This window comes from Bubalus bubalis, chromosome 18 (genome assembly GCF_019923935.1).
Source record: "Bubalus bubalis isolate 160015118507 breed Murrah chromosome 18, NDDB_SH_1, whole genome shotgun sequence".
In the NCBI taxonomy this organism is placed as follows: domain Eukaryota; kingdom Metazoa; phylum Chordata; class Mammalia; order Artiodactyla; family Bovidae; genus Bubalus; species Bubalus bubalis.
This window is the reverse complement of record NC_059174.1, coordinates 54,397,492-54,870,718: the sequence shown is the minus strand read 5'-3', so window position 1 is coordinate 54,870,718 and position 473,227 is coordinate 54,397,492. Positions and strand designations below refer to the sequence as shown.

At 50.9% G+C, this 473,227-nt stretch overlaps 28 protein-coding genes, 2 long non-coding RNA genes, 1 other non-coding gene and 1 pseudogene across 81 annotated transcripts; 15 read left to right on the top strand and 17 right to left on the bottom strand.

Annotated features, from left to right (window-relative positions):
- The first annotated feature begins 2,098 nt into the window (after positions 1-2,098).
- Positions 2,099-13,934, top strand: LOC123330158. Its single transcript, XR_006545863.2, has 3 exons — positions 2,099-2,126; positions 2,555-2,605; positions 13,618-13,934. It is a non-coding gene; the product is annotated as an uncharacterized LOC123330158 (long non-coding RNA).
- Positions 13,935-18,101: 4,167 nt separating this feature from the next.
- On the bottom strand, positions 18,102-20,380 carry FGF21 (fibroblast growth factor 21). Of its 2 annotated transcripts, XM_006050907.4 has the most exons (4): positions 20,253-20,380; positions 19,438-19,745; positions 19,204-19,307; positions 18,102-18,499 (listed from the first exon to the last, which is right to left on the bottom strand). In XM_006050907.4, the coding sequence occupies exons 2-4, from the start codon at positions 19,670-19,672 to the stop codon at positions 18,209-18,211; spliced, it is 630 nt and encodes a 209-aa protein (XP_006050969.3). In that variant the 5' UTR covers positions 19,673-19,745; positions 20,253-20,380; the 3' UTR covers positions 18,102-18,208. The 2 variants fall into 2 exon arrangements, with proteins under 2 accessions (XP_006050969.3, XP_044786784.2); XM_044930849.2 differs by lacking the exon at positions 20,253-20,380 and having other exon boundaries at positions 19,438-19,836.
- Positions 20,381-20,522: 142 nt separating this feature from the next.
- FUT1 (fucosyltransferase 1 (H blood group)) lies at positions 20,523-25,603 on the top strand. 3 transcript variants are annotated; one of them, XM_006050911.4, is made up of 3 exons: positions 21,512-21,636; positions 22,011-22,069; positions 22,618-23,702. In XM_006050911.4, the coding sequence occupies exon 3, from the start codon at positions 22,620-22,622 to the stop codon at positions 23,700-23,702; it is 1,083 nt and encodes a 360-aa protein (XP_006050973.3). In that variant the 5' UTR covers positions 21,512-21,636; positions 22,011-22,069; positions 22,618-22,619. The 3 variants fall into 3 exon arrangements, with proteins under 3 accessions (XP_006050971.3, XP_006050973.3, XP_044786776.2); XM_006050909.4 differs by lacking the exon at positions 22,011-22,069 and having other exon boundaries at positions 20,523-21,636; XM_044930841.2 differs by lacking the exon at positions 21,512-21,636 and having other exon boundaries at positions 21,718-22,069; positions 22,618-25,603.
- Positions 25,091-29,799, top strand: IZUMO1 (izumo sperm-egg fusion 1). 4 transcript variants are annotated; one of them, XM_025269459.3, is made up of 9 exons: positions 25,091-25,204; positions 27,063-27,137; positions 27,402-27,488; positions 27,751-27,771; positions 28,098-28,178; positions 28,363-28,463; positions 28,736-28,889; positions 29,210-29,417; positions 29,661-29,799. In XM_025269459.3, exons 1-9 carry the CDS (start codon positions 25,147-25,149, stop codon positions 29,734-29,736), a joined length of 861 nt encoding a protein of 286 aa, XP_025125244.1. In that variant the 5' UTR covers positions 25,091-25,146; the 3' UTR covers positions 29,737-29,799. The 4 variants fall into 4 exon arrangements, with proteins under 4 accessions (XP_025125244.1, XP_025125239.1, XP_025125241.1 ...); XM_025269454.3 differs by lacking the exon at positions 25,091-25,204 and adding an exon at positions 25,734-26,692; XM_025269456.3 differs by lacking the exons at positions 25,091-25,204; positions 27,751-27,771 and adding an exon at positions 25,734-26,692.
- Positions 29,800-29,952: 153 nt separating this feature from the next.
- RASIP1 (Ras interacting protein 1) lies at positions 29,953-43,720 on the top strand. The gene is made up of 12 exons (XM_006050906.4): positions 29,953-30,194; positions 30,435-30,575; positions 31,165-31,850; positions 33,397-33,752; positions 37,515-38,168; positions 38,972-39,009; positions 39,242-39,393; positions 39,511-39,614; positions 40,971-41,214; positions 41,420-41,592; positions 42,594-42,741; positions 43,307-43,720. Exons 2-12 carry the CDS (start codon positions 30,439-30,441, stop codon positions 43,504-43,506), a joined length of 2,892 nt encoding a protein of 963 aa, XP_006050968.1. The 5' UTR covers positions 29,953-30,194; positions 30,435-30,438; the 3' UTR covers positions 43,507-43,720.
- An 838-nt stretch (positions 43,721-44,558) lies between these two features.
- On the top strand, positions 44,559-58,627 carry MAMSTR (MEF2 activating motif and SAP domain containing transcriptional regulator). 6 transcript variants are annotated; one of them, XR_006640274.1, is made up of 11 exons: positions 44,559-44,701; positions 45,042-45,329; positions 46,444-46,535; positions 47,156-47,325; positions 47,504-47,688; positions 48,011-48,113; positions 48,285-48,479; positions 48,763-48,966; positions 49,045-49,099; positions 50,881-51,018; positions 57,279-58,627. XR_006640274.1 is itself a non-coding variant. In XM_025269451.3 (11 exons), the coding sequence occupies exons 3-11, from the start codon at positions 45,272-45,274 to the stop codon at positions 49,553-49,555; spliced, it is 1,293 nt and encodes a 430-aa protein (XP_025125236.1). In that variant the 5' UTR covers positions 44,568-44,701; positions 45,042-45,127; positions 45,246-45,271; the 3' UTR covers positions 49,556-50,383. The 6 variants fall into 6 exon arrangements, 5 of the variants coding, with proteins under 5 accessions (XP_045019451.1, XP_045019450.1, XP_044786778.1 ...); XM_025269451.3 differs by lacking the exons at positions 50,881-51,018; positions 57,279-58,627 and adding an exon at positions 49,272-50,383 and having other exon boundaries at positions 44,568-44,701; positions 45,042-45,127; positions 45,246-45,329; positions 46,497-46,535; XM_045163516.1 differs by lacking the exon at positions 50,881-51,018.
- Positions 58,628-66,173: 7,546 nt separating this feature from the next.
- On the bottom strand, positions 66,174-74,691 carry FUT2 (fucosyltransferase 2). Its single transcript, XM_006050902.4, has 2 exons — positions 74,532-74,691; positions 66,174-67,473 (listed from the first exon to the last, which is right to left on the bottom strand). The coding sequence occupies exons 1-2, from the start codon at positions 74,547-74,549 to the stop codon at positions 66,433-66,435; spliced, it is 1,059 nt and encodes a 352-aa protein (XP_006050964.1). The 5' UTR covers positions 74,550-74,691; the 3' UTR covers positions 66,174-66,432.
- A 24,268-nt stretch (positions 74,692-98,959) lies between these two features.
- On the bottom strand, positions 98,960-128,138 carry LOC102410181 (galactoside 2-alpha-L-fucosyltransferase SEC1). 7 transcript variants are annotated; one of them, XM_044930837.2, is made up of 4 exons: positions 126,693-128,138; positions 114,431-114,522; positions 108,694-108,805; positions 98,960-100,749 (listed from the first exon to the last, which is right to left on the bottom strand). In XM_044930837.2, exons 3-4 carry the CDS (start codon positions 108,773-108,775, stop codon positions 99,725-99,727), a joined length of 1,107 nt encoding a protein of 368 aa, XP_044786772.2. In that variant the 5' UTR covers positions 108,776-108,805; positions 114,431-114,522; positions 126,693-128,138; the 3' UTR covers positions 98,960-99,724. The 7 variants fall into 7 exon arrangements, with proteins under 7 accessions (XP_044786772.2, XP_006041018.3, XP_044786771.2 ...); XM_006040956.4 differs by lacking the exon at positions 126,693-128,138 and adding an exon at positions 123,497-124,909; XM_044930836.2 differs by lacking the exon at positions 126,693-128,138 and adding an exon at positions 116,021-116,145.
- On the top strand, positions 108,895-116,460 carry NTN5 (netrin 5). 3 transcript variants are annotated; one of them, XM_025269448.3, is made up of 7 exons: positions 108,895-109,038; positions 111,027-111,678; positions 112,973-113,161; positions 113,332-113,481; positions 113,897-113,950; positions 114,153-114,233; positions 115,839-116,460. In XM_025269448.3, the coding sequence occupies exons 2-7, from the start codon at positions 111,048-111,050 to the stop codon at positions 116,201-116,203; spliced, it is 1,470 nt and encodes a 489-aa protein (XP_025125233.3). In that variant the 5' UTR covers positions 108,895-109,038; positions 111,027-111,047; the 3' UTR covers positions 116,204-116,460. The 3 variants fall into 3 exon arrangements, with proteins under 3 accessions (XP_025125233.3, XP_044786768.2, XP_044786767.2); XM_044930832.2 differs by lacking the exon at positions 108,895-109,038 and adding an exon at positions 110,055-110,163; XM_044930833.2 differs by lacking the exon at positions 114,153-114,233.
- CA11 (carbonic anhydrase 11) lies at positions 124,982-131,124 on the top strand. The gene is made up of 9 exons (XM_006040955.3): positions 124,982-125,491; positions 125,579-125,653; positions 126,419-126,561; positions 128,389-128,574; positions 129,159-129,254; positions 129,402-129,474; positions 129,589-129,743; positions 130,022-130,187; positions 130,995-131,124. Exons 1-9 carry the CDS (start codon positions 125,425-125,427, stop codon positions 131,018-131,020), a joined length of 987 nt encoding a protein of 328 aa, XP_006041017.1. The 5' UTR covers positions 124,982-125,424; the 3' UTR covers positions 131,021-131,124.
- Positions 131,125-131,488: 364 nt separating this feature from the next.
- Positions 131,489-138,323, top strand: LOC102410968 (D-box binding PAR bZIP transcription factor). 4 transcript variants are annotated; one of them, XM_044930835.2, is made up of 5 exons: positions 131,490-132,277; positions 133,149-133,254; positions 133,414-133,559; positions 135,051-135,262; positions 137,845-138,323. In XM_044930835.2, exons 1-5 carry the CDS (start codon positions 132,139-132,141, stop codon positions 138,058-138,060), a joined length of 819 nt encoding a protein of 272 aa, XP_044786770.1. In that variant the 5' UTR covers positions 131,490-132,138; the 3' UTR covers positions 138,061-138,323. The 4 variants fall into 4 exon arrangements, with proteins under 4 accessions (XP_006041022.1, XP_044786770.1, XP_044786769.1 ...); XM_006040960.4 differs by having other exon boundaries at positions 131,489-132,277; positions 133,149-133,559; XM_044930834.1 differs by having other exon boundaries at positions 132,134-133,254.
- A 152-nt stretch (positions 138,324-138,475) lies between these two features.
- Positions 138,476-146,141, bottom strand: SPHK2 (sphingosine kinase 2). 9 transcript variants are annotated; one of them, XM_025269439.2, is made up of 7 exons: positions 145,827-146,141; positions 144,803-144,979; positions 141,937-142,405; positions 140,991-141,140; positions 140,754-140,848; positions 140,548-140,663; positions 138,476-140,157 (listed from the first exon to the last, which is right to left on the bottom strand). In XM_025269439.2, exons 2-7 carry the CDS (start codon positions 144,839-144,841, stop codon positions 139,065-139,067), a joined length of 1,962 nt encoding a protein of 653 aa, XP_025125224.1. In that variant the 5' UTR covers positions 144,842-144,979; positions 145,827-146,141; the 3' UTR covers positions 138,476-139,064. The 9 variants fall into 9 exon arrangements, with proteins under 9 accessions (XP_025125224.1, XP_006041025.1, XP_025125223.1 ...); XM_006040963.3 differs by having other exon boundaries at positions 144,803-144,957; XM_025269438.2 differs by having other exon boundaries at positions 145,940-146,141.
- A 70-nt stretch (positions 146,142-146,211) lies between these two features.
- RPL18 (ribosomal protein L18) lies at positions 146,212-150,079 on the top strand. The gene is made up of 7 exons (XM_006040962.3): positions 146,212-146,355; positions 147,581-147,667; positions 148,005-148,112; positions 148,642-148,740; positions 149,209-149,332; positions 149,466-149,535; positions 149,962-150,079. The coding sequence occupies exons 1-7, from the start codon at positions 146,353-146,355 to the stop codon at positions 150,035-150,037; spliced, it is 567 nt and encodes a 188-aa protein (XP_006041024.1). The 5' UTR covers positions 146,212-146,352; the 3' UTR covers positions 150,038-150,079.
- A 1,503-nt stretch (positions 150,080-151,582) lies between these two features.
- Positions 151,583-162,192, top strand: FAM83E (family with sequence similarity 83 member E). The gene is made up of 5 exons (XM_006040968.4): positions 151,583-153,174; positions 154,747-154,914; positions 155,259-155,383; positions 159,241-159,691; positions 161,344-162,192. The coding sequence occupies exons 1-5, from the start codon at positions 152,701-152,703 to the stop codon at positions 161,617-161,619; spliced, it is 1,494 nt and encodes a 497-aa protein (XP_006041030.3). The 5' UTR covers positions 151,583-152,700; the 3' UTR covers positions 161,620-162,192.
- Positions 157,035-158,678, bottom strand: SPACA4 (sperm acrosome associated 4). The gene has a single exon (XM_006040967.4). It carries the CDS (start codon positions 157,701-157,703, stop codon positions 157,323-157,325), a length of 381 nt encoding a protein of 126 aa, XP_006041029.1. The 5' UTR covers positions 157,704-158,678; the 3' UTR covers positions 157,035-157,322.
- Positions 162,193-162,536: 344 nt separating the features above from the next.
- On the bottom strand, positions 162,537-223,582 carry SULT2B1 (sulfotransferase family 2B member 1). Of its 3 annotated transcripts, XM_044930831.2 has the most exons (8): positions 197,523-197,713; positions 183,506-183,667; positions 177,994-178,133; positions 171,136-171,344; positions 168,462-168,588; positions 168,116-168,210; positions 164,700-164,880; positions 162,537-162,758 (listed from the first exon to the last, which is right to left on the bottom strand). In XM_044930831.2, the coding sequence occupies exons 3-8, from the start codon at positions 178,052-178,054 to the stop codon at positions 162,565-162,567; spliced, it is 867 nt and encodes a 288-aa protein (XP_044786766.1). In that variant the 5' UTR covers positions 178,055-178,133; positions 183,506-183,667; positions 197,523-197,713; the 3' UTR covers positions 162,537-162,564. The 3 variants fall into 3 exon arrangements, with proteins under 3 accessions (XP_044786766.1, XP_025125221.1, XP_006041032.1); XM_025269436.3 differs by lacking the exons at positions 183,506-183,667; positions 197,523-197,713 and adding an exon at positions 223,453-223,582; XM_006040970.4 differs by lacking the exon at positions 183,506-183,667 and having other exon boundaries at positions 197,523-197,733.
- An 8,147-nt stretch (positions 223,583-231,729) lies between these two features.
- LMTK3 (lemur tyrosine kinase 3) lies at positions 231,730-253,548 on the top strand. The gene is made up of 16 exons (XM_025269435.3): positions 231,730-232,277; positions 234,208-234,320; positions 235,223-235,356; positions 235,622-235,772; positions 236,265-236,341; positions 236,819-236,937; positions 240,009-240,096; positions 240,673-240,821; positions 241,177-241,261; positions 241,374-241,495; positions 241,635-241,784; positions 242,447-244,947; positions 247,772-248,181; positions 249,681-249,816; positions 249,980-250,117; positions 253,384-253,548. The coding sequence occupies exons 1-16, from the start codon at positions 232,180-232,182 to the stop codon at positions 253,398-253,400; spliced, it is 4,488 nt and encodes a 1,495-aa protein (XP_025125220.2). The 5' UTR covers positions 231,730-232,179; the 3' UTR covers positions 253,401-253,548.
- On the bottom strand, positions 236,633-240,822 carry LOC112580331. The gene is made up of 3 exons (XR_006545857.2): positions 240,691-240,822; positions 238,825-238,893; positions 236,633-237,360 (listed from the first exon to the last, which is right to left on the bottom strand). It is a non-coding gene; the product is annotated as an uncharacterized LOC112580331 (long non-coding RNA).
- Positions 253,549-258,193: 4,645 nt separating the features above from the next.
- CYTH2 (cytohesin 2) lies at positions 258,194-267,354 on the bottom strand. 2 transcript variants are annotated; one of them, XM_025269434.3, is made up of 12 exons: positions 267,122-267,354; positions 266,149-266,296; positions 265,984-266,050; positions 264,841-264,959; positions 263,501-263,581; positions 262,910-263,022; positions 262,642-262,790; positions 261,965-262,076; positions 258,987-259,063; positions 258,810-258,881; positions 258,556-258,710; positions 258,194-258,464 (listed from the first exon to the last, which is right to left on the bottom strand). In XM_025269434.3, exons 1-12 carry the CDS (start codon positions 267,138-267,140, stop codon positions 258,377-258,379), a joined length of 1,200 nt encoding a protein of 399 aa, XP_025125219.1. In that variant the 5' UTR covers positions 267,141-267,354; the 3' UTR covers positions 258,194-258,376. The 2 variants fall into 2 exon arrangements, with proteins under 2 accessions (XP_025125219.1, XP_044786765.1); XM_044930830.2 differs by lacking the exon at positions 267,122-267,354 and adding an exon at positions 266,581-266,725.
- A 3,520-nt stretch (positions 267,355-270,874) lies between these two features.
- KCNJ14 (potassium inwardly rectifying channel subfamily J member 14) lies at positions 270,875-280,066 on the bottom strand. The gene is made up of 4 exons (XM_044930829.2): positions 279,555-280,066; positions 275,149-275,188; positions 273,827-274,586; positions 270,875-272,010 (listed from the first exon to the last, which is right to left on the bottom strand). The coding sequence occupies exons 3-4, from the start codon at positions 274,532-274,534 to the stop codon at positions 271,414-271,416; spliced, it is 1,305 nt and encodes a 434-aa protein (XP_044786764.1). The 5' UTR covers positions 274,535-274,586; positions 275,149-275,188; positions 279,555-280,066; the 3' UTR covers positions 270,875-271,413.
- A 134-nt stretch (positions 280,067-280,200) lies between these two features.
- Positions 280,201-286,486, bottom strand: GRWD1 (glutamate rich WD repeat containing 1). Its single transcript, XM_006040976.4, has 7 exons — positions 286,072-286,486; positions 285,752-285,869; positions 285,436-285,601; positions 283,117-283,330; positions 282,885-283,027; positions 282,520-282,717; positions 280,201-281,202 (listed from the first exon to the last, which is right to left on the bottom strand). The coding sequence occupies exons 1-7, from the start codon at positions 286,256-286,258 to the stop codon at positions 280,885-280,887; spliced, it is 1,344 nt and encodes a 447-aa protein (XP_006041038.3). The 5' UTR covers positions 286,259-286,486; the 3' UTR covers positions 280,201-280,884.
- A 1,003-nt stretch (positions 286,487-287,489) lies between these two features.
- Positions 287,490-324,468, bottom strand: GRIN2D (glutamate ionotropic receptor NMDA type subunit 2D). The gene is made up of 15 exons (XM_044930826.2): positions 322,683-324,468; positions 321,601-321,874; positions 317,861-318,351; positions 313,860-314,479; positions 309,257-309,371; positions 308,651-308,862; positions 308,213-308,381; positions 307,517-307,670; positions 304,983-305,108; positions 304,552-304,781; positions 303,146-303,306; positions 290,411-290,598; positions 289,995-290,227; positions 288,500-289,822; positions 287,490-287,826 (listed from the first exon to the last, which is right to left on the bottom strand). Exons 3-15 carry the CDS (start codon positions 318,323-318,325, stop codon positions 287,782-287,784), a joined length of 4,041 nt encoding a protein of 1,346 aa, XP_044786761.1. The 5' UTR covers positions 318,326-318,351; positions 321,601-321,874; positions 322,683-324,468; the 3' UTR covers positions 287,490-287,781.
- On the bottom strand, positions 300,138-300,210 carry TRNAA-UGC. The gene has a single exon. It is a non-coding gene; the product is annotated as a tRNA-Ala (tRNA).
- KDELR1 (KDEL endoplasmic reticulum protein retention receptor 1) lies at positions 323,673-332,802 on the top strand. 2 transcript variants are annotated; one of them, XM_044930828.2, is made up of 5 exons: positions 323,673-323,721; positions 325,536-325,636; positions 325,943-326,101; positions 330,785-331,037; positions 332,045-332,802. In XM_044930828.2, exons 1-5 carry the CDS (start codon positions 323,688-323,690, stop codon positions 332,077-332,079), a joined length of 582 nt encoding a protein of 193 aa, XP_044786763.2. In that variant the 5' UTR covers positions 323,673-323,687; the 3' UTR covers positions 332,080-332,802. The 2 variants fall into 2 exon arrangements, with proteins under 2 accessions (XP_044786763.2, XP_006041039.1); XM_006040977.4 differs by lacking the exon at positions 323,673-323,721 and adding an exon at positions 324,666-324,891.
- Positions 332,803-335,859: 3,057 nt separating this feature from the next.
- On the bottom strand, positions 335,860-346,204 carry SYNGR4 (synaptogyrin 4). Of its 5 annotated transcripts, none has more exons than XM_025269430.3 (5): positions 346,069-346,204; positions 344,869-345,066; positions 338,254-338,491; positions 336,531-336,670; positions 335,860-336,272 (listed from the first exon to the last, which is right to left on the bottom strand). In XM_025269430.3, exons 2-5 carry the CDS (start codon positions 344,959-344,961, stop codon positions 336,039-336,041), a joined length of 705 nt encoding a protein of 234 aa, XP_025125215.1. In that variant the 5' UTR covers positions 344,962-345,066; positions 346,069-346,204; the 3' UTR covers positions 335,860-336,038. The 5 variants fall into 5 exon arrangements, with proteins under 5 accessions (XP_025125215.1, XP_006041040.1, XP_044786760.1 ...); XM_006040978.4 differs by having other exon boundaries at positions 344,869-345,069; positions 346,046-346,167; XM_044930825.2 differs by having other exon boundaries at positions 345,957-346,150.
- A 236-nt stretch (positions 346,205-346,440) lies between these two features.
- On the top strand, positions 346,441-368,866 carry TMEM143 (transmembrane protein 143). 5 transcript variants are annotated; one of them, XM_025269427.3, is made up of 8 exons: positions 346,443-346,592; positions 346,938-347,178; positions 348,944-349,048; positions 358,819-359,013; positions 360,546-360,673; positions 361,612-361,891; positions 366,944-367,133; positions 367,768-368,866. In XM_025269427.3, the coding sequence occupies exons 2-8, from the start codon at positions 346,960-346,962 to the stop codon at positions 368,022-368,024; spliced, it is 1,374 nt and encodes a 457-aa protein (XP_025125212.1). In that variant the 5' UTR covers positions 346,443-346,592; positions 346,938-346,959; the 3' UTR covers positions 368,025-368,866. The 5 variants fall into 5 exon arrangements, with proteins under 5 accessions (XP_044786759.1, XP_025125209.1, XP_025125212.1 ...); XM_025269422.3 differs by having other exon boundaries at positions 367,765-368,866; XM_025269423.3 differs by lacking the exon at positions 346,443-346,592 and adding an exon at positions 347,532-347,672 and having other exon boundaries at positions 347,037-347,178; positions 367,765-368,866.
- Positions 368,867-370,562: 1,696 nt separating this feature from the next.
- Positions 370,563-374,778, bottom strand: EMP3 (epithelial membrane protein 3). 2 transcript variants are annotated; one of them, XM_025269432.3, is made up of 5 exons: positions 374,634-374,778; positions 373,499-373,665; positions 373,182-373,284; positions 371,970-372,110; positions 370,563-370,847 (listed from the first exon to the last, which is right to left on the bottom strand). In XM_025269432.3, the coding sequence occupies exons 2-5, from the start codon at positions 373,574-373,576 to the stop codon at positions 370,678-370,680; spliced, it is 492 nt and encodes a 163-aa protein (XP_025125217.1). In that variant the 5' UTR covers positions 373,577-373,665; positions 374,634-374,778; the 3' UTR covers positions 370,563-370,677. The 2 variants fall into 2 exon arrangements, with proteins under 2 accessions (XP_025125217.1, XP_006043658.1); XM_006043596.4 differs by having other exon boundaries at positions 373,499-373,591; positions 374,634-374,769.
- Positions 374,779-374,846: 68 nt separating this feature from the next.
- ODAD1 (outer dynein arm docking complex subunit 1) lies at positions 374,847-404,995 on the top strand. Of its 8 annotated transcripts, none has more exons than XM_045163509.1 (16): positions 374,847-375,459; positions 375,612-378,381; positions 378,725-378,817; positions 380,028-380,127; positions 380,285-380,474; positions 391,185-391,307; positions 391,600-391,713; positions 395,019-395,086; positions 400,344-400,531; positions 400,752-400,886; positions 401,222-401,304; positions 401,400-401,868; positions 402,918-403,084; positions 403,189-403,292; positions 403,835-403,913; positions 404,034-404,995. In XM_045163509.1, exons 3-16 carry the CDS (start codon positions 378,748-378,750, stop codon positions 404,535-404,537), a joined length of 2,394 nt encoding a protein of 797 aa, XP_045019444.1. In that variant the 5' UTR covers positions 374,847-375,459; positions 375,612-378,381; positions 378,725-378,747; the 3' UTR covers positions 404,538-404,995. The 8 variants fall into 8 exon arrangements, with proteins under 8 accessions (XP_045019444.1, XP_045019446.1, XP_045019445.1 ...); XM_045163511.1 differs by having other exon boundaries at positions 374,847-375,718; positions 377,145-378,381; XM_045163510.1 differs by having other exon boundaries at positions 374,847-377,428; positions 377,679-378,381.
- Positions 404,996-410,396: 5,401 nt separating this feature from the next.
- ZNF114 (zinc finger protein 114) lies at positions 410,397-420,366 on the bottom strand. Its single transcript, XM_006043604.4, has 4 exons — positions 420,173-420,366; positions 419,962-420,058; positions 415,881-416,007; positions 410,397-412,406 (listed from the first exon to the last, which is right to left on the bottom strand). The coding sequence occupies exons 2-4, from the start codon at positions 419,962-419,964 to the stop codon at positions 411,220-411,222; spliced, it is 1,317 nt and encodes a 438-aa protein (XP_006043666.3). The 5' UTR covers positions 419,965-420,058; positions 420,173-420,366; the 3' UTR covers positions 410,397-411,219.
- Positions 420,367-444,127: 23,761 nt separating this feature from the next.
- Positions 444,128-446,132, top strand: LOC102413727 (vomeronasal type-1 receptor 4-like). The gene has a single exon (XM_006067583.3). It carries the CDS (start codon positions 444,890-444,892, stop codon positions 445,838-445,840), a length of 951 nt encoding a protein of 316 aa, XP_006067645.3. The 5' UTR covers positions 444,128-444,889; the 3' UTR covers positions 445,841-446,132.
- Positions 446,133-455,071: 8,939 nt separating this feature from the next.
- LOC102414044 lies at positions 455,072-455,680 on the bottom strand (annotated as a pseudogene).
- Positions 455,681-463,299: 7,619 nt separating this feature from the next.
- Positions 463,300-464,250, bottom strand: LOC102414383 (vomeronasal type-1 receptor 4-like). Its single transcript, XM_006067584.3, has one exon. The coding sequence runs from the start codon at positions 464,248-464,250 to the stop codon at positions 463,300-463,302; it is 951 nt and encodes a 316-aa protein (XP_006067646.1).
- Between the last annotated feature and the right edge of the window lie 8,977 nt (positions 464,251-473,227).

The following is a 473,227-nucleotide window of genomic DNA, read 5'->3' as shown; positions in this document are numbered from 1 at the left end:
GGGAAACAGTGGAAACAGTGTCAGACTTTCTTTTTTTGGGCTCCAAAATCACTGCAGATGGTGACTGAAGCCATGAAATTAAAAGACACTTACTCCTTGGAAGGAAAGTCATGACCAACCTAGATAGCATATTCAAAAGCAGAGACATTACTTTGCCAACAAAGGTTCGTCTAGTCAAGGGTATGGTTTTTCCAGTGGTCATGTATGGATGTGAGAGTTGGACTGTGAAGAAGGCTGAGCGCTGAAGAATTGATGCTTTTGAACTGTGGTGTTGGAGAAGACTCTTGAGAGTCCCTTGGACTGCAAGGAGATCCAACCAGTCCATTCTGAAGGAGATCAGCCCTGGGATTTCTTTGGAAGGAATGATGCTAAAGCTGAAACTCCAATACTTTGGCCACCTCATGCGAAGAGTTGACTCATTGGAAAAGACCCTGATGCTGGGAGGGATTGGGGGCATGAGGAGAAGGGGACGACAGAGGATGAGATGGGTGGATGGCATCACTGACTCGATGGATGTGAGTCTGAGTGAACTCCGGGAGTTGGTGATGGACAGGGAGGCCTGGCGTGCTTCGATTAATAGAGTCGCAAAGAGTCGGACATGACTGAGCGACTGAACTGAATCTAGAGAGGATTTCAAGTAATATGGGAGGTTTCAGTCACTGTGGAAAACAGTATCGAGGTTTGTCAAAAATTACAAATAGAACTATCCAAGGTTCCACACCTGGGTATATCCCCCACCACCACACACACACACACACACAAAGCCCCACTAAGTGGAAAAGATGCATGCACCCTGATGTACATAGCAGCATTTTTTTTTTTTACAATAACCAAGATATGGAAGACAGAGGATGAGATGCTTGGAATGGCATCACCAACTCAAAAACCATGAATTTGAGCAAGCTCAGGGAGTTGGTGGTGGGCAATGAAGCCTGGCGTGCTGCAGTCCATAGATGTCGGGAGCCGGCATATTGCATATTGAGTGCATATTGCATATTGAGTGCAGCACTTTCCACAGCATCATCTTTCAGGATCTGGAATAGCTCAACTGGAATTCTATCACTGCCGGGAGCCAGCGTGAGGAACTCCGCCCATGACAAAGGTCATGAGGAAGGAGGCTCGGCATACGCAAAGGCGGGATCGAGCCTCAGGAGTCCCCCTGGAAATTCTCGAGCATCTACCCCCAAAACCAGAGTCTGCCTACTTTCTGCTTTGTGCTTTCACCTACACCTCTGACTTTACGGGGGGCTGTCCCCCACTACCTCTCTCTGAAAAAAGAGTTAGCTTACAGCTCCAGTTAATAATTCCTGGGTGTGACAGTGTTTAACCTACAAACTCCTTTGGAAATCCTCTAGCCTGCCTGAATAGGTTTTTCCAGCCACATGTGATTGTTCAGAGCCTCCCAACTGTGAGAGGCAGGAGATGTTCTAAACTGTCTAAACACAGATTCCTTTGAGTAGTTAAAAGATTGATTAGAAATTGTATTGGTGAAGGGTTTTTCACTTATTGAGCCAATGTTTGCTGCTAAGTCTCCATACTCCGTACCTACTGTGTCCTTGGCAGTGTATTGATTGATATAATGGGTGTATAGAAATGTAAGTAGTAGCCTCAATGTTTGTAACGTTGGACCCTTGAGTTAATTCTTTTCTTGATTGAGCCCACCTCACCTTTGCCCTATAGGAATGCAGCTTTGTCCAATGCTTTTTTGGAGGCTGGTGCCTGACTTTGGAATAATCACCTTTAGAGAAAGATAAGTTTCTTAATGTTAACAGGCCTCCTGGCCAGAAGATGATGTAATTCACCTGAACTTTTGCATATGATAAGTTTGAAAAGCCTGGCTTCGATTAGGACCAGGAACTGCTGTCCTTGCATGACTCCACCCCTTCCCCCATTATCCTCTATGCACAACTTTAGGTATAAAAACTACTTTGGAAAATAAAGTGCGGGCCTTGTTCACTGAAACTTGGTCTCCCCATGTCGCTCTCTCTTTCAAATTCTGGCTGAGTCTCCATCTGGAGCGCGGAACCCACCATGCTTGCTAATTATGCCTGGGCTTCTAAGATCCGACCGGGGAGGCCTCAGTGTCTCCTCTCCTTCGGGAGAACGGAAGGACGCCTGCGGCCTACGTAAGTGGTGCAAACTTCTTGTCTTGAAGTTTTATTGGTCTCCCGCGTAAACCAAGCTACTCAGCCTCTTTTCTCCACTGAATTTTCCTACTGAGCTATCCTCATTATATTACTCTTTATATCTTTGATGAATAAATAATTAAATAGGTCGCCGACGCCGTCCCCGCTTCGAATACCCTGGATCAGCCGGGGCTGGACCCCGGCACATAGGGTCGCAAAGAGTCAGACACAACTGAGCGACTGAACTGAACTAAAGATATGGAAACAATTCAAGTGTCCATCAACCAATGAACTTAGTGTTTTCAGCTTTTATTTTCAATTTGGTTTAGTTTAGGAGGTTTTTTTGGGAGGGTGTATTTTGTTTTTTCATTTTGTCTTTCTTTTCTGGGGTGCTGATTTTTTTTCTTTCTTTTTTTTTTTTTTTACAGGTCAACTTTTTGATTTGGAATAACCTCATATTTACAAAGACAATTTGCAAAGTTAGTACAGTGTTCCTATACCCTTCGCCCAGCTTCTCTTAATGTAAACATCTTAATAATTATGGTGTATTTGTCAAAACTAAGAAATCAACAGTACTATACTATTAACAAAATGCAGGCTTTATTTGAATGTCATCAATTTTCCCACAATTGTCCTTTTTCTGTTCTCAGATCCATCCAGAATGCCACATCGCATATAGTCATCCTATGTCCTTAGTTTTCTTCTATTTGTGAGTTTTCTGTTTTCTCTTGTCTTTCCATGACCTTGACAGTTTGGGAGGATATTGGTTGAGTATGTTGTGGAATGACCTTCAGCTTCAGTCTGTCTGATATTTTCTCATGAAGGCCCCACAACCAGAAATTGCGGGAGAAAATGTTCTATTGCTTAACCTGGGTGGTGGTGGCTAAAGAGTTTGTTTCATACTTATTTCTTAAATGGTACATGGTAGGCTGAAAAATGTCCTTCTAAGTGGGATTCAAGTCTAAGTCCTGGAACCAGCCAATGTACCTTATATAACAAGAACAAAAAAAAGATTATTGCAAATGTGATTAAATTAGGTCTTAAGATAGGTGATTATCTGGGAAAATTCTTTGTGTTTTTTAAAATGTATTTATTTTATATTTTGGCTGGGATGGATCTTCGTTGTTGCACGTAGCTTTCTCTAGTTGTGGCAAGCAGGTGTTGCAGAGCATAAACTCTCGGTGCAAGGGCTTCAGTAGTGGCAGTGCATAGGCTCAGTAGTTCCGGCTTGCAAGCTCTAAAAAGTGGGCTCCTTAGTTGTGGCACACGGGCTTAGCTGCTGCATGGCAGGTAGGATCTTCCCACACCAGGGATAGAACCAATGTTTGCATCGCGTTGCAAGGCGATTCTTAACCACTGAACCACCTGGGAAGCCCTGGGCAACAAGCAAGTCCTAAATGCAATCAGGTGTATCCTTATACAAGAGAAGCAGAGGAATATTTGACACACACAGAAGAGAATGTGATGTAAAGGTGGAGCGGAGAGAGATTTGCAGATGCTGGCCTCGAGCTTTGGGATCATGTGGCCACAAGCCAAGGATTGCTCGTAATTATCGAAAATTCGAGGAGATAAAGAAGAACAGATTCTCCCTTAAGAGCCTCTGGAGGGATCAAAGCCCTGCCCACATCTTGATTTCCCTTTTTTTTTCAGTTTTATTTACTTATTTATATTTGGCCACAGCATGTAGGCTTTTACTTCCCTGACCAGGGATCAAACCCATGCCCTCTGCAATGGAAACATGGAGTCTTAATTACTGGACAGCCAGGGAAGTCCCTACACCTTGATTTTGACCTGGTGACTCTCACGTTGGACCTCTGGCTTCCAGAATTGTGAGAGAATACTTTCTTTTCATTTTAAGGCACCCAACTAATAGTAATTTGGTCCAGCAACCAAACATTTCAGTTTTATTCATGTGTTATGTGTTTATGTTATATGTCTGCATAAAAGGCTTAAAAATTAACCTAACAGCTTTCCCTTTTCTTTCACTGACAAGAGTAATGTTGACAATTCTTTGGGGAGACCTTTCTCAATCCATTAGCCCATACCACCTCCATTTGATAAGGCAAATGGATTTTAACCCCAGTTGAACTTTCTCCTGCTGGATATTTCAAAATAATGATGCTCTAATTTACAGCTCTGTCTGGCATGTTTAAAGCAGCCACGAACTAGCATGGATACCTTATAAGAGCAAAATGAATTGAACAGAGTATCCAATATACCCTGCACCTCATTGGTCTAAGGGACATATTTTATTTTTATTGCATTTTATTGCACTGTGTGGCATGTGGAATGTTAGTGCCCCAACCAGGGATCAAGCCCTCACTCCCCTGCATTAGAAGTGCAGAGCCTTCCCCATGGGATCACGAGGGAAGTCCTAAGGGGCACGTTTTAACATCTCTGAAGTAGAGATGTATCTTATAACCCTTGGGATTGTATAAATTTTTATTGCCTGCATGTGTGTGGACATCAAAGTTACAGACCTCACAGTACTGAGTAGAGAGCAGCAGCCTGGAAAAAAAAAAATCCCAGAAGTGATACTGAAATTCACTTTAGGAAGCAGGGTTGTGGGGAAGATGAAGATAGCTGGTGAATCAGACGTGTTTAGTGGCAAACCCAACCCTAGTCCCAATTTTACACATTTCAGTGAGAATCTAGTAGAGTGAGAGCTGTTACTGAGAGGTGGTATGGGCGAATGGACTGAGAAAGGTCTCCCCAGAGGGGTGACATTTGAACCAGATCATGATGGAGATGAATCCTCTATGCAGAGGAACACTGGTGGCTGAGAAGGGCAGCTGACTACCAAGCATGTATGTTCCCCTCGCGTAATGCCCACGGAGGGACTACATTTCCCAGCCTTCCTTGCAAGAAGGTTCAGTCATGTGACTAGTTTCTGACCAATGGAATGGAAGCAAGAGCGCTCTGCTCCACTTCCAGGTCTGCTTCATAAAAATCTCTCAATATGTCCATCTCTCTTCTCCACCTGCTGTTTGGATGTGGGTGGTAGTGTATTAGTTACACTGTGTAACAAATTACCCCCACCCCAATTCCTCTTAAAATTGGAACTTTATCTTTAAAATGTCAAATAACAAACATTTACTACCTCATGTGGTATCTGAGGGTCAGGAATTCAGAACAGTTTCAGCTGGGTGGTTCTGACTCAGGCTTTCTTATGAGGTTTCGGTCAAACCGCAGTCATCTGAAGGCTCAGTGGGGCTGGAGGAGTCAGTTCCAGGCTCACTCATGGGACTGTTGGCTAGAGGCCTCACTTCTCTGTCTGATGGAGTCTCTATAGGCTACTGGGTGTCCTTGGAACCTAGTATAAGAGGGAAGAACAAATCTGACTCCATATTGGACTTGTTTCTTTTACTTTAACCTTTGTATTTTTTGCTTTTACTACGAGCTAATCACTAAAGGGATGTTTCCTGTAAGGATAAATTATACATCTCGGGGAACACTTCCTCCCAGGTAATGAGGGTTAAGCTAATATATCTGTAGTTATTTAAAAAATATCTCATTGTGGTCTATGTTTTTGTTTTACTTATTTATTCAGTAGTTGTGGCACGCAGTCTCTAGAGCACTGGCTTAGTACCTGTGGTGTGCAGGCTTAGTTGCTCCATAGCATGTGGAATCTTCCCAGACCAGGGATCCAACGTGTCAACTGCAAATTGGCTATTCCCAAGGGAATTTGTTGTTTTTTTTTTTTTTTTTTTTCCACCTGCTGGCCAGTGCTCTTGGCAAGTGCCAATTTGTCACTGACACATATTAAGACAATAGAACTGGGCTTCCTTGGTTGCTCGGTGGTAAAGAATCTACCTGCCAATGCAAGAGACGTGGGTTCGATCCCTGATCTGGGAAGAACCCACATGCCTCGGAGCAACCTGGTCTGTTGTTCAGTCGCTCAGTTGTGTCTGACTCTTTGCAACCCCATGGACTGCGGCACACCAGGCTTCCATGCCCTTTACTATCTCCTGGAGTTTGCTCAAACTCATGGCCATTGAGTTGATGATGCCATCCAACCATCTCATCCTCTGTCGCCCCCTTCTCCTCCTGCCTTCAGTCTTTCCCCGCATCAGGGTCTTTTCCAATGAGTCGGCTTTTCGCATCAGGTGACCAAAGTATTGGAGCTTCAGCTTCAGCATCAGTCCTTCCAATGAATATTCAGGGTTGATTTCGTTTAGGATGGACTGGTTGGATCTCCTTGCTGTCCAACTAAATCTGTGCACCGCAAGTGTTGAACATGTGCTGTAGAGCCTGGGAGCCGAAACTACTGAAGTCTGCGTCCCCTAGAGGCTGTGCTCCACAACAACAGAAGGCGTGGCAATGAGAAGCCTAGCGCTGCAACTAGAGAGTGGCCCCCGATCGCCCAAGGTAGAGAAAAGTCCGAGCAGCAACGAGGACCTAGCACAGCCAAAATTAAATAAATGAAATCATGTATAAAAAAAAGACAGCACAGCTGCCGTGAGCCTGCGTTCCTGCCCCGCTTTCTCTCTGATGACTGGACTTTATATGAAAGGAAAATGAAAATCAGTTGTGTAAACCATTGACATTTCAGAGCTTATCAGCTTCGGTGGTTAATACTGCTTTCACTAACTACAGGAATCAGTTGCCAAAGGAACAAGGTGTGGAAGTTTAAAGAGAACACAGCACTCTGTGACTTTACCTTGTGCATGTATAACTTTGATTAAAAAATAAACATGCAGTTACACGCTAATAAAAAATAAGTATGAAAAAAGGAGAATAAAGACAACCCCACAGGGACTTCCCTGGCAGTCCAGTGGTTCAGGGGAGTGGGTTTGATCTTTGATCAAGCAACTAAGATCCCACATGCCTCTCAGCATAGCCAAAAAGAAAGAAAGAAAGAAACCCCACAAACCCAATAGAAGGCAGGAAAAGAAAAAATAATATTCTGGATAAACTCCAAATGGATCTAAGGTATCAATGTAACATATGAAAGCATCAAAGCCTTTATCAGCTGAATATGGAGACAACCTTTGAACTATGACTCAAAATCCAGAAGCCATGAAAGAAAGCACTGATACATTTCAATGCATGAAACAGGATCCAATGTTCCTCCTCTTCTCTCTCCTTTTCTTCCTGAACAATACAGCCCTAAGGCCGTTATATGAGGCAGGCAAGGTGGGGTTGGGGACAATGGCCCAGCCTAGGGGCCTTGGTGGAGTAAGCAGTGTATCTGTGAGCAACTCAGCCCAGTGGGAGGATCCAAGTGGAGATGTGCTAGAAGAGGGAGCCCTCTGGCTTGGAGAGTAAAAACCCCAGCTGGGTGAAAAGGGTAGGGGTGGAAGGGTGAGGGAAGGGACGGGTAAAGTACAGGGGAGTTGATGAAAGAAATAAATTAAGGGGATTTCCCTGGTGTCCAGTGGTTAGGACTCCACGCTGTCCCTGCTGAGGGGCCAGGGGTTCAGTCCCTGGTAGGGGAACTAAATCCCACGAGCCATGAGGCATGGCAAAAAAAAAAAAAGTTAAAAACTTGAAAGTCAGATGAGGAGTAGGGTATGTGAATGGCTTCAAAGTGTCTCTCTACAGAGTTCTCATTAGTCACAAAGGCAGAAAGAGGAGTAACTTTGCAATGTGTAAGACTGTCAGATGCCACCTTCAAGTGAAGGAAATATCAGGTCTACGCAGAGAAGGAGAAATCGGGAGCCCCTGATATGCAATGAGAACAGACCACATCAGCAGTTTTGCTGCTGAGGAATTTGATTCGGAGGAAACATCAGACAAACTCCCATTAAGGGAGATTACACGAGATAACTGGCTTCTAGTCTTCAAAAATGTCAAGGTCAGGAGACACCGAAGAGTTGTTCTTTGCTGGGAGAGCTGACACCAGAAGCAATGCAGGGTTCTGAACTTCCCTCTCCTGCCATAAAGGGTATTATTGGAGCAATTGCATCCCAGCTGGCTCAGTGATTAAGAATCTACCTGCAAGGCAGGAGACAAGGGTTCAATCCCTTGTTGGGAAAAATTCCCTGCAGGAGGGCATGGCAACCCACTCCAGTATCCTTGCCTGGAGAATCCCATGGACAGAGGAGCCTGGTGGGCTGCAGTCCATGGGGTTGCAAAAGACTCAGACACGACTTAGCGACTAAACAACAACATCACTGGGGTGATTGGCGAGACTTGAATGAGGTCTGAAGACTCCAGGATAGTAAGCTGTTATTCTAAGGTTGTGCTATGGTTCTTAGGAGAATGACTCTGTAAGAAATACAAGTTCCGGCATGTTGTTAGCGTGATGATGAGACCTCAAGTGACTGAATTACGTGCAAATGGTTCTGGAAAATAAGAGCTGCTTGTACTGTACTTCCAACATTTGGTGTAAATTTGTGATTGTGTCAAAGTTGAGAAAAATATTGTTTTCTTTTTTCTAAAGAACAAACCTTGTGTGGCAAATGAAAACACCTTCAGCGAAACTCAAAAGGTCAATAACAAATGGGGAGATATATTTACAACTCGTATTGATTTCTAATATACAAAGAACTATGGAAATCATTTCTGCTAAGACTCCATGCTCCCAATGTAGGGGACACTGTTTGATCCCTGGTCAGGGGACTAGATCCCATTTACTGCAACTAAGAGTTCGCATGCCACAACTAAAGATCTTGCTTGCTACAATAATACCCAGTGCAGCCAAATTAAAAAAAAAATCATTATGAGAAAGACCAACAACCCATTACAAATACAGGCAAAAGATAAATACACAAAGTTCCCTGAAAAGGAAATTAAAATGGCTTGTAAATCTATGCAAGGATGCTTGACCTCATTGACAAAAAGAGAAATGCAAACAACTAAATACCATTTCTGTGCTTCAGATGGTCAAAAATCCTAAAGTCTGATAACACACTTTATGGGGGAAAAGAAATGCATGGATTATGGGTAAGTATACAAACTCATGCTACTTGTATAGACGGTAACTTGGCAACATCTGTAATACTACAATGGCACCCCACTCCAGTGCTCTTGCCTGGAGAATCCCATGGACGGAGGAGCCTGGTGGGCTTCAGTCCATGGGGTCGCTAGGAGTCAGACACGACTCAGCAACTTCACTTTCACTTTCCATTATCATGCATTGGAGAAGGCAATGGCAACCCACTCCAGTGTTCTTGCCTGGAGAATCCCAGGGATGGGGGAGCCTGGTGGGCTGCCGTCTATGGGGTCACACAGAGTCGGACATGACTGAAGCAACTTAGCAGCAGCAGCAGCAGTAATACTACAACTGGATTTATCCTTTGGTTTAGTCATCCTGTTTTGTAGGATTTAGCTCACAAGTTGGCTGTATGTATATATATGTGTGTGTGTGTGTGTGTATGTTTTATATAGATATAGATATATATCAAATGAAGTTTTTACAAGGCTGTAAATGGGTGCATTCTTTGATATGGCAGGTGATTAGAAACAGCTCAAATATCCATCAAAAGGAAGCAGATTTATGGTACATGTAAGCAATGTAATTATATGTGGCTATATAAAAGATGAAACGCTCTCTAGGTATCCATACAGAAACAGTTCCAACATATAGTGATAGATGAAAAAAAAAATCAGGGGCCAAAAAGCGTTCTTAGTATTTGGGGTGTTTTATGAGAAAAAGGGACTTCCCAGGTGGCGCTAGTGGTAAAGAATCTGCTTGCCAATGCAGGAAATGTAAGAGACAAGGGTTCGAACCCTGGGTCAGGAAGATCCCCTGGAGAAGGGAATGGCAACCCACTCCAGTATTCCGGCCTGGAGAATCCCATGGACAGAGGAGCCTGGTGGGCCACAGTCCATGAGATCACAAAGAGCTGGACTAAATCACCACGGGAGCTCTAGTCCACATCCTGACATGTTCAAAAACACTGATTCTTGACATTACATTGTTCAGCTGGGCATGAAAATTAAGGATGACATTTTATTTACTTGTGGTCATGACCAGCATTGTTCCACTTTATCTTGAAATAATGCTTGCTGTGTAAAAGTCTGAGGCCATGCTTCTTGTAGTTTCTCCTGGTAAATTACATTTAGTAGTTCTTTTTTTTTTTTTTTTCAGTTTGACTGCCTCGGCTCTGTCTCAGCACATAGAGGTTGTGTCACGTGGGACCTTTACGTTGAGGTGCCCGGACTCTCTTGTGGCTTCAGTACTTTTAGCACTTGGGCTTAGTTGCATGTGAGATCTTAGTCCCCCCACCAGGGATTGAACCTACATTGCCTGCTTTGAAAGGTAGACTCTTTATCACTAAGCCACCTGGGAAGCCCGCTGCAAGTCCTATTTTGTTCTTTCCCAAACCTGCCTGATCTTTTAATAATGCCGTGACTTTCCTCATTTCTGATCCTTTTTTTTTTTAAGTCTTTAAACATTTGAACATATTCATTTTGCAGTTGTTAATATTGTCCATCTTAAGCTTTCTAAGAAAGATAAGCTGTGACTTCAACATTAACCAAAAGCTTTCAATCAAACTGAAACCCTGGACCAGGATTCTTGGTCTGCTGAGGAAAACAGAAGCCTCTCCAGGTATTTAAAATACAGGGAATTTATTAAGGGGAATTGGCTATACACACACTAAGAGGCTGGAAGAACCAGACATGATCCCTGAGGTAATAGGGGCAATAGTGACCAGAAGTAGCTCAGATTTCTGGGGCTGTGGGTTCCCCGGTGGCTCAGATGGTAAAGAATCTGCAATGCGGGAGCCCCGGGTTCTGTCCCTGAGTAGGGAAGATCCCCTGGAGGAGGAAATGGCTACCCACTCCAGTATTCTTGCTGGAGAAATCCATGGACAGAGGAGCCTGGCGGGCTACAGTCCATGGGGTCGCAAAGAGTCAGACAGGACTGAGGGACCTACGTCAACACATCTGGGGCTGTAGGAGCTCAGAGGATAGGTAGAACTGTCTACCTATACAGGGTAGAACTAAACCTCTGGGCAGGGGGCTCCAGGCAGCTGGTGCTCTGGCCCATGGATGATAATACGTCTGTCCAAAGAAACTGAAAATCTCCGTGCAGCCAGCTGTGGATAGACGTGCCGGGAGTAACCGGTAGCATGAGGGCTTGTTGCCTGTGGCTGCTGGTGAGACGCAGACTGGAGCTCGGGGCAGGTGAAAGGAAGTTCCTTAGCCTGTCCTCCTGCCTCCTGCTCTCCTGCCAGGTCCTTCCTGCCACTCTGGTCAGTTGTCTGAAGTGATCACAGAATAAGAAGGTGAGATTCACGCTGCAGAGACCATGGTACAGCCTCCCCAGAACAAAGGGAGGGAAAAGTCTCACCCTTGCGTGCAAAACAAAGAGGAAATATTCCACACATTTAATGGGGTAGGCTCCAGAACAAACAGCCGCTAAATAATCTTGGGTATTAAACCAACAACGACTCTTAGGACACGTAGTTCAGGCTGTTCTACAAGGCGGTGACACTCTGAACAAACAGTGGTGAGAAGTAAATCAGGATCACCCAAGTCAATTTCCTAACTCTGGCGGTCATGTGGTCACAACAAAGTCTAATTGTCCTGGAACTCAGGCTTGGTGTGAGTCAATTTTGGAAGAGACCCCAGGCCTGAATCTTCAGCCATCAAAACTGTTAACTCAGGTGGTAGACAAGCAAAGCTTAACTTTCTGGTAGGTAAGAAATATCACAGGTAAGTATCAAGACTGTGGAATTAGGGCTTCCCTGGTGGTCCAGTGGTTGAGAATCCGCCTGCCAATGCCGGGGACGTGGGTTTGATCCCTGTTGAGCAGCAGATCTCACATGCTCTGGGCAACTAAGCTCCAATAGCCCGAGGCTACTGAGCCTGTGCTCTGCAACACAGAAGGCCCGAGGGCCTCTGGGAAGACCCTGCTGCTGCTAAGTCGCTTCAGTCCTGTCCGACTCTGTGCGACCCCAGAGACGGAAGCCCACCAGGCTCCCCCGTCCCTGAGATTCTCCAGGCAAGAACACTGGAGTGGGTTGCCATTTCCTTCTCCAATGAATGAAAGTGAAAAGTGAAAAGTGAAAGGGAAGTCGCTCAGTCGTGTCCGACTCTTAGCAACCCCATGGACTACAGCCTACCAGGCCCCTCCATCCATGGGATTTTCCAGGCAAGAGTACTGGAGTGGGGTGCCATTGCCTTCTCTGAGAAGACCCAATAGAGCCCAAATAAATAAAATAAATTTTAAAAGGTTGTTGACTCAAAATCTTAGATCAAAATTGAAGCACCGAAGAACCACAGGTATATCCATAATATAAATATGACATAAAAAATATTTGCAACCAGTTTTTAAAAATCAATTTATTTTTGGTTGCTTTGGGTCTCCATTTCTGAGTGCACGCTTTGTCTAGTTGCGACCATTGGGGACTCCTCTCTAGTTGTGGTGCTGGGGCTCCTCATTGCAGTGGCTTCTCTTGTTGCGAAGCATGGGCTGTAGAGAGCAGGCTCAGTGGTTGTGATCCGTGGGCTTAGTTGGCTTCTGAGATCTTCCTGGACCAGGGATCGAAGTTGAGTCCCCTGTATTGGCAGGCAGATTCTTAACCACTGAACCACCAGGGAAGTTCTGCAACCAGTTTAATGTAAGCAAACTGATGAATGTGATCATCACTGTTCTATTTGTGGGTCTTAAAGGTCTGTCTAGTCAAGGCTATGGTTTTTCCAGTGGTCATGTATGGATGTGAGAGTTGGACTGTGAAGAAAGCTGAGCGCCAAAGAATTGATGCTTTTGAACTGTGATGTTGGAGAAGACTCTTGAGAGTCCCTTGGACTGCAAGGAGATCCAAACAGTCCATCCTAAAGGAGATCAGTCCTGGGTGTTCATTGGGAGGACTAATGCTGAAGCTGAAACTCCAGTACTTTGGCCACCTCATGTGAAGAGTTGACTCATTGGAAAAGACCCTGAAGCTGGGAGGGATTGGGGGCAGGAGGAGAAGGGGACGGAAGAGGATGAGATGGGTGGATGGCATCACTGACTCGATGGACATGAGTTTGGGTAAACTCCGGGAGTTGGTGATGGACAGGGAGGCCTGGCATGCTGTGATTCATGGGGTCGCAAAGAGTTGGACAGGACTGAGCGACTGAACTGAACTGAAGGTATTCACAGTGTTTATGAGAATCCACTATATTAGACTTGTGAAATATATCCTCCAGATGATATTATTCTGGGCTGGTCTTGCCTTCTGAGAGGGACTGCATTCTGCCTAGGGAATGTTTCTCTCTTTCAATAAACCTGCTTTCACTTGGAAAAATAAAAAGATTGTATGAGTCTTATGCTTCTCTTCAAAGTTCTAGGTTTATTTAAGGGACTCTGAGGTCCCAGATTTGTAAAGTTTGTTTATTAAATTTGCAATCCTTGTTCAAATGTTTTGGGAAGTCTGAAATTGTGAAACTGGCGGCTTGCTATTTTTAGGCTTCAGAGTAGTCAGTGAATATTTAGAGGAAGGTTGATGGTTTGAAAATTAATTAATCATTACCCCCAGACCAAATAGTTGTGAATATTTGTGCCCGTATACAAAAGTTCTTCTGGCATTAAAAGATATCATCACAATCGTTTCAGCAAACGGTGCTGGGAAAACTGGATGTCCACGTGCAAAAGAATGAAGTTGGACCCTAACCACTGACAAGCATACAGTTCAGCGGTTGTCAGTGCATTCACACTGTTATGCAACCATCCCCATCAGCCATCTTCAGAACCTGATCTCATGACTGTAACTCTGAGCCCATGAAACAAATCCCCACCCCCACTGCCCCTGGCTGCCACCATTCTACATCCTGTCTCTATGAATTTGGCTATTCCAAGTACCTCTTTATCGGTGGAATCATGCAGTACCTATCCTCGTGTGGCTTTTTTCACTTAGTAAAATGTTTTCAAGATCCAGCCGTGTTTGGCATGCTTCAGAATTCCCTTCCTTTTCAAGGCTGAATAATATTCCATTGTATGTGGGTTGGTGGGGTTTTAAACTTTCAGTCATGTTGCATGCCTTTGAGCCTCACCTCGCAAACATGTCCTGTCACAGAATCAGAGATGCCAGGGGCCCGCGTGGGGTTCACACTTTCCACTTGGCGTGTCACACCTTTCTTATGTGTTCTTTTCCCCCTCCCGTCTCTCTTCCTCTTCTTTCACCTCTGCTTTTGCCTCTTTTTCTTTCTTTCTCTCTTTATCTTTCTTTCTTTCTTCTCTCTTCCTTTCTCTCTCCCTCTCCCTCCATCCTTCCCTTCTTTCCTTCCTTCCAATCCTTTCTTTCACAGGTGGGATGGGGAGTGGACCTGAACATTTCTCTTCTTCTTAGAAGCGGCATGAAAGGATGTTTGGAAAGAGGCCAGATAGCAGTGGAGGCTGTAAATAGCATGGATTTGTTTTGGGGGGCGCTGGGAGTAACTTTTACCTGATAGAGTCTTGAACCTATAGAAAGTTTCAAGTTGCAGATAAAGAGCAACATAGGAGCAGGGGATTAAGGGGCACATACTACTATGAATAAAACAAATCATCTACCAGAAAATACTGTATAATATGGAGAACACAGCCAATATTTTATAATAGGAAATGAAATCTATCCTTTAAAAATTGTGAATCACTATCTTGCACACTTGAAACTTATATTGTACATCAACTATATCTCAACTGAAAAAAAGACTTGTACAAAGAACTCATATAATCTTAACTAGGCTTCCCATATTATCGCTATTCCTGTTCCTTTTTGCTTTTGAAAAAGCAGGCATCACTCTCTATGTCCATATATTATTGTGTGTTTACCTTTCCAGAAATATTTGAGAAAGCACTGGAGATACCATGCCCTTTGTCCTGAAGTACTTTAGTGTGTATTTGCTAAGAACAAAGACATCCTGTTTAATAACCACTGTACAAAAATCAAAACCAGAAAATATTAACAAGGATAAATGACTACTTTCTAAAGGACAGAACTCATTCAAGTGTCATCAAGAGTCTTGTTAACATTCAGGACAACACCTGACTTGCTCAGCCAACTGCATTTCCTTGTGCTGACTCTGATCTCTGTTCATTTACACAGTTCTCCCACCTTCTTCTTGACCTTGACATTTTCCCAGAGTCAAGGCCAGTTGTTATAGCGAAGGTCGCCGATTGGAGTTTGTTTGCTGTTTCCCCGTGATTCGACTCGGGTTAGAGTTTCTTAATCTTCCCAAATTCCACCCCTCCTCCCAGAAAAAACAAACCATGGGAGAGCTAGTAGGAGAACAGAAGCTCACAAGCAACACTTTTCACAAAACCAGCAGACAGTGGAGCCCCAGGAACCCCGAAATATGAGGGGGCGGTGGAGCCAAACCAGTGCCAGTACAGGAAGAAAAGCAAAAGTGCTCTGAACTTCCTGGGACTCCCTGGTGGTTCAGTGGTTAAGAATCCACATTCCAGGACCTCCCTGAGGGTTCAGGGGTTATGAATCTGCCTGCCCAGTGCAGAGGACACGGGTTCCATCCCTGGTTCAGGAAGATTCCACCTGCTGCGGGGCAACTGAGCTCACGCGCCATAGAACCCGTGCTGCACAACGAGAGAAGTCACCAGAATGAGAAGCCCGGGCACCCCAATGATGAATAGCTCCTGCTTGCTGCAACTAGAGAAAGCTTGCACACAGCAACGAAGACCCAACGCAACCAAAACTATAAATAAACACAAATTTAAAAAAAAAAGAATCCACATTATTCCAATGCAGGGGATGTGGGTTCAGTTCCCGGTTGGGGAACAAAGACCCTATATGCCGTGGGGCAGTTAAGCCCCCGGGCTGTGACTACTGAGCCCGCCTGCCACAACAACACTGCCCCGAACAAAAACAAACACACTAGAAACCCCATACAAACAAAACAAAATTGGAAATTTCCCACCAGTCCTCACCCCTAGAGAAGAAGTTGCCCTCTTGGCTGAGAACTTGGTGAGATAATCTGAGAACAGCAGTGTGTTTGTGTGTGTGTGTGTGTGCGTCTGTGTGTGTGTGTGCGTGCGCAGCTTCACATAGTCCAATTAGTAGTTGGATATGGGATGCTATGGGGAGGTTGAAAGCTGCTGGAGTGGTCTGGGTCCTCAGAGATCACAGAATTACTCAAGGGAATCTCTTTGGAAGAACAAAGCTCCGTAGTTAAAAAAAAAAAAAATTACCCTTGAAATCTACTGACAGATAACATTGTATAAATTTAAGGTGTACAATCTGTTAGTTTGATACATTTATATCTTGCAATATGAGTGCTATTGTAGTGAGAATTACACCTATCATGTGACATAGTTTTCTTTTGAGTACTTGGACAAAGCTCCATTCTTGTGAAAACTACTGGAAGCAAAATCCAGATTGATTTTGGCAGGAACTCCAAAGGAGAGAGAAGGTTCAGGTATGGGTGGGGAAGTAAACAGAGGAGGTATAGCTCTCTCTTTGAAATACTGGTGGCGTGGCTGTGCTGAAAGGTTATATTTTTTCATACTCTATGGAAACAGCAAAGAGTGAACTCTGAGAACAGTGAGGCTAGGAAAGTTATCCTGGGCCACCCCACTCCTTACAAAGCGAATTCTTTTTTTTTTTTTTTTCTTTCATTATTTAGAGAATACTTTATTAGTTTCTGTAATCAAACCCATGTAAATAAGACCTTACATATTTAATACAGTGTGTTACCCCTGTACAAATGGAAAAAATTATGTTTAATGTTTCTAGACCAATATGGCTGTTAATTCAAAGTGAATTCTTAAATGTACTTTCATGAGAGGGGCTTTCCTGATGGCTCAGAGTGTAAAGAATCTGTCTGCAATGCAGGAGACTCGTGAGATGTCTCCTGACCCAATTCCTGGGTCAGAAAGATCCTTGGAGGAGGAAATGGCAATTCACTCCAGTATTCTTGCCTGGGAAATCCCATAGACAGAGGAGCCTGGGGTGGTGGGGTGGGGCTACAGTCCATGGCGTTGCAAAGAATTAGACATGACTGAGTGACTAACACTTTCATGTTTCAAGACCGTAACTCCTGTGAGGCTGCAGTGATCAGTCAGAAACCTGGGACCCCACCAAAGCTGACCCAGCCTTTCTTCACCCCTTCCTCGGCTGACCCTCAGTGTCTGGCTCCACTAATGCGTCCCCAGAGACTCTGGACTATCCTTGCCCTTTGACAGGACAGTATTTGTTATTCTACCCTCACCCCTCTCCCTGACGCCAACCACGTGTTTGTGTTGTGGAACTATTTCTCTGCGGTAACTCAATAATGGGACATTTTTTAAAATGGCACAAGCAGACCCACACCCTCATGGGAGATGTAGTTTTTTGGGAGTTCATTTAGCACTAGGAATGGTCCTAGGAAGTGTAGTCTAAACCTTTGTCTTCATGTCTTTCCTAACCAGAAAATAGCTTGAAGAGCAATATGGAAATCTAGTTGGTGGAAAGGAAGTGGGGATGGGCAACTTGCTCACTGAGATTGGATTCTGGGACAGTCATTCCTCTCCAAGGTCCATAAGCACCTGGATGGAAGCATTTAGATTCTCAAGTTCCTTTTCTGAGATCCAGGACTCTCAATCTCCAGTCCCTCCTCTCTAAGACAAGGATCCCCAGATTCCACTGCTCTCCTGGGATCCAGGTGTCCAGATGTCCAGCCCTCTGAATCCTCAGGACCCAAAAGGGCCTTCCTAGCAACGACTGTATCTCCAGAATCCAAGAGTCCTTGCCCCAGCCCCGAGGACCATTCCTAGTGCTAAATGAACCCCCCAAAACTACATCTCCCATGAGGATGTGGGTCCGCTTGTGCCATTTTAAAAAATGTTCCCGTTATTGAGTTACCCCAGAGAAATAGTTCCACAACACAAACACGTGGTTGGGGTCAGGGAGAGGGGTGAGGGAAGAATAACAAATACTGTCCTGTCAAAGGGCAAGGGTAGTCCAGAGTCTCTGGGGACACCTTAGTGGCGCCAGACACTGAGAGTCAGCCGAGGAAGGGGTGCAGAAAGGCTGGGACCGTCTCATAGCGTGGCTGGCAATGGAAGGACAAGGAGAGACGCGGAAGCAGACTCCCATTTTCTCCCTCAAACACACAAACTCACTCTGATCCTCCTCTCAGACTCTTTATTATCTGAAGTAAGAAAAATAAAAAAATAAATAAGATAAATAATGCCATAAATAAAGAGGAGACCCAGTACTACACAGCGGACGTCTTCAAGAAGTGTAGCTGGGGCTTCGGCCATACGAGGGTCCCACCATACTCAGGGGATCCGAGGAGCCCACGTCGGGAGGCTCGGGCGCCAAGATCCCTGGAGGATCCGGGGGCGCCGCGGGCAGGCCCGGCAATGGAAGGAAGCGAGCAGGTCCCCGCGGGGCCGGGTCCCGGTTGGACGAGCGCTGAGGGGGCAGGCGGAGTGGAAGGCCCAGGGTCTCCGACTGGTAGACGTTGTATCCATCTTCAAGAAGCAGCTCCCGAAAGCTGCAGGCTTTGGGGTCAAAGTGCAGCTGCGGGGATGAGAGTCAGGTCAGAAATGTGGGGGTTCCGATGCCCCCTTGCTCCTGAAGGACCCCCAGCCCCAACCTCTCCCAGACTCAGGAGTCCAGGCCCCCCAGTCCTAGGACTGCTGGGGAGCTGGGGGAACCCCCTCCTTTCTCAGCTTTATCGTTGAGGTCTCCCCAGCCCCTTCCTGCCAGACTCAAAACCACAGAGGCAGGTCCCTCCTTAACCCCTAGGTGGCGCTGCGAGACCCACGCACTTCCCCGCCCCCCACTTAACAGAGACGACTACTCCAGCCCAGGGATCAGGGGAGGCTCTCTAAGTCCTGGCAGGGGCATCTGGCTAGCACCCAAGGTCATGTTCACTTTACAGGCCATCGATTCCTGGAGCGACCCTTCGCCCAGCATGAGCCAGGCCTGTGGGAACCTGTATGGTCAGCACAGGTTAGGAGTCACAAGACTTGGCCTCCCAGGTCATTGTCATTCACGGGCCTTGTGACTTGGGGCCGGTGGTCGCCCTGCCAGAGCCTCAGTTTCTTCTTGTGAACGCTGATGACCACAGCGCTCTCCTCTGGGGATTGTGGCCAGGTTAGGGGCATGTGGAGAACGTCAAACCAAGCCTGACCAACATCAAAGGTGCAACCTGGTCCCTCAGATTGTGAGGATGGGGAGAGGAAGGGTGGCGGGCACGGATGGGGATCCTGGAAACTCACCGATCCGTACAGCTTCCCATCTGGCCCCTGGCAGAGAAACCTGGATGTTTTAACTCCCAAGATCTGAATGACGCCTGGCTTCAGGGCTTTCAGCTCCAAGAGACCTGAGGGGAGAAAGTGGTCAGGGGCTCAGAAGGCCTTTGCCCATCCCCCTCCTCCCCCAGACTCGGGAGTCTGGGCCCCAATTCCCTACTGCTTCAGGATCAAGCCCTACCTCCCCACACACATACTCACTTTCGGGGCTCTGGCGGGCTGTCCCCACCACTGTGCCATCGGCCCTGATCTCCAGGTGGGCCTCTGTCTCCTGGGCATCATCCGTGTAGAGGTACCGCTGGCGGACTTGGCCCCCAAACTGGAGGAGGGGGCTGGAGTCTGGAATGGGATGCGCCCGGCAGGTTCCTAGCAGGAGGACAGCCAGCACAGGGACCCACAGTCCCAAGTGCTTGAACTTGGCCTCGTCCCAGCCCATCAGTGGTTCACGTCCTCAGGTGGGGTCTGGGTTCTGGGGTTTGAAGAGCTGAATCTAGATCCTGTTTCGGAGCCTGGTTGCCCAGGAGAGCAGGTTCTCAGATGGCTGCTTCAGTAGCCTGGGTCCCCTTGCACATGGACTCACAGCTGACTGGACACCCAGATCTCTTGGGATGGATGCAGACACTCCAGAATTTATATCCAGACAGACCCGCCCCATCACCTTCCCGACGCCTGACCCGTGATATTTGACCCACTTGGCAGATGCTAGGATTCCACAGTGTCCAGGTCAACCTGGACAGATGATGCAATCGGGGGTCCTTCCAGCTGGGGGCCTGGCCTCCACCGTGTGAGGCACCAGGGGGATAGAAATCTGATGAACTGGGACCTGAGTGAAAGCAGCTAGAGGGCCCAGACTGTTTGGCCTGAGGGAGGAGGGAGTTGGGGTTTCAGACTCCTGGGTCTGAGGAAGGAAGGGGCTGGGGACCTTGACTCTGCAGCCTGAGCAGGAATGGAACGGGACCGCCTTTCTGGCTAACTGAGGCAGATCGTGCTCCACAATTGGAATTTCCGCATCTCACCTGAAGTTCTGGGTTTTCTGAGGTTTGCTGATCATCAGGAAAGCAGCTAGCCACACAGGATCAAAGGTGTCATGATCTGGAAGTTACAAGACAAGCTCCTGAGTAACTGCAGACCAGGCATTCACGCCCCAAAACATCTCAGCCTCCTCCTCCTCCTGGGTCCTGATGCAATCCTGATGTTTCTTTCACCACAGACGCTACCCAGGATCAGACAGTTACCCTCAAAATAGCCTGGGGAAGCTGGGGGATGGTGAGAGTCTTTGACTCGGAGTTGGCAAATGACCCAGGCTATGCAGGGAAAAGTTAGACCCAAGATCCCAAGGGGAGTGAGGGGGTGAGCAATTTCCTGGAACCAAAGGGTGCAAGGTCCATGGTAAAGACCACCTCCCAGGTGGCTTTGTGGTAAAGAATTGGCCTGCCAATGCAGGAGATGCAGAAGACACGGGTTTGATCCCTGGGTCTGGCAAATTCCCTGGAGGAGGAAATGGCAACCCACTCCAGTATTCTTGCCTGGGAGGTCTCATGGACAGAGGAGCCTGGCGGGCTGCAGTCCATGGGGTTGCACACGCCTCAGCAACAGAGTCTGAACACCAGATCTGACTGAGGGTGACTGGAGGGCCCAGATTTCTCAGTCTGAAGAGGGGCCTGGGGACTGGGGAGTCCTGGATCTGGAAATTATGATCACATCTCTGGAGAGTCAAGTTCAATCAATCCCTGGGTCTTTGATTTTTTGAATGGCAATAGTCAGACTACTAGGGCCACGGGTGGGGAGCAACCGTCGACAGGGGAAATGGCTTCAGGTCTGCAGAACGAGCCCAGCGTCTGTTCCTTGAAGAGGCCTGCTGCGACCTCTGAGGCAGGCAGGGAGGAGAAACTCTATTCTATTTCTGCTTTCTCCGTTCCTGACCTCGGGAGAGGCGGGACATGCCCTTTTAGAAAGTAGAAAGTCAGGCGCCGGATACTGATTCCCTCGAAAGGACGGCCTGGGACTCTGGAATTTGCGAGTGCAGGGGCGGGGGCGGGATCAGCGGCCCCTGAGGGGCGTGGGGACACGTTCGGGCACGAGGCTCTCACGCCGGGATCCTGAGAGCTGGAGGAGGCTTTGCATCCGCGCGTGGAACAGCCTGGCTACAAGGTTCTGCACCCACGCACCCACCCCCACTCCCGGGGGGAGCACGCGGCAGGGGGCCGAGGATCGCCCTCGCCGCCGGCACCAGGATGCCCGGGCCAGCCCCAGACGCCCGGGCGTGGCCGGACTCGAAGCATCCACAGACACCGGAGTGGAAGATGGAGAAGTCGACGGACCGGAGCATCCAGATCCAGCATGGCAGTTGCAAGCTAGATCTCAGTGTCCACGAAAAGATGCGGCTGCTAGGGAGGCCAGGTAGGCTGCCTGGAGCTGGAGGTGGGGGTGGTGGTGGGAGGGGAGCGGGCTGAGGCGCAGGTTCTCCGGGTCCCGGGAGGGCAGGAGGCGGGGGCTGCCGTTCCGGACCTGCGGAGCCGGGGCTCGGCGCCAGGGATGGGGTGGAGCGCTGCCTCTCTGAGCTATCTGCCGGGCCGGGGAAGGGCGAAGGCTGTGATTCTCGGAGCCGCGCCCACTCTCTTACCACTCTTCTCCCGGAACCTTCGCAGCCAGTCGCGGGAGGAGGCGCGGAGAGGGAGGCCCGTCGGGTCTGGGAACCTGGAGTCCAGGTTTCCGAGGAGGGGAGGGAGCGGGGCGGAGGTGGGCCCCCCGCGGGATGTGGTCTGCACTTGCAGCCGGAGCGCTCCATTCAAGCCCAAGCCTGCTGTGGGTCCGCCACTCTCCACGAGTTCAGGTGAGTGAGAAATGCGGATGCCTCGGACCCAGGAGTCGGGCCCTCAGTCCCAAGAGGTGCACCCCCAACCTCTAACCCCCTACGGCACCCGGGAATCTCCTCCACCCCCGACCCCCCAACTCCTGCTCCGCCAGGAATCAAGGTCCCCCCTATCCAGGCCTGGGCCTCCTGCCTCTCACGTTCTACTTGATGGTCGCTTCCTGTCACCTCCGTGGTGGCCTCTGCCCCTCACACACAGGTACACCCAGAAAGGAGTTGGGGGCAACACTGCCCCACATCAGGGCACCCGAGACACTGAGATTCCCGGACATGGGGACAAGCTGGTGGTTCCTGGATCACTCTCATTTTGGAAACCACTAATTTTCACCATCTTCCATTCTGGGAAATTCCAAGCCCTTAGCTCTTTCTCACTCAGATCCAAGAGCCCTGATTCCTTTTACCCTTAAGCCCAGGAGCCCAGACTCATTGTTTCCTGGTTCCCTCAGCCCTCTTTTCCCCGATAGTCATTCTCAAACTCTAATATCTCCTCATCTACTCTTGTCCTGCAGCCATGTGGGCTCCCGGCCACCGTCACCTCTGTCTGATCTTCCTGCTAACCTGTGTTTTTGCCTGCGTCTTCTTCCTCCTCATCCACCAAAACCTCTTTCACAGTGGCTTAGACCTGTTCCTGCTGTGTCCAGACCGTAGCCGGGTGAGCTCCCCCGTGGCCATCCTTTGCCTGTCGGGCACACCGATGAACCCCAATGCCACCTTTACCTGTCCCAAGCATCCTGCCTCCATCCCAGGAACTTGGACTATCGACCCCAAAGGCCGCTTTGGGAACCAGATGGGGCAGTACGCCACGCTACTGGCCCTGGCCCAGCTCAATGGCCGCCAGGCCTTCATCCAGCCCTCCATGCACGCCGTCCTGGCCCCCGTGTTCCGCATCACACTGCCCGTGCTGGCGCCCGAGGTGGACAGACACGCTCCTTGGCAGGAGCTGGAGCTTCATGACTGGATGTCGGAGGAGTACGCCCACTTGAAGGAGCCCTGGCTGAAGCTCACGGGCTTCCCCTGCTCCTGGACCTTCTTCCATCACCTCCGGGACCAGATCCGCAGCGAGTTCACCCTACACGAGCATCTGCAGCAGGAGGCGCAGCGTTCACTGAGTGGGCTCCGCTTCCCCCGCACGGGGGGCCGCCCGAGCACCTTCGTGGGTGTCCATGTGCGCCGCGGGGACTACCTACAGGTGATGCCCCTCCACTGGAAGGGTGTGGTGGGGGACCGCGCTTACCTCCAACAGGCTATGGACTGGTTCCGGGCCCGGCACAAAGCCCCCATCTTTGTGGTCACTAGCAACGGCATGAAGTGGTGCCGGGAAAACATTGACACCTCCCGGGGGGATGTGATCTTCGCCGGAGACGGGCAGGAGGGTGCGCCCAACAAAGACTTTGCGCTGCTCACACAATGCAACCACACCATCATGACCATTGGCACCTTTGGCTTCTGGGCTGCCTACCTGGCTGGTGGAGACACCATCTACCTGGCCAACTTCACCCTGCCTGATTCCAGCTTCCTGAAGATCTTTAAACCTGAGGCTGCCTTCCTGCCCGAGTGGGTGGGCATTAATGCAGACTTGTCTCCGCTCCAATGAAGGCTGAGTCTTGAGGAACAGGGAGACTTTCTGAAATAGCCTGATCCACTTAGGGCCAATAGTATGCATCTCTGGAAGCCCAGAAGATTCTAGAGAAGCTTGTGGTCTTGCAGGTGCACACCCATTTCTAGAGTCATTCTAGTTGGCTAGACTTGGAGAAAAGGGGCATGGGTGTTTTCTGCCACTGCTGGAACGTTCTAGAATCAATGGAAAACCTTTGCATGGTGGGTGGCGATGTCTGGAAAAGTTCATGGCAGTTCTAGAAGGCATAGTGCCTACCTGTTCTTCCCAGGCCATAACCAGAGTACTTCTATATCACTGCCCCCAATAACAGGAATTCACCATTCCAGTGTTGACCATCCTGGCCTTTTTTGAGAAGAGATAGTTCTCATCTCTGGGTCAGCAGGACTGAAGGAACTCATGGGTGTTCTAATTAGTGAAAAGTGAAAGTGAAGTCACTCAGTCGTGTCCGACTCTTCGAGACCCCATGGGCTGTAGCCCAGCAGGCTCCTCCATCCATGGAATTTCCCAGGCAAGAGTACTGGAGTAGGGTGCCATATACAACCAGTAGATCAACAGCTCACCACTGCTGGAAAGGTTGATGGAAGACAAACTTATCTGTAGCTGGGACAGTGTGTGAGCAAAGTGGAACTTTACTTAACATTTCAGCCCCTGAAAAACCACAGATATGCTAAAGTATGAGATGGGAGGGGGAAGGGATGGTGCTGAATGCTTCAGCCTAAGGAGTAAGGCTCTGCAAAAATATCCGGACACTTAAAAAAAAAAACAAAAAACCTCCAAAACTGCCAAAGGTGGACGTGCACACATTGCCTCCAAGTTCAGTTTGCTTCTGCCAACTAAAGAAGTTTCCTCCTCCATAGCTGGGCTGCTGGGAGTGATGGAGTTGATTTACTGAGGTGGCTAGTGGTAAAGAATCTGCTTGCCAATGCACGAGATGCAGGAGACTTGGGTTCCATCCCTGAGTCAGGATCTCCTGGAGGACGAAATTGCAACGCACTCCAGTATTCTTGCCTGGAGAATTCCATGAACGGAGGAGCCTGGCAGGCTACAGTCCATGGGGTCACAAAGAGTTGGACATGACTGAGTGACTGAGTACACACAGCACACCACTGGCATAAGGGTGCCTTCTGGGCTTGCAGAAAACGGTGGGCATTGTGTCCCTTGCCAGCCACTCTCTGTCCCTGAATTCACAGAACCTCTAAGTCTGGCTTTGCACAAGTGAAGGATGAAAGACTCAGAAGGTATACAGACTCCAGACTGCAACCCAGGCAGGAGCACAGGGTCTGGACAAGAGGATGGGTATTTTTTTGGCCATGCAGGACAGCATGGGGGATCTTAGTTCTTCAACTAGGGATGGAACCCGCAACCCCTGCATTTGAAGCTCAAAGTCTTAACCACTGGACCACCAGGGAAGTCTCAGAGAATGGAATCATTGACTCAGATTTTTAGAACTTCCATGAGGCTTTTTGAAAGAAATGAAGGTAGATACCTTTATTACAGAGTTGTCTGAGAATTTGAGACCTTTTCTAGTTTTCTCGGGGGGTTTTGGGGGACCAGTCCCTACTCGACTACCGTAGGTGGGAGAGAGGGATGTATGAATTAAAATCCACACCACCAACCAATCTCTGCAGGTTTTTTGGAGACTTGTGTGCATGAGGGTGTGTGAGTAGGAGTAAAGGTGTGGAACTTCCGGGGACTTCTCATTTCTTGGGACATGAGTTCCTTCTTTTTCGTGCCCTACTTGTGTGATTTGTGGTCTCAGAGACCCAATTCCTTCCTCGGAGACTCTCTGCATTGGCCCCCAGACCTCTTTCCCCTGGGACCCTGGTATCCAGCCCCACAGGCTGGAGAGAGACGGTGGGGTGGGGCGTGAACAAAGATTATAATTCTTGAACTACATTTCCCATAAAGCTATGGGGTCGGCGGCTGTAATCAGCTAGGGAGACACCCGGGGCCTTCTGGGAAGTGTAGTCCTAGGGCTAGAAAGGATCTTTTACTACGTTTTCGTGGCTCGACGACAGGGTTTCCAAAGGGTCGTGGGCATCTAGCCCAAAGCCTGAGTCGGGGCCCTGAGAGGGGAGGAGACTGAAGGCTTGAAGCCCTTTCCTTGGCTCCGGAAATCAGAGCCGACAGGGATCTTCCCCTTTGGTAGATGCTGGGAAAGTTCTAGTCTGAAAAGGCAGCTGTGACATCATGGAGCGATAGGTGGGGCCTTCCCTTTGTCGGGATCCAATCAGACTAAGAGTTGGGATTCTGGGCGGGGCCAAGGAAACTCCAGGGACTTTCTCTAGGCAATCTGGGGCCTCACGTGGGTAGCCGGGAGGAGGAGGCTGTGGGCGTTCCTAATAAGAGGCAAACCGTGACTGTGACCCCAATCAAGAGCTTTCTCTACCACGCAACCAACTTTACCCTCACCCCCAACAAAATTCTTAATTTTAGTCGTGGGAAAAGATTAGAGTTGGAAGGACGTGGCTTGGTCATTCTCTCTAAAAGCTCTCAGAACGTGGGCTCTTCAGCGAACCCTAGTGTTCGAGGGTACAACAGTCAGGAGTCAAGGTCGGGGGTAGAGTGCTTTAAGACTCCTCGGTTCTCTAATGAGAAGTGTGCGCCCTGCCAATTGGGGTTCCGATAGTCTCGGGGAAAGGCTTCTCTCCATTTAGCGTTCACCTTCTCGGGTGGGGGTAAGAAGACCCTCCCCGGCGTTGGGCACGGACTGCGCACTCTGGTCGCAATGGGGCCGCGGGGGCTTCCCCTCCTGGTGGCTACTCTGGCCGGCTGCCTATTTCCTGCCAGGGGCTGTGTCATTTGTGATCCAAAGGTCAGGGAGGCGCTAAACTCCTTGGAAATGGATTACCTGCCTGGCCACCTGGAGGCCAACCATCACAAAAAAGTGATGGAAAAGATAAAGCAGGCACTGGAAGATTTCAAGGACCTGCCGATTGACGAGGACTCCTATATGGGGGTTGTCGGTGAGGGTGGAGATCGATTCCTGGATCCTGGGAAAGGAAGGGTTCTGGGGCTAGGGTCGCTGGGAGGTGCTGGAGAGAAAGGACTGAAGGGAGAATCTCCTAGGTTCGGGAATGGAAAAGGCTGGGATGCAGATTCTGGGGTTCCCCAAGGGCTGGCAAATACAGTTTCCCTACCTTTTATCCTGCAATTTTGTATAATAAAACTACAACTCCCAGAAGGCAACGGGGTGGGGTAACCATTTTACCAGACCTACCCTTGTCCACTGGCCCCATGGGTACTGTAGTTTCTAAGACTAGGTGAGCGGATGAGACAGTAATGCTTGGAATCTGGGGGTTATCTCTCCCCCGCCCCCCCCCCCACCCCCCACAGATGAGGCCACACTGGAAAAGTCATCCTGGAGTTTGCTGAAGGATATGAAACGCATCACAGATAGTGATGCAAAAGGTAAATGCTCAGAGCGGGCCAGAGATAACTTCCAGAAACTCAGGGAAGTGACTGCTGGTGACCCCTGGTCTGGTGGTCAGGTACTGGACTCTGGAGCCAGCATTCTGTTAAGTGGTCTTTATATTTTTATTGTCCTAACCTGAGAAGACCGGAAAGCTGAATGCCACGCTCTGCAGACAGAGGCCAACTTCGGGTACCTCACATCTGGGACGGGCAGGAGGGTGGGGGTGGGGACTACTCTGCAGTCTGCCTGCTTCTTTCCAGGTGAGCTCTTCGTGAAGGAGATGTTATGGATGTTGCACCTGGCAAAGAATACCTTTGCCAGCTACGCTGCTCAGTTTCAAAAAGAGGGTGAGAGAAGATGGGAGTCTGGCACCACAGGCTTCTCCTTTCACAGTCCTAGAGTCCTTGTCCCCTGCCTTCTGCTTCTCTGATCCGTCAGCTCTCCTAACCCCCTGCCCTCGCAGACCCAAGGATCCAGATACCCATGTCTTTCCTTTCTCCAATGCAAGAGCCCCAGCCCTAGCCTGTTCCTTCACCCCTTCTGTCATCCCCTGTAACTTAAGAAATCTTATTCTCTCTCTCTCTTTTTTTATTGCTTCTTCCGAGGCAGCTTTTTGTCCCAACAAATGTGGTAAGTCTCAATTATGGGAAATGGTCGTCCATCCCTCATCCCTGCCCTGTCAATACCCAGTCTCTCTTTTGGGTCTGTGTCTCATTCTCCCCGTCGAGAGGTTCCTGGGTCTCCAATATTTCTTGGACTTCTTGGGGGAAATGGTCATATAGTTTTTGCACTCTTTACTTAGCCTAGTTAGAGCCGACTTCCTACAGGGCTATGTTCCAGGCCCTGACTGACCTCCTTGGAGATTCAGCTGATCCCGCCGCAGCCCTTGGCCCTACCCTCTCCTTTTAGCCCCGCCTCTTAATTGGGAGAACACAGCCTCGATCTTGCCCTTTCAGGTTTGATGTTGCAGCCTCTCATCTGGTGCAGTACCTGCCAGAAGCAGGTTCACGCTTGTCGAAAGTCTAAGAATTGCGGAGGTGAGAGAGAGGGGCCCAGCCAGAGGGGTTGGCGCCAGAGGGGCGGAGCCAGAGGAGAGACCGAGTCTAAAGAGGGCGGAGACTGGAGCCAGACCAGGACAGGCGGGGCGAGACCAAGTGGAAGGGGGTTAGGAGAGGGCCCAGAATCTTGAGAGAGCACACCACAGTAACCCCCTATTCCCAGAGCGCGAAGTCAAGGTCCATCAAATGGAAGACATGATCCTGGACTGTGAGCTCAACTGGCATAAAATCTCTCAAGGCCTGACCGATTACAGCTTTTACAGGGTGGGGCCCTCCAACTCCCGTTACCCTTGAACTCCAAGTCCATCAGGCTTATATGAGCACCCCTAGACCCTGTATCCACAGGCCTGCATCCACAATGCCCATGACCTATGACCGACCAAGTCTGACTTCCTTTTATCCCCTGGGACCTCACGTCCTGAACAGTACACCCTGGACTCCCACCTCCCCACTGAAGCCCCATGATCGTCTCACCCCTGTACTCCCCTAATCCCTGAATTCCCCAGGCCTCTGTGACCCCTTGAGCTTGGGTCTAGGTTTGGAAGAACAATTCTGAGACCTTGGTGTCCACGGGGAAGGAGCCCATCCTGACCAAGACCATGGTGCGTCCAAAGGATGCAGGTACCTATCGCTGCGAGCTGGGTTCCATACAATCCAGTCCAGCCACGATCATCTATTTTCACGTCACAGGTCAGTGTTGCAGAGTTGAGAGAAATGGGATTCAGGGTCCTGAGTTTTTGGGGCGCCCGATTCCAGGCGGGTGGCTTGCTTCAGGGGCGTGGCCTATGGGTATAACTTCCTGTCGGGGTGTGGCTTCCTGCCCCTAGTAAGGCTCCTGGTCACCCGGCCAGGGCGCCCCTCTGGGTGTGTCCCGGCTTCAAGCAGTTGGAGGCGTGATTATGTCCCGGAGGGCCTGGGTCCTGGGGCGGCTTGCCGCGGGGAGAACTTGCCTTGGTCTTGGCAGGACCTTAGCGCTCTCCCAGGATCGCTTCTTACCCCTCCTCTGTCAGTATTGCCCAAAAGAATCCAGGAGGAGATACCGTCACCAAACACCGAAACTCAGGATGAGACGGCCCTGGGAGAGGTGGCTTTGGATCGCCCACACACAACCACAGACTTCGAGCCACAGACTCCGAAGCCGGAGCAACTGCTGAGAAGACGCCTGTTGGGGGTGCTGATCTGGGGCTTAGTGGTGCTCACAGTCGGCGTTCTAACCGCGTGAGCCGCCCACTGAAGAAGGCAGGGCTTGGAGTGAGAGGCGGGGTTTCCCGCCACCCAATGCAGGCGGGGGTCTGCGAGCCGAGGAACGCTGAGAGCTGGACTGCCTTTGGGAGCCGGGCTCACCTAAGGAGGGCGAAGCTTGGATCACTGCTAGAATAAGATCAAACCTAGGGAGGCCGGGAGGGGTGGTCCTCACTCAGTGAGGACCTAACCTGTTTCCGCTCTGTGTACTCCCATCAGGATCCTTTTCTCTCGGTCTGGCAAAGTGGTCGATTTCATAAAGTCCCGGTTCAGCTCTGGCAGTCGAGCTGCTTAGGACTCGAGGGTTTCAAAGGAAAAGATAAAAGAATCCAGGAGAAAAATAAATATTTATCTGGTGGTCCAAGTATCTGACTCACTCCCTCGGACTGATTCTAACTTTTGGTCTCCCCCCACCCCCAAGAGAAGTTTGGGGATGGTCTTCTGTCCGAGAAAGGAGGGGCTGGGACCCCCGGGCCCTATGGGGCCTGGAAGGGGCCAACTGGCGGCGATGTGATTCCAGAATCAAGGAGTGGGGCAGGGCCAGCCTTCCCCAGATCTCCTCCCCCAGGCCCGGTCCCCTCACAGGACGCCCCCTCCCCGCTCTTCCTGCCGGTTTCCTCTTGCCTTTTCCTGTCCCCCACCCAGTGCTGGGAGCTGGGGCAGAGGCAAAGGCTGAACGGGAGCTGCGGGGTCAAGAGCCAACCAGGGCAAGCGGAGACAGGGCCCCCAGGTGCTGGTGGGACCCGAAGCAGGGTAAGAGCCCGGGGACCCAGGAGTCCAGTCTTCTCCTCCCTTCCTCAGACGTAGGAGTCAGTCCCCAGCCACCCTCCATCCCAGCAACCACAATCCGGGCTCCCATCCCCTCCTCCAACCGGACTCTGGAGTCTGAGCCCCAAACCCCTCCTCCCTCTGACTCAGGAGTCCAGGTCCCCCTCCACCCCATCCCTACCTCCGGAGACCTCAGGAGCTGGGGTCTTCCCCACCCTCCCTTAGGGCCATGCTGTCTGGTGAACGGAAGGAGGGCGGAAGCCCCCGCTTCGGGAAGCTCCATCTCCCAGTGGGCCTGTGGATCAATTCTCCCAGGAAGCAGCTGGCCAAGCTGGGGCGACGCTGGCCCAGCGCCGCCTCTGTCAAGTGAGTGCCCACCTCCTCACGACACTAGCCCCTGCCTCACCTGCCCCTGTTTATGGCCCAGTCCCTGCATTACCCATCCCTGGGTAATGCCAGGGACCCGGAAAGAGCTGGCTCCAGTTCCTGTCCTGAATGGGCAAGTGAGATGGTGGGCAGTGGGCAGACAGTGAGGCCCAGTGGTAGAGGGTCGGGCGAGGGGAGTTCTGGGCCTGGAGATGGGTTTAGGCCGGGTGGACAAGGGGACCCCGACAGAAGAAGTAGCGGTTTGATTCACCTTCCTTCCTCCCCTCCCTGCTCACCTCTTGGAATTTCCTTCTGAGGGACTCGCCTTTATTTATTTATTTTCTCTCCCTCTCTCTTTGCTTCTGGCCTGTGCCCACCCCCACCCCACCCCATCTCCATACACCCTGCGTCTCTCGCCCATCGGTGGGTATCTGTCCCCCACTATCTTTGGGTCCCTCCTTCTCCGGGTCTTGGTCCCTTCTCCGCATCCTTGTCTCTGCCCACCTCCTTCTTTCTCTAACCCCCATCCCCGTCTCTGCATGTCTTTCGGGCCTCCCTCCTGGGTCTGTGCTCCCCGGCGGGCTCCCAGGTCGTCGTCTTCGGACACGGGGAGCCGCAGTAGCGAGCCGCTGCCCCCGCCGCCGCCGCACGTGGAGCTGCGGCGAGTGGGTGCGGTCAAGGCAGCAGGGGGAGCCTCAGGGAGCCGTGCCAAACGCATCTCTCAGCTCTTTCGGGGCTCGGGCACCGGAACCACGGGGTCCGGTGGCGCGGGAGGCCCTGGGACCCCGGGGGCCGCGCAGCGCTGGGCCAGCGAGAAGAAGTTGCCGGAGCTGGCGGCGGGTGTGGCCCCCGAGCCTCCACTGGCCACACGCGCCACGGCGCCCCCGGGGGTCCTCAAGATCTTCGGCGCCGGGTTGGCTTCGGGCGCCAACTACAAGAGCGTGCTGGCCACGGCGCGCTCCACCGCGCGCGAGCTGGTAGCCGAGGCGCTAGAGCGCTACGGGTTGGCCGGCAGCCCCGGCAGCGGCCCGGGAGAGAGCAGCTGCGTGGACGCCTTCGCGCTGTGCGACGCCCTGGGTCGGCCCGCGGCGGGTGCCGTGGGCAGCGGCGAGTGGCGGGCGGAGCACCTGCGTGTGCTGGGCGACTCGGAGCGCCCGCTGCTGGTGCAGGAGCTGTGGCGGGCGCGGCCAGGCTGGGCGCGGCGTTTCGAACTGCGCGGCCGCGAGGAGGCGCGCCGCCTGGAGCAGGAGGCCTTCGGAGCGGCGGACGGCGACGGTGAGCGGGCTCTGGGGGCGGGGCCTGCGGAGGGCTGGCTGGGGCTGGGGGCGGAGCCGTGGTGGGCGGGGCCTGAGGAGCTGACGGGGCGGGCCGGGGGCGGGGTCTGCGGGAAAGGATGGGGGATTGGGCGGGGCCTAAAGCACTGTTCAGTGGAAGGCGGAGCTGGGGCAGGGTCTAAGTCAGCCGGATGGGCTAGGCCGGGGGACGTCGCCCTTGGGATAGGTGCATAGTTGATGGACAGAGCCTGCGACGCTAGGACCCGGCAGCGGAATCGAGTGATAGGAAGGCAGAGATATTGCGCGCGGCGGGTGAGTGGTTCTCGTGGCAGGTGGCCTCTCACTAGACGGCTGAGTTGGTTCACGAGAGACGGGGCCTATGGGGATGGAGGCTAGAAGGAGGACAGGCTTGGAAAGTGAGGAAATGAGTAATTAGATCTCAGCCTAAGAATGGGTGGATCCTCAGAAGGGTGGGCCTTGGAGCAGATGACTTTAGGCTAGATTGGCTGCAAACCGTGAGAGGGGGCTTGAGGGTAGTGCACGAGAAATGAAGAGGTGTTTGTATTGGCGGAGGGCCAGGCTACGTGGGGGCCTAGCATTTGACTCTGTGGTAAAGAATCCACCTGCTACTGCAGGAGACACAGGTTCAATCCCTGGGTCGGGAAGACCCCCTGGAGAAGGAAATGGCAACCCACACCAGTATTCTTGTCTGGAGAATCCCACGGTTCGAGGAGCCTGGCAGGCTACAGTCTATGGGGTAGCAAGAGTCAGACACAACTGAGCCCCTAAACCACCACGACCAATATTCTTGCCCAGGAAATCCCATGGACAAAGGAGCCTGATTGACTACAGTCTATGGGTTCACAAAGAATCAGACACGACTTAGCGACTAAGCAAAAACAGCTGGCACATGGTAGTTGCTAAATAAAGAATGGCAATTATAACCATCGTTATTCCATACACCCCCCAAAAAAAGCACTCACCGGACACCTTCTGTGAGCCACACATTACCTAGGGCCTTTGGGGAGTACATTGGGGACACTGACAAGTGAAGTTCCCGTCTCCTAGATTCCACAGCCCAGTGAGAAACACATCAATTCACTCATTCAGCTCATTTCCACTGGGTACCAGTTAGGTGTCAGTGTGCTGTGTGTGACAAAGTTCATAGTGCCCAGCACGGCTCTTCTTTGCTTGGACTTGGAATGTTAAGAAAAGGTGTTGAAGTGGAAGTGATTTCTCTTCCTTGGTGCAGTATCTTCTTAGTTCATCGCGAAGTTCCTAACACCTAGAACAGTGCCTGGCATATGGTACGAGTTCAAAAAATACTAACTGAAAGAATAAATGAATTTATTAGTTGAAATTACAAGATAGGCAGGACTCAGGCAGGAAGTGTGTTCCAGGCACCAGGAACAGCATATGCAAAAATCTAAATGTGGGAAACAGCCTCCCTTTGCAGCCAACTGTCTATAATCTCTATAGCTCTGTAAGCCTGTCTCTCCCTTTGTCTCTTTCCAGTCTGTCTCATCGCTCTCCATCTCTCTCCGCAGGCACAGGTGCCCCCTCGTGGCGGCCACAGAAGAACCGCTCCCGGGCGGCGTCTGGTGGGGCGGCGCTGGCCAGTCCCGGCCCGGGATCTGGGTCAGGGACCCCGGCTGGGTCCGGGGGCAAGGAGCGCTCGGAAAACCTGTCCCTGCGGCGGAGCGTATCGGAGCTCAGTCTGCAAGGTCGGCGGCGGCGACAGCAGGAGCGCAGGCAGCAGGCACTTAGCATGGCCCCAGGGGCAGCCGACGCCCAAATCGGACCTGTAGACCCCGGCGACTTCGATCAGTTGACGCAGTGCCTCATCCAGGCCCCCAGCAACCGCCCCTATTTCCTGCTGCTGCAGGGCTACCAGGACGCCCAGGTAAGCGCAGCCTAACCTACAGAGAGAGACCTATGTCCCACCCTTTGGTTGAATGGGCGACAGAACTACAACTCCCAGAATTCCTTGGGTCGCGTTAGCCTCAGATTTGTTGGAAGGTAATGGCACCCCACTCTAGTACTCTTGCCTGGAAAATCCCATGGACGGAGGAACCTGGTAGGCTGCAGTCCATGGGGTTGCTGAGTTGGACACGACTGAGCGACTTCACTTTCACTTTTCACTTTCATGCATTGGAGAAGGAAATGGCAACCCACTCCAGTGTTCTTGCCTGGAGAATCCCAGGGACGGGGAAGCCTGGTGGGCTGCCGTCTATGGGGTCGCACAGAGTCGGACACGACTGAAGCGACTTAGCAGCAGCAGCAGCAGCAGCAGCAGTGTTGGCAAGTGGTGAAGAACCCATCTGCCAATGCAGGAGACCAGGAGACGTAAGAGACACGGGTTCGATCCCAGGGAAGGGAAGGTCCCCTGAAGGAGGGCGTGGTAACGCACTCCAGTATTCTTGCCGGGAGAATCCCCATGGACAGAGGAGCCCGGCAGGCTGCAGTCCATAGGACTGCAAAGAGTCTGACACGACTGTAGCTACTTAGCATGCATACATATGGTTCCAGTCAGGTTCTAGAGGAGGAAATAACATCAAAGAAGAGAGTGGGAGGGTCTAGATAGATCTCAGAGAAGGATTTCACTGGAGGGATAAGTAGGCGATGACTCATTCCGTTCAAAGTTGGAAGAAAGCACTGTCTCCCACCAGAAAAGATAGGGAGAGCGTGTTTTATTTTTATTGGCTGCACCACGCTGCTTGCCGGATCTTAGTAACCTGACCAGGGACTGAACTCTGGACTTGGCCGTGCAAGCCTGAATCCTAACCACTAGGCTACCAAGGAATTCCCAGGATAGCCTATTTTAGAATGATCCTCTTGGAAAGCTTCTATTTCTTGAGGAGGAGTAATGGAAGAGTATCTCCTGGGGAGGGAGCTAATTTGATTGATACATGGAATCTTGTCCTGGGTAAGCCTATATAGTCTTGGAAGAAGTGGATTACATCACTTTTTAAAGTTGATGGTTACCATTGTCGATCGGGGCCAGTGGTACTGGTTCTTCTATTTTACATATTTGAATGGCGATAGGAGAACCTGTTTGAGTGTTGGGGAGCAGAGAGGAAGAAAGGGTTAGCAGTTGGGGGTCAGTGCTAAGTTATTTCATTAAAGAAATGTATTATTGAAAATATTCGTGTGTGTGTGTAATGATGATGATGATTAGGGCTTTCCTGCTGGCTCAGATGGTAAAGAATCTGCCCGCAATGCAGGAGACCTGCATTTGATCCCTGGGATGGGAAGATCCCTTGGAGAAGGGAATGGCTACCCACTCCAGTATTCTTGCCTGGAGAATCCCATGGACAGAGGAACCTGGCGGGCTACAGTCCATGGGGCACGAAGAGTGACGTTTAGGAGAATCATTCTTATGCTTTAGTCCACCTTTGGGTAACAGTGGTACAGCTAGGGTACCCCTGGGACTAATGGGAAAGCCTCTCTGGAAGGCGGTGGAGTTTATTGAACAGTTCCATTTTTACTCTCAGAGAGGGAGCCAATTGGGTTAGGTCATTTGGCTGTATATATGGGTGAGAGGTTACAACTATTCAAGGAACTTTCATTGGAGGAATTCACTCCTCCTTGTTGGGGCAACAGGACAAGGCAAGTTCATTGTAGAACAGGGTGTGTATATATTGCAACAGCTTATTCCTCCAGGCAGGGTTGGCAAATTGGAGGCTCTTTTGAGGAAAGGTGATCAAATTGGAAGGATCTATTCTGAGAGTATAAGAAAGTAGGTTATGGGAAGAGAGGGAAACATTGGAAATGTTCATTTCTTCAGGTAGGATTCATGAGAAATTTCTTTGTAAGAGACTTCATTGGAAGTGTCCATTCCTTGGGAACAGGAATAAGAGTTCTATCCATGGGTGTCTGTAATCTGAGAGTTCATTTTTAAGTGCGGTGGAAGAAGCCCTTTGGCGGTTAAGGAACAGGAAAGCCTCTTGTAAAAAGGGGGTTTGTGTATTTCGGACCATTCCCGATCCTCCAGACAGGAGAGTGGGAGGTTTTACTTTCAGAAGGTGGTCAGACTGGAAAGATCCATTTTTCTTGAGAGGTAGATGAAACAATATATTGTAGTAAGGGGATTTAAAATATATACATATTTTAAAGTTTATCTATTTATATTTGGCTGTGCTGGGTCTTCATTGCTTCGCACAGGCTTTCTCTAGTTGTGGCGAGCAGGGGCTCCTCTCTAGTTGCAGTGCAAGAGCTTCTCATTGCGATGGCTTTTCTTGTGGCAGAGCACCAGCTCTAGGGCTGCTGGGCTTCAGTAGTTGTGGCTCACAGGCTCTAGAGCACAAGCTCAATAGTTGAGCACAAGCTCAATAGGGCCATGTTAGTTGTTCCACTGCATGTGGGATCTTCCCCAATCAGGGACTGAACCTGTGTCTCCTGCATTGGCAGGCAGATTCTTTACCACTGAGCCACCAGGGAAACCTAGTAAGGGGTTTTAGAAATGAGCATTTATGAGGTGGAGGTAATGGGAGAGTTCAGTGTAGGAGGGGGTTTATGACTATTGGGATGCCTATTTTCTCAGATGTGAATGAGGAACAGTGGATCTACTTTAGGAAGGGTGTCAGACTGAGTGCTTCCATTTTTATAGGCTGCAGATTGGAGAGTCTTTTTTAGGAATAGGTCTTCTGGAATCCACCTCTTCATTTAGTGGATGAAATGGGCCACTCCATTATAAGTGGGTCTCTTTGAAAACATCCATTTATAAGATGAGGTTACTTAAAGCGCCACTATATGGAGATCTCCTTGGAGATGCCCTTGGGGGGCGGGGGGAGGGGATGGAAACATTGAGAGCAACCACTGATGGGAGGAAGAGTGCCTTTGGAATGCTCCATCATGGGGGTGGGGGGAGTGGGGAACAAGTGAGTCTACTGTAGAATTATGTCTCCTTGGAAGTGAATTCATCATGGGGTGGGAAAAAAAATGAGAGTCCATTATAGAAAGTGGGTCTCTTTGGAAGTGTATATTCATGGGCCGGAGATAATGGAAGAAACCTTTGTTTGAGTGGGAAGTCTCTTTAAAGGTATCCTTGCTTTGGGAAAACTGAGAGCAGCTATTATTGGAAGGGAAATGTCTTTGAAAGCCTCCATCAGAGGGGTGGCATGAAGGGCATTCAGGACTAGAAGTAGGGAAATGGGAGAGTCCCTAGGAGAAAGAAGGTTTCCTTGGGAAGGGCCATTGAGGGTGAGTGTAGTGGGAGAGTCCATTTTAGTAATGGGGATGTGGTGTCCTTGTAAGCACCTGTTCTTTGGGCTGAATGTTATGGGAGAATCAAGGGATTGCCTTGAAGGAGTCCCTTCAGAGGAGGTGAGAAGATGGGAGAAGCCATTGGAAAATGATCTGCTGGGACGCATCCATTCTTTGAGGGAGAGAAATGGTAGAGCCCCTGTCAAGAAAGGGGTTTCCTCCTATCCAGTCTTCAGGATGGACTTAGGGGACAGTTAACCATAGGAAGTGCCTTTGAAGAGTCCACTCATGGGAGGTGGGAGGTAATTAGTGAGTTCTTTGAGATCCCAGGAGATCTCCTTGGAAGTGCTCATTCAAGAGATGTGGTTGACGGGAGAGTCGATTGTGGGAAAGGTATCTCCTTGGGAACATCTATTTCTCGTGGAGTCGTATCCTTTAGTGCAGCTTCACTTTCCTCCAGGACTTCGTGGTGTATGTGATGACGCGGGAGCAGCACGTGTTTGGCCGAGGTGGGAACTCCTCGGCCCGCGGTGGGTCCCCAGCCCCGTATGTGGACACCTTTCTCAACGCCCCGGACATCCTGCCGCGTCACTGCACAGTGCGCGCGGGTCCTGAGCCCCCGGCGATGGTACGCCCATCCCGGGGAGCCCCGGTCACGCACAACGGGTGCCTATTGCTGAGGGAGGCCGAGCTGCATCCGGGAGACCTGCTGGGGCTGGGCGAGCACTTCCTGTTCATGTACAAGGACCCCCGCGCTGGCGGCTCGGGGCCGGCGCGACCACCGTGGCTCCCCGCACGCCCCGGGGCCACGCCGCCGGGCCCCGGCTGGGCCTTCTCTTGCCGCCTGTGCGGTCGTGGCCTGCAGGAACGCGGCGAGGCGCTGGCGGCCTACCTGGACGGCCGGGAGCCCGTGCTGCGCTTCCGACCCCGCGAAGAAGAGGCGCTGCTGGGCGAGATCGTGCGCACCGCAGCCGCTGGCGCCGGGGACCTGCCACCCTTGGGGCCGGCCACGCTGCTCGCGCTTTGTGTGCAGCATTCAGCTCGAGAGCTGGAGCTGGGCCACCTGCCGCGCCTGCTGGGTCGCCTGGCCCGTCTTATCAAGGAGACTGTCTGGGTGAGCTCCCCCAACCGCCGTCCAGACTCTTCTGCGCCCCGAATCCTTGCCCAAGCCTCCTTTTGCCATCTCAAACCTTAGTTTCGTAGTTTGGCAGAACAGAACTACATCTCCCAGGATGCCTCAGGAGAGGGGGGTGGGGCTTGGGCAAGGGGCCCCACGGGATGCTGGTAATTGTGGTTTCATCCACAGTGCTTGAAGAGAAGGCAGTACAGTAGTACCTATCTTTGCGGTGTGGAATAATCGGAGAAACCATTCTGTGAGATGGAGTGGGGTTAGAGATCGCATTGGGTGAAAAGTTCAAAGAGACCATTATGAGAAGTGAGGTGGGGAGCCCATTGGGCCTGAAGCTTGGCGCCATAGTTGGCGAGACCATTCTTGGAGCCCGAGGAGAGCAAACCCGTAGGGCCAACAAATGGATATGCTAGGGAGAAACCATTAAGTTGCATCCAGTTGAGCTGAGCCCTAGTTAGAGAAAAGGTTTAGGAAATTTTGAGGGGTAAGAAGAAACTCCACTTGAGCAGAAGTAGACCTAAGGGGAGACAGACCACTTATAATCATAGGGGTGTGTGTTTTAAAAGGTAAGAAGAGAACTGATTATTCTGAAACTTGAGGATCAGAGTTCATTAAATTTTTTTTATTGGAATATAGTTGATTTACAATGTTGTGTTAGTTTCTGCTCTGCAGATTAGAGCCTGTTTGAAAAGTGAGGAGAGTCTCTGTCAAAAGGAAAACCAGGGCATTAACTCATGGCCTCCCTTCCTCATCCCCCTCACCTTGATTCTGATCTTACTGTTTCACAGGAAAAGATTAAGGAAATTGGAGACCGTCAGCCAGAAAAGTAAGAGAAACTCTGGGGAGAAGGGTCGAGAGGGATGTAGCGGTCAGGAGGTTTTGCAGCCAGTTCTGTGTTGACTTTTCCATGCATGTTTCACTGCAAGTTTCTTTGGGACTCAACTTTTCTAACTGTGAAATGAGGGTTGGACTCTGTCCCCAGTTAGACCCAGATTTCTGGGTTTGGCCATTATGGTGGGGGTTGGGCAATGATTACAGGCCCTTTCCCCTTTTCCCAGCCACCCTGAGGGGGTTCCTGAGGTGCCTTTGACACCTGAGACTGTGTCTGTGGAGTTGAGGCCACTCATGCTATGGATGGCCAACACCACAGAGCTACTGAGCTTTGTGCAGGAGAAGGTGCTAGAGATGGAGAAGGAGGCTGACCAGGAAGGTGAGCCCTGACCCAGGCCATGTTTGTCCAAACCCCCAGCCATTCCCTGCACCTGGGGACCTGGGTTCCTGCCTGGCACCCTCTGGTTCTCCTTCTCACTCCTATGCCTGTCTTCAGACCCACAACTCTGCAATGACTTGGAATTATGTGATGAGGCAATGGCCCTCCTGGATGAGGTCATCATGTGTACCTTCCAGCAGTCTGTCTACTACCTCACCAAGGTATGCCTCCTGTTTGGCATGGCATCACTTCCTGTTTGAACTGTATCACATTGCTCTGATGTCACTTCCTATTTGACCTAACAAGATTTCCTGCTTCTCTGACATCACTTCCCATGTCCCCACAGGCCACACTGCTTCCTGTTTGAGATTACATCACTTACTGCCTTTCTGACTTCTTGTCTCTGCAACTATCCTCTCTTGATCGGCTGACTTTGCTGTCTGGCTATATCACCATTACTGCTTTCTCAAGCTCCTGTTTTCTAAATCCACTCTTAAGTCACTGATAAGTTTGATAGATGATAGATAGATATTAAATAGAATAGGCAGTGTCATTTAAACTAAACCTCTTTAAGCCGGCCTTTCTGTGTTTGCTGACCTCACTTTCTATAGCTTTAATTTCATTCCCTTTTCTTAAAAAAAAAAATGTTGTTTCTTTTCCTTTAAAACTTAAATAGTTTTTTTTTTTCCCCATAATGTTTAGCTTGTGGGATCTTAGTTCCCCAACCATGGACTGAACCCATACCCTCAGCAGTCTGTCTTCTTTTCATGCCCTTAGCAGTGAAAGCGCAGAGTCCTAGTCATTGGACTACCAGGGAATTCCCTTCACTCCCTTTTCTGAGTCACAAACCTTTTTCTCCCTGGAGTGCCCATCCTGCAGGACCTGCTTTCTGCCCCAGTCCCCTGCCACCACTCTTGAACTTAACATTGCTTGTTGGAATTCTCAGGGTTTCTGGCTTATGATAAGCCTGATTCCTTATCTGTGAAATGAAAGGGGATCTTTTGGGACAGATAATCGCTATATTTCTTGAGCAGCCTTGATTTGTGAAGCTCTTTCCTCCAAGGCTTTACTTCCTGTACATCCCTGCCAAGTGTGGGTTTGTTTCTTCTTTGGCTCTGACCTCATTTCCTGTCCTTGGCCTGATCTCACTTTCCACTGGCTAACTGCCACCCCACTCCCACTTCCTGACTCTCCATTCTTTTCCTTTCCTTCGGGAATTCTGGATAAATAAATCTTTGATTGAAGGGAGCCTCTTTGTTCGATGTCCTTTGTTCTCCTTGAGCTGTCTCTGTTGAGAACTACAAGTCCCATAAGGTGCCAGAGGTGGTCTTAAAATACCCAAGACACTTCTGGAAAGCCTTTCTTAAACTTGAGGTATCCCAGGCTTGATGAATGCTAGGAACCCATTTGGAAAGGAGGAATTTGCTTATTGGAGACCTTTAGAGCGTTGAAAGTAGAATGGACTACAATTCCCAGAAGCCTTTGGTGGAGCTCCGTGGTATCTTCATGCTCCACTACCCTGAAGCTTCCAGGGAGTTGTAGTCCAATCTCTTGCTTGCATTTCTGTATCTCCTCAGACTCTGTATTCAACGCTGCCTGCTCTGCTGGATAGTAACCCTTTCACAGCTGGAGCCGAGTTGCCGGGGCCTGGTGCTGAGCTGGGGGCCATGCCTCCAGGGTTGAGACCTACCCTGGGTGTGTTTCAAGCAGCCCTGGAACTGACCAGCCAGTGCGAGTTGCACCCAGACCTTGTATCTCAGACTTTTGGCTACTTGTTCTTCTTCTCCAATGCATCCCTTCTCAACTCGCTGATGGAACGAGGTGAGGGATGGACTGGAAAGGGGCTGGGAGGCAGAGACAGGAACCACTGAGACTTGCGTCAGTTAAGACACATCACAGGCTCAGGCCTCATCCTTAGGGACTCCGGAGAGTGTGGTCCAGATCCCAAACTGAAGGACAGGAAAGGTCTGGGAGGCAGGAGGGCAGGGTCCATGTACCCATTGCTTCTCATACCCTTCCCCCACAGGTCAAGGCCGACCTTTCTATCAATGGTCCCGAGCTGTCCAAATCCGAACCAACCTGGATCTTGTCTTGGACTGGCTGCAGGGGGCTGGGCTGGGTGACATTGCCACTGAGTTCTTCCGGAAACTCTCCATAGCTGTGAACCTGCTTTGTGTGCCTCGCACCTCCCTGCTCAAGGTGACTCCCGACCCCTGATCTCTGAGTCCCCAACCCCACTCACCCATTCTCTGTATTCAGCTTACCTTTGGATCTCCCCTTGGGCTCTGTGTTATTCCCAGCCCCAGCTCAGACACCATGGATGCTGCATTAACAGCTAGAAGGAAGCCACCCACATCAATGTCTGAATTTGGCTACATCTGAATGCCAGTGGGAGTTATTAGTTTCCAGGGTCCCCTCCCTTAGACATGCTGATTCAGGAAGTCTGGTATGGAACCAAGAAATGTGACATTTAAAGTATCCATTGAACATAAATGTGTGATACTGTGTTTAGCTCTTTTCATTGAATGTTAATTAAGCCTTGTGAAAGGTTTTTAACTGACAATTTTGTTCAGACCAAAAAAAAAAAAAAGAATCAGGCAGGCTAGGTCACTTGATTTCATTTATTTACTTTTATTTATCAAACTTTTATAAAGTACTTAATAAGCACCAGACAGAGTTCTGAGTACTTTACAGTCTTGCCTTTTTGAATCCTCATAACAACCCTGTTGGGTAGTTCCTGTTCTCTAATTTACAGGTGAGGAAACTGAGGCACTGTGGTTTGCCAGAAGGTAATGAGTTGCCAGGCAATCTGGGTTCAGTCTCTGTTTTTAATCACGTTGATGATTCTGTTGCCTAGATCTAGGTTAGGTACAGAAATTTTCAAACAGATACAAAAAGTAGCCACAGTCGAATAAACATATATGCACACAATAACATAAACTAATGGTCAATTTGTTTCTTCTCAACTTCTACTTCCTTGTGTATTCTGAAGCAAATCACATTTTTCTTTTTTAAAGTTGAGAGTATACCCTTTCCCACCTTCACTTTGGTGATAGCCAGGCCTCACAGGGTCTTGGAAGACATTGCAGAGACACCAATTTCTACCCACTATATCCACACCGCCTGTGGAGGGCCTTCCACTTAGGATTTCTCAGCTGTCCCATAATGACTGTAGATTTCTCACCTCGTCTTCCTACCAGGCTTCATGGAGCAGCCTACGAACTGACCACCCTACACTGACTCCTGCTCAGCTGCACCATCTGCTCAGCCACTACCAGCTGGGCCCTGGCCGTGGGCCTCCACCTGCCTGGGATCCTCCCCCTGCAGAGCGAGATGCTGTGGACACAGGTGAGGAGAAATATGGACAGAGGCATCGGGGTGGTCAGCTTTCCTCTGTCCTCAGGACCTAAGAGTCCATAGCCCCAAGCCCTCCTTCTTCCTAGCTCTCTCCTCCCCCTGGATCTAAGGATCTAAGTGCTGGATTCCAGGATACAGGATTCTCCCATAGGATACACGAGATCAAGCACCCAGCTCCTTATTTTTTCCCAGGAGTCAGGCCTCCAGCCTCTTTGCCCCCACAGACTACCTCCGTCACCTAAGAGGCCAGGCTCCAGGCCCCTCAACTCTAAGGAATCTGTAAAACAAAGTTCCCAGCCCTTTCTCCTTTCATCCTCGCGGACTCGAGAACCCAAGTACATGGCCCGTTTTCCAGGCAACGGTGGCCTTTCAGTCTGAACTATAATTCCCATGATGCTTGGGGACTCCAAGAGTCACGTTCGAGAGGACCCTGCTCCAGGAGTTGCTGGGTGTTAAGTTTTTCCTTCCTTCCGGCGTGAGGTAGCCTCGGCCTTCCCTGACACTGCTGCCTCACGCCCATTTTCAGAATTTAACTCTGTGTTCTCCCGTCTCTTAGGGGACATCTTCGAAAGCTTCTCTTCCCATCCTCCCCTCATCCTGCCCTTGGGTAGCTCGCGCCTCAGTCTCACGGGTCCTGTGACAGATGATGCTCTGCACCGTGAACTTCGCAGACTCCGCCGCCTCCTCTGGGATCTTGAGCAGCAGGAACTGCCGGCCAATCACCGCCATGGACCTCCTATGGCCACGCCTCCTTGAGAACCAATAGCAAATGAGCGCGCGCGAACCTCGAAAATTCATCGGCTTCTAACCTCTAGAGCCCCCCCTGAGCGCAGAGCTTTCTGGGAGTTGTAGTTTTTCTCCGCGTGGAATGCTGGGAGTTTTAATTTAGGGGAGCAGAGGATGGGACAGTGGGAAGATGGGTTTGGGATTTGAGTGCCAGGAACAATAAAGGCATCTGTGGTATTGGCAACGCCTCGCTTGTTAAGACTCCGGAGCGGTAGTGGTGATGATTTTTTGTGAAATAAGTCACCAGGGCCCTTGCCTGGAGCATTGGGCTCCTGCCCAATCTACGAGGTATTTATAGCCACGGCCTCAGCTTGCCCTCTTTCCTGTAATCCAATCCAGGTGCTGGGACCTCCCACACACCTCAGGACGGAGCGCTAAACTTGTTCAGCTAAAGATCAGTCCTGCCATTGGGAAACAGCCAACGCTCCCTTCGACCCCCATAGCCCATAATCCAGCCTCTTCCCTCCGACCCAGGAGTCTGGGTTCCCAAGCCCCTTCTGGACCTTTGTGCCTGTTGGGCACCCTGATGAGTCTCAACACCTCTTGTCCCTGTTCTTGACTCCCTCCTCCCTCACATCCGAAAATTTGGGCCCCCAACCCACTCCTCTCTTGGGCCCAGGAGTTCAAGCCTCTGCCTCTTTTCCTTCAAACCCAGGAATTTAGCTCTCCAGTCCCCTCCTCCCTCAGACTCAGGAGGTTGGGGCTCCAGTTTGAACTTCCCCCCTCCCCCCACCCCGCCCCGAATCCGACTCCTGCTGCTGCGTCAGGGAAAAAGTAAGCGACAGGTGGCACCTGTCTGCAGGGCCAGGGCAAGACCACCTGCCACTGCTACTCATCCCGAGCTCCTCTCTTGGCACCTGCCTCTGTCAGTCTGCCCGCCGCTGCCCAGTCGACCCCGCAGCCCCAGGACGCGGAGGAGGAGCGAGCTGGGAACCCCGAGGTCCGCCCCGCCCCAGCCCCTCTCAGCCCGTGCTCCCTCCCCTTCTCAGGATGCCAGGAGGAGCTCCTGTCTACCCCGCCCCTCCCCCCCCCCGCCCCGCTCCCGACACGCCCCCAAAAGGGTGGGTCCGAGGCGGTCCCAGGCTGGTAGGGCGGAGCCTGAGGCCACCAGCCTTAACCACCCGACTCGACCCACTCTAGAGCACCGCTGCGCAGAGTCCACCTGGTGAGAAGCCCCTGGGATAGGGGCTGGGAGGGGAAGCCGCCTTAACTCTCCTGTCACCTCTGTGATCCCAGTCCCTTCCCCACAAACCGTGATGGCTGACGCCCACCCAAGCCTCCGCACTCTTCTCAAATGCAAGTGTCAGAGACCCTTCCACTCCCTACGGTCCTGTGGGATCCTCGCTTCCCTTCTTGATCAAGGCTGTTGTATTCTAGGCCCCTTAGAGTTCCTGCCTTTCTTCCCCTTTTCCCTCCATCTCCTTTCACACACCCGGAGTCCAGGCCACCAGTGCCCTCCTTCTTAGGACCCAGGAGTCCTGGGCCTCAGGTGCTTCTTTCCCCAGGCTCCAGGAATTGGGGCCCTCGGCGTGTCCTCTCTCACACCCAGGAGTCTGGGCCCGCAGTCCCCTCCACTCCCAGGATCCAGAAGGTATGGCCCGAGGCCGCTCCTTCTCTAGGTTCCTCAGGCCCTTTCCCTGCTGCGTTCACACGCAGGGGACGCTTCCTGACCTCCACTCTGATCCTGCCTCCCCCCTCCCCCCACACAGTCCAGATCCCCATCCCAGCCTTGGCAATGACCCTGGCGGCTTCCTCCCAGCGCTCCCAAATCATTCGGTCCAAGTTCCGATCTGGTGAGAGATTTCTTTCTGTGCACGTCGGGAAGGGAGCCTCCTGGTCCCAGGAATATATTCTCAACCTGGGAGTATGCACCGCGGGGCAATGTGGGGAGGTGATCCCCAAGAGGCATGTGTTTTCCATGCAAAACATTATTTGTGTAGAAAGGAGGCCCCAGCAAAGGGGTGGAGTTCTGGTTGACAGTGAGTGTGCAAATGGCTGATGCAATGCTCGCGTGAAGAGTGGGGAGTGGGTGGCCAGGGGTGGGTGTGCAGAGGACCTAGGACTGCAAAGGAACAGGGGCTTAAAGTGACAAGTGCTCAAAGCAGAAGAGTGTCCAGAGTGGGGACTTTGGAGTGGAACTACGGGCAAGGGGACAGTGAGCTCTCTAGCCTTGTGTCAAATGTGGCATTTCAGGTCTCAGTGCAGGTGGAAAGTGTGCAAGTGGGTGCACACCTGGAGGCCAAGTCCGGAGTAGACACAGCATGCTTGAGGGTGCGGACGAGTCTGCTTCTGTGGTTGGGTGGGTGCAAAGACACCAGGAACCAGAGAGCAAGGAGTGTGCAAGAGTACATGTGCACAAAGAAACATGCAAAGAGAGATCCTGGCTACAAAACTGGGGGTGAAATCCCTAGTGGACAACCAAGTGTGTTAATGTGGCGGGGCACGTGCCAAGATGGTGAGGCAAGGGTGAAGAGTAACAAAGGGCTCTAGTGTATAAAAGTGGTATAAGTGCAAGACTAGAGCCTAGGTAAATACGTGTTTAGAGGTTGGTGTGCAAAAGGGGTGACTGAAGGGAGGCTGAGAAGTAGGGAGTGGGCGTGTGCAAAGCGGGATGCGCAGATAAAAGGAAGCAACGAAGCACAGATACTCAGATGGCAGTTGGGCAGAGGATAGTGTGGGTGCAGGCTTGCAACGGGGGCAGGTGGGGGAGGGGCAGGCTGCCTCCTGCCTGCATGCTGGCTGGCTCCCCGCCCCAGAACAGCTCTGGCCTTCGCTGCCGTGCTGGCAGGGAGCAGGCAGGAGGCCCGGGAAGGGAGCAGGCTGCCTGCCCACCCGCCTGTACAGGGTGTGTAAGGGGGCTGGACACACATGTCCCGCCAACAACTGCAGCTCACACTCGCCTGCCAGGCCAGGCTCTTGGACACTCCCTTCCCGCCTCTCTCCTCCCACTCCTTCCACAGTCCTTCAGCTTCGGATCCACAGACGGTATCAGGACCCGAGTAAGTGTGGGCCCTGAAAGGGAGGGAATAGTGGCCCCACTTCCCTTAGGGCACCCTTGGGGGGCAGCTGCCACACATCTTGCTTTGGTTCCTGAGCCCAATCTCTATGCCCCAGGGTTCATTGTGGTCCCCTCCTGTCCTTCCCCAAGACCCACGGGTACAGATCCCCAACTGCCCCACTGGCTAGGAGCTTCTCTTCCTGCCCTTGGGCTTTTCCCACTCCACTGAAATGCATGAATCCAGATCTTGTTTCTTGGGAGAATATAGGCATCCCAGACTCCACACTTGGCACACATGCAAATCTCAGGATGTGACTTTCAGCTCCTCTCTCTCCCCAAGAACCCAGAGTGCTGGCTCCACCCTTCTCCCAGCAAAACCTCAGAAATCTGGGATCCTGTTACCACACCCCTTGATGGCTGAGTATGAGATTCCTGCCTTTCTTGAGAATGTAAAAGTCTGGATCCCTTGTGCTTCTGCCCTTAGATCCAGGAATCCCGGCACTTAGCTCCCACCACTTGGTTTTCACTCCCCACATATCCTTCTGCACTTGGGGGCTGGGGCCTCCAGGGCCCTCCTTCCCACACAGCCTTGTTTCTCCCTGCTTGGCTTGCTGCCCGCAGCCCTCTCGGGGTCCTTCACCGCCTCTCCAGTCTTGGATCCTGATCCATGGATCTCAGCTGCAGATCCGGCTCTGGCTCTGGCCCCTGCCTCCCCATTGGGCCCAGCCCCTTTCCTCTTCAACCCTGAAGTCCTTCTTCCTGAGCCGAAACCCTGCTGGTCCCTGAAGAAGGTGAGTCTCTATCAGGGTGAAGGGAAGTCCCCCTGAGAGTCTAGCCTTGGTCCTCCTTGCTGCTGCCCATTGTACTTCTCTGTGATGGTAACAAGCCGACCCCATACTTTGCATGGGGCTCTGGGACAGGAGAGCAGGAACGGAGCAGAAGCATATGACATCATACCTGCTCTTTCAGGAGTCTCCCAAGACCTCCCAACACTGGAGGGAGCCCAAGCCCAAGGGGAACTTGACATACCACCAGTACATACCCCCAGAGCCAAGACAAGGGTACAGGGCAGACCCCCAGGTTGAAGGGTCGCCCTTGGATCCCCCTGGACCGCCTCTGTGGGAAGGGACAACCTCACAGCAGCCACCTCCTAGGTATGACCCCCATTTTTGTTCTCCGGGAAGTTCAGGCCGCCAGCTCCCTCCTCCTCCAGGACCCAAGAGTTCAGGTCCTCAATCCCCTCTTCCTTCAGTTCTCAGGAATCCTGACCTCCTACCGAAGAGTCTGGCCCTCTCCCCTCAGTTCCTCTTCTCCCAGGAATGGGAACTAGCCTCCCATGCTTGCTCGCTCAGAGCCCCATAACTCGGGTCCCTCACTTTTCCGCATCTTCATGAACCCATGTTTTTGAGGACTCCAGAATGCCTTTCCTCTTTCTGGTCCTTCTAATCTCTGTTTCCCCCTCGAAACTATCGCCAGGATGAAGCCCACACCCCTCACTCCCTCCCCACCAGGAGTCCCCAGCCCCTCGCCCCTGCCACATAAGTTGGAACTTCAGACCCTCAAACTGGAGGAGCTGACGGTGAGTTTGGGGAGTTCCGAGGTTCAGACCTCTAACCCTACAGCCTTTGCTCCGTTGGAGATCCGGGTCCCCAGTTCGTCCTCTCTCGGGTTCCAAATGTTCAGCCCCAGCAAACCCCCACCTGCGCCCCGGAGCCCGCCTAGCACGTCCTCTCCCCGCCTCCCACCCTAGGTCTCAGAGCTCCGGCAGCAGCTGCGGCTGCGAGGCCTCCCGGTGTCGGGGACCAAGTCAATGCTTCTGGAGCGCATGCGCGGCGGCGCCCCGCCCCGCGAACGGCCGAAGGCTCGGCGCGAGGACAGTGCGGCGGGCGCCCCCTGGCCTCGCTTCAGGCCCAAGGCTTTGGGAGCCGCCCGGAGTGCGTGCTCGGTGAGGGCGGGGCTGCGTGCGTGGACCAATGAAGAGAAGTCAAAGCGGGATGGGACGGCAAGCTGAGAAAAGAACAGCCAATAAAGTGTGGGGGCGTGGTTAAGAGCCAAGGGGGAGGATCTTAGGAGAAGGGAAGCCAATGAAAGAAGGGGCATGGCCGAAGGGGTGGGGTCAATGGGTGAAGGGCAGGGCGCAGGCCAGGGGGTGGAACCACAGACGGCGAGTGGGTGGGGTTGACTCCCTAGTGGGCGCGGCTTATAGAAACTACCCTTCGCGGTTCCAGTTCAAGTTGAGTCCAACATCTCATTCGCCGCCTCCTCCACGTGCCGCGGAAACCCTGGTGACTGCTTCGGCTTCGGCTCCGGTTCCGATTGCGACGACGGCTCAGGCTCCAACTCCAGCTCCAGCGCCAGTCCCTTCCTCAGCACCGGCCTCAACAGCTCTGACCCTGGAGGAGGAGCTGCAGGAAGCGATCCGCAGAGCGCAGGTGAGAGTGAGCGGGCCTAGGGCCTCAGACAGGATGAGGCTGGAGTCCCAGGTTCACGCTACTGCTCCCTGTCCGCAGCTGCTTCCGAACCGGGGCATTGATGACATCCTGGAGGATCAGGTGGAGCCTGAGGGTAAGAGTCGAACTCCTAGATTTGAGGAAAAGGGGGACGGGGTCCAGGGTTCTGGATTCCTGGGTCTTAGGGAGGAGTGGTCTGGGGACCTAGACTCCTGGAAAGGACAAATAGGGAGCTAGGGTCCGCACCTCTGCCTTCCTAAGCTCACGCTGCATTTCTTCCCCTGCAGACCCGCTGCCCGCCATCCCCTTGGACTTCCCGGGCTCCTTCGACATGCTGTCCCCCTCCCCGGACTCTGAAGGCCTCTCTTCTGTCTTCTCTTCCTCACTTCCGTCCCCCACGAATTCCCCGTCCCCCTCTCCCAGGGGCCCGACGGACTTCTTGGATTGGCTGGAGGCTCTGAGTGGGGGTCCCTCGCTGGGCTGTGGCCCTCCAGCCCCCAGCATTTTCTCTGCTGACTTATCTGATTCCAGTGGCACCAGGCTGTGGGACCTGCTGGAGGATCCATGGTGATGGATTTTGGGGTTTCCAGGGACTGCGAACTGGTGGAGATGGAGAGGTCACAGATAGGCTCTGTGTGTGTGTGTGGCGGGGTGGGGGTGGGGGGATGGGCAGAGGCGGTTGGAACAACTAGCAGAGCCCCTCCCACCACAGACACAAAATCGGAGGTAACTCTCATCTCCACTTGGCCCCTCCACTGTTGCTGACATACCAACCTCCTAACTTCCACCTGACCTCCATATGATCCTCTCTGTGCTTGTGTTGTTGGGAGCAAAGAGGTTTCGTTTGCTGCTGACCAGGACAAACAAGCTGCTTGATGCCTCCTTCAGAGACCTCATGGATGTTTTTGTTCCACACTATCACCCCCACATCTCACCGACTAGATGGCTGCCTGTTGCTGGGGAGCCTGGAAGGTGGTCTCTGCTTTTTTGGATGCGGATACAGGGATACAGGGATGAGTGGGGAGAGAGAATAGTCTGCCAGACCCTTGGCTTCTGACTGGAGATGAGAAAAATCAGATGTGTCATGAATCTGAGGTCAGATTCTCTTAGAAGCAGAATCTGAGACAAGATCCTTGTGTCCATGATTTAGTTAAGACATGCTCCCAGGAGAAAACAATAAAGGAATAGACAAAACAGAACAGGGATGGGGAAGAAGACTAACAAAGGTGTGATGTCAGGTGAAGTCCCAACCTGAGCCTGATCCCGTGGGGAGCTCTGGAGGATAAATCAAGTTGTAGAGTTGTTCCCACCTTGAAGCAAAGGGAACTGGGCCTCTGAGGCAAATGGAAATTCCTGCTTGGGTTTATTATTACTGAATAACAAACCACCCCAAGATTTAGATTGTTCTTAATTCCATGTGTGTTAAGTCTCTTCAGTCTTGTCCAGCTCTTTGTGACTCCATGGCCTGTGGCCCACCAGGTTCCTCTGTCCAAGGGGTTTTCCAGGCAAGAATACTAGAGTGGGCTGCCATTTCCTTCTCCAAGGGATCTTCCTGACCCAGGGATGGAAACTGCTTCTCTTATGTCTCCTGCATTGGCAGGTGGGTTCTTTACCACTAGCGCCACCTAGGACTAGCCTGTAATTGTTCACAATTTCGTGGACTGACTGGGCTCAGTGACATGGTTCTTTGACGCCATACAGCATCAACTAAAGCCACAGTCATCTTAGGGCCCAGTTGGGCTATAATATCCAAGATGGCGCACTCAGCTGCATCTGGCTCCTTGGTAGGGATGGCTAGGAGGCATGACTCTACTGGACAATGGGATACCTGACCTTCTTGCATTCTCTATGTAGCCTCACTGCTCTCCCTCTCCACGTGGTTTCTTTCTCCAACAGGTAGCTGGACCCCTTACTTGGTAGCCCAGGGCTCCCCAAAGTGAGCATTCCTCGGGGAAGGAGCAGAAACTTCCAGTTTTTTAAAGACTGAACTTGGAACTGGCACAGTGTCACTTCCACTACATTCTACTCCTTAATGTAAGTCGGGGAAGGCCAGGCTTAATATGAAATATAACTACACAAATGTATGAATTTCAGGGGCATGGTCATTGGGGGCTATCTTTGGAGACTTGCCACTATATGCCTCTAAGGCAATCGTGGGCCACAGGTCACAAGAAGGGGGCAAGAAATAAACTCCCAGGCACCTTGAGCCCACCAGCAGTCCTGGAAACAAAGCTGCAGGGTAAGCTGTTAGCAGCAAGCTGTTTTAAAATATAGGTTTTATTATTATTCAGGTATGGTGAGGCCAATAGATCAGGAGACAATTGCCAGACAAACAAACAAAAAACAGTTTTTTATTTTCACAGGTCCCAAAGGCAGGGGGCAAAGCCAAGCTATACAGGGTATATGGAGAAGCACCAGGGTCAGTCAGGAGGTAGAGAGGAAGAGGAGAAACTTGGACCCGAGAGACTTTATTGTGGTTTCCTTAGGAAATAACAGATGTGCCAAGGATCTGTAAGCTCAGGATTGTCTAGTTTGAATAATGTCAGCAGGCTCTGGGGTGTAAGAGTTGTCCCCAGTTACCTGGAACTTGGCCTTGGAGGGGCAGATGAATAGTGGCCTGAAATATAGAGATCCATACAGGAAGTGGTTTGAGGTACAGGCTCTGGGTTGGTTGGTTTGCATGTGAAGGGCATGCTTAGGTGTGAGTCCTTTCTTACCTCTAGGAATTGGCCAGCCCTGGGAGGGCAGTCCCTCCATCAGCAAAGCCCCAGATGTCAAAGCTCCAGAAATACAGAAAATAAAAAGGCAAGATTAATGCATAAAACACTCCGAGGCTGAGTGTTGGGTGCACAGAACTGGTAAGAAGAATCTGAGGGAACCTGGGCAGGCCAACAACGATGTCCACTACAAGTGAGAATGTGCTGCGGATTGGTTATGTTACAGTGCCTAGAGTCGTGACTTCCCTTGTCACTGTCGTGTAAGTTTCTTTATTCGTTCCTACAGCCCAGTGTGACTGAGAGAGTTCACTGAGACTGTCCACAAACCAGACCTGGCAAGTGACATGCACTGATAAATGTTAACCACCATTTCTAGTTGCTGATCAACAATTCTAGTGCCTCAAAGTGTGTAAACTCCAGTGAATGTCGAAGATTCAAGATAAAAATGGAAGGGAACAAATGCTCATTACCATGAGGGAAAGGGAATCTTTGGTGTCTTCCAAACCAGGTAGAATTTGTCACCCTCACTTTCCAGAGAAAATAATTAAAGATCGGAGAAGGGGAGTGACCTGCCCAGTATCACACAGACAGGAGGTGTTGGAGTAGGGTTTTAAATTGGATTCATAAATTCACAGCCTGTGCCCTCAGGGTTGAAAAATCAAAGAGCCTCAATCTCTGCTCTGGTGAAGCTCAGACATTTGAAAAGAGAGAGTCCCAATGCAGGGTGATAAGTATTTTCATGGCAATGGGATAGGAGGGGCATGAATCCTAGAAAGTACCGGAATTTACGGGGGATGGGACAGGGTGGTCAGAGGAAACATTTTTTGCTAAGACTCAGAGGATTGAGGAGGAGATAGTCAGGAATGCCTTGGAAGAAGCATCCTTGTTGAGGGTGAAGAACACACAAAGGCTTGAAGGTGTGAAGGGTGCTGTTACCTGGGGAAACGTGTGAGGTCAGGGTTCCTGGAATAAAAAGTGGATGTCCGTGCTATGGCAGAATCTGGGACTAGAGAGGTGGGTGGTGGCTGGGTCTTGCAGGATCCTTTATGTCAGGCTGAACGTTGCTGGGAAAGGGATAGAGTCAGCCCTGGGGAAGGGGTCTTCCTTTGTTTGTTTCCCTTCTGACACTTCTGTGCCTCTGTTCCCACCTCTGCCTGACCCCGGGTCCTCTTCACTCTGTCCCCATCTCTCCTACGTCCAGAGGAGGGTGGCATTGGGCTGAGAGCCTCAAAGTGTGTGCAGTCCCAGAGAAGAGCCGAGGCTAAAATCACTGCAGATGGTGACTGCAGCCATGAAATTAAAAGACGCTTACTCCTTGGAAGGAAAGTTATGACCAACCTAGATAGCATATTCAAAAGCAGAGACGTTACTTTGCCAACAAAGGTTCGTCTAGTCAAGGCTATGGTTTTTCCTGTGGTCATGTATGGCTGTGAGAGTTGGACTGTGAAGAAGGCTGAGCACTGAAGAATTGATGCTTTTGAACTGTGGTGTTGGAGGAGACTCTTGAGAGTCACTTGGACTGCAAGGAGATCCAACCAGTCCATTCTGAAGGAGATCAGCCCTGGGTGTTCTTTGGAAGGAATGATGCTAAAGCTGAAACTCCAGTACTCTGGCCACCTCATGCGAAGAGTTGACTCATTGGAAAAGACTCTGATGTTGGGAGGGATTGGGGGCAAGAGGAGAAGGGAACGACAGAGGATGAGATGGCTGGATGGTATCACTGACTCGATGGACGTGAGTTTGAGTGAACTCCGGGAGTTGGTGATGGACAGGGAGGCCTGGCATGCTGCAATTCATGGGGTCACAAAGAGTTGGACACGACTGAGCGACTGATCTGATCTGATCTGATCTGAGGGGCAGCTAGCTAAGCAACTGTCTGGAAGGTGGAGATAGGACAGACAGACCCAGGAATGGGTGGGGTGTGCAGGTGTGAATCCAGAACCAGAGGGATGGGCTTGGGTCCTGTCTTCTCTGCCTGTCCCCCAGCCCTTCTCCAGAAGTTTTGTTGCAGGAAGGGGGACCCCTTCCAGGGCTCGAGAGTGGGCTCTTGTCTAACACCGAGAAATGAATTGTCCAAGGAAACACATGGACAATTGGTGTTGACAAAGCAAGAGATTTTATTGGAAAGGGTGAGAACTGCTCTGCTACGTGACTCGCAGTCTCAGGGTTTTATGGTGATGGGATTTGTCTCTGGGTTATCTTTGGCTGATCATTCCAACTCATAGAGTCCTTCCTGGTGGCACAGCCAAGATGGATGTCAGCAAGAAGGATTCTGGCAGGTGGTAGTACACATGGGGTTTCCTTTTCACCTCTCCTGAACTCTTCTGGTTGGCAGTGGTTTATTAGTTCCGTGTTCCTTACCAGGACCGCCTGTCATAAAATAACTCACCAGATGGTTACTATGGTGCCTGCCCAGTGTGGATGGTTTCAGTCAGTATACCTCCCCCAACAGTTTCAGCTGCTTCTTCCTGCCCCTGAGGAGAGTGCTAGGCCTCCCCCGAGGGGGCGGGAAAAATGAGGGCTGGACCTGTGGGGGAGCTGGGGGGAGGATGAGGTCATATGGGGAAGGGGGTCTCCCACCTGCATTTCCATGATCTCAATGGAAACATGAAAAAGACCAAGAATATATTTGGGGTAGCCATTCCCGTCTCCCGGGGATCTTCTCAACCCAGGGATCAAACCCGGATCTCCTGCATTGCAGGAAGATTCTTTACCATCTGAGCCACCAGAGAAGCCCAATGTTTGACAAACTACCCAAATTACCAGTTTAGCTTATAGACATATTCCCCAGAAGGGTACATTCATATTCATTGGGTAGACTGGAGAAGAATATACATATATATAGGTATGTATTTCTCTCTCTCTCTTCTTTCTTTTCTTCTGGTGGTGCAGCTTGTGGGATCATAGTTGCCTAATCAGGGATTAGACCCACTCCCTTGGCCTTGAAAGCCCAGAGTCCTAACCACAGGACCACCAGGGAATTCCTTTAAAAAAAAAAAATTCTTCCTCTTCTCTTTCCACCCCACCCCTTCCTCCCTGTCTCTTTTTCCCTCCCCTCTCCGTTACCACATATCTAGTTGGCTGCTTCCAATACTGACTTCTATCCTGCCTTTTATTTCCACCTTATTTTTTCTTTCAGTTGCACCAGTGGTTGCCACCCCCCAGCTCCCAGCTCCACCAGCCACCCGAGACCGTCACCCTCACCCTCTCCCTCTCCATCACTCATCCTCCTCTCCCTCATCGTCATCATCAAGCACAGCCCCTTGGGGACCCATGGGAGACTTTCTCTGGGAAACACACCCAGGAGTGTGTTGACACGGCGGTAGGTGCCACGGTGGCTGAGAGTCTCATCTCTGGGGTCAAATCCACCTGAGTGGACTTCTCTCTCCATCACTAACTTCCTGGCCTAGAGCAAGCCATTCAAACTCTCGGTGCCTCAGTTCCTTCATCCATATAATGGGAACAAAGGCAATAGTACTTTGTGGGGTTGGTGTGAGGAATAACCAAGTTAACATGTGTAAAGTGCTTAGAACAATGCTGGCATACAGTTCAGTTCAGTTCAGTCGCTCAGTTGTATCTGACTCTTTGCGACCCCATGAATCACAGCACTCCAGGCCTCCCTGTCCATCACCAACTCCCGGAGTTCACTCAAACTCACGTCCATCAAGTCGATGATGCCATCCAGCCATCTCATCCTCTGCCGTCCCCTTTTCCTCCTGCCCCCAATCCCTCCCAGCATCAGAGTCTTTTCCAATGAGTCAACTCTTCGCATGAGGTGGCCAAAGTACTGGAGTTTCAGCTTTAGCATCACTCCTTCCAAAGAAATCCCAGGTCTTATCTCCTTCAGAATGGACTGGTTGGATCTCCTTGCAGTCCAAGGGACTCTCAAGAGTCGTCTCCAATACCACAGTTCAAAAGCATCAATTCTTCAGCACTCAGCTTTCTTCACAGTCCAACTCTCACATCCATACATGACCACTGGAAAAACCATAGCCTTGACTAGACGGACCTTTGTTGGCAAAGTAATGTCTCTGCTTTTGAATATGCTATCTACATTGGTCATAACTTTCCTTCCAAGGAGTAAGCGTCTTTTAAATGCTCATTAAGTGTCAGCAATTGTTGGACTTCCCTGGTGGTCCAGTAGTTAATCCGCCTGCCAATGCAGAGGACACAGGTTCCATCCCTGGGCCGAGAGGATCCCACATGCCACGGGGCAACTAGCCCTGTCCACTACAACGACTGAGCCCATGTGCTTCCACTACTGAAGCCCCAGAGACGATGCTCTGCAACAAGAAGCCTGCCCACCACGATGAATAGCCCCCACTCACAACTAGAGAAAGCCCACGCACAGCAACAAATATCTAGTATAGCCAAAAAACAAATAATTTGTTTTAAGTCAAAGACCTTTAGTTCCTCCTCAAGGGCTGTACATAATATTCTGAGTCATCCTTTGAGCCGTTTTGCAGATACTGAAACTCCCACCAGGTGAAAGGTGTTAATTATATGCTGCCCACAAGTTTGCAGACCCCAGACTGGTTGGAACCAGAAGGCTGATGATGTTGACTTCTGATTACCTCACCACCAACCAATCAGAAGAATGTCCAAGAGCTGATTACACACCCTACAACCACCCTTCTGCTCCTATCTTTAAAAATCTTCCCCTAAAAGCCACGGGGAAGTTTGGGTCTTTTAAGCACCAGCTGCCTGGACTCCTTGCTTGGCGCCTGCAGTAAATGCTGTGCTTTGCTTCGCCACAACCCAGTGTCAGCAGATTGGCTTTACTGCACATGAGCAAGTTTGGATCGGTAACAGAAGCAGATCAGGGGTTGTTTTTTTTAGGATACTCACAGAGTTGCCGATCCAGCATCACAATCAATATCAGGACGTTGTCATCACCACAAAGAAAACCATACACCCGTTACCAGTCACTGCCCATTTCCTCCCAAACTTCCCCCAGTGTGTGTGTGTGTGTGTGTGAAGTTAGTCACTCGGTTGTGTCTGACTCTTTGGGATCCCATGGATTGCAGCCCACCAGGCTCCTCTGTCCATGGAATTCTCCAGGCAAGAACACTGGAGTGGGTAGCCATGCCCTCCTCCAGGGGATCCTCCCGACCCAGGGATCGAACCTGGATCTTCTGCATTGCAGGCAGGTTCTTTACCGTCTGAGCCACAGGGGAAGCCTCCTCCAAGTAGGCAACTCCTAATCTACTTTTTGTCTCTCTGGATTTGCCTGTTCTGGACATTTCATATGCATGGAATCATTAGTGGTCCATGTGTTCAGCTTCTTTCACTCAGCATAATGTTTCCAAGGCTGGCGTATGTTTTAGCATGTACAGTATTGAAACAGAGCAGGATCCCATGGTTCTTCCCCACCGCATCTTCTGCTTGCCTTTTGTCTGTGGAAAAACTTTAGTCAAAGAATTAATTTAATCAGAGAAGGGAGAAAATGTAGAAGCAAAGAAAAGCGGTCCAACAGGATGAAAAAATAACAATTTAGTTAGTAAGCAGAGTCAAGGACACTTAGTTCCTCTTCAAGGGCTACGTAATAGATAATAGTAGATATTGAAATCTCCACAGGGTTGAAGAAATTAACTAAATGATGACCAGACGGTAGCCAGGACATGAGCTGCTACAATTCTGAGAACTGGCCTCAAGGAAATGGGAAAAAACTGACCCTGGAACTGAAGATTAACTGTATTTAAAACAATCAGGATCATGCTGATCATATCACCACATGACCAATTTCAAGATGACTGTCAGAGCTGTCTGTGACATTTCTGCATGTAGCTTCCTCCTTCGGTCTATAAAACCTCTTTCCCACTGATTGTCAGGGTGTGGTGGAGCGGGTGGTGGTGGGGGTCAGCCTTTGAACAGAAGTCCACCCTCCCTGCCCCCAGTTACCAGCATCCAAAATAACGCCGACTTTCCTTTCCACAAACTTTGCCTCTTAGCTTTTGAGCAGTAAGCAGCCAGACCCCCACTTTTGGCTACAGAATTTCGCCCCTTTTTATGAATGCATAATATGCCATTTTAAGGACCCACTGTATTTTGTTTATCCCTTCAGGAGTTGATGGACATTTCGGTTGTTTTTACTTTTTGGCTATAATGAATAATGCTGCTATCAAGTGAGTGACTATTATTGTCCATGAACTGTGTTTCAGTAAAACTGGGAAATAAAGACCAAGCCAGGGACTTCCCTGGTGGTCCAGTGGTTAAGACTCCATACTTCCAATGCAGGGGGCTCACATGCCAAGTGGCACGGCCAAAAAAACACACAAACAAACCAAATAGAACAAAATGATGTGTTTCCATCTAGAGATGGTAAAAGGATAAAGAAAGATAGAAATATGCCAGCAAAACTGAGAGTCACCATTAGCTGCAGTAGGGGAGAGAGGCTTTCTGATAGCATCCCAGGTGTGCATTAAAGGGTGAACTCAGCAGTCTTGGGATGCTCAAACCCCGTGTATTCCAAAGAGAGGACTGACCCATGACTGGCTCCTGGCACATAACCTCAAAGCCCTTGGCTTGTCCTACCTGATAAGAGTGTCTTTGTTTACTTGGGGACTTGGACTTTACTGTATCAGCTTGACTTCTGGTGGTGCTGGGAGACTGAGTAGCGGAGGTCAGTTACACGGGCATCCAGACATTCCTATGTGACCGACCCACGGTAAAAAACCTGGACACCAAGGCTTGCAGGAGCTTCCCTGGCAATACTTAGCACTGTGTTGTCACACGTGGTTGCCAGAAGAATTAAGTGCTGTTCATATGACACCACTGGGAGAGACCCCTGGAAGCTTCCACCTGATCTCTCTTGAACTCTACTCTGTGTCCCTTTTGCCTCTGCTGATTTTAATTTGTATCTTTTCACTGTGCATGCATGCGTGCAAGGTCACTTGCCACGCACAATTCTTTGAGACCCCATAGACTATAGCCTGCCAGACTCCTCTCTCCATGGGATTCTTCAGGGAAGAATACTGGAGTGGGTTGCCGGGCCCTTCTCCAGGGGAATCTTCCTGGCCGAGGAATCAAACCCGCATCTCCTGTGTCTCCTGCACTGGCAGGAGGGTTCTTTACCACTAACTAGCACCATCTGGAGGAGAAGGCAATGGTACCCCACTCCGGTACACTTGTCTGGAAAATCCCATGGATGGAGGAGCCTGGTAGGCTGTAGTCCATGGGGTCACTAAGAGTCGGACATGACTGAGCGACTTCCCTTTCCCTTTTCACTTTCCTGCATTGGAGAAGGAAATGGCAACCCACTCCAGTGTTCTTGCCTGGAGAATCCCAGGGATGGGAGAGCCTGGTGGGCTTCAGTCTATGCGGTCGCACAGAGTCAGACACGACTGAAGCGACTTAGCAGCAGCAGCAGCAGCAGCACCATCTGGAAAGCCCCATCTTTTCACGGTAATAAAACACAAACGTGAGTCCAATGGCTTTGCTGAGTCCTGTGAGTCATTCCAGCAAATCATCGAACCTGAGAGTGGTAGTGGGGTCCCCAGAAACATCTGGCCTTAATCTGGATAGAGGTTTCTGCTCCGTTATTCTTTAAACTGTACATTTTATGAATGTTTCACATGTACGATGTCAGAATTTAAAAAATAACCATCAGGACTTTGTAACTGACAGAAGGTGGCAAATAAAGAAAAGGAAAGAATTAAAACCCAGGGTTGGGTTGACGCAGAGGGCTTGGTGTGGCTGATGAGAAAAGATTCGAAAGAGAAATAGCTTAAGGGGAGCAAAATGAAGAATTACTGAATTCACCTTGGCCTATTGAGTTTGAGAATCTGAGACTCTGGCTTAGTAGACTGACTTCAAAGCTCAGGAGAAGTGATAAAAAGACTAAAAGAGATCTCACTCAAAGAGAAATATAATTGAAAAAGATGCCATTTCCATGCCCTGCCCCCCATCCCTGCCAAAGAAACTGAAGAGGGACTTCCCTAGTGGTCCTGTGATTAAGAATCCGCCTTCCAATACAGAGAATGTGGGTTTCATCCCTGATCAACGAACTAGGATCCCTCCTGCTGCTGGGCAGCTAAGCAGCCCTGCCACAACTAGAGAGCTTGTGTACTGCAACAACTTGCTGCTTGCCCTGAGACCACATGCTCTAGAGCCCGTGGACAGCAACTAAAGAAAGCCTCCAAGCTGCAAAGCAAATATTCAGCACAGGCAAAAAAAAAAAAAAAATCAGAGAAATATTTAAAAGATAGTAGTATCCAACTTTGGCAAGACTGTGGGAGAATGGGCTGGGACAGAACTTTTTTTCCCCCACAAGTTATGCAGCACAATTGATTTTAAATGCCTACTCCACAACCCAGAAATTTCAATTCTAATAATATATCCTTAAAAAGAAGTATTAGTACGCATGCCTAAAGATTTTTCACACTACAGCCAAAAATGGCAAATGACAAGGATATTCTCCCCAGCATTATTTGTAAAAGCAAAAAATAACAAACACCCTGAAAACCTTCAGTAAGAGTATGGATGTGCCACAGTTGATGAATACAACAGAATTTTCTGCAAGTACCAAAGGAACTGGAAAAGTGCTGCTTCCACACAGTGCAAAAACGTGCGTTCACTCACTCAGTTGTGCCTGACTCTTGGCGACCCCATGGACTGTAGCCTACCAGGCTTCTCTGTCCATGGGATTTTCCAGGCAACAATACTGGAGCAGGTTGCCATTTCCTTCTCCAAGGGATCTTCCCAACCCAGGGATAGAATCCACATCTCCTTCCACTCCTGGACTGATGAGCAGATTCTTTTACCACTGAGCCCCCAGGGAAGCCCCCTTTACAGAGCAGATTTGTAAAGAACAGCAAGTTGCTCAAGTTCGTATGATTCCATATTTGAATACAAAATGACACACGATCTTCTTACATTTTATACTTTGGTTTTTAAATCTTCTATTTTGTAAGTTTTCTCTTTATGAGCTTGCTTTTTCTCCTCTACATGTGTCACCATTGTTTGTTAGGAAGCCATTTTTCAATCACTAATTTGTAATGCTATTCTCAACCTGCATTAAATTCCCCAGTGGATTTCTATCCATCTCTGACCTTTCCAAGCAGTTCCTTTCATCTGTTTTCCATGCACTGGGATCACATTGTTTTATTTATTGAGGCGTGACGTTAGTTTTTAACATCTGGTAGAGCCTCCTTTTCTCAGCACTCTCTGCTTTTGGAATTTTTCTTTTTTTTCCCCTTTAGCTGTGCTGTGAGGCATATGTGGGGTTTTAGTTCCTTGACAAGAGATCGAACCCATGCCCCCTGCAGTGAAAGTGTAGAGTCTTAACCAGCAGACACCCAGGGGATTCCCTGGAATTTTTAAAGTAATTCTATTATTAAAGTTTATTTATTTATTTATTTTTTTGGTCTAAAGGAATGTTTCTGGCCCTAAAATAAAAATGTGAGAGTCATCAAAATATAGCTATGAAACTATGAAATCACCCAGGGAGAAAAATGAGCCATGGATAGAACCCCCAGGGAATGCTAATTCTTAGAAAAGAACACCCCATAACCATGAACATAATTAAATTGAACAGATAGGGCACAACCAACCTTTTACTGAAGCTTGGTTAACTGAAGAAACTCCATAAAACCATCAGAAACAACTCTCTCCCCTCCTATCTTGTTCAGTCGCCAGGTCGAGTCCAACTCTTTGCCACCCCCATGGACTGCAGCACACCAGACTTCCCTGTCCTTAACCATCTCCCAGAGCTTGCTCAAACTCATGTCCATTGAGTCGGTGATGCCATCCAACCATCTCATCCTCTGTCACCCCCTTCTCCTCCTGCCCTCAATCTTTCCCAGCATCAGGGTCTTTTCCAATGAGTCAGCTCTTCAAATCAGGTAGCCAACGTTTTGGAGTTTCAGCACCACTCCTTCGAATGAGTATTCAGGGTTGATTTCCTTTAGGATTGACTGGTTTGATCTCCTTGCAGTCCAAGGGACTCTCAAGAGTCTTTTCCAGCACCATACTGAATTAGTCTCCTAGGGTTGCTGTAGGGAGCCTAGTAGGCTACAGTCCATGGGGTCACTAAGAGTCGGACACGACTGAGCGACTTCCCTTCCCCTTTTCACTTTCCTGCATTGGAGAAGGAAATGGCAACCCACTCCAGTGTTCTTGCCTGGAGAATCCCAGGGACGGGAGAGCCTGGTGGGCTTCAGTCTATGGGGTCGCACAGAGTCAGACATGACTGAAGCAACTTAGCAGCAGGGTTGCTGTAGCAAAATACCGCAAACTGAGTGGGTTAAAAAGCAGAAATGTAGAATTTTGGGGGTCAGAATAATTTCCTAGGTAAAGATAGAAGATGTAGCAGTGAGGAATCATCCCAGGAGAAATACCTCCCGTCCTAATATCCTGCCCCATACAGTCACCCTCCAGGATCTGAAGTGAGCGGAGCAGGCTATGGGCTGGAGAGGATGAACTGTAAAATGAAGCAGTTGAGGGCAGACCTCGGGACGGTAACTGAGGTGGAAGGAAAATAAGCCACTTGAACACACATCTTCATGTGTTAACTGACACTTGTTAATCACCGTTTTCAAACCATCTCTTTTTTTTTTTTTTTTGGCCCATGTTTTCTAATGAAGTAATTGTCTTTTTCTTACTGACTTATAGGCACTGTTTACATACTCTGCATGTCAGCCTTGTGAAATGTGGATATTGCAAACATGAAAATATATCTTTTTTTTTTTTTTTTGAAAGTGCCAGAGTCTTAACCACTGGACTACCAGGGAAGTCCCTGTTTAGCTTGTTTTTAGAGAGACTTGTACACATGTCTAGGTGGAGATGGTGGTGACTTCCACCAGGATGGAATGGTGATGATTAAGAAAAAAAAGATCAGATTCAGGGTACATTTTCAAGGGAAAGCTGACAACTTGCTGTTCGATTAACTGTGAAAGAAAAAAATCCAGAGTAAGTTTAAGTGTTTGGTTGAAGTAAACAGACAGTTCCATTTACTGAGGTGGGGACAGGCAGGGGAAGGCTTTGGGGGCAGCTGAAATCCAGGGGGAGATGTCATGGCCATTTTTGGAAACTAGGACCCACTGTGATGCACTTTAATTTAGAAGCATGTAAAATATGACCCCCCAAATTCATTTTTAGATGTCCATGAAGAAAATAGAGAATGCTAAATTAATAAATGAACGTTGCATTTATTTTTTTTAAATAGCAAACCCTGGTCTAGTGATCACCACCCACTCGAGCTGTATAAAATAAGGCTGGAAATTTGAAAGGGGGCTCCTTCAATAGAATTACCAAGAAACTTGTCAGCTGAGTAAAGTAGTGTGGCCTTCCATTCCATGGGTACCAAGCCACAAGAAACGGGTCCCAAGAGCACCACCCAGAGAGACCACAGGGGCCTGCAAGGGGATGTGAGGTAGTCGTCTATTAGAGCCGTGCACGAACCTGAGGCATGTGGGCAGGTTGCTCTAGCTCACCCTCTGGCGACATAAAACACATGTTTTATGGCAAGACAAGAATAATTTAAACATAAAAATGCTTCTCTGCCCTTTGACCTCCCCTCTCCCCACACTGAGCATCATGTGCCTACTACCCATCGACCAAACCTTCCCCATGGGCAGGAATACCTGCTCAACCATGAAAGGCCCTATTCTCCCAGCAACATTGAGACAACTCCTTGAAAGATAACATTCCTTCTTGAGCTTATAAGGGGTCACGTGACCCTGGATGACCCAGGATGACTCTTAGATCTGGATTATGTAAACTGTCAATAACATGTCATTTGGTGTACAATCCACTGACTCAAAAAAAAACAAAACAGCTTATATAACTATGCCTTGATTTCTAACCAATGGAACAGTTCTCACACTTTTCTGAGATGCTCTTCTTGGGTTAAGTACTAAATCACTTCAGTCATGTCTGGCTCTGTGGACTGTAGCCCACCAGGCCCTTCTGTCCATGGGATTCTCCAGGCAAGAATACTGGAGTGGGTTGCCATGCCCTCTTCCAGGGGATCTTCCCGACCTAGGGATCAAACCCGTGTCTCTTATGTCTCCTGCATTAGCAGGTGAGTTCTTTACCACTAGAGCCACCTGGGATAATCCTCAAATTTGTCTTGAATACAATTTTTCATTTCTTTCTTAGATCCACTGATTAATCTTTTCTCAACACCTCTTTGAAATTGGGTATGACTACATAACTTGCTTCATCATCGAAATGTGAGTGGCAAACCTTTTCTTCCCTATGTATTCATTTTTGGAGCATATTCCCAGTTCTTAGGGTATTCTTTCATTACCTTTTCTTGAACCAACCCCCTTATGAACACAGTGGCCATGTTGGTATTAGGTGATCCCTTCCCCATGGCCTCAGGTAATTGACTCACAGCGGATGCCTGACTCAAATATCCATCCGATTGAGCTATCGGATCGTCATTTTCGGGAATGTCAAACTGTGGCAGAGAGACACTAGGAGTCTTGAAATGAAACTTCTATGTCACCATTACCTCCTTGCTCCACTATCAAAGGGTGCTGGGAATGGTACAGTAATCTTCTGACTGGTCTCTTTTTCTCCACCCTTGCCCCTACAGTCTTACCTCCACATAGAAGACAGATACGTCCACACAGCAAATCAGATTATATACGTACGTGTGTGTATGTTCAGTCCTGTCCAACTCTTTGTGACCCTCTGGACTGTAACCTGCCAGGCTCCTCTGTCCATGGGATTCTCCAGGCAAGAATACTGGAATGGGTTGCCATTTCCTCCTTTAGAGGATTTTCCTGACCCAGGAATTGAACCTGCATCTCCTTCTATTCCTGGATTGGCAAGTGGATTCTTTTACCACTAAGGCACCTGGGAAGCCCCAAATCAGATCATATCATGCCTCTAATGAAAGCCCTTTGATGGCTTCCCATTGGTCTTAGAATAAAACCCAGAGTCCTTATTATCCTGGTCAATAAGGCATTTCACAGTCCCACCCTGCTAACTTCTCCATTTATATCTGTCTCCATGTATTCCAGTCACACCAGTCTCATTTCACTAGACTCCCCTCTGCCACAGGACCTTTGCATATGGGATCTCAAGTCAGGTGGAGAAGTTCATGTTGGCCTATTTCATGCCAAGTCATAAAAGATTTTGCAAATACAGAGAATAATCTATTTAGTTTGTTACTCAGTTACTTATGACTGCCCAACAGATCATCCCAATACTTCACTGGCATACAATCAGAGTATTATTACACTCATAGAATCTGTGAATCAGGAATTCAGATATGGCCTGACTCTGCAACATGTTGTCAGGAGACTGAGCTGGCTTGCCAGAAATGTGAGGTTGACTGGAACAACTGGAGGCTTCTACACTCACATTTCTGATGCCTGGGCTGGGATGAAGCTCGGCTCAGCTATGACTGTTAATCGAGCATCTCTGTGGGGCCTCCCATTGTTTTTGGACTTCTTCACAGAATGGCAGCTTCAGATAGCTCTACTTTCTACATGATGAGGATACCTGAAGACTCCCACAGCAAATGTGTCAGCAAACAACTTGAAAGCCATGTTGCGAGGGAGTCTGAGCTATCCTGTCCTGCAGGATACTCCGAATGAGCACCACAGAAATGCAGCTTCATAAGAGACCTCAGCCAGCATTGCATGCAGCAGAGACTCACCCAGCTGATACACTGACCAGTGGGAAAGAATTAACTGCTGTCACTTTAAGCCATCATGTTTTGTCAACACAGCCCTTGGGAGCAGGGATCCTGTTGGGTTCATCATGACAGGCATTTACTAAAAGGATGAATGGACTCTTGTTAAGTTCATTGAGCCACACTGGTCTATGAGTTCTTAGCAATAGCCATGGTACGCGCTAGAAGTCAGGATTGCAGAGGTGGGGCATGTGGGCTTGGATTCCAACTACTAGCCAATACAGCTGTCTTATGAAAATTGGACAAAAGGTCCCCACTCTGAGAAGACTAACTTCTAGAAAAAAGAGAGCCTGCTGGATGGACACAGTCCCAGGGACACATGGCTTGGAGAGCAGACCATGGGCTTTATGCAAGCCCCCCTTGCCTCCTTGGCCAAATGCCTTTATGCAGTGACCAAGCTGTACAATTATTCAAGGCTTCCCTGTTTTGTACCCTGCAGACATTCCTTCCTTCTTCCTTGGTAAGAGCACCCCAATTTTCTTATTGCAAGCCACAATGTCCTTCAGAGGAGGCCCATTGATTCCACAGCTGCAGGGAGCAATGATTTATTGATCTGAAGCTAAGTCAACCCAGGGTCTAATTCACCATGCCTTATAAGGCGTCAGAGGGCATGTGACACCCTTCTGGTCAATGAGACCTGGGACCAGTTGCAGGGAGATTTGGAAGGTTTCCCACACTCTTCAAAGGGGACATAAGATAAAAACAAACTTCTTTTTACTGCCTTGGAAAGAGGATATCTGTGCAACACCTGGGTATGTGGTAGCCCTCTTGGGACCAAAAGGAGCATATGGGAGCTGATTTAAGAGATTATGGAAGCTCAACAAGATGGATGGTACTGGGATTGCTGATGACCTGTTGAGCTGCTGAATTAACCCTGGAGACCTGCCGTCTCTGGTCATGCTGTGTGAGACTCATGAATATGTTATTTAAACAAGTTAGTTGGGACTTCTGTCGCTTGCAGCCTGAAGCATTACAGTACAAGAGGGAAGCCCCCTGGAACATGTAACAATGTGCTCCTCACACCCCAGAACTGATCTTGGGGGAGCCCAAAAAGGAGAATGGGGTGCCAAGAACCAGCCAACATCAGTGCTTGAGGAGTGGGGACAGGTCAGCAGGGATCCCAATCCACTCTGGCAGGAAGGCTGCCTCTGGCTTAAAGACTTTGAGGAAGGGAGAGTCTGGGAGGGTGTAATTGGCTAGGTAGATGGTCTCTCCACCTGCGAGGTAGGCGGCCCAGATCCCGAACGTCCCAATGGTCATGATGGTATGATTACACTGCGTGAGCAAGGCAAAATCCTTGGCGGGCGAGCCCTCGTTGCCATTGCCGGCAAAGACCACGTCGCCGCGGGAGGCGTTGATGTTTTCCTGACACCAGGCCATGCCATTGCTGGAGACCACAAAGATCGGGGCGCTGTAGCGAGCACGGAACCAGTCCAGGGCCTGCTCTAGGTATCGCCGGTCAGCCACCACGCCCTTCCACACGTTGGGCATAACGTGGACGTAGTCTCCTCGACGCACGTGGACCCCCACGTAGGTGCTCGGCCGACTGCCATTCACCCGCAGACCCCGCAGGAAGTTCTGGGCCTCCTCACGCACGTGGGCGTGCAGGGTGAACTCCTGGAGGATCTCGGCGCGGAGGTGGTGGTAGAAGGTCCAGGAGCAGGGGTAGCCGGTGAGGCGCACGTACTCCCCCGGGATGTGGCGGTACCGCTCCTCCATCCAGTCGTTCAGGTGGTAGTTCTGCCAGGGGACGCTCCTTGCCGTGGCATCGTGCAGGACTGGGAGTGTGATTCGGAAGATGGGGGCCAGCGTGCTGTGCATCTGGGGCGGGATGAAGGCGGCGCGCCCGTTCATCTTGGCCAGGGCGTACAGGGTGGCGTACTCCCCCATCTGGTTCCCCAGGCGGCCTATGGCGTTGATGGTCCACATGCCCTTCAGCTGGGGCCTCGGCTGGGGACGCGAGGGGGTCTCCATAGTTGCTGGCTCCAGTGCCTCTAACTCCCACGTGGGTTGCATCTTCTCTAGCCTCTGATGAAGGTGAAATATGGTGGAAGCCGTGAAGACAAAGAGGATGAAGGGGGCCGTGGGGAAGAAGAAAAATGTCTGCGTGCTGAGCATGGCTGTCTGGGGAGGGAGAGCAGGGAACCAGTTAGCTGGGGGGAGGGAGGCCCTGGGGTTGTACATGAAGCTGGCGGCACAGCTGTGTCTGCAGACATTGTGGGGAATATGTGCTTGTGGATTGGCTCTACGTGTGCATGGATGTAAGTGTGAGTGCTCGTGTACATGTATGCAGGTATATCTCTGGAGTGTGTGTTACATGATTGTGTTTCCATTGGACTCATATGTGCATGTTTACACATGTATATGCATTGTATGTATATATACACACATGGCATGTGCGTTTCATGAGTATATATGGCATCTTTACATTGTGTACTTATGGTCTGTGAAATGGTGTGCATATGAACGTACGTTGTATTGTATGGCTGTATATATAGAGGCACACTTGATTCTATTGTGCTTCATGATTACTGTATTTTTTTTTTTTTTTTACAAATTGAAGGTTTGCAGCAACCCCAGATTGTCAGATGATGGTGAGCATATTTTAGCAATCACCTGTTTTTTAATTAAATTATGTACATTAGGTTTGTTTTTTAAGACATGAAGCTATTGCACACCTAATAGACTACAGTATAGGGTAAATGCAACTTTTATATGCACTGGGGAACCAAAACCAAACCAACAACTTATGTTGTTGCAATATTTGCTTTATTGTTGTCGTTCTGGTACCAAACTCAAAATATCTGAGTGATATTTGTATTGTGTACATACCGAGTATGTACTATATATGTGGTGTGAGGGTGGTTGTGAACAAATACCACATGTGTATGTGTGAGCATATGCGTACACTATGCATATACAAATTGTATTTTGAAATGTGGATGTTTATTGACTGTGAGTATACATGGGTGTGCGTGCATGCTCAGTCATGTCTGACTCTTTGTTACCCCTTGGACTGCAGCCTGCCAGGCTAGGAACTGGGAACAAAGACCCAAAGTTCATACTATGAAACCACAGCAGGCGGTTTGGAAAGGGAGAGTATGGCTTGGTGTGGCTGGACATATCAGATGCAGGCTGGAGCACAGGGAGCCAGTAACCAGAAGACAGCTGAAGGGACATGCAGGCATCTCAAAGGAACTTCAACTACTGGTCAAGAGATCCCAGAAAGGACTTCCCTGGTGGTCCAGTGGTTAAGAATCTGCCTTGCAATGCAGAGGGCATGGGTTTGATCCCTGGTTAAGGAAGATCCCACATGCCATGGGGCAACTAAGCCTGTGTCCCACAACTACCAAAGTCCAAGATCTAGAGCCCACGCTCCAAAACAAGAGAAGCCAGCATGATGAGAAGCCCACGCACAGCTGGAGAGTAGTCCCTGCTTGTTGCAACGAGAGAAATCTTGCATGCAGCAACAAAGACCCAGCACAGCCAAAAATTAGAAAGTAAAAAAAAAAAAAGAAATCCTAGAAAATCTGCTAATACTTGAACAACTGTACAACCTGTTCTTTTCAACCCTGGTTACAACAGAAGTTAGTTCCAGGAGTAGGGTGGTTGCGTCAGACAGACCTTCTGAAAATACATGGGACTTACTCTGGTATTGAGATAGAAGGGATGGGGGCAGGACACACCCTTGAAGAATGACACAGACGTTGAGAAAAACAGGTTGCAACAAGAACTGGTGAGAACCAATTAGGTCCAAGATGGCAGAAGATTCGACTTCCAGTAGACCTTGAGCCTCATTCTACGCTCATTGGAATAATTAGCATATGCTAAATGACACACCCACGGGTGCCTTGACAGTTCTGAGACTGACTATATACAGTCAAAAATTGGGCAATGACCCAGTTCCTGGAACTCTTTCTCCCTTCTCCAAGATAGTTGGAATAATCTTTCCACTTCTTAGCCTATGAAACATCCCAGCTTGTAAAAACTAACCACCCATCTCTGGGTGGCTCTCACTTTCTGAGATGGTCCGTATTCTGCCTATAGGATGTGTGCGTGCATGCTAACTTGCTTCAGACATATCCAACTCTTTGTGACCCTATGGACTGTAGCCCCCCAGTCTCCTCTGTCCAGGGGATTTTCCAGGCAAGAATCCTGGAGTGGGTTGCCATGCCCTCCTCCAGGGGATCTTCCCAACCCAGGGATTGAACCCATGTCTTACGTCTCCTGCATTGGCAGGTGGGTTCTTTACCACTCGCGCCACCTGGGAAGCCCACGGACTGTGTATCTCTCTGAATAAACTTGCTTTCACTTTTTTGTGGTTCGCTTTTGAATTTCTTCCCATGCAAAGCTGAAGACCCTCAGTTGATGGCCAGTCCCACTGGAGACCTGGGACATGACCATCCTCTCATGCCACAGGCTCCTGCAACCTCATTCGAGGAGGTCCAGGGCATTGAGAATTCCCCATCCTGGATCATACACCTTGACTCGGTGGTTTGTAGAGAGAAGCAGTTAATTAAGCTGTTGGCTGAGATTATTTCAAACAAATCAAAGACACCCCCCTTCCCCCCGCCCAAAGGATGAGACTTTGAAGGTATGGTTGCTGAGCATTTAAAAAAGCAGCTGTAAGAAAAGAAGAGGAGGGAAAGGAATTGATTCTGATTCCCCATTTTGTGGCTAGAAGCCAGTAAGGATGTAATTAAGTAATATCTTCACAGTGAACACCTTATCATTGCTAAGATCACATCTAGAAAGACTGATGGACTTTGTCCTTCCGCAGTCTAGGCTGGGCCAACACACGTTGCCCCAGGGAAAATCCGGTTCTGACCACTGTTTGAGCAGGTGTGGACTCTGAGTGAATGGGAATGCCAGTGTCTGGGAAGAGTCCTGAGAGTGACGCTTTCTGTTCTCTCGACTCTTTCGAAGACTTCCTTCTTCCTTCTCTGTGAACACGGAGTTCCCACCCAGGTTAAAGTACATCTCTTTCTCCTGAGCAAGCTTTAACCACAACATATCCCGGACGCTGTACACCACAGTAGCTTAGAGATAGAAGTTTCTATTTGATTTGGTCTAGGGCTTGTGTTCCTGGGCCAGCTGCTGAGCCAAGTGGCCGTTAAGGGGGCTTCCCCTGGTGGCTCGGTGGATAAGAATCTTCCTGCCAATGCGGGGGACACGGGTTTGATCCCTGGTTCAGGAAGATCCCACGTGCCAAGGAGCAACTAAGCCCGGGTGCTGTAACTACTGAGCCTGAGCTCTAGGGCCTGTGCCCCGCTACAGGTGAAGCCCCTGCAGTGAGAAGCCCACGCACCTCAACTAGGAGTAGCCTTCACTCGCTGCAACTAGAGAAAGCCTGCACTCAGCAACAAGATTCAGTGCAGCCATAAATAAATATTTTAAAAATGGCCACTAAGAAGAGAATGTTGGGGTTAAATCAAGTTAGGTGTGGCCTGATTGAAGCTGGGAAGCTGTCAGAAGCCATGCAGACTTTGGGTTTATTATGGCTGAGAAAAGTTATCACAGGACATAATGAAGCCATAGCCTTGCTTCTGATTCATGTCACTGAAACCCTCTGAGTCCAGTAAGATCGCTGGAGGGTTCACTTTCCAGAAGAGACTCAGGCTTGTCAACCAGATGCCTGGATTTGAATCGAACCAATTTGACTGGGGGTGTGGGCTCTTTGGGAATCCCCAGGTGTTGAATGTAGCCAGAAATAGACATCTGAGTGGTACGACCTCCTCTAGCCCCTTTTGCGTTGAAAGAGAGGCGCTAGGAAGCCTGGGTTTACTGAGTAAGGTTCATTTCAAAGGACTTCCCTGGTGGTACAGTGGATAAGAATCCACCTACCAATGCAGGGGACACAGGTTCTGTTCCTGGTCCGGGAAGATTCCACATGTGGAGCCCATGCACTGCAACCACTGAGCTGGTGTTCTAGAGGCAATGTTCTGCAACAAGAGAAGCCACCGCAATGAGAAGCCCACATGCCACAGCGAAGAGTAGTTCCCTCTGCCCTTGCTGCAACTAGAGAAAGCCAGTGTACAGCAACAAGGATCCAGCACTATCAAAAATGAGATGAATTTTTTAAAAGGTTCATTTCAAAGTTCAGCTTTTGCTCATAAGAGCCTCAGCCTTGTTGCCCACAAGCTCCAGATAAGGCCACTGAACCTGAAGCCTTCAGTCAACATACTTGACTCAGTAACCACATCTCTCTGTGGTTAGGTGTACACCCTCCAGCTGCAGGCTATTGATCTTGGGCTCCTAAAGTCATTAGCTGTGATTCCGGACAAGTGGCTTTACTTCTCTGAGGATTAAAACAGTCCCTGGCACATATATACATGCGGTACATTTTTTATATTATCACATACAAAGCAAAACATGCTGTTCCGTATGGGCTCTGGGCAAGCAACCAGTGGGTTTCCACTTTTCCTATTGGTTGTGTGTGTGTTTGCGTAGTAAGTCTCTTCAGTTGTGTCCAACTCTTTGCGGTCCTATGGACTGTAGCCTGCCAGGCTCCTCTGTCCATGGGATTCTCCAGGCAAGAATACTGGACTGGGTTGCCATGCTGTCCTCCAGGGGATCATCTGGACCTAGGGATCGAACCCACGTCTCTTGCATCTCTTGCACTGGCAGGAGGGTTCTTTACCACTAGGGCCACCTGGGAAGCCCCCTTGGGTGCAGGTGCTGCTACTGCTGCTAAGTCGCTTCAGTTGTGTCCGACTCTGTGCAACCCCATAGATGGCAGCCCACCAGGCTCCCCCGTCCCTGGGATTCTCCAGGCAAGAACACTGGAGTGGGTTGCCATTTCCTTCTCCAATGCATGAAAGTGAAAAGTGGAAGTGAAGTCGCGCAGTTGGGTGCAGGAGTCATGGTCAAATCTAGCATTTAGACCACAGATCACACACAGCATTGGGAGAAGTCAGACATGACTGTGAAGAGGGCAGACCTAGAGGAGGAATCAGTTTCATCAGAGGCTGGGAATTCTGAGACCAACAAAGTAGCTGCATTGGTCAGATACAGACACAATGGATGGAGCTGACTCTGGGGGCTGTTATTCCAGAGAGTGAGTGAGTGTGTCTGTGATTCACTTGCCATGATTGAAGTTTGATTTAAAAAAAAAAAAAATAGAGTTAAGGACTTCCCTGGGGGTCCAGTGGTTAAGAATCCACCTGCCAGTGCAGAGGACATGAGTTTGATCCCTGGTCAGTGAAGATTTCACATGCCACGTGCAACTCAGCTTGTGCACCACAACTACTGAGACATTGCTGTAGAGCCCAGGAACCGAAACAAGAGAAGCCACCGCAATGAGAAGCCTTACGCCCCAGTGAAAAGTAGCCTCTGCTTACTGCAACTACAGAAAGCCTAGGAGCATCAAGGAAGACCCAGCGGCAACCAAAAAAAAAAAAAAACAAAAAACAAAAACGCCGTGGGGAGGGGAGGAGACCCAGAAAGCAGGCCTGCCCCGTACCCCTCCCCCATGTCTTTGGGTCCTGGGGGTGCGCTCCCGCAGGGAAAACCCTGACTGCTAAAGTCCTGGGCAAAGTCCTGATCCAAGGCAAGTGGGAGGAGCCTGCCTTTCCCTCCAGCCCTCTGAGGTCAGGAAGTCCATGTCCTTATCTGCCCTCCGTCCTAACAGCTGCATCACACCCTTCAGGGAGGGATGAGAGGCGGACCCCTGGGGGGTTCATCTCATTGGGGGTTGCGGTAGGATAGGGAACTGAAAGGAGCCCCAACTTTGCAGGGGGAATCCAGCCTCCAGGTCCCTCAGAAAAGTGAGATCGTCAAAATCTGCCCATGACTCCTTTTAAACGTTCTCGTTCTCATTCACGCCTCTCTGTCCCAGGGCTGGCCTCATCCACTCCGCTCTGGGAGTCTGGCCGCAGCCTCCCCTCCTCGCCTGCATCTGTCCGCGCACCAGAGCTCACCCTGTAATTTGCATGTCCGGCTCCGTCAGCTCTGAAAGCCCCGCTCCTTCCCGCCCCCTTCCCCAGGTCGGCTTGGGTACCCAGCTCAGTGCCCGCCCAGCCACACCTACCCTGGGCGTGGGCAGCTTCGCAGCATTCACACCTCTCCCTGAAATTCACCCCATGATCACAACGCTGGGAAAGAGCTAAGACAAACATGTGGGGCTACCGCTTTGATATCCCCGACTTTAGGTCCAGCCTAGAATGGAAGCGCGGACTCAGGATGGAGCTAGGGAGCCGGAGATACTGCCACCTCCCGGGCGGGGGCGGGGCCGCGGCCGCAACCCGGGGTCTCCGACCAGGGTCTTGCCCTCTGTGCCTCCCGGAGGTGGGGGAGCAGTCACTACGGCCCGTCCTGGCCGTTCATTCTCAGGTTGCTTCCTGGAGAACAGGTGACAGGAGGGAGGGAGGGAAGCGGCAGGTGGCCTTGGGTGGGGAAGGGAGAGCAGGGGTGATGGAGGGGATGGGGGCTCTGAAGGAGTCTTTGGGCCTAGAAAAGAAAACAACAAAGACCCTTACTGAAGCGGAGAAAACAAAACCGAACTTTAGGTCCCGCTCTGATGCTCCAGGCCGGTTGTATCTATCTGGGACTTATCACCCCGTGTTCAGAAACCTTCCTTCCCCTTCATCTGCCAGAGACTTATCAGCCCTTGCCCAGAGGACTTATCACCCCCTGCCCAACTACAAATGCCATCTCAACTAAAGAATACCCAAAACATCCCACCTGACCAACGTTTCCCTTATCGCTTCCACAAACCTCCCTTTAAATATGAAGCCTCCCTGATCCCTCTTGCGCTCTGCCTGGTCGTTAGGCCGACTGTCGCCCCTCCTTGCCTGAATAAAGGTAACCCACTTCCGTTGAGGTCTTCTCTCCTTTTCTGCCTCCGCCCGAACTATACCTTACAGGGTCAAGTATCAGATCTGCCAGAAAGGGAGGTGAAGGGAGCTGAGGAGGGCGTCTGACGAAAAGATCAGGCAGCCTGTGTGCTGGGGCAGGGGTGGTGGGTGCCTGGGCTGTCAGGGGTGGATGCCCGGCTTGCCGAGGCCCCGAGGTGGGGGTGCAGCCCAGAGGGGATCAGAGGTCAAGGAGTGGAGAGCCCGAGTCTCCACTTGCCGCTGGATCCCTGGGATCAAGTCTCGAGTGTGTGTGTGTGTGTGTGTGTGTGTGTGCGCGCGCGCGCTCGCGCCTGCAGGCGGAGAGAACTCCCCGACTCCATCTCTCACCTGGTCGTGGCTGGACATAAAGTGGTTCTCTCAGCAGCTCAGCGCACACTCTTCCCTCGGGGTCGGCGCCTCGATCAGAATCGCCCCGAACCTTCCAGTACCTGTGGCCGAAAACCCCGCCCAGGATCTACTCTGCCTTCCGGAGGCTCTGGAAGGCGGGGTGGCCGGGCGGCTGAGTGGCCCTGACAGGTGAGGCCGGAGCCCCTCCCTTCTCCCGGGGTGTGGCAGGACACCAGCCGGGAGGCAGCCTGGAGGAGGAGGACAGGGTCCTGCTGGGCCGGGGCTCTCGCCTCTCAGCGGCCTATGTTCGTTTATTTTGGCAACCAGCTATTAGCACTTACCTGGCCTACCGACCTCATCCCATCTCCACAGCAATTCTCTCTCAAGGTACAGCGGGGAACAACCCTAGAGGCACAGAGGTGAAATAACTTGCCCAAGCCACATGGCCAGAAAGTCAGAGAAGCTGGAACATGAAGCCAGGCAGGCCAGAACCTTGGAAAACACCTTGGCAGGTAGCAACTCTTCTCAGTTTCCCTTGTTTCAAAAGATTCCTGACGATTGTTGGTATGCTGCTGCTGCTGCTGCTAAGTCGCTTCAGTTGTGTCCAACTCTGTGCGACCCCCATAGACGGCAGCCCACCAGGCTCCCCCGTCCCTGGGATTCTCCAGGCAAGAACACCGGAGTGGGTTGCTATTTCCTTCTCCAAAGCGTGAAAGTGAAAAGTGAATGCGAAGTCGCTCAGTCATGTCCGACTCTTTCCATGGACTGCAGCCCACCAGGCTCCTCTGTCCATGGGATTTTCCAGGCAAGAGTATCGGAGTGGGTTGCCAGTGCCTTCTCTGGATTGTTGGTATATTCTGGGTCCAATCCTGAATATTCATTGGAAGGACTGATGCTGAAGCTGAAGCCCCCAAAGAGCTGACTCATTGGAAAAGACCCTGATGCTGGAAAATATTGAGGGCAAAAGGAGAAGGGGGCAACAGAGGATGAGATGGTTGGATGGCGTCACCGACTCAATGGACATGAATTTGAGCAAGCTCCAGGAGATGGTGATGGACAGGGAAGCCTGGCGTGCTGCAGTCCATGGAGTTGCAAAGAGTCGGACCCAACTGAGTGACTGAGATTAGTTAGATATGATTAGTTATTTTCTCATATCTAGAAAAGCACTAAATGCCTTCACGATGATATCTGCTCCTTGGTGACTAGCAGAAGACCTTTTGTAAGATAAGTGCTTCATCGCATGAACTCCCTCTTCACCCAAATCACAAATTCGCCCGCTACCTCTTTGGAGCAGGTTCTCAGAACTATCTGAGGTGCTGTCTCCCAGACGGCAGTCTTCATTTTGGCCCAAGTAAAACGTAACTCGCAACTCTCACGTTGTGCCTCTTTTGAAAGTCGACAGCAGGAAGCCCCTTTCCCCGTCATTTTAGCAGAGCTGTATGGTAACTAACTTTTAAAAAAATTATTTATGTTTTGGCCGCATTGGGTCTTTCTTGCTTGTGAGGCTTTTCTCTGGTTGCGGCGAGCAGGCTCCTCACTGCGGTGGCTTCTCTTGCTGTGGAGCACAGGGCATGTGGTTTCAGCAGTTGCAGCACGTGGGTTCAGTATTTGTGGCACATGGGCTTAGTTTCTCCACAGTATGTGGGATCCTCCCAGACCAGGGATTGAACCCATGTCCCCTGAATCCTTTACCACTGAGCCACCAGAGAAGCCCATAAATGGTATGTCAGACAGGGCTTGTCTGCGGCAGCCAAACTCAGGCACAAGATTGATGAAGGATTTAACTGGGGGCGGGGGGAGGGCAGGCGGTGAGGCGGGCATCGCCAGAGCCCCCAGCAGTCCCGAAACACTGAAAGAGGGACAAGCAGTGCCCCCACTGCCCATCAGGTGACAGGAGGTCCCTTCACCATCTACAAATGTCCCTCCTCAACCTTCCCCTGCTTACAAAAAAAAAAGGAACCTGAATCCGATCAAGCCTCTCACTGTAATCAGCTGTTTTCAGAAAACAGGAGGATAAAATTGCCAGTGAATCAACACCATGAGGACAAGGTCAGCCAAGTCCAGGAACTGAAACACTGGCTACAGGATGAATGACCTTGTTTCCCCAAAGAGTCGGTGACATGAAAATAAGCAGCAGCTGCTGCTAAGTCGCTTCAGTCGTGTCCGACTCTGTGTGACCCCACAGACGGCAGCCCACCAGGCTCCCCCGTCCCTGGGATTCTCCAGGCAAGAACACTGGAGAGGGTTGCCATTTCCTTCTCCAATGCATGAAAGTGAAAAGTGAAAGTGAAGTCATTCAGTCATGTCCGACTCTTAGTGACCCCATGGACTGCAGCCTACCAGGCTCCTCCGTCCATGGGCTTTTCCAGGCAAGAGTACTGGAGTGGGGTGCCAGCAGGGGGGCTTATAATACATGCAAAATAGATGTGAGACTCAGAAGCGGATTTTTTTCAGCTGTACGAATGTCCAACGGGTTGTTGAAAAGTCATGGGTGTGCAGCATAATTCTTCACTGTGTTAACTTTAGCAATCCTGACCACTCACTGCTCCATCTGCTACTGTCGAAAAACAACTGTGACAACTGAGAACGCCCTCCTATGTTCCCCAAATGGCCCCTGAGGGATAGTACTCCTGATCTGAGAACTTTTAACTCTTCTCTTCTCCTGTCTCAGGAACTAGGGTGCACTGGTAAACTCTTAACAACCAGCTCCCTGGAGAAGAAACCCCTGAATTCATCAATGTCCATGGTGTAAAAAGTCTCACCATGACTAATAGCTTCATAGGGTATCATTTTCTGTATGAAAGGAGCAGAACAGGCAAATCAGGAAAGACAGAAAGTGGTTGCCAAGGGCTGAGGGGAGGGAGGGAATAGGGAGTGCTTGCAACGGGCTTCTTTTTGAGGGCATGGAAATGTTCAGGAATTTATTGATAGGGGTGATGGCTGTACAAGATTCTGAGTGCGCTAAGAAATCACCGTGTCATGTACTTCAAAGTGGTAAACTGATTTTTGCTGTAGTCAGCCTGTCATAGTGAAATGAAGCCAGACCCTGTGGCGGGGCTCCAGGGCACAAAAGCCTTTCTGTGACCCCTTCCTTGAATTCCAAAGGGCAGGTTCGAACAGTTGCCAATACGGGAAGGAAGGGCCAGTCAAGAAACAGTGCTGGGACTTCCCTAGTGGTCCAGGGGCTAAGACACTGTGTTCTCAATGTATGCAGGGGTCCAGGGTTAATCACTGGCCTAGAAACTAGATCCCACATGCTGCAACTAAGAGTTCACATGCCTCAACTAAGAGCCTGCATGCCACTACTATGGTTCAGAAGGTAAAGAGCCCACTCGCCAAAGCAGGAGACACAAGAGACACAGGTTCGATACCTGGGCCGGGAAGATCCTCTGGAGAAGGAAATGACATCCTACTTCAGTATTCTTGTCTGGAGAATCCCATGGACAGAGAAGCCTGGTGGGCTACAGTCCATGGGGTCACACAGTTGGACACCACTGAGTGCGTGCATGTGCACCCACGCACACACACACACACACACACAACTAAAGATCCTACATGCCACATCAAAGACCTGGTGCAGTCAAAAAAATAGATATTTGTTTTGAAAATTCTCATTATTAAGGAAAAAAAAAGAAACATTAGTGTGGGCTTGGGGCAGGGTCCTGGTTCCCCTTCAAGGGATAACATTATCTCTGAGATCTGCAGAACTAAAACCCCCACCAAACGCTGTTTTCAACGCCTTGGCATTCTTGGGCATCTTTACCTCACCTTCCCAGGCTTCCTCATCCCATCTGTAAACATTTCACGGTGCTCCTCAGACTGAGGAGAATATTTAAAAATATGTAACAAGCACCTTGCTGTTACTACATCTAAATATTAACAGTCATCTCTGAATACCATGTAATACCCAGCCTACATTATAGTTTCCTGGATGATCTCAAAGCTGTCTTTTTTCTTTGAATCACCACCAACTACATCCTCATGCAAAAGTGAAAATTCTCTGGTCCCTGCCCCAGAGCCCACCTGTAGTGGCACACTGTGCTTTTAAAAAATTTTTAATCTTAGTTCTGCAACCAGGGATGGAACCCGTCTCCCTGCAGTGGAAGCACAGAGTCCTAACCACTGGACCGCCAGGGAATTCCCAGCACCCTTTGCTGTGTGTGTGATGATGGCTGAGCCTCACTATACATGTATATGTGCCAGGAGCTGGTTTTTTTTTTTTAATGACAGGATAATTTCTTCACAATACTGTGATGGTTCCTGCCATCCTCAACGTGAATTGGCCAAAGGTATACATGTGTCCCCTCCCTCTTGAAAATCCCTCCCAACTCCCTCCCCATCCCACTCCTCTAGGTTGTCACAGAGCACCAGCTTTGGATTCCCTGCACAGGAGCAGGGTTTTTTTTTTTTTTTTTTTTAAATAACAGCTTTGAGATATAGTTCGCATACTCTAAAATTCACCCATTTAAAGTATACAATTCAAAGAGAGTAATTTCTAAGAGTTCTCACCACAAGAAAAAAATTTTTTTTCTATTTCTTTAACGTTGTATCTCTGTAACCATCCCTTCATGATGCATGTAAATCCAACCATTCTGGGTACATCTTCAATCTATACTGTGCTGTATGACAATTATACCCCATAAAACTGGAAGAAAAATAAAGCATACAAGAACGGTTTTGAGCGGCTTGTAAATGAGTGGCTTTGAAATCACAATGGATTCAGAGCTCGGCAACCACCCACAGTGTCATTTCGGAACATTTTCATCACCCCATTGAGCAGTACCTGAAGGTCTCCGTTCACTCGGCCCTGCCTAGAATGTACTTCACGGGATAACTCAGACGACACACAGGTAAATGCACACCTTCTGGCCACAGGATGCTGATTTCAGCCCCAGTTGCTGTGCAACCCTGGACAAGTAACATCACCTCTCTGAGGGTTAAAACAATGTCTGACCATGGACTTCCCAGGTGGTCCAGTGGTTAAGATGCTGGGGACACGGGTTGGATTCCTGATCAGGGCACTAACATCCCACATGCCGTGGAGCAGCTGAGCCCCACATCACAGTGAGAGAATCCACATCCCACAGCTAAGACCCAGAAACAACTATTTTTAAAAAAGAAACAGGGATACTTTCTTAAAAATAAGTTAAAAACAAAAATGATGCCTAGCCAAAGAACCACATATAGGAAATGTCCAGAAAAAGCAAATCCATAGACATAGAAATCAGGTTGGTGGTTGCTGAGGGCCAGGGTGCTGAAGCGGGAGTGGGGTGGCTTCTCTCTCATTGGCCACGAGGAAGGAGTCCCATCTGGAGCTTGTAGGTGATAAGACTGAATCTCCTGAGCCCCAGCTGAGCCTCAAATGAACCTTGTCCAACAGACCCAGCCTCCCTGGCTCCTTTCAGTCCAAGAAGGCCCAAGAGGGCTGTCCCACCCGGGAAACCTTCTGGTTGGACTCAAATCAACACGTGGGGAGGACCCAAAGGACGCCCACCCCCCACCCCCTGCCCCAGCTGGGTTGGTTTGGTTCTGGTCCAGGCATCTAACTGACAAGTGCGAGTCTCTTCCATTAAGATAACGCTCATGTGATGTTAATGGGCTCTGAGTGTTTCGGGGACTTATTTACAAGCTGTAGGTCACCCCTGGGCCACACCTGTATAGCCTCTGGCAGCTTCCCAGGTTCAGCCAGGCCCCACCTTGCTGGACTCAGCCCCACTGTCCTCTTAATGGCCCCTGGCTTCCAGGCTCCGAGCAGGAAACACAGATCCTGGGTCAGGGCATCCAGGGACTTGCCAGCTGTAATCGGCTTATGTCCTAAGCCAGGAACTCAGTGCTGAGCCAGTGCTTGTTCAGCCCATTCAGTCAATATTCATTTATCACTGCTATTTGTTTTACAGGGTTATTAGAAGAGCATACTGCAAACCGGGTGGCTTAAAACAATAGGAAATTATTCTCTCACGGCTTTGGACACTAAAAGCCAATCTCTGCCTCCGTCATCCCGGGCTTTCCTGTTGGAGTAAGGGACCACCCTACTTCACTGTGTGCGTGTGTGACTCTTTGTAACCCCATGGACTGTATGTAGCCTGCCAGGCTCCTCTGGAGACAGAAATTCCCAGGCAAGAATACTGGAGCCGGTTGCCATGCGCTCCTCTAGGGGATCTTCCCCACCCAGGGATCGAACTCATGTCTCCTGAATTGGAAGGCAGATTCTTCGCCACTGAGCCACCAGGGAAGCCCTCATCATGACTCATTAATGTGTAAAGACCCTTTTCCCAAATATCAGATCCTGAGGTACTGGGGGTTAGGATTTCAACCCATCTTTTAAGGGGACACAATTCACATTTCAACTCCTAACAAACACATAGGGTGCACTGATTCTGTATGGAGTGCTGGGCTGTGAGAGCTCTGCCTTCAGGGGCCCTAAGTAGTCCCCCTGTTCTGCCATCCTTGTGTCCCCTCTGGTGAGGAGCAGGGGGAAGGTGTTGAAGGGTTTTCCAACCCACTAAGGACTCAGGTTGCTTCAGCTGTGTCCAGCTCTTTGAGACCCCATGGACTGTAGCTGACCAGACTCCTCTGTCCATGGGATTCTCCAGGCAAAAATACTGGAGTGGGTTGCCATGTCCTCCTCCAGGGGATCTTCCTGACCTAGGGATTGAACCGTCACGCTAAGTCTCCTGCATCGGCAGGTGGGTGCTTTACCACTTAGCACCACCTAGGAAGCCCTAAAAACCCACTAAGGAGCTTAGTAAATATTTCTTGAATGCATTAGTGTAATTTATTATTAGCAGCCTGGAGAAGGAAATGGCAACCCACTCCAGTACTCTTGCCTGGAAAATTCCATGGACAGAGGAGCCTTGTAGGTTACAGTCCATGAGGTCGCAGAATCGGACACGACCGAGTGACTTCATTTCAGAATAACTTCAGATTATTAGCAGCTGGCCAGTTCCTGCTTTGGCCCCGATAAAATAAAAGTTGACTTCTTCTTCTAAGTAAGGCATGTCAAACACAGAGAAGGAGCTGGGTCCCCTGAGTGTCCAGAATAAACAGAGCTCAGCTCAGCATGTGGGCTTCCCTGGTGGCTCAGACAGTAAAGAATCTGCCTGGAATGTGGGAGACCTGGATTCCATTCCTCAGTTGGGAAAATCCCCTGGAGAAGGAAATGGCAACCCATTCCAGTATTCTTGCCTGGAGAATTCCATGGACAGAGAGCCTGGTGGGCAACAGTCCACGGGGTTGCAAAGAGTAGACATGACTGGGTGACCAATACTTCACTTCACTTCAGAACAGTCTATGGTGCTACTCCACTCAGTGCCTGAAAGCCAGCCTGTGCCTGTTCTGTCCACTGGCAGGACCCTTCCTCTGTGGAGACCTCCTGGGAGGTCTTCCCCCAGAACCTAAAGGTCCCCAGGATGTGCAAGGAAAGACGTGCAGGAAAACAGCACCCTGCTTCCCACCCATGGGTGCTATGACACCCCACACAGACTTCACCTCCATCCTCCAAGTCAGGTCTGCAAGAAATGTCACCTCTCTTCATTATTTTCTGTAAATCAACCTGATTTTGACTGAGATGGTACAACTCCCTGGAATGTACCTGCAGGGAGCTGTTACCACCACCTCTAGGTCAGCCGGGATTCATCTGGGAGAATATATACGCCAACTTCACTCTCTTTCCTCTTCTGATTTCTGGATGGATCTCGGAGTATAAAGACCCCAGCTTCCTCTTTCCTCTTCTGATATCTGGACTGTGATCTCACTGGTCCAAACCAACAGGAAGGGAATAACTCCAGAAAGAATGAAGGGATGGAGCCAAAGCAAAAAGAATACCCAGCTGTGGATGTGACTGGTGATAGAAGCAAGGTCCGATGCTGTAAAGAGCAATATTGCATAGGAACCTGGAATGTCAGGTCCATGAATCAAGGCAAATTGGAAGTGGTCAAACAAGCGATGGCAAGAGTGAATGCCGACATTCTAGGAATCAGCGAACTGAAATGGACTGGAATGGGTGAATTTAACTCAGGTGACCATTATATCTACTACTGTGGGCAGGAATCCCTCAGAAGAAATGTAGTAGCCATCATGGTCAACAAAAGAGTCCGAAATGCAGTACTTGGATGCAATCTCAAAAACAACAGAATGATCTCTGTTCATTTCCAAGGCAAACGATTCAATATCACCGTAATCCAAGTCTATGCCCCAACCAGTAACGCTGAAGAAGCTGAAGTTGAACAGTTCTATGAAGACCTACAAGACCTTTTAGAACTAACACCCAAAAAAGATGTCCTTTTCATTATAGGGGACTGGAATGCAAAAGTAGGAAGTCAAGAAACTCCTGGAGTAACAGGCAAATTTGGCCTTGGAATACGGAATGAAGCAGGGCAAAGACTAATAGAGTTTTGCCAAGAAAATGCACTGATCATAACAAACACCCTCTTCCAACAACACAAGAGAAGACTCTACACATGGACATCACCAGATGGTCAACACCGAAATCAGATTGATTATATTCTTTGCAGCCAAAGATGGAGAAGCCCTATACAGTCAGCAAAAACAAGACCAGGAGCTGACTGTGGCTCAGACCATGAACTCCTTATTGCCAAATTCAGACTTAAATTGAAGAAAGTAGGGAAAACCATGAGATCATTCAGGTATGACCTAAATCAAATCCCTTATGATTATACAGTGGAAGTGAGAAATAGATTTAAGGGCCTAGATCTGATAGATAGAGTGCCTGATGAACTATGGAATGAGGTTCGTGACATTGTACAGGAGACAGGGATCAAGACCATCCCCAGGAAAAGAAATGCAAAAAAGCAAAATGGCTGTCTGGGAAAGCCTTACAAATAGCTGTGAAAAGAAGAGAAGCGAAAAGCAAAGGAGAAAAGGAAAGATATAAACATCTGAATGCCGAGTTTCAAAGAATAGCAATTTAAGCAAAAGAAGATAAGAAAGCCTTCCTCAGCGATCAATGCAAAGAAATAGAGGAAAACAACAGAATGGGAAAGACTAAAGATCTCTTCAAGAAAATCAGAGATACCAAAGGAACATTTCATGCAAAGATGGGCTCGATAAAGGACAGAAATGGTATGGACCTAACAGAAGCAGAAGATATTAAGAAGAGATGGCAAGAATACACAGAAGAACTGTACAAAAAAGATCTTCAAGACCCAGATAATCACGATGGTGTGATCACTGACCTAGAGCCAGACATCCTGGAATGTGAAGTCAAGTGGGCCTTGGAAAGCATCACTACGAACAAAGCTAGTGGTGGTGATAGAATTCCAGTTGAGCTATTCCAGATCTTGAAAGATGATGCTGTGAAAGTGCTGCACTCAATATGCCAGCAAGTTTGGAAAACTCAGCAGTGGCCACAGGACTGGAAAATGTGTTTTCATTCCAATCCCAAAGAAAGGCAATGCCAAAGAATGCTCAAACTACCGCACAATTGCATTCATCTCACACGCTAGTAATGTTCAAAATTCTCCAAGCCAGGCTTTAGCAATATGTGAACTGTGAACTTCCAGATGTTCAAGCTGGTTTTAGAAAAGGCAGAGGAACCAGAGATCAAATTGCCAACATCCGCTGGATCATGGAAAAAGCAAGAGAGTTCCAGAAAAACATCTATTTCTGCTTTATTGACTATGCCAAAGCCTTTGACTGTGTGGATCACAATAAACTGTGGAAAATTCTTCAAGAGATGGGAATACCAGACCACCTGATCTGCCTCTTGAGAAATCTGAATGCAGGTCAGGAAGCAACAATTAGAACTGGACATGGAACAACAGACTGGTTCCAAATAGGAAAAGGAGGACGTCAAGGCTGTATATTGTCACCCTGCTTATTTAACTTCTATGCAGAGTACATCATGAGAAACGCTGGACTGGAAGAAACACAAGCTGGAATCAAGATTGCCGGGAGAAATATCAATAACCTCAGATGCCGGGAGCCGGCATATTGCATATTGAGTGAGGATCTGTAATAGCTCAACTGGAATTCTATCACTGCCTGGAGCCAGCGTGAGGCACTCCGCCCATGACAAAGGTCATGAGGAAGGAGGCTCGGCATACGCAAAGGCGGGATCGAGCCTCAGGAGTCCCCCTGGAAATTCTCGAGCATCTACCCCCAAAACCAGAGTCTGCCTACTTTCTGCTTTGTGCTTTCACCTACACCTCTGACTTTACGGGGGGCTGTCTCCCACTACCTCTCTCTGAAAAAAGAGTTAGCTTACAGCTCCAGTTAATAATTCCTGGGTGTGACAGTGTTTAACCTACAAACTCCTTTGGAAATCCTCTAGCCTGCCTGAATAGGTTTGTCCGGCCACATGTGATTGCTCACAGCCTCCCAACCATGAGAGGCACAAGATGCTTTAAACCTTCTAAAAACAGGTTCCTTAGAAAAGTTAGAAAATTATTAGTATAAGTATAATGGGCTGATTAGAAATCATATTGGTGAAGGGTTTTTCATTTGTTGAGCTGATGTTTACTGCTAAGTCTCCACATCCCCTGCCCTTATACACATTAATGAATATATAGAAGACATAAGTATTAACCTTTGATATTAATCACGTTAGACCTTAGGCTAAGTAAATTCTTTCCTTAACTAAAACCCACTACACCCTCACCCTATAGGAATGTAACTTTATTTGGGTGGCGTCTGTTTTAAGAATAATCACCCCTGGAGAAATAAGTGTCCTGGTTGACTGACCGCTGTCACAAGGAGAGGGTCGTAAATTGTCAGCAGGCCCCCTGGCCAGAAGATGATGTAACACCCCTAAGACCTCTGTATACATTTGTATGAAGCACCTGACTTTGATAAAAGTCAGGACTGCTGACCCCGCGTGACTTTTGCATAACACCTCAGTGTATAAAAGTAGACCATGGAAAATAAAGAATTGGGATCAGTTCCTCGAAAGACTGGTCTCCCCATGTCTCTCTCTCTCTCTCACTCTGGTTGAGTCTCCATCTGGAGCGCGGAACCCACCAAGCTTACTAATTTTGCCTGGGCTTCTAAGATCCGACCGGGGAGGCCTCAGTGTCTCCTCTCCTTCGGGAGAACGGAAGGACGCCTGCGGCCTACGTAAGTGGTGCAAGCTTCTTGTCTTGAAGTTTTATTGGTCCCCCGCGTAAACCAAGCTACTCAGCCTCTTTTCTCCACTGAATTTTCCTCACTGAGCTATCCTTATTCTATTCCTTAATTAACGTTTAATTAAGCAGTTGTTCCCCGACCCTCGCCTAGCCGTCTCTCCTTCGAATACCCTGGATCAGCTGGGGCTGGACCCCGGCAGGTGGCGCCCGAGACAGGATATTCCAAGGTAAGCTCCCTGCAATTAGGGTCATCAGCTCTATTGCTCCCCCGTTCTCGGAACAACTGGGTCATCAGCCCTCTTGTTCCCCCACGGAGCAGTTTGGGTCATCAGCTCTACTGCTTCTCCCTCGGAACAGTTTTGGGCCATCAGCCCGCTGTTCCCCCCCCCCGGGACAATCTGGGTCATCAGCCCAATTGTTCTTCCAGTGTTCGGGACGGCTAGGACCCCACTCAAGGGTGCCGCGGACCCCCCTGTAGGATAGACAGGGCGAGAGGAGTGGGAAGTGTTGAAAGTGTTGAAGAGTTAGAGAGAAAAAACGGTTTCTAAAAAGGCTGACAAGAAAGGCCTGATCTTTTAATAGCTAAAAGCAAAATCGTCTATTATACTTAACTTTCTGACATGGTTAACACTGAAACTAAGAACGCCAAGTCTTTATACAAGTAATCTTGAAACTGTTAAAGAGGCTACTGTTAATTTAGATACTTGGGTGAAGGTAAAAAACCAACTAAAAACTTATCCTATAAATATGATTCAAAATGTTCTGAACCCTCGTCATGAGGCTGTGGGATAACCTATGGGAGAGGCTATAGCGGTGGATGGTAGTGGGTCTCCACCTTCTACGCAGATCATATTTTCTGCCATTGATGAGGAAAAGGAGGGAGACTGTGCTCTACCTCCCGAGGAGTGAGAGAGCTTACAGGACGCTGCGGCCGGGCGCCCTGGTGAGCCCCCTCTCCCTCTACACAAACCTTTAAAAATTTATCCAACAATTTCTGATTTAAGGCGACTACTCCTCCTCCGCTTGCACCTCCCAGGGCCTAAGAATTCCCCAGTTTACATCCAAAGCCTCCCAGAGCATTGCCTAGGGTTGAACAAGATTAAAAGTTTTCTTTTAAACAAAGGAGCTTTTAAAGAATACACAATATACAGAGCCTGCTCCTTGCAAAAAACCCCCTCAGGGGGGCCTCACCCAAGCAAAAAAAAAAAAAAGAGAAAAAGAAAAAAGTGAAAAAGAAAAAAGGAAAGAAAACAGAGAAAGATCTAAAGATAAAAAAAAGAACTAAAGAGTGAAAAGGAGAGAGGAACGGAGAAATAAGGAATCAGGGAATGCAGCAAGATAGAAAAAGGAAAAAAGGAAGTTAGAAAAAGAGATACAGAGAGAAAGAGAGGGGGAGAGAGAGAAATAAAGTAAGAAGGAAAAAGGGGGAATGAAAGAGGGAAACAGGAAGGAAATGATAGAAAGTAAAAGAGAAGAGAAGAGGAAGGAAAAAAGATAGAGTGAGGGAAAGAAAACTTGAGAAAGATTTAGAGAAGAAGGAAAAAAAAAAAAATCAGCAGAGGAGAGAGGAGAGGACTTAGAGGACACTGTGGCCTGACGCCCTGGCGAGCTACCTCCCCCTCTGCGCAAACTTTAAAAAAAAAACTTATCCACCACTTTCTGATTTGGGGCGATAGCCGCCGCCTCCGTTTGCGCCTTCCAGGGCCCAAGAGTTCCCCACTTTGCCCCCAAAGCCTCTCAAAGTGTTGCCTAAGCCTGAAAAAGATAAAAAGTTTTTTAAACAGTGGAGCTTTTAAAACAGACTGCATGCACAATATGCAAAGGTGCTCCTTGGAGAAAACCCCCTCAGGGGGGGTCTCACCCAGGCTAAGAGAAAAGCAGAAAGGTAAGGGGATTTAGCAACAATATTAACCCTTGACAAGCCGGTTACTCCAATTCCAATGGGAGTGGCTGGCCCCCTACCTGAGGGCATTGTAGGACTTGTACTGGGGCGTAGCTCGCTTTCTTAAAAAAAAAAAAAAAAAGAGAAAAGAAAAATTTCGGTGGTGCATGGTGTAGTAGATTCTGATTATATTGAGAAATTAAAATTTTGACCTCACCGCCTACTAAAACTGTGCAAATTAATAAAGGTCAAAGAGTAACACAGCTTTTGCTTTTACCTTAGTATCAGACAGGAAAAAACTTGACTTCTCAGGCTAGGAGCCACAGAGTATTTGGATTTAGTGATCTAGCTTTTTGGGTGCAGGAAATTACAGCTCCAAGGCCTTTAAAAGATCTTTTAATTCAAGAAAATAAAATGTCAGGGCTATTAGACACAAGAACAGACATCTCTTAACATTGCTGGAAAAAACTGGCCCAGTTCCTGGCCCACGCATACTACTGAAAATGAGTTGGTGGGATTAGAGAAAGTGGTATGCAGGGTGGGAATGCTGTAGAAAAAAAGGTGAAGGAGAGTTTAAAACCTTGAGGAGTAGTGAGTTCCCCATTGCTGGAAGTATTCAAGCAAAGATTAGATGATTGCTTGTCATCTGAAAAGCTATAGACCAGATTTAGGTTACAAAATGATTACTGGAGAAGCTTATAAAGATGTTGTACAACACCTCTTTACTTGCTTCTCATATTTAAGTCTGCCAAAAGTTTTAAAAACTGCCCCTTTGAAGCGGAGAGATTGTTTACTAACTTTAAATGATTTCCAAAAATTATTAGGAGACATTAATTGGATACGCCCACATTTAAAACTGACTACTGCAGATTTAAAGCCTTTGTTTGATTACTTAAAAAGCGATCCTAATTCCAGTTCTAAGAAAAAGTTGACTAACGAGACAGAGACAGCTCTTGTTAAAGTAGATGAGACTTTAAATGATCAGTTAATTAGGATTAATAATACCAAAAGATGAGATTAAATTATTCTTGCCACAAAACATACACCTACAGGGTGCTTGTGACAAAAAGGCCCGTTGGTTCCATCTATCAGTGACCCCAAGAAAAATAGTTTTATCTTATCCCAGCTTGGTTGCACAATTAAGTATAAAAGGAGGAAAAAAGAAGTATGGAACTTTTTAGAAAAGAAGTAGCAAATATAGTAATTCCATTCAATAAGGATCAACTGCAAGTCTTTTACAAGATAGTGATCATTGGCAAGTTGCCCTGATAGATTTCAGGGGTCAAATTTTGTTTCATTTGCCCTCAAGCCCCCATAGTAGTTAAAAGTTCAAAAATGTTAGATTGGCAGTTTAAAGATACCTGTGAAACTTTCCAGCCCTATGTAGTTCCTATGCTCTCCTTTACCCTATGGGAGAGGGACGTGCTGTCTCAAATAGGAAATACTCAGAGAAGGGTTTTCTCAATTTCTTAGTTATCAACAGGCGGTACAATTAACAATACTATATATATTATTATTATAAATACATAATATAAATATATTTGCCTAATTGCAGTTTGCCTAATTAGATATGGGTATACATAATTCTATTTATAGATCTATACTTAACTAATTTGTATATAAATTAAAATGTATACTATATATGCATATTATATATATACTGTATAATTAAATGTATATTGCAGTAATATAATGTGTGTGTGGCTGATATTAATTGGTATGGATTGATGCTGTGATGATATATGTTCTATATACTGTATAATTATATTATATATGTGTGACATATATTATTGCAGTACATTGGTTTGTGTTGGTTGGTATTAGCTGTGTACGTATTGTATTGCTTTAATATATATTAATTAATAATTATAAAGATTAATTCAAGTATATTGATTTATATATATTAGATGTCAATAAGTTTATACTTGTTGCCATATATAAATACATATATAAATACATTTTGCATTTAGGCATATTTATATACCAAAATGAGATAAGGAGTTTATACATTTGTTATTTAAATTTATACAGAGACCTAAACTAAACATTAGACCTAAATTAACATATCCCTAAATTTATGTTGTTAAAATGTAAATTTTAAAAATTTAAAAAATTAAATTGACAACTGCTTGACAATTCTTTTACCATAAAACCCCCATAGGTGTAATTGGGGTAGCCAGACAAAAAATTGGTTTTATGGCAAAACGGCCCCCCTAGAATGGGTCCATCTTCCCGCTCAAACTAAAAAAGTAGCGGCTTCTTATCCAGGATTGATAGCTACTTTGATATTAAAAGAAAAAAGCGGAACATTAAATTATTTGGTAAAGAGACATCAGAAATTGTAATTCCGTATAATAAGAAACAACTTGATGCTCTTCTAATGTTTGAAAATTGGCAGATTGCTATAGGAAACTATTTTGGTCAAATTTTTGCATCATTTACCTTCACATGTTTTGTTGAATTTTATATCCAGACATCCAGTTATTTTTCCTGTCAGATGTAAACAATCTCCTATTCCAAATGCCCAGATAGTTTTTACTGATGGGTCAGCAAATGGTAAAGCCTCCATAGTCACTAAAAATCACCAAAAGGTTTTAGAAACATGGGAAACTTCAGGTCAAAGAGCTGAAATAACAGCAGTCATAGAGGCTTTTGCTATGTTTGCAGATGAGGAATTTAATCTTTACTCTGATTCTCAGTATATTGTCAGGTTGTTTCCACACATTGAAACAGCAGTTTTGCCTGAAAATAAAACTACCATATTTCATTTGTTAAGTAATTTACAGCAACAAATTTAGAAAAGAAAGAAAATATTTTTTATTGGACACATTTGGGCTCATTCCGGATTGCCCGGCCCTTTAAATGCCTTTAATGATTTGGCTGACTTGTTAACCAGAAATACAGTGGCTACTGTGATTGAGGAGGCCAGAGCCTCTCACTCACTTCATCATCAATATGCTACTGCTTTAAGATATCAATTCCAAATTCCCAGAGAAACTGCTAGGGAGACTGTGCGCTCTTGCTTACGCTGCCCCACTGTTTATAATAGTTTACCTATGGGAGTTAATCCTTGCGGTCTCAAACCTAACGTACTCTGGCAAATGGATGTTAACTCATGTCTCTTCATTTGGAAAACTGTCCTTTGTTCATGTAACTGTAGATACCTTTTCTCACATTATTATTGCAACTGCTCGTACAGGGGAAGTAGTTAAAGATGTGATACAACATCTCTTTACTTGTTTTTCATATTTGGGCCTGCCAAAAGCTCTAAAAAACTGACAACGCTCCTGCTTACACTTCTAAGTCTTTTCAGGAATTTTGTATAAAGTTTCAAATTAAACATAATACTGTCATCCCTTATAATCCCCAGGGACAGGCCATTGTTGAAAGAGCGCATCAAACATTAAAAATCCAAATTCAAAAACTAAAAGAAGGGGAGTTTAAGTATAGCTCTCCCCATCAAATCTCCCCATCAAATATGCTCTTTTCGTAATAAATATTCTAAATACTGATCTGGCTGGAACTACTGCAATGCTTCGTCATTGGTGCCTAGAGCAATTAAATGCAAAACCATTATTCAAATGGAAGGACCTCTTCTCAGGACAATGGGAGGGTCCTGACCCATTATTAACTAGCGGTCGAGGATGTGCTTGTATTTTTCCAGAGGACGCAGATTCACCAATTTGGGTTCCAGACAGGCCAGGTTCGAGGCACGCGCTTGCTCGCCCCGCCCACCAGGCAGCTCTCGCCTCCGCGCTTCCAGCCTCGCCCTGCACCCTCCTCGCTGCACCCCACGACCTAGAGCAAAGAAGTTTGTGCAGCAAGTGAGGGCCAGAGAGGAGAGCGCACCCGCAAAGTGCCATCCAGACCAGCGTGGCGCCCGCCAGCAGGGGAGACAAGATAAACATCGAGATCCCGGCGAGACTGACAGGGCTGCTGCAGCGTGAACTCCAACCAAAAAATAATTCTACTTATTCTGTTTTAGCTTGTCTACCCTCGCCTTATGTTTTCCTTTTTACTAATGACTCCAACAAACTTAATGTATTCATGAATTATTCAGGTGGACCTAACGTGGTAACTTGTGAACAATGTATGCTTTCATCTTGTTTAAACCCTCAATGTAATGTTTGCTCCTTTGTGGTGTTACAATGCCCATCCTATCTTATGGTGCCTATATGATAGCTACGGTCTCTCTGTGTTACAACTACAGGATTTAATGCGATCGCGACAGTTTGTGGGCTTACTTATTTTAGGAATATCAGCTTTAATAGCAGCAATTAGTTCTGTTACTGCGGCAGCAATATCATTGACTCAACAAGTGCATACTGCCCAATATGTTGATACCATGTCTAAAAATGTTTCTTTAACTCTAGCGACTCAGGAAGCTATAGATAGGAAATTAGAGATGAGAGTAGACGCCTTAGAAGAAGCAATTATGCATATTGGGACTGAGTTACAGGCTTTAAAGGTGAAGATGGCTTTGACATGCCACACTGATTACAGGTGGATATGCGTGACATCTTTGAAGGTAAACGAGACAGATTATGAATGGGAAAAGATTAAAAATCATATCTCAGGTGTTTGAAATAGTTCTGATATTGGCCTGGACTTAGGGAAACTTCATAATCAAATACAGACCTTGGAACACTCTCGACTGGATTTTACCGCCGCTGGAGCAGCTAATGACTTTTTTCACACCTTCTCTAACTTAATTTCTGGAAAAAACATTCTGTCTAATCTTCTCATAATCATTCTTCCTTGTATTGTCAGGATTCTTCGGCAGAACATTCAGAAGCTCGCGACTGAGCTGCATCTGGCTGTTTTAAGAAATAAAAAAGGGGGAGATGCCGGGAGCCGGCATATTGCATATTGAGTGAGGATCTGTAATAGCTCAACTGGAATTCTATCACTGCCTGGAGCCAGCGTGAGGCACTCCGCCCATGACAAAGGTCATGAGGAAGGAGGCTCGGCATACGCAAAGGCGGGATCGAGCCTCAGGAGTCCCCCTGGAAATTCTCGAGCATCTACCCCCAAAACCAGAGTCTGCCTACTTTCTGCTTTGTGCTTTCACCTACACCTCTGACTTTACGGGGGGCTGTCTCCCACTACCTCTCTCTGAAAAAAGAGTTAGCTTACAGCTCCAGTTAATAATTCCTGGGTGTGACAGTGTTTAACCTACAAACTCCTTTGGAAATCCTCTAGCCTGCCTGAATAGGTTTGTCCGGCCACATGTGATTGCTCACAGCCTCCCAACCATGAGAGGCACAAGATGCTTTAAACCTTCTAAAAACAGGTTCCTTAGAAAAGTTAGAAAATTATTAGTATAAGTATAATGGGCTGATTAGAAATCATATTGGTGAAGGGTTTTTCATTTGTTGAGCTGATGTTTACTGCTAAGTCTCCACATCCCCTGCCCTTATACACATTAATGAATATATAGAAGACATAAGTATTAACCTTTGATATTAATCACGTTAGACCTTAGGCTAAGTAAATTCTTTCCTTAACTAAAACCCACTACACCCTCACCCTATAGGAATGTAACTTTATTTGGGTGGCGTCTGTTTTAAGAATAATCACCCCTGGAGAAATAAGTGTCCTGGTTGACTGACCGCTGTCACAAGGAGAGGGTCGTAAATTGTCAGCAGGCCCCCTGGCCAGAAGATGATGTAACACCCCTAAGACCTCTGTATACATTTGTATGAAGCACCTGACTTTGATAAAAGTCAGGACTGCTGACCCCGCGTGACTTTTGCATAACACCTCAGTGTATAAAAGTAGACCATGGAAAATAAAGAATTGGGATCAGTTCCTCGAAAGACTGGTCTCCCCATGTCTCTCTCTCTCTCTCACTCTGGTTGAGTCTCCATCTGGAGCGCGGAACCCACCAAGCTTACTAATTTTGCCTGGGCTTCTAAGATCCGACCGGGGAGGCCTCAGTGTCTCCTCTCCTTCGGGAGAACGGAAGGACGCCTGCGGCCTACGTAAGTGGTGCAAGCTTCTTGTCTTGAAGTTTTATTGGTCCCCCGCGTAAACCAAGCTACTCAGCCTCTTTTCTCCACTGAATTTTCCTCACTGAGCTATCCTTATTCTATTCCTTAATTAACGTTTAATTAAGCAGTTGTTCCCCGACCCTCGCCTAGCCGTCTCTCCTTCGAATACCCTGGATCAGCTGGGGCTGGACCCCGGCACTCAGATATGCAGATGACACCACTCTTATGGCAGAAAGTGAAGAGGAACTAAAGGGCCTCTTGATGAAAGTGAAAGAGGAGAGTGAAAAAGTTGGCTTAAAGCTCAACATTCAGAAAACGAAGATCATGGCATCCGGTCCCATCACTTCATGGGAAATAGATGGGGAAACAGTGGAAACAGTGTCAGACTTTATTTTTATGGGCTCCAAAATCACTGCAGATGGTGACTGCAGCCATGAAATTAAAAGACACTTACTCCTTGGAAAGAAGGTTATGACCAACCTAGATAGCATATTCAAAAGCAGAGACATTACTTTGCCAACAAAGGTCCGTCTAGTCAAGGCTATGGTTTTTCTTGTTAGATGTGAGAGTTGGACCGTGAAGAAGGCTGAGCGCCGAAGAATTGATGCTTTTGAACTGTGGTGTTGGAGAAGACTCTTGAGAGTCCCTTGGACTGCAAGGAGATCCAACCAGTCCATTCTGAAGGAGATCAGCCCTGGGATTTCTTTGGAAGGAATGATGCTGAAGCTGAAACTCCAGTACTTTGACCACCTCATGCAAAGAGTTGACTCATTGGAAAAGACTCTGATGCTGGGAGGGATTGGGGGCAAGAGGAGAAGGGGACGACAGAGGATGAGATGGCTGGATGGCATCACTGACTCGATGGACATGAGTCTGAGTGAACTCTGGGAGTTGGTGATGGACAGGGAGGCCTGGTGTGCTGCGATTCATGGGGTCGCAAAGAGTCAGACACGACTGAGCGACTGATCTGATCTGATCTGATCTGATGCAATATTGCTCTTTACAGCATTGGACCTTGCTTCTATCACCAGTCACATCCACAGCTGGGTATTGTTTTTGCTTTGGCTCCATCCCTTCATTCTTTCTGGAGTTATTTCTCCACTGATCTCCAGTAGCATATTGGGCACCTACTGACCTGGGGAGTTCCTCTTTCAGTATCCTATCATTTTGCCTTTTTGTACTGTTCATGGGGTTCTCAAGGCAAGAATACTGAAGTGGTTTGCCATTCCCTTCTCCATTGGACCACATTCTATCAGATCTCTCCACCATGACCTGCCCATCTTGGGTTGCCCCACGGGCATGGCTTAGTTTCATTGAGTTAGACAAGGCTGTGGTCCTAGTGTGATTAGATTGACTAGTTTTCTCTGAGTATGGTTTCAGTGTGTCTGCCCTCTCTTACCTTGGGTGTGGGGTATCTCTTCACGGCTACTCCAGCAAAGCGCAGCCGCTGCTCCTTACCTTGGACGAGGGGTATCTCCTCACCGCCTCCCTCCCTGACCTTCAACGTGGGATAGCTCCTCTAGGCCCTCCTGCACCCGCGCAGCCACGGCTCCTTGGACGTGGGGTTGCTCCTCCCGGCTGCCACCCCCGGCCTCAGGTGTGGGGTTGCTCCTCCCGGCCACCCCCCTGACCTCGGACACGGGGTAGCTCCTCTCGGCCGTTCCTGCGCAGTCGCAGCCTGGCACTCTCGGCCGCTACCCCTGACCTCGGACGTGGGGTAACTCCTCTTGGCCGCCGCCCTTCGGGCATGGGGTTCTTCTGGCTTCTGTCCCTGACCTCAGATGTGGGGTAGCTCCTTTCGGCCGCACTTAGTGTGCCGGTCGTCGCAGCCGCCTGTGTGTCTTAACGACAGAAATTTCTTCCTCCCAGTTCTGAAAGCTGAGGAACCCAAGACCTGCTTTTTGTGTCCACTCTAATAAATATATTTATTAGATGAATGGTGTTGGAGAAGACTCTTGAGAGTCCCTTGGACTGCAAGGAGATCCAATCAGTTCATCCTAAAGGAGATTAGACCTGAATATTCATTGGAAGGACTGATGTTGAAGCTGAAACTCCAATACTTTGGCCACCTGATGTGAAGAGCTGACTCACTGGAAAAGACCCTGATGCTGGGAAAGATTGAAGGCAAGAGGAGAAGGGGACGGCAGAAGATGAGATGCTTAGATGGCATCACCGACTCAAAGGACATAAGAGTTTGAGTCAACTCCGGGAATTGGTGACTAACAGGGAGGCCTGGCGTGTAGCAGTCCATGGGGTGCCAAAGAGTCGGACACGACTGAGCGACTGAACTGAACTGATTTTGGCAGCTGGCCAACTTGCACTGTTGCCCTTATAAAAATAAAAGCTGGGGGCTTCCCTGGCGGCTCACTGGTGAGGAATCTGCCTGCCAATGCAGGAGACAGGGGTTCGAGCCCTGGTCCAGGAAGATCCCAGATGCTGAGGAACAACTAAGCCTGTGCAACACAACGATTAAGCCCAAGAGCTACAACTGCGGAGCCCATGGGCCTCAACTACTGAGGCCTATGTGCCCTCAGAGCCCGTGCTCCACACAAGAGAAGCCACCACAGTGAGAGGCCCGCGAACAGCAGCTGGAGAGCAGCCCCCGCTCATCGCAACTAGAGAGAAACCTGCACAGCAAGGACGAAGACCCAGCCCAGCCAAAAATAAATAATAAAAAATTTTTTAAACTGTAGGAAAAAAAAAAGTTAGCAGAGACAGACATGTCTCTCACTTCTCTTTATAAGGGCACCAATCCTATTTATGAGGGCCTCCTTCTTACAACCTAATTCTTCTAATACCTCCCAAGGGCCCACCTCCAAATACCAACAGGCTGGAGATTCAGGCTTCAGCATTTGAATTGGGGGTGGGGGGTGGGCACAAGCATTCAGGCCGCAGCCGATGACATCAGACAGCCTCCCAGGGCACAGGGCAGGGTGGGGAATGCTGGAGATGAGATCTGGCCCGGCAACAGGAAGAGGTGAGTCCTTCACTGAAACATGCCTGTGCGGTTGCCATCCACCGCTGTGCTTGGGCGCCGCCACATTGGACAGAGAGCCAGAAGCCGGGTTTCAGTTTCCTCTAGCCTTCTGGCCCGAATCTCTCCCACAGAGTTAACGTGGGGAAAAGATCCCGGCTCAGGCAAATTGTCCTGAGGAGAGGGGCTGGCCCTGAGAGAATGGACGGAAAGAGAGAAAGGGAGAAAAACCCATCTGACTCTGGCGGGGCAGGGCTGGGAAGGAAGGCTGGGAGCTGGTATGGGTTGAGCTGTGTCGCTACAAAAATCCCTGTGTTGTGACTTCCCTGGTGGCGCAGTGGGTAAGAATCCACCTGCCAATGCAGGGGAGACGGGTTCGATCCCTGGCCCCAGAAGATTCCACTTGCTGTGGGGCAGCTAAGCCTGCGTGCCTAGAGCCTGTGCTCCACAAGAGAAGCCGCTGCAACTAGAGAACGCCCTCACGCAGCAACTGAGAGCCAGTGCAACCAAAAGTTAAAAAAAATCTAAATTAAAATTCCTGTGTGGAAGTCCTACCCCCAGCACCTCAGAATGCCATTGTATTTGGAGACAGGATGTTTCCAGATGTGATTAAATTAAAATGAGGTCATTAGGTAGGCCCTAGTCCATTATGACTGCTGTCCTTACAAGAAGAGGAACTCTGGACACACGCATGTACCGAGGGAAGACGTAAAGTCATGTGGGGAGTGGCTGTCTGCAAGACAAGAGGAGGGGCTGGGAGCAGATCACCTCCCTCACCAGGAAACCAGCTCTGCTGCTAAGTCACTTCAGTCGTGTCCAACTCTGTGTGACCCCATTGACGGAAGCCCACCAGGCTCCCTTGTCCCTGGGATTCTCCAGGCAAGAACACTGGAGTGGGTTGCCATTTCCTTCTCCAATGCATGAAAGTGAAAAGTGAAAGTGAAGTCGCTCAGTCGTGTCCGACTCTTAGCGACCCCATGGACTGCAGCCTACCAGGCTCCTCCATCCATGGGATTTTCCAGGCAAAAGTACTAGAGTGGGGTGCCATTGCCTTCTCCTAAACCAGCTCTGCCGACACCTTAATCCCAGTCTTCAAGCCTCTAGAACTGAGAGGGCACGAATGCCTGTGGTCTAAGCCACCCCGCCTGTGGTGCTCTGCCAGCACAAACTCTGCTCGAGTTTGGTAGCGCTAGCAAACTAGTACAGCAGCCTCCAATATGGCCCCAAACAATCCTCACCTCCGGGTATCACGCCCTCGGGTTGGTCCCTCCCACACTAAATCGGGCTGCTCTGTGTGACGGACTGGGCACGACAGAAGTGACGCTGTGTGACGAGGTAAGGCTCCGTGGTAGGTTTCCACCTTGGTCGCTTGGGCTCTCTCTCTGGAGGAATCCAGCTGCCATATTGTAAGGACACTCAAGCAACCCCACAAAGATCCACATCAAAGGAATCTGGCCAAGAGCCAAGAGCCAGCAACAATTTTCCAGCCACGGAAGTCGACCCCAGTCAAGCCTTCAGATGACTGTGGCCCTACCTGACAGCAACTTCCCTGGATATCCCGAACACAGTCACTCAGGTAAGCCACTCCCTAATTCCTGACCCACAGAAACTGCTGTTATTGTTGTTTAGTCCCTCAGTCGTGTCCGACTCTTTGTGACCCCATGGACTGTAGCCCACTGGGCTCCTCTGACCCTAGGATTTCCCAGGCAAGAATACTGTGCGACCCAGAGACCGAACCCAGGTCTCCTGCATTGGCACAGATTCTTCACTACTGAACCACCAGGGAAGCCCACAGAAACCATAAGTAATGACAAATTATTGTTGTGACTTTAAGCTAATGAGCTTTGGGGTAATTCGTTACACAGCAACAGGCAGCTAATACATAACCTCCCTCTCATTCAGACCCTTCTCCTGCTTTAACATCCCTGTATCCTTAACCCCACATCATGATGACACCATCAAGGCATTAAGAAGTAATGTGCATGCATGCTAAGTCACTTCAGTTGTGCCTGACTCTTTGCGACCCCATGGGCTGTAGCCTGCCAGGCTCCTCTGTCCACAGAGCTCTCCAGGCAAGAATACTGGAGTGGGTTGCCATGCCCTCCTCCAGGGAATCCTCCCGACCCAGGGATCGAACCTGAGTCAGGTTTGACTGGCATTGGCAGGCGGGTTCTTTACCACTAGCACCACCTGGGAAGCCCCTAAGGAAGTAAACAGGGCCCCTAAATGGGTCTCGGGAGATACAATATTACCAATATATGAACAGAAAGGTGTTCAGCCTCACAAGGATGTCAAGAAATGGAAATTCAAATTTAAAAGGACACTTGGAGAGGGTTTTCAAACAGGAAAGAGATGTGACTGAAATGTTTTCCAAGCCAGTGCAGCTGTGTTCAGAGGAAACTTTAAGTGAACCTAAATAATTGTATGTTACTTTTTTAATATCCAAAAAGGAGTAAAAATATTTATCTCCATACTTTACACCGAACACAAGGAAATCAGTATTGTAATCATTTAATCCAACTTTAGTCCACATTAGGGCTCCTCACAGCAGCACAAGGTCCTGCGGGCACAGGCACTGCCACGGTGTCAGTCGCCTGCCCGCACGGTGGACGTGGCCATGGCAGGCTCTGAGGCCCCGCCCCTCCGTGGCCAACCTGCTGCTTCCATGACGTGCGGACTCCGGGTGTCCTTGCCGCTGCCGGCCAGGCCTGGGGTTGAGTCCTGCCATCTCTGGGAGGCCCTCCCACGCCCCACCCACCCTCACTTCTGGGGACTCCCCCTCCTCAACAAGGTTATCTCCCCGAGATCTTCCCTCTCATATCCTATTTTCTTTCCCATTCTTTCACGATCTAAGGCCCCATCAAACCCAAAGCCCGAATTCTTTAGCTGCCTCAAACAGCCGAATCGAGGGCAGGAAAAGTGTCATTGCCAAACCCTCCAAAGAGGCAAGTACCAAATATTTGGGCTCCATGTTCCCGGAGCTATAAAGGAGAGGGCAAAAATACGTGTTCACTGCAAAGGCCCAGGCCTGCCAATCACAAACCTGTGAGTGGCCAACCCTCACACCTGTTTCCAAGGAACTACATGAACGCGTGTTCTCAGAAGGAGCCTGCGTTAGGTTCGTTTCTCAGGTGGAACACTAAGACACAGAGAGATTAAGTCACTTGTCCATGGTCACCCAGCTGGGAAGCTGAACAGCCTGGATTTAGACTCCGGCATCCAAGCCTGTTGGGCCCGATAGGGCGGCAGGGACCCGAGCGGGGCTAGGGGTGGCTCTCTCTGGCCTGCCCCAGGTTGGCTGCGATGCCCACCCATTCGGGCAGGAAGGCCGCCTGGGGCTTAAAGATCATGCGGAATCGGGAGCCGGGCAGGGTGAAGTTGGCCAGGTAGACGGTGCTCCCCCCAGCGAGGTAGGCGGCCCAGATGCCAAAGGTGCCCACGGTGATGACGCTGTGGTTACACTGCGTGAGGAGCGCGAAGTCCCTGGCCGGCGAGCCCTGCCGGCCGCTGCCCGCAAACACCACGTCCCGGTGGGAGCTGTTGATGTTCCTCCAGCACCAGGCCATGTCGTCACTAGTGATCACGAAGAGCGGGCTGCGGTGGCGAGCGCGGAACCAGTCCAGGGCCTGCTGCAGGTAGCCCCGGTCGGCCAGCACGCCCTTCCACACGGTGGGCATGACTCGGACATAGTCCCCCCGGCGCACGTGGACCCCCACGTAGGTGCTCGGCCGGCTGCCATTCACCCGCAGACCCCGCAGGAAGTTCTGGGCCTCCTCACGCACGTGGGCGTGCAGGGTGAACTCCTGGAGGATCTCGGCGCGGAGGTGGTGGTAGAAGGTCCAGGAGCAGGGGTAGCCGGTGAGGCGCACGTACTCCCCCGGGATGTGGCGGTACTGCTCCTCCATCCAGTCGTTCAGGTGGTAGTTCTCCCAGGGGACGCTCCTGGCCGTGGCGTCGTGCAGGACTGGGAGTGTGATTCGGAAGATGGGGGCCAGTGTGCTGTGCATCTGGGGCGGGATGAAGGCAGCGCGCCCGTTCATCTTGGCCAGGGCGTACAGGGTGGCATACTCCCCCATCTGGTTCCCCAGGCGGCCTTTGGCATTGATGGTGAACACGCCCCCCCTCGGCAGGTGTCTGGGGAACAAGACCACGCGACCTGCATAGGCCCAAGGGGTGGGCACCAGGGCCAGGCGCCGGTGGCAGTGAAAAACAGTGGACACCGCAAAGATGACAAAGAGGAAGTAGACGGTGGATGAAGAAGGGCAGGTGGCCCAGAATCTTGTGGCGGCTGCGGGGAGGAGAGAGGACTTAATTCAGCAGGGGTGGCTGGGCTGGCATGACTTCCTTCATCACCCCCCAAACCAGCCACTCATGCGCTCACTCAGCCCATCCGGAGCACAGACCCTGAACCCCTCCGACCTGGGTTTAAATCTCAGCTCCAGCCTTTATAAAGCTGTGACTTTAGTCACATTACTGCCCCTCTCTGAATCCCAGTTTCCTTGCCTGTTAAAAGGTGTGACTGGGACTTCCCTGGCAGCTCAGTGGTTAAGACTCTGCCTTTCAAAGCAGGGGATGCGAGTTTGATCCCTGGTCAGGGAATTAAGACCCCACGTGCTACGTGATGCGACCAAAAAAAAAACAGTGGAGGGGATGACAAAGTCAAACCATTCAAAAGTGCCAACATTCAGCCGCATGTTTTCCTACACAGTCCTTTCCTATGGTTCAACCTCACAGAACTACCTCAGTTATAAGACTTTTAAGACAGTGCTTAGCACACAGCAGGCACTCTGTAAGTCTTGGAAAATAAAGACTTCTGGAGTATTTACTGTATGTAAACCTGAGAGCTCATAATCTATTAAGGCTGCATAGCGCAGAGGTTCAGAGCACAGACTCTGAGGGCAGACAGCCCAGGTTTGCGTGCACACTCCGTCTCCTGGTGGGCAGCCCGGAACCTGTTCTTTAACTCTTGGAGCTCAGTCTTTATAAAATGGGGTTAACCAAGCACCTGCATGAAGGATGTTTCTGGAAGGCTCCCTGCATGGTAAGTGCTCCCTGCTTCTGTCAGTGGACGTGGGGGATTCCAGCCGTCTACAGAGGCCTTGACGCCCTTGCCTCTGACTCAGGGCGGGGCCTGTGATGGGCCTTGGCCAATCAAATATAGCAGAAGTGACATTGCGCCATTTCTATCTCTTTTTTTTTTTTTGACCGTGCCATGCAGCTTCTGAGATCTTAGTTCCTTGACCAGGGATCAAACCTGTGCCCCCTGCAGTGGAAGTTCGGAGTCTTAACCTCTGGACCACGGGGGAAGACTCATAAAGAATGAATTTTTTTGCGGGGGGAGGGTGCCATTTCTGGACCAGGACTTAACGGTCTGCTGGTTCCCACCTCCTGCTTCTGTAACATTCTCTCTCCCTGGCCGCCTCAGGCTGCCTGCTGCTAAGTCACTTCAGTCGTGTCCGACTCTGTGCGACCCCATAGACGGTAGCCCACCAGGTACCCTGTCCCTGGGATTCTCCAGGCAAGAACACTGGAGTGGGTTGCCATTTCCTTCTCCAATGCGTGAAAGTGAAAAGTGAAAGTGAAGTCGCTCAGTCGTGTCCGACTCTTTGCAACCCCATGGACTGCATGGATTTTGACCCCATGGACCCTTGACCCCATGGACCCATGGACTGCAGCCTACCAGGCTTGCCTGGGATTTTCCAGGCAAGAGTACTGGAGTGGGTTGCAAGCTGCCTAGGTTTAGCTTTTATATTAGGTCTCTGATGAGCCCTTCTTTTTTGTAGGTAACCACTTTACTGAGATAATATTCTAATACCATACAATTCCCCCATATAAAGTGTAAAATAGCTTTTAGTATATTCGCAGAGTTGGGCAAGCATCACAATTACTTTTAGAAAAAATTTATCACCCCCAACTGAAATCCTGCACCCCTTAGCCATCCCCACCCCCAATCTTCCCCTCCTCTCCACCTCTGCCAGCTAATCTACTTTCTGCCTCAGTGGATTCACCTACTCTGCACATTGCATGTAAATGCATCACACATTAAGGGCCTCTTTGTGACTGGTTTCCTTCATTCTGTGTCATATTTCCCAGGCTCACCCATGTGGCAGCATGTGTTAGCATGTCACTAATTTCTGATGTTCCCCTCCATGGTTCTGTCTCCTTTTATTTATCAGTTCATCAGTTCCTAGACATCTGGGGTGTTTTCCTTCTGGGGCTATCAGGAATAACATTGCTATGAACATGCATGTCCAAACCCTTGTGTGGACCTAAGTGTTCATTTCCCTGGGGGATTTACCTGAGAGTAGAACTGCTGGGTCGTGTGGTAACTAACTGTGTTTAACAGTTTCAGGAACTGCAGCCTGGCTTCCGAGCAGCTGCCTCATTTTCCATTCCCACCAGCAGCGTATGAGGGCTCTGATCTCTCCACACCCTTGCCAGCGCTCGCCACGGTCTGTCTTTCTGAGCACAGTGGGAGTGCCATGCTAGCTCACTGCAGCCTACGCTTTTGAACGCACCTAGGCCCCGGGCAGTCCCTGCCCCGACTCCACGGCTGACTGCGCTCCACGAACCTCAGCTTCCCCGCCCGTGTAGTGGGGTGGCTGACCCCTTCTTCAGGGGTTGCTTCTTTTTCAGGCCATCGCTCCCCCGCTCTCCCCTGGGCTCCGAGAAGCGGTCTTCTCACAGTGCGTCTTCAGTGTGTCCTGACCCTCTATGCCCCCTTCCCTGCTCTGTTCCCTGACCAGCCATGCCTGGTTTCCCTGTGGCCAGGAGACCCCCAAGGCCCTAGAGGAGCCCTGGATTGCGTGGCCCTCACTCCTCCTCATCTGGCTTCCATCTAACCCCCTCCAGGCTCCCCATCTGTCCTTCCACCGGTCCCCTTAAATGTCAGGGCTCTGTGGGCCTCGCCTCCACTCTCCACCTCCTCTTCCTCCTATGTTCCAGGGTCCCTCACTTTATTAATCTGACCCCTTTGGGAAATATGAACACTCTCAGGCCCTCCTCAAAGGTCTCCCATTCAGTGTGGGTTCCCAGTGAGGTCAGCTGGCTCTTACCACATGAAGACTAAGTATATGTCACGCTCCCTCCCCTGAGGTGTACAGGAAATGCCTTGCTCGCTGCTTTGATTTCTAAAAAGCCAATTAAATCTGTCCCTGAGCCCCTCTGCTCTCTGGGCTGGTGATAAGTGTGAAGTGAAGTGAAAGTCAGTCAGTCATGTCCGACTCTTTGCGACCCCATGAACTATACAGTCCATGGAATTCTCAAGGCCAGAATACTCGAGTGGGTAACCTATCCCTTCTCCAGTGGATCTTCCCGACCCAGGAATTGAACTGGGCTCTCCTGAATCGCAGGCGGATTCTTTACCAGCTGAGCTATACTCTGTCCCAATCTGTACCACAGTCTGCCCATCTTGGGCCCTGCCTGGAGTCCTATTCTTTGGGGTGGGGGGGGGGGTGGTGGCGGGGAGCAGACGAAGGACTTGAGCCTCTAGTCAGCTCACCCACCTCAATCAGAGCCCCAAGCAGGTCCCAAACCATCAGGCAAGCTGAGCAGGGATTGGAGCCAGGACTACTAGGGAGGAGAAACCAGCTCAGGACAGAGTGAGCCCCCACTCAGGGTCACCTCCACCATGTGCGACCCATGCAGCTGCACAGGGCCCCTTTTCTGCTCCAGCCATCCAGAAATTCTCCATGACCGCCGGCAAGGCAGCCGGTTTTCATTTTGCCTTGGGTTCTGCCAATCAGGTGACTCAGATGGTAAAGAATCTGCCTGTGATGCAGGAGACGCAGGTTTGATCCCTGGGTAGAGAAGATCCCCTGGAGAACGCAATGGCAACCGATTCTAGTATTCTTCCCTGAAGAATCCCACGGACAGAGGAGCCTGGCGGGCTAAAATCGATGGGGTCACAAAGAGTCGGAGACGATTGAGCGACTAACACTGCTAACCAGGTAGGTAGGCAGTCTGGCTGCTACGTCTTTGAGTCTCAAGGGCTCCCTCTCCTGGTCACTCATCAGCCTATACAGCTGAAAAGCCATGGGAAATAGTGAATCAGAGCTGATGAAGCTCAGGGCTAGTTTCGCGGCTTACATTGTGGTCCACAGTTCCTTATCGACCACTTTTATGAAGATTGGAGGTGAACCCCAACCTGAGTTGAAATCATCTGGAGACAAAATTTTAACCAATGTGAGGCTATTCATAGACTTATTTTGCAGTGAGTGCCCACTTGTTCTGCTTGTAGAAACAATAACATTTGATATGGTGAAGTTGAATGGTTCTATGGAGACCTACCAGACCTTCTAGAACTAACACCCAAAAAAGATGTCCTTTTCATTATAAAGGACTGGAATGCAAAAGTATGAAGTCAAGAAACACCTGGAGTAACAGGCAAATTTGGCCTTGGAGTACAGAACGAAGCAGGGCAAAGTTTAATAAAGTTCTGCCAAGAGAATGCACTGGTCAGAGCAAACACCCTCTTCCAACAACACAAGAGATGACTCTATACATGGACATCACCAGATGGCCAATACTAAAATCAGATTGATTATATTCTTTGCAGCCAAATATGGAGAAGCTCTATAAAGTCAGCAAAAACAAGACCAGGAGCTGACTGTGGCTCAGATCATGAACTCCTTATTGCCAAATTCAGACTTAAATTGAAGAAAGTAGGGAAAACCACTAGACCATTCAGGTATGACCTAAATCAAATCCCTAATGATTATACACTGGAAGTGAGAAATAGATTTAAGGGACTAGATCTGATACACAGAGTGCCTGATGAACTATGGACAGAGGTTCGTGACATTGTACAGGCGACAGGAATCAAGACCATCCCCAAGAAAAAGAAATGCACAAAGGCAAAATGGCTGTCTGAGGAGGCCTTACAAATAGCTGAGCAAAGAAGAGAAGCAAAAGGCAAAGGAGAAAAGGAAAGATATACCAATCTGAATGCAGAGTTCCAAAGTATAACAAGGAAAGATAAGAAAGCCTGCCTCCTTGATCAATGCAAAGAAATAGAGGAAAACAACAGAATGGGAAAGACTAGCAATGTCTTCAAGAAAATTAGAGATACCAAGGGAACATTTCAGGCAAAGATGGGCTCGATAAAGGACAGGAATGGTATGGACCTAACAGAAGCAGAAGACATTAAGAAGAGGTGGCAAGAATACACAGAACTATACAAAAAAGATCTTCACAACACAGATAATCACGATGGTGTGATCATTCACCTAGAGCCAGACATCCTGGAATGTGAAGTCAAGTGGGCCTAAGGAAGCATCACTACAAACAAAGCTAGTGGAGGTGATGGAATTCCAGTTGAGCTATTTCAAATCCTAAAAGATGATGCTGTGAAAGTGCTGCACTCAATATGCCAGCAATTTTGGAAACTCAGCAGTGGCCACAGGACTGGAAAAGGTCAGTTTTCATTCCAATCCCAAAGAAAGGCAATGCCAAAGAATGCTCAAACTACCGCACAATTGCACTCATCTCACATGCTAGTAAAGTAATGCTCAAAAGTCTCCAAGCCAGGCTTCAACAAAACGTGAACTGTGAAATTCCAGATGTTCAAGCTGGTTTTAGAAAAGGCAGAGGAACCAGAGATCAAATTGCCAATATCTGCTGAATCATTGAAAAAGCAAGAGAGTTCCAGAAAAACATCTATTTCTGCTTTATTGACTATGCCAAAGCCTTTGACTATGTGGATCACAATAAACTGTGGAAAATTTTTAAAGAGATGGGAATACCAGACCACTTGACCTGCCTCTTGAAAAATCTGTATGCAGGTCAGGAAGCAACAGTTAGAACTAGAAATGGAACAACAGACTGGTTTCAAATAGGAAAAGGAGTACATCAAGGCTGTTATGTTGTCACCCCGCTTATTTAATTTATATGCAGAGTACATCACGAGAAATGCTGGGCTGGAGGAACCACAAGCTGGAATCAAGATTGCTGGTAGAAATATCAATAACCTCAGATATGCAGATGACACCACACTTATGGCAGAAAGCAAAGAAGAACTAGAGAGCCTCTTAGTAAAAGAGGAGAGTGAAATAGTTGGTTTAAAGCTCAACATTTAGAAAACTAAGATCATGGCATCTGGTCCCATCACTTCATGGGAAATAGATGGGGAAACAGTGACAGACTTTATTTTGGGGGGCTCCAAAATCACTGCAGATGATGACTGCAGCCATGAAATTAAAAGACGCTTACTCCTTGGAATAAAAGTTATGACCAATCTAGATAGCATATTCAAAAGCAGAGACATTACTTTGTCAACCAAGATCCATCTAATCAAGGCTATGGTTTTTCTAATAGTCATGTATAGATGTGAGAGTTGGACTATAAAGAAAGCTGAGCACCAAAGAATTGATGCTTTTGAACTGTGGTGTTGGAGAAGACTCTTGAGAACTGCTAGGCGATCCAATGAGTCCATCCTAAAGGAAATCAGTCCTGAATATTCATTGGAAGGACTGATGTTGAAGCTGAAACTCCAATACTTTGGCCACTTGATGCGAAGAATTGGCTTACTAGAAAAGACCCTGATGCTGGGAAAGATTGAGGGCAGGAGGAGAAGGGGACGACAGGATGAGATGGTAGGATGGCATCACCAACTCAATGGACATCAGTTTGAGTAAACCCCAGGAGTTGGTGATGGACAGGGAGGCCTGGCGTGCTGCAGTCCATGGGGTTGCAAAGAGTTGGGACACGACTGAGCAACTGAACTGAACTGATGGGATGCTGCCCAGGCCCCACTGAGGGGTGTAAAATATATAAGCTGCACACCCCTTGGTGCTGTCAAAACAGTTTCTGCAGCACGTCTGGTGCACAGAGTTTCAGATATTAGACTGTAGGCTTATCTTCACTCATTGGGTCCTCATGATCTCCCACGAGGAAGGTACACTTTTCAACTACGGCACAGAGAGGTTAAGAAACTTGCTTTGGGGCATACAGCTAGGAAAGAGGTGAAGCCTGGATTTGGAACCAGTGTGGCTCAGGAATCTGGGATCCTGATTACTGTCTTGAGTTTTTCTACTCTGCCCTGAGAAAGGGATACTCAGATGCAGACTCTCAGTGCAGTTGTTGCTGAGTTGCTAAGTTGTGTCTGACTCTTTGTGACCTCATGGACTGTAGCCCACCAGGCTCCTCTGTCCATGGGATTTCCCAGGCAAGAATACTGGAGTGGGTTGCCATTTCCTTCTCCAGGGGATCTTCCCAACCAGGGATTGAACCTGTGTCTGCTGCATTGGCAGACGGATTTTTCACTGGCTCCTTTAGAGATGATCATCACCTCAGGAAGCTCAGGTTATTAAAAGCAAAAGTGAGAAAGCAGGCTTTCCTCTAGGGAACATTAGCTTAAGAAACTTCTAATTTTTGCACAAGTTAGCCTGCCCCTCATGCTGCCTGCCCTGGATCCCATATGTTTTTCTGGCAGGTAACCCCTCCTCACAGCTTACATTCAAATCCTATGTCCCCATCCTGCCTCCGCCGCTGTGCGGGTCACCCAGAACCAGAAGCACAGACTGCCTCGGCTGCGCCCTCCCGCCGGAACAGTGGGTCCCCAAACCCCACGGGCCCTCGCTGTGCCACAGTCAATGCACTCAAGGCCACAGCAGCAAATATGCTGCCTCATTGTCCCGAGATCCACGTCTTTCTCAGTGGGAAGTGATAAAAAATGTTATCTTTCTAGTCAAAACCATTCGGGTATGTAATACAGTTGAGGGCACGAAAATTTCACCCCTGAAGTCTTGAGGCCTCATAGTAAACTGGTCATGGGGAAAGCCACTTTGAGCTCTGAACCCCTGGGGGGTCCCCGATTTCTCCCTCCAGCCGCTAGAACCACTGAGGTCCCAGGCATTCGTTTCTCCTCCACCCTGACCCCACCAACTCAGAAAGCGGCCCAAGTCTTTGGGTTTCCAGGTGGCTGGTGTGACCCTTCAAAGGGCACTGACTTCTAGGGCATGAAAGCGCCTGACCTTCATGCTCAGTTAACCCACAGCTGGCAGAAGGTTCCAGAGGGCAGGAGGGGCTGGCGTGGGGTCCCACCTCGGTGTGAGCGGCCCTGACACCGCCCCCCACCCCCAGCAGGTCTGCCCCTTCCTGATCGCAGCCACCACCACGTGGCAGGGCTGAGCCCCAGCCTGCCCGCCCTTAGGAGCGGTGGGGCAGGGGCTGGGTGTGAGTGGAGCACGGACCCCAGACCCGGGAAGGCCATCTGGCCGCTGTCCCCTCCTACCTGTCTTGAGCTTCCTGGGCCAGCCTGCTTGGGGATGTCCAGCTGTGGGCCGCTGCGGGGCAACGGCTCTCATGTCCCACATCGTCCCGGGTGGTGTGGCTGCCAGGGGTCCCTGCGGGGAGAGCATGGCTGCCTTGGCGAGGGGACTGGGGCGGGGTGGGGGGGCGGGGGTGGTGTTGGATTCTTAGGCTCTGCTCTGAGCTCCCGCCCAGAACCCCCACTAGCCCGGGGCCTGAGAACAGCCACTCCGCACTCACTCCCCGGAGCCCACGCTGGCCGCCAAGCTCCTGCGGGAGAGGACATGTGAGCAGCTAGCGGCAGAGGACAACCTCTTCCAGGGCACAGGTTTGGACGACGGCAGGGTGAAGGGTCGGGTGGGTGCCAAAGAAACCAGGGAAGAGGAGCCTGCGTCCCAGAGGGACCCCCACACTGCCCAGGCGAAGGGCCTGACTCTGGATCTGGTGGGAACACAGCTAGTCTCTGCTCCTTGAATGGGGGGGGGGGGGTGGTCAGGGTGGGCTACAGTTCCCACAGTGGGTATGGACCAGGGGTCGGACATCTGGGCTCCCCAGTGGCAGGGGCTGGCTTCTCGATCCCCCAGGAACATCGGGGGACTCAACCCGTTTGCCTGGCGTACTAAGGCCAGAAAGCAGTGCCCCTTGAACCACCCAGGAGAAAGAGGAGAGGTGGGAGATGGGGTGAGCGCCTTATAAGGCAGGTGCCAGGGGACCAGGGCAAATGCCCCGCGCCAGAGCTCAAAATGGCGCCAGGCTCCTCCTCGGGAGGGGTGGAGGCCATGGCAGTCATCTGGGGCGGGGGAGGTGGTCTGCGCGCAGGGCATCTGCAGTGGGGATCCTGGGGGCGGTGAAATCAGGCTGGGGAGGGATGTGACCCCACCGCACCCACTGGTGCCTCACAGACTCCCAGTGGGGGCCCATGCCCAGGTCCAGACTTACCTAGGGGCCTGGACTGTGGGGCCCAGAGGGGTTCAAGGCCCCCAGACCTGAGGGAGCTCTCCAACGGGGGCTGCCAGCCCTGGACGGGGAGGGGGAGCATTCCAGCACCAAGTCCTTCCTTGCCCGTGCCTTCCCAGGCCTGGACTTCCCGCTCCTGCAGATGCCCTGGCCTCTAGCCCTGCCCTGTCTGGCCCCTCTCTCTCCTCCCTTGGCACTCGCCACCCCCAACGTCTGTTCCCCCTTCTTCTCTGGGGACTTTACAGCCGGTGAGCAATGTGGGGGCTCTGATTCCTGGACCCTGAGGCCTAGGATGGCAGTGGGAGCCAGGTGGGCTGAGATTATCAGGAAGTCCTCAGAAATGCGAGCACACGGGGCCCTCCCATCCCAAGCGGGACACCAGGGCTTGACCTTCTCAGCCCCATAGGCATTCCACACCAGCCTCCCAGCCCAGGCTTCCAGCCCCCAGGCATCCCCACCGGGGTCCCTAGCACGGTCCTCTGGGTTCTGCGTCTGGGTGAGAAAGGGTTAAGGGTGGGTGGAGGCTGGGGGTGGGTGGCAGGGAGGCTTGGTTGTTTGGTGATAATCCCCTTCCGTGCCCTGGGTGTGGAGAACGAGGTTAGGGCCCCATGTGGGAAAGGGGCCTCCCCTGATCCCCATGGACCTGCCTCTTGCTTCTGATCCCCCGGCCCAGCACCCCTGCTCTCCCCCCAGGTCAGGCCTGCTGCACTGCCCACTCTCCTCCGGCTCTGCAGGTGTCTCCGAGGTCCTGGCCCCCAGGCTCCCCGGGACCCGCTCCCCCGACACCCTGTGGACTCTGGTTTCCTGGCCGCCATCTTTCTGGCCTCGTGGTCTCCCCTTGTGTCCTCCTCGCCCCTCCTGCTTCCTCTCCCTGCCTGGCCCTTGCCCTACACTGGACTTGCCCCCTCTCCCCCATCTGTCTGTCTGCACCCCTATCTGTCCCTGTCTCTGTTGCTTTGTCACTGAGTATTCAGCTGTCTGTAACTCCGTCTGCCCTGCCTTGCTCTCCCCCCTTATCCCCCTTGTCCTTGCTAGAAGTTTCCCCATCTGTCCCCCCGCCCCGCCCTCTCCCCAGGGCCCCCTGCCCCTCGACACTGACTGATAGCGCCGGGGTGTTAAGCTACGGATTAGTTCAGGCAAAATTCTCAATTTTGCTTGCGTTCTTTCCCCTTTGGCTTATGTAAACAGTAATTCTCCCCAGATGGAACTATTTTCCTCGCTCAGAAGCAGCCGGGAGAGGTCTGGGGCAGGGCCAGGGGTGGAATGCCAGGGTTCCTCAGGGAGCCTGGAGAGCGGGGTGGAGGCTGACCTCGGGGGGCAGTCCGAGGCCCCCAGCCTGGCCACTCCTCTCCTCTGCAGGTACTTGCTTCTGCTGGAACCATGCCCGTGACCTTTGCCCTCTGGCTCCTCCTGAGCCAGGCCAGCGCGGACCCATGTTACCACCCCGGGGGCCGCCCCCGCTTCTGCCTCCCACCCGTGACCCAGCTGGCTGTCATGGCTGCCTCCTGTCCCCAGGCCTGTGGCCCCTCCCCGGGCGTGGACCTCGGCCCACGGGCCCCCTGCAATGGCAGTCTGACCCTGGGCCTGGGGGGCCCTTTCCTCCTGTCATCCGTCAGCCTGCGCTTCTGCACCCCAGGACCCCCAGCCCTGGTCCTGTCTGCCGCCTGGGCCACCGGAGGGCCCTGGAGGTCACTGTGGCGCAGGCCCGCCTGGCCGGGGGTGTTGGGAGGGCCCGAGAGGGTGATCTTCCGGGTCCCAGTGGGCCCGAAGGCCAGCGTGGTGGCCAGTCACCTCCGCCTGGAGCTCGGGGGCCGGGGAGGGCTGGCAGCCGCGGGCGTGAGAGGCCGCTGCCAGTGCCATGGCCACGCGGCCCGCTGCGCTGCCCGCGACCGGCCGCCCCGCTGTCGCTGCCGCCACCACACCACCGGCCCAGGCTGTGAGAGCTGCCGGCCATCCCACCGCGACTGGCCCTGGCGGCCTGCCACGCCCCGGCACCCTCACCCTTGCCTGCGTGAGTCCGGGGCCCGCCCCGACCTGCCCTGACCCGGAGCCGGGCCCATGGTCCAGCAGCCAGGCAGTGTCCCTGAGGGCAGGAGGCTCTCTCCTACCCCAGAGCTGCCTGCCCCTTGCTTCTCCCCCACACTGTCCTCTGGCAGCAACTCTCTTGGCTCCCCTGGCTTTCCCCCGCCACCTCTGCTGCTTCCATGCCCACCGGGGGCTCCAGCCTCTTGGTGACACCTGATCACGGTGACGGTGATGTGGAGAACACTTTCTGAGCCCCCGCCCAGGGCCTGGCTTGGCGCAGGCGCTCATGTGGTATTTAGTGAGAGGCTGGAGAAAAACAGGGCAGCTGGATGTTTTTGGACTCATCAAATCAACCACGGTGGGGGAAGCTTTTATTCATCAGACACATTTTTATCCAGCACCTACTATGTGCCGGGCAGGGATTGCATCAGGCCCATTTTACAGATGAGGAGACTGAGGCTAGAGCTGGGAAGTTCTGTGCGCAAGGACACGCAGTCAGCAGGTGGCAGGGCTGGAACGTGAGCTCAGGAGGATAAGCCCAAGGGTCCTGGCCTGTCCCGAACGTGCTGTCACACTAGATGTTCTAGGGCAGCAGATGGGCGCACAGCCTCAGGAGGCAGCCAGACTGCTTGGGTTCAAATCCCAGCTCGCCGGCTTCCTGGCTGTGTGACCCCCAACTAGTGACCAAACCTCTCTGTGTCTCCATTTCCTCGCCTGTAAAGTGAGGAAAACAACAGTCTTTCCTCTACAGGCAGTGGAAATTCAAGTCACGGATATACATAAAGTCCTTAGGACCTAGCATGGAGGTCCTGTGTTGCTCTTTTTAAATGTTTCCCCAGTAATTCGAATAAGTGGTCAGGTTTGAGAGTCACTGCCTTTGAAATCTGATCAATGCCCCCCAGCAAAATGTACATGGTAGGTGGTCCTCCTGCAAGGAAGTAGATATTGTAAATGTCATCTTATAGCAAAGGAGTCTGAGCTGCAGAAAGGAGGCGTCACCTGCCCATGGAAAGAGTGAGACACTTCCACAGGGGGGTCTGACTCTGTAGCCCACGCGCAGAACTGCCACTCTCTACACGCCGTGTGTTCATCAGTCCCCTTGGCTCACCCAGCTCCAGTCCAGAGCACCGCCTGTTTTAAAGATGAGAATGAAGGGCTTTGGGGACCCACACTCACCCGGGGAACCCCAGGCAGTCTCTCTCCTGAGGGCGGTGGGGGGAAAGCTGGGAAAGGGGAACGGAATGGCGGCCTGAGGCGCCCTCACTCCATCCTGTTCCCAGCCTGCTCCTGCAACCAGCACGCGCGACGCTGCAGGTTCAACTCTGAGCTATTCAGGCTGTCGGGCGGCCGGAGCGGGGGCGTTTGTGAGCGGTGCCGCCACCACACAGCCGGCCGGCACTGCCACTACTGCCAGCCAGGGTTCTGGAGGGACCCCGGCCAGCCCATCAGCAGCCGCAAGGCCTGCAGGGGTGAGTGCAGCCTGAAGCCCCGCCTAGAGGGAAAGGCAGCAGGCAGGTCTTCGGGAGGAGGGGCTGAGGGCCTGCAGGCGGAGGGGGCAGGGAATTCCAGCCTCCCCAGTCTTGGGGAGGAAGAGGCTGGGAGCCCGCACCCCACCTCCCCAGCTCCTCTCCTCACACAGCCTGCCAGTGCCATCCAATTGGGGCGACAGGCGGTGCCTGCAACCAGACCAGTGGACAGTGCTCCTGCAAGTTAGGGGTCACTGGCCTGACCTGCAACCGCTGTGGTCCCGGCTACCAGCAGAGCCGCTCCCCCAGGATGCCCTGCCAGCGTGAGTCCTGGGGGCGGGGCCCTGAGTCCCAAGTGGGGTGGGAAGGAGATAGCCAGACCTCCAGGGGGCAAGATGGGTGAGGACCAGGTCCCTGGGAGACGGAAGCTAGAGACTGGACTCTGTGGCCTTGAGGAGGCGGAGACTGAAGTCCAGTCTCTCACCCTGTGGAGGAAGAGGCTAAGAGCCTGGATTCCTGGGTCTGAGAGAGGTCTTAAGACCGGGACTCCTGAGTCCAGAAAGTGGCGAGGGACCAGAACTCCAGGTCCTGGGGGAGAAAGGCAAAGTGTGCTTCCACTCTTGGGCCTCAAGGAAGCAGGATGCCCCTTGAGGGGTCTGGATGCCTGGTTTCCTTGGGGGCAGCGAGGTGCTGGTGGGAGGTGCTAAGAGGCCTTACCTCTCCTCTGCTCTCTCACAGGAATCCCAGAGGCGACAACCACCCTTGCTACAACCCCTCATGCTTACAGCTCGGGTAAGACAGGCTGGCCTACAAATCCCTGGTAGCAAGAAGGATCAGGGATGGGGTGATTGGGCCACCAGGAGGGGATCCAGGGGTGGTCCACTGAGCACAGTCCCAAGGGTTCAGGCACCCCAGCTGTCCATCAAGATGGACTGTGGGGGATGGGCAGGGGCAGAATGCTTAGCCCAGGCCTCAGGAGCCCGCCCCTCCCCAGACCCTCAGTGTCAAAACTATTGCAATACCTCGGACACCAGGATACACATGAGCCTTCAGAGGTACTGCCAGCAGGACTACGGTGAGTGCCGGGGAGAACAAGGGCCAGCGGGCGCACAGGGGCTCTGATCTGCCTCCAAGCAACTCTCTTCTCTGGCCTTCACTTTCCTCATCTTAAATGGGAAGGGGTGCTGAACTCTAAAGGGCCTGTCCTGATCTAGAACCTAAAGGGACAGCAGACAATGGGCGGAATGGGGAGTGGGGAGGGTTACTCCCTACCTTCCTAGGTCTCCTTTCTCCCTACGTTCTTGGTCTTGGAGAGTTTCACAATCTTCTTCAGCCTGACGTCCCTGAGTGGGGGAGGTGGCCTCCTGAAGATGGAAAGAGAAAGGCAAACTGGTTGAAAGGAGGGGACCCTTGCGCTGTCTTGTCTGTCTCAGGTCCTCCACCCTCCTTCAGGGCTGTAGCCCCATTCCCACAGACTCCCCCACAGTTTCCTAATCCACCAGTCTACACCAGCCCCCTGAGTCCAGGGCCTATGACCTCAACTGTCTTGGACACTCGAGTTCAGCCCAGCCCCAGTTACTCCCCTCAGTGGTACAGGATCCCAGACCTCCCCTCCCTGAGGCTCACCATCTGGCCACTAGTATCCTTGGAACTCCAAACATGGAGGCTTCTCCCCCCGCCACCTCCCATGGGGATCTTCTAGCCCATAGACTCAGCTTGCCCACCAGAGGGCTGCTCCCAACAGATCTCATCTCACCCCCTTAGAGGGGACACTTCTCTGAATCACCACTAGTAAGACCTCGACCCTGGGCTTCCCAGGACTGACCTCCTTCTGGCCTTCAAATTAATCCTAGATGCAGATCCCTCCTAGGGCAATATCTCTGTTTTCCAGGGGCTCTATGTGCTCCTAATACTTTCTGACGCTCTGGCATTAGAGACCTGCTGCTGCTGCTAAGTCGCTTCAGTCGTGTCCGACTCTGTGCGACCCAATGGACAGCAGCCCACCAGGCTCCCCCTTCCCTGAGATTCTCCAGGCAAGAACACTGGAGTGGGTTACCATTTTCTTCTCCAATGCATGAAAGTGAAAAGTGAAAGTGAAGTCGCTCAGTCGTGTCCGACCCTCAGCGACCCCATGGACTGCAGCCCTCCAGGCTACCCCGTCCATGGGACTTTCCAGGCAAGAGTACTGGAGTGGGGTGCCATTGCCTTCTCCAATTAGAGACCTGGACCTGCCTTTTCTGCCTTGTTCCAGCCCCACCCACTGCAGGGTCCCGGGAGACCTCTAACCTTTAAGTCATTCCTATACCTGCTGTTTCTAATATGATCTCAAAAGCATCCCTGGTGGTGCTTGCTTATTTCCTGGTGGGCACCTGGGTTCCTAGCCCAGCCTGACCTCCTCTCCAGAAAGACCGCCCACCCACCCCTCCCCTTCACAATCACAATCCTAGGACCCAACCTCACACTCCAAACGCCCCGCCCTCCTTGCTTTGACCCGTGTCCTCAGAAAGACCTCACTCATCACAGCACTGGGCCTCTCACCCTCAAAGCTTCAAGGTCTCTGTTCTTCCTGATGCGATTCTGGAAGCCCACCCTTGCGTCCCAGGCCCCTCCCCACCAAGACTAACCTCACGGGGCCCTCAGGCTACCCCCGGGCCAGGCCTGACCTCTCCCCTTCCGGCAGTGCTCCACGCGCAGGTGCTGGCGTCCGAGGCCGCGGACACGACATGGCAGCGGCTGGCCGTGCGCGTGCTGGCGGTGTACAAGCAGGGAGCACAGCCCGTGCGCCGTGGCAGCCAGGCCGCCTGGGTGCCCCGCGCCGATCTGACCTGCGGATGCTTGCGCCTGCGCCCCGCCAACCACTACCTGCTGCTGGGCGGCACGGCTGGCGGTCCAGATCCTACACGCCTCGCCCTCGACCGCCACGGCCTCGCGCTGCCCTGGAGGCCGCGCTGGGCCCGGCCGCTGCGGCGGCTGCAGCAGGAAGAGCGCGCTGGGGGGTGCCACACCTTGCGGCCTTCAACCCCGAGCCCCGAACCCAGGCTCTAGAGCCGAAGCCCCGCGGCCTCGAATGCCATCGAAGGAGCTAGAAGCAACCACAGGAGGCGCCTTTTACCTCGACGCTGAGGCGTCCCTCAGCGAGCCAATCAGACGCCGCGGAGTGCCAGACGTCACTGGCATGCGCCAGCACCCAGGAGTAAGGACGGCCTTAACTAAAGGCCGTAGAACTCTTGGTATGTGCCTCGGACACTTGACCTTTGCCTTGTGGAGCAAGTCCCCTCAATAAAGAATCAACTCTTGAGGAATCTCGGCTCCAGACCCCTGATCTGTGCTGGGAGAGTCTAGGAGGGGCAAATAAAGAAGACCATGAGGAAAGTTGTGAAACCAAACATGGCTGTAGAGGCTAGTCAGAGTTGTGTTGCTTAACCATTGGCTAAAGCCAGTGGAAGGGAGGGTGGCTAGAAAAGGCGGGAAACACACCTGAGGAAAGCACAGCAGTGTCGGATTTCCAGAAAGTTCCAAGTTAAGAAACACTTGATTCCTAATGGCCCCAGGATGGTCTTAGAAAATAAGAGAACGTTGAGTGACTATCAGAAGAGGGTTGTGTTGGGTCCACCCGCTCTTGAACCAGAGGCTAAACCCTTTCCTGAGGGAATAGCCAATTGGGAGCCACAGAGCAGTCTGATTTCATTTGGTGCTAAGCAGAATTGGATTCCACCCAGCAGTTGGGTATCTACAGACCAGAGTGTTTGTGGCTCAGTCATGCTGACTCTTTGTGAGCCTATGTATTGTAGCTTGCCAGGCTCCTCTGTCCATGGGAGTCTCCAGGCAAGAATACTGGAGTGGGTAGCCATTCCCTTCGCCAGGAGATCTTTCCCACCCAGGGATCAAACCTGGGCCTCCCATATCGCAGGCAGATTCTTTACCGGTCTGAGCCACCAGGGAAGCCCTAACAGGCCAGAGGGGTGGGGTTAAAAAAGGCAGGAAGTAGTAAGTACTATGGAATGGAAGGTCATGGGACTTACGATTTTTCACGTCACCTTGGCCTCTGAACCCACAATGAAGAGCAGAATTTCAAATTTGAGTGAACTTTGTAGGAGAGACAGTGAGTACTTTGAGGGAATCTCAGACAAAGAGATATGACCTAGGGTTCACTGGGGCCTAGAATGGAGAAGGAAATGGCACCCCACTCCAGTACTCTTGCCTGGAAAATCCCATGGGCGGAGGAGCCTGATGGGCTGCAATCTGTGAGGTTGCAAAGAGTCGGACACTACTGAGTGACTTCACTTTCACTTTTCACTTTCATGCATTGGAGAAGGAAATGGCAACCCACTCCAATGTTCTTGCCTGGAGAATCCCAGGGACAGGGGAGCCTGGTGGGCTGCCGTCTATGGGGTCGCACAGAGTCGGACACGACTGAAGTGACTTAGCAGCAGCAGCAGCAGGGGCCTAGAAAGCAACCTATTCTTTCCCTGAGAGAAAAAAGCAGGCCTGAGCCAATGAGGAGTCTGGTTGCACCATGATGTCATTGCGTGCTAGGCAGAGAGAACAGGCTCTCCCGCCAGTGTTCTGAGTATGCCCCTAAGGAGGCTGAAAAAGGCAGAAAATAGCCTGCAGGAGGTGACTGTTAGACCCCCAAGCTACCAATACAATCCTGTATATGGGGAGGCTTGCCTCTGGCCTCCAATAGGGCCCTGGCTGTGGGCATATCTGAAGCAGGAGTTAGGAATCTCTAAGGGGTTTTATAGGGCTACCCAGGTGGCACTAGTGGTAAAGAACCCACCTACCAATGCAGAAGACATAAGAGACGAGGATTCAGTTCCTGGTTCGGGAAGATTCCCTGGAGGAGGCATGGCCACCCCCTCCAGTTCTTGCTTGGAGAATCACATGGACAGAGGAGCATGGCAGTCTGCAGTCCACAGGGTTGCAAAGAGTCAGATATGACTGAGCAACTTAGCATGTCAGAGGGTTTTCTAAGTAAGAAGAGTTCTCTGTTTCAGAAATCGCTGGATGCCTTATCTTGCTCTTTCCATCCTTTTCTGAAGAAATTGAGGCTCTCAGAGAGACCACCTTGAAATGGGGGCAAGGATTGAAATCCCCATGTGTTCGGTTTGGCTGGAATCCTTAACCACCTCTTCTATAAAGAAACTGAACAAGAGAGGCTGGGAATCTTAACAAACATCACACAGCAAGTAGCCAGTATTCAGACTTAGTTCTCTGAGCTACCCAATCAGTAGCCACTGCCACATTGGTACTTGGTGGCTAACATATCAGACAGCGCAGATAAAGAACATGTCCACTATCACAGAAACTTCTATAGGATGGCATTGCTCTAGAGGTGATTTTCATGAAACTCATGGACTCTGGAGCCAGACTGCCTAGGTTCAAATCCCTCTCTGTCCCCTAAGTTTTCCCATATGTAAAATGGGAGTGGTGATGATGATGATAATAGGAAATAACCCACAGGGCATATTATGAGGATTAAATTAATTAACATGTGTATGTAGGGCTACCCCAGTGGCTCAGTGGTTAAGAATCTGCCTGTAATACAGGAGACACAGGAGATGTGGGTTCGATGCCTGGGTTGGGAAGATCCTCTGGAGGAAGAAATGGCAACCCACTCCAGTATTCTTGCCTGGAGAATTTTGTGAACAGAGGAGCCTGACAGGCTACAGTCCATGGGGTCACAAAGAGTCAGACATGAATGAAGTGACTGAGCATGCATGAACATGTAGGGACTTCTCTGGTGGTCCAGTGGCTAAGACTCCGAGTTCCCAATGCAGGTGGCCTGGGTTTGACCCCTGGTCAGGGAACTAGATCCCACATGCCACAACTAAAGATCTCTCATGCCACAACCAAGATCAAAGAGCTAGAGTTCTGCAACTAAGACCTGGGGCAGCCAATAAATAAATAAATACTTAATTTTTAAAAAGATGTGTATGTAATGAGCTTAAAATAGTGTCTGCACAGAGTAAGAGCTTTTGGAGTTTGTTTTCATGATTTAAACACCTGGTGGCCAGACATTCCCCAGGAGAGGTGAACCCAGAAGGTGAGATCACAGGTCAGGAGGATTTTTGCTGGGCTCCCCTGGGGAGTGGGAGTTGAGAGTTGGGGCAGAAAGGGCTGTGGGAACCACCCAGGCTCAGAGTCTTGTCCCGGCTGCCTCCCACCCAGGGGCTGGGGAGGTAGGAGATGAAAGTGAGGAACAGGGCGAGCCCCATATGTTCCTTATGACCCAAACTTTGTTCCCAGCGCCCAAGACGAATAGGCGTGAAATCCACATCTGGGCCCCACCTCCAGCCCAGCCATTCCGTCCTGCCTCTGGGCGCTGAGCCCAGTCTGTCTTGTTGCTATAATGAGGGCAGCACAGGTGGCTTCCAGAACTCAGAAGAGGCCCCTGCCTTCCACAGCATCATTGTTGGCTTCCTAGAAGAGCCGACTCCTAAAATGCATGTGAGCGGAGGACGAGTTTGCCCAGCAGAAGAGGTAGAAAGGCCAAGTTAGAAGTTACAGTTGTAATGGCTAGCACTCTGGGCTCTGAATCCAGTGATCTGGGTTCAAATCTCAGTGGAACCTGCATCCCTTGCTTCTTCCATGGACAGAGGAGTCTGGCGGGCTATAGTCCATGGGGTTACAAAGGATCAGACATGACTGAGCGGCTACACTTTCACACTTTCAGGAAGTCGCAGTTGGTGCAAAGGTCCAGAAGCCAGAGGGCCCAGTATGGTCAGAGAAGAGATCTGAGGCTGGAATAAGCGGTAACCAGGACATATGGGGCCTCTAAGACCAGACTGAGGGCCTGAGTTTTTTCCCCAGGGGCACTGGAGAGCCATGGGAGATTTATGAGCAGAGGAGGGGCGGGGTCAGCCCTATATGAGCAACAAACATGATATGGACAATTGTAGAGGTGGCTCCGTTCACTGGGTGAGCCCAGAGAAGGCCTTGAACCCAGACTGCAAGTTGGGTTCTCAGAGGAAGTGACATCAGAGGTAGGTCTTGAAGGACAGAGGAAGGAATTGGTCATGACTAGAAAGGTGGAGCGTCGGGGAATGTGTCCAGGGGTGCTGGGGAGATACGGGATGGCTGTGACTTGAGGAGAGGCAAGGTCACCTCTGGATGTAGAAGACTCCTCTGGGATCCCTAGAGGGTAGACTGGAGTGGGGGGGAGACTGGGGGTAGGGGGAGGGGTTGGAGAGAGGATCCTGGTGGGAAAAGATGCATTCTGAGCCAGGGCTGGGCTTATAGGGACAGAAAGAGGGTCAGAAGAATGTCACCTACACTGGGAAGACTTCCTTTTACCCCCACATAAGAAGAAATTTCTCTTACCCATTTCTTTTCTTTTTTAAATTAATTAATTAATTTGACTGTGCCAGGTCTTAGTTGCGACATGCAAACTCTTAGTTGCAGTGTGTAGGATCTACATGCATGCATTGGGGGTTCAGAGTCTTAGCCACTGGACCACCAGGGACGTCCCCTCTGCCTCTGTCTTCACAATACTATGGCCTCTGTCTAAAATCCCCCTCTGCCTTTCTTTTCTCCTTTTTGAAATTGAAGTATAGCTGATTTATAATATTGTGCTAGTTTCAAGTGTGCACAAAATGATTCTGTTTTGAGGGCAGGAAAAGGGGGTGATAGAGGGTGAGATGATGGTTGGATGGTATCATCAACTCATGGCATGGACACGAGTTTAAGCAAACTCTGGGAGATAGTGATGGACAGGGAAGCCTGGTGTGCTGCAGTCCATGGAATGGCAAAGAGTCGGACATGACTGAGCAATTGAACAACTATATATATATATGTATATGTATATATATACTTCTTCCCGATTCCTTTCCATTATAGTTTATTAGAAGATATTGAATAGGGACTTCCCTGGTGGTCCAGTGGTTAGGACTCTGCACTTCCAATGCAAAGGACACGGGTTCACTCCCTAGTCCGGGAACTGGGATCCTACATGCCTTGCAGCCCAACCAAGAAAAAAATATATATATTGAATATAGTTCCCTGTCCTATACAGTAGATCCCTGTTGTTTATCTATGTCTTTATTTTAAAAGAACATATGCAATTGGATTTAGGGTTCACCCAGATAACATGGGATGATCTGATCTCAAGATCACCATCTTAGTTACAACTGCAAAGACCCTTTTGCCAAATAAGGTCCTATTTACAGGTTTCAGGGAGATGTGTCTCTTTTGGGGGGGATGGGGGGCACCAGTCAACCCAAGACATCTTGGGTGAGTCACTTTCCTCTCTGAGCCTCAGGGGTTCTAACTGTATAATGGGGCTAATACCAACCCCCACCTCAAGGGGCAACTTGGAGGGTTAACAAAACCTAAGGAGTGCATGGTCCAGCTCCAGTGTCTAGGAAACCCTCAGTCAGAGTGGCTGCCGTTTCTTGCTGATTGATTTTTTCCATCAGAGCTGGGTTCTTCTGCCAGTCTCTTCCTGCCACTTCCCCGTTTCTCTGCACATATGTCTCGGTCATAATTTCCCCATCGTTCTTTGTTTCCTGCCTGTGTCATTTGGGGCAAGTCGCTTATGCCCTTGGAGGCTTGGTTTCCTCATCTGTCAAATGGGATAATAACTTCCTCCTTTTCATGAAGAGACTGTGATGATTACACGAGCGAGTCCTTAGAAAGTGCTCAGAACTTTGCCTGGTTCTTTAGCAGGTAAAGCAGGTGCTTTACCTGCTAGCTGCTGCCACTGTAATTATTATTATTATTATCATTGTTATTATTATTACTACTACTGCTTTGGTTTCCTTTATCTTGCCTCTGTCTTCCCCTTCTCAACACATTCCTGCCTTTCTGAATAAGGCAACCTCTAAGCCTTGAGGGTCATTGAAAGTCTGTTTCTCTCCCTTGCTGTCTCTCTTCCTCTCCCCACTTACGATGAGTTTATTTTACTTTATTTTTTATTTTTTGGGCCATGACATGTGGCATGCAGGATCTTAGTTCCCCAAACAGGGATCAAACCCACAGCTCCTGCAGTGGAAGCGCAGTCTTAACCACTGGACTGCTAGGGAAGTCCCTCTGTGATGGTTTTGAAAGAAGCCCACATTCTTTGATATCCCTCTGTTCAAGAGGAGGAGCTCAATCTCTTTCTCTTTGTTTTCCTAAGGTTTTATTTATTTTGGCTGCACTGGGTCTTTGTTTAGGACCCAGTGCAGCCAAAATAAATAACATTTTAGGGGGAAAAAAAAAAGCATCAATCCCTTTCCCTTTGAATGTGGGCTAGACTGAGCCGCTCACCTCCAGTGAATACACATCCGCGGCTTCCCTAGCGGCTCAGGCAGTAAAGAATCCGCCTGCAATGCAGGAGACTTGAGTTCAATTCCCGGGTTGGGAAGATCCCCTGGAGAAGGGAACAGCTACCCACTCCAGTATTCTGGCCTGGAGAATCCCATGGACTGTACAGTTCATGGGATCGCAAAGAGTCAGACACGACTGAGGGACTTTCACTTCCAATGAATAGAATAAAGAAGTGATGGTGCTAGGAATTCCCTGGTGGTCCAGTGGTTAGGACTCAGCGCTTTCACTGCTGGGGCCTGGGTTCTGTACCTGGTCAGGGAACTGGGCTCCTGCAGGCTAAGCAGCATGGCCAACGCACAAATAAAAGTGTGTGACTTTGGACATAGGTTACATAAGACACTGCTGTCTCTCCAGTCACTCGCTCTGAAGGGGAGCCGGTAGCCGTGTTGTGCCCCAACCAGTCCTACGGAGAGGCTCATGTGGTGAGTGTTAGTGTTCACAAGGGGCTCATAGCGTATAATTAAAATATTGCCACTGTGACTTCATCTCTTGTTTGTCAGGTCACCACAAAGGGCCATATTTCAACTATATGCTATATATATATAGGCTTCCCTTGTGGGTAAAGAATCCGCCTGCAATACGGGAAACCTGGGTTTGATCCCTGGGTTGGGAAGATCCCCTGGAGAAGGGAACAGCTACCCACTCCAGTACTCTGGCCTGGAGAATTCCATGGGCTGTACAGTCCATGGGGTCGAAAAGAGTTGGACATGACTGAGCGACTTTCACCCACATGAGCCCCTTGTGGACCCTAACATTGAGCAGCTGAGGCCTCTTGCCAAGGGCCGTGTAGGTGAGCTTGAAGGTAATCTTCCAGCCCCAGTCAAGAGTTTGGATGACTGCAGCCCTGGCCGATAGCCTATTGCCCCTTCATGAGAGACTGAGTTCTCTGTTGTTATCAGAGCCAGATCCACCCAACTAAACTGCTCCACAGTTCCCACCCCTCAGAAACTGTGAGACAATAAATATGTGTAGCTCTAGGCCACAGAGTTTCAGGGTAATCTGTCATGTGACAACAGATCATGAATATACCTTCCTTTCTTGTTTTCTCGGTGTCTCTCTCCACTTCCGGCTCTCCCAGGCGTGTCTGTCTCTCTCCATCCCAGTCCTTGCATGTCCATTTCCAATTCTCTGTCTCTGAATGCCTCTGTCTTTTTCAACCCTCTTTAGTCTTATCCTTCATATCAGTTGATCCGTTTCTGGGTCTCTCCCCCTACCTGGGTCTCTATCTCTGCCGATACCTTTTCCTCTACATGAGAGTCTCTCTTTACAGATAGATGTGCGAGGGTGTCTGCCTCTTTCTCTCTGTCCTCGCCTCTCTCTGCTGCTTTCTCTAGGCATGTGTTTCTATGTCTGTCTTCAGATCTCCTTTTCTGTTTCTGTCTCTCCCTGCACACCTCCTGCCTGGCGTCTTGCTCTTCCATCTCGAACCTGCTGTTTGAGGCACGTGCGTGCACTCTCTCTCTCTGTGGGTCTCTGCTTCTATCTCTAAGTTTGTGTGTCTATGTCTTTCTCTCTGTGTATCTCTTTCTCTGCCTCCATCTGTATCTGTCTCATTTTGTATTTTTTTTCCCCAGTCATTTGCGGGGCGGTGGGGGGCGGCGGGGGGTGGAGATCTCTCTATCTCTGCCTCCTCTATGTGTGTATCAGTTTCTGGATCTCTTTCATTCAAGGTATGGAAGTCTGTCTGTCTCTCCTGCCGCCATCTCCCCCTGCCCAAACCCGCAGCCACCCCACCCTGCCCTCTCTTCTCTACCCTGCATCTCCCTCCGCCCTGTCTCTCCGTACTGATCTCAGGCTTGCCTTCCCTTCCCCAGCCTCCACAGTTCCCTGACCTCACCTCTGTTCTCTCTTCTCTGCCTTCCCGGCTACCTCCTGCCTGGCTCTCTCTCCAAGTCTCTGCCTCCCTCTCCTGGTCAGCCGCCCACACCGCACTCAAGTCTCCCAGGGGATCCCCTAGCCGAGTTAAGGGAGCCCCTGGCGGAAGCCTGAGTGATGCACTGGGCGGGGGGCTGCAGGCAGTGATGCAGGCTCCAACCTGGGTCCCCGTGAGCTGAGGGAACCCCTGATCCTCTGGGGCCAGCAGCTCTGGGCGCAGAGACCTCGGGGACTCTCCCAGCTCCACCTTAAGCGCCCCCCCTTCCCTCTTCTGCGGAGGATGGAAACTGCCAGCTCTTGGGCCCCAGGTGTCCGGGCCACCCCCGCCCCCAAGGCCCCAGCGCATCTGGGAGCTGGGGATCAGCGCCCCCCCCCAACGACCCCTCCATCCTGCCCCTTGGGCGCCCCTACTCCATCCACAACAGCCCGAAGAGGAGGGTTCTCTGCTGTGAGAGCCCCCACCCCCACCCCCAAACAACGACAGAAAAATTAAATAACTGCAAGAGAGAGAAGAGAGGGAGGGGCAGGAGGGAGGAAGGGAGGAGAGAGACAGAGAAACAGAAGAGGCAGGAGAGGTGGGGAGGGAGAGAGGAGCTGGAGGCTGAGAGGGAGAGAGTGAGGAGGAGAAGAAGGGGAGAAGGGAGAAGGGAGAGGCAGGGACCGAGAAGGAAGGGAGGGAGGAGGAGGTGAGGGAAGCGGGATGGAGGGATGGAGTTAGGGGGCTTGGGAGAGCTTTTAATGAAAAGGGAGCGAAGAAGGGGAGTGTGCATCAGGAACCCAGAGGGAACCCAAGGGAGAAGGAGAAGGCAGAGAGAGGAGTAGGAAGATCGGGAGGTAGAGCGAGCCTGGAGGGCTCGGGAAAAGAGAGAAAGGGGAGGCAAAGCGAGGGAGGGGAGGAGAGACGGGAGAGGTGGGGGGTCTCAGTCCCCGGCTGCCTCGGTAACTGGGGAACTGGGACTCCCTGTAGGGAGGAGCAGAAGGCTGGAAGTCCTGGGAGGGGTTAGGGTTCCACAAAGAAGGGGAGAACCTGAGAGAGGGCCGGCCGGGACATTGGGAAGGGGTCACCCCGAGGCCTCTTGGGGATGGGGTCTGCAGCTCGTCTGAGCGCCCCTCGGGCGTTGGTACTCTGGGCCGCACTGGGAGCGGCAGGTAAGGCCTGGGTTTTGGGGCAGGAGCCTCTGAGGGAGGGGTGGGGTGGGGCGCCACGGAGAGGGGTGCAGGCTGCTCTCTCCCCAGCTCACATCGGACCCGCACCTGACCCAGAGGACTGGTGGAGCTACAAGGATAATCTCCAGGGAAACTTCGTGCCAGGTGCAGCCGGGGCGGGGACTCTGGAGTCTGGGCTGCCGGGCGCTTGCTTCCTGAGACCCAGAAGTCCCCTCCTTCTCGCCCGCCCTCCCCACGCCCCAGACCCGAGAGTCCTGGCCCCTTCCTCCCTCCCTCAGGAGGCCCAGCTTCTGAACCCGAGTGGCTCAGCATGGGACATTATACATGCGCATTTCAAGTAGTGAGTGGGAGTGACTGGAAGGTAAGAGTGTGGGGGTGGAAGAGTGTGTGTGTGTGTGTGTTTCCTGGGAAAGAGGCAGGTAGGTCCTGGCTCTTGCTGAGAACCAGAGGTTCAGTGGCCCCGTTCCCCCGCCTCCTCCTGCCCTCTCTTGCAACTCCTTCTTCCTACTTCATTCATTATCCGGCTGTGGGACAAGGAGACTGAAAGAACTACAACTCCCATGACCTCTAGGGCAGGCAGGCAGTGAATGGGTTGTTTGGCAGTCCCGGGGCCTTCTGGGAGTTGTAGTTTCTTCTCCCAATGACCATTTAAGATAGGTTTGATCAGAGACTTGGAGTTGTTAGGGGGGTAAGGTGGGGGCTCCTTAGGAAACGCCTCTAAGATTCTTCTAGGACCCGAGGATTCTGGATCCCAGCCCCCTCCTCCCTCAGAGCCAGGAGTCCAGATTCCCAGCCCCTCGTCTCCTGGGATCCAGGAATCCAGACGACAGCCTTCGTAGCGGGTCCCAGTCTAGGGATTCAGTCCTTATTTCTGACTTCCTTTTCTCCCTACCCCACCTCGGCTCCCAGGACCCCCCTTCTGGGGCCTGGTGAACGCAGCCTGGAGTCTCTGTGCCGTGGGGAAGCGTCAGAGCCCCGTGGATGTGGAGCTGAAGAGGGTCCTCTATGACCCCTTTCTGCCCCCTCTGAGACTCAGCACCGGGGGAGAGAAGGTAAGGACCCTGGTGGGAGGGGTTGCCGAATCCACTGGGGCGGGGCCTGAGTGGGGATCGGGGGTGGAGCTTTGAGTTGAGAGGCTAGCCTTGGGGGAGGAGGTCTACTCCGTGGAGGGGAGGCTACTTACACTCGCAAATGATCACCAATTCTTCCCTCCGCAAACATGGCTCCTAGTCTTCCCCTCTCTTAGAAGCAATGGTAAAACAGACCGTCTCCTGGGCGAGGCACTGTTTTCAAACTTGATGAATCCTCTAATCTTCACAGCACCATGAAATAGGTGTTACTATTATCCTTATTTTATGGATGCAGAAACTGAGGCACAGAGAGGTTAAGTTACTTACCTGAGGTCACACAGCCAGAGAGTGCCAGGGCTGGGATTCAGACCTCGGCAGCGTGGTTCCAGAATCCACACTCTTGCCCGCTTTGCAATATTACTTCTTTGGCACTCCCCGGTCACCCAACCAAAAGTCTCAGAGCTTCCCCATCCCATTTCCTCCCTCACTTCCGTTTCCATCCGTTCCCTTTCTAGTTTTCCTGCTAAATAGCATTTGATTTCTTGTCCCTCCACTGGTCTCACCATCATCTTGCATTGGGATTGATGCAAAGATGCTATAGCATCTTTGCTGGCCTGCTTCTCTGCCTCCTGCAACCCATTCTCCATCCCACAGATAGATGTTTAAAAACACAAACTGGATCATACCACTCTCTCCTACTCAAAATCTTTCTGTTAGGATAAGTAATGACAGCATACACTTACACAGCACTTAGCCTGTGCCTGGTACTGTGCCAAATGTGTTATATCTATTCAATTATTTAAATAAAAACACAGAATACCCCATCATTGCCCACAAGGCTCTGCACCACCCGGCTCCCATCACCACACTCTCCTTTGCTTACTGGGCTCTGGTCCCAGGCTTCTTCACTGTTATTAAAATAGGCCACCTCAGGGCCTTTGCATGGACTATTCCCCCTTCTGGAATACCCTTCTCCTTGCTCCTTGCAAATAACCCCTCCTTATCTTTCAGGTCACCATTCAAATGTCACTTCCTCTTGGAAGCCATTCCTGACACCCCACCCCTACTCCATTCTCTGGGTTTCCTTTTTTTTTTTTTTTTTTTTTGGCATGCTGCTTGCAACTTCTTAGTTCCCCAACCAGGGATTGACACCCAGGCCCCTGCATTGGGAGCACAGTAGTCCTAACCACTGGACTGCCAGAGAATTCCCTGGGTTTTCCATTTATTAGAACTCCCAGTGCTCCTCAGTGTGGGCATAGGATGTAATTAATTAAGCATTTACACTTAAATGATTCAGTATTTACTGTTTCTCCTTCATTTGAACAGAAGCTCCATGAGCCCCAGAGTTTTTGTCTACTTGCTCATGGCTCTCGCACTGGCATCCATGGCACATACTGGCAGCTCAATAAATACTTGTTAATTAAATTCACCACTATTGAGCACCTACCAAGGATCAGCCCAGATCCTGGAAAGACATTAGTGTTCAAACTATTCAGTTCAGTTCAGTTGCTCAGTCGCGTCAGACTCTTGTGACCCCATGGACTGTAGCACACCAGGCCTCCATGTCCATCACCAACTCCTGGAGTTTACCCAAACTCATGTCCATTGAGTCAGTGATGCCATCCAACCATCTCATCCTCTGTTGTCCCCTTCTCCTCCCGCCTTCAATCTTTCCCAGCATCAGGGTCTTTTCCAATGTTCAAACTATGCTGAATGATTAAATGGATATTGGCTGTGGGAAATGTATGAATGGAAAAGTCAGGAAAAGATTTCTCTGCATTCCCATGACCACCTCCACCTCCTCCACAGCTCCGCGGAACTCTGTACAACACCGGTCGCCATGTCTCCTTCCTGCCTGCGCCCCGGCCTGTGGTTAATGTGTCTGGGGGTCCCCTCCTTTATAGCCACCGACTCAGTGAACTGCGGCTGCTTTTTGGAGCACGTGACGGAGCTGGCTCTGAACACCAGATCAACCATCAGGGTTTCTCTGCTGAGGTGATGGCCGCTGACCTCTGACCCTTGACCTTCACTCTAAGTTAACCAAATTCCTCCCACCTCCTGCATGCATGCTCAGAGGCTCAATCATGTCTGACTCTTTGCAACCCCATGGACGGTAGCCCACCAGGCTCCTCTGTCCAAGGGATCCTCCCTGCAAGAATACCGGAGGGGGGTGCCATTTTCTCTTCCAGGGGATCTTCCCCACTCAGGGATCAAACTCACATCTCCTTCATTGGCAGGTGGATTCTTTACCACTAGGGCCACCTGGGAAGCCCTCCTCCCACCTCACCCTCCTCTTTTTTTTGTCCTTTAAAATTTTATTTATTTTTTAATTAAGGATAATTGCTTTACAGAATTTGGTTGTTTTCTGTGGAACATCAGCGTGAATCAGCCATAGTCACCCTCCTTTTCATGCCTCATCCCATCTTCCTCCATAGAATCCACAGCCCGCCCCCCCCCCACCCTCCTCCACCTCGTGAGCACTAATCCTTAACCTGACTTGGAACCCCAAAGTTGCTCCCATTGCCCATTCTGCCCTCCCCTTCTTCCGGGGGACCCCACTCTCTGTGCTTCCCTCCTAGGTGCAGCTCATCCACTTCAACCAAGAACTCTATGGGAATCTGAGCGCCGCCACCCGGGGCCCCAATGGCCTGGCCATTCTCAGCCTCTTTGTCAATGTGAGCCCAGGGAGGGAGGGAAGGTCTGGACCTGGGGTCTGAGAAGAGGGAGCTAGGAGGCCCAGTCTCTGGGGTCCTAGGGGAGGAAGGGATTGGGGACGCTTGGATTTCTGGGTTCCTCTCTCCTCACTGCATACCTCCACACAGGTGGCTGGTAGCTCAAACCCGTTCCTCAGCCGCCTCCTTAACCGTGACACCATCACCCGCATCTCCTATAAGAGTAAATCCCTGGACACTGGGAGGGTGCGGGGGGGAGGTGGATGGGGGGTGGCTTATGCACATAGGGGAGTTCAGCAGGGGCACCCCTCTTCACTCTGACCTGATATTCCTGCAGATGATGCCTACTTTCTTCAAGACCTGAGCCTGGAGCTCCTGTTCCCCGAGTCCTTTGGCTTCATCACCTATCAGGGCTCTCTCAGCACCCCACCCTGCTCGGAGACTGTTACCTGGATCCTCATTGACAGGGCCCTCAATATCACCTCTCTCCAGGTGACCCTGTCAGCCCAATTCCCCGCCCCCCCCCCCCCCCGCCTCCCTGCCACTCCCCAACCCGTTCCTTGGGCTGGGTGTCCCCTTGCCTCACCTACCCTTCTACCCTCGCTTGACAAGGAACTGGAAGGGATTCGAGGGTCCGACCGCCCTGGGGCTGTCGGGGGCGGGGCTGAGCAAGACTCCGCCCACCAGCCCCCAGGGGCGGGGCTTCCTGCCCGCTGCCTCCAGGGCCATTCATTACTCACTCCCAGTTTCCCACCCTGTTTCCGTGGCAGATGCATTCCCTGAGACTTCTGAGCCAGAATCCTCCGTCCCAGATCTTCCAGAGCCTCAGCGGTAACGGCCGGCCCCTGCAGCCCTTGGCCCACAGGGCCTTGAGGGGCAACAGGGACCCCCGGCACCCCGAGAGGCGCTGCCGAGGCCCCAACTACCGCCTGCACGGTATGATGCAGTCTGCAACCCCTTCCACGTCTTGGTCTAACCCACCTATGTGTCTCCCCTTGATGTTTCAATATGATGCAGTCCAACCCCTCCCTTGCTGCTTCTGTGTGACCCAGCCTCCTGAACTCTCCCTCGCTCTTTCTCCCTTTGTGTCAAAATGGTACAGCCCACCTTCCTGTCCTAGACCATTGCAAGTCCGTGATTTGCAGTTCTTCACTGCTTGCAACTTGCAACTCGGTGTATAACCCGAGCCCCCTAGTTTCCTTGTGGTAAGATCTTGTACTGGTCCATGGTTCTTATAACTACGGCTTTCCGAAATGGTACAGCCCAGATCCTTTCCCCTGTTTTCATGTGGTACAACCCTATACTGTTCCATAATCTGGCACGTCCCTTACTGGAAAAAAAAAAAAAAAAAAAACCAAACCAACGTGGTACACTCCCCTTCTCCCCCTACTGCCTCCTCGTGGTTCAGTCCCGTGATCTAGTCCACCTCGCTGGCTTCTCAACATGGTACAGCCCAGACCTCCCCATGAATACCTTCACGTAGTTCAGCCTAATGCTGAAACTGGATGTCCCTATTCCACCCTCCTGCTGCCCCGCTATGGTTCAGCCCAGTGCCAGGCAATCTGGCCATTTTCCCCCAGCTTCTCAACCTGGTACATTCCGATTCCCCCCTTTGCAGCCTCCCTGTGGTAGAGCCCCGCTTGGCCCACACCCACCCGCCCCCTACCCGCCCCTTGCACGCCCTCTGCAAGGTCCATCCTATCTTGCCCTAAACTAACGTCCTCTACCCGTGTCATCTTACAGTGGATGGTGCCCCCCATGGTCGCTGAGACTCCCCATCGAGGACTGCGCCTGCCTTTCCCAAGCCTCCCCACAAGGGGAGGGGAGTCACCCCCAAAAACAAAGCTATTAAAGGGACAGAATACTTCCTGTATCTCAGTGGTCTCATTCTAGGCACGGCGGGGAAACATTTGGGTACTAAAGAATAGTAGCCTTCTTCTAGAAACCATCTGCCTCTTCCTAAATCGCACTAGTCGGGTTTTTGGCTTCCGGGTTCCAGAAAGAGTTTCTTGGATGTGTGGCTCCTTTAAGCAGCGCTTCTCCCCTCCCACCCAATTACCCACCCTCCCAGGCAGGCAGCACGCGCAGAGCCATGTGCTTCCCCCTCCCGTCTGCCTCATTGGCCCGAAGTGGGTCACGGTCCCGCCCCCAGAGCCATCTCCCATTGGGTAAATGTAGGTCAGGGTCCCGCCTCCCTCCAAAAGGCAAGGTAACTTCACGCTCTGAGCCCTTCTCTCGCACTTCTGGGCCTTGGCGGATCCAGGGGTCCCATTGGCTGTGCGTCTCGAGGGGTCAGGACGCGATTGGCCCGCGCTTTCAGCTGGAGGGAGGCACGCGGCTGGGGTGCAAGGCCAGAGTCGGGTGGGGGCCGAGAGGAGGGGTGCGCTCTGTGGCGTCGGGTGTTTTGGTTTGGCTTTTTTTTTTTTTTTTCCGCGAAAGAAGTTTGCTTTGGCCACGCCTCAAGGCAGCCGCCTCCCTCTGCCCTCTCCCCCGGCGGTCCGCGCACACCTCTCGGTGCAGATTGCAAAGCTCCTTCCTTGGGGAGAGCTGCAGATTTTGCAAGAGCCAGGCTCGCCCACCATATAGAAGGAGCGCCTTGTGTCCCCCTGAACTCTCAGTTGCAAAGAGCCGGCCGCCTGATTTGATCACCCCCTCACCCAAACTGTATGCTCTTCTGGGACCCTCTTGAGTTGCACGTTTCTGCACCGAGGACTGCAAATCCCCGTCGCTCCTAGGATTTGCAGTATTCTGGATACTGGAGGCTTGCAAGCTACGCTCGCCCGCCTCTGGGCAGACACTTGCCCGAACCATCGGAGTGTGCCGCTGACTGGCAAGCCAGCTGTTCGCCTCTCCATGAATCCGTGAGCCTGCGGGCAGGTGCCGGGCGATGGCGCGGCCTGTGAGCGAGAGGACCCCGGCCCCCCTGCTGCTGGGCGGCCCGACTGGAGCCCCCCCTGGTGGGGGAGCGCTGCTTGGGCTGCGAAGCCTTCTGCAGGGGACCAGCAAGCCCAAAGAGCCAACTAGCTGTGAGTTCTAGCCCCCATTTCACCCAATTCAGACACCGTACTCCCTTAGGGACTCAAGTGCGGGGAGGGTCCCAGCTACCTTTTAAGTGCCAAGAGTCCATCCTCTTTAAATACCTAAAGTCCAACCTTTAAATACCCCGATACTTAGGTGTTTAGACCCCCTATCTCCCAGGACCCAAAAGTACCGGCCCTCATGCCAGTCCACCCCGAGGACTCAAGACTCTAGGCCCCAGCCCCGTCTTCCTTTTGGTTTCGAGCGCCTGGACCCCTAGGGTCCAGGGAGAAGGGAGGGGGTGTGTCGAAGACTCACACGGTTGTTACACGGGCTTGGGCGGGGCCTCCTGAGGTCACATGGCGTCTAGGGATGAGGAATGTGCCCCAGGAATAGAGCCCCTTCCTGCCCCCTTAAAGAGTGTGGAGGCGGGGAGAAGGGGGTGCTGTGCGCTGGGTGTGGGGGGCAGGGGAGGGGGTTGTAGATTACAGAGGAATTACAGAGTTGTCATTTTTTTCTCTCACCTGCCCAACCCTCCACCTACCTCTGAACTTCCGCTCCCCTTCCTGGGTCTCTGTCCCCGTCCCTCTTTGCATCCCTGTCCTCGGCTCTTTCTGAGTCTCCCCCGCTCTCCTGGTCCACCGTCCCCGTCTCTGTTCTTGCTTTCTGGGTCTCTCTTCCTCTCTGAGCCTCTATCTCCTCCTCTCTCTGGGTCCTTGCTCTCGTTCTCCCACCTCCTTTCTGTGTCCCCGCTCTCTGGATCTCTGCGGTGCGGGGATCTACCCCCTTGTTCCTCGCGTTTCTCTCCACTCGGAGTTGATTCTTCATCTCGATCTTCCTCTTCCTCCCCACCCTGCTCTCTCTTTCCCTGGCCTGCAGGTCTCCTGAAGGAAAAGGAGCGCAAGGCGCCCCCGCCAGCAGCAACAGTCCCCGGGCCGGGCCTGGAGACGGCGGGCCCGGCAGATGCTTCAGCTGGGGCGGTGGTGGGCGGCGGGTCCCCTAGGGGACGCCCGGGGGCTGCGCCCGGCCCGGGTTTGTTGGCGCCGCTACTGTGGGAGCGGACATTGCCGTTTGGCGACGTGGAGTACGTGGACCTGGACGCTTTCCTGCTGGAACACGGGCTTCCTCCCAGCCCGCCGCCCCCGGGCGGCCCGTCGCCAGCGCCCTCACCGGTGCGCACTCCCGCGCCCTCCCCGGGGCCCGGCTCCTGCGGCTCGGCCTCCCCTCGCTCTTCGCCCGGGCACGCCCCCGCCCGGGCTGCCCTCGGGGCCGCCGGCGGCCACCGCGCAGGTGCGACTGCGGGGGCGAGGCAGGGCCGCGGTTGGGCGGGGCTTGGGCTCCAGAGGGCGGGGCTGTGCCACAAGGGTTTGGGACGGTGGGACTGAGGCTGCATCCCCGAAGTCCGTGACCTCTAATCCGGAGACGTCGAGGGAGGTGTCCAGATTTTGTGTTCCCTAATAGATCAGGGAACTGGGTCTCCCGGACCTATAGGAGATGAGGGACTTGGGACCCCAAGTTCCAGGAAGCCTGCCCAGTGGTGAGGTCGTGTGAACTTTTATGTGGGACGTGAGGACAAAGGGTCTGGATACTCGAGGAGTCGGGACTGAGATCCCAGAACACCGGAGTTACTTACCGGAGTTTATTCTGGACTGCGCCCTAGAATCTGGGCCCGCAATCGGTGCGACTGGGGTAGGGCCGGAACTCCTAGGCCCTCTGCGAGCGAGAAAGACAAGGGCCGGCCACAGACGCACAGACGTGTTTCTCCAGGGCAAAAGGGACTGCTTCCTCGGTTCCCATAGTGGAGAGAGGGGGGCGCCCCGGATTCCGGGAGTCCTTCAGAAGGGATCGCCATCCTAGGTCTTTCATTGACTGGGGCAAGGGCTGAGCTTTCTATATTCCTGCAAGAGGTGCCCTGGGGTCCCCGAATCTTGCTTATCCTAGTGGCGAGAATGTCTGGGACCTGAGAATATAGAGGGGGGCCGTCCTCGAGTGTTCCCTAGAGAGCAGAGGGAGCAAGAGGAAAGGTGGGCACCCTGGGGTTGCCACGGGCTGACAGCGGGTCGGGAACTCCCGGACACACCTGATGCTGGCCCTGACCTCCCGGCAGGATTAAGGCCCTCCCCTTCCCAGCCGCACATTCCCGCGCCACGTGAGTCCTCCTCCCTGCTCCGTGCTTCGCGCACGCGCGATCACGAGGGAGAGGGCGGGACTGGAGAAACGTGAGGGCGCCCGTGGCGGCGGGGCTGGGGGTGGGGGCGGGAAGCAGGCGCCAGCACGTGACTCGGCCCTGAACCTGTGTCCTCAGTTGGCCCCGGCTGGCTCTCTCTTAAAGATACAGGCAGCCTTTACGCTTGAACCAACCTCATTATGCTTTCTCACTCTTCGGACTTAATAACTCTTAAGAAGCTAACTTGAAATGTCATCAGAACACTTTTCCCTGGGATCTAGGCTTTGGTCGGGGATTCAGTTAAGAAGGATAGGACTGTAGGAAAGAAGCTAACTCTAAAGTCCTGAGGCTTTTAGAAGCAGTGATCCGCGTTCTTGTGCTACTTAGGGCAAGTCACATAGGATTGGGCCTTGGTTTTCCTGTGTGACAAGTGGGAGTTGGTTTCATGATTGCTAAGCATCTTTGTGGCTTAGGGAATCTTCATATTTTATATTAGGGAGGTTAATCCCTGGTGGGCTTTATGTTTGATCCCATAAGGACCTTCCTTGGTAGCCTCTGGGGAACCCCTTCCCCAAGTAAATACGCCCTCAGGTGGCACATTCTGTTTCCCCAAGGCCTGACCTCTCGTGACACACCCAGCCCTGTGGACCCAGATACGGTGGAGGTGCTGATGACCTTTGAGCCTGACCCAGCAGATTTAGCCCTGTCCAGCATTCCTGGCCATGAGACCTTTGACCCTCGGAGACACCGATTCTCCGAAGAGGAACTCAAGCCCCAGCCAATCATGAAGAAGGCAAGGAAGATCCAGGTGCCAGAGGAGCAGAAGGTGAGCGTTGCTGGGTGTGGGACACAGGCTTGTGCATGCTGGCCCCACAGCCCGGGATGGCCCTCCCTTCACAGTCAGACCTGGGTTTCTCACCGGGATTAGCACTCACGTTCTTCCAACCTACAGCCAAGGACCATGGGCAGCTGCACAGGGGGCGGAGGTTTGGGCTTGAGATTTGTGAAAAGGAAATCATTATGGGACTCAGACTCAGCCAGCCCTGCTGGGACTGGTTTTACAGGATTGGAGTTTCTCCTATCAATTGGACCCAAAACCCTCACTGTGGCAGGCTTCAGGGTCTACTAGTCACTACACTTGATAAGGATAGCATCCCTTCGGAATGGGGTATCAGCTTGTTTCTTCTGAGCAGGCAGTTTGGCCGGGGTTAGTCCTTTAATCTCTGGTTTGGGGCATCCTTCAGGGCAATAGGGCTTCCCTGGTGATTCAGACAGTAAAGAACCCGCCTGCAATACAGGAGACCCAGGTTTGATCCCTGGGTTGGGAATATTCCCCTGGAGAAGGGAATGGCTACCCACTCCAGTATTCTTGCCTGGCAAATTCCATGGACAGAGGAGCCTAGTGGGCTACAGTCCATGGGGCCGCAAAGTGTCGGACACAAGTGAGCGACTTTCACTTTTTCAGGGCAATTGCATCTGCCTAGGATGAAGGCTTTGCCAGCCCCTCTAGGCCTTGTTTTCTGGGCTCACTGGTGAGAGGCCTCAGGTTCTCATTTGCAGCCAGGGCCACATTCCGATCTGAGGTTTTTGGGGCAGTAACTGCATCTCTCTAGCACTTTGTCTTTGCCAGGCCTGGGGTCTTCCCTAACAAGGGGTGCCTGGGCCTGGTCTCACAGGACCTTGCCATGTCCTTGTGTAAGACACAACTACTTGAACCAGTGAGTGAGGGCGTGTGTGTGTGCGAAGTCACTTTAGTCATGTCTAACTCTTTGCGACCCTATGGACTGTAGCCTGCCAGCCTCCTCTGTCCGTGGGATTCTCCAGGCAAGAATACTGGAGTGGGTTGCCATGCCCTCTTCCAGGGGATCTTCCCGACCCAGGGGTTGAACCCACGTCTCTTAGGTCTCCTGCGTTGGCAAACAGGTTCTTTATCACTAGCACCACCAGAGAAGCCCAGTGAGTACTGGCCTGTAAATCAAATCTAGACCAGTGGTTTCTCCTGCCACAGGGCTCTATTGTTAGGAACTGGATTTGTCCTAGCAAGCAGGGACTAGGCTTTAATGGAATGAGGTTGGGCATCTTTCAGAGCTCTGGATGGTCCTTGTTACTAAGGAGTGGTCCTCCCTCACAGCCAAATTCAAGGACTGCTGCTGCTGCTGCTAAGTCGCTTCAGTCGTGTCTGACTCTGTGCAACCCTATAGACGGCAGCCCACCAGGCTCCCCTGTCCCTGGGATCCTCCAGGCAAGAACACTGGAGTGGGGTGCCATTTCCTTCTCCGGACTGGAGAATTCTAAACATGATGGTATGGGAAGGTCTCGGGACAGACCCTTTTGCATCCAGGGCCTGTTGGGAGGAGGCAACTCTCCGGCCTCTATGCAAAGCCAGTGGGTCAGAGGGACTTCCCTGGCAGTCCAGTGGTTAAGACACGGAGCTCCCAACACAGAGGGCACAGTTTTGGTTCCTGGTTGGGGAACTAAGATCCTGCATGCTGCACTGTGTGGCCAAAAACAAGACAATAATCGAGCCAGTGCATCAGAGACTGGCTGTGGTCACTGGGACCACTTACACCTCACTTCCGGAGAAAGCAATGACACCCCACTCCAGTACTCTTGCCTGGAAAATCCCATGGATGGAGGAGCCTGGTAGGCTGCAGTCCATGGGGTTGCTGAGGGTCGGACACGACTGAGAGACTTCACTTTCACTTTTCACTTTCATGCATTGGAGAAGGAAATGGCAACCCACTCCAGTGTTCTTGCCTGGAGAATCCCAGGGACGGGGGAGCCTCATGGGCTGCCGTCTATGGGGTCGCACAGAGTTGGACACGACTGAAGCAACTTAACATACCTCACTTTTGTTTGCTGAGGAGGGATAAGATCACCTTGGCAACCAGGTCAGAAGGGCCCAGGTCTGAGAGGTTTTTATGGGACACCAAACCCCATCACTAGGAAGCTGAGCAACCAGGATCTGAAAAGGTGATGTATAGGGCTTTTCACTAGGAGACACCCTCAGGCCCTGAAGGCCTTGTTGCTAGGGAACCAGTATCCTTAGCAAACCGGGAGCTAACTGCAGGCTTTTTGTCAAGTGAGAAAACCTTGGGTCTGCTTTGCACAGTGGAGACTATAAAGCTCAGTTGCTTAAGGTAGGAGGCTATCTCCTGCCTTAACTGTTGCCATGGGTCCACTTTCCTTAGCAACAAGGGCCCTAGGCAGCCAGACCCTTGGGTACCCATCCATCCACTGGAGACCTAGTATCCTTTCGGCTCCACTGCTGGGCGAGAAGCAGCCCCCTAGGGTGGTGGGGGCTCTTTTAGCTCTAGTCTGGTCCCAGAAGGCACAAGCAAAGCTGTTCCTCCCTTCTGTCGCTGGGGTTGGGCTCCTCTGGACCTCAGTGCTTTCCTGCCCACCCAGGACGAAAAATACTGGAGCCGACGGTACAAGAATAACGAGGCAGCCAAGAGGTCCCGCGACGCCCGGAGGCTCAAGGAGAACCAGATATCGGTGCGGGCGGCCTTCCTGGAGAAGGAGAACGCCCTGCTGCGGCAGGAGGTGGTGGCCGTGCGCCAGGAGCTGTCCCACTACCGCGCTGTGCTGTCCCGATACCAGGCCCAGCACGGAGCCCTGTGAGGCCTCCCCCACCCTCCAGGCGGAGCTCTCCTCCGCCTCGCTCAGACTTGTGCCCTGACACCCTCTTCCTTTCCCTGCCCTGTGGCCCATGGGCCGGCCAACTGGGTGCCCCAGGGACGTGATGATGCAGATAAATACATTTATATTTTTAAGAAAAAGCGAGCCTCCCCGCTCCCTCACGGGGGCGGGGAGGGTCCTCAGTGTGTCCCCCATCCTCCCACCGCCTCCGTTAACACAATCCTGAATAAATCTTGAGAACCCCAGAGCCAGCTGTCGTGGGGGAGGAGGCAGCTCCCTGGCCCTAGTTAAAGGCCAGTGGGTCACGCTGGCTGCAGTCCATGGGCAGGTTTGGGCAGGAGTACCCAGAGATCCGATCCCTCCCAGGGGCTGCCGGATGGAGGAAGGGGCGAGGACCTGAGAGGAACGAAGCCACTGCCTTTATTGCATAGACCTTTTCAATTGCTTTGAAGATTGGAGCTGGGGGAACGCACAGAAGACAGGACACGAACTTCCCCACCCGGGGGTAGAGGAACATTAGTGCAAATCGGAGCGCCGGCCCGGGGGAACCTGCCCCTCCCGGGCTGATTGGCCAGCTTGGTGGAGGCACCGGAGTAGACGGGGCCAATTAGCTAAGGCCTCCCCGGCCCGTACATTCCAGGTCGCGTCACTGGACGACGCGTTAAGACAGGCTCCGCCCTCAGCCGACCTGGCTTTCTACAAGCCGGGCACGTGGACCTGGAGTGTACCCCGCCCTCATTGATCAGGCACTACCCTTGGGGCAAGCCCATTTCTCCGTGACCCTGCCGACCCCAAGCCCCTGGAGTTCGGGACACCCTCCAGCATCACCTCTGGTCCCCTAGGGTAGGGCGCAATCCTGAGATGGGGCCGGGACTGGTGTGCGGCTTCCGGGCCAACTCCAGCAATCTCGCCGTGCCCCCTAGCTCGGGCTCCGCCCCTTTGGGAATGTCAGCCCCGCCCCTGGCGGGCCCCAGACTTGGTCGGCTTTAGGCTTCCCGCCCAGAGCAACCTGGAGGACCCGTGAGCAATGTACCGAGGCCAGGATGCACCTGTGCCTGCAATGGCCCGTACTCCACCTGCTCCCCGTCCACCGTGAGCACGCCGCGGGGCGTGAGCGGCTCTAGGCGGAAGGCATGAGCTGCGGCGTAGCCCAGGTACGGACAGCCCAGGCTGAAGTGGTTACCGCGCTCCATGGCCAGAAACATGCGCAGTAGCGCCGCCCGCGAGATGCCGCTGCGCACCCAGCACAGGTGCACCAGGCCGTCGTCAAAGCGCGCGTGGGGGGCCGCCACGAGGTCAGCGCCCAGGTGGCTGGGTAAGATGGCCAAAATAAGCACAAAGTCTCCCTCCATCGTCACCCAGCCTGGGGGTAGCGGAGTGCCTAGAGGAGGGAGCAGGTGATCAGGTGGTCCCCCAGCAGAGATGACTACCGGGGCACCAGGGGTGGGAGGTGGGAGCCCAGAGGATGCTGCCATTTCTGAGGCCCCTTCGCTGATGGGTGAGAGCTGAGCTGCCTTGGGGGTCCCCGGGGGCGAGGGCAGCAGTGGGTCCGGGGAGAGTGGGGCATCCCCAGCCCCACCCCAGTCCCCAGCCATCTCTGGGCCCCCACCGTTGAGAGACAGGATGGGCAGGGGTTCAGGTGAGCCAGGGGAGGTCAGGGCAGGCTGAGGCAGGGGCAGGGGCAGGTCTGACACTGAGCGATGCAGGGGTGAGTGGGCCACGGGTGGGGCTGGGGCTGGGGCCAGGGTCAACTCTGACTTCGCCCTTGGCAGGCCATGGGCAGGGGCAGGCGAGGCGGGTTCCACAGTGGCAGGGAGGTAGGAGAAGCGGCCGCGGTAGGTGTGCAGTGTGGCAAGGCCCAGGACTGTGCCCAGCGTGAAGCGAGCACTGCCCAGGGCCCTGAAGCGCTCGCTCTGGATGTCCACATCTGACACGAAGCCCCAGGCCACAGACAGGAAAGAGAAACAGCGGGAGCCGGAGGCCAGGGTCACGGAGAGCAGGTCCAGCGGGTGGCTGCCACCCCGGCAGAGCAGTAAGGAGCAGTTGAGTAGCAGGTCAATGCCCAGGGCAGGCTCAAATCTTCACAATCAGACATGGACAGACACAGCAGGAAAGAGTAAACAGGGCTGGTGAGGCACTCCGTGCCCAGGCCAGCGGGGGAGGGGCGTGCACGGGACACGGACTGGCAGGGAAACAGACAAGGTGGGGGCAGCGGGGAACCAGGCCTGGGCCCACCCACAGCCATCTGGCCACCTCCAGGCGGGCTCTTCTTACTGGGCCAGGTTCCCTGTCAGTTCTTTCACTGCAGAAACCTTCACTGAGTGCCTCTTGTGTGCCAGGCACAGTTCTAGGCACTAGGGAGACTGCTCCGAACAAGGCAGGCAAAAATGTCGGGGGGTGGGGTGGCAGGGGAGAGCTGCGAAGCAGATGAACTAGGCCCCTTATCCCAGCAGGGCTCCTCCCACCTACCCCCCGTGCCGGTTCACGGCTCCTGCTAATGCGTTGCCCGAGCCACAGGGGAGAATGCCCACGGGGGTCTTCACAGCCTCTTCCCAGTCGGGGCGTTGTAAGAGTCCATTCAGCACCTGGAGGGTGGGAGACCGGACACCCAGGTGTTGGTCCTGGCCCCCGCAGACCCCAGGGCTCAGGCTTGAGGAAGGGTGGTCCTGCCCTACCTCATACAGCAGCCCATCTCCCGAGACTGTGACGATGCCGTCCCATTCGCTCAGGTTCAGCCCCTGGACCAGCTCACGGGCATGGTTCTGTCGTTCTAACGTGCGGAACCAGAAGTGAGGCGGGCTCTTCCACAACCCCCAAACCCACCCCACACCCCCTCACCCCACCCCCCAACCCCCGCACTCCCCCAACCCCCTAGCCCCCAGCTCCCACCTCCCTCCTGACACTGCTCTTACCTGTCTGGATTAGGTTGAAGGACAGCCCCGCTTCTGAGATCATGGGCAGCACATGGTTCTTACACCACTGCCAGGCCAGGCCCCGCCCCCCAAAGGGATTGACCAATAGGAGCAATCGGGGCGGCCTCGGCAGGAGGTCGGGGGTGATTTCTGCAGAGAGAGGGGAAGGAGTCTACAGAGGTCAGGGACCCAGGCCCCTCACCTCAGAAACAGTAACTGCAAATAGCCCCAGTGGAGCTATGGTGGAAGGCTGGCGTCAAAACCTGGAAGTCCAGCTTTTTCCTCCCAGGCCTCACCAGCTCAGGCCCAGGTGTACAGCCCCGTGCACCCACCACCCCCAGGTGAGGAGACAAAGGCAGCTCTGGGGAGTCTAATCCCAGTGCCCTTTGGACTTGAGGGAGGGAGGAAGGAAGAGAGCTGTTTCCACCTTCCACACCCCCAAACACCTGGGCCCCGGGTCAGGTTACTCCACTGTGGGAAGCGGTCAGGAACAAGGAAACCCACCACCTGGGGACCACGGAACCTTTACCTCCTCGTGCCATCTGAGTACCCTGGGTGGCGGTCTCTGCCCGAGAGCCTTCTTTGATCCCACCCCCGCCCCCCCAACCAGAGCTGGATGAGATGCCATCTCCAGGCCCAGGAACACGTCTCAGTTGGCTGCTCTCACCAGCCCAGGAGCCTCTGACTCATCTGTGGTCAGGACCCGGGGGGGAAGGGGAAGGGAACAGACTGAAATCTTGCAAGAGCAGCAAACATGACTTCTCTGCCTGTGATTTTGTTCCTTCTGTAGCCCATCCCTGTCTGTATATCACTCTTTCAGGACGAAGCCAGAGGGACACATCACACAGACAGACACACAGAAAAGGAGACACAGAGATGCCCACAGAGGGAGAGCCGCAGAGACACCGAGGTGGCCTTAGGACAGAGAGGCTGCCCAGTGCCTCACCCCCATCCCCAGGCAGTGGCAGTCCACGGAGCAGACATGTGAGGGCAGTGACCCAGCGCTGGGCCTCAGTGCGGTTCTCCTCGTAGGTGGCTGCCCCGTCGGCCCGGAAGGTGCGTGCAGCTCTGCGCCGGGCCCCGCGCCGGCCCCTGGGGTAGGTGTAGACGCAGAAGTAGGCTGCTGAGTCCAGGGGGCTTCGGCTCCGCAGGGTGCAGCAGCCTGAGACCTCGGTCAGCAGGACCAGGCCACCCCGGGGCCGGGCCTCGGGCTTTGGGCGCAACCGCTGTATGTGCAGGGCTTGTGGTGTGAGAGTGAGGGCGAAGCGTGGGCCGCGGGCTGGGTAGGAACCAAACTCGCCATGCAGGAGTGGGGTGCTGGGGGCCAGTGGCGGTGGGGGGGCCATGGCCTTGACCCTGTCCAGGGCGCTTCTAGGCCGGTAGCCCCAGCTCCAGGTCAGCTCCTGCTCTGGCCTCTGTGGGAGAGGAAGGAGGGCAGGAGTCAGAGTCCAGGAGCCCCGTGGTGGGCAGAGGGGAGCACGGGCAGGGCCTGTGGACAGGAGGAGATAGTGAGGCGAGGGGTGCCAACAAGCAAGACGGAAGCACCAGAGGGAGACAGGCCCAGACAGAGTGTGGGAAGACTCTGAGGACACGGGGCAGAGGCCAGGTGGACAAGAGGGCCAGCATCTGGCACGGTCCACACCCAGGCACGCAAAGATTCATTCCTTTATTCCCCCAATAATCATTCAATACTACGTGCCAATGGGGCTTCCCTGGTGGCTCAGCGGTAAAGGATCCGCCTGTCAGTGCAGGAGACGCAAGGGGTATGGGTTCAATTCCTGGGTCGGGAAGATCCCCTGGAGTAGGAAATGGCAACCCACTCCAGTATTCTTGCCTGGAGAATTCCACAGACAGAGGAGCCTGGCGGGTTCCTCTGGGAGGAACCTGGGGGTCCATGGGGTCACAGAGAGTCAGACACAACTGAGCGACTGAGCACAGACACACATGCACACACTCAGACACAGAAGAAAAGGGCTGAGAGCCAGAGAAACGCTGAGAGGAGACAAACAGCTTCAGTGAGATGAAACCTAATACAATGAAAGATATTTAGAGAGCAAGGAAGAGTGTAGGGGTCCAGAGGTGTACCAAGGATCAGAAAGACAACAGTGAAGAGAAAGACACACAGGAGACAGGGGTGCAGTATCTGGAAAGACTGAGAAAGGGGTGTGACATGGGGGGACTAAAGGGTTGGAGGGGGAGAGCCACATGTGGGAACCTGCTAGGGACAGAGGCCAAGAGGTGAAGCTCAAGCACTGACCTGGGCGTCTGGCCGCCTGCTCTCCAGGGAGAGACTGGGAGCTGGGCCTGAGATCCCCTCCCCCTGCCCTCTGCCCAGTTCCTGCCTCCTCCTTCCTGCTCACCTTTGTTCCCCACTGCCCTGCCCACCCAGTCACCTATCAGTTCTGCCCCTTACCTACCCCAGGCCCAGACCTGCCCCAGACACACCCCCATCTGTGGACTCACTCTTAGGAGTGACCTGAGTATACGTATACGCAGGCAGTTCCTCTTGGTCCCTGAGTCCTCCTGACTTGGCCCATGTCCCGGCCCCGGGCCCTCCTCACATGCCAGGTGGTCCTTCACACAGCCCCTCTAGTCATCATCAACTGTCCGCACCAGACCCAGGGGTGGGGGGGAGGGTGTGCATCCGCTCAGCCAATGACCACGAGGCCGGCCTGAATTGCACCAATGAGAGCGTGCAGGGGCGTGACCAGTCGACTTGGGAGCTTTGCGCAAGGGCTTGCCGCGGAAGCGATGGAGAACTGGGCGGGGTATCGCCTTTCGCGAGATCAGCCGCCATTATAGGTGAGGGCACAGGCGCAGCAGAGGCGGCTACACGGTCCTATGGCGAGCGCCCCTTTCGCCATCTTTATTGAGGGCACATGGGCCTGTCCCATTCTTTGAGTTTATAAAAGAGAAGGGGGCGTGGGGGAGGAGGTCTTTAACTGCAGATAGAGAATGATCTTAACACATCTAACAAAGAGCAGAGATATGCAAAAACAGTAAAAGAGAAGCAGAGGCAGAGGCAGTAACACACTTAGACATAGAGCAGAAAAGAGAGATAAACAAAGACAACAGAATTAAGAATGTGCAAGGTAAGGACATAAGAAAACCCAGAAAATGATGGACGCATAGAGAGATGGGGACAGACACTTTTGGAATGAAAACCAGGAAGGAGAGGCTCATTAATTCACAAACTGTTTACCTTGGGCAAAAACTGGGGACATCATGGCATAAATATTTGCCCAGTGAAACGGCAAGACAGAGACACAGGAAAGAGAATGGGAGAGACAGTATCTGAGAGAGATGTGTATCTCGGTCAAAGGTAAGGGATGGAGAGAATGTTGGAGGCTGAGAGGAACTGAGACCAAGAGGCAGAAAGCAAACTTGTTGACAAAGAGACATAGAGAGGCAAAGACATGAGGAAACTGAAAGAAATAAGGCAAGAATAATATCAGGTGACCTAGAAACAGAACTGTAGATAGAAAGACACATGCTGAAGGAGACAGGGACTGAGCTTGCTACAGAGAGATAAATGGAGGATGAAATTCATTCACTGCAAAACAATGTACCTAGTGTTCAACTGAGAACAGCAACAGCACCAGATAATATGTGCCAAAGAATGATCCTGAGAGAAGGACAGACACCCAGTAAGATGGAGAGACCGAGAAACACCCTGTGTGTGCTTAGGGCTCCAGAAAAAAGAAAGATACAGTGATCAAAGAGGCTGAGACTCAAAGACACAGGGACACAGGGACAAGGAGAAGAAAACTGTCCCATGCTTTGGTTATCTTGACTTTCACATAGACCCTTACCTGGTCCTGCCGCTCCTCTGCTTCAAGGTGTCCATTCATCTGCTGGTCCTCTGCTGTGTTACCATGTCAGCAAGACGCTGGGCCTGGTTCGGAGGCCATGGGTGGGTGGTATGGGCAAGGAGTCAGGGCTTACGGTGCAAGTTTGGTCTGTGGCTCTGTGAAGAAGTAAGTAGGAGCCTGAAGGGCAAAGTAAAGGAAGCCAAGCTATTATAGGAATACTGCAGGCCCTGGAGGCAGGGCTTCCACAAGGAAGAAGTTTCATCACTGCCCCAACCAGCCCATCTGGTCCCATCCAGTAAAGTCAATAACAAGAATAGATACTAATTTTTAGCAAGCACTTACTATGAACCAAACATTGTCCTGAGCTTTTAAACTAATTTTTAAACGAAATGCTCCAAAACACTCTATGTGCCAGGCCTACTATCATCCCCCTTTTCCAGATTAAAAAAGCAAGGCACCGAGAAGTTACACGACTTGCCCAAGGTCACGCCATTAGTAAGGATTAACAGCAAAGCCACGAACTGAATTAGTTTACAAACGATGTCACCATCTTTCTATGTCTCTGCTCCTCTCTGGATCTCCACCTTCCCTCTTTCTAGGTCTTCTCACTCTCCCGGGTCACCAATTCATCACCTCCGCTTTCTGTCCACTCCCCTTCTCGGTCTCCATTCCTCCTCCTCTTGGAATCTCTGTCTCCCTCTAAGGCTCCCCGCCCCTCTCTTTCAGGAGTCTTTTTTTACCCATCCCCTCTCTACACCCCATCCCCAAAGCCCGGGGGGCCTCAGCTTGCCTCCTCTACGCTCCAGAACCGTGCACATCCCTCAAACTGAAACACGCTGAATCTTTCCCGCTGGGAAAAGCAGCCTCCCGATGGCAGGGGCAAGTAGGGTTCAGGGAAGGGCCATCTAAGGGCAGAGGGAGAAGGTGAACCTAAAAACTGGAAATACAGGATGCCACAAACGAAGCTGCAGCAAGATGATCTCGGGTTACATCTCAAGTAAGACTTCCCGAGCTGCAACCTCACCTGAGAGGTGCAGCAAACAATAGGACAGAGGAGAGCCTCTTGAGGAAACGCCCAAAGCTTGAGGTCAGAGGTTTCCCGAGGTCCAGACTAGCCAGACAGCCCCGCCTCCTCACCTCTAACACTCGGCTCTCTGGGTCCTCCGGGAGCCACAGAGAGGCCGTCGGCGTCGGGCCAGAGCGTCACCGCGCGACGCCTCTTACTAGCTCCGCGCAACATCTCTCTCGCTCCGAGAGCCTTTTCTTCCGGAAGACTATCAAGAATAGGGCGTGGATAGGGCTAGAGAGGCCCCCGACGTGCGGGTCCTTCCGTCCTTGGAGCCGCCCTTGTTCCCCTTTAGATGTGGCTCCACTCAATTCCGGAAACGTCCATCTAGCTGGCTTTCTGATTCACCATAGAGAGGCGTGAGTCATAGTAGAGCGCCCCGTCGCCCAAGTGATGTCAAGTAGGCGCCATACGCTGAAGGCTTTCCCCGCCCATCCCGCATCTGCTCTCTCTTTCCGGACCTGGCTAAGGAGGAGGCGCCATCATGGTGAGCTAGCTTTGCGGCGTCCTGGGCTCGACCATCCGCTGCCATCCACAGCGGCCCCGGGCTGGGGACGTTCCAGAGGGAGGCAGGGGTTCACGGGTGTTCAAAGGAGGCGACTCCCGCGGCGGGGAGCTGTTTTGGAAGCCCGAAGGCCAGGGGTGGGCTTCTTCAGTCTCCCACCCTTCCTGTACTCCTGTATTATATAGGTCCTATCGTAGATGACCAGATTGAGGGGCAAGAAGGTTAAGTAGTATGATCAGGGTCACAGTGCCAGTAAGTGGCGGAGCCAGGGTTCGGGCCCAGGAACTGGTTCCACAGCCACTCTTGTCTGTGCGGCCCCTGTATTCTGTCACTCCCCAGCCTGGAAAGTTGGGTGCTAGTGGGGGGTGTCGTCAAGCGCCTGGTGCCCGTGTTTGGGGGCCAGGCGGGCTTCCGTTCGAGATTCAATTCCCTACCCTCTGCATTCCCTGCGACTGGAAAGCATTTATCTGTTCGTTGGAGACCCAGTAATTTTGTTTCAAAGATGTGAGTTGGGTGAGAAGTGCTCACAGAAAGTGCTCACCAAGGGTCTTTGCATACCTAAATGCTGGATGTATGAGAGCTATTAACAAGTCGTTCTTTACAATTCGTGACATAGTCTAAGAAGTTTGCAGGAGAGCAGGCAGAGGCTGTGGTGGAAATTGTGGGCCTCCTTCAGCAGTCTTAGCACTAGAGTGGGAAAGGACCTGCTCAGGTTTCTGGAGTCAAGAAGATAATGCTTGAAAAGTCGTTTTAAGACTGGTTCTGTACAGGGGACTTGAAAAAAAGGCTCGTTGCTTTTATGATAACTTAAAGTCATCCTCGATTTAAGTGTTTCTGATAACGCTCCACGTGTGGGAACAGGCGTTGAGAGGTTAAATGGTACTTAAATTTTTGAAAAACATAGCTGCTAAAGAACTAAAAAATTGAGTTAATAGGGGTGCTATTAAGGTCATTGTGCTGAGCTGACAGCTTACTGTGTAAAATTAGCACTCTTTCCCTCTTTTTAAAAAAGAAAAAAAAGTGACTTGAGACCCAGGGAGTTTTAAGTGATTTTCCCAGATGGTTCTCAGTGTGAGTCTGGGGTTGGTTATCTCCAGAGACTGCGCCTTTAGCTGTTTCTCGCAGGTAAGGAATAGCTGAAATTGTTTATGTGGAATCTGCCAAATGAGAGTTGGGTTCATGGCCTTCCCTTCCTTCACCCCTTCAGGGAGTTGACATCCGCCACAACAAGGACCGAAAGGTTCGACGCAAGGAGCCCAAGAGCCAGGACATTTACCTGAGGCTGTTGGTCAAGGTGAGGTTGGGGCAGAGACCCCTCATCAAGGCCACCCCAGAAACAGAACTTCAGGGCCTCCATGCTGGTTTCGGTCACAGGCTCCCTGTGGGAGCCTGCAGCACAGGCACGAGTCTGCTGCTTTCCCAGAGCTGCTGGAGATGCCAGCGTTTTCAGTCTCTGGGCCTGTTCACAGCTGGGGGTGGTGTGGGGGGTTTCTGGGTTCCCTGGCCGAGTCCTGCTCTGTGGGATGGGGGAAAGCCTCAGTCATCTGTTTCCTCCTTTGTTAGAAAGCTGGGAGGGAGGGGGTGGGCTGGGCTGCCCTGGGTTCTCACTCTTCATTTTTCTTCCGCTCCAGTTGTACAGGTTCCTGGCCAGACGAACCAACTCCACCTTCAATCAGGTTGTCCTCAAGAGATTGTTCATGAGCCGCACCAACCGGCCACCGCTCTCCCTTTCCCGGATGGTGAGGGGCTGATACTGGGGCTTAACCAACCTAGGGGAGCAACTGGGTCATGTCTGGAGCCCGACTTCGAGAGGAAGGGTGGGCTTGGAGTTCTCTGGTAGCAGCCTGGCTATTATGGCTTAACTTCATCCAGCAGTAGGTGTAGAACTCTGACACCTCCGATGGAAGCTGGGAGTGGGAGTGTTGGACTGGCTTGGTCTCATTTTCTTCCTCACCATGTGTGTAGGGGTGCAGTTAACAGTGTCTTTTATGAAATCATCCTGAGGCTTGAAGTCTTAGAGCAAGCCCTCTGTATCAAAAGTTTTCTGTAGGAGAGATCTGTTTGCACATTTTTTGGAGGTTTCTGCAGGCTGGACCTGAGATTAGGCTTGTTGTGGTAGTTAGAGAGGGGTGGCATGGGTGGGTTTAGCCCAAATGAGGCACAACTGTTGGCCCTTGGGATGCCTGGATTGGTGGGGTTGGATTTAAGCGCCGGAGGGAACTTGTTTAATGTGTATATCACTGCCCCCTTCCCCTGCGCCCTTCCCAGATCCGGAAAATGAAGCTTCCTGGCCGGGAGGGCAAAACAGCTGTGGTGGTGGGGACTATAACTGATGACGTTCGTGTTCAGGAGGTGCCCAAACTGAAGGTGAGTCGGGAGGTGTGGCTCGGGAGCACGGTGTGTGGGTCACGCTGAGGTCCTTGTCCTGCTGTGGTGCCGTCAGGCTCGCCTCGCCTCTGGGTGAGGCAGGCATGAAGCCTGAATTGCAGGGGGGTGGTGTTGATGGCGGGCTTCCCTGGGCAAGCCCCTTTTGGGGCCCTGCTGATGGTGCTCACTCTGCCACTTTGTTATCTCTGGACAGTTTTCCACAGTATCTCTGCTTCAGTTTTCTCACCTGTGTACTGTCTTAGGTTTGTGGTGTCAGGGGGGTTTCTAGATGTAAACTGGTAAGAATGGCTGCATTCTTAGGGCTCGGGCGTTTGGCTCCAGTAGTTGGTTATCAGGCAGAATAAGCAGCCGGAACTCCTGCTGGGTCTGGGCAGCGGACCGGAGGTCCCAGCAGCTCCTGGGTCGCCGTCCAGGGGGCTCTGACCACGCCCGTCCTCTGTCCCCTAGGTGTGTGCTTTGCGAGTGAGCAGCCGCGCCCGGAGTCGCATCCTCAAGGCCGGGGGCAAGATCCTCACCTTCGACCAGCTGGCCCTGGACTCCCCCAAGGGCTGTGGCACTGTCCTCCTCTCTGGTGAGTGGCTCTCGGGGCCGGGCCATGGGCTCCTGGCAGCCTTTCCCTTTCTGGGTCTGGGAGGTCAGGGACAGCCCTCCCCCCACACCCCAGCCCGGATCAGGCTGAGCCACCCCTTCCTCCCCTTCCCTAGGTCCTCGTAAGGGCCGAGAGGTGTACAGGCATTTCGGCAAGGCCCCAGGAACCCCGCATAGCCACACCAAGTGAGTATACCCTGCACGTCGGCCTCGCCATGCTTCCAGCTCCTTCTGTCAGCCTAGAATCTGCGCTTTTCCTTCACGGCTCTGCTTAAAGCTCTGTTGTTTGGGTATTGAGCTTCCTGCCCAGCCAGCATCACTGGTGTGGGTTCTTCAGAGCCTGTCCCTCCTCGGGTGGGGCCTGCATCTTGTCCAGCTCTGGGGCGCCCTGGTTGACACCCCCAGGGCCTAGTGGAGGCCCTTCAGCCACTCCTGGCCATCTGACTTCCTGTGCTGCCAGGCTTTCCTGCTGACCCTGCCTCAGTTGAGTGAGGCCTTCTGCTGGTGTCCCCGTGCTGCTCTGTTAGAGCAGACGTTTCTCAACTCCCAACTGGCTGGCAGGCCTCAGCAGCCCCTGACTCTCTCTAACGTGGGCCCCTTCTCTCCCTGCAGACCCTACGTCCGCTCCAAGGGCCGGAAGTTCGAGCGCGCCAGAGGCCGACGAGCCAGCCGTGGCTACAAAAACTAACCCGAGAGTCTACCTTGTTATTAAAAAGATTTTGGATGCTAACAGTCTTCTGTATATTATTGGGGAACGGAGTAGGGGGGAGGGAGGGGGTTGGAGCCCTCAAGGAGAACCCCATCATTTTGGGCAGTGGATGCCATGCCCCTCTCTTTGCCAACAAAGATCTGTACGGTCAAAGCGTGGCTCAGATGGTAAAGAATATGCTTACAAAGCATGAGACCTGGGCTTGATTCCTGGGTCGGTAAAATCCTCTGGAGAAGGGAATGGCTACCCATTCCAGTATTCTTGCTTGGGAAATCCCATGGACAGGAGCCTGGTAGGCCACAGTCCATGGGGTTGCAGAGTCAAATATGACTGAGTGGCTTTCATGGTTTTTACGGTAGTCATGTATGAATGTAGAGTTGGATCATGAAGGCTGAGTGCTGAAAAGAATTGATAATTTGAATTGTGCTGGAGAAGACTCTTAAGAGTCTCTTGGACAGCAAGGAGATCAAACCAGTCACTCATAAAGGAAATCAACCCTGAATATTCATTGGAAGGGCTGATGCTGAAGCTGAAACTCCAATACTTTGGCCACCTGATGTGAATGGCTGATTGGAAAAAACCCTGATGCTGGGAAAGATTGAGGGCAGGAAGAGAAGGGGGTGACAGAGGATGAGATGGTTGGATGGCATCACTGACTCAATGGACATGAATTTGAACAAACTGGGAGGCAGTGAAGGACGGGGAAGCATGGCATACTGCGGATCATGGGGTTGCAAAGACGTGGGACATGACTTAGTGACTCAATGACAACCCTTCTATGTAGACCAGCCTCTGGGATGAGCCCCTTAACGTTGTGTTATGGGGGGTGGAGTCTGCAGGGGCCTGAGTGTCTGCGGTGCCCACCCCAAGCCTGTTGGCGCCCTCGGACCCTGCTGCACCCTTGGGACCTAGCAGCCATCTAAGGCTGAAGCCCCACCTCCTTCCCAGGTGTCTGGTGTTAATGACACCTGCTTCCTTTTTGAACCAGCCACACCTACTCTTAAAGGACCCGTGCTCCCCTCAGGGATCTCCAACGTTAGGGATGGCTGGCGGGGCTTGGACCAGGAAATAGAAATGGGTTGGGACACCATGGGGGAGAGGGTGTGTGGGAACAGGTGATGTGAGCTCCCGCCTCTGAAGCCGGAGTCTGCTGGGCGACTGGGACCTTCCCTTACTTCGCTCCCGCACCCCAGACTTCCAGGGGCCTGTGATGGCCCTCCCCCTGTATTTGCACAAGGGGCTGGGTTCCCCGGATCCCAGGAAGAAACCTGATGAATAAGGCAGGCCGGCCGGCCGGCCAGAAGAGCCACAGGAATAAAGGAGGTCTCCAGGCCCCTGATCTGACCTCCAGAAAGGCAAGAGGAGGGGAAGGTGATGGAGACTTGGGAGAGATGAGGGGTCTGGGGAGGACCGGAGGGAGAGGGACTGGCCTGGCTTTATTCCTCTTCTCTTTGCAGGGCTGGTTTGCTGTGGTCCAGCGGAGGGGAGCCGACTGGGTGCTGGAGAGGGGGCTTTTTGACAGGGATCAGCGGGGGGCGGGGGGGAGGGATCCACTGAGCAGAGGTTGAGTCAGAATTGTCAAAAGGGCAGCTTGGGAAGGATGCAGAGTGGTCCTCATCCTGGAATAAGTGGACAATCCGCTGGCCAGAGACAGTGGGATTAAGGCAGAAATCCTGGCTGGAGTGGGCCTGAGATCACTCTTTAGAAGGCCGGGTCAGTGGTCTTAGGAACCCGGGTTAGTTGATCCAGCCATCAGTCTGAATGGGCTGATTCCATTGTAACAAAACTCCCTGTAGAGGGCACCCACCCCCGCAGCAGCCTGAGTGGGTGTGAACGCTCAGGGAGCAGGATCTTCACCCTGCAGAGGAGACAGACTGAGTTCCCCGGCTGGGAAAGGTGATGCCAAGATTTAGGGCTGGAGTGCACCCTCCCACGGCTGAGGGGTGGTTCACAGAGAAGTCTTCCGGGGTGGTCGGCCAGTGAGGACCAGTAAGTCAGGAGGCTGGTTGTCAGGAGAAACATTCTGGCGGAGCCTGCTGGTTGCTCCACTGGGCGGTCAGATGTTGAGATTGTCAGCTGGAAGCGATCCATGTCTTCCAGACCATCAAAAAGACAGCCAGAGAGGGTCAGTTAGGTGTGGTATCTGCCAGGGGCAAACAGGCAGCCCACTCTGCCTTTAGCTAGGGACGTTTGGATGCTCAGAGACAAACAGACAGCCTGTTGCCTGGCGGGAGAGTCAGCCTGAGCCAGAGGCAGGGTCACTTGGAGCCTCGTGTCTCCGGCGGGGCTGGAGGAGGACTGGCGTGTCAGGAAGCAGAGCTGCGTGGCTGCAGAAAGTGTCAGGCAGTCAGCCTGAGTGACATGCGGGGGGCCACTCGTGGGCTCTGCCAGAACATCGGAGTCTGGCACGAATCTCAGGTGGCCGGCGGGCTGGCGATCTGAGCAACGCCACGCTCTGGGCGGTCCCTCATTTGGGCAGTGGGATGGTCAGGACGGCGAGCCGTCGGGACTGAGGGCTGTGCGGGTGGTGTTGCACGGCCACACGGAGTCTGCCTGTCTGGAGACCTCTAGATGCTCGGTGCCCAGAGACGGCCAAGCCCTCCAGACATCCAGCCTCGCCATCCTCACCCCCAAACGGCCCGATGGCAGCCTCCCAGCTGGCAGCACTGGAAGGAATGGATCCAGGGCCTGGGGGATGGCCCCAGACTGAGGCCAGCCCTGGCTTCCTGTACTCCGAGGGCCAGCGACTGGCGCTGGAGACTCTGCTGGGCGAGGGCGTGGAGGCGTTCGAGGCCTGCCTGCGGCGCGAGGGGCTGCGGCCCTTCCTGGGCGGAGAGGAGCTCCGGGGCCTGGTGGCAGCGGCTGAGGACTGGACGGCTGCGAAGCCTGAGCCCGGCGGGGCAGCAGAGGGAGCCGACACCGCCCATGGGGTCTCGGGCAGCCTGACCTACTGGCCGGGACAGTCGGAGGAGGCGGTGCCCGTGCTGCGCCTGGGCTGGCCGGAAGACTCAGCCTGGAAAGGGATCACCCGGGCCCAGCTGTACACCCAGCCGCCTGGCGAGGGCCAGCCGTCCCTCAAGGAGCTGGTGCACCAGGAGATTCGGGCCGCCCACAAGGTGGGAGCCTCAGGGGGTCCCTCCCCCAGACTTGGCCATCCTCACGTGTCAGCCCCCAGACGTGAGTGTGAGGGCACATCACTTGGGACCCTGGCATTCTGGACCATGCGTGTCCACGCTTCCCAGGATCCAGGCATCCACACGGCCCCGATCTCACCCTTACTCTCTTAGATCTGAGGGTTCCCACTCTCTCCCCAAGACCTGGGTGCCTCAGGCATCCATGCCTCTTGGACCTAAGTATGACCGCACACCTCAGTCACCTATTCCACCCCACCAGCCAGGGTGGATGTCTTTATCTTCCTTTGTGCCTCGCTTAGTCGCTCAGTCGTGTCCAGCTCTTTGTGACCCTATGGACTGTAGCCCGCCAGGCCCCTCTGTCTATGGGGATTCTTGTCCAAGCAAGAATACTGGAGTGGGTTGCCACTTATTCCTCTAAGGGATCTTCCCAACCCAGGGATCGAACCCAGGCCTCCCACATTGCAGGTGGATTCTTTGCCCTCTGAGCCACCAGGGAAGCCCAAGAACACTGGGGTGGGTAAACTATCCCTTCTCCAGGGGAACTTCCCCACCCAGGAACTGAACCAGGGTCTCCTGCAATGCAGGCAGATTCTTTGCCAGCTGAGCTACCAGGGAAGCCCTTATACTCCTTTAGTGGGGCCCAAATGAGTTTGAGCAAGCTCCGGGAGTTGGTGATGGACAGGGAAGCCTGGCATGCTGCAGTCCATGGGGTCGCTAAGAGTTGGACACGACTGAGAGACTGAACTGAACTGAAAATGTCTGCCCTGCAGCCCCTTGGACGGCCCATTCTATAACAACTTTTTTATGTCTCTACTCCCACGCTAAGTGTTTTATTATGGGTTAACCCATCTAATCCCAAGGAGGGTCCTATGAGGTTGGGCTTCATGTACCCATTGAGGAGACAGGGAAAGTGAGGCATGGCAGGTTGTCCCTTGCCTTTTAAGTGTCCAAGTGGGGCTTTGAACCAAGGCCCTCTGGCCAGTGACTCAGGGTTCACCACCACCACCTTTTTCTGCCTGCCAGCTCCAGGCTCCTCAGCATTTCCCTGTCCCCAGAGCTCACCTTGGTGGCCTGGCAGGTTATCCCACCCGAGGACCAGGTGTGCAGCTGCCCACAGTGAAGGGCCTCCAGCCCACCGAGCCCTGGCAGCCACGTAGTGTCAAAGCCCATGGGGTACTGCTGCAGACGTGTGCTTTATGATGACCGTTTCCAACAGTTAGAGGTGGAGGGGCTCCAGAAAGCCTGTTTGCTTCTCATTCACACATCGTTGTTGTTCAGTCTCTTGGTCGTGTCCAACTCTGCGACCCCATGGACTAAGGCACGCCAGGCTCCTTTGTCCTCCACTGTCTCCTGGGGTTTGCTCAAACTCCTGTCCCTTGAGTCAGTTCACACATAGGCGCTGAATGAACTGTAGTATGTGTGTCGGGGTCTCCCCCTCAGCTTCCCTGAATGTCCCACGGAGCCTGGACCATTAAACGCCCTGGAGGACCTCACCCCCGGAATGTGCCCCCCAAGCCCCAGGCTCCACCCACAGCTCCTCTCCCCACCCCTTAGCTGGTGGCCGTGGTCATGGACGTCTTTACTGACCCAGATCTGCTTTCGGACCTGGTGGAGGCTGCCACATGCCGCTGGGTGCCCGTCTACCTGCTCCTGGACCGTCAGCAGCTGCCCGCCTTTCTGACACTGGCCCAGCAGCTGGGGGTCAACCCCTGGGCCACTGAGGTAGGGGCCAGGTGGCTGGAGGGTGACACCCCAATTCCCTGGCACTGGGGGGGGGGAAGCAGCGGTGGGCAGACCCTTCCAGGAGGTGCTGGGTCATCAAGGTGGATGCTGGCTGAGAGTGTCCCCTGAGATCTGATGCCCATGGCATGGGGGTGGGGCAGCTGGGGTGAGCCTTCCCGTGGGGTCCGTCAAAGTTAAGACTATCCACAAGAGACCCCTGGGGAAGCTGGGATAGACCCTCCCATGGGCCGCCCAGGTAGGAGCAGCCTGGAGGGAGGGCACTGGGTGGAGGTCAGGGGGGAGGGGAGGGTTGGCCTGAGCAAGGGCATGCCCTCCCACCGCAGAACCTAGACATCCGAGTCGTGCGGGGCTGCAGTTTCCAGAGCCGCTGGCGTCGGCAGGTGAGCGGCAACGTGCGGGAAAAGTTCGTGCTGCTGGACGGCGAGCGGGTCATCTCAGGATCCTACAGGTGCAGTGCCCTCGACCCCACACACCGCCCGGCCTCTGGTCCCCAGCTCCCCCTCAGCCAGCAGTGGGGCATGTCCTTCCCCAGACTCTCTTTCCTCCCCTGTAAAATGGGTCTGTACCCACCCCTGCCCGGGAGAGGAGGGGTCTTGTGGCAGAACAGGCTGGTACTGAACCTCCCACCGGGTGGCGTTGTGGCCTGGGGGTAAGTCTTCATCTCTTTGGCCCCAGCACTTCGTCATCTGGGAAACTGGGCTCCCGGTATGTGGGAGCTCCCATGACAGGGGGACCCGGACTGGAGTCCAAGCTCTGCTTTGGGTGGCTGTCTTCACCTCTTTGAGCATCTGTGCAAAAATCAGAGGGCTTCCCAGGTGGCTCAGTGGTAAAGAACCCGCCAGCCCATGCAGGAGTCATGAGAGACGTGGGTTCCGTCCCTGGGTCGGGGTGATCCCCTGGAGGAGGGCATGCGTCTGGAGAATCCCATGGACAGAGGAACCTGGCAGGCTACACTCCATAGTGTCATACAGAGTCGGACACGACTGAAGCGACTTAGCATGCACACACAGATGCAAAAATCAGAGCTGGTGTACAAATGGCCTGGTCCTCAGACATCTCCTGTCCCTCCTCTTCTCTCCCTGGGGGCCAACTGACCTGAACCTGGCTCCGTGACTTCTTAGCTCTGGGACATTGGGCTGGTTGGTACCTTCCCTTACTCTGAACCTCAGTTTTCCCATCTGCAAAGCATGAAAATAGCAGCATTTACTTCCTGGGAACGGCATGGCGCAGGGCACGTGGACTCCGAGCTGGATGGCCTGGGGTCAAATCCTAGCTTGAAGTTACTAGCTGTGTGACTTTGTGCAACTGACTTCCCCTCTCTGTGCCCCAGTTTCTCCCTCTAGACATGGGATGGTCCGGTTAGCGCGTCTAGAGCAAGGTTTCTCAAGACAGTTACTGCTCATGTTTGGGGCTGGATGATTCTGTATTGCGGGGAAGCTTTCTTGGGCTGAATGGCCCCTACCCAGGAGATATGGGTAGCATCCGGCTTCCCCAGTTATGACAACCCAAACCATCTCCAGACATTGCCAGGTGCCCCCCGGGGGGCAGAAGTGCCCAGTTGATTACCTTTGCCCTGGCCTGGTGGCTTTCAACTTTGAGCAGGCCCCAGAGTCACCTGGGTGACTTGTTAAATAAAACCCAGATTTCTGGGCCCCACCCCTATTCAGCCAGCCTGGACTGGGGCCCGAGAATTGACATTTCTAGCAAGTTCCTGATTAATGCTGATGCTGCTGGTCCAAGGACCACACTTTGACCGCTAGCATTAAGACTGGGATGTTGGGTTTTTATTTTTTTGGCTGCGCCTTGCAGCTTGCTGGATCTCAGCTCCCCAACCAGGGGATTGAACCCGGGGACCCCAGCAGTGAAAGCGCGGAGTCCTAACCACAGGACCGCCAGGGAATTCCCAAGACTGGGAGGTTTTTGAAGAGAATCTTTGTTCTCAGCTTCACTTGGGGATTCCGTAAGATAATCATGCCTGGCACGGAACATAAGATGTGCTGCATCAACGTCAGCTGTCATTTATTATTATTTGATTTTTTTGGTGTGGTTTTTTTTTTTTTTACCATATTTCATCGACTCTAAGGTGCCACCAAAGGAAAGAAACATCCTGATCCAAATCTGAAAAGATAACGCGTCTTAGAACCAATGAAATACAGTAGTCCAGTCCAACCTGTGGGACATGGCTCCCCCATCACTAAATTGGAGGGCCTGGGGCTGCTTCCAGAGCACCGGGCTCCTCCGGTGGGCAGCCCCAGAATGGATGAGGCCAGGGCCACGAGAGGTTGTCCAGGGCCTCTGGCCATTTAATGGGGGAAGGGGATGGAGGTGGGGGGCAGGGGGAGCAATGCAGCCAGGAGACCAGCCCCGGGCCCTGCCCTCCAGGTTGGTCACAGCACATGTCGGAGCAGCAGCAGCACACCCAGCGCCAGGCTGGCAGCGGCCCCCGCCAACCGGCCGCGCGTGGGGTCGGGGGCCCCGTTACACATGTGGCCCGTGCAGCAGTTGGTGGTGAGGCTGTAGGTGACGCCCATGTAGTTGATGGGCTCCTCGTGGCCGCACGAGGTGGCGTGCACGCAGCCTTTATTGATGATGGGGCCGACACCGGGGGCCACCCCGTGGCCTGTGAAGCAGTCCTCGTCGTCGCCACAGCGCATGCTGGTGCCCGGACAGCTCGTGGAGTCGGTCAGTTCACAGAAGACGCAGTCCTTGACGCCTGTCGTGCCGGGGGCCAGAACCATCACCAGAAGCGGCAGCCAGCCGAGGACCATGGTGGCCTGGCGGCGGTGACAGTGCCCCAGCCAGGCCGTAGGCTTCCCGGGCCTCCCGGAACTGCTGAACGACACGCCTCACGCCCTCGGGACTTCTGATCTCCCAGGCCCAGCACCTGGCGTGGCCTCAGTTCCCGACACTCCACGTCCTTCTCCTAAGCTCCGTTGTGACCACCGCTCTCGAATCCTCGGGTCTCAGAAACCCCCCCGGGGACGGAGATGAGCCAGCGGCCACTGCCTGACAGGAGTCTCTGTGGAGCGGAATGGGGGTGACCTCACAGATGCGCCCCCCCTCCCCAGGGTTCCCACTGGCCGCTCCAGGGCTGAGGTCATAGGTGGGGGAGGGATGTCACAATCCGAGCGGGCAGGCTGGCCCGCCAACCTGCTGGAGAGCGAGGATACTGACACCCCACGAGGTAAGGATGCTTGGACCGGCGTTCGTCATCCTGGCCTCGCAGTGGCCCTCTCTGCCGGGTGCTGCTACGGTACCCGCCAAGGTGCAAGATGGCCTGGACCAGGGCGAGCCTGGTTTTGCAATGGGCAGAGCGAAGCTTAGGGAGGGAATGTGACACATCCAAGTTCCCCTGTGCCAGGAGGAGAGCCCAGGTTCATTTAATTCCAAAGAGAGCATTTACTGAGCACCTGCTGTATACCAGCATGTGTGCTTGATTCTCTAAATCCCAACCAGTGTGATCACAGGGATAGTAAGGGCACAGCTCACCATGGCTTGCAGACTTTAATTTTTTTAAACTCTTCTAAAGTATTTATTTACTTATTTTAATTGAAGTGTAGTTTTGGGGGATTTTTTTTTTTTTTGACCATGCTATGCAGCATGTGGGATCTAGTTCCCTGACCACTTTTTGAACCCACGTCCTGTGCATTGCAAGTGCGGAGCTTCTTTTTAATTTCATTATTAGGCTGAGCTGGGTCTTAGTTGCATGCAGGATCTTTTAGTTATGGCATGTGGGATCTAGTTCCCTCACCAGGGATCGAACCCAGGTCCCCTGCGTTTGGAGTGCAGAGTCTTAGCCACTAGACCACTGGGGAAGTCTCGACTCCCAGCCTTTTTTAATGCTGGTCGGGCAGGGGGCCCGACCCATATTTTCTGACTCTAATCTTCCTGTGTTTTAGTTCCATGTGACAGATGAGCAAACAGAGGCAGGGAGCAGGCACACCCAGAGCCTGATACACAGCAAGCAGTTAATAAGTGGCAGTCATGATAGGAAGCAATTGAGTCTTCAGAGTCCCAGAGGGTGTCAGAATCCCATCTCTTTCCAGAGGCGGAAACTGTGGGAACGGGGCAGACCCCAGATTTAAACTCGTCTGATTCCAGGTGATCATTTAAGTATGTTAGCTCATGCCTTCCCATCAATCCTCTAGGGTAGATACCTGGTTGCCCCCATTCTACGGAGGGGCATGTTGAGGTCACACAGCCTTTCCATGAGACCAGGTTGGGGGCGGGTGATGGGGGCCAGGCCAGACTTCTGAGGCTGCTTGGAGATTCTGATCCTCCCCTCCACCCTCTGTGCCCCCCCAGCTTCACCTGGAGTGACTCCCGCCTGCACCGTGGCCTGGTGACCCTGCTGACTGGTGAAATCACTGATGCCTTCAGCCGAGAGTTCCGGACGCTGTATGCAGCCTCCGGGCCGCTCCCCGCCGCGCCCACCCCGGGTCCCTTTGTTAGAGCCCTGGGGGTGCTGCAGCTGGCCCACAGCCCGCACCGTGTGGCCCACCGCTGCTCCGTGGCCCCCCTGTCGCCGCCACTACCGCCTGATGTCTCACTGACCCAACGCCTGGCCGCCTGCCGAGTCTTCGAGGGGGACAGGCAGGAGACCCCGGCCGCACCAGGGCCGGCTCTGAGCGACATCCTGAGGAGCGTACAGCGTGCCCGCATCCCCAGCGGCCCCCCAACCCGGCCCAGCCGCTCCCTCTGGGACCTGAGTCGCCTGTCCCAGCTGTCGGGCTCTAGTGATGGAGACAACGATGAGGTGAGACCGGGTGGCGGGCCTGGAAGAGGATGAAAGCCTGTGAGGGCCCCTGCGAGGTGCCTGGTCCTGGGGGCGGGGGAAGCAAAACTGCTTCCCTGCATTCCCAATGGCATGGTTCACTTCCGGTATCCCCACTGTGTGCTGGGCAGGGGAGCACTGGTGACACTGGGCAGAGACCCTGAGAGCCTCCTTCTCTGACCCTCATCGTTCTCACTGGGGACATGGGCTGAGCTACTGTCCCCATCCTCAGTTTGCTTGGGAGGAGGAGTCAGTGCGGCCAAATGAAATAGATTAATCACCATTGTCACAATTAAGTCCCCAGATGGAATTTCTTTTGATTTCCTGGCCTCCTCCTACCATGGCAGTGAGGCCATACTCCTGTTAATGCTCAGGTGTATGAATGGAAAAGCTGAGGCACAGAGGGGTTGAGTTTCACTTGCCCAAGGTCAAAGCAACGATCTTTTTTCGGGCACCTTGCCATGCACCAGGCCCCATGCCAAGCGCTTCCTCAGAGTTGATTAAATGTAACCTCTGCCACAAACCGTCTGAATCTGCCTGCAATGCAGAAGACCCAGGTTCCATCCCTGGGTTGGGAAGATCCCCTGGAGAAAGACATGGCAACCCACTCGAGTATTCTTGCCTGGAGAATTCCATGGACAGAGGAGCCTGGCGGGCTACAGTCCGCGGGGTCGCAAAGAGTCAGACGCGACTGAGCAACTAACACTGTCACTTTCACCTTGAACTGCCACAGCCATTAAGGTGGATGTGATTACAGCTCTCCACTCACCCATTTCACAGATGGGGAAACCAAGGCACCAGGGAGGAACTGGATCTCAGCCCTGGTTGCTTCCCAGGTGGAACATTTAAATGCTCTGCTCACTGGCTTCCTGGATTCGAGTGTGCTCTGCATGTTGGGGAGGGGGATAGGGGAGGTCAGGGGGGGTCTCCCCTCCCTTCTCCCAGCTGCTTAGACACTTGGCAGAGCCTGCCCCCATTCTCTGGGGAAACCTTGGATGGCGCCTTCGTGTCCTCAGCTGTGACGTGGTCTGCAAGCAGGAGCCACGTGGGAGAATCCGGTGGATTCTCCCTAGATGCAGGCAGACCTGGGGTCAGTTCCGCTGAGCTGTGCCCCCTCTGAGCCTCAGTTTCCCCATCTGCTAAGTGGGAGCTTGAGGCCACTCTGGAGAGAAAAGAATGTCCCCAGAATCACCTCCCTTGGTCCCGATCGAGAGGAGAAGAGGGATGGGCAAGGGCAAGGTCCTTGCCTCTTCCCGGTCCTGAGCCGCCCTCACCTGGCATAACCTCCCTTGGCAAATATTTGCCGCCCCCTTGCAGCTGCCTGCTGCTTCCTGTTCCTCTCCCCGCTGCAAAGCTGCACATGGGGACCCAACTCCGCACCCCCTCTGTAGGTCTGGGGGTCCCCAGCCTCCCCATTAACTTCCCTCCTGGTTCTGGAGACACGAAGGCCTTCTCACCTCCCCCCAACCCCTCCACTCTCATCTCCCTGCAGCCCACCTCCTCCTTCCTCCCCTCCCTCCTCCCTAAGCACCCTCTCCATCCTCACCCCCCCCACCCCCCGCCCTGCTCTCTCTCTCCCCAGGCTCTGGGACCCCCAAGAACCGCCTCTTACCTCCCTGTCTTTCCCTCCACAGCTCAAGAAGTCCTGGGGCTCCAAGGACACGCCAGCCAAGGCCCTGATGAGGCAACGGGGTGCTGGAGGGGCCCCCGGCGGGGAGGCGGACACCCGCCCGCTGGCCTGGTCCCAGCCCTGGGGCGGCCCCCTGCCCCTCACCCCTGGCCACCACCTCCGCTATCTGTCCCCAACCCGGAGGAGGTTTGGTAAAGATGCTGCCTCCAAACTGTTGGAACCCAGAGGCATCCGGCAGCCAGACGGGGCCACCCAGCCAGGACTCAGGGGGGGGCCCTGACTGGAGCCAAAGCCAAATGGCTCTGGCCCTGACTCAGGATGGTCAGACAACCGTCACTTAGAGCCCCCGCCTCCCTGTGGTACCTGTGACAAAGCTTGTGGCCTAGGTGTCTGGGAGATGCCAAGGATTTTCCCCCCTATTTGTTCTAGAATGCGGGCAAGCCCAGTGCCCACTCTGGACCTCAGTGTCGCCTAGAAAATGGGCAGGAGGTCTCCATTAGGCGAGGTCCTAACAGCACATCTCCTGTTCCCGCCGGGTCAGAACTTCTCTGAGGAGACGCCTGGCTGAGTGGTCCCCGTGCTGGAATTGTGCGGGGGTGAAGATGGGGTTCTGGGGTCTGAGGGGAGGCTTCCTGAACCCGCCTGCCCTCAGGAGCTGTGGGGTAAAGCGAGCCTGGCCGCGGAGAAGAGAGAAGCCTCCGGGGGGAGCCGAGCTGAATCCCGAGGCGCTGGGGAACAGGTCCAGGCCAGCGGAGGGGAAGCCAGCAGGGGCCGAGTCTGTTTCGCAGGGGCTAAGTGGCGGATTGTTAGGGCTGCCCTTTACCTCTGCTCAGAATAAAGCTGCTTTATGCCAGAAACGTGCGTTTCCGCAGCCTCACGGGAGACCCCGGAGTCCAGACCTGGCTCCTTCGTCCCTCAGACCCGGGAACCCTGGCCCCCATCACTCTCCCTCCCCAGGATCCGGAGTCGGGGTCGCAGCACCCCGGCTGGGGGGAGTCAGGTGCCCCGCGCTGGCCTCCCGGCCTCCATCTTCGCCTCTGGGAGAGGATTCTGGGTCACCGGCCCCACAGGCGTGCCGGGTGGGCTAGAGGACCTTGCCCTCCCCCAGGCCTTGGGCGCACCCCTGGGGCCCCCACCCCAGCCTCCGAGGCCCCCGGCGGCGCCCCATCCCTTCCGCGGCGCATCGAATAGCCCGCGCAGGAGAGAGACGCTTTTATTTTCAGGGTCACTGGTGGGGTGCTTCGGAGGCCTGATCTGGGTTGGGGCTCGGGTGGGGATCGGGGTCGGAGTCCGGACTGGCGTCCTCGGGGTCCACGTCCCAGGGGAAGGTCGGCAGCCCCCGCATCTGCTCGCGGTAGACGCGGTCGAAGGCTTCACTCTGCGCCAACGTGAAGTGGTTCTTCCAGTCACCGCAGACCCCTGGAGGGAGCGGAGGGAAGGAGGAGCTGAGGCGCAGCCAGAGCGTCGTGCCCCCGCCCCCAAGATGCCAGCACCCTCTCTCCCACCTCCTGGCCTTTGCCCATGCTGTTCCCTTTGCCAGAAGCACTGTCCTTCCCCTCCCCCACCCCATATCTCCATTTTGCTGACGGCTGACACTTTATCACTGGCCACCAGTCGCCTGGCCAAACCCCCGAGCACCATTCTTGCCCCTCCCAGTCAGGCTCTCTCTGCCCTGCTCACCCCTCCAGCAGACCTCTCCCCTTCCCCCACCAAGTTCTTAAATCTCTACCCAGAGCATGCGCCTCCCCATCTAGCATCCTTCCCCGGCGTTGTATCACCTCCTCTTCCACCTGTCCTTCACCTCCCTGGCTAGAACAGGGCTTCCTGGCTCCAGCGCTCCTACAGCGCCATCCACTGCCTCCAGCGCTGCTCTGACACGGGAGCCAGCACTTTCACGGATCAGGCTGAAGGTGTGCCTCTCACAGCCACTGAGCAGGTGAGAGGTGTGACTGCTAGCTCTATGTGCCCGCAGGCAAACACTTGCATCCCTCAAGTTGCTTTTTTTTTTAATTTATCTTAAAAAATTATTAGTTATTTTAACTTTTTTGTTTGTTTTGTTTGGCCTTACCACACAGAATATGAGATCTTAGTTCCCAGGCCAGGGATTGAACCTGCACTCCCTGCAGTGGAAGTGCAGACTCTTATCTGCTGGACCAGTAGGGGAATCCCCCCTCAAGCTTCTCATCTCATGGGATAATCGGGGGCACCAGCCATTACCTGGAATCCTGGGGCCAAAGTCATTTGGGTCACAGTGTTTTGAATTTTCGCAAATGCACAAACCACACATTACATGACACCCCTAGTGAGGTTTCTGGGGGCTCCCTGTGAAGGGCTGGCTAGTGGCGCCCCCACCAAGATGTCTATGACCTGACCCTTCAAACCTATGCACATGTGACCTGACATGGCCAAAGGGACTTCGCAGATGTGATTAAGTTAAAGATGTTAATGTTCAATGGCAAACATTCTTATAAGAGGGCCTTCCCAGGTGGCTCTAGTGGTAAAGAACCAACTTGCCAATGCAGGAGGTGTAAGAGATGCGGGTTCGGTCCCTGGGTCGGGGAGACCCCCTGGCCCAGCATTGTTGTCTGGAGACTCCCATGGACAGAGGAGCCTAGTGGGCTGCAGTCCCCAGAATCGCAGACTCGTCATGACTGTAGCAACTTAGCACCCACTCACTCATCATTATAAGAGGGCATGGGGCGGGGGTCAGAGTCAGAGAGCAGAAGATGCTTTGAAGATGGAGGAAGGGACCACGAGCCGGGGAATACAGGCAGGTCTGGAAGCTGTGAAGGCAGGGAACTTGTTCCCCCCAGAGCCTCCATAGAAAACATGGTCCTGACAGCTTAATTTTAGCTCAGTGAGGCTGATTTTGGACTTCTGACATCCAGAACAATAAGGCAGTGAATGTATGTGTTTTTGTCCTTTGTTATTATTATTATTATTTTGGCTGCACTACACTATTTGGAAGACCTTAGCTCCCCAACCCTTGGACCACGGCAGTGGAAAGTAATGAGTCCTGACCACTGGACCACCAGGAATTTCCCTGAACGTGTTGTTTTAAGCCACTATGCGTGTGGTATTTGGTTCCAACAGGAATAGGAAACTAATACACTCCCACCCTCAGCCCGTCATCCAACACTTGACTATTTCTGGGGTGAACGTTAACCCTAAGAAGGGTTCACAAAGAAGACTCCATACAGCCTCCTAGCGTTCAGAGCTGCTATGGCAACGTCCTTCAGCGTTTAGCATCAGCTGTGTGCCAAGCTCCGTGCTAACAGGCCCAGAGAGGTTAAGTGACTCGCCCAAGACACACAGCCAGGTGGTGGCCTAATGGGGCTTAGAGCCCCAGAGTCCCCTCACCTTTCCGGAGGAAGGCACCGTGGCGCTGGTCCAGCAGGCTCTGGGGCAGCAGAGAGAAGTTGGACATGGGGTTGGCCTTCATGGCTTTGAAGGCCGAGTGTGCCACGACGGACTCCAGTGCCTCCTCGCCCAGTGGCCAGCTCAGGAACTGGCAGACGCGCTGCACGGAGCTGCGGAGATCCTGGGGGCAGAGGAGGCGTCAGCGGACGGAGGGGACCCCAGGCCAGGAAGGGGCACCAGACCCAGAATCTGGATGCCTGAGCCCCCACCGCTGGAATCTGGGTGGGGGGGCAGGATTCTGCCTCTTTGCCTCAGTTTCCCCACCTCCAGGTGGAGGGGTTGGGCCGTGGCTTCTGGGAGTTTCTGCAGTGTGGGCTTTTGGAGGTTCTGTAGGGGCAAGGGAAGGATGGGTCTGGGTCAGAGGTCACAGCAGGAGGCAGGGGTCGGTCCAGCATCTCATGCAGGGTGAACACTCCTTTAGATTCAAAATTGGTCTGTGCCCAACCCTGCTCCGCTCCAGGTCCCAGAAGAGCCCTACCATTCACCCAGGGCCAAACTCCTGGCCTGGCCTCAGCTCCCCTTCCTCCCTACCCGCTCCCCCTCTTGCCCCAGTCAGTCGTCAGCCCCTGAGCCTCCTGCTTCAGCTCTCTGCCGCCTCCCCTCCTCTGTGCCCCCACAGCCCCCACCCCTGGCCCGGCCTCATTCTCCCCCTGTGAACCCTCACCCCAGCCTCCGCCATGGCCTTCTCATGGCCTCCCTGCCTCCAGTTCCCCACACCCAGAGCTGACCCTGTTCCTCCCCTACTCCCAGCCCTCCTGTGGCTCCCCAGTGCCCCAATCCCCAGGCCTGGCTTTCTTTTTTTTTTAATATTTATTTATTTAACTGTACCAGGTCTTAATTGGGGCATGTAGAATCTAGTTCCCTGACCAGGGATCAAACTCAGGCCCCTGCATTGGGAGCATGGAGTCTTAGCCACTGGACCACCAGGGAAGTACCCCCCGCCCCGCCCCCGCCAGGTCTGGCTTTTAAGGTCAGGCGTGGCTGGGTCTATCATCTCCTTCCTGCGCGGTCCTCCCTGTGGGCTTTGGCACGGGGCTGTCACAAAAGCCCTGCACCACCCTTCTCTGCCTGGCAAACTTACCCCTCCAGATGCCACCCAAACATCACCTCCCTTGTGACTGACGGTTCAAATCACTGTGGATTAAGCACCTCCTGTGTACCTATCTCTAGTCCAGGACTCTCAGGTATATTTGTGCCAATCCTCCCAATGGCTTGGCAGAGAGATGTCATTACCCCCATCGGTGAGTGGAGGCTCAGAGAGGGAAAGACACTTGTCTAGGTCACACAGCCAACAAGGGGCTCAGATTTGAATCCCCAAAGTTCATGACCCTCCCTTCTATCTCCCTGCCTTCCCTGACATGCAGCGCCTGGCACAGGCGCTTGTGGTCAGCTCCACCGACCCCACGGCCTTGATTTTCCAGGTTATTCTTGGTTTCATAAGCATTTATTCTCTTGAACCGCTGATGTGTCCCAGAAATTCTAACGTGTTGGCCGTTCCTCACACCCAGGGCCAGCCCAGAAGCTCTGTCAGGCTGCGTGGCCCAGTTTTTGGTTCAGAGGATAAAGCTGGGTGGAAAAGATAGGGGAGGGGTGATGCCGAAGTCTTTTCTGGATCTTTCCATCAAAAGAGATTTACCAGAGTGGAAAATAAAATAAAATAAACCCATAGGATTCACAGTGAAGAGCTGTGTGCCTCGGGCAAGTTCTCAGTTCTCTTGAGGTGAAACTACCTCAGTTTGCTCCTCTATAAAATGGGGGCAATAATAATATTGGGGTCAGCCATTTAAATATACCATTTTCTGGACTTCCCTGGTGGCACAGTGGTTAAGAATACGCCTGCTAATGCAGAGGACACGGATTCGATCCCTGATCCGGGAAGACTGCACATGCCTTGGAGCTACTAAGCCCGTGAGCCACGACTACAGAGTCTGCGTGCCGCAACCACTGAAGCCCGCGTTCCTAGAGCCTGTGCTCTGCAGCAAGAGAAGCCTGTGCTCTGCAATGAAGCAGAGTCCCTACTTGCCACCAGTAGAGAAAGGCCACACACAGCAGCAAGGGTCCGGAGCAAGCAAAATAGAAAATAAAATAAAGTATACCATTTTTTGCAATTTAAGAGGCTGAAACCTCTGCTATTATGGTTATTATTAGCCAGATACGCCCTTGCTCGGAACCTAATCACTCTTACCTTGCACACTATGCTAACACTTTGCTGTCCCTTGTCAGATGGTTACGAGACGCCAATGCTAGGGACTGGGGTTCTCACAGCAACCCTTGAGCCAGCATTTTCCACCCATTTTTAAGGATGAGACCTCTGAGGTTCTGAGAGATTTTAAAGAGGCTTTCAATGGCTTTTCGAACACCAAAAGCCAGGCTCTTTCTGCTATACAGTGTTGACAGAAACCAGGACACAAAAAATACACGAAGCACACACGGGATGAGAATGTGTCTGGGGCCGTGGGTGAATGAACGCTGGAACCGCTTAGGTTCCTAGCCTCTCAGAATAGAGCTCTGTTAAGAACACAGAACAGGGGACTGCCCTGGCGGTCCAGTGGCCAAGACTATGCTTCCAATGCAAGGGGTTTGTGTTCGATCCCTGATTAGGGAACTAAGAGCCCACATGCCTTGAGGTGCCACAAAATTTTTAAAAAAAAATTTAAAAAGGAACATGGAACAGTTGGACACCTTCACTGTGGATCTGGTCCAACTAGAAGCCCAGCATCCTCCTTGCAGTCAGGCAAAGCCGTAGTCATTCTTCATGGCCCCTTCTTCCAGGCAGCCTTCCCTGATTGCCCCAGCCAGAAGGCCTTTCTCTCCCAGGTGCCTGCCCCAAGGACGTTCCATGGGGTCCAGCCAGGCTCTCCGTCTGCCTCCAAAGACCATTTCCTTCCACTGCTTCCCTCTGCCTTTTAGGTCACAACCATCAGGAAGCATCATCACTTCTTGAGGGTCAGGGTTCTGTAGCATCTCACTTAACCTATAACCTCTCTTGCTTAGAGCCCACCGGTGGCTCCCACCTACTCAGAAAAAAGCCAAAGTCCTCACTCTGGGCCCCCATCCCCTCTCTGCCCTTGTATCCCACCCCACCCCCTCTCAGCTCTGGCCTCTTGGCTCCCTTTGGAACACTTCAAGCACACTCTCACCTCAGGGCCTTTGCACCGGCTATTCCCTTTGCCTGAGACACATTTTCCCCAGGGAGCTCCATGGCTCTCCCCTGACCACCCTTCTGAAAATCGCGCCCATGTGCATTAGGGATGCTCTGCTCCCTGCTTGCTTTTTCTCCTTAGTTCTGTGGGAAGCGGAGCTGGTGGGTGGGAGGTGGGAGGGGGGAGCGGGGCTGAGGTCGGGGAGGGGATCACCTGCTGCATCTCCTCGTAAGTAATAAACAGGAAGTTTTCTTTGCCCTTCATCCGAATCCAGCCCTTAATGTGGTCGAACCAGGAGCCGAACTGCACTGCGAGCAGAGAGACAGGAGGGTGAGGGACGGGGAGCCGGGCCAGCCCCCCTGGGGCTTGGAGGAGCCCAACCAATGCCCCATGGCCCCAGGCTTGGCCCCTCAGAGCTGGAGGCCTCCCTCCAAGCCCCCACCACCCCACCACCCCGTCTCTGCCTCGCTGTCTCTCCCCACTTCCTTCTTGGCCCTCCTCCCATCTGGGCCTCCTTGGGGCTCACCGGCCCCCCAACGTCACATGCCCCAGTCCTCACCTTCGCCTTTGAGGAAGTTCTCCAGGAACTGGTCGGGCGTGCCAGGATCCTTCAACTGCCTGGCAATCTTGGAGTAGTGATAGAGTGAGACCGCCACATCCCGGGGGTTCCGGCCCATGTAGATCACCTGTGTGGGGGCAGGGGGAAGAGGGGAGAGGGTGTCAGCCCCTGAGGTTTCCTGACCTCCAGCCCTCTCCCTTCTGATCTCTGCAGCAGGACGGACTCAGGGTAGACTTCTGGAGGGACTTCCCAGCTAATCGGGGTTCAGATCAGTTCGCCTCGGTCCATAGCAGGGGAGGGCACCCTCCAGCCACACTCTGGGAAAAGAGAGGGACTGTTTCGATACCAGGTAGAGGGGCAGTTTGGCTTCAAGAAATAAAGAGTGAAGGAGACAGGCATGCAGGGTAGGTGATGGAGATCATGGTGAGGGGCGATGACCAACAGAGAAAGGCGGCCACCTCTGCTTCCTATTCCCACGGCCGAGGCCCCAGCCTCCCAGCCTCCATGCAGCCCCAGAGGCTCTTTCTACACCCACACCTGACCGTGCCCTCCTTGGCCCTCTGCCCCAAGGCAGAGTCCCAGCCCCTGGGCCTGGCATTCAAGGCCCTGATGACCCGGTTCCAATCTGTTTGCCAGCTTGATGTTCTGCTACTAGCCTTACTCCAGCCCCATCAGATATGTCCTCTCTCAAGACCAAGGTTAGCCACGCAGGTGGTCAGTCACACCTACGTGGCCAACCTCCAACAAAAACCCTGGATGCCGAGGTTCAGGTGAGCTTCCCTGGTGTGGGACACTCCATGCGTATTGTCACATGTCTTTGCCAGAGGACTGAGCACTGTCCATACAGCTCCACTGGGACAGACCCCATCAAAGCTGGTGCCTGGTCTCTTGTGGATGCGCTCCCAGGCACCTCTTCCCTTCACCAACTTTAATTTCTGTCCTTTCTCTGTGCTAAGTCGCTTCAGTCATGTCCGACTTTTTGCAACCCTATGGACTGTAGCCTGCCAGGCTTCTCTGTCTGTGGGGATTCTCCAGGCAAGAATACTGGAGTTGGTTGCTGTGCCCAACTCCAGGGGATATTCCCAATCCAGAGATTGAACCTGAGTCTCCAGTGGCTCCTGCATTGCAGGCAGATTCTTTACCGCTGGGCCACCGGGGAGCCTATCCTTTCCCTGTAATAAGCTATAACTGTGATCATAACAGCTTTGCTGAGCTCTATGAGTCTTTATAGTGAATCACTGAGCCTGAAAGTGGTCTTGGGGACCCCTGGATTGCAATCCCCACCACTTCTCTGTCCATACTCACTCCCTTCCTCGGTGATCCCACCAGTCTCTTGGCTTTAATTCCTCTCTCCGTCTCTATTTCTTTATCTCTGTCTGTCTCTGTCTGTTTCCGTCTCTGTTTCTCTCTGTCTCTATTTATGTACACACACATCTCAACAGGTTGCAAACAGATGTGCCCAGCACTCATCACTCCTGTCAAGCCCAGATTCGTCTCTCTCACTGTCCACCGGCATCCTCCACTTGGGTCACAGCAGAGCCCCCCACCTTCCCCCAAAACCTCTCCTTCCCTTCTCAGTCCACGGCAGCCCCAGCCTCCCAGCTCCTTACTGGACGTGCCAAACCCCCTGCCGTCACCCTTGACTGATGCTCCTCCCACACTCACATCCAACCTGCCAGCAAATATTCCTGGTTCCAGCTTCAGAGTACACTCCAAACCCAGCCCTTTTTCCTTCACCTCCACGGCCACCGCCTTGTTTGTCTCCACGGCCACCTTGCACCTGGTCTGTCGCCTCCCCGCCCCCCCCCCCCCCACCCGCCCCGCGCTCGCTTCTGCCCTCGCCCTGAGCGTCTGTTCCGTGCCTTGCAGCCAGAGGGCGCCCGGGAAAACCTAAGTTGGTCCCTGTTTCTCCTCCGCGCAGAGGCCGCCCCTGGCTCCTGTCCTCCTCAGAGACAAGCAAACTCCCCACCAGAGCCCGTGCGGCACTTGCACACTGTGGCCCCTGTTAAATCCCTGACCTCCTCTCTGCTCCGCTCCCCCTTGCTCGCTTAGATCCAACCACACAGTCCTCCTGATTAGACCTCAGGCCTGCCACACCCACCCCAGGGCCTTTGCACCTGCTCATGCCCCTGCCTGGAACATTCTTCCACCATCCCCGACACCCCCGTGGCTCCTCCCCTCACATCTCAAGTCTTTACTCAAATGGCATTGTCTTGCTGAGGCCTCCTTTGACCCCTCCGCTATTTAGAATTGCAACCCTTACCTCTAACTCCAACCCCCGCCTTCTCCTCCTTCTCGATGTGAATATATCATCTTGGATGTATTAACTATTTTCCTTATTTTTAAAAAGATGTTTATATAAATTTATTTGGGGTCCAGGATCTTAGTCCCCCAACCAGAGATCAAACCCATGCCTCCTGCAATGGAAGCGTGGAATCCTAACCACTGGACCGCCAGGGAAGCCCCAGCATTTTCCTTATTTATTCCATCTGTTTTTGGCCTGCCCCCTTTAGAGCGTGGGCTCACAAGGCAGGTGTTCCTGGGCATGTGTTTGCTGCTGTTCTAGATCAGGACCAGGCACATAGTGGCTGCTTAACATGCTGAGTTCATCAGAGAGTTATGCTCTACCCCTCCTCGACTCTCCCAACACACACACCCCTCCCTCCTCCTGTACCTTGGCCTTGGAGTTGAAGAAGGCCTTGGCGAAGAGCTGGATGGGGAGGTGGGAACTCATGAGGCGGGGGCTGGGCTGGTTGGGGAGGCTGAAGGCACCCATGATGGTTTCACACCAGGGTGACCGCTTCCAGATGGGCACGGAGTGGATCCAGGAGGGGTCCCCGTCCTTTAGGATTAAGCTCAGGATCTCAATCATCCAGTTGGTCCCTGTCGGGAAAAACTGGGCAGTTAATCGGAGGTAGGGCTTCCCTCGTGGCTCACATGGTAGAGAATCCACCTGCATTGGAGGAGACCCAGGTTCGATCCCTGGGTCGAGAAGATCCCCTGGAGGAGGAAATGGCAACCCACTCCAGTATTCTTGCCTGGAGAACTCCATGGAAAGAGGAGCCTGGCGGGCTACAGTCCATGGGGTCGCAAAGTGTCGGACACGACTGAGCCACTAACACTTTCACTTCCCCCCGTCTGCTGGCTGGATGCAGAGATGCCAGTGAAAACTGGGGCTCCTGGGGATGGCAGAGCCATAAAGCGGAAGAAGCGAGGATGCCGGAAGCTGCATGGATACCCCCCACCCTTCCCTCCATCCATCCCACACTGGTTGTGCAGGAGGCAAATGCCCCCACCCCCACCTCCACCCCCAGGGTACATAGGATTCATTCCCTATGGACCAAAACTGCAAGAAGAGAATAGCCCAACAGTTAAAGAAGGAGGCTGGGTCCTGTCCAGACCACATAGTTTTCGTTCTTGAAATCAGGAGACCTGCCCAGCCACACTTGCACAGAAAGGATCCTTGGAGTTCAAAGGGGAATGATGTCAAGAGATGTTCTACCCAGACCCCTTCCGGTAAAATTCATCTTGGCTAAGAGTTGCGTGTGCACACATGGGAAGATCCTGAGATATACCAAATACGGACTGTGAACCAGGCAAATCAAAATGATTGGCCAGAGGAAACCTGGAAGAAATGCCCCATAAAAGTAATTCAAACTGCCACAAAGGTGAGACTCAAGAGACTCTCCCCCTGAGTCGGCCCGTGTACCTTTTCCTCTTAATACATAACTTGACTCGTGTCATGACTCTCCTTTTGGTAGAAATTCTTTTCTGCAAAGCCAGAGGGCCAGGGCCCTTGTCACTGTCCACTGGTCTAGTAGCTGGGATCTGGCACTCTTACCGCCTCGACCCAGCCACTCTCTGGCTGGGAACCCAAGCCCGGCTCTAAGCCATTGCAGGCCAAGGCCACCTGAGATCAGTTAGAATTTACAGGAATGAGAATAAATTCCTTTTTTTTTTTTTGCCTCACCACATGGCTTGTGGGATCTTTGTTCCCTGACCAGGGATTGAGACCAGGCCCTGGGCAATGAAAGCATGGAATCCTAACCACTGGGATGTCAGGGAATTCCCGAGAAATAAATTTCTTTTGGGTCAGCTTAATGAGATTCTGAAGCACTCCATTAATACACAGAGGAAGCTGCAACTGAATTCAGGTGGCTGGACTTAAAATCTCAGCGCTTTTCACTGCCCCTTCTTGGGAATAAGCCCTTGATTTCTTTGGTGGTGGTTTAGTCACTTGGTGGTGTCGGTCTCTTGCAACCCCATGGACTGTAGCCTGCCAGGCTCCTCTGAACATGGGATTTCCCAGGTAAGAATACTGGAGTGGGTTGCCATTTCCTTCTCCAGGGGATCTTCCTGATCTAGGGATCGAACCCGCATTGCAGGCGGATTCTTAACCAACCGAGCCATAGTGCCACAAACATCACGTTGTAGGGAGGGGATCTCATTCATGACCAGGTTTGCAAGTCTGGGTTCCAGGAGACTGCCGGCAGATCAGATGAGAAATAACAATAATATGAACAGTCACTTGGTCTTAGTGTTACATCGTCCTGGATTCTAACAACTACCCTGTGCCAATTCCCAGTGTATCGTCTCTCAGCTCCAAACCCATTCCTGGTTCCCTCTTTCTTGACATTGGAACTGGAGAGTATGATCAGATCTCGTTGGCCACCTGGCGCAATGTGACTCTTGGTCAGTAGAGGGCGCTGGAGGAACCCTACAGAAGGATGTGGTTCCTCTTCCTGGTTCTCCAGCTTCTCCCAGAAGGCTTTTTTAAAAAAAAATTTATTTATTCATTTTTAGTTGAGCTGGGTCTTCCTTGTGGTGTGAGGGTTTCTCACTGAGATGGCTTCTCTTGTTGCAGAGCAGGGGCTCTAGGCAGTTGTGGCTCTTGGGCTTAGTTGCTCCCGGCCATGTGTGATCTCCCTGGACCAGGAATCGAACCCGTGTTCCCTGCACTGGCAGATGGATTCCTAACCACTGTACTACCAGGGAAGTCTCCCAGATGGCGCCTGTGACGGACAGAGGCCAGCAGCGCAGTGTGCAGAAAGATGCAGCAGTGTGTATAAAGTTTATATTGTGTATAATTGCAAAAGATGGGAAACCAGGAAATGTGAATCAATAAGAAACTAGTTAAACAAGTAAAACAAGGATTCTTGTACATCCAGTGTTATGAAATACTATGGAACCGTAAAAACCAACAAAACCCCAGGAAGCTCTTTGTTTACAGTTCTAAGATGGGATGGTGTCAAAATACAAGGAAGAAGAAGGCAAAACCATTAAAAAAAAATGAAGCAGAATGATGTGTATCATTTGTTAACTTTTGTGGGAAAAAAGTAACAAAAAAATGTACGTTTTTGCTTGTACATAAAATTCTGAAAAGATACACAGGGACTGTTGGTGACTTGGGAGGAGAGGAATCTTTTGTACCTCTTTAATTTTGAACTATGAATACATGACTTTCTAAGAAAAATTAACATATTTTAAACTTAAAAAAATCTAGAATAACTAGACATCATATGCAAAGAAGCTTGATCTATACCTCATACTATGTGTAAAAATTATCTTAAAATGAATCTTAGACTTTAGTGTAACATCTAAAACTGAAAAATTTCTGGAAGACAAAAAAGCCATCTTTATGACCTTGGTTTAGGAAAAGTTTCCTTAGCTATGACATCAAAGTCTGATCCATTAAAGAACAAATTGACAATGGGAGCTCATCAAAATTCAAACTTTTGCTCTGAGAAGACACTGAAAAGAAAATGAAAAGACAAGCCACAGACTTGGAGAAAATGCCTGTAAAAAGCATACCTGATAAAGGATGCATACTCAGATTACATAAAGAGCTCTCGAAACTCAATAATTAGAAAATCAACCAACCAATTAAAAAGAGTACAAAAAAAAATCTGAGCAGACACATTGCTGAAAAAGGTATATAACGGCAGACTTCCTGGGTGGTCCAGTGGTTAAGAATCCACCTGCCAATGCAGGGGACACAAGTTCGATCCCTGGTCTGGGAAGATCCCACATGCCTCAGAGCAACTAAGCCCGCTCACCACTATTACTCAGCCCTGGTTCCACAACTAATGAAGCCTGTGTGCTCTAGGGCCCACGAGCCAAAGTTTCTCAGCTTGTATGCTGCAACTATTGAAGCCTGAGCGCCCTCGAACCCACACGCCACAGCTACTGAGCTCAAGTGCAGCACCTGCTGAAGCCCAGGAACCTAGAGCCTGTGCTCTGCAGCAAGAGAAGCCACTGCAATGAGAAGCCTGAGCACCACATGAAGAGTAGCCTTCACTTGCTGCAACTGGAGAAAGCCTGCACAAAAAGCAAGGAAGACCCAGTGCTGCAAAAAAAAAAAAAAAAGGTATATGATGGTTTGTAAGCCTCTGGAAAAATGCTCAGCTTCATCAGCCGTAGAGAAACGCAAATACAAGCCACAATGAAATACTAGAGCACGTCTGTTAGAATGATTTTTCAGGGAATTTCCTGGTGGTCCAGAGGTTAAGACTTCCTGCTTCCACTGCACTTAGCATGGGATCTGCCCCTGGTTGGGGAACTAGGGTCCCACATTCCCTATGGTGTGACCGAAAAAAAAAGAAAGAGAATGTTTTTTTAAAAAAACTTGACAATATCAAGTGATAACAAGGAAGCAGAGCATCTGGAGTCCACCGATCTTGCTGGTGAGAACACAAGAGGGTAAACCAGCTTACCCAAAAGTACAAGAGGGTTTCCACTTTGGAGCCAGTTTGGCAGTTTCTTAAGTTAAGTGTATGTACTTTCATAAACTCAACAGTTCCACTGCTAAGTATTTACCCAAGATAAGTGGAGAAGTATTTCCATGCAGAGACCTGTGTGAAATGAATTATGGCAGTTGTATTCGCCATACTCAGCCCAACCTGGAAACAAGCCAAGTGTCCTTCAGCAGATGAATGTATAAAACCACCATGGTCCATCCATTTTCTGGAGAACTCCAGCAATAACAAATACAACAACTTGGATGAATCTAAAATGCATTGCTGGGGCAGGTGTAGGAAGGAAAGGGTGGGACAGGTGGAGAGAGTAGCATGGAAACGTATGTAAAACAGATAGCCAGTGGGAATTTGCTGTCTGACTCAGGGAACTCAAACCGGGCTCTGTGACAACCTGGAGGGGTGGGATGGGGTGGGAGGTGGGAGAGAGACTCAAGAGGGAGGGGACATACATATACCAATGGCTGATCCATGTTGACGTATGGCAGAAGCCAACACAATATTGTAATTATCCTTCAATCAAAAATAAATTAAGAAAAAAAATACATTACTGTGAGAGAAAGATGTCAGTCTCAAAAGTTACATGGAGTATGACTCCTTGTGTGTGGCATTTTGGGAAAGGCATAACTACAGGGGCAGGAAATGGATGACTGGTTGCTGGGGGTGGGGTGAGGAGAGAGCTGACCACAGAAGGTGTGAAGGGATTTCTGAGGGCAGGAAAGCACCGAGTCCTGGCCATTCAGGGCGCCAGGGAATTCCCTGAACCATTCTACATCTCAGCTGTAGTCTATCAAAATTCACAGAACTCCAAGAGAAATGAAAACATGTCCACAGACAGATTTGTATATCAATGTTCCCACAAGTGTTATTAAGAGTCAGAGAGTGAAAACAACCCAACTGACTGCTTATCAACTGATTAATGAATAAGTATACCTAATAGTATACCCCTTCGGAAAAGAATCCACCAGCAGTGCAGAAGACGCGGGTTCGATCCCTGGGTCGGGAAGATCACTGGAGAAGGAAACGGCAACCCATTCCAATACCCTTGCCTGGAGAATCCCATGGACAGGGAAACTTGGCGGGCTACAGTCCACAGTGTCACTGAGAGTCAACTGAAGCCACTGAGCACGCAGGCAGTACACTCATATCACGAAACATTATTCTGCTATAAAAAGGAATGAAGCACCAACAATGATGTGTGTCAACCTCAGAAACATGCTGGAACTTCCCCGGTGGCTCAGCGGTCAAGAGTCTGCCAATGCAGGAGACATAGGTTCGATGTCTAGTCCAGGAAGATCCCTTGTGCTTCAGCAACTAAGCCCAAAATGCACCACAACTACTGAGCCTGGGCACTAGAGCCTGCAGAACCACAACTCCTGAGCCCACGTGCCGCAATGACAGAAGCCTGTGCAACCTACAGCCCCTGCTTCACAGCAAGAGAAGCCACCGTAATGAGAAGCCCGGGCACTGCAAGTGGAGGGTAGCCCCCACTTGCCACAGCTGGAGAAAGCCCACGCACCCACGAAGACTCAGCATAGCCAAAAATAAATAATAAATAAAGAAAATTATTTTTAAAAAGTGGGCTAAGTGAAAAAAAGTCAGACACAAAAGACCAGCTCTTGTACTATTCTACTCACACGAAATGTCCAGAATGGGCAAAATCATAGAGTAAAAAAGCAGAATAACGGTGCCTAAGCCTTGGGGGTGGAGGGGGGTGGTTGGAGGTGACGGCTAATGGGAACAGGGTTTCTTGTTGAAAGTGAAGTGAATGTGTGAATGCCTCAAGCATGTCTGACTCTTTGCAACCCCATGGACTGTGGCCCGCCAGGCTCCTCTGCCCATGAAATTCTCCAGGCAAGAATACTAGAGTGGGCAGCCATTCTCTTCTTCAGGGGTTCTTCCTGACCCAGTGACTGAACTGGGGTCTCCTGCATCACAGGCGGATTCTTGACTATCTGAGCCACCAGGGAAGCCCTGTAAGTAATGGAAATGTTCTAAAACTGACTACAGCCATGGTTTGCACAACTCTGTGAATATCCTACAGCCAAAGAACTGTGTACACTTTCCAATGCGTGGATTTGGAAGTATACAAAGCGTATGGTATGTGAATTATTCTTTTAAGTGTTACCCAAAAAATCCTCATAGAACTCTCTGTTGAAAAGGGTGAGTATAACATTTTGAAATTCTTCAAAATATTTTGAAAAAAATATCTTTGTTCAGAGCTGTGTCTCTGCACCTGGCAGACAGTTAGTAAGTAGCATTTCAGTAACCAAATGGAGAAAATTAAGATCTTTCCTTCCGCCCTCTCTTCCTCCCTTCCTTTCACGAATATTTATTGAATGTGTTTCACTGTTTTCGGCTCAAAGAACACAGTCACGATCAAGAGGAAGCAAAATATCTACCCTCATGGAGCCAGGTTCTAGTGAGGAAGACGGACACTAAATCAACCAAGGAAAATATAGTACAGTGGCTGGCAGGGAAGACAAGTATGAGGAGACTTCAAGGATGGAGAAGCTCTTTTAGCCAGGAAGGTCTCAAAGACCCAGCATAGGGGCCCGGAGGGAGCCAGGCACCCAGGGATCCGGGGAGGGGTGCCCCCTGGCGGAGGGACCGGCCATTGCAAAGCCTTGGCTCTGAACAGACCAAACGGGTCCCCGTCCCCACCGCCCCTCCCGCGTTCTTCTCCCGCTTTGTCCTCGGTGTCACCCTCTCACCCTCGGCCCCACACTCACCCAGCACTCTCCCTAGAGCACCCCCTCCCGGCCCGGCCCGGCAGGTACCTGACTTGGGGTAGGTGACGATGAAGATGTCATCGTCCTGTACTTCGGCGTTCTCTACCATGCTGATGCTCTCAGGTGAGTAGATGCCCACGGGGAAGAGGATGCCTTTGTACCTGAAGTATTCGCCTGACAAATTCTGGCTGTAGGAAGGTAGGGGAGACACCGTGAGGACCGGAGACGAGGCAAGGACAGAGGTCACCCCTGGGAGAGCCTGCTTTATTTATTTATTTATTTATTTTTTTGCCATGCTGCCTCATGCAGGATCTCAGTTCCTCGACCAGCGAAAGAACCCACGCCTCCCAGTGGAAGCTCGGAGTCTTAACCACTGGACTGCCAGAGAAGACCCAAGGGGCCTGCGTTTGAGCGTCCTTCCAGGTCCCAGGAGCCTGCCCAGGGGTCCAGCTTTACAGCAGACGCTTCCAGAACTGATGGCGACAGAAAGTGGAGGAGGGATTTTAGGGCAGAGGACAGAGGGCTACCAAGGACATGGGCGAGGAGCACTCCATTCATTAATAGAACTTTCTCTGCACCTCGTTTCCTCATCTGCAAAGTAAGGCTGATTTACTAACACCTGGTAACAATTCTGGGCTTCCCTGGTGGCTCAGAGGGTAAGGAATCTGCCTGCAATGCAGGAGACCTGGGTTTGATCAGTGAATCAGGAAAATCCCCTGAAGAAGGGAATGGTACCCCACTCCAGTATTCTTGCCTGGAGAAATCCATGACTAGAGGAACTTGGCAGGCTACAGTCCATGGGGTCCCAAAGAGTCAGACACAACTGAATGACTAACACTCTGACTTCACTTCATAACATTCGTACGAAATGACAATGATTGGTATCTCCGTTCTCTGGATGAAGACATCGAGGCCCAAAGAGGTCAAGTGACTTGCCCAAAGTCACACAGCTGGCGGGACACACAGCACTTCACCCCTGCAAAATGGGACTAAGCACTTTCCTTATGTATACTCTTCCCCCCAACCCTCAAAGAAGATGCTCAGTCACCACCTCCATTTTACAAACACAGGCCAGAGGAGTCAGGTGCCCTGCCCATTCCTGCACGGCCACTGAGACGCAGAGCCGACCTGCGAAACCCATTATGTGCAGTCACCCGGGAAGCCTGAACAGTCTTCAACTTCAAGCCCCTCACTGAAGCCACTTTCCCCAAAACCCTGCAGTGTGTTCACAGAGCCATACAGGGACATACAGCTTCCCAAAGTGAGATGCTTTGAGAGCAATCCATTTAATTCTCTGACTCTGTGCTATGGCAGCCTCCCCTGGGGTTTCCTGTCTGTGGCGTGGGAGAGAGATAGGTATTTGGGGGACCTGGCTAAGATGAAACTGAGCTGAGGATGCATTTCACCGGACTTCTGTGGGATATTTACAAGGTTGGCCGGCACGTCTGTGTATAGTTACGGGGATGGCGAGCTGGTTGGGTGCAGGAATTGCTTCTGGGAGTGCTGATTGGGCATAAAGACAGGAAGGCTGGGGACATGGAAGTCAGATCACATTATCACACGTCCAAGGGAGCTTGGCGTCAAAAGTATGGAGTCTGGGAGGAGACTCAGGTTTTTGTTTTTTACTTTTTGGTATGGGCTTCCCTGACGGCTCAGACAGGAAAGAGTCTGCTTGCAATGCAGGAGACCTTGGTTTGATCCTTAGGTTGGGAAGAACCCCTGGAGAAGAGGATGGCAACCTGTTCTTGACTGGAGAATTCCATGGACAGAGGAGCCTGGTGGGCTACAGTTCATGGGGTCACAAAGAGTCAGACTCCACTGAGCAACTAACACTTTCACTTTCTTCACGAGGCATGTGGGATCTTAGTTCCCTGACCAGGCGTGGAACCTGCGCCTCTTTGCAGCGGAAGCATGGAATTTTAACTGCTGGACTGCCAGGCAAGTCCCTAAAATAATTGCTTTTAATAAAAAGGAAGTGAGGTGAGTGTTGGACCCAGTGAGGTTGAAACCCCAGCTGACTTGCACAGGCCTTTTCTGTTATTTCTTCCTCATCTGCCCAGTTGACAGATGAGAAAACTGAGGCCCACTGAAGGCTGCAACTTGCCCAGGGATCTCCCAGTGTCCTTCCTGAAGGCCTCCACCAGAGGGATGGGGAATTTCTCCAGGGCTTGCAATCAGGCTCAGGCTTGCAGGAGAAAGACAAAAGCTAGAGTATTGTTTCCCCAGATCCCAGGAGGGTTCTGGGGAGCCCAGGTAAGGCTTGGCCCAGCCAGCCAGGGTTGCCAAAGGGCGGAGTCCCAAGGTGGGGGGGGCTCAGAGGAGGCTATGGAGGAAGTTGGCAGGTGGGCTATGGTCTGCTTGCCAAGGCCCCTTTTGTTCCTGGTGAGGGGACTGGGAAGGAGGGGCTGGTTACCTTAGAGGGGTGGTGGCAGGGGCTTTGCAAGCTCTGCTTCTTAGTATGTCCCAAAGTGGGACAAGTGTGAATGAGAGTGTGATTCTAAGGGACTTCCCTGGTGGTCCAGTGGCTAAGACTCTGAGTTTCCAATGCTGGGGGTCTGGGTTCAATCCCTGGTTAGGTAACTAGATCCCACATGCCTTACTCAACTAAAGAGTTCTCAAGTCGCAACTATAGATTCCACAATGAAGATCGAAGATCCTGCACACCACAGCTAAGACCCGGTGCAGCCAAAATAAATAAATATTCAAAAACAAATATTTTTTTAAAGTGTGGTTCTGGAGCTGGGCGTCTCGGGTTCAGAGTTGAGCTTTGGCACTCCCTAGCCGAGGTAAGGCCCAGTGCTTAATCTCTCTGTGCCTTGGTTTCCTCAACTGTAAAATGGGGATAGAAGAAGTCACATAGTGTCTTGGTTAACAGCATAAACCCTGGAGCCAGAATCCATGAGCTTGAATTCTTCCTCCCTCCAGCTGTGTGGCTGTGGGTAACTCACTTGGCCTCTCTCCACTTCAGTTCTTTCATCCATAAAATGGGGATAATAAGTAAATATTGTGAGCATGTAAAAAGTGCTTAGAAATGGGCCTGGCATAAGAGTATGCATTATATAAATGTTTCTTAATTTTTGGTGGGAGGATTTAATGTATCATTTGACTTGTAGTCGAGTCAAGATAGGATTTGACTCGTAGTCCAGGTTCAATAAATCTGGACTAAAATTATTGTTATTATACCCAGTAATAGAGGCAACACTAGGTGTTGTGTGAGCCCAGAGGAGAGGTTACTTGGCACAACCTTTGGCACACAGTAGGCCCTCTGCTGGCCCTCAGCACGTTGTCATTAACTTTATTGTTCAGGGATGTCAGAGGTTAAGCACAGGCAGCGGAATTAGTGATGTCACTAGTTGTCAGGCAGATTTAACCCAGTGAGCGGGACTGTGAGGTCATCAGTCACTAGGCAGATTAGCTGCTAAGTGCCTGGGTCTTGGCTACGGTGGGTTCCCTGTGTTCTCTCTGGGCCCTAGGCAGCAGATCTTACCTCTCTGAGCCTCAGTTTCCTCATCTGACACGTGAAGATAACGGTAATCTCAACCTCAGGGTTTTAATCCTACCTAAAGATTAAAAGGGATAATATATGCTAAGTCCTTGACTGATGCTCAAGACACAGAAGCTCCCTTTAGCGTTCAGTGCTATTTTAGACTTTGATCTCACCAACAGCTCCTTAAGGAAGAAATGTCCTCCCCAGCTTACGGAAGAGGAAAATGGAGTTGCCAACAAGGAAAAGATCCTGTGCCCTTCAGGAGTCTCTGAAATATTCACTGAATGCATACATGCATAAATATGAGGGTGTCCCACCATCCCTTGGGCTTCCCTTGTGGCTCAGCTGGTAAAGAATCCGTCTGCAATGGGGGAGACCTGGGTTCGATCCCTGGGTGGGGAAGATCCCTGGAGAAGGGAAAGGCTATCCACTCCAGTATTCTGGCCTGGAGAATTCCATGGACTGTATAGGCCATGGGGTCACAAAGAGTCGGACACAACTGAGCGACTTTTACTCACACCATCCCCTTCAGCACAATCTCCAAATTGGGGGACCAAGCCCCACCCCAGGAAGCCAGGGTGGAATCCACAGTGCTAATACATTGTTGGTGCCTAACCAGTATTTGACTGACTGAATGAATGAATGTGTGAATGAATAAATGAATGCGGATGAATAAATGTTTGAAGGAATATGTGATGAATATGTGAATGAATGAATGAATGTGTGAATGAATGGACAATTGAATGTTTGAATAAATAAATGAATGCATGAACGTGTGAGTGAATGAAGGGGGTCATCTGGACAAAAAGTTAAGGAAAGTTAAAGAGCACTTGTTACATCCATTCACGTTCCTCCAGGGTTCTCAGTCCCCAGCATTTTTAGAATCCCCCAGGGAGACGTCAGAAACTCCTGAAGCCCAGCCTCATTCCAGGTTAACAGTGTCCAAACCTCACCACTGCGCCCCTTGAGCCCAGAACAACCAGCTACTCAATAAATGACTGAGCATCAATATTCAATTAGCAATCAAGGCGTGATGGGGGCGAGCTGGGACCTCCCCGTATGTCACGAGGCTACAGGTGAGAAAATGGATGTTGAGGGAGAGGGAACCATGTGACCAAGGCCACTTGGCAAGCACCAAACAGAGCTGAGATGTGACCTTGAGCCCCGCAGACAGTTCCATTCCGGATCCTCCTTCCTCACATCCCCCACTCCCGCCAAAGCCACCCAACGCACCAAGCACTATTCCAGCCTCTGGCCTCTGTGTCTGCCGTTCTTCCCACCAGGAATGCTGTCTCCCTGCACTTGAGCATGGTGGCCTGGCTGGGGTTGGGGGGGCGGAGGGGCGGGGATCTGGAGTCCTGCTTGGCTGAATCTTACTGTGTGTCCCCAGACAGGTGCTGTGCGCCCTGTCTTCTCTCCCCACCTGGTAAATTAAATCTGGCCCTGGGGTGACCTTGCTTCTCCCTGGGTTCTGAGCCCAGTTGGTTTCCAGGTCAGCTCCAGGCCCTGTGGCACGCAGCGATCGCTTGGCTGGAGCCGAGGAATGAAGATGACAACTGGGCTGGGGGCAGAGGCCTGCAGCAGGAGCAGACAGCTCATGTGATGGGCAGTGGGCCAAGGTTGTAACTGGCCTCCTCAAAGGGGCCCGGCCTGGGACTTCCCTGGTGACCCGGTGGCTAGGACTCCACACTCCCAACACAGGGGCCCTGGGTTCGATCCCTGATCGGGGAACTAGATCCCACATGCCACAACAAAGACCCAGCACAATCAAATAAATAAAATAAAATAAATAAAAACTTAAAAAAAAAAAAAGAAAGAAAAGGCCTGGCCTGCCCTGCTAGGGAGACCCCGGGACACAAGACTACGAATGGCCCAACCTGGTGACCCTCCTTCCTGCCAGCCCCCGACATCCCAGTCCCTCAGGCCCTGGCTCTTCCTCTTGTTCCCCACCACCCTGGTCCAGCTCCTCCTTGCCCTCTGGATCCTCAACCCAGCCTCCTCCCCAGTCTCTTGGCCTCCAGTTTCTCATTCCTGTTCATCTCTGACTGGCCCCGAGCTCAAGGCCCTACATACCCTGGTGGAGGGGAAGTGTATCAGAACTTGGGTGCCATCCATCAATATTTTTGTTGAAGGGACTTCCCTGGTGGTCCAGTGGCTAAGACTGTGCTCCCAGTGCAGGCGGCCCGGGTTCGACCCTTGGTCAGGCAACTGGATCCCACATGCCGCAACTAAGCCCTGGGTGCAGCCAAATAAGTAAATATGTGTGTTGAAAAAATAAAAATAGCCCTCACAATGCTCCCTGGCCTGACATTCCTCATTCCATTATAAGCCTTAATTTGCTTATCCCCTCAACAACCCTAGGAGGCCACCCGACATTGCTACCCCTGAGTTTCAAATGAGGAAGTAGAGGCTCCGAGAGGCAGCGTCACTAGGCTGCTATCACACAGCTGCAGAGGGCAGAGCTGGGGTCTGAACCCAGGCAGTGTGGCCCTGCAGGCTGCACCCTGAACCGCCCCTTGCCATGGGGGTAACCCCTCCCCAGTCGCCATTCAGTTGTTCTCAGGTAAGCTCATCCTGGGCACAGGCTGTAGGGGCTTGAGGGTGGAGGGGGGTCAGGAAGACACAGATTTGACCTCAGGCAACGCACATAACCTAAGTCTCAGTGTCCACCTCCTTCCCCTTGGTCACAGGACCATTTAACTCATAGGTGTATGTGACCATTATGAGTATTATATTGTATACTAGGGCTTCCCGGGTGGCTCAGTGGTAAAGAATCTGCCTGCCAACGCAGGAACTGTTCGCAGGAGACGTGGGTCCGATCCCTGGGTCGGGAAGATCCCCTGGAGGAGGGCATAGCAACCCACTCCAGTATTCTTGCCTGGAGAATTCCGTGGACAGAGGAACCTGGCAGGCTACAGTCCTGGGGGTCGCAAAGAGTCGAACACGACCTAGCAACTTAAGAAACAACCATAATTGTATATTAATAGACTTCCATGAAATATCTTAATATAAGCAAAGATTTTAAAGCAGAGTTTCTCCCTCTCCTGGGAATTCACCCGAGAGAAACAGAAACTTATGTTTACATCAACATGAGTACTCAAGTGTTTATAGCTGCCCTGTTCATAATCTCCCCAAACGGGGAAGAATCCAAATGTCCTTCAGCGGGTGAGTGGATAAACAGTGGTACACGCACACCATGCGATACTACTCAGCAATGACAAGAAACGAACCTTTGATACCCACCACCACACAGATGGGTCTCACAGGCATTGGGCTAAGTGAAGGAGGCCAGTCTAAGGAGGTCACGACGTGTATATTTCCATTTATACGCCTGTAGTGGCCTGAATGATGGCCCCCAAAGAGGTCCATGTTCCATTATCTGGAGCTTGCAAGTGTGTTCCATTGCTCCACAAAAGGAATTTTGCAGCTGGGATTATGTTAAGAATGTTTAAAGTATGTGTGTGTATGTGTTTAAATCTTTTGACCGGGCCACGTGGCACATGAGGTCTTAGTTCCCCCACCAAGGATCGAACCCGCATCCCCTGCATTGACAACCCGCAACCTGCATTGACATTGTGGAGTCTTAACCACTGGACCACCAGGGAAGCCCAGTGTTAAGGACTTTGAAATGCGGAGAGAATTTAGTATGTCCCGAATTACAAGGGTCCTTCTAAGAGGGAGGCAGGAGGGTTAGAATCAGAGACAGAAGATGTAATAACAGAAGCAGAGGTCCAGAGAGGAAAGAGATTGGAAGAGGCTATGCACCTGGCTTTGAAGATGGAGGAAAGGGCCACAAAGCAAGAGATGCAGGTGGCCTCTGGGAACTGGAAAAGGCACAGGAGGAAAAGGGAGGAACGCCCCCTGCTGACACTGTGATTTTAGCCCAGTGACACTGATTGCAGACTTCTGACCTTCAGAAATGTATGAGCACAAAGTCATATTGCTGTAAGCCACTCAGTTTGTGGCAACAGAAACGAATGTGTCATTTTGGACAAAAGTCTATGGGGACTTCCCCTGCGGTCCAGTGACTAAGACTCCACGCTCCCAAAGCAGGGGGCCTGGGTTTGATCCCTGGTCGGAACTAGATCCCACATGCTGCAACTAAAGATGCCATATACTGCAACTAAAAAAAAGGAAAGAAAATCTGCAAGCTGCAATGACAATCGAAGATTCCGCATGCCGCAACTACGATCCAGTGAATCCAAATAAATAAATGTTTGTTAACAGGTATTTGGACAGGGAATAGATTAGTAGCTGTGGGGGTGGGAAGTTGGCAGTGGAAGGGAAGAGGGCAGCTAGGGATGGGGGAGGGAGGGGTCCCTACAAAGAGGTGATGGTGTGGGTTTGTGGTGATGGTTACACAAATCTATATATGTGTTAAAATTTATAGAGCTATACACTCCTCCCAATACAAAAATCAATTTTACTGATGACTTTTTTTTTTTTTTAAACACCTCTTTATATAAATACTTAACTCCCACTGGCCATTATTATCACAAGACACCCTTTGGCCAACATCCCTCTTGGCGACACAGGGCTGTGCAGCAATTCAACTCCAGCCTACCTTATAGGCCTCCCTTGGATCTGCTGTGTGACCTGAAGTCACTCTCAAACCCTCTCTGGTCTCACTTGAAGAATGAGCAGGGATGGGGGCAGAGACCAGGGGCCTCTTTCCCAGGGACCCACCTCCCAGTCTGATGTCCAAAGAGCGCTCCCCATGTAGGGAGCTTTAGGCCTTTTGCCTGCAATGAGGCAAATTCATTCATTCAGCCCACAGGTATTTTATTGAATCCCTGGTATGCACTAGGGGGATACAAAAGTGAGTGCAACTGACAAAAAAAAAAAAACAAAAAAAACAAAAAAAAGAACACCCTATCGTAGTTTACGTTTGAATGAACAATAAAATTAACCCAATATGTTTTAAATGTAGTGTATGGGATGGTGATGGGGTTAAAATGAAGCCGGTGGGGGAAAGGAGGCTTCTGGGGTTGGAAGGGTTTGTAATTTGAGATCGATGGAGTCAGGGGAGGTCTCTCTCGGAGGAGGCGACTTTTGAGCAGACCTGCAGGAGGCGAGGGGAGAGCCGAGTGTGGGTACCAGAGGGAATCCTGGGTGCAAAGGAAGCGGGCGAGGGCAGGCTACTGGGACTCTGGAGGCTGGTGGGAGGGGAACTCTCCCACCTCCTCTGCCCCCGACTCCCGCGCTTCCAAGCACGCGATGCGGCTGCAAGGGGAGTATTTCCGCCTTTCCGCAGCGCGGTGCTGCTGACTCACAGCGGGTGCCTGCTGCGGTCAATTCGCCTTCCTGTCTGGGGAGAGCGGTGCCAAGGCTCCTCCAGCCTGAGCTGGGTTCAGTGCCCCTCAGTCCCAGGACACCCTGTGCAGTGGCAGCCGCCCTCCTTTGCCTGGACTGTTCTCTCCCTTTCCCCTCCCGAAATTCCTCCGCTTGGAGCCCATCTGGGGCACGCGCCCGCGTCTCCTCCGGCCACCTCCACCTCCGTGGGATGACTCACGCCTTGGCCAGAGCTCAGAGAAGCGGGCTCTTCCCCTCTGCTGCTGTGGGCTGCGGCAGGCAGCCGGGGAGATGGGATCAGAGTAACCTCTTTGGGAGATCATTTGGCAACATTTGTCTTACACAAGCCACCTCCCGCTCAAGCTGACCTGGTCGATGTGCTTTTTCACCCCGGCGGCATCCTGTTTGCTTCTTTCACAACCCTTTTAATACTTAGTTACTATTTTCTTTGTCTAGTAGTAGAGCTACACGGGAACAGAAAGCCTGCGTCTCCCATGTCCCACCTCCAAGAACCAGCATCAGGCAAGCGGCACTCCATTATATTTGTTGGAGGCACAAATGAATGTGACTTACAGAAATTTATGAGATGGGTGCCCTTGAAGTGAGGTGGTGGTGTAGGTACCAAAGTAGTAATTGCAACATTGTTTATAAGAGGTATAAACATGCTGTTCTCTGAACAACAAGATAACTGGTTAAATAAATCAGAACCACGTGAATAAATCACTGGCCGGCATACGTTGGAATCCAGCCACTGGAAAGGAGGCGTTTATGTTTTGATAGGGATTTGGACTACACAGGTATTTCTCAAAATGGCACACTTAATAGATTTGTGCAGTGTGCTGTATATAAACATCATCTATTTTCAAAAAGCCCGAAAACAAGTGTTGAAATCTATTTCATAATATGCAACCTGGAATGCTTAAGGTGAAGTGTTCCCACGTCTGCAGTTTACTCCTCGGAAATGCATCACCAATAAGAATTGCTGGATGGATAGAAGGATGCACAGATATATGATAAAACAAGTATAGTAAAACTAGGGGTAGTGGATATAGAGCAGGTGTGCCATGGATGAGTCCTTCAAAGTTTTTATATGTCTTGAAATTTTCATAATAAAAGGTCGGAGGAGTAAGGAGATGGCATTTATTTGGGAAGATGTCTGAGATATTGCAGAGAGTGAAAAGACTGAAGGGCAGAGCCAGAAATAAAAGTGTCTTGCTGCTGCTGCTGCTGCTAAGTCACTTCAGTCGTGTCCGACTCTGTGCGACCCCATAGACGGCAGCCCACCAGGCTCCCCCATCCCTGGGATTCTCCAGGCAAGAACACTGGAGTGGGTTGCCATTTCCTTCTCTAATGCATGAAAGTGAAAAGTGAAAGTGAAGTCGCTCAGTCGTGTCTGACTCTTCACGACCCCCTGGACTGCAGCCCATCAGGCTCCTCCGCCCATGGGATTGTCCAGGCAAGAGTACTGGAGTGGGTTGCCACTGCCTTCTCCGAAAAGTGTCTTAATTATGTTTAAAAACTAAGTAAGTGGGACTTTCCGGGTGGACCAGTGGTCAAGATTCTGCTTTTCCATTGCAGGGGTCATGGGTTCGATCCGTCTTTGGGGAACTAGGATCCAGCAGCCACAAATAAATAAATAAAAAATTTAAAATAAACAGTAACAAGTAAGTAAGTGAAGACAAGATACGCAGTTAGAAATCTTCTGGCAGTAGAGCAGTAAAAGTGCTTACTCGGGGGATGGGTCTGGGGGGGCTGTGAGAACTAGATTTTTCTGTTTTGTGTCTTTGCACGCCTTGAATTCTGAATTGTGAGCGTGGCAGCTGTGGCTGCCAGGTGCTCGCCCTCTCCCCCACGGCCGGTGGGATCAGCGAGATGTCTCCAGAGACTTGGGAGTCAGGGCTGGAGGATGGCAGAGCCCAGACCTGGCATCACGTGACCTGGACAGCGTGCCTGGGGTGAAATATGAGCTTGAAATGAACTTCAATGGGTGGGTGGGGACGAGGGAGAGGCCGGAGGCTGGGGAGGGGAGTTTAAGTCCCCTAGACTGCCTGGGTATAGCACAGGAGTCTTTTTCCTTTTTTTTTTTTTTTTTAAGAAAATCTAATTAGGAAAATAAATTTTTGGCTCTATCTTTGTATCTATTGATCATCTGAGTTTATTAATAAGTTATATGTATTTATTATCCTCTGGGTCTGTTAATAAGTTAATGGCCTCCCCCAAAGCTGCCATGCCAGCTTCAGGGGCCCCCTATATTAACAGCTTGATGTGAAACCTAACCATCCTTACAGAAGTACGTGCCATCCTGTTCACTGCGTGGGCACTGAGATTTCTTCTCTGCTGCCCTTCATCCTCCTTCTAAACAATATTGATATCAGACCTTACACCTTCCTCTGCATCTTGCTGATTTTTTATTATGGCAATCTTTTCAAATCTATAGCCATCTCCTTTTAAAAAATAGCTGCCAGACCATTATTTACAATTGCCGAGGTAGAGAAGCCACCAAAGTATCCATCAACAGATGAATGGATAGAGAAGATATGATATATATATATATGGAATATATATGTGAAGTATATATGATATATGTAATATATATGAAATATATGTGGAATATATATGAAATATATACATGGCCTATATATATAGAATATATATATGGAATATATATATAGTATTTATATATGGAATATATATATGTGGAATACTACTCGGCCATAAAAAAGGAAACTTTTGCCAAAATAACAACATGAATGGACCTGGAGGGCATTTTGTTGAGTGAATAAGTCTGACAGAGAAAGACAAATACTGTAGATATCACTTATATATGGAATCTCAAAAATACAACGAACTAGTGAATAAAACAGAAAACAGCAGACTCATGGACACAGATAACAAACTAGTGGTTAGCAGTGGGGAGAGGGAAGAAGGGAGGGGGAGGGAATTTTTTTTAAGCGTTATTGGTTGAGATTGACATATATGCACTGCTATGTATAAAACAGATAACTAATGAGGACCTGCTGTGTAGCACAGGGAACTCCACTCAGGGCTCTGTGCTGGCCTAAATGGGAAGGAAATCCAAAAAAGAGTGGATATATGTATACATATAGCTGATTTACTTTGCTGTACAGTAGAAACTAATATAACACTGTAAAGCAACTGAATTTCAATAAAAATAAAATAAATTTAAAAAAATGATAAAAGAGTTATTATGGGATTTTATGAGGTTGTGTGTGAAAGTTTTGAAAATTACAGAATTCAAAGAATCTTTCATTCAATAAAAAACATTTTTCATAGCTGCAAGACAGACATCCCATTTCCACATTTTAGACATTATTTTCCTGTTGAGGAAAACTCCTAATTTGGTTTTTCATGTTTTCAATTATTTTAATGATATATGGAAATTATTATCACCAAAAGTTTTGGAATCATTATTTTTCTGCTCACGAAAAATAACGTATAGGACATTTGGAAGATACAAAAAATAATAGAGAAGAAAATAAATATCACAGGCAATTCCCCTACTTAGAAACAAATGACTTTGTTTCTTGAAACCTCTTCATTTCAAGTGAGGTTTGACAAATGCATAATACCTCCAAGTAATCTAAATCTCTACCACAATACACTTAAAAATTTTTTTTGGCCATGCTGTGCAGTATAGCATGTGGGATCTTAGTTCCCTGACGAGAGGTTGAACCCACAGCCCCTGCATTGGAAGCACAGCCTTAACCACTAGACCACCAGGAAAGTCCCATTATCATGATACAAAATAGTTCATCACCCCAGAAAACTTCCTCTTCCCAATTAGCCCCCTCCCAAGGCTACAGTGTTCTGAGTTTTTCCATCATAAATTGACTTGGCTTGTCTTGGACCTTCTAGAGCTAACAACGTACAGAAAGTACTCTGGCATCTGACTTTTGCTGCTGTTGTTCAGTCATGTCCGACTCTTTGCGACCTCATGGACTGCAGCAGCCAGGTTGCCCTGCCCTTCCCTGCCTCCCGGAGTTTGCTCAAATCCAGGTCCATCAAGTCGGTGATGCCATCTAATCATCTCATCCTCTGCTGCCTGCCTCTCCTTTTGCCTTCAATCTTTCCCAGCATCAGGGTCTTTTCCAATGATTGGAAGGACTCATGCTGAAGCTGAAACTGTAATACTTTGGGGACCTGATGTGAAGAGCCAACTCACTGGCACCTGACTTTGCTTAACATAATACTCTTTGACATGCATCCTTGTATAAACATAAATGTACATTACATATAGAGTTTGTTATAGAATTTGACGGTATGAATAGATTATGGCGTGTTGCCCCCTTCTCCTCTTCATGGCTGTTTCCAGCTTCGGCTAGTGCCCATAGACCCACTGGGACCATCCTTCGCCTGTGTGTGGACCCCGCATTCTCATTTCTCTTGGGCTACTTATTTAGTAGCAACGGAATTGCTAGAGCATCATACTCTTTGCATTATAGTAACTATAGATTTTGAAATCTGATAAGGTCAGTTCTTCCTCCTCATTCCTTTCTTTTCTTCCCTTGGCTCTCCTTGCACATTTAAAATCTGTACATACTTTTCAACGACTTTTTGATTATTACTTTGATGATGGTGAGAAAGGACAATCTAGCTCTATCTGTGGATTGCTGTCTTCAAAATCTCAGTGTTCTTTGTACAGCATCCCTGGGTCTGTCCTTCGAACCCCAGCAGATTCTTTGTGGGCTCGTTGACCTGCGCTGCCCCCCCTTCCACTGGGTCCCCACACCAGCACAGCCAGGGTTATTCTGCTCCCAGCATCAAGTTCAATTTGTTCCCTGCACACTTCATGCTCCACCACACCACTGGAACTCTGCTGTGCCTTTAGCCTAAAGCCTAATAATATTTCAGGTATATTGGGTTAAATAAAATACATACTTAAAATTGGGTTTCCAGGTGGTGCTGGTGATAAAGAACCCTCCTGCCAAGGCAGGAGACATAAGAGATGCGGATTTGATCCCTGGGTCGGGAAGATCCCCTGGAGGAAAGCATGACAACTCACTCCAGTAGTCTTGCCTGGAGAACTCCACGGATAGAGGGGCCTGGAAGGCTACAGTCCATGGGGTCACAAAGAGCTGGACACGACTGAAGCGACACAGCAACATACTTAAAATTAATTTCACCTGTTTCTTTTACTTTTTTTGTGTGTGTGTGGGACTAAGAACATGTTTACCAAGGGAGCTTGGGTTATGTATCTATGGGCAGTGTTGGTCTGGAGGGTGGTCAGACCACAGACTCATTGAGCCTATTGGAGGTAGACCAGCCCCCCTCCCAAGGTGCTGGCCACACAGGGGTAGCCCCTCCCTCTAGTTCAAGGCCCCTCTCTGATCTCTTTTTCTAGCATGGAGATAAAGAGCAATATCTCTGGAACAAATCCCAGATGTATGAGTCCTCTCCGGGGCCTCAGTTTTCCCATCTGTAAAATGGGAACCCTGACACCACCACCCTCACAAGGCTGTTGTGAAAATAGGAAAGGTTCACCCACACAAAGCTCCGAGCACAAGCCTGGTGCATGGCCAGTGCTTAGGAAGGTCATAATTATTACCATCTTTCACCCCCTCCCCTCCCTTTTTGGCACCCGGTCTCCTGGCTCAGAAGTGGTCACGGGAATCCAAGAAGGAGGAAGGAAAACCCTGTGATCCCTGACTCAGCAGAGAACAGCGAGTCTAGCCTGTCCCGGGGCATCACCCATTTCGCAGATGCGGAGCCCCCAGGAGGATCCTGTGTGCCCAGTGGGTTCCATCTGGTGGGTGACCGGGGCCAGATTGGAACTCAGGACTGCCTTCCTGGGGGCTGCGTGACTCCTGACACAGGCATTCCTGTCTGCGAGGCCAGAGTCCTCAGGGGCACTGGTCCAGGTACCCCCACAAGTAGCTGGCCATGCCTCTGCTAGGCCCTCTGATTCAGACCTCCCAGCAAGACAAGGGCCTGTTTTTTCTTGGCTGCGCTGGGTCTTAGCTGTGGCATGCAGAAGCTTTAGCTGCAGCACGCAAACTCAGTGGCGGCATGTGGGATCAAATTCCCTGACCAGGGATCAAACCCAGGGCCCCTGTATTGGGGGTCTGGAGTCTTAGTCACTGGACCACCAGGGAAGTCCTCAGGGTCTCCCTTCTTGTCTTGGCGTTTGATGCCACTGATGGTCCCCCAGGGCCCACTCTGCCTCCCCTAGATCCTACCTTTGGCAAACTGGGCTTCTCTCATTCTTTCCAAGTGGGGCCTGGATGCTCCCACTTCCTGATCCCTGCGAAGGACCTCAGCCACAGGTGGTATGCAGGCCTGCCTCCCACCACCCCTTCCCTGGCCTCTAGAGAGCAAGTGGAGACCGAAACACTTCCTTCCCTCCCCTCTCCCAGCCTGCGTCCTTTGCGGTGGGTGGTGGGGAGAAGGACAGGTAGGAGCCAGGGGCTGTGAGCATCTTTCTCCAGTTCTCCACAGGGCATCTGATTTATTCATGGAGGTCCAGAACCTCACCTCCTCTCTGACTGCTCAAATTCCACCCAGGCAACAAGTTCAAGGTTTGATTACATGTTTACTGCCTTTAAAATATTTTGGAGGGGGCTGTCCTGCACAGCATGCGGGATCTTAGTTCCAGAGACCAGAGAGCGAACCCTTGCCCCCTGCAGTGGAAGCACAGAGTCTCAACCACTGGACCACCAGGGAAGTTTCCCTGTTTATTGCCTTTAGTTTTAACGGCCCCCTTCCCCTTGGGAAAAGCAGCTCGGTGACAGTCGTAAAATCATCCTAGTAGCTTGGCCCTCCCCAAGGAAGGAGGAGCCAGGGCTGTAAAAGCTGGGTTGGTGACCTCAGAGGGTGAGATCTGAAAGGACCTTGCTTGGGGTTCTCCAAGATCAGATGGAGGAGGGAAGGAGAGGGGTGCAGCAAGCACAGGTCCAAATGCCCACGAGGCTTCCGGCCTTGACCTTCTTGGGAAAGGGCTGGTCAAGGTGCAGCCCAGCGCACAGCATTTTCCAGAAACGCAGCACTATATCTACTAAGCCTCCCATCTGGGCAGGGCTGTCTCACAGATCCACCTGCTTCCTCATCTTGCTTATTCCCAAATTCCTTTTGTAACTGCCCACCCCTTCCAGGGCGTGATAGAGTCAGGCTGTCCCGGTTCCGTCCTGACTACACCTTGCTTGACAGCTCTGTGACCCTGGACAAGTCACTCAACCTCTCTGGGCCTCAGTGGCCTTCATCATAAATAGAATGCTCATAGTTAATCATTCACATGGCTTAATCTCAACCGGTTGTTGTGGATTAAACGAGATAATGGGTGGAAGATACTCAGCAAAGTGATATTAAAAAGATTCTCTAGGGATTACCATCCTCTGGGCTTGTCTCTGCATCATCTCTGCCTCCTGAAACTTAGCATAATTGCCTGGGTTCTGCTTTTACCTCTTGCTTCTAACTTCTTCCTCTTAAAATTTTAGTTTTGCACTTAATGAGCCCTTTCTAGTCCGCTGGATACCTACAAGTCTCCATGGAACATGTATAACATTTCTAAACCATAATTTGTAACGTGTGTGTATGTGTATGTATATGTGTTAGTTACTCAGTCGTGTCTGACTCTTTTCGACCCCATGGACTATAGCCCGCCAGGCTCCTCTGTCCATGGGATTCCCCAGACAAGAATACTGGATGGATTGCCATTTCCTCCTCTGGGGGATCTTCCTGACCCAGGGATCGAACCTGAGTCTCCTGCATTGCAGGCGGATTCTTTATCATCTAAACAAACCACTGGAACATTCCAAACAGTAAGCCTCAGGGCTCCTCCTTGCACCACTGGCCTCTGCCTTCAACCATCCTGAATTAAATCCTTACCAGTCATTTTTTTTCACTGGACTTTTAAAAAAAAAAACTACTGTGTGTTTTTGTTTGGGTTTTTGGTCACACTGTGCAGCATGTGAAATCTTCGTTCCCCAATCAGGGATTGAACCCACATCCCTTGACTTAGAAGCGAGGAACCTTAACCAGTGAACCGCCAGGGAAGTCCCAGTCAATTGTTATGCCTGTATCAAAAAATGATACATGGCATAGCTTTCCCGGCTTAGGAGAGAGGGGAGCTTGAAAATGGAAGTGAGCTGTAGTCAGTTCTTGGGAGTCGCTTCTAGCCCTTGACGTTGAAAGTCATTCACATCACTTCCAACAGCCACTGTCCTTTTTCTCCAGTCTCCTCCCCTGCATGCCCCGCCCCTCCTCACCTGCCTTCCAACCCTGAGTCATCCTGCCAGCACCAGCTCCAAGCTTGCCTCGTCTCTCCTCCATTCATTCCTTGACATCATTCTCAGCGCCTTCGCAGGGTGCCCCCCCGACCCCGCCCCCAGCAGAGGATGGCAGAGGTGGTCCCAACTCCATCCCTGTCTTTGGACCAGTCCACCTTTGAGTACCATGGCATATGTTTGCAGCCAGAAGTATGATCAGGAAACCTACCTATAGGGGCCAAGAGTCTTAAATTGGGTGGAGATTTTGCCAGGTGAAGAAGCGAGGTCATTTCAGGAGCAAAGGTTTGAAGGTGTGAGATCTGGGTCAGACAGGATGTGGAAGCTGTCAGGTGAGGCCCAGGCAGCCAGGAAGGTGGAAGATGGAGCTGGGGGAGAGGTGTGTGCGGAGAGGCACTCTCACAGAGGGAGCATGGGCAGCGGCGGGACCCCAGCCTCACTCCCCCATTTTAAGCCAGAGCAGCTCCATTTTTATCTCTATTGCGTATTTCGGCTTGGACGTAAGATTTCTCCTGGACAAAGGAGTCTGTGTCTTATAAAGCTTTAGGAAACCATTGCTGTGGGTGCTAGGGATTCAAGAAAGGTGATTGAGCCGGGGCAATGGTCAGCGGGTAGGTGTAGAGACCTCTGAGAATCTCTGCAGAGGAAATTGTATATGCAAAGGCACTGGGGCAGGGAAGAGTGAGGTGTAAGCAGGGAATTTGAAATGCTGGGGTAGCCGGAGTACAAGTGAGGGTGGGGACTGACCTGCAGAGGCCAGGGTGCCGGGCTCCGGAGGGCCTTGGGACTGGGAGGAGTGGAGGGGCCACTCTGGGAAAGACTAGAGGCAGGGAGGCCAGGGTGAGGCTTGAGGGGCAGATGAGGTCAGAGCTGGGGCCATGCAAATGGAGAGAATTGGGGAACAGGAGAGCAGGGCTGGGGAGTGAAGGGCTGTGGGAGGGAGAGGAAGGAAAGGAGAAGGATGATGGCAGGGCGTGGTGTCTGGCCCGGGGACTGATTGGGGCCAACCCTGAGCTGACAGCCTGGGACAGGGGCAGCTGTTGGGGAGCCACTGAGTTCCCACCCAACGTGGGGGATGTCATGTGTCTGAGGGGTCTGCAGCGGGAGGTCCCAAAAGGATGGTGAGGGCCCTCGTGAGAAGCATTCTTATGGTCCAGGGGATTCCAGAAGCTTGTGGAAAAGAAGATTTTCAATCCTAAGGCCACTTCCCAAGGAGCTGCAGAATTCAGGTCTGTAAGTGTGTCATAGGTGAGGGTTATATATCCCCATTTCACAGATGAGGAAACTGAGGCTGGGAGAGGACAAATGACTGGGTCAAGTTCACTCACTGAGAAAGGGCTGGGGATTGTATGATCAGCTGGCTCTGTGGGAGCAAAGTGGCGGGGGGCTGCCAGGGCCTGGTGGGAGGAAAGTCTTCCAGGTATGAGAACCCAGAAGGGGAACCTATTTATCTCGAGAGGGAGAAACTGCAGAACCCAGGGGACCCGGAGAAATGAATGCTGAAGGTTTCCTCAAACAGAGCTGGAAACCGCCTGGTGGCCACTCTCAGTCCGAGAGGCCCAGAGATGTCGCAAGGCTTGTCTATGTCACACAGCTATCGGAACTCAATTACTCCAGTCTCTGGAGTTTGGGGGAAATGGGGGCACAAGGGTGAGGGAGGGGAGGAGAAGAACCTGAAACAGTACAGCCAGGGGTGGCTGGAGGGGCTCGGGAGGCCAGGAGAGACTTGCCTGGCAGAGTGCAAGAAATCGAGGGTTGGGATCATCTAAACAGCTTGCTGCCTGCCCTCTCTGAGCCTCCACTTTCTCCTCTGAGAAATGGAGCTGTGGGGGTATCACTGAGGCCCTTGAGGACAGGGTTAGATGGACAGGATTCAGTTTGCTTCTGGCTGTGTAATAATCATGGTCCCATTACTTTCCCTCTCAGCCTCAGTCTCCCCATCTGGAAAGTGGGGGACTATAAAAAGTGTCTGAGTCATGCCTGGGAACACAGGAGTCAGGCTTCCAAAGTGCTGAGAGCTCTGACCTAAGCACCCCCGGGAGGAGTCAGAGGCCCCTCCTTTGGGGCCCCAAGTCCCTCAGGACACAGCCTCGGACTCGGGGACTCAGCTGTATCTGTATCCAAGCCCGCTCACCTCTGCTCTCCCATCCTCCCCCAAACAGAGCAGAAACCCCTGGAGGGAAAGCACCCCCACGTGAAGGGCTTCTGGGGGGTTGTCTGTGAGGAAAGCGGGGACAACAGGCCTTCCTGTTTCCCTGGCAACAATGGCGCACCAAGCCCCTGCTCTCCTCCGGTCCTGCATTTGACACACAGGGAACCTGAGGCCCCGAGAGGGACAGGACACCCCAAGCATCTCAACAGGTGGCTCAGCACTGCCTGAGTCCACGAATCCCCTTGCAGGAGGGACCTGCACCCCAGGGTGGCCGCACCAGCCCCAGCCCAGCCGGTTCAGAGGCTCCGGGAGGCCTGGGCCTCCTCTGCAGAGGCCCCTGGCGCTTCCCCGCAGGCCACCTCCTCCAGGGGGCTTCCTGTGTGCTGCCCGCGGGTCTGGGCCTCACCTGATCGCCGAGATGTTTTTCTCATAGGGGTCCCATTTGGCCTGATTCCCGGGCTCGGCAGGCTCACCCATGGCAGGCGGGCGAGGCTGGGGAGAGGAGGACGCGCTGGGAGCAGACGGCTCGGGGACCAGGTGTGTGCAGCGGTGGCGGTGGCGTCTGCCACCCGGGGACCCGCCAGGTGCCTACCTCCACGCCCAAGGGGAGGGGCCGCATCCAGCCGGTTCTCCCAGCTGCTACCCACGCCTCCAACAGCGGGGAGAGGCCAGGAGGGAGCCACCCTTCTCTGAGGGTGGAGAGGAGAGATGACGGGCACCTCCTGGGCACCACTCCAGTGGCTGGGGACAGAGTCCAGGGGGTCACAGACAATGCCACACCGGAACCCTCTGTGCTGGTGGCTCGGGGCATGCCTGTGACCCTACAGAACCTCAGTTTGCTCATCTGATCAAGGAGCTAGCCCCATCTCAGAGAGTTTATTCATTCCTTCATGCCTTTATTCATTCAAGAAATATTTATTGAGCGCCTCCTGTCTGCCAGGCGCTGTTGGAAGGGTTGGGACGCCGCTGGGAACCAGACAGACAGAAACTGCCCTCGTGGGCTGACATTTGCAAGGGGCACGCATAGAAACAGGCTGAGATGCCACCAGGGCCAAAGGGAGAGAGAGAGAGGCCACGGAGACAGGGTCAGAGACAACAAGAGACACGGAGAGACCGAGGGAGAGAGACAGAGACAGGGAGAAGCCAAGGGGGAGAGAGAAACACGGAGGCTCAGAGGTGGTGGGAGACACAAAGAGATACAGAGATGCAACAGATGACGGCCAGAGCTGGTTGGTGTGAGGAGCTGAAGCTCAGAGCTCCTGGGCTGACTCTCAGCTCCAACACCTCCCAGCTGTGCGGCCTGAAACCAGTCTCATCAGCCCCCTGGGCATCAGTCCTCTGCACGCCCCAACCGCCCCCACCCCAACCCCCGCGCAGCCCTAGCCCTATAAGTGATATCCACGTCATCAGGCTGTTGTGAGGACCGCATGAGACATTTCTCAAATGCTTCTTAAAGCGTCTGACACACAGGAAGCTCTGCAAAGCCCACGTCCCCCTTCCACTCTCTCCCTCCCAAACCCAGTTCCTCCCCACCCACTGGTCTCCTGACCCCTCAGAGATTTGACATCTGGCTGAGATGCCCAGTCTCCTCACCTGAAATGACTTCTTTTTACAGAAGTACCTTTTTTTAAAAAAATCATCTGAGCCACTAAGTCCAGAAAGAAAATAGGGATCCTTGGGATCCTCCTTTAACCAGCAGAGACAAACACCATGAACATTGTTGCAGTATCGTTCTAGAAATTTCTTCTCATCTGTCTAGTATCTTCCAGAGAAATTTTGGTTGGATGAGTAAATACAAAAATACCATCATTTAAAACTTGACTGGGAATTCCCTGGCCTTCCAGTGGTCAAGACTTCCCCTTTCAATGCACGGGGTGCAGATTCCAGCTCTGGTCAGGAAGCTAAGATCCCACATGCCTCCTGACCAAAAAAATCAAAACATAAAACAGAAGTAACTTGGTAACAAATTCAATGAAGACTTGAAAACTGGGCGGGTGGTGGGGGAAGCCCTCTCTTTACTGACCAATTACAGTCTCCTGTGTTTTGCATGTGGGACAAGTAATAGATGCAGCAGGGAGCTCAGAGAGGTAGAGTGACTTGCACAGGGTCACACAGCATTGCACACCCTCACTCTGAAAACAGGCAAAAGACACATGTCCTGGGGTGTCACGCCCTCTCAGTTTATCTGCCCAAAGGCTCATCTCTAGGATGCTGTGAAATGGGGAGCCACCTCAACTGAGTTCAAATTCTGCCTTGGCCACTTTTTCTGGGGGTGGGGTGGGCATACCATATGGCTTGCGGGATTTTAGTCCCTGACCAGGGACTGAACCCGTGCCTTCGGCAGTGAAAACACAGAGTCTTAACCACTGGACGGCCAGGGAATTCCCACACCTCACTCACTTTCAGTATCAGCCTTGATGTTCCCATCTGTGAAAAGGGCTCCCTCAAAGGGAGGAGGGAAATAGAGAGGGCCTTCTCTCTCCTGGTCTGGGGCTGAGTGGATTTCCCACACCACGATGGTAGGGGGTTGAGCGAGACACCCTGCTTGGCCCTCAGGCCTGGACTGCCTGGCCTTTGTTCTGCCTTCAATGACCCTTTGTTCTTACCTCTGAAGAGGTGACAACCTTGCCCTGCCCTTCCCACGGGAACCCCTGCTGAACCCTGTCCCCAGGGCCCCCACAGAACCAGAGGGGGAGGGCACGCATGCCAGCCAGAAGCCTCAAGTTCTGGAAGAGAGGGAGAGTCTAGGGGAAATGGGGCACCCCATCCTTAAAGGACACTGCGGGTGGGGAAACCGTGGGGGTGCAGCCCTGGGGGACCAGGAAATCCAGGAAGACCCCGTGAAAGTTTCAAGGAAGGAGTTTAAGGGAGAAGGCAGGCCTGGAGGCTGTGGCTGAGTGGGCAAGGGACCAGCGGCACAAGGGGTCCCAGGACGCAGAAAACACTCCCACCCCAGGGCCTTTGCACTTGCTCTTCCCCTGTCTGACATGCTCTTCCTCGACACCTGCGAGCTTCAACACCTCCCTTTATACAAGTCTGCCCGGTCTCACCTCCTCAGAGTCTGCCCCCCAACCTCTCCACCTCCCCCCGCCCCCACCTTTCCTGTTTTGCTTTTTTTTCCAAGTAGCGCTCATCACCACCTGACAGCCTCAGTGTTTTACTCTTTGGCCTGTTGACTGTCTCCTCCTCTGGCTGCCAACCCCATGAAGACAGGGCTGGTTATCTGTCTGTCCCCCGTTGTAGCCCAAGAGCGGTGCCTGGCAGAGCTCCTAGAATGTAGTAACGTGTTTGATAAATGCTGCGGGTGGAGTGTGTGAAATGTCACAGGTGATAGGGAACGGGTGACGGGTCACAGTGCTACACAGAGGAGTTGGTTGAGTCCCTTCAGAACATGGGGATGGGGAGGTGGAAGGCTTGATCATAGAGGGTGAGAGGCCCAGACTCCTACGGAAGTGGCAAGAGGAACAGAAGACACCAGGTTAGCATCTTACCCAGAGACAGGAGGGGAGGGGCAGGAATGGACATCACTGGTGAAACAGAAATGGATGTGGGGGCACTTCAGCATCTGGGAACAGGGAAGAGACTTGGAAGGGGTTGGGAAGCAGAGAGTGGGAAACCCAGTGCCAGCTTCTGGGGGATGGGTGGGCACTGGGAGGAATAAGATTATACAATCATCCATCTGATTGTCCATGTATCCATCCATCCATCTGTCCATCCACCCATCCATTCATCTGTTCATCCATCCATCCATCTGTCCATCCACCCATCCATCCATCTGTTCATCCACCCATCCATCCATCCAGCCATTCATCTGTCCATCCATCCATCTGTTCATCCATCCATCCATCCATCCATCTGTCCATCTACCCATCCATCCATCCATCTGTTCATCCATCCTTCCACCCACCCATCCATTCATCTATTCATCCATCCATCCATCAGTCCATCCACCCATCCATCCATCTGTTCATCCAGCCAGCCAGCCATTCATCTGTCCATCTATCCATCTGTTCATTCATCCATCCATCTGTTCATCCACCCATCCATCCATCTGTTCATCCACCGATCCAGCCAGCCAGCCATTCATCTGTCCATCCATCCATCTGTTCATCCATCATCCATCCGTCCATCCATCTGTCCATCTACCCATCCACCCATCCATCCATCTGTTCATCCACCCATCCATCCATCCATCCATTCATCTGTTCATCCATCCATCCATCTGTTCATCCACCCATCCATCCATCTGTCTGTTCATCCATCCACCCATCTGTCAATCTATCCATTCATCTGTTCATCCACCCATCCATCCATCTGACCATCTACCCATCCATCCATCCGTCCATCCATCCATCCATTCATCTGTTCATCCATCCATCCATCTGTTCATCCACCCATCCATCCATCTGACCATTTACCCATCCATCCATCTGTCTGTTCATCCATCCATCTGTTCATCAACCCATCCATCCATCTGTTCATCAACCCATCCATCCATCTGACCACCTACCCATCCATCCATCCAACTGTCCATCCATCCATCCATATGTTCATCCACCCATCCATCCATCTGACCATCTACCCATCCATCCATCTGTTCATCCATCCATCCATCCATCCATCTGTCCATCTATCCATTCATCTGTTCATCCACCCATCCATCCATCTGACCATCTACCCATCCATCCATCCATCCATCTGTTCATCCACCCATCCATCCATCTGACCACCTACGCATCCATCCATCTGTCTGTTCATCCATCCATCCAACCATCTACCCCCCATCCATTCATCTATCTATCCATTCATCCAGCTTCCATCCATCCCTCTCTTCAGTCAGCATCCACTTCTCTATCCATCCTCCAAACATCCATCCATCTCTTCCTCTGACTAAGACCAGGGGAGGCCTCCCCTGGATCAGGACCTGGCACTGGGTCCACAAACGGGACAGGTAAGTAGATATACCTTACAGCTGTGCTGTCCAACACAGGAGCCACGGCCACATGCAGCTATTCAGCACTAGAAATGTGATGCCTGTGACCGAGGAAAGGAACATTTCCAATTTCATTTTTATCAACTTAAATTTAACTTGAAAAACAGAAGCAAAAGATAAACAAATAAATAAACAGAAGCAACATCATTCTTCTTAAATGCAGCATTAGCACTTTGGGAAGACTGTATCTCACTTAACCCTTGGAGACAGAGCATCAAAATTGAGATAAAGCTCGTAAAGTATCTCATGGGTAATTTCTGTATTGATGATATGTTGAAATGATGATGTTTTGGATATATGAGATTAAACAAAACATATTTCTAAAATTAGTTTCATTCCTTTCTCTTTCCTAAAAGAACGTGGCTGCCAGAAAGTATAAAATGACCCGCATAGCTAGCATACTCGTTGAATTGATTCTGCTGGCCTGGGGGACTTTCAGTCTACTTCCTATCCTGCCTGTAGATTCCTCTCTTGAGGAGGAAGGGGGTGGTTTCCCAGGGGCAAGGATGGCCCAGTAGGGGAAACACACGAGGTGAGTGACCTGAGTGGACAAAGCAACCAGAGAGAGGGTCTGGCAAAGGCATAGAGGCTGGGGAGATGGCTTGGAGATATTTCTTCCTGTCCTAAGAGGGGACTTCCAGGGATAGCACACGTTCCTGGGTCCTGGGGTGGAAACCCACACCCAGCCCTGGGGGCTTAAAGGCAGCAGGGAGCTATGCCAGATAGGGCTGGGCTGGTCAGGACATGCTCTCCGCCCTGTGAGCCCCTGAGAAGATGAACACATCACCTGCGTGCGTCACTGGACCTGGAGGGGACCCCCTTCCACCTCTGACCTCAGGGACTGAATGTGAAACGGTAGCAAAAAGTAGTCTTCCCGCCTGGGGCTGAGGGCAGAGATGGGAGCTCTCAAGCGGGCCACCCGCCCACACACACACACACACACACAGTCCTCCGGCCCCGCAATTCTATGGGTTCTCTCCAGACTCCCCTGGGGCCCCAGGAAGTCCCAGGATGTACCATTTTGCTCCTGGAGCTCAGACATGGGCAAAGGGAGGTCACTGGGTCATGAGGTCACGTTTCCACAGAATCCGGGCCACTGTCACCTCCAGAGCCTGACCTTTCCATTAAAAGTTAGTAACTGCTGGGAATTCTGGGAAAGCGGAAGACAGGCCAGCTCCGGCTGGGTTCCCCAGGGGGCAGAGGCTGGGGGCAGGGTTCCCAAATCCTCGAGTGGGATGAGGAAGTGGGCCGCTAGAGGGGCAGGGGGTGCGGAATCCTGGGTCTTGGGGGAGGAAGGCATGGGGGCTGGGGTTCCTGTGACCCAGACAGAGATGAAACTGGGACATCCGGACCTCGGGAAGGAGTGGGTCATGGGAGGCAGGGGGATGTCCTTGTCCCCAGGGCGACCAAGGGACCCTCCGCGAAGGAACGGAAGAATCAGGCTGGGAGGGGTGGGAAGAGGGCAGGCAGCTGACACCTCAAAGCCGGCACGGCTCCCTGCCCCCAGCCCTCTAATCAGTGGGTCCACCTCCGGGTGTGCAGCGTTGCAGAAACCTCCGTCTCTACTCCCCGCCCGAATTACTCCATCCCGGTGGAGGAGCCTGCCCCAGGGCCGATACCGTAGACCGGGCTCCACCCCACACACTCACGCAGGCGCCCCTCCCGGAGCAGGGCGGGGGCTGGGCGAGGGCGGGGCCACACCTGGCCTCCTCTGGAAGAGTGGACGGCTGGGGGGACCCTGGCTCTGGGATGCTGGAGTTGCCGCTGGAAGAGTGGACGGCTGGGGGGACCCTGCCTCTGGGATCCTGGAGTTGCCTCTGGAAGAGTGGACGGCTTGGGAGGGACCCTGACTCTGGGATCCTGGAATTGGACAGAGCCCTGGGGAAGGGATGCTCCGGCCGAGGAGGGAAGGCTGAAAACTTGGCTCTTTACCAACTGTTTGGTCTTATAAGAAGAAATGGGGCGAGAAGGGACCCACGTATACAGAAAGCTGGGAATCCTGAGAGATCAAGCCTGGTGGAAACGCCGTGTGGGGAAACCCGGACTCCTGGGTCTGAGAGAGGAGGAGGTGAAGGATGGAGAGGTTAGGTTTCTGGTCCCTGAGGCGGGGCCATACAGTGCCCAGTGAGCTTTCTGGGATGGGGGTGTTGGGCATAAGAATCTGGGGTCCACAGGGGTGGGCCCAAGAACAAAGGCGCTGCCCCTCCCCCGTGATTTCCGGTGGGCCCTCCCAGCCTCATCCTCACTCCTCCTTAGGGCTCTCCTCGGCCAAGAGGCCAGAACCAGCCAAACCAGCTGTGCTAGCTGGGCATCCCCATGACCCCCTCCCCGTAAGGTGCTCCAGGGCGATGGCAGTGAGTAGGTGGGTGAGCAGGTGGGTGAGCGCCGGCTTAAGTCCTGGAGACCAGGACGCCCCAATTACTGCCTCCTGCCTGCCCTGCTGGTCCAGCTGATCCCTGATCCTTCCATCATCCCACCCTGGGCAACTGGGGTTGGCACTTCCTCCTTGGCCTCACTCCCCAAACCTGCTCCACCGAACATCCGTCCTGCCCGTCCTGCTCCTTCTGTTCCATTCATTCATTCAGCAACTCCTACAGATCCCCGGTTCTGTGACAGACGCTGTTCCAGGCATTGGGGATACAATAGGGCGCAAAAAATGAATAGTGACCCTACCTCCTAACCTCAGAACAAACACGGATTGGGAATTCCCTGGTGGTCCGGTCCCATGGTTAAGACTCACTGCTTTCACTGCCAAGGGCCTGGGTTCAGTCCCTGACTGGAGAACTAAGATCACATAAGCCTTCAGGCTAAAATAAATAAATAAGTGACCTCAGACTAGCAAAAGGGACTTTGCACATATGTGATCAAGTTAAGGATTTGATATTAAAACATGTAGCTTGTATGCAAAATCACCAGTATTACACATTTGGTAGTTTGTAGCTTGCATACGCATATGTATCTTCTTATCAGAAGGAAAAGCTGGACAAAACATAAAAAAAAAAGAAAGAAAATACCCCATCTCCAGGTCTTCGTGGGGAGGCAAGAGCTGAACTCTGATTAACAATAATTAGCAAACCCAGATGGTCTCATCACATTTTCCAGTGTCCTCCAGTGCTTTTCCATTAATTCACCCCAGTGCTTAAGAACTCTGCCCCTCTTGTTTTAGCAGAATTGAATTCAATCTCTCCCTGATTGCAATAAACACAGTTACAATAGTCTTGAATAAAATCTTCTTTGCCAGTTTAAAAAAAAAAAAAAAGTTAAGAATTTGAGGCGAGGAGGCGACCCTAGGTGATTTGGGTGGGCCTAATGTAATTTACTGAGCGCTGAAGAATTGATGCTTTTGAACTGTGGTGTTGGAGAAGACTCTTGAGGGTCTTTTGGACAATAAGGAGATCCAACCAGTCCATCCTAAAGGAAATCAGTCCTGAATATTTATTGGAAGAACTGATGCTGAAGCTGAAACTCCAATACTTTGGCCACCTGATGTGAGAAGTGACACATTGGAAAAGACCCTGATGCTGGGAAAGATTGAGGGCAGGAGGAGAAGGGGACAACAGAGGATGAGAGGGTTGGATGGCATCAGCGACTCAATGGACATGAGTTTGAGTAAGCTCCGGAAGTTGGTGATGGACAGGGAAGCCTGCAGTCTGTCGGGTCACAGAGTCAGACAAGACTTAGACTGAACAGTAACAGCAAATGTAATTTACAAATGACAAAGGGAGGCAGGAAGGTCAGGGTTAGAGAAAGACTGATGGTGCTACTCTGCTGGCTTTGCAGATGGAGGAAGGAGCCACAGGCCAAACAATGCAGGCAGCCTGTAAAATGTGGAAAAGGCGAAGAAAGAGATTCTCTTCTGGAACTCCCAGAAGAAACAGCCCTGCCGACACCTTGATTTTAGCCTAGTAAAATCCATTTTAGGCTTTCCTGGTAGCTCAGCCGGTAAAGAATGCAGACCATGGTTTGATTCTTGGGTGGGGAAGATGCCCTGGGGAAGTGATGGGCTACCCACTCCAGTACTCTTGGGCTTCCCTGGTGGCTCAGATGAAGAAACTGCCCACAATGCGGGAGACCTGGGTTCGATCCCTGAGTTGGGAAGATCCCCTGGAGAAGAGAATGGCTACCCACTCCAGTATTCTGGCCTGGAGAATTCCATGGACAGAGAAGCCTGACAGGCTACAGTCCATGGAGTCACAAAGAGTCAGACATGACTGAGCTCAAAATCCATTTTGGGCTTCTGCTTTCCAGAACTGTTAGAGAATAAAACTGTGTTCTATTTATTTATTTGGTTGCACTGGGTTTCAGTTGAAGCACATGGGATCTTTAGTTGTGGAATGCAAACTCCTGGTTGTGGCATGTAGATAGATATAGCTAGCTCCCTGACCAGGGATTGAACCCAGGCCCTCTGCATTGGGAGCATGGAGTCTTAGCCACTGCACCACTGGGAAGTCCCGATTGGGTTGTTCTAAATCACTAAATCTGTGGCAATTTGTTACAGCTGCAACAGGGAACTAATACGGTGGTCAAGGAGAAAGATAACCAACAGCTAAAAATTAAATAGTTTCCTGATGAGGGTGAAAGAGGAGAGTGAAAAAGCTGGCTTAAAACTCAACACTCAAAAAACTAAAATCATGGCGTCAGGTCCCATAAGTTCATGGCAGATAGAGGGGATTAAAGGGGAAACGGTGACAGATATTATTTTCTTGGGCTCCAAAATCACTGTGGATGGTGACTGCAGCCATGAAATTAAAAGTGGCTTGTTCCTTGGAAGAAAAGCTATGACAAATGTAGACAACATATTGAAAAGCAGAGACATCACTTTGGCACAAAGGTGTGTATATTCAAAGCTATGATTTTTCCAGTAGTCATGTATGGGTATGAGATTTGGTCCATAAAGAAGGCTAAGCACCAAAGAATTGATGCTTTCAAATTGGACGAACAGGATAAAGAAGACAGCAAGGGCACAGCTTCAGAGGTGGGACTGTGCCCCTCAACAGGCAGAATGGAGAGATGGAGGGAGCTGGGTCCCCTGTGACGTGGAGGGTTCTCTCCCAGCTCAGGGAAACTGACACGCCTTGCCAAGGCACAGGGACACGCTTGCCATACCAAGATACACAGTCATAGTTTTGTTGTATCTGTCAAACCCTTACGTAGCCCTTAGTCAGTGCCTGACGAAGTGCCAAGAGACCTACCCAGCTCCACATTTAATCCCCGTGATGACCTTATGCAGCTGGCACTATTATTAAGTCCATTTTACAGATGAGAAAACTGAGACACAGAGGGCAAGCATCACTTGTCCAGCTTGGATTTGAACCTGGCAAGCAGTGCTGCTACTATAAAGGCATGAGCAGGGCTGGAGGAGAAAAACTTCTTGCACATTTCCTGGCCCACCATCAACACTTAATCAACAGTAGCTCAGGGTTACCAGTTCTCATCCTGGCTGCCCATCAGAATCCCTTCTAAAAGCCATTCCCCAGGCTCAGATAAGTCAGAAGCTCCAAGGTCCTTGTGCAACCATCTATCTCTCTCCTGGGGGTTGGTTGGTGGTCTCTGGATGGGGTATTCTGTCTGCCCCCCTCAGCATCAGGGAGCCAAGGCTCTTGGAACAAACTGGGAAGAATTCACAACACAAATGTTGAGCCCAATGGTTGCTCTACCTGGGACAGTTTTGTCCCTTCCAAAGGACATTTGGACATATCTGGAGATATCTTTTGGTTGTTGCAGCTGGGGAAGGAGATGCTACTGGGATTAATGAGCCAAAGCCAAGGAGGCCACCCAACATCTGACAGCACACAGGTGGCCCCACAAGGATGATTCCTCCAGCTTCAAGTGTCACCAGGGCCAAGGCGAGAAGCCCTGCTCCAGGCACATCTTCTAATGTTGGGGAAACACCAGGCGGCTGGGAGTGGGGTGGGGAGGGCAGGGGGAAGGTGCAAGCTAAAAAAATTTACAAGGAAAGAAATGAGTCAGGGAGGTGGGACGTTCCATACGGGATAATATACCAGGCTCTTCAGCACCTGGAACAGCAAAAGGACATCATCACACAAGTTAGCTCTTTCTTGAAACCCAAGTTAAGATCTGTGCATTTCACATTCTGTAAATTTCACCCTGTTCCAAAAAAATACAACTGAGAACATGGAACCCTAGTTAAAATGTTCATTGAAGACTTAGAGTGTGCTTGTTTCTGCAACTCACTTTGAAATGCATTAAAATATTGTCATATATCGTGTTAATGTGATTCATAATAAGAAATATATATTTTGTTCCTGCCACAGAGTTCCTAAAGCCCTTGGAATTTCCTAAGTGATAAGAATGATAAAGTTGTCCTGTTGTTGGTCAGTCGCTCAGTCGTGTCCAACTCCTTGTGACCCCATGGATGGCAGCAGGCCAGGCCTTCCTGTCCCTCACCATCTCCCGGAGTTTGCCCAAGTTCATGTCCATTGCATCGGTGATGCCATCCAGCCATCTCTTCCTCTGATGCCCTTTTCTCTTTCTGCCCTCAATTTTCCCCAGCATCAGGGACTTTTCTAGTGAGTCGGCTCTTTGCATCAGGTGACCAAAATACAGGAGCTTCAGCTTCAGCATCAGTCCTTCCAATGAGTATTCAGGGTTGATTTCCTGTAAGATTGACTGGCTTGATCTCCTTGAAGTCCAAGGGACTCTCAGGAGTCTTCTCCAGCATCACAGTTCAAATGCATCAATTCTTCGGCACTCTGCCTTCTTTACAGACCAGCTCTCATAACCATATGTGATGACTGGGAGTTGTCTTGACACTCAGCACTTCCATATTTTAACATACATTCCATGAAGAAGCAAGTGACTCAGATATGCCCAAGATCACCCTACTCATTTATTCCATATTTATTTCATATTTATTCTATAAATATCTCAAGCCCTTCACTGTCGGGGCGGTAGATCTGAGACGTGTTCTCCTGTCTTCTCGCTTGACGTATTCTCCTGTCTTCCCTCTTGGCTGCCTAATGAATAAATCTTTTTTCTGTTGGAAATCTCAACATCTTAGCATTTTTGTCTTGCTCTGCATCAGGCAAACAAACCTGGTTCGGTAACAAAACCTTATATATCTTCTCCACAAATACCCATCTTATGATTACTTTAAAATAGAAGCTATGAAGTCTCTGCATCTGTCTGTATGTTCATGCGTGTCTCTCTCTATATATATGCCTTGTAGATGTGTGGCTTTTTCTACCTCTAGTTGGCATTGCCTTAAGTAAGGAAGCTCACTTCCTGGCAAGGGCAGTAACCCCAGGATATTCTGGGGACCCCAAGAAGAGAAGAATTAACCCAAATCTCTAAGTGTGGCAGGCAAGATCTGATGGTAAGTTCTTGGCTTGACTTCCTCACCTTGAGAGGTTTTTTTAAGAAGTAATATGAGATTTCTGATAAAAAGTTCGAGCAAAGCAGATTAAAAGATTCTATGTTGTCCATCACTACTCTTGCTCAGGTCCATGGGGTCGCAAAGAGTCGTGTCTGACTCTTTGCGACCCCATGGACCGCAGCACGCCAGGCCTCCCTGTCCATCACCAACTCCTGGAGTTCACTCAAACTCATGTCCATTGAGTTGCTGATGCCACCCAACCATCTCATCCTCTGTTGTCCCCTTCTCCTCCTGCCTTCAATCTTTCCCAGCATCAGGGTCTTTTCCAATGAGTCACTTCTTTACATCAGGTGGCCAAAGTATTGGAGTTTCAGCTTAAACATCAGTCCTTCCAATGAATATTCAGGACTGATTTCCTTTAGGATGGACTGGTTGGATCTCCTTGCAGTCCAAGGGACTCTCAAGAGTCTTCTCCAACATCAGAGTTCAAAAGCATCAATTCTTCGGCGCTCAGCTTTCTTTATAGCCCAGCTCTCAAATCCATACATGACTGTTGGAAAAACCATAGCCTTGACTAGACGGACCTTGGTTGGCAAAGTAACGTCTCTGCTTTTTAATATGCTGTCTAGGTTGGTCATGGCTTTTCTTCCAAGGAGTAGGCATCTTTTAATTTCATGGCTGCAGTTACCATCTGCAGTGATTTTGGAGCCCCCCGAAAAGAGTCTGCCACTGTTTCCCCATCTATTTGCCATGAAGTGATGGGACCGAATGCCATGATCTTTGTTTTCTGAATGTTGGGTTTTAAGCCAACTTTTCCACTCTCCTCTTTCACTTTTATCAAGAGGCTTTTTAGTTCCTCTTCACTTTCTGCCATAAAGGTGGTGTCATCTGCATATCTGAAGTTATTGCTATTTCTCCTGACAATCTTCATTCCAGCTTGTGCTTCATTCAACCCAGCATTTCACATGATGTACTCTTCATAGAAGTTAAATAAGCAGGGTGACAATATACAGCCTTGACGTGCTCCTTTTCCTATTTGGAACCAGTCTGTTGTTCCATGTCCACTATTCTTGCTGCACATATGTAAATAATCAAGCCAAGTCTTTTGAAACCAGACTTAATTGGCAAACAAATTTATCTTTCTGTGGTTATCTCTGATGGAAATTGGGGTGATTGTAGAGAGTAAAAAACTATATTTCAGTAGACACTATAATACACACATGTGTTGGGACTTCTCTGCTGCTCCAGTGTTTGAGAATCCTCTTTACTATGCAGGGGACACAGGTTCGATCCCTGGTCAGGAAACTAAAATCCTGTATGCCAATGAGAACTGAGTCCTTGGTGCCACAACACCAGAGCCCATGTGCTCTGGAGATGTGGTACTAAAACTAGAGAGAAGTCTATGAACTGCAATGAAGTAAGTGTCCAAACACTGCAACAAAAGATCCCACAGGCTGCAGTGAGGATCCTGCATGACGCAACCAAGACCTCATGATGCCAAAAATAAAAATTTTTTTTAAGAAAAGAGTATTTGTTAAAAAAATACAGAAAGTATAAAAGTCATTTTTTAAAAATACATACCTATGGATATTAGATTTTAGTTCTGTTTATTGTCTTTGAGATTTTGTTTTCTCCCTGTAAATTGAACTAGATCCTGAACTCATCTAGTTTCCTCCAGTATTTGACTATTGTCCATACTAACATTTCCAATTTTTTCCCTACCCTTCTGACTTGGAATCACGGAAGACTAACACTGCCCTGTTCCCAAAGCCTTGCAAACTAAAGCTGGACAGATGGATAGCAAAATCACAAACAGCTCATGTACGGACAGTCTTCAGGCCCGTTGTTGCTATGTGAACACTCAGAAGGATCACTAGGGGGACTTGCCTGGTGGTCCAGGGGCTGGGACTCTGTGGTCTCAGTGCAGGGGGACCCAGATTCCATCCCTGATCAGGGAAATAGATCCTGCCTGCCGCAAGTAAGAGTTCATGTGCCACAACTAAAGATCCTGCAGGCCATGACTAAGACCCAACGCAGCCAAATAAATAAATACTACAAAGAAGAAAAAGAAGAAGATCACCAGAGACATACGAACCAGGAACACCTGTCACGTTGCCATTGCTTGCCCCCACTCCATCTGAAGACGTTCTGGGCCCAACATGTAGAAATGTTCTCAACTGGCTGCCTTCATAACTCAGAAACTGGGATTCTAATCTTCTCTAATCGTTAACCATTGTTTTTCTTTTGTTTCCATAGAAATGCCTTATTAAATACTTCATTTCTCATGCAATATAGGCCTCACTTTGGGAACCCAGCTGTACTACCACCTCCTAAAAATGAGACACAACTGTTTCACTGAACTGACCTATTTTCCAGACTAAGAGACTAATTCAATGAAATAATGGAATGATCTACCAGTTCAGCTTTTCCTGTGTGGAGTTTCTAAAGAAGTTTCAGAGGAGGGGACTGATGGGGTTTAAGACAGGCTACCCTAACACCTGCCACTTTGGTATATAGATTATTTTAAGCTGAAGACAATCAAGGCCCGACAGACCCAAGAAATGCTTTTTACCTCTCCCTTAGCTGCCTAAAAGAATTCAGATAGGGAGCCTAGTCCAGGAAGAGAACTATCCCCAGAGATAACTGTTTAATACAAAGAGGATGGGTAGGTATGCTAAATTGGAGGGGGTGGGGTGGGGCTGGCCAGGTCCCCATTTGTTCAAATTCCCCTGGGTCCCATTGTCTTTCCATAGTATGGCAAATATCTGTTAACCAAACATTTCCCATCTTCCCATGAACTGGTTTCCTTCCCTTTGAAACCCCAGACCCCATCCCGCTTTTTCTTAGCTCAGGCTGTCATTTAAGCCTCAACTCCCTGACAGTCCTTGAGCCTCTGGAGTCTGTGCAAGTCTCCTGCACACAAAGCTAACTTTGTTTTTCTCTTGTTGATTTGTCTTAATTCAATTTAATCGTTGGACCAGCCAAAAGAACCTAGAAGGGTAGAAGAAAAAAATTTTAAATACTTATTTCTTTGGCTGCACCCGGTCTTAGTCGCAGCACTCGGGATCTTTGATCTCCCTCGTGGTGGGTGGGATCCATAATTGCCTCGCAGACTCTTCGCTGCAGCACGTGGGATCCAGTTCTGCGACCAGGGCTCAAACCCTGGGCTGCTTGCATGGGAAGCGCAGAGTCTTCGCCACTGCACCACCAGGGAAGTCTCAACAGAGGAGATTTTTTCCCTCTCTACTCTTATTAATTTAAGTTTATAGGCATCTCTGGTGGCTCAGTGGTAAGGAATCTGCCTGCCAATGCAGGTGACATAGGTTCGTTCCCCGATTTGGGAAGAATTCCACATGCCATGGAACAACTAAGCTTGTGTGCCACATCTACTGAGCCTGTGCTCGAGAGCCCGGGAGCCACCACGACTGAAGCCCATGTGCCCTAGAGCCTGCGCTCTGAAGCAAGAAAAATTACCGCAAGAGAAACAGAGCACCCACTCTCTGCAACTACAGAAAAGCCTTTGCAGCAATGAAGACCCAGAACAGCCATAGATAAATAAACTTACGTTTCTCATACGACCCAACAATTATATTCCTGAGTCTCTAGCCAAGAGAAACAAAAGCACATATCCATGGGAAAACCCATGAATGGTCATAGCAGCATTATTTATTATAAGCAACTAGGAGAAGTGAAGTGAATGAAGTGAAAGTCGCTCAGTTGTGTCCAACTCTGTGACCCCATGGACTATACATATACAGTGCATGGAATTCTCCAGGCCAGAATACTGGAGTGGGTAGCCGTTCCCTTCTCCAAGGATCTTCCCAACCCAGGGATCAAACCCAGGTCTCCCACATTGCAGGCGGATTCTTTACCAGCTGAGCCACAAGAGAAGCCCCGTAAGCAACTAGGAGAGGCACCCCAGATGTTCATCAACAGGCAATTGAATCAACAAAGTCTGGCACCACCGGACCACGGAATACTGCTGGACAATAAAAAGGAATGAACTTTTGAAGCACCCAAAAATGTGGACAAACCTCAAAATAATTCTGCGGAGCAAAAAAAAGCCAGACCAAAAAAATAGAACATTCTGTATGCTTCCATTTATATAGAAGTCTAGAAAAAATGCAGACTAATCTGCAGTGACAGAAAGCAGGTCAATGGGTGCCTGGGGATGAGGGTTGGGTAGGGTAGGAAGGAGGATTTGCAAAGGGACACAGGAAACTTTCGGGGTGATGATGTGGTCACCATCTTGCTTGTGGTGATGGCTTCACAGGGGTACATGTATCAAAGCTTAGCAAATTGGGCACTTTCGAATATGTACAGTTTCCTATATGTTAAGTATACATCAATAGAGCTGTGAGTAAGTAAATGGAAACAAATTCATTGAACCATATGCTTTAAAAGTTGAGTGAGTGAAGTTGCTCAGTTGTGTCTGACTCTTTGTGACCCCATGGACTGTAGCCTACGAGGCTCCTCTGTCCAAGGAATTTTCAGGCAAGAGTACTGGAATGGGTTGCCATTTCCTTCTCCAGGGGATCTTCCCGACCCAGGGATCGAACCCAGGTCTCCCGCATTGCAGGCTGTACTTTAAAAGGATGTGTTTTATTGTATGGAATTGGATGATTATGATGTAAATTAGAGCTGAGTAAATCTGACTTGAAAAAAATAATAAAATTTCAGCCAGTAGATAAATAAGTCCTGGAGATCCGATGTACAGTATAGTGAATGCAGACAACAATCCTGGATTACAAACTTCAAAGTTGCTAAGAGACTGGATTTTATTTATTGTTTATTCATTTACTTTTTGGCTACACCTCGAGGCTTGCAGGATCTCAGTTCCCCAGGTGGGGATTAAACCTGGGTCACAGCAGTGAAAGCCTGGAATCCTAAGCTCTAGCTCACCAGGGAACTCCCAAGAGTGGATTTTAATTGTTCCCACCACAAAAACAGAAATGATCATCAAGAGATATGATAAAGGTGTTAGCTAACACTCCAATAGTAATCACGCTGCAACAGATCAACGTATCAGGTCATCTTATCTCCACCTCATCTTACCCAATGTTGTATGCCAATTACATCTCAGTGTAAAAAGTGGATGGGAAGATAAGCCAGAAAGCAAACCGAATGAAAATTCTACGACGACTCTGAAGGATGGGTATGCAATAGTCATCGCATAATACTTTTGATTTTTCTGTGTGCTTGAAGTAGTTTATCAGTATATTCATGTGAGTAAAAAGGGAGCAAAGGAAAACTGTCTTCACTCACACTTGTGGCACCAATATATATGGTTTCTCCCTCTCAATGCTCCCCCAACACACACCCACCAATTCTCCAGACACCAGCTGGGTGTTCAACAATTCACTTCACTAACTACCCAGAGTCAGCACAGACGCCACAGGTTGAGGGCTTGGTCCCACAAGACTGGCCCATCTTCAAATGCCAATCTTGAGTCCCAGATTGTTTGTTTTTACTTGTGGGGTTTTTGTTTTGTTTTTGTTTGTTTTTATATTGGAGTATAGTTAATTTACAATATTGTGTTAGTTTCAGGTGTGCAGCAATGTGATTTAGTTATCCATATACATATATCTTGAAGAAGGAAATGGCAACCCACTCCAGTATTCTTGCCCTGAGAATTCCATGGACAGAGGAGCCTGGCCGGCTACAGTCCATGGAGTCGCAAAGAGTCGGGCACGACTGAGTGACTAACGCACATACATATATCTATTCATTTTCAGGTTAATTTCCCATTTAGGTTATTACAGACTATTGAGCAGAGTTCCCTGTGCTATACAGTAAGTCCTTGTTGGTTATCTATTTTATGTTATTTATTGGTTTTGGGCACACTGAGTGGCATGTGGGGTCTTAGCTCCTAGACCAGGGGTCAAACCCGTGCACACCCCGTGCAGTGGAAGTGTGGAGTCTTAACCACTGGACCACCAGGGAAACCTCCAGTTATCAGTTTTAAATATGGCAGTGTGTACATGTCAATCCCAAGGTATCCCTCCTCCCCACTTTTCCCCTTTGGTAGCCCTAAGTTTTCTAAGTCTGTCTGTTTCTGTTTTGCAAGTAAGCTCATTAGTATCATTTTTAAAGATTCCACATATAAGTGATATCATATGATATTTATCTTTCTCTGTCTGACTTGCGATCTATTCATGTTGCTGCGAATGGTTCAGTTCAGTTCAGTCGCTGAGTCGTGTCTGACTCTTTGCGACCCCATGGACTGCAGCACGCCAGGCCTCCCTGTCCATCACCAACTCCCGGAGTTTACCCAAACTCATGTCCATTGAGTCGTTGATGCCATCCAACCATCTCATCCTCTGTCGTCCCCTCCTCCTCCTGCCTTCAATCTTTCCCAGATCAGGGTCTTTTCTAATGAGTCAGTTCTCACATCAGGTGGCCAAAGTATTGGAGTTTCAGCTTCAGCATCAGTCCTTCCAATGAACACCCAGGACTGATCTCCCTTAGGATGGTCTGGTTGGATTTCCTTGCTGTCTAAGGGACTCCTAAGAGTCTTCCCCAACACCACAGTTCAAAAGCATCGATTCTTCTGCGCTCAGCTGTGAATGGTGTTATCCCGTTTTTCTGGCTGAGTAATAGTCCACTGTATGTGTGTTCCACATCTGCTTTAGTCATTCGCCTGGCGGTGGGCATTTAGGTTGTCTGCATGTCTTCATTATTGTGAACAGTGCTGCTGTGAACACTGGGAGGCGTGTGTCTCTTTGAATTCGAACCTTTGTCCTTTCTGGATATATGCCCAGGAGTGGGATCGTATGGTAGCTGTATTTATAGTTTTTAAAGGAACTTCCATACTGTCCTCCAGAGTGGCCGTACCACTTTACATTCCCACCGACAGGGTAGGAAGGTTCCTGATGTGTGCTGTTTTAAGTCACTTAGGTGTAGTGATTTTTCACAGCAGGCATAGGAAACTAAGACAGCTACTGGTCTATTTCACCACTGAGTGAGAAGCAGGGAATCAGCGATGAGATGGGGGACTGACCTTAACTGTGATGCTCATGGTCTATGGCATCAAGGGTTCTGTCCTCTCACCTGTGGCCCCTCTGCACTGGGGTCGAGGGCTCCAGTCCTCTAATCTGAAGGGAAACACAGCCTCCTCTCAGTTCCCTGAGACTCTGCTCTGAGCCTCTCTTTGAATAGAGTAGGGGAACTGTGAACTTCTAGATGTTCAAGCTGGTTTTAGAAAAGGCAGAGGAACCAGAGATCAAATTGCCAACATCTGCTGGATCATCGAAAAAGCAAGAGAGTTCCAGAAAAACATCTATTTCTGCTTTATTGACTATGCCAAAGCCTTTGACTGTGTGGATCACAATAAACTGGAAAATTCTGAAAGAGATGGGAATACCAGACCACCTGACCTGCCTCTTGAGAAACCTGTATGCAGGTCAGGAAGCAACACTTAGAACTGGACATGGAACAACAGACTGGTTCCAAATAGGAAAAGGAGGACGTCAAGGCTGCATACTGTCACCCTGCTTATTTAACTTCTATGCAGAGTACATCATGAGAAATGCTGGGCTGGAAGAAGCACAAGCTGGAATCAAGATTGCCGGAAGAAATACCAATAAACTCAGACATGCAGATGACACCACCCTTATGGCAGAAAGTGAAGAGGAACGAAAAAGCCTCTTGATGAAAGTGAAAGAGGAGAGTGAAAAAGTTGGCTTAAAGCTCAACATTCAGAAAACTAAGATCATGGCATCTGGTCCCATCACTTCATGGGAAATAGATGGAGAAACAGTGTCAGACTTTATTTTTCTGGGCTCCAAAATCACTGCAGATGGTGACTGCAGCCATGAAATTAAAAGATGCTTACTCCTTGGAAGAAAAGTTATGACCAACCTAGATAGCATATTAAAAAGCAGAGACATTACTTTGCCAACAAAGGTCCGCCTAGTCAAGGCTATGGTTTTTCCAGTGGTCATGTATGGATGTGAGAGTTGGGCTGTGAAGAAAGCTGAGCGCAGAAGAATTGATGCTTTTGAACTGTGGTGTTGGATAAGACTCTTGAGAGTCCCTTGGACTGCAAGGAGGTCCAACCAGTCCATCCTAAAGGAGATCAGTCCTGGGTGTTCATTGGAAGGACTGATGCTGAAGCTGAAACTCCAATGCTTTGGCCACCTCATGTGAAGAGTTGCCTCATTGGAAAAGACTCTGATGCTGGGAGGGATTGGGGGCAGGAGGAGAAGGGGACGACAGAGGAAGGGGAGACAGAGCATCACCGACTCGGACGTGAGTTTGAGTGAGCTCCGGGAGTTGGTGATGGACAGGGAGGCCTGGCACTCTTTACGAGAGTGTAGCCCGCCAGGCTCGTCTGTCCATTGGATTCTCCAGGCCAGAATGCTGGAGTGGGTTGCCAGGTCTCCCACATTGCGGGTGGATTCTTTACCAGCTGAGCCACAAGGGAAGATCATAAAGTGGAAAGGGCAAGATTAACCCCCAGGGGGTCCACCATCAAGAAATAACCAGGAATAGTGTTCTGACATATTTTTTTTCATTTCTGCATGGTTTACTTTTAATTGGCAGAAATGTTTTATAAATTAACATATTTATTTTTAAGGGTTTTATCTTTGTTAAATTAGGTGGTTGGCATCCGGGTTTTTGTCTCTTAATTTCATATATATATATACATTTTTTATAAATACACAATTTATAATATAAATCTACAAAATATTAATATGTGTTTATATAATATTATATTTAATATATATTTATAATTTAAACATAATACACATTTATATTTACTCATCCCACTGTTTTCTGTGGGGATATAAAACCCCCTCTGTGCCCCTATATATATATATATTGGAGAAGGAAATGGCAACCCACTCCAATATTCTTGCCTGGAGGATCCCATGGACAGAGGAGCCTGGTGGGCTACAGCCCATGGGGTTGCAAGAGTCGGACACGACTTAGCGACTAAGCCACCATATATACATAAAATCCTCTCTATGTATGTATATGTGTGCATGTGTATATATACAGATAAATGACTACACAAATATGCAGAGGGGATGATATTACATATGTCATTTTCTTCGTTTTCTTCTTTGCATGTTTCATTTTATATCTTGCTGTTTTGCACACGGCTCTCCACATAAACATTTGCCATGGTGCTTCAGGCTGCTTATAAACATCACTTTTGATGCCTGCCTAGGTTTCTATGGGTGGAGTAGGGTTTACTTCCTCAGTTGCCTCTGGTTGGACATTTGGTTCCTTGTCAAGTGTTCTCTGGGATAATTACGTTTGCACCCAGTGCCACCTCTGCATTTTGGATTTGTTCCACAATCTCCAGAACTGAATCCTTGACCGGTCAGCAGGAGTAAACACTCGGTTCTGAAAATGACTTTCTTGCTTTGTGATTATCAAAAAGAAAAAGAAAAAATTGCATCCATGGTGTGGAGCGAGTTTGGGAACTACAGATAAGCAAAAGATGGAAAAGCAAAACCTCTGGTGATTCTGTCTCCATTATTGGCTCTGGAGCCTTCCATTAATTCCAAGTTGAATAATTTTCTTCCATTTCATGTTGAGAATACATTACACAGCACTTCCGCATTCTGCTTATTTTGATTTAGTCCATCATAAAAACATGTTCCCCTTTCACTTAAAATGATTGCATAACATTCCATAACGTTGCTATCCCATACTTTACAGAACCTTTCCTCTAAAGCTTATTATTACTATAAATATTTCAACTTATGATTACAAATATCTTTTGCATTTATTTTTTTTTTTTTACTGATACAAATAATGCAACAGAGAAAATCTTTGTGCATCAGCTTTCCTGCAGATCTTAAGGTTATGTCCTTCCCATGAAAGAAAAGTGAAAGCTGCTCAGTCATGTCCGACTCTTTGTGACCCCATGGACTGTAGCCCACCAGGCTCTTCTGTCCATGGGATTCTCCTGGCAAGAATACTGGAGTGGGTATCTATTCCCTTCTCCAGGGGATCTTTTCAAACCAGGGATTGAACTTGCATCTCTTGCACTGCAGTCTGAGCCACAAGGGTCCTTCCCATAGAGTCCCGGAAACAGAATTACTGGGTAAGAGTGCCAAGTCAGTTTCTGGAAAGGCAAACAACTTCCACTCGTTTACAAAATGGATGATACGGTAGAGTTTGTGTTACACATCCTCCCTATGGAATGTTATCAAATTTATTAGAGTTTTCCTATTGGCCAGTGAAAAACTGAGTCTCACTTTCATTTCTGTATTCATTCACTGAGTCACTAAACATTTATTGACCACCTGCTACTATGGCTGGCATAGTTCTGGGCGCTGGAGATGCAGCAATGAACAAAATGGGCTCATTCCAGGGGATGAGGGGAGGGGTGAGAGAGTAAACAAGTCAATAAATAAAGGGATAGATCATTTCAGAAAGCAAAACGTACTATTGAAAGAGTTAAGAAGGAGGGTAAAGGGATTTCCCTGGTGGTCCAGTGTCTAAGACTCCTCTCTCCCAATGCAGAGGGCCTGGGTTCAATTCCTGGTCAGGGAACTAGATCCCACATGCCTCGACTAAAGATCCCATGTGCTACAAGTAAGACCCAGTGAAGCCAAATAAATAAGTAATTTTTTTTTTTTTTAAAGAAGGAGGGTAAAAGCTTTCCCACAGGTTGGGAATCCGTTGTAGTTCTGCCTTGTGACTTATCCATTTATTGGCATGGCAGTTCTGCATTTTCCATATCTTTATCCATTTATCACAACTATGACAAAACCTATGGGCTTCCCTGGTGGCTCAGATGGTAAAGTATCCATCTACTTGCAATTCGGGAGACCTGGGTTCGATCCCTGGTTTGGGAAGATCCCAGAGGAGGGCATGGCAGCCCATTCCAGTATTAGGACCATGGAGAATCCCCATGGACAGAGGAGCCTGGCGGGCTAGAGCCCATGAGGTCGCAAAAAGTCAGACAGGACTGAGTGACTAAGCACAACACGTGACAAACGCAGCAGTGATATGTCTTCAATATCCTCTCTGTGACAGAGATTCAGATTGCCTCTGGTTATCTCAGGCAATGTTGCTTGATAAGCATTACCTTCATTTTACACATGCACAAATTACGGGTCAAAGAGGTTAAGTAAGTTGCCCAGAGCCACTCAGCCTCAGTGGCACAGCCAGACACTAGACACTCAATCTAAAAAGCTTGAGACACTAAGGAGTTATTGGATAATTTGCCTCCTTGACAATCGAATTTTTTTAAAGTTTATATTGGACTATCAATATAAACATGTCCAATTCCATGGACCTGAGTTTGAGCAAACTCTGGGAAATAGTACAGGACAGAGGAGCCTGGCATGCTGCAGTCCACGGGGTCGAAAAGAGTCAGACACAACTTGGCACCTGAACAACAACATCAAGTGCATATGCATAAGAGAACATATTTCAGAAGTGAACAGCTTCGTGAATTAACTCTACGTATATGCACCAATTATCCAGCACCAGACTTAACCAAAACCAAAACCGGGCCCTTGTGCCCTGCGGCCCCAAAATGCAATGTAATCATGCTCCGTGAATTCTCCTCTCTGCTAATCTTGTTTTAACCGCCAGCTCTGAATTCCTGAAAGGCATCCTTGATGAGATGCCTTCATCAAACCAACAGAGCATTGTAGGCATACATTCTTGTCCCTATATGCTAAAACCCACAACTTTTCATTCTCTGCCTTCGGAAGGTAGACTCTGTCTCATTTAAATTAATAGCAGATATGCAGAAACACAAGCCCAAAGCCAGAAGGTGACATGAGGACAACCAGATGGATGCAGAAAAGTCATCAAGGTCACGGGGAACAGAGCAGGTCCCCCGGGGGGTGGTCAGGAATGTTATGGGCTGGTGAGGGACAGGGGTGAGGAACATTTCAACCATAGCTTTGAAAGCTAGGTTGAGTGTCACAAACGGGGCTGGATAATAGTCAGCTATTTGCACCCCATGTGATACTGGTCCCAGATCGCAGCAGGCAGCCCCCAAGATAGCCCCTAAGAATCCCCATCCTTGGTGTTTCCTACACAACTACATTACATTTACATATGTAAGTGATGGGAAGCAGCCATAGTGCAGCTTTAGGCACTAAGAAGCCCACCTAAGTATCCTCTAACACTCTAGGGATGGGGAGGCAAATGTTTTGTCTATAAAGGCCAGAAAAAATATTTTAGACTTTGCCATCCTATGGCCTGTATCAGCACCACTTGACTCTGATCTTGAAGTGAAAGAAGACCCACGGGGCAGGGGAGGGGAGATAAATCAGGAGTTTGAGATTAGCATATACACACTAAGGTACATAAACTAGATAAACAACAAAGACCTACTGTGCAGCACAGGGAACCCTATGCAATATCTGTAACCTATAATGGAAAAGAATCTGAGAAAGAATACACATATATGTATGCATATGTATTTACAAAACATTGTAAATTAACTATACTTCAATTAAAAAAAGAAGAGCCATAGACAATACATAAAAGAATGTGTTTCAATAAAACTTTACTTATAAAAACAGATTAGTGGGCTGGTTATGGCCAGAAGCCTGCTATTTGTCAACTCCTATTAATGGCAACCCACTCCAGTATTCTTGCCTGGAGAATCCCCAGGGACAGAGGAACTTGGTGGGCTATGGTCCATAGGGTCACAAAGAGTTGGACTGAAGCAACTAAGCAGGCACACCTTCCAGGGGAACGTATCTTTGACTTACTTTTATTTTTGAGTATATTATTGATGTTTTTTGGTTTTGGTTTTCTAGCCACACTGTTTTAGCGTGTGGGATCTTAGTTCTCCGACCAGGGATCAAACCCGTGCCCCCTACCTTGGGAGTATGGAGTCTTAACCATTGGACCACCAGGGAAGTCCCTTGATGGATTTTATTATATAACTATTTCTGTAATTCTTAAGATTTAAAATGCTTACAAAATTACATTTTGCTTATTTATATTATTTTTAGCCTTCTAATTTTATTTTTTAATTGAAGTATAGTTGATTTACAAAGTTGTATTATTTTCAGATATACAGGAAAGCAATTCAGCTATATATATATATTCTTTTTCACATTCTTTTCCATTATATGTTATTACAAAGTATTAAATATAGTTCCCTGCACTATTTAGTAGGTCATCATTGTTCATTTTATATATGATGATGTGTATCTATTAATCCCCTGACTTTCTGTTTATTATTGATTGAGAGTGTCCGTACCAGTTAAGTTAGATGTTGACTAGTCTGAAATCAATACCGTATGAAATGATGGTTTTTCAAGTAGAAAGACAATCCCCAAACTTATTGTCCTTTAGGTCATTAACTATTTTTGGAGTTATGTCTCTAATTTCCCATCACTTACATATATAAATGTAATGTAGTTGTGTGGGAATGCCAAGAATGGGGATTTTTAGCAGCCGTCTTGGGGGCTTCCTGCTGCACTATGGGACCAATATCAAGTCTCTACCACCATTATCTCATTCTGGAATTCTCTCTTTTTAAATTTTCCCTTCACCACTTGGCATGTGGGATCTTAGTTTCCTGCCCAGGGATCGAACCCACATCCCCTGAATTGGAAGCTCGGAGTCTTAAACCACTGGTTCTCCAGGGAAGTCCCATGCTTCTTTATTAACGTATTAAGGGAGAAGAACTAGTAGGTTCTATAATTCCAAAGTGGAATTGAAACAATATTTCAAACATCTGCAACAGCTCTGGTATGGTTTGGAAATAGCTGTGATTTCTATCAGTAGGATAAGAGATTCCAGAATAAACAAAGTTACAGGTATTGCCAATTCGACACAGGTATTGCTAATGTGGGTTGTCACCTACATTCATAACTATATGAGTTATCCACTGATATGCAGTAAACCTCTGCAAAACTCAGTGGCTTAAAACCATAGCAATCATTTACTTTGCTCTTGAATCTGCATTTGGGGTGGGGCTAAGGGGAAACAGCTCATCTCGGATCCATGAGGCAACAGGTGAGACAGCTCCTCTGGGAGTCGGGGAACCCATTAAGATGGCTCACTCACCTGGTTGGCAAGTTGGAACTGGCTGTTGGGCAGCAGCTCAGCTGGGACGGGGTGGGGGGACCTCAAGTCCTCCCCATGCAGCCTTCTCCACGCACTCGTGGGCTTCCTCACAGCATGGATGCTGAGTTCTAAGAGTTTGTCCAGAGAGAACAAGGCAGAACTAAGTACATGGCATTTTTATAACCTAGCCCCAGAGCTCACATAGCATCACTTTCATTGAACCCTATTGGGCAAGGTAGTCAAACAGGCTCAAGGGGGAGAGACACAGACTTCATCTTTTAATGGGGAAGTGGCAAGATCTTGAAGATCTTACTTTTTAAGTTAAGCCCCCAGGCAGCAAAGATGGTGAACACTGGACTCAGTTCCTTGGCCTCTATCCAATGACAGAGGCCTGTCTTTGTACAAAATTGGAAGGCCTGTCTACAGAGGCCTGTCTCTGTATTTTCTGCAGAAAATACAACCCGCCCCAAAAACAGAATGAAATGTTGGATTTTAGTTGGAGGTTACTGAAAAGAAAGATGCAGTTTCTTTTTCTTTTTTAAAATAATTTTATTTTGCTATTGATTTTTGGCTATGCTGGGTCTTCAATCCCGCAAGGGCTTTACTCGAGTTGCAGTGAGCGAGGCCTACTCTGTTGGGGCTTTCCTTGTAGCTCAGTCGGTAAAGAATCTGCCTGCAGTGCAGGAGACCTGGGTTCGATCCCTGGGTCGGGAAGATTCCCTGGAGAAGGAAATGGCAACCTACTCCAGTATCCTTGCCTGGAAAACCTCATGGACAGAGGAGCCTGGTGGGCTGCAGTCCATGGGGTCGCAAAGAGTCGGGCTGCCTGAGTGACTAACACTTCCTCACTTTAGGCCCACTCTGGGCTTATTGCAGTGGCTTCTCCTGTTGCGAAGCACAGGCTCTAGGGGCCCAGGCTTCAGTAGTTGGGGCTCCCAGGTTCTAGATCACAGTCTCAATAGTTGAGGCGGACAGGCTTAGTTGCTCCGAGGAATGTGGGATCTTCCTGGATCAGGGATCAAATCTGTGTCTCCTGCATTGGCAGGCAGATTCTTTACCACTGAGCCACCAAGGAAGCAGGTGATTTCTTTCCCTTATCCAAGTTCACGGACTCCATAAATTCTATCTACAAACCTTTTGAGGGTCCCTGGACCCCAGGCAATTCTAAAAAGTGTCTGCTGGAAGGGGTCCAGATAACCTGTGTGTGCATGCGTGCTAAGTCGCTTCAGTCGTGTCTGACTCTTTGCGACCGCCTGGATGGTAGCCCACCAGGCTCCTCTGTCCATGAGATTCTCCTGGCAAGAATACTGGAGTCGGTTGCCATGCCCTCCTCCAGGGGATCTTCCCCACCCGGGGATCAAAACTGCGTCTCCTGTGGCTCCTGCATTGCAGGCAGATTCTTTACTGCTGAGCCACCAGGGAAGCCCCCTTACCTAGCCTACCTTGCTTCAAAGTCTCCCATGGCTCTCTTCTGCCCACAGTACAGAGGGCAAGGAACTGAGCCCAATGTTCAGGATCTTTCCTGAGTGGGCTTAACTTAAAATGCAGAGATTCATTGTTCAACAGCAATTCTCTCCTTCCTTTGTTGTACGTAGAACTCCAGTTTTGTCTGAGACAGAAATGTGCTCACCTAAAATGCATCATTACCAACCTCCCTTGCAACTGGTGGTCAATGAGATTGTTTATTTTTATTATCATTATTATTGGCACATGTGGATCTTAGTTCCCCAACTCAGGGATCAACCCATGTCCCCTGCAATGGAAGCATGGAGTCTTAATCACTGCACCACCAGGGAAGTTCTCTCTCACTGTATTTATTATTTGGCAACTTGCTTTTTTCAGTCAACAATACATCTTAGAGCTTTTCCTCTGTCAGTCCATGGCTCTTTCTCATTTCTTTAAACAGGTGTATAATATTTCCTGGGATAGATGCACCCCTATTTATTAACCTACTGGTGAACATTAAGGTAGCTTCCAATTTTTGTGGCTTTTACATAAATGATGATCAAAGACAAATAAATAAATGATAGGCAGACGGTATCTCCATGGTGGAGCTGATGCTTCAGATTCTGTAGGCAGACCTAGCTCAGTGGTATAAAGAATCTGCCTGCCAAAGCAGGAGACCCGGATTCAACCCCTGATCTGGGAAGATCTCACATGCTGCGGAAAAACGAAACCCGTGGGCCACAACTATTGAGCCTCTGCTCTAGATCCCGGGAGCCACAACTACCGAAGCCCACTCATCCTAAAGCCTACGCTCCGCAACAAGGGGAAGCCACCAGGATGAGAAGCCTGCGCACCGCAGCTAGAATTTAGCCCCTACTCTCCTAGAGAAAACTGGAAAGCCCTCACAGCCATGAAGACCAGTGCAACCAAAAATGAAAATTAATAAATAAAAAAAAATTTTTTTAAAGCAATGATTGGGACTTGCCTGGTAGTCCAATGGTTAAGACTCCGAGCTGCCACTGCCCGGGGCCCAGGTTGGATCACTGGCCAAGGAACTAAGATCCCACATCCTGCAGGGTGCAGCCAAAAAGAAAAAGAAATCAATGAACTATTGATACATTCAATAGGATGACTGCACCTCAAAATCATTGCTCTGCAAATGAAGAACTCTATAAAGATACAAACTGTACGATTCCATTCAGTGCTCTAGAACAGGCTACATTAATAAACAGTGAAAGAAAACAGACTAATGGTTTCCTGGGGATGGCGGATTGACCGGGAAGGGGTGCAAGGGAATTTCCTGGGATAAGCAAACAGTGTATATCTTAACTGGGATATTGAGCTGGCACGAGTGTATTCATTTGTCAAAGCCCGTCAGACTGTATGAAGACCTGTGCATGCGACTGTAGGTAAATTACAATACACATAAAGGTGAAGCACAGGTGGAAGGTGAGAGGAAGTTCAAAAGGGAGGGGATGTATGATACCTGTGGCTGATTCATGTTGATATATGGCAGAAACCAACACAATATTGCAAAGCGATTATCCTTCAATTAAAAATAAAAAAATTTAAAAAGCAAAGTACGTGCCAAGTTGCTTCAAAGTCGAGTCCAATTTTCTGCAATCCTATTGACCGTGGCCCACCAGGCTCCTCCGTTCATGGGATTCTCCAAGGGAGAATACTGGAGTGGGCTGCCATGACCTCCTCCAGGGGATCTTCCCAATCCAGGGATCGAACTCATATCTCTTAATGGCCCCTGAATTGGCAGGTAGGTTCTTTACCACGAGTGCCATCTGGGAAGCCCAAAAGTAAAATGAAATGTTATTAACATTGCTATCCCTGGGGACTTCCCTGGCAGTCCAGTGGTTGGGACTCCATGCTTCCACTGCAGGGAGCACAGGTTCGATCCCTGGTGGGGAACTAAGATCCCACACACCACATGGTGCAGCCAAGGATTGAAAAAAGAAAACATTGCTGTCCTGGCCGCCTCCTTCTTTACGCCCATGTCAACTTGTTGGCTGGCATGGATACCTATTTGTTTGCCAAATGAATGAATGAGTGAGTGAGTGAGTGAGTGAGTGGATGAGGTCTGAGGCAGCACCCTGGGTGCATGGAATATTCCTCCTCAAGCCCTTCAGTTTTCTAGAGGAGGCGGCTGGGTGGCCTCCCACCCTGATAACCCTTTCCAAGGACCCTCCCCTCCCCCAGTAGACCCCTCAGCTCCTTGGCTCAACAGTCGGAGACTTTCAACAGCCTCACCCCTGCACATTGCTCCCCTCCCACTCCAGTCTCACTTCTTTAATCACTAGACACAAAATCCTCTAGCACCTTCTGTGTGCAGGTACTGCAGAGAGAGCTGGCAACAAGACAGGCAAAGACTCTGCCCTCGGGAGCTCCATAAACAAACCTGTAGCCTGATGTCAGGCAGAACTAACCCCACTGAAGAAAGACGAATTGGACTAAGGGCCTGGGGAAGACAATAACTGGGGCTGCAGCTCTGGTAGCCGGGGAGGCTGCTCTGGGACATCCACACAGGGGCAGAGGCTGGACTGAGACAAGGGCATCAACCAGGGCATTCCCTAGAGAAAAAAAGTAGCCAGCGCAAAGGCCCTGGGGCAGGTTCCTACTTGCATAGTGTGTTCAAGAAATAGGAATGAGGCCAGTGTGGCTGGATGGGGAGGGAAAGAGGGTCAAAGGTGAGAAATATTGAGGGGCAGACCATTTAGGGCCTTTGGGCCAAGGAAAGGAATCTGGCTTTTACTCCAAGTGAGATGGGAGCCAAGGAGAAGGGATGTGAGCTGACTTAGGTGTTAACAGCCTTCCTGGGCAAGAAGAACATGTAGAGGAGGCCTGGAGGGCCAAAGTAGAAAGCCTGTTGAGCTGGCTACTGCAATAGTCCAAGCAAATCATGATGGTATTTGCAGAGGTGAGGAGAGTTGATCAGGCTCTGGGAATATTTTGAAAGCAGAGCCAGCTTACGGATCAGATGTGGGGGTGTGAGAAAAAGACAGGAGTCAGTGATGACTGGGAGGTTTTCGGCCTGAGCCACTGAGCTGGGGTGGCAGGTGGAAGTTTCCTGAATGTCCCAAGCTGTTTCACACCTCCAGGCTTTTGTGCACTCCATCCCCCTGAGCCTGGAATGCCCTCCTTTCTCCACTTCCCACCCCAGTCTCAGCCTCGCCCCTGCTCTCATCACAGCTGAGCCCAAATGTCACCCTCTCTGGAAGCTTCTTTTGGAATGTTCTAGGCTCCACACGGTGTGCCCTCCGGTGTCCCCACAGTACCCTGCACTTCTTTCCCCAAACGGATGATCAGAGTTTATTTGCCAGCATCTCTCGTGCCAAGTGGGCGACACTGGAGGGACTGAGGAGAGGCCATGGCTCTAACCCTGCAGCAAGTGCATCAAAAGGAAATGAACTTGAATTCTTTCCTTCATTCAGTAAATATGTCACATGCCAGGGACTCCAGTAGGCGCTGAGTAGTGAGCAGGGAACAGGAGAGGCAGGTCTCTGCCCTCATGAGTCTCTAGGGAGAGAGGTGACAATAACCCAAGCAAAGAAGTGAAAGATTTAGGGACTTGTCTGATGATCCAGTGGTTGAGAACTGCCCTGCAATGCAGGGAACGTGGGTTCAATCCCTGATCAGGGAACTAAGACCCCACATGGCATGGAGCAATTATGCCTACATGTGACAACTGGAGAGTCTGTGTGCCACAACAAAAGAACCCGTGTGATGCAATGACGCCACCACGTGCCATGATTAAGACCAGATGCAGCCAAATAAATAAATAATAACTTTTTTTTTTTTAATGAAAGATCTGGTGTGCCATAATGGTGATGTGATGGAGAAAAAAGCAGATGGGGGAGGTGCAGTCATTCATAAGGTGATAGGGAGGCTTCACAGACTCACTGAGGAGGTGACATTTGAATATGGATCTAAAGGAGGTGAGGAAGGAGCCATGTGGCCTTTGGGGAAGAGCAAACAGCAAGTGCAAAGGCCCTGAGGTAGGACTGTGCTCAGAATATGGGAGGAGCTTGAAGGAGGCCAGCGTGGCCAGAGCCACTGAATAGGGGGTAGAAATCCAGAGAATGGAAGGGGAGGGACCGTCCCAGCCAGACCTTAGGGGCCACAGTGAGGACTTCACTTTTACTCCCAGTGAGATGGGAGGCACAGAAAGTCTCCAAGGAGGAGTGAATGGATCTGATTCAACTTTCAACAGGATTGCCATAAAAATAACAATGGACATTTACTGAGCACTTCCTACTAACCAGGAAAATGTGAGAAGTTTCTGCAAGTGGTGTTGACAGAAGGCCCGTTGTCTAGATGGCTAAGCCACCTTTGTGGGCCTTCTAGATCCTTCCTTTCCTCTCAGCCCACACCATGCCCAAGACTCATACAGTCTCCCACCAAAACATAGCCTGAAGCTTTTTTTTTCCCCCCGAAGCAATTTTTCAACAACTTTATGGACACAGAAGTCACATACCGTACAATTCAGCCATTTAAACTGTACAGTTCAGGCAATTCCCTGGCAGTCCAGTGATTAGAACTCCATGCTCTCATACTGCCAAGGCCCCAGGTTCAATCCCTGGTGGGGAAAGTAAGATCCCACATGTCACGCGGTGTGGCCAAAAAAATTTTGAATTACAAAAATAAATAAATCGTACAGCTCAGTGGATTTTAGTTTGTTAATCACATTGTACAACTGTCAGCACAATCAGATTTAGAATATTTTATCACTCAAAGAAACTCCTTCGGCACACCCCCATCCCAGCCCCAGGCAACCACTAATCTACTTTGTCTGATTTGTCTATCCTGGATAATTCCTGTAAATGGAATTCTACAGTATGTGGCTATTTGTGTTATCTGACTTCTTTCACTCAGCATAATATTTTCAACGTTCATCCATGTTGTAGCATCTGTCACTAATTCAATCCTTTTGGTGGCTGAATAATATTCCACTGTATGAAGGTCGCCTGTTTTGTGGATCCATTCATCAACTGATGGATATTTGGGTTGCTCCCACATTTTGGTTGTTATGAACAAGGCTGCTATGAACATTCTCATGCAAATGTTTGTGGGGACATGTGTTTCCATTTCTCTGGGGAGATACCTAAGAGGGGAATTCCTGAGCCATACGGTAATTCTGTGTTTAACTGTTTGAGGAAATGCCAGACTGTTTCAGTGCCCACAATCTTCCCACCAGCAGTGTATGATGGTTTTGATTGCTCCATATCCTTGTTTGTTGCCATTGTTTTTTAAAAATTTTTTATTTATTTGGCTGCATTGGGTCTTAGTTGTGGCATGTAGGATCTAGTTCCCTGAAAAGGGATCGAACCCAGGCCCCCTGCATGGCAAGTGCGGAGTCTCAGCCACTGGACCACCAGGGAAGACCCTCTCCACATCTTTGTCAACACTTGTTATTGTCTTAAAGTGAGCTGCTCCTCTCTGCCTCCACTGCCAGCAGCCATCTCTCACCTGGACTTTGAAGTTACGGCCTCCCTGTGTTCCAGGTTCCACCGTCAGTCTCTCCCCACACCACAGCCAGAGAAAGCCTGTCAACACCAGGGTCAAAGCCTGTCCCTCCCCTGCTAAGAGCTCTTGCGCTGGTGTTTATTGACTAATAAATCCAAACTGCTCACCGGGCTTGGCCCCTGTAGCCAGGCCCTGCTCAGTCTCTCTCTCTCCAGTTTACTCATTGCTCACGCCCCCATTTCCTGCTCATTCAGATCTAGCCACATCAACCTCCTATGCACTTCTTGATGCCCCAAGGGCCGCCCCACCTCACCACCCCCAGCACTCTTCTCTCTGTCCTAGTACTCTCTGCACTGCTCTCCTCCAGCCTCTTTCCTTCCCCTCGCAGATCTGGGCTTTACTGTGACCTTTCCAAAAAGGCCTCCTCAGACTTCTCCGCCAACCTAACAACTCCTCTCTCCCAGGCTCTTCCTTATCGCATTTAGCACTGTTATAAGTTGCGTGACTATTTGTCAGACAGTTTGCCCAATGGCCACCTCCACCTTAGGAAAAGTCCCATGAGGGTGGTTGAGCATCAGTGCCTGGCCTGCTACGTTGGTGTTGCTTAGTTGCTAAGTCATGTCCGACTCTTTGTGGCCCCACAGACTGTAGCCCGCCAGGCTCCTCTCTCCATGGGATTTTCCAGGCAAGAATACTGGACTGGGTTGCCATTTCCTTCTCCAGTCCCTCCCCGACCCAGGGACTGAACTCACGTCTCCTGCATTGGCAGGCAGACTCTTTACCCACTGGGCCATCTGGGAATCCCCCTTGTTTCTTTTACTGTGACCCATAATGGTGGTGGGGGGGAGGAATCTATATCTATACCTATAGCCTCCTGTCAGAAAATAAAAGTTTCATACATGGGTATTTCCCCTGCATGTTCTAGATTATTCTATTTATTTTTTTCAAAAAATTGGCCTCAGCCAGAAAGCTTGATGTCAGCCCTTGGTAATGGCTCCCTGTTCATAGTTTGAAAATCTCTAGAAGACCTTCTATAAGCCCCTCTGACACACATCCACCCACCCCCCATCAAAGGCAGGAAATGGGTTTGACTGGTTACATGTTGCACCCGCAAATTCTGGCATAGGTCCTGGCTGAGCACAGTGGGTTTAATGAACGTTGAGTGAATAAATGAACTGAGAGCAAGCCAGGGCCAGAGTTAGGACTGCAATCCTGCCTGTACCGCTCCCTAGGACTCAAGAATTCTGACCATCTCGTTTGCAAAGATCCAGGCAGCGTAGCCCCAGCTCCTACTACTTCACCCACCCTCTGCTTCTTCTGGCGTTGGAGGCTGCGAGGAGGGAGAAGACATTAACCTGAGCCTCCTTTCTGGAGGAACCAGAACTCCATTTCCCGTAAGCCTCAGGGATGGGACTACATTTCCCATAAACCTCTGCTCCCGCAAGAGTCTATGCCCTTCAGCCACAGGGGCAGATAATTGCATCTTTCCTCATACCCCAGCCCCCAATTCCGTACTCTCTATCTGCATATGGTCAGTCCACCCTGAAGTGCTGGTCCCGGCACCCCTCTTTCCCACCCCTCCTGGTGTGATGAACCTGCCTCAGTTTCTCCAATGAGCGCCCCCCTCCAAGAGGGCTCATTGAACCCCTCTCCCTCCCCTTCCCCTGGGGTTGCCAGTCCCTATTGCGCTGGTTGTGTTTGGGACCCGCGGGTCCTGGACACCTGCTGGGGAACGGGGGCAGGGGCGGGCCGTGCTGGGGATGGGGTGTCTGGGCCGCCTCCGCGGTGTGCAGTGAGGCTGCGCCTGCGATGCGCAGCTCCGGCCCAGCCTCAGCGGAGAGGGACGCAACGCAGGGGCTCAGGGACTACAGAGAAGTCCGCGCGCAGGGTGGGCGCCCGTGCTTCCGGTGTGTCTGCAGCTCGGGGTGCTGTGCGGGGGCGGGGGCGGGGGAGTGTGACCCCGAGACGGCGGCGGCCTGGCACGTGATGTGTGCGTCCTTGTCTGTTTTGTCTGTGTCCCTAAGGGACCAAGTTCCAGTCCCCACTCAGCCACTTCCCGGCTGTGTGCCTTGGGGCAGATGTCTGCACCTCGCCTTGTTTCCTCATCTGTACGATGGGAATGATAAAAGAGTGTGTCTCGGAGGGCAGTTGTCAGGATTTAAAAGTAATATGTGTAAAGCGCTGAGAACAATGCCTGGCGCAGTTAATGCTCCTAAGAATAAATAAATTAAATAAACTATGATCATGTATCTTCTGTATGAGGCTAGCACCTCTGGTTGTGTAAAGGTTGCGCAAACTCATAGGAAATGTGGGTATTTGTGATGCGTGTGTCTGTGTGTGTGTGTGTATGTGTTCTGTATGTGTGTGTGTATTTGTGTATGTAATGTGTGACTACACTGGGGTAATGTGTTTTTGTAACCTTGTGTGAAATTTGTATACATTTGTGATGTATGTGTCCATGTGTGTTCAGGTATGTGATGTGTCTTTGTGTATCTGTGTGTTCAGTGTGTATGCCTGTGTTGCCTATGTGTGTTTCTGTACGTATAATGTGCGTGGCTGTGTATATGTGTATGTGATATGTGTGTATCAGTGTAATGTATTTGTGTGTATTTTTGTACATGATTTGTGTAGCTTTGTATATTCTTTGTAGTGTACATCTATACCCATGGGTGAGTTGTGCTTGTATATGTGTATCTGTGTGTGTGACTTGTGTCTCTGTATTCATGTGAATGAAATGTGTCTGTGTGAGAGATGTGTGTATCTCTGAGTCTGTGTTGTGTATTTGTGTGTATTCGCATATGTGATATGCATGTCTCTCCTTGTATCTGCTGTGTATCTGTGTATATTTGTGCACGGGATACTTGTGTCTATGTTAGTGTGTATCTTGTGTGTGTCTCCATGGAAGTGATGTCTGTGTCTGTGTGTGTGATGTGTGTGTCTGTGGGTCTTCTTTGTTGCCCATTTGTTTGTGGAATGTCTGTGTTCGTGACTTTGTGCCTTGGTGTGTCACCATGGTGTCTGCGTGGATCTTTGTGGTGTGTGTGTCTATGGAGTTGGGGCTTTACTTTGTCTGTGGCATGCGTGGGTCTTTGTGATGCGCTGACGTTCCTGCGTGGCCGGGTGCATCTGTGCCGGGGGCCGGCCTGCCTGTGCGTGCTTAGTGCAGCCCATCATCCCTGCGTCTTTGTGTGTGACGTGTACGTGTCCCCGTCTGCCGAGCGCTGTCCACCTTTGTATGTGCTGTGCTTGTCTGTGAGTGTCTCTGCGACGTGGGTCAGCCATGTGTGGGCTGCGTGTGCCTGTCTGACATCTGCATCTTGGCGCGGAGCACACGTGTCGGTGCTGGTGGCATGTCACAGCAGCGCCCGGGCCAGGCACGGTGGGCCCTGGGTCCCCCCTACACGAGGGTCCGCTGGTCCCTGTCTGTCCCTCCCCCTCCCCTCCCTCCTGGCAGCCAATGCTACTGGGGAGCCAGTTGCTATGACGACGCTCCATCCTCCCTCCCTCCTCCCTCCTCCCACCCTTCCTCTGACAGGCTCTCTGCTCCCCCAATCCCGGCTGTCCTCGGGGGCGGGGCCCTTATTCTCCCCCACCCTTCTACCCTCTCCCCCCCCCACCCCAGCAACCCCGGCTCCCCGGCTCCTCTCCTCTGTCTGTCTCTCCATCCCTTCATCTGTCTGTCCCTTCAGAGAGGGGGAGGGGGGTCCCTGAGCCTGTAAGCAGCCCCTCCCTCCCCCTGTCCTGAGCCTCCTGCCCCTCTCCTGGGCCGGGGGGAGGCCAGGGTCGCGCGGGTCCCCATGGCTGGGGGCTGAGGGCCCGCCCCCCCCTCCTCCCCAGCCGCCACCACCTCCACCTCCCTGCCATCCTCGACAAGATGCCTGCCCCCGGCGCCCTCATCCTCCTCGCGGCCGTCTGCGCCTCCGGCTGCCTGGCGTCCCCGGCCCACCCCGGTGAGTCTGTCGGGCCATCCTGCTGTCCAGTGGCCCCCACCCCCACCCTGGCCTGCCCCGGGGTCTGTCTGCGGGGCTCCGGCTCCGTCACCTGTGTGGCGTCTTCCCGCAGCGAGCCAGGGCCTGGGGAGGCGCAGGAATGGTGCCTCTGTCAGCAGGGCCTGTGGGAGGAAGGCTGGGGGCTGGGTGGGGAGGGGGTCCGTTCGGGCAACATGTGTGTGTGCAGACGCGCGCGCGTGTGTGTGTGCAGGTGTGTGCAGGAAGCCGGGGAAGGTCAGGGCCTCTGGGAGAATTGGGGACAGAGAGGAGGAATACTATTTCTAAAGGGGACACAGCCTTGGAGGCTGTCTCCGGCTTTGGGGGAGTCCCAAGGCTTGCGGAGCTCCCGACTCGGGACCTGGGGCTGGGGACCGAGGACATGTGTGTGCTCCAAGCGTCCCTAAAAGTGACAGGCCTCAACCCCCGTAACTAGGATCCAGCATGGGGCGAGCACCTTCTCCCAGCCTGCAGCTGGGGGCTCATCCTCTTCTTCAAATAGGGGGTAGGAAGGCTGTCGTGGGAGCGTATTTTAAATTCTGAGCACTCCAGGCTCCACTGTTACTCCTCCTTCCCTCAGTCCTCACTGAAATTCATCCAAGCCTGAGGGTGAGGTGATGGGGTGGGGGTGGGGGGGGGTCCCAGCTTGGGGCGAGAGGAGGGACCCCACCCCCAACCCAACCACTTGAGAAGGCCCCAAACTACAACTCCCACAATGCCCCGAGCCATCCGGCTCCTCTGCCAAGGGGCCCCTGGGTGCAGAGCATCATGGGAGCTGTAGTCAAGACTAACTGGCCAGGGAGGGGCAAGGAATCCGGGATCCAGGGGCGTGAAGACGCGAGCCCAGCCTAGCCCTGTCCCCACAGACGGATTCGCCCTGGGCCGGGCGCCTCTGGCTCCTCCCTATGCCGTGGTCCTCATCTCCTGCTCTGGCCTGCTGGCCTTCATCTTCCTCCTCCTCACCTGTCTGTGCTGCAAACGGGGCGATGTCGGCTTCAAGGTGAGGTGCACGAGGGAAGTTAAGGTGGGGAGGAACACTTCAGCAAGGCCTTTCCTCCGCTAACCCCCCACCCCCACAACCGGGGGAGCCGGGCAGTGAGTCTGAGAGCCCTTCAGGCCTGAAGTTACAGCAAGATCCAACTCCGGATGGGAATTGGGCTGGGATTGGAGGACATTTGGCAGAAAGGTGGGGATAATATTGATTAGAAGGACCATGATGTGTCTCACTGCTGTGTTCTCCCACCTCTCACCCCTCCTGGCCCCAGGAGTTTGAGAACCCTGAAGGGGAGGATTGCTCCGGGGAGTACACCCCTCCCGCCGAGGAGACTTCCTCCTCACAGTCACTGCCTGATGTCTACATTCTCCCCCTGGCTGAGGTCTCACTGCCAATGCCTGCCCCGCAGCCATCACACTCAGGTATGGCCCTGCACCTTGACTGGAATCCCGTGGCCCCCCAATTCAGGGTGGGAGGAGCTGACAGCCCTCCCTCAGAGAATCAAAGGGAAAGGCAGAGGTGGGAGCCTTGGAATCTTGGAAGCAGCGTGAAGCAACTCCAAGATCATCTTGGTGGAAGCCGTTGCTTAACCCCAAACCAGATTTGGAGATTCTTGCAGAGCAATCCATGATGAGGTCAGCCTAGATCTTAATGCCAGAGGCAGAGCCAATGGCAGGCTGAAGTTAAGTCATAGGATCTTGGGACACCAAAGGGAAGAACGGATTGGACACTAGAAACTTGTGGGCAGCCAATGAGGAGACTGAGATCTCTTCATGGAATGTTGGGGCAGCCAATGAAAAGAGATTTGTTGTGTCTGCTTTGACCCCGGTCCCCACTGAGGTAGGGGATGTTGGTGGCACTTGGGAGGGGAGAGAGGCTCAGGTGCCTCCCCTTTTTACTGTCCCCCACGCCAGACATGACCACCCCCCTGGGCCTTAGCCGCCAGCACCTCAGCTACCTACAGGAGATTGGGAGTGGCTGGTTTGGGAAGGTAAGTAAGTGGGGCTGGGGGTGGGAGGTGGGGGCTCTACACAATCCAGGGCGACACTCCTGTTCTGTGTCCATCACCCCTGCTCCCACCACTTCTCATCTGCCCCCTGCCTCCTCCCCCTGCCCCCTCGGCCCACCCATTGCCCTCCCCTCTGTTCACCTCTCACGGGCTCCCACCCACCCCATCCCCCCCATCTGTCGGTCAGCGCTTCCCTCCTCACTCCATTGACCACTCCGCCTCGCCATCCGGCTCTCCACGCGTCCGTCTGTCCATCCTTCCACCCGTCCCTGCGTCCATCGGACTCTGGGCCTGTGAGTCTCCCACCCCACGTCTGGTGGGGATACGAGGGTGGTGGGAGTTGAAAGAAGAGGCTGGAAAGGAGAGGGAAGTTGGGAGCCATCCGGTGGGGTGGAGGGCACTCCCTGGGATGGGGCTGGGGAATCCGCAGGCACTGATTCCTGGGTCCTCCTCGAGCAGGTGATCCTGGGAGAGATTTTCTCCGACTACACCCCGGCCCAGGTGGTGGTGAAGGAACTCCGAGCCAGCGCAGGGCCCCTGGAGCAGCGCAAGTTCATCTCCGAAGCACAGCCGTACAGGTATGGGGACCTCTGGGTAGACATGGAGCCCTGAAGGCCCGAATATCTGAGTCTGTGCTTCATGGCAGTAACGTTTGGGAGCAGGAGGAGTACAGTGTGGGGTCAACTCTGGATTCTAATCCTAGATGTACCTTTTCCTGGCTGTGCCAGTCAATCTAGATCATTTCCCTCCCTGAGCCTCGGGGTCTTCCTCGGGCCAGAGGCAGGGACATGAAGGCAGTGTGATGCAAGCGAAGGAAACAGCGCAAAAGCTGAGCTGGAAATCAGAGTGGAGAAGGCTCCACTCTGAACCTCAGTACCTTCATCTAGAAAGTGAGTCCAGGAAGCCTGAGCAGCCTCATGTAGAGGGCAGCTGAGAGGATACAAAATGGGCCTTTGCCTGGCACAGGGTCTGTGACGGTGGTCCCTTCTTCGGTCCCCTGCCTGTGGGTTAAGAAGGGCAGAATCAGAATCACAGACCAGGGTCCTGAGCGGCTGCACCAAATGGCCACTGTCCCCCCACGCCTGTCCCCACTGGACTGGGAGGTCTGGGAGGACAGGACGCTATCCCTCTACTGCCTGGTCTCCATTCTAAGAGCTTCTAGATCAGGGTTAATTAAACCTCTGCTCATATATGCCCTGTGGTATTGCGTGCCCGGGCATGGAGAAGGTGTATATATGGGCACCTCTTAACAGAGGGCTGTAAAAGTGAGCTTTGCCCTGAGATTTTATGAACCTTTTCCTCTGAAAACTCCCGTGGTTTCCTGTGACTCTCAGGACAAAGTCCCAGCTGTCCCTATAGCCCACAAGCCCTGCCCCCTGGCCCTCCCACAGACCAGCCTCAGTGCCGATGTCCTTGCTGTTCCCTCTGTCTGGAATATTGCTCCTGGCTTACCCACCCCCAGTTTCTGATGGTGGGATCCCTTCTCCTCCCTGGGTCTCAGATCAGAAAGGCCTTCCTTTATACACACACACACACTGCCACCTAAGGAGGGCCCTGGGATGCTCCATCATATCAACTGGTATATTTTCTTCATCACATGTATCTTGGTATGTCATTATTTCATCCATGTATCCGTTGACTTGCCTCTCTCTCTCTCAACCCATGCTGGCAAGCACCAGCCCCATACGGCTACTTAAATTCATCTTAAATAAAATGCAGTCAAATTCAAGATGTCTTCCTCAGCTACCCTTGCCACATTTCAAGAGCTCAGGAGCCATATATGGCCAGTGGTTCCCATGTTAGACATCTCAGATCGAGAACATTCCCACCTTCTCAGAAAGTTCAGGTGGAGAATACAGGACTATACTGGCAGCTTGGGGTCCATCTTGTCACCCAGCTACAAGCTGGCCCTCGGTAGACGTTTGCTGGATGAGCCACAGACCTGAGAGCAAATCTCAGCTTGGGCACTGTTACCAGCTGTGTGACCCTGGGCAAGTTACTTTACCTCTCTGAGCCTCCCTTTTCCCCTGGATCCAATGGGAAACATCATCCTGCCTAGCAAAGGTGTTAGGAGGATTTGATAACAGAAGGGGCCAGCCCTGGCTCAGATTAGTAGGTGTGCAGTGGATCCAAGCTTCCTTCTACATCTGCCATCCTAAGTCTCCCCATGATGGGAGCTCCAGTCTTTTTTTTTTTTTTTTTCCAAGCCCCAGCATATGCTGGTGCTTTAGGAAAGTTTTATCTCATTAGTTGTCTCCCAGGCAGGAGCAGAAGCCAGTATCCACACGCTGCTCCCCAACCCCTCTCCTGCCAGGCCCCAGTGAAACAAAAACTGTTCTACCCTCCTTGAGCCAGGTTGCAAGGTACAACCTGGGCTGCAAGCCCTGGATTAATCTTTCCACAGACCCTCGGGTCATGTATCAGGGTTAAATCCTTCATTCCACACGATTTTATTGAGTACCTACTAGTCTAGGCACCGGGAACATGGCCACGCACACAAAAGCCCCAAATCCTTGTCTTGTAAAGCTCGCCACCTAGTGGAGGAGACACACAATAAATGAGCCAGTGAAGAAATAAATTTTAACAGGAAAATATCACAGACTGACAAGTGCCTTGAGGAAATAAGGCAGGATGTGATAGAGACGGAGGAGCTCTGGGATGGGAACTGTGGGAAAGGCAGGCTTGACTAGGATGAATCAGTTTCGCAAAGCACTGTGGGAAGCGTGTTCCAGGCAGAGGGAACAGCAGGAACAAAGGCAGTGAGGCAGGAGAAATGCCAGGTCCTCTCTGATCCTATTAGATTTCTTGCCACAACTTTATGAGGGGATTACTATGACCATCCCCATTTTACATTTGAGGGAGAGGCCAAGTGACTTCTGTGAGGTTACACGCCTGGGAAAGGTGGAGACAAGATTCAGAAACCTGCTCCCCCAACCTGACTTAGCCACAGTGAGAGGATCAAGGAAGGGCATCCCCCAGTGTTGAGGGAAGGGCAGTGATATCTCTTGAGGAAAGGATGTTGACACTAAGGGACAAGGAGGATTTTGACGAGAGTGGAGTGTTCCCCACAGAGAGAGGTATACAAGGCTTGAAGCCTAAGCAGGCACCTGTGAGTCTAGGGAGATGTACATGGGGTGAAGAGTGATGCCGGAAAGGCAGGGGGGGGGGCAGGAAAGACTGAGGAGTGAGCCAGGCTCTGTCCCAGGGCAACCGGGGAGCCATGGAGGGTCGTGAACAGGTGGACATTAGGTCAGGGGTAGACTGAAAGGGAGAGACTGGAGGCAGGGAGGCTGGGAGGAGGCTTGAGCTGGGGCTGTGGGAGGGGAGGGGAAAGAATCAGGGGCTAGGAAGAAAGGCTGAGGGGGTGGTGAGCCAGAAGGAGGGGCAAGGAGGTGCCTGAGGGTCTGTCTTGGAGATTGGGAGACAGTGGGATGGACCTGAGATGGGGATATGTGTTTGCGGGGTGGGGGTGGGGGGGAAGGGGGGAAGGGGGGAGTGGGGGAGGGGGGTTAACTCTCAAGTAAGGAAACTGAGACCCAAGAGGTTGAAGCAACAGTTTGGTTTTGCCGGGAGGGTGGGGTGGGACACAGGGCTGGGGTCGGATGGAAGGGGCCGTTTCCTGACCCAGGCAACCCCCACCCCCATGCAGGAGCCTGCAGCACCCCAACGTCCTCCAGTGCCTGGGCGTCTGCGTGGAGACATTGCCCTTTCTGTTGATTATGGAGTTCTGTCAACTGGTGAGGGCCTGGGGAGTCGCGGGGCGGGGGGAGGGGGAGGAGCAGAGTGAGGAGCTGGACCCGGTGGGGGCTCAGGCCATTCGCAATGACGTCATCATAGCGACACCTGTGACAAGAGAGCATTTCTTAGATGAGCCCTCAGTCCCCAGGTGGATGGGCTTCCCTTGTAGCTCAGTCGGTAAAGAATCTGCCTGCAATGCAGGAGACCTGGATTCCTTTCCTGGGTTGGGAAGATCCCCTGGAGAAGGAAATGGCAACCCACTCCAGTATTCTTGCCTGGAGAATCCCATGGTCAGAGGAGCCTGGCAGGACAGAGGAGCCTGGCAGGCTACAGTCCATGGGGTCGCGAGAGTCAACACGACTTAACGACTAAACAGGAAAACCGGGACCCCAGGTGGCACGCCCTGACTAGCACGTGAGGAGCGTGCGTTCTGTTACTAAAGTGTTTCTCAGCAGCAGGGGAAACTGAAGCCCAAATGAGTGCAGCGGCCGCCCCATCCTTGCCTCGGGTTGCCTGGATGTGTCGATGCCTGGGAGGGGGCGGTGGGACTGACCCCTCCCTGCCCTCTCTCCCAGGGGGACCTGAAGCGTTACCTCCGGGCCCAGCGGCCCCCCGAGGGTCTGTCCCCTGAGCTGCCCCCTCGAGATCTGCGGACACTGCAGAGGATGGGCCTGGAGATCGCCCGCGGGCTCGCACATCTCCACTCTCACAACTACGTGCACAGGTGGCAGCCCGGAAGCCACCGGGCAGAATTGGGGCGAGGAAGGAGGGCGAGGGGCTTAAGGAGGGAAGGAAGCTTGAGTTGGGGGCGGGGCACAAAACGGGGGAAAGACTCGGGATGGGGGGGAAGAGGCGGGGTCAGGAGCGGTGGGGCGGAGTCAGGAAAGGGGCGGGGTTACTGCGGGAGGCGGGGTTACTGAAGAGTGGGTGTCGGGGAGGGGGAGGAGTCAAAGTAGGAGAGGAGGAGTGAGAAAATGAAGACGGAGCAGCGCAGGGAAAACTGGGCGCACTCTTTAAGTAGTGGGGCGGGCTTCCCCAAAGCTGCCCGCTTCTTACCTCGCCCCCTCGCCTGCCCCCAGCGACCTGGCCCTGCGCAATTGCCTGCTGACCTCCGACCTCACCGTGCGCATCGGAGACTACGGGCTGGCCCACAGCAACTACAAGGTGGGGGCTGCCCTCCATCAGGGCGGGGAAGGGAGCAAGTTGGGGTGGGAGGGTGCCCCGGCCCACCTGACCGCACCCCGGCCTGCGCCTCCCCCCCCCCCCCACGCCCCAGGAGGACTATTACCTGACCCCCGAGCGCCTTTGGATCCCGTTGCGCTGGGCAGCGCCCGAGCTCCTTGGCGAGCTGCACGGGACCTTCATGGTGGTGGACCAGAGCCGCGAGAGCAACATCTGGTGAGGGGGACAGGGGGCACAGAGGGCAAGGAAGGCGGAAGGGTCACAGATTCTACAGATGGAGAAACTGAGGCCCGGGGAGGGGGGCGGCTCCCTGGAGGGTCAGGGCGGGGCTCTGACCTCTCTCTTCTCCCTGCAGGTCCCTAGGGGTGACTCTATGGGAGCTGTTTGAGTTTGGGGCTCAGCCCTACCGCCACCTGTCAGACGAAGAGGTCCTGGCCTTCGTCGTCCGGCAGCAGCACGTCAAGCTGGCCCGGCCGAGGCTCAAGCTGCCCTATGCGGACTACTGGTGAGGGCGGGGCCTGACCCCCGACCCCTGACCTTCTACCTCCCAGCCCGGGATGATCCCAGAATTCTCCACTTCATTTCACACTCTCCCCTGCACACCTGCACCACGTGCTCCCAGCCCTAAACTGGAGTGGGGACGTCCCAACCCTTTCTGCCAACATCTGCTTGCTATATGGAGGAAGGGAAACTGAAGCATGGAGTAACACAGCTGGTCTCCAAATCTAGTTCCTCTGACCCTAGAAGACCTCTGCTGCTTTCCTGTCTCTGATTCCAAAACTTGTAACCCAACCAGAAAGCCGCCTTAACTGTCACTTAACTATCATTTCCCTACTGTGCCTTGCTGTCCTCTCTTCTAGGTCTCTGTCCCTCTCTCTCTGGTTTGTGTCTCCCACCTTGGTCTTTTTTTTTTTTTTTCCCTCTCGTTTGGCTGCAGTGCAGGGCATGTGGGATCTTGGTTCTCTGACCAGGGATCGAACCTGTGCCCTCTGTAGTGGAAGCACAGAATCTTAACCAGTGTACCACCAGGGAATTCCCCTCTCTTGGTCTTGACTCTCATCTCCCTGGGTGTCTGCACACCTGGTCTCTGCCTCCCCTGGGGACCCACCCCCCCACCCCCAGCTGGGACTCTGCTTTGCTCACTCTTGCCTCCTCCCTCTCCCCCAGGTATGACATCCTGCAGTCCTGCTGGCGGCCCCCTGCCCAACGCCCCTCAGCCTCTGATCTCCAGCTGCAGCTCACTTACTTGCTCTCTGAGCGGCCCCCGAGGCCCCCGCCGCCGCCACCCCCACCCCGAGATGGTCCCTTCCCCTGGCCCTGGCCCCCTCAGCACAGCGCCCCCCGCCCAGGGACCCTCTCCTCTCCGTTCCCCCTTTTAGATGGCTTTCCTGGGGCTGACCCTGACGATGTGCTCACGGTCACCGAGAGTAGCGGTGGCCTCAACCTTGAGTGCCTGTGGGAGAAGGCACGGCGGGGGGCCGGTCGGGGCGGGGGGGCACCCACCTGGCAGCCGGCATCTGCGCCCCCGGCCCCCCACGCCAACCCCTCCAACCCTTTCTATGAGGCGCTGTCCACGCCCAGCGTGCTGCCGGTCATCAGTGCCCGCAGCCCCTCCGTGAGCAGCGAATACTACATCCGTCTCGAGGAGCACGGCTCCCCGCCGGAGCCCCTCTTCCCCAATGACTGGGACCCCCTAGACCCAGGAGTGCCTGCCCCCCAGGCCCCCCAGGCTCCCTCCGAGGTCCCTCAGCTGGTATCCGAGACCTGGGCCTCCCCGCTCTTCCCGGCAGCCCGGCCCTTCCCGGCCCAGTCCTCTGCATCCGGCAGTTTCCTCCTGAGTGGCTGGGACCCCGAGGGCCGGGGCGCCGGGGAGACCCTGGCAGGAGACCCTGCCGAGGTGCTGGGGGAGCGGGGGGCCGCCCCGTGGGCCGAAGAGGAAGAGGAGGAGGAGGAGGGCAGCTCCCCGGGGGAAGACAGCAGCAGCCTTGGCGGGGGCCCCAGTCGCCGGGGTCCCCTACCTTGCCCCCTATGCAGCCGCGAGGGGGCCTGCTCCTGCCTGCCCCTGGAGCGGGGGGATGCTGTTGCAGGCTGGGGGGGCCACCCTGCTCTTGGCTGCCCCCATCCCCCAGAGGACGACTCGTCCTTGCGGGCCGAGCGGGGCTCCCTGGCCGACTTGCCCTTGAACCCCCCCGCCTCGGCCCCCCCCGAGTTTCTGGACCCCCTCATGGGGGCGGCGGCGCCCCAGTACCCCGGGCGGGGGCCACCTCCCGCTCCCCCCCCCCCGCCGCCACCTCCCCGGGCCCCCGCGGACCCAGCCGTGTCCCCCGACCCCTCCTCGGCCGTGGCCAGTCCCGGCTCAGGTCTGTCGTCTCCGGGCCCCAAGCCGGGGGACAGCGGCTACGAGACCGAGACCCCTTTTTCCCCCGAGGGAGCTTTCCCCGGCGGGGGGGCAGCAGAGGAGGAAGGGGTCCCTCGGCCACGGGCTCCCCCCGAGCCCCCCGACCCGGGAGCGCCCCGGCCGCCCCCAGACCCGGGTCCCCTCCCGCTCCCGGGGGCCCGGGAGAAGCCAACCTTCGTAGTTCAAGTGAGCACCGAGCAGCTGCTGATGTCCCTGAGGGAGGACGTGACAAGGAACCTCCTGGGAGAGAAGGGGCCCCGGAAGACGGGGAGAGGCCCCGGGAATCGAGAGAGAGCCCTGGGCCCGAGCCCGGACCCCGCAGTCCCGGAAAGCGGGAAGCAAGCCCCAAGCCCGAACGAGGGCCTGAGCCTCCCAGTAAACGGGGTGACAGTGCTGGAGAACGGGGGACCGAGAGCCCTGGGCGCCGACGAGAAGGTGGCAGAGAATGGGGACCCCGGGTCCCCAGAGAGAGAAGAGCAAGTGCTGGCGAATGGGGAGCTGCCACCCCCAAGGAGAGAGGAGACAGTGCTGGAGAATGGGGGCCCAGGGCCCCCAGAGAGAGAAGAGCGAGTGCTGGTGAATGGAGGACTGACATCCCCAAAGATCGAGGAGGGGTCAGAGAATGGGGGCCTGAGACTCCCCAGGAACCCGGAGAGGCTGCCAGAGACTGGGCCTTGGAGAGCCCCAGGGCCCTGGGAGAAGATGCCCGGGAGTGGGGCTCCAGCCCCCACGAACGGGGAGCCAGCCCCAGAGACCTCACTGGAGAGAGCCCCGGCGCCCGGCGCGGTGGCCTTGGCCCTGAACGGCGGGGAGACAGCCCCTGGCCCTGCTGGCCCAGCCCCCAGGAGCGGGGCGCTGGAACCCGGGACCGAGAGGAGAGCCCCCGAGACTGGGGGGGCACCGAGAGCCCCCGGGGCTGGGAGGCTGGACCTCGGGAGTGGGGGCCAAGCCCCAGTGGGCACGGGGATGGCCCCCGGCGGCGGCCCCGGAAGCGGCGTGGACGCAAAGGCCGGATGGGCCGACAGCACGAGGCCACAGCCGCCCCTGCCGCCGCTGGAAGCGCAGCCGAGGAGACTGGAGCCAGCGCCCCTGAGAGTCAGGCCGGAGGCAGCCTCCGAGGGAGAGCCCGGGGCCCCAGACAGCAGGGCCGGCGGAGACACGGCACCCAGCGGAGACGGGGACCCCCCCAAGCCCGAGAGGAAGGGCCCCGAGATGCCACGACTGTTCTTGGACTTGGGACCCCCTCAGGGGAACAGCGAGCAGATCAAAGGTGAGCAGGCTGCCGGGAGCATGGAAGCGCGGTTGGGGGCCAAGGCCCAGCTCTTTCCAAGAGGTAGGGTGCGGTTGAGAAGCTCAGCCTCCCTGGTACCAGGCAGGTCAGCTCGCTAAGCAGTGCAGATCCTGGAGTCATACTACCTGGTCTCAAACCCTGGTTCCGCCCCTCTCTAGCTCTGTGACCTTGGACAAACTCCAGGCCTCAGTTTCCCCATCTGCCAAAAGCAGAAGACAAGGATAGCACCTACCTAAGAGGATGGCAAGAGTTGCATGAGTTAGGACTTCCAAAGCCTTTGACCCAAAGCCTGGCACTCCTAAGCACCAGCCATTACATCACAATTCACATCAACCAGGGATCGCAAACTCAGATGCTGAGTGGGGGAAGGGCAACAGACAATATAAGGGAATGAATGAATGAATGAATGAACAAGAGCTGGGAGACGTGGGGTGGGAGCTGGGGAGGAAATGCAGCCATTTCTAAGCTTCATTCAGGAATGCCCACCCAATATTGCCAAATCTGCTGCTTTCCCCCTTTAAACCAGAGTTCTGGGTGTTTTAATGGTGGAAACTAATTCAAACAAAGCCTCTCTGTGGGCTGGGCTGCCAGTGCATGATCTCTGGCTTAAACTTTCCACCAAGCTGAAGTGTCTCATCAGTGTGCCAGGCCTCCCTGGTGCCGGGCTCTGAGCTGCCCAGGGCTGGGATCCAGGGAGCCTCAGACCCTGCCCTGCCCACCATGGTACTGGTGGCCTGAGAGCCTAGGAGAAACGCCTTGTCTTGAAACTTGAGTTTTGATAGGAACACAGTGGGTGTTTTGTCATAGAGAAGGGACAGTGTAAGAGAAGATAAATGGAAAGTAAAGATAAATGGCCCCTGTTTAGATCTGGACATAGGAGTAGTTAGGACTCCAGGCTTCCACTGCTGAGGGCATAGGTTCAATCCCTGGTTAGGGAACTAAGATTCCTGCATGCCATGTGGTACAGTCAAAAAAAAGAGAGATTAGGGACTGTGGTTCCACTCGAATCACCTGGAGGCCTGATTTCCTTAAATAGTGGTATGAAAATTATACTAGTATGACCCGGCCAGTTTCATATTGGCAACCTCATAGCCATACGTGAGGGAAGGGTTATCATCTTTGTTTGCCAGAAGAGCCTGAGATTCAAGAGGGAAAGGTCACGAAGGGGACTGGGCACAGAACCTTCCTTCCTCAAACCCATTGTATTAGAATACTACCCTTTCCTCAAGGTTGTTGTGGAGAGTTTGCAACCAGCTGTGTCAGAAAAGACCCTGGGCCACATGAAAACGACAGAGGATGAGCAACTAAAATGCCTCTGCGGTCCGGGGTGGGGTGGGGGATTGGTGTTGGGTGAGAAGAGCCTGGGAATAGCCTTAAAAAAAAAAACAAAAAAAAACAGTGAACTTCTACTCATCCTTCATGAGCCCACTCAAATTCCCCCTTCCCCGGGGAAGCCTTCCTGATTTCTAAAGACTGTTACCTTGTACTTCCTCTGGGTATCCAAGCCCCTGATAGCTCCCTCTACAAAGCCCCACCCCACCCCATCACCTTGAGATGGGTGGTCAGGGAAGGCTTCAATGAAGAGGCAACTTATAAGCAGACATGAAGGAAGTGAACTGGGTGAACATCTGGGAGAAGGATGTTTCAGGTAGAGGACACTGAGATGGGTACTAAGCTGGCATGTTCAGGGAATAACAAAAGGCTGGTGAAGCTGGAATAGAGTGAATGAGGGGTGCAGAGTGACTCAGTCCATATCCACCTTTCTCCTTGCCCTGCCCTCATCCTCTTCTCATTCCCACCATTGCCCTGCACAGGGCCTGGCACACAGTTCACTTATGCAGTAATGGAGGAATGGGTGGCCCTCGTCCATTTACCAGTGAGGAAACAGAGGCTCAGAGAAGTGGATCTGCTTGCCTAGGGACACATAGCAAGAGAGCAGTGTAGGCCTGGGATTTAAAGTGAGGTTTCCTCCTCCAGGGACCTGAAGTCCTCTTCTTCTTAGACTTCCTAAGATTAAGGAGTTGCAGGGCAGGGAAAGGACCTGGAGACAGTTAGACACCCCAATTTTCTGGCCTTGCAGGGCCAAAAAGGGAAAGAAAGTGCCTTGGTCAAGATTGTATAGCAGGGAACATTCATTCATTAATCCCACAAATATTGACTGAGTACTTCTGTGTACTTGGGGCTTGGGAATGCAGCCAGAGTGAGCACGACTCAGTCTCTGTTCTGTGGCAAGGCAAACATTAATCACAGTGCCACAGAATTAGAGTTCTATACTGAGATCAACTGCTTGGAAGGAGAGGTGCTTGGTACTACAGGGTGCAGAGCGGGTAGCCTGGCCTGACCTCCTGGGAGATCCCCGAAGGCTTTAAAAGTCCAGACAAGAGCTGGATGATGCATAGGACTTGAGTTCTATAAGGAATTTCCAGGCAGAGGGAACAGCCTATGCAAAGGCTCAGAGATGGGAGGAATGGGGGATGGCCCATGTGGCTGGATGGAGCTCAAGCCAGAAGGAGGAGGCCAACAGAGCCAGGAGAGGTCAGCAGAGCCTGGGCACTGGGGTCTGATGGTCCTGGGGAGAAGCTGGGGCTTTGTGCTGTTGGGCACTGGGGAACCATGGGGAAGGTTAAGCACTGGATTAGGCGGAGATCGCTCCTCTTCTGCTGGGAGAACCCCAGTGCAACCTTTTGGTTCACAAGGGTGGAAACAGACTGTGCCTGAGATTACCTGAGGACACACAGCTAGGTGGGAGGGCACGCCTCAGTTTCCCCGAGAACTGGAGCTCACCGAGTCTCTCCCCTCGCAGCCAAGCTCTCGCGGCTCTCGCTGGCGCTGCCGCCGCTCACGCTCACGCCATTCCCGGGGCCGGGCCCGCGGCGGCCCCCGTGGGAGGGCGCGGACGCCGGGGCGGCTGGCGGGGAGGCCGGCGGGGCGGGGGCGCCGGGGCCGTCGGAGGAGGACGGGGAGGACGAGGACGAGGAGGAGGACGAGGAGGCGGCGGCAGCGGGCGCGGCGGCGGGGCCGCGGGGCCCCGGGAGAGCACGGGCAGCCCCGGTGCCCGTCGTGGTGAGCAGCGCCGACGCGGACGCGGCCCGCCCGTTGCGGGGACTGCTCAAGTCTCCACGCGGGGCCGACGAACCCGAGGACAGCGAGCTGGAGAGGAAACGCAAGATGGTCTCCTTCCACGGGGACGTGACCGTCTACCTCTTCGACCAGGTGCGCTGCGGCTGCGGGCCTGGGACCCCCCTGGGGTGGTGTCTGCGGAGGGGCGGGGCCTGGATGAAGTCTGAGTCTAGGTTGGGGCGGGGCCTGCAGGGTGAGGGAGGGGCGTGGGAGAAACTGGCCAGGGAATGGGGTGGGACTTGGAGGACCGGATGAGGCCTTGAGTATGAGGGCGGGGCCTGGAGGAAGGCCGCGCCTCAGGTGGGGCGGGGCTTGCAGGCTGAGGGTGGAGGCTGGCTAGGGGGATAGGGCGGGATAGGGCGGGGTCGGGGGGGTAGGGCCCACTCCAGAGCAGAGGCGGGGCCTGGGGTAGGTGTGGGTGCTGGAGGGCTAGGGAGAGGCCTGGAGAAGAGAAGGGACCCGGAAGAAAAGCGTGGTACCTGCTAGCCAGAGGCTAAGGAGAAAGTGGACGGCTTCCCTGGTGGCTCAGTGGTAAAGAATCCGCCTGCCAATGCAGGAGACTCAGATTGTATCTCTGGGCCGGGAAGATCCCTTGGAGAAGGAAATGGCACCCCGCTCCAGTATTCTTGCCTAAGAAATCCCATGGACAGAGGAGCCGGGAGGCGTACAGTCCTTGGGGTCGCAAAAGCGTCGGACCTGACTTAGCAACTACACAACAAAGGAGAAAGTGAGGATTAGGGCACAGTCTGCAAGTGGAGGTGGAACCTAGTGAAGTTCGGGGCGGGGTTTGTCCACCAGCGCTCAAAGGATGTGGAGGCTGAGGGGCGGGCTCAGAATGTAAGGGATCTTATCCACTAGTTGCGGGTCTCGGAGAAGCTGCAGGTAGGGCTTAAGAGATGCTGCTTGTAGTGTTAAGATGCTAAGTGCAGTGAGTGGGTTCAGGGATGGGACAGAACGAATGAAACGGGAATTGAGGATTGTGTTAAAAGTAACTAGCCTGAGAGGTTACTGCTGAAGAGAAAATGGTGCTTGTGGACTGGGGCGGGGCATACTAAGGTCCTGAGATGAGTGAGAACAGGGTCAAGAGCTGAGGCCTAGGGCACTGAAACAAAGGGGCGAGGCTTAGAGGGCTGGAGCGGGGCCACTTCAGAGGGCGGGTTAGGAGCTCACAGGAGGGTTCGGAGGTGCTCACAATGGGTTAGGGGTTTGGAAGACCATAGGGGCAGGTAGTTCTGCGGCCAGCACTTGGACGCCTGCAGCCGAGATCTAGGACATAGGTAAGGGTCTTGGATCGGGGCAGGACTTACGGAGATAGTCTTGGGTTAGGGGCTTCCGTGGAGGCAGCGCGTTAAGGAGCCCAGAGGCAGTTCCTGCCTTGGACTGTGTAGCTGTGGTCGAGGGAAGAGCCTCAGGCTGGGGTGAGGTTAAAGCTAGCCTGCGGCTTCGAAGGGAGAGTAGGGGATTTTCAGAGAGACAGAATGTGAACTAAGATGCCTGAAGCCCCAGAAATGTCAGCGGGGTTTGTTGCTTGTTGGGATGCAGTGAGTGACAAGTTCGTCCCCCTCCTTGCCTCTCCTAATCTGCCCTCACAGGAGACGCCAACCAACGAGCTGAGTGTCCAGGGCCCCCCCGAGGGGGACACGGACCCGTCCACGCCCCCAGCGCCCCCGACGCCTCCCCACCCCGCCACCCCCGGAGATGGGTTTCCCAGCAACGACAGCGGCTTTGGTGAGGGGCGGGGCGGGGCAGGGTTGGGGGCGGGGTCTATGGCTCCCGCAGTGATGGGCGGGGCCTGCCGAGGGGCGGGGTCGGAGGGCAGAAGCTGATATTGTAGGGCTGAAGGAGTGACTGAGGGGCTGACCGCCTCCTCTCCTCTCCTCACCCACACTAGGAGGCAGTTTCGAGTGGGCGGAGGATTTCCCCCTCCTCCCCCCGCCAGGCCCCCCCCTGTGCTTCTCCCGCTTCTCCGTCTCGCCTGCGCTGGAGACCCCGGGGCCCCCCGCCCGGGCCCCCGACGCCCGGCCCGCAGGTATGGTGCTTCAGATCCTCGGCCCTGCCTCACCTCTGCCAATCTCTCTGTCCCCATTTCTCTGCATTTGCCTGCCTCTCTCCAAGTCTCTTCCTTCCTTCTCTCTCTGACTGTTCACCAGTGAAACCCACCCACCCAACTCTGGAATCGGCTCAGACCAAGACATGTCTATCAGATGGGCTTGGGGAGTCACGCCCTTGTCTGATTGATTCTCAGTTTTCCTTCTGTAAGGATCCCCTCTTAGTCTTGTCCATGGTATTTTTTTTTAATGCGCTGTAAGTGGGATCTTAACTTCTCAACCAGGGATGGAACCTGCACCTCCTGCAGTGGAAGCACAGAGCCTTAACCACTGGATCACCAGGGAAGTCCCAGATTATTTCTTTGTTGTTCTTTTTTCTTTTTTTCCTGCCCATCTTTGGGCTCAGATTCCTGCCTGGTACTTGTGTGATTCTGTTCCCCTCTCTGTTTGAGGGTATGGTTGTCAGAGGCAGACCAGGAGACAGAGGAAACCAGGAGGCTCAAAGCTAGTTAGCAGGAACAAGAGCAGAGAGGCCTTGGCCAGGGATTCCTATAGCGATAATAGCAAGCAGTCACATAGCCTCTAGAGTTTGCTTGCAACATCTTAACCCATTTAATCCTCCCTATGATCCCATAGGATGGATTCTAGTCTCATCCCCATTTTACAGAAGAGACAACTGAGGCTTAAGTAGGGAGGCATGAAGAGCCAGGGTACAAACCTAGCTCTGAGTCCGTGCCTTTTCTAGCAGTCAGCATTTGTCCAGTTCCTTTCTTGAGTTTTACTTATGCCACATTGCTAATCCTCATCCACCTTGGGGGAATGTCCTTGGATGCAGGGCTTGCCCTGGGCCAGGCAGGTGGAGATGTTCCCAGAGGACAGAGCTAAATAGGTGGGAGGGGCAACTGGCTCTTTTCAGGGAGGGCTCCATGCCTGGCTCCCCTGCACTGTGCCTGAGTTCAAGTGTTGGCCCTGCCACTTCTTGGCTGGGTGACCTAGGGGTGAGTCACTTTCTCTTTCTGTACCTCAGTTTCTGCAGAATGAGGAGGATAACAGGATCTAACTCATAAGATTGTTAAAGGGATTAAATGGCTTAATCCTCCCCTTGCACGCAGCAGTGGTCTTTAACTGGTAGCCGTTAGTGCATTTAATTAAGTAGATGCTTACTGAGCATCAGCTGTGCAGGCACTGGGTGAAGGGGATGGTCTGTGCTGGGCAGGATCAGTGAGCCCCCCTCCATCCCACCCACAGCACTGACCCCAGTCCCACAGTGAATGAATAAGTGCAAAACTCAGAGTCCCTGAGAAAGGAGATGCAAAGAAGAAAGGGCTTTCTGTCCTCGGTGATGGAAGGGCCCTTTAACCAGGGAGTTGAGGGGTTGGTTGTTGTTAACTAGGTGAAGGGGAAGGGGACAGTGTTCTAGCTGATGGAACAGCTTGCCGAGGGCCTGAGGCAGGAGAGAGCTTGGCTGGTTCATAGAACAGAAGGGAAGCGGGTGTGTCTGGGGGGTTACTTGGAGAGTGGGGCAGATAGAAGTGGGTGGGGGAAGGTGAGAGAGAGTAAGGCGGACCTTGTGGGCTTGAGGGTGGTTTGAGGGGTGAGGACTTTGTCCTGGGGGCCCTAGGAAGTCATGGGAGGACTGTGAGCACGGGAGGAGCAGCTTCAGTCCCAGAAGTAGGAAGACTTCTCCCAGGCCTTGTGGAGGCGAAGGGAGGCAGGGAGGCTGGGGAGGAGGCCAGGGCAAGTGTCCAGGAGGGAGAGAAGGCATGCAGAGAGTCAAGGGCAGGAGGAACGGGCTGTGGGCTGACTCTTCACTTGGCAGCATCCTCAGATTTCACCCCCGAATGTCACTTCCTCCGAGAGGTCCTCTCGAAGGCCCCCACGAGAACAGGGTAAGACGGGTTCCAGCTCATGGGGACACCGGCCAAGTGGTGAGTCAGGGCTGAGGCTGGCAGGGCCAGCAGTCCAGGATGACTTCACCTTTATTCACCGGGAGACAAGAGGGAGGGCCGGCCAGGTCATGCAAAACTCCAAATCTCTTTACTCAGTCCTTAGGCATTCCCACTGCAGCTGGGCTGCTGAGCTGGTTTCTAGAGACTATGGGTGGGATGGGGGGCTAGGCAGAGGCCCCTTCTGCCTCAGACCCCTGTGCTCGGCCTAGCTCTGCCCACGTCACACATGTTCCCTGGGTGCTAAGTGATGCTACAAATGCCAGAATTTTCCTACTCCTTTGAAAAAAAATACAAGGGTCATGATCCTCATTTAAAGATAGGGAAACCACAATTTCCCTGGCAGTCCAGTGGTTAGGACTCCATGCTTCCACTGCAGGGGGACCTGGGTTTGATCCCTGGTCAGGGAACTAAGCTCCCAAGAACTAGGCCATGTGGCCTAAAAGTAAGTAAAATAAAAAAGAAGGGGGGAAACTGAGGCTCAGGGACTGGGAGTGAGGGCTATGACTCAGGTGAGAAGTATGAGGTGTAGTGGGAGGGTGTCTGGCATGTATCCCTCGTCAACAGTCTTCACCCCATGGGCCTCAGTTTTCCGGATCTGTCAAATGGGTGAGGTGCTCTCCTTTCGTGAGAGAGCAGTCGTGGTGGGAAACTCTGGCGAGAGGGCACTTTGTGCAGGGCCTCTACTGGACGCTGGGAATGCAGCAGTGACCAAATGCAGTCCCGTCCTCTCAGGTCTTCCGTTCTGCAGGGGCAAGCAGACCGGAAGCTAGCTCTTTGACAATGACTGAGATTATCCCATAACTATATCAGAGACTTCCATGCTGGTTAGGACTCAGCGCTTTTTCTGCTGAGGGTCTGGGTTTGATCGTTGGTTGGGGAACTAAGATCCTGGAAGTCATGCCACATGACAGAAAAAAACAAAACCAACAAAAATCGGGGGTGAGAAACGACTGCTTGACTGAGAATGGCCAGAGAAGGCCCCTGAAGAGGGGGCACGTGGGTGGAGGCCTGAGTTCTACAGGAGGGGCTTAAGGGTGTGCCGGGTAGTGGGAACAGCCAATGCCAAGGCCCTGGGGTAGGACTGTGCTTGGAGGAACAGCAAGGAAGGAGACCAGTGTCACTGGAGCAGATTGAGTTGGGGGAGGGAGTAAATGAAGACAGAAAAGAGACAGAGCAGACAGACCATGGGGGTTTGTGGGCCACAAGGAGAACTTGGGTTTTTCACTCTGATGAGCCAGAAGCCATGAGCCCTTCTGCCCAGTAATCCCAATTTCTCCCTCTTCTTCCTTCATCTTCAGGCCCCGTGGAGAACTGACTCCCCAAAGACCCGACCCCCCTGCACCCCCAGAAGAGGGGCTGAGAGTAGAATCCTCTGTGGACGACGGAGCCACCGCCACCACCACAGACACCGCCTCCGGGGAGGCCCCCGAGACTGGGCCCTCCCCCTCCCCCACCATGTGCCAAACGGGGGGCCCTGGCCCCCCACCCCCTAGCCCCCCGGACGGCTCCCCTGAGCCCCCTGAGCCCCTCGGTGCCAAATGAGGCAGGAAACCCCTTGCCCCTCCCTGGAGAGCCGCCTTTCTTGGAACTGAACTGAACTCTTTTGGGCCTGGAGCCCCTCTGCACAGCGGAGGCCCCTCCTTACCCGCTCCCAGCCCCAGACAGGGGCCGCAGGCTTCGGGGACCTGTACCCCTCCCATCTCGCGTCTCCCCTTCTCCACTCCGGCCTGGCCCCTGGAGGGGTCTCTGGTTCAAACCTTCGCGTGGCATTTTCACATTATTTAAAAAAGACAAAAACAACTTTTTGGAGGAACGTGGGGCATGTGTGTGTTTCAGGAGGCAAAGAGGGAAGGCTGTGTAGGAGATGTGTTCATTCTCACAGCCCCATTTGACAGATGGGAACACTGAGGTCAGGAAGGTAGAAACGCCTGTGTGGCAGTGAGACCCCGGGCTTCCCACTTCTCTGGATCTCAGCTCTGTGTCTGGTGTGGGCATCACTGACTTCTACCACTGTCTCAACTTACAGTTCAGGAGGTGACGAGGAGTCGGTGAGGGTTCGGGAATGGGGCAGAGCCAGGTTTCTGCAAGGTGGCCTGTGATGGTGGCCAGATGTCCCGGGGCCAATGCCGCTGAGGCAGGGGCTCAGAAGCGACCTGCCAGCGCCCACACTGGATCGTGGCCACCTCCCACACACCGCAGAATGGCACTGCCTGTCCCATCTACCTCCCTGCCCACGGTGACTGTGCCTCAGTTTACCTCTTTCTCCGTGTGACCGCCTACCTCCCTGACATTCTCTTGCCTTCACCTTAATCAAAATTCTTCACTGAAATTTTGCTTTGTTCCTTTCCCTTCAGCTCCCCATTCCACCCAGCCCTAGTTTGGTCTTGATTTTCCCATCTCTCCATCTGTGTCTTTTTCTCAGCCTTTCTTCCCATCTGATTTTATTTCTGTCTGAGCTTCTCCCCATCTCTACCTTTTTTCTCCTTGTCTGTGTCTCCCTGTCACCTTCCTGTCTCTGTGATGTCTTTCTGCCATGGCTTTTTGTCTTGACTTTTTCTCAACTTGTCCTTGACTGATTCCATCTTTTCTTTTTCCTTTGACTGGGTTTGTCTTCTTCCTGTCTTTGCATCTAGGATCTCCTTCCACTTCTCCTTCCACTTGTCTGTGCCCTTGCCCCCCTGCCCTGCACCTTGGTACCCGATTCATTTGTCTTTGAGGGATGTAGTTTGGAGGAGGGAGGAGTTGGGGGGGGTGGTCAGGAGACTCAGCTGGGATGCTGTGTGGACTCCTGGCTTAAGAATTAAGGTGATGAGAGCATTAGGGTCACATGTACGTTGTGGGGGGTGGAGAAAAGCTGAGTGAGAGGGTTAGGTTTTGCCTCTTTCCCCTGCTGCCGCTGCTGACACATTCGGTATTTCTTGAACTGATATGCAGCGCATCTGCCCAAGGTGGGCGCTGCATGGAGCCCAGCCAGGTTAGGCGCAATGAAAGCCCAGGCTCCTGGGTCTGAGGGAGGAGGAGGCTGGGGTCCTGGACTCCAAGGTCTGAGGTTGAAAGGGTAGTATTAGTTCACTAGGGCTGCTGTAACCAATCCCACTAATTGGGCGGCTTCAACCACAGACATTTATTATCTCACAGTTCTGGAGACTAGATATCCAAAATCAAGGTGTTGGCAGGGTTGGTTCCTTCTGATGGTGAGGGAGAATCTATTCCAGACCTTTCTTACCTTCTGGTGGTTGTCTGGCAGTCTCTGGTGTTCCTCGACTTGCAGAACCATCATCCCCATCTCTGCCTTCATCGTCACCTGGTGTTCCCTCCTTCTGTGGGTCTGAAATGGCCCTTTGTGTAAGGACACCAGTCAAACTGGGTTAGAGCCCACATGAATGACCTCATCTTAACTAATTATATCTGCAATGATCCTATTTTGAAAAAAGATCCCATTCTGAGGTACTGGGTGTTGGGACTTCAGTACCTGGATTTGTGGGGGACATGGTTCAACTTGTAATGAGAGGGTTGGGAGTATGGGGTCCTGGGAGAAGAGGAAGCTGGAAGCCAGAATTTCTCAGTGCTTGGGGAGAAGACTGATTAGCGGACAACTGAAGGACAATTTGGAGGTGACCTGAATGTTCCACAGGCATCTCCAGCTTAATTTGGCCAAACAGAACTATTGACTTCTCCCCCATAAAGCCCCTCTTTGGCCATCTCAGTAAATGACTTTGCTGCTCACCAGTTGCTCAACTGAGAATCCCAGAGTTGACCCAGCTCTCTCCAAGTCCTGCTGGCTCCTCTTCCAAAATGACTCATGGGTCCAGGTCTCTCCACCTCTAGTCACACCCTTTTATACTTGGATGACCACACAGCCTCCTAACTTACCCCCCTGCTACCGCCCCTGTTCACCTCCAAATTATTCTGCAGCAGCCAGAGACTCCTCCTGCAACATCAATCCAAGTACGTCACTCTCCTGCATCATACCCTTGGAGGGCTTCCCATTTTAAAGATACATTCAAAGTCCTAACACAGCTGTCCAGGCCCCAAATTTTCAGCCCAGGCATCCCCTTCATTTCCCATCACCCCATCCCCACTGCATCACTACTGTACATGCACATTGAGCTGCTGTCACTTACTCCAACATAATATACTTTTCCTGCCTCAGCACAAGCCATTTGCTATGCCTGGAAAGCTCTTCTGGGGCATCTCCACTGAGCCAGGTACTTCCGCACAGTAGGCACTCAGTACCTATGGGTTCATCCCATGTGTTCTGTGCGGAGTCGTGTCTGACTCTTCGCGACCCAATGGACTACATATAGCCTGCCAGGCTCCTCTGTTCCATGGAATTTTCCAGGGAAGGATACTGGAGTCGTTCAGTTGTGTCTAATTCTTTGAGCCCCTTTGGAATGTAGCCCACCAGGCTCCTCTCTCCATGGAGTTTTTCCAGGAAAAAATACTGGAGCGGGTTGCTATTTCCTTCTCCTGGGGCTCTTCCAGACTCAGGGATAGAACCTGCATCTCCTGTGTCTCCTGCACTGCAGGCGGATTCTTTACCCACTGAGCCATCAGGAAGTCCGTGCAGTAGAGCGAAATAAGGGGAAGATTGTGGTGGGACTATTAATCTAGGAACCTCATTTCCCATGACTTTCTTGGGTCAAAGGTTCCATTTCCATGGAACCTTTCAGAGGAGTTGGGAATTCTATTTCATTTGGGAACTCCATTTCCCATCATCCCCTGGGGTTGAAATGAGCAGGCCGGGTCTCCTTTCCCAGCATGCCTAAATGCTTATATAGTGGAGGAGGGGATGGGGGATCAGCCTAAGGGAAATTCCCAGACCTCTGGAATGGTTCTCCCAACAGTGGGGTGGCGAGCGCTGCACTGCCTGCTGGGAAGTGTAGTCCAGCAGCCTCACCTCAGAGTGCACCACCTCAGCACTGTTAACAGCGTTTAGGAACTTTCTTGCCTGTGGAAGCCTTTGGTCAAGGGCGGAGCCAGATCTTCCTCACCTCACTGGCAGCATCTGACAATTATGGATTCGGTCCCTTGGGGACACAGAGGACACAACAGGTGGGAATAACTGCAAGTCTGGCACATCCGGGGGCAACAGGCTTCCCTTCCAGCCTGGGCTTGGTCCTGGGCCTGTCTGGGGTTGTGGTTTCTTGTACTAAATCCCCCTCAGCTGCAGGTCTGGACATAGGAGAGACACATGAGCCTGTAGACACCCGTCTTGGGATCCGTGCGCTTTTGTTCTCTGGGGACACCCCAAGCTGGAAGGCAATAGGGGACAGACCTGGATCTGAGGCTCAGGGGCACCCAACCCTCCAAGGTTTCACCCTCAGAGGAAGTGGTCCTTACACTCAGGAGGTTGTCAGATTCCTGGGAAAGATGTTATAAAACTGCAGGTTCTCAGCGCTCTCTGCCTGGTGTTAAAATGACCTCCAAAGGATGACTGTCATGTGGTTAAGAAACCTAGTTCAAACCGCCCAGATCCCTGCCCGCAGCCCCCAGCCCCACTCCACCAACACTGGGCAGACCCAGCCCATTTCCGACAGCACTGGCCTCTGGCCCAGCACCCTGGGCAGGGCCTTCCACTCGCTGTACCCAACACTTCAACCTTCATCCTTCCTTTTTCCAGATTTGTCCTTCCACACCCTCCCAGAGCAGTCCCCCTTCAAAGCTCTTCTGGCTCCTGGCTTTGTCCTCAAAGCATTAGCCCAGCCCATCAGGTATGTGCTTCTCCTCAAAGACCACAAGCCTGTGTGAGCAAAGGTGGAACAAGTGTGTGTCTGGATGTCAAGTAACGTCTAGAATGAGCGGTGCACCTTATCCGGGAAGCTTTGCATACCTGCACTCAGTGCCCTGCAGCTCTAACTGAAAGCTAATTCCAGCCAAGCTAAGCTCCTCCCTTTACTCCACCCTCGCAGGCTCCAGGTGAGACCAGAACCGAGCCACCCCGGAGGCGTGCACATGCTGCTACACGGTCAGCACTGTTTTCACACACGTCATGAAAGCTACCAACAGATCAGCACTCCGGGCCCTGGTCACGGGTGGGGGTGCTGGGCCAGCTCTGCCAAGCACCTTAGCTCCGTGAACCCCGAGAAATAAGGTGGGTCTTTAGGCTGCAAGTGGTTAAATAATTAATAAGATTACCAACAGGGTGCTAATTACAAATAAGGAGAGGAGAGGAGCTAGAGGTGATGAGTTTTCCAAATGAGGAACCAGGATCCGAAGCCCCAAGGCCCAGGGGTCCGGCCACCCGGGCAGGGCAGCTCCGAAATAAATAATGGAGTGGGGGGCAAGGGGTCAGGGCTGCTCCTGCTTCTTCTTGACTGAAATTCTCTTCTTCCTTGCTGCCAGCATCTCATAGAATGGGTCCACGCTCACAGCGGCCCTGCGGAAGGGGCGGGGTTCCAGGGTGAGGGCTGAGGAGCCTGGGCCCCTGGCCACCCTCCCTTCCCCCAGGACTCCGGACCCCTGCTCACTGGATGGACTTGATCCACTCGTCCTTCTCCTCCTGAGTGGGGGCCGAGATCCGGTACACCATGTGGTTCCCCTCAACCACCCGGCCGTCGGCCTCTGTTTTGCAGGCTTTGATGAGCTGCCCCTTGTTGTTGGGGATGTACAGCTCGAAGCAGTTCTGGGCAAACAAGGGAGAGGAAGGACGGCTAGAAGTGCCAGCCCTGGGGCCAGAGGAGCCCTCCACCGCCAGCAGGACAGGGTACAGGGAGGGTCTTACTGGTTTCCGGGGGTCGTCCACCTCGCGGATGCTCAGATTCTCCAGCGGAATGATTCCTCGGGGCTCCTTGTCCTGAGAGAACGAGTTTGACAGGATTCAGATTCCGAGTCTCCCCTGCGTCCCAACCTCGGTCTTGGGAGTCCGCCCCACCCGGCCCGGCCCCGGCCCCGCCCTCACCGTAGTGTACTCAAAATAGTAGAGGCAGTTGTCGGTGAGGATGAACCAGCGCCGCTTCCACGTCTTCACCCGGCCCCCTGGAAGGGAAGGGGGGGAGGGGGCCTGGGCTCAACAGGGGGGCGGGGGGCCTCTGAGAGGGCGGGGAAGGGGGCGAGAGACAGAGCGCAGGGAAGGTGGGGCGGTCAGGGCCTAGGGCAAAGCGATGCGTGGGAGGACAGACAAGCAGGGACAGGCGAGGAGTCTGGGCCCGGCGAACCGGTCCACCCGCCAGCGTGGGGCTCTACGCTCTCTAAGCCTGTCTGTGGACCCGGGTCCGGGCCCCCAGTCCCTCTCCTGTGGGCCCTGAGGCCAGGGCATTCCCCTCCCTTTGTGTCGTGTTGGGCAGCAAGGATGGGGCCAGCTGTATACCTACCTCCTGGGGCAGACAGCGAGAAAGCAGGCAGGACCAGGCGAGGAGGAGGGAGGGCGCAAGAGTGGAGTGCCCCCAAGAGCCGCGGGCAGGCGGGGGCAGGGAGGGATGCGCAGCGGGTGGGACAGAGAGAGCCGGAAACAGCAGAGAGAAACACACAGAGAGGGAGGGAGGGAGAGAGAGGGAAGAAAACCAGTTACATCCACACGAGGGGGTAATGGCCAGACCCTGTCCCTCCGGGGAGGCCCAGGATGCTGAGCTGGCCACGAGCACCTCCCAGCGTCAGTGCCTGACTCCAGCCCCACTCCCAGGATCTATCCCAGCCGGGCAGGCTCTCTGTTGCCACGGTGACGATGGGGCAGTCATCCCCAAGAGGCAGAAGAGGAAACCCCCAGTCCTTGGGCCAAGGTGGCCATGGGGACCCCTGTTAGCACCAGTAGGACCTGTCTGTGTGACCTTAGGACAACCACTTGCCCTCTCTGGACCCCCATCTGGAGATCCACTCAGGCCCACACCTTCCTGCTGCAAAGTGACCTACTTCTGGGCTCCTTGTGGTCCCGGAAGAAGTAAACAGCAGCAGTAAACACTTTTATTAACTATCTTTTTCACTATAACTGCTACCAGTACCACTGATCCCCTTTCCTGTATTTCACTGTTTAAGAGGTGCCTTTTATTTGGCAAAACTAATACAATTTTGTAAAGTTTAAAAATAAAAAAATAAAAAAAAAAAAGAGGTGCCTTTTACTAGTAATCTTGTGCTGCGCTCTGGTCAAATCTGGGTCCAATGCCACCTCTGCCCTGTGGCTGCTGGACAGTGACCGAGCCTCAGTTTCCTCATCCAAGAAATGGGAGGGAGTCCAGCAGCTGCGGGGAGGTGGGGTGGAGTGCAGTTTGGAAGAGAACCAGTCTCTCAGGAAGCTGCCCTTCCGGTTTTTCTTTCCCCGCCCACTCACTGCCAGGGGCATCATTTGACCTTCCATAAAGAATCTAAATTCCTCTGGGATCCCCCAAGCCTGTCTGCCTCCTTTGGAGCTGCTGCAGGAATCCATCTGCCCCAGCCAGTTGGCTGAAAGGAGTGATCCACATTTCGTGTGCACCAGGGACCTGCCTCCGTGGCCTGAGAAGAGATTCCCCCTTCTAAGAACACAATTCCATGTGCACCCCTCTGCCACCCCACCAGAGGGTAGATACTGAGACTTGAAAGGAGGAAAGGCCTGCCTTGAGCCTGCACCCGGGCTGGAAGCTTCCTCTGGACCATACCCCTGTCTGGGCTGCTTCCACTGTAATTCCTCGCCAGATTCTGTCTCCCTGGGGCAGCCACTCACCACTTTTCCATTAAAAAGCCACTGCCAACCTTCCCTAGGCACCTACTATTTACCAGGCCCAGCTCTGAGCCAGCAAGTTCTCAACCTGGGCCACACATTGGGAACTGCCTGGAGAGCTTTCAACATGACCAATGGCCTATCCTGCCCACAGAGACCCTGATTTCATGAGCCTGTGGCCTAGCCCCTGTGGTTTCCAGGTGAATCTCCCAGGCAGCCGGGGTGGAGAACCGCTCCAGCCCTCAGCCAGCTGCCCTTGCTGGACCTCTGCTAACTGAACCAGAGTCCGCTGGTGCCACATGTTCCAAGGGGGACTGGCACCTGTCCCACCCATCCCACTGTGGCCAGGGCTCCCGATTCTCCTAAGTCAGCCAGGGTGCTTCCCCTCCCCACGTGCGTGCTAAGTCACTTCAGTCTTGTCTGACTCTGTGACCCCATGGACTGTAGCCCGCCAGGTTCCTCTGTCCATGGGATTCTCCAGGCAAGAATACTGGAGTGGGTTGCCATGCCCTCCTCCAGGGAATCTTCCCGACTCAGGGATCAAACTCCCTGTCTCTAAAGTCTCCTGTGTTGGCAGGAGGGTTCTTTACCACTAGTGCCACCTGGGAAGCTCTTCCCCTCCCCACCAGGAACCAATCCGACCAGCTAGAAGTGCATCTGGGCATTCCGGGACCCGTTTCTGCAGGCTCTTTACTGCCTACAGGAGACATCTGGGGAAGGAGGACACTTCTAGAACAGCCACCATGCTACAGGGCTGAGGAGGAGGCCACAGGAAGTAGGGATAAAAATACAGGAGTCTCAGAGTGGGTCTGCCCCAGACTCCCCGAGAGTTCCTGCCAAGCAAGGTAAAAGGCCCAGTTCCTTGGGTTGTTTTGTTTGCTACAGCTGAGAGCAGCCTGAGTCATGAACACTCTCCCCGCAGACAGGGCCTGTGCTCTTTGGTTCTCGGCTGTGTCCTCAGTCCCTACACCAGGGGCCGGCACGGGGGAGGGCTTTCATAAACTTGTGTGAGTGAACAGAAGGGGTGAGGGAGCACCGATTCCAAGGCCAGCCCTGGGCTTGGGCCCAGCACAAGAGACCTGATTTCGTTCTCAACCCCACTTTTCAGATGTGGCTACTGAGGTTCAGAGAGGTCGAATCATTGTCCTAAGGTCACACAGTGGCTATGTGTGAAAACAGAGTCTAGAACCTGGGCCTGCTAACTTCCCCTACTTGCAGAGGCAGCCAGCAGTCAGGAAGGGACGTACCCAGCTTAAGGAGCCAGCCCTCCCGGTCCGGGTTGAAAAAGGTGTGGGTCAGATCATTGCCGTCATCCTCGGGGATCTTGAAGGGCTCATTTCGGATGCTGTCGTATAGATTCTGAGGGGTGAAGGCAGAGTCAGCACCTCGGGGCTCCTGGGATCCTCCCAGGCCTACTGCAGTGGGGAGGGGGCTCATTGGGAGCCAGTGAGACCACGGGTGGGATGGCCAAGGGAGGGAGGAGCCTGGGGAGGAAAGGGAAGTAGAAGGGGCAAGAGTGGAGGGAGCTCTGGCGAGGAGAGAGGGAGGGAAAAAAGATGCAGAGATGGAGACAGTGGAAGAGCTTCTAGATTCTGAGAGAGACAGACAGACACACAGACAGGGGAAAATGGGACAGACCAAGACCCTCAAAGAGTCAGAGGGCCAGGAACCTGGATTCAATCCTTGGTCGGGAACTAAGATCCCACATACTGCCTGGCGCAGCAGAAGAAAAAATAAAATGAAAAACAGAGAGACAAAGACAGGCAGCCAGAGAGAGAGAGAGAGAGAGGACTTAGGCAGGCTGGTGTGACCATGCAGTCCATGGGTGGCGAGGCAGTGATCCTGGGTGGTGGGGGGCTCAGGCACTGAGAGGAGAAAGAGGGATGGAGCTGAGGGGGCTGGGGGGGCGGGGGGGAGGCCTGACCCTGAGCAGCTCCTCAGGCAAGTCCCCGCCCTCGTTGATGCCCCGGTTCATGGCCACGAAGCGCTCCAGTCCCGGCTTGTCCCGGACGTTGGGGTTGTGGAGGCTGGTGTTCAGCATGATCACGGCGAAGGACAATACATAGCACGTGTCTGCACCAGACAGTCATGGGGTGATGACTGGGGCATGCGAGCCTCCGGGACCCAGGAGCTCAAGTCCCCCCCACTCCCAGCTCCCTCCTTCCCCAGGACCCTAGGGCCTGGGCCCCTACCTGTGGACTGGAAAACCCCAGGGTTGCACAAGCAGTAGCGCTGGGCAAAAGCCTCCATCATGCGGTCGATCTTCTGGGCTTCTCCAGGGAGGCGGAAGCTCCAGAGGAACTGCCTGCGGCAGAGACGAGTCGAGGGTAGATGCCAGGACTGGCGGTGCCACCCCCCACCCGCTCTCAGTGCCCATGGGAGGAACTGGCCAATGAGGGCGCCACACCTGTGGCCAACCTGACCACTGAGCGTCGGCCAGGAGACTCTAGATGATGTATATGGAAACGCCCTTTCTTTCTACCAAGGTTGCTGCATGAAACAGATGGTTGCTTGGGGCCTCTGCTGTCATGTGGGAGGAGGGTCTGCTGTGAGCAGAACCCACCCCCGTGGCGAACACAATCAAAAGCTGTCCTTCCCATTCCATTCAAGCGCCTGGATACGGCTATGCCTGATGGAAGCGCTACTGTGGACTTTGGCAACACTCACGTGCAATCCATCCCCTAAGTTTTGGTTCTGTTTTTGCCTTCAGGAGGGGGTGATCATCACTGGTAAAGAAAGCCCTGACAGGTCCCTTCCTGCCCTTTCAATCCCATTCTTCTCACCTGAGGGCCTGTACCAGGTTGAGGTCAGTGAACTCATGCAGATCCACGAAGGCATGAAGCACTGCCAGATTCAGCTCTTCCCTGGGAGGACAGGGACAAGGTCACGGGCAGGAAGAAGCTTGGGGAGGTGGGGGTGGAGAGGAGGTGAAGTACTGGGGAGGCTGTGGCCCCTCTTCTGCACAGCGGCTACCTCTGTAGCCAAAGTTTTGGCCAAGCCCCCATCACAGGCCTGGCACGGGGTAGGGACACTTGGAACGCTCCTGGGAAGACCATCTGCCTTAAGAACTCTGGTGTAGCTGAACTCTGTGCAGTTGGGAGAAACACAGCAAATGTGCTCTGCTGGTCATCTCTGATGAACCCCAGATTTCATGGATGCCCAGAGATGGGCTCCTATCCCCCAGAGACCCACGGAGAGTCCTGGGGCAGCCCAGATGCCCACAAAACCAGACCCACAGTGTCAGACAACCGGACTGTCCCTATGCACTCTAGATGTCCACAGGCGATCCCCAGACAGCTAGAGATGACCCCCATGCTCCCAGACCCTCCAGTCCCCATGCCCCCCAGCTGCCCACAGACGGTCTCTGCACCAAAGATATCCAGAAAGTTCCACACAACCCAGATGTCCACACAAACCCTAGGCATCTCACATGGTCCTCTGCACCTCAGACATTTCAGACGGTCTCCGCACACCCCGGATGTGCACCAATGGTCCCCAGGTTTCCCAGACTTCACAGAAGGTCCCCATGCACCCTGGGAATCCAGATGGTCCCCACACACACCCAACATCCACAGGTCGTCTGCTTGTGTCCCAGAAGTCCATCAACTCCCAGGCACCCTAGACATCCACCGCTGGTCCTCATACACTCCTGATGTCTCATGCACCCTATGCTTGTAGGTGGTCCACAGACCCCGGACATCCACAAATGGCCCCCATGTTTCCAGATGTCCATGGGCCCCCCATGCTCCCCAGATATCCACTGATGATGACCCCTCCCACTTCCTGCATCACTGTCCACATCGCTCCCATGCACACCAGCTGTCTTCAATGGTTCTCACGCTCCCATACCACCCACAAATGTTCTCCACTCTCCTGACATAAATGGGTGGTGGTCCCTGCATTGCCCAGATGTCCGCAAAGGCCCCTCCCACACCCTCCACATGCTCACAGATGATCCCCAGGTTCCTCAGAAGGTCCCCCACCCCAATCTCTTTGTCAGTCCATTTTGTCACAGTCCAGTTGCAAGGCTGATCTATCAGGGCCTCTCCTCAGCAAAAGCTGGGTGCAAGGGGCAGAGAGGAGATGCCCAGCAGGTGCTGGGTGCAGGGGGCGCGGTTCTCACCTCTCCCCCAGGTAGTCCCCAATGGCCGTCTTGTTCAGGCCCTCGCCCTTGTACAGGAAGCGGGCGATCTCCTCAGGTGTGTTCTGCAAAAGTTCGTTCTCCACCAGGAACTGGATGCCCTGGTGGGAAGGGCTGGGTCTCAGTGCTGGTGTGCTCAGAAAGACACCCCCAGAAACCTTAGCCTCCAAACCCACACCCATCCTCAACAGAGCAGGGCCTGAGTTTCACTTTCAGGCTCTTCCCAGGCCCCTAAACACTGCCTCTCCGGTGGCCTAGACTTTGCATCTACTGCTCCCTCTGCCTTTGCCTGGTTAATTCCAGTTCCCCTGGAGCAGGACCTGGCAAGGAACAGGAGCTCTATGAATGTCTGCTGAATGACTTTACAAACTACCATTGCTTCTGGCAAGAAGAATAAAGTGGGAAACTGTTAGAAGACATCACACAAGGAGCTGTGAGGGTCAAGACTCAGGCTGGAGGAGGGCTTTCTCATGCTCTCTTGATGTCTTGAGGACCATGAACTGAGGACCCCTCACTCTGGATCCTGGTTATCTGAGTCTAGGGGCTCCCTGAGGGCAAGGCAGCATCAAACCCTACACTGGGTCCTATGCATTCCCTGGTGGAGCAGCAGGCCAGAGGGAGGCCCGAAGAAATGGTGTAAAATGAATGAATGAATGAACGAACGAACATCTTTTCTCCACCAGGTAAACACTAAGTCATCCTTCACCTGACCCAAATATCCTCCTGAGGGAAGCCCTCCTTGATGCCACCAGGCTCACTCCTCTGAGTGTCCACAGCCCAGTACCTCTCTTTCTGTCTTGGCACTTCTCTGTCCATATTCCCTACCAGACTCAATCAAGTTCCTCCTGGTGACTCAAGAGTGACAAGAGAAATGGGTCCTAAAATATGAGCAAAAAGGAGAGGAGGACCACTCAGGCAGGAGTTCCAGCATACACAAAGATCAGGAGGTTGAAGCACTTGGTTAGTGTTCAGGGAACAAATACTGCCAATATCTGGATCCAGGGATCAGGACCAACTCTGTCCACCTAAGGCAGACCTTTAACCACCACACTTCTGGAACCCGGAGATGCCAGAATCCTATCTGGATGTCAGCTTGGCCGATCCCAGCCCTGTGGCCCCAAGCACCTTTTTGGGGTCCATATTAAACTTCTTCCTGCCCATTGCCATCTTCCGGTTCCGTTGCAAGGTTTTGCTGCAGAGGCAGAGAGCAGAGGGTGGAAGGTCAATGCCTGGGCATCCCTGGCCCCCGCCTGGCCCCATGACCCCTAGGCTCCCTGCCCTAGCCCTCACCTGCCCTCATTGGCCTCCAGACCCTCCACCTCGCTCATGGCTTCGCTGAGCTCCTCCCGCAGGCGCTGGATCTCCACCAGCAGCTCCTGCTTCCGCCGTCGAATGTTCTCCAGCTCCATCCGCTCCTCCGGAGTCAGGTCCGGGGGTTCTGGGGGAGGGGATCAGGGGCGGGAGATCAGTTCTGGGGACTGGGAGCCTGGACTTCTGAAATCTGGTGAAGGACAGGGCTCCTAGGTTCATGGGGAGGATGAGGATAAGAGTCCCGCCTCCAGTGAGTGGAAGAAGGGGCCGGGGGGCCTAGATTCCTCAGTCCAGGGGAGGAAGGGCTGGGAATCTAGACTCTTAGTCCTTGGGAGAGAAGGGGGCTTGGAGCCTCTACTCTTAGGTTTACACGGGAAAGGGGGCTGGAAGCTTGACACTGCGGTTCATTACTTGCAAGGGGCCTGAGGTCTTGGTTTTCTGCCTCCATTCTTGGCGAGGTAGCTTGGGACCTGGGTGCCCGGACTCCTGGGTCCATGGAAAGTAACCATGGCAGGGGAAGCTAATGACAGCTTGCGAGAGTGAAGGAAGGGGCGGGGCATCGAAGCCCCCCGCTCCGGCCCTAGCGGAATCTCTGTGGCCCCCACGATTTCTCCCCACCCCACCGTCCCCAGAAGCCCCCCTTCCCCTCTCCCGGCAGGCACTGGGCTCGCCCGGCCCCTCCAGAGGGAATGGTTCCGCCTCAGCCTCGCCTCCGCCGCTCCATCCCACCCCCTCCCGCTGCCACCGGAAACAGGCTCGGCCCAAACAATGGCCTGGAACGCCCGCTCTCTTGCCCTGCCGGAAGCCCGTCCCGCGCCCCACAAAAGCGAGGCGACTACAGGGCCGAACAAGCTTCTCAAGGCGCGTCGTGGGAGGGAGGTCGTTAGCGGCGGAACGTTAGGGCCGAAACGCTCCATCTGCTCCCAGCTGGCCCCGCCCCTCCCCGACTTACCATAGACACCGTCCTCCATGGCGGCTAGGAAGGCCCGCGGGGAGTCCGGGGCGGTCCCGCCGGTCGGGCCCGGATCCGTGTTGGCCCGCGGGCTCGGGTGAGCCCGCTCAAACGCCCCGGGAGCCACCGCCGCCTCCTCAGCGCCAGTCCTCAGCGCTGAAAAGACTCTCCCTTCGTCTCCCAACCGCCCCGCCAGTAGGGACCGCCCCTCGTTTTGACACCGCCCAATCCACGGCGTGCCCTCTCTTCTGCTCCGCCTCCGAAACCGAAGGATCGCCCTCCAGGGCCAATAGGCGCACTAGAAGCAGGCGTAGCAATGTCCAGCCCAAAGTAGACGGTCTTTGGGGCCAATTGGAGTGAGAGCAGGGGCCGGGCCCCGCCTCCGAAACCAAAGGGTTCTTGGCAGGCTTGCCCTCCAATAAGAAGCCTCGAAAAAGAGTTGGATGGAGGCGGGACTAAACAGACGCAGAGGGAGGACTACGCCTGCGCAAGGGCTCTGCGCAATAGGATACCAGGTCAACCGAGCCGGGCCTATAGCAATACGTTGCCAGGGGGCGGTACTTTGTTAGGCTTGTTGCTAGGGGGCGGGGCCACAGATCCCTGTTGTTTCCGTGAGCCACACCTCCTAGCTGGGCCGCCTGGCTTTTGACCGCAGTGGTTGCCAAGCAACCGGGAGCCGCTTTGGCTCACTTTCCTTTTGGCCCCCTTTCTCAAATGTGCTGGCCTCTCCGATCTGCAGACCCTTTCCTTACCCTCCTCCTTTGACCTCCCCCATCCACCTCAGCCTCTTCAGAGTCAAGGAGTGGTGAAAAAAAAGACTTTCTCTTTCTTCCAAATGCTGCGCTTTTTGGTCTCTGTCGTGGAGAATGGGACTATAGAGGAAGGCCAAATCCAGTGAAAGGACAGGCTCTGCCTTCCTGCCTCTCGCAGCCTCTCAGTTTCCTCCCTCTCTCCCCCAAACTCCTCCCTTTATGTTAGCATCCTTTCCCCGCCCAGGACAATTCCCCTTTCCTCAGCATCCTTCCATCTCTGATCCCTTCTCCCTTCTCCCTTCTCCGAGTCCTTTCCCTCCTCTCTGACTGTCTCATTTCGCGTCCCCCTCCTCTCATACTCTTGCTCTTCTCCGACTCCTCTGGCATCTGAAGCCATTTTCCCTCCCCCGCCTCTCATTTCCATTCCTTGAAGGCAAAACAGGTGCAGGGGCCTGGCTCAGAGGGAGAAACTGGGCACACCCCCATCACGGACAGGTCCCAAATTGGGTGTGAGGGTCGTGTCTGGGCCTCACTCATCGTCCCAGAGTTCGGCAGGCGGGGACAGATTCCAGGCCAGGACCTGGTTAAGCTGACAGATTAGACACGGAGCCTCCTAATCCCCTCAATGACCTTTATGAGTGGCTCAGGCTCTGCCCTCCCTACCAGAAACGCAGGTTGTGCCAGCCCTGACCCCACTCGCTCCCCTTCCAAACAGAACCCTTTTCCTGTCCCTTCACCTCCAATTTAACACCCTTCTTCATGCTTGGGTTTCCATTGTCCCTCTGCCTACTCCAGCCACCCAGAGGTCGGGGAGCAGCCAGCTAATTAATCCCATCCGGTTATTATCTGGAGATTCTGCAGGATAAAGGGAGGTGGGGAAACAGGAAGGGGGGGAAGTGGGTTGACGCAGCACTGGGACAGGCTGATAGGCAATGACAGTGCCTGCCCTCAATCCTGGCACACAGGGGTGGGAACATGTCCTCCTTGGCACTGACTCCTTCTGCAACTGGCTTCCACCTGCTGGGCATTTAGGTAGATAGCAGCACGGGCAGAGGCCAGATTCAAGGACCCATATGTACCCCAGACAGGAGAAGGCAATGGCACCCCACTCCTGTACTCTTGCCTGGAAAATCCATGGACGGAGGAGCCCGGTGGGCTGCAGTCCATGGGGTCGCTAAGAGTCGGACACGACTGAGTGACTTCACTTTCATTTTTCTCTTTCATGCATTGGAGAAGGAAATTACAACCCACTCCAGTGTTCTTGCCTGGAGAATCCCAGGGACAGCGGAGCCTGGTGTGCTGCTGTCTATGGGGTTGCACAGAGTCGGACACGACTGAAGCGACTTAGCAGCATGTACCCCAGAAGCACACTCCCAGACACACCACTGGGGTTCCCAATAATTTGACCTGGGGGACAAGCCTCCCTAAAGACATACATTCCCCTGACATTCAGAGGTAACTCCTCCTTCCCCTGCCCCTCCAAGCTGGGCCAGAAAGGAGGCGATTCTGGCCCTTAGCCACAACCCATATTCTCCCTTGCCTGCCGTGTCATGCAGGCATCCAAGTTCAGACCTAGCTTCTGAGAGTATCTGCCATCCCTGTTGCCCCCAGAAGGCCAGGCATTCCAGCATCTGGTGGGGGCGGTGGACTGGGGTATCTCCAAGACCCCCATTCTACCCTCAGTGAAGAATAATGCTAGTGGAAAGGCCCTTGGACAACTTCAAGTTCCAATGCCCTGTTTTTTACGGATGGGAAAACTGAGGTGAGGGCTTCCCTGTGGTGCTAGTGGTAAAGAACCCGCCTGCCAGTGCAGGAGATGTGAGAGAAGGGGGTTCAATCCCCAGGTCAGGAAGATCCCCTGGAGGAGGGCATGCAACCTACTCCAGTACTCTTGGCTGGAGAATCCCATGGACAGAGGAGCGTGGAGGGCTACAGTCCATAGGGTCGCCAAGAGTCAGATAGTCCTTGCAGACTGAAGTGACTTGCACAGCACAGCACAAACTGAGGTGAGGAGAGAGGGGGTGATTTGCTCAAAGCCACACACTCAGTTGGGGCAGAGTTGGGATTCAGAGCAGAACTTCCTGGATCCTTATGAAGGACTCCATTCCACTTCCTCAAGCTCAGTTTCTAACCCTACTGTAGGAACCACAGGAAAAAAAAAATAGATAGATATCTTTATTCATATTATATATATATATATATATAATACATATATGTATAACATCTTTAAGAAATAGAGACACATCACTAGATGGAAGACTCCAGAGCACTGGAGACTCACCAGCCTTTGGCCTCTCTCTTCCCTTGCCCAATAACCAGTCCTGTTACCCACAGGATCTCGTCTGGGCCCTCACCTTCTAGGTCAGCCCCGCAATGCTGCTGGTCAAGTCCCAAGTCCACCTCCTCGAACAGCCACGTTCCAGGAGTTGATTAGAACTTCCAGATTGACAACAGACAACTCTGGGTCCCTGGAGCCTTGACTCCTTTTGGCATCACAGAACCACAAAGAAGTCATCTATGCTCATCAATACTCTCCACTCCACTGTTGGCAAGCTGGAACCAGCAAATCTGATGTCATCACTGCCAATCCTTCCCTGACTGTGATCAGTCTAGAGTCACAGAATCTTGATTCCTTTGGATATTCTAGAATGGCACTTAAAAAAAGACACAAAGCTTGATGATCATGGAGAAGCCTTGCATCTCTGTTTGGTTCGATGTTCTACCACCAGTGGGTCTGGAGTTGTCGCCTATCAAGAACACCCAGTCTGTCACTTTAGTCCTTGTAGACCCACAGGCTCTCCACTGTTTTGTGCATTCTAGAGACATAACTCGTTAGTTTCTGGAATAGTCCAACTCTCAGGTCAAAGCTGCTCTAGAACCCCCAGTGCTGGCCTCTGTAGCCAATCTGGATTCACAGAATCTCAACTCTGGGGTTTTCTGGAGCCACAAAGTCTTTCCTTGACTTACAATCAACAGTCTTTGTCATTGGTCAATCAGTATAGTCTTAAACTCTTGGGAGCATCCCATAACTTCCCCTCTTTAGGTCATCTAGAAAAAGTGATTTGCTATGGAGTCAACTGAGTTGAGAAGCAACAGTCCCTTGAATCTAAAGTCAGTTCAGGCCAATGAATTCTGGATCTCTGTTGCTACTTGAGAACAGCTGACTTCTTCCCCTGGAGGCAGTCTATACCTCATTTCATGATCCTGCTTAACAAACCAAACCAGCCATCTAGAGGAATCTAGAATTACCAGTCCTCGCCTCTTGAGGGGTCCAGAATTCTGGGTCCCTTATCTCTAGCGATACTCAGGAATTGGAATGACAAGTGGGTCTCAGGAGGGAGCACAATATTCAGAGGAATTAAGGTCCCTCCAGTATGTTCATGATGGGTCCACTAGGCATGGCAGAACATCACCAGCTAATAATTTACTCAGCAGGCCTGTTGGTCTTAGGAAACACCTGCCTCCACCCAGGAGAGGGCCCAAACTCTCCATCTTGCTACTTCTGGGAAAGGGATGCAAATAAGGGGATGCCAGCTTGCGTCACGGGGGCAAGGTCAGCGCCAGGGTTGGTGTGAGAACTTGGGGGCTGGCAGCCTTGTCCTCTGCCTCTGCCGCATCCCCCTCCGTGGCCTCCTCTTCCTCATCTTCTTCCTGGCAGCAGCTCAGAGCAAGTTCATTCTCATAGCAGAATGCTGCCAGAGAGCTGGGGAAGCCAGACTTGGGGCTCTGGGAGGCACGCTCTGCCCGTTCATCCAGCTCCTTGGCGCTACAGACAGGCGTCCCTGGGACCTCATAAGTGCGATGGAAGTGGCGATAGTCGACCTCGTACTGGGAGCCACGCTGGAAGAGGACCGGCTCAAAACGATGGCCCCAGAGCAGCTCACCAGGGAGGTAGGAAGAGCGACACTGTGTGGTCATAGCTGTGGCCTCGACCATGCCCTCGAGAATGACCACCAGCTCAAAGTCAGCCCGGGCCAGCTCAGCCCGTCCTAGTTCGTACAGAGGACTGGCGGAGTCAATCTCATGCACGATGGTGATGGGAGACACAAGGAAGATGCGATCAGTGCCACCATCAAAGCCCACGTCCACATCCTGGTGGTCCAGAGGTATGTACTCACCCTCCGGGGTCACTCGAGGCTGCAGCAAAAGGCAGGTGGCCAAAGACAGCAGGGAGCAGAGAGGTGAATGGAGATAGAGATAGCAAGAGGAGAGGATAGAAGTGCATGAGAAGAGGAGGGCAGAGACCAGTAGGGGTAGGGGTGCAGAGAGAACATGGACCCAGAGAGAGAGGGATGGTGATGCAGAAAGAGGAGCACACAGATCCAGAGAGAGGGAGATGGTGGTCCAGGAAGGTGAGGATGGAGCCCAGAGGAAGCAGGGCGGGGGGTAGACAGAGACTCAGAGAGGGTTTGGGGAAGGAAATCCGAGAAAGACAGGGGGGAGAAAAAGATAGTGACAGTGACATGGCACAGAGCCACAGAAATCAGCAGGACAGACACAGTTAAAGAGACAACAGACGATAAGAATCACATCCGAAAGCAATCGGAGAAGGAGGAGAGGCATAGAAAAATGGCTTTCATTATATGGCCAGAGAAAGATAAACCAGGATCACAATCTAAGTCCAACAGAAGCTATGCTTATGTTCTGCCTGTTTCACCGTTGCCTCAGTCTAGTCCCTGGGATATTCTCTCGCCCACTCCTCAACCCAACTATCTCCATCCCCTTGTGTGTCTGTATATTTCTGTGGGGTGGAAGCCTAACCCCAAGCCAGGTATCGGCAGTTTCACCGCACCTACCCATTGGTTCCATACCCACTACCAAGTCCTGTCAATGCCCCACAGACTTCTGGGAGAGACAGTGTCCCTCCTGGTCACGAATCTCTGGATTTCAGTCAAGCAGGAGAGAGAAGTGGAGAATGGGGCTCCATTCTATTACCAATGTCTACGCGAATCCCTAGAGGCTGCTGGGAGTTGTAGTTCCCACCACAACCCTGTCCTCTTCTCATCCAAGTCCAGCCCTAACCCTGCGTTCAACTTAAGGGTTGAACTTTACTGGGGCAGGAGCTGCTACTGCCCCAGAATTTGTTTGGGCAGTTTGACTGCAATTCTAGAAACACTAAGGCTCTTTTATCAGGGTGCCAGAGGGAGCTATTGCCCCAGGGGCCAATGGGAATTGTAGCTTTGTTTTTGTTTTTTGCTGAGACGCTAACATTAGCGTTTCCCAACCCCCTGCCCTGTACTTCTCTGAGCAGGAGGCTGGTGGCAAAGTCTGGGCCCCTGAGATGGAAAATGAAGGCTCCCACAAATGCTGCAGGACCACACACCCAGAGGCCACGGAGAATTGTATTCCCTGGCTCTGCAGGTATGAGTAGCACCCCATCCTCAGGCCTGCATCTCCCACAAGCCCGTAGGAGCCTGACCTCCCTCACAGTCCTCTCTCTGTACTACAACACTGGCTGGGGATCGTAAACCTGAGCCGTGGTTTACACCACCAGCAAAACTACAACTCCTCTTCAGACCAACCTGGGTGGGCGCTTTCCGTGTCCCCAGAGCCTTTTGGGAATTGTCGTTCAGAGTCTACCGATCAGAAGTGGACCTCGCAGGCCTGCATTTCCCACAATTCCACGGGGGGCAGGGGGGCAAGTCCCAGGGGACTCTTTAAGTTTCAAAATCTGGTCTCAGGTCTAGGCTTCCAGGAAGAAATGATCTGAGACCTTTCTCTTGGGTTTACACTTCCCACAGTGCTTCGGGAACCACCTTCAGTCCTCAAGGAGAGGCAGAAGGTGTCCTGCCCGAGAGACTGCTGGGAATTGTAGTCCAAGTTCCTTCCAGGCTCCACGCACACTTGCTCCGTAGACCTACAACTCCCACCACTCCCCGCGGCTCCAACCCCCAGACCTCGCGGAGGGGCCCGCCCACCAGGGGGCGTGGCCTGCCTCGGGACCGACTCGCACCTGCAGTAGCTGGGCCCGCACGTGGGCCTCGACTAGATGACTGCGGCGTAGGTTGCCGACACGCCACATGAGGCAGAGGCGGCGGTCGCGCAGCGCCACGACGGCGTTCTCGCTGAAGACCAGCGTCTCGTTGCGCTTCTTGGGCTTGGCCATCTTGGCCATGACGGCGCCCACGACGAAGGCGTCTAGCACGCAGCCGGCGATGCACTGGAGCACCACGGCGGCCACGGCGGCCGGGCACTCCTCGGTGACGCTGCGCACGCCGTAGCCGATGGACGTCTGCGTCTCCAGCGCGAAGAGGAAGGCGGCCAGGAAGCTGGCCACCTGGGAAAAGCAGGGTGCGGGCGGCGGCGGGGCAGTCAGGTCGCCGTGCAGGGAGGCGATGAGCCAGAAGGCCAGGCCGAAGAGCAGCCAGGAAGCGAGGAAGGAGCAGGAGAAGAGCAGGCACATCCAGCGCCAGCGCACGTCCACGCACGTGGTGAACAGGTCGCTCAGGTAGCGCGCGCCTTGGCCGCCCAGGTTCACGAAGCGCACGTTGCAGTGCCCGTCCTTCTTGACGAAGCGCCCGCGGCGCCGCCCCACCGGCGACTGCGCTGGCGCCCACCCGTTGTGGCACAGCCCCGGCCCCGCTTCCTCCTCATCGCCCGCCCTGTCGTCTCCAGACTCCAGGGCGCCGCTGAGGCGGCGCAGGGCCCTGGCCAGGCCCATTGGGCGGGGACACCCCCTCCACTTGGCCTAGCAGGGGGCGGGCGCCCCGAACCTGTGGGGACAAGAAACGGGCAGCCACGTCAAGAGTGCCAGGAATGGGGGCGGGGTGGGGCTCACTGGCCAGGCATACTTACTGGGCCTTAGTGGCCTCATCTGGCAAATGGGCGGAAGATCAGAACAGAATCGACAACACTGATGGTAATACAATAGGAAACATTTGTGTAGCAACAACAACACAACTACAGTGGTAGCAGTACTGTGTTACAACAAGCACTTCAGTTATTAGAGCCAGTGTTGTGAGCACTTCACATGAATTTAGATATTTGAACCTCCAGCAGCATAAACATCATCGCCATTTTACAGACGAGGAAACAGGTACAGAACATTTAACTTGCCCAAGGTCATGGCTGAATAAGCTGGGGTTTGAGTGCTAGCAGCCCAGATCCAGAGTCCAGACTCATAAAATAAAAGACTAAGCAGTCACAAAGAAAACAAACTTAGGGTCACCAAAAGGGAAAGGAGTGGAGATGGGGTGAGGGTTGGGGAGTGGATAAAATTGGAGTTTGGGATTCACAGATACATACTACTGTATATAAAAGATAACAAGGACCTACTGTAGAGCACAGGGAACTATATTCAGTATCTTGTAATAACCTATAATGGAAAAGAATCAGAAAAAGTATACATATATAACTGAACCACTTTGCTGTATACCTGAAACTAACACAATATTGTGAGTCAACTATAATGCAATAAAAATTTACAAAAAGACTGAATGGTAACTGCTGATCTGTATGGAGTCAGCTTGGAGAGATGAGCCGGGGCTCTAAGGTCACCTATAGGTCAGGAGGCACAAATGACAAAAGGAAAAAAAGACGACACAATTTGAACTTCATCGGAATTAAAAACTCTTGTGCTTCCAAGGACCCTAAGACGAAAGTGTAAAGACCGTCTGCTAATGGGAAAAAAAATTTGCAAATCATATCTAAAAAATTTGTATCCACAACATATAAAGAGGCCTTATAACTCAATAAGAAAAAGACAACCCAATTTTAAAATGGTCAAAGGATCTGAGTAGGCGTTTCTCCAAAAAGATATAGTTGACCCTTGAACAATATGGGTTTGGACTGCATGGTTCCACTTACACGCAGATTTTTAAAAATAAATCGTAGAATAGTACTACATGTTCCGTGGTCTGTTGAATCCTTGGATTCAGAACCATGGATACAGAGGATCAACTCTAAAGTTTATACTCAGGGATTTTCCTGGTGGTCCAGTTGAAAATCTGCATTGCAGTGCAGGTGACCCCGTTCCATCCCTGGTCAGGAAACTAAGATCTCCCATGATGCAGAGCAACAAGCACAAGCGCCACAACCAGAGAGGCCTTGTGCCACGAGGAGAGATCTTGGATGACACAACCGAGACCCGATGCAGCAAATGAAATAAATAATAACGTTATACTTGGGATTTTGACTGTGGAAAGAGTTGGCACCCCCAATCCCCATGTTGTTCAAGGGTGAACTGTACAAATAGTCAATAAACATAGGAAAAGATAATTAACATCATTATGCCATCCGGGAAATGCAAATCAAAACAAAATGAGTTACCACTTCATACTCACTTGGGATGGCTATAAAAACAAGAAAAAACAAAACAGAAAATTGTTAGCAAGGATGTGGAGAAACTGGCACCTTCCTATTGCTACTGGTGGAATGTAAAATTGCACAGCTGGTGTAGAAAACGGTCTGGCAGTTCCTTAAATGGAGAGTTACAATTCCACACTCAAGTATCTACCCAAGGGCATTAAAAACAAGTGTCCACAGACTGTACACAGATATTCACAGCCGCATTATTCACAACAGCCAAAAAGATGGACGCAGCCCAAATATCCATCAATTGATGAATGAATGAATAAAATGTGGTCTGTCCACACAATAGACTACTACCCAGTAACTAAAAGAAAAAAAAGTGATAGATGTTACAATGTGGATGAACCCTGAAAACACCATGTGAAGTGAAAGAAGCCAGTCACTAAAGACCATATAGTGTATGCTACTACTGCTAAGTCGCTTCAGTCGTGTCCGACTCTGTGAGACCCCATAGACGGCAGCCCACCAGGCTCCCCTGCCCCTGGGATTCTCCAGGCAAGAACACTGGAGTGGGTTGCCATTTCCTTCTCCAACGCATGAAAGTGAAAAGTGAAAGTGAAGTCGCTCAGTCGTGTCCGACTCTCAGCGACCCCTACTTCCATTTAAATGAAATATCCAGCACGGGCAAATCTGTTAAGCTGAGAAATTAGACTAGTGGTGTACGGGACTGGAGAGATGGGGCAATTGGGAAGCAATAGCCAGAGGAATGGGATTTCTTATTGGGGTGGTGACAACGTTCTAAAATGGATAGCGATGATGGGTACACACCACGCGGCACGCTGCAGTCCATGGGGTCTCAAAGGGTTGGACACGACTTGGTGACTGAATAATATGGTCGCACAACTCTGAATATGCTAAAAACCACCGAATCGTACACTTGAATGTGTGAATTGTATGGTATGTGGATTACACTTCAATGAAACTGTTATGAAAAACGAGCACAATAAAACCCAGGCTCAGCCCTGACTCTCAGATCATGGGGAAACCTTTCTAAACCTGTTTCCTCAGCTGTAAAATGGGGATGTTGGACTTTATCAAGGTCAGGATCAAGTTATATAGACCCAGGGTCCCATCCTGGCTCAGTTGCTGACCCAGTATGTGCCCTGGGACCACCTGCTTCAATTTTTGGAGCCTGAGGTTGCTCATCTGTGGAATGGGGATTTAAAAAAAAAAAAAAAAAATCCTTAAAAAGGAATCCAGAAGAAAGAACTTGGGCTTTTGAATCAGGCAGTTCTAGGCTGAATCCCAGCTCAGGCACTTACAAGCTATATGAATGGTGGCAAGTCACATTTCTTCCTGAGCTTCAGTTCCCTTATCTGAGAAATGGAGGGAATCTTAGCTGAACCAGGGGGACACAGAGGAGGGAAGGGGCCCGCCTGGACCTGTAGACCACATTGCCCTCCAGCAGCTGCACCACATTTGGCCCTGTGGTGTTGGGACTTCAGGGACCTGTCTGGGCTAGGGGTTAAACGTTTTGCATCTCAGTTCCATCAACACCTACCAAGCACCTAGGTACAATGAACTCCCTGTGCCAGGCTCTAGGGTGCTTATGGGCCTCTTGACAAGGATCTCTGCTTGTCTTTGCCCAGTTGCTGGGGGCACTTTCTCAGTGAAGAATGAGTTGTTAGTTGCTGTCAAGTTCAACACTGACATGTACCCACTCCCCTGCCCCGCTGCTCTGCACCTGCTGTCTGTGACCACCCAGACAGTCTCCACCCCCAACATGGGCATTTCTTAGGCCCACTCTACACAGGCAAAGCTGAGGCTCCAGTCAGCGGACCTGGTTGTGTGCACAGCCCACGATATGCCCCAACTCTTTTTACACCCTCAACTTTCTGGGTATTAGAGACTGTTCTTTCAAGCAGCGGCAACTGAGGCTGTTGAAGGGGACAGGTCTGAGGTTAGAATGCAGGTAAATGTTACCATTTGCAGCCCTCTCTTGCTCAGAGTCCTCACTACCCACTAGTCCCCTTTCAGGGGCCACCTGATGACATGATGCAGGAAGGGGGTGATGGGTGGGGGCCTCCTCACACCCACACTGATGGGTGTTGGGATTCTGCTTCTGATGGGAAAGCAAACAGAAGCGCTGAGGTTCGTCCCTTGTCCCAACTCTCAGTCAAGAAATGGCAGACCCTGGACTCCCATCCAGCCTTCCTGGTGCCCAAGCCTGAGCGCCAGACTGGACCACAGACCACCTCATCACTCGCCCTTGTTTCCTGAGCACCTTGGCCCCCAGCCTTGCCAAGCTCCCAGAAGTCTGCAGCCCACCCTCTGGGCTCACCTTGGCCACTCAGGAGGCTGGGAGGTCAAGATCATCGCCCCGCTTCACAGGTTGGGGAGCGGACTCAGAGATCCGGCCAGAGCCATGAAGTGCCGGGGGTGGGCTGCCGGTTTGAGTCCTGAGCCTTTCCAACCCAGGATCTCGTTTCCCTAAATCCTCCCGTTGTTACCCTCAGCCCCGAGAGACAGACGTAATCTTGTCCATTTCAAGAGGCAGGCTGGGGGTGGGGGTGGGGACGCCTTTCACCTCTGGGGGGGGGTCCCGTCAGCATCCAGCATGGCCCTGAGAGCTGGGATGGGGTTCTGCCTCGGGGCCCAAGCACCTCCCATCACCAATAGCAGGATCCAAGGGAAGCGGATCCAGAGCCTCAAGCCCTCCCCCTCCTCCTCCTGACCTGGGAGAGCAGCTTAATGTTTCCATATAAAGGCGACACGGGGCTTAAGGTGCATCAACTTCGTTTCAAAGTCACTGTCTAATCTGGGGCCGAAAAGCCCCGCCCAGGGGCTGCCCCCCTGCCCCCCGCCATAGAAGCATTTTCACATGCTCCCTGAGACCCTGGCTGTTCCCCCCACGACCCTCCCCCCACTCCCCAGTGGGGCCTGAGCAACAGCAGGTTGGAGGGCAGAAACTGCCAGGAGGGTGTGTAGCGTGGAGACTGCAGACAGACCAGAGTACAGAGGGTAAGAGATGGGCAGGGAGAGGCTGTCCCGAGGAAAGGAGAGAGGACCTCCCCACTCCCACAGGCACCCAAGAGGACAGAATGGGAGACAGAAAAGAGGCAGGCGGAACTAGGAGCAACCGGGCAAAGACAAGCAGAGATCCCATCTTAGGAAATGGAGAGACGGACCAGATGGGAGATGAAGATGGGACAAGAAGAGATGCAGGATGGGGGTGGGGGGGAGGCAGTGAAAATAAGGCCGAAAATGGAGATGGGCTGAGCTGGGGGCCCCAGATCTGGGGGATGAGGACCCGGGAGGATAGGGTGGGGGCGCTGGGGCAGACGCCTGAGCGAGGAAGATGGTGCGAGGAGGTGGGGGCCAGCTCTCAAAACCAGGACCCCTGCCTGGGGTGTCTGCGTGGAGGCACATACCTGGTGGGGCAGCCCACCCCCATGCCCTCTGCTGGGGGCTCCTCTGCTTGGGCCAAGGAAAGGCCTCTGTGGGTGCTGCGGTGCTGCGGCCCGTCCCAGGCCCCCGACCTCTGTGCTCACGGGCGGATCAGAGGAGTCCTAGCCCGAGTGGGGGGGCAGGGGGTGGGGCCAGCTCAGAGCCGCAGAGGGGGAGCCAGGGAGGATGGCCAGGCAGGACGGCTGGGCTGCAGCCCAAGCAGGCTGGAGAGGAGACAGCGGTGGCGGAGGAGAGACACGGGGGGAGGGGGCGCGGAGACAGAGCCTGGGGGCCAGGAGATGCGGAAAGATGGGGACACAGTCGAGGGAACAAAGAAATGGGGAGAAAGTGATGACGAGGGCAGGGGCGGAAGGATGAGAGACAGGGGCTCCCTGGTTTCCCCTGAGATGAAGTCTCAGCATGCGGGGGCACACATGAGATAACTCTTCCCCACCAAGAGACCTGGGGTGCATTCCAGATGGAATAAAATTTAGGAGAGGCAGACCCAGAGAGCGCCAATGGGCTAAGGGCTGGACCCAGCGGTCCAGGGACAGCCAGGTGCCAAACCCTCCCTCCTCCTCATTTCCTCATGAGACTGCGGCCAGAAGGACCAGCCTCCACAATTTGGGCTCCATTCTGGTTCTTTATTGCCCCTCAAGAGCTCCTGAATTCCCCCCTGTACAATGCCTGTCTCTGGGAGGAGGGGAGAAGGCTCCACCCAGTCAAACCCAGCTGGCAGGAAGACAAGGGCCACACCAAATTCTGCTGGAGGAACCCACACCTCGAATTTGGTCCAGCCACTCTAAGGCACTTGAGTTCCCTGAGGGAGACCAGTGGCAGAGAGATCAAAGAGTCAAGCCCAGGGCCTGCAGCTGACAAAATACCCACAGCAACACAGGCCACACCAGGCCCATCTGGGAAATGGGCTCATGGACTCTTCTGACAGGTGGGGCTCACTGGGTTGACCCAAGTCTTTGGGTCGGAGGGTTCACTGGAGGCAACTGCAGTGGTTTTACAGGGCCATGGGTCAACCCCAGTGCTTCAGCTGGAGGAATCAAGGGGAGCAAACCGAGTCTTATTTTTAGAGCCATGAGTCAAACCGTCTCTCTTAGCAAGAGGGGCACTGGACCAAACCAAGTCCTTGCAAAGAACAGTAAGTCAAACACAATCCATCATGGTGGCCAAAGGGCCAAACCAAGTCCTTTTGGAGAGGCGCTGGCCAGCAGATCTGAATGAGTCCCTTCCAGGGAAACGATGAACTTCAACTTCAGTTCCAAGTAAGTGGAGGACCAGACAGACTCGGCCAGACCAAGCTCAGACGCTGATGGTGCGGAAGACGGTGAAGCCCGACAGGGCGGTGCTGACCAGCACCCCGGGGCACTGCGGGTGCCAGTGCAGCTCCTTCAGGTCTGTTTCGCCCTGGTGCACGAACAGCAGCTGCTGGGGGAGGTCCGCCAGCCCCGGGTCCGTCTCTGCGTCACCAGCCTCGGGGTCCCGCTCCACGGCTAGGTCCCACTGTGTAATCTGGTTGTCCGCACCCGAGGCTGCAAAGACCCCACTGTCCTGGGGGTGCCACTCGACGGAGGTCACGGGGGCCACGTGCTGCTTGAAGGTGGCCACTGGGGAGCCAGACTATGGGAAGATGGGAGTCAGGGTGTCCGAGTCCCTCAGCCTGACTCCAGGGGTGACCCAGGCAGAGCCCCCCACCCCTCTCCAGCCTTAGGGTTCAACCAGACCTTCACCCCTCCAGCCCCCAAAGACCCAGGGTCTCTGAAAGGGATGGAGGGCAGAGTACAGCTGATAATAAAGGGGTAGTGCCCCAGGGACTGGGAGTTGTGGCTTCACCTGCAAAGAAGCCCCTCCCAGCTCCAGGTCACAACTCCCCAACCCCTGCTCCTACCTGGGCCTGCTTCCGCCTCCTTCCCTGTAAAAGGAAGGTGTGGGGGACTCCCTGGTGGTTAAGACTCTGAGCTTCCAATACAGGGGGAGCCAGTTCAAACCCTGACTGGCTGGGGAACTAAGATTCCACATGACATGCAGCCAAAATAAATACATAAAATTGGGTCTTTGAAACAAATTTTTAAAAGTAAATTAAAAAAAATTAAAATGTCCCCCCACTTCCCCTGCCCAGAAGGCTGGGTTTTCTAAGTGCTCTCCCCAGTGATTCTAGAAATCCTTAATGGGGGCACAGGCACGACTCCCAGGCTTGAGAGAGAGCAGATGCAAAGAAAAGCACTTTTACTAAAAGCACAGCTGCTGGGGGGGATCGGCATGTCTCTAACTTGGAGGGGTGGTTCCAACGTTTCAACCTGGCCCTGCGATCCACCTGTCCATGTACCTGCCTGGGAAGGGGAAGGGGGCTAGAATCCACGTCAAGAAGCTTCCCCAGGGCTGATTCTGTAGAACTCAGTACACTGGAGGGGGAGTAAAAAGATGATCCTGGGAAGGCCCAGAGGTGTATGGAGTCATGGCTTTGTCCAGGGGGAGGCCTGGAGCTCCTCTCAGCTCCGCAGAGTCACCACAAAGCTGGGCGATTACATCCTATCTCTTCCCATCCCTCTGGGCCTCCACGCCTGCTCCCAGCATGACTGAGCTGAGCTCTGTTCTCAGCTGACCCTATGAAATCCACCTACAATCCCTGAGCCCTTGAGCCCCTGGGCAGCATGGCCGGTGCACGGCTCCCCTCGGGCAGATGGGAGTTGTAGTCTCTGCTCGGCCCAGCCCTGTTCCTCCAGTCAACTCTCCAGATGGTAGAGGGAGCGACCCCACAGCAGCCCCAAGCGTTCCTGACCCCGATTCCTCATCAGTATCCCAGTTCTGATGGGATCCCAGTTCTGATGGCAGGGCCTTGCCAGCTCTGGCGTATAAGCCATCTCAGAAGGGAAAACCCACAAATCCTAGTGGCCGCTGGGAGCTCTTCCCGCCCCAGGGGTCCGGCTGGGACGGTACCTTGAACTGCCGCAGGTCCCAGACCTTGAGGGCTCCGTCATCCCCGCCACTGAGCAGGAAGGGCTCCCGGCGGTTCCAGTTGATGACGTTGATGTCCCCGTCGTGGGCGGTGGCGGTGGTGAGCATGCAGGCCTTGCTGGGGGCTGCCCGGATGTCCCAGATGCGGATGGAGGCGTCAGCTGAGCAGGAGGCAAACACCTGGACGGGGCAGAGTTGGAGGGACCCCGGTGGACCCCGCTCCACCCTGGAGACCGGGGACCAGTGGTGGGCCGGCCCCTCCTGCCCCGCGCCGTCACTTGGACCTGCCCCCGGCCCCCTCCTTCCCGCCAAGACCCTGGAGTCCAGACCCCCCAGCCCTTCCTTACTGTGTCCTCGGTTGGGGACCACTGCAGGTCCTCCACGGAGCGTGTGTGGCCCACGAATGGCCGCTGGTCCACGTGCCAGGAGCCCCCGTCCGTTGGCGTCCAGAGGTGGATGTTCTTCTGACAGTCACCGGTCAGCAGGCGCCCTGGGAAAGGCAGTCGGGACTCCTGACCTCGTCACACTCAGCCAGCTGTGGCTCACCAGATCCCATTCCCACCCACCCCCGGGACTCACCGGGCACGCGAGGGGACCAGTCGAGGGCAAAGCCCTCGCCCATGTGGCCAGAGAAGGCGAAGATGGGCTTCACACGGGTCTGCTCATCCCGGAGGAAGGTGGCCAGGGCTTGGGGGTCATCCACCACTTGCAGGAGTCGCCGCAGCGCAAACACTTCCACCTGGCCCTTCTCTGACCACACCCCAGCCACCGGCTCCTCACCCAGCCACGACACCTGCAGGGTAGGGAGGAGGGGAGGGGAGGGGAGCAGGACAGGAGGCACAGCGTGACGACGACAGCCCTTTCATCCCTGAGAACCAGAGCTGCCTCCCACCCAGGCCTGGGACTTCAACTCCCAGAAACCTCTGCGAGAATAGGCTTACAACTTGAAGACCAGCTTGGTCTCCAGGACAACTCCCCCCCACTGTGGTACAGATGATGGAGGCGGGATGACAGAACTCCTGAACTCCCAAGAACTGAGCCCCCGGAAATCTGTTCAGACTCCTGGTCTCTGGAACTGTTTAAGTCTAGGCAGGTCCCAGGCCCCAGTCTCTGGATCTCTCTGCCTGTGTACCTTTGCTCACTAGGAGATCCTGTTCAGCCTCAAGGTTTCCAGTAGCCCCTAGCCCTGACCTCTCTCAACTCCAGGCTCACATCAAACTGTTTATAGACGCCCCAAGGCCAAAGCCAAGTTCCTAATTGCCCACTGCCACCTACCCCTCCCTGGAGGTCGCCACCTTGGGCTCACTGCTTGCCTCTCCTTCCTCACACTGTGCCTCACTTCCACCCAAAACGCCACCACGTCCAACCCTTTCTCGGTAGCTCTGCTGTAATCACTCAGGCTACTACTGAAGTCACCCTTCCCTGCATTCCTGTCCTGGCCCCCTCACAGGACCCTGTCCTTCTGCCCTGGCCTCCCTGCGGTCTATTCTCAATACAGCACACAGAGGGATTCCTTTAAAACACAAGTCAGATCCCATCCACTCTTTGCTCTAAACCCTCCAGTGACTCCCAGTTTCTCCCTACATAAAAGCCAAGTCCTTACAATGGCCCACAAAGCCCTAAACAATCTGTCTCCTCCGTGCCCACCCACCAAACCCTGTCACTCTCCCCCTCATCCATTCAGCACTGTTCTCCCCAACTTCCCTCAAAACTCCTCAATCAGTTTGCCCCAGGGCCTTTGCACTTGTTAGTCCCTTGCTGGGAAGCCTCTTCTCACAGATATCCTTGCTTCACTCCCTCACTTCCTGTGGGTCTCTGTTCAAAGGGCACCTTATCAGTGAATGCTCCCTTGACCACACTGTTTAAACTAGCAACCCCAGGGGCTTCTGGAATCTGCCTTTGCAGTGCAAGGGACACTGTTCCGATCCCTGGTCTGGGAAGATCCCACATGCCTCAGGGCAACTAAGCCCATGCTCCATAGCTACTGAGCTAGTGCTGTAGAGCCCGACAGCGTCAACTACTGAGCCCACCCGATGTAACTACCGAAGCCCTTGCACCATAGAGCCTGTGCTCCGCAACAGGAGACACCACTGCCAACGAGAAGCCCGAGCATTGAAACGCATAGTCTCTGCTTGCTGCAACTAGAGAAAGCCAGAGTGCAGCAACAAAGACCCATTACAGCTAAAAAACTAACTAACTAAATAAAACAGCAAGCCCATTCCAGAAGACCCTAACTCCCTTAGTTTTATTTTTCTCTGCAACACTTAGAACCTTTGGACATTACACATATGCTTAGTTTCTTATCCCCTGTCTCACTGGCATGTAAGTTTCATGGAGCCAGAGACCTTTTGCTCCCTGTTAACTCCCCAGGTCTAAAATAGTATCTGAAACATAGTAATACCTCAACAGAAACACTTCTCAAAAACTATGGGCTAAGCACTGCTCCAAGCACTATTGCATAGAGCATCTAGTTCAATTCTCACATCGACCTGATTAGAAGGAGCTATAACTCCGAATCACAAAAGTGACCCCACAGCCCAGGACACTCCCTGAGCAATAACAGAAAACACAAAGATCTCATGTTACTGCCAAGTGCTGTTTCTAGACCCCAGAAATCACCGTATTTCAGTTACTGAAATAAGGGTACTGGCTATTCCATTTTATCTTCACATCAGCCCCACCAAGTAAGTTTGGTAACTCTCACCATTCTACAGAAGAGGAAAACCTTTTTAAAAAAACATCCCCATGGCATCTAGAACATAGTGACAACGATCACAATTAACACATAAGTAATTAAAAAAACTATGTGCCAAGTGCTCTTCTTAAAGCTGAAGGGCATGGACGTGGGGGGTGGTGTGCTACAGAGTACACAGGGCAGGCTCCTGGGCCTGCATTTACCCGAACTCTGTTGATGCCTCCATAGTGGGGCACCATGGCCAGCTCCAGCTGAGGCTTCCGCTCTTCTTCATCCTCTTCGTCATCCTCCTCCTCCTCCTCGTCGTCGCTGCCCTCGGATGGTGGGGGCTTTGTCCCATGCAGATTGTGCATCCGAAGCATCATCAATCTGGGGGAGGTGTGGGAGGAATTTGGCACCGGATGGCGGGATCCTTAGGAAGGAGGGAGGGAGGAGGCTGGAAACCCCGACTTCTAGGTCCTGAGGAAGAGGAAGCTGGAGGCTCAGACACCCCTAGCGCTGTAAAGCCTCAGTTCTTACCTGTTGCTTTGGGCGCTCTCGGCCTGCGTCCCAGCACACAGGTAAAGAGTAAGAGGAAGCTCAGTCCGGTTGTCTCCCAGGTGATCCCGGACTATGTCGAAGCTGAGACAGGGGGCGCCTGGGAATGGAAGGAGGGATGGGAAAATTAGGATTGGACAGCGGGTTCTCGGCCCTCTTGAGTGTGATGTCAATCCTCTTAAATCCTAATTTCTCTTTCAAACAGCCTCTTAAGTTAAAGATTCAGGATCAGCTCCTCTCAGGACCCAAGATTCCAGTCTCTTCCTTCGAGAGGACCCAGGATGCCGGGTGCCCAGACCTACCAGTCTGTGCTCGGTGGTACAGCACGTAGGCCTCCTCGTCCATGACCAGCTCCTCTCCTTCGCGCAGCGGCGGTCCCCGGCCAGGTAGGTAGACCTGAGCCTGGCCCTTGGACCCTGTTTCTTGGGATTCGGTCTCCATAGACTCCCCAGGTTCACACGTGCGCCGCCGACCCTTGCGCGCCGCCATCTTCGGAGCCTCTAGCCGCTGGCGCGAGGTAACAGCGTCACTTCTGGGTTGCGTTTTCCCTTCTTAGGAGGATCCGCCCTACTGCGCGGTTACCTTGGAAACCTCCTGGTTCACCAATTAGGGCGATGGGGAGAGGGCGAAGAACTAAGAAAATAGCATCCTGGCTTGGCTACCAAGGCCTGTAGATCCGAGGCAACTGTACCCTTCCCGTGACTTTGGGGCGCTCTTCCGCAGAGCGGCGGCAAGGCCTCCTGGGAGTTGTAGTTCTGCAGGAGGCCTGTTTGCCCCATCAACTATACAGGCACTCCAGACCCGGATTCCATCTTCCACCTTTGACTCCCAATCCTTTCTTACTTACTTAATTATTCGTGTATGCACATAAGAGCTTTTACTGGCAAGGAGACTAGGTTTCTGCTCCCTGAGGATCTATAAAGCCGATTTCTTTTCCCCTCCTTGTTATGAAGGCTTTAATTTACTTCAAAATGCTTAAGTGTAGGCAGGATGATATGTATAAATTAGTTCGTTGGATCTACCCTCTAGGGGTAGTCAGTTGCCTAACCAGGCGTTCACGGTGAAGCCCTGGTCAGCAAGCACTTAATCAGAAAGTCCACTCTCTAGAGGCAGCTACTACAAGTGCTTCCGCTCTTTTTATTGCCCTTCAACACCAGAGATTTGGCTAATTGGCATAATGAAATGTTAGAAATAGATTCTCATTGGTGAGATTAACAGAATTCAAGATATGTGAATGGGCTAGGATATAATAGACACTCACCTCCCTTGCATGAACATGATATTAAGAACCTAGCAAGCCTCATTGCTTGTTGCCATAGGAATGGTACTCTAGACTGATCCTAAAATGTTATGATCCCAGATCTTTCTTGAGTCTCTGACCCCTTTTCTCCTGCCCCCCCCTTCTCAGCTCACCCCAGCTTTTTTGGCCTAGCTGGGTAGTTTGTGGGATCTTAGTTCCCCAACCAGGGTTCAAACCCTTGCAGGGGAAAGGCAAAGTCCTAACCACTGACCGTCAGGGAATTCTCTCTGCCCTTCTCTTCTTAGGGTCTTTTCTCACCGCTTCTTTCTGGGTCTTTATTAGCCACCTCCCTCCAGAATCTCTGTTCTTGCTGAAATTCTCTTTCTGCCCCCTCTTCCTCTGTAGGACTTTTCTCGCTTTCTGTTTCCTCCACAGAAGTTTGAAGGGGACTAAGAGAAAGACACGGTACTCACATTGGGCTTGAGGAGGCATAAAAACATGGTTTATTCCAAACACTGCAATGTGGTACAGGAGAGAGGGAAAAGAGGTTGGTAGTGAGTGTGGACTCCCAGACTCCTCCCTTCCACAACCCAGCTCCAGACCCGGCTGGAGATCTGGGAGGTGGAGGTTTTGGGGCGGGTTGGGTGGGGGGGGGGGGGGGGGGGAGGGGTGGTTCTGCTGCGTCTTTACTGAAAGGGTTGGATTTGGAGAGGATATGGCCGGTGGCACCTGGGGCTGGTCGTGGGAAGTTTTGGCTTGATGGAGGTTGGGATCAACGCTGGGGCAGTAGAGGCGGGGCTTCGTTGGGGGGCGTGTCCTAGGACAAAAGAGGGGGAAGCTACTGAGGGCGGAAAAGAAGGGGGTGTCACGGTTTGACGTCGAGGGTCACAGTCTGGTCGGGGCACAGTCTGGGGCTCGGGTCACAGTTTGGGGTCAGGGGTCACAGTCTGGGGTCGGATGACCATTTTCAGGGGTCGGAAGTCACAGTCTGGGGTCAGGGGTTTCTGTGTGGCGGGGCCAAGGTCTGGGGTCACAGTTTGGCGAACGCGTCTCACAGTTTAGAGTCCCAATGGATGAAAGGTTAAAAACGGGCTTCCCCGGAGGCGTGCCTGGGGGGCCGGGGAGCTGCACAGTGATGTGGGGGCCACGGCCCCGGGCGTGGGGGTGGGACGCGGGCGTGGCGTGACCCCGCCACCTCCCGCCCCATCTGGTGACGTTAAAAAGCCCTTGTCGGGTTAAAAAAAAAAAGTCCAGTGGGCTCTGAGACCCCCGCCCCCTTGCTCCCAGGCTGGGTGAGATTTGAGGGACCAAATCCCCTCCGGTTTGAAGTGCCCCCCATAGCGAGGGGCGCAGGACGCTGCTCCAGGCGGGGTCCGGCCAGTTCTATTTTCATTTCCAACACTCGCGGGTCCTGTCCACCCCGCGTGCCCCCTCGGGCTGTGGCCTGCGCTGACCAAGGGGGCGGCGGGGCCTCCCAGGCCGCGTCATACCTCGGACTCGAGGCTGGAGAAGTGCGCCGAGCCCCGGCGGGTACCCAGGTCCCCGCCCCGGTGTCTCCGGTGGGACGCGGCGGGCAGCTGCGGCCCCCAGTGAGCGGCGTGCGGGCACCGGCGCGCGTGGCGGGAGGGCCCGGTTAGCCTGCGCGCGGGGACGGCGCGGGGACACGAGCTGAGGTCCTCGAGCGATCGCGAGGTGGGCGCGGGCGGCGGGAGGTCCCAGCCCCCGGCGGCGCGCCGGTGCCGGTGGTGGTGCGGCGCGGCGGCGGGCGCGCGGTGTGAGGCCCGTGGGCGGTGAGGGTGCGGCCGCGGGCACCCGCAGCGGGCCCGGCGCCGGTGCGGGGGCCCCGCGGCCCAGGGCGGGGGCGGCGGCGCCCACCAGCCGCCGTCCAGGCCGTCGTGCGAGCAGCTGAGATGGCGCGGCGGCGGCAGCAGCTCCAGGCTGGCGCAGTGGCGACAGTGCCAGGCGGCGGGGCCGCTGCGCGGGGGCAGATAGTCCCAGCTGCCGGCGCGCCAGCCCCCGAGCTTGTCGACCGACCAGTAGCGGCCCGGCGGCGGCCCGAGGCGCTCGGCATATGGGTAGGGGAAGTCGGCGAACCACCAGGGCTCTAGGCCGCCCAGCGACGCGCCGCCCAGGCTCTCCGAGTCCTCCGAGTCCGACGGCGACGGCTCGAGGTCAAGGTAAGGGCAGGGGGGCGGCGCGGCGCGGCAAGGGGGAGGCGCGGCCTGGGCTCCAGTGCCCGCGGCCCCCGCGCCGCCCGCGCCCCCAGCGCCGGGACCCAGCAGAGGCTGGCTCTCGGGGTCCGAGCGCGGCCAGCGCGTGGGCGCCGGAGGGCTCTCGTCCTCGAAGGCCAGGCGGCAGAGCGGCGGCCCGACGGCGGTGGCCGCGGCGGCAGGGGGCGCGGGTGGCGACGGGAAGCCGGGGAAGGCGCCGGCGGGGGGCTCGGCCGGCTCCTTGTCGCGCACGATGGCGAAGTAGGAGGGCGGCGGCTTCTGTGGCGGCTGCGTGGTCGGTGGAGACAGCGGGCGCCCAGTCGCGCCCCTGGGCGCCGCGCGCGCCTCGCCCACGCCCAGGCCCTGCGGCTCGATGGGGCCGTAGTAGCGGTGGAAGCCGTCGGCCAAGCCCGTGCCGCCGGGCGGCCCCGCACCTTTGGGGCGGCGCCAGCGATCCACGGCTGCGCGCTCGCGCGGCACGAAGGGCGCTGGGCCAGGCGGGGGCCTCGCTGCCGGGTATGCGGGGCTGGGCAGCGGCTGCGGCGGCGGCGGGGGTTTGGCGGGCGGCGGCGCAGCCTCTGCGCTGCAGCAACTGTACATTCCCTGTAGGGGCCGCGGGAGGAGCCGGGTCAGCGCAGGATGCTGGGGACCACCTGCCTTCCCTCCGACCCTCCCTCCTCTCCCGCACCCGACCTCCCTAGCTGCCTTCCACTTGTCGCCATCCCTGCCAGTTTCTTCCTTTCTCTCCGCCTCCGCCCCCCTCTCTCCCCCGTACCCTGGAGAAGGCCAGCAGGAAATCCATGCGGTGGGTGGGCCCCAGGCAATGCCGAAGGCGCCAGTACACCAGGTGCTCCCAGGCGAAGACCAGCAGGGAGAGGCCCATGGCCACCAGGAGCATGTAGAAGACGCCCGCCATGTTGTCAATGTCCAGCTTGCTGCTCATCACCTCGATCTTGTCATTGTGGCAGATTCCTGAGAGCCACAGCCGTTCCAGCATCTCGATCTCATCTGGGGACAGGCGGGTGGGCTGTCACTTTCCATGGGCACCCTCTGAGGATCCTCTTCTCTGATATGAAAGTCTAGGCCCTCAGACCCTTCCCCCCCCCACCTTTCCCCAGGACCCAGGGGTCTTTGCCTCCCCTCCTCCACTTTCCCTCCCCCGCCCCCAGGCATCTCTGCGTGCAGCCGCACCATCCCCCAGGAACTGCAGCAGTGCCAGGTCAATGGGCCGCTTCCAGCGGGAACCCTTGTGCAAGGCGATGCCATAGCCTGTGGTGGCAAAGACCTTGCCCGAGCCGATGGTGACGAGCTTGCAGCCCTCATCTTTGCGGGCCATGTAGTTGAGCACAGCCGCGTCATAGATGAAGGCGTCCAGCTTCCTGCGGGCAGGGGCATGAAAGGCAGAGTCAGTCCCACCCAGATGCCCAGATGGCCAACCCAGAGCCCCGATAACTCCTAACCTCCAACTGCTCCAGATCCTAACTGGTGGTGAACTCCTCAGCAAGCCACTGCACCTTTTTGTGCCTCAGTTTAAACATCTGTCCAATGGGGACAGCAGCAACACTCTCCCTTCCAAGGTTGTCGCACAGATAGCCCTGGGAGCAAAGCAAGTGCTGGAGAAATGTTAGCTGTGAGTGTTAATGAGATAACTACTTGTTCAGTCTCTACTGGAACCTTCCAAAAGAAGGTTCTACGTACGCCTCTGTTTTATTTATTTTAAAATTGTATTTATTTAAATATTTATTTATTTGACTGCGCTGGGTCTTTGTTGTTGTCACTCAGTCGTATCTGACCCTTTGCAACCCCATGGACTGCAGCACGCCAGGCTTCCCTGTCCTTCACCATCTCCCGGAGTGTGCTCAAACTCATGTCCATTGAGTCGATGATGCCATCCAACCATCTCATTCTCTGTCACCTTCTTCTCCTCCTGCCCTCAATCCTCGTCCTGTGCTAGTAGGGAACTAGTTGGATCTAGTTCCCTGACCTGGGCCCCCTGCATTGGGAGCCTGGAGTCCTAGTCACTGGACCAGCAGGGAAGTTCCCTACTCCTCCATTTTAAAGAGGAGGGCTGAAGCTCAGAAAGGAGAATCATACAAATAATAATAATGTTAATGATGACTTTTGTTGTGCCACGCATTCTTCTAGCTACTATAATAACTCAATTCTGTCAACATTCCTGTGAGGTAGAAACCATCATCTCCGTTATTCAGACCAGGAAACGCAGGCCCAGACATGTGTCTTAATTTGCTTGGATTCTCCCTAGGCCCTGATTTCTACAATTTGGTGGGACTTCAAGCACAGATTCTGAGTTAGTAGTTCTCAGAGATGAATACGTTGTGGCACTTGCCGCACGTCACTTCCTGCCCACCTGCTGCCATTTTGCGTTTACTTCTGTGATGATCTGATTAATTTCAGCCTCTCCCACCAGACCGCAAGAGCCTCTAGGATAGAGTCCAAGACCCATCACATTCCAGGCTGTGACCCAGCAGTTCCTGACACAAACAAGGTGGCGGTTATATTTGTGGGATAAATGAAAGAATGATAAAGGAATGCAAACTTCTGTGGATTACACACCATGTAACTATCCTGCAACATAAGACAACTGCTCTCAATCTGACCTATGAAGATGTCCAGGGTGTCTTAAGGAGAAAAAAAAAATTTAGTCCGGTATCCTAGATAGAACAGAGTTCCATAGTTATTTCCTGGGGTGAAATTTTGGTCATCTTAACTGTAGACACCAGATTAGTTCTCAGAAAGAGGAATCTGTTTTGTATAGTCCAACACTGTCCAAAAGAACATTCTGGGATGCTGGAAATGTCCCATCTGCACTGTCCAACATGGCTGCCACCAGCCCCCTGTGGCTCCGGAGCACTTGAAATGTGACCAGTACAACAGAGGGATGGAACTTTAAATGGTATTTATTTATTTAGTTTTGGTTGCTGCAGTGTGTGGGATCTTAGTTCCCCAACCCGGGATCAAACCTGCACCCGCTGCAATGGAAGCATGGAGTCTTAACCACTGGACCACCAGGGAAGTCCCAAATTATATTTAATGTTAGTTAGTTCAAATTTCCCCTTCATGGATCACAGCCTTGTGGCACAGGGGCTTGAAAGGTCTGTATAGTCAAAGCTATGGTTTTTCCAGTAGTCATGTACGAATGTGAGAACTGGACCATAAAAAAGGCTGAACGCCGAAAAACTGGTACTTCCAAATTGTGGTGCTGGAGAAGACTCTTGAGAGTCCCTTGGACTGCAAGGAGATCAAACCAGTCAATTTTAAAAGAAATCAACCCTGACTATTCATTGGAAGGACTGATGCTGAAGTTGAAGCTCCAATACTTTGGCCACCTAATGCAAAGAGCCAACTCACTGCAAAAGACACGGATGCTGGGAAAGATTGAAGGCAAAAGGAGAAGAGGGCGGCAGAGGATGAGATGGTTGGATGGCATCACTGGCTTTATGGACATGAGTTTGAGTAAACTCCGGGAGATGGTGAAGGACAGGGAAACCTGGTGTGTTGTAGTTCATGAGGTCGCAGAGTGGGACACGACTGAGCGACTGAACAACAACTGGTGGTATAGTGGTTAAGAATCCTCCTTCCAATGCAGGGGATATGGGTTCAGTCCCTGGCTGGGGAACTATGATCCCATATGCCTTAAAGACAAAAATAAATCAATATTTTTTTAAGTTTGAAAAAAAAAAAGAGGAGCCAAATGAATGAATTCAGACTGGTTCAGGACCAGCATTCTGGGTGCCAGTCCCTGGAGCTAAGAGGTAAGATTTAGTTAATAGGGAAAAAATGCAAAGAGGCTTTCCTCCACGGCCAAAGCAAGAGAACAGTGTGTACTTTTAGTGAGGAATGTATAAAGAGGTGTGTGCATACGTGGTTTAATTGATCTGGAAAAAAATGAAAAATAATGCTTCCTTTAGGGAATGGAGACTTGATGTTTCCTTTTTGGCCCTTCTAATGTGAGTGAGAAATTGAACCTTTCTCATGGGCTAGGCTTCCAGAACTGACTGGGAGGAGAAGCTGTGTTTCTTTATTTCTTTTTAAGAAATGCAGTTCCTTTCTTTCCCCGTGAGGTTGCTTGCCCTCAGCAGTAGGGCAAGCACACATTTGGTGTGTTAGCCAGGCAAAGCCATGCGAGGCTGCCAATGCCCTTGAATCTCTCTATAAGGATGGAATTTTCTAGTGTTGTCCACAGTGGTGGCTATTTGAACTCCAATTTTAATTAAACTTTAAAATTCTAAAGTCACACCAACTACACCTCCAGTGATCAAGAGCCGTTGGCTACCATATCGGACTGCCCAGGTTTAGCACATTTGCATCATCACAGAAAGGGCTCTAGGAAAGCGCTGCTCTACACACGTGTCCGTCTGGCGTCCAGACTAGAATGGAAGCTCCAGGAGAGCAGAGACTTCCATTTGCTCACTGCTATACCCTGAGTGCCTAGCCCAGTGCCTGGTGCGAAAAGACTGTTCTATCTTATATCTTTATGTGTGCTCACCCCACAGGCTATAGCCCGTCAGGCTCCTCTGTCCAGGGGATTTTCCCCGGCAAGAGTACTGAAATAGGTAGCCATTTCCTTCTCCACAGGATCTTCCCAACCAGGGATCGAATCCGCATCTTTTGCAATGCATGCGGATTCTTTTCCACTGAGCCACTGGTTTCCCAAAAGAAGTCCTTAATAAACATTTACTGGATGAATGAATGAATGAATGGACAAGTGCCTTTTAACTTTTATATCATTAGGGGTATCTTGTCAGAAGCATCGTGACTCATTATTTGGTTTCTTTCTTGGTCCTCTCTATATTAAAAGCATATATATATATATATATATAGTATGTACACATATACATGTACATATTCACATATATATAGGGGCTTCCCAGGTGGCACCAGTGGTAAAGAACCCACCTACCAATGCAGGAGACATAAAAGACACGGGTTCGATTCCTGGGTCGGGAAGATTCCCTGGAGAGGGAAATGGCAACCCACTCCCGTATTCTTGCCTGGAGAATGCTATGGACAGAACAGCCTAGTGGGCTACAGTCCATGGGGTCACCAAGAGTTGGACAGGAGTGAAGCGACTTAGCACGCACACATGCATTCATATATATATATAGAGAGAGAGACAGGAAAAAAGACTACAAAATACTGACCTTGGGGATCCCCCAATACAAATGGTCCAGACAGCCCAGCCCACAGTGAAGTCTATAGTTAAAACCCTGCTCATGCACTCACAGGTGCACCGCTTCCAGAGTTTTGGATGCCTACTCCCAAATATGAACTGACTACCAGAGGTTACTAGACACCAGATAAAGCCTCTAACAAAATTAAAGATAGAAAGAGGGACTCCCCTGGCAGTCCAATGGTTAGGACTCCACGCATCCACTGCAGAGGGCCCAGGTTCAATCCCGAGTCAGGGAACTAAGATCTTATAAGCCATGCCACACGGCCAAATAAACAAATAGGAGGGAGAACTTGGAGGAATCATTATACAGAGAGAAAATGTTAAAAAAAAACAAAACTCAGCAACTATCATTAATGTCATCAGAAAAGCAAGACAAGATACTGCAACTTTGAACCATTATGAAGTCGGATACTACAGGGACTTCCCTGGTGGTGCAGTGTATAAGGATGGGCTGCTCACGCAGGAGACACAGAATCGATCCCTGACCTGGCAAGATCCCACGTGCTGCTGGGCAACTAATAAGCCTGGGAGCCACAATTGCTGAGCCCACAGGCCACAACTGAGCGTTGCATGCCACCACAAAGATCGAAGACCCCACGTCATGAAGAGCTAAGACGCGGTGCAGCCAAACAAATCAATACTTGTAAAAGTCTGTATTTGACTCTCCAAGCTATATGGATGTATAACTCTGATAGAAACTGAATGAAAAATTAGAAAAAAATGTTTAAAGGAACACTGAGGAGAAAAAGAATTCAGCAGAGGCAGGAAATCTGAGCAAGAGGTGACAGAGAGAAACACAGGGGGATCCTTTGTGGATCCACCAAGCTTCTGGGTAAGGGGCAGAGGAGGAAGAGTCTGGGTTTCTCACTGGGTGAGTGAGGTTATATAGTGCAGTGGTTGAGAAGCTGGGCTGAGAATCAGACTGCTAGGGTTCAAATCCCAACTCTTCCCCTCAGCAGAATTGTAGGGTCTTACCATATATTCTCATCTATAGAATGAGAACAATAATATTCACCTATAAAGAGTTATAGCTGAGCACGGAAGAACTGATGCTTTCGAACTGTGGTGCTGGAAAAGACTCTTGAGAGTCCCTTGGACTGCAAGGAGATCAAACCAGTCCATCCTAAAGGAAACCAGCCCTGAATATTCACTGGAAGGACTAATGTTGAAACTGAAGCTCTAATGCTTTGGCCACTTGATGCGAAGAGCAGACTCACTGGCAAAGACCTTCATGCTGGGAAAGATGGAGAGCAAGAAGAGAAGTAGGTGGCAGAGGATGAGATGGTTGGCTGGCATCATCGACTCAGTGGACATGAGTTTGAGCAAACTCCAAGAGATAGTGAAGGACAGGGAAGCCTGGTGGGTGCAGTCCATGGGGTTGCAAAGAGTCAGACCCGACTGAGCGACTGAACAACAAATGAAAAGTTATGGGTTGAACTGTCTTCCCCTGAAATTCATAACATTGAAGTCCTATCCCAGTGCCTCTGAATGTGATCTTAGTTGGAGAAAGGGTCTCTACAGTGGTGATTAAGTTAAAATGAGGTCACTAAAGTGGGCCCTGAATGGTATTCTTCTATGAAGGAGGAATTTGAATACAGGGATATGCACAAAGGGAAGATGACATGAAAAGACACAGAAAGGGACTTTCCTCGTGATCCACTGGTGAAGAATCTGCGTAGCAATGCAAGGGACACGGGTTCAATCCCTGGTCAGAGGACTAATATCCCACATGCCTTGGAGCAACTAAGCCTACACACTGAAACTACTGAGTCCTCGAGCTACAACTAAAGACTCCACGAGCCACAGCGAAAGATCTCACATGACACAACTAAGATGCAACACAGCCCCCCCCCCCCAAAAAAAGAAAATGAATAAAAGACACAGGCAGAAGAGGGCCATCTATGAGGCCATCCACGAGGCCAGGGAGATGGGCCTGGAATGGGTCCTTCCTTTACAGCCAAGCAGGATTTCTAGCCTCCAGCACTGTGAGATGATAAATTTTTGTTACGGCAGTCCTAGCAAACCAATTGGAGAAGGCAATGGCACCCCACTCCAGTACTCTTGCCTGGAAAATCCCATGGACGGAGGAGCCTGGTAGGCTGCAGTCCCTGGGGTCACTAAGAGTCGGACATGACTGAGCGACTTCCCTTTCACTTTTCACTTTCATGCATTGGAGAAGGAAATGGCAACCCACTCCAGTGTTACTGCCTGGAGCATCCCAGGGATGGGGGAGCCTGGTGGGCTGCCGTCTATGGGGTCGCACAGAGTCGGACATGACTGACGTGACTTAGCAGCAGCAGCAAACCAATAACAGACTTAAATGAGTTAGAACTTGATGTAGAATAAACACTATAGTACATTAAAAAGATACAGGAATGATGCCAAGCCTTGGCAAGGATGTGGAAGAAATGGAACTTTCCTACACTGCCGATGAGAGTGTAAATTGGTACAACCACTTTGGAAAATGTCTGGCAATATCTTTTGAAGCTAAGCAGACACCACTATATGATCCAGCAGGTCCACTCATGGGAATTTACTGAAAGACAATGAACGTGTATGTCCTCCAAACACCTGTACAGGAATGTTCATAGTAGGATAGTCACAATGGCCAACGCTGGAAACACACAAATGTTCACCAATCAGGAGAATGGAAGGATTCTGATATACTCCTGTGTTGGTATACTCAACAGAATGGAGTGCAATGAACACACTTGGTAGTAGCATTGGACAAAGCAAGCTAGACACAAAACTATTATACACACTGTTTGATTCTATTTATGTGATATTCAGAATGAAACAAAACTAATTTACACTGATAATCTATGGAGACTAGGTCAGAGGGGGACTAGAAATGTTCCATACCTTAACCTGAGTGTGGAAACATGAATGTATAGATGATCAATGACCTTCACACTTAAGATTTGTGCATTTGTGTATGGCAGGATGTAAATGGGTGCAGCCACTATGCAGAAAAAGTATAGAGCTCAGTTGGTAAAGAATCCTCCAGCAATGCAGGAGACGCCGCTTCGATTCCTGGGTCAGGAAGATCTGCTGGAGGAGGAACAGGCTTCCCACTCCAGTATTTTCAGGCTTCCCTGGTGGCTCAGCTGGTAAAGAATCCTCCTGCAATGAGGGAGGACCTGTTTTTAATCCCTGGGTTGGGAAGATCCCTGAAGAAGGGAAAGGCTACCCACTCCAGTATTGTGGCCTGGAGAATTCCATGGACTGTATAGTCCATAGGGTCGCAAAGAGTAGGACACGACTGAGCGATTTTCAGTCATGAAATCTATTTTCACGACTTTACATGTGAAATCGATTTTCAGTTGTGAAATTTTAGCGAAATCTAAAAATAGAGTTACTATGTGATCCAGCAATCCCACTCTTGAGCATATATCTGGGAAAGACAAAAATTCTAATTCGAAAAGACACATGCATCCCAGTGTTCACAGCAGCACCATTCACAAGAGCCAAGACACGGAAACCACCTGAATGCCTGTTGACAGATGAGACAGATGAATGGATAAAGAAAACATGGTATGTCTATATATTATATATATACACATATATGTAAATACAATGGGATCTTGTTATTTGTTCGCTAAGTTGTGTCTGACTCTTTGCCATGGACTGCAGCCCACCAGACTCCTCTGTCCATGGGATTTCCCAGGCAGGAATACTGGAGTAGGTTGCTATTTCCTTCTCCAGGAGATCGTCCCAAGCCAGACATTGAACCTCTGTCTCCTACATTGGCAGGCAGATTCTTTACCCATCAGGGAAGCGCACAATGGAATACTACCTGGTCATAAAGGAGAATGAAATAATGCCATTTGCAGCAATATGGATGGAACCTAGAGATTATCATTCTAAATGAAGTAACTCAGAGAGAGGCAAATATTATGTGATATCACTTATATGTGGAATCTAAAAAATATTACACATAAACTTATTAAAATAGAAACAGACTCACAGACATAGAAAGCAAACTTATGATTACCAAAGGGGAAAAGGGGGAGGGAGAAATTAGGAGTTTGGGATTAGCAGATATACTATATATAAAATAGATCAACAACAATGGTCTACTGTATAGCACAAAGAAATGTAGTCAGTATTTTATAATAAACTATAGTAAAGAATTTGGAATATATATATATGTATATATATACATACATACGTATTATTTTGCTGTATACCTGAAACTAACATAACATTGGAAATCAACTATACTTCAGTAATAATAATATTAAAAGATCTGTGCATGTTACATCTCAATTTTAAAAAAGATGCAATATAAAAAGACCCAGGATGAAGCCTCAAGCTATTCTTACTTATGAAGGGCTGAGACTGTGGCTGACATTTAGATGAAAAGAAAAATACAGGTAACCCTCGTCCTCTGAACTCAGGGGTGGGATAGATTTGGATTCCTTTTCTTGAGATGGGGTTGTTCTCCCTTGCTGGTCACACTTTCACTGCTCTCCAAAACTCAGAAACCAAGCAGATTGAGGACGCAGGGCTTCCCGCTACCCAATTCTTGCTCTCTAAACGTAAGGATGAAATTGACTGGAAATGTGAGGGATCCCTGCGGAAGTACAAGAGAAGAGGAAGGCGATTCTGCCTCTCGAAGAAGGGCACCTTGTGCTCGGGAAAGTAGGGATTGGTGAGCAGAGCCTGGGAAAGCTGCCCTACTTTGCAGAAGCGAGGTAGAGGATCTGGAATTCCCAGGGGCCTTCCCGGAGGGAGGAGCCGAGGAGGAAGAAGTGGAAGAGGGAAGGGGGGAGAAATGAGTCAGCTGGCTGGCTGGGGAGGATACTCGGGGGGTGAGTAAGGCAGTGAAGAAGTCCCGGGGGGTGGGGAGGTGGCCAGAGCCCTTGTATGTGTCATGTTCATAACCTTCACTAAGAAACTTTCCTCATTTAGATGATGTACACCCAGGCCGACCAATTCGGCAGCTACAAGCCCCTGTGGCTGTTTTGAGCACTTGAATTGAGAGGTGTGGTGTGTAAAATGCACCTGCATGCGTGCTACGTTGCTTCAGTCGTGTCCTACTCTTTGCCGCCCCATGGATTGTCGCCCACCATGCTCCTCTGTCCATGGGATTCTCCAGGCAAGAATACTAGAGTGGGTTGCCATGCCCTCCTCCAGGGGATCTTCCCAACCCAGGGATCGAACCCATGCCTCTTGTGTCTCCTGTGCTGGCAGACAGTTCTTTACCACTGGCGCTACCTGGGAAGCCCGGGGTCTAAAGGCACCTAGACGCTAAGGGGCAGGAAACTAGATGACATCTGGGGATCATGGCAAGTAAAGGAAGGAATTAAGAAGTGGAAGAAGTACCGGGAAAGGGACTTCCCTGGTGGTCCAGGGGTTGACTCCGTGGTTCCAAGGCAGGGGGCCCATGGGTTTGACCCCTGGTCAGGGAACTAAGATCCCACATACCCTATGGCACAGCCAAAAAAAAAAAAAAAATTAAGGGAAGTACCAGGAAAGATGAGGAGGAGGAAGAGAAGAAAAAAGAAAACAGAGAGGAAAGGAAGGAAACCACAGAAGAGGTAAAAAACAGAGCTCAAGAACGCCACTGTGACTGCCACTAGCCAGATGTGATTGACTCTGAATTGAGATAAGAGATGGGCTGTGATTATAAAATCTGAAACACCCACCCTGCCCCCTGCCAAAAAAGTAAAACATCTCAAGGGTTTTTTTGGCCGCACCTTGCAGCTTGTGAGATTTTAGTTCCCCAACCAGGGATCGAACCTGGGACCTTGGCAGTGCAAGCACAAAGTCCTAACCACTGGACCGCCAGGGAATTCCTCATCATTAATTTCGATATTACATACTGAAATGATAATCTGTTGGAGCTACTGCGTTAAATACAATGTACCATTCGAATTAATGTCACCTGTTTCTTTTAGTGTGACTCCTGGAGACAATTACAGAACATATGTGGATCTACTGTACAACACAGGGAACTATATTCAGTATCTTGTAATAGCCTATAATGGAAAAGAATCTGAAAAGAATATATATTTAATTTATATATATATATATAACTGAATCACTTTGCTATACATCTGAAACACTGTAAATTTAAAAATGTTTACTTCAATTAAATTTAAAAATGCTTCATTAATGAAAAAAAAATCATTCATCCACAATTAAAAAAAAAAAAAAAGAAAATTAGGGACTTCCCTGGCAGTCCAAGACTTCGCCCTGCTGCACAGGGTGCCGGTTCATTCCCTGGTCCGGGAGCCATGGTCCCACATGCCTCATGGCCAAAAAAGCAAAACTTAAAACAGAAGCGATATTGTAATAAATTCAATAAAGACTATATAAAAACGGTCCACATCAAAAAAAAATCTTAAAATATATATAAATGTGTGTGTGTGTGTGTGTGTGTGTCTCCCCAGCTCTGCTCTAGGAAAAAAAGGATTGAGGAAATGCCTTGAAATATGAATAAGGAGGGGGAAAGGAGAGAGCTTCACTTTTTTTCATTTTTGACTGTGAGCCTTGTGGGATTTTAGTTCCTTCAGCAGGGATTGAACCCTGTTTCTGGGCAGTAAGAACACTGAGTCCTAACCATGGACCGCCATGGAATTCCCAAGATCTTCACCTTTTACATTATTATTTTTAACAATGTGCAAGTGTTACGCAAATAAAACCTTTAAACATAAGCAGGAAAGAGATATGGGAAGGGGAATGTTTGTTCATGAAACTTGGGAATGTGAAGTCAAAAGGTGTCACATACAGAGAAAGGGGGTGTCCTCCAGGCAGGAAGCCCTGGGGAAGGGGCTGAGGGGGTCCATCAGGCATCACAGCTAAAGGGAAGGCAGGAGGAAGCGTGTTCTGGAAAGGAGTGTGAGGCTTTGTAGCCCACAGGTTCCTGGGTGTCTTTAAGAACCTTCAGGAAATAGGGAAGTGGCAGCTTGGAGAACCACGTGACAATTAGAATCCAGACACAGAGATAGGGACTTCTTTGGTGGTCCAGTGGCTCAATTAGAATCTAGACACAGAGGTAGGGACTAGGTGGGACCTGGGTTCGATGCCTGGTAGGAAACAAGATCCCATATGCCGCATCTAAGACCCAGTGCAGCCAAATAAATAAATATTAAAAAAAAAATGACAGCCGGGTAAAAAAGATCCAGTTACTCTAAGTGGCCCCTTCAGGGATCAGCAGTGTGGGCCTGAGGGAAGGTGTCTGGAGGGCAGTATAGTGTGTGTGTGTGTTAGTCGCTCAGTCGTGTCCAACTCTTTGCAGCCCCATGGACTCTATCCTGCCAGGCTTCTCTGTCCATGGAATTCTCTAGGCAAGAATACTGGAGTTGGTAGCCATTCCCTTCTCCAAGGGATCGTCCCCTGTGGAATCGAACCGAAGTCTCCTGCATCGCAGGCAAATTCTTTACCGTCTGAGCCACCAGGGAAGCCCGGAGGGCAGTTTAGCTTCTGCCTAACTGGTCCCTCTAATCCCCACCCGGCTTCATTCTCCACTTGGCAGCCAAGGGGAACATTTACAAACAGAAATCTAATTACATGGCTCCCTTAAAGTCCCCCTTTCCCATGGCTTCTCACTGGCCTTCAAATAAGGCCCAGCCCTAACCTCAGCCTCAGGGATCACACCCTATGTCCTACTCTCGTCTACCCTTTAAACTGAACTCTCCACCCTTCAGCCATGCTTGCCTTCTTGCTGTTACTTTTTTTTTGTTAAAAATTTTTTGCCTTTCCGCCCAGCATGCCAGATCTTAGTTCCCCCGACAGGGATCGAACCCATGTCCCTTATACTGGAAGAATGGAGTCTTAACCACTGGACTACCAGGGAAGTCCCCCTGCTTGTCCTCTGAGAAGCCAAGACCACTCCTGGCTCAGACCTTCTGCACAACCTGTTCCCTTTGCCTGCAAGGTTCTGCCTTCATAAGTCCACCTGGCTAAGAAGGCGTCCCTCACCTCCTTCTGGGCTCTCCAGAGGTGAGCCCAGTCACCTCCCCCGTCACTTTCTGCAATGATCACACTGATTTTTCTGCTTGCATGTTTCTTGTTCATTTCCTGCCTCTAGACTGTAAGCTCCCTGGGGGCAGGAACTGTGATCAACATGTTTGTTCACTGCCTGGATGGAGTCGGGACTAAGGAAATAAATTCATGCTGAATAACTAAATCAATGAGAAACAGGGAGAGAGAGTCATTATGCTCAGCTTTGTTGTAACCTTGGACCGCTCTTTGGAGCCAGAACTTAACTTTTCCCTATGATTTGGGAAACTGATGTTAAAAGGAAAAATCCAAGTATTGATTCCAATGAGTTCAGATCTAACGATGATGATGATAGTAAGAATAATAACAGCAGACACCTACAGTGTGTCCTGCACTGTTCTAAGTGTTTTGCATGGATTAACTAATAATAACTACTATAACAATTCTTATTAAAAAAAACTTATGGGTTATTCCTATTTTACAAGGAGGAAACAGGCTCAGAGAGGTTGAGTAACTTGCCCAAGGTCACACAGCCAAGAACGGACAAAGCCAGGATCTGAACTCTGGCAGCCTGGACCCCAAATCCATAATCACTGGATCCTTAAAAATATCCTAAGGGGTTCATTCCTACCCTCAATGACCTCTGACCTCCAAGCTGACCCACCCTGGCCTGACCGCTGAGGCTGACAAATGACCCTGACCCCTTGCCAGCTCCGAGCCTCCTCAGGACCCCCAGCAGCCACACCCCTCCCCGCACCTCCCGGCCCCCAGTCTGCGCTGACCCTGCCTTGAGCTGAGTGAGCGCTTCCTCTACGCGGGGCTGGTTGTAGCGCACCATGTAACTGTGCATGTCGGGGTAGTTGCTGCGGATGTTCTTTTCCGTGGACCCGTTGGGCACCGTCCCAAACTTCAGGGGTGGGTACTGCTCCTGGGGCCGCTGGAACTGGGGCAGAATGGGGAGATATTAGAGTGCCCCCCCAGGGGCCATCTGGGTCAAGGATGTCCTCAACCAGCCTCTCCATTTTGGGGGCCACCGGTAGATGCCCCAGTCCAGAAGTGGTTCTCACACTGGCTCACGGTGACCCCCAGTAGGAAGCACTACTCTTCACCCATCACATATGTTCACAGTTATCAGTACACGTGCCCGCAAGTAGGTATACATACACGTACGCATACACAATCAGGAGTTATGTTGAAACATTTAATCCCCAGTATGGCCTGATCATGATCTAATTAGAAAAGGCCCCTGATGGGTCAGGCATTAACCCTTAACTTGCTGGATCATGGGAGGTCCCAGGGTAGGGGCTGGCATGGCACAGGCTAGGGGCAGTTGCTAAGAGTTACCAATCTTCAGAAATAGTTCACCATTTTTTTTTTTTTTTTTTTTTTTTGCCTTACCACATGGTACATGGGATCTTAGTTCCCTGACGGGGGATCGAACCCACATGCCCAGAAGTGGAAGTGCCGAGTCTCAACCCCTGGCCTGCCAGGGAAGTCCCAATGGTGCACTGTTTTAAGAACACACTGGTGTGCTGGCTTGATGTCTGGTGTATATATGACTAAAACAGAAGCTCCCCTCAACCATACTCACCCTGATTACAGAAAATACAATCAAACATATTTTCTAGTCTATTCCATTCCATTAAAAAAAAAAAAGTTTGTCATAATTCATGGAGTGGGTCACGACGCCCAGTTAACCACGTTAGTCTCAAAGTGCGCTGTGTGGACCACCTGTCCCCTGAACAAACTGTGATCCGTGGTGAGGTAAGTACAGAAACTGAGAGAGTAAGTGTTTCAAGTTATCTCAGAGAATAATTTTGTGCCTAAGAAATAAAATGTGGGTTGGAATTTTGCATGTCTTGGTTTTAAATTTTATTTTACTTTTCCAGTCATTCCTTTCTATTTTATTTTATACAAGAGTCAGTCTCTACTGGATTAGACATGTCAAAAATTAGCCCTTCATCACAGTTTGAGGGAAGCACTGATCTAGAATATTCCTTGTGGCACTATGGCCCCTAGAATATTTGGGGATACTATTTTCTCCTTAGAATATTTAAATAAATTGTGAAACATAACCTTTTCCCTCCAGAATATTCCATTCTAGTACTCTAGAACTCTTTCTGGGAAAAAAAACCCCATCTGCCACCTCCAACCCCAGCCCATTCCCTCCCTCCCCAAACACACACACCTTTCGGTCACTGAGCCCAGACACAGTGTCCACGTACTCCTCCTGGATCATGAAGGCGGCCAGGTTGGCTGTGTAGCTGGCGAGAAAGATGACAGCGAAGAAGGCCCACACCAACACCATGATTTTGCTGGTGGTCCCCCGGGGGTTCTCCACGGGCACCGAGTTGTTGAACACCAGGGCCCAGAGCAGCCAGATGGATTTCCCAATGGTGAAGGTTGAGCCACCAGGGCCTGCAGGGGGCCAGGAGGAGGACATGGACCCCACATCCCTTCTGCTCAATGAGGGAGAGCAGAGAGGACTACAATTCCCAGTGGCCCCTGAGGCCCCTGCTACCTCAGGAGACCACAGCTCTTTCCCAGGGGCTGTTGGGAAATGTAGTTCTATCTGTGGTCCAGGCACACTGAGGTAGGGTGATGGAAGAAGGCACTCACGTTTGCCCGTGGCCAGGCTGCGGTTGTAGCCGACGGGACTGAGGTACTCGAAGATGAAAACGGTGACCGCGACCACAGTGAGGCACATGACGAACATCATCACCCACACCGCAGGGCTGTATGGCTCTAAGGGCAAGGGGGTGTGTGGTCATGATTCATCCAAGACAAGGCTTGGGTGCCCCCAGACATGTGACCTCGTCCTACTTTGCCCCCTTCTCAGAGATAGACTCACTACCCACCAGACCCCTGGGGAGAGCGGGTGTGGGGGTTTGAGGGGAGAACAGTCTCTTCCAAAGACAGTCATCTCAACCATTTCTGTGATTTCAACCACCAAATGCAAACTGTCTTCTAAATACCTTTCCTGAACCCCAGACCTGATTCTCCACCCACCCCCGGCAATCGCCCCAGGCCATTCATGTCCCACGCTGAGCCCAGCACCAACTCCCATGTCCCCATCCTGGGAGTTTTACCATTCATCCAGTCACTCCCCAGACCCTCCTCCCCTATTTGCCACCCTCTCTCCCTCCTCGATCTTCCTCCCCAGCATCCCATCAGTCCCCACCTCCCTTCTCCTGTCCTCCCTCTACCTCTACTCCCCACCTGGACCTTTCTTCTCCATTCTCTCTGCCAACAAGTCTCAGGCCACACCCTGTCCCCTGGACCATCTCCCCGTGCTCTCCCCTCCAGCCCTTCCTTCCACTATGGCCCTAAGAGGCTCTCTCTACACCCAGAGATGAGCTGTCCTCAACTCACAGTCCTCTGCGGCTCCCCTGCGCCCCCAGAACAAAGTCTCTGCCCCTCAGCCTTGCTTCCACTCTCCTCTCTGGACTGATTATTGTTTCAAGAACCCATTTCTTTAACCACCCAGAACCCACAGTTCCCCAAATAAGCCATATCTTCTCTGCCTCTTTCTCAATAGCTTCCCTGCCAGAGGCCCCACCCTGACCTGTCCATCAGCCAAACTCCTCACACTGCCTCCCAGAGCTCACTGACAACAAACCCAAATCACCGTTTCCTTAAGATCAGTCACGGGTATTTGACCTCCCCGGGCCAAGTGCCAGCAGCCAGGACTGCCCCCATCACAGCAGGGTCACCAGCCTGGACTGCCACCGCAGTATCTGGGGATCTGCCTGTCACCTCCACCAGGCCACGTGGTGGGGCATGAACATGACCTTGTCACTCCCTTGCTGAAGGCAGGGGCCCCACGTGGTGCCTCTCAGGGTGCCCTGCCGAGACCTCGGTGCAAAGAGGAGGCCACAAGAGACACCACTGGGAAAACAGACGGAAAACAAAACATCAGGGAAGGGCTGTCCCTTCTCCTCCCAGCCCTTCCCCCTCCCAGGAGCTTTGCTCAGACTTCAGAGAGCAAGAGGGAACGAATGGATGTGAACCGCTGTCTTTGGCCTCTCTTTTGTCCAAGCTCAGTAAATGAGCTCGCTCCTCAGTCTACCTCAAAGCCACCAGCCCATCGGGTGTCGGCTTTCCAATCGCATCCTAAGCCTGTTTACTTGTCTCACCCTCTCGGTCACCTTCCTATCCCATGCCCCAGCCTCTCTCCGCACTGACCTCTGCAGTAGCCTCCTCACGGGCCTCCTGCCTCCGCAGAGCCGCCAGTGGGATATTTTAAAAGTCTAAATCTGATCATACATCCCCACACCACTGCCTGCAGTTAAAAACCTTGCCATTGCAAACAAAACAAAACAAACCAAAAACTGCCTTCCTACAGCAGGGACCATCTGCACAATCCACCATCCAGTTCCATCTCAGTCCTCACCTCCTACCCCTCCCGTGATCACTCACTGCCCCCTCCCCAATTCACACAGGCTTCCTGATAGTTCACAAATAACCCCACAAACATTCCCACTTTGGGGCCTTTGTCTGTTCCCTCTACCTGTGACACTTTTCCGGCCAGATCTATGCAGGACCAGGTCACCCGCTCAGACAGGCCTGCCTCTCCACCCAGGGCAGCATCAACCCTATTTCTCGCCATCTCTTCCCCTGGCTTAATTTCTCATAATATTTACCATCATCTGAAATTATGTGGTCAATGTTTCCCTTTAAGAGATTGTTTTCAGTCTCCCCTGTGAGACTGGCGCATAGCTCTCAGAGGGCAGAGTTTTGTGTGCAGCTCAGAGCCTGGCACATAGTAGGTGCTCAGTAAACACTGTTTGACAAGGGCCGTGCTCATCTCTTTTCTTCGTCTTATATACAGGGGAAAATGGGTTTTGCGGGGCCTGCTGCTTACACAATTTGCAGGGTTCTCTTTAAGAAAAAAGTACACATGATTAGGAAGCCAAGACCGGGTACAGGGCCTTGAAGGGATTGTGTAGAAGACTCCTGAAGCTCAGACTTTCTTAGATGTATGGGAAAATTGCTTCTGGTGGGGGAGATTCTCCTATTTTACAGATCAGAGAACTGAGGCCCTCAGTTCACCTGAGTCACCCTGCTGGTACAAGCAATAACAAGACGGGAATTAGACACACAGCGTCTCTGCCCCACTCCTGACTCCTTGTCGTTCCAGGGCCCCTGCTCACCAAGGAAGGCCGAGGGGGACACAGTGCCATTGCTCCGCGCCACCATGACGCTGATGCCGGTCTCTACGAAGGGCACAGAGAAATCCACGATTTCGGACCGCTCCTCGTTGATGGTGAGGGAGCCAATGGCCATGTCTGCTCGCTGGTAGAACACCTGAGGGTGAGGACAGGGAAGGAGTGAGGGAAGCCGGGTGGCTCTGAACAAAGACAGGTTCCAGGAGGAGACTAGCGACAGGGTGAGAGAGAGGGCTAGGAGGGTGGTGGGGTGGGTGAGGGGGACCCAGGCAGAGTCGGGCAGGAAAGGCTGAGGTGAGAGAACAAGAGTGGGAAGAAGTGGTCTTCATCCTCCTTCACCGGGAGGTTTGGGGCCTCCATCCTCCTGGCCCCGCCCCCTTTTCCTAGTCTCTAAGGTTCCACTCTCCGAGCCCCGCCTCCTCCGCCCCGAAGGTCCCTCCTCCTGGCCCCACCCCTCCACCAGGGTGGGCCTTTCCTGTGGCCCCGCCTCTTTCAAATCCAGGCGTGGCCACTTTGACCACGCCTCCAGACCGTGCCCTCGTAGTCCCGCCCCTCTCGGAGACACGGCTCCCGCCTCCCGGCTCGGACCCCCGACTCAGCAGCTCCTTGGCCAGGACCTGGTCCTGACTCCGCTCCCCACCTGCCCCGTCTCGGTCCCCGCCCTGTCCTCGCCCACCTCACCTCCCCGATCATGCCGTTCCAGACGCCGTCGATCTTTTTGCCGTGCTTCCCGTTGGTGACCAGGTAGAGGTCGTAGCTGAAGCCGATGGTCTGCGCCAGCCGCTTCAGAATGTCGATGCAGAAGCCCTTGCAGCAGCGCTTTTCCGGGCGGGGGGCATCGGGCGGAGGGCTGCGGGGGGCGATCAGGCTCGGGAACGTTGGGGACACCCCTCACCCCCACCCCACGCCTTATGGAGAGAAGGACGAGCAGCAGCTAAAACGATGGTGGGCGTCGCTTTCTGGGAAAACTGAGACTCCAAGGAATTACGTGACTTGTCCAAGGTCACCCAGCTGGAGGGCTTTCCGGGCCCCAAGGGAGGTGGGGTCTGGGGGGCCAGGACTGCAGGAGACTGCAAGGGAGGGTTTTGAAACGGGACCTCCTGGATCCCAGGCTGTCACCTGTGGGTGCGGTTGAGCTGGCTCCGGCAGGGCACAGAGTCTCGGATGCAAGTGCCACTGATGGGGTCGGCGGGCTCCACGATGACGAAGGGCCGCTCTTCCAGCGTGGCCACCGTGAGGTGCTGCGTGTCATCCACTGGCTGCAGGAAGCGGCCGTAGCGCGACCACAGTGGGTACTTGAGGCGGAGAGTCTGCTGCTCCCAGCTGCCCACCTTGGCCAAGAGCAGGGGATTCAGGCTTCCTGAGGGGGCACTTTCCAGAATGTTCTGGCTTTCCTGGCCCTCCTTCCTCAGAGCCCCGGGCTCTCAGCTCCTTCTCCCTCAGATCCAGAAGTCTGGACCCCCTCTCCCCCACCTCTCCCCAGGACCTGGAAACCCTTCGGGCCCATTACCCTGGGCTTTCTTCTACCAGGACCCAGGGGTCTGGGTTCCCAGTTCTTTCCTTGACCACCTGGAATCTCAGGCTCTCAGCCCCTTCCTCCCTCAGAGGCCAGAGCCCAGGGCCTCAGCCCCCACCTCTGCCAGAAGTCTGGGTCCTCACTGCTTCTTCCCTAGGACCCAGGAGTCCCACTCCTCACCCGTGCCTGAGGTCAGCGCTGGGACTTACCACCTCCCACGTCCTGTCTCGGGTGAGGGAGATGACCACCAGGGAGGGGTTCACAAGGAAGCCGTCCTCATTGAAGGAGTAGTCCCGGTTGTCCCAGGTAATATTCATGAAGTACCTGCCCAGGAGGAAGGGAGGGTAGTGTGGGGCCCTGGACTGGACCTTGGCACCTGAAGGCAGAGAAAGTCCCCTTGCTACTGACCAACCCCACCCCCCTAGTTCGAATCTCTCTTTCGGGTTCTTGAAGACCTGAATATGCCCCTTCTTCACTAGGCACTCTCCTTCGCCAGCCCGGTGCCCCCAAGACAAGGTCCCAGACCCTTAGCCTGGGTTTGGGGATCTCAGGGCTCCACCTGCCTCTGCAGCCCCATCTCTGATCACTTCCCACGGTCACTCTTTCCACCCAAACCCTTTCCCTGCCCCACCACACCGTATGTGGGGTGTCCTCCAAACACATCAAGTGGTTTCCTAGCTCTAGGTCTTTGTAGGTGCTTTTCTCTCTGCCTTCCCTAGCTCAGTTAGTAAAGAATCTGCCTGCAGTGCAGGAGACTGGGGTTCGATCCCTGTGTTGGGAAGATCTCCTGGAGAAGGAAATGGCAAACCACTACAGTATCCTTGCCTGGAAAATCCCATGGACAGAGGAGCCCGGTGGGCTACAGTCCATAGCGTTGCAAAGAGTTTGGCACAACTGAGAGAGTAACAGTTTCACTTTTTCTCTCTGCCTAGGAAAAAACCCTTGGAAAAAGGAAAAAGATGCGGGTTCAATCCCTGGTCAGGGAAGTTCCACATGCCGGGCAGTGCAGCCAAAACAAAACAAAACAAAACACCCTTATTCTCTCCTCATCCTGATTAGTTCTTAGGTGTTCAAGACTCCGCTCACGTCTACCTTCTGGACAAAAGCCCTGGGAGGGGCTCTGGACTCTCAAGTATCTTTACTATACAGTGGCAGCCTGCACTCTGAATACTCTTTGCATCACCCTGGTCACTGGACCAGACCCTCAGTTGCCATCCTCACCCCCTCACTCCCCCTCCCTCACTCCCCATGCAGGGCATCTGTCCTCAAATCCCATCCTTCCTGCCCCAGGGATATCTCTGCCCCAGCCCTCCTCTCTGTCCCTACAACCCTCCAGGACCCCACCCCAGCCTCCTACTTTGCCTCCAGCCTCCAATCTATCTCCAACCTGAACCCATCCCACCCCAGAGGGGTCTGTCTACACCCCAAACTGACTCCACTCTCTCCTGCTCAGAGCCCACTCATAGCTTCCGAGTCCCCTAGAATACAGTTTTAACCTCTCAACCTGGCATTCAAGACCCTTGTAGGGACTTCCCTGATGGCCCAGTGGCTAAGACTCTGCTCTCCCAATGAAGGGGGCCCAGGTTTGATCACCGGTCAGGGAACTAAGATCCCACATGCTGCAACTAAGACCTGGCACAGCCAAATACATTTTCTTTTTTTTAAAAAAAGGGCCCTTGTGGCCTGTCCCCCCTCTGCCTAACCAGCCTCATCACTCCCAACCCGTAAATTCTCCTGCCTTTATCCACCTTGAGCTATTATGGTCCCACCAAACTGCTTCAAGTTTTTCTCCCCTTTGGTCCTTGGCACAATGCTCTTTCCCCTCTCTGGATTATCTATTTCTGGGGGACTCCCGATTGCCTTTGAAGCCAAATCTAAATCCCTAACCTGGCCTAAATGCCCTACCTACGCTGGGCCACATGTCACTCCATCATATTCTGCCCGCTTGCCCACTGTGCTCCAGACACATTGGCTTTATTTCAGGCATTTCCAGCCTCAGGGCCCTTAAACCTTCTGTTCCCCCTCCCTTCTCTTCACGCGGATCTTCCGATAGTTGGCTCTCTCTGTCTCCCTTTTTGTTTCTGGCCATGCTGCTCAGCTTGTGGGATTTTAGTTCCCCAACCAGGGACTGAACCCAGGTCCTTTGCAGTGAGATCATGGAGTCCTAATCACTGGACCACCAGGGAATTCACCTGGCTCTTTCTCTTTATCCATTTTTTTTTTTTAACCTCCAGATTTCCCCAACTCAGAAAGGCCTTTCCTGACGACCTCGTCTAACCTAGCACCATAGGCATTTCTCATTACATTCTGCCTGCTTTATTTTCATCTCAGAAGTTATTACCCATTGATGTTTTTTTCCTTTCTTTTCTTGTTTGTCCACTGATTGTCTCGCCTATGAGACTGTGAGCTCTGTGAGAGCAGAGGCCTCGTTCAGCATTATACTCTGTGTATAAAGCAGGGCTTGGCACATTGCGGACTCTTGATAAAGGGCTTTTCAACAAATGAATGAATGAGCAATTTATTCTTCAGGTCTCAACTTATACCACCTCCTCCTGGAAACTTCCCTGAACCCATAGGCTGACCCATAACTTGTGTAGCCTAGTCTGGAATGTTGACTGAGGCCAACCCAATTCCTCTCCTGGGAGAAAGTTAGCTGTGAGATTTGGAGGGATGGGTGGTGGACAGGGCTTCCCAGATGGTGCTAGTGGTAAAGAATCAGCCTGCCAATGCAGGAGATGTAAGAGACGCAGGTTCAGTCCCTGGGTCGGGAAGATCTCCTGGAGGAAGGCATGGAAACCTACTCCAGTATCCTTGCCTGTCCGTGGGATGGCAAAGAGTCGGACATGCCTGAAGGGACTTAGCACACACACACGTGGCAGACACAATGGGCTGAAATGATGAGTATCATGAAGGAACAGAAATTCTGGGTCATTAGAAGAACTGGACAGGGAGAAGAACTGCCCTCTGGGGGGACAAGGTAGAGACAGAGAGGGAGATGTTGATGAAGATGGAGATAGTGACAGGGGGAGGGAAAAGAGAGAGAGAGAGAATCAGAAAGAATTGAAAGAGTACCTAGAATTGAGGAACTGGCCTCAATTCCTGATGTCTGAGTTTCTGTGTGTGTTTTATCTTTTCCAATAAACCCCATTTTCCCCGAGGAAACTTGAATGAGACTGCTTCCTGCGACCAAAAATGTTCTGGCTTAGCAGTTCCTCCACGGTGCTCCCACAAAGCCCATGCAACCTCCATTACTGCGAGGATCATGCTGTGCTGTCATTACGCCGTCCCTGTCTGCTACCCCTACAGGACCCTGTGTTCTTTGAAGAGAAGTCCACGGTCTTATTCATCTCTGCGTTCCCAGGTCCCAGCAGGAGCCCTAGTTCCTAGCGGGTGCTCAGTAAGTATTTATGAACGAGGGAGGCTTCTCTCATCGTCTGGTCCCTGGATCCTGATTCCCAAATCACCACTTCTCAATTCTCCTCCCTTAGGCTTTCTTCCCCACCCTTCACCTCTTCCCAAACTCAGGTCATCCTCATTTCAGTATCCAAGGCCCCTCTTTCCACTGCTCTGTCACCAAACTCCCAAAGCTTCCTAGGGTAGAGATGCTGTTTCTCACCAAACCCTGGTCCCCTCATCTAAAACAGTAGTGTGAACAAATAAAATAATATAAAACAGTAGCGTGCCAGTTGGGTACAGCCCTGTCCAGCTAGAATCAACATTCCCCATATTCCCTGACATTCCTTGCTAACCCAGGCCATGGGCAGGTGATATTCAAACTCTAACAATCAGTGTGGCACAGACACTAGCCAATCAGAATCGGTGTCTAGCCAATCTGCATGGATGTGGCTACAAACAACCAGTAATTCAAGCCCCTGCCAAGTGACTACATTCTCACGAATGGGATCTAAGACTCGTCCCTTCTGCCTCACTGGCCTAAAGGAAATGGCGTGTTCTCCACCTCCTCTCTTTCCCCCTTCTCACGAGCTAGAATTCAGACATGCCCTTTGACCCAGCTTCCACCATATGGAAAGATAGCAGAGCAACAAGGTGGGAGGGTCCTGGGCCCTTGAATGACCACATGGAACGATGGAGTCTCCTGATAACCTGGACCATGGATCTCTGGGTTGTTAAGTGAGAGACCTCTCTACCTTGTTGGAGACATTGCATTGTTGGGTCTTTTGGTTACTGAAGTTCACCTCCTACGCTAATTAGGGTGGTGGTGGTGGTTTAGTCACTAAGTCACATCTGACTCTTTGGGACCCCTTTATGACCCTTGCCAGGCTCCTTTGTCCATGGTATTTCCCAGGCAAGAATATTGGAGTGGTTGCCATTTCCTACTCCAGGGGACCTTCCCGACCCAGGGATCGAGCCTGCATCTCCTGCATTGCAGGTGGATTCTTGACTGACTGAGCCACCAGGGAAGCCCCCGCAACTAGGTATTTCACCGAATCTAAGATGCTAGCGACTAGAAGATGTATCGCTATTTTTACAACCATGAAGGGGAAAAAAAAGACACTGCCCATGAAATCATGATAAGTGATGACTGTAAGACATGTCTTGATTTCAAAGACATTAAAACTGCAAAAACACACATGCTAAAATCATGAAATACAGTAATCCTCTCCTGGTATCTCAGGGTTTTTTTTCCAAATCACTTGATTTAATCCCAGAAAGAAGAGCCAATTTCACTTATTTTACAGAAAAGGAGACTGAAGTTCTGAGAGGCAAGGTGACCCATTTGAGGTCACTGAGCACCCCAGGTGATCTGGTTCAGGAGTCCTCTCACGGCCCTCCCAGCCCATCCCTGCTCACCTGTGTAGACTCTCCCCTCGATGGGTGCGGTTCTGGGCGCGACAGTCGTGGCCAAGTTCAGGCAGGAAGCCATAGTCACGCAGCAGGGCCTGGGCACCTCTGGCCACAACGGCCACACCAGCTGCCACACGCCGGGCCAGGTCATCCCTCCAGCCTGCCGAGCGCACTGCAAACAGCCCAGCAGGCAGTGGGGCGCCTCCTGGCAGAAGAGGCGGCTCCCCGGGAGCGCCTGAGCCCCCGCCTCCAGCCAGCTGGGGCCCCACCATAAACCAGACGTAGCCAGGCCCCGTGAGGCCAGCCTCCTCGGCTGCCCGGAACACAGGCTCGGCCTCCTCACGGGCACAGAAGAGCAGGCGGATCTGGGCGCTGACACTGCGGAGTTGGGCGCTCAGCACGGCCTCGCCAGCCCCAGGGTCCAGTGTCAACGCCCCGCGGTGCTCCCAGCCCACCAGGCTGCCATCAGTGAGCACCTCGATGTAGGACAGGAAGGCCCGGTGGCCGGGGGCACGCGTGGTCACGGCTACAAAGGACGTCCAGTCGTATTCCTCCAGCACCTCAAAGATGACCTGAAGCTGCTGCTCTGTGGACGAGCCCAGCTGAAGAAAAGTGGAACCTTTCTCCTGCAGGGGAGGAGAAGGATGTCAAGCCTCCCCAATGTGGAGATCTCAGCTCCCAGCTGCTGACCTTCAGCAGCCAGCGAGGGGCTCACAGCTCCCAGGGATCCAGAGGGGACCTCATCTCCCAACAATGGATAAGGGAATCACAGCTCTCAACATCTAGCTGTTTGCCAAACCCATCTCCTTTCCTTGCTTGGGGCACAGAGCTAGACCTGGGTTAGGTTTAGCCTCAGGACTGAGTTCTAGGCTCATCCATAAAAACCTCTCCGCCCAAGCACCTTACTCTTCCCTGTCAGAGGGCAGATGCAGAGGCCCCTGAGGAGGAATCTAGGGGATTACAAAGCCACAGCATGGAGGAAACTGAGTCCCTGAGTCAGAGCTTGGAGGACAGCCAACTCCAATCAGGAACACCTGTTTGGATTTTATATCAGTGAGGAACAACCTTCTATTGAGTTAAGCCACTGAAAAGTGGGGGTTTATCTGTTACAGCAGCTAACTTAACCCTAGTGAACACAGGTAGCAACCCGGGAAAGAACTACAGTTCCCAGCATCCACTGAGAGGGACTACATCTCCCAACAGGCCATGAAGGTGCTGAAGGTAGTCTCTCCCAACTCAGCTTTGCTGAGTAGGCTTGCCCTTCTCTGCTTTTATTCCTACCTTCCTGTCCCCTCCTTCTCTGTTTCCTTTGCTAGACTCTCTTCCTCCGTCAGAATTCTAAACATAGGAGGGCCCTCATCTCCTCTTTCCTTCTCTGTCCTCTCTTCCTGGTGATCTCATCCAAACCCATGGGTTTAAATATTGTCTCCTGTGGTCTCCAGTATGGTAGCTGCTAGCCACCCATGACTATTCAAATTAAATCAAAGTTAAATAAAATTTAGTTCCTTGGTTATACTAACCACATGTCAAGTGCTCAACAGCTCACATGGCTAGGGGCTATCATATTTGACAGAGTAGATGAAGACCACTTTCATCATTTCAGCAGAAAATCCTGTTGGACAGCCCTTGGGCCCACATCCAGGCCATCTCCAAGTCTTCTCAGTTCTCTGTTCAAAACATGACCCCAGCTGTTCATTCTTCACTATGGCCCCATCATGACCCTCATCGCTTCCCCTTTCTTGCCTAGACGACAACAGCTTCCTAACCAATCTCTGCTTCCTTTCTCAAACCTTTCATTTTCCAGACAACAGCCAGAGTGATCTTTTCAAAATATTAGTTGGATCGCCTCCCTTCTTGGTTGAAAACCTTCCAAAAATTCTGTGTCAGAGTCAAAGCCAAAGTCCTCGCTGTGGCCCATAAGGCCCCACATGACCTGGTCCCTGTGGCCTCTTTGACCTCATGTCCCGCCAGCCCCACCTCTTTGCTCTTCCTCAAACACCTCAGGTTCCTTCTAGACTCAAGGGCTTTGCCCTTCACTGTCACCTTTCTCAGGGACACCCCTCAGCTCCTTCCCCTCCTCTGACCTCAGGTCCAGCTCAGTTTTACGTCCTCAGGGAAGCCTCCCCTGACCACCATCTACTGAAGCCACAGCGGCCTTGGTCATTACCTCTCCTCCAGGACAGATTTCACTATCTGTTATTTGTTTTGTCTGTCTCCTCATTAGAAATGCAAGCTTCAGAAGAGCAGAGACCATGTCTTTTTTTTTTTTTTTAACCTTCCCTAACTGTATTCCCCAGAACCTGAAACAGCCCTGGCACAGAATCAGTCCTCAATAAATCTTCCAGTAATGCAATGAGACGACCAAGTGGACTTTCTCCCTAGGCATATGCCTGTGGTTAAATGTGCGCGGGTTAGGACACTTGTCCTAAAGGTATGAGGTTTCCCAGAATGCTATGAGACCCTGTGAGGCCCTCATCCTTGGCAGCTGAATGTGTACTCAGGGGACCACGTTCCCAGCATTCAATGGGGGCACAGATAGAGCTGTGAGGACCCCTCTAAGACACTAAAAAGACTACATTTCCCAGAAGGCAACGGGTGTGCACTGAAGGGGCCACAGTGCCCCGCAGACAATGAAATGAAGGGGCACACACTTCTCAGACGCCATGGAGGCAGGAGGGACATCACCTCTCCGTATCCCCAGAAGGCGTCAGCCAGGAAGTAGTAAGTTCACCTCGCAGGTGATCTGCCTACAGATATCTGGACAACCCCATGCCAAAGAGAAGAACAAAGTTGGACAGAGGTCTTTCCCAGAGTGCTCGAGACAGAAGAAAACTACGAGTCCCGGCATGCAATAGAGATCTAGTCACAAAGGGAATTGGTGGAGACTTAGGCTCCACCCACTCAGGTGGCCCCATCCTCAGGCGATGCCCATTTCTCTGTTACACTGGCTCCACCCCTGAATAGGCCCCGCCTCTTCTCAGACGCCTCCTCTAAGCTGACCTGGTTCTTCTCGGTCCGCACACCAGGCTTGTTCAAATCCTGCCCTTCCCTACCAGAAGTCCACTCCAGCTGACCCCTCCTGTGCCCTCGGGAGGCAGGCCTCTCTCCATGTCACAGCCAGCTCCAGCCTCTGACCCTGCCTTCCCTGCAGGCTCCTGGCTTTGACCTCTCAATGGCTGAGCCTGCCTCTAAGCGGGAGGCCTTCATCTTTCCAGGCCCACTCTCTGAATTCTTGCTTTCCACACCTTCCAGTTGGGCACCTCCCCTGTCCAAATCCCCCTTTAGTACCGAGCTGAGGGCCTGTCCTCCTTGGCCTCCCCCATCACCAGCTAGCCCCGCCCCTTCCTTGACTCACCTCTTCCTTGACTGGCCTTCCCCCACTTCCTAGCTGCAAGGCTACCCCTCTCTCTCTCACTCACTAAGGACGCATCCCTTTCTCATACTCATCCTTCCACCAGATGGTTCCGTCCTTCTACGTTGACCTCTAGACCTCATGCTCAGCTGGCCGGGCCCCTCCCTATCCCTCAATACTTAATACTCCTTTTTCCTGGTCACAGTGTCTGACTTTCTGGCTCCTGCTTACTCTCTAGTCTTCACCCTTTTCTGAGCCCCATTCCTTTTCACTTGACACCCCGTCGCTGATCCCAGAGCCCACCCCTCACTCAGATCTTGCCATCTCAGGCATGCCCCCTCTGGCACCCGCCCAGTCCTCGCCCCTCCCTGGCTGGCCTCGCCTCTTCCTCGGATCCCACCCCCTCCCGATTCACCGCTCCCGCAGCCTCTCAACTCTTCCCATAGCCTGGTCACCTCAGACCCTGGCACACTCTGTTCCTCCTATAGATCACGTCCCTCCAAGTCAGCCCCGCCCGTTACCTAGACCTGAGTTTTGCATCCCCGAGGCTGACCCTCAGGACTGGCCACGCCCCCTTACCACACCGCCCACCCACGGCCGACCCAGGCCCCGCCCCCGCATAGCCCCCCGAGCCCCGCCCACGTGTCGCGCGCACCTTGGGCGTGAGCACGAGCGCCGCGCCGCCGTGCACGGCCACGATGGGCAGTGAGGTCTGCGCCGACAGGAAGTCAAGGATGGGCGCGACGGCGGGCGCGCGCGAGTCGTCCTCGAAGACGACGCCGTGCACGCGCAGCCCCGACAGCAGGTCGCAGAGTTGCAGCACGAGGCTGCGTGGATCCGAGCCGTTGAGCACCAGCGCCACCGGCCGCACGTCCAGGCCCGGGCTGCGCACGGCCGCCGCTACGGCCGGGCCCAGGCGCGCCGCCTCGGTCGCGTACGCGGGCCCCGAGAACACGAGGGCCACGTTGAGCGGTCGCGCCCCGCCGGGGCCCCCGCCAGGCCCGCCGGCCCCGCCCGGCCCCGGCACCTCCTCCGGGAACGGGCTGGCACAGGCCAGCGCCAGCAGCAGCAACATCTTAGCGGGGCCCCGAGGGCCGCGGGGGCCACCGGCGCCGCGCATCGCCTGCGGGCCCTGCCGGGCGGCCTCTGAGCGCGAGGGCACCCGGGAAGGGACACGGAGTGGGGGGCGGGGTGCGCAGAGACGGGGCGGCAGACACGCGGAGCAGAGAGAGGGACAGGAATGAGAGACGAGAGATAGAACGACAGAGACAAGGAGATACACGGTGAAGGGCAGATACGAGGAAGGAGAGACGCGGAGGTAGGAGAAGGGTTGGAGTAATAGAGGGAGAGACACAGGGAAATACGGAGGCAAAGGGAGAGATACAGAAGCGAAGGGAAAAACACAGGGAGAATGGGTAATGGGGCCACAAAAGATACAGAAGTGGGGAGAAGAGATAGAAAAGGGAGGACAATGAGACAGGCCAGATGGAAAAGAGACCCGCAGAGACCGGATCAGAACAGGAGCAGAGAAAGAGAGGCCCAGGAAGATAGGAAGAGATGAAAACACCCACAGAGAGATGGTCAGGGAGAGAGAGTTGATGGGGTGGAGGAAAGAGATGGAAGGAGAAACAGACAGGGACAGATAGGCTCCGAGTAACAGAGCGAGAGATAAGACGGAGTGACAGAAATAGGGAGGGAATGAGAGAGGCGGGAGAGATGCAGAGATAGACGAAGGAAGGTGGGGGAGAGGAGAGAAACCCGAAAGTTGGACAGAGAGAGGAAGGTGGAAAGAAACCCCAGGAAGATGGAGACAGAGACCCCACAGCCACCACAAGACACGCACCCACAAGAGACGGAGAAACAGGCAGAATTAGAGATTGAAGAGGCAGGCAGAGCAGACAGAAAACACAGGAAGACAGAAATAGCGAGGCAAGGCAGAGATCAAGACCCCCACCAGGGAGGTGCCCAGCACAGACATGAAAGGAAGGCCGGGAAGGCGAGTGGCAGGAGGGATCAAAAAATAAAAGGAAGAAAAAGTGAGGGGAACAAAAAAAAGAGAAAGGGAAAAGGGGTCAGGTGTGTGGGGGGGAGAGAGAGAAAAAAAAAAAAAGAAATTAGTGGGCCATCCTGCAGGGAGCAAATGCCTCTGTGACCGTACCCCTCCCCTGGAACACAAACCCCCCAACCCATCTTTGTCCCCTTACTCCTACCCCCGTCCCTCCACTCTCAATAAGAGCTAGAAAGAGTCACAGTGCAGACTGGGCTCTGGAGTTGGGGGGAGCACAGCTGTGGAGAGCTGGGAGGGGTGGGGGTCCCTGGCTCCCAGCCCAGAGCAATTTGGTAATTGAGAAGCGATACAGCATCTCTTCCTATGTCCCCTGTTGAATACTAGCTGCCTGGGGTGGTCGGGCTGGGAGCCCAGACTCCTGGCTCCTGGGTCTTGAGGAAGGAGGGCCCTGGGGGCCTGGACCCCTGGTTCCCAGAGAGTGATTGGAGCCTGCAGAAGGGGCTTCTGGAAAGGGGTGAGGGTCCAGACAAGGAAGGGCTTGCTCTTAACTGTCAATCAGCCTCCTGTCCGGTTGCCATGGTAGCACAGAGCCTCCATCCACCCCACAGCCAGCCAGGGGTAGGGGAAAGGCCCACACCCCTTTGCTTGCCTAGAGGCCTCACTCCCCACCCCCTTACCCCCAGGCCTTCCCAGGGACCCTGGGGCACTGTCTCCCAAGGGGTGGGGGTGGGGGCTCCTAGCATGCTTCAATCCTGGCTCTCTCTCGCCCCTCCTCTCCTCTGCCCTTCCCCAAGCAGCTGGTTCAGTCAGTGCTCAGAATAGCCCCCCTCTGCCCCAAAATAACCCACAGCTGTGGCCTGGCGCTCCCCCCTCCCCAGGATAACACTGGTTCTCCCCTCCCTTCCTGGTGGCTGCTCACTCCTCAGCCTCTTCTCTGCCTGTCTCAGACTCACCCCTTCCCGGCCTCTGGCCTTGGGGACCCTGGGGTCCTGCTCCCTGGCTGAAGCCCAAGAGGGCAGATCCTGCCCCACCCTTCTCAAGAGGCTGGACGCCCAATTCTCTCCGGTGAGGGATTCGGGAGGACAGTCTCCCACCCCTCCAGGGATGGATAGAGAGGTGGCAGTCCCAGCCGCTGGGCCAGTCTGGTGTTCCAACCCCCAAACCTGCACCCTCAGGGATCACATTGTTCAGGCCTCCAATCGCCACCTCCTCGTGAGTCTCAGTCCCCACTTTCATCTGCACGGGGCCAAAGAGTCCAGACCCTCATCCCCTGCCCCGTCAAGGGGTTCAGGACACTGCGCCCCCAGCCCCCTCTTCCCTCAGACACAGAAGCCCCATCCTCCCAATTTCTCCCATCAACTCGGGAATCCTGGCTCTCAGGGCCCCTTCTTTCCCCCGGACCCACCAGGGACTGTGGGTGCTCAGCTCCATCCTTTCCCAGGACCCAGGAGTGCCGGCTCTCTCCTGCCCCCAGACTCAGGAATCCAGGGGCCCAGCCTCCTTTACGCCCAGGACCCAGGAATCCAGGCCCATAGCCCTCTCCTCCCTTAAGGACCTCTTGTGGTCTCAAACCCCATTCGTCCAGTATCCTGGGCAACCCCCGCCCCAGCTCCAGCCTCTCTGAGTCGCCCCACTCAGGTCCTGTGCACAGTACAGTCTGTCCCCCAGCTGAGGAGAAGGAGGAGGGTGCCAGAGATTCCTGGGGTGTCCCTGTCTCCATCACTCCCCCCGGATCCATCACAGAAGAGATGAGAGAACCACTTCGATCCACAGCCTGTGTTCCCCCCCACCCCACCGCACAGTTCGCGTCGTGCTGCGGACGGCTCCCGGCCCCCCCCAACCCTGTTCTCTCCCCACCCTAATTCTGGTGCTTGGAAGAGGCTAGAAGGGTATTCCAGAACCTTGAGGAAGGGATGGGAGCTTGGGGCGGGGGGTGCCAAGGCCTGGATACTCTCAAGGTCCTTGGCAGGGGTATTAATAGCCGACTGGCAGCTGAGGAGGGAGGGGAGATGGAGCTGGAGAGAGGGAGGTAGACCGGCCGAGGGGGGAGGCTGATGCGGGCGGTGGTGGGGGGATGGCTCAGAGAGGGAAGGTGAGAGGGAGAGATGGGGGATAGAGAGACGGGGCGTCAGGTGTATGGGGCTGGGGAGAAGGATCAAAGTGTCAGCAGTGGGGGGTGGTTAGGAGATCTGGGGTGCAGAGACCTGGGGAAAGGGCTCAGCGAGGGAGGAGATAGGGCGCAAAGATTTCCCCCCAGAGACCCCTGTCCACCATTCCAGCCCTCTCCCTCCAACTGAGGCCCCTTGCCAACTTTCCCTGTCCTAGATCTGGAGCAGGGGGCGGTCCACGTTCCCACCCCCTCCCCTGCAGTCCTACCCCAGCCTTACCTTTTCATGACCCTTTTCTGGGGGGGTGTTGCGGGGGTGCCAGGAAAGGAACCGGAGTCCAGTGACCCGAAGATTCGGCGGGGGGCTCAGGGAGCCGCGGGGTGTGTGTGTGGGGGGCCAGGCCCTGGGGCGGCGGCGGCAGCGGCGGCCGGGACCTCCTGCCCGGCCCTGGCTCCCTGGCTCCGGCTCTCTCTTCCTCAGTCCGTCCTGCCCTGTCTGTCCCCCAAGGTTGAGGCCACCCCGGCTAGGCGAGGACGCGGCTACACATGTTGCACTGGAAGTTGGGCCCCGGACATTGCGGAGGCTGTCGGGGTGTCCTCTCACCGCCCCGACCCCGTGGGGATCCCCCCTCCGCCCACCCGGGGTGCCCCCCTCTGCCGCTTCAGCCCCGGCTCCTCCCCCCTGTCCATGTGTCCGGTCCCGCCTCTCCCTGGCTCATTCGCAAACCCCCATTCTGTGCCCTCCGTGGCCCCCCCCCAAGTCTGTGTCTGTCTGTCTGTCTGTCTGGGTCACCTCTGAAGCCGGTGGCCAGTGTGTGTGTTTGCGTAAGGGGCAGGCGGGAGACAGCCTGTCTGGGTGACTGCTTGCCCCTTCCTGCTTGGCCACCTCCCACCTCCAGGCACCCCCCCACGCCCCCACTCTCAAATACAGGCAGACACACACACATACACACACGCATACACGCACCACCTCACTTCCCTGGGATTCCCCTAAACACCCCCGGAGCTTGAGGAGGGAGACACACACACACACACACACACACACACACTGGAGGGTCTGATGGGCCAGGCTGCCGCTGCCGTCAGGGGCTGTTCAGACAGACAGGAGGACACGGGCAGCCAGACGCCCGGCCGGACGCAGGCAGGAGGCGCAGAGCCCAGGTACACACCATGCATCCGGGTTTGGGGGAGGCTCAGAGGGAGGAACCTGGGGGGCCCGCGACACCCAGGCAGGTGGCTCGGGGTCGAGACAGACAGACAGACCCCTCCCTCCCTCCCGCCCACCCTCAGCCGCAGCCCTTACAGACACACCCCCCCCCCCCTCCAGCCCAGCCCCAGACACCCGCACACACAGATCCTCACCGGGCAGATGGCAGACGCACGAGAGACCCCTGGGGGCCAGGCGGACCCACCCGGGCCAACACCCCTGAGCCGGGCACCGGTGGCTAGGGAGGCTGCAGGCGGGCGGAGGGCGGTGGCGGCGGCCAGGGCTTGGAGGAGCCAGAGCGGGAGGGACTCGCACACTCGCTCTGTTCTCATACACTCACACACACGCACACACACACACACACTCGGGATGCGATTAACATTCAGTCCCCGTCCGCCCCTGCTGGGAGACCCACAGCCCCCCTTTTTGGGATCCCTCGGGACCCCTCCTCCTGTCATGGCTAGGGGAGGGGGCCGGCCCCCTCCCCAGCTCCCAGCCTCTGCCTTCCCCCTGGGACCAGAGAGTGAGGGGCTGCAAATAAATCCAGGGACGGGGAAGGGGCCGGGGAGGGCGTGCAGTCGGGGACTCAGGACCTGGACCTGAGCTCCAGGGCCCAGGGGCTGCCTGCCCTCCGCCCCCTCCCCACGCTGAGGTTTGCGAAGCAGGAGGCCATCCCCAGACTTGAGTCTGTCATGCTAGGACCCATTTTTTGGCTTCGATTGCCCCGGGAGGCCAGGCCTGCAAGCAAGTCTCCCTCATGAAGCCAGGAATCCAGGCTCCCAGCCCCCTCCTCTCTCAGACCCAGAAATTCAAGTCCCCAGCCCCCTTTGCTCCAGGACCCAGGAATCCAGGCCCCCAGTCCCCTCCTCACTCAGACCTAGGATACCAGGTATCCAGCCCACCTCCTTCCTCAGTTCCAGGAGTCCAAGTCCCTGTCTCCCTTCTCCTCCTGGGACCCAGTAATCAGAGCCCCCTCCTCCAGGCCTGAGTCCCTTTTAGACCCTCAGACAAACTGACTCCTTAGCACAAACCACACTCAGGGGCCCACGCGTCCAAGACTCATGGATGTCACCCTCAAGCACTCTATCCATCCTGCGATCTGAGGAAACTGATGCCGCTGTACCCCTTCTGTTATTGACAGACCCTGACATCCATCACCCATGGTTATTCGGACATCCAGGAAGAAAGCACCAGGTACCCCCTCTTAGACGCAGCCTGTTTCCCCTCGCGTCCCTCAAGAGCAGTTGCCCAGCTCCTGCCCCTCCTGATAGAGAGGGAGGCTAGGCCCCGTGTATCTATGAAGGGCTGGGGTGGAGTGTGGCACAGGACACCCGGGCTCCCGAGAGTGTGTCTGTGTGCCTCTGAGGGGGCAGTTCCGGGGTTGGTGGGTGGGTGGGGGTGGCCAGAGCCAGGGCTTCCGGCTACCAACTCCAGGGTCACAGAGAGCAGGAGTGAAGGCTCATATTTCTGAAAAAGAAGAGACTGGGGGCCTGAATTTGTGGGTCCCAGAAGGAGGAAGGGATTGTACATCTCGATTCCTGGGTCTACGATACTTGGGACACAAAATCCTCGGGTGGGACCCTAAGTCCCAAAGAAGCGGGGACTGAACTCTTCTTGGGTCAGGGGGTGGAGAGGCTGGCGGCTGGACTCCTGAGCCCAAGGGAGGAGGACACTGAGGTCCTGGACTCCTGAGTCTGATGGAGGAGGGGCCGGAGGCTGCTTTCTGTTCTCTCAGATGGATTGGAGCTGGAGGTCCCTGAAAAGCCAGCCTCTGGGTCTTTGTGTAGGATCCTGAAAGCTCAGAGACCTGCCTCCCGAATCGCTGTCAAGGGCAGAATCTATGCGGCTGGGCTGCGACCTTTACAGAGGCGCAGACCGCCTCGGGGAACAGGCGCCCGGATTTGGGAGTTGCGGGTCTCAGCGACCCCGCAAGTTCCTAGGAGGCGGCCTTGGTGGGGAACATTCGGCGCCCGGCTCTGCAAGGGCGGAGAAGCGGGGGTAGGGGGCGCCAGAGAGCCGGGACTCCGCCCTCGGGGCGGAGCCTCCCGCCGGACTCCTCCCCCTCCCGCCCTCCTCCCTCTTCCTAGCTCCGGCTCGGCCACCAGCTCCGGCCTCGGCGCCCCCTCCCAGAGCCCCCCTCCCCGGAGCGGAGCCCACCCGAGGGCACCTCTCCCGCCCCCCCGACAGCCCAGCCGCCCGGCCAGAACAGCAGCCCCGGGGGGCAGCCCCCCTCCAGCCTCCCTCCAGCCCAGCCCTGCCAGATCCCCCCAACCATGAATCTCTTCCGATTCTTGGGAGACCTCTCCCACCTCCTAGCCATCATCTTGCTACTGCTCAAAATCTGGAAGTCCCGCTCGTGTGCCGGTGAGACACCCACGGGGGGCGGAGGAAGGGGCAGAGTGCGGGGGACACCCCAGGACTCGGGGAGAGGGTTTGGAGGCATAGGGAGACGGGTCCCCTTTCCCGTCCCTGCTTGCTGGGGGTCCCCCTTCCAGGTCCGGGGTCACCAGGGGGTCAGCTCCTGTCCGCAAACCGGGGATGCATCCAGTTTGGTGGGGGTGGCTCCAGGCAGCGAGTTCAGCCTTCCCCCGGCCCCCATCAGGGTGGCCTCAGAGTTGCTGCGGCTGGGAACAGGGAGCTGTGGCAGGCAGGGAGGTGGCTGGAAGTTGGTGACGTGGACTGTAGCGGCCAGGAAGGGAGCGGGAGGCAGGCGACCTGTTCCGGAGGCCAGAGGTCAAGGGGGGGTCCTCCTGAGGCCCCACCTTGGATCCGGACTGCAGGAGGACCCTGAGGGTGTTGGGGGTGGCCATGAGGCCTAGCCCGGGACACAGCCTCGGGTTGGAGTAGCTTTGGGGCCGGGCTGCCCCCTGGCTGTGGGCGGTGGGAAAGAGCCCTGCTCCAGCCGCCGGCTGGGGAGGCCTCCGGGGACAACTGCCCTCCAGAGCCGCCTCCAGGCTTGTTCCAGGCCTTGGCCCCTGGTGTATTGACCCTGCCTCTCTGCACCACAGGGATTTCAGGCAAGAGCCAGGTCCTGTTTGCTGTGGTGTTCACTGCCCGCTACCTGGACCTCTTCACCAACTACATCTCACTCTACAACACGTGCATGAAGGTAAAGGCCTCCTGAGGGGAGCCGCTGGGAGGGTCGGGGGAGGAGGGAACCTGGGTCCCAGGCTTTAGGGAGGAGGGGGCTGGGGGTCCAGACTGCTGAATCTGAGGGGGGCGGTGACAGTGGCTGGGACTCCTGGGTCTGCGGGGCTGGGGGCCAGGACTCCTAGTCTGAAGGAGGAGGGGCTCGGGGCTGGACCCCTGGGTCTGAGGGAGGAGGGGCTGGGGGTCGGGACTCCTCAGTCTAAGCTCTTGGGGGCTGGGGCCCTGTGCCTGGAACTGAAGCTTCCTCCTCATCCTCACTCGACAGGTGGTCTACATTGCCTGCTCTTTCACCACAGTCTGGATGATTTACAGCAAGTTCAAAGCCACTTATGATGGGAACCATGACACGTTCCGAGTGGAGTTCCTCGTCATTCCCACGGCCATCCTGGCGTTCTTGGTCAACCATGACTTTACCCCTCTGGAGGTAGGCCACCTGCAGGGTCCCAGGAGTGGTGTAGTGGGGTGGGGTGGGCTGCGGGAGAACGGCTGTGGACAGTGGGCCCAGTCAGAGGCTTCCTTCTGCAGGGTTTGCTCAGACTTCCTCCTTTTAGGAAATAACGTTCAAGACAGGGGCTCTGGAGTCGGATGACAGCAATGTCATGGCAGCTGCTGCTGCTGCTGCTGCTAAGTCGCTTCAGTCGTGTCTGACTCTGTGCGACCCCATAGACGGCAGCCCACCAGGCTCCCCCGTCCCTGAGATTCTCCAGGCAAGAACACTGGAGTGGGTTGCCATTTCCTTCTCCAATGCATGAAAGTGAAAAGTGAAAGGGAAGTCACTCAGTCGTGTCTGACTCTTAGCGACCCCAGGGACTGCAGCCCACCAGGTTCCTCCATCCATGGGATTTTCCAGGCAAGAGTACTGGAGTGGGGTGCCATTGCCTTCTCCGGTCATGGCAGCAGCACCCACCAAGTACCAGACGCTGCTCTGAGCGTGTCACACATGTCATCGCTTTACTTTTCACAGCAGCCCCATTTTATAGATAGGAAACTGGGGCTTGGGGAGTCAAAATGACTCTTCCAAAATCATCGGCCTAATGAATAGTTCAGGAGTTGGGAACAGGGGCTCTAGGGGGCCAGGCTACTTGGATTTGGATCTGTTACTTTCTATTAGCATGTCCTTGGGCATGGAACTTGACTTTTCTGTGCCTCAGCTTCCCTGTCTGTAAAGTTAAGATTAGGTCACTGTGAGGATTTCCTGAGATTAGCCAGCATCGCTTACACAGGGACTTTAGAACCAGAGAGCCGGGATTTGAAGCCCAGGGCTTCCCTGGTGGCTCAGATGGTAAAGAAGCTGCCTGCATTGCAGGACACCAGGGTTTGGTCCCTGGGTAGGGAAGATCCCCTGGAAGAGGAAATGGCAACCCACTCCAGTGTTCTTGCCTGGGAAATCCCATGGACAGAGGAGCTTGGCGGGCTACAATCCATGGGGTCACAAACGCTTGCACATGACTGAGCGACTAACACTTTAGAAGCTGTGGGTCTTTGGGCAAGTCATGTGATTTCTCTATGTCTGAGTTTTCTCATCTGTAAAATGGGGATAGTTCCTACCTCATAGGTTCTAACTCGGGATTGATATTGATAAAGCACAGTGTCTGGCAGTGGGCAGGAAGTGTTGTCCATGATCGTTGCAGTGCTTTGGACCAAGTGTATACTTCTACTCCTAAAGGCTAGCTGTCGTGGTTTTTATTGCCTGGTATTTTGGTAGGAGCTATACAGTTTCCTGGGAGTAATTTTGAGAGGGACTGTGGTCAGTCTGCCATCTCCTGCCTCCAGGGGCCTGGCAGGAATCAAATTCAGAGCACTCTTTCCTCCCCCAGTACCACTCACTCCTGCTTGTAAGAAGCTGGCTCTGGAACGTCCCTGGTGGTCCAGTGGTTAAGACTTTGCACTTCCAAGGCAGGGGGCGTGGATTTGATGCCTGGTTGGAAAACTAAGATTCCCGCAAGCCGCCCCTGCTTTGCTGATGTTTTCAACAGAAACTATAATTCAGGAGTTTTCCTGAGATGTCTCACTTGACAGTTTTGGCTACAGATTCCAAATCTATATCTAAAAGCATCCTGCAGTCTTGACAAATCTGATTGAGGGGTAACTTTGGCCTGAGTGCCCCAGAAATGTCAGAAGGAGGAAACCCAAAGGTTAGTTGCAGGGTCTGGACTTGGGAAACTTCTGATCACCATCATCTTGCATGAAGCACTCACTGAGCTGGACCCATTTTACAGGCAGGGAGACTGAGGCTGGAGGAAGGCAGTGGGGCTTGCTCTAGGCAGAAGAGGCTGGACCAGGATCTAGGCTTCTTGACTCCAGGTTGGGTTGTTTGGTTGGGTGGTTCCCTCATTCAGAAGGCAGTCACTTGTGCAAAGTATTGGCACCAAATCTATGTCTGGCTCTGCGCAAATCCAACATCATCCCGTCTGATCCCTTTGCCACCTGAGGAAGCAGACCTCGTCATCCCTCTTTCTTTTAGGACTAAGGTGAGGCTCCCAGCTGGCACGCATTAGTGGTAAATAACCCGTTTGCCAATGCAGGAGATGCAGGTTCGATCGGGAAGATCCCCTGGAGGAGGGTATGGCAGCCCATTCCAGTATTCTTGCCTGGAGAATCCCATGGACAGAGGAGCCTGGCCAGCTACAGTCCATAGGGTCGCACAGAGTTGGACACGACTGAAACAGCTTAGCATGCAAGGTGAGGCTCAGAGGTGAGGCCTCACAGAATTTGAACCCAGGTTCGCCTGCTTTCAAAACCCGTGCTTTGTTAGTCACTTAGTCGTGTCCAACTCTTCGCAGTCCTGCAGACTATACCTGCCAGGCTTCTCTGTCCATGGGATTCTTCAGGCACAAATACTGGAGTGGGTTGCCATTCCCTTCTCCAGGGGATCTTCCTGACCCAGGGATCAAACCCTGGTCTCCTGCATCACAGGCAGATTCTTTATCATTGGAGCCACCAGGGAAGTCCTAAAACCATGCTACCTCCAATTAAAAAAAAAAAAAAATACCCTTGCTAGCATTGGGTGCATGCGGAAAAACTTTTTTAATTATAGAAGGAAAGGATTCCTTAAAAATTCAGATGTCATGAATAGATCAAGTAAAAATACAACAGACTTTTTCTCTCCTTTTTTGTCATGATTCTGTTCCCCAAGGCTAGGAATTGGGTATATATCCATTTTATGGGCATGTTTCCTGAGAGCCTCAAGTAACCTGATTTACCAAGAACCTTGCTGGTGGATTCTGAGTGATTATGGGAACAAGCCCTGAAGTCTAGCTGCCAGGATAGGAATCTGTTTCTACCCACATCTCAGTTGTGTGGCCTTGGACAAGTTACTGATCCCATGGGCCTCAGTCTTCTCATTTGTATAAGGGGGATAACAATAGGTCTTAGCTCATAGGGTTAAGGCATAAGCCAGTTAGTAGCTGTAAGGTGCGTAGAGCAGTGTCTTGAATGTAGTAAATGCTATATAAATGTCAGTTCTTAGAAATACATCCTGATGGTTGCCACTTCACTCCCACAAACCAAAACCACCCAGGAGGAATCGCACCTGCCAGCTGGTGGTGTTGCCTGAGTGGAGGTTTCAGTGAACTGACACCTCACAAGTCACCCCAGGTGGGGCTTTCAGGAAACTGGGGACTGAAAAGGGGCCAGCAGCTGTCTTCCCTCTCTTGGTCTCCCTCCTACGATGCTCTGTCCTGCTTGCAAATGATGGTGGTCAGAGCTCCCTGAATGGTGGCCCATGACAAGCACTTGGGGACCTTGCTCCCATCCTCTCGTGCATTCATCCAGGCATGGAGTAGGTTCCAGGCACTATGCCAGAGAGTGCCCAAGGTGTAGGCTCCTGGGCCTCATGGAGCTCACAGTCTGGTCAGAGCTGCCGAGAGGAAGACAAGACAGGGGATGTGACAGTCCTGGGGGAGGATGGTCAGGGAGGACCTCGCTGATGAGCTGAGGTTGGAAAGAGGTGGAAGAGGCAGGATGTGACTGTCTGGGGGGAGAGCTGCAGGAACAGCAAGTGCAAAGGTCCTGGGGCAGAAGGAGGCTGGTGTGTCGGAGAGCCAGACGAGGCCTGGGTAGTCCGTCATAGCCTGGAGGGACCAGGAGATGAAGCTGGATCAAGGAGAGCCTTGAAGGTTAGGAACTTAGAGCCAAGGTTAGGAACTTGGGTTTTATTCTGGATGTGATAAGAAGTAGCTACTGGAGGGTTTTGAGCCAGAAAGTGACATGGGCTGATTTATGTCTCCCAAGCTTGCACATTGAACGTTGCCCCTACCAGGGCAGGAAAATCACCCCCACTTTAGAGGGAAGGAGGTGGAGGCTGTAAGAATCTGGCTCTCTTGCCCAAGGTCTGAAGAAGGGAAGTCTCAGAGCCAAGATCCCAACCTGGTCCTCCCTTGAAGTGAAGTCACTCAGTCATGTCTGACTTTTTGCGACCCCATAGACTGTAGCCTACCAGGCTCCTCTGTCCATGGGATTTTCCAGGCAATAGTACTGGAGTGGATTGCCATTTCCTTCTCCAGGGGATCTTCCCAACCCAGGGCTCGAACCCTTGTCTCCCGCATTGTAGACAGACACTTTACTGTGTGAGCCACCAGGGAAGTTGGGTCCTCCCTTGGGAGAGGCGTAATTGCCAAATGCTCTGAATACCGGCTCTGAACTCTTTGTTCGAATCCCAGCTCTGCCACTTTCTAGCATTGTGATCCTGGGCGTGTCTCTTACTGTCCCTGAGCCTCAGTTGCCTCATCTGTAGAAGGGAATGCTGGGGATTTCCTGGTGGTCCAGTGGTGAGGACTCAGCACTTTCACTGTCAAGGCCCAGGTTTGATCTCCGGTTGGGGGAACTAAGGTCCTGCAAGCCACGTGACTTGGCGAAAAATAAAGGAGGGGAGAATGCTAGTAATTTTACCTCTCTCATGGGTTATTGTGGGGATCGACAGAATACGTGTGGGGTGGGCAGAGTGGTCGCTGGCACACGGGGAGTGCCCGGCAGGCATTGTGGCACCCCGTTATCCGCTCTCCCGCGTCACTGTAACCAACACACCCCGTGTCCTCCCCCTTCTCTTCCGCCCTGTTCCCTCCCTCCCCGCCCTCTGCCGCCAACTCCCCGGCCCCACCCCCGGTAGATCCTCTGGACCTTCTCCATCTACCTGGAGTCGGTGGCCATCCTGCCGCAGCTGTTCATGGTGAGCAAGACGGGTGAGGCGGAGACCATCACGAGCCACTACCTGTTTGCGCTGGGCGTCTACCGCACGCTCTATCTCTTCAACTGGATCTGGCGCTACCACTTCGAGGGCTTCTTTGACCTCATCGCTATCGTGGCGGGCCTGGTCCAGACGGTCCTCTACTGCGACTTCTTCTACCTCTACATCACCAAAGGTAGCTGGCGGGGAGGTGGTGGGGGAGGGAGCCTACACCTTCTCCACCTCCTCTGCCCCTATCCCTCGAGGGAAGACAACAAAGAGAGGGTCAGGGGTGGCCTCTGACTTTTCTTCTCTTGGGATTTCTCCTAAGCCCTTTCTCCTGCCCTGAGTTCCCAGACCCACAGTCACTCCGTCTCACACCTGTTAACAGATCTGAAATCAGCAGCCCCAGCAGCGCTCAGAGAAGGAAGGGCGTCTTCTCTGCTGATTGATCTCTGTCCTCACCCTCAGGGACTCGGGCCCACCAAGATTCATTCATTCATTCAGTCAGTCAACCAACAAATTTAGGGAACACTTTTCTATGTCCATGGCCAGGGCGAGGCTCTGAGATACTGCCAGGTCGAGGCTCTGAGATACTACCATAGGGGGAAAGATGGATGAAGCCCTCCCCTCCTTTTTTGTATTATAGTGTGTGTGTGTGGAGGGGGGTGGGGGGAGGGTGTGGGACAAATGAACAAGAGAAATGACTGCAAACAGTGAGAAGGGCAGAGATGGAAAGGAACCAGGGAGGTAATGGTGGAGAGTGAGGGGGTTACCATACATGGGGGTGGGCGGTTGGGGGAGGCCTCTTAGAGATGATAATTAAAAGCTAGGTCCCCAGTCAGTTAGCAGGAAGGGAAGAGAAGACTGGAGGGCAGAGGCCTGGAGGCAGCCCAGGATTCCTGGCAGGGAGGGCAGAAGCAGAGGATGGTTTTGCCCACTGTCCATCAGAGATCCAAGGCCTCCAGGCCCAGGAGTCCTTCCAGGATGGAAGAGGAGAAGCCAGTGTTAGGAGAAATGGGTCCATGGCTCAGTCCCTCAGCCTCAACCCTCAGTAATTCAGGTTGATCCCCCGCCATAGCTAAGCCGGACTCCGGAGGCTGCCCCTGCCAGCCCAGGGTCTAGCCCCTGGTGTGGGCGTGGGAGACTGTCCCCTTTTTAGGGGCCCCGTGGTCATGCCCTCCCCTGCCTCTCTCTTCACAGTCCTAAAGGGGAAGAAGCTGAGTTTGCCAGCGTAGCCCCGGTCCTTCTCCGTCTCCGGGACAGCAGCGGCGAGAGGCAGCGGAAGGCGACCTGAGATGAAGAGCCTTCCGGTCCAGGGGTGACTTTTTTAAGAACCCACCTCTCCCGGCTCCCCAGCTCCACACCTACCGGGTTTCAGGGGGGCGGTGGAGGAACCAGGTGTTGGGGGAGCTCAGGACCTGGGCTGTTTGTAGTTTTTTGCCTTTTAGAGAAGAAAAAAAAAAAAATCTTTCCACTATTTAGTTTTTGATTCTGATGACTCCTTTCTCTTCTTACTCTCCGGCTCCGATTTTTATAAACTGTTTTAAAGTGTCCTGTGGGGTGAGGCAGGGTTGGAGATCTTTCCCCTCCCTTGAGCCCCTTGGCTTCCTTCTGGATCCCACCACCCCACCTTCCACCCCACCTCCAGCCCCACTGGTCGCCAAACACTAACTCTGCCGAAACCCGCCTGACACCTGCCTGCCTGCCGGACCTCTGACCGTGGCCATGAACACACATCCCCATCCACCCCCCGCCCCCCACTTTTGCACTGGGGAGAGGGAGGAGGGGAGGAAGTTCTCCCCTGATTTTTCATAGTAACTTTTTCCAGAATTTGAATTTTGGGGTTTTTTTTTGGCAATTTAGCGGGGCGTGGGAGAGGGGTTGGCCCAAGGGGTCACATTTTTGTACAGAACTGAAGGTTGATTCTTTGTTCTCTTGAAATAAACTGAGGAAAATGATGCCTCTCTTTTGCTACTCCTTGCCCTCTCTCTGGTGTTTGTTGGGGTACCCCTGACCCCGGCCCCTCTCTCTCTGCTTCCGCTTTATCCTGACCACCGTTGGCAGGAGACCCAGGCCTGGGAGGAGCAGGAAGACAAGAAACTGGGCTCCCTGAGACTAGCTGCACCCTGACCACTGGGGAAGAGGTTTTGGAGGAAGAAAAGATCTCAAAGATTCTTCTTGTCTTGGCACACCACTTCCCTGACAGTTAGTTCTCCCTAATCTCAGGGTGGCAGAGGACAGCCTTCCAGAGTCTGTGATTTGAAAGTCACCAAGGGACAGCCCCCCGCCCCCATCCCTCCGTCATTTTACATTGTGTGGAACTGCTTTATGTTTTCTTTAAAAAAAAAAACAAAACGGAATTGGTTGCCAGCCTTTAAAAACCAGATTTTCCCATTAAAATCGAGATTTCTGGCTCCTCTTGAAAAAAAATCCGTCAATCTGACAATGCCGGGTCCTCATTTCTGGGTGGCAGCAGATGGCTGGAATGAATGGCTGGGACGTGAACTCCGCCCCCACCTCCCCCCCCCCCCAACTCCCACTCCCTCCCCCTCTAGTCCCCAGGACTTGGCTGAGGAGTTGACCATCTATTATTGGGCTGATGCTGTTGTTTTGTGGTTTTGTTCTGTGAAGTTCAAAGGAAAGTGAATATTTTCTGTGTTTCCCTCCAGACTGGCTTCACATCTGGTCTGTTTCCTCACTCATGTTACCTGCCTGGCCCTTGTCAGCCTTTGGAGTTTTGCCCTGGATTCTGCCAGATCCCCTACATGTCCTCTAAGACCTTCCTTAACCAGCCTCGGTTCTCCCCTAGGCTGGCTCTGGAAGCTTCAAGAGGCAAGGAGCTGGCATTTCTGAGCATTTCATGAGCACCAGGCAGAGTGTGTTACACGGGTGAGCCCGCAGGGACCCTCAGAGCCCCCTCCCTTTGCTGTGGAGGAAACCGAGGCTCAGCGGGGGTGCGAGTGGCCAAGGTGGTGTAGGCACCCCAGTTTCCTGCTGCTGGATCCCGGGTGCTTAGCCACTGCTGTGGAGTTTTGCAGATGTTCTTCCTTCCTTTCTAAGCCCAGAAGCCTCACACGGAAGACGGAGGAGCAGGCCTGCTTCAGTTGATTCAGGGTCGGAAGCAGGCGTGTTTTCGACCACAGTCTGCAAACCATTGATCTAAATCTGGTCCGAGGCTCTGGTTTGACAGCCAGCCCAGCACGGGCCCAGAGGCATTAAGTGACCCGTCCGAGGTGATTCAGCCAGTGACAGGGTGAGGACCAGAGTTTGGGGGTTCCTTCTGCTTCCCACGCCGGAAGCCTGCCCTCTGCATGGTTGCTTCTTCCTCCAAGTGCCCATAGGGACCACAGCCTGTTTATTTCTGCACCCCTAGCACTGAGCACTGCCATGCGTGAAACAAAAAAATGGGGACCACGGAGCCCATGTTGGACTCCCCACAACTCACATCCCTTTGCCCAGTCTGTAAGTGAGTCCTCTGCCACCACCATGGCCCTTGTGTGGGTGTGTTTGGTTTTGCTGGCATAACATTAAACTTCATTTGTTTTTGTATTCCTTGCCAACCTATCCCACATAAAAATAAATGGATGTCCAGTTGTTCTAGAAATACCAGAAGGTTCTAGAGCTGCACCATTCAATACAGTGACCGTTAGTGCTTGAAATTGGTGGCCCCACGTCAGGGTGCGCTGTCTGTGTAAGATACATGAAGGATTTAAAGAACTCAATGCCCGAGAATGTAAGCTATCTGGCTAGTGACTGTATACTGATGATATGTTGAAATGATAATATTTTGGATATGCGTGTTAGTTGCTCAGTTGTGTCCAGCTCTTTGCAACCCTATGGACTGTAGCCTGCCAGGCTCCTCTGTCTACACAATTCTCCAGGCAAGAATACTGGAGTGGGTTGCCATTTTCTTCTCCAGAGGGTCTTCTCAACCCAGGGATCGAACCTGGGTCTCCCGCATTGCAGGCAGATTCTTTACCATCTGAGCCACCAGGTAGGTTAAATAAAATGTATATTCATTTCACTTGTCTCATTCAACTTTTCATCCTGTGGCCAGGGGACAAATTTAAATGCCCCATTTCCCTGACACCAAGGCTCAAATTTTACTTCTTTTGGACAGCACTGTTCTATTGTTTTTTTTTTTTTTTGGCTGCCCTGCTGCTTGTGGGGTCTTAGTTCCCTGACCAGGGATCAAACCCATGCCCCCTGCAGTGGCAACACAGAGTCCTAACGGCTGGACACCCAGGGAAGTCCTGGACAGCACTGCCCTAGACATCCTGGGCCACCATGCTGAACGCTGGGTGCTGAGTGAAGGCTGCCCCTTCCTGGCCCCCACCACTCCCTTCATGGGTGCTTCACCCATTGGAGTCACCTGCTCAGAGTCTTGTGACCTGAGCGCAAGACCCTGAGCAGCTTTGGGGTTCTAGAGGATTCCTTCCTTTCTCCCCAAACAAGCTTTCAAATATTTGAAGACGAGTATCTCCTCTGATGTCGGTCAGGGACTTGTCATCCTTTAGTCCTCACTCAGCATGGTTTTGAGCTGAGGAGTTGGGTATCTTGTCACTGGGGTGAGTTAAAGAGTGTGGGCCCTCGCTGGACAGCTTGGGGGGCCTGAGTGTTCGCCCTGGTTCTCTTTGGCACCCTCTCCAGCGGTGGAAGCATCTTGTCTGTGAACTTGAGCTTCCTCGGCTGGACAGCGGGGCACCTCCTGCCTCCCTCCCATGGCCAGTGCGGGCGGTAAAGGGCTCACTGTGCGCAGGCCCAAAAGAAGGTTTTCCTTTCCCTCCCATCACCATCCGTAGCTGTGAAGAGGGCACCCAAGGGACTTCCCTGGGGGGGCCAATGGCTAAGACTCCACGCTCCCGGCACCAGGAGCCTGGGTTCGTTCCCAGGTCAGGGAACTAGATCTCACACACCAAAACTCAGAGCTCCCACGCCGCAACTAAAGATCCCACATGTCGCAACTAAGACCTGGCGCAGACAAATTTAAAAAAAAATTTAAAAAAAAGTGACACTCGGATGGAGAGTCCGGGAGGTGGGATGGAAATGGGACCTGCCGCAGAGACACCCTCCCCTCAAGGAGACCCCTGGCCGCCCGAGGGACCAGAGAGGAACAGACGTGAGAGGAAAAGGGCTGTTTTCCAAAACCCTTCTGGAGGGAGGATTCTGTCTTTATTGGTGTAGAGAAGGCTCTCTAGTTGTCGGGCATCATGGCGAGGCGGGGGGCCTTCGGGGTGCTCAGATAGGGGGACAGGGAGGAGCTGGCGTAGCTCGGGCCGTGGGGGCCGGTGGTGGGCGTGTTGACAGGGCTGGCGGCGGACGGTGGGGAGAGGGAGGTCAGGACCACGCCGCCCTCGTCCAGGGAGCGCTTGTAGGGGACCGGGGCATCATTTCGGAGCTCCTGGAAGGCCAGGTAGGCCTGGAATATCTGCGGGCAGAGGAGGGTGAGCTGGAGGCTGGCTGGGGCGGGCTGGGGAGGGGGCCGCGGGCAGCGCTCCCTGAAGCTGGGCTTCGTCTGCCGGGAAGAAGGTGGGGGGGGCCTTCTTCCCCATTTGCCCAGGACACAGAAGGGGCTTGCGGAGGCCCAGGTGAGCTTTGAGAGCAGGTAGGTTCTTGCCCTGTTAACCCACACCATCCCGCCCTGCCCCGCTGGGGGAGTAGGGGTGGGACAGGGGGCCCTCCTCACCCAGACGAGGATGGAGAAGAAAGAGAAGGTGATGGCGGCCTTGGCGCTGTTGCTCCCCAGGAGGAAGTATCTGGGTGGCGAACGGTGCCACTGGTTGGCCAGGAAGCAGAATCCCACAGCCCAGACGCCTGCCCAGATGACTGGGAGGTTGAGGGAGAGAAGAGGGGCGGTGTTGGGGGCTGAGGTCTCCACTGTGGCCTCTCCCTCCCAGCCCTCTTTAAAGAACCACCTGGAGTGGGCTGCTATATCTGCTGTGGGGGTCGGCAGCCACTGTGACTTTTTCCATTTCAATCAATTAAAATTTTCAGTCCATTAAAATAGACTTACAAAAAAAATTTCGGGACTTCCCTAGTGGTCCAGTGGTTAAGACTAAGCTGGCCAATGCCAGGAACACAAGTTCAATCTTCGGTCCAGGAGGAACCCACATGCCTTGGAGCAACTAAGGCTGTGGACCACAACTTCTGAAGCCCACACGCCCTAGGGCCCGTGCTCGGCAACAAGAGAAGCCACTGCGGTAAGCCTGTGCACTGCAACTAGAGAGTAGCCCCGCTCGCTGCAACTAGAGAAAGCCTGAGTGCATCAGTGAAGACCCAGGCAGCCAAAAATAAATAGATAAGGAAAAAATTAAAAAAAAAATTTCCACCCCTCGATGGCACTGGCCAAACTTTGAGTGCTCAGCGGCCATGCATGGCCCGTGGCTCCTGCACTGGGAAGCCCAGGCCCAGAACAGCTCTGCCCTCACAGAACCTTCTTTTGGATGTTGCTGGACTCAGTGATCTCTAGGGCCCCACCCAGCCCTGAGTCTCTGGAACTGGGCAGGTGTGGAAGAGGAAAGGAAGGAGCCCGGAGCATGAGAAAAAGGAACAAGCAAGTGTCGGACGCTGTGTGCCAGGCTCTGTCTAAGGTGCTCGGCGTTGGTTAGGAGGCTAGGCTTGGCTTGCAAGCCTGGATCTGCCACTCGGGGTCTGATTACACAACCTCCTTAAGCCTCAGTTTCCTCCTCTATGAAATGGGAATCTGAACAGGCCTTCCCCCCTCAGGTGGTTCTAAGGAAGAAAGGAGCGGGGCGTGAGGCGCCCTTGACGTGGTGCCGTGACGCGTGGGGCATGCCCGGGAAGTGTCAGCACTACTACAGGTGTCCTTTCTTGCCTTTCATCCTCAGAAAAACCCTGGAGGTGGTTTTTTGTTTTGGTTTTGGTTTTTGGCCATAACCACAAGGCACGTGGAACTTCCCTAACCAGGGACTGAGCCAGTGCCTTCTGCAGTGGAAAAACAGTCTTAAACACTGGACCACCAGGCAGTGGGGGTTCCCATCCCAGCTTCTATGGACGTTCAGAGAGGGGAGGAGACCTGCACATCGACGCTGCGCCAGAGGTGAGATTTCAAACCCTGCTCTGCCTGGTGCTGCGCTCTGCACCCTGCCTCCCACCATTGGTAGCTTTTCAAGAAAGGCTGTGAAGAAGGGAGGTGAATGCCAGGAGAAAGCTGGGCAGAAGAGAGGCTTCTAGAGTTACCCTGAGGGTCAGAAGAGGCGACCTTTGCACCAAGTCTGAGGGATGGGCAATGATTCCCTCAAACAGCGGGTGCAGAAGAGCTTCGAGAAGCGAGGGATGAAGCTCTGGGTCACGGGTGGAGGACGCTCTGAGGTGGCGTCCTGGGGGCCCAGGGGAGCCTAGGGGTGGGGGCTGAGAGCTCGGGGTGGGCAGTGCCGGGGCTCACCCACCGGCCAGGATGAGGTCCAGGAGCTGGAAGGCCGTCTTGAAGCGGGTGCTGGCGAGGCGGACCTCGTGGGCGTCCAGGGCCAGGAAGGCCAGTGAGCTGAGAAAGGCCAACAGGCTGGCCCCCACAGCAAAGCTGCAGGCCGCGCTGTTGCTGTTGAGGACACAGTGCAGCTCCGAGTTGTCGGTCTTGTTCTGGTAGCCGTCAGTCAGCAGGGAGGAGAACACGATCAGGGAGAAGACCTGTGGGTGTGAGGGGGGTTTCCCAGAGCCGGAATGGAGCTCCATGTCTTCCCAAATCTGCTCCTCATCCCTCATCCCCATCACTGAGTAGGGGGGAGGGGTCTGCTGTCCACTCTCCCGGTGGTTCCAAGCCCTCTTTCCCGGTCACGTCCTCCGAGCCTCCATCCCGGCTCCGGCCTCATCCCGCCTGCTGGGGCCCTGCCCCAGCCTCTTGCCGGCCTCCCTGACTCCAAGTCTCCCCACTCGGCTCTCCAGGGAACCTTCCACACTGCCCATCCTGGCTCGCAGCGCTGCCTGCCCCTCCCCAGCCCTTCACCTCTCCTCACTCACTCATGCCTTCCACCCCACAAACAGGTACCTGCCGCCAGACCCAACACGAAATGCTTATTAGCACATCACCCAGGACACAGGAAGAGTGAGCAATGAGTCTCTGCCATCCTGTTGATCCCATCTGCCTCTCAGCCCTTTCCTCTGCCTGCCACTTCTTCCTCCTCCCTCCCCGCTCAGCTAATTCCTCTCCATTTTCAAAAAGGAACTTGTGAAATATTCCAAAGACATAGAAAAGAACGGAGGAAATGTAACCAACAGTGAGAACCTGACAAATGTTCACCTTTTGCTCCAAGACTCTTTAAAAAACAAAAGACTATTTTGGCGATGCCACACAGCTTACAGGATCTCAGTTCTCTGACCAGGCATCGAACCACGGCAGTGACAGCACCAAATTGTAACTACTAGGTCACCACGGAAATCTCAAGGCTTCTTTTTTTTTTTAAGCAAATACAGGGATTTCCCTGGTGGTCCAGTGATTAAGAATCTGCCTGCCAACGTGGGGGACACGGGTTCAGTCCCACATGCCACAGAGCAACTAAGCCCATGCACCGCAACCACTGAACCTGGGTGCTGAAGAGCCCGTGCTCTGCAACAAGGAAACCCACTGCAATGAGAAGCCCACACGCCACAACTAGTGAGTAGCCCCTCGCTCGTCGCAACTAGAGAAAGCCTGCGTGCAGCAACGAAGACCCAGGGCAGCCGAAAACAAATACGTAAATAAATCAAATCAAATTTAAAAAACTTTAAAAAAAGTAAAGCAAATACAGCCTTGGGACTTCCCTGGTCAGGGAACTAGTGCCACCCAGAGTGGCCAAAAAAACAAGCAAACGCAGTCTCGCTGATAGGCTGGCCCTGTCGCCGCTGTGGGCACCACACACAGCACACCGGGGTAGCACCGTCTGCCTCTACTGCTGGCTTCTACCATGTTCATCGATGAACCCACCAGTGTGCTCACCAGCCCGTGCCATCCTTACAGCCACCCTAGGATGTGGGCGCTGCCAACAGTCTCTCTCTCTCTTTTAGATAGTGGAGCTGAGGCACAAAGAAGGTGGTGAATGGCACAGAGCCCATCAGCTGTGAGGGGGCAGCGCCTGGATCTGAACCCAAGCGGTCTGGCTCTTGAATCCGCTTTGCGCACGTACGTGCTGTGCATAGTCGATCAGTTGTGTCCTACTCTTTGCGAACTCATGGACTGTAGCCCGCCAGGCTCCTCTGTTCATGGGATTCTCCAGGCAAGAATGCTGGCGTAGGTTGCCATTTCCTTCTCCAGGGGATCTTCCCAACCCAGAGATCAAACCTAGGTCTCCTGCATTGCAGGAGGATTATTTACCATCTGAGCCACTAGGGAAACCCTAAATCTGCCCTACCTCCTGCTATTAATATATCCGCCTGGACCAGATGCCTGGAGGGCAGTGGTTCCTATCACTGTGATTCAGGGACAATTTGAAGCCCCGGTGGCTTGTCCCTGACGGTCACAACACAGCCTGGCAGGGGTGACACCAGGTATGGAAGGAACCGTTGTGTATGTATTGGGGGGTGGGAGCTGGTCCAGGGGGTGCTTTCTGGATGCGGTGAGGCCTATAAGAACAGGCAGGGTGAAGAAGACTATGGAGTGGGATGATCTCTGGGGGTTGGGAGGGAACCAGGGAGGGGGCTGAGAGCAGGGGCAGGGCAGGGGCGGCTCCAGGTGTGTGAAGGCCCCTCTGGGGCCATGCAGAGATGGACTCCAGCCAGTGAGACTGGAGGCCAGGAGGCCGGGAGGCTGGGGAGGAAGCTGGGGCCTGCAGTTGTGGAGGGAGTCGAGATTTGAGCAGAAACTGAACCCAGGGGGCTGGATTTAGGAGGAAGTAAGGCTTGATCTGAACGGTACCTTAACTAATAAGTTTTGGGGGAGGCATAAATTGGGGCCTGGGATTGACATGTACACACTACTATATATAAAATAGATCACAAGTAAGGTGGCTCACAAGTAAGGGAGATGGTGAAGGACAGGGAAGCCTGGCGTGCTGCAGTCCATGGGGTTGCAAAGAGTCTGAGACGACGTAGTGACTGAACAACAGGGTGGCTCAGTGGTAAAGAATCTGCCAGCCAAAGCAGGAGACCCAGGTTCTATTCCTGGGTCGGGAAGGTCCCCTGAAAGAGGAAATGGCAACCTACTCTGGTATTCTTGCCTGGGAAATCCCATGGACAGAGGAATCTGTCAGGCTACAGTCCATGGAGTCACAAAGAATCAGACACGACTTAGCAACCAAACAACAAAACAAAGGACCTACTGTATAATATGGGGAATGCTACTCAATACTCTAATGGCCTATATGGGAAAAGAATCTAAGAAAAGGGTGGATATATATGTATGTATAACCGAATCACGTTATACAGATTCAGTATACTGATTCCTGAAACTATCATAATATCAACTGTAATCAACCACACTCCAGTTAGAATTAAAAAGAAAAAACTGAGGAGTTTTGCAGGCAGACAGGAGGAAGGGCATTCCAGGCAGGCCGAACCATGTGTGCAAAAGCCAGCTGCTGCCGAGTGAAGCTCCTGCAGGGGTTGGAGAGAAATCTTAGCTGAGGGATCTGGTATGAAGTGAGGCTGGAAATGCGGGCGGGGAGGCCAGACCCTCAGAGGCCTTGAACACCAGATGGAGGGGACTGGACTTGGGAACCATGGAAAAAATTAAATTTCTCACTTAGGCTCAATTTTATGCATGGCAGAGGACGGCCAGGGTTAGATCTGGGGGTTCAAGGCAAACTCCAGGCCTGAGCAGAGGACGGCCAGATCTGGGGGTTCAAGGCAAAACTCCGGCCTGAGCAGAGGACGGCCAGGGTTAGATCTGGGGGTTCAAGGCAAACTCCAGGGTCATTATGGATGGGAAGGGGCTCCTGGGAATCCAGTGAGATTTAGGACTTGACATTAGACTTGGTGACTGATTGGATGTGGTGGTGCCTGGGGATGGGAGGGAGGGAGGAGACAAGAGGAAGGAAGTTCATTAGAATTTGAACTCCTGGACAGGTTGCACATGGGACCCTTCTGTCTGCACCCAGGACCCAGTGCCAGGCTGGACCTCTGCACACGTGTTGGAAGAGTGAATGACCGGCCCTTCTTTTTGGCTCTTGCCCTGCCCTTTAGAGTAGGAGCAGGGAGGCAAGGATTGACTCTAAACTCCTCAGCCTCTGTCCATCCGCCTCTCCTTTGTCTTACTTGCCTTCTCTGAATAAGAACAAACAAAATAATAATAATGACTTTGTTGTTGTTGTTGCTGCTGCGTCATGTCCGACTCTTTGGCCCACCAGACTCCTCTGTCCATGGGATTCCCCTGGCAAGAATATTGGAGTGGGCTGCCATTTCCTTCTCTGGAGAATCTTCCCGACCCAAGGGTTGAACTTGAGTCTCCTGCATTGGCAGGTGGGTTCTTTACCGCTGAGCCACCAGGAAAGCCCAATAATAATGACTAGTCCCTCCTTTTGTCCAGCACTTTAGCTCTAAGGGAGGGTATTCATATTCATTCCTTTTCGGGGCTGCAGCACTGAGTCTGCAGGAGGGGAGCGTCTTGCCCTGCTGGTCTGAGACAGAGCCAGGTCAAGGACAGGAAGGCTCATTGATCATTTTTGAGCCCAGATACATTTTACCTGCGCCACCTCCCTGCAGCCTTGCTCCAGTCCCGCATGCTCGAGGTTACAATAATAATTCATTGCTGTTTCACAGGTGATAAATAGAAGCCTTGATGGCGCAGTGGAAAGAGCCAGACGTGTCTGACCCCACCCGCTGGGTGGACCTGGGCCAACTGCTCACGGCTTGGCACCTCAGTTTCCCTGTCTGTCTTGTGCCCCAAAGAGGTGGGGGCCTGGCTCTGAAGGTAATTCTCATGACTGGCCAGAGAGGAGACGTGTCCTCTCAAGGTTAGTCATGGAGCAATGGGATTGGAATCCAGCCCCCCTGACTTCCGGGTCCGTGGGCTGTCTGTCTGCTGACCCCCCTAAATCCTTGGGCTGCTTTTGGACACCCAAGAAGGGGGCTTGGCTGAGCTGGAGGGACTTCAACCCTCTGAAGCCCGAGTCCGACTTCCTTCCACACCCTTCCTGGCCTGTCCCCAGGGAGGGAGCAAAGATTCATCAGTTAAGGCACCAGCTGGCGGGCGGCCGTGAGAAGGACAAGAGCACCAGCTGCCCAGAGACTCCCTACTGAGGAGCCAGGCCAGGGGGGGAAGGAGGAGAGGGCGGCAGGCGGGAGGAGGGAGGCGGCAGGCAAAGTCCATGACTGAAGAGTCTGGCAATGTTGGCGGCCCTTCCCCCCAGCCCTTCCCCACACCAGTCCACACCAGCTGGGCCTCCTTCTCCCTCACCTCCCGCCCTTCATTCTGAAGCACTGGAAACCTGCGCATCCTTGGGACTTGCCCGCCAGCTGGGTGATGTCCTTGGGCAAGTCACTCAACCTCTGTGAGCCTTGGTTTCCCCTTGGGTCCAGCAGGCGTCGCAATGCCCACGTCATAGGGTCATAGTGAGGAGCGGAAATGCTGACACCACCAAGGGACTGGGAACTGGGGTGTGGAAGGTGTTTTCCCCGCTTCCCTGGGGCGACGACAAGGGAGATGAGTCCCCACCACCCTATGCCTCCCCCAACCCATCTCTCTGCTTGATCACAAGTTGGTCCCAGTAATCATTGCTATTGAAGGAATGATGACCACTTGCCAGGCCCATGGTGACAGGCTGAGAGGCATTGATTTCATTTGGACATACAGTCTTTCCTGATGAGCAGGAAGGACTAGACACATGAGGGTCTGGAGGTTCAGAGAAATCAAGTTTCTGGTTCAAGGTCACATAGCCCTAGCGTGACCAGGCAAGTTATCAAATAAAACGGGGCACTTTTGAGACTTAAAGGAGGTGCTGCTGATAATCACGCCAGGACAGAGCCAGGCAAGCAGGGGAGGATGTTGCTCTATGTGGACATCATGTGGCCAAACTAGGATCCTCAGCCAGGCCTGATCAATCCTTCTGGAATAGGACCCTGGGTTCAATTCTGGATATTCCCCCTACTCCCCTGACCCATATCAAGTCTCGTCATCTCCCTGGGCCTCAGTTCCCAACTCTGCCAAAGGAGTACCGGGGAGGCTACACAGTGTAAAGCCCAGAGTCACTGCTCTAACTCCTCAAGCACTGAGGTCCAGAGAAGGGCAGTGAGCAGGTCAAGGTCACACAGCAAAGTCAGGGGCTCAATGAGGATTTGCCCCCAGGTGTCTGGACTCTTTGGGAATGTGGTAATGATGAAACAAATGCAGGTAAAGTCCTTGCTTGGCACCATGCCTGGCACACAGCGACCACCCACCCTCCTGGCATCCTAGGTCTGAGAGGTGGAAAATGAATGGGCTGTATTCTCACAGACCCCAGTTTGAGTCCCTGCCTCTTACTGTGTGACCTTAGCCAACACTGTCCATTGGAACTTTCTGCCATGATGGAAATGTTCTAGATCCTCACTGTCCAATATGAGAGCTGCCAGTCACGTGTGGCTATTGGGCACCTGAAATGTGGCCACTGTGACTGGGGAATTAAAAAAAATTTTTTTCTGGCTGCACCATGCAGATTGTGGGATGTTAGTTCCTAGACCAGGGAACGAACTCCGGCCTCCTGCACTGGAAGCACGGAGTCTTAACCATCGGACCGTCAGGGAAGTCCCTGAATATTTTATTTTCATTAGTTTAGATTAGAATAGTCACATGTGGCTTATGGTTACCCCCTTGGACAGCACAGCCTTCAAAAAAGTATTTAACTTTCTCTGATCCTGTTTTCTTCTCTCAAAAGTGGGGCTCCTGAGCACCCACTTTGTGGGGTTCTTTCTTCCCAGGAGAGTTGATAAGTGCTCAGAATACTGCAGGGCCTATAGTTAAGATGCTCAGTAGGGGGTGACTTCATTTACAAGTTCCTTTTGGCTTTGTTCCCCCCAGCTGGCCCTTCCTTTCCTCCCACCACCCTGTGCACTGGGTCTGAGAGCTGAGAAGCCCTATTTCATGTCACCCACAGGGCAGCTGGCCCACAGGAGGGCCTCACCCCTGCAAAGATCCGTGTGATCGCCTTTGGCCTCTTGAGAAACTGCACAGCTTCACTGTCGGCCAGGTCCTGGAGGCTCTCTGGGATGTGCATGGTGGCTGCTCTGCTGCCCGGACCCTGGGAGGCCAGAGCAGGGATGCTGGGTTCTGCCGGCTGGGCGCTGCCGTCTGCAGGTTCCAGGCCCACCCTGGGGCTTGGCTGCTGCAAGACAACAGGGATGGTGGGGGGTGGTTAGAATCCAAGGTGCAGGGTAAAGGGGCTGCCAGGGGTCCCAGGAGGAGGGGGTATGGGATGGAAGAGTATTGGGGAGGGTACCAGGATGGGGTTCTGTGGGGTGAGGGGTCTGCCAAGGGTCCCAGAGAAGGGGGCAGGGGATGACAGAGGGTTCTTGGGGTCCCAGGACAGGGTTTTATGGGGTGAGGGGTCTGCAGGGTTCTTAGAAATTGGTGCATGGGATGAAAGAGCTGTTAGGAAGCCCCACCTCCAGGTGGGGGCGCAGGGTGAAAGGGTGGCTCGATGGTCCTATGAGTTGGGGTGCAGGCTGAGGGGGCTTCAGATAATTCCAAAGTGGGGTACAGGGTGAGGGGGCTGCTGAGGATCCTAGGAACTAGGAATGTAGGCTGAGGAGGATGTAGGGTGAGGGGGCTTCCAGAATCCCAGAAGTGGAGGGGCAGGGTGAGGAGATCTTGGGCGAGGGAGAAGGAGAGAGGAAAGGGTAGGATATTGGGGTGATGTCTCTGACACAGGAGCCAGAGTGCCCATTTTTAGGACTGTGTTAATGGGATTTTTGAGGGATGAGAGGTGCTAGAATGGCGGTCAGAACACCTGGGAGGTCTGAAAACGAGGACCTCTTTCAGATTTGGGGGCAACAGCACGCAGAGCAGAGACCCCAGGCACCTCAGGGTAGATTTTAGGCTGTCCTGGTGATGGGGTGATTGCCTTAGAATCAGGACCTTCCCTTAGAATTCAGCTCCATCTTCATAAAAGTGCATCTCCTCAAGTTTGGACCTCAGATGTGTGGGGAACACGGTCTCCGAACTCATCTGTCCCCTCATAATAAGGAGACTGAGCCCCTGGCGCTAAGCTACCTTCAGAGAATCCGGGTTCTTCCTTTGAGGCGTGGAATGGGGGTGGTGAGGGTTCGGGGTGATGCTGCCTGATAAAGGGTCAGCCTTACTCTGGAGGCCGAGTTTACGTCACCTGCAGGCCGGATCTTCCTTCCGCCCACCCTTCCCGCCTGGTCCCCGGTACCACCTCAGCCTTCTTTTCCTTCCTCTTTTTCCCGCCTTTTCGTTCCTCCACAGCTGATTGGCTACACTGAAGCCCCGCCCCATTCCCCCGCCTATTCTTGTGTTGACACGAGCGGGGGCGTGGCTTCAGCGGACGTTGGGCGGCCCGCCGTTAGCGGGCTGCGCACGGGAATCCCTGCCCCAGTCCCAGTAGTCTCCGGAGTCTCGCGCCCGCCCCGCCTCTTCCCCTTTGAAGCTTGTGGACAAGGAGATACTTCTGTAACGCATGCGCCGAGTCCAAGCAAAGCGCCTGAAGCAAGCCAGGCAGACTGCGCATGCGTAGTCGCGACTGGGCATTAGAAGAAAATGGACTCCGTTCGATGACCCAGGCATTGCGCATGCGTCCTACGGCGGCTTGAAGCCGAACCTCGGAGGCCCAGGGCGCCGTTTTGCACATGCGCAGGAGGCTCAATGACAGTCGAGCGTTGCCTAAAGGTGAGGGAAAGGGTGAAAGATTGCATGGCCGGGGGTGGGCGGCCCTGCAGACTCATGTAGCTTTCCGAGCATATACTATAAAGATTCACCTGACGCCTAGACCCCGCAGAGGTTTTGTCACCGCAGGGCTTCTGGGCCCGCAAAACGCTCCCCCCAAACTCTTGCCTGGGACTCAGGCCAACTGAATAGTGTGGGAGGGGATGGACAGGAGGGCCTACGAGGCGGGCGGATGGGCTCTAACCCGCTGCCTGGGGTAGAAACGGCCCCTGGAAGTTGGGAGGCGGAGGTGGAGGGGGCACCTTTCCCCCAGATGACTTTTGACCTCTTCCCATTTCCCTCGTTTAGGCTGCGAGGAAAGGGTCTAGCCATGCTGCATGTGACCCGAGGGTTCTGGGGATCCAGTGTCCGAGTATGGCCTCTGTTGCCCTCGTTTCTCGGTCACTCCCGGGCCCTGTCATCGCTGGAGGCCAAGATGGGGGAGTACCGCAAGATGTGGAACCCCACGGAGCCCCGCGACTGGGCCCAGCAATACCGCGAACGGCACATCCCGTTCTCCAAAGAGCAACTGCTCCGCCTCCTGATACAGGTACCGCCCGTCCCGGGTCCGAGAGCCTGGGGACTACGAATCCCGGCAGGCCTCGCGGCGGTACAGCCCTTCAAGCTATAGAAGAATGCCCTTGGCGCCCCCTGGGAATTGTAGTTCCTTTACCCTTTATGTGACTTCCCTGGTGGCGCAGACGGTAAAGCGTCTGTCTACAGTGCGGGAGACCCGGGTTCGATCCCTGGGTCGGGAAGATCCCCTGGAGAAGGAAATGGCAATCCACTCCAGTACTATTGCCTGGAAAATCCCATGGACAGAGGAGCCTGGTAGGCTACAGTCCATGGGGTTGCAGAGAGTTGGACACGACTGAGCGACTTCACTTCACTTACCCTTTATAGGCCCAGGTGAGCGAGGAGTGAGTTGGAATGCTGGAGACTGACTGCCGAGATGTAGATGAAGCAGCGATTCCAGACTCTAGCTCGTTCTGGGGGCTTGAACAAGCACTCACACGGGGGGTGGTTTTACCCTCTACAAAACGGGTATGATCTTCATCTTCGTCATTACAATGACTACTCCCTAATAATAATTATTGTACCAATGAAGCAATAATCATATTACACTGAGCTCTTATTATATGGCACCGTGCTAAGCATTTTCCGCATATTATTGAATAATGAACAACCCAGTAAGAGGTACCACCATCATTCCCTCTTTACAAAGGAGATAACTAAAGCAGGAGAAGGCAGTGACTCACCTAAGGTCATGACTAGTGACTCAGATTTGATCCAAAGTGTACTGACTATAGAGCAGGGTGGGGATTAGGGTGAGACAAGTAGATACTTGCTCGACCCTAAGACCTTAAGTTCTTACCCCACTGTCACCATCATACTTGTGATTATTTTTTATCATCATTCCTTCATTTAATAATTATTACTTGATGACATCACTGACTCAATGGACATGAGTTTGGGTAAACTCTGGGAGTTGGTGATGGACAGGGAGGCCTGGCGTGCTTTGGTTCATGGGGTCACAGAGTTGGACACAACTGAGCGACTGAACTGAACTGAAATGTCTCTGTATGGCCTAAGTTCTGTGCTGGGCTTTATCCATATACAGAAGTATATATACACACACACAAACACACATTTAGATATATGGACACATGTAATCACATCAAATTGTCACTATCGGTTTTTTCAGAAAGAGGGTGTGATCCTCTGTTGCCAATAAGGAAACAGACTCAGAGAGGGGATGGCATTCACCCAGGGCACTGAGGTAGGAATGCTAAAATAGTGGGTATATCTGTGTGCTCTGGACCAGGCCTGGTCTCGAGTCTCAGCTTCTCTTTTATGGACAGTGTGGCCCTCAGAAAGTGACTTTCCTAAACCTAGGTGTCCCCTCTGAACAATGAGGGTTATAATTCCATCAGCCTTCTTGTGTCCTCTGGAGGATGAGATCATGCCAGCAAACAGTTCCTGGCACACAAATAAGCATTGTGTGACTGCTGGCCAGTAAGTATCAGCGTGGTAACTTGAAACCCTAGCTCTTTAAGCCATCTGTTTTTCACTCTTCAGGGCTACCTCAGTTTCTTTCAGTGAAATTGATCAGTTCTCTCCCCCTCCCCACCCCCCCAAAAAAACCCACAAAATTTTAAAGAGCCCAGAGCTCTGATTGTCTGGGTTGCCCAGGAAAGAATCCCGCTCCCCACCCCCCCCACCCCCCCACCCCCCCCTCCCCCCTCCCCGCCGCCACCCCACCATGAGGAAGGAGAGAGAGGCCTAAAGAGATGTTTTGCTTCCCGAGGTAATAGGAGTTCCATTCCACTCCTGCGGAGAAGGCTGCCTTGGAGGAGTTCACAGCCCACGTGGACTTTTGTACCTTGTTCCACTACCATCACGTCCTGACCCAGCTGCAGGTGAGAACCAGGACCCTGTGGCCCTGTTGTCCTTGTTTGCTTATCTGTTCATTCAGCAAAAATTCTCTGAGTGCTTACTTGGAGTCCAGCCCTCTTCTAAGCATCAGGGATGCAGCAGTGAACAGAACAGATGAAGCCACGCCCTTCTGGAGCTGATATTCCAGGTGGAAAGATGATAAATGAATAAATGTAAGGGACTTGCCTGGTGGTCCAGTGGTTAAGACTCTGAGCTTCCGATGCAGGGGCTGTGGGTTCAATTTCTAGTCAGGGAACTAAGATCCCACACGCCATGTTGTTCAGTCACTTGGTTGTGTCTGACTCTTTGCCACCCCGTGGACTGCAGCACGCCAGGCTTCCCTGTCCTTCACTGTTTCCCTGGTGCTCAAACATGCTCAAACTCAGGTCCATTGAGTTGTTGATGCCATCCAACCTTCTCATCCTCTGTCGCCCCCTTCTCTTGCCCTGAATCTTTCCCAGCATCAGGGTCTTTTCCAATGAGTCGGCTCTTCAGCATGTAGTGTGGCCAAATTGAAAACAAAAAATGTAAAATGTGACACTCAGGAGTGGCAAGTGCCATTGAAGGTGGGATAGAAAGCGATGAGAAAAGGGCCTGATTTAGACAGGGTGGTCAAGGAAGGCTTCTCTGAGGAGGTGACAGATAAGCTAATACCTGGGTGAACTGAGGCAGTGAACTCGATGGGTGTCTGGGGATGGACATTTCAGGTAGAAACGTCCTCTTTTTCAAGGAAAAACATTGAGAAAACGTTCTCTTTTTCAAGAGAAAAGCAATTGCAAAGGCCCTGAGGTGTGAGGGCCTGGAGTGTTGGGGGAATGGCAGTAGAACTACTGGCTGGAGGTGAAGAGGGCAGGAGGCGACAGCAGAGAGGGAGTGAGGGGACACTGTGCCTGGCCTCGTGGGTTGTGCTGGAGACGTGGCTTTTATGTAAGCGAGCTGGGAGCCGCCACAGGAGGGTTCAGAGCAGAGGCGGGTCATGAACAGATTCGGGTGTTAATAGGATTCTTCTGGCTGCTCAGCAGGGAACAGACCATCAGAGGCAGGGAGATACATTAAAGAGTCTATTATGTTTGTCCAGGTAAGAGATAATGGCAGCTCAGACAAGAGTAATAGCAGTGGAAGTGGTGAAAAGTGGTCAGGCACTGGTAATGGTTGGAAGGCATCATCATTTGGCTGAGTGGGCGGGACCTTGAAGGAGAGAAAGAAGTCAGGGGGCCTCCAGCAGTTCATGCCGGCACCTCCTGAAGGATACGGCTGCTACTTACTGAGATGTGGAAAGCAGAGCAGAGAGAGGTCTTCAGGGAAGACTGAGAGCTCAGTTTAGACTTAGAAATTTGAGCTGCCTCTTGGACAGCTGGGTAGAGAGATGGACTCAATGCCCATAGTCTGGAAGTCAAGGTAGGAGACTGGGCTAAGAAACAGTCCTGGGAGGATCTAGACAGTACAACCTGCATGACCACCAGGGACATTAACTGAGCCCTGGGGAGTGAATGCTTCAAGATTCTCTCCCAGGAGCCCTTCAAGGACCAGGTCTTTGGAATGTGCAAGGTTTGGACAACTCAGGCCTGCGGAATTAACCCTTTACTGCCCCTGCCCCCCATAGCTCCCCTCCTTGCTTTGGTGAGTAGCAGCTATGGCCTCTCTGCATCAGGCTTATCAATTTCCTGCAGCACCAAGTAGCTGCCAGCAGCCCCATTGGCAGAAGAAGAAACCGAAGCTCCAAGAGGGCCCCGTTGAGCCCAAGATGAGGCAGGTCCCAAGTGGCAGAGCCAAGATTTGTGCTCCTGTCTGCTGGCCTCCAAGCTTTTCTCTGGGGCATCTCTGGCCTCTGGAGACAGGATTCTTTTTCTTTAAAAAGTTATTTTTAAATGTTATGCAAATGTTTAACCATATTGAAACATGGAATATGCAGCAAAGACACACATTCTCACTGAGGCAGCATATTTTATTTTATTATTATTTATTTGTTTGTTTGGCTGCATTGGGTCTTAACTGGCACTCGAGATCTTTCGTTGAGGCACTCTAGTCTTGTCTCATGGGCTTAGTTGCTCTGTGGTGTATGGGTTAGTTTCTGGACCAGGGATCAAACCCACATCCCCTGCATTGCAAGGCAGATTCTTAATCATTGAACCACCAGGGAAGTCCCAAGGCAGCAGATTTTAAATGGAGACCCTGAGAGGGTGGGTGGAAGCATCAGGTGAGTGAGACACACTGGGTTACCATTTGCTGATGACCTAAGACCCTTGAGGAAGCAGTTTGGAGCAGGCAAAGAACAAGAAGAGCCCCAGTTCAGACGCCAGCTTTGTCGTTCACTAGGAGTGAGGGCGACCTTGGCAGGTGCCCTCTCTCTGGGCCTCCTTTCCCTTGTGCATTCATTCATTGGATTCACTCAATGCATGTTTACTGAGCACCTACTGTGTCCTGGAAGGTTCCAGGCCCCCAGCCTCAGTGGTGCGCCTGTGTATCTGCCTCATGGCATCACGTGCCAGGGAGAGAGACTGACCCTCCACAAGGTAAAGAAGTAAAATATGTGAAGAAGTGCTAAGTACCACAGAGAGGGTTCCAGATAAAGTACAAGACGCCCAGCTTATTCATTTCCTAATTCTACCATACCAAATGAGCATCCACTGGATGGCTTAAAACAAGAGATCTCTTCTTTGAGAGTTCAGGAAGCTGGAAGTCCAAAATCAAAGTGCTGGCAGGGTTAGTTTCTTCTGGAGCCTCAGAGGAAGGGACCCATCCTATGCTTTTCTCCAAGCTTCTGGCAGTCCGTGGCTTGTGGACACATCACTTTAATCTCTGTCTTCATCTTCACATCACTTTCTTCTCTATGAGTCCTATTCTGTCTCTTATAAGGACACTCTCATTGGATTTCAGTTCAGTTCAGTCACTCAGTCGTGTCCGACTTTTTGCTACCCCATGAATTGCAGCACGCCAGGCCTCCCTGTCCATCACCAACTCCCGGAGTTCACCCAGACTCATGTCCATCGAGTCAGTGATGCCATCCAGCCATCTCATCCTCTGTCGTCCCCTTCTCCTCCTGCCCCCAATCCCTCCCAGCATCAGAGTCTTTTCCAATGAGTCAACTCTTTGCAAGAGGTTGCCAAAGTGCTGGAGTTTCAGCGTTAGCATCATTCCTTCCAAAGAAATCCCAGGGCTGATCTCCTTCAGAATGGACTGGTTGGATCTCCTTGCAGTCCCAGGGACTCTCAAGAGTCTACTCCAACACCACAGTTCAAAAGCATCAATTCTTCGGCGTTCAGCCTTCTTCACAGTCCAACTCTCACATCCATACATGACCACCGGAAAAACCATAGCTTTGACTAGACGAACTTTTGTTGGCAAAGTAATGTCTCTGCTTTTGAATATGCTATCTAGGTTGGTCATAACTTTCCTTCCAAGGAGTAAGTGTCTTTTAATTTCATGGCTGCAGTCACCATCTGTAGTGATTTTGGAGCCCAAAAAAATAAAGTCTGACACTGTTTCCACTGTTTCCCCATCTATTTCCCATGAAGTGATGGGACTGGATGCCATGGTCTTCGTTTTCTGAATGTTGAGCTTTAAGCCAACTTTTTCACTCTCCACTTTCACTTTCATCAAGAGGATTTTGAGTTCCTCTTCACTTTCTGCCATAAGGGTGGTGTCATCTGCATATCTGAGGTTATTGATATTTCTCCTGGCAATCTTGATTCCAGCTTGTGTTTCTTCCAGTCCAGCGTTTCTCATGATGTGCTCTGCATATAAGTTAAATAAGCAGGGTGACAATATACAGCCTTGATGTCCTCCTTTTCCTATTTGGAACCATTCTGTTGTTCCATGTCCAGTTCTAACTGTTGCTTCCTGACCTGCATATAGGTTTCTCAAGAGGCAGATCAGGTGGTCTGGTATTCCCATCTCTTTCAGAATTTTCCACAGTTTATTGTGATCCACACAGTCAAAGGCTTTTAGGGCCCACCCTAATCCAATATGGTCTCACTTTGATACCTTAATTATACCTGCAAAGACCCTTTTCCAAATGAGGTCATATTCTGAGGTTCCCAGGGGACAGGAATTTTTAGAGGACACTCTTCTACCCTCTAAACCCAGTTAAATTTGAATTTCAGATAAGCTATGAGAAATTATTCTTTTTAAAGTAGAATTATGTCCATGTAAATACAATCCTTAAATATTGCACAGGACATACTTAAACTGAAAAATTATTTATTGTTGATCTGGAAATACAGCTGAACTTGGTGTCCTGTATTTTATTTTTTGGCTAAATCTGGTAACCCTAATTAAGGAGAAAAAGAAAGGAGAGGTGTTTTTTGCAGTTTTAGGTGGGGTAGTCAGGGACAGCCTCACTGAGGGGGTGACATTTGAGCCTGAAGGAGGCCAGAGTGAGCCATGTGGAGATCTATGAGAATGGTAAGTGCAAAGGCCCGGTGGCTGGAGTGTGCATGGTATGTAGGAGGGGCTAGAGGTGAGTGAGTGAAGGGGCAAAGCTGGAGATGAGCCAGAGAGGGGCATGCGGCCAGATCTTCAGCGCCGTATGGGACACAGTGAAGTCTTGGCTTTGACTCTGAGTGAGGTGAGAGCCAGGAAATGGCTCTGAGCTAACAGACGCAAGCTGACTTCTGTTACAAGAGGCGCCCTCTGGTGGTTTCCGGGAACAGACTGGGGGGTGAGGTTGGGAGCCGGGAGACTGGTGCGGCTGTCACGACCGCCCAGGAGATGAGAAGTGGTCGGATCCTGGGTCTGTTTTGAATGGGTGCCATCAGGATTTGCTGATGGATTGAAGAAAGAGAGGAGTCTAGGATGACCAGAGGCTTTGGGCCTGAGCGCCTGGAAGAATGCACTTCTCTGACATGGAGAAGATGGGGGTGAGGGAGAGCAGGTTTGGGGAGGAGTTTCAGGACCCCCTTTGGGACACATTGGGCTTGAGAGTGGTCTTGAGAGGAGGGAGGCGAGGGCGTTTGGAAGGGCCCTGGAGACGGCTGTTGGACTCATCCAGGCAGAAGGCGATGGTGGTGTGGACTGGGCAGGGCTGGTGGGGAGGAGAGAGCCTGGCGGAGTTGCTCTCTGTTTTGGAGGTGGAATCATTGTGATTAATAAATCATGCAAGGAAAGGGAACAGCAATGGTCACCCACCACATCCAGGTTTCTGGCTCGAAGCCATGGGCGGATGCGAAGTTCCCAGAAGAGAATCTGGTTCGCAGCGGACGTTATATGAATGCACTTCTCCCTCCTCCAGCTCTGAGAGTCCCTCACTCTCAAAGTGCAGCTCAGCCCCAGGAAAGGCATTTCTCAAGGTCATTCCGTGAATTTGAGAACATGGCCCATGGGACCTGCTCTGTCAGCCTGGCTGGAAGTACTTGGACACAGGCCTTAGTTCTGGGCCCCAGTACTGTTCTGGGCCAGCACGGGCCGGTCCTCAGCATTAGTTCCCATGAGGACTTGCTGGGCTCGATTCTCTACTACATCATCAGACACCTGGCTCCGTTGTCTCGGAGACCCTGGACTTTCCGTCTCCAAACCTTTGCCCAGGCCGTTCCTCCCACTTGGAATGCCCCTCCCTGGTTTCCTTCCACTAACAAAAGCTTCCCCTGACCTTGATGTGTTGTTCCTTAAGGCTGCCTCTCCTGAGAGACACACAGAGGGTGGGGTTTAGGGGCTGGTTTTATGGAGGGGTGCTTCCCTCTGGGGCTTGTTGGATAGTCTGGGACACATTATATGTCACCCTGAAATTCCATCTCTCTGTGAACAAATAGGCAAGCCACCTGGAAGCTTGCTCTTTAAAAAAAAATTTTTTTTTTTTACATATTTATTTGGCTGTGCTGGGTCTTAGTTGCAGCATGCAGGATCTACCATCTTTGTTGTAGCACTTCAGGGTCTTTAGTCGTGACATGCAAACTCTTAGTTGTGGCATGTGGGATCTAGTTCCCCAAACAGGGATCAAACCTGGGCCCTCCTGCATTGGGAGCACAGAGTCCTAACCACTGGACCGCCAGGGAAGTCCCTAGCTCTTTTTTTTCTTCATTCATTCATTCATTCATTCAGTCAACAATTTTGGGCGGCATTGATGGGTGCATAAGATGAGATGGACAAGGCATTACGCAGTTCTATGAGGACACTGAAGGTCATAGAGTTTGGATTTTATTCCAAATGCTATGAGAAGCCACTGGAGGGATAGGGTCTGTTTATAATCTCAGTAAGCTCCTTGTGACAGCCACGTGGGGACTGGTTTGGACATGGTGGGAGAGTGGAAACCCGATGCACCTGTTTAGGTGCGAGGCGATGGTGGCTAGGACGAGAAGGCAGCAGTGGGATGGAAAGGAAGCTAGAGTCCAGAACGATTCAGAGTCTGCTGAATTTGCTAAAGATCAGATACAGGGGTGATGATAAGAAAGGAAAAATTACTAGAACTAATCAATGACTATAGTAAAGTTGCAGGATATAAAATCAACACACAGAAATCACTTGCATTCCTATACACTAATAATGAGAAAACAGAAAGAGAAATTAAGGAAACAATTCCATTCACCATTGCAACGGAAAGAATAAAATACTTAGGAATATATCTACCTAAAGAAACTAAAGACCTATATATAGAAAACTATAAAACACTGGTGAAAGAAATCAAAGAGGACACTAACAGATGGAGAAATATACCATGTTCATGGATTGGAAGAATCAATATAGTGAAAATGAGTATACTACCCAAAGCAATCTATAGATTCAATGCAATCCCTATCAAGCTACCAACAGCATTCTTCAAAGAGCTAGAACAAACAATTTCACAATTTGTATGGAAATACAAAAAACCTCGAATAGCCAAAGCGATCTTGAGAAAGAAGAATGGAACTGGAGGAATCAACCTACCTGACTTCAGGCTCTACTACAAAGCCACAGTTATCAAGACAGTATGGTACTGGCACAAAGACAGAAATATAGATCAATGGAACAAAATAGAAAGCCCAGAGATAAATCCACGCACATATGGACACCTTATCTTTGACAAAGGAGGCAAGAATATACAATGGATTAAAGACAATTTCTTTAACAAGTGGTGCTGGGAAATCTGGTGAACCACTTGTAAAAGAATGAAACTAGAACACTTTCTAACACCATACACAAAAATAAACTCAAAATGGATTAAAGATCTAAACGTAAGACCAGAAACTATAAAACTCCTAGTGGAGAACATAGGCAAAACACTCTCTGACATACATCACAGCAGGATCCTCTATGACCCCCCTCCCAGAATATTGGAAATAAAAGCAAAAATAAACAAATGGGACCTAATTAACCTTAAAAGCTTCTGCACATCAAAGGAAACTATTAGCAAGGTGAAAAGACAGCCTTCAGAATGGGAGAAGATAATAGCAAATGAAGCAACTGACAAACAACTAATCTCGAGAATATACAAGCAACTCCTACAGCTCCACTCCAGAAAAATAAATGACCCAATCAAAAAATGGGCCAAAGAACTAAACAGACATTTCTCCAAAGAAGACATACAGATGGCTAACAAACACATGAAAAGATGCTCAACATCACTCATTATCAGAGAAATGCAAATCAAAACCACTATGAGGTACCATTTCACACCAGTCAGAATGGCTGCGATCCAAAAGTCTACAAGTAATAAATGCTGGAGAGGGTGTGGAGAAAAGGGAACCCTCTTACACTGTTGGTGGGAATGCAAACTAGTACAGCCACTATGGAGAAGTGTGGAGATTCCTTAAAAAACTGGAAATAGAACTGCCTTATGATCCAGCAATCCCACTGCTGGGCATACACACTGAGGAAACCAGAAGGGAAAGAGACACATGTACCCCCATGTTCATCGCAGCACTGTTTATAATAGCCAGGACATGGAAGCAACCTAGATGTCCATCAGCAGATGAATGGATAAGAAAGCAGTGGTACATATACACAATGGAGTATTACTCAGCCATTAAAAAGAATACATTTGAATCAGTTCTAATGAGGTGGATGAAACTGGAGCCTATTATACAGAGTGAAGTAAGCCAGAAAGAAAAACACCAATACAGTATACTAATGCATATATATGGAATTTAGAAAGATGGTAACAATAACCCTGTGTATGAGACAGCAAAAGAGACACTGATGTATAGAACAGTCTTATGGACTCTGTGAGAGAGGGAGAGGGTGGGAAGATTTGGGAGAATGGCATTGAAACATGTAAAATATCATGTATGAAACGAGTTGCCAGTCCAGGTTCGATGCACGATACTGGATGCTTGGGGCTGGTGCACTGGGACGACCCAGAGGGATGGAATGGGGAGGGAGGAGGGAGGAGGGTTCAGGATGGGGAACACATGTATACCTGTGGTGGATTCATTTTGATATTTGGCAAAACTAATACAATTATGTAAATTTTTAAAAATTAAAAAAAAAAAAAAAAACACAAAGATGACTCCAGGGTTCCTGATCAGCATCTGAATGGATCACAGTGCCATTTCCTGAAAGAAGACTGAGATGGGGAGGGGGTAGAAATGGAGAGTTTTCCTTAAATCATGTTAGATCTGAGATACCATTAGACATCCAGCTGGAGATGCCAAAGACATAATTGCCTATGAGAATCTGATGCTCAGGGGAGAGGCCAGGGAAGGTTGGGAGGAATAGCTTTGGGAGGGGGCATCCAGGATGGTTATTTTGCTGGAAGATGGGGATGGGAGGATGTGATCTTGTGGGCTTGACATGTTGGATTTGAGGCAACTGTGACATCCCCAAGAAATATCAGGTAGAGAGTTTGTATTAGTTCCTATAAAGGCTTAGCTCTTGTAACAAGCAGACCCCACAAGGCAATGGCTTAAAGAAGGTGGAGGATTCTTCCTCTCCCATTTAACAGCCTTGTGGTAAGTTGGCCACGGTAGATGAGCAGCTCTGTTCCTCATGAGATGATGCCAGGACCCAGGTTCCTTCCATGTTGTTGCTCTGCCATCCCCTGAGGGCCCTGTCTTCATCTCTGTGGGCTCAGAACTCGGTTGTAGGCAGGAGAGCGTTCTAAGCTGTTAAGAACAAGGAAAGAGTGGAAGGTGCAGGAGGGGCAAGAAGTATCTGTTACTTCTGCTCATATTCTGTGGATGAATTCTGGCCACACCTAGTCTCAAAGGAGGCTGGAAATGTAGTCTATCTGGGCAGCCCCACAGCCGCTGCCTTCTCTACTACTGTGGGGGAAGGGGAAGTACTACTCTAATGCTGCTGCTGCTAAGTCGCTTCAGTCGTGTCCGACTCTGTGCGACCCCAGAGACGGCAGCCCACCAGGCTCCCCCGTCCCTGGGATTCTCCAGGCAAAAACACTGGAGTGGGTTGCCATTTCCTTCTCTAATGCATGAAAGTGAGAAGTGAAAGTGAAGTCGCTCAGTCATGTCCGACTCTTAGCAACCCCAGGGACTGTAGCCCACCAGGCTCCTCTGTCCATGGGATTTTCCAGGCAGGAGTACTGGAGTGGGGTGCCATTACTACTAAACATCCCCACAAACTGAACATGGATATTAGGTCTAGAACTTAGAGGAGAGGTCTGATTTGGAGATGTGAGTTGGGTAGTTACCTGCATGGAGATGGTGCTTAAGGCCATGGGGATGGTGAGGCAACATATTGTGAGCTTGAGGGGAGAGACAGGAAGAGGGCCCCAAATCCAGCCTTGGGGTAGCCCATTATTTATGGGGCCAGGAACATCCTTACATGTACCCACAATCCCTCACACTCTGACCTAGTCCATTTTTCTTCTCTCTGACTCTCTCCTCAGGCCTTGTATGACCCCATCAACCCTGACAGGGAGACTCTTGACCAGCCTTCACTTACAGACCCTCAGCGTCTGTCCAATGAGAAGGAAGTGCTTCAGGCCCTGGAGCCCCTGCTGGCCCAGGCCAACTTCTCCCCACTCACGGAGGACACCCTGGCCTACGCTCTGGTGGTCCATCACCCTCAGGATGAGGTCCAGGTGCTTGTCTTCCAGAAAACAACCCAAACTCCCAGGAGACCTTGGGCAGGGGTGGAGCCTTTGGGAAGCAGAGGCTGCTGGGAGCTGTAGTCCTGAACACTAGCCCATGTGGTACCTTTGGTGAAATAGAAAAAAGTGCCTCTTCTCGGGTAACTTCACTCCCACCTGTTGGAAAAGCATCATAAGCTACAGGTCTTCTTAGGACTAGAGACTCTATTACCCATCTGCCTGCAAACTATTAAGAGAGCTGTTCTTTGGTGTGGGGGGCGGGGATTGGTTCCAGTGCCTTTGAGGATATGGAAATCCTCAGATGCTAAAGTCTCTTATATGGAATGGCATAGTATTTGCATATAACCTATGCATATCCTCCTGCATACTTTAAGTCATCTCTGACTATTTGTAATACCTAATACAATGTAAATGCTGTGTAAAAGAGTTGGTGATACTAGCAGATTTCAGTTTTGCTTTCTGGAATTAAAATTTTTTTTAGTCCTATAGTTGGTTGAATCAACAGATGTGAAACCTGCAGTTATGGAGGGCTAACTATAATAAATAATACAAAATACTCACCATTAAAGTCAACAAAATATGGGAATTCCTTGGTAGTTTAGTGGTGAGGACTCAGCGCTTTCACTTCTGGAGCCTGGGTTCAGTCCCTGGTCGGGAAACTAAGATCCTATAAGCTGCGTGGCACAGCCAAAAGAAAAAAGTCAACAAAATACTAATAATCAAAATACTAAATACTGTTAGTATTATAATCAAAATACTAAAAATCACTACATTTTGGTGATTTTAAGTTGTGTTGTTTTCTAAAGTCAGACTTAACCGTCTCTGAAATTGGATTGTGACTTAGAAGCAGTAGTGTGGCATGGTTTGAAAAGTGAAAGTGAAAGTTCACTCAGTCGTGTCCGACTCTTTGAGACCCCATGAACTATACAGTCCATGGAATTCTCCAGGCCAGAATACTGGAGTGGGTACCCTTTTCCTTCTCCAGGGGATCTTCCCAACCCAGGGATTGAACCCAGGTCTCCTGCATTACAGGAGGATTCTTTACCAGCTGAACCACCAGGGAAGCCCAAGAATGCTGGAGTGGGTAGACTATCCCTTCTCTAGCAGATCTTCCCAACCCAGGAATCAAACCGGGGTCTCCTGCATCGCAGGCAGATTCTTTACCAACTAAGCTATCAGGGAAGCCCCTGTTGCGTGGTTTAATTGACAATATATTTTCCCTTTTAGTTGCTTCATAAAATGATAGAGTACCTTAAAATCAGTGGCATTATAGATGCTAGGAAATATGGTCATGAAGATGACTATGATGTGGATGGTGCCATCTTGGATGGTATGTCCTTGTGCAGTGTACAACGTGAACAACCATACATGGCTGTCTGCCTGCACACTGGATGATGATGAGTCTGGGAAGTAGGTGGGGAGGCAGAGGATCACTGGGGGTGAGGCATGTAATTCTAGTATCCTGCATTCACACCGTGGCTTACGCTCAGCTGCTTTTGCTTCCTTCTCCCTCCCTTTGGCAGGTGACAATAAATTTGGACCAGTATATCTACATGCATTTCTGGGCCTTGGGCCAGCGAGTTGGGAAGATGCCCCGTAAGTCCAGCGTGGGCTCCAAGCGTTTCTTCTTCAAATCGCCCCCTGCAGAGAGGTGAGGCGGCCCCTGTTCCCCAGCTGCAGCAAGAGGGAGCAAGGTTAGAGTCGAGAGGGGACGGACAGGTCAGTGTCTGGATTTGGGTGTCTGGGACCTGGGTGGGATGTCAAGAAAGGAGAAAGGGTCAATGAAATACTGCCTCTTCTTCCCAAGGAGAAATAAGACCTGCAATTCTTAGGGGAAGAGAAGGGCTAGGGACATTTCTCTCCATTTTCCAAATGAGGAAAACTGAGGCTCAGAGAGGGAAGGCCACATTCTGAAAAAGTGGTACCACCAGGTTTCTGAAGAACATTATGTTTTTAACATGTAGTTAGATACAGATAGTGTTAGGAGAGCCATATCATCTCACAGTTGGCCAGGGGGCCTGTCAGTCACCCAATCTGTCTGGAATCAGACTATCAAATATGGTTACAAATTCAGAGACAAAAACCAAAGACAAAAAGCCTCTCATATCCCTTAAACCAGTAATTCCACTTCCAGGAATCTATTCCAAGGAGATATTTATACTTGCAGACTGTCTATTTAATTATTTTAATTATCTGTCTCTCATGCTGGACTATAAGCTCCACAAAGGCAGTGACTGACTCATTTTGTTGTCTCTCCAGAGCTAAATAGCACTCCTTGGCACCTAGCAGATACCCTGAAATATATTTAGAATTTGGGTTTGAACGTTAACTAAAGAATTTTTATTCAGCTCTCATTTATCAAGTTCATAAAATCAGAAGCAACCTATGTGTCCAATAACAGGAGATTGCATCATGTTAGTGATCCCCTCTAGTTGGGCACTTAGCTTACTTCTGACTTTCCTCCCACCATTTTTAAGTAGCTTTTAAAATGATGGTGTGACTTCAGAGCCAGTGAGAATGACCTAGGGTTGGAGGGGGACTCCCAGGGGCTGTTCTGACTGTCCTCGCCCCTCCATCTCTGGCTATCAGGAGATACTTTAAGCGGGTGATACTAGCAGCCCGAACGAAGAAGGGGCACTTAGTGCTGAAGAGCTTCAAGGATACGCCATTGGAGGGCCTGGAGCAGCTGCTGCCCGAGCTGAAGGTGCGCACGTCCACCCTGCAGCGTGCCATCCTCAACGTCACACTGATCGTCTCGGGTGTAGTGTTCTTTGTCAACGTGGGCATGGTGGTGCTCTCTGACCTCAAGGTGGCCACCTCCCTGTTGCTGCTGTTCTTCGCTGCTTTCATGGGCCTGCGGGCCGCCAAGGTACGTGACGCCCAACCAAGCCTGCCCTTTGATGGTCAGCTAGAGGGTCAGGCCACCCTGCCAGTTTGTTTCTCTTTTTTTGTGGATTATTCCTGCTTCAGGTTGGCCTTTCTTTCCCTTCCTTATTCACTCAACACAACCTTGGGAGGGTTTCTCGATCTCCCTGAGCCTCAGTTTTCTCATCTGGAAAATGGGCTTAATAAATAGCGAGACCGTCCTAGGAGGGCTGTTGTGAGGAAGAGATGAGTGAATCTGTAATGAGCACTGGGTGCAGGGCTTGCACATGGCCAGTGTGACACAAGTGTTCACAGCCACTCACTGGGCACTTGGTGATGTGAAGGGTGTGTTTTAGAACACGACTGCCTGGGTTTGAATCTAGTTCTACCATTTTCTAGCTGTGTGACCTATTCTTTTAGCGTGTGTGTGTGTGTGTGTGTGTGTGAGAGAGAGAGAGAACCATGTCATGTGGCATGTGGGATCTTCGTTCCCCAAGCAGGGATCGAACCCATGCCCCCTGCAGTGGAAGTGCAGAGTCTTAACCACTGGAGTGCCAGGGAAGTCCTAAGCTATGTAACCTTGAACAAGCTGCTTAAACCTCTCTGTGCATCTCAGAAGCAGAGATGACAGTGAGTTGTGGTGATTAAATGCATTAATACGCTGAACATGGAAAACAGAGGCTGGCCCATAGTACAGAGGTGTTATATGAGAGTTCACCATTACCTTTATTATTATTATTACTGACTGGGCTCTTGTCCCTGAGTCTGGGCTTCCCCACCCCCAAACTCTGGGACCAGGGCCTGTGTTTCGAACAAGCTCCTTTCCTGATTCTGCTACATGTGAGTGCAGGGCTGCCCCATCCAGTTGTACAGGTTGTTCATCATCCAAGGATTCATGGCCGAAGGGACAGGTGGGTGCTGGAATCCAACTTGTGCTTTGCTTGCTGAACCTTGAGCTCTGCCTTGAGGTGGCTGCCTTTTACTGATTCTCCCTGGGGTTGGCACTGGCCCCAAGAGTGCGAACTGGCGCGAGTTGTCCGTTGTACCTGATCATTCCCTTGCTGGTTCATTGATTTTCAAGCTGTTTTCAGCCATCCCAATGGGCTCTTAGGAAGCCTGGTAATAAATCCCACAGATAATAACCAGGCTGCGCTGGCTGAGCAGGGAGCACTTCCTGCCGAGGACCAGGGGTCGGGTGTCAATTGAGGGAAGCTCTGAAAGGTGGAGATTGAGCCTGGTGGAGAAGGGGCGCAGTGAGCACAGCCTGGGGAATCTCACAGGGATGGGGTCTGGCGTGCAGGATGGAGAAGCAAGGCCCCAGAGGGGTGGCGAGGGCCTTGAATGCCAAGGCAGGGGCTTTGGGCTTCGTCCTCAGGGCAGAGGGAAGCCACAGAAGGGCTGTAAGCAGAGCAGGAATGTGGCAACCACAGACTGGGTCGGAGGGCAGGGGGAAGAGGGTGTTGGGCTGCTCTGGGGAGGACATGTGCATTTTCAGCCCAGGGAGGACCATTGTCCCACCTCTCAGTGGCCCTTGGGGATGAAGAACTCTTGAGTCTCTTGGGCTCAGACACTCAGTTTAAAGCCCAGTTCACCTGCTCATTTACTGATCCCTTTTGGACATTTTTCCATGCCCCAGGCTGAGCCTCATTAAGTTCATTCTTTTTTTATTTGGCTTGTCGTATCTCCGTTCTCCAATCACGGACTGAACCCGGGCCATGGCACCAAAAGGCGCCAAATCCTAATCTCTAGACTACCAGGGACTCCCTCCGTGCCTTAAATGCAGGCCTCCCTGGCCTCTGTCCAGCTGCCCACAGAGCATCCATCTTCCCCTGAAACCCCCTTCTCCTCCCCGGCTCCGCATCTCGGGACAGTTGCTCTGATCAGACACCTGGGAGGCTGATTTTGCAGCAGGATACATGGCCCTCTTCCTACCCTTCCCCCAGAGAGCTCATCCACCTCCACGGTTTCCACAAGCTGCTCTCCCGTGCCTCCTAGATCCAGGAGCTCCACACTCAAGTCTGGAGCAGCCAGGTGGAGGACAGCGTCTCTCCCACCTGCTCCTCCTCCTGGTTCTCCATCTGTGGATGGCCCCGTTGTCCCCAAATCACTGACTAGACCCCTGGAAATTACCCTGCCCCCCAACCTGTCAGTCCTCAGCCCATCCTTCCTGCCCCCCGGCGCTCTGCTCCCCAGGCTCTCTGTGCCCATCTCCTCTCCTCTGTCTCGGCTCCAGCTCAGATCCTCTTTCTAGCCTTCCCCCACCCAGTGATCCCCTCCAGCCCATCCCAGATGGCCCCTGAGCTGGCCCTGCTCCTCCCTTGCTCACAACCTGGCCTCAGAGACACTGCTTCTTCAGCCTCATCTGACACAATTCTCAGCTTCAGCTCCACCAAAATATACTTGTAGCTCCTTCCACCACTACTTCTCTCCCCTTCTCTCCCTTTGCATATGCTGTTCCTCCTTCTGAAACATACTCTCCCCTGGAGGAGGGCACAGTGGCCTACTCCGTATTCTTGCCTGGAGAATCCCCATAGACAAAGGAGCCTGGTGGGTACAGTCCATGGGGTCGCAAAGAGTCGGACACGACTGAAGCGACTTAGCATGCATGCATGCATCCTTTTGCTAGGCTGATCAACCCCTCCTCACCCTCATCTCAGAGGCTCCAGAAAGCCCTCCCAGACTTCCTGAGCTGCGGGGGCTCCTGACATGTCCTGGTTTCCTGGGGAGACCCGTGGGGCAGCCTGAGAAGGCTGTCGAGCTGGCATCCCAGAGATGCCTCAGGGCTGGTCCTGCCCTGGAAGGAGAGGCATGGGGCCCATGGACAGACAGCCATGTGCCTGACCGAGGCGGCAGTGGGCCCTGTAGGAACCCAGGGATGCAGCTGCTTGTCTGTGCAAAGCGATATCTATCCTGAACCTTGACGATAAGACAGCAAGTGTTTTTCAAGAAAAGACTGGAAGCCACTTGGCCTGTCCCAAGGCCCAGAAGCCCAAGAGAGCAGGGTGCGCTCAGGGCGACCATCTGGGTAGACTGAGCTCATTCAACACGGGCTGCATTCATGGGAGAGGAGCAGAATATTGAGTGGGAGTAATCCCTGGGGCCAGGCCACAGAGTTTGGAGTCTCTGAGGGCACTAGGGAGCTATTTGAGGGTGTGAGCAGGGGAGGGGCAGGCTCAACTCTGGGGATTTGCAGAGAGAAGGGAGTAGGGGAGACTGAGGCCTGGGAGGAGGCTGGGTGATGCATTAGGTGGGTTGGACGGGAGGGGACAGGGCAGAGAGGGTCAAGGCAGGAGGATGGGGCCGGAGAGTGACAGGCTGGCGAGGAGGGGGCAGGATGGTGCCAGGGCTCTGATCTGTGATGGCGTAGATGGTGGGGCTACCCCAGATACGGACCCCAGGGGAGGAGGAAGGAGGGACTGAGGAGTTGGGTAAGGAGAAACACTGCGCTCAGCGTGGGCCTTGGCGAGTGTCGGAGGGACATTTAGCTGGCCAGTGGTGAGCCCTCTCCAGGGAGAGGTCTGGCCTCACGTGTCTGCCTCGGAATGGCATGACCTGTTCACTTAACCTGCGAGAATTCCACTCCATAAGCCTGGCAGAAACGGGCACACAACCCAATGTATTTTTCATAACAGTCGCGAATGCATCCAATTCCTGCATCTTGCCTCCAACCAAAGAAATTGGCGATTCGTTCCAATGCAGGGACATAAACTGACTGTGCTGGCCTTGTAAGAAGAGAGTGCAGTTCACACAGAGCGTGTCATTGGGACCATGCAGGCCATTTCAGCGATTTTCCAGGGCTGTGTTCATTTCAGAGGCATTTCACCGTAGGTTTCCACGTAGGGTGGGCAACACTGTTTGGGCAGAAGATACTTCAATAACTAAGTACTTGTGACCTGCCAGCTTCTGTGCCATGTTTTATTAACTTCCAGTGCCCCTTCTGTCATTTGCCTTGGCTCACAGACAGGGCTACCTGAAGACTTAGGTTTTGGCCACAGCCTCACAGCTGGAGGGGCAAAGATAGGACTGGCATCCAGGCCTGCAGGCCGCAGGACCCAGCAGCCCTGAACTCACTTGGTGGATGAAAAGACGAATCTGGGTGGATGAATCTGAGTTCGAGTCGCAGAGGGCACTGATGGGCTCTCATCTCCCTCTTCAGGGACAACAGGAATGAGGAAAGGGGTCCAGGCAGGAGGGATGGAGGGTGGGGAAGGGGTAGCCAGTAGACAGCTGGGCCCCAGACCCGCCTCTCCCTCATCAAGTATTTGTTGTCCATTAACACTTCTCTTCGGGCTTCCCTGGTGGCTCAGCAGTAAAGAATCCACCTGCCAATGCAGGGGACTTGGGTTCAGTCCCTGGGTTGGGAAGATCCCCTGAAGGAAATGGCAACCCACTCTAGTATTCTTGCCTGGGAAATCCCATGGACAGAGGAGCCTGGCGGGGTCACAAAGAGTCGGACGGGACTTAGCAACTAAACAACAACACTCTCTTTACAATATTTAAAACCTTTCAAAAAATTTCAAACAAATGCACAGATGGAATAGTATGATAAGCTCCTCTGTTGTCAGCACCCAGCGTCAACAATTAGTAACACTCAGGTTTCACCTAAAGACACCCCGCCCGCCCCCACCCCCCACCCACCACCACTGGATTATTTTGAAGCAAATTCTACACATCATCTGGAAATACTTGTGTGTGTCTAGATGATAAGGACTTTAAAAAAAATTGTAATGAAAAGTGCCCAGGCTAAAACTCTTGTCTGTGAATCCTCGAACACATCCATTGTTACGTAGCTCAGATAAGCAAACCCGGGCAGCGGCCTCCGAGGCACTGGGGCCAGAGCGTGTGGGTTAAGCGTAAAAATACCTGAGCCGGAGAGGGCCGCAGAGGTCCCCGCAGCCCTTGGGAAGGGCGGTACCTGCCCGAGTGACCTAGGGGTGTGCGTATGGGTGGGGTTGTATATGGGTGCCTGTGTGATTGGGTGGGGTGTGTGTATGCGCGGGGCGTGGAGTCCCAGCAGGCCCCGCCCCTCCCCTCCCGGATTTTGTCCTGCATGCAGATGTTCGGACATCGGCGCAGCGCGCAGGCGCTGGAGCTGGCGCACATGCTCTACTACCGCAGCACGTCCAACAACGCAGAGCTGCTCAGCGCCCTGGTCCTGCGCGCACAGGACGAGCACACCAAAGAGGCGCTGCTTGCGCACAGCTTCCTGGCCCGGCGGACCGGAGGGGCAAAGGGCCAGCCGGAAGGTAGGCCCGCAGGGGCCAAGAGGCCCCACCCCTTTGCAGCCCCTCACTTGCTAGGTCCCGCCCCGTCTCTTGCGGCCCTTTTCCCCTTAGGCCCCGCCCCTTCCTAACACTGCTGGGCGCAGATGTGGCCCCATCTGGAACAAACTCCACCCCGCCACTACGGAGTCGAGAGTCCTCTTAGTCCCAGACGGCCTTGCCCCAGTGAGACTCCATCTCCATGATGCCCACCTCCCAAACCCAGCTCGCGCTGGTGAACCGGATTCAACAGTAGGGACTCCTGACCCAGTTCCCATCTCGGTGGGCCTGCTACTGGGATGACCTCAACCTCAACTGCGATAGGAGTCTTGGATCAGACTCCTGTTGTGGTATGCTCCCCACTCCCCGTCCGCTGCTTCCTATATGCCAACCCAAATACTCCCTTACTAGAGAGCCCAGATGGCTCCTCCCTGAACAAGAGTCCCTGGCTGGTCCTCAGATGAGAGCCCCAACGTTGAGCCTCCTAGGTTCTGCCCCACTCCGCTAGGCTTCTTCCAAACCCAGACCTCTCTTATTCCTTGTCCTGCACCCTCCCCGCTGCCCACTCTTAGTCCTTCGGGTTGGTCTGACCTCACAACACCTGCCTGTCCCCCAGCAGAGACCTCCCAGTGGCTCCAGTCGGAGGTGGAGAACTGGCTTCTAGCCCAGTCAGGCTGTGACGTGGCCTTCAACGGAAAGAGGGCCCTGGCCCACCTGCAAGCCCTGCCCCCCACCGTCGGAATGTACCCGCCCCCGGGCCTCCCCAAACTAGACCTGTTGGCTACTATCTCTTCCCCCAAGTCCACACCTAGCGATGACAACTCCTTAGAGAAACCTCTCGGCCCAGCCCAACCCAGCCACCTGGTTGGGAACTAAGCGCCGCCTCCTCCTTGACAAGCTGTCGATCATGGCTAAGATGCTTCGCCACTCCCCAACTTACAATTACTCGTTACCACTTCCGTTATGCTGTTTTCTTAAACAAAACCGCCCAATGAGGCAGCCCGCCGTTGCCAATCGCCCCCTTCCCATGAACAGCCAATCAAAGCTTTTTGGCTTTGCTTCTGGTCCATCTCTTACTCCCTCCTTCATCATAAAGTTCTAAACATAGTTTGGCTGAGGAGGGAGGGCCAGCCAATCACAGCCGTGCAACGCTACACACCACCAGGCCCAGTTGTTAAACTGTGCCCTCCGGAGGCCGCCGTATATCACTGTCTGTTTAACCCGTACTGGGCAAAATGCCCATCATGTTCACCGAGGCGGAGCTCCAGCCTGCAGCCAATAAGAACCTTTTAGTCCGCTCCTCTGGCAAACTGCCAGTGAGACAGCTGCCGGGCACTATCAACCTTGGGCAGCCAGTTGTCCCTGCAGAGAAGCAACCAATCAGAATTTCTGAAGGAGACCTGCTCTTTCTATCAATTGCCGCTACTTATAAGGCAGGCCATTTGGTCAACTGCCCATCAGCTTGTCCAGGCTGAAGGAGTCGGGAGCTTTGTGCCCAGCACAAAGCTGTGGGCCAGGAGGAACCAGAAACCAAGGCTCGTGTCCACTCAGGCCCCAACAACAAAACTCAGGTGCCTTCGCTGCCCAGGCCCCTCACCCTTTCTACAGAAACTACCTCGGCCTGGATCTTGACTCCACCAGTGCCCTGTGCAATATTTATTGGTCTATCAATTTCTCCCCTGTCCTTTCTCCCAAAGGAATAAATCATGTTTCATAAATCTGGATGAGTCAGAGAGCTGCAGGGGTTGAAAAGAAGGAAGGTTTCGGAATCCCGGAAAGAAGAGACTCTGGGTCTTGGGGGAATGCATTTGGGTGGGTCCCCAGCTTCCCTAGGGCTTCCTTTGTGACTCAGCTGGTAAAGAATCCGCCTGCAGTGCAGAAGACCTGGGTTTGATCCCTGGGTTGGGAAGATGCCCTGGAGAAGGGAAAGGCTACCCACTCCGGTATTCTAGCCTGGAGAATTTCATGGACTGTACAATGGCGGTTGCAAAGAGTCAGACACGCCTGAATGACTTTCACTTTTCCAGCTTCCCTGGTGACCCAGACCATAAAGAATCTGCCTGCAATGCAGGAGGCCTGGGTTTGATCCCTGGGTCGGGAAGATCTCCTGGAGAAGGGAATGGCTACCCACTCCAGTATTCTTGCCTGGAGAATTTCATGGACAGAGGAGCCTGGCAGGTTACAGTCCATGGGGTCACAGAGTTGTAATGTACACGACTGAGCTACGAGCATGCACACACTGGCAAAGAAAGCTGTAGTTCTGGAGAGAGGCTGGGCTTGTAATTGCTGAATTCTGGGCTGCGTCACAGAAGAGGATCTTACGGAGGACCTGACTCCGAGGACCTGACTCCCTAAAACACTGGGTCTTCTGAACACCCGAGATAGAGCAGATTGTTCACTGCACAAAGACACATGGCCTAGGGGTGGGTTGGTCTAAAACCCGGCCTCTCCCCTTCTCATAAGTGTCCTGATGTGAGGGTGAGCCTGGAGAAGGGGAGGCATCTCATGTAGTTTTTACTAAGGTGTCATGTGGACTAGAGGCAACGTTTGCAGAGGATGGGGGAAGAAGAGGGGCTGGGTTTCAAGAGGGAAATGGAAAAGTATCTTTCCAGAGGAAGTGCCGGAGGGAGGAAAAAAAGACCACTGTTACCAATGAGGGTTCTTGGCCTTCTTAATCAGTTGAAATTGATAAAGAGGCCAGACAAGGAGTTCAGGCAAGGCTTTATTGGGGCTCCTGCTATAGCGGGGAGGGAGGAAGAACATTCCCTTAAGGAGGGGCGAGCTGGTCCCTTCTGTGGGGTGAGGGTAAGGGTGTGTCCAGGGGTGGGGTAGAGGGGCGCTTAGGTGGTTTGCCCACCCCCTTGCTGGTGTACGTGTGTAGTGCCCTGCTTTTGCTCCTGGCTCTTAGGAAGTGGCAGTTGGGCTTTTTGGTCTGTTTGTATCTTACTGTCCAGAATTTGCCCCTAATGCGCATGCACGCAGTTATTTTTAGTCCTTCATAGTTTCTTTACATTTTGTAACTGGAGGAGACCGATTGGCCAGGTGCAGGCATTACTCTACTGCAGTAAAGGGTCTCAGGTCTCAGTAACCTAGAACAAGACACACATCCTGCTTGGTTGAGAGAGAGAGACCCCTTGGCCAAGGAGGGACGGCTGGTTCTTACCTAGAAGTACCTGAATATTTAGGCTGGGAAGAATCCTGAGCCTTGCACCAGGAGGGCTGGGGTCCTCCAGTCTGTGGAAGGGGAAGGGCCTTCAGGACCGCGGGCTCCTGTGTCCCAGATTAGAAGGGGATGAGTTCGACGTTCTGAAGGCTGAACTGCTGGTGATGGGGGCTGTCCCAATTCAGGAATGATCAGGCGTGAGTAGCCAGGGTCCCGGGAGGAGGAAGGAAGGAAGGAGTCAAAGGCAGACCCGGCGGCTAAACAGTTTTATTTTCTGTTTAAAATAGAAAAGGAGGAGGGGTGGGGGCTTGCGGGTGAGATGGAGGGGCCGGGAGTCGGCTGGGGAACCAAGGGGAGGCGCAGCCCTCACTCCCGCTTCCGCAAGTGGATGTAGATGATGCCGCTGGCCAGGGCGAGGGGGAAGGCCACCCAGGCCAGGGCGAAGCAGTAACCAAAGCTGCCCCCCGGCGGGCGGTCCGCCAGGATCTCTTCGGCACGAATGGCGTAGATCAGCGCCCCGGTAAACACCGCCACGCCTGCGGGGAGAGGGGAACCACACGTCACGGGGGACCCGCAAAACGGGACTGCATTTCCCAACAACCCATGGGGCAAAGAAACCGCCTGAGGGCGAGTGCGCAGCACCACTGCCTACTAGGAGTTGTAGTTCACTCCTCTAGCGCCGCGCCTTGGGGGCTGCTGCAGGCCGGACTTGGGCAATTTAGTTGATCTTTTTGGGCCTCCGTTATTCATCCATTACATGGGACGATAATACCAACTTATCCATCCATCCATTCAAGGAATATTTTTGAGTGACTTTACACAAGCCAAGCACACAGGTAGTAAATTAATAGAACAAGAGGGAACCTAGAAACGTAATGCTCCCCAAAAATGATAACTATGATTAACTTTGCTCTTTGCTCCTGAAGTAAAAAAAAATGAAAAGTACATAAAAATCCCTTAAGTGTCTGATACAAGGTCAGTCCACAAGAAATAGCAACTGGTTGACATTACAAGACCACTGCTATTATGATTTAGAGTTCTCTCCTGGTGTTATTCAGAGAAGGCAATGGCACCCCACTCTGGTACTCTTGCCTGGAAAATCCCATGGATGGAGGAGCCTGGTAGGCTGAAGTCCATGGGGTCGCCAAGAGTTGGACACGACTGACGACTTCACTTTCGCGCATTAGAGAAGGAAATGGCAACCCACTCCAGTGTTCTTGCCTGGAGAATCCCAGGGGTGGGGGAGCCTGGGCTGCCATCTGTGGGGTCGCACAGAGTCAGACGTGACTGAAGCGACTTAGCAGCAGCAGCAGCAGCCTGGTGTTATTAATTAGCTACCTATCCCTACTGGCCTCCCTCCGTTCCTGGGATCTAGATTATTCATCCCCAGCCCTTTCCCCAGCCCTGGCTCCTTGAAGCTCTAAGTGCCAGTTGCCCCATGACTCAGAGACCCACACCACAAACCACCACTGAGACACTGAAAACTACAAGTTCCTTAAGTCCCTGGGGCAGAGAGGTAGCCAAAGGCAGAACCTCAGGTGGTCTTTGTGTTGTTGAGAATTGTTTTCTTTCATTAGGTGTCCATTCTTCCCCCTGCCCTCCCCCCATCCTCACAGGCCTCCTCCCTTCCTTTCAGTTCCCTGAGGAACCGTGCTCACTGGTGCAAAGCTGGCAGAAGCCAGTGGCATAGAATAGCCCTCCTCGCCGCATGGTGTAGAGCTGGAACATGAACAGGATGAAGGACAGACAGCAGAGGATGAGGGAAAGCACCATGAGGACTTGTACTGCTTTCAGCCAGCCTGCAATAAGGAGATAGGGGTGGAAGTTACAGCAGGTCCAGAGTTCAGCTCCACCTGCTTGCTCATCATTGCTCCCACCAACCGTTCTTCCATTTAGAGTCATTCAACCTCAGATACTCAGTAGTTATCACTTATATCAACTTTGATGCCTATAACTTTCCTAAATTCCCTGAGGAATTGTAGAAGCCATTTGCAGATTCTTTAGGATTTTCTATATAAACATGCTCACTGGGAATCGAGACAGTTTTACTTCTTCTTTTCCCATCTTTTATGCCTTTTATTTCTTTTTCTTGACTTGTTGCATTGGCTACCTCCAGTATGATGTGGTATCGAATTGTGAGAGCAGAAATTCTTCCTTTGCTCTTAGGGAAAAATCATTTAATCTTTCACCTTCTTTGACTTAGAAATTTAAGCGGATGCAGCTCGGCCCCTTTAGAACTCAGATGCATCTGACCCCGCTTCTTTTGAACCTTGCAAGGATTCAGTCTCACCTCTTTAGAACCTCAATGTGGTCCACCCCATTGGAACTTGGATAACGTGGTCCCAGCCATCCATTCAGAACACCTTTCCTGCCTCTTTAGGACTTTGGGAACATGTTCTTGTCTTCTCAGAATCTTGAAAGCTTTCCCCCAATTCCTTAAACCTATAGCGTGTGGTCTCCACTCCTAAATCATCGGGAGTGGGGTTTTTAACCTCAGCAGGTAAATAATCTTCCTGCAGGGCAGGAGACCTGGGTTCAATCCCTGGGTTGGGAAGATCCCTTGGAGAAGGGAAAGGCTACCCACTCCAGTATTATGGCCTGGAGAATTCCATGGACTATATAGTCCATGGGGTTGCAAAGAGTCGGACACGACTGAGCTACTTTCACTTCACTTCACTCTAGAACATGAGCATACTTCCCCCTACCATCCAGAAAGGTGGGCCATCATACATCAGCTTCAGTCACTCAGCATGGGGACCCATAACCCGCCCACTCAAACCTTGGGGGGTTCCCAATCCTTGGTCCCAGGAGGAGACTTGGGGTTATCCCTCCCTTCTGCAGACCCATCTCCAGCGCCCCTCACGCCTCACCATTCTCGCTGACGTTACTGCAGGCCCACGTTTTGTTCTCACTGTTCCATGTGCAGTCGTACCAGAGATTCAGGGACTCCTTGCCGGGGAGAGTCCACCAGGACTGGGATGGGTAGAGGAACAAGGGCAAAGTCAGGGAGACTAGGCAGGGTTGGGAAAAGGGCAAGGTGCCATGGGAAAGCATGGATTTAATAGCAAAGTGTGGGGTGGGGGCTTCCCGGGAAAGGGTAGGGTGAAGGCAGAGCTCACAAGGGAGTGCTAGGGCAATGGGGCGGGGCCAGAGGGACAGGCGGCCCCCTTCCTCCATGTTGGCTTACCTTGTCCAAAGTGGCCACGAAAAGCAGGATGAGAATGAGGATGTGGAGGGCAGAGACCACCAGCAGGAGGAGAGACATGGCTGTGTTGGAAGCCTGGGGTGGGACGTCAGGAGACAACGGTCACTTCAAGAGGTTGTTGGCACAGGGGCAGGTAAGATGCCTGAATCCTGGTGAGGAAAGGGGCTGAGTCCAGACTCCCAGGTCTAATGGAAAAGGGGGCTAGGAGCGCTAAACTTCTGGTCTGAGGGAGGAGGAGGCTGGGAGCTAGATGCCTGGTTGTGAAGGAGGAGGGAGCTGGGGGCAGGGACTCGTGAATTTCCCAGGGCCTGGAGGGGGCCAGTGATAGACTTGGGTCCAGGAATGAGTAGGACTAGCAATTTGGCTCCCATCTCTGCAGAGCCCTGTCCCTGGGGACATATGGGCAAGGATGTGAAAAATTCCTATCGCTGCTTGTTCAGATCAGAAGCTGGGGGCTGCCCCCAGAAATGGACAATCTTGATTCACCCCACTCCTCTCTTGGGGTGGAGGGAGGAAGGGGGACCCGGTGAGTCATCCGGTTGGTGACTCATCTCACCCTCCCCCCCCCACCCCCGCATGCCTCCAAGCACCAGGGAAACCCCAGCCCCTGTCTATGCCCACGAGGTCCCCACCCCACCCTGCCCTGCCACCAGACTAGTGTCTACTGGACACCTTGTAGGGAAAATGGACAAGATCCATGTTGCGGGTGGGAGAGGGCCTGAGAAGAAGGAGCCAGCCCTCATGACCCTTCAGTGTCCAGAAAGGGCTGCGGTGGTGGGGTGGTGGCGGGTGGTGGCTGGAGTGTCTCCAGACTTCGGTTGTTCTCACGAGAAGCCCTGACCTCAGGGTCTTCCTGGGGGAGTGGACAGCCATAGAGTAAAACTACAGGAAGTTTTTGGGTGGGTGGGGGGGTTCTGCTGGGAACCCTAAAATCTGTCGGGCCCCACCCCTTTCCAAGTCTCCACCCCAAGTGCCAAGAGTTCACTTCTTAAATTACAAGGATTTCCAAGCTTCTTCCAAGCTGGCAGGGAGGTGAGAGTGGGGGTCTCCTTTCCAAACTGCTGCATACCCAAGTAAAGAAAGAAATCACAGGCTGAATAACGGATTGAAAACTTACCGAGAGTGGCAGAAGAAGTCAGATTTGAGTCCGGTCCCTCGATCGGGCCTCCGTGCCCCGCCCTTCTCTTCCCTCCTTCCACCCTCTCGAGGCCCCCGCCTCTCACCGCCTTTCTCCCTCCCTCCCTCTCTCTGGCTCTCTCTCTCTTTCTTCCCTCCAATTCCGGAACCCTCTCTTCCCCCCCCTCTTTCTTTTTCTCGCCTTCTGCCTCTTGTCTCTCTCTCCTGTCCTCACGGTCTGTACCTCGATCCTGCTTCCTCTCTCCTCATTCTCCTGGTTTCTCTTTCTCTGGCCCTTTCAATATATACTGACCCTTTTATACCCACCCTCACCGCGCCCAGCTGAGGTCGACAGCCAGAGGGAGGGACCAGGCACTCGCGTTCCTCCGTTCCTCCTTTTCTGGGCCCCCACCCACTGCCCCGACAGGCATCTTCTGGGTCTCCCCCTCCTGCGGTGGAGATGACACGTCCTTGGAGGAAAGGAAACAGAGCTGGGGCCCTCAGGTGGGGCAAGCATCACGGGTGGGAGGATCTGATTTTCAGGCCTCTGCTCCCGGACCTGTCCCGGGAACCGACATCTGCTTTGCGGCTTAGGGCTGGATCCTCAGGGGGATGTCTGGGCGGGGAGACCAGATTCCTGCCGCGGGGAGTGGGCTGAGGACTTGTGGGGTTGGCACCCTGGTGAGAATTGGGATGGGAAATAGGGAAGTGTGGAACTCCGGAAGCGGGCAGGAGGTGGAAGTTAAGAACCCAGGGCTACTGTTTCCAGCCTGGGGGACCTTGACCAATTATTTCAAGTCTCTGAACCTCAGTTTCCTAATCGAGAGGTGGGTACACTACTACTTATACTACTGACAATATACTAATGGCAATGATAACAATTCTGGTACTTATTCTAGACAAACAAGGCAATACCAGTACACTAACACATTTTTTCTTTTCCTCATCAAACATTTATTGAACATCTATTATGGACCAGGAGTTAATAATGAAGAAAACAGATGCGAGCCCTGCTGTTCTTACGGAGTTTACCTTCTAGTTGAGCGAGAGAGAGAATAACACATCAGTACAGAAGACAGACTTCAGGTAGTGGTAGGGCTTTGAAGGAAACGAAAGACAGTGACACTGCTAATGATGGGAGGCAACTTGAAAAGGGTGATCCGGTGAGGTTTCTCTAAGGAGAAACCTCATTCTGAGATGAGACTGAGCCTTGAAGACAGGAGTCATTTGAATGCTGGAGGGAGAGGAAGGACACAGGATTGGAGAACAAGCTCAAGTTGTTTGGGGAGCAGACAGAAGGGCCAGTGTGGCCAGAATATAGGGAACTAGAGGGAGTGGTAGGAAGGGAATTCAAAGAGAGCCCTTGAAGCCTAGAGGAGGGGTTTGGATTTTATTCTAAGGGTAGTGGGAAACCATTGGAGGCTTTTAAACAGAAGTGCAGTACCAGGGACTTCATGTTATTAATAACTATTATTGTTATCATTATTATTTATTCTTAGATTATTGAATAAGTGTGGGGCATGATTACCACTATGTACCTGGGTCTCTATGGAGGGTTGGGTGCTTGGTGAAAAGCAAGGGACAGGGAGCCAGGTGTCTGGGGTCCTGATGTGGAATTAAGACCTGGAGGACTGAAATCTTGGTCCCCACAAGGGAAAGGAACAGGATGATGGGATGGCTGGGTATCTGAGGGAGCCACAGCGAGAGGGAGGGAGAGTGGTTGGTTATCTGGGCTCCCTGAGGGGGTGAGGGAGGGGCAGTTCAGTGACTGGGTGGTACTCCTAACCCTAACCTGGAAGCTGTTATCACTATGACATAGACTTTATTCATTATCTGTGATTTGGGGCAGGTTATTAATCTCTCTATGCCTCAGTTTCTTCATCGGTAAAATAGGAATAATAATAGTAAATACCTAAAGGAGCAGTGCTTAGAGGAGTGCCTGGCATAGAGAAAGCGCTGTTGTACATGCACGTTATACCAGACACTGGGACATGGGAGATGAGGTGTCTGAGATTTGGAGAAGGGACAAATGCTTGAGTCCATTGGGTCCCAAGGCTAAGAAGTTGGGAGTACAAAATGAAGGTCGCTGGGGGTGGGTAAAGTAGTTACATCTTTGAGAAGGACAGAGACTGGAGGTCTGAACTCAGTTCTCCAAGTAAGTTAGAAAGCCTGGGTCACTGGGGGAAAAACGAGGGACTGGAGATCGTTATGTTCTTCAAGGAGGCAAAGGGGCTGGACCTGAGTCCTGGGAGGAGTCTGGGAACCAGGGGCTATAGAGATGGAATTTGAGCGGGGGAGGTGGAGAACAGGAAGCTAGGACTCTGAATCAAACTCCCTGAGTGGAATTAGCGACAGGTTGGGGTACTCTGGAGATGTTCTGGGCAGGGGGTCCCCCATGCTAGGGCCCTACAGAAGGGGGAGAATTAGGGTACCCGAGGGCGGTGGTGGAATCTTCCCCTCCTGGGCCTCCAAAGCCACGAGCTGAGCGCCCGCGGGCCTCTTCCTCCCACAGGAAACCGCAGGCGTTGGGCACACCCAGCCTGCAAGGAGCGGCGCCCACAGACAGCAGGCTCTGCGAAGGCCCACGTGGGCAGCAGGCGGCAGTCAAAGGAGGGGGCGTGCCCTGCGGAGCTCGGGGGCGTGACCGGAAAGCAGGGGCGGCACGGAGCGCCCTAGGCCCCGCCCACTTCCGCCTCTCAGAGCGCGGACAGCTCTGGCAGCTGAGGTTTTGGCAGTCTCTCCCGAGGCCGTTGGCCGCGCATGCGTAGTGAGCGGCTTCGAGGACTTGAGGCGGTGGTAAGCGCTCCTCTCCCTCACAACTCCTGGCATCGGCACCGCCTGCCTGCTAATGAAGCCTCAAAATAACGTGGTTTTAATCAGCTTAATACACGCATCTCTCGCGCCCCATCCCGAAGGACTTCGGCACAGTTCCAAAGCCTTCCAGACGTTCCCCTCCCAGCCCTGCCTCCACAGGCTCTTTCAGCTACTGCCTCTCCCTCCTGGAAACACACAGCCTCCCCCTCACAACCCCGTGCTCCCCACACAGATCATCTCGGCGGTTAGCCTCAGCACCCCCTACAAGTCTTGGGAACCTGCGTCCTTCCAGCGCCCTCCCGCCAGGTCGCTCACGTGTTCTTCCAGCCACGCCCCTCGCCACCCCCCGAAGCCCCACCCCTCACAGGGCCCGCAGCCCCGCCCTTTACAGGTATTCTTGTCCCTGCCCTCTCAAAGCTCCGAAGTCCTGCTCTGGACGGTTATCTGTGTCTCTGCCTTCGTCAGGTCCCGCAGCCCTAGCCCTCTCCAGTCTTGGCAGCTTTGCCCTTCCCTCGCTAGCCCCGAAGCGCCGCGCCTCAGGCTCACACATTCTCCTCTCCTCAAAGGCCCTTTCAGCCCCGCCCATCCTAGTCCTCCACAGCTCCGCCCCTCTCCCGGCCTACAGTCCCGCCCTTCACGAGGCTTACAGTTCAGCCCTCCCAGGCCCTCCCAGCCCCGCCCCTCGCGGGACTCCCTCGGCCCCGCCCCTCGTGGTGCTCCCCTAACTCATCTGTTCTTAGCACCTGACCTCCCTGAAGGCCTCGTCGTGGCCTCCTCGGCCCCTCCTCCCCAGCCTCCCCTCCCACGGCTTTCTTCTGTGGCCTTGGTCCCTCCCCGGCTGCTGTCCTCAGACCTTCATTGGCCTCTTATCTCCCCAGTAACCAGACCACAACAGTGAGATTGGAGTACCCAGGACAGGTCAGGCACTCCAGCAGGTAGGGACCCGGCCTCACTCTACTCAGCCGACCGGGGCGGGGGTTTCCCCCGCCTCTGTGATGCCTCCTCCCCAAACAGCCCCACCTCGGAGATACCGAGGGTCTAGAGGACCCCGTCCCAGAGTCAGAGCCGTGACAAGACAGAATGTGAGAGGTGGGAGGTTGGGAGGGGCGTGGGAAGAGATCTGACAGGTGCCCCGCTCTGACTCACTGGAGGAATTGACACTCAAAGAGAGGCCAGTTCTGGGGTCACCCTCTTCCAGTGCCTAGTACCTCGCTGTTCATCGCCCACCCTCCTCGCCCTCTCCTCGCCGTCTGAAGGGGTCCTGTGTCGCCCCTGCAGAAGCCTCACCCTCTTTGGCCAAGATGCCTTTTGGACTCTCGGCTGGGAGCACTCGCTCCGAGGATGGAAGTGAGGCCTTCCTGGAGGGAATGGGTAATTCCTACTTTCTTTATTTCATTCATTCTTTTCCTCGGTTTTCCCATGTTTCAGGTCCTGTGCAGCGGGGCCCTGGGGACCGGGAGGGTTTTCAGGAGCGCCCTCTAGTGGCTACACACTTGCTCCAGAATGAAGGTGGAGCCGGGCCTGGGGAGTGGGATGGCCAGGAAGACTTCCTGCCGGAGAAGTTTGAGTGAGGCCCAGAACTTCTCCCAGGAATTACCAACAGGAGAAGGAAGGGAAGAATGTTTCTGCAGAGAGAACAGGATGTGACTAGATCAAGGTTTCTTTACCTCCACATCGTTGACCCTTGGGGTCAGGTGTCAGATCATTCTTGGATATTAGGGGGAGTGTTCTGTGTGCTGGAGGATGCGCAGTGCTCCCCTGGCTTCTACCCACTGCATGCCAGTAGTACCCTCCCGACCCTCCCCTACACTGTGGCAATCAAACATGTCTCCAGACACTGCCAAATGGCCTTAAGGGGACAGAATTGATCCTGGTTGAGAACCAGGCTGTGGGGGATGGGGAGCTAGTGGATGGGACCAGAGAGGTGGGTAGGGTCGAGTTTGTGGGGCCTGGAACCCCAGGCTGTGGAGCTGCAGCTTTGGAGGTGCTGGAGCACAGTGAGGTCTGTGACCACTCTAGGCATGGAAAGACCCTCTGGACCTGTGAAGGGAGGCCAGGAGGTTGGGGAGGAGGCTGGGGTGATGGTCCAGGCAAGGGAGGGTGAGGCCTGAGCCAAGGGGATGGGCTGAGAGTGAGGAGGCGGGAAGGTGTGGCTGAGGAAGGGTGGTGGTGGGGTTGAACAGGAGGGATGTAACAAGAAAAGTCTCTCCCCCCCCACGCCCCCGGGGACTTGGCACATGTCCCCAGCTTTCCCAAGTTCTAGGTCCTGTGCTTCTGGTCCCTGAGGACTGTGAGGCTTCCCTGGAGTGCCCTCTAGTGGGGAAGCAGAGGCGTGCCAAACCCTGGATAGAAGTGGGTTTGGGGCGGGGGAAATGCGGAGGTCAGCTTAGGGTACAGGCAGTATGCAGGAATGAGGAAGCTTGAGAGATACAGGAACTGAGACGCAGCCCTAGAGTGGTGAGGGGGACTGGGTCTGCAGTTCAGCTGCAGTTGGTGAGCCCCTAAGGGAGCCAGAATTCCTAGGGTTTGGAGAGGGAGGGGCTGGATTCCCATGAATCCCTTGCCTGGTCCCGCACCTCAGTGGACTGGGAGCTGAGCCGACTGCAGCGACAATGCAAAGTGATGGAAGACGAAAGGCGAGCCTACAGCAAAGAAGTCCATCAGCGCATCAACAAGCAGCTGTGAGCCTGGGTCCCTGGAACTGGGGAGGGGGCTGTAAAGGAGGTGGGGGTTGCATTCCTGGGTCTGAGAGGGGAGGGCAGGCTCAGTGTGTCTGGACTTCAGTGATGCTGAGCTCTGCCCCTTTCTGGCTTCCCCTCCCCCACCCTGCCTGGGCAGTGAGGAGATCCAGCGCCTGGAGGGGGTGCGACAGAAACTGCGGGTGCAGATCAGCATTGCCCAGAGCCAGGTCAGGCGGCTGCGGGACAGCGAGAGGCTGGAGAGCATGGGCCACCTGCTCAAATGCCAGGTCCAGGTGCAGGCCGAGGTCAAGGAGCTGCAGGCGCAGAACCAAGCCCTGGACAGACAGGTGGGTCCTGGGGCCAGACTCAGTGGGTCCTACTCGGGGGCAAGTGTCATAACCTCTTTGAGCCTCACCTTCCTCATCTGAAAAGTGGGGTTATTTAAAGCATCGAAATGGGGTCATTTCAATGGGGTTATTGAAAGTTATTGAAAGCGTCCTCTCAAGGGAGTTTGTGTTCAGGCTCCCATAGGAATTATGCGTCTTTACTGCTTAGCACAGCCTCATGCCTTCAAAAAGGCGGTTAAGAGGGAAAGAGTCACCTTCTGGAGTCAGTGCACCCTGCATTATAACAAAATTCTGGTCCAGGCACATCAGAGCTGTGTGACCGTGGGCGAGTCTTCTTCTCTCCGGGCCCTAGTTTATTCATCTGCAAAAAGAGAATGTGGGTAATGCAGCAGAGTCTAGACCGACTTTTCACTGACTTTTCATCCTGTTGGCTTCAAGATCCTGTTATTTGACCCTGGAAACGATGTAACTTTTCTAGGCTAGTGTTCTTTTCAGTTTTTAGGACCAGGACTCACTGTGACACTGTTCATTTACAAAGAGATGCATATGGATGTAAACACACACACAAGCAAACATATCAGAAACAAAGTTTCCCCAAATAATACTCTTCTCCACATGGGATCCATTATATTTTCTTTCCTTTTTTTCCATTCTAATTTCAATTCTACTCTTCATTTTAGAAAGTTGCTTGCCAAAGGACTTCCCTAGAGGTTCAATAGTTAAGACTTTGCCTTCCAATGCTGGGGAGTCCTGGTTCAATCCTTGGTGGGGGAGCTGAGATACCACATGCCTTGGGCCCAAAAAACAAAACATAAAACAGAAACAATATTATAACAAATTCAATAAAGATTTTAAAAATGGTCCATATCAAAAAAATCTTTAAAAAAAAAAGTTGCTTGCTGAGACCAAAAGATTTCTTGCACACTACTGGATCACAAATAGGAGATTGGAAGTTAGTTATCTTGGTGGGCTGTATTAGTTTGCTATTGATGCTGTAACAAATTACTACTCACTTGACTTAAAGTGACTTGAGAACTAAAGAACCTCTTGATGAAAGTGAAAGAGGAGAGTGAAAAAGCTGGCTTAAAGCTCAACATTCAGAAAACTAAGATCATCGCATCCGGTCCCATCACTTCATGGCAAATAGATGGGGAAACAGTGGAAACAGTGGCTGGCTTTATTTTTTTGGGCTCTAAAATCACTGCAGATGGTGACTGCAGCCATGAAATGAAAAGATGCTTACTCCTTGGAAGGAAAGTTATGACCAACCTAGATAGCATATTCAAAAGCAGAGACATTACTTTGCCAACAAAGGTCCATCTAGTCAAGGCTATGGTTTTTCCAGTGGTCATGTATGGATGTGAGAGTTGGACTGTGAAGAAAGCTGAGCACAGAAGAATTGATGCTTTTGAACTGTGGTGTTGGAGAAGACTCTCGAGAGTCCCTTGGACTGCAAAGAAATCCAACCAGTCCGTCCTAAAGGAGATGAGTCCTGGGTGTTCATTGGAAGGATTGATGTTGAAGCTGAAACTCCAATCCTTTAGCCACCTGATGCAAAGAGCTGGCTCATTTGAAAAGACCCTGATGCTGGGAAAGATTGAGGGCAGGAGGAGAAGGGGACAACAGAGGATGAGATGGTTGGATGGCATCACCGACTCAACAGACATGGGTTTGGGTGGACTCCGGGAGTTGGTGATGGGCAGGGAGGCTTGGCATGCTGCGGTTCATGGGGTCGCAAAGAGTCGGACACGACTGAGCGACTGAACTGAACTGACTTAAAGTAATACCAATGAATTATCCTGCAGTGCTGGAGGACAGAAATCCAAAATGAGTTTCACTGGGCTAAAATCAAGGTGTTAGCAGGCTGTGTTCCTTTAAGAGCCTTCAGGGGAGACTCCATTTCCTGCTTTTTTCCTGCTTTTAGAAGCTGCCTGCATTCCTTGGTTTATCGCTCCTTTCTTTTAAAAATTTTTTATTCTTAAAATGATTTATTTTGATAGTGCCAAGTCTTCATTGCTGCTCTTGGGCCTTCTCTGGTTGCAGCAATCAGGGGCTACTCTATAGTTACAGTGTATGGGCCTTCCCTTGCCATGGCTTCTCTTGCTGTGGAGCATGGCTAGGGTGTGTGGGCTTCAGTAATTGTGGGCACAGGATTAGCTGCCCAGTGGCATGTGGGATCTTAGTTCTCCAACCAGAGGTCGAACCTGTGTTCCCCTGCATTGGCGGGCAGATTCCTAACCCCTGGACCGCCAGGGACGTCCTTACGACTCCTTTCTGTATCTTCTTAGCCAGCAATGACCAGTCGATCTTTCTCAAGCTGCATCACTCTGATGCCTTTGTCATCTCTTCTCCTCTGATTCTGACTCTCCTGCTTCCCTCTTTCACTTGTAACGACCTTTGTTATGATATTGAGCTCATCCAGACAATTCAGGAGATTAACCTTGAGTCATCTCAACATCCTTGGCTTTATCATATCTGTAAAGTCCTTTTTGCCTCTTCAAGTGACATAGTCACAAGTTCTAGGAATTTGGATGTGGACATCTGGGCAGGAGAGTGTGGGGTGGTGGGGGTGGCTTATGTGACTTGTCGCATGAATTCAGCAGCACCCAAGAATAGCTTCTAAATGCTTACTCCCATTTTCTGAACCTATCACATCAGAAACTGATGACAGACAATCCTTGGATTGTGCCAGTTCATAGCAACAATCTATGTGTATATATATATGTATATGATAAAATTCAGCATCCGTTCATGTTAAACTCTTAGCAATCCAAGAATAAAAGGGAATTCCCCAAATTTGATGAAGGGCAACTATAAAACATCTACAGCAAACATTATATTTGATAGCAAAACGTAAAAAAATTCTCCTTGAGATCAGTAACAATATAAGGGTGTTAGCTAGTACCACTTCTGTTTGACATTGTACTGGAATTCCTATCCAGCCCAGTATGGGAAGGAAAAGAAAAATAAAACAATTTAAAAATCAGAAGAAATAAAATTGTCAGTATTTGTTGGTGATCTATTTGTGTACATTGAAGGTCCAAAAGAATCTAAAACTAACTTATATTTAACAAGGTATTTTAGCATTGTGGCTGGAAACAAAGGTTAATGATATTTCTCTGTATTAGCAGTAACTATTAGGAAATTAAAGAAAAAAAAAAGACACATTTATAATAGCCAAAGGAAGTACCTGGGAAGAAATCTAACAAAAGTATGCAAGACCCCTATAGAATAAATTGTAAAAGTGTATTGAGGAATATTAAAGAATGCTGGGGAAGATTTCCCTGATGCTGGGAAAGATTGAAGGCAAAAGGAGAAGGGGGCAGCAGAGGATGAGATGGTTAGATGGCATCACCAACTCAATGGACATGAATTTGAGCAAACTCCAGGAGATAGGGAAGGACAGGTGAGCCTGGTGCAGTCTATGGGGTCACAATGAGTTGGACACAACTTAGTGACTGAACAACAACAAAAGAAGAATTTAATATTTGAATCATCTTTTTTTTTTTTGGCCGCTCTGCAGGGCATGCAGGATTCCCAACCAGGGAGCGAACCTACACCCCTGCAGTGGGAGAGCAGTCTTAACCACTGGACCACCAAGGAAATCCCAAAGAATAATTTAATAAATGTGGAAGTATACCATGTTCATGGATTGGAAGAGTTAGTGTTGTAAAATGTCAGATCTCCAAACTGATTTATAAAAGTAATGTAATTCCAATCAAAACACTAAAAGTTTTTTATTTTTAATGGATGAAATTGACACACAGATTCTAAGATTTACAGAGAAGTGAAGTGAACAAGATGACTAAGATTTACTTAAAAGAACAGTGTGGGAATTCCCTGGCAATCCAGTGGCTAGGACTCCGTGCTTCCACTGCAGGGGACACAGGTTCAATGCCTGGTCAGGGAACTAAGATCCTGCATGTCATGCAGAGAGGCCAAAAAGGAAAAATTTAAAAAATGAAAAGGCCATAGGGCTTTCTTGGTGGCTCAGTGGTAAAGAATCCACCTGCCAATGCAGGAGACATGGGTTTGACTCCTGGTCCGGGAAGATCCCCCATGCCCTGGGGCAACTAAGCCTTTGTGCCGCAGCTACTGAAGCCCACTGACCTAAGGCCTGTGCTCTGCAACGAGCAAAGCACTCAATGAGAAGCCCTCACACCGCAAATAGAGAGTAGCCCCAATTCTCTGCAACTTGAGAAAGCCTGCAGGCAGGAACAAAGACCCAGCATAGCCCCAAAAAAGAGAGAGAAAAGTCATAAGGAGATATCATTACACACTCACCAGATCTTCACAAGTGAGTGTCCAAATACACCAAGTGCTGGGGAGAGAAGGAACAGTGGGAACTCTGAAAGAATTACTGGTTCATAAGACCCCACCAACTGGAGGGAGTCTAAATTGTTACGTGTATTCTGAAAAGTTTTTTCCCTCATTATCTATTAAATTTGAAGAGAGACATACCCTGTGAGCTGGGGTTGCATCCACTCCACACGGATGGTCACCGGAAGCAGGCTTGGGCTCCACCTGACCATGACACTCATAGGATCCAACAGGCTGTCACTTGGCACCAGATTCACTTAACTGCAGAAGGACAGAGGGCAGGACGCAGCAGCATCTTTGCACGACAGCATCCAGTGCATCTTCCTTGAGCATTCAGGGGCTACTGCTCAGCATCTTCAGTTGGACGATACCATACGCGGGTGGGTGTTGCCCACCCTGGCATGGGGATTTTTATATTCAACACGAGCCACCACTTGTAACCAATTATCAGAGCAGCTTGTATGACCCCACCAGGAACATACTACGTTATAAGAAACACCCCACAAGGAAACCAGTTTTCTATTCATTCATGATCACATAAGCCTCCAGGGTCTACAAGTCCACTCACAGTCCTTCCAGTCCTACATAGTTCACAATCAGGGGCCACCTTTCCCACTGTTGCCTGGGAACCACGGCTGGCATTCTGTATTTACCTTAAACTCAGTATGTTTCCATGGAAATGGTGTTAGAAGGAAGTAAACCAAAGTCATCCCCCAGTAGAAACTGGTTTCAGTTCAGTTCAGTTCAGTTGCTCAGTCGTGTCTGACTCTTTATGACCCATGAATCACAGCCTGCCAGACCTCCCTGTCCATCACCAACTCCCGGAGTTCACTGAGACTCACGTCCATCGAGTCAGTGATGCCATCCAGCCATCTCATCCTCTGTCGTCCCCTTCTCCTCCTGCCCCCAATCCCTCCCAGCATCAGAGTCTTTTCCAATGAGTCAACTCTTCGCATGAGGTGGCCAAAGTACTGGAGTTTCAGCTTCAGCATCATTCCTTCCAGAGAAGGCAATGGCACCCCATTCCAGCACTCTTGCCTGGAAAATCCCATGGATGGAGGAGCCTGGTAGGCTGCAGTCCATGGGGTTGCGAAGAGTCGGACACGACTGAGTGGCTTCATTTTCACTTTTCACTTTCATGCATTGGAGAAGGAAGTGGCAACCCACTCCAGTGTTCTTGCCTGGAGAATCCCAGGGACAGGGGAGCCTGGTGGGCTGCCGTCTATGGGGTCGCATAGAGTCGGACACGACTGAAGTAACTTAGCAACTTCCAAAGAAATCCCAAGGCTGATCTCCTTCAGAATGGACTGGCTGGATCTCCTTGCAGTCCAAGGGACTCTAAAGAGTCTTCTCCAACACCACAGTTCAAAAGCATCAATTCTTCAGCGCTCAGCCTTCTTCACAGTCCAACTCTCACATCCATACATGACCACCGGAAAAACCATAGCCTTGACTAGATGGACCTTTGTTGGCAAAGTAATGTCTCTGCTTTTGAATATGCTATCTAGGTTGGTCATAACTTTCCTTCCAAGGAGTAAGCATCTTTTCATTTCATGGCTGCAGTCACCATCTGCAGTGATTTTAGAGCCCCATAAAATAAAGTCTGACACTGTTTCCCCATCTATTTGCCATGAAGTGATGAGACCGGATGCCATGATCTTAGTTTTCTGAATGTTGAGCTTTAAGCCAACTTTTTCACTCTCCACTTTCACTTTCATCAAGAGGCTTTTGAGTTCCTCTTCACTTTCTGCCATAAGGGTGGTGTCATCTTCATATCTGAGGTTATTGATATTTCTCCTGGCAGTCTTGATTCCAGCTTGTGCTTCTTCCAGCCCAGCGTTTCTCATGATGTATTCTGCATATAAGTTAAATAAGCAGGGTGACAATATACAGCCTTGACGTCCTCCTTTTCCTATTTGGAACCAGTCTCTTGTTCCATGTCCAGTTCTAACTGTTGCTTCCTGACCTGCATACAGGTTTCTCAAGAGGCAGGTCAGGTGGTCTGGTATTCCCATCTCTTTCAGAATTTTCCACAGTTTATTGTGATCCACACAGTCAAAGGCTTTGGAATAGTCAATAAAGCAGAAATAGATGTTTTTCTGGAACTCTCTTGCTTTTTCCATGATCCAGTGGATGTTGGCAATTTGATCTCTGGTTCCTTTGCCTTTTCTAAAACCAGCTTTAACATCAGGAAGTTCATGGTTCATGTATTGCTGAAGCCTGGCTTGGAGAATTTTGAGCATTACTTTACTAACATGTGAGATGAGTGCAATTGTGCAGTCGTTTGAGCATTCTTAGGCATTGCCTTTCTTTGGGATTGGAATGAAAACTGACCTTTTCCAGTCCTGTGGCCACTGCTGAGTTTTCCAAATTTGCTGGCATATTGAGTGCAGCACTTTCACAGCATCATCTTTCAGGATTTGAAATAGCTCAACTGGAATTCCATCACCTCCACTAGCTCTGTTCCTAGCGATAGTTCCTAAGGCCCACTTGACTTCACATTCCAGGATGTCTGGCTCTAGGTGAGTGATCATACCATTGTGATTATCTGGGTCATGAAGATCTTTTTTGTACAGTTCTTCTGTGTATTCTTGCCACCTCTTCTTAATATCTTCTGCTTCTGTTGGGTCCATACCATTTCTGTCCTTTATCGAGCCCATCTTTGCATGAAATGTTCCCTTGGTATCTCTAATTTTCTTGAAGAGCTCTCTAGTCTAGTCTAGTCAATCTAATCACACTAGGACCACAGCCTTGTCTAACTCAATGAAACTAACCCATGCCCGTGGGGCAACCCAAGATGGGTGGATCATGGTGGAGAGATCTGACAGAATGTGGTCCACTGGAGAAGGGAATGGCAAACCACTTCAGTATTCTTGCCTTGAGAACCCCATGAACAGTATGAAAAGGATACTGAAATGATAGGATACTGAAAAAGGAACTCCCCAGGTCAGTAGGTGCCCAATATGCTACTGGAGATCAGTGGAGAAATAACTCCAGAAAGAATGAAGGGATGGAGCCAAAGCAAAAACAATACCCAGCTGTGGATGTGACTGGTGATAGAAGAAAGGTCTGATGCTATAAAGAGCAATATTGCATAGGAACCTGGAATGTTAGGTCCATGAATCAAGGCAAATTGGAAGTGGCCAAACAAGAGATGTTAAGAGTGCATGTCGACATTCTAGGAATCAGTGAACTCAAATGAACTGGAATGGGTGAATTTAACTCAGATGACCATTATATCTACTACTGCGGGCAGGAATCCCTCAGAAGAAATGGAGTAGCCATCATGGTCAACAAAAGAGTCTGAAATGCAGTACTTGGATGCAATCTCAAAAACGACAGAATGATCTCTGTTCGTTTCCAAGGCAAACCATTCAATATCACAGTAATCCAAGTCTATGCCCCAACCAGTTACGCTGAAGAAGCTGAAGTTGAACGGTTCTATGAAGACCTACAAGACCTTTTAGAACTAACACCCCAAAAATATATCCTTTTCATTATAGGGGACTGGAATGCAAAAGTAGGAAGTCAAGAAACACCTGGAGTAACAGGCAAATTTGGCCTTGGAATACGGAATGAAGCAGGGCAAAGACTAATAGAGTTTTGCCAAGAAAATGCACTGGTCATAACAAACACCCTCTTCCAATAACACAAGAGAATACTCTACACATGGAATCACCAGATGGTCAACACTGAAATCAGATTGATTATATTCTTTGCAGCCAAAGATGGAGAAGCTCTATACAGTCAACAAAAACAAGACCAGGAGCTGACTGTGGCTCAGATCATGAACTCCTTATTACCAAATTCAGACTTAAATTGAAGAAAGTAGGGAAAACCACTAGACCATTGAGGTATGACCTAAATCAAATCCCTTATGATTATACAGTGGAAGTGAGAAATAGACTTAAGGGCCTAGATCTGATAGATAGAGTGCCTGATGAACTACGGACTGAGGTTTGTGACACTGCACAGGAGACAGGGATCAAGACCATTCCCATAGAAAAGAAGTGCAAAAAAGCAAAATGGCTGTCTGGGGAGGCCTTACAAATAGCTGTGAAAAGAAGAGAAGCAAAAAGCAAAGGAGAAAAGGAAAGATATAAGCATCTGAATGCAGAGTTCCAAAGAATAGCAAGAAGAGATAAGAAAGGCTTCCTCAGTGATCAATGCAAAGAAACCGGTTTAGATTTGTCAGTAACCCATCCTCCCACCCAATAATGGCACTTCTGAGTATATACCCTGGAACCAGGATTCATGAAAAAATGTTGATAGATGCATTATTCATATCATCTATCTCCAGATTAACCCAAATGTCCATTAATATTTGAATGAATAAATAAATTGTGGTATATTTTTATAATGACATAATATATGTGTGTGTGCTCAGCCACTCAGTCGTTTCTGACTCTTAGCAACCCCGTGGACTGTAGCTCACCTGTCTCCTTTGTCCATGGGATTTCCCAGGCAAGAATACTGGAGTGAGTTGCCATTTTCTTCTCCAGGGGATCTTCCCCACTCAGGGAGCGAACTCTGGACCTCTGCATTGGAAGTGCAGAGTTGTAACCACTGGACCACCAGGAAGGTCCCTACTACATCACTTCATATAAGAGACTTGAGCATCCTTGGATTTTGGTATCTGAGAGGAGTCCTGGAACTAATCTCCTGTGAACACTGAAGAATGTAATTTTTCTGCAGAACTGGGAAACTAGTATAATAGTCAATTTCAAGCTACCAGCGATTGACTCATGTACTTCCTGAAAATGTAACTGTGAGCTCTCAAGCAGTGTCTGAGGAGCCCCAGTATCGCACTGCTAACAACTCTATTACAGCAGCTTGGCTGAACAACCCAGTAAGGGTTTGCATCCTAACAACCAGAAACCACTTGAAAAAAAAAAAAAAAAAATATATATATATATATATATACACATAAGTTGAAGAAAATCGTGTTTAGTTCTTAAAAACCACGATTACCTGTGGGATGTTTCTGCCTCTGGGGCGCTGTGCAACTATTCAGATCTTGGTTAGCTTGGACTCACCACTCATTCCATACTGATTTCTGTGCAGCACTTGCTTTCTTTTTCTAAATTGAAATTTTACTGAGATAATGATAGATTCACAAGCAGAGATGTCCTTGTATGCTTTGCCCAATTTCTCTCAATGGCACCATTTTGGAGTTTTGATTCTTGTTTTTTCAGAAAGATGTGTCGTCCAAAGGAATGTAGCGCCACATCCTGTTGAACCTGGCAACGACCTTGAGCTCCCAGTTCATGTGGTGTCTGGCTAATGTCCATGTGTCTCCCTCAAATTTTAAAATATCCCTGTGGTTGCCCCTTTGAGTTTGCTGCAACGCTCTGGGGGTGCCTTGGTGCATGCATGCATTTCTTAGGGTGGCTTACACAACAGAAATTCATTGTCACACAGCTCTGGAGGCCAGGAGTCCATGATCAGGATGTGAGCAGGACTGGTTCCTTTGGAAGCCTCGAGAATCTGTTCTGTGTCTCTTGCCTGTGTTCTGCTGGTCTACTGGAAATCTTTGGCATTCCTTTGTGTGTAGAAGCATCACTCGGATCTTTGCCTTCATCTATTTTTTTCTTCTCTAAAAAAAAAAGATTTTATACAATTTTAAAGGTTATACTCGAGGAGATGTCTGTTCAGGGGCAAGCATTTGCAGTAAAGGGCCCCAGGTCCCAGTCTATCTCACTCTCAGACTCTTGTCTCCACTTTGTTCACTGTGAGTCATGTCTCATCCACCCGGATCACATGTTTCTCCCAAAATACCAGAAAGGATTCAGGCTGGCTCAGCTTGGGGCACACATCCATCCCTAAATGGATTAGCTTGGGGCTTCCCTGGTGGCTCAGTGGTAAAGAATCCGCCTGCCAACGTAGGAGACACGGGTTTGATCCCTGATCTGGGAAGATCCCACGTGCTGCAGAGCAACTAAACCTGTGCGCCACGACTACCAAGCCTGTGCTCTGGAGCCTATGAGGTGCAACTACCGAAGCCTGCGAACCCTAGAGCCCATGCTCTGCAAGCAGAGAGGCCACCGCAAGGAGAAGCCTGCTCCCCGCAATTAGACAAATGCCTGCGCGGCAATGAAGACTCAGCACAGCCAAAAATAAATAAATACAATTTAAAGATTATTAAAAAAAAAAAAAGAATTGTCTAGACCTAGGTCATGTGGCCAGCAGGGCGGCTTCTTACGGTTGGAAGCCAGACCCACGTGGAAGGTTGGGTACTGATCTCAGAAGCAGGTCCAGCTGATGGCCAGGCACACAAGGACTGCTCCTGTCAACCGCCCTAAGTCACTCACCCTCCCACTCACCTCCTCCCTCCCTCCCTCCATCTCTCCCACATTTCCTCAGCCAACAGGTACCACCCTCTTTCCCCAGATCCAGGAATGGGAGAGCCGGAACTCTGCCCACAGCAAGAATGCCAGGTCTCCAGGATGCGTCCAGGATGACAAGGTCAAGAGCCAGCGAAGGATCAAGAGTCTCGAAAACCAGTTGGACAAGGTGAGGGTCCGCCCCTTGGCTGTCCCCAGGCCCGAGCTCTGGGGTTTACGGGAAGACCTGAGCATGGGAGTCAAGTTTTGGAAATGGTGGACCAGGTCAGGAGACACGATCCTGGAGGAATGGAGGGTCCTCCCTGGGAAGGAGGCTGATCCTCGTGTCCTTGGCAATGCTCTCAGGGTCCCCAAATTGGGAACGGGCCCCCAGTCTGGCAAGTGCCCTCTCCTCTGCTGAAAGTGGAGAATGGAGGCAGGCCAGGTGTCAGACAGGCTCTCAGCACCCTCTCCCACCTCAGGTCATCTGTCGCTTTGACATCCAGCTGGCTCAGAACGCGACCTTGAGGGAGGAGCTAGATCTCCTGCGGATCGAGAGGAACCGCTATCTGAACGTGGACCGCAAGCTCCAGAAGGTCAGTGGCCCTGAAGCCCAGGAGCCCTTGGCCCAGCCCGCGAGGAGGGTGGGGATGCAGGAGTCACCCTATCTTCTCCAACCCTCCTGCCTCAAGTGCAGAACCGCCCAGAACCACGGATTTACTTGAGTCTGGAGGGAATGGAGACCTGAAAATGTTCCAACAAAGACAACTGCCTCCGATGGAAGCAGAGATGTCACTTTGAGTGTCATCACGGGGTCGGGGGCGGGGGAGGGGCGGTGGCGGGGTGGGCGGGAAACAAAGGCTCCAGCCAGACCATTTACATTCCACATGTTTCTCAATAAGCTTTGAAGTTCTTTGAAGAACCCTCCCTTCCTCCCTCTGCCTCCCTCCCTTCCTTTTTTTCCTCTTCCCCTCTTAAGTTTTACTTTGAAATAATTGCAAATCTGCAGAAAAAGGTGCAGAAATAGTACAAAGAACTATCAATCCTTCACCAAGATTGCTAATTTGTCATTTCGCTCTCTCTGTCTGTCTTTCTCTCTCCGGGTAATTGTTTTTTTACTGAAAATAACATTGTCACAATTTGAGAGCTCAATGTAGATATTACAGAACGTCATTAAGAACATCAGTGCTTATTTCCTAAGCACGAGACCATTTTCTTACATAAACAAAGTGCCCTTGCCCAAGTCAGGAGCTTGAACATCGTTACAGTTCTCAATAGTCCATATTTAAAGTTCATGATTATTCCAACAGCATCCCGTGATAATTTAATTATCCTGCTGCAGGCTCTTGGCCAAGATCCCACAGTGCGTTTGGTTGTCCTGGCTCCCTTCATCTAGAACAGTGTCTTGGCACTTCTTTGTCTCCATGACTTTGACATTTTGGAAGTACCCAGCCCAGCTATGCTGTAGGACATCCCTCACTGTGGGCTTATCTGATCTTTCTCCATGATTAGATTCAAGTCGTGCATTTTAGGTGAAATATCACCAAGGTGGTATTGCATCATTTGTGGGCATTACACCAGGAGCACGTAACGTCAGTTTGTCCCGTAACTAGTGATGTTGACCTTGATCGCTTGGTCAGCCGGGTTTCTCCAATAGAGAGTTTCCTTCTTTGTAATGAATGGGTCCAGGGAGATTCTTTGAAACTGTAAATATCCTGTTTCCCAACACATTTCCACTCTAGCCTCTCATAATGATGATTTTTGCCTGAATAATTACTATTGTGCATGCATGCATTGTGTCCAACTCTTTGCAATCCCGTGGACTGTATCCCGCCAGGCCCGTCAGTCCATGGGATTCTCTAGGCAGGAATACTGGGTGGCCATTTCCTTCTCCAGGGGAATCTTCCTGACCCAGGGATCAAACCGGAGTCTCCTGCATTGGCAGGTGAAATCTTTACCACTGAGCCACCTGAGAAGTCCAATTATTACTGTAATGGCTGCCAAAGAGTGATTTTTTTTTTAACTCTCTATCATTTCTTCTTCATTTAGAAAATGGCATTTTACTTAAGGAAGAACTTCTTAAGTGTATTTGTGGATTCTTAAGCATTTGTGTATTCTTATTTTATCTATGACTTATAATCCATAGTGCGCATTACTTATTATGATGCTCAGATTGTCCCAGGCTTCTCTGGTGGGAGTTCCCTCAAGCTGGCTTTTTTGACAAGCCCATCGTCCCCCACCCCACCACAGGACTTCCTTATTTTCTGGCACAAGAAGATAGTCCAGGCTTACTTGTACTTGTTCTGCCTTAACTCTCGAGTTAGTGTTTCTCCGGAGAGTCCTGGTTCTTCCCAGTGGGAAGTAGGTGCTGAGAAACCAAAATATAGGCTCTAGGAGTCCTCACTGCCACTGGGGTGTCACTGACCTGAGGCCCTTTCTCTGGAGAGAGCTAGGAAACACACACACATTTTAAAATCAGGAGTTTGCGTCAGTGTCTCTCATTCTGACCCCAGCACCACTCCTGATTCCTGAACACTCCCCATCTTATCTTTGTTTTCCCCCACAGTGGGAACTCTAGCTGCCGATAGCATTGCTATACGTACTCATGTTCAACCCTACGAAATAGCCAAGAGAGGTTTGGAATTGTTACAACTGTACTAACAACCCTTGAACCTGAGAGATCACAATTCATTTGCTGATTGTTTTATCCTCTATCCATCCATCCATCCATCTACACCTTATTCAGAAGTCACTAGGATTAGTTCCTATTTTTTCTTGGTCATCTTTGTGGTTCTGTTCTTTGAAATATAGTTAGGTTCATTTGCTTCTCTTCATATTTGGTTTTAGTTCTGTCCCCTATTCTTGTTGATTGAATTTTCTTTGTGAACACATAAACCATTGACGGGTTCCCAAATCAAAACCATCCCAGGGACTTCCCTGGTCCAGTGGTTAAGACTCCGCATTCGCAATGCGGTGCCAGTGTTCCATCCCTGGTCAGGGAACTAGATCCCACATGCCGCAACAAAGATTGAAGATCCCAAGTCCCACAACTAAGACCTGGCATAGCCAAATGAATAAATAAATTTAAAACACTATTCCAAAGGTTTAGTCATTTCCTCATCATTTCTTCTATCCATTCCCACTCAGGCCCCATAGTTTCTGGTTCTCTAGCCTGGGTTTCTTGTTGCAAAAGGCTATGTGTGTGTGTGTGTGTGTGTGTGTGTGCGTGCACATACATATATAGGGGCTTCCCAGGTGGCGCTAGTGGTAAAGAATCTGCCCGCCAATGCAGGAGGTACAAGAGACGTGGGTTCAATCCCTGCTTCAGGAAGATCCCCTGGACTAGGAAGTGGCAACCCACTCCAGTATTCTTGCCTGGGAAATCCCATGGCCAGAGGAACCTGGTGGGCTACAGTCCATGGGGTTGCAAAGAGTTGGACACGACTGAGGAGGCATGCAACATAGATGTATATGTGTTTATACACATTAGTACATACATATACACTATATGTGTAAAAATATATACATGTAATTTCTTCCTTTCTCCTGAAAGAACCCTTTTTACCCATAACTCTGCACAGACACTTCCACAGAACTAGGAAACAGATTAGTGTGGTCACAATTTTGAAATTCACACAATTTTTTGACCCTACCTCAAAGTTAGGTCAGCACTCTTAGGAGTATCCTGAGTTGGGTATTTCACTGCATTCCTAGTCATCAGTCTGGCTTTCCTCTCCCTTGGAACCTTCTTGAAAACCCTTTCCTGGATTGCCACTAACTAGGAGGGACCACACTTCTAAGGCACAGGAAACCCACTTCTTATTGGGGAGATACAGGCTCAAAGGAAAGCCCTCCAGTGGCGAGGGTGTCAGAAGTGGCTTCGGTCTTGTTCTCTTGGCAGGAGATCCAGCTCCTGAAGGACTCGGTCAGGACCCTCATGGTCTCCTCCACTTCCGCCTACACCGTCAGGTAGGGCCCCAGGAGGCGTCCTAGATGACTCAGACCACGCATTTTCTTAAGAAAGTGCTGGGAAGATTCCCACCTCATGAAACAGATTGTCAGAACCCCGCCCCCCACTTTTTCATAAGATGCCCCTTTCTTGCCCCTCCTCCACCAATTTTCCAGCTCCTTGGGCAAAGTCCTTCTTCTTGGGTGTATGAATTAACCTTTTGGCCCCTGTCTTTTCATGGCACATAGCACATAGGGATGTAGACAAACTTAAGGGGAGTTCTCAGTGGCCCAGTGGTTAGGATTCCAGGCTTTCATTGCCAAGGCCCCAGATTCAATTCCTGGTTGGGGAACTGAGATCCCAAAAGCCCCATGGTGCTACCAATAAACAAACAAACATAAATAATATATAAACAGATTCAAGTAAGCTCAGGACGCAGGGGCCAGGAACATAGGAAGCATTGATTCAGTCGGTTCAGTCGCTCAGTCGTGTCCAACTCTTTGCAACACCATGGACTGCAGCACGCCAGGCCTCCCTGTCCATCACCAACTCCCAGAGCTTACCCAAACTCATGTCCATTGAGTCAGTGGTGCCATCCAACCATCTCACCCTCTGTTGTCCCCTTCTCCTCCTGCCCTCAATCTTTCCCAGCATCAGGGTCTTTTCAAGTGAGTCAACTCTTTGCATCAGGTGGCCAAAGGATTGGAGTTTCACCTTCAACATCAGTCCTTCCAATGAACACCCAGGACTGATCTCCTTTAGGATGGACTGGATGGATCTCCTTGCAGTCCAAGGGACTCTCAAGAGTCTTCTCCAACACCACAGTTCAAAAGCATCAATTCTTCTGTGCTCAGCTTTCTTCACAGTCCAACTCTCACATCCATACATGACCACTGGAAAAACCATAGCCTTGACTAGATGGACCTTTGTTGGCAAAGTAATGTCTCTGCTTTTGAATATGCTATCTAGGTTGGTCATAACTTTCCTTCCAAGGAGTAAGCATCTTTTAATTTCATGGCTGCAGTCACCATCTGCAGTGATTTTGGAGCCCCATAAAATAAAGTCTGACACTGTTTCCCCATCTATTTGCCATGAAGTGATGAGACCGGATGCCATGATCTTAGTTTTCTGAATGTTGAGCTTTAAGCCAACTTTTTCACTCTGCTCTTTCACTTTCATCAAGAGGCTTTTTGGTTCTTCTTCACTTTCTGCCATAAGGGTGGTGTCATCTGCATATATGAGGTTATTGATATTTCTCCCAGCAATCTTGATTCCAGCTTGTGCTTCTTCCAGCCCAGCGTTTCTCATGATGTACTCTGCATAGAAGTTAAATAAGCAGGGTGACAATATACAGCCTTGACGTCCTCCTTTTCCTATTTGGAACCAGTCTGTTGTTCCATGTCCAGTTCTAACTATTGCTTCCTGACCTGCATACAGGTTTCTCAAGAGGCAGGTCAGGTGGTCTGGTATTCCCATCTCTTTCAGCATTTTCCACAGTTTATTGTGATCCACACAGTCAAAGGCTTTGGCATAGTCAATAAAGCAGAAATAGATGTTTTTCTGGAACTTTCTTGCTTTTTCGATGATCCAGCAGATGTTGGCAATTTGATCTCTGGTTCCTTTGCCTTTTCTAAAACCAGCTTGAACATCAGGAAGTTCATGGTTCACATGTTGCTGAGGCCTGGCTTGGAGAATTTTAAGCATTACTTTACTAGCGTGTGAGATGAGTGCAATTGTGCGGTAGTTTGAGCATTCTTTAGCATTGCCTTTCTTTGGGATTGGAATGAAAACTGACCTTTTCCAGTCCTGGGGCCACTGCTGAGTTTTCCAAATTTGCTGACATATTGGGTGCAGCACTTTCACAGCATCATCTTTCAGGATTTGAAATAGCTCCACTGAAATTCCATCACCTCCACTAGCTTTGTTCGTAGTGATGGTTTTGAAGGCCCAGTTGACTTCACATTCCAGGATGTCTGGCTCTAAGTGAGTGATCATACCATCATGATTATCTGGGTCATGAAGATCTTTTTTGTACAGTTCTTCTGTGTATTCTTGCCACCTCTTCTTAATATCTTCTGCTTCTGTTAGGTCCATACCATTTCTGTCCTTTATCGAGCCCATCTTTGCATGAAATGTTCCCTTGGTATCTCTAATTTTCTTGAAGAGATCTCTAGTTTTTCCCATTCTATTGTTTTCCTCTATTTCTTTGCATTGATCGCTGAGGAAGGCTTTCTTATCTCTCCTTGCTATTCTTTGGAACTCTGCATTCAAATGGATATATCTTTCCTTTTCTCCTTTGCTTTTTGCTTCTCTTCTTTTCACAGCTATTTGTAAGGCCTCCTCAGACAGCCATTTTGCTTTTTGGATTTCTTTTCCATGGGGATGGTCTTGATCCCTGTCTCCTGTACAATGTCACGAACCTCAGTCCATAGTTCATCAGGCACTCTATCAGATCTAGTCCCTTAAATCTATTTCTCACTTCCACTGTATAATCATAAGGGATTTGAGTTAGGTCATACCTGAATGGTCTAGTGGTTTTCCCCACTTTCTTCAATTTCAGTCTGAATTTGGCAATAAGGAGTTCATGATCTGAACCACAGTCAGCTCCTGGTCTTGTTTTTGTTGACTGTATAGAGTTTCTCCATCTTTGGCTGCAAAGAATATAATCAATCTGATTTCGGTGTTGACCATCTGGTGATGTCCATGTGTAGAGTCTTTTCTTGTGTTGTTGGAAGAGGGTGTTTGCTATGGTATTTATCAATATTGGTTGAAAGAGACAGAGATTCTCTCAAGACACCTTCAGGTAAAGGGTCATGTTGTATGGAACCCAGAAGCCCCAGCTGCTCAGCTGATGGGCGTCTCTCTCTGCCTCTGGGCTCTCGGGGGCTCCACCCTCTCTCTCTCCTATCCCATCTCTACTCCTTACTAAGCTTCAGTGCTGTTCTCTTACTCCAAGGGGTTTCTTAGCTTCTATTCAGTATCTTGTTTCTACCCCACGACTTCTGCTGATCATGGTTCGTGACTCCATGAGACATTGGCTCTAGCCCAAATCTACCTTAAGGTTTCTATAATCTTTCTTTCTTTGTTCCTTCTCTCTCTTTTTGCTTCCTTTCTTTCCTTCTTCCTTCTTTGCTTTGAGTTAAGATGCACATACAATTCACTGTTTTAAAGTGCACCTTTCGGAGGCATTTAGTACATTCGTAATGCTGTGCACCATCATTTCTGTTTCCAATACCCCAAAAGGAGATCTGTGCCCAGTAGGCAGTCATTCTCTAGTCCCCTCTTCTCCAGCCCCCTGGCAACCAGTCTCCTTGTCATCTGGACGATTTACCTGTACATCTACCTGTCCCTAAGTGTATCTTTATGTTTCATGTAAATAGAATGATATGACGTGTCCTTCTGTGTCTGGCTCCTTTCACTCAGTGTAATGCTTTCAAAGGTTCACCCACGTCGTAGCATCTCTCAGAACTTCCTGCATTTTTAGGGCTGATTCTTTTTGTCTGTTTGTTGTTTAAATTATACTTCTTTAAAGCACTCATTTATTTTTACTTTTTGGTCACATTGCATGGCATGTGGGATCTCAGTTCACTGACCATGGATCAAACCTGCGTCCTCTGCAGTGGACACATGGAATCTTGACCACTGGGCCACCAGGGAAGTCCTTTTATGGCTGATGCTGTCATTTGTTACCTGTGGTCTGCCATGACCTCTTCAGAGCCTCAACTCATGGCTTCTGTTCACGCATAGCTCTGGCTTCTTCCTAACTTGGCCTTTATAACATGACTTCTTGTGGCTTCTCTCTATACATCCTTTTAGCTTTGGCTTCCTGCTGTCCCCTTCTTAGCATCTCCCAGTGTAAATTCCGAGGAGAGAATCTGACTGGCCCGCCTCATCCTTTCTGCCAAGCCCCCCCAGAGATGCTCTGTTGGCCTGTCTTTGCATCAGAAGCATCTGGCCCCTGCCAGCGCTTGTCCAGTTGTCTGCAGTGGGCAGCCCAGCTGGTGCAAGGAAGGGTGGTTTCAGCTAGAAGGCAAGGGACAGGTGTCAGGATCAACACTTCTTGTCGGACCAGCATTTCCTAGCTGGGTGACCTGGGCAGGCCACTTCCCCTCTCTGAACCTCCGTTTCCTCTATTGTGACATGGCAGTAAAATGGGATCTACCTCATGGACCCCTGTGGGCTGCTTTAGTACATTCCTGCAGGGCCTGGCTCTTGGGAAGTTGGGTTCCCTCTTCCTGGCCCTTCAGTGGGCCTGGGGCCCAAGACACAGAAAGAACTGTGAGTCCTGATCCCTGAGGGGCTCCTAGATGGGTCTCTGCAGGCTGGGCCTGATGGGTGCCAGGAGAGGGCTCCCACCAAGGAGGACTCAGCAGAATTTGAGTAGAGCCAGAAGCTTGTGCCCTGATCGAGGCAACTGAGGTTGGCAAAAGCGTGGAAAGGGGAACTAGACTGGTCTATGGGACCTGAGAAGACTGAGCTGCTGGTCTCCCCACCTGATGACCCTCTGACCTTTGATCCTATGACCTGTGATGTAGGCTTGGGGCACTCTGAGTTCACAGTTGGCCACACTACTGTTAACAGCTTCACCTCCAGCCGAGCAGGCCGGGGGAGTTTCAGTCAGCAGGTGTCCCCAGCATCCTAACAGGGTGAGCACTCAAGTGCTGGTGATGGCATGTGCCTGTCCACGTGAGGCCCTGCAGGCTCCAAGCGTCTTATCTTTCCAACCACACTACCCACCCCCACCCCAAACTCCAGCACAGTTACCTTATCACCTGGGTCCACCTTTTGGAGTCTGAGTATCATCTCTAACTGTGCCATCATTGCCTCTTGCCTCCTGTTCCACAGGCACATAATAACGGCCAGGCTTCCCCGATGCCCCGCGCAGGCACTGCAGCGGTGCCCCCTCAGTGGGCAAGACCATCAATCACTTACATGGGCCACCCACCTCCTCCTCCTCCACCCCCTACCGCCCCGTAACCCCATCCTGACCCACCACTAGGAACCTAGACAGTTCTCTGCCTTTTGTGACAACCTGATTCTGCCCCATCCCTGGGACCCCAGGCTGACCCCACGCATCCTGTGACCCCAGGCTGGCTCTGTCCATCTCCGTGACTCCAGGCTGACCTCCCCCATCCCTGAGACCCCAGGCTGATAGCTAACCCTGCCCCATTCCCTCCAAATCCAAGCTGACCCCGCCCCTCCCTGGGCCCCAGGCTGACTCCAAATCCAACCTCCTGTCTCCCTGACTCCGGTCTAACCACCCCCCATCCCTCCCAGGGAAGAGGCGAAGGCCAAGTTAGGCATGCTGCGGGAGAGAGCTGAGAAGGAGGTGGCCCAGAACGAGACGGAGGTGCAGATCTTGCAGCGGCAGATCGCACACTTGGAGCAGCTGCACCACTTCCTCAAACTCAAGAACGGCGACCGGCAGCCGGATTCCGCCATCGTGGAGAAGCGCGAGCAGCGGGGTGAGGCCGGGGGCCGCCAGCAGGTGGGGCAGCGGGAGGGGCGGGGCCGCCGGCCCCAGGTCTCAGCGTGGGGCGGGGCCTCCAGGGGCGGGGCCTCCAGGGGCGGGGCGGGGTCTGCGCGACTGCGGGGCCGCCCTCTCCCCACCGGCCTCCCGGCTCAGGCCACACCAGGCACTGGTGGCCGCCCCGACGGCGACCTCCCTGTCCCCTCGCCCCCCAGCCCGGGAGGTGGCCGAAGGCCTCCGGAAGACCTCCCAGGAGAAACTGGTGCTGCGCTACGAGGACGCCCTGAATAAACTGTCCCAGATGACCGGGGAGAGCGACCCGGACTTGCTGGTGGAAAAGTATCTGGAGTGTGAGTACCTGGGGGTGAAGAGGGGCAGGCTCGCGGCCCCAGGCCCCTGGAATCCAGTGCAGACTGTGCTCTGTCTCGGTCACCGAGGGCCACCGCTTTGGGCCTGGGTGGGATGGTGGGCGGGGGGTCTTCCACCCTCTCTGGAGGGCCCAGAGATCAGGCTTCGCTCTACTGGGCTCTACCGTCCGCCCTGCCTCCGCCACGCTCCTCCTCCCCGTCTTTCCCAATCTCCCTCCTTGCCCCATCTCGGGCCTTCTGACCCCTTCCTCCTGTGTTTGTCTCTGCCTGCGCGTCTCTTGTCTCTCCGGACCCTGCCTTTCCCCACTGGCCCCCAGTGGAGGAGCGGAACTTCGCGGAGTTCAACTTCATCAATGAGCAGAACTCGGAGCTGGAGCACTTGCAGGAGGAGATCAAGGAGGTGGGCGAGACCCGCCCCCTCCCCATCCCCGACTCCTCTGGCCACCTTGTGTCCCCTCCGGAGCTGGGCCCAGCGTCGCGCCCCTACCCCCGCAGATGCAGGAGGCCTTGGTAAGCGGGCGCCGCAGCGAGGAGGACCGGCGAGCGCAGCAGGAGCAGCAGCGGGCCGAGTTGCAGCAGCGCGTGGACGATGTGCACTCGGAGGCCGACGACCTGGAGGCTCGCTACCACAATTTTCGCGAGCAGCTGGAGAAGCTCAAGACCAGTGAGCCCCCGCCCCGGCTTCTTCTTCTGGGAGGCTGTGATGAGCAGGCAGGGAGCCCTGCCGGGGTTGGCCACGGACAGACATTCCGAGGACCACTTTGTGCATTCCCTTGTCCCTTGTCTGTCCCATATCCATCCATCCATCCTGCATCCATCCATCCGTCCATCCTGCAGCAGCATCCATTCCTCCTTCCAGTGCAGAGGGACAAGAGTCAGGCTGCTGGGATTCAGCTGGGTCTGAATCCCAGCTCCCCTATCTGTGAACTTTGGTGTGTGGTATCCTCTGTCGGAGCCCCCCCCCGTAAGTGCCTACTTCGTGGGGTTGGCATGAGATTGGTGGGATGACAGATGGAGAGAGACGGGGAGAGGTGGCAGTGGTGACGGGGAGCAAGCAGGAAGTCTGCTGCACACACAGTAGGAGCTCAAGTCTTGGTAGACCCTGTTTGCCACAGTGCCAAGCCCTGTGCTAGGTGATGAGGACTGGGCGGGTTGGGGGGCGGGACAGGGGCTGGGATAGAGGATACCCTGGGGACTGCAGGAACGAGAGGATGCCTTTAAGTCAGCATGGAGTGCAGAATTTGGGGGGACCCACTGCTCAGTGAAAAGTGGGGCCCCTTCTTGAAAAACCAGCAAGAATTTCAAGTGCCAGCAGCAGAACTCATGACACTGGCTCTGTCGGGTCACAGGGGAGGTCTCCTGGGAGCAGTGATGCTTGAGGCTGATTTCAAAGGATGAGTAAGCGAAAACCTGGAGAGGGGGGAATGCTCCCAGCAGGTAGGGTCCAGGCTTGGAGATGCGTTCAAGGAAGGTAGGTTCTTTGCTCAGAAAGGGGAATGGAAGGGGGCATGGGTGGGAGCTGAAGAGCCTCAAATCCTAAATGGATGCCAGGCTGAGGTTTTACTCCTGGGGTTGTGGTGCTCATTGCGGTGGCTTCTCTTGTTGCGGAGCACAAGCGTAGGGCACGTGGCCTCAGTACTTGCAGCTCCCCGGCTGTAGAGCACAGGCTCAATAGTTGTGGCCCTGGGTCTTTGTTCCATGGCACATGGGATCTTGCTGGATCATGGATTGAACCTTTGTCCCCTGCATTGGCAGGCAGATTCTTTACCACTGCGCCACCAGGGAAGCCCCTCCCTCGCTTTTTGTCCTCTGTCATGTGGAGCCTGGGGGCCAGGCACCCCGAGATGCCCGCCAACCCTCCTCCCCTGGCAGTCTGAACTTGGACAAGTCCCTTTCCATCTTTAAGCCTTGCTTGGCGTCTCCCCAGCCAGGGCAGCAGGGCCTTGAGGAGGAGGAGAGGGCTGGCGCCCCCTGGGCACTGGGTCCATGACCACCTGTCCCCTCTGACCCCAGACATCCAGCACCTCTTCACCAGGGCCCAGTGTGACAGCATCCTCATCAATGACCTCCTCGGGGTCAAGACCCACATGAGAGACCGGGACATCAGCCTTTTCCTGAGCCTCATCGAGAAGCGTCTGGTGCAGCTCCTGACCGTGCAGGCCTTCCTGGAAACGCAGGTTGTGGTGCAGAGGGCATGGAGGTGGCGGGGTGGGGGTGGGGGGTATGCGGGGGCCGGGGCCTTGAAGAGGGACCTGAACAGACAGCCGGCTTCTCCACCCTCCAGAACTACACCTCCACCAGCATGTTCAGCGCTGCCCTCATGGTGCTGGGCCAGAGCTCTGAGGATTTTCCTAAAAAGGTGGCCCCACCTCAGCCGCCAGACAACCTGTGAGCCAAAGGGCCAGAGGGAGGGGCTGGGGAGGACGTGCCCTGGGGATGGAGGCGAGATGTGGGAAGGGGCCATTCTTGGGATCCCCTGGACTAGGGGGGCTTCCCCAGTGGCTCAGATAGTAAAGAATCTGCCTGCAATGCCGGAGACTCAGGTTCGATCCTGGGGTTGGGAAGATCCCCTGGAGAACGGAATGGCAACCCACTCCAGTATTCTTGCCTGGAAAATCCCATGGAGAGAGGAGCTTGGCAGGCTACAGTCCAGGGGGTCGCAAAGAGTCCATGGCGACTGAGCGACTGACATTATCACTTCCTTGGACTAAAGGGTGGGGGGTGGTAGAAGATGAAGCGGGTGCTTTGGGGGAACCAGGAGTAGGGTCTCTGGGGACAGTATGGGCGATGGGGCCCTGGATGGACCAGACAGGGAAAAGACGCTCTGACCCCGGTGTGTGGCTGAGGGTCTCGGGACCTTGCAATGAGGAGCCATCGAACTTTCGAGGGTAAGGACTTAGAGTCCCTTCCTGCCTTTTCCCCCACTTCAGGGAGGACCCCCCAGGTTTTGAGGCCAAAGACGACTATCCTCTGAGCAAGGAGGAGCTGCTGAGCTCTGTGGTGAAGGCGGTGAGGATGGGAGTCGGCGGGGGGCGGGGCGGGGGGCGGGGCGGGACCCCAGCCGGGGCGGGGGTGGGGGCGCCGGTGGGCGCAGCCTCCCCCGGGGGCCCTAACTCACTTCCCCGGCAGCTTGAGGCCCGGGAGCCCCCGAAGGAGCAGCACCTGAAGGAGCTGGTCGAGGGCATCAAGGTGGACAGCACCCCGAGCATGACCTCCAGCACCCAGAAGGTCAGCTCCAGCTCGCGCCTGGTGACCCAGCGGCCCAGTCAAGTCCCCGGGTCCATCATGAGCCACAGGACCAGCGGCATCCTGGTGTCCAGCGGAGGCCGCGCCACCAGCTCCAACGTGGGCCACGTGACCTTCGGGGACTCCAGCGCCACCACGGGGGGACTGATGTCCAGTCGAGGCTCCATCCCGGGCCGCGTGACCTTCCGATCCCCCAACTCTAGCAGCTACCTGGGGTCCACTGGATACGTGGGGTCCAGCCACGACAGCTTTGAGGCGAGCAAAGGCCCTGGGTCAGAATCGAGTGGAGGCCTCGGGTCCAGCCCCGGCCCTGCCTCCAGCCCCGGCCCTGCCTCCAGCACCGGCCAGGCCTCCACCACCAGCAAGGACTCCCAGAGCAACTACTAGGGCACCCAGCCCCAGCCCGCCCCGGCTCCCCCCAGGGCCTTCTCGGGGTCTCTGATTCCCTTCCCTGTGTTTCTGTATCTCTTCTATCAGCCCCTCCCTCATCAGCCTCCCCGTCTCCCTCTCTGTTTCTGGCCCACCCTTCCCTTTCAGTTGCCGGATTTCCTGTTTCTGGGTTTCCCATTCAGTGTGTCCCAGGCTTGTCCTCATGTCTGCGTTCTCATCTCTGCTCTGACCTCTCTGATGACCCCTTCCCCTCCTGTTTCAGCTTCCCCATTTCTAACTCCCTCTCCTCACCTCCATCTCCCAGGCCCTCCTTGCATCTCATGTCCCAGCCTCTGTAGTTCCTTGTTCCCCTCAAGAGTCCTCAGTACTGACTAGTGGGGGAAGAATAGGGGCCAAGGTGTCAGGGTTGGCGTGAGCTGTGACCATAGGAAATAAAGGCCAGAGTCTGACTTTTACTCCAGTCTGGTTATAAGTGTATTTGTGTGTGTGAGAGAAAACTTGAGACATGGCTGTTTCCTCTACCTCCGGCCCAGGGGGAAATGTTCGAGCCTGTTCCTATTCCCTGCCATTCATTCGTTCCCTTTTTTTTTTTTTTTTTTTTTTGAGACTTCCACATTTCAGGCTCTACTGAGAACTGGGAATTGTATCAGTCAGTCAGGATAGGCTGGGTTATGTTGCAGTAACAAGCAACCCCAGAATCTCTGTGGGGTACCTTTAAAAATTTCAAGGTTCTATTTTGGAATTCTCCATGTCTCAAAAGAGAGGGCTGAAAGCAGCATGTCAACCTTGCTTCCTCAAAATTGCACAAGGAAGAAAAAAAAAATCCAAATTGCCTCTCAGGTCTTTAATTAGTGCTAATCAAAACATAATCAAGAATATAATTAGTGACAACAGGAAGAAAGTCTGAAAGAAAAATAAGGGACCCAGCACACATTTGTTCTCATGAATACAGTTCAACACACAGCCTTTATAACAATGCTTTAAGAACAGGACTTCCCTGGTGGTGTAGTGGATAAGAATCCGCCTGCCAGTGCAGGGGACACAGGTTCGATTCCTGCCCTGAGACGATTCCACATGCTTGCCAGGGAATTAAGCTTGTTCGCCACAACTACTGAAGCTTGAGCACCCTAGAGCCTACGCTCTAAAACAAGGGAAGCCACCGTAATGAGAAGCTGTGCACCCACTGAAGAGTAGACCCTGCTCGTGGCAACTAGAGAAAGTCTGTGCAAAGCAACAAAGACTCCAGCACAGCAAGTAAATAAATAAATAAGTAAAATTAAAAAAAAAAAAACATTAAGCAAATATCATTTTAAAAAAGAACACAGAACAATCTTTGAAATCACTTCCTGTGGAGGTGACTCACGCTTGTGTGAGTCGGGCTGCTGGCAGGGGTCGCCACCTTCCACTCTCAGCTATTCTGGAAGTTCAGTCCTAGGACCGTTTGTTATTTTAGCTCAAACGTGGGCTCACTAGTTTTGTTTGTAAAATAATTAACCCTTTGGAGAGCTGGGATTTAATTTCCCATCATGCATATGAGAAGAGAGAAGAGGTCTATCTGTGATCTGATGAGCAAGCTTACCCGTGTTTATGCAGTTTACAGGCAGGATGTTAATAGCAGGGCAGCACATGTTCAAGACAACCCATCAGGGCGAAAGCCTCCTAGTCACTGAAACTGACCACAAGTGCTAGTTTGGGGCATCCTAGAAAACACTTTTGTTGAAGTCACTTCTGGGTGATATAATAAACAGGAGATGTTGAATTAATTTTCAGTCTACTACTGCACAGGACAGAGTTAATGTTTTTGGTAAAAAATTCCTTCACACCTTATCAAATCAGATCCTTTGAAGTAATGTTATAATGGGGAATTCCATCTCTTCCATCTCTTTTTCCCATTGATTTGACAAATATTTGCTGAGTATTAACTATGTGTCAGGGGTTTCCCAAGTGGCTTAGTGGTAAAGAATCTGCTTGCAAGGCAGGAGACACGCGTTTGATCCCAGGGTCGGGAAGATCCCCTGGAGGAGGAAATGGCAACTCACTCCAGTATTCTTACCTGGAAAGTTTCATGGACAGAGGAGCCTGGTGGGCTACCGAGTCCATGGGGTCCGTCACAGAGTCAGACACAGCAAGTGAGCACGTACGCACGACTCTGTGCCACACATGGTGCTAGGCTCTGGGGATAAAACAGTGAATAAGAAATTTAAAAACTGGCATTTCAGCGACGTCCCTGGTGGTCTAGTGGTTAGGACTCTGTACTCCCAATGTCGGGGGCCCAGGGTTCAGGGGGGCCACTCTTGCCTCCTCTTGCTGGGGCATGGGGGACGCTGGGGGTAGACCCCACACTCTGAAACTAAGTTCGCATGCCTCAACTAAAGATCCCGTGTGTCACACGTAAGACCCGGCTGTAGCCAAATAAATATCTAAAATAAAAAACAACACAAAACTTGCGATCAACTCCCTTTCAGATAATTTCTTCGTCCAGAGCAAACGTTCCCCGTCTCCTGGCTTTTGTCTTAGTAGGACTCCGCCATCAGGTGGCACCCGTACCCCGCCGTGACTGGGTTCTGCTCTGTTCTGACTCAGCCCAAGCCACTGGGATTTCTTTGAAGTCCTGCTCGTCGCCGCTGCTGCTGCTAAGTCACTTCAGTCGTGTCCGACTCTGTGCGACCCCATAGACAGCAGCCCACCAGGCTCCTCCGTCCCTGGGATTCTCCAGGCAAGAACGCTGGAGTGGGTTACCATTTTCTTCTCCAATGCATGAAAGTGAAGAGTGAAAGTGAAGTCGCTCAGTCGTGTTCGACTCTTAGCGACCCCATGGACTGCAGCCTACCAGGCTCCTGCGTCCATGGGATTTTCCAGGCAAGAGTACTGGAGTGGGGTGCCATTGCCTTCTCGCCCGCTCGCCGCAGGATACGGTTTTTACCTATGAATAGGATTCCGATACGGTTTTTACCTATGAATAGGATTCCTCGAGCAGAGCACGGCAGGAGGGCGCAGGCGGTCACTAAGGGATGAGTCGCCATCCTAAGATAGCCACTCATCCCTTCTTTATTCCACTAAACGCCTCGGTGAGCCAGATGACGTGCCCCTCCCAGTGCTCATACTCGGATGGGGTAGGACAGACAAAATGCCAATACGGAGGCCTCCCCACCTAGTCTGGCGCAGGACACTGGAGTTAGAATTTCACCTTCTCCCAGTGGGGCTGTGACCTTGGGCAGCTTGCTTAGCCTCTGTGTTTCCTCTGCTCTAAAAATGGTACTAATAGCACCCACTTCATAGGGTTGTCGGTGAGCATTAAATGAGTGAATGTTTGTAAAGTACATAGAAGGGCCATGATGTGTTCCTTAAACTCAGTGTCAAAAATTCTAATTTGGGGACTTCCCTGGTGGTCCACTGGTTAAGAATCCGTGCTTCTACTGCAGGGGGCACAGGTCTGATACCTGGTCAGGGAACTAAGATCCCGAATGCTGCCCAGTGCAGACAAAAAATAAAGTTATATAAATATATAGCAATAGCAGTAACAGAAAACACCTGTTCTGAACCCTGAACTTGACGATGAAAACATTGGTAGCTTTGAAACTCAAAACACATCATTTAACATTAACCATTTTCTTAACTTCTGTGCTTTAGTTTTCTCATTCATAAAAAAAAATGTTAAAGTGTTTATGAGAGGAGTGTTGGTACATAATAAACAGGATGAGGCCCTGATGATGCTGGGAAAGATTGAGGGCAGGAGGAGAAGAGGATGACAGAGGATGAGATGGCTGGATGGCATCACTGACTCAATGGACATGTGTTTGGGTGGGCTCCGGGAGTTGGTGATGGACAGGGAGGCCTGGCGTGCTGCGGTTCATGGGGTCGCAAAGAGTCGGACACGACTGAGCGACTGAACTATATGCAAATACTAGCTCATGGTAAGAAGCACATAAACGTTCACCCTTACTGTATGAAGAAACAAAAAAAATCACTGTTGTAGAAGATGGTTAAACATAGACTAGAAAGAAAAACTCACCTTTAATAAAGAAAATGTCCAATTTCTTATGTATCTAATAACACACTTCCAAATACATTAAACGAGAATTGACAAAACTGCAAGACTTTGAGAATCTATGTTTTGAGTAGCATTAATTTTTGAAAATATTTTATTTTTGGCTGTGCTGGGTCTTTGTTGCTCTGAGGGCTTTTCCCTACTGCGGCACATGGGCTTCTCACCGAAGTGGCTTCTCTTGTGCAGCACGGGCCCCAGGGCACTGGGGCTCAGTAGTTGTGGCTCCCGGGCTCTAGAGCACAGGCTCAGCAGTTGGTGTGCACAGGCTCAGTTGTTCCATGGCATGTGGGATCATCCAGGTTCAGGGATCGAACCGGTACCTCCTGCATTTGCAGGCCGATTCTTAACCACTGAACCACCAGGGAAGCCCCAGATATTTTATTATGAACTTGCTCAGTGAGTAAAAATGTTGTAAGAGAGTCTAAAACACTCTTACGAAGTTTGACCAATCAAATACTGACGAGCCCACCCAACACCAAAGAAATGTATAGCATCTTGAATCACACTAGGAATTATAAAAATTGGTCACATACTAACTTTATCATTCTGAGTTATAAAACCTCCCCCAGAACTGCCCAGCAGTCCAGTGGTTAAGACTTTGTGCTTCCACTGCAGGGGGCCTGGAGAGTTTTTTGGCTGCAGCATGTGGGATCTGAGGTCCCCAACCAGACCAGGGATGGAACGCATGCCCCCTGAATTGAAGTGCAGAGTCTTCCAGCTGAATCCCTGGGGATGTTCTGGGCCAGGAGTCCAATCCCTGATTGGGGAACTAAGATCCTGCAACAGGTGTGGCACATACGAAAACAAAGATAAATAGCTTCTACTTAACAAACAAACAACAAAACTCCCCTGAAATGCTTCTTAACCAAATTAGGGCTTTGCTTTATGGAATAAATCTAGACATGCAGTCTACTGCACCCATGAATATCCCCAAATATGCCATTCAAATACAAGAGTGAGAAATTGTGTATTTATATTTGAGGGTCGTGTTACTGGGACCATGATCTTCATTTTAATGATCCTCAAGTTGTATGAGCTAACTCCAGGAGTATCATCCCATTTCCAGACTGCTACAAAGGAAAGAGAGAGCAGGGGACCTGGCTGAGAGAGAGTTAAGAACATTCTCTCCTTTCCAACAGCCCTCCAGGAATCCAAACCACCTCCCTCCTTACTGGCAATAAGCTCCATTCACCATCAGATATGAGAAAATCTGAGAAAGGCATTTCTTTCTTTTTTTTTTTTAGCTGCATGGCATGTGGGATCTTAGTTCCCTGACCAGGAGTCAAACCCTTGTAGCGGAAGTGCAGTCTTAACCACGGGACCACCAGGAAAGTCCTGAGAAATGCATTTAAAAACATTCCCCAGGGACTTCCCTGGTGGTCCCATGGTTAAAACTCATGCTTCCACTGAAGGGGGCGTGGGTTCGACTCCTGGTCAGGGAAGTAAAACCCAATACACAGTGTTAAAAGAAATCCAACTGTGTTAACTCTGGAAAAAAATTCTATGTCCCTTCAGTAAAGAAGATAAGAATGTGGTCAGGCAATGATAGAACTGCTCCTATCACGAGACCAAAATGAAAGTCAAGACAAGTATTTCCTATCAGTATCAAAAAGATCACATACTCTGACCATAATGCAGTCAAATCAATGGACAGAAATGGCATCACGGAGCACAGTAAACCTGAGTCTAAATTCAACGTAGCTCAAACAGGGATTCACATGGGTGCAGTGACATATAAATGAAATGTTATGAAGCTCCTACAGCTCAAAACTCACATGGCAGAGCTGAAAGGGTCCGTGGAGAGATAGTCAGCATTCTTGTGGGATTTTATTAGAAATGGTGGCAAATACAGAATTTTGGTTCCAATGGAAGGAGGAGACATGGATAATGCTAGCGATCGGAACATCTACCCTGTTTCTCTTCTACTATTAGGGGCTTCCCCGGTGGCTCAGTGGTAAAGAATCTGCCTGAAATGCAGGAGAAGCAGGTTCGATTCCTGGGTTGGGAAGATCCCCTCAAGAAGGAAATGGCAACCTATTCCAGTATTCTTGCCTGCATAATTCCATGGACAGAGGAGCCTGGAGGGCTACAGTCCATGGGGGTCGCAAAGAGTCAGACATGACTGAGCTTAAGACTCATTTGTGCCCTGCAAATGAAGAGAGGGAAATAAAGGCTTTCTCAAATCTATTACTGATGAGAGGGTCTCTCTCCAGGGTTTGGTCTCCTGTGTAAAGTGAGGGATGAGTATGTAAGGTTTTCCCTACATTCCTTAATCCCATATGATGCCTCTGCAGTGTGAGTTTTATTTTTTTTTGGCCCTGCGACATGGCATGTGGGATCTTAGCTGCCCCACCAGGGATCAAACCTCTGCAGTGGAAGGGTGGTGTCTTACCCACTGGACTGCCAGGGAAGTCCTGCAGTGTGTTTTTACAGGAATTGTACCTTTGAGACAACAGAGGGCTTTCCCATATTCCCTTTAAAAAAATACAAGTGTGAAATCTTACATATCCATAAGATCTGAGAGTTCAGAGATGTTTCCATCTTTGTTCATTCACTGAGCTCCCTTCCACCACGTCGTCCTTCTGCACTCAGTGCCTTGAGAAAATGAATGAAGGCTTCTCCCCATTCCTTTCATCCACAGACCCTCTTCAGGTGGCTTTTAAGACTTGAAGAATTAGTGTAGCTTTTCCCACATTCTTTACATTTATAGGGCTTCTCTCCAGTGTGAATCCTAGTATGTTCCTTAAGCTTTGAGGACTTACTGAAGGTTTTCCCACATTCCTGACATTTATAGGGTTTCTCTCCAGTGTGAATCCTAATATGTTCCTTAAGCTTTGAGGACTTGTTGAAACTTTTCCCACATTCCGGACATTCAAAGGTCTTCAGGTTGTGATTTCTCAAATGTTTATTAAGGTGTAAGATGTATTTGAAGGTTTTCCCACAATTCTCACATGTGTAGGGCTTCTCTCCCATGTGAATTTCCATGTGTTTCTTAAGGAACGACTGATACACGAAGGCCTTCCCACATTCCCCACACTTATAGCTCTTCCCTCCCATCGAAGTTCTCCTGTGCGAATCGGAACTTGGAACAGGGACAAATGTCTTCCCACTTCGATTATTCTCATTATTTGTCTCTGCCTCGTAGGGTTGCGTCTGCCCGGCAGGGAGAGAGTTATTTAGGAAGGTGTTTTCACACTGATGAGAATGACGAGGTTTCTCTTTCATGGGCGTCCCTCCTGTCCTAATGGAGATGTCTCCCTCTAAGGCTTTCCCACGTGGACTGTATTGATGGATGCTCACACCCATGTACATTTCAGCCTGCAAATGGAGCAGGTCGTTCTGATGATCCATCCGCACCTTTGATTTCAGCTCTGTCTGAGTTCTCACACGTGGAATCCACGGCATTTCCTGCCACTTGACTCGGTCATCTTCGTTGTTCGTAGAGATTTTTTGATCACTGTGTAAGAGGAGAATTTGTTTCAAAATGTCTGAGTTACGTCTTGGGTTATGTTTCCTCGTGGAATCTCCCTGTGATGGCACAATCTTCTGGCCAGGGTTAGAGATGTCCCTCGTCTCAGGATATTCCCAGAATCCAACGGGAGAGGCATCTTTCTCGTGGGCGGCTGAGACTTGCTTCAATGTTCGCCCTCTTTGCTTGCCCGGCTCCTCTATTCTATGGGACATCCAATCTTCTCTGAGATCGGAGAGTTGGGAACCGCTGCTTGCCAGACGTGCTCTGTTCACTCCCTGAAATGTTCTTTTAGCAAGGCTGTTCTGCCGAGGGGTCGAGTCTTTGGTTTGATGTCGAGTCGCCCAATCTGAAACGAAGTGGTGCAAAAGTCAGCTCTTTGTGGAAAGGAAAAGTGGGCTGGAGAAAGCAGGCGAATGCCTGTGGATCTCTTTTCAAATGTTCCCTCTGTAAGGAAAATGGGAGAAGGGAGAAAGCAAAAGGAGGCAGGCAGAGAGGCAGAGAGAGATATTGGAATTTGGGACGTATGAGGAGTTTGACTATGGTTAAGATCAGAGGTTCAATACACACAGCAAGATGGTAAGAAACGGTCTGGGAACTTCCCTGGTGGTTCAGTGGCCAAGACTCGGCGCTCCCAATGCAGGGGGCCCGGGTTCAATCCCTGGTGAGGGAACTAGGTCCCACATGCCGCAGCTAAAGATCTCGCCTGCTGCAACTAAGACCCGAAAGATCTCGCCTGCTGCAACTAAGACCCGGAGCAGCCAGATATATAAATATGATTCTGTGAGATTGAAGGTACAATCATGAATGCCAAGCATGAGAGAATTGTGAGGACCTGTACCAAGATCACAAGTGTGAGGCTTTGTACCAAGGCCACAGACGTGGAGCCCAGCACCAAGGTCACCTCCGGAACTGACTGAGCCCCATAGCAACCGTTGTCAGTCCACTCCCATCCTTCCTGGCCAGCTTCCTGACCCCATGTTAAGTAAAAATGCCCACTTGGGTACTCACTCTATAGTACCCTAACCAATCACATAATGCCACCCTTCCAGCAGGAATTTTCTTTGTCTTGAGGCTATAAAAATTGGCTACTAACTCACAAAAAGCATCAACACTCTCTTGTCTGCCAGGAAGTCACCTGCTAGCTGGCAGCACCCTCATTATCTCTGTTCTTATAAACTCACTCCCTTTCTGAAATACTCCATGTCTGGAAATTCTTTTCCAATCCAACCTCCGACTGCCAGGACAAACTGGACAAAGAGTTTGTTATGGGTTGAATTTGTGATGCCCACCACCACTATGGTGGCATTAGTGGTAAAGAACCCCTTTGCCAATGCAGGAGACTTAAGAGACAAGTGTTCAATCCCTGGGTTGGGGAAGATGCCCGGGAAAAGGAACTGGCAACCCACTCCAGTATTCTTGCCTGGGAAATCCCATGGACAGAGGAGCCTGGCAGGCTACATACAGTCCATGGGGGTCGCAAAAAATTGGACACGACTTAGGGACGTCAAGGCTGTATACTGTCACCCTGCTTATTTAACTTATATGCAGAGTACTCATGAGAAACGCTGGGCTGGAAGAAGCACAAGCTGGAATCAAGATTGCCGGGAGAAATATCAATAACCTCATATATGCAGATGACACCACCCTTATAGCAGAAAGTGAAGAGGAACTAAAAAGCCTCTTGATGAAAGTGAAAGAGGAGAGTGAAAAAGTTGGCTTAAAGCTCAACATTCAGAAAACGAAGATCATGGCATCTGGTCCCATCACTTCATGGCAAATAGATGGGGAAACAGTGTCAGACTTTATTTTTTGGGGTTCCAAAATCACTGCAAATGGTGATTGCAGCCATGAAATTAAAAGATGCTTACTCCTTGGAAGGAAAGTTATGACCAACCTAGATAGCATATTGAAAAGCAGAGACATTACTTTGTCAACAAAGGTCCATCTAGTCAAGGCTATGGTTTTTCCAGTGGTCATGTATGGATGTGAGAGTTGGACTGTGAAGAAAGCTGAGCGCCGAATAACTGATGCTTTTGAACTGTGATGCTGGAGAAGACTCTTGAGAGTCCCTTGGACTGCAAAGAGATCCAACCAGTCCATTCTAAAGGAGATCAGCCCTGGGTGTTCTTTGGAAGGACTGATGCTAAAGCTGAAACTCCAATACTTTGGCCACCTCATGTGAAGAGTTGCCTCATTGGAAAAGACTCTGATGCTGGGAGGGATTGGGGGCAAGAGGAAAAGGGGATAACAGAGGATGAGATGGCTGGATGGCATCACTGACTCGATGGACGTGAGTTTGAGTGAACTCCGGGAGATGGAGATGGACAGGGAGGCCTGACGTGGTACGATTCATGGGGTCGCAGAGAGTCGGACATGACTGAGCGACTGAACTGAACTAGGGACTAAACAACAACCACCGCAAATCAATGTTGAAACCCCAATCCCACAACAGGATGCTATTTGCAGGTGGGAACCTCATGAGGTAATTAGGTTTAGATGAGTTCATGAGGGCGGGATGGGACTCAAAGATGGAGTTACTGTTCTCAAAAGAAGAGGAGGAGACACCAGGGGTCTCTCCCTCTTTGCCATGTGAGAAGGCAGCCATCTGCAAGCCAGGAAGAGGGCCCTCCCAGGAACTGAATCTGCTGGCATCTTGATCCTGGACTTCTCAGCCTCCAGAATGTGAGAAATAAGCAACTGTTGTCTGGGCTACCTGGTGTATGGTATTTTGTTTTTATCAGCCTGGACTAAGGCAGAGGGGGACAGGTCTTCCTCTAGGGGGTAGAAAGGAACATCTGAGAAGACGGATGAAACCCACGACACTCTCTATATACCCAAAGAAGCTCATACATTCATGAGCCTCAGCTTCCCTCTTAGATGAAATGAATTAAAAAAACAACAACAAAAAACAGAGAGTAAATTTACACAGCATAAAATTAACCAAAGTGTACAGCTCTGGCATTTGGTACCATGTAGGGAGAAGGCGATGGCACCCCACTCCAGTACTCTTGCCTGGAAAATCCCATGGATGGAGGAGCCTGGTAGGCTGCCGTCCATGGGGTCGCTAAGAGTCGGACACGACTGAGCGACTTCCCTTTCACTTTTCACTTTCATGCATTGGAGAAGGAAATGGCAACCCACTTCAGTGTTCTTGCCTGGAGAATCCCAGGGACGGGGGAGCCTGGTGGGCTGCCGTCTATGGGGTCGCACAGAGTCGGACGCGACTGAAGCGACTTAGCAGTAGCAGCAGCAGCAGGCTACAGTCCACGGGTCGCAAAGAGTCGGACATGACTGAGCGACTTCACTTTCACTTTCACTTTACAACCATCACCTCCATCTAGTTTGAGAACTTTCCCCCTGCCCACCCCCCACCCAAGGAAGCCCCATACTTATTAAGAAATCACTCCTCAGACTTCCCCGGTGGTCCAGTGGTTAAGAATCTGCCTTGCAATGCAGGAGACACAGGTTCGATCCCTGGTGTCCCCTTAGATCCCCAGGAACTAAGATCCTACGTGCTGGGGAGCAACTAAGCCCAGGCGCCATGACTACCGAAGCCCACATGACAAATAGAGTCTGCGCTCAACAACCAAAGAACAAAAGATCTGGTGTGATGCAATGAAGTTCTCGAGTGCCACAACTAAGATCTCTTGCAGCCAAATAAATAAATAAAAAAAAGGAAAGCAAAGGATAGACTTCCAGGGTCACGGGGGAAACCATGTCTGCCACCTGGGGGCAGTGGGTGAGTCTCTGGAACACAGGAGGGGCCTGGCGCAAGTGGGCCCTGTCCGTCAGCAAGTGCAGGAAGAAGGGGCCTCCTTACCCACACAGGCCAGGTGACCGCAGGTCTCCAGGGTCACATCTCTGTAGAGCTGCCTCTGTGCGGCGTCCAGCAGGGCCCACTCCTCCCAGGTGAAGTTCACAACCACATCTTCGAAGGTCACCGAGTCCTGAACAACACACCCATTTTGGCTCAGTGGGGTATGGACTGTCATCGAGTTGAATCCTGTCCCCTCCCCGTTGTTGTTATTCAGTCACCCAGTCGTGTCTGACCCTTTGCCACACCATGGACTGCAGCACGCCAGCCTTCCTTGTCCTTCATCATCTCCTGGAGTTTGCCCAGGTTCATGTCCATTGCACCGGTGATGCCATCCAGCCATCTCATCCTTTGACCCGCCCCACCCCTTCTCCGTCTGCCCTCAACCTTTCCCAGCATCAGGGACTTTTCCAAGGAGTCATCTGTTCATATTAGGACTCCTTAGGGAGTCCCCAACCTCAGTTCAGTTCACTTGCTCAGTAGTGTCTGACTCTGTGACCCCATGAATCGCAGCACGTCAGGCCTCCCTGTCCACCACCAACTCCCGGAGTTCACTCAAACGCGCATCCATTGAGTTGGTGATGCCATCCAGACATCTCATCCTCTGTCGTCCCCTTCTCCTCCTGCCCCCAATCCCTCCCAGCATCAGTCTTTTCCAACGAGGCAACTCTTTGCATGAGGTGGCCAAAGTACTGGAGTTCCAGCTTTAGCATCATTCCTTCCAAAGAACACCCAGGACTGATCTCCTTCAGAATGGACTGGTTGGATCTCCTTGCAGTCCAAGGGACTCTCAAGAGTTTCTCCAACAACACAGTTCAAAAGCATCAATTCTTTGGCGCTCAGCTTTCCTCACAGTCCAACTCTCACATCCATACATGACCACCGGAAAAACCATAGCCTTGACTAGATGGACCTTTGTTGACAAAGTAATGTCTCTGCTTTTTAATGTGCTGTCTAGGTTGGTCATAACTTTCCTTCCAAGGAGTAAGCATCTTTTAATTTCATGGCTGCAATCACCATCTGCAGTGATTTTGGAGCCCAGAAAAATAAAGCCTGACACTGTTTCCACTGTTTCCCCATCTATTTGCCATGAAGTGATGGGACTAGATGCCATGATCTTAGTTTTCTGAATGTTGAGCTTTAAGCCAACTTTTTCACTCTCCTCATTCACTTTCATCAAGAGGCTTTTGAGTTCCTCTTCACTTTCTGCCATAAGGGTGGTGTCATCTGCATATCTGAGGTTATTGAGCCAGACATCCTGGAATATGAAGTCAAGTGGGCCTTAGAAAGTATCACTACGAACAAAGTTAGTGGAGGTGATGGAATTCCAGTTGAGCTATTTCAAATCCTGAAAGATGATGCTGTGAAAGTGCTGCACTCAATATGCCAGCAAATTTGGAAAGCTCAGCAGTGGCCACAGGACTGGAAAAGGTCAGTTTTCATTCCAATCCCAAATAAAGGCAATGCCTAAGAATGGTCAAACTACCGCACAATTGCACTCATCTCACACGCTAGTAAAGTAATGCTCAAAATTCTCCAAGCAAGGCTTCAGCAATACGTGAACCATGAACTTCCAGATGTTCAAGCTGGTTTTTAGAAAAGGCAGAGGAACCAGAGATCAAATTGCCAAACGCTGGGCTGGAAGAAGCACAAGCTGGAATCAAGATTGCCGGGAGAAATATCAATAACCTCAGATATCAGGTGACACTACCCTTATGGCAGAAAGTGAAGAGGAACTAAAAAGCCTCTTGATGAAAGTGAAAGAGGAGAGTCCCTGCCCTAAGGTATATTATAATCCAACCCCTCCCTCACCCCACCCCAGGACTTATGAAACTGACCAGATTTGGAAAGAGGGCCTTTGAAGATGGAAACAAGTTAAGGTGAGGTCACACAAGAGTAGAGAGCCTGCTAATCCACTGACTGGTTGTCTTCACAAGAAGGAGAAATCTGGACACAGATGCACAAAGGGAAGACACATGTCTTCCTGCCATGGGGGATGTACAGACTGGAGTGATGTGTCTACAGGCCAAGGAGAGGCCATCGCAAGCTGTCTATAGATTTGGGTGGTGGTGGTGGTTTAGTCACTTAGTCGTGTCTGACTCTTTTGTGACCCCACTGTAGCCCACAGGCTCTCTGTCCATAGGATTTCCCAGGAAAGAATACAGGAGTGGGTTGCCATTTCCTCCTTCAGGGGATCTTCTCGACACAGGGATCAAACCCATGTCTCCTGCATTGGCAGGTGGGTTCTTTGTCACTGAGCCACCTGGGAAGCCCATCTATAAATTTGCCCCCCTCTAATTTGAAGGCACATTCAGTCAGTTTTCATTCCAATCCAAAAGAAAGACAATGCCTAAGAATGCTCAAACTACTGCACAATTGCACTCATCTCACATGCTAGTAAAGTAATGCTCAAAATTCTCCAAGCAAGGCTTCAGCAATACGTGAACTATGAACTTCCAGATGTTCAAGCTGGTTTTAGAAAAGGCAGAGGAACCAGAGATCAAATTGCCAACATCCGCTGGATCATGGAAAAAGCAAGAGAGTTCCAGAAAAACATCTATTTCTGCTTTATTGACTATGCCAAAGCCTTTGACTGCGTGGATCACAGTAAACTGTGGAAAATGCTGAAAGAGATGGGAATACCAGACCACCTGACCTGCCTTTTAAGAAATCAGTTATGCCGGTTAGGAAGCAAGTTAGAACTGGACATGGAACAACAGACTGGTTCCAAATAGGAAAAGGAGGACGTCAAGGCTGTATATTGTCACCCTGCTTATTTAACTTATACGCAGAGTACACCATGAGAAATGCTGGGCTGGAAGAAGCACAAGCTGGAATCAAGATTGCTGGGAGAAATATCAATAACCTCATATATGCAGATGACACCACCCTTATGGCAGAAAGTGAAGAAGAACCAAAAAGCCTCTTGATGAAAGTGAAAGAGCAGAGTGAAAAAGTTGGCTTAAAGCTCAACATTCAGAAAACTAAGATCATGGCATCCGGTCTCATCACTTCATGGCAAATAGATGGGGAAACAGTGGAAACAGTGTCTGACCTTATTTTTCTAGGCTCCAAAATCACTGCAGATGGTGACTGCAGCCATGAAATTAAAAGACACTTGCTCCTCGGAAGAAAAGTTATGACCAACCTAGACAGCATATTCAAAAGCAGAGACGTTACTTTGCCAACAAAGGTCCATCTAGTCAAGGCTATGGTTTTTCCAGTAGTCATGTATGGATGTGAGAGTTGGGCCATAACGAAAGCTGAGCGCCGAAGAATTGATGCTTTTGAACTGTGGTGTTGGAGAAGACTCTTGAGAGTCCGTTGGACAGCAAGGAGATCCGACCAGTCCATCCTAAAGGAAATGAGTCCTGAATATTCAGTGGAAGGACTGTTGCTGAAGCTGAAACTCCAATACTTTGGCCACTTGATGGGAAGAACTGAGTCATTTGAAAAGACCCTGATGCAGGGAAAAACTGAAGGAGGGAGGAGAAGGGGAAGACCGAGGATGAGGTTGGATGGTATCACCGACTCAGTGGACATGAATTTGAGTAAACTGTGGGACCTGGTGATGGACAGGGAGGCCTTGCGTGCTGCTGTCCATGAGGTCACACAGAGTCGGACAGGACTGAGCGACTGAACTGAACTGAAGGATGGCCACAGGACCCACGCAAAAAACAACGTGCCGATCAGACCCAGCTCAAACCTCGAAGCCCTGTCTCTAGGAGCAGTGAACCCAGTGCGCATATTCTCAGTCTGACAGTCCCTAGAATTTTGCGGCTCACCCTCAGCACAACACACAACCCTCCCGCCGCCCCCGACACATTGTGGATTCAAATGACACAGAGCGGGCAAACGCAGTCGGCGCCGGGAACCGACAGAGGCGTCCTGCAAGGTCGCAGCCCAGGGATGGGAGACCCCTTCTCTCTGGGGCAACATGAAGGGCGCACTTAGGGCTCCTCGTGGCTTCCCTTTTCTCCCGAGCCGGAAAGAATCCGGCCTTTTGCAGGCAGCTGCTCCCAACTCTTCGGAAGGCGACCCGGTCCCGCCCTGGGCGTGGATCCTTGTTCCAACCCGGAAAAATTACCATTTCCCCCGGCAATCGGCTCCTAGACGGGTCTAGACTGCTGGTGGCAAGCACTCATTCCAGTCCCAGAGGTTTGCAGGGTGGCAGGCGGATGGAACTGTGAAAAAAGAAAAGAATACTGACATTAATAAATAAATAAAAATAACGAGCCCCCCCTACCCCTACAGGAAGGATCAAAACCAAGTTCTTATCCTGCTCGGGGATTTTGTACCTGCTTCCTGATCCCCATGCCTCACCGTGGACGGTGTGGCGGGGAAGGTGGTAGAGGCAAGCCGGGGGAGAATCCCCCAGACATGTACCTTCGCCGGCTCCGGGGGAATCGTCCCAGGAACTGACCCCACCCTCAGCAGATTTGCATTTCCGGCAGAACCTTCCCGCCAGACCCTGGAGGCAGCCGGACCTGCTGCGGTCCACCTGATCTCCCAGCCTCGGGCTCTCCCTGTCCCCGCCCCCTCCCCACCTACCCCGTCCCCCCGCCCGCTAGAAAGTTCCGCAGCTTGAAAGCCAGCGGCGCCGCCCTGTGCCCCGCCCAGGAGAGGACGAACACTTCTTTAGGAAAGGGAGGGTTTGAAAATCTGTGCTTGATGGAGGGAATTCCCTGGCAATCCAGTGGCTAGGACTCCCCGCTTCCACTGCAGGCATCGCGAGTTTGATCCCCGGTCTGGGAGCTGAGATATCACACCACCAAGTGGCCAAAATAAATAAAAAATTTTAAAAGGATCAAACAAATCTGTTCTGTAAAAGGGCCAAACCAAATGGAGGGCCCTCAGTCTCCCTCTTGAGCCCCGTTTCCTCCCCCCCTCCATCTTTTTAGGACCTACTTGCCTGTTGGATGATGGTTTGCTATGACTGGAAATCCACTTGCTTATGACAAAGGGGAATTTTTTGTTGTTGTTGTTTGGTTTGGTTTTGGCCACACCTCAAGGCTTGCAGGATGTTAGTTCCCTGACCAGGATTGACTCCATGTCCCCTACATTGGAAGCTTGAAGTCCTAACTACTAAACCACCAGGGAAACCCCAAGATGAAGTTGTCTTTACAAGTGATGGAAGAAATGTTGACATCATGAGGTATTATTGTTAGAGCCAAACGCCCTGGGAAGCAAAACTCACTCAGAAAGACAGCGTGGATAGTGGAGAGCAGTTTTTTACACTCGAGGGTCCCAGACCGAGTTTCCTCCTTAGCCAAGGACCCCGACCGATGTTTGTGACAACAACCTTTTATACCCGAAGTGTACATGCCCCAAGCCCACAGCCCCAAATTTCTCAAGTCTGCTCTGGAAAATGTTAGGAAGAGATACAAACAGGTTGTAGTCATGATTCATATTCTAAAGGTCATCTAGTCATGCAGTGTAGCCCACATCAATGGGCATTATTAGAACTACAGAAAGTGATCGATTATATAGTGGATTATTGCATTCTTTTTGGCTCTGGGGAGTCTAAGTACGAGATCAGCCTGGTCTGGTGTTTATCCGTTGGGGAGGCTTGGTTACCAGATATGTAGTCCAAAGTTCGCGGAGAGTGCAAGATGGAATTTCCTTCCCTTTAAAATAGAGTCAATTTAGTCAGGGCAACCCGCTCCTTTCCTCCTTCATTCCCCTCTCATGATGCTCTCAAATTCCAGTGTGAGCATCATTCATAGGGATGTACTGTACCCTGGGTCTTCTGGCATATATTGGGGTGAATGAATTCAATCTCAGCAAAACAAAGTTGACAATACATTGGAGAATGCAAGGTCCACAAGACAAAATCAACCGAGCCACTATGACGATGGCCAATGGTTTTCCACCAATCGCCCTTTATCCACGACAAAACAGAAGTCCAAAAAGGAATATTATCATTAGATATAGCTCTTACCTGGTTTTTCATGTCTGCTAGAGCGGCTGATACATTGCCAGATAAATCAGGAATACATACACAACACTCAACTTTAACTGTAGCACAGGTCTCTCCTTGAGCAGCCATTAAGTATTTCTAAAGCCATCTGATTTTGAATTACTGCCTTTCTCATCTGTATTTGTTCTTCATTTAAAGCTTGGATCACCTTTGTGTTGTCCAGGAGGCCCCGTTTCATGATGTTAGTTGGAGCTTCTACTTTAATCATAGTATCTGTTGTTCCTATAGATGGTATGAACAAGGCAGCTATGTAATCATACCATTGAAACACGGACCTTGCCCACTGCACATGTAAATAAGGCAAATCTACTGGGGCTTGTTGTAAGGATGGCTTAATACTTCCATGAGCAAAGGCAAATCCTAAAGTGCAGTGGCTGACCCAACAGACTGGAAACCAAGGACACAAATTCAATCCACACTGCCATTGGGTACCGTTTGGGGCCACCCATCGGATCCCAGGGTTGTTCTTCCAGTCTGAGCCTGGCCAGCGATAGGTGACCTCTAATATTTGTGCACATTGCTCAGAGGAAAAGTATCCCACATATTTTAATTCTTTTGGATCTACAGGATGGTCACCAAATCCCATCTTCTGTTCCCTTTGCTCCCAACAGATAGGGGCAGGGACAATAGGCTGGCTTTGATCTGGAGTCCTTCAAAAATATTCGTCTCATATCTGGTCAAATTGTTCAAAGTACCTGATGGACTGGCCCTTTTTTACTGGCTCTAGAGTTCTCATCCTTTTTTATTTTTAAGTAAAAAGTATAGGCTTTTGTTACTTCTGTAAAGCTTGCATTTACTTCAAATGTCACCCCATGGCCTTGATCAGTCTGATTAGAGTCCACTTTACACCAAGAAAGAAGCGACAGGTTGTGAATAACCAAAGAAAGAAATGTTTCTCATTGTTGTCTTAAAAAGGAACAGAGGGGGCTAAAATCTCCCTTAAGGAGAGGAGACACCCACCAAGGAAGTCCGTCCATCACGGACGAAGGCATGGCTCCACAAACCCAACAGTTAGACATGTTATCAAAGTCTGCATAGGAATGTGCCCACGAGATGAAAACCTTGTCTTGTGCTGGAACTGTGGCGAGTCTCAGGATGATGCTGGCAAGCCCATGTAGCAGAAGTTGATTGCAGAGCTTCATTTCTGCTTCCTCTTTTTTAAGATGATCTGGGTTTCACAGGGATCAGCAGGGTCCCTTTGTGCAGTCCACCCAGCATCCTCGGGGTCTGCGTGGTATGTCTTCTTCACCCTTGTGTGATGCCTCCAGGGAGGGACACCTGTAACTTTAACTGCCGTAGGCGTAGTTAGAACAGCAGTGTACGGGGCCTCTCCACTGTGGGGCCAAGGAGTCATGTTTCCAGTCCTTGACCCACACCTGATCCCCGAGCACAAACTCATGAATCTGTTTCTCAAGGGAGAACAGCACCCTTTCTTGGACAAACTTAGTTCCCTGGTTTATTACCTTACCTAATTGTTCCATTTGCTGTGAAATCCCATCTCCTCTTACCTGTGGCAAATTTGCCAACATCTGTCTTACTATGGGAGGGGGTCTCCCATAGACAATTTCATAAGGAGAATAACTGTGAATGCAGGGTCACTCTTAATTTGAGCAAGGCCACTGGAAGTAAGTCCATCCATGAACAGTCAGTCTCTATGATACATTTTGAAAGTGTTTCTTTAAGGGTTTGGTTAGTTCTCGCCACCATTCCGGAACTCTGGGGCCAATATAGTGTATGTAATTTCCTTTTGACATTTAGAGCTTTACATACCTGTTGAATTAAATAGGCTATGAAAGCAGGACCATTGTCTGATCCTATACTGGTTGGAAATCCAAATCTGGGGATTATTTCTCGAATCAGAGAGCAAGACACTTCATTTGCTTTTTCAGTTCGGGTGGGGAAGGCCTCCACCCATCCTGAGAAGGTACATACCATGACCAGTAAATAACGATAGTGTCTGCAGGGTTTCATCTCAGTAAAGTCCACTTCTGAATGTTCAAAGGGAAGAGTGCTCTTTAACTGTATTCCTGGAGTTTTCTGTTTATGTCCGGGAGCAGCACTGACCTGTGAGCAAGCAGAACAGTTCTGGGATTCCATTTTACACAGGGAAGAAAGCCGTGGTATTAAGAAATATTTCCGAATTAACTTTTCCATTTTGTCACATCCCACGTGGGTAGTCTGCTGTACCCGAGACACTGATGAAGGGCCCAATGCCTTGGGAAATAGCAGCCTGCCATCCGGCAGTTCCCACCAACCCTTTTCATTCTTGGTAGCCCTTTCTGTTTCAGACAGCTGGTCTTGGGCCAGGGTACACTGTGGGAGAATTGTTAAGCACAAAAGTCTTACCAATCCAGCCCCCAGCACCTCCGAATTCCTCAGTCGCTCGTTTTGAGGCTCTATCTGCCAGCCGGTTTCCCCGGCTGCGGGCTGTCCTCTTTTTGGTGACCCCGGCAATGTATCACTGCTGTTTTTTCAGGTTCCCATACAGCATCTAGTAGGGTTAAGATTTCTTCCTTGTTTTTAATGTCTTTTCCGGTAGCTGTTAAGAGCCGTCTCTCCTCGTAGAGGGCCCCACGCACATGCAGAGTAGCGGTAGCATACTGGAATCAGTGTAAATGTTTGCCTTACCTTTTGACAACTGGAGGGCCTGCATTAGAGCCCATAATTCGGCCCGTCGAGCAGACCGGTGGGATGGCTGAGAGCCAGCCTCGACGCCCGTCTTCTCTGTGACTACCGTGTGCCCCGACAGCCGCTGTCCTTGTTTCACCAGCCCGGTCTGCGTCCGGGGCCCAGTCTGCGTCCGGGATTGGCTGGTCTCTCAGGTCACGTCTGCTAGCATAAACTTCTTCCAGGACTGCTTCACGATTATGTGAAGGTCCACCTTTCCCCACAGGAAGGAGTGTAGCAGGATTTAAGGTCCGACAGAGCTCAATAGTAACACGGGGGTTCGCTCATAAAAGTCCCTGCTATTGGGTAACCCGGGACGTTGACAACCATTTGTGGGGACCCCCTCGTAGTGAAGGAGGAAACAGAATGGGCTCTACCTTGAAAGCAGGACTCCATCTTGGGCAGGACTGTGGACTTTGAGCTATATGCCCAGTATCTATGGAAATGACGTACCCCCAGAAGGAAGAGCCCCAGGGCTCTCCATAGCCTAAAAGAATATCCTAGTTATCTGTGTAACCGAATAGAATCAAACATTCTTTTGTGCTTATTGGGGTATGACCACAGGCCTATTGATAACTGCCCACTGTTAACTACCTAGGCTTAAGGCATATGATCATGGGTTAACTCTATCTTTTTCCTTTGTTCAGACTAGTTTCAGGGAACCTTATACACTTAGGGTATATAAGGTTTTCACAAAAACTGGTGGTGTCCTTGGCTAAGAGGAGACTCTGCCTTGGGCCTGCCGGTGTAATAAACTGCACTCCACTATCTGCAATGTCCTTCTGAGTTTGCTTCCCGGAACATGTGGCTACAATAGTGGGACAGCGTTGACCTCATGGGGGACTTTTACAGTTAAGTTTTGGCCCCAAGTCAGCTTGGTCGCTTCTCGGACCAGTAAGGCAACAGCGGCAATTGCCCATAAGCACCCAGGCCACCCGGTAGTAACGTTGTCCAGCCGTTTTGAGAGATAGGCCACCGGTCAGTCCCATGTCCCCACAGTCTGGATTAACACCCCCATAGCCACGTTGTCCTTTTCAGTTACATAAACAGTGAATGCCTTAGTAAGTTCTGGCAGACCCTACTGTGGGTGTCGATGTAATAGCCAATATTTACTTTTCAAAGGCTTGTTATTGCCTCTCTGTCCAACTTAGTGAATCCCCTTCTTGCCCTGCCAGTTCATATAAGGGCTGGGCCATCTGAGAGTATCCTGGGATCCAAATTCTACAGAACCCTGTGGCTTCCAAAAATTCTCGGACCTGTCGTAGAGTTTTTGGTTGTGGGATTCTCAAAACTACTTCTTTCCTAGACTGGTCCAACAGTCTTGTGCCCCTTCTCAGGACAACCCCAAAATATCTTACCTCCCCCTTGCAGATCTGTGCCCTTTTCCTCGAGACTTGGTAGCCTGCTTCCATGAACATCTCTATCAAAGCCTTAGTTCCTTCCCAGCAGTCCTCTTTATTCTCAGCAGCCAACAGCAAGTCATCCCCATACTGCAGCAGCCAGCATCAAAACTGTTCTGGCTGGAATGAGTTCAGGTCGGAAGCCAAGGCTTCCCAGAAAATGGTCAGGGAATTCTTAAATCCTTGTGGGAGGTGAGTCCAAGTGAGCCGTTGTTTAGTGCCCCCTGCTGGCTCTTCCCATAAAAGCAAAAATGGGTTGAGACACTGGAGCAATAGTCATGTATTTTTCCAGTGGTCACGTATGGATGTGAGAGTTGGACTATAAAGCAAGCTGAGCGCAGAAGAATTGATGCTTTTGAACTGTGGTGTTGGAGAAGACTCTTGAGAGTCCCTTGAACTGCAAGGAGATCCAACCAGTCCATCCTAAAGGAGACCAGTCCTGGGTATTCATTGGAAGGACTGATGTTGAAGCTGAAACTCCAGTCCTTTGGCCACCTGATGCGAAGAGCTGACTTATTGGAAAAGACTCTGATGCTGGGAAAGATTGGGGGCAGGAGGAGAAGGGGACGACAGAGGGTGAGATGGTTGGATGGCACCACCGACTCAATGGACATGAGTTTGAGTGAACTCTGGGAATTGGTGATGGACAGGGAGGCCTGGCGTGCTGCGGTTCATAGGGTCACAGAGTGGGACACGACTGAGCGACTGAACTGAACTGAACCAGAGCAATGTGGATACAAAACAAAATGCGTCCTTCAAATCTAGGAAAGTATAGATCTTAGCACTCGGTGGGAGGAGGCTGGCAAGGTGTAGGGGTTAGGAACTGTGGGGTGGAGTTACGGCTGCTTGGTTGACCAGTCTGAGGTCCTGCACAGGCCTGTAGTCCTGTCCCCCTTCCTTCTTAACTGGCTGATGGGTGTGTTCCAGGCTGACTGGCATTCAATCAGGATGCCCGCCTGCCAAAGCCTATTTCTATGTCGCAAGATGCCAACTCAGGCCTCCAGCAGTAGCGGGTACTGATGTTTTCTGACTGGTATAGCACAGGGTTTGAGTTCTATTATCACTGGAGCTTGCTGCTTGGTGAGTCCAGGGGTGGGGGGGAGGTTATCTTCTGCCCAAACCTCAGGGAATTGTTGGATCAGCTCTCTCTCTCGATCATTTAACCCATCTGGCTTCCCTTCCGGAGGGTCATGCCACCTCCATTCATCTTGAGGGGTTACCGAGAGGGAGAGTAAATAGGTGGTTGAGCCCTAGGTGGCTCTTTCTTGGGGGGAAAAGGTCACTTGTCCCCCAGTTTAGACAAGTCTCTTCCCAACAGGCATTCAGGAATATATAGAAATTCATGAGTCACTTCCATGCCAGTCCCCTAGCTGGCATTTCCGGGGTAGAAGGAATGGTCTGATCAGCTTTTCCCCAGTTATTCCTCCTACAGCAGTGACCGTCTGGGAGGAGTGCCACCGGTTTGGACACCGCTGACATTTCTGCTCCAGTACCCACCATAAAGTCAATCATTTGGTCCCCCACTTTTAGTTTTACCATGGGCTCTCAGGGACCTTTTGTCTTTGAGCCCCGGTACCCCTTTTCAGTCTCTAGTCCGGCCAGCCCTATAACAGCTGATGCCAGTTCTTCCCCCTATTGCCCCCCGCCCCGCTATTCTGGGAGCATTCATTTTTCCAGTGGCCAAAGCCCCATCATCCGGTGCCTTGATTTGGTTGCCAGGTGGTCCTGGGCTTCCTTGTAGGAGGCTTGCTGGGAGACTGACCCGGATTTAGAGGGGGTGGAGGTTTTGGGGAAGGCCCAGGGAGGGGCCTTCCCTCGATCCTCTGATCTGTTGTCTTGTTATCTTCCTTCCGTTTTTTTTTTTCTCAGCCTCCTTTTTCTGCCTCCACGTCTCTGTTTCTGAACACCTTACCAGCAATCTCAATTATTTGTGACCTGGTCTTGGCTAATACTCCGTCTACCTTTTGGAGCTTGCGTCTGATATCAGGGTAGGCTTGAGATACAAAGGCTGTATTTATCACAGTTTGAGGCCCAGCTGCCTCCGGATCTACTGGTGTATAAAGTCTATAGGTCTCGCAATATTTCGTAAAGCTCAGTAGGTGTTTCAGTTTCCTTTTGGACTACTTCGGTAGGTTTTGCCATATTCATAGGCTTGCGGGGGGCCCACTTCTTGAGACCTTGTAAAATAGACACCTGATATCTCTCAAGGTGGGCCCTTCCTTCCTCTGTGTTATAGTCCCAGTCGGGCCTTCCATCAGGGGTGGCTAACTCTGCCCACCGCTGTGGGTTCACGGTACCCTCGGGGGCCATTTCTCAGAGCCATTTTCTAGCCTCAGTATGGACCCTGTGTCTTTCTTCAGTGCTGAAGAGGGAGACTAGCAGCTGGATTATGTCATCCCACCTAGGACGGTAGGTTCGAAAAATAATCTCCATCAGCCTGATCATGCCCTGTGGCTCCTCCGAGTACGGTGGAGTGTGTTTTTACCAATTTAGTATGTCCATAGAGGAAAATGGTTGGTAATAGTAGGCTACGTGAGGCCTGAACCGGGGGCTGTTGTAGCTGAGGGACATTGGTAGTGGGGCCCTTTTCCCCGGCTCATTGGCGGAGCCCAGCCTCTGTCTAATTCCTGTGTCTCCTTTCCCCTTTCCATCAGTACTCACTGGGAGAGGCAGGTACAATTTAGGAAGTTTGGCTGGGGCTGAATCCTGTGACTTTGACCAGAGGCTCCTACTGCTGGGATCTGAGCCTGATGAGGTGGCGTCTCTACGACCTCCTGGGGGGCAGGTAGGAGAGCAGCGGCTGCTGGATCGGGCATTCAGATGGTCCCCGGTCCCGGTGGAGCATTGGGTGGCAGGCGTGTCATCCAGCATGGAGGGGAGAGGGGGCAGATCGTCCCTGTCGGAATCCTGTAGAATTTCCTTTTTGTCATCAGTCAATTATTGTGCCTTGAATATTTTTCTTTCCATTTCTGAATATAGAATCTTGCCCAAGGGGGAGGATCTTGAGACAGCCATAACCATGAATCAATATAGAGATATTGATCTGGGTGTCCTGGCTCTCCTGGGACCACTGCATAGACTGCTTTTACTCTATTTAAGTCCATGGGGCCCTCTGGTGGCCATCCAACTCCCATAGAGCGCCATTCAACCTCACAGAGTACACGGAGCAGGTTAGGCATCATCTTCACCCCGTAATCTCCTCCAAATCACTTCTTAAAATTCTTAATCATGCACTCCACTACAGTTGCCTCAGATTCACTTCCTCCCATTTTGCTTACCTCCTGGAATATTCTTCTCTCTTCCCTTTTCGTTCTATTTCCACTCAATGAAACATTTAAATTGCCATTCTGCCTCCTTCTTAATTGGGGTGAGAAGAGCCTTACCTGCCAGATCCCAGAGGGAGAAGGGGGATAGGCGTATCTTCACCTGCCGGCCGGCACGGCCAAACCAGAACACCACGTGGTCCAAGACTGTTTCTCTTCTGATTTTGAAAGTCGGTTCTGCCTTGGTGGGCTTGATCGGGTGCAGATGAAAACATAGATGGATTAAGTATCCCATGTCCCAGGCCATCTCTGGAAAGGCCAATTGGTATTCACTTGTGTCCTTCTAGCCTGATAACCCTGAGGGGATCAAGAATTCCACAGCAGATGGGACACCTCCTTGGGGAGGGCAGAATACGAGCACACAAAGACCAAGTTTCTTCCCCCAAAGCCCTCTCTCAATCGTCTGGTAATAATTTACCCCAAGACGGCGCAGACACCACCTCTTTTGTGACATTCACGGTCAGTGTGTGTCCCCTATTCCCTCCCATGGGGTTGATCAGGAAGGTGGGAACCTCCTTCCCTGAGTGCTCAACTCCCCTGCTGCCGTCCACTACCCACTAATGTTAAAAATCCGGGCATCAAGAAATGGAATCTTTCCAGAAGGGTGAGGCGCCTTTCCCCCTCTAGAAGATCCGAGTCATGAAGCCTCGGAGTAGCCCCAAACGGGACTTGCCTCCTCACAGTGAGGAGCTTCCTGGCCAAGGCACCAAATGTTATAGCCAAACGTCCCCGGAAGCAAAACTCACTCAGAACGACAGTGTGGATAGTGGAGAGCAGTTTTTTACACCCGAGGGTCCCAGACAGAGTTTCCTCCTTAGCCAAGGACCCCGACCGATCTTTGTGCCAACAACCTTTTATACCCAAAGTGTACATGCCCAAGCCCACATCCCCAGATTTCTCAAGTCTGCTTTGGAAAATGTTAGAAAGAGATACAAACAGGTTACAGTCATGATTCATATTCTAAAGGTCATCTAGTCATGCAGTGTAGCCCACATCAATGGGCATTATTAGAACTACAGAAAGTGATTGATTACATAGAGGATTATTGCATTCTTTTTGGCTCTGGGGAGTCTAGGTATGAGGTTAGCCTGGTCTGATGCTTATCCGCTGGGGAGGCTTGCTAGGCATTGGTATGTTATCTCCATGGTTACCAGATATGTAGTCCAAAATTCGTGGAGAGTGCAAGATGGAGTTTCCTTTCCTTTAAAACAGAGTCAGTTTAGTCAGGGCAACCAGCTCCTTTCCTCCGTCAGTATGGGGAAGTCATTTTGGCTTATTGATAGGGTCTCTGTGGGGACTCCTGGTTGAAATGGTCAAGATGTTGACCTCGGAAACAGAATAAAATCACAGTGACCCTTGATTGACCAAATTGCCCAAATGACATTCTGTTTTCTCGTTGGCGCCTACCTGCTCAAGGCTACGAGACCGCCGGATTCCAGACCTCCTGCTATGTGACCACAGGACTCAGCTACAGGCTAAAAATTAACCATCCCTTCAAATAATATTTCATTGGCGGGGTATAAGAAGGACCCCGTCAGAAAGGGAGGACGCAGGTTCTCCTTAAGGGCCAGTCACCCTCTCATTTCCCTCTAATAAATGTCCCTTTTCTTGCCTGACTGCCCGGCTTGCTCTCTTTTTCTCTGCACTCGCCTTGCATTCGGGTGTCAGCCCGGGAGGGAAGATCCACCTCAACTGGGTGGGCTCCCAGCCCACCTGAGGTGACCCCTCCTTTGGACCTCGCGGAGAAACTGAGAGGAGCCCTGGAACGGGACTCTCCATGTGCCTTGCTGGACTGACGTCCACACACCCACACTGGCCCACGTTTCATCCATCGGTTACAAGGATGAGTGAAATCCCATCCTCTAGGCGGGAGGATCTCCACGGCCCTCGGCCTCTCCGCCTTGTGCCATCTGACTTTGAAATAGGGGACGCCCATTTTCAAGCCGATTATTATATTACTCTGAGAAAGTCCTGAGAACAGGGAACGCCTTTTCTCTCGGACCTTTCTCCTGGCTTTCCCGCGCCCTTGTACCCTTTCTGTTCGGCTGCAAAGGGAAATTCTCAATCCCAGACCGCAAAATCTACTCCTCTAGGATGGCTTCTCCGAAACCTAAAAGCCTTGGGCTCCAAGGGGAGATAAGACCAAAAAGACTTACTTACTCTTCTAGCACTGTCTGGCCGCAATGCAGACTTGATAACAGGTCCCAATGGCCAGAAAACGGAACTCCCGATTATAATATTCTACCGGACTTCCATAACTTCTGCCGCCGCAAGGGCAAGTGTGTTAGAAATCCCTCCAGTCCAGGCTTCTTCGCTCGTCGCTCTCGACCCTCCCGCTGTGAATCCTGTTCTGCTTCTCAAATACTCTTAGCTCACTCTGGGCTACATCCTCCTAATACAAGGTCTGCCGATCCCTGTTCAGACTTTTCTTCTTCCTTTGACCCTTCTGACCACAGCCCGCTCCCTAGCGCTCCCAATCCCCTTGCAGCCGCTCCAGATCCAGTTTCACAACCTCCAACCTAACGCCCCCTGCTCCCTCCCTCCTTCTCAAGCGCAGGCCACCGCCGCGGCTCCCAGCCCCCTCCCCAGTCGGTGCGAGGCAAGCTCTCTCAGACCCACTCTCTACCCCTACGGTCCCAGGGCTTTACCCCGATCTCTCTAGATCCTCCCCATACCGGTCCCGAACAACTTTGAAAAGGGAAACTTCGCAGAGGACCCCGCTCCTTCCCCCGCTCCACTCCTCCATTTACGGGAAGCAGCTGGAGCAGAAGGCATTGTTCGGGTTCGCGTCCCATTCTCCCTCGAGGATCTATCTCAAATCGAAAAGCTGCTTGGCTCCTTCTCTTCAGACCCGGATAATTATTTTAAAAGAATTCAAGTATCCTACCCAGTCTTAAAACTTAACCTGGCATGATATTTACTTCATCCTTTCCTCCACTCTTCTCCCGGAAGGGAAGGAACGAGGATGGGCAGCCTCTCCGGCTCATGCTGATGAGGTACACAGGACAGATGACAGTAAGCCCGTAGGGGCCGTGGCTGTCCCCTGAGATGATCCCAAATGGGATCATCAGGAAGGGGGACCTGGATGAGCAGCCTGTAATCATAGGGTTGCTTGTCTCATTGTGGGCCTTCAAAAGGCAGGGCATAAAGCCGTCAACTTTGATAAGCCCCAGCTGATAACTGGCACCCCACTCCAGTACTCTTGCCTGGAAAATCCCATGGATGGAGGAGCCTGATGGGCTGCAGTCCATGGGGTCGCAAAGAGTCGGACCCGACTGAGTGACTTCACTTTCACTTTTCACTTTCATGCATTGGAAAAGGAAATGGCAACCCACTCCAGTGTTCTTGCCTGGAGAATCCCAGGGACGGAAGAGCCCGGTGGGCTGCTGTCTATGGGGTCACACAGAGTCGGACACGACTGAAGTGACTTAGCAGCTGATAACTCAAGGACTTAGATGAAAACTGGGGAACAATTTCTAGCTAGGTTAACAGAAGCCCTACAAAAATATACAAGATTAGACCCCGCTTCAACAGAACACCATTGTCCTTAACACCCATTTTATCTCCCAGTCGTCCCCAGACATCCGAAAGAAATTAAACAAGGCAGAAGCCATTCAGACCCCTCAGTGAGACCTTTTAAATTTAGCCTTTAAGATTTTCAATAACCAGGAAGAACAGGCAAAGCTAGAGAAGACGCAATGAGATCAGGCCAAATGCCACCTTTTAGCCACTGCCCTACCTGGCCCAAACCTCCATCAACCAACAAAGACAGGAAGCCACCTGGGCCTTGCTTCAAACGTGGCAAAAGAAGGCCACTGGGCCCACTTGTGCCTAAAGCCAAGGCACCTTCCAGGTCTGTGTCCCAGCTGTGGGAAAAAGGGACATTGGAAGGTTGACTGCCCAAATCCCCCTTTCGGGATCCAGACATCCCCTCCTGGTCCCGGGCAGGAGTCCTCCAACCCAGCTCTGCCCAGCCTCCTCCTCCTTCAGTCGCTGAAGACTGAAGGTGCCCAGGGCTCCAGGCCCTGACCCTCATCTCCTCTAAGGAGCCCAGTAGCAGGTAAGCCGATCTCTTTTCTCTTTGACTCAGGGGCCACTTACTCTGCTATGCCTGCCGACTCTGGAAAAACCAAGATGTCCCAGGTTTCTGTTATGGGGGTTGATGGTTTAATATCTATGCCATGAATAACCGAGCCCCTACCTTGCACACTTCAAGATACCCCATTTTCCCATTCTTTTCTCATACTCCCAAAATGCCCCACGCCTATTCCTGGGAAAGACCTTCTCTCAAAATTCAAAGCCTCTATTACTATCCAAGCCCACCTTCTGATCTAGCCTGGTTATTGCTCCTTAACACCCACCACCTCTGACATTTGTCTACAACAAGCTCCTTTCTGTTTCCAGACAAAACTCTATAAACAATTCTTACCCCCCAACTAAGAACTATACCATCGCACCTCGGTAATCACACTTCGCATCTCTTCTTCCCTTCAGGCAGATCTATCATGTCTCAGGAACTGCAGGACATTCTCTTACTTTCTCAGGGAGGCTCCCTTCTGCCTATGGTGTAAATACTCCTCTTGTAGGGCCTATGCTATGCTATGCTAAGTCATTTCAGTCGTGTCTGACTCTGTGTGAACCCATAGATGGCAGCCACCAGGCTCCCCCATCCCTGGGATTCTCCAGGCAAGAACACTGGAGTAGGTTGCCATTTCCTTCTCCAATGCGTGAAAGTGAAAAGTGATAGTGAAGTCGCTCAGTCGTGTCCGACTCTCAGCGACCCCATGGACTGCAGCCTACCAGGCTCCTCCATCCATGGGATTTTCCAGGCAAGAGTACTAGAGTGGGGTGCCATTGCCTTCTCCGCTTGTAGGGCCTACACTGGCCGAATTCACTGCCTGTCTCAGAGACTCCTAAGGAGTTCCCAGAAAGACTCCTATTTGCTATTGATTTCAGCTGTTGTCTTCTTACTCCTGGAATATTTTTCTTATGTGGAACCAGCACCTATTTATGTCTTCCCACTAATGAACAGGAACATGCACCCTGCTATATCTGCCCCAGATATTTCTATTGCTCCTAGCAATCAGACCCTCCCTATCCCACTAACTCATAAGCGACCCAGATAGGCAATTCAATTTATTCCTCTATTGATCAGTTTAGGAATAGCCGCTGGAAACAGAAAGGATTGGGACAGGAACTGCAGGACTCACAACCTCTTTAAATTACTACCAAAGCCTTTCTAAAGACCTCACTGACAGCCTAGAAGAAATAGCTACTAGCCTTATCACTACCCCAAACCAGTTAGATCCCCTGGCATACAGGGTCTTCCAAACAGAAGAGAGTTAGACCTCCTCACAGCAGAAACAGGACGCCTATGTCTGTTTTTGGATGAAGACTGCCGCTTCTACACCAACAAATTGGGTGTTGAAAGGAAGCAGCAAGAACTGTGACAAACAGGGCCTCGAGAACACATCCACATCTCAGTAGTTCATGGGAAAACTGACAGAGGAATTGGAATTGGATGCCCTGGATCCCACCTTTCCTAGGTCTTCTCATTCTACTTACCCCCATTCTAACTTTTGGCCCATTTTTAATGCATCTTTTGCAAAATTTCTTCCAGACCGCTTACAAGCCTTCACCAACCGAACTATCCATGAGCTACTTCTATCTCTCTCAAATTATCAAAAACTTCAACCCCACACAAATCCTCTTGATCCACATTCCAGGCTTTTCTCATCTCCTCCTGCCCCCCACAATGCCTCTGTCCTGCAGGAAGCAGTTAGGGAAGACTGACCTTCGGCCCTTATCCTAAATCAAAAAGGCTGGAATGATAAGGCCTCCTTGGGAGCTCATCGTAGAAATGGCTCATGATGCTGACCTCGCAAACAAAGAATAAAATCACAGTGACCCTTGAGACTGACCAAATTGACCTGCTGACACCTACCTGCTCAAGGCTTTGGGACCACCAGATTGCAGACCTCTGGCTATGTGACCGCAGGACTCAGCTACAGGCTAAAAATTAACCATCCCTTCAGAGAATTTTTCATTTGCAGGGTATAAGAAAGACCCCATCAGAAAGGGAGGACGCTGGTTCTCCTCAAGGGCCACTCACCCTCTCTTTTCCCTCTAATAAATTTCCCTTTTCTTTGGCTAACTGCCCAGCTCACTCTCATTTTCTCCACACTCACCTTGCACTTAGAGGTGATTTAGTTTGAATTGCACACTAATCCTGTTTATGGTCTATTAGATCTATAGATCATCCTGTTTATGGCCTATTAGACATACAGTGTATATCTGCTTTAATCATTCAAGAAAAGGGTGAATTGGCCATAAGTAATGGAGAAGGGCATGGCAACCCACTACAGTATTGCTGGGAGAATTCCATGAACAGAGGAGCCTGTCAGGTTACCGTCCATAGGACTGCAGAGTCGGGACACAACTGGAGCAACTTAGCATGCATGCATGACCATAAGTATACAACGTCCTTTTTAAAGATAAAGATGCATGAATATTCAATCTGAGTCTGTTTTTCACTGCCCATGACCCCAAAGTGAGAAAGCAGCTTTTTAAACAGAGATTTTCATGCCATAAATCTGCAGGCATTTGGAGGCCCCAAGCGTTTTGCTGTAATTGCAGCGGAACAAAAATAATTTACAAGTTGTGTGTATGTATTCAATGTATGGACAGAATTTTACTATGAGAAAGGCTCTTGCCTGCAAGGAGCCCATGTGGCCATTTATCCATACAGACCTGACAGTGGAAAGGAATTAAACTCTTGTTAGTCCTTGATCAAGGGGGGGATGCAAGCCAGTGAGTATAAGTCCCAAAGTCTTGTTCTTGGTTGGGACTGTTCTGGGTACATCCTACTTGATTTCTCAAAAGATTCCCTCTCCCCTCTCCCCTCAATTATTATTGCACCATTGTTTTGTGGTGCTGGAGAAGACTCTTGAGAGTCCCTTGGACTGCAAGGAGATCCAACCAGTCCATCCTAGAGGAAATCAACTCTGAATGTTCATTGGAAGGACTGATGCTGAAGCTGAAGCTCCAATACTTTGGCCAATACTGCTGCAAAAAGCCAACTCATTGGAAAAGATCCTGATGCTGGGAAAGACTGAAGACAGGATGAGAAGAGGGAGACAGAGGAAGAGATGGTTGAGTGACATCACTGACTCAATGGATGTGAGTTTGAGCAAGCTCTGGGAGATGGTGAAGGACAGGGAAGCCTGGTGTGCTGTAGTCCATGGGGTCATAAACAGTCGTACATGACTTAGCAACTAAACGACAACAACATTGGGCCAACAAGAATCAGGAAATCAAGCATCATCCTTCACTTCATCATGTGTACGAAGACGGATTGTGGGTTAATGGCTTAGCGTTGAAACTCGCTCTATCACCACTTACTGTGACAAGCTCAGTCATAAGTCTCGTGCTTTGATTTTTGCTATAGAAGCAAGGCAAGATAAAACTCTGAATTCTATACCCAGCACCACACACACACACATGCACGCATGCATACCCATGGCAGACAGGACCACATATTTAAGCAGTTACCCCTCCAACCGCCAACATTTTCTCTTCCATCTCCACCTCTTCTTCCGCATCTTGGGCAGCACAGATCATGCCTAATTCAGGGATCAAAAGTTGAACATTCTTCCCAACATAAGTTACTCCTCACTTTTCTTCAGCATCTGTGAATTTGTTGTTGGTTGGCAGGAAGCCTAACTGCCTGACTTGTGTGTTGATGTGGCATATTATGAGTGGCTTGTACGTAACTGCTCATAAGTCATCCTACAAATAAACAAACAACCCAATTAAAAAATGGGGAGAGGGCCTACATAGACATCTTTCCAAGGAAGACACACACATGCCAACAGGAATAGGAAAAGGTGCCCAACATCACTAACCATCAGGAAAATGCCAATCAAAGCCACAATGAGCTATCATCTCACACCTCTGAGGATGGTTATTATCAAACGGTCAAGTGATAAGAAGGATGGGTGAGGAGGTGGAGAGAAACAGGACCTTTGCACACAGTCTGTGGGTTGGCAGCTGTGAATCTGAAAGTAGCATTTTAGAAATGGGTCCTGTTTTGTTATTGAATCCTTAAGTGAACCATGCATACCAATTAGCAAGGGAGATGTTAAGAGCAGTGATATTTTCAGTTCTCCTCCTCAACTTTCAGTGTTTGGAAAATCAACATAAAGAATGTAGCTAGCCATTCCTGTGTCCTTTCTTTAGTTTGGTCAAGTGATCTATGCTTCCTTTTAAATGATTTGGTCTTCAGTCGTCTGCCTTAATTGCTACAAGTGTGTGTCCATTGAAGCATAACTTTTGGTAGTCCATTCTGAAGGAGATCAGCCCTGGGATTTCTTTGGAAGGAATGATGCTAAAGCTGAAACTCCAGTACTTTGGCCACCTCATGCAAAGAATTGCCTCATTGGAAAAGACTCTGATGCTGGGAGGGATTGTGGGCAGGAGGAGAAGGGGACGACAGAGGATGAGATGGCTGGATGGCATCACTGACTCGATGGACATGAGTCTGAGTGAACTCTGGGAGTTGGTGATGGACAGGGAGGCCTGGCGTGCTGCGATTCATGGGGTCGCAAAGAGTCAGACACGACTGAGCAACTGAACTGAACTGAACACAAATCAGGTTACCTTGACATCATGTTACCTCATCTAAGCCTGTCCTATGCACTGTACAAGTCAATAAATCGAGAGGTGAGATGTTAGGGCAAGAAATAGTGACTTTATTCAGAAATCCAGCAGACCAAGAAGATGGTAGACTAGTGTTCCAAAGAACCATCTTCTCTGAGTTAGAATTCAGGTTTCTTTTATACTAGAAGTGAAGGGGTTGAAATCCTGGATCTTGGATGTGTTAATTTCTTCCTTCCTGCAGCCTGTTTCACGGGCTTGGTCAGGAGGTTTCCTGTGAGCTAAAGAAAGGTATTTTAGCTTAAAGTTCATTACATGGGAGGCAGGGTTCGCAGAACTGGACTATTATGTATGTTGTTTAGTTGCTAAGTGGTGTCCAACTCTTTGTGACCCCACGGACTGTAGCTCACCTGGTTCCGTTGTCCATGGGATTTCCCAGGCAAGAAGACTGGAGTGGGTTGTCATTTCCTTCTCCAGGGGGCTCTTCCTGACCTGAGGAGTTCATAATTAAATAATAAGAGCAGCGAAAATCTGACCAGTGCTCTTAAAGACACATATTTTCATGGTACCAAAGAAACATTCATTATTTCTAAAAGGGGAAAGAGTGTTTCTCAAAGTGGTGGGGACAAAATTGGTTTTAAAAAATGAACAAAAGGTATCCTTGTTGAAATAATAAATTAAGAAAATCTTCATGGTTCTGGATGTGAAAAGGGGTGCCGTTCAAGATATGAGGTCACATATTACTGGGCAACTGATCCCATTAAGATGTTTCCTATTTTAACTGCAAGTGAATCTAAGTTACAGAGAAATATGTCTAATGTTTATGTTTTGGAAATGATCTTCTAGGGTCATTTTGTCAATTTTCTATTGATGTATAGTTGATTTACAATGCTGTGTTAATTTCTGTTGTATGGCAAAGTGATTCAGTTACACATGTATATTTTCTTTTAAAAATATTCTCCATTTTGGTTTATCATAGGATATTGAATATAGTTCTCGTGCTATCCAGTAGGACTTTGTTGCTATCCATTTTATATATAAAAGCTTACATCTGCTTACTTCATTTTGTATTATGGTTTGCAATCAAAGCCTAGTAGCTAGTAGCTCAGTCGTGTCCGACTCTTTGTGACCCCATGGACTGTAGCCTATCAGGCTCCTCTGTCCATGGGATTTTCCAGCAAGAGTGCTGGAGTGGATTGCCATTTCCTTCTCCAGGGGATCTTCCCGACCCAGGAATCGAACCAGGGTCTCCCGCATTGCAGGCAGACGCTTTAGCGTCTGAGCCACCAGGGAAGCCCCTAAAACTCTGGGTCAACAGAAAAATGTCCATGAGACTCTGAACAAGAGCTGTGAGGTTGGGGGTGGAGGGCTCTGATGTGATGGTGGATGATGCACATGAGATGCATAAATCAGAAATAAGCTTCTAAAACAAAAAAGAAGAACAAAGAGAAGGAAAAAAAGAAAAAAAAAGTAAGCTGTACCTTAGAAAACTCCAGTCATCCTCTGGTCAAGCCGAAGCCATGATGTAATCAGCTTTAAGCTTGGCAAAGCAATGATAAATGATAAGTTTAAGACTTTGAAATACTGAAATGACCTCACCAGAAACCATTGACTTTTCCACTCTGGGCCATGAACTCATACTTCCACAGTTATATCACTCACATCTATTCACTGATGATCTTTTTGAGTTGTGCTTCCAATACCTCGTTCCCACCTTGGGCATCTTTGCAAGAAAGAAATGACTATCAATATTTTTGCTGCCAAATCCCATCTGGAGACATTGGCACATGATTCTACGAGTCATTTTTGTTGCCCATGGCACCTCACATTATTACACAGAAGCACTCACAATGTCTTAGTATAATTCGATATTCAATAACCTCCAGAAAACCAAGACTCTGCCTGTTGGCTATTTATTCAACACCCATTTTCTCCTCTTGCCTTACTGTTTGAATTCTGGATGCAGTCCTTTGTTTTTAGCAACATGCCGGGCTGAGAAAACTGACTTTTCCCAGCCTTCCTCGTGGTGGGATGGTAGCGTAATTAGATCATGGCAAATGACAGATACTGTATAAACAAATACTATTACATTCTTTCAAAGGAAGTGTTGACTTGGCTGGCATATGCTTTCAAGTCTTGGCTTTTATTTTTCAGTAACTGAAATGTAGACACTTTAGTTAGAACTCTATCATTGAATATGGAGATAACAAGGGCACCCCCAGTGAATCTCCTGGTTCTAAGACAGCATAGCATTCTGTGCGCCCAGTGGTAATGGCTAGTTAAGTAAGTAAGAGTTAGCCGCTCAGTCGTGCCCGACTCTTTGCAACCCCATGGACTGCAGCCCAGCAGGTTCCTCTGTCCATGAGATTTTCCAGGCGAGGATACTGGAGTGGGTTGCCATTTCCTTCTCCAGGGGATCTTCCCAACCCAGGGATCGAACCTGGGTCTCCTGCACTGCAGGCAGATTCTTCACTGACTGAGCTACAAGGGAAGCCCATCTCACATTTTAATAAATTATAAAAAACAAACGAAAGTACCTCTGTCCCAGGACACAGTAAGAGACCTATTGTGTGTTTTGGCCGATAGAAACTGTGGCACTCTGGGCCACAGAAAGAAGTCAAAAGAGCCCAATATCTATCATCTTGAGAATGAATGAAAAATGATGCTATAGTAATAAATTGGAATATGGAGCAACAGGAAAAATGCATTAACTTCAGCTACCAATCTAAACTGCTATAATTCCACAAATATATCCTTGAGGTTAAAAAAAAATCCAAGTTCAATAACAATGTGTGTTTTAGCCAATCAATTGTGTCTGAGTCCTTGAGACCCCATGGACTGTAGCCTGCCGGGCTCCTCTGTCCATGAAATTCTCCAGGCAAGAATACTGAAGTGGGTTGCCATTTCCTCCTCCAGGGGATCTTCCCGACCCAGGGATCAAACCCTGGTCTTCTGCATTGCAGGCAGATCTTTACTGTCTGAGCTACCAGAATAAGACCACTGACAGAAAGTGAAACCGAATAGTATTTTCACAAAACACATGCAGGTTTTACATTTGTAAGGAAAAGCAAAGGGATGATAAACAAAACAAAAAAATTATGAAACCTAGAGCTGAGGATCTGTAGTAAGGAATGGTGACTATAGTTGGTAATTTTGTATTGTGTACTTGAATCTGCTGAAAGAGAAGATCTTGTGTTCTCACCAAAATTAAAGAAAAAAAAAGAAAGAATCTATGTGAGGTGATCAATGTGTTAATTAACTTGATTGTGGGAATCAGGTCACAATGTATATGATTATCAAACCATCACACTGTACACTTTAAATACATTACAATTTTATTTTTCAATTATACCTCAATAAAGCTGGGGGGAAAAAATACCCACAATGGTTAACCCTGCGGGGAAGAGAAGACTGTGATGATTTGTAGAAGCATACTCAAATGTTCAGAGTTATTGCTAATTTTCTATTTGTTAAGCTGTGTTGTATGTGTGTATGCATTCTTTTCCCATTTTTATATTTTACATACATACAAAAAAAGGGAAAAGACTCCGATGCTGGGAAAGATTGAAGGCAGGAGGAGAAGGGGACGACAGAGGATGAGATGGTTGGATGGCATCACCATCTCATGGTGATGGATATGAGTTTGAGCAAACTCCAGGAGATGGTGAAGGACAGGGAAGCCCGGCCCTGCTGCAGTCCATGGGGTTGCAAAGAGTCCGACACGACTCAGCGACTGAACAACAACAATATCTTACATATTATGAATGAAATATTGAGCAGTAAAACTTTTTATTTAAGATATAAATAAAAAAACATTTAAATCTTATTCTGTGGCTTTAAAATGAGCACTAGAGAGACCTCCTTGGCAGTCCTATGGTTAAGACTCTGCCCTTCTGCAGGGGACATGGGTTTAATCCCTGATCGGGAACTAAGATGCTGCATACCCTGAGAGGTGGCCAAGGAAAAAGGAAAGAAGAAAGGGAGTCCACAGCACACTCTGTATGTTATAATCTTGAGCGATGCCTGTGTTAGTTGGATTATGATAAAACTCACTGCGCTGCATTATGCTCGCACTTTATAGACTGTAAAGGAGCTGAAACACGCACAATGGACTCAGGAAGAAAAGTGAATGTGTCCTCTGAGGAGCTGCTGTGGAGGTCACCTTTTATCAGGTCCTAGGGGAATTTCCGTCAGCGGTGGAAACTAACTTTGATCACTTGTCTAGATTCTGAAGTTTACTTTTTTTGTTTACTTAATGATGTAGATCAACCTGGGAAAAGTACGTCCCCAGATCGTGCCTTTGCCCCCTTGTCAGTAAACCCAATAAGTTTACCAGGAGAATCATTTTGCACGCAGGAGAGCAATTTGCTGCCCCTCTGGGCGCATCAGGATGACCCCAACAGACAAGGTGCTGGAGACAGCAGGTGACAAGGGGGCCCGCTGGGAGGACACGCTCTGCCATCTGGTCCCTGATATACAGTCTTTACGGGTCAGACCCGGCCTTTCCAAGGTGCTTCCACCTTCTTGGGGAATCTGACTGCTTTCCTTAAGGACCTAAGACACAGCCTCAAGAAAGAGACCGCGGTATGCAGACCTTTCCAGTATTCCCATCCCCCATCGGAAGCTTCCTTACTTTTTGTTTCAGATTTAATTTCCTGTTAATTTTCTGTTTGACAGAAATTATACTTCACCTTCTTCCTTACAGTATTGTCCCTCTTTCCCTTTTCTTCCATATATGCTGTTTTTACTTTCCTTTATTCTCTTGTTTCTGGGTATTTCATCGCTTTCCACTCTTATTTCATTGTCTCAGTTATGCTTCATTTAAAAACTGTATCAGATTTCTTCACTGTATTTTGACTTTGCAGTTTATTATTCACAATGATTTAAAAACTCCATACATTCCATGTATTGGCTATACCTCACCTTACTTATGTTTTCATTCTTTTTATTCTCTACACTTTATTTGCTTTTCATATACACTTGATATAATTTGATTCAGTGTCACTTTACCTCTCTTTTGTTTTTTGTAATTAAAAATTTTAATTGAAGTGTAGTTGATTTACCATGCTTCAGCTATATGGAATAGTGACTCAGCTATACATATGTGTGTGTGTATATATATATATATATATATATATATACACATATACATATATATATATTTATTCTTTATCAAGTTCTTTTCCATTACAACGTATTATAAGATGTTGAATGAAGTTCCCTGTACTATGAAGTAGAACCTTGTTGTTTAGCTATTTAATATATAGTACACATTTTATTTCTTTTTTAATCACCTGTTAATCTCACTTTTTTACACGGCATCATTCTATCATCATATATAACATACTTAGTCTCAAATTATCATACCTTGTTTTCAAAATGCTTTATTCACAGACTAATACAGCATTGTTTTTAAGAGGTTTTACATGTTGTTATTGTATTCCTAGATTGAACAAATTTTTATATTTAAATGGTATCATTTTTTCAGATGTATTTTAAGTTTCTTTTTACATTGGCATATAGAAATCCAAATGATCCATACCCTCCCTTCCTTTCAGTAACCTTGAAAATCACTCTTTAAGAGTCTAATAAATAGGCCAATGATTTTATTGTTTTCCTAAAGTTTATATAATCTGTCAAAGATTAGATAGTGTCACTTTCTTTCCTATTATTATACATTTTACTTTCTTTAGTATAAAGTCCAGGAAAGAGTCATAAAATCACCATGAAATATAGAAATGGTCATAGCAGATAATTTTACTTACAGCCAATCTCAGTGGAAAAGCTTTCAATATTAAACACTTACCATGACACTGTACACATTGTAGCTATTATCATCAAGGTAAAAATATACCTTTTTCTTTCTATGTAATTAAATATGTCTATCACCACTATAGGTTGCATTTTATTACATGATCTGATGCATATATTAAAGCCATCCTACATGTCTTGTGCCTTTAGTCTGGATAATCATGCAGATAAGCTTTCCGATGTAAAACTTAATATCCGTGTTTGAGAGAATTATTTGGTCAAATGCTTGATTCTTTTTACACGTGGTGGACACAATTTTCCAGTTATTTTGTGTGGCTCTGTATTTCCTTTGGTTCTTGAAACAGTTCTGTAATTGTGCTTTTCACATTATCTTTGTTCAGTGTTGCTACCAAGCTTATGCCAACCTCATAGTGCGACTAACGGCATGTTCCCCCTTCTGCCCTCAGCAGTGGTTCACCAGTACGGTTTGTATCTGATGTGTTTGGCGTGCTTCAACACTGAGATGTTTGAGAATTCATCTGGAACAATTGTTGCTACTGTTCAACTTTATAATGACGAGGATTGCATACTTATGCTTTTCTATTATTCCAGTATCTTTGTTTGGTAAGTTAGGTCTTCTAGAAAGTTGCCCACAAATTTCTTAAATTTCCAAACATATTGGCATAATCACGGTATCGTGTTATTTTCTAATATTGACAACTTCTCCAGCACTCTCTTTAGAAAAATCTAATCTTGACATCATTTGTGCTTTCCCTAAGGGAAATGTTACAGTCGCCCATAGGTTTGTTGATTTTATGACTGTTCTGAAGGATCTAACTTTTCTATATGTTTTTACTTTCCATGTGAAGTTTGCGATCAATTAATTTCTGCTTTTGCTTGTGTTGATTCCATTTATTTCTTTGTAAGATTAATTTGCTACTTCTTTGCTAGTATCATTCTTTCTTCCTTCCTCCCCACATTTGAAATAGTCATTTGAATCCTATTCTCTTTACAAACCTAATTCTGTACTCTCAGACTTTTAAGAAACCTTGGAATTTAATCCCTGGAAATGACACACCTTGGCCTGAAACATGGAAGAGTTGAAACTACCAACTCCCTCTCCTTATACTGAACCATCAGATACCATATTCTTTAAGAGGCTCTATTATTTATAATTTCAAAATATAATTCATTTTGCTTTCTTTGAAACCTGGTGAATTGAAGGAAAACATATAAAATATGAAGATAATGTTTTCAAGTGATGCAATCTTGGGGTTTTTCTTCATATTTCTGATTTGTATTGGGCTCATGGGGAACTTGGTGCTCTTCATACTATATATAGACACTTTCTTAACTCAGTCTTGCCTGAAAAAGCCCATTGATGTCATATTCATACACCTGACCTTGGTCAATGTTTTGACTATCTTGTTCAAGTTGATACCAGATGTCATGCCATCCTTTGGAGAAAGATATTTTCTGGATGATGTTGGTTGTAAGACAACTTTGTACATATATAGAGTGACCCGGGGTCTTTCCATCTGTACTACCGCTTTCCTGAGTGTGTTCCAAGCTATCACCATCAATCCTCTTAATTCTAAGTGGGCGTGGCTTAGATCTAAACTCTCGATGTGCATTTACCCCTCTTTCCTTTTCTTCTGGGTCACCAACTTGCTCATCTATATCCACATCATTGAAACTGTAAGGGCAAGGAACAATTTCACAATTGCTGGTCTTGGGTATTATACGGTATACTGTCAAACCAACCAGTTGCAACACCACTATGCAATGGCATTTTTGAATGTCATGGTGATTCGAGATCTCCTCTTTGTGATCCTCATGATGTGGTCCAGCATCTACATGGTGACCCTCCTCTACAAACACCGCCAGAGAGCCCAGCATATTCACAGCCTCAGCCTCTCTCTCCAGTCATCTCCTGAAATCAAAGCCACCCACACTATTCTTTTGCTGGTAGGTTGCTTTGTTTTCTTTTATTGCTTAAACAACTTAATTGCCTTCTACTTGCTTTATTTACCCAAGAAAAAACCAGAAATGGAGAGAATTACTGGGCTAATTTCCTCCTGCTACCCATCCCTGTGCCCTTTTGTGCTGATGAAAAATAAAATTTCCAAACTGACTTCCTTCCTTTCACGGAGGACAATTACCTTTTCTCAAAGAACATTTAGCAGATGATCTGATGCTTACATCTTTCCACAACAGAGCACTCTCCAGCATGGACTGTTGAGCACTTAATTTGGGGTTAGTATAATTCCCATTGAGGTGGAAACTTAGAAATACCCTCGCATTTGAAATCTTCCAATGAAGAAGAGTACATAAATGTGAAATTAATAATTTTCATATTGATTCCTTACTTAAATTATACTATTATGTATAAATTAAAAGTATTGTAAATATGTCATTGATACTAACTTTATCTGCTTGGTTTTGCTGTTTTCTGAAATGTGGCTGCTTAGAAATTTAAAATTACATGGTGATTGAGTTAATTTCTATTCAACAGTGTTGCTCTGGGAAAAGTCATTTATGTATTCAGTAGACATATAATTGCATGGTTTACTTTTTCCCAGGACTATGTTAGAGGTTGGGCATATGTTGATGAGTAACATAGGCCATATAGAGAATATTTATAGTCTAGGAAAAGAATAAGGGTGTATGACAGAGCTTTAAAAAGACAGCAGGTTAGGACAGCTGAGAAGGATAGGAATTTTACTCCTTTGTGTAGTTAAATGCCAGTGTTTGCTTTTCAACGTCTGCATATATTTATACATAATAATAACTCCACTTATGTTATTGTGTGTGTATCATACTTCAATCCAGTCTCTTATGAGAATTTTAATGAAGTGTGTTCCTTCATTTTCAATAACTTTTCTTTAGGAAACAAGACCCTTTGCAGACTACTACACTGTATTTGCTTTAAATAAATGTAATTTGGTGAACTATGTCCTCAGCATCTGTTTATCATTTTCAGATTCTGCAATTTTGAGGTCTTTTATTTAATTCACTGTTCCATTTAAGTACCCAGAGATATGTACGTGAAACGGTAACTTAAAATTTTGCATAATGACTTTTCACCATGGCTGATGGATTCCACATCGTCCAGACATCGGATTCTTCGGCTGAACCCTTTTCATTCAGTTGGTCACTTATATTCTATTTCCAGCTTCCCCTGGTGCAGACAAGACATCAAACACCACGTTGATGGGTGCTTTTCCTCTGAAGAGATTTCGTTTTCTCCATGAGCTTTAAAATTAGTGCTTCATCTTTAGATAATGTCTCATAGGGTTTAAACTCTCTATGTAGTTTAAACTCTCTATGTAGTTTAAAATAGGTGTGTTTTTCATTGGTGCTTCTGATAGCCAGGAAGTTAGCTGAGAGTAACCGAGAAGCAGCCTGCTGCTGCTGCTAAGTCACTTCAGTCGTGTCCGACTCTGTGCGACCCCATGGACGGTAGCCCACCAGGCTCCGCTGTCCCTGGGATTCTCCAGGCAAGAACACTGGAGTGGGTGGCCATTTCCTTCTCCAATGCATGAAAGTGAAAAGTGAAAGTGAAGTTGCTCAGTCGTGTCCGACTATTCGCGACCCCATGGACTGCAGCCTACCAGGCTCCTCCGTCCATGGGATTTTCCAGGCAAGAGCACTGGAGTGGGTTGCCATTGCCTTCTCCCGAGAAGCGGCGTAATAGCCGCTGAATCCCACCTGTTGGGAAGCGTAGTGCAAAATAGCCGTAAAAGGAGAAAGTCCTTGGGAAAATGGCGAAGGGCCAGAAGTACTCGGCTTTGCACTACGGACAGAAAGACATCTCCTGCCTTTGGTTATGCTCGGCGCCAAGAGTTAATAATAAATAGGGATGTTACTTGTGAGAGCGGGTTGTGGGGGAAGCCCATGAGTCATTTAGAGCGCGCTGTCCTTGAAATGTTTCTACTGATTATGTGTTAACTCCGTATGCGCTCTGCTGGCCGCATGCTTTAAGCTCTTTGTTCCTGCTTCTATAAAAAACTTGACTGCAGAAATAAACTTGTCAGTCCTTGCAAGAGAGTGTCCAAGTGTCCTTCTTTCAGGTTCGTCGCTTCCAAGTCCCGGGGAGAAAATCCCCAACACCACCAAGCAATTTACCAGCCCTGCCCCTAATATTGGAGAAGGAAATGGCAACCCACTCCAGTATTCTTGCCTGGAGAATCCCAGGGACAAAGGAGCCTGGTGGGCTGCCGTCTATGGGGTCGCACAGAGTCGGACAAGACTGAAGCGACCTAGCAGCAGCAGCAGCAGCCCCTATGTTCCCACCAGTTCTCAAAAAAGTCAGGCCAGTAAAAACAAAAAACCCACCTGGCGACTAGTGGACCTTCCCTCCTCAGCACATGCGCACACTTCACACCATCCTGTTGTAAAGCAAGCTTGGTGGCCATTGGACTCCCTGACTACTCATAAATATTCCATGAATACTGAAATCTAATTGTAACAGACTGAATCATGGGAAGGACATGCTCGGTAGAGCATCTTGGTATATAACCTGCAACTGTCAATCAAGGCTGTCAATCAGCGACACGCTCCCCCCCTCCCCGATTATGCAAATGAGCCTGCCTTAAAACCTCGGTAACCCAGCCCTCCAGGGCCATTGGCCTCCCTTCGCATGGCCTACCTCTCTCCTGAGGTGTCCTCTCTTTCTTTGTGTGGGCTCAGTCGCTCAGTCCTGTCCGACTCTTTGCCACCTGTTCTTTCTTTCCTTATAGTTAGTAAACTTTCTTGCTAGGGGTAAGCCCTTAGATTCTTCCTTGCGTCCTTACCAAGAACTGAGGCCCACAGGAGGGATCTCCAGACTCTTCTTCTACTAACACTTCTACCCAAGATGTGGTTTGGACATGCGTGTCAAATGAACTTCAAGTTAGGAAGTTGTCTTCCATTTTTAAATGATGGTCTCTTCTCCACCAGCTGTGTCATATCTCTGTGGAATTGTTACCCTCATTTAGCACAAGTGTTATTCCTCCTTAATAGGTCTCCACACCCTTTCTGTGACTTGTGTCCATTATAGTTCTTACCTCTTTGGTCGTCACAATGTGATATTTTTTTCTTTGGCTTTGATTTACCAAACTCAACTAAGCATCTGACATCTTCTTCTTTGTGTATCTACTAATTTTTTCCTTCATTTTTGTAGTGAAACTAACATGCCAACGATTATGCCCTGCTATGAATTTTCAAAATAGACTCGGCTGATGTAACTGTCACCCAGATCAAGAAACAGAACACTCATGCTCCCAGAAAGCTTGGCATGCCCATTCCCAGTCATTACCCACTAAGGGTAGCTACTAACTATCTGGAACTAATAACACCATTTTTAGGTTAAATTCTCCTCATTTATTCTATAAAGTTTTTTTTTTTTTAAGCTGTATCTGAGACTTTTCAAATATTACCTTAGATGAAATTCCATTCAGTGTCTTGGTTCCATGATGTGCATCAGCAAATCTCACCCCACATGCAACCCCAGAACTTTGGTTCCCATTATGTTGTGTCTGGTTCTGCTTCCCTGGAGATAACACCTAAGATCAATAAATTCTAAATTTAACTCTGAAGGTTTCAAAGTAGTCTGTACTATCAAACAAATGGCTTTTTGGACTTCCCTGGTGGTCCAGTGGATAGGAATCTGCCTGTCTGCCATTGCAGGAGACACAGGTTTGATCCCTGGTTCTGGAAGAATCCACAGGCCTCAGGACAACTAAGCCTGTGCGCCACAACTATTGAACCTGAGCTCTAGAGCCGGAGAGCTGCAGCTACTGAGCCCACATGTCCTAGAGCGCACTCCCCGCAGCAAGAGAAGCAACTGCAGTGAGAAGCCCTCATCGTGCACTAGAGAAAGTCCCCACACAGCAACAAAGACCTAGCACAGCCAAAATAAATAAATATTAGAAACAGATTGCTGTCTTCCTAAAAAAGCAAGCAAAAACCCAAATGGTTTCTTGGCAAAGGGCAGTATTTTTACTTATTAATCCCCAGCAACACCATTGAAAAATATTTAACTTGGCTTTATTTTTGTTGCAAAATATGATAAATCCTCCAAAAGTAGAATTCCAATCATCAGAACTGAAAATTTTACTGAACAGTCTCTTGAAACTGGTTTACTTTTCAATCCATGACACAAAACTTTCTCAACAGTGGCTAAGTTAAATTGTATGCATCAAAATAAATAAATAAATAAATTGTATGCATCAGGCAACAGGCAGGTTTGCCATAAAAGCAGCACAGTTGCGTACAACTAAAACAATTTTTTGTTTATATTTTCTTGGCTCATTTAAATTATATCTACTAAGTGAGTAAAGTGAAACAAAGACAAATAGCATATGATAATGTGGATGTAGAATGTAAAAAAAGTGATACAAATGAATTCATTTACAAAAGAGAAACAGACTCACGGACATAGAAAGCAAACTTGCGGTCACCAAAGGGGAAAGGTAAGGGGAGGGATAAATCAGGGTGTTGAGATTAGCATATATACACCACTCTACATAAAATGAAAATCAACAAGGACCTAGTGCATAGAACATTAACTCTACTATACTTACATACATATATAAATATATATATATAACTAAATCACTTTGCTGTTAACACCTTAAACATAGCATTGTAAATCAGCTATCTCTAAAGCAAAACAAAAATTAAATAAAAAATCCTATCACACGTTACAGCAGGAAGGTATTAATTACATATGCTTTAAAAACACAGATAACATAAACAATACAGAAAACTTTGGTGGAATATACATTTTTGTCTCAATACACTATCTAAATAAATCTATTTTCTTAAAATCAGACTATTAATCTCAAACAAAACTATTTAAAATCAGCAACACAAAAAAATAGTATTAAACATATCTTTTAATAGACAAATAGCACAAGTAAAGTAAACATTTTGGCATTTAGTGGTTTCATTTGGTGGGGCATAAGATGTTGCATAGAGAAAACTTTAAATCTATTGTAAGCAGCCCACTATTACCCAGCAATTATTCACTTCTGATTTCTTATTAGTGGTTCCCTGAAAGTAAATATTTTCATAGATGGACTTTTATATTTTACCTGTTGGTGCAGACTACTTTTTTTTTTTTTTTTTTGGTGTAGACAAATAGACTAGGAGGCATTTGTTTCTCCAGCAAATATGGATTAATTTGGGACCATGCAACCATGGCGAATCATGATAAGTTCTCGAATGGCAGGGAAAGTAGAGTACTTTCTAGAGAGGAAAAATAAGTCTGTGTGGGGAACGGGGGTAGGCTACAGTCAACAAAGACTCTGCTGCTTTCATTGGCTGAATCTTTCCTTTTTTTCCCTCATTGGGCTCTGCTATCTTTTTAGGGTGTGAGAGAGCCCCCTTCAGGTCCCCCGACTCTATTTAGTTAAGGTTGCTGTTTATTCTTTGTAACATTTTCCATTTTGATCAAGATCTTTCTTGGCTCTTGATGGATGGATGGATGAGAGGTAGAAACGTCTAGCTATAAAGTAAATGTATATCCTAGGGATGTCATGTACAGCCTGGGAACTCTAATCAATAAGATTATACTGTACCTTCAAACATTGCTGTACTCTGCTGAGTCACCCAGTCGTGTCCAACTCTTTGCAACACTATGAACTGCAGCCCACTAGGCTCCTTTGTCTACGGGATTTTCCAGGCAAGAATACTGGAGTGGGTTGCCATGCCCTTCCTTGTCCAGGGGATCTTTGTGACCTAGGGATTGAACCCACGTCTCCTGCATTGCAGGTGGATTCTTCACCTGTTGAGCCATCAGGGAAGCCCACTGGCAGATATCTAGAAACCAAATAATTTAAAAGGAAATATAAATAGATCATTTGACCAAACTAAAGAAAGAACACAAAGATGGCTAGCTACATTCTTTATGTTGACTTTCCAAATACTAAATGTTGAGGAGAAACTGAAAATATCATTGTTCTTAACATCTCATTTGTTAATTGGTATACATGGTTCACTTTAGAATCCAGCAACAAAATTGGACCCATTTCTAGATGTTACTTTCAGATTCACAGCTGCCAACCCACAGACTGTGTGCAAAGGTCTCCGTTCCTCCACCCCCTCAACAATCCTTCTTATCTCTGACCATTTGATAATGGCTATCCTCAGAGGTGTGAGGTCATAGCTCATTGTGGTTTTGATTGGCATTTTTCTGATGGTTAGTGATGCTGAGTACCTTTTCTTGTTCCTGTTGGCATGTGTATGTCTTCTTTGGAAAGATGTCTATTGAGGCCCTCTGCCCATTTTTTAATTGGGTTATTTGTTTATTTGTAAGAAGCCTTTGACTGTGTGGATCACAAAAAACTGTGGAAAATTCTGAAAGAGATAGGAATACCAGACCACCTGACCTGCCTCTTGAGAAACCTATATGCAGGTCAGGAAGCAACAGTTAGAACTGGACATGGAACAACAGACTTGTTCCAAATAGGAAAAGGAGTACGTCAAGGCTGTATATTGTCATCCTGCTTATTTAATTTATATGCAGAGTACATCATGAGAAACGCTGGGCTGGAAGAAGCACAAGCTGGAATCAAGAATGCCGGGAGAAATATCAATAACCTCAGATATGCAGATGACACCACCCTTATGGCAGAAAGTGAAGAGGAACTCAAAAGCCTCTTGATGAAAGTGAAAGAGGAGAGTGAAAAAGTTGGCTTAAGGCTCAACATTCAGAAAACGAAGATCATGGGATCTGGTCCCAACACTTCATGGGAAATAGATGGGGAAACAGTGGAAAGAGTGTCAGACTTTATTTTTCTGGGCTCCAAAATCACTACAGATGGTGAGTGCAGCCATGAAATTAAAAGACGCTTTACTCTTTGGAAGGAAAGTTATGACCAACCTAGATAGCATATTCAAAAGCAGAGACATTACTTTGCCAATAAAGGTCCATCTAGTCAAGGCTATGGTTTTTCCTGTGGTCATGTATGGATGTGAGAGTTGGACTGTGAAGAAAGTTGAGTGCTGAAGAATTGATGCTTTTGAACTGTGGTGTTGGACAGGACTCTTGAGGGTCCCTTGGACTGCAAGGAGATCCAACCAGTCCATTCTGAAGATCAGCCCTGGGTGTTCTTTGGAAGGACTGATGCTAAAACTGAAACTCCAATCCTTTGGCCACCTCATGCGAAGAGTTGACTCATTGGAAAAGACTCTGATGCTGGGAGGGATTGGGGGCAGGAGGAGAAGGGGACGACAGAGGATGAGATGGCTGGATGGCATCACCGACTCGATGGACACGAGTTTGGGTGAACTCAGGGAGTTTGTGATGGACAGGGAGGCCTGGTGTGCTGCGATTCATGGGGTCGCAAAGAATCGGACACGACTGAGCAACTGAACTGACTGACTGAAGATGACTTATAAGCAGGTACATACAAGCCAGTCATAATATGCCACATCAACACACAATTCTTATAAAAACAAGTCTTATAAAAACAAGTCCGGGAGTCAGGTTTTCTACCAACTAACAACAAATTCACAGATGCTGAAGAAAAGTGAGGAATCATTTACATCAGGATGGATGTTCTACTTTTGACTCTTGCATTAGGCATGATCTGTGCTGCCCAAGATGAAGGAGACATAGACCTGGAAAGGAATATGTGGGCACTTGGAGAGGTAACTGTTTAAATATAACTGTCCACTGTCTGCTGTGGACATGCAGGTGTATGTGTGTGTAGTGTTGGGTATAAAATTCAGAGCTTTATCTTGACTTGCCTCTATGGCAAAAATCAAAGCACTAGATTTGTGATTGAGCTCATCATGGCTTCCCTAGTAGCTCAGTTGGTAAGACCCAGGTTTGATTCCTGGGTCAGGAAGATCTCCTGGAGAAGGGATAGGCTACCCACTCCAGTATTCTTGGGCTCAGCTGGTGAAGAATCCTTCTGCAAGGCAGGAGACCTGGCTTTGATCCCTGGGTTGGGAAGATCCCCTGGAGAAGGGAAAAGCTACCCACTCCAGTATTCTGGCCCGGAGAATTCCATGGAGTGTATAGTCCATGGGGTCACAAAGAGTCGGACAGGACTGAGTGACTTTCACTTTCACTTTCATTATAGTAAGTGGTGATGGAGTTTCAACTCTAAGCCACTAACCCACAACCCTTCATCCTATCGGAGCTTCCCTGGTGGCTCAGTGGTAATGAATCTGCCTGCCAATGCAGGAGACATAGGTTTAATCCCTGGGTCAGAAAGAGTCCATGGAGAAGGAAATGGCAACCCACTCCAGTATTCTTGCTTGGAAAATCCCATAGACAAAGGGGCCTAGTGGGTTGTGGTTCATAATGTTGCAAAGAGTTGGACACAACTGAGCATTCACGCACGCAAATTCCATTCTACATGTAAGTGTAGAATCTTGCTTAATTTCGTGATCCTTGTTGTATTTTTAGCTTTGCTCCTGAGTAATGCAATGAAACAAAGTCTTTTCTTATTCCATGGTTGGGGTTGGGGAGTTTCCTGCAAAGAAGTGTGGACAGAACAAAGGGTTTCCTAATATGAGTCAATATAAATGTTCTTTTTAGTAGGCTGGAAACTGGAGTACCATTTACTTGGCTGCCAAGAATAAAAACATGATAAGTGAAAATGGACTATTTAAGAATGTACTTCTGTTATATTATCGTGTCATCCAGTGGTGATCTCAGAGTCACCTTTTATCAAAGGTGGGTAGTTCATTGCAGAGAGCAAAATGCAGAATAGTTTCAAGAGGCAAGAAGAGATTAAAACACACAGCTATGAAGGTCTGGAAACAAGGGAGATAGCATTTGGGTTGAGATTTTCATTTTTCAGACAGAGAATCAGTGCTATGTGAAGGACAAATGTGCAAAGATGCCAAAATGGGAAATCACATAGTCTGTTTTTGTCAACATTGAGTTCTGCCTTATGACTGGCCAGAGAGTATGGAGACAGAAATTGAAGCATGAGTTATACTGTGAGAGGGACATAGGATATTATGAAAATAACCATGGAGAGCTTCATTCATGTGAAGAAAACTCTTGTGGGTTTGAACAGAGGATTGAGACAATGTGGAAATCAAAAGAGAAACCCAGAAGGAGAACAAGGAAAGGCTATTGTTCAGAGCTGGCTCTAGCAAGGGAGTCAGCCACCATCACCTGCATTTAGCAGAGACTCAAAGGCGGTCAGAGTGGGAGACCTCCCTCAAAGAAAAATAGGGAAGGCTTCAGGTAAGCCATGATGGGAGGCTGTTGGCCTGGGGCACTAAAATGGGTCAGCAGGTGAACTAGTAGGAGAGAGGGGTGAATATCTGGCTTACTCCAGTTGGTACTAAGTGGGAAGTCAGGGCAAAAATGATCAAATTATTAATCAAATCCTGGCAGTTTGGGGCCAATTATTCCAGAGTTTATTGTTGGCTTCCTGCACTGGTTACTAGAGATGGTGGTAGAGACATTTACAGTCTGAACCATATCATGAGGAACACGAAGAGGAGCTCTCAAATCACCATGACGCTCAAAAATTCCATTGAATTGTGTGGTGTGGCTTGCATAATTTGACAGCATATCTGAGATTGCTAAGAACCAACTATTGTGAAATTCCGTCTGGCTTCTACAATTTTAATGATGTGGATATAGATGAGCATGTTGATGACACAGAAGAAAAGGAAAGAGGGTTAAACACACATAGAGAGTTTTGATTTAAGCCATGCCCAATTAGAATGAATAGGCCTAATGGTGATGGCTTGGTAGGCACTCAGGAGAGCAGTGGTACAGATGGAAAGACTCTGGGTAACTCTGTATGTATACAAAGTTGCCTTACAACCTATATCATCCAGAAAATATCTATACCCAAAGGATGACATGAAATGTGGTATCAAGTTAAACATAATATTCAAAATGTTGACAAAGGTCAAGTGTATGAATATCAAATCTATTGGATTTTTCATGTGATAATGAGTTAAGAAGGTGTACCTATAGAACATGAAAAGCAATGAATTTCCCATGAACCCGACACAAATTTGAAACATATGGAAATCCCCCCAAATTTCATCACTTATAAACATATCTTATTGATTTTAGATATATTAATTAGGTTTGCCTGGTTTGTAATGAAACAAAATAGAGTATATTGGGAAATTATAATGGAGCTTGTTAAAGAAATTAATGATTGACAGTTCAGGAGGAGGAGAGGGTGTGAAATGTTCCACTCTTCTGTATTTCAGGCCCCGATATGGAACTTTCAGAGACTGGATTCTTGAGAATTCTTGAGAACCTTAGAGAATTAGGTTTTATGAAGAAGGTGGAATTCAAATACTCACACCCTATTTCTAGTATATTGGGACTTCCTTGGTGGTGCAGTGGTTAAGATTCCATGCTGCCAATGCAGGGGGCGTGGGTTCAATCCCTGGTCAGAGAACTAAGATCCCACATACTGCGTGGTGCAGCCAAAAGGTTAAAATAATAATAAAAATAATAATAAAAACTTATGTAGTATGTTACCTAGGACATGTTGGGCCTATATGAAATTTGCATGTTAGAGGGCATTTTTTCTTAAAAGTATTAGATCCCAGCCTGTTTATCCCCCCAAAATGGCCACAAGCCAACAACCATGCACTTGGCTTCAGCTTCCTCAGGTTTGGCAGACTCCATAGACATCCCCTGGAGAAGGAAATGACAACCCACTTCAGTATCCTTGCCTAGAGAATTCCATAGACAGAGGAGCTTGGCAGGCTACAGTCCATGGGGTCACAAAGAGCTGGACAGGACTGACTAACACACACACGCATAGATATCTCCACAAATTACCGCTTCACAAACTGACCTGGTTGACCAGATGTCCCTAGATTCCTTTTTACTATCTGGATCTATATGTTTTAATATTCTAAATTTTCTGTAGAACACTATTCAACAGTTCTGGCACATAAAAAGAATTGTGTGTACATACAGTACATGTGTGCGTGCTAACTCATTTCAGTTGTGTCTGACTCTATGCAACCCCATGGACTGTAGCCCACCAGGCTCCTCTGTCCAATGGGATTCTCCAGGCAAGAATCCTGGAATGGGTTATCATGCCCTTCTCCAGGGGATCTTTCCGATCCAGGGACTGAATCTGCATCCCTTATGCCTCCTGCATTGGCGGGTGGGTTCTTTACCACTAGTGCCATCTGGGAAGCCCCATATAGTACATACATAAATGTAAAAATAAAAGCACAACGCCATATGGGCTTCCCTGGTGGCTCAGATGGTAAAGAATTTGCCTGCAATGCAGAAGACCTGGGTTCAATCCCTGGGGCAGGAAGATTCCTTGGGGCAGGAAGATCCTCTGGAGAAGGGAATGGCAACCCACTCCAGTATTCTTACCTGGAGAATTCCTTGGACAGAGGAGCCTGACCGGCTATAGTCCATGGGGTTACAAAGAGTCAGACATGACTGAGTGACTAACACTTTTCACTTTTCAGTGAGACTGTTCCACTTTCCTCAGTTCAGTTCAGTCGCTCAGTCGTGTCTGACTCTTCACGACCCCATGAATCGCAGCACACCAGGCCTCCCTGTCCATCACAGACTCCCGGAGTTCACTCAAACTCATGTCCATTGAGTCGCTGATGCCATCCAGCCATCTCATCCTCTATCGTCCCCGTCTCCTCCTGCCCCCAATCCCTCCCAGCATCAGAGTCTTTTCCAATGAGGCAACTCTTCACATGAGGTAGCCAAAGTACTGGAGTTTCAGTTTTAGCATCATTCCTTCCAAAGAAATCCCAGGACTGATCTCCTTCAGAATGGACTGGTTGGATCTCCTTGCAGTCCAAGGGACTCTCAAGAGTCCTCTCCAACACCACAGTTCAAAAGCATCAATTCTTCGGCACTCAGCCTTCTTCACAGTCCAACTCTTACATCCATACATGACCACAGGAAAAACCATAGCCTGGACTAGATGGACCTTTGTTGGCAAAGTAATGTCTCTGCTTTTGAATATGCTATCTAGGTTGGTCATAACTTTCCTTCAAGGTAAGCACAAATACTATCAAGATTTAAAACATTAAATGGATAGCAACACAGAAACTGCAAATACTAGAAAATAATATGAAAGTATGATTAACTCTGTCAATAAATTTGGAAATTTGGGAGATATGGACAAATACCTAAGAGTTAACTTACCAAAAGAAAGATATTTGTGTCATAGAAGGTCATACATAGACAATGTTCCTCATGATCAAATTGAAGAGTGGGTAAAAATCATTCCATAATAAATTCTAAAGAATGTTTGACGGTGAAGTATGGCAAACACTTCAGAAACAAATAATATATACAAACAACTGCTGAGGATAAAAAAATGGAGAACATTCCATTAATCACATTATGAGATTAGCATGATCCTGGTAGCAAAACATAACTTATAATGAAAAGGACAATAATATGAGATTATTTCAGAAACCAAATTAAAAGCAATCCATCAAAATGACTGTAAAAATTGAGTCCACAATATGCAAAAAGAATCAAGCACTTGGCCATAGAATTATCCCTAAGTGGAAGATAATTTTAACATTTGAAACTTCATCTGTATGATTGTTCACAAGGAACAATAATATATTGTCACTTCAGTGTATACAAAAAAATCATGTGACAAAATTCGATATGTACTTATGATAAAAATGTTTAGTTATGTAGCACTAGGAAGGAATGATCTTGTACCCAGACAAAAATATTTACAATGGCAGTTGTTGCTCAGTTGCTAAGTCATGTCACACTCTCTGTGACCCCATGGACTGCAGCACAGCAGGCTCCTCTGTCCTTCACTATCTCCTGGAGTTTGCTCAAATTCATGTCCATTGAGTTGGTGATGCTATCTAACAGCGGCAGTAGTATTATATTAAAGGCTGTGTACTGAAAGCTTTTCCTTTGAGATCGGCTGTGAGTAAAAATATCTGCTTCATCACTTCTACTTTTCATGTTTTCAGATTCCCTGAACTCTTTTTTTTTTTTTTTTTTTTTGCCCAGCAGCATGGCTTTTGAGATCTTAGTTCTCTGACCAAGGATTAAACCCATGCCCCCAGCCATGGAAGCACAGAGTCCTAACCACTGGACCACTAAGGAAGTCCCTCCCTGTGCTTTATAGTAAAGAAAGAAGCAAAAAATTAGAAAGAACTATTTACCACTATTTTTTATCATTAAAAGATTACATAAATTTTAAGAAGGGAACTGATAGAATCATTGGTTAAATGATTAGAATTTTTAAGAACAATTTTCAAGAGTCCTGAAGAGTCAGAACAAAAATCATTTGGATTTCTATATGCCAGCATGAAAATTTTAAAATGCAATTTAAAAAATAGCATCGTTTACAAACCATGAAAATTTGTTGAACCTAGGAATTAGTACATAATAAGAAATGTATTGGAGAAGGAAATGGTAACCCACTTCAGTATTCTTGCCTGGGAAATCCCATGGACAGAGGAGTCTGGCAGGCTATTGCCCATGAGGTCGCAAAAGAATTGGACATGACTTAGTGACTAAATAACAACAAGAAATGTACAAAACCTCTAAGAAGAAATGATGTTATCAATTAATGTAAATGTGACTCAAGTACTCTAAAAATAAAGTAGTATATTATAATTTGAAATAAAGGCTATTATAAAAATAGAGTGATACGGGGAAAAACAAAAGCAGGTATAACAGAAGATTGTAAAAATGAGAAATTAAATGAACCTGAGAGGCATGACATGATATCAAATGTAAATAAATATCAACTAAGGTGTAGAGTATAAAGGTGAAAAGTGAAAGTAAAGCATAAAATAAGGAGAAGTATTAGCCAATACATGGAATGGTTTGGAAATTTCAAATGTCAAAATACAATGTAGGAAGTGTGATAGATATAGTTTTAAAGTAAAATATATTGTGAATAATAAAATAATACAGGGCAGGTATAGGAAATACTAAAGAAAAAGAATGAGGAAATGAAAAGTAATATCTATGGAAGAAAGGAGAAATAGTGACAATATCATGAGAAAAAAGATAAAATACAATCATATCAAACAGAAAATTGATGGAGGATTAAATTTGAAATTTAAAAGAAAGGAAGTCTGTGTAAGGAAGCTTAGGATGGGGAATGGGAATCTTGAAAAGATTTTCATACCTCTCTCTTGTCAAAACTGAGTATCTCAGATCCTTATTAAAAGCAGCCAGCCTCTGCAAAAAATAAGAGGCTTCTTGGAAAGGCTGGGTCTGACCCGCAAAGCCTCCCAGGGGTTCCCCTTGTCACCTGCTGTCTCCAGCACCTTGTTGGGGTCATCCTGATGTGCCCAGAGGGGCAGCAAATTGCTCTCCCAGAAGCAAAATGATTCTCATGGTAAACTTATTAGGATTATTGATGAGGAGACAAAGTCATCATCTGAGGATGTAATTTTCCCCCCAAGTTGAACTGCATTAAAAAGTAAACTTTAAAAAATTAGAAATCAAAGTTAGTTGCCACTCCACTGATAGAAACTCCCAGAGGACTTGATAAAACCTGACCTCAGAGCAGCTCTTCAGAGCAGAAGTTCACTTTTCCAGTTCCCTTGTTGTGCTTCCTCTTTTAGGGCTTTCTCCCCGCCAAGAGCTGCTAGCTCTTGTAAAGTATAATTGGCACTGTGTAAGTTTAAGTCTGTAAAGTCTGCGATCCACGGGGTCGAGAAGAGTCGGACACAACTTGGCGACTAAATCCCAACAACAAAAGTTTAAGGTCTACAGTGTGTTGTTTTGATGCAGGTGTTTGTTGCAAAATGATTACCATAATAAAGTTAGCTGACATCTCAATATCTCACAGAATTAGCATACTGTTAATAATGAGAACATTGGAGACCTACTCTCTTAGCAACTTTCACATATACAATACAGTATCATTAACTAAAGTAAGCTCCAGTACTTTGGCCACCTGATGTGAAGAGCCGACTCATTGGAAAAGACCCTGATGCTGGGAAAGACTGAGTCCAGAAGAAGGGGGCAATAGAGATGAGCTGGTTGGATGGCATCATCGACTCCATGGACCTGAGTTTGAGCAAACTCCAGGAGACAGTGAAGGACAGGGAAGCCTGGTGTGCTGCAGTCCCTGAGGTTGCAAAGAGTGGGACATGACTTAGCAACTGAACAACAGCTATTATAGTAACCATGCTGCCCTTTAAGCTCCCCAGAATCTATTCATCTAAGAAATGGAAGCTCATACTCTTCAACTCAGATATCCCCATTTCCCCCACACCCCAGCCCCAAACAACCACCAGTCTGATCTCTGCTTTTGTGAGTTTGGCATATTTAAATTCCACATATAAGTGAGATCATACAGTATTTGTTTTTCTCTGCCTAGTTTGTTTCACATAGTGTAATGCCCTCAAGATCCATCCACACTGTGGCAAGATTTTCTTCATTTTTTTAAAATTTATTTTTTTATTGAAGTATAGTTGATTTACAATGTTGCATTAATTTCTGGCGTATAGCAAAGTGATTCAGTTATACACATACATACTTTCTTTTTTATATTGTTTTCCATTACAGTTTATCCCAGGATATTGAACCCAGTTCCCTGTGCTCTACAAAAAACCTTGTTTACCCATGCTAAATGTAATAGTTTGCATCTACTAACCCCAACTGTCAGTTCATCCCTTCCCTTCTTCAGTTTTTAATAACTGATAATATTTCAATGTAGAGACAGGAAAAAAATATATATGCATACCACATTTTATCCACATATTCATCCACTGATTAACACAGAGCTTGTTTTGATATCTTGTTGTTCAGTTGCTAAGTCGTGTCCGACTCTTTTTGACCCAATGGACTGCAGCACACCAGGCTTCCCTGTCCTTCACTATCTCCCAGAGTTCGCTCAAACTCATGTCCTTTAAGTCAGGGATGCCATCCAATCACCTCATCCTCTATTGTTCCCTTCTCTTCCTGCCTTCAATCTTTTCCAGCATCAGGGTCTTTTCCAGTGAATCGACTCTGCACCAGGTGGCCAAAATATTGGAGCTTCAGCTTCAGTATCAGTCCTTCCAAAGAATATTCAGGATTGATTTCCTTTAGGATGGATTGGTTTGATCTCCTTGCTTTTCAAGAGTCTCTTGGGTATATGAATAATGCTACAAAAATGGGGTACATACATCTCTTAAAGATGGTAATTTCATTGCCCTCAAAATAAACCCCAAAGTGGGGTTAGTGTATTACGTGGTGCCTGTTTGCTCAGTCTGACTCTTTGAGACCCTATGGACTGTAGCCCTCCAGGCTCCTCTGCCCATGGAATTTCCCAGGCAAGATTACTGGAGTGGGTTGCCATTTCCTACTCCAGAGGATCTTCCAGACCTAGGGATTGAGCCCACATCTCTCGCGTCTCCTGCATTGGCAGGTGGATTCTTTACTACTAGTGCTACCCTGGGAAGCCCTCTTCTTATATATAGTAGTGTGCATATGTTAATCTCATTCTCCTAATTTATCCACCCTCTCCCTCCCCTTTGGTAATCATAAGTTTTATTTCTATGTTAAAGTTCAATTTTAAAAGCTCATAGAGAACATGAAATGTCTTCAAAGGAAAAGAATCACTCATTTCATTTGCACCAGGGAAAATTGGAAGTCAGGGGGAAAGTGAACTATTATGGGTTAAGCCCATAATCCTATGCCTGGGCAAAGCGGAACACATCAAACATTCTGAACAAAGATTCAAAGTCTATGTCACTTTCATCATAACCCTGAGGACTTAAAGCAAACAATGAACTGACTGAACAAAGGCTTCAAAACAACACAAGCTGAAGATGAAGAAAAATGCTGCAGAACAAAGAAATGTGCAAACTCCATCTATTTAAAGCAAATGTTGCAGCAGAGTAGATAGGAAAGTGTCAGGCTGTGTTTAATAAAGAATTATTGAAAAGGGAGGGACACATTTCATTGACATTATCATCACATAGCATATTGAAAATTGCAAATATATGAGCACAGCATTCGCGGGATTATTATCACGGATAGATTCCCACAGACATTGAAAGACACCTCCTGCAGTGCGCTGTTCATTAGGGTAACAGCCCCAGCACTCCCGATTCACTTATCCTGCTCAAATTATTGCTTTCCTTTTAAGAAAGATTTATTTTAGTGAAATATTGTTAACTTACAATGTTGTGTTAGCTGCTTGAATAATTTATAGCTCTATCATGTGGATTTACATTTTTTAGAGAACATTGCATATAATCTCCCCAGTAATTATATTTTGCCTGTGTTAATCACCCATGCATGCCCCACTCTTTTGAGAGCTTAGAACATGTCTAATGCCTAAACATGCTATATCTATTTGTTAAATAGACAAATGATTTTCCCTAGAGCAGTGCACATTAATAGAAATATAAGGTGGGTCCCAAATGTAATTTTAAACCTTCTAGTAGCTGCAGTTTAAAAAAAAGTAAAACAAAGAAGATTATTTAATGATATGACTATACTACATTTTGCTTAACCCAAATTATTATAATAGAAACAAGTAATCCATATGAAATAGGAAAATTATTAATGGGATGTTTATGTCCTCTTCTTCCTTGTGAGATTCAAATCTGTGTGTATTTTTAATTTACATTTCATCTCATTTTAGCCGACTAGCCCCATTTTAAGGGTTCAAGAGCCACGTGGCATTTTCTTCTTTATATAAATTATTCCAGAGACCCCTACATTGCCTGCAGGTATCAGGTCATCTCTTCACTGTTCTTCGAGACAAGGTCATTCTCATCTTTGAAATGGAAGAAATACATTTGGAAACAATTTTATCATTTTTCATCAGCACAAAAGGGCAGATCATTGGATAGCAGGAAGAAATTATTCCATTCATTCTCTTCAGTCTCCAATTTTTCTCATGTCTATAAAACAGATAAAGGGTAATAAAGTTGTCTGAGAAATAAAAGAAGACAAAGCAGCTGACTAGGAGAAGAATAATGTGGGTGGCTTGGATTTCAGGAGAGGGCCGGGGAGAGAGGGTGGGGCTGTGAATATGCGGGGCTCTCCGGCGGTGTTTATAGAGAAGGGTCACCATGTAGAGACTGGACCACGCCATGAGGCTCACAAAGAGGAGATCTCGAATCAAGATGACACTCAAAAATGCCATTGAATAGTAGTGGTGTTCCAACTGGTTAGTTTGGCAATATAGTGTGGAATACCCAGAACCAACAATTGTGAAGTTGAGATTGGCTACTACTGTTTTGATGATGTGGATATAGATGAGCATGTTGATGACCCAGAAGGAAAGGAAAGAGGGGTAAATACACGTAGAGAGTTTCAATTTAAGCCACGCCCACTTAGAATGAACAGGACTGATGGTGATGGCTTGGTAGGCACTCAGGAGAGCGGTGGTACAGATGGAAAGACCCCGGGTAACTCTGTGTGTGAACAAAGTTGCTTTACAACCAACGTCGTCTAGAAAATGTCGTACTCCAAAGGATGACATGACATCTGGTATCAACTTGAACATGATGGTCAAGACATTGACCAAAGTCAGGTGTATGAATATGACATCAATGGGCTTTTTCAGGTGAGACCGAGTTATGAAAGTGCACATTTTTAACTTGAAGAGGACCGAGTTCCCCATGAGCCCAATACAGATCTGAGATATGAAGAAAAATTCCAAAATTGCATCACTGGCAAGCATTATCTTAATCCTGTTTTATGGCTGTCATTAGGTCAACCAGACTTCAAACAAAGCAAAATAGATTATATCCTGAAATTTAAATTATAGGGTCTGTTCAACTTTTCTGTATTTCAGACCCACATATAGCGCTTTCAGAACTGGATTACAAGGATTCTTGAGAATCTTTGAGTACAGAATTCAGTTTTATGAAGAGGGTGTAATTCAAATACTAACATTAATTCTAGTATATTATCTATGGCATGTTGGGCAAATTAAAAAAAAGACAAATTTTAATTTGCATCTTAGAAGGCATTTTAAAGAACATTGATTTACTTGGCTGCACTGGATCTCAGCTGTGGCACGTGGGATCTAGTTTCCTGACCAGGGATTGAACCCAGGCCCACTGCATTGGGCGCATGGAGTCTTAGCCACTGGACCACTAGAGAAGTCTCTAGAAGGCATTTTGGGCACATATATACAATAGAATTCTTTTTGTGTGCATGCTAAGTAGCTTCAGTCGAGTCTGACTCTTTGCCACCCATGAACTGTAGCCCACCAGGTTTCTCTGTCCTTGGGATTCTCCAGGCAGAATACTGGAATGGCTTGCCCATGCCCTACTCCAGGGGATCTTCTCTACCCAGGCATCAAACCAGTGTCTCTTTGTCTTTTGCATTGCAGATGGGTTCTCTACCACTAGTGCCACCTGGGAAGCCCCAGTAGAATACTACTCAGTCATGAAAAAGAATTGCAGCAACAGAGATGGACCTAGAGAAGTAAGTGAAGTAAGTGAGAAAGAGAAAGACAAATACCACATGACCTCACTTACCTGTGGAATTTAAAACATGCAAAATCCAATCTATCTATGAAACATACACCAACTCAGAGACATAGAGAACAGCTTGTAGTTGCCAAGGGCTGGGGGAGAGGAATGGATTGGGGGTTTGAGATTAGCAGATGAAAACTGTTATATATGGATGGATAAACAACAAGGTCCTACTGGATAGCACAGGAAACTGTATTCAATATTCCAGGCTAAACCATAATGGAAAAGAATGCAAAAAAGAATGTTTAAAAGATGATATGGGGGATGCAAATGAGAGACAATGGTAAGACAGAAAAGCTGTTTACAGACTGGTTCCAATTTGGGAGAAATCGCTCACAGAAAGAGAAAAAAAACAGAGGTATAGTGAGTGTTTCTCTGCTAACAAGATTCCCTCCAGGAAGTGGGATTCAAGAATTATTTTTAACTCTCCAAGTTTTTTCTGTTTTTAATTGACCAAATATAGTGAATGTGCTATCCACAGGGACGTCCCTGGTGGTCCAGTGGTTAAAGAACTTCACCCTCCAGTTCAGGAGGTTGGGGTTCGATCCCTGATCAGGGAGCTAAAAGTCCACATGTCTAATGGCCAAAAAAACCCAAAGTATAAAACAGAAGCAATGTCATAACAAATTCAATGAAGACTTTAAAAATGGTTCACACACACACACACACAAATCTTAAAAAAGAAAATGTATGCACAAATCTATATAATATTTCTTGAAAAAAGAAAACATTTTTCCTAAGAGTATCGAATTACATTTTGTATCTGAACCCATATGTTTCAATAGTCTGACATTTCTAGAGAATGCTACACTTCTAAAACCTAAGGAGAATCATATGTATTTGAAGTTCGTGTTTAGAATTTTAACGACATTATACAATACCTCTAAGACAATTACCACTTAAGAATTCAACTCAGAGTCTTCCCTGGCATTCCAGTGGTTAACACTCTGTGTTTTCAATGTAGGGGATGAAGGTTCAATCCCTGGTCCCAGAACTAAGATCCTATATGCAGCGCTGCATGGCTTCCCACTCCCAACACAAATCATCTCATATAGAATTTTCCAAGTGGACAATTTACCTCATGCTGCCTTTGTCCCATCGGCCAATTGCATTTTTCAGTGACATTTTCTGTTCTTAATAGTAAGCACTACAGAGTTTTGGCATCTAATGGCTAATGGCCATGGATGCTGCTAAACATTTTACAATATAAGGGTCTGTTCCCACAACATGGAATTTTTTTTTAGCCTTAAATAGCAGTCATACTGTGGCTGATAAAACCCAAACTAATCAATATTCCATGTGTATTGCTGACTGCAAAATATCTCCAATCCATATCTTCTTGTAAACAATTTTATGTGCTTGTTACAAAACCAGAATTAGTCAGCTTACAGATAGAGTGTAAGAATGGTATGACCTCCATTAAGGCTGACATTCAAATTCACAAGGTTATTACCTTATCCATGTTTCTTGGAATTTGGAGTTTTCATGATTTCCGATTTCTGGGGCTTTGTAATAAAGTAAGAAAAAAATTAGAAAGAATTTTTATCACTATCTTTAATCATTAAGAGAATCTATACATGTTAAAAAGGAAACTGGTAGAATCATCAGCTTCATTTTTAGAATTTTAAAAACTGACATACAAGTTTACTGGACGCAAAGTCAGTATAAAAATCATCTGTATTCCAGTAGGATATTTGTTTTAAAATGAAATTTAAGGAATTATACATCTCAACAGCATAAAAATTTCTTGAACCCAGGAATTAATATATATTTAATAGAAAATATGTAAAGCCTCTAAGATAAATGATGTTATCGAGCATTTTTAAATGAAAATGAGTGTACTGTAATTCAATTTGAGATAAGAACTTATATACATAAAAATAGAAAGATGCTGGGAAAAACAAAAGTAAAGATAAGGTTATAAAATAGTAATTAAATGAAACTGAGAGGCATTGCATTATATCAAATGTAAATAAATATCAGTTAGGGTGTAGACTATACAGAGACCCAAAAAAACATTAAAAAAGAGGAGGCATTTGTCAAGTGAAATTCTTTGGAATTTTAAATAGCTTTTAAGAAACAAAAAAGTCAAAAGTACAATGTAGAAAATATGATAGAGTTTTAAAAGGAAAATGAATTGAAGACAGTGAAAGAGTAATAAACACCTGTTCATTATTTAAGTAATTTAAGAAATTTAAGAAACATTATTTAAGAAATACTAAAAAAGGAAAAGAATAAAGTATAAAGAGCAACATACCTGAAGGAAAAGAAATAGTGACAATATTGTGAGAAAGAAGATAAATATATTCATAACAAACAACAAATTGGCAGATTATATCTGAGCAAATAATGAAGTCTCTGTAAGGAAGCTTGGGATTGGGAGTGAAAATATTGAAACGATTTTTAGGGACTTCCCTGGTAGTCCAGTGGTTAAGACTCTGCGCTTCCCATTGCAGAGGGCATGGGTTTGATTCCTGGCAGTGGAACTAGGCTTCCGCCTCCTCCTCAAGAAAATTAAAAAAGGATTTTATACCTCTTTCTGGCTCTCAAACTGCAGTGTCTCAGATCCTTACTGAAAGCAACTGGCTTCCCCAAGAAGGTGAGGCATCTTGGAAAGGCCGGGTCTGACCCGCCAAGACTGTATATGAGGGATGGGATGGCAGAGCGTCTCCTCCCAGCGGGTCCTATTTGTCACCTGCTGTCTCCAGCACCTTGTTTGGTGAGGTCATCCTGATGCACCCAGAAGGGCAGCAAGTTGCTCTCCCAGAAGCAGAATGATTCTCCTGGTAAACTTATTAGGTTTATTGACAAGAAGGCAAAGGCATGATCTGGGGACGTACTTTTCCCAGGTTGATCTACATCATTAAGTAGACGTCAGAATCTAGACAAGTGATCAAAGTTAGTTTCCACTCCCTGATGGAAATTCCCCCAGGACCTGATAAAAGCCTACCTCAGAACAGCATCTCAAAGGATACGTTCACTTTTCCAACTCAGCCTCCTCTTCTGAAGCTTGTTTTTTAAAACATCTTTTCTGACACAAAGCAATATATAACATGGGCTTCTCCAGGGGTGGTAGTGGTAAAGAACCTGCCTGCCAATGCAGGAGACATAAGAGAGCTGGGTTCGATCCCTGGGTCGGGAAGAGCCCCTGGAGGAGGGCATGGCAACCCACTCCAGTATTCTTGCCTGGAGAATCCCATGGACAGTGAAGCCTGGCAGGCAACCGTCCATGGGGTCACAAAGAGTCAGACATGACTGAGCTGACTTAGCACAGCAGCACAATATATAACATTGAGTAAATTTAAGGTGTGATGATTTGAAGCAGGTATATATTGCAAAGCGATTATCATAATAAAAGTTGGTCAACCTCTCAATACTTCACATAATTACCCTCGTTTCTTTGTGTGATAAGAATATATTTAAGTCAGCTCTCTTAGCAACTTTCAAGTGAACAATACAGTATTGTTAAGTATACTTTACTGTGCTGTCCCTTAGATTCCTCCAAACCATTTATCTTAGAACTGGAGATGTATGGCCTTTGACTAAGATCTCTCCGTTTCCCCCACACCCCAGTCCCTGACAGCTGCCTTTCTGCTGTTTCTATGAGTGGATGTTTTGGATATCACTTGTAAGTGAGATCATACAGCATTTGTCCTTCACTGTCTAACTTACACCGTTGAATGCTCTCAAGGTCCAGCCAAGGTCTTATAAGTTTCTTTTTAAATTTGTAATATTTATTTATTTTGGGGCATGTTGCATGTTGGATCTAAGTTCCTCAATTAGGGATGGCCTGAGCCCCTGCAGTGGAAGCTCGGAGTGTTAACCACTGGTGGTATCGTTCAGTCACTCAGTCGTGTCTGACTCTCTTCGACCCCATGGATTGCAGCCCGCTAGGCTCCTCTGTCCATGGGATTCTTCAGGCAAGAATGCTGGAGTTGGTTACCATTTCCTTCTCCAGGGGATCTTCCTGGCCCAGGGATCAAACCCGAGTCTCCTGCATTGCAGGCAGACTACCTTCTGAGCCACCGGGAAGCCCCCAAGATCTAAAGTAAACTGATGCAAAACTGGAATTTGGTTTTCTATCTATTGAGAGGACAATTTTTTTAAAAATTGATCTGCACTTGATTGCTGTTGCTGTTGTTCAGTCCCTAAGTCCCATCTAACTTTTTTCGATCCCATGGACTGTCACTTGTCCATGGGATTTCCCAGGCAAGAATACTGGAGTAGGTTGCCATTTCCATCTCCAGGGGATCTTCCCTGACCCAGGGGTCGAACCTGCGTCTCCTGCACTGGCAGTTGAATTCTGAGCCACCAGGATTTCTAACAAACTTTTTCCTTATCTTTAAGTCATTTGCCTAAATAAATAAATGAAGATCTTGTGCCATGTCAAAATAATTAGTTATGCTCTATGTTATCTTCATCATGTCTTTGTTTTTTAAGTAGATCTGGTCTTGATAGCATTAAAAGATCTACGTTTTCCCTTAGCTTCTGTATTTGCCTACGAAATCTTTGTAATTTTGGTTAAATGGATAACTAAGCATTGTTTCCAACTGACCTATTTGACTAAGTGTTTTAAAACCCTTTAATCTTTTTAACAAACTTTTAGAACATTAAGTTAAATTCTAAACAAGGTCTTCTTGACTTTGGACTAACTTTAAGATATTCAGAGGCCCCTGAAATATCTCAAAGATTTGTTTTCTCTCCTTATTGAGAAAAAAGAGATTAAACTAACTAGGTATATTTGATATATTAAATTACATGGGAAGCATTGTCAAATAAGTAACATTAACAGTTTATTAACAAAGTGTCTATACAGGTATGTTATAAGTGTCCCAGAAATTGTAGGAAATTCCTAGAAGTCGTATAGGTCCTGCCATGAAATTTTATCTGTCATCAAAATTAAGGCTCATACAAAAAGACTGAATTAGAATATCAAGAAAATGCCCTGGGCTTCCCTAGTGGCACAGTGGATAAAAATCTGCCTGGCAGTGCAGGAGACACGGGTTTGATCCCTGGTCTGGGAAGATCCCACATGCCATGGAGCAACTAAGCCCTTAAGCCACAACTGCTGAAGTCTGTGCTCCATAGAAACCCATGCTCTGCAACAAGAGAAGTCTCCGCAATGAGAAGCCCAAGTACTGCAATTAAAGAGTAGCCCCTGTTTGCCACAACTAGAGAAAAGCCCTAGGAGCAATGAAGACTCAGCACAGTCAAAAGGAAATGAATAAACAGTTTAAATACCCTAAATGACTTTTATGAAAACATATATACACAGTCACCCTTCTTAATTCGGGGTATCATATCCTTCAGACAACCTGATGAATATTCTTATAAAATGTTTTATCTATTTACATAAACTCAACATCATAAACATGATTTCATCAAGATGAGATATACCCCCTGATATAGGTCAGAAGATCTATAGGTTATCAAATCCCTGGATGCTGGATATAAAAAAAAAAATCTGCATTACAACATCTTTTGTAAAGGACTTTCTCTATTTGATACTTATAAAGACTCAGAAAGAAATGTCTTCAAGAGTAGAAATTCATCACCTCGGGCAATATTATGCAAAGAACCATTTATATAAGACTTCATAAGATGAAATTAGTAGAGGAGCTATGAACTGCCTTAAACTTTTTGAATAGTGTGGAAACATAGGTTAAAATTTTGAATTGTCACTTGACCCCAAAAGCCACCTTTAGAAATCAGTTCTATAACATAAGAGCACCTATACGCAGAGAAAGAATAAGGAAAGATATTCCCTGAACTGTTATATGTAGTGGGGAAAAGTAAAACCAACTGAATTCCTGGGAATAGTGGAATAGTTGAAACCAATGTGGGAGAATCCATATCATGAAACAATCTCTGACTCTTTCATTGAGTTTTGTCTGTATGTGCCAATGTGTTTTGTTAGGATGGGGTGACTTTGTCACACTGTTGGTGGAGCTGACCCTGTCATTTTGGGGTCCTCAGCTACTGGTCATCCTTCTTCTACTGAATCCTCACCATGTCATCTCATCTCCTGCCCCACGATACTGTCCAGAGATTCAAGGTCCCCTGCATGATGAATCTCCTCTTGCCCAGGCAAGCTACCATCTTGCTTTGGTCCTGTCTATGTGTTGGGACTTCAAGCCTGCAGTCACATTCCAGGGCAGCTGGACACTTGCATCTCCAGGTCTTGGCATACCTGGTCTTGCTTCCAGGTAAATGTCTGATCATTCAGATAATAAGAGTCTTTGGTTTTCTTGGTGTGATTTTTTTGGTCCAGTATAGGAAGGGGCAATGCATATGTCTCCTTCGTCATTGCCAGCATCCTAGATGGCTGGACTCATGTCTAGCCCATATAGATACCCAAGGAATATTGCGATAAAGGAATGTTGCCACGCTCTCCGTTACTCTTCAAGATCAAACTATTTTCTCTAGTGTAGTTGTCTTTCATTTGAAAAAGATTTTTTTTGCCTAGCCAATAGCATCCTAAAACCTTAACAGGCATAATGTCTGGCAACAATATTTCAGTTGAAAAAAAACAAAACTTTTAATAGGCAAAACCTGGATAAAATACGGCAATTATGAATGGCTGGGTTTTTGGATTGGTGAATATCAATAGGATGCAATTAAAAAAAAAAAAAAACAGGTGGGACTTGCCTGGTGGCCCAGTGGCTAAGACTGTGCTCCCAATGCCAGGGGCCCGGGTTTGATCCCTGGTCAGGGACCGACATCCCACATGCACCAACTAAAGATCCCAAGAGCCACAACTGAGACACAGTGTAACCAAAATAAATAAAAAGAAATATTTTTTTAAAAAAGGAAAACCTGCCATTTGGAACAATTTGGGAAACTGAGGATTATTATGCTTTTCGAGATAAGTCAGACAGAGAAAGGCAAGCCACACGATCTCATTTATATGTGGAATCTAAAAAAGCCTAATTCAGAATAAATATCCAATAGTGTTGCTTATATGTGGTGTCGAAGAAAGTGGTACAAATGAACTTGTTTACAAAATAGAAATAGAATCACAGATGTAGAAAATAGCCTTATGATTAAAAGCAGGGGTGGGGAGGAGGGTAAAGTGGGAGATTGGGATTGACATATACCCAATGCTGTATATAAAAGAGATAACTAGTAAGGACCCACTTATAGCACAGGGAACTCTACTCAATACTCTGTAATGGCCTATATGGGAAAAGAATCTAAAAAAGAGTATATTTATGTATATGTATAACTGAATCTCTAGTCTTTCCCATTCTGTTGTTCTCCTCTATTTCTTTGCATTGATCACTGAGGAAGGCTTTCTTATCTCTTCTTGCTATTCTTTGGAACTCTGCATTCAGATGCTTATATCTTTCCTTTTCTCCTTTGCTTTTCACTTCTCTTTTTTTCACAGCTATTTGTAAGGCCTCCGCAGACAGCCATTTTGCTTTTTTGCATTTCTTTTCCATGGGGATGGTCTTGATCCCTGTCTCCTGTACAATGTCACGAACCTCAGTCCATAGTTCATCAGGCACTTTATCTATCAGATCTAGGCCCTTGAATCTATTTCTCACTTCCACTGTATAATCATAAGGGATTTGATTTAGGTCATACCTGAATGGTCTAGTGGTTTTCCCTACTTTCTTCAATTTCAGTCTGAATTTGGCAATAAGGAGTTCATGATCTGAGCCACAGTCAGCTCCTGGTCTTGTTTTTGCTGACTGTATAGAGCTTCTCCAACTTTGGCTGCAAAGAATATAATCAATCTGATTTTGGTGTTGACCATCTAGTGATGTCCATGTGTAGAGTCTTCTCTTGTGTTGTTGGAAGAGGGTGTTTGTTATGACCAGTGTATTTTCTAACATTTCTTCTAACAGAAGCAGAAGATACTAAGAAGAGATGGCAAGAATACACAGAAGAACTGTACAAAAAAGATCTTCATGACCCAGATAATCACGATGGTGTGATCACTCATCTAGAGCCAGACATCCTGGAATGTGAAGTCAAGTGGGCCTTGGAAAGCATCACTACGAACAAAGCTAGTGGAGGTGATGGAATTCCAGTTGAGCTATTTCAAATCCTGAAAGATGATGCTGTGAAAGTGCTGCACTCAATATGTCAGCAAATTTGGAAAACTCAGCAGTGGCCACAGGACTGAAAAAGGTCGGTTTTCATTCTAATCCCAAAGAAAGGCAATGCCTA

Excerpts from the sequence above, each read along its gene's own strand:
- LOC102413727 (XM_006067583.3), top strand. The coding sequence starts at position 444,890 with ATGAAGATAATGTTTTCAAGTGATGCAATCTTGGGGTTTTTCTTCATA.
- SYNGR4 (XM_025269430.3), bottom strand. The coding sequence starts at position 344,961 with ATGCACATCCCAGAGAGCCTCCAGGACCTGGCCGACAGTGAAGCTGTG. Across the intron at positions 336,671-338,253 it reads CCTGGACCTCATCCTGGCCG|TCATCTGGGCAGGCGTCTGG; the intron begins GTGGGTGAGCCC and ends TCAACCTCCCAG. Across the intron at positions 336,273-336,530 it reads TCTTCTCCATCCTCGTCTGG|ATATTCCAGGCCTACCTGGC; the intron begins GTGAGGAGGGCC and ends CTCTGCCCGCAG.
- RPL18 (XM_006040962.3), top strand. Across the intron at positions 147,668-148,004 it reads ACCTGAGGCTGTTGGTCAAG|TTGTACAGGTTCCTGGCCAG; the intron begins GTGAGGTTGGGG and ends CTTCCGCTCCAG. Across the intron at positions 149,536-149,961 it reads ACCCCGCATAGCCACACCAA|ACCCTACGTCCGCTCCAAGG; the intron begins GTGAGTATACCC and ends CTCTCCCTGCAG.
- SPACA4 (XM_006040967.4), bottom strand. The coding sequence starts at position 157,703 with ATGGTCCTCGGCTGGCTGCCGCTTCTGGTGATGGTTCTGGCCCCCGGC.
- TMEM143 (XM_025269422.3), top strand. The coding sequence starts at position 346,960 with ATGCTGCATGTGACCCGAGGGTTCTGGGGATCCAGTGTCCGAGTATGG. Across the intron at positions 361,892-366,943 it reads TGGGCCTGCGGGCCGCCAAG|ATGTTCGGACATCGGCGCAG; the intron begins GTACGTGACGCC and ends TCCTGCATGCAG. Across the intron at positions 367,134-367,764 it reads GGCAAAGGGCCAGCCGGAAG|CAGAGACCTCCCAGTGGCTC; the intron begins GTAGGCCCGCAG and ends CCTGTCCCCCAG.
- FGF21 (XM_006050907.4), bottom strand. The coding sequence starts at position 19,672 with ATGGGCTGGGACGAGGCCAAGTTCAAGCACTTGGGACTGTGGGTCCCT. Across the intron at positions 19,308-19,437 it reads AGCCCGCCAGAGCCCCGAAA|GTCTCTTGGAGCTGAAAGCC; the intron begins GTGAGTATGTGT and ends TTCTCCCCTCAG. Across the intron at positions 18,500-19,203 it reads ATGGGAAGCTGTACGGATCG|CTGCACTTTGACCCCAAAGC; the intron begins GTGAGTTTCCAG and ends TCATCCCCGCAG.
- GRIN2D (XM_044930826.2), bottom strand. The coding sequence starts at position 318,325 with ATGCGCGGCGCCGGTGGCCCCCGCGGCCCTCGGGGCCCCGCTAAGATG. Across the intron at positions 290,599-303,145 it reads CTCACTCAGCTCAAGGCAGG|GAAGCTGGACGCCTTCATCT; the intron begins GTCAGCGCAGAC and ends CCCTGCCCGCAG. Across the intron at positions 290,228-290,410 it reads GCTGCAGTTCCTGGGGGATG|ATGAGATCGAGATGCTGGAA; the intron begins GTGCGGCTGCAC and ends GCCTGTCCCCAG.
- LOC102410968 (XM_006040959.3), top strand. The coding sequence starts at position 132,629 with ATGGCGTCTAGGGATGAGGAATGTGCCCCAGGAATAGAGCCCCTTCCT. Across the intron at positions 133,560-135,050 it reads CGCCGGCGGCCACCGCGCAG|GCCTGACCTCTCGTGACACA; the intron begins GTGCGACTGCGG and ends TGTTTCCCCAAG. Across the intron at positions 135,263-137,844 it reads AGGTGCCAGAGGAGCAGAAG|GACGAAAAATACTGGAGCCG; the intron begins GTGAGCGTTGCT and ends CTGCCCACCCAG.
- NTN5 (XM_025269448.3), top strand. The coding sequence starts at position 111,048 with ATGCCCGTGACCTTTGCCCTCTGGCTCCTCCTGAGCCAGGCCAGCGCG. Across the intron at positions 113,162-113,331 it reads CAGCCGCAAGGCCTGCAGGG|CCTGCCAGTGCCATCCAATT; the intron begins GTGAGTGCAGCC and ends CTCCTCACACAG. Across the intron at positions 113,482-113,896 it reads CCCCAGGATGCCCTGCCAGC|GAATCCCAGAGGCGACAACC; the intron begins GTGAGTCCTGGG and ends GCTCTCTCACAG.
- IZUMO1 (XM_025269454.3), top strand. The coding sequence starts at position 26,455 with ATGGGGCCGCGGGGGCTTCCCCTCCTGGTGGCTACTCTGGCCGGCTGC. Across the intron at positions 28,179-28,362 it reads AAAGTCTAAGAATTGCGGAG|AGCGCGAAGTCAAGGTCCAT; the intron begins GTGAGAGAGAGG and ends CCCTATTCCCAG. Across the intron at positions 29,418-29,660 it reads ACAGTCGGCGTTCTAACCGC|GATCCTTTTCTCTCGGTCTG; the intron begins GTGAGCCGCCCA and ends TACTCCCATCAG.
- CA11 (XM_006040955.3), top strand. The coding sequence starts at position 125,425 with ATGGGGTCTGCAGCTCGTCTGAGCGCCCCTCGGGCGTTGGTACTCTGG. Across the intron at positions 125,654-126,418 it reads CCAGGGAAACTTCGTGCCAG|GACCCCCCTTCTGGGGCCTG; the intron begins GTGCAGCCGGGG and ends CTCGGCTCCCAG. Across the intron at positions 126,562-128,388 it reads TCAGCACCGGGGGAGAGAAG|CTCCGCGGAACTCTGTACAA; the intron begins GTAAGGACCCTG and ends CCTCCTCCACAG.
- CYTH2 (XM_044930830.2), bottom strand. The coding sequence starts at position 266,665 with ATGGACCCAGGAGTCCGGGCACCCAGGTCCCAAGCTACCTCGCCAAGA. Across the intron at positions 258,711-258,809 it reads TGGACGACCCCCGGAAACCA|AACTGCTTCGAGCTGTACAT; the intron begins GTAAGACCCTCC and ends TTGTTTGCCCAG. Across the intron at positions 258,465-258,555 it reads GAGTGGATCAAGTCCATCCA|GGCCGCTGTGAGCGTGGACC; the intron begins GTGAGCAGGGGT and ends CCCCTTCCGCAG.
- KCNJ14 (XM_044930829.2), bottom strand. The coding sequence starts at position 274,534 with ATGGGCCTGGCCAGGGCCCTGCGCCGCCTCAGCGGCGCCCTGGAGTCT. Across the intron at positions 272,011-273,826 it reads TGCGGGCCCAGCTACTGCAG|CCTCGAGTGACCCCGGAGGG; the intron begins GTGCGAGTCGGT and ends CTTTTGCTGCAG.
- GRWD1 (XM_006040976.4), bottom strand. The coding sequence starts at position 286,258 with ATGGCGGCGCGCAAGGGTCGGCGGCGCACGTGTGAACCTGGGGAGTCT. Across the intron at positions 283,331-285,435 it reads GAGGCATCAACAGAGTTCGG|GTGTCGTGGCTGGGTGAGGA; the intron begins GTAAATGCAGGC and ends CCTACCCTGCAG. Across the intron at positions 281,203-282,519 it reads GGGACCTGCGGCAGTTCAAG|TCTGGCTCCCCAGTGGCCAC; the intron begins GTACCGTCCCAG and ends ATCTTCCCATAG.
- SULT2B1 (XM_006040970.4), bottom strand. The coding sequence starts at position 197,593 with ATGGGTGAGCCTGCCGAGCCCGGGAATCAGGCCAAATGGGACCCCTAT. Across the intron at positions 178,134-197,522 it reads AAAAACATCTCGGCGATCAG|CCAGAATTTGTCAGGCGAAT; the intron begins GTGAGGCCCAGA and ends ACCTTCCTACAG. Across the intron at positions 168,211-168,461 it reads GAACTTCCTCAAAGGCGAAG|TGCAGTTCGGCTCCTGGTTC; the intron begins GTGAGGACTGGG and ends CTCTGCTCGCAG.
- LOC102410181 (XM_044930837.2), bottom strand. The coding sequence starts at position 108,775 with ATGTGGGACATGAGAGCCGTTGCCCCGCAGCGGCCCACAGCTGGACAT. Across the intron at positions 100,750-108,693 it reads GCCCAGGAAGCTCAAGACAG|CCGCCACAAGATTCTGGGCC; the intron begins GTAGGAGGGGAC and ends TCCTCCCCGCAG.
- FUT1 (XM_044930841.2), top strand. The coding sequence starts at position 21,772 with ATGGGGTGGAGCGCTGCCTCTCTGAGCTATCTGCCGGGCCGGGGAAGG. Across the intron at positions 22,070-22,617 it reads GCCACTCTCCACGAGTTCAG|CCATGTGGGCTCCCGGCCAC; the intron begins GTGAGTGAGAAA and ends CTTGTCCTGCAG.
- ZNF114 (XM_006043604.4), bottom strand. Across the intron at positions 412,407-415,880 it reads CGGTCACCTGGCCTGTGTGG|ATTGGGCGACTCGACATCAA; the intron begins GTAAGGAGGCCC and ends ACTTCGTTTCAG.
- ODAD1 (XM_045163509.1), top strand. The coding sequence starts at position 378,748 with ATGCCTTTTGGACTCTCGGCTGGGAGCACTCGCTCCGAGGATGGAAGT. Across the intron at positions 400,887-401,221 it reads GGTGGAAAAGTATCTGGAGT|TGGAGGAGCGGAACTTCGCG; the intron begins GTGAGTACCTGG and ends ACTGGCCCCCAG. Across the intron at positions 403,085-403,188 it reads CCTTCCTGGAAACGCAGGTT|AACTACACCTCCACCAGCAT; the intron begins GTGGTGCAGAGG and ends TCCACCCTCCAG.
- MAMSTR (XM_044930843.2), top strand. The coding sequence starts at position 45,130 with ATGGCCCGAGGCCGCTCCTTCTCTAGGTTCCTCAGGCCCTTTCCCTGC. Across the intron at positions 46,536-47,155 it reads CAGACGGTATCAGGACCCGA|CCCTCTCGGGGTCCTTCACC; the intron begins GTAAGTGTGGGC and ends TGCTGCCCGCAG. Across the intron at positions 48,480-48,762 it reads CCGCCCGGAGTGCGTGCTCG|TTCAAGTTGAGTCCAACATC; the intron begins GTGAGGGCGGGG and ends TCGCGGTTCCAG.
- EMP3 (XM_025269432.3), bottom strand. The coding sequence starts at position 373,576 with ATGTCTCTCCTCCTGCTGGTGGTCTCTGCCCTCCACATCCTCATTCTC. Across the intron at positions 373,285-373,498 it reads TCGTGGCCACTTTGGACAAG|TCCTGGTGGACTCTCCCCGG; the intron begins GTAAGCCAACAT and ends TACCCATCCCAG. Across the intron at positions 372,111-373,181 it reads CAGTAACGTCAGCGAGAATG|GCTGGCTGAAAGCAGTACAA; the intron begins GTGAGGCGTGAG and ends TCCTTATTGCAG.
- KDELR1 (XM_006040977.4), top strand. The coding sequence starts at position 324,801 with ATGAATCTCTTCCGATTCTTGGGAGACCTCTCCCACCTCCTAGCCATC. Across the intron at positions 325,637-325,942 it reads TCTACAACACGTGCATGAAG|GTGGTCTACATTGCCTGCTC; the intron begins GTAAAGGCCTCC and ends CTCACTCGACAG. Across the intron at positions 326,102-330,784 it reads ATGACTTTACCCCTCTGGAG|ATCCTCTGGACCTTCTCCAT; the intron begins GTAGGCCACCTG and ends CACCCCCGGTAG.
- RASIP1 (XM_006050906.4), top strand. The coding sequence starts at position 30,439 with ATGCTGTCTGGTGAACGGAAGGAGGGCGGAAGCCCCCGCTTCGGGAAG. Across the intron at positions 39,010-39,241 it reads GGAGACCGTCAGCCAGAAAA|CCACCCTGAGGGGGTTCCTG; the intron begins GTAAGAGAAACT and ends CCCTTTTCCCAG. Across the intron at positions 41,593-42,593 it reads CTCGCACCTCCCTGCTCAAG|GCTTCATGGAGCAGCCTACG; the intron begins GTGACTCCCGAC and ends TCTTCCTACCAG.
- LMTK3 (XM_025269435.3), top strand. The coding sequence starts at position 232,180 with ATGCGCAGCTCCGGCCCAGCCTCAGCGGAGAGGGACGCAACGCAGGGG. Across the intron at positions 236,938-240,008 it reads TCCGAAGCACAGCCGTACAG|GAGCCTGCAGCACCCCAACG; the intron begins GTATGGGGACCT and ends ACCCCCATGCAG. Across the intron at positions 248,182-249,680 it reads CCGTCTACCTCTTCGACCAG|GAGACGCCAACCAACGAGCT; the intron begins GTGCGCTGCGGC and ends CTGCCCTCACAG.
- FAM83E (XM_006040968.4), top strand. The coding sequence starts at position 152,701 with ATGGCAGCCTCCCAGCTGGCAGCACTGGAAGGAATGGATCCAGGGCCT. Across the intron at positions 153,175-154,746 it reads AGATTCGGGCCGCCCACAAG|CTGGTGGCCGTGGTCATGGA; the intron begins GTGGGAGCCTCA and ends CCCACCCCTTAG. Across the intron at positions 155,384-159,240 it reads GTCATCTCAGGATCCTACAG|CTTCACCTGGAGTGACTCCC; the intron begins GTGCAGTGCCCT and ends GTGCCCCCCCAG.
- LOC102414383 (XM_006067584.3), bottom strand. The coding sequence starts at position 464,250 with ATGCTTGCCAGTGATGCAATTTTGGAATTTTTCTTCATATCTCAGATC.
- SPHK2 (XM_025269439.2), bottom strand. The coding sequence starts at position 144,841 with ATGAATGGACACCTTGAAGCAGAGGAGCGGCAGGACCAG. Across the intron at positions 142,406-144,802 it reads CAGAGGAGCGGCAGGACCAG|AGGCCAGAGCAGGAGCTGAC; the intron begins GTAAGGGTCTAT and ends CCTCTCCCACAG. Across the intron at positions 140,158-140,547 it reads GCCGTGAACCGGCACGGGGG|ATTTGAGCCTGCCCTGGGCA; the intron begins GTAGGTGGGAGG and ends CTGATTGTGAAG.